Genomic DNA, 568,127 nt, shown 5'->3' on the forward strand with positions numbered 1-568,127 from the left:
GTCAGTCCCACCCTTGGTCACTACACAGCACTGACCATCAGAGCCTGGATTAAAACACACCTCCTGACACCCCTGGCTCGGAAGCCATGTGTGGCAGAGAGAGCAGCAGAAACCTGTTCTGGTGGAGGCTACGGAGGAAGGCTTCCTGGAGGAAGAGGCGTGTGGGCAGGCCCTGCGGACAGTGGTTCAGTGGTTAGGGACAGAGGCAGAGAGAGGTGGGCGTGTGTGTGGTGGAAACCACTGCAGATGGCAGTGGACATGCCATTTACAGGCGGTACACGAGGAGCCTTGGGCCTGGCACTGGAGACCGGTGGCAAGACTGAGGGCTGGGTGGCCGGGAGGGCGCTGCGGGCATCTCCATAGCGGCCTGGCCTCGCCTGCACATGGCCCTCTGGCTCTGTCCCTGTCCTGGGAAGTGTTCCCTGCCCAGATCACGGAGCCTGGGTTCTATGGGCTGGTTTCGAGGGGAGGCTGAGCGGAGATTCTGGGACTCTGTGGGTCACCACGCAAATTCTTGAGGTGGGAGCCAGTTCCGGGCTGTACCTGTGTCCAGGGCCTCGAGGGCTGGGACCCTCTGCTCTCCACTGCTTCCTCCGTCTTCTTCCCCTTCCGTGGTCCTCCTTCTCACGCTTCCTTTCTCCTTCCTGCCCGACCCTCCCCCTTCCCCGTTCCGGGGGATGTTAGAGCTGACCTCTTCCACAGGTCACAGACCTCGAAGCGTCCCACGTTGCGACCTCACCGAGGAGCAGGCTCCCTCTCGGCCGGAGTCTCCTCAGCTGGATTCAATGTCAACCTTGCTTTCCTGGGAGCCAGAGCACCGGTCGGGCAGTGGAGGGATACACACGGATCTCTCGGCCCCTGGGCCTGCGAAGCCAGCTGCACAGGTGGGAGCTACAAGGAGGGCAGACACGTGGGGCACCAGCGTGGAGCAGCAGGGGTTCCTGGAGGAGCCTCAGAGCCTCTGCGGCACTGCCACTGGGCTGCCAGGCAGACTGTGCCGCCCACTCCCTCCAGCAGGGCACACCTTAGGAGAGGGGCCCCCTCCCGAGGATCCTGGGAGTAGCGGGTCTCTTACGCGAGCACCGTCAGGGTCTCAGAAGAGCAAGGAGCCTGGGCAAGGGCAAGGGTCCACCTGTCAGGCAGGCGGGGTTCCTGTACACACCCCCTTGCTGCCGGCGGTGCAGGAGGAAGAGCCGGCATGACCCACGAGCCAGCCACCCCAGGGCGTTCTCGGCTCTGCGGATGGCGAGCACTGACCCTGGGGCTGCCCTGCATCCTCCCTCCCATCAGCTGCGGGGCTCTAACCCAGCAGAGTCCCCTCAGCAAGGAGACCGAGGGGGCTCAAGCCCTGCACCCGCCTGGGCAGGCTGGGCGAGCCCTGGTCCAGGTCTCTGTGTCCAGATGTGCACCTCTCGTAAGAACACCAGTCATGTTGGTTTTCCAGTATGAGCTCATCTTAACTAACCACATCTGTAATGACCCTATTTCCAAATAAGGGTTGTTCTGAGGCACTGGGTCTTAGGACTTTGAATTAGTTTTCTCAGGTGCCACAACAAATGCCACAGACTGGGCAGCTTATTAGAAATGATTTTCTCACAGTCTGGAGGCTGGAAGTCCAAGGTCAAGGCGTCGGCAGGGTTGGTTCTCCCGAGGCCCCCCTCCTTGGCTTGCAGATGACTGCCTTCTCTGTGTCTTCACATGGTCTTGCCTCTGTGCACGCCTGTGCCGATCCCTTCTTAAAGGCCCCCGTCATGCAGGGTTACTTAATTCTTCCTTTGAGACCCTCTCTCATACAGCGGCGTTCTGAGGTAGTGGCCGTCAGGACTTCAGCATTTGAATGTTGGGGAAGACACAATTCAGGTAACAGACTTCAATGTACCTTTCGGGGGGACACAGCTCAAACCCTAACACACGCTACGTAGCACCCTTTATTTCCTTCTGCCGTGAACGTTTCCTCAGCTCCATTCTGTGCCGGTCCCTGTGCCAGCTGTGGGGCAGAAGAAGGCAAGCCCAGAACCATGGCGTTGTCCTGGGAGGCCCCAGTCTGCAAAGCCGCGACCGTCGCACACTTGAGGATCAGCTGGACAGAAGGCCTGCTCATAAGGGGCTGGGAGTCCAGCGGGGGCCCCACCCACTCTGTGGGGAGGTGCGAAGGAGGAGGCAGCTGGATGAGGCTGACCGAGGCGTGGCCAGGAGGGCCCAGGCCTGCAGAGGCTCAGAAGCACCTGGAAGGCTGGTGCCTTCGGGAGGCGGCAGGTGGTCGAGTGACAGGGTAAGTGACAGGGGGGTGGAGATGACTGCCTCGCAGGGTCCCGGGAGGACCTGGGCCCCTGCCTGTGGAGCCTGGAGTGGGGCGAGCTGGTCAAGTTCCACAGGTGATCAATGAGCGTTTGAAAGAATGAATGAAGCAAATCCATTTTAGGCTCCTTCGCCATCCTGGATGCTATAGAGAATTCAGAAGGAACAAAAGCCACAATTAATCACCCACAGGGGCCAGAAAGGTTAAGTACTGTGCCCGAAGTCACTCGCTAGAAGTGGCAGGGCCACTGCAAAGCTCTCTGGGGTCCCTGCAGCCAGGGCTCCCTGCTGTGCTCCTGCTTCTGCCCTGATCCATCAGGTGCGCCCAGTCACCCAGACAGCCAGGAGCCCAGCCCTTCCCTGCCCCCAGCCAGGGGCCTGGGCTCAGGGACACTGGGGCTTTTCTCCCAAAGCAGGGCCCCTTGGTGACCTCTGTGGCCTGGTGAGACCTGAGCCGCCGCCTGTCACCTGCTGCCCCTTGCTGATCCTCCTAAGCTGTGTCAAGGGCCCTTCTCTGGTGTCCTCGGGTTGTCACCACACCCATCCACCCTGAGCATTCCTTCCAAGCCTGCAGCTCCCAGGAAGACGCCCCTGCCCACACCGGGTCCTCCTTCCTCCTGGTGGCTCAGTGGTTTCTCCAGAGCTACGGCCACTGTCTTCTCTGGCTCCAGGGGCCTGGGTGTTCCTCTAACAGGCTTTTCCTGCCTAAAGCATCTCTCCTCACCCACAGACCTGCTTCTTTTCCTCAAGGACTCTTCCCTAGCCTTTTCTCCAACCCCTGGACTGCCCTTCTCTGAGGATACTGGGTGTGTCGTGGGGAGGGGCCAGCTATGAAGCATTCCTGACTCCCACACTGTACTGATCATTGGAAAAAGACAGGGGCATCTGACTGGCTTCCAATGGCAGCATTCAGAGCTGTGCTAGCTTAAGCAGGTCGCTTAACCTCTCTGAGATCAATTCCCACAGTGTTTTGTTATGGCAACCCCAGGAAACAAAACACGCCGTGGTTCTTCCCTTCACTTCCTCTTGCTCTGGACATCTCACCTGCTATGACTGCTCTGCTCCCTGGACTTCAGAAACAGTCTCCTGGACGGAGCTGCCCTCTCCCTGTGTCCCATGCCCCGTCCCACGGAGGTGAGGGCCTCAGACCTTCCCTGCCCCTGAGACAGCCCTGAGCAGTAGCCCTGAGGACGTGGCACCAGAGCTCAATATGTCCCCTCTTCTTTCCTCACCTCCCAGACTGCGTCCTGGGCACCTCCCAGGGGTCTGCAATACCTTCCTGTCCTGGGTTCCAGCTCTGAAACTCCAGGCCTGGGACACGGGACACTGGGGCACTGCCCCAGGCAGCGGTCAGGCTCCCGCCCTCTCCTCCAGCTCCTTCTTGGGAGACAGATGAGCAGGTGCAGCGAGAAATCTGAGCTCACTGGTCCAGGTCCCCCGACCAGCGACTACTGCCCAGCTTGGCAGATGCCCCTGCATGGTCGCAGCTGCCCTGCTGCCACCAGCAAGCCTTTAACGTGCAGCTTCATTGAAGCATAACTGGTGTTTAATAAAGCGCACATTGGTGAGTTTGGAGTGTCAACACCTGTAAAGCCATCACCATCCCCACACCTCCCTCCTGCCCCTCCGTCTCCAGGAAGTCACTGATCTGCTTTCTGCCACTAATGACCAGAGTGCATTTTCTAGAATGTTGTCAAAATAGGATCACGCAGCGCAGCGCGAACTCTCCTTTTGCCTGGTGATATTTAGACGATGATTAACTCTTTAGGAAACTGTTGTCCGACACGGCTGCCCGTTTTGCGTTCCCACGCGCAGTGCAGGAGGCTGCCAGCATCTGACATGGTCAGTCTTTGTCAGGGTGGTGCCCATGGGCATGTGCGGTGGCATCTCGCAGGGCTCTAGTTTGCATTTCTCTGGTGACTAATTGCTTCTCTTTTATTGCCCAGCTTGATCCTCAGATGTCTCTGTGAAGGGCACAGGGTCAGCCCTTCTCACGATAGGAAGTCCAGGATCAGAGCCAGTAGGTAGTTTGCCCGCGGTCATCCAGCTGCTCAGTGGGAGAGCCAAGTTGTCCCTGTTGCTCAAGACCTTGTTTCCTGAGCTCTCAGATCCTCTTGCAGCTGCAGCCGGGATCCAGTCAGGGCAAGAGCCCACGAGCTTCCAGCAAAGGATCTGTCCAGGGTGAGACAGGGTCAGCAGAGGGCTTCCCCAGCTCCGTCCCACCCTCCCCATCTTCAAAAGCAACAGAGACCTGGCCAGCCGCCTCCTGTGTCAAGCTCAGGGTCTTCCCCATGGGACAGCAAGTGTTACCTCCTGCTCTGACTTCCCCAGAATGCCCCCTCCGGCTCCTTGAGAGGACTCCTGGCGGGGGCCTGGCTGCCTCTTGGCCGCGGTGCAACTCCCCTGAGGCTTGGACAGAGAACCCTGGGAGGAGAGTCAACGCCGGGGCAGTGTCCCCAGCTACTGTGGAATAATTCTCAGAGGCTCAGAGGGGCTGGTGGCAGGAGCAGCCCACTGCCAGAAGCCCCCTCGGGATGAAAAGAGAGGGCTGCCCGGGGTCTTAGATCCTTCCTCAGGACACACAGGCTAGGTTCACAATGCACCAGGCCATGCCTCCCCGAAAGGAACCAGACCCCAGAACAGAGTCAACAGCTCTGAATAAGCCACACACACACCCTGAGTCACAGGGGTCAGATCAGATCTAACTCTAGGGATTCCTCAGTCAAACTGGCCTTCACCTGCAGACCAGCCCGATGCCCTTCAGGAGCTGCCCCCTCCTCCCCTCTACTTTCTGCCCCCTCCGATCTTGACCAGCGCCACCATCCTCCCTGAGCAGCTCCTTCTGCAGCCAGGAGCGCGTGTGTGGTGCGTGTGCAATCATCGCCCGAGTTCCCACTGTCAATCTTTTTCCTCTTGTGACTTTGGCCAGTTCCTTAATCTCTGTGACTTGTGTATTTGTCTACGTGACGGGTACATGAAGCCCACCTGGAATTCAGGCATGGTGACTGCACCAGCGGAGGGAGGACCTTGTGGAGAGCCCCGCCCCACGCCTGGCGCAGGGCAGGCATCCGCCGCAGTCTCCCCACCCGGGCCCCTTCCTCTTGCCCCGCCCCGTTCCGAGGCCAAGGGGAGAGGAGATGGGGTTTTGAGACAGCAGTCCCGGCAGGGGGCCAGAGCTGGCAGGGGGCTGAGAGGGGCAGTCAGGAGAGCAGGCCTGGGCTTAGCCCCAGATGGGGGACCTTGGGTGATGTGCCAGGAGCCCAACCCTTAGGCTGCAAAATCAGTGAAGAAGAACTCCTGAGCTCCGCGTCCCTCCCGACCCTCCCCAGCTCCCACTCCCGATCACAAAGGAGGGGGAAGCCCACAGCTGCTGCCAGAAGCGAGCCAGACCAGGCGCCAGGAGTCTCCAGATGTTGAAAACAGCTGACTTGCCGTAGGAGTAGCTGCTCTGGCTACTAGCAGTGGCGCCCCCACCCCCAGCACAGAGATGTGAACCAATGCTGAGTCACCAGAACACCACCGAACCCGCTCTCACCAGCAGCTTGCTCTTTTCTTTTCTTTTTGGACTGGGGATTGAACTCAGGGGTGCTCTACCACTGAGTGACACCCCCAGTCATTTTTTAATTTTTTAATTTTGACACAGTGTTTCACTAAATTGCCTGGGTTGGCCTCTAACTTGTGATCCTCCTGCCTCAGTCTCCTGAGTTGCTAGGATGGCAAGAGGGCCCGCCTGTGCCTGGCCTCCGGCAACTTTCTAAGGCACAGGGCAGGCAAGCCCCTGAGTGACCAGACAGCAAGGTCTGTGGGGAGCACTCTAGGCAGCTGGGGCCCAGCTCAGGCTCCCGAGGACAAGAAGTGGGCCAGACCTGGGCATGGGGGGCAAGGGGCAGCAAAGGCTGTGGGGGCCTGAAGACCAGGGAGACAGTGCCATTTCCCCCTTGGTGCCACTGAGCAGCACCGGGAGGTGTTCCACTTGGGGACAGCACAGGTGGACTTTTTGGAAAGACCCTGCTGCTGCCACAGGGAAGCAAGTTTGGTGTAGGGCAGGAGCAGCCCAGAGGCCACAGGGGAGCTGTTGTCACCAGGGAGAAGTCAGCAGGGCTCTTCAGAGCGATGCAGGCCGGGGGCAGTGCACATGGCACTTGGACCAGATGCCTCTTCACTGTGTCGGCAGACCTGAGCTGCATCCCAGCCTCAGACCCTAGATGCCAGCCACACATCCCCAACTGTGGCAGTCAAATGTCCTCAGACATTGCCAAGTGTCCAGGGCAGGGGCGCCTGCTGCAGAGCCTGCGTGGGGCCTGCACTAAGCCGGTGCCCTTGAGCACAGCCAGGGGGCTCCCATGAAAATACCAGGAGACCAGGGGGTAGAGGAAGGAGGAGAGTGGGGAGGGCTGGGAAAGGGAGGAACTGTGGACCAAAAGGGACCGAATGGCACTCGTGTGTAAGGACTATGCCACAGGATCGTCACCTTCATGTCCATCTAGAAAGCACCGATTAACAAGCAGTGAATGGATAAGCAGGAGGAAGCCGTGAAGCAGAGGAGGGGACAGTGGGAGGGAAGGCGGGAGGAGGAGGCCCTGGGCCCGAATGGAGCAGATTACATTCCATGATCTCTGTCAAGACGAATCCCGGAACCTATGACTTAGCACGTGAATTAAACCACTTTTTAAATAAAACACATGAACCTAAGAGAAAGGCGGACCGTGGCCCAGCGAGGCACGTGGTTTTCCAAGGACAGCGTGTGAAGGAGGCGGGCGGAGACCCTCGGCACCCAGCCCAGGAAGAGTGACCAACAGCCACATGGGGCAGGGGCCCAAGGAGAAGCTGGTCAGCACCTGGGGGTTTGGGACCAGAGACAGGGAGCCAGTAGGGAGGAGAAAGCGCAAAGTCCCTCGGAGCATGGCCTCCAACCCACAGCCAGCACAGTCAGCGTCCAGAAGCCCCCATTCAACCCAAATTCATGAGGTAGCTCCTCCCACTCGATCAAGATGGGGATACGGGCCTTCGTGCCCCAAGTCTGCGCTTCCCGAAGGTCAATGTGGTCCGCAGGTCCAGGGCCAAGACCTCGAGGGCTCCTGACAGTTGGGCCTGGGACTGACCCTGTGGTGGTTCAGCCTGGCCCAGCTGGAGAGTGGCCACACAGGGCTTGGCCCAGACCTGTCCGACTCAAAGGGGCCTGTGTGTCTGCCTCAGAGGGGGCCGTTCCCACGCCTGAGCGCCACACAGGAAACCAGAGCAAGAAAGAGCGTGAGCTGCTGCCACGGCGACTGCCGGGGAGGAGGAGAAGCCAGCAGGGCAGGCGGTGAGGGGCTCTTCAGCTGCCCCCGAGGGAGGGTTCAACAAGCAGAGAAGGGGATCGTTTTTCATGGGTTTTTAATATATTCCTTCCAGTAACTTCTCTCCCACCAATTTGAATGGACTGTACTGGAATGAAGCCAGGCCTTTCCTTATCTAGATTTTGCCATTTCACATACAAAAATAAAAATATAATCTCTGCTTTTCTCCTTGGGATGTTTTCTTCTAAAGCCCTCATCCATTCAACACCTATTTATTAAGCACCAACTGCATTATTAATATTTCATGTTTTAACTCAACCTTGATAATCCTTTGAAGTGAGGACCAGGAATACATATCCCCATTTAACAGACGAGAAAACTGAGGCACAGAGAAATTAAGTAAGTCACCAAATTCTCCCAACCAGGAATGGGCAGAGCGGAGGCTAGGACCCAAGCAGCCAGGCTCAGTCTGAAGGACACACAGGTGCCTCCCCGGCCCTTTCTTCATCAACTCAGTGTGACTGGCCACTTGCAAAGGAGGAGGAAAACGCGCCTGCTTTCTCTGTCGCCTCCTGTGAGCTGATGCAATCCTCCCCACGCCTGCGGCTGGTCCTTCTGTGCGACCACAGTGGGCTGCAGGGCTCCCGCAAGCGGCCAAAGCTACTGTTCCCACCAGTTATGGGGCTAAATAGTTGGAAAGGAAAAAAAGAGCCGAGCAGAGCTGGGGCAGGGCCGATCCTCCGCGGGACCTGGAACGGTCGGGAGCTCTGGCTCCAGGGGGGCCCCAGCAGGCCAGTTCGGCTTCCCCTGTGGCCCCTCATGCTCTCTGCCTCCCGCGTCCTCTCCCCCGTCCGCATGCTCCACTGGGCCTCCCGACACCTGCCCCTGCGACCGGAAGTGGAGTTCTGCTGACCTTGCTGTCCCCACGCCACTGCCTCCCTTTGAGCGTGGGCCCTTCTCATCGGAGCATCCTGCCTCCAGGCTGCTCCTTGTCAGCTCCCGTTCATCTGGTCCCCCTCCAAGCACGAACTGCTCGGTCTGGCAGTCACGCTGGCCCCCGTCTATCCTGGGCTCCAGCCTCTGCATTCTCAGGTCCCCTCCACCTCCCGGGACACACCCTCAGGTCCTTCTGCATGGATCCCCTCACCGCCCCACCCTCCCTGTTCGTCTCACAGCTCTCTCATCTCCCCGCATCTGAATCCGTTAGGCTCCAGCTTGGGGAAGACTACTTGCCCCACGCTCGATGAAGGCGATTGCTTGCTTTGAATTTCCAAAGCTCCTTTCCTCTGCACCCTTAATTGGTCACCCTTGGCATGTGAGGCCTTGTCTGAGTGCCCAGACACCCATGAGCCCTCCCCTGAGGCCACCCTGACATTCAATGCTAGCTCTATCACTTGCAAACAGGGTGACCCAGAGAAAGTCTCAAGACATCTCTAGTAACTAATGGTTTCCTTATCTGTTTCTTTTTGTTTATTTTTTTTTAATTAAAATATTTTTTATTTTTACAGACACATTTTGATTCATTGTATGGGATAGAAAACCACCTCCCAGGCTCCTTTGAGGACTGAATCTCCTGGAAATGACTAGGACTATAGGGAAGGCGGAGCCCTTGGGAGATCATCTCCCCTGGTACCTTCACATGTGTATAGAGAGTTTCACAGAGTTTTTGTTCTTTTGTCCTGACGTATATTCCCATATCATTCCCAGGGCTCCTGCATCGGTTTTTTCAAAAACAGAGCACCAGGATGCCCCACCTCCACCCTTCAAGCCCCAGAGTCACTTGCAGCCCAGACAGGAGGGATACCATCAAAGAAGGGCCAACACCCCGTCCATGGAGAAATCACACCCCATCTGCATCTGCAAGATGTGAAACATGAGGGGTCCCAGCAGTCCAGCTTAGCTGTACCTTTGGAAGTTTGGTGACTGCCAATACTATTTCTGAATGAGTAATGGGGTTACAGGTGTGCACCACGGCACCCGGCCTGGTCTCACATCTTTCTTAGTTTCCAAGGGATGATGAAGGTGCATGACATTTTCAGACACCTGAAGCAACTGTAGTGTGGCATGAACACATCTGTGACTTCCACTGGTGATAACACACTGGGCATGCGCTAACAAGGGTTTCGATGTGTGGCCTACATTTATCATGGAAAGAAACGCTGAGCTTCAATTTGAGGTTAGTGGAAAGCGCTGCATCTTCTCTCCTCCCAGGCCAGGAGCCCTGACTTACTTCAACCTCTTACCATGCAGGTGAGTAAGTCAAAGCTCCAGGACGGTTCCCTGTGGGGAGGGCCGAGGCTGTCTAGTTCCCTATTGCATACCCAGCACCAAGCTCAGCGCTTGGTCCAAACGGGTGCTCTATAAATGCCTGTTGGGAGAACGGTAGGGCTGTGCATTTGGCTGCAGGACTGGGATGCAGGACTCCTGGGTCCCATGTCACGTCTAACTTTCATGGAAACCCCTCAATACTCATCTAGGAAGGAGTTCATCCCAAGTGTGCACCTCCTTTAGAATTTAGAATGTAGGCATGTCTAAAGGATTCGGGGAGGAAAGGTCCCTGCAGGTCATTTCCACACACAAATAACTGAGGAGTCTCTAAGAAATATCTCACTTAAAGAGAGAATTTAGCTGAGCACCATAGCACATGCCTGTGATCCCAGCAGCCTTTGGGGTCTGAGGCAGGAGGATCACAAGTTTCAAGGCCAGCCTCAGCAACTAAGTGAGGCCTTAAGCAACTTAGTGAGTCCCTAAGCAACTTAGTGAGACCCTGTCTCAAAATAGAAACTAAAGGACTGGGGATGTGGCTCAGTAGTTAAGCTCAGTGGTCAATCCCTCGTACCAAAAAAAAAAAAAAAAAAAAAAAAAAAGAGAGAGAGAGAGAGAGAAAAGAAGAAAGAAAGAATTTAAACCAAGCAGAAAGGGCTCCTCACTGAAATTGTCCTCAGGCTGGATGTGGACTTTTTTGAGTTGTAGAATAAAGAGCTGTATTTAAAACCAAGTAAAGATTAATAACCCTAAACATTTGAGACCCTGGGGTGTGAGGCAGTTTTGCCGTGGGGCCCCCTAGCAGAGGGAGTCCATGGGAGGGGTGGTAGGCAAGCCCTGACCACAGCACATCTCACACAGAACTTCAGGGCCTTGTTTGAGCATGGAGAGCTTAGTGCCCAGAACCTGGGGTGCAGACACAAACCCACGATAACACGCTTTCACCCTGACGGGTCTGCCCACGTCCTGTGCCACGCAGGCCGGCTCTGGTGGCGTGTGGCCTGGGCAGTCACAAGGGCCTCATGCCTCCGAGGCTCCCACACCTGGTAGTGTTCTTTCTCTATCTTTTTTTTTCAGTTGGAGAGTACCCGGGATTGAACTAAGGGGCACTCGACCACTGAGCCACATCCCCAGCCCTGTTTTTTTTAATCATTTTTGTTCTTTCTTTATTTTTTTATTAAATACTTTTTACTTGCAAGAATTGCTTATTTCGTTTTGTTTTAATTTCCCAGCCAGATTTTGTATTTATTTAGAGACTGGGTCTCACTGAGTGGCTTAGCGCCTCACCATTGCTGAGGCTGACTTTGAATTCAGGATCCTCCTGCCTCAGCCTCCCGAGCCTCTGGGATTACAGGCGTGCACCATGGTGCCCAGCTTCTTTTGATATCTTGACATTCTTAACTTAGAATAAGGGTTCACATACTTCATTTTGTGCTGTACCTCCAGATTATGTAGACAGGTCCTGAGGTTCCCCTCGTTGGGAATCAGAAGGAGCACTCCACCTTCTAGAGCCTCTGAGAAAATGGGAAGGGGAGTTAGAACGAGGATGAGCCCTGGCAAAGGACACAATTATAGCAATTTCATTTAAAGATCTTAACTGGCTTTTTCTATTCCAGCATGGGGCAATACTTCATTTCATAAAAGAGAATAGAATTCCAGTGGACCAAGCAGAGGAGGCTGATTTTGTAGACAGCAAAAAGCTGAAGAAAGCAGAATAAAAAAAAAAAAAAAAAAAAAAAAAGAAACAGTAGATAAGTAATTTCAAAATAACTTTTCTCGAAGATGGAGACAAGGGGACAGCAGTAGGAGAACAGATTACTTGGGTACTTCAAGTTGCATTTTCCATGTAATTAAGGCAAAGGGAATCTCACTATCATGCCAATCGAAACTGGTCTATTTGGGAAATAAGGCTCTTATTTCAGAAATGCTTAAATTCATCTTGGCACTTCAGCGTGACTCCATTTTGATATTAGCATGGTCTGCTGGGGCCTAGCACAGGAGCTTAGCCAGAAACAGTGGCCTTCCTATAATGCTCCTTTAAGTCTTGAGGCAACTGACTGAAACTCCCAGGCCAGGAGTCCAGATGTGCAGTAAGGGAGAGTTGCCTGGATCTCTTTTGTGTAACAATCTTTATTTGGCACAACTGAGTCTGCTTTACTTAGGAGAGCCTCCCTCCCCCACCCAGAGTGGAAGACAATTGCTCTGGCCGCTACAAACTAAGGAATGTCCAAACCTCTTGGCTTGGATTCTGTGCCTCGCACCTGTGGGAACCAGATTCCAAGATGGTCCCCTGCAATCCCAGCAATCCTGTTTCCTGGCACTCATGCCCTTGTGATGCTGCCCCTCTTTGCATATGGACTGACTTACCAAATGAAGCCAAGTGAAGCATGTCACTTTTGAGGCTAGGTTTTAAAGAACACTGTGGCTTCTGTTTTGGTAATACTGTCACACACTTGTTCTCAAACTCCTCTAGGGGAGCCAATTGCCCTGTGGACATTGTATGGGGTCTGCAGGGGCCGTTGTCCTTTGGAGGTCTCCAGCCAACAGCCATCAAGGAACTAAGGACTCCGGCCACTAGCTATGTGAGTGCGCCATCTTGGAAGTAGATCTTCCTGCTCATTCCAGACTTTCAATGGTGCCTGTCTAATCAACAGTTTCACTGCAACCACATGGGACACCCTGAGCCAGAGCCACCTGGTTAAGCTACATCCTGGTTTCTCAGAAACTGGGTGAGAATACATGTTTGTTTTTTTAAGCTGTTAGGTTTTGGAGTACTCAGTGTGGACCAATAGATAATACACCAGTACCAAATATCTCTCTACCCGACCTCCCAGTACTCCTGAGCACTCCTAGGACACAAGCCATGTAGATACCCTAGTCAGTATGCATGGGGGAGCACACACACACACACACACACACCCCGAGACTGTAAGGACTTCTGGGGGTCACTGGAGGGGGACGTCTTCGAGGCTGCTGGAGGATGTCCCAGTGAAGACAGCACTGGAGAATCCAATTTACTTCACTAATGAGAGCTGTGATCACTTTTCTTCTTCAGGTGCTTTGGTCAGGGAAAAGATGAATTCCACATCTGTTATATTCGTTTCTCCGTGTGAATTTCCCCCAAGGTCATGATTAAGAACTTTTAATAGGATGCAAGCTCATCTAATATTTACGAAGCACGTACGAAGCCCTGTGCACCTAATCTTTGTAAGAGCCCTGTGAGGTGGAATTGCCTCTCTCATCTCTCATCTCTAGGCGGAGATGAGGACCAGAGTTCAAGGAAGTTGCCAAAGGCTCAAAGTTAGTGAGTGGCACCAACAGAATCCACGCCCAATGCACTCTAGGTCTTTCCGTGGCACCACTAAGGCACTTCCTGCAGGATGAAAGGAAAGAGAAAGAGGGTTGGGGCCGGGGAGGCCATGAGGAGGCAGACCAGATTCTCTGGGGGGGAGGAAGAGAAATCTCTACATTCGCTAGGATACCTATTGGCTCCAACCTTGGACGCTTTCCTCTCCTACTGCAGAATGAAAACAGGAAACTGACAGGTGAGTGAAGTCCCAGCCACTGTCATCAGCCTACCGTGCTGCTCTGCTGTGGGGTCCCAGATGGGTTAAGGCCACCGCTGAGGTCGGTGGGAGTGACCCCGAGGAGGTCAGCAGGGAGGAGACTGGGTGGGGAGGCACAGTGGTGGGGAAAGGGGAGCCTGTTCTCTGTGTTCCGAGAGGGAGAAGGTCCCCTGGGTGAAATGACAAAGAGGTGGAGCCAGCTGTGGTGTGGCCACAGGCTTTCTGACAACCAAAGCTGATGGCAGACCTGCTCTTGGGGAGGTGGCAGCTCCCAGGGCAGAAGGTGTGGACGCCAGTCTGGACAGCCTCCTTGGGGCTGCAGAGGGTCACCTCCAGTAGGAAAAGTTTCTGGCATTTTGAGTAGGACACCCTTTCACAACATTCTGTAAAACTGTTTTACAACGAAGCCCCATGTGGTAGTGATTCCGCTTTTGGTGTCCATAATTGAGAAAATGTGCAAGAATGAAAAGCCAGTACAACTGAGCAATGCTTTTAAAAGGACATATTTTATTAAACACACAGCATCTGCGGCTATATTTAAAACAGTCATGAGCACAGGGCAAGGTTTGGAATCAGGCCAAACCTCAGTTGGGTTGAGAACCCAGGGCAGACATTCTGGTGTGAACACATCCCCCCTAGACCAGGAGCCAGGTGTCTCTGGGCTGAAGTTCTGCAGGGTCCACGACGGCTCCAGAACAGCTTCAGTTCCTGTCCCCGGGCCAAGGGTCCCTCTGAGAGGCTGTTCTTCCCAGAGAACAGCTATTCCTGCCATAAGGCTCCCAAGCAGCCCCGGCTAGCCAGCCCCTTCAGTGGCCCCCAGTCATCTAGCGGGGGAGGGGCCCAGCTAGCTGGAGCAGCCACCCCCACCATCATGGTGACCCCTGAGGGGCACAGCGAACATCTAGCTGGTGATAAGGTCTTAGGAGGGGCTGGGCACTTGCCGAGCAGTTTGCATGCGTGATCCCACCTCAGCCTCCCAAGGACGTGAGGCAGCGAAGGAGTCCAGGGGCTGCCACCCTCCAAGACGGTGCCCGGCAGGTGGGCATTGTAAATTCAAGGAGCTTAGAGCGTCGGGTGCTGGCGGAGGCTTCCCTCTGACACCTCCTGTCTGCTGGATTCTGTGTCAGGACCCCACAGAAAAAACAAGTACCTCCGACCCTTCCCCAAGTTTCCATGGACTGAGAAAGGGAGGCCGAAGCCTGTCAGCACACCTGGGCAGACTCGTCGGAGGCCACTGCTGTCCTCTGTGTTGGCTCATAGAGAATGGTGAACACACCATCGTCCATTCTGCAGCCCAAACAGACTTTGTCCCGTGCTGTTTCCTGTTTTCCCATCCAGTTGAGTCCTCCTGAAAATCACTTATGACCCCTCACAATTGTCTGCACTCCCCTCCTTCCCTTCCCCATAGAGAAAGGGGTCCAGATGTTTCTGGATAATCTTGGGTTGGTGGGGAACCACGCTCCTGTATTCCCCCTTGGCATGACTGTAAGTTTGCATGCCTTGCCCTCGTTCAATCTGTCAGTTTAGTCCAGCAAACCTTCAGAGGGCACAGGGTAAACATCCCTTCCCCCAGCAGGATGCTCAACCCCATTCTACTGATGTGCAAACTGAGGCACAAAGAGCTTAGATAATCTGCCCAAGGAAATACAGCTTAGCTAGGATGGTTTGTGCTTGGAGCCTGTGCTGTTGACCTCTGTGCAGGAATAAATTAAGACGTTCCGCAGCCTTAAGCAGAAAAGCAGGGCGCTCTCCCTGACTCTGGAGATTTCCCGCGGCTGCCGTCACAGAGAACCGTAAACTGGCTGGATTAAAACAACACGAGTGTGCTCTCTCCAGGTTCTGGAGCCTGGGGCCCAGTGGAGACGTGGGCAGGGCCGGGCTCCAGGAAGCTCTGGCCAAGGGTCCTTGCTGGCCTCTTCCAGCCGTTGCTGGCAGTCCTTGGCCTTCTTGACTTGTGGATACATCGCCCCAGTCTCTGTCTTCCCTGTGAGTTGTTCTGTGTCTCTCCCATCTTGACTGAATGTCTGCAACCATCCTCTTCTGGAAGGGTGAGAACTGGGGAGGAGGTGCTATTAACCCTTGCACCCAATATCGTTCAAAATAAAAACAAGAAAGACACATCAGAAACTACAGGGGCTGGGGTTGTGGCTCAGTGGTAGAGCACTTGCCTAGCATGTGTGAGGCACTGGGTTCGATCCTCAGCACCGCATAAAAATAAATAAATACAGGTCCATCAACAACTAAAAAAATATTAAAAAAAAAAAAAACTCCAAAAGAGTTTTCTTATGATGTCTTTGATTATTTAAAAAGTTATCAAACATACACACACACACACACACCTTTTTTTTAAACTGTCATTGAGGACTGGGGCGGGTAGCTCAGTGGTAGAGCACTTGCTTACCCTGCTTTGGGCCCTGTTTGATCCCTAGCACTGAAAAAAAAAAAAAAAAATTAAGTGTTGTTGCCAGCTGCTCTGGTTTCCTAAGTGTGTGCTGACGTGGCCTCCTGGATGTCCATCACTGAGGACCAAAGACCTGCAGGAAAATGTGTCCTCTCTGTTCCACCCTGGGCAGGGGACAGTAGCACCGTTTCTGCAGCCCCTTTCCCATGGGCCTCTCTCCCCGGTGCCTCCCGCCTCACCTGGGAGCTGCTGCTCTGGTTTCTCTCCAGTCACACATTGGCAGCAAAGCTGCCGGGCTCTCTCATGGTCCTGCCCCCCGACTGCAATTGACCTGCCTGGACATGGACACCTGTCCACAGCCAGACATTTGGAACTTAGGACAAAGGTACTTCAGCTCAGCCTTAGCTACTGTCTCAGAGGGAGAAAGGTCTCTTCCTGAGCAGTTGTGACCATGCCTTAAGGGTCCAGAAGAACAATCCCATCCCAGGGAAAGAAAAGAGATGCAGAGGCAAGAAGGGGACATGCAGTGAGACCAAGGCCAAGGCTCATCACAGGTCCCCATTGCCCGGTCCCGGGTCAGCCCTGACTTGAAGCTTCTGTGAGAGAGACTCCAACTCCCTGGGATAAACTCCCCTTCCTAACTTGAAACTAAACAGCTCCCACACCTGGCCCTACCTGAGCCAGTGCAGACCGGAGGCACAAGGCAGAGGCCTCTTCCACTCAGTGGCTCTGCTGGCCTCACACTGGATTCCTGAGATGGGCCCAAGAGAAGCACAGGACGTTCTGGAGCCAGAACTTTCCAGATCCCTCATGAGAGCCTGGAGCTCCTCTTCCTGGTGAGGTGTGAGAGGCACGTGCTCATCCCCAGGTTAGACAAGACTCAGTACAGAAGCGTCCACTTGACCGTGGTGTCACCAAGCTGAGCATGTGGCAAAGCTGGGATTCTAGATGTGGATGACCCCAGAGATGGCCATCCCCTCTGCCCACCACAGGGGAGCAAGGGCCCTAGGTGCATGTGCAGGGTCCATCTGGCCACTGCAGACAGGTGCTTCTAATGAACTTGAAAAGCAGCCATCATGACCACAAACCAGAAAATGAAGACTCGTGAATGGAATCACCAGGACCCCATCTTTGGCACCGAAGTGCCAGGCAATGGTCAGGGCATTGACAACCAGGAGCTGTTGAGAGAAGCTGCCTTCCTGAGCACACCCCCACTGTGACCACAGCAGGTGCTGTGGGCAGCCAGCCCTGCCAGCCCCTTTCCACGCTCCTGGGGACTTCCCAGATGCCCCTTCAGGGCTGGGGTCACCAACCTCCTCTGAGACCTGGAGCTCAGAAGCAGGCCTAAGAGGTCTTGGGACCAGGGGTGTCGGCCTCACCTGGAGAGATCTAGGCTATTCTGGGAAGGCAGAGCCCCTGCCTAAAAATGACCTGTCTACTTTGCTTGGGCACAGTGTCAGGGACCACCCTTAAGTGGCCATACTTGTGCAGAGATCCCACTTGAAACACAAACACCCCTGGGAACTTAACCCTACATACTGGACGGTTTGGGGAGGCTCCGCTCTGCGGCGTGAGTGACGGGGCTGGGGGAACCAACAGTGGGTCACGGTGTGCTCCCCGTGCCTGCCCCCAGCAAGAGCCTCCTGCGGTGGATGCTGAGATGGCAGAGGCCAAGGTCCTGAGGTGGATGCAGAGATGGACAAGGAGTAAAAGTCACACAGCGAAGAAGTCACTCCAATTTTCCTCTTTCCAGAAAAGTCGGGCGCGGCTCCCGACCTGCCGCCATGTGTGCCTGGGCTGCCTCACTCCTGGACACACACCTTCACCTGCAGAAAGATCCCAAATAAAGCCTCTGTGGCCACAAGGAGCACAGCCCCAGGCTGTGAGAGCAGGGGAGAGGGCGTCACGGGCAGGACTCGGGCCAGGTCTCTGCCTCCCCAGCACGGCTGCTCCTCTCCAAGAAGGGGCAAGGGTGCGAGGTTCCCGTGAGAATTAGAGACTGGACGCAGGGGAGCTGGACCTGAAGAAGGGGGCCCTGCCGGGACATTCCAGAACGGACCCGGCACTGTCTCTTATCTACAGGAGGAAACGAGGGACAACCTCGGCTCCCACACGGCGGCCCCACCCGAGGAAGACGGGACAGCTTGACTGTCCTGAGGCTCTTCAGGACCTCCTGACGCCGGGCAGCGAGCGGAGCCATGCAAAGTAAACCTTCATCAGAGACGCAGCCACCAGAAAGGGACAGCGAGGACGTCTGGCAGGAGCGAGGACTTTCCCAATGCAATTGGCCAAGTCTGGGAGAAGAAGGGCTTCAGCTTCCAGACTTGCTGGGATGCCGAGGACACAGACCGCCGGTCACCTGCGCTCGACCTTAGCCAAGTTGCCCGGAGTCCTAGCGTCCTGGCAAGGTGACGGGGAGAGCTGGAGACAATGGTGATGTGGCACAGGCCACACGTCCTTGACTGCTCTAAGCCAGCCATGGCGACCCCACTTCTTCTAAGTATTAATTCATATACAAGCATGTGACTTCATCTGACTGAGGAGGCATGAGGGGGGAATCTGGGGAAGGTTTTCCTCACTATTAAAAAGAGCTGCAAGGAAGGGACTTTCTCTTTTTCTGAGCTTTTGGTGGTGTTGGCTGAGGATGGGATACTTGGAGCTGCTGCAGCTGTGCTGTGACATAAAGGTATAATAATCAACACAAAAGCCAAGAGGTTAAGGGTGGCAGAACATGAAGCCGGGGATACAAGTCCTCCGTGACAACCTTGAGCCATGGAATTAATTACCCTGGGGACATCTTGTTATGTGACAGAATGTGCTCCTATGCTCAGATGAACAGTGTTCAGAGCAAATACGGTAGTTCAGAGCAAAGACTCTGAAGCAAGACTGTCAACCCAGTGTCTGTCGCCTGTGACTTCTGGCGTGTTTACTTTACCTTTCCCTTCTCAGTTTTCTCATCTGCACAATGGGGGTAGAGAGAATGATTATACCTGCCCAAAGTGTTACATGAGTTAACGTGCAGAGAGTATTTTGAACAGTGCCATTACATGTTAGCTACCCTCACAAGCCACTGTGGGTCTTCTCTGTTTTTTTTTTTTTTTTTTTTTTTTTTTTAATTAGTAAATACACCTGCATGGCAGGTTTCAGTCAGTAGCAGCTGCATTTGTGATTTGCTGGACTGCAAGGCAATGTGCCTGTTCACGTGTGCATAGAGGTGGCACAAGAGTCCGGGGAGGGTGTCCAGCGAGCTTCTGTGGGAAGAGAGTCACAGGGCCCCTGCTTTCCATCCCCAAGGGCTCCAAGGTAGAAGAAGGAGGGAATAAGGGCTCAGAAGTGAGAATATTCCAGAAAGAGTGAGTACGCTGGCTTGGCTGAAGAGAAGTTGGGGTGGAGGAGTAATGAGAAGTCATCTGAAAGGGCAGCAAACCTTAGAACACGCCAACCTGAAATGATAAACGTCAGCCTTTTCCTCGGCTGCAGCAGAGGACACTGAAGGTCCCAAGCAAGACGTGCGGGTGGTGGGATTTGGAGGCAGCCCCCTCACGTCTGCATCAGCAGCTCAGGCTGCTGCAGGAAACACCGCAGACTGGGGCTTCAGCCGCAGAAATGCATTTTCTTGTGGATCTGGAGGTTGGAAGTTCAAGATGGAAACCAATTCTTTAGCGTGAAGGCCTCACAATTATGACCTTAGTCACTTCCTAAAGGCCCTGTCACCAAATGCAGTCTTCAGGGAACTTGGGAGGGGGACATAGCAGTCCCTAACACTCTCAAGACTTGTCTTTTTTTTTTTTCCCCCTTGGGCAGTGCTGGGGATTTGAACCCAGGGCCTGGTGCTTTCAAGGCAATCACTCTACCAACGGAGCTATATCCCCAACCCTCTAACACTCTCTTTTGCATGCGTTCTTGAGGAGGGAATGGGAGTGAGAGACACCCATATAAGGGAAATAAGGAGGGGGTTTGTGAGGGCGGAGGCCACAGCAGCACAGAGAGGGTGGGGAACAAGAGCCAGCGGGGAGGGGACCCTCAGCAAGTTACACTGAGGACTGCCGCCCACCCGAGCAACTCACTCCTAAGCACGTGGCCGGAAGAAGGAAAAGCAGGGACTCAAACAAATACTCATCCACCCAAGTTCGTGGGAGTGCTGCTCACAACTGCCAAAAGGTGGAACCACCCCTGTGTCCCCCAGCAGATGCTCGGTGAACAGCAGGTGGCTCATGCAGCCAGTGAACAGCACTCACCCGCAGGAGGGGCTGCAACCCAGGCATGCACTGCAACTTGGTGAGGCTGGAAGACTGGCGCGCAGTGAGATGAGCCGGGCACGAGAGGACGCGGTGCGCATGAGGCGCCCAGGAGAGGCAGACTCGCAGATGCGGAGGGAGGGCTGGGCGGGGGCTGGCGGGACAGGACCTGAGGCTTCTGATTGGGATGGCGAACAAGTTCTGGAAGCAGATGGTGATTGTGTTTACGCACATCGTGGGTGTGGATAATGCACCGACTAAACTCTGTGCTTAAAAAGATCAAGATGGAAAACTTTCGGCAACTTGTGTTTTACCACAATAAAAAGTAAATCAAATTTTAAGAGAATACAGAACAGAGAGAAAGAGGAGGAGTCAAGAGGCGGTTAGAAATCGATATAGCAAGTGAGAAAAGAGTCAAAACTGATTCGAAAATTTCCAGCTCAGGAGAGAGCTGAGGTCATTAACTGAAATAGGAAAGTCCAAGAGAGACAGTTGGAGGGAAAGAGGAGTTTCCATTTTAGAAAGGCCAGGTCTGCAATGATGGCAGACCTCCAGGAGGCAGCCTCCAGTGGGGAAATGGACTCTGACGGTGGACAGAGAGAGGGAGACGGGCCTGGGATGGGGACATTCAGGGCATGACGGACACCCACAGGAGGGCAGAGGATGCTGAGACAGAAACCACCTTGCCTTGTGGGGAGGTCAGAGGGTCAAGCACAGGGGACCGAGGCACATTGGGCGAGGAGAGCCAGGAGAGAGTGGCAGCAGGTCAGAGTAGGAGAGACCAAGGTGAACTCACGGCTTCCAGAGAATATCTGACCTCCGCCATGTGACAGGCTCTGAAGTCCCCTTTCCTGGTCTGAGTAAATGGAGAAAGCAGCTCCTCCCTGTGTGGTTTTCCAGATGTGTGATATGCCAGGGACGCGCTTGGCATGCACTAGGACTTGGCGCGGTTCAAGCTTGTCCCCAGAGGCTGGTGTGTTGGGAAGGGGTGGGGCCAAGTGGGAGCGAGTGAGGTCACGGGGGCACTGCCCTGGGAAGGATTAAAGTAGCTCCCAGGGGACCCCAAGTTACTGCTGTGAGGGCATCGTTACAAAGGAGCAAGCCTGGTCCCACCCACTCTCGGCTTCCGGTCTCGCTCTGTAACCTTCCTGAACGTGACCCCTCCATGACGCCACCTCCAGAGTTGGTAATGCCGGGCCATGACTTGGGACTCCAGTAGTGTGAGCTGAGTGACCCTCTTTCTTACACAGTGCCCAGCCCCAGAGATGGATGAAACCTAACACAGCACATGGTGCTCCACAAGCGGCAGCCGCTGGTGCCCACGTCTACCTCTCAGCTCCCGCGTCTTCAGCTTCGTTCAGCCCTCGGCAGCACCGGTTGGCAGGAAACACGGGCCTGGGTCTCTCCACCACTCACGCCCTCAGTAATCGGTCCTTCTCCCAGAGGAGTAAGTGGCCGCCTCGAACCTCTTGCTGGTCTTGTCGCCAGGCATAGGCTTGCTGTAATTCTGCTTGCAATCCAGGAGCCTGGAATATTCTCCCAGGAGAGCTGCCAGTTCCAGGGCCGGGAGACGTGTGCGTGCAGACCTTGGGAGTGGAGGAACTGTCCCATCTGTCTACCTCTGGGCCCCATGGCCCTCACCCCAGCTTCTCCAAGAGCCTGCACAGAGTCTCACTTGATCCTAATGCCTTTGCGTAGGTAGAGTGAGAGTCTGATCCTCGTGGGACAGTGGAGGAAGCAGGCCCCAGGGGCCGAGAGGTGACACAGGCCAGGGAGTGCTGGAGTCGGACGTGCGTGAGCACCCATGACCCAGGCCCAGAAACTTGGCCCTGGCTGGTGGACCTCGGCAGTAGGGCAGTTTCTGGAGTCCAGGCCTGGCAGCCACCCTCGGGATCCTCACTGGCAGAGCGATCTTTGCAGATATTGAGTGAAAGGGCACCGTGCCATCAGTCCCACAGTGGGGGAAGGCTGCGAGCCACAGTGCCACTGCTGGAACGGAAAGGCTCACCTTCACCCTGTGTGCTTCCCGCAAAGCCGCTCTGTGCTCGCCAGCGCGTGGCTGACCGCAGCTCTCTGCCTGCAGGAGCTCGGGAACCTCCTAAGGTGGACAAGGGAGGACTGTCTTTCCAACCAGAGCCCCCTGCAGGCTGCACTAGGGGGATCATCCCGTGCGCATTCCTCCTCCCCGACACCAGCCATGCACATCTCCATGTGATGATGCCACACTACAGTTTCAGTTTCGAGGACCCCACAGAGAGTGCTGGTGGTTCCAGCCTTCAGCCTGGGCCTCTCCCCTGAGTTCCAGACTTGCACTCTGACTACCTTGTGACCTTTACTACTTGAATGTCCCACATGTCCCAAACTGTCATCATCTTCTACCAAGCCTGATGCTTCTTCAGGGTGCATCCACTCAGCTGTCCAACCTAGAAACCTGGGTCTCATTCTGCCCTAGATTCTCCCTCCTCTTCCTTACCTGCCATGGAGTCCATCATCAATTTCTACCCATCTCTCCCCCATTCATCTTTCTTGACTTCTGGCCTCATCTTTCCATGCCTGTGACCACCACTTTGGGTAGGTGCCTCATCATTCCCCATACGTACGATGGCTAGAGCCTCTAGCAGCCTCCAGCCTCAACACCCACTGCTTCATATTACCCCTACCAAGCAGATCTTCTTGAAGTGCAACTCTGATCACGTGACTCTCCTCTTAAAACCCTTCAGTGAACCTCATTTTCTTCAAGATAAGGTCTAAAGTCCCTGGCAAGGCAGGTTCCTTTATGACATGCCTTCAGCTGCCTCTCCACTCTTCACCACCGGCTCATTTCCCTGGGGCCCTCCCTGGGTCTCCCATTCTTCTGTGTGAGATCCACGTGTAGACCTTGCCCGAGTGTCTTCTCTGCCTCTGACACTCTTCTGTGCTTGAACTCCTTCCTACATCCTATCTCCAGCTTTATTCTCCCTAGCTCTGCTCTGTTCTCCTATTCATAAGTTTTGTCCTTACCTGTAGCTAATTGCTGATTTTCTAATTTCACTTATTCTATTTTCCATTTCTAGAAGCTCTATTTGATCATTTTTCAAATTTTCCTGGTAATTTTTATTTACTATTGTTTCTTTGTCATACTTTTGATATCCATTTTTACTTCTTTAATCGTGTCAATCATGCTTGTTTTGATTCCACCACTGACAACTTCAGCGTGTGCAGTCTTACGGGTTGGGTTCTGTAACTGGTTATTCTGACAACTTGTTTTGCGTGTATTTTGTGATTTTTAGTTGAGAGCTCATAGTCCTTAGAAGTTTAACTGTGGGGATTCATGCTACCTGGCCTAAAACACCTAAAGCCAAACACTTGCTCAAAGCGGAGTGAGTTGGTAGAATTTTATCTCCAAACCCCAGTCATGTTTGAGGTTTATTGCTAGAAGATTTCAACAGAGACTTTGTCGTTTATTCCCTCCACAGCCAAAGTCCAGGTTTAGACAGGCAAGAATCCCAAACGCCTCTCTTAGTGGTGGTGGTGGTGATATTTGGTGGTATGTTGGGGGTGGGTCTCTGATGTGACCTCCCAGCTTGAACAGGTCTCCATCCTTGTCGTCAGTGCCCTACCTATGTGGCCCAATGTTCTAGGCCATTAGGGTCCAGCCCAGGCACACCCCAGCCTCCGTGCTCACATTTCCCACTGGTTTTGTGTTTTGTTTTGTTTTGGTTTGAACTTTCTAACATCCAACAATTTTTCCATCTTTCTGCCAATTTGACCCTGCATTTAAAAATATTTTTTTTTTTCTTCTCATTTGAGAGGCCGGGGATTTGAACCGCCGTCCTTGCACGTGCTAGGCGAGCGCTCTCCTAAAGGAGCTCTTTCTTCAGCTCCATTTTCCCCCAATTTTACCTAACAAAGTATGCATCCTATATGTCTAGATCCCCACAATTCCCTTTAGAAATAATGGTTTCCACCGCAGGTTGCAAGGGTTTGAGGTGAAAACCACTAATTCTAAGACTCATAAGCAAGAAAATATGCCCAACAGGTGAAGGAGTGACAGAAGACCCCTCCTGAGCCCGGGCCCAGGGTGACTACTCAACATGATCCACGTGGCCCTCTCCAGCCAGAGCCTGGCCTCCCTGAAGGGCCCTGGAACCCCAGCGCAGGAGGAAGACGATGTCCCTGAAGCTTTAGGACGCTCACATAAGGAAGATGCAGAGCCAAGTCCCCAGCAGAAGACTGCATCCATTAAAAACAAGAGAGGGATTGGAATCCGTCGCCAGTCCAGGAGGAACAGAAGCATATCTTGGAAGACTGAGTTCTAAGCTGGTGGTGGAGGGGCAGGGCTCAAATAAGGTGCTGCCCAGAGGCACTGTGTCAAGAGCAGCAGGGAGCACGTACCAGAGAGCACCAGACCCTCGAACCCACACAGGCTGTCAGGAGGACACACAGCTGATTGACTGATCTCCTGAGCACGTGGGGCCAGCCTGCTTAAAGGGGTGTGGCCAACAGGAATGGGCAACGTTCAGCCCACTGAGTCTGTAGGCAGGCAGGACACTACAGAACTGGGCTGGGGGCCGTTAGCCCAAGCTCAGCTGGAACCAAAAGGAGGGTCTTGGTTTCCTGGGGGCCAGGAGTCCCGGGATGTGAAGAGAGGAGCTGAGGGCCAAGGCAGAAGCCTGGGCCTGGTGAGCCGAGAAACTCTCTTGCAGACAGAGGCCGCTGACTGTGTGACGTCCCCAGCAGCCACAGGCCTCCCTGGAGCCCGGGGGCCTTCCTGGCACCACGGGAGACAGTCCTGGCGGCAGCACTGGCCTTTCCCCAGCCCCCCAGAGGCATCAGGCCAGCCTGGACTAGAGACCCACCAACGCCCAGGCGGGCAGAGATGAGGCTTCTGGCAGACCTGCCCTCCAGGGAGGCCGGAGGTCCATTTCTTCTCCGGGCAAAGGCAGAAGACTGACACTATCTCTGCTCTACCCTTTGCATCCTGTCCCCAGGGACTGGTGGTTTACAGTGGATGTAAAGGGTGAGTGGAGGCTGGCTCTGAAGGAGAAAGTGGAATCTCCCAAATCTCTCTGAGCGCTAGCACTGCAAGATAGGACTGCGCTCGGTGACTGGGGCCATCTTCTGCTGACTCCACTGGGAAGAACAACTGGACAAAGGAGGGAACCCAGCACTGCCTCTTGCAGAAGGGGAACTAGTCAATAACAAACAGAAAACTTCAGAAAGTACGGAATTTTAGGACTGAACACCTAGTCTGAACTGGTTCAGGGACAGTCTAGTCCTAAAATTGAGGTTTTTCAGTAACCCAGAGTCACTTGGGGGTATCTCATCCAACCCTCTCATTTTATAGATGAGGAAACTGAGACTGGAAAGAATGTGCCTCCAGCCACTCAGCAGCCCGGGGCAGACACGACCCAGGTCTCCTAATCTGGTTCTCTGTCTTCTTTGTGTCCCACCCCAGAATTACAGACCTTCCTGTATTATTGAGAAATCAACTCTCAAGTGCCTGTGTCTCCTCCATAATATCCAGATAGTGTCCCAGTCAGTGACAACCCAGACTGTCACAACTGGGAACAACAACCCCCTCAGTTCCCGGGTGAACTTTTCCATGTTTTCAAAACTCGGCATTGATGCAATGATTTCACAACATCAGAATTATATGTTTTCAAGAGCCGCTCTTGTTAAACATGCAATTTTGAGAGGAACATTGGTCCCAAGCATTAACAGTTTCCCCCATCCAATTAAGAAAGCAGAGCTTGGCTCCCTGGCAAGTCGAGGCTTTTAAACCTTCCTGACAAATTTGCATAAACACCCTTGTTTAAAATAAAAAATGAAAAAGAAAGCCCAGGCTTCAGATGACAGGCTTGGCATCAACACACGCCCCATGGAGTCTTAGTCCCCATCTAATTGTTTCTTTCCCAAAATGGTTTCCAAGAACCTTCCAGCGAATCCAGCTTTTTCAGAGATAAAGAGGAGGATTTTTGGAACCAAACTGCTTCTGGATCAACCTCAAATCTCAGATTCTCTCTTAGACCCCAACAGATCCTATATGTGCCCCCAGCAAGGGAGAAAGACTTCGGAAGGACTAACAGGGTTGCCTGGGGTGAGGCAGGGCACGTGGTGTCACCAAATGGCTGATCTTTGAGGCCTGCCCAGGACTGCGCTGAACAGAGCTGGCAGAAAACAGGAGAGGCCTCAGTGCTTCCGACCCTGGACGGGTTGCCTGACCCCCGTGAGAACGCCGTTGGCTCACCGGTTCAATAGTGGGCCACAAGAGACTAGCAGGCCGTTGGAATCAGAAATCTTGGAGGCCTTGGCCCTGGGGCGGGGGCTGCACCACCTGGAGGCTAGGACTCTCGGGGTCTGGAAATGGTGAACTGTGCCACGGTGACACCAGAGTCCTAACCCGCTCGGCACTCTCGGACTCTGTTTCCCACCCACAACTCTCTGCTGCAAAATATCCAGGCAGTGTCCTCCTGCCCGGCTCAGTGCTGCTTTGATGGGGACCAAAGGTAAGACTGCCTTGAGGGTCAGCACATCGGGTTAGAGGAGCCTTGAATGCGGCCAGGTGTGAGGTCCCCACCAGCCTTAGAAGCTGTCGCTTGGCCTGGGCCTTTCCCATCTCCAGGGCTTGTGCTGCAGCTCAGCCAGATCGGTGGTTCTGGGTGCTGACTGCACATTACAATCACACAGGGAACTTCAAACAAGTGTCAGCACCTGTCCCCCCAGAGGTTCTGAGGGATCTGATCTTGGATGGGCGTCAGACATGGGTCTCTTTTCAAAGCTCCTCAGGGAATTCTACGTGATGTCAGTGTGGGGAACCCAAGCATGGGATCTTCCCCCGAGTCTGCCTTTCAGTGTTGCCTTCTATGCTGCCCAGGACAGATATGGTCAGAGCTCTGTGGGAGGCTGCCTGGCATCCAGGAGGCTTCAACTCCTTTGTCTTGTCATGTGGCCTTGGGAAAGTACCCTCCCCAAACACACACACACACACACACACACACACACACACACACACACACATAGCTTATCCCATTTGAAGGTGGGGAAAGGCAAAGACTAGGGTCCCTTTCTGGCTTGCAATTATGTAAATCTGAGTCCTGCAGCTCTGTGGTCCTGGGACCCAGACGCCCGCAACCAGGTAAGACTTCCCAGGAGAGCTGAGCTCCATGTGGCCCTGGCTCAGTTCCCTTGCAAACCCAAGCCCAGCATTCTGTGGACAGTGTGCTCTGAGGCCTCCTCCTAAGACAGGTTTGTGTAAGAACTCCAGTCGCGCTGTCCCTGGCGTCTGGGGGACGCCGTCTAGGTCTCCGGCAATGGGTTGTTGCACAAGAAAGTAATCGAAGCTGTGAACCTCCCTGTAGGTACTGCATGTCTTAATGAGGAGACAAGACTCTCTCAACATGCTGGCGAGCAAAACAGAAGAAAGGCGCAGTCTGCCGAGGAGCCGCGGTGGGCCTTGCATGACCTTCCCCCCAAGGAGGGATTTCTGGCTGCCCGTCGGGTGTGGGCAGCTGAACAGAGGCAGTGCCCCTAAAGGCCCAGCGCACAGTGAGGCTTGATTCATCTCAGTCACTGGGATGTCATGGCCAGTGTGCAGACTCTAGGGCCCACGGACACCCAGGTGGGCTCTCGGGGACACAGTGGAAATAGGAGGCTGGAGTTGAGGGAAGGGCCAGGATGTGGTTTCTGAGTGCCAATCAAAAAGGTAACAGCCCATGTACACGTGAAGGGAAGGACCCATCAGGCAGGGGACACTGAGGGCGGGCCACCCCTGGAGAGGGTGTGTGGCTGCTCCTCCCTGGAGGACGGCAGGCGTGGGCACAGGCGCAGGTAAGGCTGAGGACCCTGGCGGCGGCCAGGCCATCTGCCCGGCACGTGGCTGGAGAGCCAGGGGGATTTGGAAGGAAGAGAAAGTCCGGAATGGTCACAGAGACCATGGAAGGGCCACTGGGAAGGGGCGCGGAGGGCTATGAGGCGGCTGCGACTTGAGTTTGGTGATTGTAGGCACGACCGTTGTGACGACGAGAGGCTGTGCCACTGTTGAGGACAAGCTGGACGCTGCCCGTGGGGTGGGGCTCAGGAGGGCCATCCGTCCAGCAGACACCACGAGCACGCTGCAGCCGCGCCCGAGCCCGCCCTGCCGGCGCCGGAGGAGCGACCCCTCTTCGCCAGCCTGGGAGTCGGCTGCCTCCTCGTGGAGACCCCTCGTTAATGCCCCGGACTGACTTTCTGCGCGTTGGTCCTTTTCTTACGGATGTGCAGTCGACTTTTGTCCATTTAACATTTATTCATTATTTCATTAATCAAGGTACTTTTTTCTAAAGTTGCTCTTTTGCAAGTTTCCTGGTTTGATTTTTAGGGTTTTTTTTGTTTGTTTGTTTTTGTTTTTTCTGTAAAAACTAAAAGCAAAGCCCGTAATTTTATTCAGAAGTTCTGCTCCAGTTTGCTCACTCGTTGGATGGGGATGGGAGAGCCCGTCAGTCGGTCGCAGGACACCAGCCCCTTGCTGGCAACCCCTTCCTCCCTCTTCTCCTCCAACCCTCACACCCCGACCCATGTCCTTTTTTGTTCTTCCAACACCTTCATGGCCTTCTTCCTATATTAAACTCCCTTTGAAGTACCTAGAATGGCTCCCTTTTCCCTGGGCAATCACGAATATACTTAACATGAGTAAAAGGTGCTTCATGATTCCCCTACTGCCTCTCTGACTTCTGCTCCCACTGGCCTTCTCACTCATTCTATCCCAGTCACATCTTTCTCCTTTCCCTTCCTTGAATACACAAATATTTCTGGCCTCAGGGCCTTTGCACATGCCATTGCTGCTTCCTGAAGGGATTTCCCTGTTATTGCATAAGTGATTCATTGAAGTTCTTGGGCCTTATAGCTTAGATGTCACCTCCTTTGAGAGGCCAGCTCCCCCTGGAGCTACCTAGGGAGGTTTACTCACCCTCTTATCTAGGTAAGGGACATTAGCCTGTCATTCTGCACCCTGTGTTCCCTTCATTGTGCTAACCATGATTTGTAATTATTTTCTTTGGCTCCCTCACACTCCCAAGCTAAACGCTAAGTTCCTTGAGAGCAGAGACAATGTCAGTTGCTTTATCAGGGAGTCTCTAGGGCCAAGAAAGTGCCTGTTGCCTGGTAGGTGTCAGGCAGACTGATAACTGGAGCAGAGGCTACAGACAGTGAAGATGCATTGAGATCACGAGTGGGGAAATCCTATACGATGGCAGCAGAGTATTTCGATGCTGCTTTTATCACAATTATTATGGGCCCAAAAGTCTGAAATCTGAAATGCTCCAAAATCCAAAACTTTTTGAGTGCCAAAATGATATCACAAGTGGAAAAATTCCATACTTGTGAAGGGTCAGGGTCAAAATGCAGGTACACAAAAATATCACATAAAGGTACCTTGAGGCTATGCGTGTAAGGTCTGCGTGAAACACAAGTGGCTTTGGCATTCAGATTTGAGGAATCCCCAAGGTTCCTCCTTCTGTCTATGCGAACATTCCAAAATCCACACCAAACTGAAACCTGAAGCATGAAGTGCTCCAGGTCCTATACCTTCAGAGGAGGGCTGGCCTTGTGTGACTTTCGCAGGTCCCCCAGGGGTCTCCTGGGCCCCACGACCGCGCTGAAGATGGGCCATGTGGTGTTTTCTTCCAGGAACTTCATTTCAAGCACACACACCTCCTCCTCTTCTTGGTGGGAGGTTGCCATGGAAATGTCTCTCCAGGCCAGGCCAAGGAGCTGAGCAGCCCAGCACAGCAGCCAGCCTGCGGGGGTAGACCTCAGGTCCACGGCTCTGGGGTGACACGGGTCTCCTTCGTGACTGAAGAGGGCCGGCAGGGAGCGAGGCCCGGCCTGGACTCCCCACAGATGCACTCAGGGTTTTCTGACTGACCAGAGCACAACACCCGGGCTTGGGAACCACCCAATGGGGAGCAAATGCAGGCCTAGCCAAGGCTGGTCACTTGACAAGCGCCACCAGGAGGGCAGGGGGCAGCAAACTCCTCAGGCCAACCCCTCCGCTCCTGTTTTTGTAAATAAAGGTTTATTAGAACACAGTCACGTCCATTTGTTACTTTTGCCTCTGGTCGCTTTCCGGCAACACTAAGTAGTTTTGACGGAGATCATAAAGCCCATGGAGCCTGAAATATTCACCATCTGGCCCTTTACAGGAAATGTCTGTAGACCCCGGGTTTGGAGGGTTTAAAGGTGAGAACAGGGAAGGGCCAGAGATGGTTCGTATGGCCTGTTACAGGGCTCTGGTGGTGGCGGTTTGTTCATTGGGACACTCGTTTTTTAACATTCTTCAATGCTACTTTGTGGCAGGTTCTCTAAGGCGCACTTGCCACTTCTGCTCTTCACAATGGCCCCACTTTACAGAGAGAGGAATAACTAGAGTTGCCAGGGTTAGCAAGTACCATGTGGCACACGGATGTCAACGATCTCAGACTCAACTGGACATCTGTATTTAATCTGAACACCCTACTAATAACACTCAGGGTCACACAGCCCACAAGCGGGAAAGCCCATTCCACCCCTTATGGAAAACAGCATCAGGAGTGGGCAGGCTGTGGACAAGGCTGCAGTGTTAGAACTCCCGGCGGCACTGCGTCGGTGACTGGGCTGGTCATCAGCTTCCCCAGCCTCCACGTGTCCTACCCCTAAGATGGGCCAGTGAGCCCCTTATCTTGCTGATTAATGATCAAACTCTCCAGTTCTCTGAAGGTTGAAAGTGTAAAAGAAAAATATTTGGGGGCCCATGGAGACATTAATAAGGAAGTCTCTTGTCTTTCAAAAATAGCTCCTAGATTCCAAGAATAGCAGGAAAATTTTTTCCAGAGAATGCTTCCACTTAAGCCCCAGGGCCCAGAGAGGCACCTGCCTACCTAATCATACAGATGTGGACTTCACCCCTTCATTTTTTGGCCACAGTCAGATTCCCAAGTCAGAGAACCCCTTGTGTGGGGAAGGTCAGAATTGTCCCTGACCCTGACGTCATCCTCAGCAGTGACCCAGGCCAGAGCTGAGTCAGGACACCTTGTTGCCCTCTTCCCCAGCCCCTGAACTCTGCAGGAGGGAATCCTTTGGGCACGGAGGCTTGAAGACCCCTGGGTGCTACAAGACTGGGGTGGGGGGACTCCACCCAGCAAAGTCACCAAAGAGGCTTTCCTTTCTTGGAGTCAAACCCAAGATCCTCGGGCAGCGTTGGAAGTCCTCCACGACCTGTCTCCACACTGCTTTCGGGCCCCCACGCGGTAGATGTTCACCTCCTCTGTTCCAGATGTGCTACTCCTGAGGGCAGGGAGGCCACAGAGCCTTCACCCCCACCTCCCCGAGCTGACAGGTACGGCGCTTTCTTGCTGGGAATAACTTTCCCACCTTCTGCAGCCATCGAAGTCCGCCGCGTGTCCCTCTCTGTGCGGTCCTCCCGTCACTGGGCCAAGCCCTGCCCCTCTGCTCGGTGCTCCTTGTGAACCACCAGTCACTCTAGTTCTTTGGTGTCTGTCTGCCTTCCTCTCTAAACTGTATGTTGGAGCCGGGCGCAGTGGCCACCCCTATAATCCCAGCTGGTCAGGAGGCTGAGGTGGGAGGATCACGAGTTCATAGCCAGCCGCAGCTGAGACCCTGTCTCTAAATAAAATAGGGCTGGGGATGTGGCTCGGTGAATGCCCCTGAGTTCAATCCCTGGCACCAACAATTAATTAATTAATTAATAATAAAAATGAAAAATAAACTCCATGCTAGTTCATTCATCGCCATGTCTGTCTAGAAACTCTGTGTGTGTGTGTGTGTGTGTGTGTGAGGTTGGGGACATGGTGTATGGATCTATGTTTGTGTAGCATGTGTTTGTGTGTGTGTGTGTGTGTGTGTGTGTGTGTGTGTGTGTGTGGTTGGGGACATGGTGTATGGATCTATGTAGTTTGTGTGTATGTGAATGTGTAGCATGTGTTGTGTGTGTGTGTGTGTGTGTGTGTGTGTGTGTGTGTGTGTGGTTGGGGACATGGTGTATGGATCTATGTAGTTTGTGTGTATGTGAATGTGTAGCATGTGTTGTGTGTGTGTGTGTGTGTGTGTGTGGTTGGGGACATGGTGTATGGATCTATGTAGTTTGTATGTGAATGTGTAGCATGTGTTGTGTGTGTGTGTGTGTGTGTGAGGTTGGGGACATGGTGTATGGATCTATGCAGTTTGTATGTGAATGTGTAGCATGTGTTTGTGTGTGTGTGTGTGTGTGTGTGTGTGTGTGTGAGGTTGGGGACATGGTGTATGGATCTATGTTTGTGTAGCATGTGTTTTTGTGTGTGTGTGTGTGTGTGTGTGTGTGTGAGGTTGGGGACATGGTGTATGGATCTATGTTTGTGTAGCATGTGTTTTTGTGTGTGTGTGTGTGTGTGTGTGTGTGAGGTTGGGGACATGGTGTATGGATCTATGTTTGTGTAGCATGTGTTTGTGTGTGTGTGTGTGTGTGTGTGTGTGTGTGTGTGTGGTTGGGGACATGGTGTATGGATCTATGTAGTTTGTGTGTATGTGAATGTGTAGCATGTGTTGTGTGTGTGTGTGTGTGTGTGTAGTGTGGTATACGCATGTCTTATCCCTAGGTCATCAGATCAGATTCCTAGATTTTTAAAGGCAAATACAGGGTGAGGCAAAAATGCCTCTACCCGAGCCTGCTGCTTGTAAGTCTGATCACTCGCTGTCTCACCTGTGGGCTTTCCACACTTTCCTCTTTAAGTAATCACTTCCTGGTCACGTTCTCCAGCCTGGCTCCTGTGCCGGTCCTCTGAAGCCGCGACCCTCGCTCACGCTTAAAGCCAGCTGTGTGTAACTCTTGGTTGTGAGGGACGCCCCTCTGGCTGCCTTACCCCAGCCAGGAGAGCCAGAGAGACACACGTCCCCCATCGTAGGAGGACAGGATGAATGGAGGTCATTAAGGAGTGGAGGCCTTCAGACTGGAATATCCCCCCAGGCCCACCATGGTGGAGGCCCACACGCAGAGCAGGAAGCCAGCTCACGACCGGGGGGTCTGACCCTCGCTGGGACCTCCGTTTCTCTGTCCACGAGGTCACTGAGCATCAGCTACAGAAAAAGCCCACGTTTGCACATCACAGCAGCAGTCTGGTCCCACCCTGGCCACAGTGTGGCAGGAACCACCTGCTCTCCAGCGGACGTGGCCACATGGCCCAGCCCAGCTTCCTGGAAGATGGGCTGACACCATCTTCACGACTCCTCTCAGTGGTGACAGTTCTCATCTCTGTCAGTGTCTGGGGGTGATTTCCTGTCGCATCCTGCATGAGGTCAGGGGTAGATCGCCCCACTTTCAGTCAGTCCAGGTCTGTTGACAAGTGTTTGAATCTGCTCATCCATCAGAGTTACCAGATCCCTCCCATGGCCAGTGTGTGCCGCCTGCAGGGGATGGAGGAAAAGGAACTGGCGGGCAGCCCTGCTCCTCAGGAACCTTCCACCCAATGAAAGAGGCCTGGGCACTGGACCCCAGGAGAACGAGGGCAGCACAGCCAAGGGAGCCCCTGGGAGCCAAGCTTCCTAGGCAGCAATGGCTGGCGGCAGTCCTGCAGGGTGGCAGGGCAGATGGGACTTAGCCGGCTGCCTCTGGGGGACCCGCACCCCGAGCAAGTCCCTCAGCAGTGTCCATGGCCCCCAGCAATGTGCCGCTGCCTGCCAGGGGGCAGCGCCAGGGAGGGAGAGGCCCCCGCTACTCAATGGCAGAGGCTGACTCCTGTGTCTCTGGCCTCCCATGGCAGAGGGCGCCCGCCAGGAGGGCTGCCCGCCTCCCAGAGGAGCTGGAAGGCACCTCTGCTGCCATGGTGGGGATTCTTCCTGCCATCTTATCGACCTCGTGCTCTGTAGCCATTTTAAACCTTTCGCAGCTGTGGGCCGAGCTCTCGCCTCGCCTCGCCTTCGAACGTGGTGGAGCACGCCGGGCTCTGGTCCTGCCTGTTTGAACAACTTCGATGGTAACAACAGTAAGAGTGATGACAGTAGCTCCCACCGTTTCCTGAGGGCTCTGGGCCACACCATCCTGGCCCCCAGCACCACGGTTGCTGCCATCCAGTTCCCAGCCATCCTGCTCCCCTGCATGTCCCATCTCCTTTCCTTTGTGGGCTACTGTCTCAGTCCATTTTCTGGTGCTATCACAAAGTACCTGAGACTGGATAATTTCTAAAGAAAAGAGGTTTGTTGAGCTCATGATTATGGAAGCTGAGAAGTCCATCTGCTCAGCCTCTGATGAGGCCCTGCTGTGTTGTAATGTGGCAGAGGGCATCTCATGGCAAGACAGAGCAAGTGTGTTAAGTTGGGTCTCTCTTTATCTTCCTATAAAGGCACCAGTGCCATCACGGGGGCCTCTTCACCTTCATGACTTCATCTATTCCTAATTACCTCCCAAAGATCTCACCTCCAAATGCCATTAACATGTGAGTGGGGGCACATTATAGCAGCTGCCTGCCACAAATAATGTGACTTTGAGTCCCTTTAAAATCTAGAGCAGATGGCCGTGGCCCACGCCTATAATCCGAGAGACTCAGGAGGCTGAGGCAGGAGGATTGCAAGTTCAAAGCTAGCCCCAGCAACTTAGTGAGGCCCTAAGCAACTTAGTGCGACCCTGTCTTCAAAATAAAGAATAAAAAAGGGCTGGGGATGTTGCTCAGTGGTTAAGCACCCCTGGGTTCAGTCCCTGATACAAAACAAAATGACAGAACACTAGAGCTTTGTCAACGAAGGCTACATTGAAATCAGAACCAATGAGGATATTGGGTTTTACCGTGTAACAGGTACTCAAAACTGGTTTTTGTTTTTGTTTTTTTTTTAAACTTGTAACTATGATTTTAAGCAAGACAGTCTTTCCCTCTGGGGTAGAAATCCAAGCAAGGCCGTCAGAGACCCAGCCTCCTTCTATCTTACTGGTCTGCTCCTCCTAAGGTGCCACCTCCTCCCGGGGTCCACAAGAACCACAACCACCACCACCACATCCTACTTCCCTCTAAAGACAGAGTCCAGAAGTGTAGAGTCTACTTGCCAGAGATCCCACAGGCCAGAGTCTAGCCATGGAGCTCCATAGCTGCAGAGGAGGCTGGGAAATGTAGTCTTCGTTCTGAGGAGCAGGCTAAAAGTCCCACTGCCGGGTGGGAGGGATGGGGCTGACACCTGTGCAGCTCGGGTCCCTCCACCACTGTCTTTCAGCTGAGTGGTTCTGGCGCTCAACAGGCAGATGCAAGATGGCATTAGTCACCCAAGAGATGGGCAAGGGCATCGCTGGCGATGAGAATGGAGTGGGAGTCAGGGAGGCTGGGACAACCACCAGACACTGCTCCAGGCAGAGGAGAGCTGGAAGGAAGGATGTTGCAGGGGCACGTTTTGCAGAGCTCTGGGCAGTGAACTGCGGGAGCAGAGCTGTGTGCTAGAGATGCTGCCCTCTGGGAGTATCAGCGAGCACTCTCAAAAACAAATCCCCTTCCTCTTCCAAAGTGACTTGCCAAAAAGAGCCCAAGCAGCAAGATGCATAAAGCAGAACTGGAAATAGAAAGTGCAGGCCCGGCGGAGGCCGCAGAGTCGCTCCAGGTTACTCTGGCTCAGATCGAACTAGCTCTGGGTTCCTGGGTCTCTGTGATCAAGGCAGCAGCCTGGCCTCCCAGGGGCAGCCTCCTCTCTCACACAGTTCTGGGGCGATGGTTTCTTTTTCCAAAACTGCTGACTAATAAGAAGAAGTTTGTTTTTTTTAAAAAAAATATTCGGTTCAACTGACTTGATGGGCACCTGCTCCCGTCCCTGGGCTTTGCTCCAGGGTATTAGGTGAGCAAAACATATCTGTGTCCTTAGGGCCCCCAGGCAAGAGGAGTGTTCCTGACGAGGACCAGACATCAGGGCCTATGCTGGGTCCAGGTGCAGGGACCAAGAGAGGGTGGGCTTGTAGAGGGAGAGGAGTCGTCCGAGCCTGTGGTCAGAGAGCTGGACGGTGGTTCAGACAAGGGCCCGTGGCCTGAGGCTACCGAGGGCTTTGCTGTGAGTGCAGGGAGCCACGCAGGGGGTAAGGGAGCAGGTCAGACTTGCATTTCGGGATGCGGCCTCAGGACAGTGGGGGCTGACCCAGGCGGCTGGGCAGGAGGCACCTCACTCAGCTTACTCCCACTAGACCTTGAACTCCCTGAAGGCAAGGCAAGGCCTTTCCTGTTTCCACAACCTCAGGTCTTGACCGGTCATGGAGAGGCGATGCTTACTGAGCCATGCATGATAGGCATGTATGTTTAAATCCACATTTTCCAAAATATATTCTCAAACCAAGAGATTAAAAGCTAATCAAAGTCTCACAGAAGGAACAAATACACCAGTTATTTATTTATTGCTCTCTGGGCCAGGCTCCTCACATGCATGACCTTGTCCAGTTTAAGAGCGCTCCCCTCCTGTCCCCACTTGATAAACGAGAAAATTGAGGCTCAGAGAGTCTAACATCTTGGCTGAGACATAAAAGGACTCGAACTTGAATGCAGATCTTTATATACAAAGTCTCTTTCCAACACAACACACACATGCACAGAAATGCTCTCATTTCCAGGCACTCAAGGAAAGCACACTCTGTGTCTTGTGAGCGTGTGTGCGTGTAGGTGCGTGTGTCTGCTCAGGAGCAGCATTCAAGGGAGACCTGCCGCAGGTGTCAGCACAGGTGAAAGCGAACACTCCAGCAGAAACCTGGAGCTCGTTTTACAAAGCTCAGCGGCTGCCAAGCTGAGGGAGAAGGAGCCCCTCTGTCGTCTGCGCTGGCTCTGTGCTGGAAAGTGGCTAAATAAAGGGACTTGCCTGTGACGCATGTGGGTTTCCAATTAATCTCCTTTTCAAGCAGAACATGTCATCTCCAGGGACTGATAAATCACAGGGAAAGCACAGGAAGGGGTCGCCCTGGCCCTCTGTGGCTGGTTGGCTTCTGAAGGGCTGTCACAGCCCCTGGCTCCCGTCATCTCTTGGGCTTGAGTACACACGTAGGCCTCGATTACCACCTACCCCATGTTTTCAAAGACCTTTCCAAAAAGCGTCCCACACCGGTGGTGATGTTGTCAGAACCCCAAATGGGAAACCAAAGTAAACTGGAACCCGAGCTTGGCCCAAGGGTGGTTGCTGGCTCTTAATGCTATTCCTATCCCTCTGCAGCCCTGAAAGGGCCTTTGCCACCCCATTTACATGTGAGGAAACTGAAGTGCAGCATCTTGACAACTTGCCTGAGGTCCTAGAGGCAGAAAGTGTGAGAGCAAGATCCAAACCAACTTGGTCTGGGTTCAGGATCCTGGAGTTGGGGGGCTGGGTCTGTGAGCTGCTGTGCAGACCTCCCCTACAAGGTGATCACACATGTGTGTGTGTGTACTTGAGAGGTGTGTACATATAGTGTGCACATAGCATGCATGTGTGGTGCAGTGTGGTGTATGTGTGCAGCATGTGTGTGAGCGTGGGGGGGTTGTGCATGCACGTGGGTGTATGTTTTATGGGGTGGGTGTCTGGGGCTGTGGAGTGTGTACATGGTGGGGTGGAGCATGGGGCTGCAGGGGGTTTGGTAAGTGCATGGAGGGTGTATGTCGGCATGATGTGTGGGGTGTGTGTAAGTAGACGGTGTGAGCATGCATGGTGTCTGTGAGAGTGGTATGTCTGTGGTGGGGTAGGATGTGTGTGGAGTGTGTGTCCTGCATTTTCACACCCACAGTGGGTGCCAAGGCCATAGGGTTCAGGCTGGAGGCAGAGGAGGGCAGGTACTTGGGCTCTGGAGTCCACAGATGTCAGGTCCCTTCCAAGCCCTGCTGTGACCCACAACCAGTCGGTAAGCTGCTCTGCATCTCCTTTTCGTTGGCCAAACAGGATGGACAGGATTCCTCACAATCACCATGAAGCCCTTGCAGGTGGCCCTCTTCCCCTCCACTTCCCTGCCACTCACCAGCAGGCCTGCTGTCTCTATGGAACTCATGACCAGAATTCAACCTCATCTCTTTCCACTGTGACTTACCCTGTGCACTAGGTAGAATAGTGTCACCCCCAACTTGATGACCTTTCCAGAACCAAAGAATGTGGACTTGTTGGGAAATAGGGTCATTGCAGATGTAATTGGTCAAAACCAAGTCACAGTGGGGTAGGGTGGTCCCTTAACCCAGTGTGGCTGAGTCATTATAAGAAGAGCAAGAGACGGAGACACAGAGAACATCATGTGAAGACGGCGGCCAAGATCCCAGTGATGGTCTAAAAGCCGAGGAATTCCACGGACGTCAGCAACACTGCAGAGACACCAAGGACGGGGAAGGAACCTACCGAGAACCCAGCTCCGCCAGCACTCGATTTCAGACTTCCAGCTTCCAGAACCGCGAGACGATGACTTCCTGCTCTTTCCAGCTGCTCAGTTTATGGTGACTTGTTATGGCAGCACTGGCATAGGTGGCCTTGGAGTGGCCATGCAGGATCCAGGGAGCGCAACTGAGTGGGGATCTTTTAGCTTGGATTTAGTGGGTCACCATCGCGGGGATCGCATGCCCGCTCTTAAGGAACGTAGGTACTGCTAACCAGAGAGGCTGGAAATCACAGTCCATTGCACACATTCAGCCTGCTCGTGACAGGAAAGGGCAGGACATATCACAATATCAACAAACGTGGGGCATCAGAAGTAGGTGGAGTGGGGAAGCAACATTGGAAATATAACAATGAAGAAAGAAATTGATCATCAAATGTGTAAAATTGCCTAAAAAAGTAATGAACTAATTCTCATCAATACCTGGTCAAAACAAATTCTCTCATCAATAACAGAGTCAATAATGCAATGTTTATCATTATAAACACACCATAATTTTTTTTTCTTATGCTTAGAATCTTACGAGATAAAGTCAATCCAAATTTCTACATTTTCAGGGCACAAATCTGTAGTGTAGTGGTGCTAAAGGAGTAAGACTGTGTGAAGTCAGATGTTTAATGCAAATTAATTATTAATAATTGTCCTATAGAACATAACACAAAATCATCACCATGTGAAGAGGCACTTGCAAATTAAAACTGTAGGAGAAAAAGTATTATGAAAATATGTCAGGCAATTAATAAATAAAATGTGTTCTTTTTCTGGATTTTTCATTGTGTTAAATGTATATTATCTTTTTAAAATTTGTAACTCCAAAATAAATATCTACTTTCATACCTGTTGTGGTTTGAATATGAGGTGTCCCCCTAAAGCTCCTGTGTCAATGCAGGAATATTTGGAGGTAAGTTCATTGGATTGTGAAAGCTGTAAGCTAATCAGTTCATCCTAGTTTGAATGGACTGACTAGGTGGTAACTGTAGTTAGGTGGAGCATGGCTGGAGTAGGCGGGTCACTGGAGGCTGCCCTGGAAGGGTGCATCTGCCCTGTGGTCCCCTCCCCACTTCCCTTTTGTTTCTGCTTCCTGACCCCACTATGGGCTGAGGAGTTTTTGTGCCCTGGAATCTTCTGCCATGATATTCTTCTTCACCTTGGACCAGAGCAGTGGAGTCAGCCACCTATGACCTGAATCCCCTGAAACCATGAACTCCAAAATAAGCTTTTCCTCCTGTGAGTTGTTTTTGTTGGGTGTTTTGTCATAGTGACAAAAAACTAACTAACACAGAAATTGGTACCAGAAGTGGGATCACTGCTGTGACATCTGACCATGGTTCATAAGCCTTTGGAATCTGGAGAAGTTTAGAAATACAGGCTGGAGAAATCTCGGAACATTGAAGGTAGAGCATGGGTGGTTCTGGTGGGAGCTCAGAAGACCGGATGCTTGTAGCACGAGGCTGTGCTCTGAGGTTTCAGAGGGATCTGAGGATTCTATTGGAAATTGGACATCCACCATTAACCATTAGTCTTATATTCTGGCAAAGAACTAGTCCACATTTGCCATTTGCCTTTTTTTTTTTTTTTTTAAGAGAAGTAAAATTTTCTTGAGTGATACTCTTCTGACATCCCACAATTCAAATATTATAATGTAGATTTAGTATTACTTTAAATACAATAAGTCAATAGATATTATGCTACATGATAAAGGAATAAGTGAGAGAATAAACAACACATGGGCGTAATACATGTGTATATATGCACAAACATATACTTAACCAAATAGGAAAGAATACTCAAGACAATTGGAATCCTCATGTCTGTGACAGGTCACGTGGCCATAGTTGGTGTCTACAACCACCTCCTTATACCACCCAGTCTGTATCCCTCTGCCTTCAATAAGCATGTCTTGTTTCTTCACTTGGAAGGGAAACCCACACCTTCATTCCTGAAGGGTCTACCCCTTGCCATCCCGCTGGATTGGGTGACTGTAGTTTCTGGTTGACTGTAATAACAGGACACGATAACACTAACGAGAGTCTCCTGTACGTTGGGCATACTCTTCGTTACCTCCACTGTGGAGTAACAGCCCAATTTCCCTTGGTAATCTGGATCAATCACCCCACCAACACCATAGCTCCTCCTTAGCCGATTGGCTCAGAGGCATGAGGAGCTCATGTTGGCCGGGGGGACGTCTTAACTACCAGTTCAACGGAATCATCATTGTGCCCCCTGGTAGAAGCATTCCTTTCTCAGGAACTAAGACTTCTAGGCCAGAAGGGCGTAGGGTTTCAGGGACAGGAAGCAAAAACTTTGCTAGAGGGTTACTAGTAATGATGGACCAACCACTGCCTCTTCCATGATGGAAGCCATCCAATATAATCAACCTGCCTATTAAAGTTTTCCTCCTCCAAGTTGTTCTTGTCAGATATTTTGGTCAGAGTAACAAAAAGCATACTAAAATAATACCCAATGTTGCATTCATATCTTGTTCTCTTTTTTGTAAAAGGGGTCTCCCAAACCGTAGAAGCTTCAGGACTCACAAAGCTGGGTCTCACTGCCTGTACCTCTTTGGAAATGTAGGCTCCTACTATGACATTGGCACTGGGTGACTCTGGATACTCTTACTGACAAGGGTCCTGGAGCAGCTGTGGTGTCAAATGAAGGCAATGAGCCAGGGATCAAAGACCCAAATGATTGTTCTGGCTCCACACTGTGTGGCTTTGGCAAAGTGAGTCAACCTGGCTGGGCCACAATCTCCACCTCGTCAAATGGATCTATTGGTGGTTCGTCTACCCTGCTTTTCAGCCAACATGGGAAACAGATGATGTGCACAGCCCAGAGGTAAGGGTGCCTTGGAACTGGAGAGCCACACACATGGGGGACATGCTTAAACCTTAAGTACGGAAAAAAGTGAGGGAAACAAAAAAACTAAAACTACCCTAGTGTCAAAACCCAAAGAAACCACTATTCACACGTTCACACGCTGGCTTATGCCCTAAAGTTGAGTTGTCAAGGGTGGCCTTGAACTAGCAATTCTCCTGCCTCAGTCTCTCAAGTTGCTGGGATTACCGTTGTGCAACACGACACCTGGCCAGTCTACGTGGCCATCATGATCATCTTCCCATTCCATCAAAAATGTTAGGAACACCTAAGTACCTCAGTGACTCTGAAGCTCTTGGTGCCTTTATTTCTTCATCTGTGAAATGGTCCCTTGGCAACTAAGCTAAGCAAATGCTGTGGCCTGATCTCTTTGGGCTTTGGTTGAAAGATTCAAGGGTGTTCAGGGTGACCTGGACATTACTGGGGTCAAACAGGACCTTGCATCCTCAGCCCACAGATACCAGTGCTGAGTCAGGGACGGAGAACCCAGGGCTCTGCCCTCTGTCACTTCTGCCGCTGGGGTGGAGGCCAGGGGAGACCAGCCATTCATGTCTCTTTACCAAGCTCCGTGAGGGCAAGGATGGACCCTGTTCCTTCTGTGGACACACTGCAGGGCCAACAGACAGGGGGATGGCAGACCCCCGAGGACCCCCCAGGCAGCACTAGGGGGACGTAGCTGAGAACCCACCCAGGGTGAGGCTGTGCCCTGTGGCTTGAGTGGTGGGGCCAACCCACAGGGCACAGCCTCCCAGCAAAGATCTCTCCCAAGAGGCCTGGGCCTGGGAGGGTGGAGAGGAAGGAGACCCTCAGAGGGAAAGAAGCCTCCCCCAAGATCTGGGGCCGGGTCCTGGGGAGACCTGCCAGCCTGAGGACCAGAGCCCACAGGCGGGGGTTTCTGTGGGAATGAGAGCGCTCACTGCTGTCCTTGGGGGTCTCCTCCAGAGCCGTCCCTAAATGAACTGTGTCCTCGCAAGGTACAGCCCACAAGGCCAAAATGTGGCCCCGGGCAGCAGGGTTGATGGCACTTGCTCTGCGCATCTGGGTCCTCTGTTCCTGGCCACTTCCTCCTCCCCGTCCCAGCTGGTGTGAGACTCACTGTCCTCCTAAAGGACCCACGTGAAGACGGCTGGTTCCAGAACAAGGGCTCTTTGAGAGTTTGTCTGTCTTGTGCACACAGGGAAAACCGGGGACGCATTTGGTGAGCACGAGAGGTGTGTGACCCCGTGTGTGAGCAGTCGCCCATTGTCCCAGGTCGCCCTCTGAGGCAGGTCCTATCGTACCATTTCACAGGTGAAGAAAGGCAGGACAGGGAGGTTAGCAAAGCCCCATTTGTCGAGTGCAGCACAGGAGGGTCCAATGCCGAGGCCAGACGCACCCTGCGCCACGCTGCCATGCATGTTGGTTAAGATCCTTTCACAGTCTGTGCCTGCCATGGTGACAGCCACAGGTTTAGAAAGCTAGAAATACTCTTCCAGGTCTGGGGATCACCACTGCCTTTAGGTTGGAGACATGCCAACACCCCCAGGAAACCGTAAGTGGGGCTAGAGAAGGAAGGGCATCTCATCGGGGGTCCCCAGAGCCCAGCACAGGGCCTGGCACAAAGTAGCACTTTGTAGATGAACAAATGAACAAGGACCCGATTTTATAAGGCAAGGGTTCACAGTGGGCCATGACTCAGACCCGAGGCTCTGGGCCCCCCAGTCTGCCCCTTCTAATGCCCCAGCTTTGGCCACCGGGCAGCAGAGCCCCACACAGGGTCCTGGTGCGCTGAGCCGAGTGCCCGGCAAGGGCCCTCCTGGCATCTGGTTCTGTTGTCCACTACCATTTCTACTTCCCCTCCTAAGGTCTGTCCTCCAAGTCAGAGGTCTTCGTGCTGGTAGGAGACAGTGCCCTCGGAACAGGAGGCTCAGGAGCCTCGACACGTGGGAGGGGATCGTCAACCCTCCAAGCCTCTCCTGGCCCAGTTGTGAAAGCTGCTTGCCAAGAGACGGCAGAGGGTGGCACTCGGGAACCAGAGGCGATGCGCTCAGCCCGTTGGCACCTCTCTCCCTGGCGAGCAAACCCATAATGTGAAAGCAGAGTGTGCGTGTGAGGGGAGCCCGCCAAAGCCCCAAGCTGGGTGTGGTGGGCGTTGGTAGCCGGTGAGGTGAGTGACCGTGGCAGGATGCCTTGTTCCCCCGGCAACGCCATGGAGTCTGTCCCACAAACACCAGCCCCGGGTTGTCACGCAGGGCAGCCAGGAGGACTGAGGTCTGGATGGGAACTGCCAGGCACTGCCAGAAGCTGCCCCTCAGTGAGTCTGAGACCAGGCCTCCTCAGGGACTGTCCTCTGGGGTTATTCTTTCTTTTGGCAAATGTTTACTGAGACCCAGTATGGACCGTAGTGGGAAGAGGGTGGGTTGTAAAGCCAGCAACGTCTGGTCTGGGTCGCCTCCTTGATGCAGGTGGTCAGGTGGCCTTCTGGGCAGTATCCATTCCCTGTGCCTTCAGAGTCCTCTGATGAGCGGGACCCAAGTGTTGCTGTACATATGAAACAGGAAAGTGGCAGGCACCCAGAAGGTATTCTGTGAACGCAGTCAGTGTCACTGCATGCCAGACAAGCTAGACCCAGCCAGGCTGGTGACCAGGGGACAGCAGAGGCAGAAATGAGAACCCTAGGCTCTCTGGTGGAAGACCCTGCTAGATTCTAAAATCTGTGACATTCTCAGAGCCATGACAGAGAAGAGCCAAGTGCTGGGGAGCACAGTGGGGGACCCTGGCTGGGGAGGTGGGACTGCGTCTAGAAAGTGTTTTGATTGTGCTCCATCAGACAGAAAACGGGAGGAGGGGCATTGCAGGAGAGTGACAGTCAACACAACTACAGAAACAGGGAACATCAGTGTGGACTGCAGGGACAGCACGTGGATCACCTGCGTCGAGGCCCAGGATGATTCCCATCATGTTACAGGGATTCAGGGGAACATGGTAGAGAGACATCGACCCCAAATTGGCAGGGATTCCATTACAAGGTGATCTGTCCGTGGTGCTAAGAAATGTGGACATGCTCCCTACAGGCCATTTGAACCTTTTGGTCACTTCTGAACAGGGAAGCTGGAGTTGAATTAAGAAAGGCCATTCTCTGAAACCAAAAACACATGGATGCATAAATGGACCTGCAGAGAGTGAGACTGAACAGAGGCCAGGAAGAGACTCATATGTGGAAGGAAATTCTATTTATGATAGGATGGCATCATCGGTAAGGAAAGGACACACGATACAATCAATAGGACCAAGGGGATCGGCTCTCTGCATGAGAAAAGTACATGATTATGTGCCTACCTCACCTCATACAGGAGAACAGAATTCATGTGGATCCAAGACCATTTTAAATGACTAAAAACAGTGTAAAATAATTAGGAGAAAATTTGCAATGAGGATGTTCACAGTTTTTACAACCCAGTCCAACGTCTGTGACCTTGGTACAGACAAAGCGTACTTAAGCACTTAAAAGCAGAAATCACAGATTAAAAACACATCAAATTTGACAACATCGGAAATTAAAACTTCTGTATGACAAAAGATTAAATATTGACTAGAGGAAAATAAGTGCAAACATCACGGATGTTTAAAGAACTCCTGTAAAACAATGATGGAAAGAAAAAAGGCAAAAAATATATGAGTAGGCAATTTTCAGAAGAAAGTTAAGTGGGTTCGTCAACAGAATTAGCAATCAAAAAATACAAATTAAAACTGCAAGGTACCATGTTTATTCACCAGATTGGCAAAAATTAAAGTCCAAAACATGGAGTGCTGGTGAGGTTGGAGGTAAGGGTCCTCTCGCATACCACGGATGGGAGAATGGGCACCAGCGTTTTGTAGACAAACTCAGCGATGTCTGGCCACACTGAAAGCATCCAAGGACCCAGCATCTCCTCTGGGTGGCTAGAGAAACATTGCACCTGAGTGCACAGGAGAAAGGAGGAGGGTCGTCTCGGCATCATTTGTAACATGGAGGAACTGAACACCGCCTACGGAGCTGTGGACAGGAGCGGGGATGTGTGCCACACTCATGCAGTGGGATTCCAGACAGCAGGCGAGGACAGACAAGGACCATGTGAGCAGCACCACAGTCAGGCCCCAAGATGTGTCGCTGAGGAAACCCTCAAGTTCCAGAACAATAAACATTTAAGAACACGCAAAGCAATACAATATATTTTATACACACGCAACCAGGTATGAAAACTGGATTGGGTTGCTAGAATAAGGAGCATTCGTTCAAAGTATCCAGAGAAGCGGTGACTCCCGGGGTCCCTCCGCACCTCACTGTCAGCAGCCTGATGTCGGTGGAGGCTGAGGGTTGACTGTGGAGCATGATTTACTCCTCAGACCTTGGCCGTAATATCTAGGTTCGGACAGTATACAATGAGGTAGAGATAGAGGGTGTTTAGGGCAGGCTCAGTGCAAGGTGAGGGTAGGCAAGAGAAAGTGAGACACACCGGGAGACAGGGGTGGCAGGGGTGGACAGATGCACTCGGGACCAAATGCACCAAAAGGATTAATCCTTGGCCTTTGGTAGGAGGTTGTGGGGGCAGGAGCCTGTGCTTGGCCGCACCTCTTTGGGCCCAGTTCTTTGTGCAATTGTTGCCCATATGGGGGAGCCCATACCCCTGTGCTTGTGCTAAAATTGTGGGCACGCACCTGTGCGCTTGGGTCAGTTTGCCCTTTCTGGCCTAGTGCATCGGGTGGAAGGTCATAATGGTCAGTGACCCTTGACGCAGCTGGTGGGCATGAACACAACCCTGGAAACACAATGTGCATGTGTGATCCTTGGGAGAGCACGCTGGGTCGCTTTCTGGAAATAGCGGGAAGACAGGCACCTCTGGGTCCGTTCCCAGTCAGGGACTCTTTCACGGCTGTCCCCCTTTCCCCCTTTCCTTCTCCGATCCTGCTCCTCTCCAGCTCACTGCCCGTTCCCGCCCCAGCAGGATCCTGGAGGTGAGTGCTGAAAGGCAAGGGGCAGGTCACCCAAGCGCCTAATGCCGAGGAACAGGACGACTGTCCCTGGAGCCTCCAGGAGGAGGCCGGAAGTGCTCCCTCAGAGCAGCAGGTCCGTGCACACCGCCCTCACCGGGACATCGGGACCCGCTCCAGGGTTCATGGCGGGACATTTCAGGATACCACAGAAAACCATAGATCCTTCGAGTTTCCAGAGAGGGGACCCAAGTCACTTCCCAAAATCTACAAACTAGAAGGGCTTCATCTCTTTCTTCCTTTTTGTGACTAGTTATGGATTTTTTTTTTTTTATATTTTATTTTTTAACGGCCTGAGAAATCAGTGGTTACATCTGTCTTACTTTGTGTTTCTCCATTTGTTTGTGTAGGGGGACATGAGTCTTTCTACTCAGAATTTCCTGAGCATCACGTAGATGTAAAACCCATTTGACGAGAAAATCCCAAAAGCCAAAGTCAGTTTGGAAACCAGGGCTGAGCATCGGCTCCAGGCCAGATCATGACCTGGTGGTGGCTGCGAGATCCCTTCCCCATTCCTTCCTCCTGGGCCCCGACTCCCCGTCTCCCTGCTCGGCAGCGGTGGTTCTCTGTGCAACAGGTGCTGGCACCACCCTCTAGCTTAGAGAGCCTCTGGTGCGAGCCGAAGTTTAGCCTCAGAGTTTCAGTCCACGGTCACTCGGCTCTTATCACAGGCACGCTACATCACTAACATAGACCGAACACATTTGTGTCTTTCCACAATGTCAGCAATTTATTGACTAAGAACAAGTTCACAAGCGTCCACGCTCACTTAATGTATGCTACTCATAAGCTGGGCAATCTCAGGTTCTTTTATTCCCATCTTAATTTCTAATATCTGTAACACTCAAGTCCCACAGCACAATTTACACAATAATATATACAGTTTACAGAAAGGCGAAGAAAGGGTTAAGGCAGTCATGGGTTTCAGGAGGCTTAACTGAGTGCAAAGGCAGAGAGCAGATAGGAATGCAGTCACTGTAGCTGGTCAGACAAAATTTTCATCCAGCCAAAGAGCTTGTTCAGGGCACAGAACTTATTCTAGGCCAAGGTGCTGACAGACCTTGACAGTGTCACAGGGTCAGCTTAGAGTATCAGCTTGAGATGTGGGCCATGTGTGCTCATCACAGGCAGGAGAAACTGCGCTCTGCTAAAGCCGGAGAACAGAGATTCAGAGGTTCCTCACTGTGGCAATTTTCCTGGGCGAGTCTTGTGATGAGTGACCAGGTTACAGGGTCAGGGTGCCATGGTGTCCAGTCTCAGGGTGTTCCCCCCTTTATGGGTCTCAAGTGAAGTTTGAGTCATTTGGTGACCTGGTGTGATGATAAACTCATGGGCCCGTTTTTTGATGAGTTTGATACACCCATGCATCCATGTGTTTTGATTAATTTGACAAGTTCATGAGTGATCTTTCTTATTAGCACAATTAATTTATTTATCAGTTTATGTCTCGTGTTTGTGCCAGGCAGATAGTGGTTGGTTACTCATACAAACCTTCCACCGCAGCACTTAAACTCAAGATGAAGTACCTCAGGTTTAGGCACAGCCTGAAGACTGCTGCTCTAAACATCACGGAGTAACTCAGAGCAAGGCCCAGGCTGCTCTTCAAGCCCTGTTGATTCAGGGCCCAACGTGAGGCAGAACATCATGGTGGCCAGTGTGTGATGGAGCAAATCTGCTCACCTGTGGTGGCTGGGAAGCAGAGAGAGAGGTGGGCTTGATTTCTTACAGCAACTCTGGGAGGTAAGGAGCAGAACCCCAGGCACAGGGTCTAGATGCAGACAGGCTGGAAAACGCCCGGAGAGACAGATGAAGCTGCATAGAGCCCTGGTGCCTGGGAATGTCTCAGGAGGACTCTGAGGTGCCTGGTGAAAAGTCTGGGGTGATCAACATACTGAAAATCAAACTATCAAAGGAGACAAATGATTAGCTTCAGGGATAAAACAAGAACATTCTTGCAGAGAAGAAAGAGCAGTCATCATTCACTACACTGTTGAAAACTATAGCAAGTGTTTCCAAGGCTAAATGAGGCAGTTAAGTCCCCATTCATAGGAAGGAAGAGATGCAGGAAGGGTTCACCTGCCTCAGGAGAGCAAAGGGCAGACGTGAACTCAATTTCCACTTTCCGTGATGAGAAGTCAGCGATCGTGGCCACGCCGAAAGTCAAGAGCAAGAGCACTCTTAAAAGTGTGTCAGCTGGAGTAGGGAGGCCGTCCCAGGAGCGGGGGACGGAGCTGAAGGGGCAGGAAGGGCTCTCCTGTTTTCACAACACACCTTGCAGAGCGATCTGACTCTTCAACACCTAAGCACAGAAGGAAGTGAAGGGAGGACCAGGGAGGGGCCACCCCTCACCACGAGAGAGAAGAGTGACAGGAGAGAGGCGCGCCTCCCGCGGTCCTGGCTGCCGGCGGACAACGGCCCTCCACTCCTGCCTCGAGGCACCAAGGGAGCCCTCAGGCACACGGGCAGGTTGATGGCGTCTGTTCTAGAGCCTGAGAGGTCATGACACAGGTTTCCTGGTGGCAGCCAACAGTGCAGAGGCCCAGGAACATGGAGGATTAATGAGGCCCTCAACTGTGACAAGTACATTACAGGCCAATGAGCACATGAGGCAGGAGTTCCACCTTGGTGACAGGAAGCAGCAGGACGACCACCTGTCACAGAGGTGGGTGGGAGCCACGCAGCCTGAGTGCAGGCTGGCACCCGCTGGGTGCTCTGAGCACTTGGGGAAGGCATGTCTCCCACTTCACAGCAGCTTAAGTCACCATAGTGTGTGTGCGCCATGTCCTGTCTCCCCTGGTCCCACTTCCTGTGTGTGGCATGAGGTCACATATTCTCACTGCAGAGGAGACAATACTGGGCGTCTGGAAGGTGGAACAGTGGGCTCAGGGTCACCTGGAGGAGAGCCCCCACTGCCTTGGACGTCACCTTTTAATTTCCCCTCCACTGGGCCTCACAGAACTCACCACAGAGGCGGGAGGAACCAGCACATGGTGGCTTGAGCTGCTGTGAAATGGGGGGCAGTGAGAGGAAATGGGGTGTCCAGACCCACAACGAAGGTTTGTAGCCTATCCCTGAGCGTCGTCACCCCCCGGGGTCCCCACACCAGCCATCACTGTGACTATAACAAAGAACAAGAAAGACCTGTCTGCAGAGCCTTCCCAACACTGGGTCAGCTGGAGGCCTGAGCCAGACAGGGCCATGCTTTCCTGGTGGAAGAACCCTCCAGAAGGGACAGAGTGAGAGGAGGGACCAGGGAGGGTGGGAACTGACCTGGATCCAGCCCTCAGCCTGGGCGGGCCCCTCACCAGTCTACCTCACATAATTCTCCCAGCATTATAACAAGGGGACCGTCACCTCCGTTTTACAGATAAGGATACTGAGGCTCAGTGGTGCCAGATTCACCCAGGTGCAGAGAGGACAGTGCCAGAGCTGGAACGAGCTCTTCCCGCCTGGCTGGGCCACACTGACTGGCCAGAGTGTAGTGACTGAGACTCAGAACTTCCAGATGTGGCTTGTCCCCGGCTCCCATCCCAGGCACACCTAAGACTGGAAATGAACTGATGCAAGGGAGGCCCTGGCCAGATGGCAGGCCCGCGGACAGCACAGTATTTTTAGTCATTTCGTCATACGGACCAGAATGGAAAGATGAGAAACCACAGGGGCTGGCCCAGGCCAGGCGGTGAACTCATGAGGCCTGAAATAGGTGGAGCCATAGCCCTCAGATGCCTGTGGGGCCTCTGGGCAAGGCAAACCCTGAGCGCCTGGCTTCTTTTTTCTAGGTCCCAAACCTCTTTTAGAAGGTATCAAATCAAAGTGTTGGAGTCAGAGAGAACCTTGCATATGTCAGAGTCTGATCCCTCTCTAGTACAAACGGGGAAACTGAGGCCAAGAGAAGGGTGTTCATGTAGGTTAGTGACAACTCTGGAACGTAGATTGGCCTGGACCCCTGACCTTATCCTGTCCCACCTTCTCAGGAGTGAGGGACTCGGCGGAATGTGGAGGGTGTTGCTGGGAGGGGGTTGGAAAGCACTGATCTTGTCTAGGACACACAACTAACTACACATTCAAAATAACTAGAGGAGAAGAATGGGAAAACCCCCAAACAGAGGAATAATCCCATTCAAGGCAATGGAAATGCGAACGATCCCAACTTGACCATTAAACAGTATCTACATGTGTAGAATTGTAATGTCTTATACCAAAAGTAGGGACCATTATGTGTTCACTAGAAAAAATTAAAATTAGCCAGATGCAGTGGAGTACACCGGTAATCCCAGTGACTCAATAGGCTGAGGCAGGAGAATCACAAGTTCAAGGTCAACCTGAGCAACTTAGCAAGACCCTGTCATAAAATTTTTAAAAATAGAAGTAAAAATGGGCTAGGGATGTAGCTCGGGGTGGAGCACCCCTGGGTTCAATCCCCAGTACCAGAAAAAAAAAAATTAAAAGTAAGAGAGAGTGAGAAAATCCTGGGCTTAAATTCTATCTCATCATTTAAGGGTTTGAGGACCTTGGATCTCCACTAGTTTTCTTCCTCCAATGAGGATGTGATGGCTTTTTGAGAGATTCCAAGGAGGGAGCACATCAGGTGACATTGTGCCCCTTTCTGCTCTACCAACTCCAGGGGCTTCTGGAAGGAAGAAGATCTGCAAGGTACCCTGTGGGATGCAGCCTTTGAGGCCACCCAGCTACACTCAGTGTGCCTGCGTGTCCAAGCTGTGTCATGCTTGGATCATTGAGTCAGTGTCCCCACAATGCCAGAGGAATCTTGAGGATTGTAGGCATCACTGGCATTCATACCAGGGTTACTGCTAATTCTCAGGGTACTGAGTGTGGTGACCTGCCCCAGCAAATCATGAGTTTGGGGAAATTTGCCCTTTTCCAGCACTTATTGAGAAACTGCTGTGTTCTAGGCACCAACCTTTATGAACGGGTTGACATTAGTATCCCCACTTTATGGGTGAGGAGACCGAGGCCTAGAGAATGGCAGCACATCAAATCCAGGTCAGAAGTCCACCCTGTTGAGCTGCAAGCCTGAGTTTCTACAGCACAGCACTGGTTGCCCTTCCACACCACATCCAGGACACGAAGTGCAGTGAACTGGACTAATTACAGCTTGCACGCGTGAGAGATTTTTATCGCGGTGCTTTATAGAAAAAGTAAATGTGGTCTATTCCATAAGCCTGTTCCACTAGGAGCAGCGAGGCTGCCAGTCACTGTGTAGAGTTGGCTTTCTTCCCAAGTGCACGGTGCTTCCTGTCACTAATCCTGACTGGGACAGGTCCCAGCCTGGGCCTCCCTGCCACCCCTGCTCCTGTCATTCCCAGCTGGTCACCATTATCAAGCCAGGAAGGGCAGCTTGTGGGAGAGTGCATCGTGTGTTTGAGTCTGCCTGTGTGTCTCTGGGTGCATGTAACTAACACCCAGCTCTTGGTGGGGGAGGGGAATATCACTAAAAGGTCTGTGTATTTATGTAGCCGAATCCCAAGGGGGAGAGTGTGTGCACATGTGTGTGTGTGACCCAGACTTGCTTGTGTCCATGTTTCTGTCTGTCTGCGAGTGAGGCTGAATTTTGACTCAGGACCAGGTGGCTGCAGCACCCTGACTCCTGTTCAGCCCCAGGAGGCAGGCAGGACTGCCAGCACGGGGTGGGAATCTGCCAGGATTAGCCACGAAGCTATACTGCCCTCCCAGATGGGTCTGGACAGGCCTGGGTGAATCGCAAATTCTGAATCCCCGTGGGTTGCACTTCCTTCCTAAAGCACCTCTCCGTCTGCTGGAATCCGCAGGGATCCCCATAGCTCTGTGGGAGCTCCTGAAATGGAGCATCCTCAGTCGCCTCAGGCCTGCCTGTGCTCCAGGGGCCGGGGCCAGCGTCCACGTGTCCACAGAACTTGACTGCACCCAGGTCTGAGCACTCCCTCCTCACACCGCCCCTGCCCCTGGCCCTTGACCAGGAAAGACGCCACCTCACAAGCCACCTCACAGGACACACACACACCAAGAGGGCACCCCCACCCCATCTCTCTCTGGGTGTGACTTCTTAGGGACATTGGAGCTGTGTCTCCACTCGTTGCCTCACTGTTAGTGACCCCAAACTCTGCTGGTGACAGGGTCCAGGGGTCCATTTTCTCACCAGATATTTGAGGCCTCTTCTCCTTCCCAGAAACTCCTACACCCACTTCTTCCCAGGCCTGGGAGAGCACTGCAGCGTGTGGAAGGGGTACTACTCCTGGGAGCTCCATCCCTCGTCAGCCAGGCAGGAGGAGGGCCTCTGGCCAGCCCGTTGGCTTCTTAAACCCTCGGCCTCATTTGTGAATGGAGTTGAGATTTATGCCAGGGCTTCCTTCCCAACTCACAGGGATCAAGATGGAGAGTTGGCTGCTGGGGAGGGGAAGCTGTGGGTATAACAACTTTGCCCGACTTTTTTCTATAATGTATACAAAACATCTTTTCCTCTCATTGTCTATACATATTTTCTTCTGATTAATACTTGCCTAATATGTATGTTTTCAATATTTACCTTCAACGTTTCTGAATCTTTATGTTTTAGATGTAAGTAGCACTAATTGGGACTTTGCTTTCCATCCAGTCTCAAGATCTTTGCCATTAACAAGATTATTTAATCCATTTACATTTAACATAGTTTCTGATATTTTCAGTTTAAATGTACTATTTCATAATAATGATACATGGGTACTACATTTAAAAAGTCCTTATCTGATAAAGATATCAAAACATTTATGAATAAAATGATGTGATACCTTGGGATTGTTTTTAAATGTCAGAGAAAAAAATGGGAGAGATGGATGAAAAAGTAGGTTAGTGAGTGTTAAGACGATAAGATGCATGAAGTTCTATTTACTTTGCACATCATTTAAATTCTCCATAATAAAAGGTGTTTTTTAATGCAACATCTTATTTTACACTTTCTGATTGTCTTGTCTATTTTATGGTGTCTTTTTTTCCTTTCATATCTTTCTTATGATTTTGCTTTACCATTCATTTGGAAGTTTCATATTCTGTTTGAATATATTCAGAGTTTACCTTTGAAATTTCAAGGTACTTTCTTAGCCTAACCAAGTCTAATGTTTATTAATATTTTTGCCCTCCCTCCTGTCTTTAACTCCATTTCTTTCTCTTATTAGATAATTGTTGTCATATATATTAATTCTTTTTTTAAATTATAAGGGACGTTATTATCATTGCCTAATTTGGTCAGTGTTCATTTAAATTTATTCACACAGGAACCAGTTTCTTTGTTCCTCATATCTTCTTGCACTAAAGACTTTCCAACAAGGATTATCTTTTTCAACTTGAAATATCTTCTTTAGAATTTAGGTTTTTGTGTGACAAAATCTCTCAGTGGTCCTCATTTGAAACTGTCCTTATTTTGATTTTACTCCTTTTTTTTTTTGTACTGGGGATTGAACCCAGGGGTACTTAACCACTGAGCCACATATTTAGCCCTTTTTTGTATTTTACTTAGAGACAGAGTCTCACTGAGTTGCTTAGTACCTTGCTAAGTTGCTGAGGCTGTCTTTGAACTCTCGATCCTCCTGCCTCAGCCTCCTAAGCCACTGGAATTACAGGCATGTGCCATCGTGCCCAGCTTGCTTTTATTCTTAAGAGGCATTTTCGTGCAGTGTAGGAGTCAAAATTGGTAATTATTTTCAGCATACTGGGTTCTGCTCTCTTCTGGCTTCTATCATTGCTGTGAGACATCAGCTCATGGTCCTGCTGTTACACAGATGAATTTTCTCTCTACTTCTGAGATAATCACTTTTTGGTGGCTTATCTGACGTTTTACAGTGACATACCTGGATGTAGATGTCATTTTACTTACACAGTGTGGGATTCTTTGTGATTCTTTAATTTGTGATGTCTTCTACCCGCCCCAGAAAATTCTCAGCCACTATCGCCTCTGCCGCATTGCCTTTCTCCCCTTTTCCTAGATCCTCCATCACATATTTACTTGACTTTTCCATTCCATGTCTTTTGCTTTTTCACCTGAATTTCCACCTCTGTGTACTTCCTTCCCGTTCTCTCAGACATGTCTTCTAACCTATCTTACAACTCACTAATATCTCTTCTGCTTTGTGCAATCTGCTGTGAAACCCTCTCTTTAGTTTTAATTTCAATTATTGTATGAACTTCGGGATTATCTTCTTTCCACTTGAAGTATATCCTTTGGAATTTTGGTCTTGGAGACCTAGTTTCATCTCCTTGAGAAACTTTGTTTTATTATTTCTACATGTTCTATTGAGGTTTTTTGAATTTTCTCTATGACTTTTGATTCCTACTGTCTGAATATACTTTCAAGTCTGACTTCTATCTCTCAGGCATCTCATAATTTAGTTCTTGCTCATAGAGATGAGTTTCCTTGAGAGTCTGACTACCTATGACAATTCTGGCCATTGTATTTAAAAATTACTTGTAGGAATAATTTGCTACTCAGGATAAAAATACATTCCTCAAAGAGGATTTGCATTTGTTTTTTCCAGACACCTGAGACATTACCATGTTCAAGTCTTCAGTTTCTATTCTATACCCAGAAGTTTTTCTATTTCCAGATCTTAATTCTGCATTTCTCATAGGGAAAATCTGTCAAACTTGGGTTTTAGTTTTCTGGCTTATAGCAAATTACCTTAGGGCATCTCTCTTCAGGCTTACTTCTCTGGTGTGATGGTTTCTTGCTGCCTTAATATCTCTTTAATGCTTTTATGAAACATATGTTTTATTTCCTTTATCCATATGTCTTCTTTCCTTTCAGTAGGAGAATTGATCCAAATAACATGCCAACCATTCTGGAAATTAAAAGTCCTTTTGAATTTTAGACTCTAGATTGTAAAATTCTCAAACAAGAGCAGTGCTTCACAGTCTTCAATGCATATAAAATTTACCCCAGTGTTATGATTTGGATCTTAAGTGTCCCTCAAAGGCCCAGATGCTAAAGACTTTGTCACCAGCTTGCAGCACTACTGGGAGGTGGTGAAGCCTTTAGGAGGTGGAGCCTGACAGATGGGACATGCCCTAGAAGGAGTGTCAGGACCCCGATGTCACCTCTCTCTTTCCCTCACCCTCCCTTTGCTTCCTGGTGCCATGAGGTGAATGGTTTTGCTCCACCATGATGTTCTGCCTCATCACGGGTCCCAAGACTGTGGGGCCAAGCAACCATGGACTGAAATCTCTGAATCATGAGCCAAAATGAACTTTTCCTCCTTATGAGTTATTTACCTCAGGTAAATAACTTTTGTCACAGTGACAGAAAACTAACATGTTCAGAATCTTCTTACAATGTATATTCTGACTTAGTCCGGAGTGAGGAATCATGAATTTGGATCTTTAACAAGCTGTAGAAGACGCCAAGGCTGTGGATCCATGGGCCACAGTTCTGAGTAGCAATAAAGGACATTTTCCTAGAAAACACGGGGGATCTCTAAGTTTATAAAACCGGGCTTCTGTACAGAAGAAAAAGGAAAAGAAAGGTTGGGTGGATCCCATGAAAATCAAAGGGTGATCAGTAAAGGCAAAGGACCAGGGGAGAGAAGAGAGGAGAGAAGGAAGAAATATTGGGAGATAATATTGGCCAAATTATATTTCTATACTGTGTGCACATGTGAATATGTAACTAGGAATCCTACCATGATGTGCAACTATCATGCACCAATAAAAAAAATGGCAAAATAAAATAAAACAGGGCTCCTGAATATTCTAAATTCTTATAAATTCTGTCATTTGATTCTCTTTTGTCTTTATTGTATTGATTCAAATTTATACTTAATTTTAACATACCTGTATATTGAGTGTCCTAGAACAAGAAAGTAGGTGTGTGTGTGTGTGTGTGTGTGTGTGTGTGTGTGTGTGTGTGTATTGGGTACTGGGGCGGGACTGTCAGAGACAGGGACAGATAATGGAGGGAACTTTGCTCCTTTAATGACTCTTAAGCTGTCTGTTCCAGCCAAGGCACGGGTCAAGTATTACAACTAGCCTTCTGGTCAAAGAGCTATAGAAACAGTTTCCAAACTCTTTGGTCTTAGCATATTTTTATATACTTAAAGGTTAACAAAGACCTCAAAGAGCTTTTAATTATGTGAGTTATATTGATCAATATTTACTATATCTGAAATTAAGACTGACAAAGTTTTTAACTATGCATTTATTACCCATTACATGTTAATTATTAAAAAAATACTTTTATGGAAAACAATTGTATTTTTTCAAACAAAAATGATTTCATGAGAAGCAGCATCGTTTTATATTTACAGCTAGATTCTCATACTGGTTTCTGCTCCAGCCCACCCAGGGTCTAACGGTTTGGTCACAGTGATTAAAGACAAGCTGACCTCACAGGTGTGTGCAGCTTTTAGAGAGGAATATCTTAATAGCTTTTTTCAGATCACTGGATATTCTACGTTAATGTTACATAAAACCTCCACAAGTGGTAGTTTCTTAATTGTATTTATGATATGGAATCTGAATTCATATCAATATCCTTTTTGTACTCTTACATTAAAATCCATTGTTCTGTCTTATACTTTAAAAGAATCTTCTATCTATGTATGAATTTGTAACATACACATCTTTTTATTTGGAAAACATTAGTTCGCTGCATTATACACCCCAAATGTTGACATGTTTCAGCATACATTGAAAGTCACACTTTTGATCTTTACCCACAGTGGGCTGGGAGTGTAGCTCAGTGGCAGGGCACTTGCCTAACACATGCAAGGCCCTGGGTCCCATCCCCAGCAGCCCTGCCACCAGAGCAAAAAAAAATCTACATCCAGAGCAAATTAATCTTTAAGGGCTGGAGGCTAGCATACTGAAGGTGACAGATACAAGTTTTCTAGATTTTATCGTTTCTGTTGAAAACCAGAATTGAATCATTGGCAACAAACACTCCTCGTTGCTTTGCTCGAAGGGACGGGTTCTCTTGGTTGATTCCTGTGGAAATGTTAGCCAAACGTCCAAGTCAGAGAGCCATCGCCGTGTGTCAGTTGTCCTTCCCAAGGCAGCTAGCCAGGCTGGCAACTCCATCAGATGAGAGCTGTTCCCAGACAAGCGTCTCGACAGGCACCAGGCGGGCTTTTGATCATTTTCCAGTCGCTCGTGCAGACCATTAATGGGACAGCTGCACGGAGGTGTCGCCCAACAGTTATTGCTACTGTCTCACCAAGATATTCTGACATGAATATGGCTTTTTTAATTGCCACTGCAAGTGCCAGGTGGCGAGCAACGCAGTGGCCACTAGGGCAGCACGGGGCCCAGCAGGTCACACTCCCTTGCTCCTCGCCATCCCACCAAGAGCTGCGCGTAGGGTGACCCTGAGGACGCCCTAAAGGTGCCCGGATTTCCCTAGGTGTCCCTGGACCACAGTTTCAGAGCGACACACCTGCATCCTCCTGTCAGACGCCACATCTGTTGGAAACAGGGAAGTAGACCTGCGAATTTCCACAGGAACTTTTTCCAAGTCAAACTTAATATGCGAAAATAAAAATTCAAAAAATGTATAGCCATGGAAATGGTATTTTAAGTACTATAACACTACACCTGTGTGTGTGTGTGAGAGAGAAAGAGAGGTTCCACACTGTCGGTCATTTCTTCTGGGGAGCTTCAGGTTTTCCTTACACATAGCTGTGTTTGGATTTATGACAACAATATGTTCGTATGCTACTTCATTCAGTGACAAACACGTTTTAAGGGGAAACATAGCGGACAAACGTCGTTTCTCTCAGCTCAGTGCCTCCTCTCCTTGGGCCTGAAGGACAAATCCTAACACCTGCTCTAGTTCAGATGAGTAGATATAACCGTCACCCATACAATAACAATAACAATATAAGAGCATATAAAATCTAAACATGGTACAAAGAATGAGTGCTATAACAGTTTGCATATTCTTTCATTCATTCATTTCTTTTTGAAAAGCATATATACTCAGAAGTTGGGACAAGATGGATAAATTTAACTACTAAGCTTAAACCTTTTTTGTGTGGCAAATATAAACAAATATTAAATAAGAAGGAATAATAAATAAAATTAAACATCAAAGCAGGGGGAAATCATAATATATTTAAAAACAGGCTAATTTCCCTAATATCTAAAATTTTCTCAAAACAACATGAAAGAGAAAAATAGCTAAATAGGAAAAGGGGCAAGGGATATTGTAACTAAGTAGTTTCCCTGAGAAGAAAAACAAATGACCAATAAAAATGTTCAAAAAAATACAACTTCACTCAAATTAGGGCCAGCCAGAACAACAGATTGTATTTTTGTAGTGGTAAGCGTTTCTAGAAAAAGACCCATACGCTGCGAATCGGAGCTTATTTGTTGCCCCCCCTTTTGGAAAATGTTTGACAAATTCTAAATGCCTTTTTTATAATCTAGCAATTTCATTTCTAGGAAATTTTCCTGTAACTGTCCCCACACAAAAACACAAATGTGCACATAAGAAGGTAGACTCTCCAAACAGCATTGTTTAAAATAGCAAGGAAAGAAATTCAGATCCTCATGAATGCAATATTGCTAAAATACACTTCTCTAGACTTCTTTTATGGTGAATCAGGAAGGTGACAAAAAGAGTTAAGCACATCTATACGTACTACGTGGGAAATCAATGCTGCAGTGAAAAAGATGAAGTGTGAGGCAGCACCTCCAGGACCACCCTATGCACACACATGCAGGTACCGCAGTGCCACGCGTAGTCGGTATGTGCAAGATGCTCAGCCCTGGTGGGTGCATGGGACTGAAAAGTGACAGGAAGCTTTAGACATTTGTTGCTTTGTACCTTTCTGCAGTGTTGGAGTTATGTTTTTAAACCAGTTTACAATCATTACTGCACATCTGGTCTATACCTAGTGCACATTAGGCCTGCCGGTCAGCAAAAGTCACCCTCTCTGGTCTCGAGCCACCCCACAGTATGAGGACAGAGGCACGTCAGCAGACAGGTGGGGAACAAGTGCCGAGAGTGGCAGATCTCAGAAGCGGTGGTTCCAGAGGCGGGAGGGTGGGGGAGGAGGCTGTCAGCAGGCACAGGTGCGTCAGGCAGGAGAAGGAACGTCTCATGCTCTGTGTAGCACAGCAAGGGAGCTAACTGGTCGACAGCAGTGAGTTGTAGGTTTCAAAATAGCTAGCAGAGGGGATGGTGAATGTTCCCAACACAAAGAAATGATAGGGTCCGAGGTGACGAATCTCATCATTACAAGTTGGATACGTGTATTGAAGTGTTACAAATGTCCCCCGGAAATATCTAGAATTGTTTGTGTCAATTAGCATTTTTAATATTATTACAATTTTCAAAGACATTTTAAAATCTTTTTAAAGAATAAAAACAAACACGAGTAACAGTGAGGGACTGGATCCAGTACCACCTTTAGGAGGGGCTGATGGGTGAGCAGGGGTTGGTTCAGTAAAAGCCAGCTGGGCAGAGGCTGCGGGAGCCCCAGCTGAGAGGAGAACTGGACAGGGCACAGAGCCCCGTGGACGGGGTGCCTGAGGTGCCGCCCTGTCTTGCTACGAAAGGCTGGCCTGTGCGTGGTGCGGGCCTGTCTTGAGAGCCGTGCTGAAGACAGGGTGGCCCGCACAGGGTGGGGGTACTCCCTGCGGTGGTGGCAGCTCCCACCACTTTCAGCAGGAATTCTGAGGAAGGGACCATTGATGGCTATAGTTACTAGGAAGCTTCTTGCAGGAGATTCTGGCTGCTTCTGGGACCTTCCAGGAGTGAACAGGATCTCAAACTCCATCTCCTTCTTGATTGGCTTTTAATAATCTTCCTGGGAGGGGCGGGTGCGGGGGCTGGAGAAGAGAGGAACCAGAGGCCAAGACCAGGTCACCTGAACTACTCCTTTCAGGAGTCACGCGTGTTCCCGGGGACTCCTTCCTGCTATGAGTGAGAAATGATGAGAGAGTTTGCTCTTGGGTGGCTCCTATTAGCTCCCCCAAGGTCCTGGCTCTGAAGGCTGCCGAGGTCCTTCTTCACAGCTGTCCGGGAAGCCCAGAGCATGTGTCTTCCTGAGGCCCAGCCCTGTGACCCCTCAGCCATGAAGGAAGGATGGGGTCCAGAGCAGGCAACATGCTTGCCCATTCGGGATTCCGTTTATTAATTTCCATCTGTTTCTACGGGGGCTTGCTGAGGGAATAAATTACGGCTGACGTCAGCAGACCCTGGGGAGTCAGACTGCTGAGCCATCCTCAGGGAAGGAAGCATTTGGGTAATTGAATTCTATGGCTCCAATTGAGTTACCACAGGGACAAAGGATGGCTGAGCCAGCGCTGAAAGCATTAAGACGGTAAAACAGCACACTTAACACTAACACTCCACAATGAGATTCAGTCTTTCTGGAGAACTTGAAAGGAACCCAGTAGCTGGCAAGGCCAGGCTCATTGTAATGGGCATCTGTTTTCATTGCCCAGGATTTTAGCTATATGAGGTGCTGGAGTTTGGATTGAATCAACAGCCTCATGCAAGGTTTAACTCAAACCCTTCTCTGGCTCCTCAATTAGGATCGCCAGATTTAGCAGATAAAAATGCAAAATGACCAATTAAATTTGAATTTCAGATAGATGATGAATTTTTTAGTATAAGGATGTCCATGCAAAATTCCACTGTTTACCTCAAATTTGAAGTTAACCGGGCATCCTGTATTTTATCCAACAACCCAGGCCCCGATGGCTACAACTTAAAACACAAATGCTAGCATCCAGTTCTCCAGGATTTAGCTCCTTCCTAACTTTTCTCTCTGGAAACCTTATTTCCGACTCACTGTTCCTTTATTTGTATGCAGTTTCGTTTCCAGACAAGTTCAAATGCCTCCTACACATTGCTTTTTCTTCTGCTTCCTTGTCCCTGGGGCTTTGCGAACCCATTTCCCTTCATTTTCCATGCTCAGTGCCAGGTCTAGCGTGTTCTCCTTGGTTCCCAGTACAGCAGAACCTCTCCTCTTCAAACATCCTTGGTATCTTCCTAAATGAGCTCTGTGATACAGAGGGCACTTGGCACACGGTCTGCCTGACACTTGACCCTTCCCTGTGGGACAAACACCCCCCCCCCAGGAGAACTCCTCCTCCTCTTTGACCACTTGGTTCCAGCAAGAGCTTCCATACTCTTCTGCCACAGATGACTGGCCCAGAGGTGGATGCCTGATCCAACCAGGACTAGAGATCCTTCTCTAGGCTTTCTTAAATAACTCATCTTGTCTGTCACCCAGTCCAGGCGACAAGAGAACACTTGTACTGAGCACTGAGTCAAGATCACAGTTGTTGTCAAAGACATAATCATTTTACCTGTTAAAATCTATAGTTCAGATCCCAGCTACTCAGGAGGCTGAGGCAGGAGGATCCCAAGCTTGAGGTCAGCCTGGGCAACTTAGCAAGATCCTATCTAAATTTTAAAAATTAAAAATGAAAAGGACTGCAATATAGCTTAGAGTACCCTTGAGTTCAATTCCCAACACTGAAAAAAAAAAAATCTACAGATTTAAATTACCACATCACATAAGGACACCCACCCTTCATGACTTGGGTCACGAAGGCCACAGTACAGGGTGATGAACACCAGCCAGGCACAGCTCAGTCACTAACTCCCGAAAAGATCCATTATCTTAACAAACTGTGAACTCCGTGTGTATCTCTGTGGCCTCAGATACACACCTTGGAAGGTGTTAGATAAATGATCAGCATTAACGGTGGTAAGGGTGATGGTCACAATGACAGAGCTGACCCCAGCTCTCTGGGTCCACCTTCTTCACTAGAAATTGGGGGGTTGGATTTGGTGAGCCTTGTGGGCACATCCAGTGCTAATACTCTTTCATCACCAACATCTACAGCAGACCATTCAAACTGCGGCCCTGCAGATACCAGTACTGGGTGTCACGCTAAGGTCGTCATGACTGCCAGACAGAAGGAGTTTCTCAATTAGGGCCCGTGGGCAAAGTGTCTACCTGTGTTCTAAGGTTTTGCAAAAATGTATGAGAGCAGAGAAATAGCATTGACTCAAAAATGTAAATAGAATAGGACTGAGGCTGGGGATATAGCTCAGTGGAAGAGCACTTGCCTAGCATGCATTAGGCCCTGGATTCAATCCCCAGTGCTGCTCAAAAAAATACAACGAAATAAAAAATAGAACAAAATCAAAATATTAAGTACTTAATTAAAAGAAAAATTTATATTAAACTATCCACGCAATAAGCAGTTATATACTTCACTTAAAATTTGTATCATTTATTTATAATTGTACTGAGTTTAGCTATAAGATTTAAATATTCTTCATGAAACTCAAATTTAAAAACTTAATGTAGCTGTCTGATAAAGACTGTCAAGAGAATGAGAAGACAGCTATCAGATGGGAGAAAATATCTGCAAAAAGACACGTCTAACCAGATCATTATTACAAATATTCAAAGAACTCTTTAAACTTTACAATAAGAGAATAAATAAGAGATTAAATGGCAGGACAAAGAGCTGGGCAGCCATCTTGCTAAAGAGGATGTACAGATGGTGACTAAGCATGAGAAAAGATGTTCAACGTCAGATGCCATCAGGAAACTGCACATTAAAACAACAAGGGGACACCAATTCGCACCTAATAGAATGGCCAAAATCCAAAGCACTGACACCATCAGATGCTGATGAGGATGTGGAGCCACAGGAGTGGTCAGCCATCTCTGGTGGGAGCACAAGATGGCACACTGGCAAAAAGAGGTTGGCAGCCTCTCACAAAACTAACCCCTCTCTTACCATATGAGTCAGCAACTGTGCTCCTTTGTATTTATCTAAGCTAGTTGAAAACTTACATCCATGTGAAAACCACACGAGAATGCTTTAGAGCAGTTTGCTTTGTAATTACCCACACTTGGAAGGAGCCAAAACGTCCTTTGATAGGTAAGTGGATAACCTATGGCACATCCATATGATGGGAAAGGATTCGGTGCTTTAAAAAAACAAAACAGGGGGCTGGGGATATAGCTCAGTTGGTAGAGTGCTTGCCAAACATGCACGAGGCCCTGGGTTCAATCCCCAGCACCACCAAAAAAAAACAAAAAAAGAAAACAGAGCTATCAAGCCACAAAAAGTGAAAGAGCTAAGTGAAAGAGCCAGTCTGAAAAAGCTAAGTATTATACAATTCCAACCGTATGACATTCTGGAAGGCAAAACCATGGAGATGCAAAAAAGATCCGTGCTACCAGGGGGTTGGGGACAGGGTGCAGACAATGGAGCACAGGAGATTTTTAGGGCAGCAAAACTATTATATATGCATAACGGTGGACATGTGACATCATACATTCGTCAAAACCCATAAAAAACACACCACCAAGAGCAGACCCTAATGTGAACTATGGACTCGGAGTGGTAATGGTATGTCAATGTTTGTCCATCAACTGTGACAAATGTACCACTTCGCTGGGAACGGTGATGGCTGGGGGGTGTTGTATGGGAACTCTAGTTTCAGCTCAATTTTGCTGTCAATATATAGTTGCTCTAAAATAATGAAATATCCTCTAATATCATCGTATATCTGTCCGTGTTCAAATGTCAACTTTTCTCATATGTATAATGTTTTAAAATACATTCTTTTTTAAAAAAAAGTTTCCTTCTATAAAAAATATATACTTAATATGAGCCTTGATATTGGTATGGCTCTAATATTCTTTTTTCTTGGCAGTGCTGGGGATTGAACCCAGGGCCTTGTGCTTGCGAGGCAGGCACTCTACCAACTGAGCTATATCCCCAGCCCCTGCTATTTTGTGTTAAAGTAGTCCAGGAGTAGGACTCTGTGCAGAATCATTTTTCACCTTCCTTCTTACTGAACCTACACCTTGAACAAACTTCTATTATCGCAGAGGTCGCAGTGTTTATCCACAGAGGTGTGCACACCACTAGCAATGTGCAAAAGGATTTTAGGTAGCACACAGGTGAACTGTATATTCTGACAGATATTTTAAGTTTATCAAAGTAAATAGAGCTAAACATCATGTGGTCCATGACAAATCCATACAGATTTGTCAGTTTAAGAAAATAAATGTTTAAGAGAAGAACTATAACTAGCATGCATCATATTAAGAGTTTCCCTTTAAAATAAAGAAAAGTCTTAAGAAAGTGATAAGTAGTGCAGAGGACACACTGGCAGCCTGCCACACAAATATGGCAAAGAAGAGATTCACAGAGGGAACACCTAGAGGCTGCATGAGAACGAGTTGGTTTCGTGAATGCTGCTGGGCAGGAATGATCTGGGTGTGCATTGGGGCATTTGTGGGCCACCCTGCCAGCTCTCATTTGTCCTTCACAAGGATGGCCTTTGCTGTGCGTGGGGGACTGATACGCAATACACTGGTGTCCCTCACCTGATACAGCCAGCATGTTAGGCAAACTGCACTTATGTTGGAAAAAGTTCCTAGTGATGCCTGCTGCTCACTCTACTATTGCCACGGCTTATCGTACTTTAAAAAGGAGTGACTGGCGTTGTGAGAAACCCATGTGCTATTTCATGTCATGGTTTTGTCCCCATTGCTACAGCTGCCCAGCGGGTGTTATGAAGGACGAGTATACCAAGGGAGGAATTCTAATTCAAGACTTACACTGCTTTAAATTTGTCCTGTGAGAAAATGAAAACTTGTATTTTTATGTGCTGACGAGGAGGCTTTGGGAGAACTTTGGAGAATGAGTTAGCAGTCTGGAGCCAGGAGGGACGCTCCCCCGGGGGCCAGGGTGAGGCCCAGGCCACTGAGGCAGAGGAGGTCCTGCAGACACTGTCCCTCATCCTTCATGAAAAGTGAATGAGCCTCGCAGTTCCTTCTATAAAATGCACGCGTTCATTTTTGAAGTCTATCAGGACGAACTAAGATTCTGTGAAATGTTCTGCTGGTGTTTACTCAGCTGCATAAAACTGTTTATTTTTTAAGTAAATGTCTCCTTTTAGATTCATGAGTCAACAGAACCTTCGGGAGTCAAAGCCAGCAGGGCATAAGGGTGCAAATTTTCTGATTGCTGTACCAAATCTACACACTCTAAACCGAAAGCTCCAGACTGCTGTTCAGCCCTTGGGCTCATGTCACCATGATCTGGAGGCAGCACAGCTGGGTGCTGTCCACCCAAGGGTCAGGTTCTGCCACATGTCCCAAGAAGGAGTCTGCTGGGCCGCAAACCCGGTTCTCTGATTTGAGCCGGCACCAGCCCAGGAAAATTGAATGCAGATCAATCATGAGCAAGAGCAAGGCATAGCACCTCTGAAGATGTCTGACGCCTGGAAGATGTTTTATGGCCCTCCTCAGCTTCAAGCAGGGGAAAGGTACATTCTAGATTTGAATGGGAGACCCTCCTCCCCACTGGTGGTTGCTTATCGCATGTTCCCTTCCTTGAAAGAATGAAGAAGAATCAGACCTGTCCCATTCTACCTTCACCTCTCTGGGGTTTTGCAGGCCTGATGTTTTCACACCCAGGCAACGGTATCTCCCTCTGCCACAGCCCTTGTCCCAGCAAGAAACCCCAAGTCAACTCTCCCCTGCAAAAGACACCACCACATCCCCAAACCCCACAGTGATATATTTGGATCCCCTCATTTTTCACTCATGAACTGTTTTTAGTCAGTAAAATCGTTCCTAAAAATTTGTGAAATCTTCATAAGTTGAAAAATTTACAGGAACCCTATGAATAATTTATTCTTTTAGATTTAAATATACTTCTTGTACAGACACTTAATTCCTCCATGTTTTAGGTTTTGTGAATTGTGTTTTTCAACACTATGGCTTCAGAGGAAAGCAGCTGTAGAGACCAGGCCCTGAGTGTCCACGAAAAGCAAGGCCAGGGCCCAGCAGGCAGAGACGGTCTCCCTGCCTGAGAGAAGAAGGTTGAGAGATGGAGCAAATGTCCACCAGAGGGAAGAGGACATGCACTCCCCAGCTCCAAGCCTGAGGAGCGTGTCCTCAGCCCACGCAGGTCAGTCTTTCTTCTGTGGAGCCTGCCACCCACCCATCTACAATCTGAGATATGTAGACAACATGAGGAGGTCTGTCCATACCCTGGGGACCAGTCCTCAGCCTGGAGGCCTGGCTACTCCACAAGAATTGACTTCCTTTGTCTCCAGCAGCCTGGGAGCTACTGAAGTACCTAGTTAAAGGCTTTCACTTACTCATCTTTATTCCCCTCCTGTGACCCAGGTAACATAGTAGAAGTGAGTTCCTCCAGCTTCCTCAATAATGTCCACTTCATGGGGATGGCCAATGAGGACACACGCCTCTGTTCCTTCTAACACCTACCCTTATTCTGTGTAGGTCTTGCCTCCAAATCAAATGGTCATCATTTTTGTTTAGGAATTTCTCCAATCTCCTTTTCTTGGGGAGCAGCTTCCGGGTTCAGTTCAGCAAATTCTTATTGCTATTTATTTCTGAATTCAAGGGAGGGGTTTGCAACACACTCACTGTGCAGCTGTAGAACAGTGTCTGCACTGCCCACCTGTATGACTGGGAATCAATTAGGAAAACAGAAGGGGTGCTTTGCTCTTCTCTCTGGATGTGGCTCCCTGTCACCAATTGGCCACCTCCAACTTCCAACCTCCACTGTAGCAATTCAACAAAGCAAGCTGGGCTAAGGGTCCAACAGGCGCCAGGGAAGATCAGAAGGGAGACGATGCACTTGGTTGATCCAAAGAGCTTCATGAGAGGATGGGGTTGGTACAGGGTTTTAGTAGGTGTTGGAATTTGAATAGGCAGAAATTAGAGAAGTATTTCAGAGAGCAGAGCCTTAGAGGAAAGCAAGCAGAAACACCTGGCATATTGCTAAGGAGAACATTATAAAGGGGAGTCTGGAGAGAAGCAGGTAGAGAGAGACAAAGCCAAAGGGGTTCACACAGAAGCAACAGGGAGGACTGAAGGTTTCCATGTAGGACCCTGACAGTGAGGTATAGCTTTAGGGAAACTAGGCTGGTGGTGGGAGAGAAGAGCCTGCTTTAGACAGATTGAGTGCCAAGTAAAGATTCCCCAAACAGAATCACAACTATCGTTTCTACAAAGACAAAAACCTTTGCCCAGTTCACCCAAGCTTTTATTACTGCAGGGAATAAGGGTCTGTCACGAGTAGGCTGCCAGAGGAAGGGCATAGAGCAGTATTGTGTTCTGTGTTCAAAACCAGCACCAAGCAGCAGGAAATTGCTTCGTAAGCCAGACTGCTGTCTGAAAAGGAACTTTTCAAACTCCTTTATTCTCTTGGCATATCAGCATAGGAGCATGGGAAACGCAGCCCAGAGTCCTCTGCAGTGTGCAGGAGAAAACCCAGCTCATCATTAAAGCTGAGCGGGCGACAGGATGAAGGAAGACACGAGGTGGGAAAAGTAAAGAGAAGCCCCCTCTCTCCCTGGTTTGGTGGCTGGAGGAGAGGGAAGATGGTGAGGAGACAAAGCAGGACATGGAACCCCCACAATCTGCCATTCAAGCCAGGGAGCATCAAATAAGTTCAAGGTGACTTCAAGGGCAGATGGTCACATCCAGGAGTCCTGCTATAACCCAATGAGGTGGCTCATGGCAGAAGTGGGAATGGCAACTGCGCAGGAAGGCAGGGCGCGGAACAGGGCAGACACACAGGGAACTGCAGCTAGGGGCCTCACCCAACCAGCCCTAGTAAGGAGCAGCCAGGTAACAAGTTCACAACAGCCTCAGACTTCAGCCAGCAGGGGCACTCAGTGCAGCAAGTCCCTCCCCAGGGATCAGAGGAAGAAAGGACACCACTGTTGAGGACCCCAAGTCTTTGCTGCTACTGTAAGAAAATATATGATCAGCTGGGCGTGGTGGCGCACACTGTAATCCCAGCAGCTCAGGAGGCTGACGTAGGAAGATCACAAGTTCAAGGCCAACCCCAGCAACTTGACAAGGCCCTAAGCAACTTAGTGAGATTATGTCTCAAAAAATAAAAAGGGCTTCGGATATGGTTAAGCACCCCTGGGTTCAATTCCTGGTGCCAAAAAAAGAAAATATATGAACATCCCCCATACATCCAGACAGTGCCTTGGAGGCAGTCCCCTTGAGACTGACCTTTATCTAAATGAAGGACAATTTCCTGAAGGGGCCATTTGAATGAACAGACCAGACACGTTTAAACAAGACTGCAAGTTAAATAAACTTTTTATCCAGGCACTATAACTCACACCTGTAGTCCCAGTGACGCAGCTCAGGAGGCTGAGGCAGGCAGGAGGATTGCAAGTTTGGAGCTAGCCTTGTTGGCAACTTAGTGAAACCCTGAATCCAGATTAAAATGACTGGGGATGTGGCTCTGTAGTAAAGCATCCCTGGGTTCGATTCCCAGTACTGCCAAAAAAAGAAATAAGAAAAAAAGATTTTTTCCCTTGAATTAGAGGGTGGGGGTGGAGAAATCTCAGGATAAAGATCATATTAATGGGGATAGGGATATAGCTCAGTTGGTAGAGTGTTTGGCTCACATGCATGAGGCCCTGGGTTCAATCCCCAGCACCACACACACACACACACACACACACACAAAGATCATATTAATGTTGGAAAAGTTTAAATTATACTCACTTTTCTCTGCACGCCCAGATGCTAGACAGTTACATTTTGCCCTACTCAAATTATGGCCTAAGTAGGTATTATACAAATAGAAGAGAAGGAAGTTAAGCTATGGGAACGAGCAAGATCTTTGAGATGGAGAGAGAGTTTACCCACAGTGATCAGAAAACTGAGAGTGATTTGGAAATGTCCTCAAATTGAACCCAGGAAACCTAATAGTCTTACAGAATTTGGTGATGCTCCGCACATGCCTTGTTGCAGCCAAAGCTGCTAAAGCAGCTGGTGATGAGACATTTGCCTCTCCGTTGACGTGAAGCTCAGTTACGTGTGATGAGGACTTTGAAGGAACCAGCCCCCATCCTGAGGGCTGACCATCCCCATCCCTCACCCTCACCCTCAAAGAAACAAGCCAGTGAACTGAGATCAGGCAACCCTGCTCAGCCTGTGTCATTTTGCAATGTGCAGTTCTGTGTCCATCCTAGTTGAAACCAAAGCTGTCGGCTGCTGGGACGTGAGATGGGAAGGGGAGGGTGCAGTCTGGTTCCCGTAGACACAGGCGTGGGCAAGGTGGAGCGGGTCCATCTCCGCCGCTGTCCTCTCTGAGATGGAGGACACGTCAGACAATGGTGGTCAGGGGGTCGGTCGTGCTGTGAAGACTGGGAGAGCAGGGAACAAAGGAGCCATTTGGGCTGCAAGAAGACACTGCAGTGGGCATGGTCGATGAGACACAGGCCTCTCCTAAAGTCTTCCAGTCAGCCTCTCCGGAGCAAAGAGAGGCAGGGGACCACGCTGAGCATTTTCTCAACCCTCATTGCAGCCTGATGGTTTAGTCTGAGGCTGGCACAGGAATACCGCTGGAGTTTCCTATACTGCTAACATCATCCAAAAGGGTTCTTATGCTGCCTTTAAAAACGGATATTGGAGGGCTTGCTACATTTCTTTTCAATTTAAAGGACCATACAATAGTGACCCTACAGGAGGGAAAATGTTTAAAAATCTGAAGAACTCCTAATCACAGTACCTTAACCCCAAACATTCCGATTCTACATACAACCTTCCATGTCCAACTCACTCTACAACCATGTTATCAAGTGTACATACAATTTGGTATTCTCTTTCTGTTTTCATTAACAATATATTGAAAGCATTTGCCCAGGTTTTCATAAAGATGTTCAGTAATGGCCACCAGCTATTTCATCACAGACTTCACAGTACACACAGTTCATGTTTTATGTTTCAACAGAAGCTGTGTCCTGCCAACCCTGTGGCCACCACAGTGCTCTGCCATAGCAGAGCCTCAACAGACCTCGGTCAGGAAGTCAACAGCCTGATAACATCAGCGTTCATTCTGACCTTTGATGGCCTCCATGACCCCCTCCTTATCCCACCACTATTTCTGCTTGTTGATATGGTGTCTCCTCCTTCAGCCTGTTTCCTACAATAGAAACAGAAACCCCAGAGACCCACAGTCCCAGACCCAGGCCAGGTACAGAGGGTGACTTGGGCCCTGCCTCACAGACTGCCCCCAGTGTTGGCCCAAGAGGGACAGGGGCTATCTGGCAGCCAGAGCTGCCGTAAGACATGGGAGCTTTGGGGCCACTGCAGCAACGAGTGGCCATGGCCCTGTGTTCCCAGTGGCTGCCACTGTGCAGTTCCGTAGTGTGGCTGCAGTCACCGCCCACAGCTCTTGGCTCCTGATTATTTTCCACAGTTGGCTCTGCTGTCTTCTGGCAGGTCTAAGAGCTGCTCAATATGCTGTCAATAAATCTCTCTTCTACTTTAATAAGCCTGAGTCTCTCTGTGTTGTTTGCAACTCAGAGCCCTGTGTGGTTCAATCTGCATTTTCCGTTCCTACCAAAACCTATCCAAGAGAGAATTGAAAATCTATTCCCACTGAGCCATAAAATACCCTCTCGCATGCATACAAGGCTTTACTACTTACAATTTCCTTTTCCATGGTGCACCCTCTCATTTGCTTTGTTGAATCAAAGTCTTCCAACTTCTACATTTGCATTATGTGCAACTTAAAGATAAGAAAAATAGGGTCCAGAGTGGTTCAGTGAATGCTTCAGGGTCACACAGTAAGTTGAGTCTTCTAAGCTGCCTCCCACCGGAACACTTTCCATTTCTGGCATTTCAGGACAAGAGGGGACTAATTGGGGATAGGGAGTGAGAAGACAGAAGGGAGAAGGATCCTCACAAGGAGAAATTATATCAAGCAGGCAGTAATTTCTAATAGTTACGGGGAAACAAGGTCTTGGGTGTACACACACACACACATTCACCCAGCGAACGCTCCCCTCTCCTCTGCTTTTCCATTACAAGGTGCTAAACCTCGTATGAATTGGTTAGCAGTCACCCAGGCAAGCAAAGCACACCTCTGATGAGCTTCTATTTTTGTGACACTAAGTGTTCCATCCATGTGGACTTGAAAACGTACCACCCTGTGCAAAATGACTCACACGTCAAGACCCTGGTGAGACAGAGGAGCCCAGCACTGTGACTCTGGGAGATCTGGATGAGGGGGGCGGCAAACACCAGTCTCCTGCCAAACCAATAGCCTGCGACCCCACTGCAGGCAAGGAGCAGTGATCAGCTCCAGGAAAGCTCTGTAGGAACTCAGGACTGGCTCCAAATGACTGGCAGAGACGCCCTGGAGGAAGGTTCAGAGTCTCCAAGGTGGATCCCTAGCATTTTAAGACTAGTGTCCCCTCCTATGCACTGCCACTGACAGAATCACAGGCTCCCAGCATTAGATGCCTCCAAAGTGATAACCAGAAGCACAGGGCACCACCTAAGAGGCGGACTTGCCAAAAAAGAGAAAAAGGGAACCTGACTCTAGCCACAACTGCAGATCTAACTTGATTCACCAGCTTGGTCCCCATCAAGAGAAGAGCTTGAGATGAATATTGGGTTACAGGTAGAATTTTTGGAGATGGTCCCAGGAAGGAATGAGAGAGTGACTTAAATAAAACACACACACACACACACACACACACACACACACACACGTTTGTTAGAAAACATGGGCAGCAAAGCAGAACCATAGTGTTTAATATGGGACACAATTTCCAGGATGAAAGCTGTGCTGAAACTGGGCAGCCAACACGGAGTGGCCTATGCATCCAAAATCTCTGTGAGCCCAGGACAGCAGAATGTCACCATGGGGCGCTGCCAGCCAAATCCACACCCGAGCTCGAGGAGGTACCTTACCTGCAGGACCAGTGGCATGTTCTACATTAAGTGGTCTTTGAAAAAAATAAGACAAGAAGAGAAGGGGAACAGAAGGAGGGTATCAGTTTGGCGATGCTCTTACTCTGTTAAGGACCCTAATTTGAGCTGCAATAAGACTCCGGAGACAATTGAGGGAAAATAGAATATGGCCCATGCATTAGATCACAATAAGAAATCAAGCTTCTCAGGTGGGAAAATGGCATGGAGTTGAGGTTTTTTGTTTTGTTAGTTTTGTCATTGGAGGTTGAACCCAGGGGTCCTTTACCCCTGACCTACGCCTGCAGTCCTTTTTATTTTTTATTTGAGTTAGCATCTCACGAAGTTGCTGAGGCTGGCCTTAACCTTGCCCTTCTCCTGGCTCGGCCCACCAAGTTGCTGGAATTAAAGGTGTACACCACCATACCCAGGCCTGTAGCTGAGATTAAAAAGTCAATTTCTATTAGGAATATATACCAAAGTCTTTGGGGCTGGGGTTGTAGTAAGGTGGTGGAGCACTTGCCTTGGATGTGAAAGGCACTGGGTTTGATCCTCAGCATCACATAAAAATAAATCAATAAAATAAATGTATCATGTCCCTCTACAACTAAAAAAAATATAAAAAAAAAAAAAGAAATATACACTGAAATCTTTATGGTTGAAAGTCCATGATGTCTGGGGTATGCTTTAAAATACTCTAGAAAACAAGAAAAAGGAAATGTTGCTGGGAGCGGACACAAAGCAAGAGCAGCAAAATGGTGGTGATGGTTGAAGCAGGTGATGGGCACGTGGTGTCAGTGTGTCGTTCCCTCTGCCCTCACAGAGGGAAAAAGCCATGCACAAAAGTTACATTAGGGACAAAGAAAGCAGTAGCAGGCTGAGGGAAGCATCAGTCTGTTCCCTGTTCACTTCCTGAGCAGTTTTTTGCAGGGTCTAAAGATGAGTGAGGCAGTCCCTGAGTGCACAGTCCAGAGGGCAAACGAGAGATGCTCGCCTCTCACACACGCACTGAGCTGGACGCAGTGGCGCGTACCTGTAATCCCAGTGGCTCAGGAGGCTGAGGCAGGAGGATCTCGAGTTCAAAGCCAGCTGCAGCAACAGTGAGGCACTAAGTACCTCGGTGAGACCCTGACTCTAAATAAAATACAAAATAGGGCTGGGGATGTGACTCAGTGGTCGAGTGCCCCTGAGTTCAAGTCTCAGTTAAAAAAAAAAAAAAATACAACTAGAGGGGTCCCTTCACGATAGGAACCAGTTAGCTTCCCAGTGTGTAATAGCGACAGGAAGTGCTTCAGCAAGACCAAATTGGCCTCAGGCTGGGAGCAGGGAATAGGTAGGGGCCTCACCCCCTCCCTCCTGTTCTGGAACCTGGCAGCCTGTCTTAAAGCCTTTCTTCTAAATGGCCACTTGAAAAATAATTTTTTTTGACTTCTGGTTCTGAAGATGCCCTTACACTCTCTTAGCTAATATACTCCGACAGAATTCTTAGTGCTTCAAGAACTAGAAAAACAGAGTTGGGTGTTCGGAACTGCACGGAGGCAAGATGAACTGGGAGGTAACTTGGGAACCCTGGAAGTAGCATAGTTGGGTCAGATTCACAGGCCTTGGCACTGGGCCCGGGTTTAATAGCTAGGAGGGACCCAGCTTTTGAAAACAGGAGAGGGTCCTATGGGTTTCTGCCCAGCTTTGTGTGGAGTCACGTGGAGACCCACGTCTGTGAGCCAGGACGCTGGGAAGGGCCTCCTGTGAGCCCTGTTTAACCCAGTGTCAGGAGATAACGATGACCCAGCTTCTTCCATCAGATGCCCTGGTGACTGTCGTTGTCCCTCTGGGTTCCCTGGAGGTGAACAGCACTGGCAGAGCCACTTGGTGAGGAGGGAGTCTCCACGCTGAATCACCTGAGGCCTTCATTGTCTCCGACCAGGAGAAGAATTGGGGTCAGGCCTGGGGTTCAGGTTCTCACCTGAAAGTCTGAGATAACCTGTAAATAGTTTTCTCCTTGGTATCCTTTCCCAGTGGAAGCAATTTATCAGAAAAGCTTTTTTTGCAAGAGAGGTGACTCAAAACTTGATAATTGGTTTTCTGTTGTTGTTGTTGTTATAAACACTTCAAAAAGTTTCTTTAAAAACTTACAGTGCCCTGGAGAGGACGGTGCTCCACCCTAGGACTGCAGACCATGGTGGGGGTGCCCATCATAGTAGAGGCAGTCTGGCATACCCAGAATCCTCCAGGATCCCCTCCCCCAGGGCCAGGGCTGGTGAGCAGTCAGACCGGCCTCTGATACTCAGATTCTGTTCTTCCTCCCTGTGCCTGTGAAGGCCTCCCAGCTGACTGTGCCTCCCTATTTCCCAGCCCTTTTCAGAGGGTGGAGTAAGAAGTTCTTGAGTTAATTATGCCCACTCAGCCAGCTACCGGAGACAAAGATCAGAATCAGCACTAGCAATGTTTAGGGTCGTGGCCCATTTAAGGAGCTGAGTCTTACTTCCTCTTCTCCCACTCTGAGTTCACAGACTGGAACCTGAGAGCCATGGAGCCAGACCTGCTGCATCAGGAGCTTGAAATCTCTCTCCAGGTTCCTGGCCCAGGCTGTCCCTGCATATCTTTGGTGACAAGGAACTCAGTGCCTCTGGGGAAGCCCCTTGTGTCTTGGAAATTCAGATCATGAAAGAGCCCTTCTGAAACTGAGCTGACTCCCCGTCCTTCCTTTTGTAATTCACAGGGGGAAAAACTTGCTTCTCTTTCAACAGACAACTCTTGAGATTCTTGGTGGTAGTTTGCAGGTCCCCACAGGAGAGTTCTCCATCTGGGCTATAGCCTCAGGTCCTTCAGTACTTCCCAGGACATGTGTCAATCTCCCCACCATCTCCCACATCCCTTTGAACGTCCCCATGTGTCTTGGAACTTATGAACTGAAGAGCACAGTCATCCAGTGTGAGCAGAGCATGGTCAGTGACATTGCAGGGGACTGGCACCACACAGGTGGCAATAAGCATTGTGGAATAAAGGAGAAAAGTGGAGGAGACAGGACAGAGAGGACGAGGGAAGGCAAAGGAAGGAAGGAGGGTAGAGGATTTTCATTCAACGTCTGTTGGTTAGTCCTAGCAGAGCTGTTCCTACATGGCTTCCCTGTCTGCCTGGACTGGGCTGGCCATCCTGGCCCTGTCCCCAGCGTCCCACCATCCCCCAACCCGGGCACTGCTATGCAGAGAGCTAGCTCCCAGGGGTGTCCTCAGCAGTCCTGCTCACAGTCCCAGGGAACCGAGCCCTGGAGAGAGAGTGGCACACACATGTGGATAGGAGGTTACAGGTCCCCGGCCCTACTCTGCACAGCACCTTGGGACTTGGAGCTGGGGCCTGGGGAGGGATGCCAAGCTCCAAGTTTGGTCCCTGAAAGCCACTGGTCCAAGGTAGACTACAGTTGCTCTGATTCCAATTATAGGATACACTTTGAAACTTATCCCCGAATTTCCACAGCATATTCCAGGGAGGAGGGAAAGCAAAGACAGGAAGGAGGGTGAGCAGGAAGACGCACGGACAGATGATGGTTGTAACTATCAGGTCACTTGCTCATGCATCATCTCATTCAGTATCACTGGGACATTTATTTTCCCCACTTTGCATATGTACAAACGAAGGATCAGAGAGACTTGTCCAAGGCCAATCTCAGCATCTTGCAGGGAGCATTATACTACAGGTTACATACAGTCACACACAGAGACCATGAGCATCAAGGGGCAAAACCCCTTCTCTATCTCACTTAAAGCTCTCTCCACCCCACCTCCATTCTTAGGAGACTGATGTTGTTTTTGCTATATAGAGATAGAAACTCAGGACCAGAGAATTAGGTAAGTGGCCCAAGGTCACACACATAGCTAGGAAGCAAGGCTCAGAATTAAAACACTGTTTGCTCAGACTGTAATACCAATACTGTGCCCACTGGATTTACATGGGAGTTTCCTCCTGTACAAACAAAACACCCCATGTAGATAATTATACAAATAATCTTATGAAAAGCCCATTCTGTTCTGTTCTTCTGTGAACTCCTTCGTGTGTAGATCTCTGAAAAACAAAGCATTTCACAGACACCCTAAGGAAGTAGTGGAAACATCTCCCGTTGTCTCTCTTGGCTACTGCTGAGTGGGAAACTGATGTGGCAACAAAGATTGGCCCTGAGCACAGAATCCACAGGAAAGAACAAATAAATAGAAGGCATCGTAAGCAGAATGCAAAATTAGGTGTTTACTGTGATTGCCGCTGAGCATGAAATGCACATGCGGGCTGGGGTATGACTCGGTGGTGGAGCACTTGCTTAGCATGTGAGGCACTGGGTTCGATTCTCAGCACCGCATATAAATGAATGAATAAAATAAAGATCTCTCAACATCTAAAAAAATTTAAAAAAAGAAATGTGTATGCATATAGACAAAGACTGGAAGGGAAATGCAAACATTAAATCAGTTCTACAGCAAAGGGATGGTCTGTCTTTCTTAAAAATGTACTTGATGTTTTCATTACATTTGTGCAGTAACAGAAAGACTTTGCTGTAATGTGTAGATCTTCATCATCTGAGATACAGACCATCTAGTGGTAAAATCCTAAGGTGCAGTTTCTTGGGTCCCTGGAGTATTGCTGCTTGGTTGGCCATGTTTGACCTTGACCAGTCTTGGTAATGGTCACCATAGAGATAGACAGGAAGAGAGAGAGGAGGGAGCGGTTTCCGCCCTGTGGTTTTGCTGATTTCTAGTCACTGTAACATTTTGAATGTGGAGTGTTCACAGCGTCTCTTTTTTTTTTTTTGTAGAGTCTTGCCCACAGGTCAGATCAATTAATGTCGCCTGAGTTCACTGGCACCTACCATGTGCTAGGTAGGCCCCTGAGAGAGAGAGAGAGAGAGAGAGAGAAGAGGAGAAAAGAAGAGAAGAGGAGAGGAGAGGGAGAGAGAAAGGGGGGGGGGAGAGAGAGAAAGAGAGAGAGAGGGGGAGAGAGAGAGAGAAAGAGGGGGGAGAGAGAGAGAAAGGAAGGAAGGAAGGAAGGAGGAAGGAAGGAAGGAAGGAAGGAGGAAGGAAGGAAGGAAGGAAGGAAGGAAGGAAGGAGGGAAGAAAGAACGGAAGGAGAAAGAAAGGAAGGAAGGAAGGAAGGAAGGGAGGAAGGGAGGGAGGGAGGAAGGAAGGAAGGAAGGAAGGAAGGAAGACCCCTGCCCCGTGAGAACTCATGCAGGCTCAGTTGCTGAGCCTGTGAAGCATCGTGCCACCAAACACTTCCGCACCCTCCAAGGGAAAGGTCCCGAGTGAGAGGCCCGCCCTCCGCATCTCTTCCACTGCCAGTGCGTTCCAGGCACCTGCAGGCACTCAGTGTGCATCTGTTGAACAAATCTCACCCCCACCTCGCAGCTAACTCCGCTGACAAGCCGCACCACCCTGAGCGAGTCTCCTGCCCTGCCCACGCCCCATCTCAACACTGCTAAGAGGCCGCCAGTGGTGGCTGGGGTCTGATCCTTGTAACAAGTGCCTGGCACGTGAACAGCTGTTCCAGGGGCTCCACCGGGGCCTGTATGGTGAACCAACTTCACTCATCCTTCCCAGAGAAACCTCTCACAGGTGGCACGGGAGCTGGGACAGAGCCATTCCAGGGCCATGGCTGGAATCCCAGCACCTCCCTTCACCTGTTCATTGCTTAGTGGACCAGAGGGACAGGAGAGGCTGGGTCAGGGACCTGAGGAGGGCCACCCTCTCAGGACATGCCAGGCGGGCAGCAAGCTTCTTTCAGAGAGACATGTTGATTGATTTGCCCTTCTCTCCTCTTCCTTGCGCGCTCTCTCTCTCTCCCTCTCTCTCTCTCTGAAGATAAACAGAAAGCTAACCCTCAGACTACACCAAAACTTCCACGCAGAGCCCAGAATGCACCTCCTAAGTCCTTCCCAAATCTTGCGGGGTGACTCGCCGGGCCGCTCTCCCACCTCTTTGCCATAGTTGCACAGGACGACAGAGAGAAGGGCGTGTGTTTCATTCTTACCCCTGGACTGTGCCGCCAGCTTCAGAAGGACAGAGGCTGCTTTCCTGCCCTTGCTTCTGGGGTTGGGCCCAGCACTAGGCACCTACTGAGCACTTGGCTCTCATGTCTACTGACTGTGCTGAGCATCCCCAGGGAACTCGGCACTGTGTTTCTGAATGGGCTGCAGATGGGTAGGTGGCTTGTGAGGCAGAGATCAGAAAACAGATGCCCAAATTGGGTAATCAGAGGAGAGTTAAATCAAGAGCTATTTACCAGTGGAAGGCAAGAGCTTAGGGAAATCAACAAGAAACCATTGCAGTTCCCTAGGGCGAGACAGAAGGAGCAGTCGCCACCTCTAGTTCAGGAGGGGCAAAGGGAGAAAATGATTCCCCAAACCCAGAGAGAGGAGCTGCCCCAAGAGGAAGCTCTGGCTTGGGGTACAGGGAAGTGGCTCAGTGGGGCAGCAGGCAGAACCCTGACCTGGCTCCTCCTGCCATTGCTCCCCGACAGTCCCTGGCAGAACCCAATAAGAAACTGAGACCAAGAGAACTGTTGACAGTTCACAGGGATCAGCCTCCCTGGGCACAGGGCAGGGTGAGGAAGGTGGGGAATGGCCCTCCAGGGGCATGGCCTCTGTCCTCTGGGTGAGATGAAGGGAAAAGAAGTCAGAAGCCCTGAGTTCCACCCCAGGCTGGACCCTGACTGGTGCAGGATAGCATGACAGTGAGCAAGTCACTTGTGTGCTCTGAATCTCAGTTTCTCCATCTATAAAATGATCAAGTTGGACCAGGGATAACAAAGTTCCTTTCAGATATATTCCCACCTGTGAGCACAAGTGAAAATAAAGTAAGAAGCAAGGCCACGTTTGCCATGGACCTTGGGGAAATGCAAATCAAAACCACAACAAGGCACCACTGACTCCCCGCCTCCCCTCCCTCCCACAGGACACACCAACGGCAGCTACACGTCAGACAGACGATAAGAAGTGCTAATGAGAACGGGAGGAATTGCAGTCCTCGGGTGTGTAAAATGAGGGCAGCCAGCATAAAAACCAAGGGCGGTTTCCATACATCCTGTAATTCTACTCCCTGGAAAACCCAAGGGAAATGGAAACATATGCACCCACAAAAATACAAACAAATGCTCAAAGCAGAATTGTTGTGTACATATTTTTACTTGTTCTAATTAGTTATACATGGCAGTAGAATGCATTTGACACATCATAAATAAAAGGAGTATAACTTATTCATCTGGTTGTACATGATGTAGAGTTACACAGGTGATGTAATTACATATGCACCTAGCGTAATAATATCTGATTCATTCTACTATCATTCCTACCTCCATGCCCCCTCCCCTACCTTCACTCCCCTCTGTCTGGTCCAAATTACCTCTATTCTTCTCACCTCCCCCTATTATGAATTAACATCCAAATATCAGAGGAAACATTTGACCTTTGGTTCTTTGATATTGACTTATTTTGCTTAACATAATATTCTCCACCTCCATCGATTTACTGACAAATGCCATAATTTCATTCTTCTTTAAGGCTGAGTAATATTCCATTGTGTATATATGTACCACAGTTTCTTGATCCATTCATCTGTTGAAGTACACCTAGGTTGGTTTCACAGTTTAGCTATTATGAATTGAGCTGCTATAAACATTGAAGTGGCTGTGTCACTGCAGTATGCTAATTTTAAGTCCTTTGGGTATACCTAGGAGTGGGATGGCAGTCAAATGGTGGTTCCATTCCAAGTTTTCTCAGCAATCTCCATACTTCAAAGCAGAATTATTCGTAATTCATTATGGATAAATAGGATGTGGGGTAGCTACACAATGGAATATTATTACCCAGTTAAAAGAAATGAAGTACAATGTGGATAAGCCTTGGAGATGTTATGCTAAGTGAAAGAACCAATTGCAAAAGGCCACATATCACATGATTCCATTTATATGAAAAGTTCTGAATAGGGCAAGTCCAGAGAGAGAGAGAGAGAGAGAGATTAGAAGGTGCCAGGAACTGAGGGGAAGAGTACTGTAGAATGATTGTCAGAAGTACAGAGTTTGTTCTTGGGGTTATAAAAATGTTCTAGAATTGATTGTACAGTGGTCACACAGTTTTGTGAATATGCTACAAACCATTGGCTTGAACACTTTCAGTGACTGTACTTCAATAAAGCTGTTATTTAAAAAGAAGATACTAAGCCATGTGCAGTGGCACACACCTGTAATCCCAGTAATTCAGGAGGCTGAGGCAGAAGGATCACAAGGTCAAGGTCAGGCTGGACAACTTAGCAAGACCCTGTCTCAAAATAAAAAATAAAAAGGACTGGGGATATAGCTCAGTGGTAAAGCACTGGACTCAATCTTCGGAACCAAAAAATAAAACAAAATTTAAATACATGCGTGAATGCTTTCCCAAAACTAGTGGGATAATGTCAAGGTCTGGTGTGACTCTAGGATGAGTATCAAGGGCAGCAGAGCTGCAGCTGGTGGGTGGGACCTGGGCCGGTGTACAGCCTGCCTGGCTTCTCCCTGCAGCCACCTCTTCCTCTGGAGCCCACACTTCTTAGGCTAGAAAGAAATGACTGCAGGACCATGAAAAGGAAGCCAAAGGCCAAGCAGGGCTGCTGTGGGCTCTGCTGCAGGGCTGTGGCCAGGCACAGGAGGGTCCCTGCTCCTCCTCTGCTGCCTGAGACTTCTAATCTGGCTCTCATTTCCTCCTGCACTTCCAGTACTGGCGCCCGGAGGGTCTTGGAGCCCACCTGCTGGCACACACGCACACACACAGCATGCACACTCAGGTGCACATACCCACACTCTCCAGTTACTGGCCCACCACAAGCTTGAGGTAGGTACTTAGGCACCCTCGTCTTAAGACTAGGGGAAGCTGAGGAACAGAGAAGTTAAGGAATCTCCCCAAAGTGACACTGCCAATGGGTGGCAGAACTGAGATTTGGACCCAAGCATATCTAGAGCCATGGTTCATGCCCTCGATTGCTTTGCTGTACTGGGATCCATATACAATGTGTATGTTCAGACATATCTGAACCTGCAAATTCTTGAATAAATATTTGCTTAATAAATAAATGAAATGCACAAATAGAAATGAAGAAAACTGAAAAATTGATCTTAAAAAGAGCTCCAGATTCTGCAACCAACACCAGCCCTTGGTGAGGTGGACATAGTATCCCTGAAGGGGGTGGTCGGAGGCCTGGGTCTGCCCAGGATAGAGGGCTATTTCAGCCCACGGAGCTCTGCAGAGGCTTCTCCTGGGTGTGACCTCACATGGAAGAAAGATTGAGAACCAAAAGCCCAAATGGACTCTTAATTCCATTTCCTGCTCTGAGCACTCATGATTTTTTTTTTTTTAAACAGGGTCTTTTCTTCTGTTCTCTGGATTCTCTCTCTCTCTCTCTCTCTCTCTCTCTCTCTCTCTCTTTCTCTGGCTTTCTCAGCTTCTTCACATGAAAGAAAACATCCGATGACTTTCTGAGTGTGGCTTATTTCATTTAGCATGAGGTTCTCCACTTGCATCCATTTACCCACAAATGACATAATTGCATTCTTTTTTATATCTGAGTAAAACTCTGTTGTATATACACACCATATTTTCCTTATCTATTCATCTGATGATGGGCACCTAAGCTAGTTCCAAAACTTGGCTATTGTGAATTGCATTGCTATAAACATTGATGTGGCTGTGTCACTATAGTAGTATGTTGATTTTAGATCTTTGGTATAAACGCCAAGCATTGGGGTAATTGGATCACATGGTAGTTCCATTCCTACTCCTTTAAGGAATCTCCATACAGCTTTCCAAAGCGGTTGTCCTAATTTACATCCCCACCAGCGATGTATAAGTGTGAGCACCTCTAATTTTCGTTGGCATTCATCCATCCTCCACTGAGGTCACGGTCAAAAGTGGCCAGTCACTATTACCAGGTCATTTGTCTCAAATTTACCTCATCAACACTGACACATCAACCCCAGTTCCTGAAACAACTTTACCCCCAAAATACGTGCAAAGGAGCAGTGTTTTCCAAGTGTATATAAAAAGAAGGTGTCTGGTGTTGGAGGAGACAGAAGAACAATCAGGATATGCAGGAAGTACTTACTGCTGCCCAGGCCTGGGGAGCTGGGTGGGGGAGCTGGGCCTGGGTGAGCAATTGCTAATATTTGTCCAGTGTTTGCCAAGTTCCAGGACAATGCTAAACACCTCAGAGGTGTTAGCTCATTTTATCGTGGCAGGAGCCATGGGAGGCAAGTCTGGTTTCCTGCTGAGTAAGTTTAGGTGTGGAAGGAACAACTGTCAAAGTCTCCCAGGGATGTGGATGCAGTTGATGGCAGAGCCAGGCTAGAAACTCCTGTCAGCACAATCCACACTCCATTGCAACGTCTCCCCCAGCCCTGGATACCACTGAAGGGCCCAGACACACCATCAGAGGCTGCAATCTACAGCATCCGCCTGGCTTCCAGACTCTGGTGTCCCCTGCTTATGGAGGGGTGGGAAGACAGCTTCCCAGCAAGGTTTTGCCAAAGCCGTGCATGCCTTTAGTGTCTGTTCCAAGGAAATCTGGAAATTTAGAATCCGTGTTCAACTTGGGGCACATCTCAGGTGTTAATGGTCACCATATTAGATGGTGCAAAAACAAAGGCTTAGAAAAGGCAGGTAACCTCCTCAAGGTCACAGAAGTAGTAACTGGGATAGTTGAGATGTGAATTTTGTCAGTCTGACATCAAACCTAGGTATCGCCCACTAACCACACAGCTAGGGCCCAGGGCCTGTGTCTGAGTCACATTCCAGGCAGAAGGATGGAGGGGCTGCCTGCTGACTTCCATCTCGGCTCCAGTCCATGAAGATGGTGTCATGGAGTGGTTGGGAGTAAAGAGGCAGGGAGATGCCAGCACAATATTGCCCTGAAGCTGCACCCTGGGGACCCCTTGCCCAGGGGAGGACGTCTCATGGTCTCTGCACAGACATCAGTCTCTTCTACCCCTCACTTCTGTCTCTGCAAACCCCACCTGGTCACAGGACCCAGCACTTTCCAGGAAAGCCAGGAACACACAATTTCTAATCTCCCAATATTTGCTGTCTCTGCAAACCAATAAGGCTGCAGCCTGCAAAGAATGCTGATGGAATCAATGGCATCAGAGGGTGACTTTGAAAAAGAACAGGGGCGGGGGGTGGGTACTGAAACAATTCACTCAATGACAATAACATCAGTGAGAGAACTGAGAGGGATCAATACCCTGCAGGTGGATTGTTTGCAAACTGGACACTATTGAACAAGTGCCAGGCCAACCTCAAGAGTGGGCTTCCACGGGAAGGACGACTGGGTGCTTACAAGCACTTTTTTTTTTTTTTTTTTTTTTTCAAACTGAGAATTCTGCTTATGCCTGTACAATGGAAGCCTGCTCAACAGTCGTGAGTTCCACTGGTTTTCTGAACATCATGAGAATTCTGGAATCTTTGCACTGACAAATGTCATCTCGTGGCCCACCTTGGTTCTATATAAGTTTGAAACAGTCTCTGCTCCAATGGACTTGCTTTGCACACAGTGAGAGAACTGGCATGGACCCAGGACTGGGAAATATGGAGATCTGATTTCAACTCTTGGTTCCACTGCTAACTAATTGGGGCCTCTCGGGTACCCATTGGACCAGTCTGAGCTTCAGTTTCCTCTTCTAATGGGTCCAGACTGGTGTCTGACATGTGCCATTAGTGACACAGGCAAACAAGGATTGCTGAGAAGATGAGAGGAAAAGTGTTTCACATTAGAGTTCAATAAATGTGAATTGAATGAATATAACAATTAAATTGTAGCTTTCTAGAATTTGCCCGTTTACTGTCTTTTCATATTCTCACTCCTGCCTTCCCTGGGCCATCTCCCTGCCTAGGACTTGCAGCTCAAACTATCGTGATCCTTCCTGATGACTCCAGTCTTTGCAGGTGTGGTTCCCCTCCACCTGCACCGGCTTGCCTAACACACTCATTCTTCAAAGCCCAAGTTAGGTGTCATTTCCTCAGTAAGTTCTCCTGTCCTCCCTTCCTCTTAACTGTGTCTGTCCCCAGGCCGCATTAATCGGCCTTCCTTCGGTGGCTACCTCAGCACTGTGGACGAACTTTTCCTCCTGTATGTAATTGTACTGTGATAGATTTAATCCTGATCCTACTGACCTAGGAGCTTCCCAAGGAGAGGGGATCCTTGTTCCTCTGTGGCCCCAGCCTGGGTTAGTGCTCAGGAAAGTGGGTCCAGTTCTGACATACCCTATGGCACCTGCTTTCTCTGAGGAGGTGCTGGATACCATTCCTGGGGAAGTTCCTTTCTTTCTCTTTCCTTAAACTCTGAGGTTGGTACCCTGAAGGATCAAGCTTCCCTGCATCTGGGCGATTCCCTCCGCAAACTCTCCCTGACTTGTCCCCTCCTTGCACCTGAACTTGAGTTGAGGCTTTGGGGGCTGGTTGATGGCAGGACTGGTGAGGAGCCCTCCTCTCAGGAGGCCGAGACCACCTGTCAAACCCCACTGTGCCCAAACTTCCGCTCCTTCCTCCATTGCTGCCACAGTGTATTTAAGAGCCAGCTTCGTAGGTTGGTCAGAAATATGCTTCCTTGTTAATGAACAGGACTCTATTCAAAATCCTGGCCAGTGATGAAACTCGCCTTCAAAGAACCTGGGGCTGTGTAATGGTTTTCCTGCCTGAACTTTTCCACAAATGCTATCAGAGGCCAAGAATTTGGCACTCGGAAACCCAGAAAAATACTTGCTGTCATCAGAAACCAGGAACCATGGTCACAAAGTGAAGGGCATGTGTGAGAAGAGACTCTGGTCAAGTGCCTGTCCCTTTGGTGCCTACTGGACGTGGTCCTCCCCAGCAGCAGTTGGCCACACTGGATTCAAGAAAGACACAGGGAACACGAGGCTTATCCACAGGCAGCCCTGGCAATGTCCCACATGCTCAAATCAAGGAATCAGATGTGGCAGTGACCAAGTTGGGGTTTCTGAGATTAATGGTCTACAGTGGATCACTTTTGCTACAAAAGATTCCAGAAAGTAGTATTTAGAGAATAACTACTATGTGATCAACACTCTATCGAGGCAGAGACACAAACATAATCCCTACCCTCAAGTTGGGGAACCCCCATGGCACCTGGTAAATGATAAATTGCTTTTCAATAGCACTGAAAGATGTAAGGACCTGAAAAGTAATCTATATGAGGTCATTTAAAACTTCAAGCCTTACAACAAAAGTACCTTCAGAGTAGATGATGCTTAATGTCAGTGAGTAATTTTTTAAAAGCACCTTAAAGGTTTTTCCATTGACAAATATTTGACTGTAGTCCATCAGTCAATTGGGTATATGCCCAGCCCAGTGAATTTTGCCTACAAAGCAAATGACTTGAAAAAGTCTGTAGGGGCAGGGGAATGACTTCCCTCCGCCCTTCTAGTTTTCTGACTGAGCTACAAATTAAGTTGACATAAGACAGATTAACAAGAGGAAAATCATATTTAATTGCATGCATACATACAGGAATCCCACGAAACACGAGACTTGAAGAAGGGCCAGATGATTGACGTTTATGCCGTGTGGGTGAGCTAAGGCTGAAGATGTAGCTCACTGGTAGAGCACCTGCCTTAAGTACATGAAGTCCTGGCTTTAATTCCCAGAACTGCAAAAATTAATTAACTAATAAAAGCTTCCTGAGTCACACAATGGAATAGGGGTTTGGGACTTCTGGGGGTGACGTGACACCGTTTATAGAATTGCTTGGTGAATAGAGGGAAGCTGCAGAGAAGAGGCGTGTGGTCCTAGAGAGGAGAAAAAGAGGGCTTGATCCCATCTCGTCCATCTCTGCCCCAAGCCTGGCAGGAGATGTGGGAATCATGGGGGTAGGAAAAGAAACAGCCTAGGAAGACTGGGCGGGGCAGGGAGATTGGGAGCAGAGCAGGTGAGAAGGGAAGAGATGAGGCTTGCAGGAATAAGGCATTGCAGAAAAACTGAGGCAGAGTCTTCAGGGATGGGGGAACCCTGAGAGAGTGTGGGCACCTGCTTCTGAACAACCAGGAATGGATAACTCCCTCTCCCTCTGGAGAACAACTGCAGAGCCTAAGGCGCAGGGCCGGACCAGCCCCCTCCTGCCGTCAGCGCTCTATCCACTGCTCCACCACGCATTCAACCAACGCCAGTGGAGAACTTTAAAGACAGGGTGCATTGGTACTGAGCACTTACCGACCTTTTTCTCCTGTCATTATTCCTTAAACAATGTAACAACCTTTTATACAGCGTGTAACTTGTGTTAGGTACTCTTAGTGTCAGGAATCTCTGAGGGAGTGCACTTTCCAAGGAAATACTTCACCGTTTAATGTAAGGAACTTGAGTACCTGAGGATTTTCGTATCCTTGAGGGGTCCTGCAACTAGTGCCCCCTGGATACCAAGGAAGGACTGTAACGGTGATAGTCACTGTTGCCACAACAACAGCAACATGAGTCAGTGTGAACTAAGCACTTACCGCGGGTTAACTTTACACGTCATCTCATTTAATCCTCATAAAAGCCACTTTGCAAAGAAGAAACGGATTCAGAGAGGTTGAGACTGGCCTAGCGTCCCACAGCTAGTGAATGGCAAACCTGGACTGGCATCCAGTCTTCTGAGATTCACTCCAGAGCCTATGTATAGTCAATTTTCTTTTGAATGAAAGGTTTGAATTTTTTTTTTTTTTTTTTTTTTTTTTTTGGTACTGGGGATGATTTAACCCAGGGTACTTAACCACTGAGCCACATCCCCAGCCCTCTTTACTTTTTATTTTGAAACAGGGTCTTACTAAGGTGCTTAGATCCTTGCTAAATTGCTCAGGCTGGCCTCAAACTTGCAGTCCTCCTGCCTTCGCTCCCCTAGTCACGGGGATTACAGGCACATGCCACCGTGCCTGGCTGGATATCTTTACGTAGCACAGAAACTGTTCTGAATTGCTGCTGCACGTGAATGACCTTGAATTACTCTTGTAAATTACTTCTCTTTTATAAAATTGATCAAAGCACATGATGATCAAATTTGCCCAAAGTCCTCTTGGCATCTTACAGTAACGACATGAGGATGTACTTCACTATCTAAATATCCTGTAATTTTGAAATATTTGTGAACAGATAGAGTTAGAAGTTTATTTAAAAATCAAGTTTTTATGACCATTATCTTCTCTCTTCTTCACACAAGAAATGGTGTAGGGGTCAATACAGCAGAAATTAAATAAAGATGTCTTGGAGTAATCATGGATGCCCCCAACTCCTAGACTCAGTCGGCATCTCTGAAATACCTCTCACCCTTACCCTTCCCATCTGCCACTGTCACCTCGCCGCCACAGCCTCCTCACTCTCCAGGAGTCTTCTGCACTCACTTCTGATCCCAGGACCTCCAATCTAGCCTTCCCAACGTAGCCAGAGGCGCCTTCTTTAAAAATGCCATGGAGTTGCTCTCTTGCATTAAAAATATTTAATCATAGAGACAGAAGGTGGCCGTCACCACCCAGAGGGGGGATGGGGGAAGAGGGAGATAGTGTTTAAAGGGGAGAGAAATAAAAGCCAGTTTAGGACAATGAAAACGTTCTGGTGGTGGTTGGGGGTGACAGGCACAATGTATGTGAGTTTAATACCACCGAACTGCACACTTAAACATGGTCAAGATGGTAAATGTCATGTTATATAAATTGACCACAATAAAAAATAAAAAGGGGCTAGGGAAATAGCTTAGTGGTAGAGTTCACCTAGCGTGCATGAGGCCCTGAGTTCCATGCCCAGCATGCAATCCATTAATCAATTGATCAGCAGAATTCAATGATTTCTAATATTTTCAGAATACAGCATCCATCCTCAGGGAGAGAGTCAAGGAGCCTCAGAATGTTATCCCAATCTTCATTAACAGCCTGTCTCCCACCACCCTCCCTCCACACACGCACCACATCCTGACCTCTTTGATTCCTGACAATTTCTTACCTGTATTTGCTGTTGCTTCTCTCTGGATACATCTTCCCCTCCTCTCAATGGTTAAGAACATCTTAATGTAAAAACCCACTTAAACCACATCACTACCCTCTGCAAAACCTCATACCTGCACACATCTGGCACTGGGTGTGACCTTCTTGAGATATGGGTCATGTCTTTGTCCCCAAGGCCTAGCAGACGCTCAGTAAAAGTTAACTTATTTAATGAATAAGATTTTGTCTTCATCCCAGCTTGACAAGACCAACCTAAGTGATGGAGTTCATTTCCAAATGGAATGTGATCCACAGGTGGAAGAGCATCTTCAACAGGGAGATGTTTGAGGTTTCGGAGGAGCCAAGTCCAAGCTGGCAAAAGGCCTAAAGGTGGGGGATTAATGATGACGAAGCTCTCCCCACTTTTTCCAGAGAGAAAAAGGGGACCCGGGCTCCTACTTGGCCCACCCTCCACAGCTTTTGCTTTTGTTGCTGGGCAGAACGGAAAATCCAAATATAAAATTGCAAGACACATGTGCTGTTTTGGGGGGGCCCTGCCTCTGGAGCCCCTTCCTTTGTTAGAGAAATCCCCACTTTCTGCATCTTCATGGGAGACAGAGCCCAGTTCCTCTTTGGAAGATGTACATTCTATAACTTCCTTTCCCAGCCTATCTTGGAACTATGTGTGGACAATGATTCAGGTGTGGCCAGATATCACACCGGGATTCTGAATCTAGAGTGAGTGACCCCAAGAAGCAGCGATTGTACAGAATTCCTCCTAGGGGTGGCAACAAGGCTAGTGTCATGGGTCTCAATGAGGATGGAGCTTAGGGGAGGGTCTGGGGTCAAGGGTGCTGTGCCCGGTACCCATGGACTCAGGCAGCATGGTCTAATGTCAGCAGTCCAGTGGCAGAAGCAATAGGGATCTCTCTGGGCAAGGTCTATGGGTGATTTTGATCACAATTCTAGGTAAACACAACTGAGATCTGTTCATTCTCTCTCATTCTATGGATGGAGTTCATCAGCCTTCCTCACTTCAGTAAGAAGTAACCCTCTTACATTTAAGTACAGTAATTTTTGTTACTTGCAAACTGAATATTCTTTTTTTTTTCAGTGCTAAGGATGATGGAACCCAGGACTTTGCCAGTGCTAGGCAAGAACTCTACTATGGAGCTACACCCACAGCTCTCAAGATTCTGATGGGGTAACTAATGTAGACCACGCTGTCCCTGGTCTACCTGAAGGATGCATTTTGTGAGTACCTCACAGGTGCTCAGTCATGTTTTTAAAACTCCAGCCAATGTACTTCAGTGGGCTCTGAAGACCGTGGGGTGATGGCCTCATCTCAGCTGGCCAGGTCTCTGAGAGTGCCAGATCCCAGGCCGAGCTGCCACACCACCCTCTGATCCCCAGCCCTTGAAGGGCTGCCTGTGTAACAGCTACCACTTCCGGTGCCTTGGCATGGTGAGCTGAGTTCTCATTTCACTGACTTTCTGTCTTTTTTTTCCCCTTAACCTCTCTCACCTGGTCTCCTGTACTAAATCTATTGGCTCAAGAAGGGACAAGTTGCTGCCTTTTCCCTTTATTGCAGCAAGTTCGTGTGACAGTTATAGCAGCTGCTGATGCTGGATTCTGTTTGAACACATTCCAGCAATTGGCCTGCTGTATGATCCTTCAAAGTGACACTGGTTTCATCAGTCTGGCGACAGCATCTCTGAGTTTCAGAACCAGGAGTAGGGAGAGTGGCTAGTGATCATTCGCTCATTAGCATTGATTATAGCAATCTCTGTCCCCAGGCAGGGAGAGCGGCCCGTGGCATATTAATAGCTGCGCAGGGTGGAGACATCTCCTTTCTTTCAGGGGCAGCTTTTGATGGAACAAGTTGTATTTTGTTTGCATGTACAGGGCCCCCAAATGTCTAACCTGCGCTTACTCTGGTTAAAGGAAATTCAGAAATTATCCAAATAAATCAGGGGAACTAGTCATAATCAAAAGGATGCTTTCCTGTGCAACAGGCTTCTTCACTGAGCTTTCTTATTGCCAGACCTCATGGGGCAGTTGGGGAGTTTGTTTTTCAAGTTGAATGTGACGAAGGGGAAGGAGGGAGCTTAGGGGCTGCCTGCATCTTCCGGCCCCTCCCTGCTAGAGTCACGGGTGCCTCCAGCTGTGCGCTGGACCCCAGCCAGAGCCGGAGTCATCTGAGCAGCAGCTCAGCTCACCCTGTCCTGTGGGCACTCTGAGCTGGCCCACCACTCCTTCCAGGCTTTGTTAATCCTTCCATTGGGTCATCCCTTTCCTGGCATCCAGGATCCCCACTAAGCACTGTGCTAGGCACAGGGGCGACATGCAGACAAATCGTATAGAAAGATCACTCACCCTATAGTTCCTTGTGCCAGTGGGCAAGTCGACCAGGAGAAGTGATGTCAAGTGACCACCTACTTAGGGAATGCAGGACAGGGTGGTCATGTAGCTGGGAGGGACAAAGAGATCATGGAAATCCCAGAGTCTCATTTCTATTGAGACTTGAGAAATGAACAGGTAGCCAGATGAAGATGTGAGGAAAGAGGGCACCACAGGAACAAGTCCCACAGAGACCAAAGCGCAGGAGGAGGAGAGGAGTTGAGTGAGGTGAGAGGGTTAACCAACCTCGTCTCATTGAACCTTCAGAACAACCCAGGGGGAGGTCCCACTACTGAGACCATCCCCAACTTACAAATGGGAAAACTGAGGCATACAGCAATCAGCTAACCTGCCCAAGATCACACCTCTAACTAGCAAGGGGTGCACCCCAGCCATCTGGTTCCTGAGTCTGCCCAAACCCTGGGCTATGGCGGAACAACAGGGAAGGGCTTCCAGCAAAGCAATGTGGGAGTTTAACAAGGTCTTCCCTGCTCGAGGAGCTGGGAGGCAGTGCAACTAGCATCTGCTCATGCTAAAATGCTCGACCCTTGGTGGCTGAAGGTGGAGGAGGCAAAGAGGCAGAAGAGGTTCCTCCCCTGGCCCTGGGTGCCTCATTCCCTGGGTGGTCTGCATTTCCACATTCCATCCAGAGTCACATTTTTGGATAGGGTCAAACTCCACTCCAGCACAAGGAAGAGCACCGTGGCTTCCTCCCTTCCACAGGTGCTGCTAGGGCAGCAAGAAGGATGAACATGCAGACTCCTGCCTACTCTGCGGCACTCCTGTCTTCCTACAGAGGTCCCCTTCGCTCTGCAGTCTTCTGACGCCTGAAATGTCTGCAGTGGCTCCAGCCCACACTCCAGTCTCCCTTCTCTCATCTCCCATAGCACTTATTGTGAGAAGCACACAATCAATTCCTGTGTGTATTGTTCTCTAGCTGTTTTGTATTCATTCATCCATTGGACTATCCTGAATTGTCTGGAGATGAGTCATAATTTGGAAGATGGTTGAAGGTTTATTGCTTTATGTGCCAAAACTTAAAAAAAAAAAAATCCCAGCACTCAGGACATTAAAAAATACATCTTTCTTGCCTTTTGCTGTGTCTGTCCTCGCCTTCTCCCTATGCACGTCCCCACCATGCTTTGCAAAATTGAGGAAATCAAGGACTTTATGCTCACAGCCAGGCAAAAGGACACTGGATCCGTCAAGATCAAGAAAAATAAGGATAACGGGATGTTTTGAGTTTGATACAGCAGATACATTTAAGCCTTGGTCATCACCAAGGGAAAGGCAGGGAAACTGAGGCGATTCCTCCCAAGTTTGGCAGTGGAGGAACCAAAATGAACTGAAACTGATTTGAACTGTTTTAAACTTTTACAAATTAAAAAGAAAGCATATTACCTACGCCCTGCCTGAGACATATGGGCCATGCGTTCCTATACTAACTGACCCTGTCCTCCTGGGCTTTTTCATTAGCTCTTTGTAGGTTTGTTGCCACCATCCTGTCAACTGATTGCCTTACACAGGCCATTGAAGTGTCTGGATCCTAGGTCAGCCCATGGAGCAGGCCTAAGTTGGCCCCAAGCCCCCAGCTCTTCCTCTGCTTGGTATCATCTGCCAATGAGGTGGAGCGGATTTCAGAGTGCTCCTCATAGCTTCCGAGGAGCCACTGCTGGACTGCCGTGGGCTGCACACCAGGTAACTGAGCGTTGCAGACTTGCAAAGGACGGCCTTGCTTGCCCTTCCCTGACCTCTGGGTTAGGCGCCCCCTTCTGTCTCTCTGCCAAGCTCCTCCTAGGCACAGACCCAGGGACAGCGTTTAGCATAAGGTAGATCCTCATGTATTCTGTTGAATGGATTAATGGGAAATGGAGTCTGAGTTGGGGTTGAGGAGTGCTCAAGTCTGCCACGTGAGAGCACCACCACGTGAACTTCATGACACTTTCAGATGCTGCCTCTGGATCTTCTGTGCCAGTGTCAAGGTCCTTGGGGTGTTTCCCAGAGGAGGCGCAATCCTGTGTTTACTGTATCTGGTGCTTCACCGCAGCAGCATCCTGGTGACTTTGGATGTGATTGTGCATGTAAAAAGTGTACAATGTCATCCCTCTCTGTAATTGGACATGCCACCCTGGATAGTTTGGACTCACTCTCAGAACAAACCTTTGCTGAATGCCAGTGAGTGACCAGGGAGGTGGAGATGAGAGGTAACTTTGCCTACTGAAAGGACACAGTCCACTGGGGGAAGGTGGATGAGGATGGAGAGAAACACGTAAACAGTCAAAGGGAACAGGCGAGGGACAAGGAGGCCCTCTCTAGCTGCAGATACGTTCAGCATGAAAACAGTTTCTATATGAAAATAAAATCAGCCGCTGACTCACCCGTAGATATATACTTAGCCGCCCACTGGCCTCAGATAACTAAACATTGTTCCCAGGCCAGCAAACACTGGAGCGCCTGTCCTTCTGCAGTCAGAGTCCTGCTTGTCATAGCAGAACACTGTAATCAGGCCTGTTTCTGAATCTCAACTCTAAAGTTTACCGGTCGGGTAGTTCATTTAACCTCTTTGAGCTTTGGCTGGGCCAGTCATACCATGGGGTAGTGCTAACTTTATGGAGTCTTTGAGAGGGCTCAGGAAAGACAGGCCAGCAAGAAGAGATCAGAAAAGAAAACCCTGCTTGGGAGATAGCTCAGTCGGTAGGGTGCTTGCCTTGTAAGCACAAGGCCCTGGGTTTGATCCCCAGCACCCAAAAAAGCACGTGACCTCAAAAAGCATGTGGTCTGGGCAGGGAGAAGAGAGACTGATAGTGTCTGTTCATTTAAAACTACGAAAAGTCACCCATATCATTTGTTAGTCAAAAACATTATCAGTTATATTAGGGTTTTCCAGAGACATGGAATCAGTAGAACGTATGTGTGTGTGTGTGTGTGTGTGTGTGTGTGTGTGTCTTATAGACAGTTATGGGGGTTGGCAATTCCAAGCCCAAATCCCAAATCTGGGCCAACAGGATGGAGATCCGGGAAAGCCATGTTCTAGTTGGAGTCTGAAGGTCATCGGCTGTAGAACCAGGGAAAGCCCATGCCAGGAATGAAGACTGAAGCAGTCTGCAGGAACATTCCTTCTTCCTCAAAGAAGGCTGGTCTTTTTGTTCTATACAGGCCTTTCATTGATTGGATAAGGCCCACCCACTTTAGGGAGGTCGATCTGCTTACTCAAAATCCACTGATTTCAATGTCAATCTCATTCAAAAATACCTTCAGAGAAACATCCAGAAAAATGTCTGACCTACTGTCAGATACCACGTCATAGCCAAGATGACACAAAAACTGAACCATCACACTGAACAAAGCTGGGAATACGATCAGCTCTCTCCATTTCCCCACCTGTCTCTGACCTTGTGAGATCCCATTCAGCACCTCCAGGGGAGAGGGGAGTGAAAGCAGCTCTGCCTGCCCACTGCACAGAAGCACTGCTAGTAATTATACAGGGAAATTTGGGTGAAAAGCCCCGTAGAATGTTTGTCAGTGAAGAGCTGCCACATAGAAGAAGAGGAAGAAATTTCTCCCTGATGATGCTGAGCAAATAAACCACTGAATTTTATGAGTAAATTCAACCAGGAGGACCCATCCATTCCGAAATGTACGCTGCCTGTAGTCCTTCTGCAGACCATTAACTGTGCTAATCCCAACAATGATTCAAGAGATGAGCTTTTGCTAACGTTTTATAAACTGGAAGGCTCCCAGCAGCAGGATGGGTATCTCCCTCAGTCTCAAGCAGAAGGACAGGAGGGGGAAACTCACTATGACTGGACGCTTGCCATGCACTTGGCATTCTCTTGCTCATTCACCCTCTACAATAACCCTTTGAGCTAGTGATTCTTTTCACAGGTTACAGGTAGGAAATTGTGAGAGACAATTGGGGTGTCCAAGATCAATTCACAATAAATACAAAACCTGGGATTTAGAATCCTCTAGCTCCAAGTTTAATGTGCTCCCCCTTGTCTGGTAGCTTCTTCTTACCAGGTACTTTCGAAAAAATAACAAACACTTCAAATAAATAAGGCAGTAACTTCTTAGTACTTTCTTCGTTAGCTGTCTGTTCCTGAGTTCTTCCTACTCGTTGGGTGTGATGCTTAACACACTTCATATTTATTAGGATGCAAATCCCAGAGGACAGAATCTAGTTTGATTCTTTCTAGAACTCCTAGAAAGAGACTCCATCAGGCAGCCACAATGGTAGTTCAAGGATGGGATTTGGAACCTAGATCTCAAGCGTTCAATTACACCAAGGTCTGCTACTCACTAGTTGTGTGACTCTGTATGATTCTTGACGATCCTGTGCCTCACTTATCTGTGAAATGTAGATGGTGATCTTAATAGTACCTACTCTGTTTTGGCATTAAGTAGATTGAATGAATTAATCCTTGAGATAAGACTTAAAATAGTGCATGACACATGTAATTGATTACTTCATAAATGTTAGTTTTTTGTGTCCAGGGAATTCAAGAGCTTTATTTTTCTTTAACCTGAGTTCTTTCAAACACAGAGGGCTTTAGATATGGTGACGGTCCTTTGGGCCCTCAGAGATGCAATTTCACAGTATGTCATTGTTTCAAAGCCTTTTCACCCATGATTCCAGATGATCATAATTTATATAAATTGGTGTTCAATGACTATTTGATTGAATGAAAGCAGAAATTTTATTGATGAGTACAGAGAGAAGCAAAAATCTTGACCAATTTCACCTGGGGAAATGCCAGCAGAGTGTGTGTGTCCCTTCTGGATAGCCCCTCATTACTGGCCACGGAGGTTCAACCCCTAAAAACCTCCTCAAGGATCTCCCCATTCATCTCCACTAGTGTCTCCCCTCAACTGGGACTGTCTTTAATTTCGGGAATCTTGAAATTCAATGGTCATACAAGAAAGCATTTTATCTGACCTTCCACATGCAAATTCTTTCCATTGGGATTTCTCTGTGTCCAGCTCCACCCCAGCCCACAGGGCCATAAATGCTCAAGTGTCTGCAGCCCAGCCCCAAGGATTCCAGAAATAACAGCAGGCCCTCCATTAGAATGCTGGAACATAGTAAGGCATTTCTGCCTTAAGATTTCAGCCCTTTCCAACCAGGCTTCTCCTGCCCGTCAAAGCACAAAGCAACCTTTACAAGTGGACAGGGAGGGGCAGCTGGGAAGGAGTCTGAATTTCTGGAAAGTCTGTACCTTTCCCTCCCATCTGTCTGTACTCTCAGAGCTTCCATTCTAGAGAGTCTCCAGATCTGTTCCTCTCCACTTAGAATTCAAATTCTTTCTTGTCAGCCACATTCATTGCCTTTCTATGATCTGTTCTTCCTTGGACCTGCTGGAATTGGAAATCATAGCAGCGCGAGCCCAAATGGCAAATTTCATCCTACGACCAGCAGGATAGCCACCTTACTTGGGAGTTGGGGGACTGGGGAAGTGCCAGAAGAGAAAGGAGTGGCTTAAAAGGAAAGGAAAATGCTAGCGATGACCCTGAATAGGAGTCATCTGGGGTGAGCATTCTCACTTCAGAAAGAAAATCACAAGTCAACATCCAAGGAGAGAGTATTAGCTTCACAAGAGTTCTCTCAAAAACAGTATCAGGGGAAACCCAAACCAAAACAAAAACCGTGTACCCACGGTTCGCAGACGTGTGAAAACACACACACACACACACACACACACATGTATGTATGTATAGATCGATGGATAGATGCACAACCTCAAAAGGTAAGAAATATAAAAATTACTTTTGAGGACGGATAGTTGTGGTTGTTTTTCTTTGAATTGTGCTTATTGTCATTTCCCATTTAATAGAAAATCACAATACCTGGCAAGTGCCAGCCGCAGAAACCTACCTGGATCTTCTTGCATCTACCTTTCTACAAGGGAATTTCTGGTTTCCGGTGCCTGTCTGAAAACTTCTCATGTAAAAGCCATACTTAAGCCACTTTCTCCAGGGATTATTCCTCTTTAATGGGAATGGGATTATTTCTAATTTGCAGCTCTAACAGCAACGTCATTAAAGACTGGTTTTAGCCTATTGAGCTCCAAACCATTGTCACGTATACAGAGGTGGAGGAAAGAAAGGCGCTTGTGCAACAAAACGGCCGATTATGTCACCCTCCGAGTCCAGCCGCGGCCGGGGCCCACCGGCGCCGCAGCTGCAGAAGCCATCGAGCTGCTGTGCACTATCTGCAGTTGCCTCCACAGCAGCAGACGGCGACCTCCGCCGAGGTCCTGCGCGCCTCTGGGTCTCGTGCCGCACCCAGAAGTGCCGGGGTGGCGGGAGAATGAGGGGAGTTGGTAACAGCATCGCCATGGCAACAGTGACGTCCTTTTACCCTGGATCTAATTGGAGGAAACCCCGTGGCCGAAGCCGCAGCCTGCCGGCCAACCGAACTTGCCCAGGCCGACCCACCCTCCTAGCCTCCGCTTCCCCTCCCGCCCCGCCCCCGGCGCCCCCTTCCGCGCGCTCGGTTCTCATTGGCTAGGGGCGGGGCTGGAGGCGGGACTCCAGGGGAGTCGCGGCACGCCATTGGGCGGTAGCTGGAGCCTCGGCTCCGAGCTAGGCTGAGACGGGAGGGTCCTCTGCTAAAGCCAAAAGCAGATCAAAGTGGTGGGACTCGCATCGCGGCCGCGGAGACGAGAAGGTGAGCGTTAGGGGTGGCCGCGGGCGTCCTCCGGCCGCTCAGGGCCTGAGGACTGGGCGGGGGCGCAGCACTCGGGAGCGGCCGGCAGTCGCCGCCGCTCGCCTCGGGGTCCGCTCCCGGCGGGAAGGTGCGGGGCCAACGGCCGCTTCCATTTTGGGCCGGCCGGGCGGGGGTGGCGGCCGCGGCTCGCGCCGGGCCCGCGCGCCGTCCTCCGCCTCCTCCCGCGCGGCCCTCGGCCTCCCGGACGCCGGGCGCGGGCGGGCGGGGGCGAGGGAAATTCAAGCGGGCCGCGTGTGCGGGAGACAAAGCGGGCGGCGGCGGCGGGCCGCATTGTCTGACGCGCTCCCCTCCCTCCTTTTTGTCCCCGCCGGCGCCGCCCCGCCCCTCGCAGCTCTCGAGGAGGAGGACTCCCGATCCGGGTCGGCGCTCGCCCTCGCTCGCCTCGCCCTCGGCCCCGGCCCCCGCGCCATGGAGAAGACCGAGCTGATCCAGAAGGCCAAGCTGGCCGAGCAGGCCGAGCGCTACGACGACATGGCCACCTGCATGAAGGCCGTGACCGAGCAGGGCGCCGAGCTGTCCAACGAGGAGCGCAACCTGCTCTCGGTGGCCTACAAGAACGTGGTCGGGGGCCGCCGGTCCGCCTGGAGGGTCATCTCGAGCATCGAGCAGAAGACCGACACCTCCGACAAGAAGTTGCAGCTGATTAAGGACTATCGGGAGAAAGTGGAGTCGGAGCTGAGGTCCATCTGCACCACGGTCCTGGTGAGTCGGCCTCGGCGGGAGCAGGGGCGGCCGGAGCCCGGACACCTTTGTGTGGGGCTCTGGGTGGAGGGTTTCGTGGGCACCGGCCGTCGCGGGCTTGCGGAAGGTGAGCCCTGGCTACCCGGAGAGGTTATTTCAGTGCTGGCGACCCAGGGAGCCGCTTTTCCAGGGTAAGTCTTTTCCCAGATGCGAGGTTGCCAAAACTTTGAAACATCCGAGGAGGTCTGCACCAGACTGAAAATCATCTTTAACCTTTGGTTGGGAGACTGCTTGTGGCATCTGTTGGACTTCAGATAGTCGAACGAAGGCCCGGGATCTTTTCGATAAAGACTCCAGTAGGTTTTCCTAGTGATGGAAAATCTAAGCAGATAGTTCATTTTCCCAGTAAGAGTATCTGTTGAGCTTTTCTCCTAATAAAAACGGAGTGGTGGGGGGAGTGTAAATGTGGAAAGTGTACAGCCAAATCTAAAGAGCAAGATGTCCTGGTCAATTTCAGTATTTAATGACATTTCCCTAATTTATTGAAATGAATTCATTTCTGGTGTGGAGTAAGCAAAGAAAGCTTTCCAGGTTTTGGACCGACCAGTCTTAGCCAGGGTGACTGTTGGGTGGGGTAGGTGACTGCTGTGAATCACCCTTATTAGAATATTTTTAGCTTTGTCATTGCACAGATCTTTTGATTAATAATTTAAGTTTTTAAAATTTACCAGCACTCCATTCTGGAATATAAATTAAATGTTTTAATCTTTAAGAGTTACTTCTATGAACATAGTATGAAATACCTGATACTAAACTTGCCCTTTGAATGCCACCTTTGCAAGAGGCCTACTGGTTTTCAAATGTTTATTCCAATTTTATTTTAGGTGGGCTTTGAAAGACAAGCATGCTAGATTGGTGTTTTTTCAAAGGGAATAGAAGAAAAATTTCCTTCACCTTTATCATATCAGATTGGTACTTTTCTTCACCTTGTAACAATCTCCGTTAACCTACCCGTTTTTCTAATACATATATAGGTGATCCGAACCTAATCATGGCTGATGGAAATAGCTGGTAAAGGGGCAAAAAAAGCAATACAGAGAGTATGTACTAAAGTGGAGGAAACTATTGAGATTATTTGCTATGTGAAGACAAGACTTAAGCTTCAGTTCTGGTGTGGCATAGGGGAGGCACTTTTAAAAGCTCTTTGATCCAAAATTCAAGAAAGTAGTCATCTTGAAGATGAAGAGACTTTAATTTCGTATAGTTATTGACAGCATTATCTATTGTCAAGAGAAGTCTCAAGAATTCCATATGCTGAAAAGGTTTTCTAGATATGTTGCTTTTGAGCATTCTCATAGCATAGTTCAATTGCTTTTCTATTATTAGTTTGCGGTTCGTTAGTTACTATATGCAATGCAAAATTACAGTTTTCCTGTTTGCTAGCAACTTTACTCTGAGCCAAAGGAGTATTCCTTTTATTTTGTGGCTCTTACAAATTTTGGTTTTTAAGATGGTGGCATAAGTTAGTGGTGGAGAGTTGTGCCTTATTATGTGGTTTGAGGGACCAGGTGTATTAGAATAGACCTTTCATGCAGATCATTTTAATAAGAGAATCCCTGAAATTAGGACAGTCTTTTTTTTTTTTTTTAAATACCACAGAGGAAATAGAAGAGGTTTGCTTGATTAATCTGAGACATGGATGCATAAATTAATCACATTCTTAGTAAAATGACTTATGAAACTAATTCTGGCCTGATGACCAATCTATAAAAAATATCACAGGAGAGCACATCTTCAGGTTTGGCAACTGTATGTGAGAGCTCTCTGTGTGGAAGGCATTGCGCTAGGCAATGTAGGGAAGAACAAAGCGGAGAATCATAGATTTTGCATATGAAAAATGCATGAACATGAATTATACAAGATAATTCCCACAAAATGGTTCTAAACAAAATGCTATATAGTTTAAAGAAAACAGAAACCTCAGAAAAGGCTTCACAGAGATAGTGGCTTCAGGTAAGCATTGAGGGAAGAGGTTTGGGAGGGGCTGCCAATGTTCCAGGCAGAAGCATATTCAAGATGGTGCTTGTTCAAGGGAGAGCTTTCATTCTAACTGGAGTAGGGTCTGAAGAACCATGGCAGGAGAAAAGCCCGGAGAGGAGGGTAGGAACCATAATTTATAAGAGAAAGTCAAAGTGAGGAGGTTTTCTTCATTTGCCTGGCAGGGTGCAGATATGAAAGATTTCTTGAATGGTGTGCATATGGCAGCATCAAGAATTAATGGCTTGTGCTAACTAACCAGCCTATAATTGGGTCTCACAGACAAGGAACTGATAGACAAATGAAGTAAGATCTGATGATTGATAGTAATTTATGTATTTATTTGTTTGCAGTGCTGGGGACCAGACCCAGCCTCTCTTACACTAGGCAAATGCTGTACCACTGAGCCTTACTGCTTTTTTTAAAAATTTGACAGATTAGTAATTTAATAAGGAGTCTTTTGAAATAATGAGAGAAGAAGAATGAAGCCTAAAGTTTCTGAACGTGCATGCTAAAATGAGGTATTCTTTTTTCCTTTGGTGAATGGTAAGGAGAATTTGATGTGAAGGAAGGTGAGACTGACTTGGTTATAGAGAAACATGAAAAAGCTACATTTTTGATCAGAATAGCAGAGATTCTCAGCCTCTTTCCCTTTCATAGAGTAATTTGGAGGTGGAAATTCTTTTGATCTTTTATTCAAAATGTACAATGTGTACAACCCTCAGCCCATTTAATAATCATTATATTGAGAAAGGTTTTTAATGAACTGTGAAATCAGAAAAAAGGCTAAAAAACAAATGAGTACTGTAAAGAGCAGAGGGAATTAAGAGGGCCAGAATGACCAAAACCAAACTCTTAGTGGAGATCTGAGAGAAGTTGAAACATCACAGGTTGTCTCTGTTAATGTCATTTGTATAAGCAGAGAGTTGGGATAGAATTTCTAGATCTTTTCCAGATCTTTTTTAAAAATATTTTTTAGTTGTAGATGGACACAGTACCTTTATTTTATTTTATTTATTTATTTTTACGTGGTGCTGAGGATCAAACCCAGTGCCTCACACGCGTTAGGCAAGCACTCTACTACTGAGCCACGACCCCAGCCCCAGGACCTTTCCAATTCTTAGATTTGGGGACTAGGTAAAGTTAAATCAACTCAGACCTCTGCTCTGACTTCCTTCTACCTGTAGAGTGAATAGTTTTTAAAGTCCTATGTTGAACATGTCAAAAATAAATGAAATATTGAAAAACTAGTGACTAGTGAGATGACTTCAGAAAGAAGTAATGCAGAAGTCATTGGTAATCTTAATGTTGGGAATTACTAAGAACTTGGAGGTGAAATAAGGGCCGATCAAAGGGTTCCATAAAGCTTCTCTGGAACAAAATTTGACATTTACAAAGTTGATGACCTGAGAATAAAAACCAGACTTTTAGAGTATATGCAAGATATAATCTGTCTCAGACACCACCGTATTATCCTCTCCTACAGACTAATTTCAGTAGTCTACTTTAGTATAATGCAGTTTCAAAAACTGAAGTGTATATATATATTTTTTTTTTTTTTTTTTTTTTTTAATTAGAATCACTGAAAATAGCACATAGAGAATCTCTTAAAAGTCTGTGTGGTTGTGTAACAGCTCTATAACCTTATTTCAGTAATTCATTTAAATTTAGTTGTGTTCTAAATTAAATTAGTCTCTTAATGAAAATGTGACTCCTGTACTCTCATCATTTCGGAGTAAGATTGATGTGTTGTTCTTGATAGTTAATAAATTTTAATGCAATTTTCTTGGCATAATGGGAAAAGTATGAGGTCTGGAATCAGTTTTTTAATTATTTCTCTATTACCTTACAGTTTGGTGACTACTGGCAAGTTTCTTCATCTCTCAACCTGTTTTTTGTTTTTTTTGTTTTTTTTTTTTTAATCTATAAATTGGGGATAGTGATGCCTGCCTTTATAGGGTTGTAGTTAGAATAATAGCTAATAACTGATGTATATGGGACATTTACAGTACACTACACACTGTTTTAAGCATTTTACATACTTATTCTGTTTCCAAAATTTAGATTGGTAGTATTATTTTAAGATTAAGGGAACTCTGAGGCATAAGGAAGTGGGTACCTTGGTCAAGATTTCAAGGCTAATAAGTAGTAGAGCATTTGAACCTAAGTTGTATGATCCCAAATGAAATGAAATAAAACAAAACAAAGGAGTCCTTTAAGGTACATGGTAGTGACTTAAGACCACAGTGTTAGTCTTCAGGGGAATTTATGTATTTCAATAAACATGATGTAAGGTTTATAACTTAGGAAGGAAGGAAAATCGATCTTTGGACTAACCTCCCAGAGTCTATATAATACTGAGGACTTCCTTATTTATAAGGATATTGCAATAAGAATCTAAAATATTTAGGGGTTTTGCCCTTAGATTGTAAGCTTATTGAAGCTAAGAGTCATGTGCGGTTTTGTTTGTTTTTTAATAAAAAGTAAAGTGGACTGAGTGTGGTGAAATCCTAGCTACTTGGGACAGTGAGGCAGAAGAGTTGTAAGGTCAAGAACAGCCTGGGCAGGGCAACTCTGAGACCCTGTCTCAAAATCAAAAGGTCTGGGCAGTTAACTTTGGTAGAGTGCTTGCTTAACATGATGGAGGACCTGGCACCAAAACTAAAACAGAAAGTAAAATAGAATGGAATATTCTAAGTGTAAGCTTAGAGCAGTGTTTCTCAACCATATTTTGCCCACTCTCCATCCCCTAGGAAACTTTTGGCCACATCTGGAGGCATTTTTTGGTTGTCAAGACTAGGAAGTGAAAAGAATGCTGAGCATGTGTGCTACTGACATGTGGGTAGAGGCCTGAATGCTGCTGAGCATCATAAAATGTACAAGACCGCCCCCAACCACTGGCCAAGAGTTACCTATCCCCAAATGCCAGTAAAAAAAATTGAGAACCCCTGGATTAAAATGAACTCTATTAAAGTTGTACTGAATGTATGCTTGTCCCTTGGGTTCTTGGTAATATGTTGGCATCTTACCTGAACCATTTGTCTAGACTTACTACTTTCTCCCTTGTCAATATTGTGTGTATGGTTATTTAACTCTACAGTTCACCTTACTGAAATATACTTAGTGGGTCTGTATTTTCCAAGTGCCACTTCATGATTACCTCTGAAAGCCCTGAAATTTAATATTTTAAAAACTTGGCCCAGTGGCTCAGGAGGCTGAGGCAGGAGGATGGAGTGTTCAAAGCCCGCCTAAGCAACTCAGTGAGACCCTGTCTCTAAATAAAATACAAGAAATGGTTAGGATGTGGCCTAGTGGTTAAGGTCCCATGGGTTCAATCCCCGGTACCAAAAAATAAACTTGGCACAGATTAAAAAAGACTAACTGAAATTATACTGAAATCTTTTAGGAAAATTGATGAACTACAAATATTCTGCCTCCTTCATAACTCCCACTAATAGTGTGGCATATGTGGTCTATATTTTTAACCCTGTGGTCTGTTTATTTGCATGTTCTATAATTTTACTAATATCCTGTTGAAAATTAGGTTTTAAACAACTTTCTCCATTATAAGTAACATTGGGAATAACATCCTTTTTTGCATGTTTTATGCTAGGATTTATTTATAAAGTTCTCAGGAATGAAATTTCCGAATCAAAAGGTTTGCATTTTCCCTATAAAAGCCCTCTGAAAAGATTGTGAATTACATTGTCAGCCCCTGGGTTGAGAATAGTCATTTCTCTTTGCCCTCTCCAGCACAGGTAGGTTTGTAAGGATAACAAAAATCTAGCTACAGAAGGATCTAACTGTTATACCTCCATGTTTAGTATTGGATGTAATGAGGACTTTACTGCCTTGGTTTTCCCAAAGGGATAATTATCACAACTAATTTTTGTCTCATATGTAGTTCCACTTATAAAGTGATACCATAATTTTGTAGCAGAAATAAAGTGACGTTTGATTTTTTCTTTTTTTTTTTTTAATGATACCATAGCATGGGATTTGTTAGTTGAGTGCTTAACAGTTGGGAAATCTTAATTATATATGATGTTCTTTTATGATATTTATTAAGAGCAGTTTGTACTTAGCAAAGTGAGCACAGAAAATATCTTTTGAGTTGGCACTGTTGACTTCCTGGGTGTCAAAAGAATAGTATAGAAATGCATCATGTACATACTATGGAGAGAAAAATCTTACAGTTCATATTTCATAGGTAAATCAGTGGTGGATAGTTCTTGAAAGCATTGTTTGCATATTGAGTATTAAAGTTAAAATGACGATAATATTGATCACTTCAGACTAATGAGAGATAGAAGAAACGAGTGTCAATGAACTAATGTAGTTGCATCTGACTTTAGTGGGAATTCTTTGTACTGTTCTCTCTTCCTGTATTTTTAAAGTTTTCCATAATAAAAAAAGGTGTGTTCCCTCACCTCTATAAATTCTACTCCTAGGTGTTTACATAGGACCAATGAACACACAAGTCTAGAAAAAAGGCCTGTTTGGTGTTGTAGTCCATGCCTGTAATCTCAGCTGCTCAGGAGGCTGAAGCAGGAGGATCACAAGTTCAGAACCAGCCTCAGCAACTTAGCAAGGCACTTAACAACTCAGTGAGACCCTGTCTCTAATTAAATATTAAAAAAGTGCTGGGAATTTCCTTTTATTTAAAAATATATAAATTATAGGATGCTGACTTCCATTGTGGACCATATTCTAGGGTGGTTCACAAACTTCTTGGTCTCAGGATCCCTTTGCACAGCTTAAAAATATGGCCCTCAAAAGTTTTGTTTGTATAGATTAAATCTATGTATATTTTACATAATTAGAAATTAAAAGTTTCTATAAGTCATTTGAGATAATTACTGACTTGTTTAGAATAATAAACCCATTAGAAGTTAATGTGTTTTTAAATTGTAAAACATGCAAAACAAAGTTTACCATTTTTTGGCTGGGTGAGGTGGCGCATGCTTGTAATCCCAGTGGTTCTGGAGGCTGAGGCAGGAGGATTGTGAGTTCAAAGCCAGCCTCAGCAAAAGCGAGGCTGAGTAACTCAGTGAGACCCTGTCTCTAATTAAAATATAAAATAAGACGGGGTGTGGCTCAATGGTCAGGTGCCCCTGAGTTCAATCCTTGGTACCCCCCAGAACTTTACCATTTTAAGTGTACTGTTCTGTGGCATTAACCACATTCATACTGTGTGCAACCCATCCATCCCTAAACGTCTCCATCTCCATTAAACACTAACTCTGTTCTTCATCCTCAACCTCTGCCGACCTCTATTCTACTTTTTGATTTATGAATGTGACTGCTGTAGGTGCCTTGCATGAATAGAATAACTTTTTTGAAGAAAGAATAACAAAATCGAATGGGAATAGTAGCGTTGCTTTACTTTGGATCTGTTGTAGCTCCATCATGTCTTTTGGAGCTTCTGGAAAACTGCTCTCCTGAGAATGACGGTGGGATAAAAGCAGATAGCTTCCAGTGCTTTGTGCCTCTGTCCTTTTCCACACAGAGAGGGTGTGGGGGAGACCTCGGGAGGTCCACTGACTACACACCATTTTTTTAAAAATTGCATCTCTTCTTATTCTCAAAACATGATGCTATTAAATAAAGTCCAGGAGGTATTGGGCTGGGGTTTCCATTGCTTTAAGTGAGGCAGAACTGAGCCCTGGGGGTGTGAGAAAATCATCTCACAAAGCTAGCAGCAACTCCAGTGCGAAGGTAAAGGACTTACATCATATCACAAGCATATCCCCCAGTGCGATCAAGCATGGGTTCCAGCTCTTACAGAATAGAAGTGAAAGTAAACTGCTTTGAGCAGACAGCTGAGCAAGAGGACCTAATACTTGGAAGGGTCTGGTGGGAGGAAGTGGGGAAGGTAAAAAATAGGGATCTTCTCCTTCCTTTCTGTTACTACTTAAAAGGAGAGGCACATGACCTCAGCATAGGGCCAAGTAAGTAGTAACTAGTTGGATCCCATTAGGAGCCAGACCAGAGTTGGTCAGCTGGCATGGCCAGGGGATAGAATGCTGGCTGTAAGAATGGAGACAAACTCTTTGTGTTTCTGTGCAGCTTGTTTCCCAACCTCTACTACTCCTCATGACTGGCCTTCTCTGGGTTTTCATGATCCATGATAACCTTATTAGTGATGAGTGAGAAACCAAGGCCACTATAACTTCTGGTACTGTGCTCATGCCAAGAGCATCTGCTCACACCACTTCTGCAGCAGGTGACATTCTGCCACAGTCCCAAAGTTGGGGCCTGCCACCAATACGTAGGTACCTTCATGTAGCTCTTGCTGATCCCCTATTTGTTTCTAGGTACTGAGAACCTTCTGCCTCCTATTCCAGTTGTAAGCCTCAGATGTGGCTGGAAAATAAATTCCAAATCTTTCATCACTAGGCCCTTTTGAGAGGGTTCTGGCCACGGAAGCCAGGTAGTTTAATGTGATCCCAGATCAGCATATCTCCAACCTCAAACTTGAGGTTGAGCCCTCCAGCTGCATTGGTGACTGCCAAAGTGTCCACACCCAGAAGCCCAAAGACCTCACAGGGAGTATCACCTTCCAAAGCGGGTGGCCTTTCTACATGTGGAACTGCCCTGTTTCATCATACATCTCGTCATCCAGGAACCCAAACACTAGTCTGCCAGCATGACCTGACACTGTGCTTCAGGAAAAGTTGGGTATCTCACTGTTGTCAAAGACCTGGGCCTGAGTTAATTTATCTGTCAGAGCTTCTAACCCAGATCCACAGATCACTGCCACTGGAGGTCAGTGCATGGTGTAAGAGAAAGCTGTTCTGATAATCTTCACGTGTGGATTTGTTCTCCACACCCTCCCAGTGATCCCACTTCTGCTCCGATCAGCTCCTTTGAGCTGCATGGTGGTGGTCACGAGGTCTCATCTGCACGGTTCCTTGACTGCACCTTGAAAGCTGCTTGCTGCTCTAGGGAAAATTCATTACTGTGGTGTTGCTTGAGTAGTCATTATATGGTTGTGTTGATATATTTTTTTCCCACATTCATCTAAGCTTAATTGTTTACCTGACTCTCTGAATCCAATACTTATACAATATCTTTACAAATAATCTGCAAAGTATTTGTGTCTTGGTAATAAACAGTGATTTTACATACAGAATTTGTCAGTCAACTAGATCTGTATATTAAAAAATAGAATAAAAGGTTTCACATGCTTTAATAGTTTGTTTTCACTAAACTGCTCTAATGCAGTGGTTCTGAATTGTGTGCAGTTTTAGCACCTGGTGTTGATTTTTTTTTAAGTATTTATTTATTTTTTAATTTATTTTTATTGTAAACAAATGGATACATGTTGTTTCTGTTTCTACATGGAGTAACAGCATACCATTTGCATACTCATATACTTACATAGGGTAATGATGTTTGATTCATTCTGTTATTTTTTCCTTCCCCCCACCACTCCCACCCCTCTTTTCCCACCCCTCTTTTCCCACTATACAGTCCTTCCTTCCTCCATTCTTGCACCCCTCCCACCCCCCATTATGTGTTATCATCCACTTATCAGTGAGATTCGTTCTTTGGATTTTTGAGATTGGCTTATCTCACTTAGCATGATGTTCTCCAATTGCATCCATTTACTTGCAAATACCATAATTTTATTATTCTTTATAGCTGAGTAATATTCCATTGTATATACATACCACAGTTTCTTTATCCATTCATCAATTGAAGGACATCTAGGTTGGTTCCACAGTCTGGCTATTGTGAATTGAGCAGCTGTGAACATTGATGTGGCTATATCTCTGAAGTATGCTGATTTTAAGTCCTTTGGGTATAGGCTGAGGAGTGGGATAGCTGGGTCAAATGGTGGTGGGTCCATTCCAAGTTTTCTAAGGAATCTCCACACTGCTTTCCAGAGTGGCTGCACTAATTTGCAGCCCCACCAGCAATGTATGAGTGCACCTTTTTCCCCACATTCTCTCCAACACCTATTGTTGCTTGTGTTCTTGATAATCGCCATTCTAATTGGGGTGAGATGGAATCTTAGTGTAGTTTTGATTTGCATTTCTCTTATTACTAAAGATGGTGAACATTTTTTCATATGTTTGTTGATTGCTTGTAGATCTTCTGTGAAGTATCTGTTCATATTCTTAGCCCATTTGTTGATTGGGTTATTTGTATTCTTCATGTAGAGTTTTTTGAGTTCTTTATATATTCTGGAAATTAGTGCCCTATCTGAAGTATGAGTGGCAAAGATATTCTCCCACTCTGTAGGCTCTCTATTCGCATTGCTGATAGTTTCCTTTGCTGAGAGAAAACTATTTAGTTTGAATCTGTCCCAGTTATTGATTCTTGCTTGTATTTCTTGTGCTATGGGAGTCCTGTTAAGGAAGTCTGATCCTAAGCCAACAAGTTGAAGATTTGGACCTACTTTTTCTTCTATAATCTGCAGGGTCTCTGGTCTGATTTCAAGGTCTTTGATCCATTGTGAGTTGATTTTTGTGCAGGGTGAGACATAGGGGTTTAGTTTCATTCTGTTCCATATGGATTTCCAGTTTTCCCAGCAACATTTGTTGAAGAGGCTATCTTTTCTCCATTGCATATTTTTGGCACCTTTGTCTAGTATGAGAAAATTGTATTTATTTGGGTTTGTGTCCGTGTCCTCTATTCTGTACCATTGATCTACCTGTCTATTTTGGTGCCAATACCATGCCATTTTTGTTACTACTGCTTTGTAGTATAGTTGAAGTTCTGGTATTGCGATACCCCGTTTCATTCTTCCTGCTAAGGATTGCTTTAGCTATTCTGGGTTTCTTATTCTTCCAGATGAATTTCATGATTGATTGCTCTATTTCTGTAAGGTACGTCATTGGAATTTTAATTGGAATTGCGTTAAATCTGTATAGCACTTTTGGTAGTATGGCCATTTTGACAATATTAATTCTGCCTATCCAAGAACATGGGAGATCTTTCCATCTTCTAAGGTCTTCCTCAATTTCTTTCTTCCAATGTTTTGTAGTTTTCATTGTAGAGATCTTTTACCTCTTTGGTTAGATTGATTTCCAAGTATTTTATTTTTTTTTTTTGAGGCTATTGCAAATGGAGTTGTTTTCCTCATTTCCCTTTCAGCTGTTTTGTCACTTGCGTATAAAAATGCTTTAGATTTATGCATGTTGATTTTATAGCCTGCTATTTTGCTGAATTCATTGATGAGTCTGGAAGTTTTCTAGAGGAGGTTTTTGGATCCTCTAAATATAGAATCATGTCATCCGCAAATAGTGACAGCTTAAATTCCTCTTTTTCTATTCGTATCCCTTTAATTTCTTTGGTCTGCCTAATTGCTCTGGCTAGAGTTTCGAGGACAGTGTTGAATGAAAGTGGTGAAAGAGGACATTCCTGTCTTGTTCCCGTTTTTAAAGGGAATGGTTTCAGTTTTTCTCCATTAAGAATGATGTTGGCCATGGGCTTAGCATAAATAGCCTTTACAATGTTCAGGTATGTTCCTACTATCCCTATTTTTTCTAGTGTTTTGAGCATGAAGCGGTGTTGTATTTTGTCAAACGCTTTTTCTGCATCAATTGAAATGACCATATGATTCTTATCCTTAAGTCTATTGACATGATGGATTACATTTATTGATTTACGGATTTTTTTTTGTTTTGTTTTTGGTTTTTGGGTGCTGGGGATCGAACCCAGGGCCTTGTGCTTACAAGGCAAGCACTCTACCGACTGAGCTATCTCCCCAGCCCCTGATTTACGGATGTTAAACCATCCTTGCATTCCAGGGATGAACCCCACTTGATCGTGGTGCACAATTTTCTTAATATGTTTTTGGATAGGGTTTGCCAGTATTTTGTTAAGGATCTTTGCATCTATATTCATCAAGGATATTGGTCTAAAATTTTCTTTCCTTGATGCGTCTTTGCCTGGTTTGGGTATGAGGGTGATATTAGCTTCATAGAATGAGTTTGGTAGGGTACCCTCCTTTTCTATTTCCTGGAATACTTTGTGAAGTATTGGAATGAATTCTTCTTTGAATGTCTTGTGGAACTTGGCTGAGAATCCTTCTGGTCCTGGGCTTTTCTTGGATGGTAGATTTTTAATGGCTTCTTCTATTTCATTGCTTGATATTGATCTGTTTAAATCCTCCTGGTTCAGTTTGGGAGGAGCATATGTCTCTAGAAATTTGTCAATGTCTTCGGTAGTTTCTATTTTGTTGGAATACAGATTTTCAAAGTAGCTTCTCATTATGTTCTGTATCTCAGTGGTGTCTGTCATGATATTTCCTTTTTCATCACAAATTTTAGTAATTTGAGTCTTCTCTCCTTCTCTTCGTTAGTGTGGCTAAGGGTTTGTCTATTTTGTTTACTATCTCAAAGAACCAACTTTTTGTTTTGTCAATTTTTTGAATTGTTTCTTTTGTTTCAATTTCATTGATTTCAGCTCTGATTTTAATTATTTCCTATCTTCTACTACTTTTGCTGTTATTCTGTTCTTCTTTTTCTAGGGCTTTGAGCTGTAATGTTAGGTCATTTAGTTGTTGACTTTTCACTCTTTTCTGGAATGCTCTGCATGCAGTGAATTTTCCTCTTAGTACTGCTTTCATAGTGTCCCAGAGATTTTGATATGTTGTATCATCGTTCTCATTGACCTCTAAGAATTTTTTTATCTCCTCCCTGATGTTTTTTGTTATCCATGTTTCATTCAATAGCATATTATTTAGTGTCCAGGTGTTGGAGTAATTTCCCTTTTTTATTTTGTCATTGATTTCTGCTCTCAGTCCATTATGATCTGATATGTCTATTAAGTCTAGGTTATTGATTGTGTTATTGAGTCCTATGGTTTCTTTGGTTGGTTTTTGTTTGGAAGATCTATCTAGTTGTGACAGCAGTGCATTAAAGTCACCCAGAATTATTGTGTTGTGGTCTATTTGATTCCTGAAATTGAGAAGGATTTGTTTGATGTACAGGGATGCACCATTGTTTGGGGCATAAATATTTACTATCATTATATCTTCCTGATTTATGGTTCCCTTAAGCAGTATGAAATGTCCTTCTTTATCCCTTCTGACTAACTTTGGCTTGAAGTCCATTTTATCTGATATGAGGATGGAAACCCCCGCTTTTTTACTGAGTCCATGTGTGTGGTAGGTTTTTTCCTATCCTTTCACCTTTAGTCCGTGGATGTCTTTTTCTATGAGATGAGTCTCTTGCAGGCAGCCTATTGTTGGGTCTTTCTTTTTAATCCATTCTGCCAGTCTGTGTCTTTTGATTGATGAGTTTAGGCCATTAACGTTCAGGGTTATTATTGAGATATGATTTGTATTCCCAGTCATTTGGCTTATTTTTGGTTTTTAAGTTGGCTTGGTTCCTCCTTTGAGTGGTTTTTCTCTAAGGTAGTTCCTCCTTTTGCTGACCTCCATTGTTTTTCATTTCCTCCTCATGGAATATTTTGTTGAACATTCTGTAGTGCAGGCTTTCTATTTGTAAATTCTTTTAACTTTTGTTTATCATGGAAGGATTTTATTTCATCTTCAAATCTGAAGGTTAGTTTTGCTGGGTATAGGATTCTTGGTTGGCAACCATGTTCTTTCTGAGCTTGAAATACGTTGTTCCAGGCCCTTCTAGCTTTTAGAGTCTGGGTTGAGAAGTCGGCTGCTATCCGTATTGGTATTCCCCTATATGTAATGATGCTTTTCTCTCATGGCCTTCAAAATCCTATCTTTATTTTGAATGTTAGGCATTTTCATTATAATGTGCCTTGGTGTGGACCTGCTGTGATTTTTGTGCATTTGGTGTTCTGTAAGCCTCTTGTATCTGATTTTCCATTTCATTCTTCAGGTTTGGGAAATTTTCTGATATTATTTCATTGAATAGGTTGTTCATTCCTTTGGTTTGTATCTCTGTGCCTTCCTCAATCCCAATAATTCTTAAATTTGGTCTTTTCATGATGTCCCATAGTTCTTAGAGATTCTGTTCATGATTTCTTACCATCTTCTCTGTTTGGGCAACTTTATTTTCCAGATTAAATATTTTGTCTTCATTGTCTGAGGTTCTGACTTCCAAGTGGAGTCCTTTTCTGACATTTCTTTTAACATACTGTCATTGGATTCTATTAATATAGAATCTAGATTTGTTTGGATCATTTTCTTTCCTTGTTTTTTCATGTTGTTCATGTATCTTCCCCTCTAGCAGTGCAGATCTGGGGTATTACAGATTTCCCCCTATAGGCGTATAGTGGCTCTATAGGTTTCCAAAACCCTTTCTTTAAGGGGAGATCAATATTAGCAGTGCCCAGTTCAGACACTATGCAATCCTAAACCAAATAGCCCCTATGAGGACAATAACAAAATTGTCATAATAAACAGAATGAGTTCAGATATTATCTTTAGTAAAACAAACATTTGCAATAAGGTCTGCAGTTTCTAATGGAGGATGAAAAGGATGCAGAGGGATGTAGAATGTGGCTGTTAATGGGATAAGAAAAAAATATACAGAAGTTCTAGAAAATAGAAAGGGTGAGAGTGTAATCAAAAGAAATTGGATGTTAGCATGCAAAAAAGGGAGAAAGAGACTCTGAGGGAACAGGTAAACAAAAGGAAAAGAGAGCAAGAAAAGTAAAGAAATAGAAACTTAAACTTTTTCAATAAGGAGAAAAAAGAAAATCTACAGTATAACAGTCATATAGTAATGAAACCTCCCAGAGTTCAGTAGCCTGATGCATGAGAGGTACCTGACAATGAGCTTCAAGCCTCCAGCAGGCGTCTCGGGATGGGTTTTGCCCCACCTAAAGATCATAGCTATGGCTTCCAGGATTATCCAAGATGGCTGCTCTGGCTTCGAAATGTGTTGGCAAATGGGGAGCTGCAGCTCAGGGTGTGGCTGTGGTCAGCAGGAGGTCCTGGAGGTGGGATGCGGTTGGTCAGGCAGGGGTCCTGGAGGTCGGGTGTGTTTGGTGTGGTTGTGGGATCCTGGAGGCCGGTTGCAATCAGTCAGTCTGGGGTCCTGGTGATAGGACTCAGTCAGTTGGTCTGGGGGTCCTGCTGGCAGGGAGCAGTCAGTCAGATGAGTGCCCCAGAGGCAGGGAGTGATCAGTCAGGCTGAGGGATCCTGGAGATAGGGCTCAGTCAGTCTGGTGTTGATATTTTTAAAACATTCCCCTCCTCACTTTCCTGCCTCTTTGCCCACCAAATTTTCCTAGGAATATAGGTTTGGAAACCAGAAAAATCACAGGCGTGCTAATGAAGAAAAGAGGAAAACTTGATTTTAAAGATCAGGTAATAAGTATCCTTGATAATTCCTAAAAAACTAACCAGAGACCTGATACAATGGAATACCTCTGCTTCCTTATATTGAAAATGGTATACAGTTAATAGTTTCTTCATTCTCTTCCCCCAGTACCCATCTACAAAGCAGAGTTAGCATGCTTGAAATTCATGGATGATAGTCCTTTGAAGCTGGTTCTATTTAGTTTTGAAAAATAAATAGTACACCTGGTTAACTGTAAGCCAGCATGGTCAAAGAATTTATCAGTGAAACTTGTCTTTTACACCAGTCTTGACTGTCCATCTGTTTTTTTGTTTTAATTTCAGATGAGCCGTATTCCATGATTTCTTTGTCATATGTACCTTTTGTTCCAATTGGTTTAGCATAGTGTAGTACTAGGTGTTCTGTAAGGTATATTTAGTTAGTTTACTTTGACTTTTAAACATACGTTCTTTGTTTGCTGCAGGCCTTATTTTAGAAAATGGAGAAACAGCGATGCAAGTGGTGAGATTTTATGATAAACTATAAATTGAATATAAATGCTTCCTTTCTAAAGGACAGTTGTGGGTTGCTGTTTGTGTCAGGGTGATTGTGACAAATAAATTGTGGGAAAGTGTATAAAAATGCTTTAAAATCTTAAATGATAGTGATCTTCAGATTTCTTTCTGCCCTGTTAACTAATTGATATTACTCATCTAGAGTTAACATTGCCATTTCCCCTCTTGTTTTGCTCATTCCACCAAACAGACATTATATAGCTCACAATTTTTGTTCTTTTAAAATTTTTTTAAATTTTGCTCTGTAGTATTAAGATACATAATTAAACTAGGTGTTCTGATTTTCAGTTATTTGGGACTATGCATGGTTTTTTAAAAAATATCTTTTTAGTTGTCAATGGACCTTTATTTATATGTGGCACTGAGAATTGAACCCAGTGCCTCTCACATGCTAGCGTGCTACCAGTGAGTCACAACCCCAGCCCAAGAGTTCACACTTCTTCTATTTAGCAAATACTGTTGATAATTTGGGGCCTCAGTGCAGAGTCCAGGTATTTGGTTCTTAGTGATGTCAAAAGCAAAAAGTTCATAGCCGTGGGTATGGCTAGGTGGTAGAACTTTCTTGCCTAGCATGCACAGGGCCCTATGTATGAGTCCCAGTAGGCAAAAAACAAAAACCTTAAGGAATGCTTATAATCCCAGCTACTGAAGAGACTGAGGCAGGATTGCAAGTTCAAGACCAGCCTGGGTAATTTAACAAAACCCTGTGTCAAAATAAAAAGGAATTGGACTGTGGATGTAGCTCAGAGGTAGAGAACTCTTGGGTTCAATCTGCAGTAATTTTAAAAAGCCTTAAAGAGTTTGGAAGAATTGAATATCCCAATTGTATAGTTAATTTTTACAAAATATATCTTTTAATATATTTTTTAAAATTTTAAATAACTTCATTGTCTAAGGACTGATATTGAAAGAGGGAAATTGTATGTGAAATAACTATGTTCTTGAACAAATTAAGATGAGAGAGAGGATTCAAAACTCCAAGTAACCTGGTAGATTTAGAATAACAGTAGTTGGGAATTAAGGCTTCACTTTCTTTTAATGATTAACTCTACATCTCTTAGAGACGTGGGTGATCTTTTTAATAGAGGTCTTTTTTGTACATGTGTGGTACTGGGGATTGAATACTTGAATATCATTTACAGTGGGTTTTGTTTGTTTTGCGTGTGTGTTTTTGGATTTTTTTTTTTTTTTTTTTTTTTTTTTTTTTTTTTTGTGCCAGGGATTGAACTATCAGGGGTGCTTAACCACTGAGCAACATCCCCAGTCCTTTTTTGTATTTTATTTGGAGACGGGGTCTTGCTGAGTTGCTTAGGGCCTCACTAAGTTGCCGAGACTGACTTTGAACTCACCATCTTCCTGCCTCAGTCTCTCGAGCTGCTGAGAGAACAGGTGTGCACCACCATGCCTGGCCTTATTTACTTTTAAATTTGTGTTGTTTCTACTGTGAATGATACTTTATTTCACGTCCTTTTTGTTTACAACTGAAATTCTGGGAATTCAAGGTTAACATCCTTGTCTTTGAGCTTCTTATAGATACCAGAAAAGGTCTCAGCTTGTTTTCACGTTGTTATGCTGTGCCTTGTGCAACTGAACCTTCATGAGCAGCTACCATCCAGTTTCCTGCAGACCCTCTTGCACACAGTTTCACTTGGAAAGACCAGTTTCTCAAGGATCAGGTCGTGTACAGCTGTCAGTTCCTGGGATGCTTTTGCTTATTTTTGGTGTGACTTTCTCTAGTTGGCTTAGGCAAAACTCTGAGCAAAAGACCACATGCTTCCCACTGAACTTTTTCTCCAGTTCATGCACTAGCTGGACTTGAATTTTCTGGAAAGATTTCATTTGAGTACCTGTAACAAAAATTACATCTTTCTGGCTATCTCCAACTTTACTTGGCTGCTATAGCTGGGCCTCAGGGTCTGAGTTTAGCTCTAGCTCTGGCTTCTTGCCATTGGGCTTAACCAAAAATAATGGTGCTGAAACCAAACCTGTCTTGGTCCTGGGAGAGCACAGAGGTTCAACAGGCAGTGCCTGCTGTCCAGAGTACCTCAGGGCCTTCCTTGCTAAGTTGCCCAGCAGCGATTTTATTGCTCAAGGCAGGTTTCTGAACTCTGCTTTTAATCTAAATGGTCTAGTAAATGTTTATAAAACAATATTTCAGCCAGATTACAACTAGTTTCCTTTTAGTTCTTTAGCAGCATATCAGAGCAGCATTATTCAGCTGCCAAATCTGTTGAGTCTGATGGACCTCCTAGGATTGTTATTACAGGCCCTCCAATATTTTTCAATAAGATATGGTACTCTTTCCTGTAGTGGTAGAATTTATGATGAGAGAGTTTATGGAGAAAATAGAATTAAGGGGATGAGTGGAGGTCACAAATTATCCATAAAAGCCCTGAATTTTTCATAAGTACTGTTGAATCATTTTTATTTTGTGTGATTTTTTTTTTTTTGTTAGTGGTTTTTTAATATTTCAAAAATAAAGCAATACTAAAAATTGTAGCGACTTTTTAAATTCTTTGTAATGATTATAGCACAAAAAATTTCTCTTAAGGATATTGATTCCTCTAAGGAGTTTAATGATTGATTCACCTTTCTCTGCAGTTTCAAAGAAAAGTTCATAAAATAGTTTGACTTAATTGTCTTCATTTAACTTCTTGTTCATGGTTTTTTTGTTTGGTTTTGTTTGTTTTGGGGGATTAAACCCAGGGGTGCTTAACCACTAAGCCACATCTCCAGCCCTTTTTAAATTTTTTAATGTTTGAGACAGGGTCTCACTAAATTGCTGAGGTTGGCTTTTTGTCGGGGGATGGGTTGGGGAGGGGCATGGTACTGGGGATTGAACTCCGGCACTCAACCACTGAGCCACATCCCCAGCCCTCTTGTATTTTATTTAGAGACAGGGTCTCACTGAGTTACTTAGGGCCTCACTAAGTTGCTGAGCCTGGCTTTGAACTCTCTGTCCTCCTGCCTCAGCCTCCTGAGCCGCTGGGATTACAGGTGTGCACCATTGCTCTGGGCCTGAGGTTGGCTTTGAACTTTTGATCCTCAAGTCACTATGCTAGTACCATAACCTTTACCTTTTTAAGGTGTTAAATGATTTTTAATTTATTCTTAAAGTTTTGCAGCCACCTCTATGAATTCCAGAACATTTTCATTATCACAAAAAGAATCTTGTACCCATTAGTCATTCATTCCTCATCCTCCCTTCCCCAAGACTAACAATCAGCTAGTGAGCTTTTCTAGAATAGAAAAGGTGCCTTTCATTGTAGAGCTTTCCTTTATAGACCCCATTCCTCCAAGATCATCTTGCCTTTTCTGAATTCTCTTGGGTGGCGGTAGGGCAGGACCTGCACTCCAGTCATACATGCTCTTCAACCGGAGCGGCTCCCTTAGTCTGCTTTAGTATGTGCTAGTATTGCTTATAAGTCCTGTGGAGCGGTAACAGCACAACCCTTACCAGTAGAGGGAAGTCCAGGTTCTTTAACATGACCTAAAGTCTGACAGCTTTTTTCTTCAACTTACTTTCTCTTTATTGACCCTGTGCTCCAGCCATATGGAACCACCTGTGGTTCTTATATAATATAATGCCCTTTATCCTTTTTTTTTTTTGGAAGGGGTCAGTACTGAGGATTACTTAAGGTACATCCCCAAACCTCCTGCCTCAGCCTCCAAATTGCTGGGATTACAGGAGTGCATCAGCATGCCTGGTACATTTTCTTATCTTTGCTCTAATTCTCTCCCTTCCATAAGGCTGGGTGAATACATTTATGTAGTATTTTCCTTTTTACCAAGTCTGTAATGAGACCCAGCTGTATATTATCTGAAGTTTACCAGTGTTCTACATGCCTCTTACAGACTTTCTCTAAAATAAATTGCACTCAGTTCAGATTAGTGTTTGTGGTAAACTGTAAAGGTATATAAGAATAAGGACTTCATCTTTTTTTTCCCTCCATGTACTAGTATGCATTGTTTATTTTTCCAAGATTATATTTTTTACATTGTACCCAGTAGTTAGTTGAAGATAATCAGTAATCCATTAAGTTTAATTGCAAATGCAGAATAACTTTTCCTCGTAGGCTCTCAATTTCTCGTGATCCTTTTGTGCCTTGTAAGAGAGAGCTGATAGATAGAGGCAGTAAGGAATCAAATACAGTATAGTGGCTTGATTCAGTTTGTCTTGTTTTGGTTTGCCTGTGGTTTTTTGTTGTTGTTTTGGTTTTGCTTTTGGCATGGGGGATTGAATCCAGGGGCACTTAACCTCTGAGCCATACCTCCAAGTCTTTTTTATTTTCGTTTATTTTAAGACGAGGTCTTGTTAAGTTGCTGAGGCTGGCCTCAAACTTGGAATACTTCTTCTTCAACCTCCTAAGTCATTGGGATCACAGTGCACCACCATGCCCATCTTCAGCTTGTCATACATTTGCAAAAGAAGCTTGAAGTGCACTGGTGTCCTTGCTAATAGTTGGTTTTCTATCTTTAGTAGTCTTCTCAGGACATAGCAAAACTTGACCCATATATTATTGTAGGGTAGCCAGGCAATTTTGACCTATTTTTAATTAATAGAGCATCCTTTCTGTTAGGTATCAGGATGTGTGTCCATTTTATTACTGTGACCTAATCAGGATTTGACTTCCTGTTCCTTCTTTCCTCCCCTTTTAAGGAAAACTTACATGCTTACCATCATTCATTCATTCTTTCCTTGGAAAAATCAATGGCTAACGTAGCCTCTGGAAATAAATTGAAAGTTCTCTCTAAGGGGAAGAAAGTATAGGTATTGGTATTTGCCTTGGTTCTTTTTTTTATTTTTTAGTTGTTGATAGACCTTTATTTTATTCATTTATTTATATGTGGTTCTAAGACTCGAACCCAGAGCCTCACACATGCTAGGTGAACGCTCTGCCACTGAGCCACGACCCCAGCCCCTGCCTTGGTTCTTTAGGCAGCACTAATCTGGAAATGTTGGTAAATGGTGGTTGTGTATATGTAAGAGTTTTTCATGCAGGTTGACAAATTTGTAAGATATTAGTGTCACCAGTGGATGTCTTTTCAGACTTGCATATCCCAGGAGTTTTTGAGCAGAAGACATAATGTTTTATATTGCAGTTATGACTACTAAATATGCAGCTGCTAAAATGGGAATATAGCAGACAGAGGTCAGAAAATGGACATTGGTTTCTTATACCTTGTGAAACTGGTTCAGCTGCTTTGAAGAGACAAGAACCCCGCCTTTCTTTACTGCTGGCACATTGCAGTTTACGTGTGTCTTCATCGCCCCATTCTTTGTCAGAGGCTATATTCTATTATGGCTGGATCTTAAACACACGGTTAAGACCTAGCCCCTACAGTCATAACAGCTTGGTACTCAAGGTGAAAGACAGGATGAACATTTTTAATACCTTTGCATTTTAATTGTTTTCTTGCCTTTTCTTTTTTTAGGTGGCTCATTGTATTGGGGCAGTAGAATGCATTGAGCTCATAAAAGGCTGTTCAGTCCTTTATAAGACACCACTGTGCTGTAGCAGATGCTAATGGCAATATTATCGTAAATTTTGCCTGTGTCATGAAATAGAGGTGACTAGAGATCTTATGGACCAGCGAAAAGGATTTAGGAATTTTATTTGGGGTAGGGAAGTAAATTCTTTGTTGTTTTTTGTTTTTTGTTTTTTTAAACTGAGCTACAACCCCAGCCCAGTTCTTTATTTTTATAGAAAGTGTTTGATTTTCTTTACTTTCTTCTTCCTCCTCCTCCCTTTGTCTCTTTAGCCTGAGGGGTTTAGCTCTCATTTGCCCACAGAAATAACCAGTTGATTGCATAGACTATTTGGCTTATTTTTACTTAAACTGTAACTTCAGTGGTATATACTCAGACCTAAAGAGTATATAAATTCCCTGACATCATGACAACTCATCATATTGATTTATGACTCTTTTTGTTTTTTTTGTACTGGGACTTGAACCCAGGGGCGCTTAACCCCTGATCCACATCCCTCGCCCTTTTATTTTTTATTTTGAGATGGGATCTCAACATTGCTTAGGGCCTCACTAAGTTGCTGAGGCTGACCTTGAACTTGGCAATCCTCCTGCCCCAGCCTCCCTAGTTGCTACTATTACATGCACCACTACACCTAGCTTCATTACATTATTTTAACAAGTATTCTAGCTAATGTTGGGTTTTAAGTCTTTTTTGTTACTACTAGAATCAAATCCCAAATCATACATCATGTGGTGCACACCTGTAATCCTAGCAACTCAGGAAGCTGATGCAGGAGTATCGCAAGTTCAAGGCCAGCCTCAGCAATTTAGTAAAGGTCTGGGGATGTAGCTCATTGGTAAAGTGCCCCTAGGTTAAAGCCCTAATACCAAAAAAAAATTTTTTTTAATTAAAATTAAAAGGACTGGGTATATGCTCCTGGGTTCAATCCCCAGTACCACACCAAAAAAAAGAAGTCTGAATACCTTTTTTATACAATGTGATTTTTTTTAACTGATCTTATTCAACTCGCTCCCAGAAAGGCATTTTTACATTAATGATGCTCTGGAGTTTCATGAATTTTAATAGCTATAAATTGGAGATTATAACCCAATGATACTTTTTTCAGGAATTCACTTAGGATAAGGAAGAGGTGTTTGTAGGGTAGGAGTGCTGTATGTTTATGGTCTAGGGTTTGTCTCCTCAACCTTTTGACCTCTTAAATCTGTTAATGTCTAGAGGTGGGCTGCAAGCATTAGAAGTCGTGCAGAGAGTGAGTCAAACATTTAAGCATGTTTATTGCTTGTAGGCATTTTTTTTTTTTTTTTTTTTTAATTTATTTTGCAGTACTTGGTATTGAACCCAGGGGCTCTCTACCATACACTGAACTACATCTCCAGAACTCCTGTCCACCCCCACATTTTTTTTCCTGTGGTACTAGGTATTGAACACAGGAGCATTCTACCTCTGAGCTACATCCCTAGCCCTTTTTAATATTTTATTTTTAGACAGGGTCTTACTAAGTTGTTAAGGTTAGCCTTGAATTTGCAGTCCTCCTATCTCAGCCTCTCTGGTTGTGGAATTACAGGCATGTGTCACTGGGCCCAACACTTACAAGGAAATTGGCAGGAGGATCCAAGTTAGTGTCAGAAGATTGGTGGGCATGAGAAGCTACAGTTTAATCATAAAGGCTGGGTACTCAAGCATTACTGCATGTAACTCTTTCACTATGGAAGACTGTTCACAGACCCAAGTAGCCTCTTCTCTGGATAGTGCTGGAGATACTGCCAGTATTTTGCTTTTTCTTTTCACTTTTTTTCCTTTTTTAAACCCAATACTTGGTGTATTCCTGGTATACAACATAAAGAATGCTTGTGTGTTCAGCTTCTTGGAAGGCCAGTTCAGTATTTAGGAGGTGCCTTATTGTAACTCCATGCTCCTTCTGCTGGTACAGGAATGATAATAATAGAAACAAGGTTGATGTCAGTTAGGACAATGCTTTCCAATTCCTTTTATATAACCCCTTTTGTGTAACAAATAGAATAACCATATTCATATAGTACATTGGGGAAAATGGATTTCTCACCCTGTTTCTATGATGATTGAATCAATATCTCTTACTATTTAAATTAGAAGCTCTAGGTTAGATCTGATTCTATGGGACTTGAATGCCAGACTGTTTGTTTGTTTGTTTGTTTGTTTGTTTGTTTGTTTGTTTTGATAGACCTTCAGGGTTTTTGAGTAGAGAATTAACATGCCCAAAGTGGAATTTAAGGTTAACCTACCAGCCGAGTACAAAGTGGATTAGAGAAAGGACAACCCTAAAACCTGGTAGGTCAGTTAGATTATTGGATTAGTTGAGGTGAAATGATAGGATTAACTTGAGTAATAGTGGTGGGAATGCAGACTCGGGGTGCTCAGTGCTCAGTGGAGAGTGCATGCTTTATGTGTAAAAGGCCCTGGGCTCGATCCCCAGCACCAGGGTGAGAGAGGAGGAATGTCACTGAAAAGGTGCGGGGGAAATACTGTTAGGGAAACAGAATCAGTAGGACTTGACAGCTAGTGGTGGAATGTGAAACTCAGAGTGAAAAGTCCAAGACAGGGCTCACGAGCCTGGCTGCCTGCAAGATTAGATGGTGGTAGGATAATTAAGAGAAGTACAGAAGTGGTTTGGAGATAGATTTATTTCTGCTTAGGGTATATTGAAATCTAGTAGATATACATATTTCAAAACATGTAAGGATACTCAGCCATGTAGCACTGCAGAAAAACTGGAAGCGTGGATGGCAGTTGGGTTTGCTGCAATTCATGGCGTGACTGTTAGCCTTAACCAGGGTGGAGCCATTTTTCAAGGATAGATGCACAGTAATGAAGCTCATGTGACTGTTGTATAAAACCTAGAAAGTTAGTTTATGTACATTTTGAGGAATAACTAGCACAAGGATTTCATTACTTGTGTTAGCATGACTGGTGTATTCTCTTCCGGGAGGGAGATAAATAGGAATCACGTCATAATCAGAAAGTTAGCTTAATGAATGTGGCATGATAACAAGAGCAATTGGACGACTGCTCAGACGTGTAATGATGGACATCGCCAGAGTAGGGGTGGATTTGTTGGTGCATTGACCATGATTCACACTCTCTTAGACTGTGTATTACATCTCTCCCCTAGTAGGTTTCTATCCCTTTTCTGTTTCCATGACTCTGTTTGTTTTGTGTGATCTACTCATCTGTATTTTTTTTTAATTACAGCATTATAACTGTACATAGTATTTGGATTCATTTTTACAATATAATATATGCAAGGAATTTGATTTCAGTCCCCTTTCCCGCCTCTCCTCCTTTCCCATATTCTCGCTCCTCTCCCGCATTGATCTTCCTTTACTCCTCTATTTACTTATTTTTTATTGGTATTTTCTACATGTAAATAAAGGTGAGATTCTTTTTAGTACACTGATGTATATAACATGATTTTGTCAGATTCATTCCACATTTCTTCCCCTTTCACTTTTTTCCTCTCCCCTTGTTCTTCTGCTCCACTGATCTTACCTATGTGTTTATGATATCCTATCCCCCGCCATGCATGCCTTTTTTCCCTTGTTTTGCTCTAGCTTCCACATATGAGAGAAAATGGTTGGCTCTTGATTTTCTGACTGACTTATTTCACTTAGCATGATTTTATCCATTTACCGGCAAATCCATTATTTCATTCTTTTTTATGCCTGAGTAAAATGTCATTGTGTGTGTATATATATGTGTGTGTGTGTGTGTGTCTATATACCACTTTTTCTTGATCCATTCACCTATTGATGGACATCTGGTTTGATTCCATAGTTTGACTGTTATGAATTGCCCTGCTGTAAATACTAAAATGCCTGTATCACTATTGTATGCTGATTTTAGTTCTTTTGGAGAAATACCAATGAGTGGGAGAGCAGGGTCACATGGTGTGTCCATTCCTAGTTTTTTGCAGAATCTTCACACTGCTTTCCAAAGTGGTTGTACTAATTTGCAGTCCCATCAGCAATGTATGGTTATACCTTTTCCCCCTCATCTTCACCAGGAGATATTATTGTGTTCTTGATAATTGCCATTCTAACTGGAGTGAGGTAGGATCTCCGTGTAGTTTCGATTTGTTTCCCTGATTCCTAGAAATGATGAAAACTTTTTTTCCATATATATTTGTTGGCCATTCATATTTCCTTTGAGAAATTCTTTTGCCCGTTTATTGATTGGGCTATTTGGGGTTTGGGGCAGGTGTTTTTTTTTTTTGTTGTTTTTTTTTTTTTTTAATGTATTCTGGATATTAATCCCCTGTCAGAGGCCAAGATTTTTTTGCCATTCTGTAGGCTCTCTCTTCACTCTCTTAATCATTTCCTTTGCTGGGTAGAAGCTTTTCAATTTCATGGCATCCCACTTATTGATTCTTGGTTTTATTTCTTGACCTTTAGAGGTCTTGTTAGGGGAAGTCGGTGATGGAATGTTGACCCTATTTTTCTTCTAACAGTTGCATGGTTTCTGATCCTACTTCAACATACATTTTTGACACATTTGTCAAGTATCAGGTGACTCTAACAATGTGGATTTGTCTTTGTGTCTTCTACTCTATTCCATTGGTCTTCATGTCTCTTTTGATGCCAGTACCATGCTGTTTTGTTACTATAGCTCTGTAGTATAATTTAAGATCAGGTATTGTGATGCCTCCTGCATCACTTTTCTTGTTCATAATTACTTTGACTCAAATGTTGTTTATGTTTCTTCATATAATAAATTAATTTTTCAATTTCTAAAAAAAAAAAGGCTATTCTGGGTCACTTATTCTTTCAAACAAATTTAGGGATTGAGTTTTCTAGTTCTGTTAAGAATGGTCATTAGTATTTTGAACTTATCTGTGTTCTTAAAATATATTTACTTCATATGCTGTCAAATTGTAGTCAAGTCTTGTTCTTATTAATCTATACTAATGTGTATATGTTATCTATACTGTGTGGTTTTTCACACATACTCACTATGCACATGTGTATATATAAAATATAGATAAGATTTAAGTCTTTTCCCTCAGTGGTATATATTTAAGAGAGGGGGGAATATATGTTCTCACAGTGTACTGTATTATTCTTTTGAGTTTTCTAAGTGCAGTCTTGACTTCCTGAAGAAAATTACTTCCTGGGACTTGTGTGGCTATTTTACATTTGGAAGGCAAGGGGGTAGTGAGGCCAAAAGAGGCAGTAGAATGACACCTGGGTTTCTACTAGGGCTAGTGAGTGCTTTTCCTAAGACAGCAAATTGATTAGGAGAAGAGAACCAGTGGTAGATTATGTTAGGTAGACAAAAGTAATTTTAACTTGAATAAGTAAAGCTTGAATAAGTAAAGCTTAAAGTTCCAGTGATCCATCTGGATGTCAGTAAATATAGGAGGCTCTCACCCTGTTGTGTAAGAAAAAAAATCTGTGTTATGGTGCATGATGATTGAGGTTTCTGTACCAAGTGGTAGGTTTTATTTATTTATTTATTTATTTATTTATACGCCATGCTGAGGATTGAACGCAGGACCTCACTTATGCAAGTGCTCTACCACTGAGCCACAACTCCAGCCCCCCAAGTGATGTTTATTAACTCATTTAATTTTCACAACAACCCCATGAAGTAGGGACCATCAGTAACTCTGTTGTATAAATGAGAAAACTGAGGTTCAGAACTGTAAAAGTAAATTGCCCAACTAGGTAAGGAACAGATTCATGAGTTACTAACATGTAAGTTGTTTAGTCATGTCGATGAATGTATGTTGTCTTGTTGGTTATCTGAAGCATAGTGGGCATTTGAAATGTTTGGGAAATGAAACATTTCCTATTGGAGCAAATTGCCATAATTTGGTTATCATATTTTAGCAAGTGTAGTCTTTTTTTTTTTTTTTTTTTTTTTTTTTTTTTGCAGTACTGGGGATTGAACCCAGAGCCTTGTGCTTGCGAGGCAAACACTCTACCAACTGAGCTATATCCCCAGCCCAGCAAGTGTAGTCTTAAAGGCAGATACCTGTCAGTCTCAAGGAAAAAAGAACTGCCCTTCAAAATTTACCTAGTCTTTTAAAAGAGCTGAGGAACACTGTCCTTTTAATGATTTTGATTTAATAGCCATGCAGTCCTTGGCACCTGAGGTACTACTACCTTTTGCAAACATGAATTGTCACATTCAGCATTTTGTAATAATTCTGTGTTTCTCAGTTTGGGGAGAGTGAGAACTCTTGAAAGATTATGACTTGGAAGTTTTTGGTTACTTGGTATTTTAATATTCCAATTGGTAACTTCCCTTTATGCCATTAGTTTTTCCTTCCCACTCTAAAAAGATTCCTTCAGTAGTGGCCTGAGTGGGAAAATCTGTCTTTGTCTGGAAGTGCCTTTGCTTTTATATGGTACTTTAATTGGTTATGGAATTCTAGCTGACAGTTGTTTTTCCCGGCATTTTGAATATTCTTGATTGTTTTATGAAAAATCAACTGTCAGTCATGTTGTTATTTCTTCCTTTATAGGTTACCTGTCATTTCTCTGGTTGCTTTTAAGAATTTTCTTGTCTTTGGCATTCTGCAATTTTACCATGATGGTCTAGGTATGCAATTTATTTTTATCTTATCTTGTTTGAGATTAGTGTCTTTACCAATCTGAAGATGATTATACTCTTACAGAGTCTTATCCGTTACCTCTGATTAACATTTCTTCCTCATTCTTTCTATTCTCCCCTGAAATTCCTGTTGGATAATATCTTTAGACTTGTATTTGTGTCTTCTTCACCTTTCTTCGTCTTGTTGTTAGTTCATTATTCTGTGTTCTACGTAGTTTCTTCAGGTATGCCTTCCATATTATTAATTTTCCCTTCATCCATCTCTATTTTAGTTGTTTTCGTTTTCATAATAAAAACCTTTCCTTCCTCTCACCTCCAAGCAGCCCTTTCTTAATTATTTATAATCTGTCCTTTCTTCTTCATTTTTTAATCTTCTTGATTATTTTAATCAGGAAAAATTTCAAATTTATACAGAAATGAAGAAAATAATTTATACCCATGCCCAACTTCAGCAGTTAGGAATTCTTTTTAGCCCTGCCTCCAAACCCCAGTTATTTTGAAGTCTTTGGCATTATCTGTTACAATTCATAAATATTTAAATATATATCTAAATGTATCTCTCTAAAGGATTCTTTAATGATTCAACATAACATTAATTTTATTAACACTTTTTTTTTTAAGTACTTGAGAGTTCTTATTTGTCTTCTGATTCCGTCATTGGTTTTATGATGCCCTTGAATAGTTTGTTTTTAGTAGCATCCGTATAGCTTTCTCTGTGGAACTTACATGTGTATCTTGAAGTGTGGAGATCTACCCAGTGGTTTTGTTGGTAGTCCTGAGGATGGAGCACTGGAGTGCTGTACCATTGACTTACATCTCTAGTCCTTTTTTTTTTTTTTTATTTGAGACTAGGTTTTGTTTTGTTTTGTTTTGTTTTTTAATAGTTGTAGATGGACACAGTACCTTTATTTATTTGTATGTGGTGCTGAGGATCCAACCCAGTGCCTCACACATGCTAAGCAAGCACTCTACCCACTAAGCCACCCCCAGCCCAAGACTAGGTTTTGCTAAGTTGCGAGGCTGCCCTGGAATTTATGATAATCCTACTTTAACCTCTGGAGTTGGTAGGCCTGTTTGCTCCTTTCTTTAAACAGTTTTATCTTATGGTTTTTAATAACACCAAATTAAACAGAAATGCAACTACTATGTAAAAATCAAGAGAAGATTGTACTTTGTTTTGCTTGTTATTGACTGGTGGATAGGCCATTCATGATATTTGAACAGACTGTGTAAATTTGTAATTGAAGATTGTTGTATTGGTGATTCTTAGAGGCAGACATCCAACTACATTGTGTTTACACGGTGGATATGTAAACATTTACATATTGAAATGTGTATTGTTTTATTATAATTACTTTATTTGTCCCTTATACCTTAGTTAGGACTTTAACAAATGTTTTAAATTGTCTGTAAGTGTATTATTATGCACTAATTTTATTTTAATGTAGTTAAAAGAGCATTAAACATTAGTTGTAAAAGGGAGTATTATCTGAAGGGATGATTGGGTCGGGGAAGTGGGGCCATATTAAAAAAGTAAGTTCAAGGTATCATTACCAAAGTTCTTTTGAGTCTTTTGGGACATGATGAAGTTAGGATTTACAGTTGGGTTGTTTAATATCTGTTCATTTGATAAATAGGGTAATTGGTGTTTTAAAAAAGTCTTAGCAATTAGATGTCATCACATGTGGTTCTCAGTGCATATCTAAAGAAGTATCTTTTATATGAACATGAAATGTGTAGCAAGAAGTTTAATTCCTTACCTTGAAAGTATTGAAAAGAATGCGTTGGGAATGTAAGTCGGTGGTAGAGCAGGTGCTTAGCATACTTCAGACCCTGAGGTGGGGGAGCAAACTAGAAAGCTTTGAATGTGTGTTACATCTTTTCTGCAGGATGATTGTGTAATATGTTCCAAAAGTGGGATTCTTCTGGGAATGAAAAAAAAAAATAGCATTAATAATTACACTGGGACAGCAGCTTAAACTGAGATGGTTCTGGGCAGACCAGCACATATGGTCAGTGTTCTCCGCCAGCTCCACCACTTCATTAAGTTGGTTTGTAGAGGTTTGGGATTTGGTGTAGCCTAAGTGAAAATTTTTAATGGCATTTAAGGCGGGAAGAAATTGATTAGGCTTTGCACCTTGAGTGTGAGTTCTAAATGGTAAGCTGTGCCCTGCTGTCAGCTGATCACACAGCCTGTGTCATAAGGCTTGCTTGATCTCTATGGAAAGGAGTTTGTTGGGTGCCAGAGGGGGTTCAGAATTCATCATTCTTGGATTCTTGTCTTACCTTTTCTAAATCCAGGGGTTTTGTTTTTGTTTTTTGAGAAATTACTAAGTTGCTGAAGCCTCAATTTGTAATCCTTTTGTCTCAGCCTTGTCTCCAAGTTTCTGGAATTACTGTCATGTGGCCCAATAATTTTTAAATAACACAGGATAATTAAAATTAAATGTGTTCCTTTAATTAATGATAGAAAAACATTTCCACAGATGGTGTTATATGATCTTAGGTGTTTCATTGCTTTCTTGGTTAAGGCAGCAAATCCTTTATGAAATTTAACCCTAGTGGGTATAGAATAGGGATTGAGGTTAGAAGGTTTTTAGATCATAATACCCACAATTATATAGTTAAAAAAAAAAAAAAAGACTTAGGAACCAGTTTGCCACAAGAGTTCGTAGAGCTATTGACAGTACACAAGTCATTTGTGCAAATGATAATCTCATTTCTAAAGCTGTACTTGGTTTCTGTTACTGATTAAATATTCCAGCTGGGCGTGGTGGCACACACCTCTAATACAAGCAACTCTGGAGGCTAAGACAGGAGGATCACAAGTTTGAGATCAGCCTCTACAAGTTAATAAGACCTGGTCTCAAAACAACAACAGGAAAAGGGGAAGAGGTATGACTGAGTGGTAGAGCACCCCTGGGTTTAGTCCCTAGTAGTACACCCCCCCCACACACACACACACATCTCTAATTTGAGTTTGGCCTTATGCCCCATTTTAAGGTTTTTGTTTGTAGTGACTCATGTATCCTAAAATTAAAGCTGAAACATGTTAATACTGTATGTTAATGAACTTTAGTAAGCTGATAGAAATTTAAAAACCTTAGAACATTTGTTCCTTGTAGATTATTTTGCTCCTGTTTTAAAACTCTTCTTTGGTTACCTATTTCTTAAATCAGATCTGTATAAAGAGAAAGCTCTATGAGAGATGAGACGCTTATTTTGTTTGTAAATCAGAAATTACTTATAAATTAGTTTAGTATAAAAATATAAATTTGTAGAATGCTATGTACTAGCACCACTGAGGACAAATGAATTATTTTGGAAAAACTGTTGAAGCGATGGTAGAATTTATTATGCTCTCTCACATTCTCAAAAAGGAGCATGCTGCTGCCTGCCTTCTGCCCCTCGGGCAGGAGCTCCAGTGTCTCTCCTCCAAAGTTCCCAGAGCATTGAAGTTGCCAGTGAGAGTTTATAAGGGGAAGCTCCTACTTCATTGACAAGAATATTTTACCCCTAAAGTTAGTAAAGGAACTTTTAACTACATAAATGTTAGTAACATCCGTTCCCTACTTCTCTCCTCTGACATCTTACCGGGTACCCCTTCTCCCCCAGGGCTGAGCCTCAAGCATTGTAGGCAAGGGTTCTACCACTGAGCCACATCACAATCCTTTAATTAATAACTTATTTGGAAAGATTTTCAGGGAGCCAGTTTTAAGTTTGGGTTTGTTGGTTGGTTGTTTTTTTGCTTTTTACTCCCTGTGATCTGTATTGAGTTTTTAAAAATAATTTTAAAAATACTACAAATTAAATTGTACAGCCAGGCTATATGCCTCAAGTTTTATAGCCTATATTCTGTCTTGTATTAATAGCTAATGTTTGGTACTGATAAATAGATAGAACCATGATCATTTTGGTAAGACTGAAGCAGCATCCGTTGTCTTTTAATTGGACTAAAATACACATCTCTACTATTAATATCATATGGGAAGACAGAATTATTCTGTGCTGTTGTTTCCTTCACAGAGAGCTAGTGGCATCTGAAAAAGAATCCATGATACCTGGCTGAAACTCCAGGATGGAAGTAATATCCAAGTCACTTTATAAAAGCCCAACACTGTAAATCGTACGTAATGGCTATGTGCAAACTAGTTGTTAAAATTAATAATTTTAGAAAGGAGACGTTAGCTCATAAGTGGCTGTGTTCTAACTATTGCAGTAGATGGTATCAGCTTCCTGAGTCCTCAGAAGGCAAGTGTGCTTGTAATTGTAACACAGTCCATGTTAACAGGTCCTGTGAGCAGCCCAAACCTGACAAGGGTGACTTAGGAGAGACTAGTGCTAGAATGGAAATTCATCTCTTCTGTGCTCCTTACTTCAAGCCCTCACTCAGTCAGACTTTCCTCAGACTCTGCTATTTACTTAAAACATTTAATCCCAAAGTACTAGGTCTTAAAGGCTGTCTTTTCTTTGTGACTTCAAGTAAGGTCTCCACCAGACCTGGCACCTTTACAGAGATCCTCTGAAATTTCATTGTAACTGACTAATTGATTTAGAGGAACAAGGAAAGGAGAGGCACCTTCCCCTGCCCCTTTACATTAGAGTTCCTTGGTAGGGGGACAGAGACCACATTTCCCTCAACAGAAATACTATTTGTTTTAGTCGATGATACTTCTCAGAATCTACTCGTTTTATTTTATTTTTTTCCTTTCCTTTTTTTTTTTTTTTTTTTAAGAAGAAGAAGAAAAAGGAAAAACCAGGCGTGGTGACTCATGCCTGTAATTCCAGTGACTCTGGAGGCTGAGGCAGGAGGATCACTAGTTCAAAGCCAGTGTCAGCAACTTATCGAGACTCTGTCTCAAAATAAAAAATAAAAAGGACTGGGGATGTGATTCAGTCATTAAGCACCCCTGGGTTCAATCCCCAGTACCAGAAAGAAAAAGGTCTTTAAAAACAGCAGCGAGCGAGTCAGTTTAAGCTTTAGAACTTTTTTAATGCCTATCTCACTATTGCCTCCCCCATTAAAAAAAAAAAAAAAAAAATCCTAAATTCAGTTCATAAAAAATTTTAAACTTTGGATTTTAAAATTGAAAGTCAGACATGGTAGTAGAGGGGAAAAAGTAGTATGACTTTCTAAGAGTCTGGGGAAGAGTTTTGATTTTATTAAAAAATATTAAAATTGTGTTGGTAATGTTGAACAGAAGACATTCCTAGACAGGACTCTCATTCCCTTTTCCCCTCTGACTGGTGAAGCTGGGGCAGCCCTGGCCTTCACCTGGGCGTGGCCCTTGAGGACCTGTTGCCACGTTCCCTTCCAATTGCTTGCTGGCTTTGGCCAGTGTGTCTGTTCCTGCCACGTTCATAATGGAGGAACTTCTGGGAGTTTATTGTGTAATTCCACTGGTTTTATTTCTGTGGGATGTAACTTCCCCTGACCTCAGGCCTTTTAAAATGTTCTTTTATTGGACTGGGGATGTGACACAGTAAAATGTAACTTTTTTTTTTTTTTTTTTTTAGTTTAAAGATTTTTACGTTTTTCTGTTTATTTCCATTAAAATAACTTTTGGATACAGTGGTTGATTTTTATTTGGGTCATTTTTAAATTAGGTAAACAAGGTTTCTTGGATTAAAACTGTGTTTCCTAAACTTGTTATTTGAGATCTGTAAACAGTCTTCATTTTCTTTAGTAATGAATTTATCTGGATTTGAAGCAGACTTACTGGGTTATTCTACAAACTCCCCAACTTTGTATCATTGTTGGTACTTTTATATCTTCTTAACTAATAGTATGTGACTACTTTTCCAAAGGGCAAACATAATTTTCTCTGTTCTTTGCTTTGAAATTTTCACTAGTTTAACTTAGCCTGAAACAATTCTGCTCAAACTGTGCACCTAGGTAGGGGAACTGGCCAGTAACAGCTAATGGTTTTTTTTTGTTTTGTTTTGTTTATTTTTGCAGGGGATGGGGGGTTACTGGGGATTGAATTCAGGGACATTCAATCACTGAGCCACATCCCGGGCCCTGTTTTGTATTTTATTTAGAGATAGGGTCTCACTGAGTTGCTTAGCACCTCACTGTTGCTGAGGCTATCTTTGAACTCTTGATTCTCCTGCCTCAGTCTCCCGAGCCACTGGGATCACAGGACTGAGCCACTGTGTCCAGCTTACAGCTAATGTTTACTGAGTGCTTAAGTGACATGGTTATAAGTTTTGATATCTGTGTGCTGGATTTATTACCAAAACAAACATATGCAGTGGGTGTTAATACCCTAACATTTCTAAGAGAATTTTACTATATTCCATAATATTTTAGTACCTTTTTTTTTTTTTTTTTTTTTTTTCTGGTACTGGGGATTGAATCCAAGGGTACTGTACTGCAGAACTGCATTCCCAGTTCTTTTATTTTTTTTATTTTGAGACAGTGTATCACTATGTTGCTGAGACTGGCTTTGAACTTGTGACCTCCTGCCTCAGTCCCCCAGTCACTGGGGATTACAGGTATGCACCACTGTACCTGGTCAAAAAGATTTTTAAATTACTTAACATCAAGTAAAATTGGTAGTCTTAAAATACTGTATTTCTCTTGTGACTTTTTTTTTTTTTTTTTTTTTTAAATACTCCCGGTCATACCTTGCATCTTTGCAAGTACAAATACTTCTGTTTGAACAGCACTGGTTTGTTGGATCAAGTGCAGATATCTTGATGTGAAATCAGGGATAAAAGAGATAACCAATTTTTAAAATATTTAGATTCAGGCTGGAGATGTAACTTGGGGATAGAGCACTTGCTTAGCATGCCCAAGGACCTGGGTTCTATCCCTGGCACTGCTTTAAAAAAAATTCAGATTCACTTGGCATAAAATTGCTGTTTAAGTTTCTAAAGCTCGTATGTAGTTCCTGTGCTTGCCTTATTCTTGACAGATGCTTGTCTATAGAGGGTGCTGGGCATGCTGCTTGAGGCCATGATGAGTTACTTATTCCCTGGTTGTACTCTTCTCCTTAGTACTTAGTGTCTTAAATGTTTTGTTTCCCCTCTCTAAAATGATTGCAGATCCCTGTTTTCTTCCTGGTTCATTCTTCTTCCTTCTTGACAAGTCAGGTATTCCTTCCCCAGGAAGTTTGTCTAACCTCTGGAGTCTCTGTCACAGCCAGCTACTTAATCTCTGCTTCCATAGCATGTTATTCCCATATCTCTTGACATTTGGTGTATAGACTAGGCGCTTTCTAGGAGCAGGGACCTATCTTCAGTCTTGTATGTATTCACTGTAGTCAAATACTTGGCATCTATGCAAGGATCAATAAATGTTGAATGAATGACTGGGTAAAAGGGCAGGTTATTTCTAATAATGTTTTGGGTAATCTAGCTTTACTATCAGAAACTGTAGGCCACAGGATTTAAAGCCTGCCAGGGAAACTAGTGGCAAGAACCTGTTATAAGACCATGCTTCAAGAATGGCTAGAATGGTATAATGTTACTTTAATAGTAGGCAGTTCAAATGCATGATAGGCAGAAGCATGTCATTGTAAGTTCTTGTCTGTAATTAAGTAGATTTTACTAGTGCTTACTGTTTTTTCTTCTTTCTTTCAGGAATTGTTGGATAAGTATTTAATAGCCAATGCAACTAATCCAGAGAGTAAGGTCTTCTATCTGAAAATGAAGGGAGATTATTTCCGGTACCTTGCTGAAGTTGCATGTGGTGATGATCGGAAACGTAAGTATATTTGATTTACAGTTAAAGTCAATATATAAAAGGGAGTTGGAGATACGGTAACATGATGATAGTCTATGTCTCCAGGCCCTTTGTAACTTCAAAGAAAATTGTGCAACTCATATGTCAGGAAAGCGAATGTTGCTTTATGTTTTCACAAATGAAAATGTAGCCAGGTGCTGTGGCACACATGACTTGGGAGGCTAAGGCAGGAGGATCACAAGTTAGAGGCCAGGTTCAGCAATTTAGTGAGACCCTCTCTCTATTATTATTATTATTATTTTAATATAAAAGGGACTGAGGAAGTAGCTCAGTAGTAAAAGCACCCTGGGTTCAATCCCTAGTACCAAAACAAAAAGAAAATATAGTCATTAATTTAACGTGTCCTTAAAAAAATTGAACACTTGTGAATTCTAATTATAATCTATTATTAAAAATGGACTTGATCTCTTAATGCTTTGAGATTTTAGTTCATATTTTTAGCTCTGAGTGATTCTGTATTTCTCATGGAAATTATATATAGAACATAGAAACAGATGTTTCTTTGTTATTAGTTCACTACTACCTATTTTAAAGGGTCACAGCATTGCTAATTACTCTATAATCAGATTTCTGAGAGTAGGTAAGATAAGTGTATTGTTGGTGTATGATTTTTTCCAACTTCTCAGTAATTTCAAATGACCTTATGTCTAGGTTTTATTTGACTACATAGAAACTGTTGGCTGAAAGTTATAGTCATAAAAATAGATTTGAATATTAAATACCTATTTTTTTAAGCCATAGACGATCATTAAAAAAAATGGGAAAAAGTATCATCAGATACCCTATTTTGATTATGAAAAAGTCAAAATAGGGAGCTGGGGTTGTGACTCAGTGATAGGGCACTTGGGTTCAATTCTTAGCACCACATATAAATAAATGAATAAAATAAAGGTCCAGCAACAACTAAAACCAAAAATTTTTTTTAAAAAGTCAAAATAAACTTATTACAATGATCTCAGTCTCCTGGAGAATTATTAGTATTGTATAAACCGTACTGAATTTTTATATATATGCCTGCTGACAAATTTATCAATTTGTGGGTGGAAAAGTATTGCTGAATTCCTAGTCTTTTTCCAATAATCTCGTTTTGTTCTTGATAATGACCCATCCAAAAAATGTGTATTCCTATAGATAGTTACTCTGAGTTAATCACTGAAAATGAGTTTTGCCATTCTAAGTATCAGCATGATTGAAGATATAAAGAAAAAGTAGTTACATTTTGCTGTAGTAAAATCTGTCTACTAAACCAACACTGTGTGCTGATGTGTAATTTCTGTTGCCATACAGATAAGCAGAATTGGACCTGAAAACATTGGCACAGAAATGAAAATGTAAACACCAACAAGTCAAAGGAATGTCCTTGGGAGATTGGGACATAGCTCTGACTTTAATTTGAATAGCCCCTGCTAGCTCACTGGCACTCCTGAGTTCCACACATAGTCCTACATGCATTCTGGTCGTCTGGATTTGTAAGTGGGCTGTCCCTATAACTGAAGAGCTAAAGCACTTTGTTACTGCTACTCTCCATTGTAGGGTTTTCTTATGTGCCAAACAGTATTTGCTTCTCACTACATGAGGGCTGTTCCAACCATAATGAGACCCATCATAGGCCATTTCAGAAGAAGAAAAATGCACACATTCAGGCCATAAAAGGATAGCTTAATTTGTATTATGTTAGTCTCTAAGGCTGATGTGGGCCAGTGGCCTCACAAGGAAAACTACCCCTTTCAAAACAAGGGTATGATGATTATAAAGGCAGAAACTTTGTAGATTTTGGTGGTAAGGTAAAGTGTTCTTACTGTTTAGGGAAGGAGCATTCCAGTCAAAAGTTTCTTTTCATTGACTTTTTTTTTTTTTTTAAGTTGTAGATAGGCACCTTTATTTATCTATTTTTATGTGGTGCTGAGGATCTAACCCAGTACCTCTCATGTGCCAGGCAAGCACTCCACCACTGAGCTGCAACCCCAGCTTCACGGATCTGTTTTTATTGACAGACTTGGTCTTATAATTCAGAAAAGGGCTGGGCACAGTGGTACATGACTGTTATCTCAGCTACCCGAGGCTGGGGCATGGAGGATTACGAGCTTAAAGCCAGCCTCAGCAAATTAGTGAGACCCTAGGCAACTCAGCAAGATCCTGTTGCTAAATAAAATATAAAAAAGGACTGGGGATGTGGCCCAGTGGTTAAGTGCCCCTGGTTTCAATCCCCAGTACCAAAAAGGAAAAAAAAAGGAAACCATCTTAACTTCAGAGATGGGAAAATGTGATATAATATCTCATGCATTTTTATAAATTAGTTATAAGCAAGCAGCATTAAAAAGAGTAATAAGACAGTTTACTAATAACTGATTAATACTAGCACAAAAGTTTCATATAATGACTGTGCCCTACTTTCTTGAATTATAAATTCGTTTTTAAATATCTAGTGCTAGTTTGCAGTGGTTTAAAAATGTTACAGAGAAAAATCTCATTCTACCAAGAACTAGCAGCATGCATTAATGTACTGTTTATTGGATATTTTTAGTATAGTGTTTTTTTCTTTTCTTCTCAGAAACGATAGATAATTCCCAAGGAGCTTACCAAGAGGCATTTGATATAAGCAAGAAAGAGATGCAACCCACACACCCAATCCGCCTGGGGCTGGCTCTAAACTTTTCTGTATTTTACTATGAGATCCTTAATAACCCAGAGCTTGCCTGCACACTGGCTAAAACGGTAAGATGTCTGTCCAGGAAATGCCCTCTTTGTCTAATAAGGTTGTTTTGAATATCAAGTGTGTTGATTTCTAGGTGTTTCACTTGGTTGCTTAGGGAGGATTTCTTTAGTATTTATGTTAATATTTTCTTTTTATTATCATCTTGCCCCCCTGTCCCTATCCCTCAATACCATAATCTCCTCTAACTGTGATTATAGCATTAATCTGGCTGAAGAGCATGGGCAGAGTGGTCAAAGAAGTGTAAATTACTTTAGACAGGAAACAAGGATTGGGGAATAATACCTGCCAGGGTGAGGGGCTTTTGCAAATAAATACTAGTTCTTTTAGGGTTATCTTAATCATTGTTATTGTACTGTGTGTCCTATGAAAGAACCAAGAAATGCTTGTGTGTTTAAGAACACGACTTTTTTAACTTTCAGATTATACACCTAAGTTCTTAAATTGGAAATCTAAAGAAATAATGCCATTTAGTTTGTTATTAACTAGTGGAATGTAACATTGATGTTCACCTGTTTTATTAAAATGGTTTGTAATTGTAAACTAACCAGTTTCTATCAGTGCAAATGTTGCTTACCATGGGTATTAACATTTATCAGGCTTTTGATGAGGCCATTGCAGAACTTGATACACTGAATGAAGATTCATACAAGGACAGCACCCTCATCATGCAGTTGCTTAGAGACAACTTAACAGTGAGTTGTTTGCTCTTACTTTAATTACCTTTCAGGAACAAAAGTAGTTTATATTTTATTTAGGGCAATTATTATAAAACCTGTACTCTCTCAGAAAATGGACCTCAAATACTTAAGTAAAATTTGTAGGCAGGTTTTCCCCAGTGAACAGGCATTTTATCAGACCTTCCTGAGAAGGTACTAAAATCAAAGGAATTGGGTATTAATATAACTATTCTGTTAGGTTGAAGGTATTGATGGTTAGCATAGAGTTATATAGTTATGGTATTCCCTTTATTTGGGTAAATTTACAATAGCTTATTAGGGACTATATAGGTGTAGAAGCTTTCCTAAAATCTGGTGAAGCACCTTCTTCTATTAAAAGTTAACTTTGGAGCCAGGCATGGTGGCCTGCACTTGTAATCCTTGGAGGCTGAGGCAGGGGTATCACAAGTTCAAGGCTAGCTTCAGCAACTTAGTGAGACCCTCCCTATCCCAAAAAATAAAAAGAACTGGGGATATCGCTCAGTGGTAGAGCACTCCTTCCATTTTTTGAAGTGATTATAGTGAGTATTAACTAACAACTTTTCACTTCATCTTTTCATCCTAAAATTAAAGAGACCCTTAGAAATAGTACTTGTGGTTTTTTGTTGGTTTTTTGGTTTGTTTGTTTCACGACACCGGGCGTAGAACACAGGACTTTGTGCATGCTAGACATTTTTTGTACCACTGAGCCATAACCCCAGCCCTACCCTACTTTTTAAATAAAAAATGAACTCAAACAGCATGTGTGTATCATTTTGTAAGTGAAAGATTTGTGGGGGATACACTTTGGAGGGGTGGCTGGTGGTTTAGAGTCTTAAGGCAGAGAACATCCAGTCTTGGTCAGCCTCTATTATTTGAGGAATTTACTGCTCTCACAATTACCTTTTGAGAGCTGGAAATGGTGGCGCACACCTGTGATCCCAGCCACTCAGGAGGCTGAGGTGGTAGGATCACAAGTTCAGAGCCAGCCTCAGCAGTTTAGCAAGGCTCTAAGCAACTTTTGTAAGATTCTGTGTCAAAAAAAAAAAAAAAAAAAAAAAAAAAAAAGAATTAAACTTTGATGTAGCAGTAGGACTTGATAGAATGGTCTGCACTGGAAATAGTAACAATAATGATTGTTTTAATTTTTTTCAGTTATGGACATCAGACAGTGCAGGAGAAGAATGTGATGCAGCAGAAGGGGCTGAAAACTAAATGCAAACAGGGTGTCATCCTTCTTCCCTCAAGAAACCTTTTTACACATCTCCATTCCTTATTCCACTTGGATTTCCTATAGCAAAGAACCCCATTCATGTGTATGGAATCAACTGTTTATAGTCTTTTCACACTGCAGCTTTGGGAAAACTCCATTCCTTGATTTGTGTTTGTCTTGGCCTTCCTGGTGTGCAGTTACTGCTGTAGAAAAGTATTAATAGCTTCATTTCATATAAACATAAGTAACTTCCAAACACTTAGTAGAGGACTAAAAATGTATCTGGTATTTAAGTAATCTGAACCAGTTCTACAAGTGACTGTGTTTTGTATTACTGTGAAGATAAGAAAATGTAGTTAATTGCAATTTAAAGAGTGTCCTACATAACCTCTTAATTTCTGCATTCCCTTCCTTATTCTTTGAGGGTTTCCTTTCAGTAAGCAACCTTTCCATGCTCTTCCTGTATTCCTTTTTAGTAGGAATCCAGAAGTATTAGATTGAATGGGAAAGCACTTGACATTTCCTGGCCAGGGGTCACAAATTGAAATGCCTCCTGTGTATCACATGTTGTGGAGGTCTTACCTATCTGTGATAACAGGGAGTTTCCTTATTCACTCATCATTTGCTGCTGTTTAAGTTGACAACTTCCCTTCCCAATAAAAATTCACTTACACCTCCTGCCTTTGTAGTTCTGGTATTCACTTTACTATGTAATAGAAGTAGCATGTTGCTGCCAGAATACAAGCATTGCTTTTGGCAAATTAAAGTGCATGTCATTTCTTAATACACTAGAAGGGGAAATAAAAGTACACAAGTCCAAGTCTAAAACTTTAGTACTTTTCCATGCAGATTTGTGCACATGTGAGAGGGTGTCCAGTTTGTCTAGTGATTGTTCTTTAGAGAGTTGGACCACTATTGTGTGTTGCTAATCATTGACTGTAGTCCCAAAAAAGCCTTGTGAAAATGTTATGCCCTATGTAACAGCAGAGTAACATAAAATAAAATTACATTTTATAAAACCATTTACTATGGCTTTGTAACAATTGCACACCCATATTTTAAGGGACAGATGAATTTACTACTTTCTGAAGTTGATTGATACTTCCCTTTTATGTAAACTGTAGTAGTGATACCCATATTTCTGCATTGTGGTACACTTGTCTGGGGAGTCCTGGAAATGTGTAAAATTAGACTACGATTTCTTAGTGTTTTACCATAAATCGGTCTCGTGGTCCTTCTCTTCCTCAGATGTAAATGATATCTGGCTAAGTGTTATGGAATAAAGTGGACATTTTAAAACTAGAAAAGCTAGTTATGTGGTTGTGAGTGCCTTGGATGGTTTTAGAATTGTACTTCAGTGGATATTCAACTAGCATTAAGAGGTAAAGATACCTTGTTTTAGTTTTTCAAATAATTATTTTTGTGAACTTTGATTACTAACCTGTCTTAAGTATTGGTTTGAGAACTGATATTTTTAAGTCAGCAGATAATCTGAAAAACTAGCACTACAGGACTTGTCCTTTATTTCCTAAAATGTGAATATGAAATAAGGCTTCATTTACACTTAATTTTTTTTCTGAGGGGAAATGGAAAGGCAGAATTGAGCAGCACTTGGTAGCGCCATTTAAGTGTGGTTGGGTTAGAAGAATAGCTCAGTCATAGGGCATTTGCTCAGCATCCAAAAGGCCCTGGGTTTGAGTCTCAAAGAAAGGTTAATAGAACTTTGTTCCCCAAAATTTAAGTCAGTATGACACTACTTTTAAACAGAAAAATGGAAAGAACATTGGGAATCAGGGAGACTGTCCCAAACAAGGTGGTAAGTGAAGTGGCAGTGCCTTGCCACAGGGCACCTCGCATTAAGAGGCCTTCCGCCTCTGAGCCGCATTTTGTCTTGCTGTAGGACACTGTCTTAAAGCTGTGGTGTCTCCGTTTTGACCCTCTGCTTTGTGGGCCTCTGCACTAGGTGAAGAGTATCTATACCATACCACAAAGAATTCGGCAGGGAGAGGACACTTTTCCTTAGGAGAAAGAGTATAAGTAAATAAAATTTGGAGTGAGGTCCCCCAGCTACCCCAATCTCTAGTAACCATTGATCTTTTTTATTATCTCTCTAGTTTTGCCTTTTTTGGAATAATAAATAGTGGAGTAACAAAATATATATATCTTTTTTCAGACTGGCTGTTTTCATTCAATAGTATGCATTTAAGCATCCTTTAGCCGAGTGCAGGGATGTTTGCCTGTAATCCCAGTGGCTCTGGAGGCTGAGGCAGGATGATTGCAAGTTCAAGACCAGCCTTAGCAATTTAGTGAGGCCCTGGGCAACTTGGTGAGACCCTGGGTTCAATCCTCAGTAGCAAGAATAAAAGTTCAAAAAAAAAAATCAGGAGTAAGGGAGCATTTAAAGCCATTTTTAAACTTTGTCTTTTGATGAAATTTCTGAAATAGAAAACTTAAAGGTTGCCACCTATTTTGTGGTTAGAACTCAAAATTGGGAGTTTTTCCATACTACACATTGCCCTATGATTTGTTCACCTTAGGTTGATAATGAGCTGTTTCCTTTTGACAGAATGGTAGATTATATTCATGTTTAGAACTTAAATATTTATCAGTAGAGATCTATTTTTTTATTTTAATAGAGTGAGAAATATTAGGAAGGCCATTTAAGTAAGTATTCTCTGGGTAGGGTGGTACACACCTATATGATCCCAGAGACTCAGGATCTGAGGCAGGAGAATTACAAGTTCAAGGCCAGCCTCAGCAATATAGCAAGACCCTATCTCAAAAGACAAATAAAGGCTACAGATGTAGCTCAGTGGTGAAGCACCCCAGGTTTAATCCCCAGAACCAAAGAATAAAAGAATTCTAATGGAAGTATAAAATAATTTGAGAAGAAATTTAGTTGTACTGGTTTTTAAAGGAGTTGAGCCAATTTTTCAAAAGACTGGAAGAGGGTCCATTATAGGCACAGACTTTTTTTAAAATTATTTTATTCTGGTTGTAGGTATTATCTGAGATAGATACAGATGCAAGTTTGGGGGAGCACTGGGGACTGAACCCAGGGGCACTTTACCACTGGGTTATATCCCTAGCCCTTTTTATTTTTTATTTTGAGACACATATTCCTGAATTGCTGAGTCTGGCCTCAAACTTGACATCCTCCAGCCTCAGCCTCCCAGGTCACTGGGATTATACACTGTGCTGTTGTGCCCATCTCTGACACATTTTTAAATAATAAAAGGCAGTTATTTTGTATGTTCTGCCATGTATATCTTCCCATGCATAACGTGTATTTGATCTACTCTGTCTTCTCTGGAATTAATATTTGCTAAAGGAGAATTTGAGTAATATGTATATTACAATTGAAGACGTTACAATTAAACATAAGCTACTTACTGCAATAACCGTTTTTGATCCATTTAGTAGGTGCTTAAGAATGTGTTCCTGAAGGTATGAAGATAGATGATAATTATGAAATCCATTTTGGAAGAAATTTACCATTTACTATTTAACCACTTTTAAATCACTATAACTTCAGAGCTAGTGCTTTAAGGAACGTAGATAATAAGTACCCAGGGGAAAATCTGGAGATTGCTCCTCCGGTTAAAGATTATAGCACCTTAGACGTGTATGTAAATGGTCCAGCACTTTTATTTTAAATATAGGGAACCCATATTTAGTTCCTTCTGGTGCCTGGTTGTGTACCTTTGTACCTCAGCCTCTCAAATGTCCTCAATTGGTAGTATGTCTGATAAAGAAAGAAATCATTTGCACAGTTTGTGTGTGTGTGAAGGGGCAGGCCTAGAAATTGAACTTTGATAGCACATCCGATTTATATATACCACTGTGGGGCCTTAGCTTCAGCATTAAGGCATACAGTTGAATTATTAATCCTTTGTTTTTCATCGCTATCATATTTGGAGGTGGTTTTTGTCTTTTCTTCTTCCTGGACTTTCTCCTTTGTCAGTTTTTTCCTTTGGGGAAAATCTCAAAAGAAACTCAGAATATAGTAGGATGTGTGGTTCCTAACTCTTGCAATTATGAAAGCAAGTCCAAGGAGATCAACATACTCTCCTGAGTTCCCAGCAATTAGCTAATTTCCACCTGAAACTGGACAAGAGAACCAGAAGCAAACAACTGCAAGTCCTAGTTCTCTACTGGCTAAGTTGAAAGAATTTTTCAATGAAAATTATTTTACTTTGAGCTATTTAGATTTAGAAAATGAAGTCCTCGGTTCATAGTTATTTACTTATTGGGGGTGGAGTGGTACCAGGGACTGAATTCAGGAGCACTTGACCACTGAGCCACATCCCCAGCTTTGAACTCAATGTCCTCCTGCCTCAGCCTCCCAAGCTGCTGGGATTTCAGGCTTGCACCCCATGCCCAGCAGTTCTAGTTTGTATTTCTCTGGTGTTTTTTAAGGGTGTAAGCTCTAATAGTCTTCTGAAAATAATGAAATAATTTATTGGCCAGCATTATTGATTGAACTTACATTGTATGCTCTACCTCAAAGGCCTCTCTGTACACGCTCAGTTCTTCAGTGTGCTGAAGAGTCTGTTGACCAGAGTTCTATACCAAGCTTCATACAACAGGCTAGGTCCGTGCAATCTTCGGGCAGCGTCTTAATTCCTTAATAGGCACTGTTTTCAAGCATTTTCACAGAGCTCTGATACATAACAAAGAGGTTATTGTTTTTCTTTTAATGGGACTGAGAATTGAACCCAGGGATGCTTTACCAATGAGCCACATCCCCAGCCCTTTTTATTTTGAGACAGGGCCTCGCCAAGTTGCTTAGAGTCTTGCTAAATTGCTGAGGTTGGCCTCGAACTTGGTGATCCTCCTGCCTCAGCCTCCTGAGCCTCTGGGAATACAGTTGTGTACCACCACGTCTAGCCATAACAAAAGTTTTTGAAGAAAGTTTCTCCTGATTTATTACTGAGTAAATTGGAGCACAGAAGTTACTAGCATTGTTCTAGGACTTGCTTCAGAGACGAGTAGTGATGTTAGGATTTGAACCTGGGCAGGCTGTTAAGTTGGTACTTGGCTACAGTGCTATCTGTGTTCCTCCCTTTTGTTTTGTTCTATTTTATTATGTTCGAAATTGACACAGTGATAGTAGATAAGTGTGCTTTTTTCTTTTTTTTTTTTTTCCCAGTCCTGGGGATTGAACACAGGGCCTTGCACCTGTGAGGCAAGCACTCTACCAGCTGAGCTATATCCCCAGCCTATAAGTATGTTTTTTTGAAACTGGGACATGACCAGAGTTAGTGGGTAATAGAAACTTGTTAGATCACTGCTTTTTTTTTTTTTTTTTTTTTTTAATGAAATAGAAGGAAATACTTAGCATGTAGTAGGGTAATACTTTGTAGTACCAGTTTCAGTTTATACATGTATGTGGACAGTAAGTTGTGGTATAAAAATTGATTTCAAATGAATTTAAAAGCCATTTCTTCTAGATGGTCTTAAAGATTTTTTTTTTTTTTTTAAGTCCATGTCCTAGCTGGTCATAATTTTATTGTTGTGAATGATTCCAGGTTTTTCATGATGGGAATGTGGGGTCCCTTCCGCTTTGTGTTGTGACATAGTATTACTTGGTACTTTAGAATGTGCTGAGCAGTTGGGTGTGGAGGCTATAATCACAGCTATAATCACAGCCACTCAGGAGACTGAGGCAGGAGGATCACAAGTTCAGGGATAGCCTCAGCAACTCAGATGCTAAAATAAAAGGACTGGAGTTGTAGCTCAGTGGAAAAGCACCCCTGGGCTCAATCCCCAGTACCAAAATGAAAAATAAGTTAAGCTGAAATACTGCTCTCAAGAATTCTGGAGGTCTTACTCAAATGTTATCAAAATTTGATCACTGTGATTCAAGGCAAAGATATCAAGAATTGTTACCAATTCAGACAAACGAAGTGGTATACTCGACTCCTTTGCAATACTGGCTGTGGCGAGCTGGTTTACTTCATTTCACTGGGCCACTTGCTTCCCCCCATTGGTGGTGTGTGCTACCAGGGATGGCTTACCACCAGCTAGGCTACTTAGATTGCCCTGTCATGTTTATTCATAATAGTAGAAATTTGTTCCTGTGTTTAAAAATCATGCATTTTACTTTCTGGGACAGCACTGTATTTTTCTGGAGAGATGACAGTGTTGGAAACTAGAAAAGATCAGTTTAAGGAAATTTGTAGCTTGGTTTCCTTCCTACTCTGGGGGTTCAGAGGAGTTAAATTGCTTAACTAGACTCAGCTTAACCTTCCCATATCTGTGGATGTGTATACTGGAAGTTTGTATCCCTTGCAAAAATCCCTGTTATTTATTCACTGATAAATAGCTTGAATGACTTGAATAACTCAGGCCCTCAAAGGGGGCCAAGCTACTTATTTCCCATTTTCTACAGGCATGACCAGGTTTGTTTTGTTGTTTTGTTTTTTTAACCCTCCTGGAATGGGTACAGTGTGCTCTTTCTCCATTTTAGCCCTGTGGTTCTTTAGACATAATGGTCCTGTGTTTGACACATTTTCCCTGATGTATGGTATTCTTGCAGGTTTTCTGGAATTTGGTAAGGACCTTGGAAGATTACTGGAAGGATTTCTGAAGACATTCTGTTCTGAGACAGGTGGCGACTCCACAGCTTTGGAGCTAGGAAAGTAAATGGGATAAGATTATTAATGCCTTTTGGAACTAGACTTGTCTGTTCCCACGACTACCTAATAAGAGAGATGGTGTGATCTAATAGTGGAAAGAGGACCAGCCTAGAAGTCAAAGATCTGGCTCCTGTGTTCATTTATCCACTTCTTGTCAAATAGATTGGGTGCCTGTTGGCTATCAGCAAACATACTAAGTATTAAAATTTTCGGCTTCACTGTCATAGCTGTGGCCTTAATCTCACAGTGTCCTCAGGTGCACAACCTATTCTACCTGTGAGCCAGGTATAGAGGTTGTGGATATATACGTGAAATGTTCAGGTGGGAAAGAAGTGAGTAGCAGGACAGCCTAATTTTGGAACTGGAAAGTTCTGATAAAGTGGAACCAGTTTTGTGGATTAAAAAAAATCAGCCACATTGAGCAGACCTATTGCCCTAGATTTTCAAGGACATAGACACAAAAAGAAAATGACAGTGTAACTTGGGAATGCAAAGTTAAAAAAAAAAAACCATTAAGCAATAATTTTGCTGCTAATTAGCATTTTCTGATGGAATACAGTGGGGAAAAGTCATTCTGTTGAAATAAGTGAAGGAAGATCAGGACTCAGAGAACCAGTACCAAAAGGAAATGCATGTTTCTCTTTGGTCAAGAGTTAACTTGGGGCTGGGTTGTGGCTCAGTGGTAGAGCGCTTGCCTAGCGTGTGTGAGGCACTGGGTTCAATCCTCAGCACAGCATATAAATACATGAGTAAAATAAAGGTCCATCAACAAACCCCCCCCCCAAAAAAAAAAAAAAAAGTTGGCTAGGTACAGTGACACATGCTTGTAATCCCAGCAACTCAGGAAGCAGAGGTAGGAGGATGTCAAGTTCAAGGCCAGCCTCAGCAACTTAGCAAGACCCTGTCTCAGTAAAAAATGAAAAGGACTGGTGATATAGTTTAGTCGTAGGGCACCCAAGGGTTCAAACCCTAGTACCACCCTACCACCAAAAAAAAAAAATTAAAAAAAAATAACGGTTGTCACCTTAAGGATTTGCTGACACCTCCTTTTCCTACCAACCCACACATACACACCCCAAGTTTTTGATTCAGTAGGTCTGAGGTAGGGCCCAAATTATCTAAATTTGAATTTCTGGGCTTCAACCCAGTCACTGGTGAAAATCTAGACTTTCCTCATACTAGTAAAAGAGGGGGCTTTCCTCTTGCTACCTGAAACTAAATGGTATATATGTGTGTGCAAAACTGCACAGGAGCTCATGTTAACTAGGTTGATCCATTAGTCATTGCACATGTTAAATGTTTTTTGTTAAAACTAGTTTTATTCCAGTCCCGACCAGGTAGATTTAATGCTGTGTGAGATACCAAGGATCTTACAAGATCCTTGAGTTAAAAAGAATTGATATATATATATATAATATATATATAATTTTTTTTTTTTTTTTTTTTTTTTTTTTGTACTGGGAACTAAGCCCAGGGACACTTAAACACCGATCCACATCCCCAGCCCTTTTAAATATTTTATTTAGGGACAAGTTCTCGCTAAGCTGCTTAGAACCTTGCTAAGTTGCTGAGGCTGGCTTTGAACTTTAAATCCTCCTGCCTCAGCCTCCTGAGTTGCGAGGATTATAGGTGTGTCACACTGCGCCTGGCAAAAGAGTTGATTATTAAGGTCTTTGGAATGATGGCTGAGGATCTAGCTGGTGGACGGATATGTGGTCAGTTTGGAATTCAGTATCCCTTAATACAAGATAAGGGTTGACGGGGATTGGCCTGAAGTTTGAGGTGGGGAGTAGGGATATATCCCAATGATAGGCAGGAGGCCCAGAGCCACTGTTCTGACATCACGTGGCCTGACCAATGACTGTAAAGGTCATGCGAGTTGAACAAGGGACTGAGTAGAGCTATTGCAAGTTAGAGAATTGGATTCATTCTCTATTCCCATTCACCAGTCTCTCTGGTTTCTAAATTGATGATGTAAGGCAACATAAAATAGAAACAAGTCTCCCTTTTTTAAAAAGACATGATAGAAATATGTAGGTATTTTGTGTTGTGTTGACATATTTTGTTTGCTTTCAAAAGGTTCAGGGCTATGGGAAAAAGCTGAAAACTATTTCAGGCCAAAACACACGTTTCTTACTGCTTCTTTAGGGTGACAGATAATCCGAAGTTATCTATACAAGTTCCTTAAAAGAGAAGTAACATTCAAATCTTTATTGGCCACCTAGAATACTTTCAATCCAATTTGGTAAGGAAGGATTTGAAGATATAAAAGAGCTGGCCTCACCTTTCAAATTTATGGTCTGGGGAAGAGAATAAATAATTGAAACAACTGCATATAGAAACAGTGCCTGAGACATAGTAGCAACCAAGATTCAATCAGCAAATGAAAGTGCAATACGTATACAGAAATGACAGAAATGTCGGTTTAGGAATAGGAAAAGAGTAGCCTAGAGAAATGTGGAAGAAGTAGGTTGACCCAAATATCATAGTATTTTTTTTATCATCTGCTAATAAGGAGAGTTCATGAAGTTGTGCAACTTTTTTTTTTTTTTTTTTTTGCACTGGGAATTGAACTCAGGGCACTTTACCACTGAGCTGCATCCCCAGCCCTTTTTATTTTTTTATTTTGAGACAGGGCCTACCCGAGTTGCTTCAGGCCTACCCTAAATTGCCGAGGCTGTCCTTGAACTTGTGATCCTCCTGCCTCAGCCTCCCATGTCACTAGGATCACCACATGCCTGGCTCAAATATATGTTTAGTGGTTTGGAATCAGGATTCACACAAGGCCCACGGGTCGCTTTTACTTGTGTTGGAGCATCTTGCTGTCCTTTTGGGTGGAGGCTTTGTGTTGTTGCAGAAGCCAGATTCCTTTAGAATGCTTCCCATTCTGGATTTGCCTGTTGCTTCATTGTGGTTTTGGTTAGTAGTTCTCTCCCTGAGGCCTCCTGTAAGTTAACTCAAGGGTGCTTAATATTATTAGAGTCCAGGTCAGCTTTTCTGCTAAGAAATCTTGTGGGTTGTACTGTACTGTTGTTTCGTAGTGTGGCACACCGCGTCACGCAGTATGCCTCAATAAATGTCTATGATGACTCTCTACCTTCTTTTTCTGCCTAGCAAATTCCCAATTTATCCTTCAAAGTCTCGTTTCCTTAAAGTAAAGAACATTTAGCCTTATGCTAGCTGGTCATACTTATATTCAGTATTGCCACTAAGATGCAAACCATCTAGTCATCCGATAATTTTAACATCCTGAGAGAAGAGAAATGATAGAGGTGAACAGTATTATCGCACACAGAGGAGAGTCACATAGCCCAGGGCTAGCAGTCAGGATCATGTGGTTTTCCTGGAAATGTTGCTCAAGGTGAGTGTTAAAAGGGGAGTAAAATTTGGTCATCAAAGGAGTGAGCAGGAGGGAGAATTTTCAAATAAAAACACAAATGCCTGGGCAAGGAATTTAAAGAGGGAATGGCAGGCCGTTGAGTGTTACCGGAGGAGAGGGGAATAGTAATGGGGGGAGCAAGTTGGGGAGAGCCCTGTCGGCAGGCAAAACAGCTAGAAATGTACCTTATGGATGATGCAGAGCCAGGAAGGGCATTTAACTAGGGTCTGGAGAGCTCGCTCAGATGCGCGGAGGAGCCGCACTGGAGGTAAGATCACTCACGCGACTGGCAGGTGAGAGAAGATGGCCCCACCTGGAACACTCGCCTCCTTCCTTGCAGAAGCCCATACCCTGTGTTGCTTCCACAGTTAATCACTCCCCCCACCTCTTGTTGTGGTTCTGGGCATTGTGCCCAGTTCCTTGTGCTTGCTAGGCGGGTGCCCCAGCACCGAGCCCCAGCCCTAGCCCCCGTTCTGCTCCCAGGCTTTCTACCCACACCCACCCTTGCCGGCTGTCAGTCATCATGCGAAAGAGTTCAAGTCTCTCCCGCAGGAGTGAAGAGTTTTCTAAGGATGGAGACTGTGACTTTCTTCTCTGTGTCCTAGACATGTACCGTGATATATGTTCAGTAATTTTATTTGCTGAACTGAACAGCATCCTGAGCTATGAGATGCTGCTTCAAAGTGGTTGACCTAAGAATCTTGTATGTATAAGGTGCCAAATAAGAGCACATTGATAAAAATGACTGAGAAAAAAGTGCTCAAAAGACAAAAGAGACATTTTCTCAGTGGAGGCTTTTTTTTGGTGGTGGTGCTGGGGATACAAACCCAAAGAGACATTTTCTGATTCAGACGTTCTGTAGGCAGCCAAGTTTCTTTAGAGACTTCTCTTTTCAAGCTGTGAAGGCAGTAAAGATTCTCTTATCCAACAGGTTGTTTTTAGCTTATGCACAACAAGTTGGCATAGAGGTTTGGCATCCTGGCCCCTTCTTAAGTAGCTGCTCACTTAAGTCCTTTTCAGTTCTGGATGCAGATCTGGGAGTGCCCTGGAAGGAGCCAGTGCTGTTGGATTTACAAGAGATGCTCATCTGTCTTGATGAAGTTGATGGGGAAACTTCATTCATTTAAAGACAGCTAGATGTGCGCAATTCCTTGTGTAAAAAAAATGTCCAAGAAATGGATTCTTAAGAGATTTCATCTTGACATTAGTCTCCCTTGGTGTTGGAATGGTTTTGTACAATTAGACCTTTGAGAGATGGTTGTGAGACAGTCAGGGACTATGACAGGGTCAGAGGGCAGATGCACTCCTGGGGCCTTAACCCATGCCTATTACCCCTTAAAAGTACCACAAAACTAGACAAGCCCAAGCCCTGGCTTATAACAGGGACTTAGCTGCTTTTGCTAAAAAGTACCAACTCCTCACTGGAGCCTGCTGATGCCCAAGAGGTAACTGAAGAAGGATCAAAACTGGCACTGCAGTCTCCATTTTGTATCTGTCTCCTTTGTCCTAAACTTTGGGTCAGATTCCTGCTTAGCTCTGCACATAGGCATGTTAATGTAAGGAATGTTTATCTTTAAACTGGTCATACAAGGTTTATTAGTCCTAAATTTATCTGACCTTTCCCCTTCAAGACTGAGCACACCAAGGTAAGAGTGACTAAGCTATTTTCAATATTTGCAGGGACACTCGATTGCCAGCTTTGACAGTGCCCTGTTCCAGACCCCATGGAGTGTGCCTACAAATCTTCACTCATTGTCTCATGCCTTCCAGGAACAACTGAAATCTGCCAGCAGACCACCCCGGGAAGACACTGGCCTCCTCCCCAAGCAGGAGCAATCACCCATGACAGGAACTACAGATGCCCTCCCTAAGCAGAATCATCTCACAGGAACCAGATTGCTGCCTCGAGTCACAGGACTTCTCCCTAGCCCACCCTAGCAACCTGTTAAAAGACATGTCCTTGCTGGGCATGGTGGCACATGCCTGTAATCCCAGTGGCTCAGGAGGTTGAAGCAGGAGGATTGTGAGTTCAAGGCCAGCTTCAGCAACTTAGCGAGGCCCTAAGCAACTGAGGAGACACATTCAAATAAAAAATAAAAAGGGCTGGGAAACTTCAATCCCTGGCACAAAAAAAAAAAAAAAAAAAAAAAAACCAAATAAAACACTTGTCCTTCCTTTGTTCCAGGAGCAGCATGAGCTCCCCTTTTTTCCCCCTCTCCCCATATCTCTCCCTCTCCTTTTTTCTCTCCCTTCCTCTCTTCCTCTCTCTCTCTCTCTCTCTCCCCCTCCTTGAGTTAACAACTCTCCCCACCCCCACCAATTAAAGCTTTGCCTGTGTGTTCTTACTTTCTGGCCTAGTTTCTGCTGTCACTGGGTCAGAAGTTCCCCTCTCTGGCATTAGTTGGAGGAATTCACTAGAGCAGGATTTTACTTCATAGTTTGGTCCCTATGGTGCTAGTCAAGTTATTTCTGGTTTTCCCCATTTTCAGATCAATAGGCTGTGAGACTTCAAGGTAGAAGTGGGCACTGGTCATAACTGCCTGTTAGCATCTGAAGACCCCCTATGCCTCACTGTATGGATCTTGGTAGGAGATGGAGCCAGAATTCTCTTGGTTAGCTGCTGGAACACAGGCTTGTGACCTGGGCCAAGACTCATGATGCAGAATCCTGCAGAAAAGCTTAGGGATTTGTTCTTGGTGGCTTAGATGGTCCAATGGTGACATGAAGGTCATGTTTTGTAGCAGCAGATGGTGATGTCCTTTCATCTGCTGGGCATGGCTTTGGCTGAGTCACACTGTCCATTTCCCTTGATTTGCAGGGTGAGGTGGTACATGCCTGTGATTCCAGCAACTCAAGAGGCTGAGGCAGGAGGATCACAAGTTCAAGGTCAACTTCAGCAACTTAGTGAGACCCTATCTCAAAATAAAAAGTGCAGGGGTTGACTGGGCAATGTAGCTCAGTGGTAGATCACTTACCTAGAGCACTCGCCTAGCATGCACGGATCCCTGGGTGAAGATTTTTCTTTATTCTTGTTTTCTGCCTCTGTCTTTTCAGTTGACATCTTTCTCATCAACTAGGTGAACTACTAGATAGTCAATAAACTCCTCTTCTACTTAGCCTGAGTGGTACCTCTTGTTTTCAACTAAAAGACCTAACTGATAAAGAATTTGGAAGATTCATCCTGCCTTTGACTTCTCAGTCTTCTCCTCTAACATCCTTCCTGTTGCCCACACAGAATGAGCAGCTTCCTTAAAGCTAAAGAAAGGGTTTTTCAAGATGGCGGCCTAGAGGGTGGCTGCATTACGTGTTGCTCCAGAACTCAGGATTCAAGAGAGGAGATATTGAGACGCTTGGGACCAACTCAAAGTAGCCGGGTGACTCTCACCCCCTGGGGGGGCATCCCAGATGGGACGGGGGTCCCGGAACGCAGGAAACTTTGTGAAGTAGAACTGCCAGCAAGACGCCCCTCCCCCCGCTGGAGCGCCATAGAGGAGGCCGCTCGGCACAGCGCTGGGACTCGGAGCAGCCACTGGGGCTCCGGCGGCTGCCCGGGGGAGGAGTGGCGGGGAGAACTGTGTGGACTCAGGACACCGGGGCCTGCCCTGAGGAGGAGGAGAGGAGCGTGGCCACTTGGATTCGGAGAGACTGCACCAGAGCTGCAGGCGGTTGCCAGAGGAGAAGCCACGCGGCGAGCTGTTTGGAATCAGAACGACGCTTCTGAACCCCGGGGCCTGCCCTGAGGACGAGGAGGAAGAGGAGCGGCCGCTTGGATTCGGGTGACTACACGGGAACTACAGGCGGTTGCCAGAGAAGGGGCTGCGTGGCGAGCTGTTTGGACTCTGACCACTTCTGAACCCCGGGGCCTGCCCGGAGGAGTAGGAGAAGGAGGAGAAGGAGCGCGGCGGGTCCTTTGGACTCGCAGTGACTGCATTAGCGCTCCAGGCGGCGGCTCAGAGGAGAAGGCGAGTGGTGAGTTGTTTGGACTTAAAGTGACAGCTCCTGAACACAGGGCGGCTGCCTGGAGGAGAAGCGTGGTGGGACGCTTGGTCTTGAGGGGCCACACCAGAGCTCCGGGCGGTGCCCAGAGGACCCGTGCAGCGGGTCACGTGGATTCAGAGCCACTCAGAGGGACTGCTCCTGAACACCCGGGGGGTTATCTGGAGAAGGAGGAGGAACGGGGAGGGTCACTTCGACTCGGAGTGATTGATTGCCCCGGGCTACGGGTGGTTGGTGGGAGGAGGAGGCACGAAGTGAGTTTCTTGGACTCCTAGTGACCGCACCGGCATACTGGGCGGCTGTCTGGAGGAAGAGGCCTGTGGCGGGTCTCTGGGACTCAGAGCGATTGTTCGGGGCCACAGGTGGCTGCTCAGAGGAGGGGCCACGCAGCCAGGCGATTAGGTGCAGAACAGGGTCCCAGGATCTAGGAGGCTTCTGGGTGGAAGAGCCGCACAGAGACAGGCTTAGGGCGGAGCGAAGGTTCCAGGCCTATGGGCAAATTCTCTGAGGAGGGGCAGCCTAAGGAGATTCATCTGCGAAGGGTGAGGCTCCCAGGCCCAGGAGGTAGGGCCGGGCCCCTGGAAACTTTGCAGAGGAAGGCAGCCCAGCCCAGGCAGTAGCTGTAAATTGAGGGGAACCTCTAGGAGGAAACTGACCAGCGAGACCTCCCCACTGGGTGAGTCTTCCCTGCCTGGTGAGGTTTCCCCACAAGGACGGTAAAACCAGAGACTCAGGCCCAAACAGGCCTTGCCTCAGCTCGCAGCCTAGGTCCCCTTTGGATGACCATTGGTCAACAAGTGGAAGCAACCTCTGCCCACTAGCAGGGAATATACCCCACCTGAAGGCCACCACTCCTAGAGAGGCAGCTTCCTTGTGGAGCACCGCATTATCAACCTCCTCCAAGACTTCAGCCTACTGAAGGCTAAGAGGGGATATATATAGAAATCTTCAGGGTCATTGTAAATCAACAGAGGAAATCTGCAATATCTCAGCGGTCCACTGATATCTGAACAATATGAGAAAACAAGGAAAGAAAATGCTGCAAACAAATCTAGATGTTACATCAATAAAACCCAATGACAGCATGGCAGAAGAAATGACAGAAAAGGAGTTCAGAATGTACATAATTAAAATGATCAGAGAAGCAAACGAGGAGATGAAAGAGCAAATGCAAGCATTGAATGATGAGATGAAAGAGCAAATGCAAGCATTGATTGATCGCACCAATCGACAGTTAAAAGAGCAAATACAGGAAGCAAAAGATCATTTCAATAAAGAGTTAGAGATATTGAAAAAAAACCAAACAGAAATCCTTGACATGAAGGAAACAATAAACCAAATTAAGAACTCCATAGAAAGCATATCCAATAGGATAGAACACCTGGAAGACAGAACCTCAGACATTGAAGACAAAATATTTAACCTTGAAAACAAAGCTGAACAAACAGAGAAGATGGTAAGAAATCATGAACAGAATCTACAAGAACTATGGGATATCATGAAAAGGCCAAATTTAAGAATTATTGGGATTGAGGAAGGCCTAGAGAAACAAGCCAAAGGAATGAACAACCTATTCAATGAAATAATATCAGAAAATTTCCCAAATCTGAAGAATGAAATGGAAAATCAAGTTCAAGAGGCTTACAGGACTCCAAATACACAAAATTACAACAGACCCACACCAAGGCACATTATAATGAAAATACCTAACATACAAAATAAAGACAGAATTTTAAAGGCTGTGAGAGAAAAGAACCAAATTACATTCAGGGGGAAACCAATACGCATATCAGCAGATTTTTCAATCCAGACCCTAAAAGCTAGAAGGTCCTGGAACAACATTTTTCAAGCCCTGAAAGAAAATGGATGCCAACCAAGAATCTTATACCCAGCAAAACTTACCTTCAAATTTGACGATGAAATAAAATCCTTCCATGATAAACAAAAGCTAAAAGAATTTACAAAAAGAAAGCCAGCATTACAGAACATTCTCAACAAAATATTCCATGAGGAAGAGATGAAAAACAAAGAAGCAAATCAGCAAAGGGAGGAATTATCCTAAAGGAATTGTCAAATAAAGGAGGAAACAAGTTGTGTCAAACAAATAAATAAACAAAATTTTAAAAATGAACCAAATGACCGGGAAACCAAATCATTTCTCTATAATAACCCTGAATGTTAGTGGCCTGAATTCATCAATCAAAAGACATAGACTGGCAGACTGGATTAAAAAGAAAGATCCAACAATATGTTGCCTGCAAGAGACTCACCTCATAGAAAAAGATACCCATAGATTAAAGGTGAAAGGATGGGGAAAAACATACCATGCACATGGACTCAGCAAAAAAGCTGGAGTATCCATCCTCATTTCCGATAATGTGGACTTCAAGCCAAAGTTAGTCAGAAGGGATAAAGAAGGTCATTTCATACTGCTTAAGGGAAGCATACATCAGCAAGATATAACAATCATAAACATCTATGCCCCAAACAGTGGCTCATCTATGTATGTCAAACAAATCCTTCTCAATTTCAGAAACCAAATAGACCACAACACAATAATACTAGGTGATTTTAACACGCCGCTCTCACCACTGGACAGATCTTCCAGACAAAAATTGAGCAAAGAAACCATAGATCTCAACAACACAATCAATAATTTAGACTTAACGGACATTTATAGAATATTCCATCCAACCAAGAGTGAATACACTTTCTTCTCAGCAGCACATGGATCCTTCTCTAAAATAGACCATATATTATGCCACAAAGCTAATGTTAGCAAATACAAGAAGATAGAGACACTAGCATGTATTCTATCAGATCATAATGGATTGAAGTTAGAAATAAATGAAAGAGTAAAACAGAAACTATTCCAACATCTGGAGATTAAACAATATGCTATTATATGATGAATGGATAACAGAAGATATTAGGAAGGAAATTAAAAAATTCTTAGAGGTAAATGAGAACAAAGAAACATCATATCAAAATCTCTGGGACACTATGAAAGCAGTACTTAGAGGGAAATTTATTTCATGGAGCGCATTTAATAAAAGAAGTAAAACTCAACAAATAAACAACCTAACACTACAGCTCAAAGCGTTAGAAAAAGAAGAACAGAACAGCACCAAAAGTAGTAGAAGACAGGAAATAGTTAAACTCAGAGCTGAAATCAATGAAATTGAAACAAAAGAAACAATACAAAAAATTGACAAAATAAATAGTTGGTTCTTCGAAAAAATAAACAAAATTGATAAACCTTTAGCCACACTAACAAAGAGAAGACGAGAGAAAACCCAAATCACTAAAATTCGGAATGAACAAGGAAATATCACAACAGACAGGATGGAAATACAAAACATAATTAGAAGCTATTTTGAAAATCTATACTCCAACAAAATAGAAAATTTCGAAGACATCAACAGGTTTCTAGAGACATATGAATTGCCTAAACTGAATGAGGAGGACATAAACAATTTAAATAGACCAATTTCAAGTACTGAAATAGAAGAAGTCATCAAAAGCCTACCAACAAAGAAAAGTCCGGGACCAGATGGGTTCTCAGCCGAGTTCTACAAAACCTTTAAGGAAGAGCTCATTCCAATACTTCTCAAAGTATTCCATAAAATAGAAGAGGAGGGAACCCTCCCAAACTCATTCTATGAAGCCAATATCACACTGATACCTAAACCAGACAGAGACTCATCAAGGAAAGAAAATTTCAGACCAATATCCTTAATGAACATCGACGCAAAAATTCTCAACAAAATTTTAGCAAATCGCATACAAAAACATATTAAAAAGATAGTGCACCATGATCAAGTGGGTTTCATCCCAGGGATGCAAGGTTGGTTCAACATCAGGAAATCAATAAACGTAATTCACCATATTAATAGACTTAAAGTCAAGAATCACATGATTATTTCAATAGATGCAGAAAAAGCATTTGATAAAATACAGCACCCCTTCATGCTCAAAACACTAGAAAAAATAGGGATAGTGGGAACATTCCTTAATATTGTAAAGGCCATTTATGCTAAGCCCATGGCTAATATCATTCTAAATGGTGAAAAACTGAAAGCATTCCCCCTAAAAACTGGAACAAGGCAGGGATGCCCTCTTTCACCACTTCTATTCAACATCGTTCTTGAGACTCTGGCCAGAGCAATTAGACAAACCAAAGAAATTAAAGGGATACGAATTGGAAAAGAAGAACTCAAACTATCCCTGTTCGCTGATGACATGATTATATATTTAGAGGAACCTGGAAATTCCACCAGAAAACTCTTAGAACTCATAAGTGATTTCAGTAAAGTAGCAGGTTACAAGATCAATGCCCATAAATCCAACGCATTTTTATACATAAGTGATGAATCTTCAGAAAGAGAAATTAGGAAAACTACCCCATTCACAATAGCCTCGAAAAAAATAAAATACTTGGGAATCAATCTCACAAAAGAGGTGAAAGACCTCTACAATGAGAACTATACAACACTAAAGAAAGAAATTAAAGAACACCTTAGAAGATGGAAAGATCTTCCATGTTCTTGGATAGGAAGAATTAATATTGTCAAAATGGCCATACTACCTAAAGTGCTATACAAATTCAATGCAATTCCAATTAAAATCCCAATGACGTACCTTACAGAAATAGAGCAAGCAATTATGAAATTCATCTGGAAGAATAAGAAACCCAGAATAGCTAAAGCAATCCTTAGCAGGAAGAGTGAAACAGGGGGTATTGCAATACCAGATCTTCAACTCTACTACAAAGCAATAGTAACAAAAACGGCATGGTATTGGTACCAAAATAGAAAGGTAGATCAATGGTACAGAATAGAGGACACGGACACAAACCCAAATAAATACAATTTTCTCATACTAGACAAAGGGGCCAAAAATATGCAATGGAGAAAAGATAGCCTCTTTAACAAATGGTGCTGGGAGAATTGGAAATCCATATGCAACAGAATGAAAGTAAACCCATATCTCTCACCATGCACGAAACTAAACTCAAAATGGATTAAGGACCTCGGAATCAGACCAGAGACCCTGCAGATTATAGAAGAAAAAGTAGGTCCAAATCTTCACCTTGTTGGTCTAGGACCAGACTTCCTTAACAGGACTCCCATAGCACAAGAAATAAAAGCTAGAATCAACCACTGGGATAGATTCAAACTAAAAAGCTTTCTCTCAGCAAAGGAAACTATCAGCAATGCGAAAAAAGAGCCTACAGAGTGGGAGAATATCTTTGCCAATCATACTTCAGATAGAGCACTAATCTCCAGAATCTATAAAGAACTCAAAAAACTCTACTCCAAGAATTCAAACAGTCCAGTCAACAAATGGGCTAAGGAAATGAATAGACACTTCACAGAAGAAGATCTACAAGCAATCAACAAACATATGGAAAAATGTTCAACATCTCTAGTAGTAAGAGAAATGCAAATCAAAACCACCCTAAGATTCCATCTCACCCCAATTAGAATGGCAATTATCAAGAATACGAGCAACAACAGGTGTTGGCGAGGATGTGGGGAGAAAGGTACACTCATACACTGCTGGTGGGGCTGCAAATTAGTGCAGCCACTATGGAAAGCAGTGTGGAGATTCCTTAGAAAACTTGGAATGGAACCACCATTTGACCCAGCTATCCCACTCCTTGGCCTATACCCAAAGGACTTAAAATCTGCATACTACAGAAATACAGCCACATCAATGTTCATAGCTGCTCAATTCACAATAGCCAGACTGTGGAACCAACCTAGATGCCCTTCAATTGATGAGTGGATAAAGAAACTGTGGTATATATATACAATGGAATATTACTCAGCCATAAAGAATGATAAAATTATGACAATTGCAGGCAAATGGATGAAATTGGAGAATATCATGCTAAGTGAGATAAGCCAATCTCAAAAAGCCAAAGGACGAATGATATCGCTAATAAGTGGAGGTTGACACATAATGGGGGGGAGGGAAGGGTTAGAGTTTGGGTTAGGGAGGGGGGCAAGTATGGAGGAAGGAAGTACTGTATAGAGGGTAAAGAGGGGTGGGAGGGGTGGGGGGAAGGGAAAAAAGAAAAAAAAAAAAAAGCTAAAGAAAACGATTACTATTTTGTTCAGTTCAAAGTGAGGAAGGTGCCTCACTTTTTACTTTTGTTGTTGTTACTGGGGATTGAATCCAGAGGGACTCTGCCATTGACTACATCCCTAGCCCTTCTTATGCTTTGATTTTTCTAAATATATATTAGTTGTAGATGGACACAATATCTTTATTTTATTTATTTGTGTTTATGTGGTGCCTCACGTGCTAAGCAAGCAGCTCCACTAGTGAGACACGACCCCAGCCCTTAGGCTTTGTTTTGAGACAGTGTCTCATTAAGTTGCTGAGGTTGAACTCAAACTTGTGATTCTGTTGCCTCAGCCTCCCAGGTAGCTGGGATTTCAGGCATGTGTCATCATGCCTGGCCATATATTACATCTTTGGTAGAAATTGATACTAATAATTCTTCCTGTCCTTCATGGGTTAAAATGAGATAAGATTACGTACCTGAGTTACGTTACCCTCTCCCTGTTTTTCTCTTCTTAAGAACAATCTCAAAGGCAATTATTCTTCTACCTCTCTAAGAGTTAAGAGCACTCCATTATGTAAGAGAGCACTGTACTCCCTTCTCTCTTCCAAAATAGATATCTCATTCCTTTGAATATTTCCTTAAATGCTTAGCTTGAACGTCCCGCTATTGAGGCACTGGAGGTAGCAATTAGGGAACGACTGGCTTCCCAGCTGTTATGTATTAGTACATTGTACTGGGTAGATGATCCCGTTATCACCAGCTGTTGAATACACACTCACTGGTCAGAAGGCAGTCAAAAACTAAACTAGCTCTCTCCTCTAGGATACATTTTCAGGAATTGTCTGCAGAAATGTCATGGTTTAGGCAAAGGTTCGCTGGACTGGAGATCAGAAGTCCTGGGTTGTCATTCCTGTCACAAACGTGTGTGCTTTGGGACAATATAAACTCCAGGAGGAAGAAATGAATCTGCAAGATGATCCAGAAGTACTTCAAACACAGTGGTCGTGCTTTACCTGATTTTATGCATTAAGACTGCAAAATATTTCTTTTGGACATGGAAGTGCTACAGCCAAAAATGACATTAATAAAAAAAAAAAAAAAAGAAAGTAAGTACACCTTAAAGGGACTTGAAAACATCACTGAACTTGAAGACAACCACATTCCTTTGTACAGTTCAAATTCACACCTTTAGGCTGTGGGTATTGCTCAGTGGTAGCAGGTTTGTATAGCATGTGTGAGGGTCTGGATTTCATTTCCAGTACTGCCAAAAAAAAAAAAAAAGAAATTCTAAGCCAGGTTTGGTGGCACTCACCTGTAATCCTAGCAACTGGGGAGACTCAGTGGTAAAGCACCCTGATAAAACACACACATACACACATAAGAAAGAAAAATATAAAAGAAAGAATTAGGGGACTCCTGAACCAGGACAAGAGCAGAGAGAGGCACTACTGGATGGGATATGTGCACAGTCTCCACAGCATGGAAGTAAGAGTGATTTATTTTTTCTCTACTGTTAATTCTGAAATATTTTCATAAGATCTCATTGGTCAAGATTCTGGGCCCTGACTTTTTGGCTTCCTGCAGGGATGCCACACTTAGCTTGTAAACTGCACAGGTCAGGGGACGTTATCTACAATGTGATCCCCCTCCCTCCCGTTGAGCAAAGGAGTCTGCAGCACCAGATATCTCACCTCCGATCTCTTCTCCTAAAGCCAACTTAGCCGCAAATGATCCACTCTTGTGTAAGATGAGTGGACTTGCCAACATCAGTCTAAATCTAAATTTGTTTCCTTGTTTAATGAGTTTATTGAGCACTACCTATGGGCGGAGCATCGCCTCTCTGTTTCTAAATCAACATCTCTGAAAAATTTCTGAGCCATGTCAAAGACAGAAATCTACTCCCCAAAGATCCTGACACGTTTTTGTTCAGCGCATTCTTACCTAGGGTTTTGCTGCTTTTTTTTGGATCCTCAGTGTCTCAGCTTATGACACAGGAGAGGCTATCTGACAGGGGGCAGGACTGGAAGAGAAGGGGAAGGCGGCCAGATGCACAGTGACTTGATAAGAGACTTGGCAAAGGGTTAGAGGTTAAATGGCTGGGGTAAGGTGACAGTTGGACATTATTTGTGTGTTTATTGTTCTCCTTTAAGCAAGAATAAACTGAAATTTGCCAAAAAGCAAAATGCAAGTCTTTCAAAATTGTTAACCAGTTATTTTATATTCCCAGGACAGATTCATGAAATAAGACCTTTTAAATGAAGTCAGTCCTTGCCAGGCATGGTGGCACATACCTGTAATCCCAATCAGGAGGCTGAGACAGGAGACCAGCTTCTTAGCAAGACTTTAAATAACTTAGCAAGGCTCTGTATCAAAATAAAAATATTTTTAAAAAAAGAAAGGGCTGGGGGATATAACTCAGTGGTTAAGAACCCCTGGGTCCGATCCCCAGTACCAAAAGAAAAAAAAAAAAAAAGGTGTATATAAACACAATGGAGTATTATTCAACTATAAAGAATGAATTTAGGCCCTTTACAGGAACCTGGATGAAATGGGAGGACATCTTGTTAACTGAAGTCACCAAGACTCAGGACAAGTCTGTTTTCTTTCATATGTGGAAACTCAAAAATAAAAGAGAGAGGGAGGGAGAAAGAGAGAAAGGCTTAAAAAAAAAGGGAGAAGAAAAGAAAAAAAAGATGACCTTAAAAAGGAAGAGGGACTTTCCAGGGAAGAGGAAGCTGGGGTGAGGGCTAGTTAGTAGGGAGGGTGGATATGAACCAAGCACACAATACATGCATGTATGCAAATGACTTGCTGAAACCCATTAATTTGTACAATTAATATGCATTAATCATTATGGATTACAAAAATCATTTGGGGGCTCAGTTGTGGCATATGAGGCTCTCGGCTGGATCCCAAGCACCACACATACAATCATTACAGATGTTAAATGAACCTAGGATCTAGATAACTGTTTAGAGATTTTTTTTTTTTATACAGATGATAATGGTTGTGTAACAAATTACCCCTAATCTTGAAGTTTCAAACAACAACCACTTCTTATCTCCTATGGTTCTGAGGGTCAGGCTGTGGGGTTGGGGGCTATTGTGATCTCCATGCTTGCCTGGAACTAGAGAATTCCTTCCAAACTCATGGTCTTCTGTTCCTATCAGCCTCTCCACAGGTTTCTCATGATATGGAAGTTGGCTTCTGCTGTCTGTGTGAACTGAGAAAACAGTCAAGCCAGAGGACACCTGAGATGGAAGATGCTGTCTCACAACCTGATCTTGGAGGTGACCTACCAATACTTCTGCGGTGTGTGTGACTATGGGTCCCACAGACCAACTGTGGTCCATTGTGGAAGGGGACTGACGACCATACAGAGGCTGGGTTATCTTGGAGGGTGCCACAGAAGCTATGAAATCCTGAGGTATTTATATTCCTTTGGAAAAATGTTAAAGAATGATGTGACCGTTTAACCAAGTGTATTTACATTATGCTGGAAAATACACGCTTTGCAACAACTTAAACTTACAATGAAAAAAATCAAAAAATCTATGTAGGGGGTACTTTTTTTTTTTTTTTTGATTGACTGTACTGAGGTTTGAACCCAAAGCCTATGCATCCTAGGCAAGCCCTCTACCACTGAGCTGTATCCCCAGACTGTGGCACATATTAAAAGAAAAACAAAACAAAAACACCTTTTGATAGTAAGAGAATGTTTGAAGACCAGTGACAGACTGCCAGTTAGCTCTACCAGTAGTCTTTACTAGTATGTCCTTCTTAATATGTTCCCCTGGCTCTTTTTTGTTTGTTTTAGTTGTAGATAGACACCATACCTTTATTTTACTTATTTATTTTTATGTGGTGCAAAGGATCCAAACCAGTGCCTCACACGTGGTAGGCAAATGCTCCTCCACTGAGCCACAACCCCAATCTCTTCTGGTTGATCATCTCCCCCAGCTCTTTATCTCCCCCATGTGGTTTTCTTTTATCTTAAAGGCCAAAGCAATTGAAAAAGGAAAGATGACTTCAAGCTGGAATTACAATGTGGGTCCTGGTTTGTGAATGGGAAAGATTACCTGAAATTCGCATTGCCCCTAAAAATCTGGGGTTTCTGGTTATGAGAAAATGGATTAGGAGTGCCCCCCCGACCTCTACTCTTTCGGTACTGGGGAATGAACCACATTATATTCCAGATTTTTTTTTTTTCCCTTTTATTTTAAAACGGGGTTTCGCCAAATATCCCATGCTGGCCTAGCACTTCAGATCCTTCTGACTCAGCCTACTGGGTTGCTAGGATTACAGGAATTCACCGCCGGCCCACTGTCAAGTGGAAAATGTTTGGCCCTACTTGGGCCAAAGCGAAATAATAATTAGCCCCAGAGTGGCAGCACAAGCTTCTAGACCCAGCGGCTAGGGAGGTTGAGACAAGAGAATCACAAGTTGAAGGCCAGCCCGCGCAACTTAGGCCGACACAATCTCAAAACAAAATAAGGCTGGTGGTGTAGCTCTGTGGTACAGCACTTGCCTAGTAAGTGCAAGGCATTGGGTTTGATCCCCAGTACCTCAATCAAGCAAAAATCTACAGCCAACCTTTTTAGAATGCTTTATTCGGCTATATAAACACTAAACTTCAGAGGTAAAATTCTGCAAAGGATTGTAAACTGCCCGTCCAAACTAAACACAACAAGTAGAGGACTGAACTCTAAGACTTTTGTGGATGGATTCTGGCCCCTGGAGTCACAAGTCTTAGGATTCCAGCTCCTGAAAATGCTGCAGATCCTTGCCTGAGCAAATGTGCACCCAGAAAGCGCTCAAGATTCTCCCCAAGACTTTTTTGAGACAGCGGAGGCACGGAGGCCTGGGCTCCGGCAATGAGACCCGGAGCTGGACACCAGAGTAGGCTGGTGGTGAATGCCAGGCGCGGCCTCGGTCCCTAGGGCACTGCGGCTGGTCTCACGCTTCCGCCTCCCTCCCGCGCACTCCGCGCGGAGCCTGCGGCGTCGAGCCAGCCGCGTCCCGGTCGGCCTCTGAATGGACTTTACGGCTCCTTTACCGGAAGGACTGACAGGAGCCCTAAGTACACGTGGGCAGCACGGTGAGGGCGGCGGGCGCACGCGCCTGAGGGCGTGCTCGCCAACTCCTGCCGTCCTTCTCTGCAGTCGCCCGGGTACGGGGGCTGCGTCCAGTCAGGCCGACCTCCCGCTCGATGAGCGAGGCAGGCCGCGAGCAGGGCAGGCAGGAAACCCGGGGGCTCGGAGCCGAGCCGGGCCGGGCGGGGCGAGCCGGAACTCCCGGCCTGCCGCGCGGCGCCCGCTTCCGGCTGTGGGCGGTGCGGGGGTCGGCGGGGCCGGAAGCGGGCAGAGCCGGCGCTCCGAGCGCCGCCTGCACTTCCGGGGCCTCGAGCCTGGCTCTGGAGTCTTCCCGGTAGGCGGCGCGGGAGGGGAAGGAGCACTGAGGCGGCGGGCCGGGTGGATCCCTTCCTCCCCCGATGTGAGCAGTTTCCCGAGTCCCGTCAGGCGGAGGCGGCCGACAGTGGTGCAGCCGGCGGCCGGGCGGGAACATGAGGCAGCGTCTCCTCTTTCTGACCAGTCTGGTTCCTTTCGTGCTGGCGCCGCGACCTCCGGACGATCCGGGCTTCGGCTCCCGCCAGCGACTCGGTGAGACCCGGGGGCGAGCCGGCCTCGGCCGCCGAGGAAGCGAGGGGAGCGGACCGGTCAGGTGTGCGGGGCGGGGTGCGGGCGCCGCGGCGCGTTCCCGGCGGTCCGGGTGGGAGGGGGTGTGGCGCGCGTCCGGGAAGGGATGCGGAGACGGGCTCGCCCGCGCGGGGCTGCGAGGGGACGGGCCGCCGCAGTGTTGCTGGAGGTGAGGGTCGGCGGCCGGTTTGGAGCAGAAGTCGGGTGGGTGGTGCGCGGCTGCCGGGGGAGGCCCGGAGCCCCTCGGCCCTCGGCCCTCTGAGCAGCGAGCTGGAATCTCTGTGGGAGGCCCGGAGTGAGGGAGGAATCTCGCTGGAAGGCGGCGACTGGAGTGGTTTCGATGGCAGTTTCTGACGGGATTTGGAGTTTTGCAGCTGGGTTTTGCCGTCGTCCTAAGCTCGTTCTTACTTCGGTTGTAGCTTGTTGGCGGCGCTTGGGGAGCAGGGGGGAGCCAAGACCTGCCCAACCAGCCGTCAGGCCGCCGCCGGGACTGCTCTTTACGAATTTAAAAGAATGATCAGGATGACCAGTTTGATCAGTTTTGAGCCCACAAAATAAAGGGCCCCTATTAGGTTTTCCAGAAAGACTGGATTTCAAGGAGGGGTGCAAGTTAGTTTGTGTGAGTTTGTGCTGTGTCTTAGTGTCCTTTATCTCCTCAACGTTGATGCCATGCCATTCGGTTAATTACTAATAAGAAAATGTGAAACCATATGTTTTCTTATTTCATGGACAGAAGTGACTGATGGCATTTCCCTCTGGTACTGGGGCTAGAACCCAGGGCCTCGCACTGCTCTGACATCCCAGCCCCTGGTAGGGGTTTGAGTGTTCTCCCCTAAATAACCTTGTGGTTGTCACATACGAAGTGACTGTTTAAGAAAAGGAGCGAGGGAGCCAGTTAGGAAGTGCTAAGTGAACGCAAGTTGAAGGAAAGTTTTGAAGTGTGGGTGATCAGGATGGACAGGGTAAGGATCTGCTTAATTCTAAGGATAATTGTTAATAAAAAGGAAAAATATACATTTTGAGATACTAAATTTATATTTTCATCTGTCTGACAACTTTTTACTTTTTATTCTCCTGTTCTCAGGTGAAAAAATAAGCATACAGTATAGAAGAAAAAGCATTACTTCTGGAGTGATTCTCAGCAACATTTGCAGATTTTTTTTAACCAAGTGTGGTTTTTTAATTACTAAAGTGCAGACCATCTGTGCCAGAAAACTGCACAGACTTACCCATTTTTTAAATTAAATGTTTGAAGCGCTCATACTGTTGGCCAAGTATTATGCATGACATCAGAAATACAGATATCAGATTATGTTCATCTTTAAAAACTTATGGCATAGCCTGGTGTGGTAGAACACACCTGGGAAGCTGAGGCAGGAGAATTGCAAGTTCAAGGCCAACCTGGGCAACTTAGACCCTGTCTGAAAATAAAAAGGACTGAAGCTATAACTCAGTGGTAAAGTGCCTCTGAGTTTCACTTCCTCCTACCGAGGGGAGGAAAAGCTTATGGCATAGCAGAGTAGAGACTCATACAGAGATCTAAACAGACACTTCTGAAACAACATGGAGGAGAGTGCTAGGTACTTTAAGACAGATATTATCATCGTGAAGAGGGTACTGGATGCAGTCTAGGAAGGGAGGCAAGGCTGCCTGGGGTAGGGTTAGCTGAGCCAGGACTTTAAGGTTAAATAGGTGAGGAGGAAAATAAGGGCACTCCTGATAACAGAATGAGAGACTGTTAGAATTTAGAGACTGTAATGAAACTTAGAGATTGTGTCTAGTTTTTTTAATAGGTAGAAAAAATGGGTCTTAGAAAGTTATAGGGACTTGTCAGATTTACATAGTGATGAACACATATGCCTTGTGGGTATTTGAAGAATTGATTCTTGTGTATGTTGGACAGCACAAGATGTTTGACTGCTCAGGATGACATTTTTTGCTTAACTCAAATCTTACTGAGATTAAGTTGGTCAAGACAGGAAGCTTCAGAGCACGGCGTATTGTTTATTAGCCAATTGCAGATGTTACATACTATAGCACTCAGTATTGATTAGGTATATAACATTTTTCTTTTTGTAAATTTCTCTATTTACTTATTTTGTGGTACTGGGGATTGAATCCAGGCGCTTACCACCAAGCTGTATCCCTAGTGATTTTTCTTTTGACATAGGGTCTTGCTAAGTTACCAAAACTGGCCTTGAAGTTGGTGATCCTCCTGCTTCAGCCTTCTGAGTTGCTAGGATTTCAGTTGTTTGCCTCCATGCCCAGCTTATAACATTTTTCTGAAGGGCAGAAATACATATAATAAACAGAAGCCATTTGGGGTACTCCATAGGTCACCAAAAATGATTTCAATCGAACTGTTATGAATTGCATAATTTAGGAAAGTTATGAATCATATGAGCTTAGTCATGATGATATCTTGTTGAAGTTGCAGCTGGGGTGTATAAGTCTTACTTTGATTTCAAAATTGTTTTCTCTTTGTGTTACTTTGAATGAAAGAGGATGTAGTGGGTGGATGGAAGGAAAAAATATAGGTCACAGATGAGGGATGAACATTTGTATTTGAAACATATGTTTTGAAACTTGAGGTTATTGGCTTGGTCATTCTCCATATAACAGTGCTTATTTCATTAACAGCTCAGTATTCTGACATCTAGATTCCTCTTTTCATGTTAATTTTGCTTATAACTGCATTCTTTTGAAATCTAAACATTTAACAATCCTAACTGCTATGAGAGAGATTAATATAACTCTATTTTGTACTAATCAAAGAAATAAACTAGGATAGAATGAAGAGTTGAGCAGAGCTGGAATAGGGAAACTGGAGAAATCTTTTTGGCCTTCACAGAATATTCCAGAACATTAGATGTGTCCTGCAAGGCCAAGTATGGTTGATTTTTGGATCCTTCATCGTTTTCTATTTGTGAGAGATGCTAAATTTATACAACTGGAACTATAATTTGAAGAAAGCCTGAGAAAGGTTGTTAGGGAAGGAGGGACAGGGTAGGTTTCACCGGGGTAGGGAAGTGAAATGAAGGACTTTTCATATACTGTATTTCTTAACTTAGTTCTGAAATCATCCAATGAAATGGGTACCTCAGTATCCACATCTTTTCTCTTTTCTCCCCTTTAAAATTTTTTTTGTACTGACATTGAACCCAAGATTGCTCTACCACTGAATTACTTTCCCATCCCTTTTTGTTTTTTATTTTAAGTCAGTTTCACTAAGTTGCCAAGGCTGGCCTTGAACTTGGGATACCCCTATCTTAGCCACCCAAATCACTGTGGTTACAAGTGAGTGCCACCATACCCAGTGGTCAAAAGCTCTTGATGGGGAATTAATTAGTGGAGGCTACTGAAACTCTTATCTCCCCTTACTGGTAAAAACCCATAAAATTATATTTTTAGCTCCCAGGCTCTGGGGTTCCTGACGTAGAAGAGAATACTTCTTTGTTTTTCTTATCCCTTAAACTCAGGGAGGGATTCATGTGTGCTTAGGGCTTATTTCATAACCTGGTCAAGCTGCTTTCTTTCCTACTCTGTATTTTCTGGGGTGCTGAAGAGTTGGTCTCATTGTCTTCTCCACAGGTTCTGTAAATACTTCATAAGCAGTCCTTTTCCACTTCTGACATCAGGAGTAGATGCATGACAATTATGGTGTCATTTGGGGGGAATCTTTTGTATTTCATACAGCAGAGCAGTTGGAGTGTGAGCAGAGTACAATAAGGGTTCTTCATTACACTTGGAAGGTTGTATTCTAGGAATATGCAGTTTGCTGCAAAAAAGAAAATGTAAAAGGCCCACAGATGTTTCCTTTTAACAATTTATTTACATAGCTCTCAAATGCATGGGGATAATTATCCATATGTGTATATGCATGTGTATATGTATAGCTATACCTGTATTTATGCTTATATACTCACAAAAATTTATATCCTTTTGAGGTTTAAAAATAAGTTTTAAGGGGCTGGGGAGATAACTTGGTTGGTTGAGTGCTTGCCTTGCAAGCACAAGGCCCTGGGTTCAATCCCCAACACCACCAAAAAAAAAAAAAAAAAAAAAATTTAACATCAACTCTAAGTTCAAAGAAAGAAACTTGGCTGTACTTTAGGTCATCAGACTATGGTCATTGGCCATAAAAACTTATCCCAGATACAGAACAATTCAGGTGTAAGAAAAGGATGGAGTCTCAAAGGCTTATCAAATCTCCTGTAGGCAACTCCACATGTGCATTCATAGAGCTGGTTATCACAGCCCTGAAAATTCTGCTTTTTCTTTATTCTTCTTTCAGAACATTTAGAAGGAGCAAAGTATTAGCTTTTTTTTTTTTTTTTTTTTTACCACTGATGTCAGTGTTGAGAATCATAGTATAATATAGTTTTGCTTTGCTTTCTTCCCACTTAAAATTGCTGTATGACTTATCAAGTAACAGATGAAAATACATGATGACTTAACTCAAAAGAAGTCCTATGTAGTGAGCAGTGTAGTTGAGAATTATATATAATGAACAAGATAGACTGCCACTCTAGTCTTTCAGCATCCAGTTGCCGACCCCGCAGTGGCGCCCCTGCCACCCCAATGTCTACCTAGGTACCCAGGCCAGAAACCTAGGAGTCTTCTGGTGATCTCCACCTGATTTCCTCAGCATCTTACGTACTGATTTCCCAGATTCCAGTTTTCTTCCTCTCTGGCACATTTTCCACAATGAAGTTATAATGATATTTTTTAACAACTGTTGTCTTTGTCCAAAGTCCAAAATCCTGGATTTTGTTCCATGGTCTTTTTCTAAAAAATATTTTTTAGTTGTTGAGGGACCTTTATTTAATCTGTTTATTTATATGTGGTGCCGAGAATTGAACCCAGTGCCTCACACATGCTAGGCATGTGCTCTACCTCTGAGGTACAACCCCAGTCCTGTTCCAACGTCCTTTAACCTGACCTCTGCCTGCCTCTCTATCCTGATACCTCATCTTCTTTTCTTTTTTCTTTTTTCCTTTTTCAGTACTAGAGATTGAACCCACGGGCATTTTACCATTGAGCTGCATCCCCAGCTCTTTATTTTTTTTATTTTGAGACAGGGTCTGGCTAAATTGGCAATACTGGCTTCCAACTTGGGATCCTCCTGCCTCACCTTCCTGGGTTGCGGGGATTACAGTAGTGCGCCACTGAGCCCAGCCACCTCATCTTAGTGCTGTGTTTTTCTGCACAATAACTCACCGAGTTGCTTTCACTTAAGTATTATGTTCTCCCCTTCGTGTGCAGCATATATTATGCCATGTGCTTAGAATATCTTTTTTTTTTTCTTCTTCTGTAGACTGCAACCATATCCTTTTGATTTTAATACAGCTTCCCTGGGAAAGCATCCTTGGTTCACCAGGCAGGAACCCTGCCCCTGCTGTGTCCTGTAACTTCCTATAACTGCTCTCTCATGGCAGATGACACACTTTATTGTAATTTTGTGTGATCTCTTCCCTAAGTGTGAAATACTGGAAATATATTTCTCTGTTTTATTGCCAGTGCCTGAATAATAGGAGGTTCTTAATAGGTATTTGTTGAATAAATGCATAAATGGAATCTGTTGGAAAAGAGAAAAAAAGTGTAGAATGTGGGTGTAGGAAAGGAGAAGTGAAGGTGGGGTGATAAAGATACAAAAGCAGTAAGGAAGGGTGGGATCTCTAAGCACCAGTAGGTAAGAAGGCAAGCAGGGAAACTATAAACTGGAGCACTTGACAGAGAAGAACAGTGAGGAGTAGATAGGGGACTCCTATGTAATAAAATTCTACAGTCTGATCTTTTCAATTAAATTGTCTTTTATTTTCTAATTTGTATTTGTGGTTGACTGAAATGAGGAAAATCTCAGTTATTTAGGGTGATGGCTGGATCAACTTGTAGAAAGTTATACTGCTCATTCTAGAGAGTAATCAGCAGCCATTGTAGAATTTTTAAGAGTCCATGACCAGATGCTGAGCAAAGAAAGATCATTTGGTAACATAGTATTTAGTACTAACTGTAATAAACTCTGTTGTAAGAAGTCTGGTTGTTTATACTTGTTTGAGAGATTTAAATATAGAAAAGAGGAAAGGGAAAAAATAACAGAATCAATCAAGCAACATTACCCTATGTAAATTTATGATTACACAAATGGTATGCCTTTACGCCATGTACAGAGAAACAACATGTATCCCATTTGTTTACAATAAAAAAATGAATAATAAATATAGAAAAGAGAATCTTTGGGGAAGTGCAGGGAGGAGGGACAAATTCTTTTGAAAATACTGTAGAAAATTGTGACTACCAATGGTTAAAATTTTGAAAGTGAAGTGCAGTGGAATATTGTGTATCAGAGAGGGTACTTGCTCATGAAGGAAGACAATATCAAGAGCAGTAAGTAGCTCCAATTTAGCTCCAGAGACATCTGCTTTTACTAGGTTGTTTTTGATGGCTCCAGGACATCCAATTTGAGATCTCTACTTATTAAAAGAGAATACATTGCAATGCAGACATACTTGTTAAGTATTTTAAAGTGTGTTTGGAAGCTACATTTAAAAAGTGCTTATTATAGAAAATACAACCAAAATAACTAGTGATGTTACTATTGTGTCTTTTTTTTTTTTTTTTTTTTTTTTGGTACTGAGGATTGAACCCAGGGGTGCTCTGCATCCCCAGCCCTTTTTTACTAATGTATTTAGAGACTGGGTCTCACTGAGTTGCTAAGTGCCTCAGTAAGTTGCTGAGGCTGACTTTGAACTCATAATCCCTCTGCCTCAACCTCCCAAGCAGCTGGGATTACAGGCGTGTGCCGTGCCTGGCTCTTGTCATTTTTTTAAGGCTTGTTTTTATAATTAGGATATGCAATATGAACAGTTTTTTTTAAAAAATATCTCTTTGTTTCATTAACATAGCATAAGTATTTTTCCTTTTTTTTTTTTTTTGTACGAGGGATTGAACCCAGGGTCACTTTACCACTGAGCCACATCCCAAGCCCTTTTTATTTTTTTATTTTTCAGACCTTAAAAAGTTGTACTAGCGGGGCATGGTGGTGCATGCCTGTAATCCCAGTGACTTGGAAGTCTGAGGGAGGAGAATCACGAGTTTAAAGCCAGCCTCAGCAACTCAGTGAGGCCCCCAACTTAGTGAGACCCTGTCTCTAAATAGACTATAAAAAGGAATGGGGGTGTGACTCAGGGGTTAAGCGCTCCTGGGTTCAATCCCTGCTACCAAAAAAAAAAGTTGTAATATACAACATTTTAAACGGTTGCAGATTTTTCTCCATCATTTGAAGTTGTAGAACTTATTCAATTATCAATTTCTTTTTTTTGTTTTAAAAAATAATGCAAAAATGAATAATAAATATCCTTGTGCTTTAAGGTTTTTTTCCTTCACTTTGACCTGTTCCTTACTTTAGCTTAGTTAAGTGGTTTTCTTTCTTTTTCTTTTAATAAGAGAGTGTCTTGCTGTGTTATTCAGGCTGCCTCAAAGTTCTAGATTCAAATGATCGTCCTGCCTTATTCTCCCAATTAGCTGGGGCTTCAGGCAGGTGCCAGCATGCCTTGCTTGTACTGTGGTTTTCAGACTTGAGTGCATGAGAATCTCCTGGAAGTTTTTTTTGTTTTTTTTTTTTTTTTTTTTTTTTTGGTACTGGGGATTGAACCCAGGGCGTTGTGCTTGCGAGACAAGCACTCTACCAACTGAGCTATCTCCCCAGCCCCTAGAAGTTTTGTTAAACACAGATTTCTGAATCCATCCCGAAGATTTCTAACCGAGTGGGTCTAAGGGAAGACCTGAAAACTTGGATTTCTAACACGTTCCCAGGTGATGCTGATGCTACTTGTTGGGGATTATATACACTTTGAAAACCACTAAACCATGTTATGATAATGAAACTACAATACTGAGATTAAGTTTCTAAATCAGTAGAAGTGATTATGATCTTGAATGAAACTGAGTTCATGTACCAACTTGTGTCAGGGTGGTTGAAGGACTGAAGGATTGTCCCAGCGTCTCAGCACTGAGAATTGGTGCAGTTTGTTTGTGTGAGTGTGGGTAGGCGTAAGGTTCTGTGCTGGGTGTTGTGAGGTAAAGACACAGTGGTGGATAAAACACAGCTCCTTTTTGGCTATTTTATAGTCTGATGATGAGATAAGTATGTCATGACCACAAAGCACCAGAAGCAATGTATAAACAAAGGGGTTTAGAATTCAGAGGGAGGGAGCTAGGAATGTGGCTCAGTGGTTGAGTGCTTGTGTTGCTGGGTTCAATCCCCAGTACTACAAAAACAATTCTGAAGGAAGCAAGGTCATATTTTTTTTGACATTTTTAAAAGTAGGATACCAGGGCTGGAGTTGTGGCTCAGTGGTAGAGCCACCATGCTTGCCTACCATGCATGAGGCACTGGGTTCGATTCTCAGCACCACATATAAATGAATGAATAAAATAAAGTCTGTCAACATCTTAAAAAAAAAAAAAAAAAAAGTAGGGTACCAAAACGTAGAAAGTTCCAGGAGAACTCAGTGTTTTTAGAGGAGTTTCAAAAGTATCACATCAGTAGAACTTGAGGAATTCAGTCAGCAGGATAATGTTCAAAACCTAGTTCTGTGTCTGATTAACTTTATGAAATTAGATAAATTACTTATCCTGTTAAATGAGGATATTATCTCAGGGAACATACTATATTAAAATACCCAGCATGGTACATTATAGTGAACACTTAGAAATGGGCAAATAAATGGTAAGTTCTTGAAGATTTTCTGTTGGTGCCACTGAGCATTATGACTAGCTGGGTCATCAGATGCAGTGGTGCCCGCCTGTAATCCCAGCAGTTTGGGAGGCTGAGGCAGGAGGCTTGCAGGTTTAAGACCAATCTCAGTAACTTAGTGAGAACCTGCCTCAAAATAAAAAAAATTTTAAAAAGGGTTGGGATGTAGTTCAGTTGTAAAGTGCCCCTGGGTTCAATTTCTTGTACCAAGAAAAAAAAGTCCTAGCAGGATTGACTCACCAATAGTTAGCATTGGTAGAAAAGTGATTGATCCCTTCTGAAACAGCTTTCCTCTAGGTTAAATTTTAAGAGGAAAATTTGTTAATAGAAAATGGGTGGTATCGGTCAGTTGTGGTGGTGCATGCTGTTAATCTCAGTGACTTGGGAGTCTGAGTCAGGAGGATCTCAAGTTGGAGGCCAGCCTCAGCAATTTAGCCAGCCCTATCTCAAACAAACAAAAAGGACTAGGAATATTAGCTCAGTTTAAAGCGCCCTTGAGTGCAATCTCTAGAACCAAATCAAACAAACAAACAAAAAAACCCTAAAGGGTGGTATCTAGCAAGTGTAGAAATTACTGCTACTTTATTTATTAAGTTAGAAGCTTGAATAAACTTTTATTAAATTGACTTCCATTCGGTAGCAGTGAGCCTGTCCTTAGCTTTCTTCAGTGTGTGTGAGTATTGTGCAGTGGCGAGGCACTGTTCTGCCCTTGACCACTCAAGAAAACTGGCCTTACTCATTTCTCTCTTTTATCTTGCTTTAGTGTCCACAACAATGCCATATTTTTTTTGTGTATGTGTTGTCTGGGTCTCCCACCCTAAAATGAGCTGTTAGGCAAGGACTTTTCTGTTAATGCTGTTTCAGCTTTTGGACAGTGTCGGCTCATAGGGAATGAATGAATGAGTGAACTGATTGAGAATATTTAGCTGAAGGGGAATACTATTGAATTGATTCTGTTTTTGATTTTTTTAAAAATTTTAAACTTTTTATTGACATAAGATAATTGGACATGTTTATGGGGATGATTCTGTCTTTTAAAACTTAAAAATTTTTTTTTTTTTTTTTTTTTTTGTTTGTGGTACTACGATTTGAACCTTGAGGGCCTGTGCATGCATGGTGGGCCAGCGCACTGCACTGAGCTGCATTCCCAACCCTAAAACTTTTTAAAGCATATTTTATATCAGTCACAATAAAGATGTATTTTAAGTTCCTGCTGCTATTCTTCATCTTCCTAACAATATTCTTAATATTTGAATATCACCATTTTGTCCCTGAATTGCACGTGTTTTGAAGAAAGTGGTCCACTCATGGAGGCAGGTCATAAGGAGCAGCATATCCCATTTTCCCCCAGAAGCAACGCAGCAACACACCTTCCTCTTGCAAGTGGTTCAGCAGTAACAAAGCATGCTATTGTGATAAAACTGTTTAGAAATAGGGTGCTGTCCCTTGAAGCAATTCTTCTGTTTGCACATGAAGTTGCACAGTGAAGGGAAAATCCTTCTTGTTACATTAACAGAGGAGGGGGGCTTTGCATATGTCAAGGGTCATGTACTTTAGTTTTGTATCCATTCAGCTATTAATGATCCTTTTTCTGATTGTGTTGGAGAAATTAATCATCTTTTAAAGTCAAAAATTTTGTTTCTAAAATGCAATTCAATGATTTCACTATCCTTTATGAACAAAATATTACTCGTCTTTTAAAGAATAATAAAAACTGAAGCTATATGTCTTTGTCTTGACAGGCTATTTATTAGAATATTTCATATCATAATAGAAAAAGTAGTTTTCCCACAGGAAATCATGAGACCTGTGTTAAGAGTTCAGACTCTTTAAAATTAACATGTATAATGCATTGCAATATAATAGAGGCCTTGTGGGAGGGATGAGTGAAATAGTGTCTCAGTTTTCCTTCTGTAAATCGAGAGGGCTGGGCTATTTTATTTATAACCTCTATTGGCATTTAGGATCTAGAAATTCTAATTTAGGGCTCAAATATGTGATGTTGCCATTTAGAGGAGTCAGCATCCATGGTGGTTAATAGTAATTCTTCTATTGTAGCTTATATATCAAAAAGAATAAAATACTATAAAACTCATTTTAATGAATAAAAATTAAAAATATTGTTTATGCATCATATAGAATTACCTGATATTTTAATGATTGAAGTAGAATTTTAAAATACTGTACTTATATGCTGTTCTTTCTTACATTTATACCTGCCTTGGCAATTTTACAACTGTAGGGATCTTACAAGTATTCTTTTTTTTTCCGCGGTGCTGGGGATCGAACCCAGGGCCTTGTGCTTGCAAGGCAAGCACTCTACCGACTGAGCTATCTCCCCAGCCCTACAGGTATTCTTTAATAAATAGAGAAGAATAAAAGTGTTTTTGAAGTTTGAACAAATACATTCTTTCATAATTCATCCAGATTATTTAGCTCATCAATTTCTACAGAGTTTTAAAGAGCTGAGTCTGATACTACACAACAGTACATCACTGCCCTCTGATAGTACTACTAATACATAATTTTAAATTCAGCAAAGAAAACCTTTATTATAATGTAAAATGGTCTCTGTTAGTTTTGTGAGCTATGGAAATATAAAATAAAGAGAAATTCAGCATTTGCCTGTAAATATTCATTACTAGGTTATAAAAATATATAACATTCTTCACATAAGCCCTTCAAATGAATTTTCAAGATTTTCCGTGATAATCATTTTAAAGGCACTAAGTCCATAAGTTTAAGCAAAAGTTTTTATATATAGTGAAATTCAAACAGATACAAGGCTGTGCAGCACAACTATAAGCAGCTAGGTCATTTTATAAAGGAAGGAATTATGATTGCAAATTTTAATATTAGAGATGTATGTAGGATTTTTACATGTCATGTGTATATACCATTTAGATTTGTATACATATTTTTAGATCTATACGTATTTTTTGTGGTGCTGGGTCTTGAACCTAGTCCCTCACACATGGTAGGCAAGCACTTTTTCCACTACACCCCAGCCCTAGATCCATATTTTAACTACGAAAAAGTAATAAATCACTTCTTATAGGAGAGCAAACATAGGAAAGTAAGAATTTAACGAAAGGTCTGACTAATTTTTAAGCTTGAAAATCAAGTTTTTCCAATGTCTTCAGTATGGATTTTGCACTGCACTTAAGGGCTCTAATATTACAAAGTTTGACTCTTCCTGTATTCAAAGAGGAGAAACTAAGGAATTACATTTGATTGCAGATGTTGAACAGCTATTGACAGTAGACTCTCTCATTCATGTTATGCTTTATGAAACTCTCCATTTAAGTCCACTTGCTGGTAGAGGCCCAGAAGTGGTGATTTGTTTTACTATATTTGCCTTTTTCTTTCTCTTTTCTTCCACAGATTGGACATTCAAAATTCCCTGAGATGCAGCCTCCTTTTGTCTTCTCTATGCAACCTTTGCAATATTTGCTCTTTTCCAGGTTGGACATAGGAGGAGAAGACTCCCTGTCTAAGGGAAAATAGCCCCATCGGAGACACCCAAGGGGGCTGGGGAGATAGCTCAGTTGGCAGAGTGCTTGCGTTACAAGCATAAGTCCCTGGGTTCGATTCCCCAGCACCCCGCCCCCCCCCCAAAAAAAAAAAAAAAAAAAAAAAGACACAGTGGGTCCCAGAACAGGCAGTGCTAAAGTCAAGTCAGCAACTTTGATCTTAGAAATTCTAAACATAGGGCTGGGGAGATAGCTCAGCTGGTAGAGTGCTTGCCTCGCAAGTATAGGGCCCTGGGTTCGATCCCCAGCATCGCAAAAAAAAAAAAGAAATTCTAACACACAAGCCAGAAATGACTTATCTAGAAGTTACCTCATTGTATAATATGGTACTCTTTGACCTATCAAAATTAGTATCTTTATGCAGTTCATGTTCAGATTTCCCTGTCTCAAATATCTTCCTATGGTTGACTTGTTTGACCTAGAATCCAAAAAGGTTGACATATCATGATTGCTTGCTGTGTTCTTAAATCTCTTTTGTCTCTACCCCTCCCTTCTTTCTAAAGTCATTTATTTCCTTTAGAAATTGGGGTCATTTGTTCTGGAATTCTACATTCTAGATGTGGCTGATTGCTTCCTCCAGTTGTTATTTAACTTGGCAGCATTTAAAATTTCTTTATGTCCTAAGAACTGGAACTTACGCTCTTCATTATATTCAGGTTTAGTTTTCTTATATTACTCCAGGATTAGGGATGTAACTCAGTGGTAGGGCTCTTGCCTAGCATGTGGAGTACTGGGGGAAAACAATACGTGTAGTGGCTCAGGACACTGAGGCAGGAGGATCTCAAGTTCAAAGCTGGCCTCAGCAACAGTGAGGTGCTAAGCAACTCAGTGAGACCCTGTCTCTAAATAAAATACAAAATAGGGCTGGGGATGTGGCTCAGTGGTTGAGTGCCCCTGAGTTCAATCCCTAGGACCAAAAAAAAAAAAAAAGAAAGAAAGAAAGAAAGAACACACTGTTGGTTGTGCAGTACATTTAGTTGCTTCATAATGTATCAGTTTATTTGGCATTCTCGTTTTAGTGATAATGCAGCCAAATGAGTAGGTTTAGGTGCTAATAACCTTTTTACCTTTTTTTTTCAGAGAAGCTCGATTCTTTGCTCTCAGACTACGATATCCTCTCTCTAGCCAATATCCACCAGCACTCGGTAAGGAAAAGGGATCTGCAGGCCTCGACACATTTGGAAACACTACTGACTTTTTCAGCTTTGAAAAGGTAATTTGAATTATTCATAGAAAAATATCGGGACGGTGGGGGGCTTGGTTTGGCAAAAGCAGAAAAGAAGATTTCTGTCAAAATCTTAGGAAATTATATCTTAAAGATTTGTAATTGATGTAATTATAATCCATCATGTATGATTCTTATTCTGAAATTCACACTGATGAGTATTTGTTTTAAAAAGTGAGTGTTGTAAAGGTATTAATGATGGTATTAATGTTTATGAAATTCTAACTTAGGAAATTTAATTAGGATTTTTTATTGTTGTTTTTCAGGGGAGGAGTTTTTTTTTTGTTGTTGTTATTTGGTACCAGGAGCACTTAACTACTGAGACACATCCTCAGTCCTTTTATTTTTTATTTTAATACAGGGTCTCACTCATTTCTCACTCAGTTGCTTAGGGCCTTGCTAAGTTGCTGAGGCTGACTGTGAACTTGTGATCCTCTTGCCTCAGCTTCCTGATTGGAGCTAGGATTAGAGGTGTGTGCTACCATGCCTGGCTAGGAATTTTAATCAGTTGAAAGCTTATAATACTTTACATTTTTGGTACAACTTTAGCACCATCAACCAGGTACTAAATATATCTTTACTTTATGTGTGAAGACACTGAGGTTTAGAGATTAGGACTCCACACATAGTCTGCTGTTACACTAGGTCTAAAATTGAGCTCCCTTTCATACCATAAATTGTTGTGCTTGATTTGGCCAGTGATTTTAATTCATGTTGTTTTGCAGATTTAAACTAGTTCAGTAATTATAGACCTCCTTCTGGGGTCGTTAGGAAACAAGTATTAAAAAATCCAATATTAAAAAATAAGTCCTAAGAGAATGTAACTGGGCTGAATTATGGTTTATTCATAAGACAGACTTGTATCACACTTTTTTAAAAAAAAGTAGTATGTGTGCTTGGTTTAAAAAAACTGCATAGGTGCTGGGTACAGCTGTCCATGCCTGTAATCCCACCAGTTTGGGAGGCTGACACAGGAGGATCACAAGTTTGAGGTCAGCCTCAGCCACTTAGTGAGATTCTGTCTCAAAATAAAAAATAAAAAGGCCTGGGGATGGAGCTCAGTGATAAAGTGCCCCTGGGTTAAATCCCCCATGCCAAAAAAACAAACTAAACCAAAAGCAAAAACAAACAAAAAAAACACAACCACATAGGGGCTGGGATTTATTTCAGTTTTAGAACACTTGCCTAGCATGTGTGAGGCCTGGTTTCTATCGCTGGCACTGACAAAAATTAAAAATACTAGAGAAATTTTATTGTTTTCACTCTTTCTCAAAACATTCACATTTCTGCAACCATAAGGGTGTTCTGTGTAAACTTCTAATAATTTTTATTGCATGTTTTTATGCATGTGGATCTTTTGCACATGGTATAACTGACCTTCCATATTGAATTCTGCTTGTGTGGATTCAACCAACTATGGATCAGAACTCTTAGAAAAAGATTTTTCTTTGTATTGAATATGTACAGATTTTTCTTGTCATTATTCCCTAAACATTCTAGACATTACAGTATTGTATTATTTGTATTCCTATGTTTTATCTATTTATTTTTTGTGGTGTTGGAGCTCAGACCCAGGGCCTGTGTACGTTAGGCAAGTTTTATGTCACTAAGCTACATCCCCAGCCCTTTTTAAATTTTATTTTGTGATAGGTTCTCCCTCTGTTGCTCAGACTGGCCTCAATCTTGTGATCCTCTTGCCTCAGCCTCAGAAGTGTCTGGGATTACAGACATGTGGCACCATGTCCAATTCATTTGTTCTATTTTTCTGTGAATTGTACAACTATTTATATAGAATTTACATGTATTAGGTATTATAAGTAATTTAGAGATGATTTAAAGTATCTAAGAGTTTATATATAAACACCATGCCATTTTATATTAGGAATTTGAACATCCACAGATTTTGTTATCTGCAGAACCTCCTGGAAACAATCCCTCACAAATACTCTGGGGTACTTACTGTAGGTGATATCCACAACATAGATTTATATTACTATGAACAGTCACATAATTTCCAGTGCATAGAATTATAACAACTTTTGACTAGTACTTAACAAATGGATATTTAATAAAAATTTTTTTTTTTTCTATAACAAACAATGCTCTAGTAAATAGCTTTGTAAATGTACCTCTTCTGATCTTGTTTTTATTTGGGATGGGTTGGGGAAATTGAACCCAGAGGTGTTTTACCACTGAGCCACATCCCTAGCCCATTTTAAAAATTTTAAATTTTGCTGGGCATGGTAGCACATGCTTGTAATCCCAGCAGCACGGGAAGCTGAGGCAGGAGGATCACTAGTTCAAAGCTAACCCCAGCAATTTAGCGAGGCCCTAAGCAACTCAGCAAGACCCTGTCTCTAAATGTGACTCAGTGACCTAGTACCCCTGAGTTCAATTCCTAGTACCAAAAAATTTTTTTTGTTTTAAATTTTGAGTCAGGTTCTCACTAAGTTACTTAGAGCCTTGCTTAGTTGCTGAGGCTGACCTTGAATTTGCAATCTTCCTGCCTCCACCGCCCAGTTGCTGGGATTACATGTGTGTGCCACCTTGCCCAACTCTTTTGGGTGTTTTTGAAGGATACATTCATAGGATAATTACTCAGTCAAGGATGTGAATGCTATATTTATTGATAATGCCATGTTTTCTTCCAAAGAGATTCAACCCATTCTTCCAGTAGCAGTATATGAATTTACCTGTTTCCTGCTACCCTTGCCAATATTAGGTTTTATTAACCTCTTGCTTTTGCCCTCTGAAGGGGTGATATCTCAGTTTTGATTTTCATTTTATGTGAAATTGAGTATCTTTTCATTTATTTTATTTTTTCACGATTGACTTTTCATATTCTTGGACCATTTTTCCATTGGGTTGTCTTTTTGGCTACTGAATTGTAGTAGTGCTTAGTACATTAAAGAAATTGGTCCATTATTGTGCATTACTGATATTTTGTGCAAAATTATTTTGCTCTCTTTTTTCTAGTTTTTGCCATAATCCTTATATTAGTTTGGAATACCTTCTTTTTTAATTAGATTTTATAGCAAAATATTACAATATTGATTATCTAGTGTCTAATTTACAGCAAATTTGAGCAGAGTGGTAGTAATAGCTATAGTTGCTAGTAATAATAGTAACAGCAGCTGTAGTCCATCACATGCTTAGTTTGTATATTCTGCTAGGTGTTTTGCATAATTTATCTCTAATTCTCACCATACTCTGTGTAGTTATTCCCACCCCCTGGTACTGGCACTTAACCACTGAGCCACATCCACTGTCCTGTTTCTTTTTTTTTTTTTTTTTTTTAATTTTGAGATAGGGTCACACTAAGTTGCTGAGTCTGACCTTGAATTTGTAATCCTTTTGCCCCATCCTCCTCAGTGCTGGGATTATAGGCAATTAGAGGCATGTGCGACCACTCCTGGCTGCTGTTATTCCCCTGTGCCCCACCCCCCTTTTTTGGGGAGAGGTACCGGGGACTGAACTCAGGGACTCTCGACCACTGGGCCACATTCACAGCCCTATTTTGTATTTTATTTAGAGTAAGGGTCTCACTGAGTTGCTTATCACCTCACTGTTGCTAAGTCTGGCTTTGAACTTGAGATCTGCTCCAGCCTCCCAGGCCACTGGGATTACTGACCGTGTGTGTCACTATGGTCAGCTCCTGTTACTTGCTTTATGAAGACACAAAAAGAAAAAAAAATAAAAGGTTTGTAAACATTAAGTAATGTGCCTAAGATCACTCAGCTAGTAAATGGCTGATACAGAATTTGAACACAGGCCTGATTCCAAAGTTTGTGTTGTTTCTGCTGTACTGATGAGAGCTCGTGAAGAAGTGGATATGATAAACTGCAAGAAATAAATAAAAGCAAGGGAAGAGGAGAAAAATAAGAACTCAAAATTTAGCTTTCTGACTTTCTATTAAAACTTGATTTGGGGTGACCTGTAAAATCCTTTCCATAGGGGCAAATACTTGAATACCTCAGATATTTCTCTTTCATGTCTCATAGATGACGCTTGTTCATTAAGAAGATGTTGGGCTGGGGATGTAGCTCAATGGCAGAGTGCTTACCTAGCATGTGTGGGGCTCTGAGTTCAAACCCCAGCATCACAAGGGAAAAAACGTTAAATAATATGTGAAAGTTTGTAATTTATTTTCCATAGTTTTGATCTTAAATGTTTAATGGGAAATATGTCTGCCAATTTATGAGAATTTTGTGCTAGGTTCTTTAAAATAGGTTATTTAACCTTCAGACCAGTCATTAGTAGATATTTTTGCCATTTGTAGATGAATGCTTAGGTTAGGCCAAAGTCAAAAAGTGAGAAGTGGAGAAGATGGAATTTGAGCCAAGTTTTTCAGACTCAAATCTGATAGCTTTCCTTTTCTATTATATTGTGTTACTGAAGCCTAAAAAAATAATAACTGAGGAGTTGAAATGATGAGTGTATATTATAGCTACCCTCACCTTTGTGAATCTACTTATTGCTTGGTGGTAATGGTAAAGAGATTGTTTTTAAATAGTAATGGAAGGGAAATAATTAAACCAAGATTACATGAAGTTAGAGGTTGGAAAGCACGAGATGCTGAGGGACTGTATGAGTTAATTTTGTGAAAAAAGGAAATGCTTAAAATTTGCCTTTAAGTTACATTTCCTGGGCTGGGATTGTGGCTCAGTGGTAGAGCACTTGCCTAGCATGTGTGAGGCACTGGGTTCAATTCTCAGCACTGCATAGGAATAAATGAACAATTAAAAATGGTAATCAACATCATTACCATCAACAATTAACCATCAACAATTAAAAATATATATATAAATAATTTTTTTTAAGTTACATTTTCTCTTTGGTATACATCAAGAAATACTTATCTGAAGTAATGAAAAAGCTGCAAATATATTTTTTAATTTATATTTTTAGTTTTCAGTGGATTTTTTATTTTATTTATTTATATGTGGTGCTGAGGATTGAACCCAGGGCATCACACATGCCAGGCAGCACTCTAGCACCAGAACCACAACTCCAGCCCAGGTTTTGTTATTTTTTTGATAATGTTATCAGAATTTTTTTTTTTTTTTTTTTTTAAAGCTTAATGTTTTTCCTAAAGGTGAAATATCTCAGATTATTTGAGGAGGGCTAGGACTGGGGGAAAAAAAATGAAAGTAATATGCATGACAAACTGGACCATTAAGAATATAAAAATAATGATTAGCACTAGTCTGTTATTATAGTAAATTCTGAAATGAAAAGCAAGATAAATGTGAGGTTTTTGTCGTTGTTGTTATTGTTTTTTTTTTTTTTTGGGGGGAACTAGGGATTGAATTCAGGGACACTTTACCACGTGCCACATCCCCAGCCCTATTTTGTATTTTATTTAGAGACAGGGTTTCACTGAGTTGCTTAGCACCTCACCATTACCGAGGCTGGATTTGAACTCGGAATCCTCCTGTCTCAGCCTCATGAGCTGCTGGGATTACAGGCATTGCGCCTCTGCACCTGGCTATAAATGTTTTTAAGTAAATAACTTTACATAACTTTAAGAGGATAAGTTAAGATAAATTTTGATATTTCCTGTTGGAGTTTTTATAACTCAAAAGCTAAGATTGGAAAATTTGTAAAAACCATAATTTTACCATTACTTGGCCTTTAAAATCTTTACTCTAGAGCAGATGTATAACATTGAAAATGAAAAATGCAGTTTTTTTTTAACTTTTTCAGAAAGAACTTTAAATATAATATGATTCATAGAGAGCTTTAAGTAATAAGGTATTTATAATAGGAATGCTTTTCACAGTTCTCAGCATAACTGAAGGCAAAAAAAAAAATCATTACTGAGAAGGTGTGGGAAGATACAGTTTTGGAGAGCAGGAGAAAATGTTCTAAAGTTTTAGGAAATAATATTTCGTTGTGTCTCTTTCACTCTAACCACTGAAAACCACAAGCAAACTAAAATTACCTCATGTGCGCAAAAAGTTAAAAATATTTGTTTCCATGGAGACAATTCTGGGCTACATTTCTTCCTGGCAGTTCAAAGACTTAAGCAGACCCATGGGGAGGTAACATTTCATATTTTCAACACCACAACTGACAAAATTTGTTCCTGTGGCTTAGATGAATAACATACCTTTCTTTGCCTTTGGTGTTCATGGACACATTGAAGGGCTCCCTAAATAACATTGAAAAAGTCTTGTTTGCCATCCCAGTTTTTATGTCAGAAGAACAACTGTAGAAAACAAAAAGCCATCTCTAAGATCCAGAGAGCATATTTTAATGTTTGCATTGGAGGCTTTGTATTTATTTTCCTAATGGAATTTCGGGTACATATTTTTCAAGATACGTTCCTTTGAAGTGGAGGAAAACATAAGTGCTTTTACATATAGAGAACAGCAATTTATTAATTTGTACAGCAATGGCAGTTTTCCTATAGGATACCCAGCTTGATTGCTAGAGGCAGCAGGGTACAGGGTTGTGAAATAAATGGTCACTTTCCAGTTTCACTGTTCACTAGCTGTGTAACCTTGTATTTGTTACACAGTTTGTTGATTAACCTCTATGCCTCAGCTTTGACTTGTGTGGAGATAACAGAGTATGTAACATTGAGTAGTTATTCAGTTAATATATAATATTGGTCTTTAGTAGTAATTTTTCGAGGTAAGCAAGACTTCAACTTCAGGTATCCACATGCATGTTTCCTTATTATCCAATTTATAGGAAAGAGGAATGCATAATCTCTTTGAATCCCCCCTCCAATTACTTACTTTTGGTCTTTTGCAACTAGACCATAGTTCCTTTGTCTTTATAGGAGATAAGTTGCTTTAAGTACTTTAGTTATAACTCGCATAGTGTTTTTTTACTGTCAGTTTTTCCAGAATTTTAAGAAAGTTTATGTTTTTTTTTTTATATGCATAGAGTGAACTCTGAATGCATTCTGTCTTTAGGCATTTTAAATTGTACCTGACATCAAGTACTGAACGCTTTTCACAAAATTTCAAAGTTGTGGTGGTGGATGGTAAAGAGGAAAGCGAGTATGCTGTGAAATGGCAAGACTTCTTCAGTGGACATGTGGTTGGTTAGTAGGAAGCTTGCATTTTGCTCTCATGTCTGGGGTGTTAGTTCTCCAAATCTAACATCTCTTCTGGTAGATGGGTGGGGGAAGGGCTCTCCTAGCAGTGATATTCTGCTGTGGTTTTATTTGCCCTGTATTAAGTTTGAAAGAAGAAACATTTTAACAGGAGGAAATGGGTGTTACCTAGCATGTTATGCTAGCTGGCTGATTTTGTTGATTAAAATTGATTTCCTCTCAAATGATACAAATTTATTAACCTTATCTTGTCTTTAGGCAAGGACTGTAGGCTTTCCTTATTGAGACTTAAAACAGGGAAGCTAGGAGAACACATAACTTACTTTTTATTATTATTATTATTTTTGAAACTGGGAATTGAACACAGGTGCTTTACCACTGTGTTACTCCACAATTGTTTTTATTCTTTCTTTTGAAACAGAATCGTGCTAAGTTGCTAAGGGTATTGCTAACATGCTGAGGCTGGCTTTGAACTTGAGGTTCTCCTGCCACAGCCTTCCCTGTCCTGGGATTACAGGTGTGCACCACTACACCCAGCCAAATAACTTACTCTTATATTTATTTGAGAATACATATATCAAACAAGCATTTGCTGGTTTTTGTTTTGTTTGCAGTATTAGGAATTGGACTCAGGCCTTTTTATTTTTTATTTTGAGACAGGGTCTTGCTAAGTTGCCCAGACTGACTTTAAACTTGTGATCCTCCCTCCTCAGGCTCCTGAGTAGCTCCAGTTACATATGTGTGCCACCACATCTGGCTGCAGTTTACTTTTGAACTTTTTCCCACAGTTAAAAAAAAAAAAAAAAAAAAGGCATAGAACAGAAATGGCACAGTACAGTTTAAGATCTGTTTATTCCAGATCATATTTTCTGCCTTCTCTTAGTTCTTTCTCATTCAAAATTAGCTAAAGTTTTTCTGGAAGAATAGCTATGAACTTTTGGGTATGTTTTTGGGAATTTGATAGATTTCAAAGTTTAGACTTCCTTACTAGGTGAGAATTATCTCGCTTCTTTCTGGGGCCTTTGGTTTTTGTTGGCAGAACTCTGAGTACCATGTATGTTTCAGTCTAATGAAGGTCTAATGTATAGTTTATTATTTGATCTGTTTTTTAATACTAAAAAATATTACTTTTTCTTTCAAGGTGAGCCTAACTCTAGGGTTCTAGCCCATATAGGAGATGATGATGTTATAATAAGAATTAACACAGATGGGGCAGAATATAACATAGAGGTAAGTCTACATGTGATTTTTTTGTAGTACCTTATATCTCTGTTAGTTGTTTTAAGATGGCAAAGGTGAAAATTATTTATTTTCTCCTTGAATTTAAGGGGATTTTTGTTTGTGTTTGTGTTTGTTTTTTCTTTTTTCTTTTTCTTTTTTTATATTTTTACAGACTGCATTTGGATTCCTTATACACAAATGGGGTACAACTTTTCATTTCTGTGGCTACACATTGTAGATTCATACCATTTGTGTAATCATACATGTACAAGGGTAATGATGTCTGTCTCATTCCACCATCTTTCATACCCTGCCCCCTCCCCTCTCTCATTTCCCTCTACATAATCCAAAGTTCCTCCATTTTTCTCTTACCCCCCACACCCCCGTTATCGTTATGTATCATTGTCCACTTATCAGGGAAAACATTCGGCCTTTGGTTTTTTGGGATTGTCTTATTTCACTTAGCATGATATTCTCCAGTTCCATTCATTTACCTGCAAATGCCATAATTTTATTCTTCTTTATGACTGAATAATATTCCATTGTGTATATATACCACCATTTTTTTTATCCATTCACCTGTTGAAGGGCATCTGGGTTGGTTCCATTATCTAGCTATTGTGAACTGAGTTGCTATAAACATTGATGTGGCTACGTTACTGTAGTATGCTAATTTTAAGTCCTTTAGGTATAAACCAAGGAGTGGATAGCTATGTCAAAATGTGGGTCCATTCCAAGTTTTCAGAGGAATCTCCATACTGCTTTCCGGAGTGGTTGCACCAATTTGCAACTCCCCCAGCAATGTATGAGTGTGCCTTTTTCCCCACATGCATGCCAACACCTATTATTGCTTGTGTTCTTGATAATAGCCATTCTAATTGGAGTGAGATGAAATCTTAGGGTGGTTTTAATTTGCATTTCTCTAATTACTAGAGAGATGTTGAACACCTTTTCATATATTTGTTAATTGCCTATATATCTTCTGTAAAATGTCTGTCCAGTTCCTTGGCCCATTTATTGATTGGGCTCTTTGTATTTTTGGTGTAAAGTTTTGTAAGTTCTTTATAAATTTTGGAGATTAGTGCTTTTTCTGAAGTATATGTAGAAAAGATTTTCTCCCACTCTATAGGTTCTCTTTTTCCCATTATTGATTGTTTCCTTTGCTGAGAAAAAGCTTTTTAATTTGAATCCATCCCATTTATTGATCCTTGCTTTTATTTCTTGCGCTTTAGGAGTCTTGTTAAGGAAGTTTGGTCCTAAGCCAATGTGATGGAAATTCAGACCTACTTTTTCAGGGTCTCTGGTCTTATTCCTAAGTCCTTGATTCATTTTGAGTTGAGTTGTGCAAGGTGAGAGATAGAGGTTTAATTTTATTTTACTGCATATGGATTTCCAGTTTTCCCAGCACCATTTGTTAAAGAGGCTATCTTTTCTCCATTGTATGTTTTTGGCTTCTTTGTCTGGTATGAGGTAACTGTATTTGTGTGGGTTTGTCTCTGTGTCTTCTATTCTGTACCATTGCTCTACCTGACTATGTTGGTGCCAATACCATGCTGTTTTTGTTACTATTGCTCTGTAGTATAGTTAAAGGTCTGGTATTGTGCTACCTCCTGCTTAACTTTTTCTGCTCAGGATTATTTTGGCTATTCAAAGTCTCTTATTCTTCCAGATGAATTTCATGATTGCTTTCTGTATTTCTATGAGGAATGTCATTGAGATTTTAATTGGAATTGTGTTGAATCCGTATAGTGCCATATGGCCATTTTGACAATATTAATTCTGCCTTTCCAGCAGAATGGGAGATCTTTCTTTCATGTTCTGTGGTTTTCATTGTAGAGGTCTTTCACCTTTTTTGTTACATTAATTCCTAAGTTTTTTTTTTTTTTTGGGGGGGGGGGGGCTGCTGGGGATCGAACCCAGGGCCTTGTGCTTGCAAGGCAAGCACTCTACCGACTGAGCTATCTCCCCAGCCCCCCCCCCCCCCCCCTTTTTTTTGAAGCTATTGTGAATGAAGTGGTTTTCCTAATTTCTCTTTCATCACTTATGAATAGAAATGGATTAGATTTATGTGTATTGATTTTATATCCTGCCACTTTGCTGACTTTTTTCTGGTTACAAGGAAGAAAGTAGATGACTTTGAAAAGTAAGGATGAAGCGCTGAGTGGCGCACACCTATTATTCCAGCAAGGATGAAGCCGAGGCAGGAGGATCCAAGTTTGAGACCTACCAACTAAGCAAGGATCTAAGCAACTTAGCAAGACCCTGTCTCAAAATAAAAAAAAATAAAAGGGTCTGGGGCTGGCAATGTGACTCAGTGATAAAGTGCCTCTGGATTCAATCCCCAGTACCAAAAAAGAAAAGAAAAAGAAAAACTGTTTTGTATGTCTAGGAAGCTGTCATCAGATTTACCCTCTATTTCTAAGTACCACAATTGAAAGAGGCACATGTGGGGTGGAAATAGGAAGAGAAGACGTTCTTTTCTGATGCATTTAAAATTTTTCTGTAATAATCGTACTCCAGACGTAAACGTTCTCAAAAATAAAGGTAAAATTTTATTTATCCATATCTCTGCTAGCTACTCTGAACATGTTAGATCAGTAAATGGTTATCGTTCATAGTCTGGTAAGTCAATAGAGAAACTCAGTCTCTGGCCACTCTTCCACTGAAGCATTAATGGTAGAAGTTGGACTGAGGTGACCATGTTTACGTGAGGCATGTATCTGCTTGTCAGATACCAGTCTAGACAACAAAACCTGTGCTGGCTGTGGTGGCATGCGCTGTCATCCCAGCTGCTTGGGAGGCTGAGGCAGGAGGGTTGGCAGTTCAAAGCCAGCCTCAGCAAAAGTGAGGTGCTAAGCAACTCAGTGAGATCCTGTCTCTAAATAAAATACAAAAAATAGGGCTAGGGATGTGGCTCAGTGGTTGAGTGCCTCTGAGTTCAATCCACAGTGTACCCCACCTCCAAAAAAAAGAAAACAAAACATGTGCCATTTATCTGTGAAGTTGAAGTTGATTCCATGTTTTTTGAAAAATAGGAATACCTTGGGTAGTGGAATATCATCACCAATTCAGATTATCTGTGGGAAAATTAATTAAAGTTGGTAAAAATGAAATTTTTACTGGGATATAGCCCAGTTGGTAGAGTGCTTGCCTTGCAAGCACAAGGCCCTGAGTTCAATCCCCAGCCCCGCAAAAAAAAAAAAAAAAAAAAAAGAGAGGGAGATTTTCAGGTGTATTTGCTGGAAGGGTTAAGCCAGAGTGCTGGTTCTATAAATATTATATTTAAAAAATACATCCAGCCTATGTGACCATTAGTCTTTTGTCTATCCATCAATATGAAAAAGAAATCTCTGACCATGTAATGTTATAATCTATAAATGTTTAGACTTTTGTCTTAGTCCCTTTACTGTTGTCATAACAGAATATCTGAGATGGGGTAATTCAGGCGTATTTTTTTTTTTTTTTTTTTTGGTACTGGGGATCGAACTCAGGGCCTTGTGTTTGCGAGGCAAGCACGCTACCAGCTGAGCTATCTCCCCAGCCCTCAGGTGTTTTTTTTGTTTTGTTCCTTTTGGATGCCTGGGGTTGCTTAACCATTGAGCCACATCCCTAGCCCATTTTATTTTTTATTTTGAGATAAGACCTTGCTTAATTGCTTGTGATCTCACTAAATTGCTGAGGCTGGCCTTGAACTTCCAGTCCTCTTGCCTCAGCCTCCCAATTCACTGGGTTTATAGGCGTGCACCATCATGCCTAGCAAGAACAGAGGTTTTTTAGCTCATGGTTCTGAAAGCTGGGAAATTCAAGAGCATAGTGCTGGCATTTCCTTGGCTTTATGGCCTCCTTGCTTAGAACAGTATTCTCAGGGTTCATTTATGTTGAAGCATGTGTGTACTTTATTTCTTTTTGTTGTTGAATAATGTTTCATTGTATGGATATAACCTATTCATTAGTTGATGGACAATTAAGGTGTGTCCACTTTTTGGCTCTTATTAACAGTGCTGCTATGAACATTCATGATTCACATGGGTATATTTTTCATATCTTCTAGGTAAATTCTAGGAGCAGGATTGCTAGATTATATGGTAACTTTGTTTTTGTTTAAACAAATTCTGTTTTGTTTAAAACAGTTACTTTATGATCAAGCGATTGTTTTCAAAATGACTACACCGGTTCACATTTTTGTCAACATTTATGAGGGTTCTGGTTTCTCCACATCCTTACCAGAATTTGTCTTTGATTATAGCCATCCTAAAGGATATAAAGTGATGTCTCATTGATTTGTGTTTCCCTGATGGAGAAACAAGTTTGTTTTGTTTTCGCATTGCTAGAGATCAAACGCAGGCCTTCATGCATGCTAGGCAAACGCCGTACCAGTAAGCTACAGCCGTACCAGTAAGCTACATTCCCAGCCTGAAATTTTAAATTCTTTTTTATACATTCCCCACAAGCTGCCTATTTCTGATGAGACCATTGTCTTTACAGGTAACTAGTTGTTTTGTCAAAACAGAAGCATCCTTTTGGCTTGGGAAATCTTTGGAACCCATGAGTTGTGATTTACTATAAATGCAGATTTTTATAAAATAACTTTCCTGAAACCAATAATAAATTTCAAGCATATTGTTGCAACTTTTCAGTCATCTCTCTCAAAAATATTTTATTTCCATTTTTTTATTAAAGCTAACATGGCAGACATATGAAATATCTGAATGTTAGAGGAAAATAAAATGGAAATTCCACATGCACAGAAACTGTGTTTAACTTTTATTGCAATATTAGCACCCCTTCTAATAGGCCAGTATACAGTTGGCATTACATAGAAATTTTTGAATAAATTAATGGAAAAGTATAAGCTTCTCCTCTTCTGAATCTTCTGAAAGAGTTTGTAACTGTCACAAAGTAATGCTTTTTTTCCATGTACAGATAAAATAATGAGGAATATGAATTTATCAGCATAGAAATTCCATATTAAAAATAGAAATGATTTATTTTGGATAAAATGTCTGGTCAGTTTACTTAACTTAGATAAATGTTGTCTAAGAACAGCAAAGAACATTGTAAGAATTTAATATTAAGAAGTTTTTATTTTTTCTGTCTTGTCATATATATGTTTTAGCCACTTTGGAGATTTGTTAATGATACCGAGGACAAAAGAATGTTAATTTATAAGTCAGAAGATATCAAGAATGTTTCACGTTTGCAGTCTCCAAAAGTGTGTGGTTATTTAAAAGTGGATAATGAAGATTTGCTTCCAAAGGGACTGGTAGCCAGAGAGCCACCTGAAGGTAAAACTTAAAAATGTATTTTGAGCTGGTGTGGCGACACATGCCCATATTCTCAGCTGTCTCAGGCCAGCCTGGGCAAGTTTGGGAGACCCTGTCTTTAGATAGATAGATAGATAGATAGATAGATAGATAGATAGATAGATAGATAGATAGATAGATATCTCTAAATAAGTAAATAGAGTTAGGAAAGAAGGAAAGAAGAATGAGTAGACTAGGATGGAGCTCTGTGGTAGAGCCCTTGTCTAGCATATGCAAGTCCACGGGCTTAATCCCTAGAACTGCAAAAAAAATAAAAACAAAAAAAGTCATACATGTATTTTGAATGATAAGTGTATTACAGTTGTCTTAAATTGGTTGTTAATTAAAAAAGAAAAGATTATCAAGTAACTCTAGTCTTTGGCTTAAAAATAGAGTTGTTCAGAAATACTTAAATTAATTCTTTTTCTGTAATGTTAGAGTGAAATGGGAGCAATAATGATTGGACTTAAGAGTTTGGGGATGGGAAAGTTAAATGATCTGAGGGAAAATTCTTTATTTGAAGATATTTAGAAATGAAAAAATAATACTTTAGAGAAATTATAGGTTATAAGAAATTAGTTGGGCAAGAAGAGAAGTTTTATTTCCTTTTTTATGCATAAAAGCTAACATGGCAGACATATCAAGTATCCGTATTGGGTAGATAACCAAAAAGGTTGTCAGCCTTGGGACAGGTCTAGTAGTCATTTAAAAAAAATGACAGGCTGAATGTTGTGGTGCAGCCCTGTAATCCCAGCAATTCAAGAGGCTGCAGCAGTAGGATTTCAAGTTTGAGGCCAATCTCAGCAACTTATATTAGGGATGCCCTAAGCAACTTGGACCTTGTCTCAAAATAAAAATGTTTGGGGACCTAGCTCAGTGGTTAAGCGCCCCTGGGTTCAGTCCCCAGGTAACAAAAAGAAACAAACAAAAAGATCCAATCATTTTAGGTGTCCTTCTCTTCATTGTTACTACTTTTAATTTTTTTTTTTTTTTTTTGAGGTGTTGGCTATAGAACCCAGGACCTTGCATATGCTAGGTAGCCAGATATCACGGACTGCCTTTTTGGGGGATGTGGGGGAAAGGTCCTGGGGTTTGAACCCACGAACACTTACTTTATCCCTGAGCTACAGCCCCTTTTTATTTTTTATTTTGAGATAATATCTCACTGAGTTTAGGGCCCCACTAAGTTGCTGAGGCTGGCCTTGAACTTGTGATCCTCTTGCATTAGCACCCTGAACCACTGGTATTACAGGCATGCACTGCTAATCCAGGCTTACTGTGCTACTTTTAAAGAGACAGGGTCTGCCTGTGTTGCCTAGGCTGGTCTCGAAATCCCAGGCTCAAGAGATCCTCCTCCCTCAGCCTTCATAGTAGCTGAGACTGCAGGTGCATGCCACCTTGCCTGGCTTACTGTCCTCATTTATGAAGACCTAAGACAATATTACTTGCATAATAGTATATACATAAATTCCTAAGCAGTTTATTTAGTAAGAAAGATGTCCTATTAACACAGACTAACTTTTTAAAGCTTCTTATGTTACAAAGTTAAAGGTTTTAGCTATGTGTGTACACAATTCCATAAAAAGTGTATTGATGGCTTTGCCTCTACTTGATTTGGTAAAGTATCCCAAACTGATGAGTGGAACCACATAGGCACAAGAATATATTTCTGTATGTTACATAAATAAAATATATATGTGTATGATTATGTGTGTGCTTCTACATGTTTCGTAAATATACTTTGCGGGAGAAGATATATAAACATTTATCATATGGCTTATTTGTCTGGAGGAGGCCAGGTAGGTCTCAGTCTAGCATTGATGGCCTTACAAACATCTCCAAATCCCCACAGTTGCTTATTTTTAATCTACAATTAACTTGTCTTTTTTTTTTTTTTTGATACCGGAGATTGAATCCAGGGGTGCTTAACCACTGAGCAACATCTGCAGCCCTTTTTTTATTTTGAGAATTGATTAAGTTGCTTAGGGCCTTACTAAGTTACTGAGGCTGGCTTTGAACTTGCTTCAGCCTCCTGATATCTGGAATTACATGCCTGCACTACCATGCCTGCCTTGACTTTTTTTTTTTTTTTTTTTTTTGGTACTGGGGATTGAACCCAGGTATGCTTACCACTGAGCCCAGCAGTCCTTTTTATTTATTTATTTTTATATGGCACTGAGAATCGAACCCAGTGCTTCATATGTGCCAGGCAAGCGTTCCACCACTGAGCCACAACTCCAGCCCATTATTGTTTACTTTAAAACAGGGTCTCACTATGTTACTTAGGGTCTTGCTGAATTGCTAAGGCTGCCCACCAACTTGTGATCCTCCTGTCTCAGCCTCCAGAGTTGCTGGGATTCATAGGTGTGCACCACCATGCCTTGCTTACCTTGACATTTTTACTGTTAGAAAGCAACAACTTCAAAGCCTCATAATAATTATTTTTTTCTGTTAAGCACTTTTTAAGGTTTTTGTATTTAAAAATTAAGGAGGCACTTTTTCTTAGTTTTATTTGTGGTTTTTTTTTTTTTTTTTTGGTGACGAAAAGAAATTGAACCCAGGACCTTAAGCATGCTAGGCAAGCATTCAACCACTGAGCCATGTCCCCTGTCCCCTTGGTTTTGAATGCTGCAATTTTAAAAACCTCATATCTCGAGCTGGGTGCTGTGATACTTGACTATAATCCCAGTAATCTGGGAGGCTGAAGCAGGAGGATTTCAAGTTCAAGACTAGCCTCAGTGTCTTTGCCCCTCAGCAATGTAGTGAGAATGTCTCAAGAAATAAGAAGGAGTAGTAGCCCAGTGGTAAAGTGCCTATGGTTTCAGTCCACGGTGCCAAAACAACAAAAACAAAACAAACGGGGGGGCGGGGGGGAAACCCTCATATTTTCTTTTACTTTTCTGCTTCCTTCCAAATTGTTTTTTTTTTTTTTTTTTTTAATTCAAGATACCTTTACGGTTCCTAAGCTCAAATAATGTTTGTTTCAGAAATATGCTAGATTTGAAGTGTTACTATAAAAAGCCCTCCTTGTTTTGATGAATTTTGATTTAATAGTGCATACAAATTCATATTAGAGTTTGTTCATCGAGTGAAGAGAAGAGCTGATCCTAATCCCATGAAGAACACATGTAAACTATTGGTGGTAGCAGATCATCGCTTTTATAAATACATGGGCAGAGGGGAAGAAAGCACCACTACCAATTACTTAGTAAGTATTTGATATTGCATGAGGTAATTGAACAAAAAATTTGTGTAAGTGGGTAAATTTCTTTAAGAGAAGTCTCCTATAATTTGCAACTGAATACTTCCATTTTCTGAGGTTCTTACATTACTATATGGAAACTTTACTTTCCAATTTATGAAAACCTGTTTTTCTTTTGAACTAATATTTTCTGCACATTGGAAATTTTATGCATATTGGGGAAAGTTCATAATGTGATATTTGTTTATACAAATGAGCTCTTTTAAAACATCACTGCTATAGTGGTGTGAGCCTGTGGTATCACATTTGTGGATTTATTCTTGTGAACCTGTATTTTTTTTTTTTTCTTTTCCTTATATTTCAGAGGAGGTCAGTTTTGTTCATGTCATGTTAAAGAGCCAATTGTATAAGTACATGAAATAGGTGGGAGATATGAAGGAAGATTAAAGAAATGTTGATACTGGATTTTGTAGTTTTTCTAGTGCTGGGGATCAAACTCAGCTGGGTGCATGCTGGCCAGTGCTCTTCCACTGAGCTACATCTTTAGCATGACTGTGAACTTGTAAGCATTAAATGTTGTAATTTTAAAATCAAGGGAGTCATTTTTCGTTGACATTTTTTGTTAGTATGACCTCATTCATCATGATAACTCAGCATTGATCAAAATTTTATTGAGGGTATAAAAGAGAATGGGGCTATTCATGAACCAACAGACTAGGCAGTAAAGACATCTTTCTTACTGCCTTGCGTTCCCTGGTTTTCCATTTTATTTAAACCCTCCCTCACTCTTCTTTCCCTTCCCTTCCATATCAAGTGGATGAATTTATTATGAGAGTAGTAGGAGTCATTGCTATTCTTACTCTTCAGCAAGAGAAATCATTGGAAAAGTGCTCTCTTAATCTGGGTTTTCTATTAGGGACCTCCTTGGGTCTCACTTCTTGTTACACTGTGAATGAATACAATGAGAGGTCTAGTGTTTTAAAAATTATATTTCTTACACTTACTTATAAGCAAAGAACAGTTTCTTAGACTGTTCTTAGTAACTTGCTTTACTGTTGCTGTAACTAACTTCATCAGTCTGGATTTTGAACACTAGAATATTCTCTTTGAGAACAAAGATAGGTAATTAGCATTTTGTTCATTCCCATGTAGTCATCCTTGGTGATGGTGCTCCTCCCTGAATCTTTCCAAATCAGAGTAGAAGTAGGAATGGGCAGTATACCTCATTCCTCCTGCTCCTTCACCCATTCCCTCAGTGCCAAACTTTGTGGGATAGCAGTTTGCTATCGGTGCCTTTTTACCCTGTTCTGGGAAGGCATTTAAGGTACTTGCCAAGGGACAGAATGAAGGCAGACTACTTCTAAGAAGGGAGTATGTTTAGGCAATCAATTGACTTTTAAATTTCATTTTCAAAGGTGGTAAAAATGGTAGGTTGTTCATTTTTTTTATGATACTGGGCATTGAATCCAGGGGTGCTCTACCAATGAGCTATATACCCTTAGTTCTTTTTATTTTTTACTTTGAGGCAGGGTCTCTCTTAGTTGTTTTGACTTTGACTTGGAGTACTCCTGCCTCAGTCTCCCAAGTTGTTGGGATTATAGGTGTGCCCACTGTGTTTGGAAGGAATGATAGATTTTAACAAGGTTGATACTCGTATTTCAATTCTATAATGCAGTTGATTACCTAAAATTTGGGATAAACTGTACTGTTGTTTTATTCTGGCAACAGCACTTTAAGTTTAGGGCTAAGAATAATTTCTTTGATAGATCCATCAGTGATAAAAATTTTAACATCTTAATGCTAGTTTCTAGTTTCTATGATTAGTAGAACTTTGTACAAAGGCATTTTCTCTAAACTGAATTTATCCCTGAACTTTTTTGTATTATATTACAAAAAATGGTAAAGATCTACACAGTGTCTTTTTCTTTTATACACACAGATAGAGCTAATTGACAGAGTTGATGACATCTATCGGAACACTTCGTGGGATAATGCGGGTTTTAAAGGTTATGGAATACAGATAGAGCAGGTATTTATCAATAGATAAGGCCTTGTGTTACTCGGTGAATTTATGATATAAATAATTGTATTCAAAACCCAAAAATTTATCTTTGACATTAATCATAAATAAATATTCTCAAATGCCAGTGATTTTTTTCTGGTAAATTATGTAGTTTTTTAATATTAATTCAAGATTATGAAATTTTCTGTCCTCAGGCACTGTTTTGTCAAACTTTTTATGCTATTACACTGCCCCTTCTCTAAATTTATAACTCTCTCACTCTCTCTTTTTTTTTTAATGCTGGGAATTGAATTTAGGGCACCTTACCACTGAGCTACATCCCTAACCCTTTTTATTTTTTGAGACAGGGTCTTGCTAGGTTGCTTACAGCCTCACTTATTTGCTGAGCCTGGCTTCAAATTTATGATCCTCCTGTCTCAGCCTCCTGAGTTGCTGGGATTACAGGCGTGCTCCAGTTTATAACTTTTATCCCCTGTAGTGTTGTTCTTTTTTTCTGATTATACTTCAGTCTTTAATTAAAATTCTAGCATATATATATTTTTTTTTAGTCAGAAAAACTACCCAAAAATACTGTGTAAGGCATTTCATATAGAATCATTAGATGCCATTCCCTAAAAGCTCTTAGTAGTATGTACAATGTTATACTAATATCATCTTAATTATATCTTATGGTAAAACAAATTTTTACAAATTACTAAGTGTAATTAAAGAAACTTCTGAAATTGAGTACTGCTTTGCACAAAATAGGTATTTTATAGGTAAATTATGTGAATTCTATTTTTCCTAGGCTGTTTGTACTAAACTGTATTCTTACAGGTTTTGTAGTATAGAATTAAGAGATTTTTTAAAAAAACTTTTGAATTTATGTGCCATATTTATAAATGTTTAACTTTGATAGTACTTGTATAAAACTAAGAATTATTTTTCCCTTTCCCTTTTTTTACTATTTTGCATTTTCTTTTTAAGTTGTCATTTGAATAGGTAATGTATACACAGTACACAAACCGTGAAAAGTAAGTCTCCATAACTTCTCTTCATTGTCAAAACAGTTCCTTTCCCCAGAGACATCCACATCATTGGTTTCATGTGCACCTTTCTAGAGATGTTGTATGTAGTATGCAGTGTGTGTGTGTGTGTGTGTGTGTGTGTGTGTGTGTGTGTGTGTGTAAGTCTGCATTTGACATAGTGGCAGTGTGCTGTACCCTTTTGTACCTTGTTTTTCATTTCTCAATTTGTTGGAGATTATTCCATATCGGTACATATAAAGTGGCCTTCCTTATTTTAAAATGGTTTTATCGAAAAGAATGAAGGAACTTCAGATTCTGAAGAGGGGTGGGGCAGTGGGGATGGAAAGGATAGTAGAATGAGTTATTATTACTCTAAAGTTCCTTTTTACCTTTGGAACTTGAAAACAATTGAAGAACATAGGAGTAAAACAGGAGATAAAAATGTCAACTTCTTTAATCCTTAAAAAATGGGTTGGAGGATGTGATTTAGATGTGCAGTCCTGGTGGGCTTCCAGATAGGTTGTTCCTCTTAAGAGTTGACCTTGACCACCCACTACCAAAGCTGAGATCCTCTCTCTAGTAAACTTACCATGTGGTGGTAGTGCAGACCAGAATGGGCTTCTCTATGCAAACAGGCAGAGAAGAGAGACACTCAGAAACCATTAAGTTGAGTATGACTTCCTTCTTTTTCCAGAATTCACTAATCATACTGGGTTCCTTTCTTTCCTTGCTAGATTTAATATGAATGTGTCTGAGATGCATATACAAAAAGAAGTACATGTTCTTTATAATCCTTTATTCCTATGGTGTACAAAGTGATGCACATCTTATTCTTCTTCTCTAAATTATTGACCGTAGTTGTAATAAATATTTGGGCTAATTTTTTTCTGAATAAATGTAGAGGGAAAAACAAAACACACACAAAAAAACCAAAATGTAGAGAATATGAAAATTTAGTACATTTATAACTTTTTTATAAATAACTCATTGACATGTATGTTTTCCATATCATGCTTTTCAGTTTGATTTAAACACTGAGTAATAGAGCTGAAGGATTTTTGGAATGTTGGTTCTAAAACATTTTTTCCAGCATGGTAGACAGTCTTTTGAACAAATAAAATAGTGTGTAGTATCTAGAGTGTTACAATGTTTTAGGAAATGTTCTAAGTATGTTCTCTCTTTAAGTATAGATTCGCATTCTGAAGTCTCCACAAGAAGTAAAACCCGGTGAAAGGCACTACAATATGGCAAAAAGTTACCCCAATGAAGACAAGGATGCTTGGGATGTGAAGATGTTGCTGGAGGTAGGTCATAGGATCCTGACATGATCCTTTTAACAACACTGGGATTTCTAATATGTGAATTGTATCTGCACTAGAGAAGGGACATACTAGAAAAGAGTGGTGAACTTGGAGCAGCCACCCCAGCTGGTCCAACAGTGACCCACACCCTTTAGTAGGGGGGATTTCAACTGGCAAAAGAATCTGAAGAGGAAAAATGCTGTGAAGCAATGCCTTTTAACCTTAATATCATCCCGGATCTAATAAGTACAGTGGCTCTTCTCTAGGAAGTAGCATGAATACCCAATATACAGGTTTTTTTTCACACTGTGTTGTTAGCTTAGGTCTCTCTGAAGTTTGTTAATGGATCTCTTATGGCAATAATTGTCAAATAGGCTGTGTACATGTATTGAACAATAGAAATATAACTTGGAAATCTGAAAATTTTCTGTACAAATTTAAAATTTTTATTTTGTTCTGGTAATACATTTAGATAGTTAAATATTCTGTGTAATATGGATTCATGCCTTAAGATTCTGCTACATGATTCTGCTGAGTTTGTATTGTTGCTTTGTTGTAAACTGAACTATGAAGTGATAGTTTTATCTTTTAATGTACTAGGCAATGTATTAGTTTCCTACAGATTGTGAACCATAACGTACTGTATCTGTAGAGTACTCTCAACATACCTTATCTAATTTGGTCTGCCAACCACTCTGAGAGGTGGGTTGAGATCCACCGTTACTTTGTGAAGAGGTATAGCTCAGCGTTAGTAATGAGTCAACTTCAGCGGCTGTAAAAAGCACTATAGGCTGGCAGCTTAAATAATAGTTTTTTATTTCCTCAGTTCTGGAGGCTGCAAGTTCAAGATCAAAGTGTTGTCTGAGTTGGTTTTTCTGAGTCCCCTCTCCTTGGCATTTAGATGTTCTTTCCCCATGTCCTCACATCATCGTCCCTCTGTGAGTCTTTTTCCTAACCCCCTTCTTTATAAGGACACCAGTCGTGCTGGATTAGGGCCCATTCATATGACCTCATTTTACCTTAATTACTGCTTTAAAGACTCTCTGTCCAAATATAGTACATTCTGGGTTATAGGAGGTTACGACTTCAATATGTGAGTTTTGGAGTGGCCACAGGTCAGCCCATTGAACCAAGTTAAATGGTCTGTCCCTGGTGAGTCCTGTAGTTGGCAATGGCAGAGCTGGATTTGAGCGGCCAGATCTCCTGACTCCTGCGACAGCCCGGTCATGCACCTTCCTGATTTCCTTGGTTCTCTGGGCAGCCCAGGCTCTAGAGGATCCAGAGGGAAGCACGACTGTTCATGGATGGTCCTTTCTAGGGCTCTCCCCCAGACTCTTGGAAGAGTTCCAAGAGTAGCACCCTTTTACTTAGAGCTCTCAGAGTCCCAGATTATCTGTTCTCATTTCTCATACAAGCTTTCTTACCTCTCACTTTAAATGTTTTAGAAACCTTTTTTTTTTTTTTTTTTTTGGTACTGGTGTTGAACCCAGAGGTGCTTAACCACTGAGCCATATCCCCAGCCCTTTTTAAAAAAAATTAAGTTGCTAAGAATGGCCTCAAACTTGCAATTCTCTTGCCTCAGCATCCTGAGCCACTGGGATTACAGGCATGTACCACTATGCCCAGCAAAAATCATGATTGTTTTAAACTTAGAGTCTTTGAACTGTTATGGTAGAAATTTGTACTGAGGATTGAATTTGGAACACTATTGCTGACCTATATCCCCAGTCCTTTTCTTTGTTTGTTTTGTTTTGATACAGGGTTTTGTGAAATTGCTGAGGCTGGTCTTGAATTTATAAGCTTATGGTATAAGTTTTTAGAGTAGTATGATAAACACCTTTGAATGGAAGGAAAAAAACCTTCATAGACCTACAGTGTTGATTAAATAAATTAAAATTTTTATTTTAGAGCTGGGCATGGTGGCACATGTCTGTAATCCCAGCAACTCAGAGGCTGAGGTAGGAGGATTGTGAGTGCAGCAAAAAGCAAGGTGCGCTAAGTAACTCCGTGAGACCCTGTCTCTAAATAAAATACAAAGTAGGACTGGATATGTGGCTCAGTGGTTGAGTGCCCCTGAGTTCAATCCCCAGTACCCCCCCCAAATTTTATTTTAGTAATGTAAGACTAGATGTTTATGCTTTCCTGTTTTTACTTATAACTCCTTTATCTTATAAAATTTAAAAAGTTAAAAATCCTCCCCAACCCAAATAAATGAGTAAAATATAAGTTCCTATTAACCAGTAGAAGAATTCTTGAAATACTTTAGAATTGTTTGTTTTGATATGGGTGCTGCAGTCAGTCCCCCTGTAGAGTTGGAGCCCCTTGGGTCCTGGACTAAAGGCCTTTATTGCACTCTGTGGTGGAGCAGTGAGTTCTGAAAAGGCCCCCAAGCTTGTCCTTTGTCTCCTCCCTCCTCAGATGACAACATTTGTTTCCCAGCTGCGCAGATGGGTATGAACCCCAGGGAAATGGTGGTGTGCTGCATGAGAGTGTGGGTGTTCATACAGAACTGTGACCAGACTTGATGCTATGCTGCAATATTTAGTTGTGATATCCCTTAGTTAGATATAATTGTTAATTTAATGTAGAACTTTTTTTCTCTTTGAAGCAATTTAGCTTTGATATAGCTGAGGAAGCGTCTAAAGTCTGCCTGGCACATCTTTTCACATATCAAGATTTCGATATGGGAACTCTTGGTTTAGCTTATGTTGGTTCTCCCAGGGCAAACAGTCATGGAGGTGTTTGTCCAAAAGGTAAGTTTTCCCATTGGCTTTGTGAATATATTGCTGAAATAGTAAACTGACTGGATTACATTATTATTCTATACTTAATAAACAATTTTTGTGTTTCCTTTTTCTTTTAACTTGAAGAGTAAACTTGGCTACATTATAATTCTGTATTTAATTTTTGTCTGTTTCCTTTTGCCTTTAGCTTACTATAGTCCAGTTGGGAAGAAAAATATCTACTTGAATAGTGGTTTGACCAGCACAAAAAATTACGGTAAAACCATCCTTACTAAGGTGTGTCCTTTGATCTTTTTAAAAGGATAGATTTGGAGTTGGGGGGGGGGGGTTAGAACCTCAGTTATATATTTACACAAGTATCTTTTAAAAATTTTTTTATCATTCGTTCTATTTAGTTATATGGATAGTAGAATGCATTTTGATTCATTGTACACAAATGGGCATAAGTTGGAGAAAGGGTATGTAATGTTTTTAATTTCTGCCTAAAAGAAATCCATGTTTTCTGGAGAAATATGAGAATTTAAGAACTATATAAAGAAGAAATGACCTGTCAGCTTCTTTCAAGGCACGTCAGGACCTTGGTTTCTTAAACACGCCCTCTCCAGCCCTTTGTCCTGCTGCTTTCCTTAGGGCGCCTGTGTTGGGCTTGCAGAGCAGCGGTCATTTTCAGGCACCCTGTGCGCTCTTGTTTTCTGGACCCTGTGTTTTCTTCCTTGATCTGTGCCATCATTTTGTTGTATTATCAAGGAGCCTCCTAAGAATAGGTCCGTGAGATGCAAATTCTTGGGGTTTTGTGTGTACGAGGATGAGGTTGCTTGCATTGAGCGTGGTTCTTCATGTGGCTGGGTGAAAAGCATTTGAAAGCCCTGCTCAGTTGTCTTCTGTATTTGTGTTCCTGTTAAAGGGTCTGAGTCTTTGGCTTTTGCATGGGTTCTATTTTTTTTCTAGAAGATTTTTGGATCTTATTTATGTGTAAATATATCTGTTCAGAGTTTGTTTGTCTACAAATAACAGAAAACTTAAAAACTGTGGGATAAATAAGGGATTCTTTGTCTCAGTGAGAAACAGTTCAGAGAGAGTCTTCTCCAGGTGGCATTGCAACTGAGAGGTGCTTATGGGAGCTTTGGGTCTTTTGACTTGCTGCTTTCAGCTGTTCTCAGCATGAGTCCTTTGTCCTCGTGTTTGTCATCTTATGGCCACAGATGGTTCTCTCCTGTATTAGAAAAAGGTGGAGAAAGAGATCATAACTAACCAAATCTGTCCCATTTAAAAAGCTTTTCTAGAAATCCCATCCCCTGGCTTCTTTTCTATCTCCCTAGACAAAACTGGGTTCCATGAATGCCCATAGTCCTAGAGCAATGAATTAGGATTCTTTAGGGAAGAAGGGGAGAATAGATATTGGCAGAAAAATATCAGTTTGATACACTGATATGTTGTCCATAATGTAATTGCTGTATGGTGCATGTTATTTTTCTCCACTGTGCTGGACAGATGGGCCCTTCAATTTGGAGATGTGTGTTTTTAAAATGTTCTTGTGTTCTTTGACAAATTTTGTCTCCCCCCCTCCCCCCGCCTCCCTTTTAATTCCTTTCCATTGTCACCTAGGCTGGCTTCAAACTCCTGTGCTCAAGCTATTTTTCTGTCTCAGCTTAATTTCTACAATTAATAGAATAAATCATAGTTATTCTTTTGTAGCTCTAATTAAAGGACTCAGTTTAAGTAAGATACTGTAGACTCAGGAGATAAAAGTAACTGATGTTTAGTATTTTCCTTGCATGATCCTTAAAGGAAGCTGATCTGGTTACAACTCATGAATTGGGACACAATTTTGGAGCAGAACATGATCCTGATGGTCTAGCAGAATGTGCTCCAAATGAGGACCAGGGAGGAAAATATGTTATGTATCCTATAGCTGTGAGCGGTGATCATGAGAACAACAAGGTACGTGTGATTTGGAGGTTTCTTGTTTTGTTTTGTTTTGTTTGGTACTGGGGATTGAACTCAGGGGCACTCAACCACTGAGTCACATCCCCAGCCCTGTTTTGTATTTTATTTAGAGATAGGGTCTCACTGAGTTGCTTAGCACCTTACCATTACGAAGGCTGCCTTTGAACTCATGATCCTCCTGCCTCAGCCTCCCAAGCCACGGGGATTACAGGCGAGTGCCACTGCACCTGGCTTATAGCTAATGTTTACTGAGTCCTTAACATGTGGCATGGTTATAAGCGTTGACATCTGTGTGTTGGATTTATTACCAAAATAATTTTGATTATTTAGATTATTTTAATGTGGGTAGGAAAGGAAGAGGTTGTGTGGTCTTCTCAGAACAGGAGCTCAGGAAAGTATTCCATTCCTAGGTATTTACCTAGGGATGGAGCTGCAACTTACACAGTACCTTGATACATGGTGTTTTTGGGGTGAAGCGCATGGTCCACCTATTAAAGCTGTCATTTGAACAATTTTTTGTTGTTTGGTATCACTGGGGATTGAACTTAGGGGAACCCTGCCACTGAACTACATCCTCAGTGCTGCCCTTCCACCTTTTAAAAAGTCTTATTTTGACACAGGCTCTCCCTAGGTCTTTGATGCTGGCCTTGAACTTGCATTCTTCTTGCCCCAGCCTCCTGAGCAGCTGATTTATACTGTTATATCAAAGTTTATCATGGATAAGCTTGGATTCTAAAAAAAATTATTAATAATGATGACTTTTGTGTGAGTTCTAGGTTTCAGGGTATTGTGCGCTCCGGCTTTAAGTTAAAGTTTACTTGTCATTTCATTTAAACTTTGTTGCTCATTTTAACTCTGTGGTACTTCACAATTTGCATGTTTTCATTAACGTTTGCAGTGAAACACAGTTTGCTGAATTACAAGCCTCTTGTTTGCAGCTTTATCTGCAGTCCTAGTAGGAGTTCCTGCATAATAAATAACAATAATCAAGTTCCTGTGTAATAAATAACAATAATCTAGTGGTTCCTTGGTGTCTGTGAGGGAGTTGGTCCTGAGACTCCTGACCCCTCAGATACTAAAATCTGCAGATGCTCACGTCCCTTCTATAAGATCATAGAGTCTTTACACATCTTCCTGTGTACTTAAATCAGCTCTAGATTACTTGTAAATGCTGTATGAGTTGTTATACTGCATTGTTTAGGGAATAATGAAAAGTCTGTTTGTGTTCAGTACAGATGCTTTTTTCCCCCTGATTTTCTTTTCTTTTTTTTGACTGGGGCTTGTGGGTTAACCAGGGATTAAACCCACTGGCGTTTAACCAGCTAGTGGCATCCCCAGCCCTCTTTTATATTTTATTTAGAGATGGGTCTCGTTGAGTTGCTTAGGGCCTCACTAAGTTGCTGAAGCTGGCTTTGAACTCACAATCCTCCTGTCTCAGCCTCCCAAACCACTGGGATTACAGGCATGCGCTGCTGTGCCTGACTCCTCTGAATATTTTTGATCCATGGGTTCAGAACCAACTGTGCTAGTTGATTTGGGACATTGTTAACTCCTAGAGTCCATATCAAAGAGATGCTAACAGATGTCTGGTCCTTGCATTTCATCCTTTTATCTGGAGCTGTGCAGCCTAGGCAGTGCTGAGGTAAAGAGATGGAGAGGAGTCTGAGTCTGGTCGGGAGAAGATGGTAAAGTAGCTCCATGGCTCCCCATTCCTGCCTTACCACTTTTCCACTCCTGGCCTCTGCACTTCTTGAGATCTTGAGTGTTGCAGCTAATTGTTTGGCTGTCATGAGTAAAAATAGTCTGTCTCTTTGCAGTGCTACATTTTATATCTCTACTTGACAGCTTGTGCCTGAGAGACATTTTCCTACCCCTTTTATGCTCACTTTTCCAAATTATCCAAGCTTGAATTCTCTTGCCTTTTTCAAAGATCATCTCTTCATTTCAAATCATATACTCTATAGTTAGTGTCATCTGATAGGGCTTTCAACAATGATGGGAATGTTCTAGATATATCTGCTCTCTATAGTAGCCACTAGCCATGCGTGGCCATGGTGCAATTGAAATGTTGATTAGAGACTGTGGAATTGAATTTTAAATTCTGTTTTATTTAAATTTAATAGTGCTTTTCTATATTTGCAGGTAGAAATAGGCATTAACTATAAATGACATGGGCGACCTTATTGGGAGGATGAGAATCATCTTTTTTTAAAACAAGGACTACTTCGTGAATTTGCTTGTCTTCCATGTGCAGGGCCATGCTAATCTTCTCTATATTGTTCCAATTTTAGTATATGTGCTGCTGAAGTGAGCACAGGATAGGAATATTCTAAAACTGATTATGGTGATGGTTTCACTACTTAATAAAGTTATCATGGAAATCATGGACTTTTATTTTAGAAATGGATGAGCATAGTTGGGTGCAGTGCTGCACACTTATAATCCTGGCACTTTGGGAGGCTGAGCCAGGAGGATTGCAAGTTTGAGGCCAGCCTCAGCAACTAAGTGAGACCCTGTCTCAAAAAGGGCTGGAAAAGGACTGGGGATATAATTTAGTTGGTAGAGTGCTTGCCTCGCAAACACAAGACCCTGGTTCAATCCCCAGTACTACCACCACCAAAAAAAAAAAAAAAAAAAAAAGGCTGGGAATATAGCTCAGTAGTAAAGTGCCCCTGGGTTCAGTTTCCATTACTACCAAAAAAATAAGAAAGAAATGGATGAACTTTGTAATACATACTGTGTCTCAATAAACCTGTTAAAAAGCAAGTAACAACAACAAAACAATGTAGAAGCAGAGGAAAAGTGGTGAAGACATAGAGAGTTCACGGAGACATGAGCTGGTCAAGGTGGAAGGTGGTGAGGGGCAGTGGGCATTCCCGATTCCATTCTCTCCACTTAGTAGAGGCTAGACGTTTCTGTTTAAAAAAAAAAAAAATTAAAAAAAAAATGTATTAAATACATGACAAGAAAAAAAGTCTCAATAGCTATGAGACTATTGACTACTGACTCCCATGTGGATAGTGCCCCTGTAAGTGACAAGTTCTTTGCTCCTTGGTTATGAGGACAGAGTCAGAACTTTCAGTTTGTAGGCTCTGCCTCAGGGACATGCACGGACGAGTGTGTTGTTCTCTCTTTCTGCTGCAGGTTCTTCCTAAGAGGAATATCCTCTTGGGCTCAGCAGGCCAGTCTCAGTCTGGTGGGATCGGTGAGCTCCCTATTCTGCTAGACTGCTTGTTTCCTTGATGGGATCGGCTGGGGTGTTTGGTCCCAGTATTAGTATCATTTGCCTTCATGTGAAAACTTCTAGTCCTTAATCAAATTCACAGCAGCCACTTAGCATCCTGTAAAGGAAGATAACTCAGTTCCATATCAATGACATTCAAAGGCGACTGAGACCGACTGACATAGCTCCACCGTGGCTCTGATGGTGTTTTTTACGCTAAGAATTTGTCCCTAAAGAAGCAGCACAAACACTATATGGGGATAAACTTTAATTCTGTTATTTTGGGCCCTTTTGGCTTTTTCTCTCTCAAGATGTTTTCAAACTGCAGTAAGCAGTCCATCTATAAAACCATTGAAAGCAAGGCCCAGGAGTGTTTCAAGGAGCGCAGCAACAAGGTGTGCGGGAACTCCCGCGTGGATGAAGGAGAGGAGTGCGACCCTGGCATCATGTACCTGAACAACGACACCTGCTGCAACAGCGACTGCACGCTGAAGCCAGGCGTGCAGTGCAGGTGAGAAGTGCTCCCACCGGAGTTTGGGGGTCGGTGATCAGTGTCTGTGCAATAGAAGATTGAGAATGCAGGATTTTTAATCTGTGTGTGCGTGTGTGTGTGTGTGAGAGAGAGATGCTTTCTGGAAAGCAGTTTTACACTATGTAAAAAAAAACCCTTGAGGGCTGGGGATATTGCTCAGTTGCTAGAGCACTTGCCTTGCAAGCACAAGGCCCTGGGTTCAATCTCCAACACCGCAAAACAAACAAAAATCCTTGACTCCCATGCTTTTCCGCAGCAGTGCCACAGTTCAGAGGATCTTTTTAAAGGAAGCAGAGATAAAGGAAGAAGATATAACAGGGCTGTTGATGGCTATGTCCTTGTATCATAGCAAAATATTGAAAACAACCAACTGCTATCCTGCAATATAAATTAATTATGTATCTGTACAATAGAATAATGTTGTAGAATACTGTTTAAGGACATAGACTAAATATGGAGAAAGCAGGTTACAAATAAGAAGGTACCTATATTCCATATTTATGTTCCCTTGATAGACTAGAGCCTGGCTGAGGAAGAGACTTCAGTTTATGGTGAAAAACTAATTGGACTGTGTATTATGGTGTGTGCTGGTGCTCAGTGTAAGTGCTGACAGGGAGTGGGGCTCTGGCCGCCTCATTTCATAGGTGTTGATCGCCTGGTGGAACTTTTTTATTTTTTCTTTCATTTAATTAATGCATTAATAATAACCAAGGACACCGAGATGTTGTAAAGATGATCTCTGTGCTTATTCTTTCCTACTAAAGTTGATATTGATGCTGCCTTGTCTACATTAGGAAGGAAGAGAGAGTGGGCAGACAGGGAAGTCTGACTATGCAGGAGTGGTGAGTCAGTCAGCAGGTCTTCTCTGTGATGTTGCTGTAACACCAGTGTAGGTGTTGGATGTGGGCTTGTCACTTGAATTGAATTGTCTCTGCCTGTTCTTCCACAGTGACAGGAACAGTCCTTGCTGTAAGAACTGTCAGTTTGAGACGGCCCAGAAGAAGTGCCAGGAGGCTATTAATGCCACCTGCAAAGGCGTGTCTTACTGCACAGGTAGGGCTCTTGCTGCTTCTCTTGGAATACGGTGGTTCAAGTGCGAATGTACATGCTTGAAAAACAATTGATGTTTTGTTTAAAGAAAGCAACCCCGTAACTCTTACTGTTTGCCGTGTTGCTCACTTCTTTTGAGAAACACTGTGCAGTGTAGAACTGGTGGACCTGTGTTTTAGTCAGACTTTTTGCTGCTGTGACTAAAAGATCTGACCAGAACAATTTTAAAGGAGGAAAAGTTATATTTGAGGGCTCACGGTTTCAGAGGTCTCAGTCCACAGAGGGCTGGCTCCATTCCTCAGGGCTGGAGGTGAGACAGAACATCATGGTGGAAGAGTCTGGTAGAGGGAAGCAGCTCACATGTTGATCAGGAAGCAGAGAGAGAGAGGTCTCCACCTGCCAGATACAAATATGTACCCCAGAGCCACGCTCTCAATTCCCACCTCCTCCAGCCACACCCACCACTTCAGTCACCACTCAGTTAATCCCTACTAGGGGATTAATTCACTGATTGGGTTAAGACTCGTAAAACCCAATCATTTCTCCTGAACCTTCTTGCATCGTCTCGTGAGCTTTTAGGGGGCACCTCACATCCAAAGCATAACAACCTGTGACTCTTGTGCTCATTGGTTTTTGCCTTCAGGGAACAGCAGTGAGTGTCCACCACCAGGAAATGCTGAAGATGACACGGTTTGCTTGGACCTGGGCAAGTGTAAAGATGGGAAGTGCATCCCCTTCTGTGAAAGGGAGCAGCAGTTGGAGCCCTGTGCGTGCAACGGTGAGCCTGGGTTAGCACTGAGTGCGCGGCAGGAGGAAATGTGGTCTTTGCCTTCTGACTCCCTGTAGAAACCTGGCATGTCAGATGCTCACTGCTGGTAAAGGTAGTGATGAGAACCAAGCCAGTGGCCGGGGGAGCAAGAAGGCAGGGCAGGATCTGCGTGTATCTCTGCACTCAGACTGGCTCTCCACCAATTTGCATGAACTGGCCAGTGGTTGGTCATCTTGCTCTGTTTTTAGACCATGTGGCAGTCTTTGGGGTGGGATAGAAGGCTTTGGGGAATGGGTGGAGAACTGTGTCCTCACCCTTCTCCCACAAACGGATCACAAAAGCAGTAGAAGCTGTCTGCATTCCGTTGCCATAAACTAGTAAACTCCTTCACGAGCTCAACCAGAGAGCTCATTTCAGAATCTGAACCCAGTTGGTGGAATTTCTGATATTGTCAGAAGGTCCTGTTCCCCTCTGATCATTGTGGAGGAGCCTGGACTAGGAGCCTTTTGCTGGCCTCACTGTCTGTTTTCCTTAGGTTTCCATGCTCTGTTTTTAAACCTTTGGGTCTGAGAAAGGTCTTAAGAATAGTCAGGAACTGACTGAATTCTGAGCTTCCCACCCCACTTCTGCCATGGAGTAGGCAAAGAAGAGAGCTGGATGAGGTGTACATACCTAAAGTCATAGCAACTCAGGAGACTGAGGCAGGAGGATTGCAAGTTTGAGACCATCCTCAGCAACTTACTGAGGCCCTAAGCAACTTAGTGAGACCCTGTCTCAAAATGAAAAGGGCTGGGGATGTAGCTCAGTGATGAAGCAACCCCAATTCAATCCCCAGTACAAAAAAGGAGAAAAGCTAGGGATGTGGCTCAGCGATAGAGTGTTAGCCTGTCACGCATGGGGCCTTAGTTTACATCCCCAGGACTGCAAAAAATAAAACAGAAATCACTTTGTAGATGCCAACTAAATGATTTATTGAGTAAGTGGTAACAGGCTTGGGGGGCCTTGAAGAATAACGCCTGAGACACAGTAAATGCCCAAGAATTTTTCTTTTTTTTTTTTTATTTTTTAATTTTTTTGTGCTGGGTATTGAACCCAGGGCTTTGTGCATGCAAGGCAAGGACTCTACCAACTGAGCTATTTCCCCAGCTCCAAGAAATTTGATAATGATGAAAAGAATGATTTGCTTTTTGTATGTGTTCTGGTTGATTTTTCTCCTGAGGATAAATTTGGGCTTTTCCCTAGGTCAGATTATGACTCTTCCCAAGTTGCAGTCCTGGGTTAATTTTTGGCATTTCTGCTATTCCTGTGTGCATCCACGTGGCTTATTTGATGCCTGGCATTTTATTTCTGTGCCCAGTGCTGTTTCAGTGGCCCATGTTAACTGGCAGGTTGCTCAGCTCCTCCGCCTGCCCTGTGGGCCCACGGTTCTGCCACTCTTGCTGGAGTCAACATTGGCTCTACAGAGTGGACTTTAAACTGAGAGGCTGCTTGGGCTTGGGTGGCGCACACATGTAACCCTGATGACTCAGGGAGGTTGAGGCAGGAGGTTTGCAGGTTCAAGGCCAGCCTGGGCAATTTAGTGAAACTGTCTTGAAATAAAAAGGGTGGGGATATAGCTCAGTGGTAAAGCATCCTTAGGATTAATCCCCATTACTGTCAAAACGAACAACTCTGACAAGCCAAGGATTAAAATCTGCAAGGTAACAATAATGTTAGGTTTAAGGGAAACATTTAAAGAGTATTTCTGAGCACAGTGGCACATGCCTGTAATCCTAGTGACTAGGAGGCTGAGGCAGGATCACAGATTCATGGCCAACCTCAGCAACTTAGTGAGATCTTCTGTCTCAAACTAAAAATAAAGATGACTGGGGAATGTAGCTCAGTGGTGGAGTGCCCCTGTCCAACAAAAGGCTGGGTTTTATGAAGGGTTACAGCAGAGGAAATTCTTTATCTTTGTCTTTTAAGAGGGCTTTTAAATAGATTTTGCTCTTGTGGCTTGAGGACTTGAACTTAGAAACTGTGAGGTGATGAGTTTGGCTAGTGTTACCTTTTGTGTATTGGGCACACTCACGCGTGGTCTAGGGTGAACCCAGAACCTTGTACGTGCGAGGCAAGTGCTCTATCACTGAGTTACGTCTCCATCCCCAGGTAGTGTTAGCTTTTGAAGTAAAAAACGTGTTTGGGGACTTAGGAGATAGCTCAGTCAGTAGGGTGCTTGCCTTGTAAGCACAAGGCCCTGGGTTCGATCCCCAGCACCAAAAGAACAACAACCAACCAACCAACCAACCAAACAAACAAACAAACCAAAAAAACGTATTTGGGAGTAGGGTCAGGGAAGAGAAGAGGAGGGAGGAGTGGGCGGGAGGACTCAGTGTCAGGGGTTGTGCTCTGTTTCAGAAACGGACAACTCATGCAAGGTGTGCTGTAGGGACCGTTCTGGCCGGTGTGCACCCTACGTCGACGCCGAACAAAAGAACCTATTTTTGAGGAAGGGGAAGCCCTGTACAGTAGGGTTTTGTGACATGAACGTGAGTATTTATGTGAAGCTTGTTTTGTAACAGTCAGACTAGAAGTTCTTACATCGTATTTAGTTTTCCAAATGGCAGGGAATCCAAACACAAATGTTGCTACGTCTTTCTAACCCACTGCTTGCTTTCATTGGGGTTTAAAGTTTTGTATGGGGATTGTTGAAGAAGAAACAGCCAAGTGCTCGCAGTTCACTGGAGCTCAGACTCCCTGTAGACAAGTCTCTGAACTCAGGGAAAACCCTCCGTGGGGACTTTATGGTAAAATTGGTTTCAGGCCCTGGGTCCTAATCATCTGTTTTCCTAGGTTGCTTACAGAATTGACTAAGATTGCAAAATTGTTCAAGGTGTGATTCTGAAGTAGGTACTGAGTGAGTAGAAAAGACCAAGGCTGCTTTACTTGCCAGTCAGAAGCTTCATTTTATTTGTGAAGAATGGCAGGCAAGAGTTTCAAGGAAGGTTTAGAGAAGCTTCTCAGGGTACCTGGTGTTTCTCTCTGACCACTGTATACGTGATCATATTATCCTTACCAGAAAATTCCTCTCTTTATCAAATTGGTTTTCTTGAGTTTTCTCTTCCAGTAATTCTGTTTCACTTATAAAACTGGACTGATTGTGAGAATGTCGTGACGGCAGCATCCTACCTTCTCGGGTATTCATTACACTGAAATTATTGTTTTGGGCCAAAGATGGGCCACTAAATGATTTTAATGAAGCCCTTACCATGCCCAGTATTTTTTAAAATGCCATATTGCTTCTAAATATATTGCTTTAGGAATAATGCTATGTTTTTCCCTTCATAGGGCAAATGCGAGAAACGAGTACAGGATGTAATCGAGAGATTTTGGGATTTCATTGACCAGTTGAGCATCAATACTTTTGGTAGGTCATTTTCCCAGATTTCTCTTTTCCCTCCCTCCCTCCCTCCCTCCCTCCCTCCCTCCCTCCCACTTGGGATTGAACCAAGGGGTGCTTTACACTGAGTTACATTCCAAGCCCTTTTCACTTTTTATTTTGAGACAGTTTAAGTTGCTAAGGCTGGCCTTGAAGTTGGAATCCTTCTTCCTCATCCTCCCAAGTTGCTGGACATAAAGGCATGTGCCACCATGCCCAGCTGAACTCAGCTGATTTCTATAACATTAGAAAAGTGTGGTTTCAAAGTTCATGCTTTCATCCTGCAGAAGATGCAAATATCACTTTTGTTATCAAATGACCTTGTTGACCAGGACAATTCACTTGTTATAGATCTGTCTCTGTGTAGCTTGGATATATGAATTTTCAGAGGAGGGACATACTTACAGTGTAAATCTGTATCCTGTTTGATACAAGGTTTATTTATTTAAAAGTGGGTATCAGATTTTGCAAAGCAATGGCATGTATTATGTTCTCAAGGGTCTCTAATTTAGAAGTCATTCTCAAAAAAAAAAAAAAAAAAGCCAGGTGACAAAAACATGGTCATCTTAAGAAGGTGCTACCAGTAGTGGCACTCTCAGTACCTAGCATCCTGTCAGTCACTCCACTGCAGCCTCTTCATCCACAGGTGTGCCAGGGCTGCTTCTCTAACAGTGTGGAGTGGAGACGGTTGGGTCTAGTGCAGGAGGCAGAGATGTTCCTCTTAGCACTGTCGGCAGTGGCATCCAGCATAATAGTCTAAGAGTATTCCCTCGTAAAGTTCTTGGTCAAGACATTCATCTTTGGAATTTTCACAGGGAAGTTTTTAGCAGACAACATCGTAGGATCTGTCCTGGTTTTCTCCTTGATATTTTGGATTCCCTTCAGCATTCTTGTCCATTGTGTGGTAAGTCACCAATTTTTAAGTAATCAAGCATTTTATTAAAATTTTGAGCAATTCCATGTAACATGTAACTTTTGGAAAAGAAAACTTGTTCTTGGCAAAGTCAGTCCTAATGTTTCCAATGACATTTTTTGGTGTTTTCCTAGGAGAGCCTGTCGTATAGACACCTTTGCTGGTCTTTAAGAAAAACTTATTTTGTGTGGGTGTTATACATTCATGATTTCTTAGGAATTTTACACTTTTACATGCAGGGGCTCATTTAATTGGATTTGCCTGGGACCTTTAAGGAAAGCTTTTAAATAAGAGCATTTTTAGGTTGGCACAGTAAAAAATCAAGCATTAGCATTTCAAAGATGTTCCCCATATAGTGTCCATATAGATTCCTGGCATTGTATAGGGCATTCACACATCTTTCGAACTAAATTAAGGGTGAACATTTTTTTCCTCTTGCTCAAAATGAGTAATAGTTACACGTAGATTTGGGTTTTGTTTAAGGATTTCCAGGTACTTGATGAATTTGAGCCTTTTTTCAAAATTTTCTTTACAAACCTGTTCACCTGACATCTATGGGGAAAGGGGTTTGCATGCCATAGAGATGAGGAAGTCAGACTCAGGCTTCCAGACTTGTTCTCTGACCCTCACGTGCTCCTGGGAGCTTGAACAGTTCTCACATAGCTAGCTGGCATAGCAAAGGAGATTTTCCTACCTCTGCTTTTCACTGCGGGGTTCTCAGACCCTGGCCACCGTCTCACTGAACAGCTCTCCATCAGGGTGGAGGCACAATGGGTGGTACAGGAGAAAATCTCTGGGAGCACTTCTGCTAAAGCAGGGCTTTCTTGAGTTATGTCCTTCACAGTTGCTTTCACTCGAGTGCTGAACCTGTTTTGTTTACAGTGGAAACTGTACTGAGGACCACACAGCAACTCTTGATTTCAGAAGTGACTTGAGGGCTGTTAGGTCATGGCTCGTTTTTAGCCACAGAAAACCATCATGGCAGCAGATCTGATTTATGGTGCTGCCTTGCCTTTGCCACTTGTTTATGCTTCGGCCACACACAGGAACCAGAAGAGAGCAGATAGCTTTGTGTTTACTCTTCTGCAGAAATATAAGGATTGAGGCCCAGTTCCTCCAAGTTTGGTTTCTGTGAATACAGCTGAGAAGAGTGTGAAGCTGTGGGTGGGGCAGTGTGGGGGCCAGTGCTGGGGGGGGGGGGGGGGACCAGCATAGCCATCTTGCTCTCCTGCCAGCTGCCCTTGCAGCCATACTGGTGCATTGGCCTGATGACTTTGTCCTCAAAATGCCCGTGGTATTGTGCTCACAGGGTGAGAGTTCTAACCCTGCCTTTTCATGTTAATACCAATATTCGTGCTGAGTAAACATTTCCAGTCTGCTGGTAAGAAACATGTTTTCATTCAGTGCACCCTGCTATGCTTTTTTGCCAGGCCGAGGATGGAGCCCAGGGCTGCATGTGTGTTAGGCAAGTCACCCGCCTTGGAGCCATGTTCCATTCCCATGCTGTCATATTACAGTTCAGTTTCTGAGTTCTTCATTTAATCTTAGGAGGAAAGAACATGTATTCCCTGAGGGGTGTGTGTGTATAGGAATTGGTTTTTCTTACTATTCCTTTTCTTCTAGGATAAGAAACTGGATAAGCAATATGAATCCCTGTCTCTGTTTCACCCCAGTGTAAGTATACCAAATAAAAAGAAAGAACAATTTTCAGTTGCATTTTGAGATCCTATTAAGCAAAGATCTTCAGTTGATATCCAGCAAGAGCCCCTGTCTTTATTTCTCAGCCCCTTGGGCTAGGAGCAGGATCTTAAGTTGCATGTGAACTCTCCTGTTAGCAGTGACATACCCATAAGTTGGGTAGATGGAGATTTAGAGGAGAGCTCTCTGCTCCCCTTCCCCACAGCTGTGTGGAGTGCTTCAGCTGTCCAGCACTGAGATGTTTTGAGGTCTTTTCCTGCCATAGATCTTCATAGTTGAGTTCTCTTTCGGATCCCTAAGTGGCAATTGTCAGGACATTTGAAAGGTGTTTTGAACTCTTTCTTGGGTTGAGTGAGCCTGATATAGCACAGTGTGTCTAGTGTGCCTGATTTGCCACCAATGACCATAGTGTTCACAGTACTTGGTGGGTGAGGTTGGAGGCTGAGAACCTTTGATTCATCTTTTATTCCTGTCAAATTGAAACCCGCATCTTTCCAGAATGTTGAGATGCTAAGCAGCATGGATTCAGCCTCAGTTCGAATTATCAAGCCCTTTCCTGCACCCCAGACTCCAGGCCGCCTGCAGCCCCTGCAGCCTACCCCTGTGATGCCACCAGTGTCTGCTGCTCCAAAGTTGGACCACCAGAGAATGGACACCATCCAAGAAGACCCCAGCACAGACTCACACATGGATGAGGATGGCTTTGAAAAGGACCCCTTCCCTAACAGTGGCACAGCTGCCAAATCCTTTGAGGATCTCACGGACCATCCGGTCACCCGAAGTGAAAAGGCTGCTTCCTTTAAACTGCAGCGTCAGAATCGTGTGGACAGCAAAGAAACAGAGTGCTAGTGAGGAGCATGCCCTAAGTGCTTTTGACTTGTGTGTGCAAAATATTTTTATGAATTTGACCTAAAATCATGGCATATATTTTATGAAGATCTGGGAGGAACAAGGAAATGACTTAATGGCAGGTGCTGGCCACGTGTTTGAGCTTCCTTCTCATAAGCAATGCTGTATAGTTAGGCCCTCTTCCTTTGAAGAGGTCAGGTGAATCTGGCTTATTTTCAGGCTTCAGGTTTTAGTGTTTTTGAGTTTCAGAATAGCTTTTGACCTGTGGTGCAAAAGCAGAAAATACAGCTGGATTAGGTTATTGTAAATTAACCTTTATATTGATAACAGCACTGATTAGGGAGGTGATCAGTTTTTCTTTTTTATACACTGTAATGATCCTGTGAGGCATTTAGCAGTTATTTTTGAGGACAACTGGAACAACTTTTTTTTCTTTCAAGTAAAGGAAAAGGAATGAGATAAATCTAGTTATTATCACCAAAATGTGGGTATTTCTAGGCACTACCCAGAGTTTTTCACAGCAGGGAGAAATCTTTATCTAAACTTACAAATAATTTGGGTTAATAGGGCCTTTCCTAAGGCTAAGTACTTCTGGAATTAAAACAATCTAGTTTATAGTGAAGTTTACAATAGTTAAATTTATAGATATCCTGTCAGTTTCTCAGGTCCCCAATTTGCTGGGTAGCTTTTCTGTGTTTTGTAAGTATCTTCATACAGCCCTCATATTATTTACCGTGCTCCATTATCCACAGTACTACAAAATATGATCCAAAAAAACACAGTTGCCTATTTCTAAGTTAGCAGATAAGAGGGTAAATGAAATACTTTTAACCAAAGAACAGGTTTGTTTTGAAGAGGCCAAGATGTGATGAGCCGGGACAGGGAACGCTGCCTGTCCTGGGGTAGAGGGTTAGCCCTATAGAGCTGGTACTTCAGAACCCCGTTTTAATTACCCACAAGTAGATAGTCACATGACTTCTTGCCAAGTGCTTCAGGATTCTGTATGGTCTGTTGTTAACGTGTGAAGGATAAAAAAATCACAGCCTGAATTCTGGTCTCCATAAAATTATAATTAAGAGCTTATTTTCGCCAATGAATTAAAGTGTACTTACCAGCCAACACATTTTAACCAAGATGCCTTGTAAACTTTGAGGGCAGTTAACCAAACTTGTGACAAATCATGCCTCCTTCTCCTGTAAGGACATTTTGTTACTCACATATTTGTTACACTAATACTTGAATTTGTACCTTATGGTATTTGCTATCTTTTAACTCGTCACAATATTCTTATATTTTAGTTCCACTTTCAGAATTTGATACAAGGTGAGTGGGTGTATGTATGAGTGAAACGGTTCTCAGCAGAATGTAAGAAACCTTTTTTATAAAATTGTGACTTTTTAAAAAAAAAAACAACAATCGCGTTTGTTTCCTTTTTTGCCATCTATAGGATTAACACCAGCTGCTCAGGATGGCACTGCAGACATGCCACCTGCACCAGTCAACAAACATTGAATATCAGAACATAATGTGCTCAACTACAGAGCTTCCCTGAAGAATTTCAGAACTTTTATTATAACATTTGTGGCAAATGTTGGGGTTCTTGATCCAGCCTAGTGAGTAAAAATTTTAAGCTTGAGAAAAAAATATTCTGCACTCAGTCACTTTGGAATCTGTGTTATTACCAACTTCAATCTATAAATTAACAACCAGACTCGCATTTCCTAGGGTTGATTAATGGTCTCCATCTCCTAGCAGACTTAGTTCAGGTTGTGCTTCTGCTACATCCTTCCAGTAAGGAAGCAGCAACGGCAGAGAAGAGACCTTCTTCTCTATCAGAGGCCAGAGGTGTGAAAATAAAAATTCATTTCCCTTTGGTGATAGATGGAGTCCATCAGATAAGTAGGATGAGAAGTCCTATAGAGAGAGAAGTCACAGTCAATTTGTATTATTTTTCTAAGTGCCAGTGTATGCTTTCCTTCTAGTATGGCCCTGTGACAGAAAGCTCACCAGCCCTTTGTGTTTCAGGCATTTGACCTGAACTGTCTCAGACCACAGCAGCAGCACAAATGTGATATATGCCCTGTGCTCTCTGCATCAGACCTGAGCTTCATAAAATCATTACTATTATGTGCCTGAGCTGGGACAGCACTATAATAGGCAGGCCTTTGCTCTAATGTTACCAGCTGAAAGAGGCTTAAGGACTGAATGAATCTTTAAACAAACATGAAAAATTTATCGTTTAAAGCTCGGGGTCTGGTTGGGGATGTAGTTTAGCAGCAGGTGTAGCACACTCAAGGCCTTGAGTTCAATCCCCAGTGCCAGGAAAGAACAAAATACCTTGGGGTCCTAGCAAGTCAACATCCTGTGACCCAGGCGAGGTTTTAGGGGGAATGACTCTACTATCCAGCCTTAGAATAAGAACAGGCTGCGTCCTGTCTCACTGCCACGCCCCTTAAGAGCCACCCGCAGAGCCATTTCTCCCTTGCAGAAAACTCTACCAGGTAGGGGCTCTTGCCCAACCCACATTAGAGTGGGGTGGCAGATGAGCTCTGTGGCCTTCGCAGACTAAGATCACGCCTCTGCTGCACCTGACAGCGCCTTCTGCCTCTGTCTGACTCAGTTTACCACCTCGCCCTTGGAAGGACACACAGGTGGATGTCAGCTTTGGGCCATTAAGCCTGTTGCTGCTATAGACAGCTATCTGCTAGGTTTATGGGGTGCAGTTTTCATTTATCTGGGGTACATACAGGATGCGATGGCTGGGTCCTCTATTAATGTGTATGCAACTAAGGAACTGTCCAGCTGTTCTGGACCATTCTGTGTGGGGACTAACTTTGTATCTTTTATACTTATAAATGGGGTTTCAGACTTTAAGACAAAATGATTTAATTAGAACTACATGTCTTACTAGTGAGTAACCTTAAGCTGTTTTACTTGTTAATGAGCTTTAATTTTCTCCCACCCACTCCGTGTAAGACCCTAAATGTCCCTAAACACTAGATCCTAGCTGAGGAACCAGGCCAGACAATTCATGGAACCCCTTCATTTTTCCCAGCTGTCCCAACATTTTTGCTGAAAGGGCTGGCTGGCTTATGTGTGATCCCTCTCATCCTGGGAGAACTGAGCAAAATCACTATACCTCATTGTCTTTCTGCATCAGGGTCCACAGATCAAGGACATCAGTCCCACAGTCTTGGGCCACTTGTAAACACACATTGGCATATTCACCAACGACCGAGTTCAGGCGATTTAATTTGCAACCTATTGGAGAGAGGAAATCCAGGGGGTGACTAATGAATGCAAGTGCTGGTCCTTGTGCAAGTTGTGATGACCTAGGTAGTTCCTAAGTTCCATTAATAATAGCCCTTCTTGGGTCTGGTTACCACAGTGATTGTCTCACACGCTACTCTCGTGTACTACTCTACACAGAGGAGGACGAAGTTCAGTGGGAAAAAAGGGAGCCATTAGTGGTAACCTGAGCCTTCTGAGAAGCTCAGGAGGATGTGTTCTAAAGGACACTGAACAGAGGTGCAAGGAAGGAAAGGCCCAGGGACCTGGGGCTGCTGGGCTAGAGAGGAAGCCAGAGTTGAGCTGGGCTGGGGGCTAGAAAGGCCACATGAGAAAAAAATGCCAGACCATGGAAGATGCAGCAATGAGACCATGTAATACAAAGCCACTGCAATACAGTGGAAAAAGTCATCCTCTGAGGCTGGACAGAGTGCTTACAATTGCCTGTGAACTGCCCTACACAGAGCTGTGTGACTGACCGGCTTCTCAGCCATGCTGAAGTTTTCCCCCTGATGACAATGCCTGCCTGATCACAGGAGCAGCAAGACCACTGGAGACTAGACTCTTGCAAAGCAGCTAATGCAGAGTATCTGCTCTCCCCACCGCCTCCCCCATGCCTTTCTTGATACTAGAGATTGTCTAGCATTCACAAGGCCCTGGGTTTGATCACCAGCACCCAAAAAAGCAAAATAAAAAAGGCTAGTGATGTAGTTCAGTGATAGAGTACCCCTGGGCTCAAACCCTACCACGGAGTTACTCCCCAGCCCCATCATGTTCCTTTTTACTTTTTTTTTGAGACAGGATCTCACCAAGTTGACTAGGCTGACCTCAGCCTCCGGCATAGGCTGCACATAGCTGCCTGTGCATATTAAATAATTTGGGAGTGGGTATTGGGGATTGAACTCAGGGGCTCATGACCACTGAGCCACATCCCCGGCCCTATTTTGTATTTCATTTAGAGATGGTTGCACTGAGTTGCCTAGCGCCTCACTTTTGCTGAGGCTGGCCTTGAACCTGCAATCCTCCTGAGCGGCTGGGTTACAGGTGTGCGCCGTGGCACCCAGCTCTGCCTGTGCATATTTAAGCACAACATGCTGCTTCATCCTTTCCCAATCGGCTGATTCAGAAGAGGGTGGAGCTAGAGCTGAAGCCCAGGAGGAGCTCGGGAGGCTGCCACAGCAGAACTAGGGGGCAGGCAGGGCAGCCAGAGCTGGTGGAGCAAATGGGCAAATGGGGCTGGAGATAAAGGAGTCCCTGTGCTGGCCTGGGTTCCTGTCTGAGAGAAGGGAATATAAACTCTTCCTAGGTTTTGACAAATCACCTGTGTTGCAAATCTTCTGACTTGTTCTAGGATAACCAGTTCTGAGTTTCAGGCAGCTTAGAAAAATTTCATAATGCACCTTTTCAGCCAATAAAGTATGTGTAAACATGAAGCAACAGCATCTTTACATAGAACAAACAGTGAAGAGATTTTACACTATTACACTTTCTCTTTCAAGTGATGAAGAATAGGAGGAAGAAAAAAAAAAAAAGCAAGAGTCTGCATACAGGCACTGTAGAGGAAGGCCATCTCTCCTGGCCCCTAATGATGGAGGTAGCAAAGCCAGAAGCTGCAAGAACCTCTTGATGCCAAGAAGTCATGAAAAACACCCCAAATATCAACTAGGTGCCCAGGATACATCCAGCCGTTGGTCCCAGCATCTCAAAGCACTGTAGCTCGCCTGCCGGTTGTATGACATGCACCCAGGCGCTCTGCACAGTTCTGGTTTTTTTTGGTACTGGGGACTGACCTCAGGCACTCGACCACTGAGCCACATCCCAGCCCTATTTTGTATTTTATTTAGAGGCGGTCTCACTGAGTTACTCAGCACCTCACTTTTGCTGAGGCTGGCTTCGAACTAGTGATCCTCCTGCCTCAGCCTCCTGAGCCATTGGAATTACAGGCATGCATCACTGCCCTGAGCTTCCGCACAGTTCTCAATGGGCTTCATGTACAATGGAGCTTGGCAACTACAAAGGCCAGGCCAGTGGTTCCCTCCTGACTTACCCAAAGCCAGAATCCCTTTTCCCTCAAAGTTCTTGGTAAGACATGCTGGAAGTTGACTGAAAACAGACTGATAGAGGGCCCACAAGCAGGAAAATCTGTCCTCCCAAAGTTCTTCCAGTGTTCACATCCAGGTTTGATGCCACTGTGCATGGCTGGCTTACCTTGCATGATGCACTCCTTTTCCCAGGCTGTTTCACAAAGTGGGGGTGGCGTGATGAGAATGACGCGGTTTTCAGGGACATCCACTGACTTTAGGTACTGCACCATGCTTTTTAAGTTAGCAACATACTCTTCCAGGGGAATGTGCTGCTTGGGATTCTCATCTGTTCATGAAGGACAAATTCTTTGGTTCAAATGCATCTTAAATGTAAGTGGCAATGATTAAAATGAAACCACTTCCATGCATGCACACAATTCATGAAGTCACTGGGGAACTGTTAAGGTTTCTCTCTTAAGAATTAAAATACACAGTTCTTGCTGGGCACAGTGGCGCACACCTGTAATCCCAGTGGCTCACGAGGCTGAGGCAGGAGGATCGTGAGTTCAAAACCAGCCTCAGTAACTTAGTAAGCCCCTCAGCAACAAGACTGTCTCTAAATAAAATGGAAAAAAAAAAAAAAGGGCTGGGGATGTAGCTCAGTGGTTGAGTGCTCCTGAGTTCAATCCCCAGCCCCCCCCCCCCAAAAAAAAAAAAAAAACCACACACACACACAGAGTTCTTCATAAAACAGACATCAAAGGCTCTGGCTAATACTCGGAGTACTCGTCTCTTCTAGTGCTCCTAGTAACAGGATGAGTTGGTAGGTGATGGAGTGAGATGGCCCCAGTTCTAATCCTGGCTTTGTCACTGAGTAGCCACATAACCTGGATAAATAGTTAACCTTTCTGTATCTGTCTCCTCACTGGTAAAATGAGGATAATGACAGGGTCCACCTTCAGGTAGCTGTGAAAATTAAAGTAGCTAAGCGTGTAAGGGCACGCAGAGCCGGTGCCTTCACGAAGCAAGCACTCAGCCAACGCCAGTGACTGCCATTGCCACTACACAGGCTTACTTTCAGGGAGGCTGTCACACAGTGTGACAAGGCGCTCTGCAGGCCCCTTGCAAACCTACCATCTAGAAAACAACTGCTGGCATTTGGATGTTCTCCTGTCCAGTCTTTTCTGTTAAGACATGTACACTAAAAAATGAGATCACGGGCTGGGCTTGTGGCTCAGTGGCAGAGTGCTTGCCCTGCAAGTGTGAGGCCCTGGGTTCAATCCTTAGCACCACATATAAATAAATAAATAAAGGTATGTGTCCATCTACAATTAAAAAGTACTAAAAAACGAGATCACACTCAAGACACATCATAACTTCTTATTCTGCCTTTTCCACATATCAAGCATTTTTGTCCATGATAGTTCTCAAAAAACGTACTTAGTTGTAGACAACTATGATTGATGTTGTGATTTCCTTACTTTATGACATTTTGATTGTCTGTTACAACAATGCATAGAAATTACGACATCTCTGGCTACAACATTGTGTTTTCCCTGAGGCAGAAATTCTAGATGTGGCCAGCCCCAGTGCAGGCTAGCTTTCCAGGATTACAAGCTGTCCTGCCTTAGTAATCTAAAAGTTCCCTCTTATTCCACATTTGTCAGCTCTACACATCGCTGTTTAAAACCGCTTTCTTGAGTCTAAAAAATCAAAATTCCTTGTTTTAGTTTACATTTTTTGATAATTTGAAGTTTTCACATATTTTCAAACATGTATAGGCTAGTAAATGTTTCTTTTGGGAATTCTCTGCTTCTGCTTTGTCCATTTTTCTATTGGAGTTAGTATTTTCTTTTTGATGTCTACATTAAAGACATTACCTTTTTGTCTGCCATAATTTTCCAGTATTTTCCTCAATATGCCACTGCCCTCTTCTTCTTCATAGTTTCGAAACCAAGCTTTCTTTTTATTTTTTGTGGCTCGGGGCTGGAACCCAGGGCCTTGTGCAAGCACTCTCCCCCAGCTCCTACTAAGCTGTGTCAAAACTTAGTAAATGAGTTTTTCCTTTGCAACTTTCTCCATTGCTTTTATGCTTAGAAAGTATTCATCCTTATTCTACATTTGATTAAAATTCACCATTAAAATTTCTTTTAAGATTTTGGCTTATTATAAAATGCAAAGGGAGTATTTATTTTCCCCAAATAGTTAGCTTACATCCTTTCTCACTCGTGAAATGCAAAGTGCAGGGTGCATCTTGAGTCCCATTGCCAACTGCATCCACTGAAGAGGAAAACACCAGAAATAGAGCACACCACCAATGGACTCCAGAAAAAGTGCTGCAGTTTCAGGTCCTGCCAACAACGGAGGCATGGGAATAAAACCACCCACAGCAGAGCCAGAGAAACCCTTGTAAACCAACTCAAGGTGAACGTTCTATCACAACATAAGTAAACGGTTGAAGTATATAGATGCAAGTTTGCTCTAACATAAAATGACTAAAAATCAGCTAGAAGAACAAAAATGCCATTACCTTTTAGTGCACTGTCATTGGCACCAAAGAAAATTGTAACTGCTACTGGATTGTCCAAACTGTTCCCTTTCCTGATTAATCTTGGTAGAATAATTTTGGCCCATCTGGTATTGTAACCTGAAAATCCACGATTCAGAACATCACATTTTCTGAAATGAAAGATTTTTAAAAGACGTAATTGTGAGCAAAGAACTGCTTAGTCTTGGCAGCCAAACTTTAGCAAGGGTGTACTCTCTGGGCTTCTAATTCTAGCATGTGGTTTGACCCAGTCCATCTTTCACTTCAGTAAAATCAAGTACAGGACTGAAACATGCTAATCTTTCTTAAGTCAGTTCTAGGACATAGGTGCATGCACAATATTTCTCAAAGAGAGAGGTTATAAATTACATGCAAAGGGACTGATTTAGTCTGAAGACTTCCATGGTAGTACAGGGGACAATTTTAAAACTGTTTACAATGTATGGATATTAATGTGACCAAGTATAGTACCTTAGAAAATCCCTAATAAGGTGTTTGAGGTGTTTAGAATATTTTTGAGACTTTGTTTTCATTAATTTTATTACTAGTTTTAAATAGTTCACTATCAGGCATCTCTTCCCTACCCCTTAAAAAGTTTGACTCAAGCTGGGGGCAGTGGCACATGCTTGTGATCCCAGCAATTTGAGCATCTGAGGTAGAAGGACTGCAAGTTCAAAGCCAGCCTCAGCAACTTAGGAAGACCCTGTCTCAAAATAAAAAAATAAAAAGGGTTGAAAATAATTTGCTGAGTTCTACGCGATACAATGAAGGAAAAAAAATACACAAAAATACACCCATGGCTCTTGAGCTAGGTTGCCTGGGTTTACATGCCAGATCCATCCCTGGCTAGTGTGTCCCTGAAACGAGGGTAATCCCAGTTCAGGACCACACTAGTGTACAACTTCTTAGATGGTACAGTCATGACAGGATCTCTATCTTAAAGTAATCTTGGTAAATAATATCAGAATAATTCATGGTGGGGGAGGATGAATGGGGTCATTATATTCTTTGCTTCTGTAGATGATTAAAAGTTGTCTACAAAAGCTGTCTTTAGGCCAGAGGTGGTGGTGCACACCAGGAATTCCAGCATGCTGGAGGCTGAGGCAGGAGAATTGTGCCCCCTGGGTTCAATTTCCAGTGCCAAATAAATAAAATAAAATGGTATTTTAAAATAAAACAAATCTGCAGGTTCCACTTATGATTAGCAAACTGATGTTCGTTTTGGTATATGGTTCAAACGCTGACATAAAACTACAAGTGAAGGCTACAGTGCCAGGCAGCAGACTCCAAGGAAAGCGGCAGGAGGGGGCCCATTTTCATGGTCCTACTTTGAAAGCTCTCAAGTAGCATTTTCATATCTTGGGAACAACAAACAGCCACATTTGTAAGTGAACCTGAATGTTTTTATTTGGTAACAAGCCATTTTAGACTCCAGTCACAACACTTTAAAATGGAATTCTCTAGAATTTTGAGAAAGCGGGTCTGTCTTAGCAATGACATGGTCACTGCAGCACTTCAGAAACAAAGGGTAGAGCTCAGAATGTACAGCTCAGTGGTAGCGTGTATGCTTAGCGTGTAGGAGCCTTGGGTTCAATTCCCAGCAGCCTCTCCCTGGACACATTCCTTTTAAGGGCCAAAGTTTCCTAGGACAGGGGCATAGGAGGACAACCACAAAGTCTGGGATCTTGGCAGCTATGCCTGGATTTTCCCATCCTTGACTAACAAGGAGGCATTGGCCATGGACTTAACTGCTCTGAGTCTACCCAGACACAGAGATAAACACCAATTCTCATCTGCTAGGCTGAGTGAAGATAATATGTAAAGGCCATACACACATAAGGAGCTCAAAAAATGGCAACCAGAATAGACTTTTAAAAGATCATTATTATATGGTCATCTGGGAATCAAGGCCAGGACAGAAGTGCCAGAGGCCCAGGGTCGAAAGTGCTAAACATTCCCCTTTGAAAGAGAAGCGTATCTGAATTTCTCTGCGTTGAATAAAAACTCAGTAGTGCCTAAGTTATCCAAAAGGCTAAAGAAACAAGAAAATTAAAAACTTGCTCATAAAGTCATGGATAATAACAAACTTAAATCTAGATGAAGATGAAAAAAGGGTGTGAATTAACTAGATTCCTTCTAAAACATCCAAGTCCTATAAATTGCTTTCCACACTGAGTGCACATCTGCTGAAGCAGGAGGATCACAAGGTAGAGCCAGCCTGGACAACTTCGGCAGGACCGGTTCAAAATTAAAAGGGCTCAGGGTGTGAAAATGCCCTGGGTTCAATTCCCACTGCTATGAAAGAAAAAGAAAAAAAAAAAAAAAAAAAAATCCTGCTTTTCAGGGGCAGGGGAAAGAAATTAGGTGCTTTATGAATGACAGTAGACAACCACACATCTTGAAAAGAATTGGCAGCTTTTAAAAACTTTTGGGTGAGTTTAACTCTTTCAAGTTTAGTACTTTGGGTTTCAGAAAATGGATATGGCTTAAAAAAAAATCAATGAAAATCTAGCAATAAATTTAAAAAGGATTTAGGTGGATTTAAAATTGGTTAAAATGCTTTTAAAAATATTTTTGTTTTAGTTGTAGGTGGACACAATATCTTTATTTTTATGTGGTGCTGAGGATCAGTGCCTCACACATGCTAAGTGAGTGCGCTACCAAGCCACAACCACAGCTCCTGTTAAAATGCTTTTTGTAATGGGTTTACAAAGAGCTTGTTTAATAATTTATGGATGTCACTATGGGCTGAAGACTGTACACTTAATTCTGTGTTTTAAAATTCATTAATGTCCATGGAGGCAATATAGGTGGAAAGTCAGAATAAGGCACCTCCTAATAAAACTAGGTTAAAGCACCAGGGACAGTTCAGGGCTGTGCAGAGGGCCGAAGCAGACGCAGGAGCGCTCGTCTGGTATGAAACAGAAGCCTCTGCCGCTGCAGTGTCACAGCAGACCCCGGCCACCTGCCAGTACCTCCTTTCCAGGTTCTTGTCTTATGAATTTGAAGAATGAAATTCTAACAAGAAAGAGGAAGAGTGGGATTTATTCAAGAGAGAAGAGTCAGAGCTCTGCAGGGCAAGAGGGGACCAACAGGGTTTGCCACTTAAATGTACTAGCCTAGGGGCTTATACAGTTACTGGGGGGGACACTCTAGCTATATTCTTCAAATCTTATAAAAGTACTAACCTACTGGTCAAAACTCATGCAAATCAGTTACTAGAAAAGTACCGTTGCTACTGGTCAAAATATGCTAAACTCATACTGGAAAAACGTCAAGGCTCTTGGTTTGGCTGGTGACTCCCTAATTGGCTGTGCCAGTTCAGCCCTTGAGTTTGAACTTTCTTGTAATCTCCATTAGGGCCCGCCCTCTACTTCCATTTTCCAACGTCTTTGGGACTGGGTTTGGCCAGAATGTTTCTGATTATTTTCATGGAGTTGCCTTTACATTTGAAAAGTCTTAATTGGGGGTCCATTACCTTGCCTGCCTGACCATTTTACTATCTATTCTACCTTACTCAGGATCTGTTCTGGTGCTGAAAAAGGACAGAGGACTTGAATTTTTGCTGGTCCCATGGCAGTGAATGGAGATGACTCCCATGCCAACACTTGCTCATCACAGAGCTTTCTAGTTTCTGAAAACTAGGAACTAGAACATGGGTTCGGTACACCATTCCATTCAAAGGGAATCCAACTTTGAGTTAAGAAAATAATTTTTTTTCTATTGAACTTCACTAATTATCATACCCATCATAACTGAAAAAAATGACTGGTTTTCTTTAGATGGCAAACAGCCAAAATTTGTTTCCGTAATTTTTGTGTTTGATTTCACATGGTGCCAAATTTTTTTGCTGAACCCTGGGTGCCTGCCTTTTCTCTGTTCCTCTCCCTAAGTATACACTGACCAAGAAAAGGAAGCAGAGATGAGCAAAGAATTCACAGTATCACTCTTACTGAGATGACACTTACCATCAGTAAATACGAGCATTAATCTAGAAACTATTCTCACCTGACCAGTTTGTCAGCCAATGATGCTCCCCATCCACCCTGCTGAAAAGAAAACTGAAGAAAGAAAAGCCCATTACTATAGACAGAACATTAAGCATGGGAAATTGGGTCAGCAGCTCCTCTAGTTTTCTCTGTACTCCCTAAATTCTTGCCCTTCTCACTTGGGGAGGACATCTTGGGGCTTACTGTAGCTTCACCGGGCAGTACTCCAGGAGAGTGTATTTTTCTTCATCAGTTGGATTTGAGCCAGTCATCTACATTTTACTGACCTAATACTGGAGAAATCTGTTACCTAAAAAAGGCACTTAAAGAAAAAAAATCTAGCCACGGGGTTGTGACCCATGCCTCTAATCTCAGAGACTCCGGAAGCTAAGGCAGGAAGTTGAGTTGTTCAAAGTCAGCCTCAGCAGTTTAATGCAACCCTGTCTCAAAATAAAAACGGCCATAGGTGCATGGAGTGAGGGTACTAGGAGGTAAAATCAACTGTGTGTAGCTAAGAATGGGGTTCACGCTATACCATACAAAATTGGGAAAGCCACTGCTTCTTTAATGCTATAACTCAAGATGAACACGTTTATGATATACATTCACATGGTACTTGAAAAGTTCTTACTGCCCTGATGCCTAAAATTGATGTTCTCGATTACTGGTGTTTATACACAAAAATCTGATTTAGCCTGCGCGTTGGCATGGGGGGAAGCTACAGGAAAGTAGCTTTCTTTCTGAAATAACCTATCTAGAATAACTTCCCTTTGCCGGGCGCGGTGTCGCAACCGCAATCCCAGCGACTCCGGAAGCTGGGGCAGGAGGATCGCAACTTTAAAGCCAGCCTCGGGGGCTGGGGAGAGAGCTCAGTGGGTAGAGCGCTTGCCTCGTAAACACAGGCCCTGGGTTCAATCCCCAGCACCGCAAAAAAAAAAAAAAAAAAAAAAAATTTATATATATATACATACACACACACATAAATAAAGCCAGCCTCGGCAACTAAGCAAGACCCTGTCTAAAAAATCAAACCCCAGTTATAAAAAAAAAACCTGCTTGGTGGGCGCTGAAACGACATCGGATGAAAACATTATCTTTTCCTGCTTTACTCTGGAGGGCGTCTTATTTTCAAGATCAACCCACCAACTACCGCGCGCCTGTTCCCCGCAGGCCCCCACAAGACGCCAGGGCCAGGGCGCCGCGCCCGGACCCAGGTCCTTCCGAGAAGCGGCGGGACGCGGCGCCGGCTTGGCCTGGACCCTCCCGCGCCGAGGCAGGGCCCCAGGACCCGCCGCTCAAGAGACCCGCGCCAGGGCGCGGCGGCCGAGCGTCCGCGGCGTGCGGGGCCGCGGTACCTGGGTGATGGAGTCCCCGAAAAGCAACACTCGAGGCCAGAGCAGAGAGCTCCCGCCAGACACGCCCGCACACACCGCCATGGTACCGCTGGCCGCACGCCGAGTCCGGGCCGGATATCCGGAGGGACTCTTGGGGGCGGGCCCTCGGGGGCGGGCGCTCGAAGGCGGGCGCTCGGGGGCGGGCCCTCGAAGGCGGGCGCTTGGGGGCGTGGCCCTTGGGGGCATGGCCCTCGGGGGCGGGCCCTCGAAGGCGGGCGCTTGGGGGCGTGGCCCTCGGGGGCAGGCCCTCGGGGGCGTGGCCCTCGGGCGGCGGGCGCTCGGGAGCGTGGCACTCGTAGGGACTGGCATTCGTGGGGCCGCGGCGCTCAGGGGTGGGGTGCTCTGTAGGCGGGCGCTCGGGGCCGGGCCGCTCCGGGGACTGGTGGTAGGGAGGCGGGCACTCGGGGCCCGGACGCTCGTGGAGGTGCGGCGCTGGGGGCGGGCGCTCCGGGGCGGGCTGGGGCCGGGGCGCTGGGGGGCGGGCGCTCGGGTTTCCCGGCAGAGCACTGGCGGCAGCGGGCACGGGGATATCTGGTTATGTGCTTTTACGAAAAGTTGGGCCTCATGTATCCCGCAGGTCCCGATGGGATGGGAACAGGCCTTTCCCCGGCGCCCTTGGCAGTTCCCCCACACAAACCCCGAAGGACAGCAGTTTGGCGCTGCCCGCAGAGCCAGCGCCGCGCTCCGACGCGAGGCAGCACAGGGCAGCCGTGCGCAATAACGAAACGGGGCCCCTCGCACAGCCACCGTTAAGGACAGCTGGGTCGCGCGTGGAGCGTTCCGCCCGGCCGAGGTGGGAACGGGGGAGGGCGTCCTGCCACCGAGCTGCAGGTGCCCAGGGCGGGGCGGAGCGCAGCAGCCGACAGCTCGCCTACCTTGTGCCCAAGCGGCCGAGGACGCTGTCGTGCTGCTTAGCGGGACAAGCCTCAGGCTTCCAGCTGGCGTCCTCTGGAGAGCTTTAAAATCAAGTGCTGAGTGCGAACCCTCAGTCCAGTACGCCTAAATGCATCTTCTTGGGGTCGGACTAGGGCATCACGACGTTTGTAATGTGCGCAGGGGATTACCGCGTGCAGCCAGATGGAGAACCCTTGCTAAGCCTGAAGGTGTTGACTTCACCCTAATCACAAGGAGCAAGTCCTGAAAGACTTTAAGCTGCAGCAGAGAGCAGATGTGCTATTTTAGGAACCAGCTCTGGGAGAGAAGTTCAGAAAGCTGAGCGCACGCGGGACAGGGCAGAGTCCCAAAGCAGTTTAAAAACCTCACTAAAATTACCTAGGCGTGTGGGACTAGGGGAAAGACACTTTCCTTCCTTGCACAATCTGTTGTTAAAGTATTACAAAAAGTTTGTGATTTTTGTAATAATGTCTGCAAGTTTATCATAATATCTTAGTCATTTTGTATCAGGGATTGGACCCAGAGATTCTCTACCACTGAGTTCTTTTTATTTTTGAGACAGCATCTCACTAAGTTGCTTAGGGCCTCTAAATTGCTGAGGCTGACTTCAAACTTTGCGATCCTCCTGGCTTAGCTTCCCCAGTGCTGGGATTACAGGCATGTACCACTAGGGCCAGAAAATCATAAAATCTTATGTGACACATAAATGACTGCCATGTCCAGAGCGACCAGCTTGTGGGTTCTGGTGAGGGGTGATGGAGAATTAGAAAAATAAAGACTCGCAAACATATTAAGTTGGGGTCAGGTGGAATGCTGCTTTCTGATGGATATGCAGAGCTAAAGAGTTAAGCCAGCAATCTTTTTTTAAAAATATTTTTTCAGTTGTCAATGGACCTTTATGTGTGGTGCTGAGAACCAAACCCAGTGCCTCACACATGGTAGGCAAGCACTCTAACACTGAGCTAGGACCCCAGCCCCCACCTGCAATCTTTGTTTATATGTATCTCATTATCAGGTTAAAGATATGCATGCATTATTCTTTTTATTCAGGAAAGTTACAGTAACTATGGCATCTCTGTAGCTTTTCCACAGTTGCAAAGTACAATGTTAGGAGCTTTGTGTAACTTTCAAAAAAGGCTATTGTTAAAAGTTACTGTGAAACCTGCAAGCTCAGAAGAAGCAAAGCTGGTGAAACACTGTGGTTGTCTAGCATAAGAATTCCTCTATTCCCAGGAGCTGTGTGCCCGGGATCAAGGCCAGAGCTGATAGGACTGTTGCACAGAGCTTCCTCATGCAGGGCACTGCCACAGCAGCTAAGCATCCTGTGCCCTTGCACAGAAACATTCCCAGCATCAGGCATGCCACAGCCATGTGATCATCACAGACCCCCGATCTCCACCACTGCTCTCCCATCCTGTCACTGCTCTCCACATGTGACTCATAGACTTTTGGTATGGGCTGAATACTATAGTAAGTAGGCTCTTTTAGGCAGTGTGTGGTGGCCCATGACTTAAAAACCAGCTAGTAATCTCAGCTAGGGCAATTTAGGGAGACCTTGTCTTCAAAACAAAAACAAAAAGGGGCTGGGAATGTAGCTCAATGGCAGCACCCCTGGGTTCAATACAGGGAAGGGAAAAAAAAAAAAAAAAAAGCCAGGCATGGTGGCACACACCTGTAACCCCAGTGACTCAGGAAACTGAGGCAAGAGTCCAAGCTCGAGGTTAACCTCAGCAATTTAGCAAGGCCCTGTCAAAAAATGAAAGGGTTGGGGGAGGGGAGCATTGGCTCAGTGGTAGAGTGCCCAGTAACAAAACTAAACAAAACAAAAAAGGTAAGTAGTTTATTTTATAGAAATGAATCTTCCATTTTAAGTAACAAATTTACAGACTGAAGGTGGTTACCAAAGCACAGGGCGCTGTAAGAAGGTTGTATCACTAAGAGGAGAAGCAAATGAGCACAAAATTGTGTGGGTGGCATTTAGTGACTGGACAGCTGATGACTGACTGTAGGCTGTGAGGTGAGATGCTGGCTAGGAGTGCACCTGTTCCTTGGGTGATGTATCTGTCAGGCCATTTCACTGTAGAGGCCAAAGACATCTCTGGCAGAGCTGAGCTGCTGCCCCAGCTGTAGATACTTTACATGGTTATTTTCTAGTAAACTGAATATACCTCAGGAGATTAGACGCATGAGCTAATTTACACAAGAAACAAATCAACAACTGCCAACTGAACACATTTGTCATAAAAGCTCAGTATTCCTGACCTGAATGTATAGATACTATATGAGTCTTTAAAGTCATAATTTTACAAATGTATAAATTAAGAATTTGAGATATTCCTTTCTTTCACTATTCCTTTGTCCTTCCAGAGGCCCAGGAGCCCACCTGACCCCCTATCAGTGTTCCTGTATGACACTGGATTCCTAAAGCCAGGCTGATGAGCCTGGTTTTCACATTTGCGGGTTGGTTGGCTACTGCTGGGTGGAGTGCCACCTAGAAGTCCTTTCTGCACTGTAACCTCCACCTACCTGCTGTAGTCTGTCCACCTGCCTTAGTTTCCAACAAACATTATTGATTTCCCTTTAACTCGGAGGCCAGATCCCCGGAACATGTAAGGCCAAGGTAAACCCTTCATCCTCTCTCCTCTGGCTCTGTTCCTCCAGCTTCCTAGACTGGTCCTGGGTCCCAAGGATAAAGGCTCTGAGACCTGAGAGCTGCCTGCTCCACTCTTGGTCACATTGGCTGAGGGAAGGGCTACAGCTGGGACCCTTTGTGGGATTTTACACCCTGCCTTGGAAGAAGCTGGAAGTGAGTCCTAGGAAAGTGGGGGCAGGGGCGAATGGGGGTACACACAGTGGGGCCATAAAAAGGAATTTGGCAAGAGTGTCAGCAGGGAAGTAACAAATGGGTTTAAAACTTTTAAGTCATAATCTATACTTGCAATGAAATTCAGAATATGGATATTTTCTTTCCTTAGTAAATATAATAAGACAGATTCTGACTCAGTTGCTATGAGCATATCTTAAAAGGTTTCAGTGGAAGCTGCATACATTCCTGGAGGCAGAATCAATTCTAAAATAATGAGCAGTTTATTTAGTAGTTAATCCCATAAAAATGGGCAGATTAGTTGGTATTAATGTGTTGGTGGAATAAAACCCATTTGATATCAAAGGTAAACAGGCTACCCCCCAAAAACTAAGGTATTTTATTTGAAATAACAGAAGTAGACTCAAGTATTTTAAAAAGTCTTAACACACAGCGATAGAAGGTTGTCAGTGAACTGGCGTAAGGGCCTCGTACAGCCTCTGTGCAGCCAGCTCCACCATTTCCCGCAGGGATTCATCATCTTCACTTCCTTCTTCACACTCTACAGTCTGAAAGTGAAAAGCACAAACATGGCTTTCGGAGTCTGCAGTTACCTGGAGGATAAACAAATAGTCCAAGAACAACCGTCTCCTAAAAGGGTGGAGGGCACTGGGAGATGGATGACCCAGAGGTAGAACCCTAGTCCGCATCCCCAGGGACAGGTACCGGGGTACCAAGCACTTCCTGACACTGTACTTGGCCCTAATTAGAGGTGAGCCCGGGGTAGGGACATACTGAGCAAAGTCTAGAGAACTACATGGAATTGCCACATGTGGACCAGGAAATGCTCATCCAAGGAGGCCCATCGGTGCAAGAATTACTTGGCAAGCAATGGGTGAGGCCATCTACTCAATATTTGGTATTAAATTTGATTTAAACTGGGGCTGGGGATATAGCTCAGTTTGTAGAGTGCTTGCCTGTCAAGCACAAGACCCTGGGTTCAATCCCCAGCACTGCAAGAAAAAAAAAAAAAAAATTGATTTAAACTAATAATCTTAGTTACTTCTCAAAGCTCAACTGTGAAACACTATGTTGTTACAATGCTTAAAGTCATACTACAGTCTCCATCTAAAAATTTAAGAAACAAATTCTCAATTCTATGATCGAGTCTCACACACACTTAAAAAATATTAATTGTAGACAGACACAATACCTTTACATACGTGGTGCTGAGGATCAAACCTGGTGCCTCACAAGTCTAGGCAAGCGCTGTACCACTGAGCTACACACACACACACACACACACACACACACACACACACACACACATACACTTTTAAAAACAAAAATGGGATAGTTTATCATACATGCTGTCATAACTTTTTCCCCCTCACTCAAAAATGTACAGTGGACAACTCTGTACATTAATGAATCTGCACCAACTCTTTTTTTGGTACTGGGGATTTAACCCAGGGGCACTTTACTGCTGACACATCCCCAGCCCTTTTTATTTTGAGACAGGATATTGATAAGTTGCTTAGGGCCCCGCTAAGTTGATGAGGCTGGTCTTGAACCTGTGATCCTTCTGTCTCAGCCTCCTGAGTTGCTGGGATTACAGGCATGCACCAAGCTCAGCTGCCAACTTTCTTGATGGCTGTATATATGGAACTTCAAATATAAGGATATGTCATATATACAATTTATTTAGTTATTTATTATCTCCTACTCTTGGATTTAAGTTTCTTACCATTTTTTTTTCTTTTAATAGTGCTGGGGATCAAACCCAGGGCTTTGCCCACACTAGGCAAGTGCCCTGCCACTGAGCTACACTCTCAGCCCCTTACCACCTTTTTGCTTTTGTGTGGTGCTGGGATTGAACCCAGGGCCTTGTCTAGGCTACATAAGTGCTCAATCATTGAGCTACATTCTCAGCTCGCCCCTCGCCATTTTTTTAAAATGCTAAACCCTGTTGTACTTATTTCTGCTCATTTATTTAATTCTTTTTTTTGTAGATAAAGACCTTATTTTCTTTTTACATCTTTTTTTTTTAAAATATTTTTTGGATATTGATAAACCTTTATTTTTATTCATTTATTTAGGTGTGGTGCTGAGAATCAAACCCATTGCCTCACATGTTAGGCAAGCACTCTACCACTGAGCCACAACCCCAGTCCCAAGACCTTACTTTCTTTCTTAAAGCTTTTGATGCCAAACTACCTTGCAGAACTATTAGATTTGCATTTCCTGTATTGGTTTTTAGCTTACTGGCTATTGATACTTCTTCCCTAGTGAAGTACATGTTCACGTCTATTTTTTCTACTAAGGTAAAATAAATCTAGAGTTTTTCAATGCACTCTATATAGTCATATAAAAGAAATTTAAACCCCCACACCCTGACAGCCAAGGTTTGGAAAAGCCACTTGTATCTTGCTGGATACAGGAGCAGCTTCTCTGAAGAATCCAGAATCAACTGGATGCCAAAGTAGAGAAAGGCTGAGGTGAATGAAGGGGAGCTGAGACATCCTCCCCATAGGAATATGGGAGATACAATGGGAGGAAATGCTAAATGGAAAAGGCACACAAACAAAAATGCACTAGGTGTGGGATCAGAGATCATCTCTATCCTCACTTTACTTCCCAAATGTTTTGAAATGTAGAACAGTTACATACCCGTGTATCCAAGTTAATATTAGCTGTTTTCCCATCCACTGTGACGCTAAGGACAGAGCCATCTTTTACACTTACGCAGTCTTCTCCAAATATGTCCCTTAAAATAAATAAAGAAGAGGTGTTAGAAAAGTCCTGCTTTGTATATTCGGGAAAAAAAATAAATTGAGGATAAATCTTAGTTCCAAAGTATAATACTGATGGCTACTCCTGAGGAGTATACTTATTATTTACCTTGATATAATTTATTAGTTTTAAAAATTGGGTAAAGTACACAGCATCATTTATTAAGGATGCTCCATTGAGCCGGCCTTGTATTAGGAACTTTTATATACATTAGTTGACATAAAATGATTTTGGAAAGGATCCTTTGACACATGAGGAATAAAAGACAGAGGTTACTGATTTGCTAAAATCCTCAAAGTTAGTAAGCTGTTGAGTTGGAATTTAAATCCAGGAATGTGGGTGTTACTGGCTCCCAAGTTCACTAGCTATCCACTCCTTTTAGTCAAATGCCTACTTTGTATTAATGAAGTTCAGTTTTGACTGAGCATCTTCTATGTGTCAGGTGCTGAGACACCTGCTGGGGATACTGAAACCACTAAGATACCATTTATGTCACTGAGGGGCTATAGTTTGATCTTTAATTTCAACACTGTTACCATGAGTTCCATGGGTATTTGTAAGCAGCAGTCTAATCAGTAGACTGGAAGTAGATAAGAAAAGGTAATGCATATAAAACCCCATGAAACAGTCCTCTGACAGAGCCAAGAACTGACAAAACTGGCAGTGGGGGGAGACCAACTGCTTTTCCTTTCAGATAGTAAATATTAATAATGTGTTTGAATAGCTGGGCACAGTGGCGCATACCTGTAACCCCAGCAACTTGGTAGGCTGAGGCAGGAGGATCATGAGATCAAGGTTAACTGCAGCAATGTAGTAAGATCCTGTCTTTAAAAAAAAAAAAAGTTCTGGGGGTGTAGCTCAGGGGTAACATGCTCCTGGGCTCAATTCCCAGTACTGTAAAAAGTAATATATTTGAATAAACTTGTCTGGGTAACTCAGTACTAAGGAAAAATATGGTATTTCATATTTTTTTCCTGTGCTGGGGATCAAACCCAGGACCTTGGGCATGCCAGGCAAGCATTCTACTACTAAGCTACCAGACAGTATACTTTAATACAGAAATATATTAAAAAGACAGGAGAACAAACCGTGATTATTTTTCATGAACTGACTGATGGGTGGTCAAAAGATATGGGAGAGCCCACCACGGCAGGGAGCCCCAGGTTCTCTGTTCCTGCAAGCCCGTGGGGGTCCAGGGCTGCCTGCTGCAGGACCCTGCACAGACCTGGAGAGCAGGACACCCACCTCAGCAGGGCTCTCAACCTGGGTCCCAGAAAGGCTTTGGGGAGGAGTCATCTGACCCCCTTGAAATAGAAGGTGGAACTGTGCATGTCCCTCTTCTCCACGTGCCGGGGGAAGTCCCACAGCCTCAGCAGGCTGGCAGCTCAGGCTTTCAGAACTGCAGAGTGAACCCCTGCAGGAAGAGGAGGACCTCAGGGCTGCCTGGCCATAGGGCTGGAAACTGACAGGCGGCACCCTTTTCAGTGGCAAAGGCAGAACCTGCTCCTATGGCTTGTCTAGTTTGTGTGACGAGGGATGTTTCTTAAAATCAAAATGGCAGCACCAAGAACACGGCTTCTGAAGATGGGTGATGGCTTCTGTACGCAAAGGATCGTTTAAAGCCTGTTACCCACTGGGTGGATAAGCTGCGTACAGTGCGTGTTCCTGCAGTTTCAGCTACTGGGGAGGCTGAGGTTAAAGGCCCACTTGAGATCAGGAACTTGAGGCCAGGCTTGGCAACATAGTGAGGACCAATTTCTAAAAACAAATTAACAAACAAAAATCCAACTGAAGCTTATTCATTTTTTAAAGGCCACTATTATCAAGCATGAAATGTGGTGAAAAGAATGAAAGAAACAGAAATGCTAATGCAAAAATCTTCCAAACATGCAGAACACCTTATTTTGTTAAGATGTCAAATTAAACAACCTTCAATTTAAAATGAGAAACAGTCATTTTTTTAAACAAGTATTTGAGAGATGACCACATACAAGGGTCACTGTGCTAGATGTTTAAATTATAAATCATAGCTATCCACTAGGAAGCAATATTACATGATTTTACTTGGAAAAACATTCCAAAATCAGGATTAAAGAATACTTATAGAAAGGCAAAAGACTTAATTAGCTGGTGTTTGGAAAAATATCAAGTTGAAAAGTATTTCATAGGTACAGATTTAGTATCTGAGAAAAGTCTAAAAGGAAACCCCTTTATCAAAGAATTCGTATTTAAGAAGCAAACAGCTATGGCCGTGGTATGCACACCTGTAATCCCAGAGGCTTGGAGGCTGAGGCAAGAGGATCACAAATTCAAAGTCAGTCTCAGCAACTTAGTGAGGCCCTAAGCAACTTAGATGCTGTCTCAAAATACAAAACTAAAAGGCTGGCGATGTGGCTCAGGTGTAGAGCAACATTGCATTCAACCCCCAGAAATGTGGGGGGAAAAAAAAGCAAATATAAAATTGTCCTTCAAGGCAGTCAGTGGAGCTGAGGCATCTGTAGCTGCTGACTGTGCCAGCCTGGTCAGCACATCGCAAGGCATCGTGTTGCATGAAGGTAAATGGCCAACCAGGCAGGTCCCACACCAGGAATCCAGCACAGCGAAGCCACCCTGGCCTGCCATCACACAGTGGAGCTCAGGGCTCCTTCTACCCCTCCCCACTTCCCGGCTGGGCGATGCTGAGTGAGAGACTTACTGGAGCATGATCTCCAACCTCTTGCTGTAAATGTGCATTTCTAATTTCTTAGAAGCCTTCTGTACTGCACCTGGGGGGAAAAGGACAGAGTTCAATTTCCGAATTTCTATTCTGACAATTCCAAATCCACAATCAGTGCTCAGCTAGGGGGCCTCGAAGTGCAAGCACATTTGCATGCCACCTGTCCTGCTGGCCTGGCTTTGCTTCACTGTTTTGTGTGCGTCTTCTTATTTAAGATCACAAGATGAGACTTAAGATTGCTTTCAGTCATCATCATTACTACTATCACCATTGTGTGGCACTGTGGACGGAATGCAGGGGCATTTTACCACTGAGCTGCATCCCTATCCCTTTTCTGAAAGTTCTATTTTGGGACAGGGTCTCACCAAGTTGCCGAGGCTGGCCTTGAACTTGCCCATCCTTTGCCTCAGCTTCCTGAGTACAATTATTTTAAATTTTATTTCCAATGTTTCCCAAACTTGCCATCTGTGATCAGAGGTGAATAAAAGTATATCTCTAAGAGTTCTAAGAACACATCTAAACTCAAAGATCCCTGAAATCTTTTGCTTTATCTAATTTATATAAATTTAACATTGTAGTACATATAACATACCTGAATGTTTTAATAAAAATACTTAGAATCACCTGTCTGTTAAATTACTTAGTTTTCCTGCCAAAATCACATAGCCAGGCAGTGCCGGAAGATGAGCCATCCTTAGTTTGGAGGTTCAAAGAAGCTCTGGCACACCCCTAAAGACCTGCCAGTCTATCCCAGCAGCAAAATAATACAGAATGCAGAGTCTGGTGGTTCCTCAAAAGCTTAAACAGAAGTTAACAAGTTAACCCAGGAGTCCTACTCCTAGGTACAAACCCAGGAGAAATGAAAACATGTCTACAAGAAAAGCTTGTTATTTATTTATTTATTTGCAGGGCTGGTGATTGTACCCAGGGCCTTGAGCATTCTTTTTTTTTTTTAAAGTATGGGGATTGAACCCAGGCACACTTAACCACTGAGTCATATCCCAGTCCTTTTTGTATTTTATTAGAGACAGGAACTTGCTAAATTGCTTAGGGCCTTGCTAAGTTGCTGAGGCTGGCTTTGCACTTGAGATCCCCCTGTCTCGGCCTCCTGAGCTGCCGGGATTACAGAAGTGAGCCAATGAGTCCTATGGGCCTTGAGCATTCTAAGGCAAACGCTCTGCTCCCAAGCCTGCACAAAAACTTACACACAAATATCTACAGGGGTGTTATTCATAGCAACTGAAGGCAGGAACGCCCCAAATTTACCAGCTAATGAACCAATGGGTGAAACATGCTATATCTGTAGTGTGGGAAATTATTTGGGTCTAAAAAAAAATGAAGTACTTATTCTGTTACCACATGGATGAACCTTTAAGACATGGTACAGAGCCAAAGAAGGCAGTCACAAAAGATTCCATTTATGCAATGCCATTTGTATGAAATGCCCAGAGTAGGCAAGTCCAGAGAGAGCAAGCAGGTTAGTGTTGCCTTGGGGTAGTGGGGAGGGATTACAGGATCGCGGTTACAGGACAGAGGGTTTAAGGAGTGATCAAATGTTCTAAAGGCCATGGGGATGGCTGGACGCCGTGGCGCATGCTGCAATCCCTGCAGATAGGGAGGCTGAGGCAGGAGGACCACGAGTGCAAAGCCAGCCTCAGCAAAAAGCGAGGTGCTAAGCAACTCAGTGAGACCCTCTCTCTAAGGAAAATACAAAATAGGGCTGGGGATGTGGCTCAGTGGTTGAATGCCATGCCCCTGAGTTCAAATCCTGGTAAATGCTGCCCCCCCCCCAAAAAAAAAATTAGATTTAAAGTTCTAATTTACAACTCTACTTCCTTTTAGTTCACAGAAATAGGAGAAATGAAAGAACTGATGAAAGTAAAAATTCTGTACCTTTCCTTATTTTTGGATTTGACTGAACTTCCAGTATCACGGTTGTTACTGTGTCAGCATACATGTCATTCGAAGGGTTTGCCAGCCACTGAAAGGCAAAAGGCAGTTAGGAAGGCAGAGCTCTGGCGTCTGCCCAGCCATCCAGGGATGTACAGGTGGGGCTGCTAATAACGTTGGACACCCCTAATTTCCTTTTAATCCTAAAAGCATACTAAGCACTTTCTTTAAGGCAAGGTGCTTTATACATATTATTTAATTCTCATAACAAATAGTACAATTAGGGGCTAGGGCTGTGGCTCAGTGGTACAGCACTTGCCTCACATGTATGAGGCACTGAGTTTGATCCTCAGCACCACATAAAAATAAACTAAAACAAAATATTTTAAAAAGTAGTACCATCATTGACTTCATTTTATAAAAGAGAAAACTGATTCTAAAGTAACTTGTATAAGGTAATTGCTGGTGCTGGATTCAAACTCCAATTCTAATAACTTTATCAGAAGCACAGGCAGCAGGGTCACAAGGTAAGATGTGTGTGCCTGGCACTGGCGATGGAAGCCAGAGCTTTGCACACGTGGGCACATCTCAACCACTGAGTTATGCCCCTGTTCCCCATGGGGAGACATCTTAATATATTTACTTTTGCTTCTCACAGGAAGACTGAGATTCCCCTGACACTCCTTCTTTCATGTGTCCAGTGTTCCAACAAAGCTTCCCAGGCATCCGGGTTAGTGAAACCAGGTGCCTTCTTTCAGGAATGAGCGCACTCCCTAACTTCTGTCGCCTCTCCAAAAAGCACTTTCATAGGCAACAGCAGGCACTTGGAAAAACTCTCTAAGATGTTTCTGATGTGTTACCTCTAGAAACAAAACTGTATTCTCTAATAGGATTTAGTAGAAAGAGCTGAATCAGTGTCTCCAATAATTTCTCCTTTTTCTGATCACATTTCACATATTATTTTATGTAACTTTATGCGAGGAAAAACTATTCCTTTGACACTTTCTTTTTTTTATACTGGGGATTAAACCCAGGAGTGCCCTACCACTGAGCTACATCCCCAATCCTAGTTATTTTTTATTTTGAAACTAAGGTCTCACTAAGGTGCCCAGGCTGGCCTTGAACTTGTGATCCTCCTGCCTCAGCCTCTGGAGTTGCTGGGATTACAGGCACACACCACAGGCTTGACACTTTCTTTCATTGTTTTTAGCTTTCTGGATCAAATTTAGGCTTAAATCACAAAACTCTATAAGGATCAGAGCTGACAGATCTTTTTAAACTTATTTGAATCTTTGGAATACCACATTTTAAGGAGAGCTACTGGAAAAGTTTGTATGCTTTTATTTTTGACACAGGGTCTTGCTAAGTTGGAAGGCTGCCTTTGAACTTCCAACTGTACCACCTCAGCCTTCCAAGTTGCTGGGATTATAGGTGTACACCACCACACCTAGCATGTTTGTGTTTTAACAGAATTCAGTTTCTATCTTATGAATTTTAAGACCTTTTTATCTAACTGAAATATCCTTGGATACCACAAAATCAGCTGAGACTCACATGGTGGACTTTTACTTATTATACACAATAAAAATTAAGCCTTATTAGTTACATCTTTGCTATTGTAACTACATAGAAAATGTCCAGTTATGTTATGTTTAAAGCTGATCTTGGAAAGAAAAACATAAACATAATTTCCTATTGTTTTTTTTTTTTTTCCCCCTGAATTGGAAGCAACTAATTTTCTCTATAATTGCATGTGAGCATTTTTTAAACTTTTTTTCCTCCTTGTTTAGGTAAATGATTTTATCTTACTTCTAGTACCACCATGCCTGGTTCCTGAATTACAGTAATATTTTTGAATACTTTCAGAGCAGGTTTTTCTTGAATTTCTAATTCTTCTACATCACCTGGAAAAAAAAAGAATTACATGAAGTATATAATTTTCTAATCATCTTTCAGAGGCATAACTTCATTTGCTTATAGAGATGGATTAAATAAAGCTGCTAAATAATGGAAAATTAATATTTATATAGTCAAACAGCTAAGTTTTATTTTAATTGCTTGTAGCAATTAAAGATATCAATACATATTATAAAAATTCATATAACTAGGTAGGATTTACTCTGGACATTAAAGATTTTATCAATAACAAACTTAGGTGATGTTCAAACATCTATGTTTGTACACGAGATCTGGCCTTCTGCTAGAATCTTAACACGATCAGTCACTTTACTGCTGACTTCATAAATTTATTCACTGCACAGGGACATTCTATTGTTAATATCAAAACTTTCTGGTCTTCCTACTGTCCTCTTAATCAAGGATTAATTCAGACATATTTTATTAACTTTCTGTGTTACTATCCATAATCCTAGTGTGAGGGCTGGAAGTGAAAAAAGATTTTCCTTCTGGTGGTTTGTTTTATGGTAGCATTTTACTCTGAGGAGTGTATTAATGGAAAGCAATTTTATAATTTGAAGTGTCCTTGCTTTATTAGAAAGAGTCCCTGACTCTCTTTATGTTAATACACAAAAGTCTTTAACTCATAAAGGTGAAAACAGATTGAGCGAGCTTATTCTCAATGGTCTTTGGCCAAAGCCCATGAACTCTTATAAACCTGCTATATAAATTAGTACTGATGAAAGTGGAAAAATTGTTTTGACTGAAGCAATAGAAAAAAAAGAGATAAAATTTTAGAGATAGATTTTAAACATAGGAGCAAAGCCTACTGATATTTTTAGAGTTGTAAATACATCAGAGATAAGAGGTATCATGGGATTCAAAAATTTTTTTGAGTGTATTTTCAATTTTCAGCTAAAGGTGATAACATGACGATTTTAAATATAAATAGACTTCTGAGACAATTATTGAAGCTAAATAAAATCTTTCCTTAGATATGAAATTACCTTACTAAAAGAGATAAAGCAATTACATGAATTTCAGTAAACACACCTGTCAATTTCTGCAGCTGATAATAGAGCAAATTAAAGGGCCCAGTGTACGGTATGGCTTGGGTCTGTTTCACAGTGCTCATGGCCAAGTCGGTGTAATCTGAAGAGAAAATTAAGGTAAAGAGAAAATTATATACTTTAAGAAAATGATAAAATATGCAAACATAAACCAGTGGCTAAAATAAGAAGCACGAGCAAAGTAAACAAAAATACACTTTGAGGGCTGGGGAGATAGCTCAGCTGGTAGAGTGCTTGCCTTGCAAGCACAAGGCCCTGAGTTCGATCCCCAGTACCGCAAAAAAAAAAAAAAAGAAAAAGAAAAAGAATACACTTTGAAAAGCTAGCAAGGTGCTCCTACAAGTCCTTGCTTATGCCCTTTGGCCCCCTCGTTAACTTGGGTTCCAAGCGCAGGAAAGCAGCCCCACCCTCAGAACCATTAGTTCTTGGACTTGAAGTGTGTCAGCTGTTTTCCACCTTCTTTTCTGCTTGGCGACCCTAATAGTCTCATCACTGGACACAAGAACTACCTGATGTGTAAGGCTCTTGCCATCACTGCAGGTCGGCTCCCCTCACACCCTGCACTTCTGCAGCTGACTTCCGGTAAGCACTTCCTAACACTGCTTCTCTCATTACTCTGGGCTGTAAAGGGTCGTGACTCTTTTTAATAAACCTAGTCCTAAGCACCTAGCCCAGTGCCTGGGCTAGAAGTAGGAGTTCTCCAGGTGCTGAATGAAGGAACGAGTTACACACTCACCTGTGATGCTCTGAAAGCTGACAGCTGGCCTTCCCCATAGATAAATTCCTAAATACTTCCACTATTTCTTATTCCTTAGTAAAGCACTTATAATTTATTAGTGTTATACAAATAAAAGCGAGCACAATATTTACTTGAAGATAGTATTATTGGGAAAGTAAGTTCTTATCAGTGGCTTAGAATTCACACCAACATAGGGGCTGGGGTTGTATCTCATTGGTAGAGCACTTGCCTAGCATGTGTAAGGCATATAAAAATAAATAAAGGTATTGTGTCCATCTACAACTAAAAATATTTTTAAAAAATTTACAGGAACACAGAACTCACAGGGAAATGTTTGTAAACTTCAGGGAAAAAACAACTTATAAACTTAAATACAATCTTATCTTTGTGCAAATCTTCATTTTTCTTTACAATGAGCCTCAATATGTATACACTACAGTCTCTGACCATATGGTTGATGTTACTTGGATGAGGCAAGTTTTTCCCTTTTAAAATTATAAAAGATTTTATTTTCTTCCTCCTGATCGTTGTTTTGGAACAGCAGATAACAAACAGGTCCCGCAAGGATGTAGAACTATAGACTCATTAAGGGATGAGTGTAGTTCAGTGGTCGAGTACACACTTTATCATGCATGAGTCTGTGTTTCACATCCAACAACCAAACAGAACCAACCAACTCTACAGATGGTTAAAAACAAAATGCTCATCTGAGAAGCACAAAGTTACTTCAGAAAGTAAAAGCACCATGCTCTGATGTAAATAAAAGGTAGAAACCAGTGGCTACAATGTCAGAAGGAGTGGTTAACCTGAGAGGTGAATTTGACCTCAATTAAGAAAAGAGTGACTCTGTGGATCATTTAAATGTTTCAGTGGTCCAGGGAAGATTTTTTCCTTCACAAAGCTATTTAGACTACTTTTATCTATTCTTATTTCATTATTCTGTTGTTACTTAAAACAAGGCCACTGAATTAAGAGAATTTTCATAGATTTTTCTTTCAATGCTGAGATCAAATAATATCTGATATTGAACAGTATACTTACTAGACAGGTCACAAGGAGAAAGTATGTGATAATTAAAGTTTCTTTTAACAAGTATTCCTGAGACCCGCTGGCCTTGTTCTGGTTTTTTGTCCGCTAAAAAGCCCATGACCTATTTAAAAAAAAAAAAAAAGGAGAAAATAGAATCTTATAAAATGCAGATATATTCAGGTAAATCATTAATCAATTAATGATAACCATTAGAGCTTTTAACTACAAAAACAATATGTGAATTTAACTTTGAAAATTGTAAAATGCTATATTTTACATCTCTGTGGCCAAGTTTTATTTATATATTTATTTTATATCTCAAGCCTACCAAGTTCTCAAAGGGAAGATTCACAGGGACAGATCTCGCAAGAATGGCTGGGTTCAGTTCAATCAGCTCAACAACAAAAGTTAATGCTTTATTTATCTTTTAAAAATTTTTTTGTGATACTGGAGATTGAATTCAGGGCATGCCAACAAGTCTTCTACTACTGAGCTATACTCCAGACCTGCTAATGCTTTTAAATAACTAAAATTATTACGAGAGAATAGTCCAATAAGAAGTTGAGCTTTTTGGGCTGGGGATATAGTTCAGTTGGTAGAGTGCTTGCCTCACATGCACAAGGCCCTGGGTTCAATCCCCAGCACCAAAAAAAAAAAAAAAAAAAAAAAAAAAAAAAAAAAGTAGAGCTTTTCCTGATCTCAGTTCAATGTGGCTTCCCTTAAATTATCTGGTTGCAAAACTTTTTGTGTCCCTATACCTTCGCCAGCAGAGTTTGAGAACTACATTTCTAGATTGTTCAATTGAATATATTTTTCTATAGACAGAAGAGAAACATCATTACACTGGCTCCTAGAAAGTTTTGTGAACCATTAAGATTCAGGCATAGATACAGCACTTGCTCTTCTTTAGGAAAGTCTCACATTCTAACTTTTGCTAATTTTTGTTTCTCCTCAATTCAGCTATAAGGAAGGCTATTCCTCAGTTTCTTCATATCTGGCTCATTATGTATTAAAAGAATGTTGTAAAGTTAACATATGTCTGATATCTAAAATTTCACATAAATCATTTAAAAGCCAGCCTTAAAAGTATCTTCAAAAGATTTTTGATCAACAGAGGTAAAAATGCAGGCTTCTTGCAAAGAATCCCCCTACCATCCAAGGTAATGTTTTCTTTAACTACTTCAATTTTAAGTTCTGAAAGTATATTTCACCATCAAAAATGATTAATTCTTAAAAAGACAAAATTTTAATACTTCTATTACATCTACATAACCCTGTTTAGAGAATCTTTAGCTTCTTAGGGAGGAAGACAAGGGGAGAACCCTGCAGAGATGCGGCGAATCACAGTAATAAGTGTGCTTACCCTCAAACACAGCAAGGGAAAGAAACTAGGCCTGCGGATTAGGGAGCTCTCAGATTCCACTGCACTAAGATCTGACCTACCTGAAAATTTTCCATCTGAAGAAATAACTTAGTAGAACAAAAAGAAGCCTAAAAAGCACCTGGATAACATCCTTGCAGTGTACTAAGTAGATGGAAAGAAGCACTTCATCTTGACTTCATTAAACAAGGTCCATTTTCTTAAGAAGAAAACACACAGCCAGGATTAGGAGCCACTATCCTTTACCTTGGCTAGTTTTTCTCCTCTGAAATTTAAGGTCACAGCCTCGGTATTCCGAGGATTGTGAACCTCTATGTGAACTTCATCATTATCTTCGTATTCTCGAATCAGCGCTGCTTTCAGTCTGGCCATTTCATTCTGTTCTCCATGGACTAGAATCTACACAGAATAAATTTTATTTATTTTTAAAAATATTTTTTTAGTTGCCAATGAACCTTTATTTATTTTTATGCAGTTCTGAGAATCAAACCCAGTGCCTCACACATGCTAGGTAAACGCTTCGCCACTAAGCTACAACATTAGCCCCAGAATAAATTTTAAAAGCACAGGAAACATCCTCTGTTGACATCAATGATGGTCCTTGACTTCATTAGCTAAATTCATAAACCAGAGACACCCCTGAAGTTCTGAAATGTCACTACTTTTAAGGACCTCCAGTCAAACTTATGCAGACCTACTCTGAGAATAAAGAAACTTCTTTTCTATGTCACTGGTAAGATGCAGTACTTTTTCTACGTTTCTAGATGTGTCTGTGCTCACATTTCTAAAGAGCTAGACTGGGTGACCTCCACGGCCTCTGCCACCTTTAGATGCACCTGGTTCTTGGATAAACTACCGCTACTTCTGCTGTCTCAGGAAGTGTTCCTCAGGTTTCGTAATGTGAGCCTCCATGTTTGTATTGCAGTACTGTGGACTAAACCTGGGGTGCTCACCACTGAGCTGCACCCCAAGTCCTTTTTTTATTTTTATTTTGAGACAGCAGGAGAGGGTCTCACAAATTGCCCAGGCTGGCCTCAAGCTTCTAGAGCCACTGGAATTATTGGCATGGACCACCACGCCCAACTTAACGTTAAGACTTTCAAATGAAGCGTTTGTGAAGGAGGGGGGGAAAAGCAGCTTCTGATATTCTCTTCTGTTTTTATTAAAGTAATATCAAATAAAAAGTTTCAGAACTAAATAAAACATTTTAGAGGGATATTTACAACGATCATACTGGCTACCAGTCTTTTTCTGTTGACTTTTGTAAACTATTTTCCAAGACAGGTCACTCCTTGCCTCTAGAGCAAGGGTTCTTGTCTGGTTCACAGAAGCATGGCCAATGTCACTACTGAGCATATGTTTAGCATCTAGGACATGAACACAAATCTTGGCACTGTTGCTTACTATCTGTGTATCCTTTGCCAAGTTACTCAGCATCTTGGTTTCTTATTTATAAAACAGATATTGGAGCCGAGTGTGGTAGCACTTGCCTGTAAATTCCAGTTACTCAAGAGGCCAGCCTCAGCAGCTTAGCCAGATCCTATCTCAAAAAACCAACCAACCAACCAACCTCCCCCAAAACAAACCAGCTCTCCCCCAACAAAACAAAACAATCAGCTGTTGGTTGTGATAGTTAAGCAAGTGGATGCATAATATGCTGGGCGTGGTGGTGTAGCGTGAAGTCCCGGTGGCTTGGGAGGTTGAGGGAGGAGGATCTCGAGTTCATGGCCAGCTTCAGCAATTTAGGAAGGCCCTAAGCAACTCAGTGAGACCCTGTCTCTAAATAAAACACAAAAATTGGCTGGGATGTGGCTCGGTAGTTAAAAGCCCAAAGTTCAATCCCTGGTACCAACAAAACAAAACGAAACACTAATATGGGGCTTGGTACTTGGCAAACATTTAATGAATGCTAGCTATTATCAACTACTTCCACTGACACCACAAGTATTATCACTTTATCATGTAGCTATACTTTTTTTTGGAATTGAACCCAGGACCTTGTGCATGTGAGGCAAGCACTCCACCATTGAGCTATACCTCCAACCCATAGCTATACTTTTGCTAGAGCTGGTTATTGATGAAGGGAGGTATCACTTTCAACACAAGAACTTAAACTGAAAGCACAGACAGAATCTGGAGTGTGATGAAATGGGGCTGAGGACAAGGTGCTGACAACAGAGGAGGCCAATACAACTTTTCCTCCCAGGCGTGAAGGTCTGGGGAATGTCTACGAGGCACAAACACCAGAAAACACACAGGTGGCATCTCCGCTGTACTCAAATTCTACAGGCTACATACTAAGGAGGCGAGTGCTTTTCTCCATCAAAGAATCTGCTCATTCAGGCAAATTCCTATGAGGATGATCATGGTAGAAAGAACTAAAAAACTAACGAGAGTACACAAAGAGATGTTCTCTGTTTAGTTGTTGGGGAAAGAAAACTCGAAGTTGCAAGGTGAAAAACCCAAGTGTTCATCAATCCATCAGATAAATGGATGAACAAAGTATATGTTCTAATAACATGCTACGACACGGAAAAATCTTGGACACATTCTAAGTGGTGTGTGATTCCTCTTACATGAAATACCTAGAATAGTCAAACTCAGAGAGACAGAAAAAAGATTAGAGGTAACCTGGGGAGGAGGGGAGAAAGTAACTAGAAGTTGTAGTTTACTGGGTACAGCGTTTCTGTTTGAGGTGATAAAGTTTTGAAAATAGAGAATGGTGATAGTTTGTAACACTGAGAACGTGGTTAATGCCACTGAATTAAATAAACACTTAAAAAGGTTAAAATTGCAAATTTTATGTTATATATTTTCCCTAAAAAATATTTCAGAACAAACAAAAAAACCTAACAAAGACCCTTTCCTCTAAATTACTTTTCAATATATTCATGAAGGGAACTTTATTTTCTACAGATGCATGTTCCACAAGTATTCCTCCACTAAAGCATAGTTCTCAGTTTACCCTCTAATCCCACCAAAACATATAACCATTACTTTTATGATTACTTGAAACTTAAAAGAGTTATACTAATGAGCTATATGCAGCAATGTGTTTAGTATCTATTTAAATCCTGAGCTTTTACTATTACGACTTGCCTTTCTCTTCTCTCCAAAGTATTCTTATACTACTCAGTATTATTTCGGCCTTTCTGTGTGCCAGGCACTAGGGTGGATGCAGCAGAGGACGTTCTCTCAGTCTTCACAGAAGTCTTGTGAGGTATTGTATCCTCAATCCCAGGGAGGTTAAATACTTGCCCAGGGTCACAGCAAGCAAGGGATGGAGGAGACTCAAAACAAGCAGCCACACTCCCAAGCGAGGCTCCACAGTTTTGTGGGAGATGGCAGAAAGCAGGAAGAAGGCTGGAACTGGGGCTGGTGGGTGTGAATGAGAGTCAGCACAGAAGGAGAAGAGTGAGCGGGTGCAGCTCCCCTGACTATGAGAGGACACAACCCTGCCAAGTGGGAACACTGCCCAGAGCTGGTGCCGATCTGTGACCGGGCTGCACAGTGTGTTGGGTTTGCTTTTTTCCCCCATGAATGTTATAAATCTCTCCCATAAATATTATAAATCAAATTCAGAGACTAACCACATGAGGCGGTTTCAAAGCACGAATAAATTCACTGGTTTGCTGGTAATCTGTATGAGCAGAGAAAGAAATGTAATCAACAGACATTTTCAGTGGTAACTTCTGCCCAGACATGGTAGTGATCTCTTCAGGTTCAGACATGATATGCTGTTAAAAACAAATACAAGAAAACAAAACAAACTATCCAATTAGAAAAAGTAAAGGTACACTTCCATTTTTTTTCACCCAGCCACAAACTCTCATGCTAATAAGCACAAAAATCATTCTAACATTATCAACTTAGTAAGTAATAGTCATTTGCTTGGTCACATAAACATTTAACCAGGAAAGTAAGAAGAAAAAGTAAGACTCAATGTATTTGGAATGTTGGCAGTGAAAATTATTACTCTTCTGATCATAAAGACAAATTTGTATTCCTAACTCTCCTGCTGTCCAGTCATTTCATATATCAGGATTTGTATAAGTAATGAAAATGATCGAAATGAGAAATCACACTATATTTCTTTAGAAAAAATAGAAATTAATGGTAAGAAAAAAAATGGGATGCTTGGACATTCATAAATTGCCCCTGAAGTTTTGCACCCATTTTCTCTAACGTGTACATCTCTAAAAGCTAACTTCAGCCATTTTATGCCAACAGGAAGGCAGGCAGTCAACCAGGCACATACTTCACCTTTAAGAACAGGTCACAGGTTGAACATCCCTATTCTGAAAATCTGAAGTGCTCCAGAATCCAATACTTTTTGAATGCAAAAAGATTAGGGATGCTCAACTGGTAAAGTCTATGCAAATGTTCCCAAATCCCAAAACTCAGTCTTAAACACTTTTGACCCCAAGCACTTTGAGTAAGAGATGCTCGGTTTGTGTTAGTGAACCTCTTCAGTAGATGAGGGTCTTCAGGCAGTTGTCTAAATGGGTTCCCAGCCTTTTTCTTTGCTTGTAACCAGCTGAGCACTTCTCACATTTTAACGTATGCCCTCTTCTCTTCAGGATCTTGTTATGACATCCGTGTCTGCTTAACTTTTCATCCTTCAAACATCTCTAGTCACCTACTCCTATCCTTATTTTTTGAAATCAAAACTTATATTAAAGAACTACTCCAATGGAACAACCCATGAGGACATTGCTACCTTTGCAATTCTGATCCGGAGTTAGGGCTACAGTTAGGGTTAGTACCCTGAGACTATGACTGACCTTGGCAAGTGTCCCCTCTACACAGTACCCTGCTATAATGACACCATTCCTCTTATCAGTACACCAGCTTTCAAACAACTCTCTGGACAAGCCACTTTGCATCATGCCCGGGGAGGCCATTACAACACTGGGACCGATGTCATCAAAGTGGTCCATGCTCTGAAAAAGACAAAAGGTGGCAAAAGCACTTAATGCCGGGCTTGACAAAGTGCTCTTCATTTTTAAAGACTATGAGTAAGGTGAAAGACTAGTCATACTATGGAAGGGACTTGACAAGACTACTAAACATTTCAAGTCCCAACTGCCAAGCTCCTAAACTTCAGGCTAGAAAAGAGGAAAACAAAGTAATAAAAAGCAGCTGATCTTCAAAGTTTGCTATGTGTAGCTCGAGGGTCAAGAGGACCACACATTTCCAGTGTGGAGGCAGGCAGAAATGTAAGAGTCAAAGGGTTTTTACCCACCCTGGAAAAGAACACTAAAAAAATTTTGCAGAAAACTCATAATACTTTTTGCATGCTTCATGAATATTTTAAGTATGTTTGGAAATCTAACACAAAGTTTAACATAGTTTTTAGGGAAAATGTGGCTGTAATTCTTAAAGAAATTATCTTAGAAAATAAACTGTACAAATGAAGCCTATTTAACACTTGAAGACCATTTACAATTTAAATTATTTTGAACATTGATTGTATTATTATGATGAAAGTACCAATTTGAATGAAACGATATATTTTAAATTAAGCCAGATTTTATTCAATGTTCTTGAAAAGTGTATATATGGGAATTTTCATATACGGAATTGGTAGTGCAAATAAAAAAGATGATTAGGTGACTGGGGATGTAGCTTAGTGGTAAAGTAACTAACTGCTTAGCATGAGCAAGGCCCTGAGTTCCATCCTCAGTACTGTTAAAAAAAAAAATTACATTTGAATGAGAATAGAGAATCTTAATACATAACATAGGATTTTGTTTTTATCAGAATTTTTTATTCCTATGGCAGAAGAGATCCAAGTTATTCAGTAATTGCAAATACTGAGAACTATGGAGACAGGGGCACAATTTGCTTAAGCAAAAAATGAATGCAGTTGCACAAGTTCTGAAGCACTGCAGGGAAAGGCAGTCTGCTAGAGAAGAAACAGCCTTCTGCAGGAGGAACTCGCGGTTGACCACAGGCCCGCCCAGCACTGAGGACTGACCGTCTTCTACCCACGGGCCTTTCCGTCCACAAGCACTCACCTTGAGGTTGCTAATGTGTTTGAAAACGAAGGGATTATTGATGTTGATCTGCTTTCGGATTTTGTCATTCATGGCATTCACGTATGTCTGGTACACTGCCATACACTTCTTGGCCAGAGACGATGCATAGTATATGGGGATGTCATGTAGTTCTGGGTGATTCTGCCAGTACTCGTCTGCAGCCGTCATACAAGAAACATTGCTTTATTATGTGGGAAAGCAATTCAAATGGTACATGATACCCAATTTTTAAAAAGTCACACAACCATGAAATAAAGTACACATAACTATAGTTAGAGTTTGAGAAAAACCATCTGAGTCCTACTAACTTAAACTTAGAAATCCAAAACTTATTTCTTTTCTAAAACTTACTTCTAACTACTTGTATTAAAAAAATGCTGTGATCATAGACCAAAGAAGTGGAAGATTTTACAAATGATTTGGTGTGAGTTTATACTGAAAAATAAACCATTACTTACTACTCTAGAGAGATACTAAATCCTGTTATGGTTTTAAATAAAACTGTATTAATAGTTCAAACAGACTTATCACCTGCTAATTACAAAATATGACTTCCGTAAGTAATATTGATTGAATATTGATTTTAAACACTTAAAAAATTATAATTACACTATCATTAAAAAAAAAAAACTAAGAAGCAAACCATTTCTGGAAACTAATGAAGCTGTGGGCAGTACACCTTCAAAATAAGGCTTATTTTAAGGGAAAACTCATGAAATCTGACAATTTTATAAAGGCAGTATGTATGGTCAACACATCATTCACTGTACTAAACGCATCTACAATTTGGAAATGTCTTAAATGCCAAGTATATGATTTATAACTATTGTTTTTAAATTTTCAAAACTTAATCTCCATTTTGCAGATAAGGAAAGTGAGACTAAGAACCGTGACTAGTTGGCAATGTTATTTTTTTACATGTCTTACTGGTACGCCTACCTTGGGATGGGGAATTTTTCTGTAATTTATATTGTAAACATAGTTCCTGCCTCATCCTCTGGCTTAACCTGTTTGGTTTTTAGATGTAACTAAAATTTATAATAGCGTCAAAGTTTTCAACATTTGCTGTATGACTTCCCAAATACTGTGTAAAGCAGACTACGCCTCAAGATCACATAACAATGTCTTTGTATTTTTATGAACAAATTTTGAATGCTGAAAAAAAAAAAAAAAGGTTGGACAACTTGTCCCAGGTTGAATGGCTGGGACATAATGATATGTGAGAGCAGTGACCGGAATGGCTGTCCTCTTTCCACTTTGCCTCGCTGCCTGGGAGGACAAGGGGCAAGGCACCCTACACCCAAGGGTACTGGCTCACGGGTGCCTCATGAGGCAAACTTTTTTTTTTTTCAGTGCTGGCGATTGAACCCAGGGACTTGTGTTTGCAAGGCAAGCACCCTACCAACTGATCTATCTCCCCAGTCCATGAGGCGAGCTTTGACTTGACGGAGCAGCTGCCAGATGAAAACACCAAACACCCACTTAACCTGAACTTCAGAGAAACAACAAAAGATTTTCAGTATTAGAATATACACTGAATATATGGGACACCCACACTGAAAGGTTACTCTTTATTCATCTGAAATTAAAATTAAGCTGGACGACCACAGTTTCTTTGCCACCACTGGTAATCCATGGTGAGGGTGACACCTTGTTTTGTCCCTAACTCCCCTGCTCTTCACCTCACTGGTTATGAAGACTTCTCATTTCAAGTCCACTAAGGACTGATTTGACATGCAGTTAGAGGACCAATCAGGACCAAAAGAAGACCGACTGGATTAGGATTTAGGAAAATTAGCATCCAGAAAGTCAGGTCTCTGTTATGGATTTGCCTTTGACTTGGGATCACTGATTCCATCTTCCCTTGCTTGTCTCCCTTTCAGCGTCAGCGTAACAGGGAAAATATTCGTATCACCATCACAGTGACAGATTAGGAGGCAACCCACTTCTAGTTCTTTTCGAGGAGCTATATACACGTTATCTGTTGCACTCTGCCGGAGTACTCTCCTCAAACAGAATCACAGGGGGTTATCAAGCATAAATGTATGTTAAAGTGACACCCACTATTCCTCTTATTACAAAGTCACACGTACTCATTGTAGTGCTTGGAAAACAGGGAAAAGCAGAAAATGAAATCTCATTATTTTCCCACTGTCCAGATTTAATATCTATTTTTTTTATTTGTTAATGAATCTGTACTTAATTTATTTATATGTGGTGCTGAGAACTGAACCCAGTGCCTCACACATGCTAGGCGAGTGCTCTGCCACTGAGCCACAACCCCAGCCTAAGAGATCTTTCCAGTCACCTGTGTGTTTCCTAGCTAGCTAGAGTCAGAATACATTGAATCTTATATTTTGGTTTACTTAATACACTATGTGAAAATATGTAATAACTGTTCAGTAATATAATTTTCTTTTGCCAAAAATATGATATTTTTAAAAATTATTTACTTATTTATTTTTATAGGCTGCATTTTGATTCATAGTACACAAATGGAATACAACTTTTCGTTTCTATGGAACCAGTGCATGATGTAGATTCACAAAATGATATTAACTGACATGATAGTTCTTTAAAAATACTAAAATGAATACTCTTACTGACAAAACTTTCTGTACATCTTGCTTATTGCCTAGAAGTCAAGCTGCTGTAAAAGGGCCTGCATACCTTAAGACCTCTGATACTGATGGCATCCAGAAAGGCATGCTGCCTGCCAGCCAGCCCAGTCCCAGTCTGAGAGAGCTGCTGTTTCTCTGGGGTCTTACCAGCACCATATCCTCACTTTTTTTTTTTGTACTAGGCATTAGACCCAGGGGCACTTAACCACTGAGCCACATCCTCAGACCTTTTTATATTTTATTTAGAGACAGAGTTTCACAGAGTTGCTTAGGGCCTCACTGCTGAGGCTGGTTTTGAACTCAAGATCCTCCTGCCTCAGCCTCCTGAGCTGCTGGGTTTACAGGTATGTGCCACCCCACCTGGCATCAAATCCTCACTTTTAAAAGAAAGAAACTAAAGCCCAGAGAGGTCAGGTAACGTAGATGAGGTCATATCATTTGTCTTGGTAAAACGATGTAAGATTCTGACAGACGCCCAAGTGCAAAGGAAGTGGCATACCTAGAATCAAGAGCAGCTCCTGAGCCCTTCCAAGGGCAAAGACAGGAATGAGCCCTCTGCCCCCTCTGTTTACAATGTCATGGACAGTGTTACAGAATCTTGCTTCTCGCTCCTCACGTTTCTCATGGATATGGGTCCCATAAGTAGATTCCTAAATAACAGGTTAGATATGTGAGACCAAGACCAAAGATTCCCAAAGAATTCAAAAGTTAAACATTAATGAAATTCTGAGGCAAAGAGATTCACTTCTCCATTAACATGCCATTTACTTGAACACATATATATTAATTAGAAAAAAGAGCAAACAAGAATGTAAGAATTCAGATCTAAGTAATTAAGAGCATTTTGGAAAATGAAACCAGGGAGAGGTCCACATATATACAAAAATGTATCTTCTCCCCTCATGGTAATTTTGCTATGATCTCTCTTTCCCTCCTCTGAGAAGTTCAAGCTTTAAAGCCAGAAACAAGCACTGTTTCTTATACTCCTGCTCAAGTACATGCCCTAATGCCTTACCAGTGTGACCTATTAGCATCCTGAGACACAAGAGGAAAGCACAATCTCAGGGCCCAGCCTAGACTCACTGAATCTGTCTTTATGACTGTCACCAGATGATCCATGAGCGCATTAAAGTTCAAGAAGCACTGCTCTAAAACACCAGGTATCAGAAGAATAGCTACTTGTTCTGAGATTTAAAAATTTGGTTTGCCATTAAACTAAGGTCAGTTTATATGCTGAGCAGGGTGTGAGCTAAGTCCCATCTGATTCACCCAGCATGTGGTTCTGGGACTACAATGGGCACTGGTCCCTCATACCTGGGAAGCTGGGAGCTTCTAGAAGTGATGAGGGAGAAACAGTTCTTTCACTCCAAACCAAATGCACTTGATGTTCTTATATATACCATAGGCTCAAAAGCTCTCTCCCATGTCCTGACACCATCATCACCAAGACACATCATTTAATTTGCACCCACCAGGTCCTCCCAAAAAGTTCCTGCACACAGTTCATTTGTCTTGCTTCCTTGGGTCTTACAACCTAATAGGCAGACAGGACACATGATGAACAATGTGACCAGTAGCCTGTGCCAAGGGCCAAAAGACAGTTACCATGGCAAAGGCGGTGCATCCACACCATTTCTAAAACAATCATAAGATGATCTACAAATCTGGGGGAACTGACATAGGCAAACTACTTAGGAGGCAGTGAGGAAGCACCAAGTTAGAACACCCTGAGCAGAGATAGCCTAATGTCACTGATATTAGACTATAGCTAACGCATGCAACAGATGAGAGCAGAAAAGAACTACAAAGACTAGTCAAATAAATTCTTATACTATAAGCCCATAAATTTATATCCAGTAACATTATGAAAATGAGGTTGTTTTTTCCTCACTAGAAAAAATTCTGCTTATGTTACACTAATTACAACACATTGCCTTAATACTTACAATGATAAGAATATCAGGTTTGATATTAGGAATTTCAGCTGCCATTAAGTGTCTATCTTCTTGTCTTGAGAAATCACCCGTGTACAGAAGCTGTGAAAAGATAATACATGGAAGTCACGATTTGGGAAAAGCTTCATTTTGTCTCTTCCATCTTCTCCTCTCCTCCTATCTCCTCTTTCCCTCCTTCCCTCCCTCCCTTCCAATACTGGGGATTGAACCAGGGACACTCTACCACTGAGCTCTATCTTCAGTCCTTTTTTTATATTGAGACATGGTCTTGCTAAGTTTCCTAAACTGGCCTCAAACTGGAGATCCTCCTGCCTCAAATTTCTAAGGTTCTGGCATTATAGGAATGCATCACCATGTATAGCAGAGAATGCTGCATTTTGCTAGTGAATATTTTAATCTTGTGAAATTTAATAGTAAAATTAAATTTATAAAAGTCTGTACCTGGTAAAATTTGGATACAATGCTTATGTCTAATTCAAAACATCTGATTTAGTTAAATCACTAAACCACCTGTATTTCTATTATTCAATCTAATTCACGTGAATAATATATCCATGAATTATTCCACAAAGATAACCTATATAAAGTAGACTTGAGAAGGCTCTGACCTTAGAGAAAAGGGGACATGTTAGTATAGAAAGGAATCTCCAGAGGTACCTGGGAACATTGTCTAAAATAGAAGATAAAGTCAAAGAGCATACACATCAAATTCCAAATGAAAATTCAGATTTCTACTTGCACTATTTCCTGCTTATTTCTAGTGGCCTGGAGCAAAGTATAAGAATGAGCAACTTGATATCTTATAGAATTCAACATGCAAAAGTTTCAAAATATTTAGGACATGACACCAGAATATTAGTTCTCAAAACGGGTTGTAAAAAAATCATCTAAAAAACTTAAAAACAGGGGTTGGGGATATAGCCCAGTGGGTAGAGTATGTGTCTCGCATGCACAAAGCCCTGGGTTCAATCCCCAACAACACACACACACACATACACACACTCACACACAAAATTTTAAAAACAAAAAGCCAAGTTCACATCTCCAGATTTTATGCAACAGGTTATTTTTAAAATGTTCCCTAAAAATTCAAATCAAAACTACACAGAGATTTCATCTCACACTAGTCAGAATGGCAGTCATCAAGAATACAAACGATAAGCCTAGAGTGGGGGTGCACACCTGTAATCCTAGAGGCTCTGGAGGCTGAGGTAGGAGGATCAGAAGTTCACAGCCAGTCTCAGCAACTTAGTGAGGCCCTAAGCAATTTAGTGAGACCCTGTCTCAAAATAAAAAATAAGGGCTGAGGAAGTAACTCAGTGGTTAAGCACCTCTAGGTTTAATCCCTGTACCAAAAAGAAGATGGCTCTTCCCTAACCAGTTTCCTAATGGTGACTGAAAAGGAATCAATCCTGTGGTGTGCTAGGGAACTTATTCTTAGAGGTGTTTATTTTACTCTGTATTACAATGGAGAAAGGACCTATCATATTTAAAAGGAAAAATACTGACTTACTTAGGGAATTTTTTAATACCACTTGTTGGCAAAAAGTTCTGCACTGATATCTCTTGTGGAGAAAAGGCAGGAGCCAGAGAGTACCTTCACGCCTGCGATCTCAATCATGAACATGGCGGCTCCCAGGACGTGGCCTGCATGGTAACACCAGAACTTGATTCCTGCAACTTCCTTAACTTCATGAAAGTTGATAGTTTCAATTTTGTCCATGCTTTCTTCCAAATCTGTCTCAGTATACAGCATGTCGTCTGCTGATATGTTACTAAATTTTTAAAGATGCCAACAAAAGAATTAAGGGTTAAGATTTTTTTTTTAAGTTTTTTAACTAAAAGAAATTATCTGTAGATGACATAGCCATAAAGATGTCCTAAAAATTTAGTATATGGATCATGCTACTTAGAATCTGTCACATATTTTATATAATTTTTACTGTGATTTTAGTAAAAATATTTAGTGTAATAGCTATAATGCTTGAGGTAAAGCAAAGCACACAGTAAATTCAGAGTACTGTTGCCTCTTTTCTTTTTTTTTTTTTTTTTTGTGTGTGTGTGGTGCTGGGGATTGAACCCAGGGTCTTGTGCTTGCTAGGCAAGCATTCTGCCAACTGAGCTATATCCCCAGCTCTGTTGCCCTTTTTATTTTGAAACAGGGTCTTGCTAAGTGACTTAGGGCCTTCTTGGTTGCTGAGGCTGGCCTTGAACTTTCAATCCTCTTGCCTCAGCCTCCTGTGTCACTGGATTACAGGTGTGCACCACCACACCTGGCTAGACAAAGTACTCTCTTAGGTTGCATAATCTCAACATTTTTTTTTCTTTCTTTCTTTCTTTTTTTTTTTTTTTTTTAATCTCAACTTCTTTTTCTGCCCCAACATTCTCAAGAGATGACATGCATGTATGCACTGACACATGGCAAAGGTTCTTTGTGTTTGGATGGGAAAAGAATTCTCTGCAAAGTCTACTTAACTTCTTTTTTCTAAAAACTATGTTAATGTATTTCTAAAAAAAACAAGACAATAGTGGTTAAGAACACAGACTCTGGAGCCAAATCGTCTTTTACTATGACCACTTTAGGCAACTTTCTCTGTCTCAGTTTCATCTTCGTTAAAATGAGATTTCTCCATATCCTAAATTGGTGTAAAGATTAAATGGGTTTATATATTAAGAACGGAGGGGCTGGGGTTGTGGCTCAGTGGTAAAGCACTTGCCCAGCATGCGTGAGGCACTGGGTTCAATTTTCAGCACCACATATAAAAGTCCATCAACAACTAAAAAAAAATATTAAAAAAAAAAAAAAAAAACAACTGAGGACTGAGCCTACATGTCATAGGCATTATTTGTTAACTAGCATTACCATTACTAAGGATAATGTTTCCTTTCCTGTGTATTTACATATGAAGAACAACAAGGAGCATTTTAGTTACCCTTGAATGAATCAGTTTTTGAAGGTTAGTGATTTGTATTGTGGGCATCACAAAAATGCTCTAAACTCTGGCAGAGAAGTAAATGTCACTCTTACAACCGGTAAGAACATCCTCTGGGAACATTTTCATTTAAGTTAGTCAGTTTTTGCTGGGTGTTGTGGTACATGTGTGTAATTCCAGTTGCACAAATTCAAGGACAGCCTGTGCAACTTAGCAAGATGTCTCAAAATTACAAGGGCTGGGGATGTAGCTTAGTGGTATGGTACTTGCTGAATATGTGCCAGGCTCTCAGTTCAATCCCTAGTACTAAAGGGAAGAAAAAAGAGTAAACTTTCTGACATGATAATCCAGAGTAAGAATTCAGTACATATCATTGCTTAATGAATCTAGTCTTAAATTTTAATAAAATTAAGCAATGCTATTTATAGAGCATTTTTATCATACCTTATGATTTATAGCAGTTTAACAAAGATTTAAAAGAATGTAAAATCTATATAAAGTCTTTAAAGTCAGGAAGGTACTGATGATTCACAATAGGTATTCAATAGCTTGTTACTGAATAACTAAATTACTGCCATCCTTATGAATAAAGAGTGCCTTATTTCAAATACAAGATGACCTGTGTATTGTATAAGGCTTGTAAAATCTAATAAAGTAATTTACCTAACTTTGACATAATCTGAAAGAAGCCATCTATAAATAGCTTTTGTGGCATGAGTCATAAATGTTCTTCCTTTGAAACTTGTCTTCTGTAGAAACCAGGGCAAAGCTCCACAGTGATCCAAATGGAAACTTAAAAAGAAACAAAGATTGTGTTAATTCTTAATATCTTATTCACCAGGTATTACACATAATGAACAGAACAGAACAGAACACTGAACAGAAGTTCTGTCTAATAATTATATGAGGATCCTTTCAAACAACCAGAAGTAGGTATGTGCATACAGTTCTTTTTATAACTTTATTTTTTTATGAGGTGCTGAGATTGAACCCAGTGCCTCACATGTGCTAAGTAAGCACTTTAACACTGAGTCACAATCCGAGCCCATGCATACAGTTCTATCTAATAAAGAAAAAAGATTTTAAAAGCATACACATACATATATGTATATATCTGGTACGGTGGACTGAACCCAGCGGAGCTTAATCACTAAGACACAACCCCAGCCCTTTTTATTTTTTTATTTTGAGACAAGGTCTAGCTAAGTTGCTGAGGCTGGCTTGGAACTTGCAATCCTCCTGCTTCAGTCTCCTGAGTGGCTGGGATTACAAGCACGTGCCACTGCACCTGGCTTAAAAACATTTTTAAAAACAGCAAAAAACTTTTATCAGTGAATAATTAAAGAAGGGAGAAGAATAGAACCAAACCAACTCCTTGCAACCAGAATTATAACAAACATTTTAATGGAATAAGTTGAAACTTCACTGTTTATAAATGAAGTTCTTATAGAAGAATGTGATAAGATTGTGACCTCAAGGAGATGTCCTATAAAGGAGATGTCCTATAAAGAGGCTTTCTTTGGCCCAGGTTTGATAACAATTGAAAGTGAGTATCTCCTTCCCACTCACTGGATTACAGTGAGTTTTCTAGACTGTGATGACAAAACAAAGGGTCGGTTTAGATCTAGGTATCTGCAATATGCTTCCTAGTGGAAAATATGTGGTGTTTTTAAAAATCAGGTGCAGTGGTGCACACCTATAATCCCAGTGGCTCAGGAGGCCGAGGCAGGAGGATTTCAAGTTCAAAGTCAGCCTTGGCAACTCAGGGGACACTGTCTCAAAATACAAAAAAGGGTTGGGGATGTGGCTCAGTGTTTAAGTGCCCCTGGGTTCAATTCCCAGTATGGTGGTGGGGGTGTTGGGGGGATGAAATCTTATAATCTGGTAAAGAATGATCTTGACAGTAAAAGTTCTAAAAAACCAGTATTGTTATTAAAGGAAAAACTTACTGACTAATTAATAGTAGATCAATCTCAGCTGGGTCAATCAAATCAATATAAGGAAGAGCATCCATTCCTTCTAGGCCAGGGTGGATCCCACAGTCCAGCTGAAAGACAAAAAGAGACACAATCTCGTACATTTTATGAAAACTCATTCAGCAAATGGACAATAATTAAACTGATCGATTCTGTATGCCAGAACTTGGAACACATATCAGCACTTTAAAAGTGGTTTATGTGCCATCAGCAACTCTAACTTCCTTGAAAGGGCCTGGTTCAACGCCCAGCACAACAAAAACAAAAACAAAAATTTATTAAATCCAACTTCTCAAATTTAAAATATAGCTCAACTTAGGGGCATAAGATGCAAAATACAAAACATCTTTCTAGTTACTTTTAGTGTTTACTCTAAAAATGAAGTCTTTTTCAAGAATTCAGAAGATGGTGGGCATTTTAAAAGCCCACAGATGTATTACTACCAGGTCTGACTGCTGTGAGAAGAAAGTAGAAGTGGGGCTCTTCCCTGGCCAGGAAAGGCATTAGAAGATAAATTCCTAAGGGCAGGTCATTGGGGGTTTACTTACTATACAAGGTGTTCCTACCAAATTAACACAATGCATGACTAAAAAGGTGACTGTGTCGGACTACACTCATTCTTGTAAGTCTGGGAGGAGCAGAAAAGAGAAACCAAAGGAACATGCAAATGAGCACCTCAAAGCCATCTCCTCTAATCCCTCTACCTCTCAGGCAAGGAAGTGGGCTCAGAGAAGCAGAGGGGCTAACTACTTAGGTAATCCAGGGTTCAATCATCACAAGCTGCGCAGATGGCCAGAGCTCTGTGCATATTCAGTGAAGTCTGTTCCTTGCTGTCTTCCACTGGGGTGGGGCAGCTGGCTTGGCCAGACATTCTGGGGATGGAAGCGGGGCTTTCACGATACAACGGTTCATTAGATATAATTGACAGTTTTATAATCTTACAATATATCTTCTTAGTTTACTTAATGTTTTGACAAATTACCTAGTAAAGTGTGTGTAAGTTCTTTTCATTAACATTATTCACTGTAGATTACATACACTATTACGTTTTTCTGGGAGCTAAACCGATAACTGGTCTACTAGAAAAGACCTAATATCCAATACAGACAGAGCCACACGCTTAACGCATGCTTAGCATGCACAAGGCCCCAGGTTCAATCCACCACCACCACCATTGTCATAATTACCATTATTTTTCTTCCTTTAAATTCCAGAATAATACATGATCTTCCCACTTCTTGCCCAGCTCCACTGCAAACATTCAAGAGGGAGAAAAACAAGTGATAAAAACAATCAAACCAAGTTCAATAAATTTAAACTTTTTTATAATTTAAACTGCATCCCAACTGTTGACAGCATTCCCTTAAAAATTTCAAGACAGAGGAAAGTTCTACAAACCTACAAAGTGAGTAAAGAATAGTGTCCGCTTACGTAAAGATGAAAAGTAATCCTCAGAAGTTTAGGGATTCTGCAGTTGTCAAGAGTGATATAGTTCTGAGAAACCTGAAGGTTAAAGTCAATCTTCTGAATGTTAGGATTCACTTATGATGTATTTAAGACGTGAACTAGTGGCTGGGTAATTACATAATACTTTTAGAATGAGCATTTAAGTATAAAGTCCTAGCACTTTAGGCTCCTTCATTTTCTGTAAGATCATAGTAAGCATTTACCAAATAACTTAAATTTACATATTAATTTCATTCATACTGTGAATTTCAGTTCCCTTTCCTTCTACCTTGTTATTTCAGTATATTTTATACCAACGCTTTCACAAAGAAGCATAATTTCCCATTGTCACTAGGTGCACCTTAAGCCAAACCTCACCTTCACCAATTCCCTCAAGTTCTTTGATGCCTTTCCCAATCACAAGCTCTCACAGCTCACTCAAGCCTCAACAGTAAGACCGTCCACTTGCTAAGCACTGTCCGAATGGCCTACAGTACAGAAATGCCTTCTACAGGGACCCTGGCCTCAAGGAACTCAGTCTCTTAGACAGACATGAAATGGATCTACCCAAGCTGGGATCCTACCTCAGAGCCAGCCAATAAAGATATCAAACCACACATGGGAGTGACCATGAATTCCTGACCTGCCACGTTGCCTCTAAGTGGTCCTAGCTCAGTTTTCTCTTTTGGCTTCCAGGTAGTTGAAAGGTTCTCCCCTTTCCTAAATTTTCCAACCCTCTTACCCTCTTCTTCACTTGAGGTATGGCTATCATCTGCATTAAAAAAAAAACAAACATAGAATCCAACTTCGCTAGCCAGCCCACAGATATCTGTTTGCTCCCATTCCTCTTAGAACAGGCCTCTTTCTAAAGTGAATCGTCACAGAGTCCACACTTGACATTCTCTTCCCTTCTGGACTGGACACTGCTGTCCCACTGACATCTTCCTCACTGTCTACTACATCTGGAAAAGTCAATATACAGAGAAGGAAAACAGGTTAGTGGTTACCTACGAAAGGGAAGTTTGGTGAGAAATGAGTGGGACTGTTAATTGGTACAAGGTTTCCTTCTGGCGTGATGAAAAAGTTTTGGAATTAGACAGTGGTGATGGTTGTACAATTCTGCAAATATACCAAAAACCACTGACATGTATTTTAAATGAGTGAGTTATATGGTATGTGAATTATACCTCAATAAAGCTGGTAAAAAAGTAAATTTACACCAGACTACCCTATCTTCTGTACTCCTTGAGAGAATAATGTGCCCGACCTAGGAATCCAATCATCCTTATCTGAATATTTCTTTCTGTTCTGCATTCCACAACTATCCCTACAGGTAATATCTGATCAGTTAGAAAATCAAAGATTTCACTTCCATGCTCTCTCAAAGCCAACTCTTCCCAAACCATTTCTTTTCAATCATTTCAAGCCCTTTATCTCACTGATTAGAGGTCTCATCACTTTTACTTGGATTATTTCAATTACATCCCAGTAGATTCCCTCCACTAAATCCATTCTTTATTCATCTGCTACACTACCACAAAGAGTGGTCTAAAATATAATTCCCATTACATCTCATGCTTGCCTAAAATCCTTAGTTGGCTTCCTTTAACTGACATAATAAAAGCCCAAACTCTTTAATATGTATAAGGGGTCCTTCATAAGATGGACCCTGATAGACCTGCTCTACCTCATGTCCTAACCTGTTAGCCACAGCCCTGAGGAAACTGGCCATGAGTTGTGAACACTCCTGCTATGTCATTTTTTTTTTTTTTTGGTTGTGGAGTAACCAGGGACTGAACTCAGGTGCACTTAACCACTGAGCCACATCCCCAGTCCTTTTTTTTTGTATTTTATTTAGAGACAGGGTCTTGCTGAGTTGCTTAGGGTCTTGCTAAATTGCTAAGGCTGGTTTTGAACCAGCAATCCTCCTGCCTTGGCCTCTGGAGCCACTGGGACTATGTCATTTTTTACTTGTGCCACTTCTGCTGTAACACCCGAGCCCCTACACTGTCTTTACCCATTCTTAGGTACGTAGTTCACTTATCCCATTTTCCAGGAATGCATGAGATATCTTTCTCTTCAATCTGTTAAGAATTTCTTTTCCTTAACTCTTCCAGCAGTCAGTGCAATGTCTACCTGTGCTCTTGTATCAGCTATCATTTAGTAAGCACTTACCAGGGTCTCTACTCCTAGCAATATGCATTATTATTATCCCCACAGAAACAGATTCAGTGCAGTCCTAGTAAGTGGTAGAGACTGAATTTTAGATCTGACTCCAAAGTAAATGTCTCCTATTTTTCTAAGTTCTCTCCAGTATTTTCCACTCTGCACTCCAGTTGCCTCCAAAATGTTGAAATCAATAACTCAGCCCTCTGTCTTATTTGTATCCTCAGTGCCTGGTGCAGTGCTTGACACTTGCTGGGTGTTTGCAGAACACACAAGAAGACAGGTATGAACTAAGCATAAGCCTTGGGTCTGTGTCTCCAGTAGGGGACTTGACAAATCCTTATTGAATGAGGGTGTAAAGCAGATATTTTCTACCTTTTGAAAAAAGCACATTCGTTTGATGCTATCTACTTAATAATGAACAATAAACATGTTAGTGCAATTACTCATCTATAGGAATAAGTTCTCTTTGTTTACATTTCTCCTAGTCAACATCCCAGAATGCAGAAGGCCACCTCCACCGAAAGACCAGTTTTATAGGCAAAACAGGGATGAGTTTTTGTCCTTAACTCGTCTGTTTTTTTCTCACGACCAACTTCCTACCTTATTCTGCCAGGATCTGAGCTTTGAAGGTAAAAAAGCACATCAAGTCCCTAACTTACTTCCTCTCTCTCACATCTTGGTACCATGTCAGGTTCTGGGGATAAAAAATAGGTCTGGTTCTTCCTTGCACTGTCATGGCCTTATCCAGGCCCTCCTGTCACCTGTCGGTTCCCTCGTGGCCCGACCTGATGTGCGAGATCCTGTTTCTATATGAAGGCGCGCGGCAGAATGAATTAACTTTGTTTCTTTCTTTCTTTTCTAACCCAACATACCCTCCCCTGAGACTGAAGAAAAGCAAATTCCCACTCAACCCAGCAGGCCCTTTCTGACCAACAGGTCTCCAAACCCCTGGGGCCTGGCCGGCCTGGCCCGCAGCTGCGGACAAGGGTCGGCGGCCGCCGCGGGCCCGAGTGGGGCGACGGAGGCCGGGCCCGGGACCCCTCCTCGCTCTCACTCGGCCCGCGGTCTCACGCCCGGTCTCGCTGGTCCCTTACAGGGGTCGGATCAGCAGCTGATCGCTCTCTTCTGCAGGAATCGCAGACATCCTGGAAGTCTGAGGAGGAGCGTGGGACACGCTGCCGGAGCCTTTCTGAGTTGGAAGCACAGCGACCGCAACCACACAAGGAAAGCCCATCTACCTAGAGACAGCTTCCGCCACTCTGGCGCCCGCGGCACCAGGCCCCTCCCCTCGACTTCCGGTCGGAGTGCCAAGTTTAGAGGTTCCGCGCCGCGCGGAGCCCGGGAACTTGGGGCGGGCCTTGAAGTCCGCGCCTGCGCACCCCCGGGGGCGGGGCCTGGAGGACGTGAGGAGGAGGACTGGAAAAGCTGGCGCTGGAATTAGAACTGGAGTAGCCGCGCGGGTGCTGGTGGCTGGTCGCTCCAATTCCAACTCTGCGAGGCGCAGGCGGCCCGGCTATGGACCCGCGTCCGCGAGGTGAGAGCCCGGGGGCTCGGGGCCGGGCTCTCGGGCGTTGGCGGGAACGCGGCGCGAGAGCGGCGCCGACCGTCGGGACGGATGGGTGGGGCCCTGGGAGTCCGTGGTGTCTTGGGGACCCGCCCTCGCCCGGCGGTCCTGTCTGCGGGCGCGCGGGCAGGGGAGCGGCTGGGGAGGGAGGATGCGGGCGGTCGATTCTGTGGTGCAGAGCGGGCGAGGGCGCTGGGGATGGAGCGCCGAGCTGCGGGCCGGCTCCGGGCCAGGTCCGCGGTGCCGGGAGCAGGGCGAGGCGTGAAGCCACTGCCTTCTCGCGCTTGCTCTTCTCCCCTTTGCACGGCTGCATTGGGGCAAGGGTTGTGCGTTTACTGTTGCATCCTTTGCACCAGTGACTTGTGCGAGGCAGGTGGGTGTCTAGAAAGAGCTTTGAAACCAGCTTTGTCTGGGTCCCAAACTTGGCCTGCAAGCTTTTAGCCTGGTGACCTTGGGCACATCACTGGATCTCTTGGCGCCTTGGCGACCTCTTGTGACACGTTGTCCTACTACAACCGCAGTGGTCAGGTGTAGGGGTTAGTGGCTCCTGGTTAGCACTGACCAGTTCTCAGATTCACGTAGCAAGTCCACTGTTGTGCAGTGGCTGTACAGAGAGTAACAGCCCTGTCTTTGGCTAGTTTGGAGAGAGTTATAAGTGGTAGCAGATTGGAATGCTTTGATTAGGTTTATGTTCAAACTGCGGGTCCCTTAGCTCAACCTGGACAGCCAAGGTTTTCTAGAAAAGAAGCAGCCTGAGATGAGCTGTGAAAAGTAATAGCCAGTGACTAAAAGGTGAAGAGCATTCTAGGTGAGAAAATGGGAGCAAAGCGTGGGAACACGGAGCACAGTGCTGCGAGAACCAGGCCAGCTTTGCGTGGCTGAGACATGAACTACACGTGCATCAAGTCGTGGAATGGGTCATGGAGGTCCATGCAGGTCCTGATGAAGAACTTTGACTTTAGTCTCTAACTGTAGGAGACCAGTGGAAACGTATCAGGCATGCTAATGGTCTCAGATTTGTGTTTGAAAGAAATCATTTAAATCCTTTTGAGTGAAGTGTGGTGGCAAGGAATCCTGTAGGACAAAGCCCCTTCTCCATGAAATATCCTCAGCAGGTTTGTGGATTCTTTTAGTTATATGCCAAAGTCTGTGTACTTGTACATTTTGGAGGCTGAGGATACACCACTTTCATCAAATGTTGAAAAATTCGTTGTGTAGTTGTGTATACCAGTGGTCTAATGATGATGTGGGGCCTGTTCAAGAAGCTGGATTAGAGAATTCTGCAGGTGTAAACAAGGGATCTTGGTGCCTGATTGGATATGGGGGCAGAAGGACAGAGAGCGATAATTTCCCTAGAAGAGGGAGGAGCAGATCTGGAGGAGAAGATCCTGTGTTCGGCTTTAGGCGTTTTTGCATTTAATGAGCCTGTGAAACATCCAAGTGACAATCAGTATTTTTGGCTTCATTTTTATACATGAGTAATTTAAAGGCAAGAGTGCTTTTCTTAAGAGCATGCATCAAAATAGAAGCAGATGTCAAAGACTTTAATAAGTGCTTTTCCCCCCGCTAAACTGGATTAAAGTTGAAAACCAAGTCTTCTGGAGTTGCAAAGGCATTATAGTGGTGCCTTCATAGAAATACGTGTATATTATGTAACGGGCTCTCATATCCATGGGTTTCATATTCTTGGATTCAGTCGACCCCAGATGGAAAATATTTGAAAAATATTGCATTTTACTGACCATGTAGACTTTCTTGTCATTATTCCCTAAAAAGTGTGGTATAACCACTACTCCCCTAGCATTTACATTATATTAGGCACTCTAAGTAATCTACAGATGGTTTAGCACCTACCAGGAGCAGGGATAAACATTGGTTATGTGTAGATACTATGTTGCTTTACGTAAGGGGCTTTAGCATTGAGGATTCTGGGATTCACAGGGCTCCTGTGTTTAAATGTTACATACCAGCATTTTATCTGGTGGGTGGAGACCACTTCCATGTACTTGGTGCTGCTGCAGTAGCCCAGTTTTGTGTTGACCTGGGAATAAGGCTCTCCTGCCATCTCTCCCTTGCTGAACAGCTCCTGCGATGGCAAGGCATCCTCTGCAGCTTCCTGCAATATCCATCTAACCTGGTCGTTTCACTCTTTCCCATGCAGTTACTTTCCCACCCATGGCCAGAGTAATTTTTAAAAACAAATCTAATCATGCCCCTTGACTGCCTTTCAAGGGCCTCTACCCTTCCTGTTAAGCCCAAATCAAACCACATTGTTGGCATGCCCTGCCAGGCCTCCTGTCCTGCCGTGCGGTGTTGGCCTCCTGCTGTCCTCACACCAGCATGCTCCTTGGGGACCCTTGTGTCCACCTATCTACCCCCCATGCCCGGCAGCATATCCCCCACTCGTCAGGCTGCCCGCCTTCACTCAGGCTTCACCCGGAGGGAGGGTGGCAAGTTGCAGGCAGTCTAGGCAACACAGTGAGACCCTGACTCAAAATAGAAATTTTAAAAGCCCATGCAGGGGGGCACAGATGTAGCTCAGTGGTGGAGCACTCCTGGACCCTGGGTTCAACCCCCAGTACCCTAAACAATAAAACAGCCCCCTCTCTTCTCTGATCCCTTCCCCTCCTCCTTAACCTGCTTTAACTTTCCTCATAGGAATGATTGTTCTCTAATATGTTTTACGTTTGTTTTTCTTGTTGGTCCATCTACTCCCTCTAAAAATACACCCCTTGAGGTCAGGGGCTTGACCGTCCTCTCTCGTATACCCCCAGCACCTACTAGCTGCTCACTGATCACCCAGGAATGAGTGAATGAATCAGATATTGCTGCTCCATAAATATAGCAAAGTATAGAAAGAAGTGGGTGATGTGCTGATCATAAAAACTTGGGCTTAGTGGTCAGATAGCCGGTGACCTAGTAAGTGGACTGAGACTGTGTCCCCAATACAAAGGAACCTTATGTAGGACCAGGGCTTTTGTTGTCCACCGTGATTTCCTCATCCTCCTCCTTTACCAGGCGCACTGCTTCTCTGAAAAGACTTGACCACGTCCGAATGAAAGGAAGCTGCTGTGCAGACTGCTCTCTGTGGAGCCTTTGAAGACGATAAAGTACTGTTCAAGTCCATAGTAAGCACATTTCCTGTTCCTTTTGTAGAGATCAATTTTTGATAAAAATGTTAGGCTGTTTTATTCATAAATTCTCTTGAAAGTTGGGTCCACAGTTCCCGTATCCATAAAATACAGATTATGTCCCTGCTTCCTGGAGCCGGAGGCAGTCTGTGGCACATAGCTGGCCCTTAGGATCATCTGTGAAGCAAATGGATGTGTCACAGGTTGCCAAGGTGATAGGCAGACGGTGTGTTGGACTTCTGTGACCTGCAACATCCTGCAGGTTAGCGCTCCAAGAAGAATGTCTGCAGTTAGGAAATGGGAAGATGCGTCTAACAGTTGCAAGGCACTATTAAAAAACTAGATAGGCGGGGGGGAAAGATCCAAGTAGCAAGACTTAAAGTTATCTCCTTGCCTGGCCTTACTGGAGTGTGGAGGTGAGGAGTTGGCAGCTGGGAACGTTTTCACATCAGCTTTTACTTAAAGATTTTTTCCAGACTTCAAGAAAACACTCATCTCTGTGCTTTGTTTTAGTCTCACCAAATACAGAGTGTGAACCTGGTGCAGGGACTGAATCCCAGCACCTTGGTGGTGAGCCAGTGCAGCTTGAGTTTTGAGAACTTGAATCAGCTGGAGTGAGGACTGAGCTTGAGCACCAGAGGACGCAGTCTTACCTATGTCTTATCTATGCTCTCCTCGCCTCCTTCTCGGACAGCATTTCTGCCTCAGTTTATTGTGTGTGTGTGTGGTGCCGGAATTGAACTCAGGGCCTCACACATGCTAGGCAAGTGCTTTACCACTGAGCCATATGCCCCAGCCCTGGGTTAGATTTCTGTAATTTTTTTTTTTTTAATGTGGTGCTGGGGTTTGAACCTGGGGCCTCGCACACATTAGGTAAGTGCTCTGCCACGCAGCCACTACATCCCAGCACAGCTTTTGGTAATGCAATAGGAAAAAAGGAATGAAAACAAAAACAAAGAGTATCCGAGGAAAATATGTACGTTTTAAGTAAATTGGTTTTCACCTCTGTAGTGCCTAGAGTGTCTGATGTTGCTTTCCTTGATGTTACTTTGCTAATAATATTGTTCTTCTAGGCTCTTCTCTGGATCACACTATGGTGAAAAATGTTTCGGAAAGGCAAAAAGCGACACAGTAGTAGCAGTTCCCAAAGTAGTGAAATCAGTACCAAGAGCAAGGTAGGGGACCTGGCCTGGAACCGAATCATAAAGCAGGGAGGAGTTTCTTCCCTGGAGCCGCACAGACGGCATTAACCATGTGGTTTCCCACAGCTTTCCAACTGCTTGAACCTTCATGTCCCTTTTCTGCATTGTTTTTGGTTTAATTTATTATGCCTTGATAGATTTTTCTGAAATTCTTAAATCCAGTAAACTAGATGGGACACAACTAGGAATGGTCTCATCGAAACAAACACTGATTTAAAATTCTTTTAAATAATGTAAATTGTAGATACTGAGGGGCACCATCTCTTGAATTCTAGAGTTCGTTGTGGATGTAACAGTGTTCGCATAGCAATGAACTTGGTTAATACCTGTATATGAGACTTTTTAAATGTAGTTTGTAGGGGTGCTTAGGTTTAATTTATGCAAAACAAACCTTTTGAATCAAAGTTTTCACAGATGTTATTTCTAAGGACACAAAGCATACCGAGCATAGGTGTGCAGAACAAACTACTTGTGTCTGGGAATTTTAAACTTTGGCCTAACGGCATGTGGGTCAGTAAACCCTGATGGTTAAGGCCCAGCCTGCTGGTGAGCCTGGTACTGCTGTGGGCAGACCCGAGTGGGGATACCACATGGGGAACAAGGAGGCTGGACTCAAGATCCTAAGGATTTACTAGATGTGATCTGGGGTCAGTCACTTACCTCTGGCCTCTTTCCTTGTTTGTAGACAGGGACCTTACTCCCTGCCTGGCTTTCCTGTTGGGGTTCATTTTGGGTTCCATGGAAATACTAGGGAAGCAGGCTGCAGGTCTTCCCGGAGGATGTACACGTCGGGCATCTGGGAAAGAAGGTAGAGGGAAGGCTTAGGCTCAGACCAGATGTCCGGTGCTGTGGGATGAGCAGCTGCACTGAGGTGTGTTTTGACGTTTGCTGGAGAGTATGTCTTCAGGAGAATCTCTTCAGTCTGCTGCCTGAATCACTGACCCGATTTTATATGTGTCAGCTCAGCTTAATAATCTGAATATGTTTAGTAGTGACCTCAGAGAACCCAGGGCTTCTCACTGTGTAGCTTCTTCTTGACTGGCTCTCTGCTTTTCAGTCTGTGGATTCCAGTCTGGGGGGCCTGTCCCGATCCAGCACTGTGGCCAGCCTTGATACAGACTCCACCAAAAGCTCAGGTGCGTGAAAGGGATGATCCCGCGTGTCTCTGGCCCAGTGTAGCAGGTCTCATGCATTTGCAGTTTTCTTCTTTCCTCTGCCATTTTTTGGGGGCATACTAGATATTGAACCCAGGGTGCTTTACCACTGAGCTACATGCCAGTCCTTTTTTATTTTTTGAAACCGGGTCTCGTTAAGTTACCTAGTACCTTCTAATTTGCTGAGGCTGTCTTCCAACTAGTGATCCTCTTGCCCCAGCCGCCCGAGTCACTGGAATCATAGGCATGTGCCACCATGCATGCTTCTTCTGCCACTTTTGACTAGAGCTTAGAAATGGACCAGAATTTGCTGGTATGCAGTTTAGGGTGTGGCATGGTTGGTGAAAATGGCGGCCCCGAGCTCAGGCACATGTGCCGTGTTCTTGGTGGGGCCAGGAGCAAAAATGTTTGAAAACATCCTGTGGCCATGATTTAGAAGTTTCACAATAGCTTTTAAAGGAATAGAATGGCAGAAAGTGGAGCATATTAGACTCACACTGTTTATGAGAACAGAACAAATGTACTGGTGATTAAATGTTAAGGAGCCATTTACCTTGTGGGCTACCTGAGATACACTAGCTCACGAAGGTAATTAAGGGTAGCATCTGTCACAGACCCTCACAAACTCTTCTGCAGGTACCTGATAGTAGTTCCTTAGAAATCAAAGTGTGGCTCCTACCCAAGCTCTATAAATAAGCTGGTGATTAATTAGAAATATTTACATTCATTTTCTTATCTAAAGCAGGGTCATAATCATAGACTAATTCATCTGTAAAAGAGAATGTTGTAAAGTCCAATATCTTTACTTCTAGATGCTTTTAAATTTTTTAAAATGTTGATATCTTTTTATTACACAACACAATCTAAGAGTAATCATATAATATTTACTTAGCATGGCAGATATCATACATCACCGTGGTCACTTGTCTTGGCTAGATTTTACAGCACACACCAGTTGCTGTAATAAGGGACTTCCTTGTCTGGCATTATTCCATCTACTTAAAAAAAAAAAAAAAAGTTGGTCTTCTCTGACTGAGTGGTAGAGAAAGAGCAGGTATCCTGAATCAGGAGAGAAAGTTAACAGTGAAGAGGGAGCAGAAACCAGAAGTAAGCATCATTATGCATTATAATCACTCAGCTGGGCAAAGTGGCACACACCTATAATCCCAGCTGCTCTGGAGGCTGAGGCAGGAGGATCATGAGTTCAAAGCCAGCCTCAATGACTTAGCAAGGCCCTCAGCAACTTAGCAACACCCTGTCTCAAAATGAAACATATAAAAAGGATTGGGATGTGGTGCAGTGGTTTAGTGCCCCTGGATTCAATCCCCAGTACCAAAAAATAAAAAAGTACTCAATCATTATCCAGTTGACATTTGTTTTTCCTATTTGTTGCTTTGAAATGAAGGTCATCAATATTACTTTATTCCTATTATTGAGACGTTTATACATTTAGTACACTGTGAGTTGCTTTTAAGTTCTTCCTTATTACATCAAGAAATTTTGCATCTTGAAATTTTGTAATTGAAGATTATATTCCAATGAAAGTCTATTTTTGATTTGGGAAGGGACTGAGGAAATCCTGCAAAGCAAGTATTTCTTTTGAAGTCTCATCAGTACAATTTTTTTTTCCACCTTTAGGACAAAGCAACAATAACTTAGATACCTGTGCAGAATTCCGGGTGAAGTACGTTGGCGCCATTGAGAAGCTGAAACTCTCTGAGGGAAAAGGCCTGGAAGGACCGTTAGACCTGATAAATTATATAGATGTTGCCCAGGTAAAAAAAAAAAAAAAATGTTTTTTCAGTTTAAAGACCAAACTGGTGACATGGCTTTGGAGAATATGTTTGCTCTTGGCCATTGGATGGCACTCTTCTGTCTTCTGGTGAAGTCACGATGTCATCTTGGGCTGGAGCTCCATGGCCATGGTTGGTTCAAGATGCCTTGGAGATGGAGTTGCACGAAGACAGTTTCTCTCTTCACACAGAGAGCGTTTCACTTCCCTGGGGCAGACCAGCATCCTTGTTTAAATGAGGAACTGATGTCATGACTGCTTCTACCCTGTACGTTTGTCTTTGAAACAGTCTGGCAGAACCTTGCCCCACGGAATGAGTTTCACCTCTTGGGAAACTAACTCATAGCATTGTTGACCTAACGTGTCTGCTTCTTCATGCCCTGTTTCCAACAAGAATGGAGGTGGGGCGGGATTCAAAAATATATCCAAGAAGATTAAAAAATAATCATTATCCAGGAAAATTAAGAATGAAACTGAAGATAAATCAAAGCTATAAAGTCAATGCATAAAATATTGTAAGATCTGTATACTCCTGAGGTAGAAGTGGAAGTGGATATAGTTAATCTTAAGTATGCACGATCTCTTTAATTACGGGGGTATTAAGTGTAATGACGCATATCTTCATGAAAGTAGTTATTTCTGTCTGGATTAAATGAGTGAATCTAATTTGCCATTTAACAGAGAGCTCTTAGTAGTCTGGGCTAATCCAATTAGTTATCCTAGCATTTAGCTTGGAATTTAAAGTCATTCCAGCCAGGCACAGTGGCACATGCCTGTAATCCCGGTGGTTCCAGAGGCTGAGGCAGGAGGATCTTGAGTTCAAAGCCAGCCTCAGCAACTTAGTAAGGCCCTAAGCACTCAGTGAGATCCTGTCTCGAAATAAAGAACTAGAGATGTGGCTCAGTGGTTAAACACTTTCAATCTCTGGTACCAAAAAAAAAAAAAAAAGGTAAGTTAAAGTCATTCCAACAAAGCATAAACAAGTAATCTCAGTAAAGTATCATGTGGAAAGATTGCTGGTGTTGCCCCTCAGACGTATGATAGGGTGATTTTCATTTCTGTAAGGACTGCTACATTTCTCATAGAGCCATAGAATTTTTGCTTGTTAAAATGCCATTATTGATAATAGCATTACTATTATTCCATGTTTTGGTCTTGGAATTGCTTTAAACATACTGTGAGATATGAATACTCTAATATAACATCATGAGGGCCCAGTAATTAAGGTATTTGGGCAGTTAATAAACTATGATTTAGTCTTCTGCAAAAACATTTACAGTACAGAACATCTGCTGACAATATTTATAGAAGACAAATTAGGCGATAAAACCAGGGAAGTCTGTTAGGGAAGTCTTCAGGCATCAGGTGCTGTTCCACTTATTTCTGAACAGCTCAGTTTTTGCTGACTAACGTATTTTGTGAGCCAGGTATCTGTTCATTGGCAGCCTCTCCTGAAGCCCCAGGGTGTGGGAGAGCCAGATATCTTGCCATCTGGGTAGGAAAGAAAATGATGAGAAAGATGATTTCTGTGGCCTGTCTTCCTCAGCAGTCCATGTCCTGACCCTGGTGAAAGCTTTTAAGTATTTTAAAATCTAAATCAAGACCTTCATTTTTCTGATGTAAGCATTCTAAGCTCATCAGCCTCTGTGGAGTACCCGTTTGGAAATAGGGTTCACATCAAGACACAGGAATGGAAGCGTGTGTGGGAAGCAGACTGAGCTGAATTTGTGGAGGGCTTGGGGTTGTGATGACCAGATATTAAAAGTAACTCAAAAGACTTAAGGCTATAACATAATTTTAATGTGTATTATGCATTTTATTTCTACTTTAAAGCAAGATGGAAAGTTGCCTTTTGTACCTCTGGAGGAAGAATTTATTATGGGAGTTTCCAAATATGGTATAAAAGTATCAACTTCAGATCAGTATGTAAGTAATGTCATTTCTTAAGGGAAATTTTTTCAGCAAATAGGGCATTCAGGCCTTTCAGTTAGGTCTTCTGTGGGCAGAGTGGCTGAGACCCATTTCTTAGGGCAAACAGGGGCTTCCTTTGTTTCTTCTGTGTATACAGCGCCCCCGCGCCAGGGTCCTGAGGCTTTTTCAACTTAGGATCCCGTATCATTCAAGAGCAGCTGCCTAGGAAGCCGGGCACAGATGGGAGTGGAGTTAGAAGACCTCATTCCCGTCTCTGTTTTTGAGTTAGGAAGGTGTGATCCTGAAGGCGCACTGCCTCCTAACTCAGCACACTGGAATGTCCCATGGGGTGAGACACCACACAGCTGCTTTCTGCCAGATCCAGGGATCCCGTGTTCTGCCTGGGAATGTCATTAGAATTGAGGCTTTGAACACTGCCACGACCTCTCTGAAGGCCTCCTGGTCTCTGCAGGATGTGTTACACAGGCATGCTCTGTACTTAATCATCCGGATGGTGTGTTACGATGACGGCCTGGGGGCAGGAAAAAGCTTACTGGCTCTTAAGACCACAGATGCAAGCAATGAAGAGTACAGCCTGTGGGTTTATCAGTGCCATAGCCTGGTAAGACTTGAGTTATTTGCCAAGTGCACGCACCCGGGAAGCATAGGCCAGCCAGGTGTCCAGGTGTGCCACAGGCTGCTAGCTTATCTCTGGCAGCACCGGGAATCACCTGGGCCTGGACGTTAACAGTTTGAGTAAACAGGAAGTAGATGAGGAAGAGTTCGTCCTGTCACCAAAGGCTCCCTCCATTCCTCTGTTTGGTCCTGCCCTGCTCTCAGGCCACAGCACCTGTTTACTGTCCACACTCCTCCAAGGAGGACAGGGGTCCCGTGTGTGAGGGAGCTCTGGGACAGGCAGGTGTCGAGGTGTACGTAGGGTTGGGAGGAAACCGGTTTAAGGGGTCAGGTGATGCCTCTGCTGGTTGTCAAGTTCAGGAAGCGATGTGTGTGCTCCACTTACTGTACCCTCTCATGCAACACAGGAACAAGCGCAGGCAATCTGCAAAGTTTTATCCACTGCGTTCGACGCTGTGTTAACCTCTGAGAAATCCTGAACTCTGCACTCACATGGAAGCCAACCTCACGAGTCCACCTGTCTCCTACATCATCTGCTTTCAGTCTGCAGTGCCGCACTATTGTAGGAGATGAGGTGGTACCCTGCTCCATCTTCCTGAAGTGCAACGTCTACACTATTGATCATTTGTTTTTGTATTAAGAATGTGTCATATTAAACAGTGAGTTAACTCTCAATGAACTGTCTACTTTCTAGGAGTAAAAGAAACCCCACTGGTCATTTTAGAATGCAAATCAGCTTAACACTGAAGTGTCGTGAAGTTCCCTCTGAATAACATGGATGAAACTGCCCCATGTGGCTTCCCCGTGACATGGTACCACTGGTTTGGAGAGGCAGGCAGAGCTCATGCTGGCTTGGAACAGTGGCACTGTCAACTTAAGACACACAAAGTGAATTTTCAGGAGTGCTGGCAAGATGATACGTGTTTATCTCAGAGTAAAGAGCACCTTAAAAGATTACTACTCGTGCTAAACCTATGTATTTAAAGGATCTCATGAATAGTACACTAATGTACTTATTTTTTAAAAAAGGACTGAATAACACTTTAAGTATCAAAAATAAGACCACAGCCATTTAAAATTACTTTTTATTTTTTTTTCCAGTCAAATGACTAGTTAACAAGAAGAGTAAACTTGAATTAAACATGCTCTAATTATACATCACTGCATTAAGGACAATGAAAATAAGAATCAGTTTAGGTCATACAATATATACAGTTGCGCTGCAACTAGACCGAAGTGATCAAGTGAATGAACTGAATATCCTACACCTCAAAACAGCATTCTAGGCTGCGTGTCCATATCCACCCTTAACAGGCCTCACAGGAACGACTAGTCTGTACACCTGTGAGTCGCCACCCCAGGAGTCAGATTCAATGGAAGGTGGCATGCCAAATGCCAGAATCCTGCAGCTAAAGTTCATGAAACATAAACTTTAAATAGATATCTACAGTGTTTTCCTTTCTCAATTTTTTTCTTTCTTTTTTAGAATTTGCAAACAGCAAATAAGTGGGAAAGGATATTAGTAGGGAAGTTAATAGAATTTCTCCTCTCACAAAAATACTATTAATTACTGCACAATAGCACCACCAAATTGTAGACTGGAAAAAAATTTCCTAGGAATTCCTTTTGTACCAGTGAACTTGATGATTAGTTTGGGTTTGGAGATCAAATATTCTGTGAATCAGCTCAATTACTTAGCTGGCCCAGGTCCTCAGAGGCTGATGATAAGGTACAGATGCGGGCTGTTACCTGGTTAGGAGACATAGTGCAGAATGCACCTGCTCCCTCTTAAATCTATGAGAGACCGGCTAAGTGAAGGGTTCAAACAACAGAATTAATAAGTAGTGAAAACAGATGTAGTGCTTAAAAAAAGAAAAGGCTTTAGTTACAGCTCAAACATGTTTTTGCCTGGAACATTGAAAGGCAAAATGCAACTGTTGTACAACATCACAACATTCCAGGTCATTCTCTCTGCCTTGATCAGAGCCAACAAAAACAATACCAAGAAAAAAAGGAAGGAAGGAGACTCCAAACACTAGAGTCTCCTGTGAAAAGGACAAGCTGCTACAATCAAATGTACCATCGTAACAAACGCAACAGGAGCGTTTGTGCCTTGCTTTCTAAGCCTACGGATTTATTCCTTTACTTCTGTTCCCAGCCCAAGTGGGCACCACATGTCTGTTTATTTGGAAAGAGTGCCAAAATTTCCAATATTCCTACTACGAATCTTATGATTTCTAAATAGAGGTATGACAGTCAAGGTCATAAACTAATGAGTTTTGTACTATCATGTACAACCTAATTCCCACCCCTTCCCCAAGTAGTGTACGTTTAGGAGCGACAAGATGGCCTTAGCAGAACTGGGAAGTTCAGGACAGTAGGACTGTATTACCTGGGACCTACAGATTTCTGACATATGCTCTTGAGTACAAACAAATGGACAGGTTAAATTTCAAGACTTACAGTGTAACTACCATTCCTGTTGGCATATTATATAAATACAAGACACTAAGCTGCGTGAATGTCCTCGAGAGCTAGGGAGAGAAGGAGTGACTACAGGAAAGAGCAGTGACCGTGGTTCTGTTCCAGGGTCTCTACTTGTGTACATCTGCTTTCTGAGTGATAGGGGAAGTCGAAGAAGGCAAATTCCAAAACACCTACAGCATAGAAGCTAGTTTAAAGAACTGTTTTGCAATCCATCATCCTTAGTTTTTAACCAAATTCAGGAAATGCAGTTTATATCACCTCCTGGAATGGAATGAATTGCTATCACCGTTCATTGTGATGACCCATCAATAGTTCTACTAAGTTTGTTTGCGACAGGTCATACACACATGCAGACGGTTGTGACAGCTGCAATCTCACAGCTTAGGGCTAGAAAGTACAAGGCTAATGTGTACATTTCCAAGTTGCTTTAAATTGACATGGGGTGGGTTTCAAAAGAATAGGTGCCTTTAAAGGTGAACTGATGGTATTTTATGGAGAGTCCAGGACTTTTGAAGCTTAGTTTACTGGCTTCCTAAAATCAAACTGTGCTATTGATCACAACTCCAGAATCAGGATAAGGAAAGAACAAATAATTTCCAATATTCTTCACTGAACATCTTTTTAAGTTAAGCATTAGATGCATCCTACAGATGCAGGACCTTGGTTATGTAGTTAAAACAACTTCAGTTCACCTTTTAGGAAGTTGCTTTTCCTAATAAAAGTAGAGCAATGTTTCATGAAAACTACAAATTATAAAAACAATTCACTTATATATAAAAATTGCCTTTGAGTTTTAAAACTTAATAGAGAAAATGGGCTACCATACAATTCATGAAAATGGTTGTCTGGCAAGTTTGGTACCAGTAATGAAACAAGAATATGGCTATTAAGGGAAAGGCTTTTCTTCAGTAGCAGTTTAGTCGGCAATAAAGTGCACAAATGATACCGGGAACGCCCCTTTGCGACTGGGGTCTCCATCGATGTGGCCAATCTGAAATGAAAAAAAAAATTGGGACTGTTAGAAAAATTCCAAATTGAAAAGCCCTGGAAGGCCTCACAGCACTGGAAGGGGAGACCTGCATTTGGGACGATTTCTGCCGCCAAAGCCTGCAGGGCTAGAGCAGCTGCGCTCTGCTGTCTTTTCCCTTTGGCTCCCCTCACATCTGCAGCAGAGCGTGCCTCCCTGGCTCAAGGGGCCTCCGACGACCCTCAAACATGGGGGTAATGCCTGGGGGCTTGTGGGGTGCTGCCTGATCCCCACTCCCCACTTGTCTAATTTTTAGTAAATGAAGAAACTGTCAGAAGTTTGTCTCAACTTTTTTTACTGTTTGGTGCTGAGGGCCAAGCCCAGGGCCTGGAGCAAGCCCTACCACCGAGCTTCTGAAACTGGCAGAAGATTGTTAGCTGCGAAGTCATAGGATGTGGACAAGGTGTTCATTTAAATTTCACCATGCATTTGTGGAAAGCTTCAATAAAAATCCCATTTTTTTCACTCAGGGTAAATTATATAAATTAGACCCAAGTTTGATTTCAACAATGTAAATTATGTAGGCAAATAAAAGCTTAGAAGAAAATTGTCAAAATATAAGTGGTGGGTTCTTTCAGGGGGACAAGCTGATTGTAGGCAACATTTTCTTTCTTCATTATACCTTTCCACATGCTCCAAGGTTTTGGAGATGAACAGGCATTTTCCACATGGCTAAGCCAGTTGCCAGGCTGGAGTCCCATCCATATGGAGGGTTGTAGGCAGGGAGGGGACCAGACCAGAGCTGTTTCCTTCTGCCTGCTGGTCCTCACAGCACTGGCTCCTCGCCCAGCCAGCCACACCCTGGAGCTCAGGTGGAAACAGGTGGGAGCGCTGCTAGGGACGGCAACCAGGACAGTGTCAAAACTCGCCATGTTTGACAAAGCGAAGCCACTGCCCTGAACCAGCTCCAAGGCATCCGCTGAACTGTTGGCATCTGAGCCCAAGCCCCACTGCGTAACCACGGGGGCAGAGGCCACCTAGTGCCTTATGCACTACTTTATCCCAGTTATGAATCCTCCCTGCTTCTGCAGGGTCACCATGTCATCTTCACCACAGTGCTGTGGGTAACTCCCTCTCACCCAGTTCATAAATGGCAGTGTCTGAATTCCCAGTGCCCCGAGGACCTGTGCCCACCCTCCTCCTACACCGGGAGGCCTTGAGTGGCCCACAGCTCTTTCAGGACTAGCCCAGACCCAGGGGCTCTGCCCTTGAAGCCAGTCTCACTAGACATCTCGCTCTCAGCTGCTCTGGCCATGGGGATCCTAACCTGGAAACTCGAGGTTTAAAAGTACAGGAGTTTCATTTCAGGTCCTCAGGTGTGCTGTGGAAACTGAAGCCCAAGTGGCCTGCCCGCCTAACAAGACAGGAGTCCCCCGGGGGTAAATGAGGCCCCTCAGAAGTGGCTGCCCACAGGGAATGACACCTGAGGGTGCTGGGGCCTACGGCCTGGCAGCAGCACCAGGGCACAACCACCCAGCTGAGCACCTCACCTGTGAGCAGGCCTCTTGGGCTCCCAGGCCTCCCACCCAGGCCCACCCGACTCACCCACCACTCCTGGTCCTCCTCCCCGTCCACCACAATCACGTCTCCCTCAGAGAAGGTGAGCTCGTCTGGGTTGTCAGCCACACAATTGTACAGTGCTTTGACCCGCTTGGGCTTCGACTTGGTCTGCATCAGGAGAAGGGCACAGTTAGTGTGGCCAGAGGTCAAAGCTCTTGGGCAGAGACAGGGCCCCTGCCTCCCTCTGGTCTCTGGAGTCCTCTCCCCAGGCCTGGGAAGCCCACAGGGACCAAGGGGGCTTTTCTGTCCCAGGGCAGCTCAGGGGCCAGGGAAAGAAAAGGATGAGACCCCAGCAGAGTGGGGAAAGGAAGCAGCCAGGGTCTGGGATGGTGGTAAGGCTGTGCCAGGGCTGTGGCCAGAGGGCCAGGTCTGCCAGGTGCCCAGGTCATGAACCACCACCAGGAAGAAGCCCCAGGGGAGGTGGGACAGTCCTCCTGGCCAAAGCAGGGGCAGGAGAGCAGGCATGTCCACTTACCGCTTGTGACTTCCTGGGCATGGGTGCAGGGGGCTGCAGGGCCACAGCATTAGTCAGAGAACTATGAGCTTCTGTTCCACAAAGATCCACTGCTTTAGGGCCAAAATGAAACAACTTTACAAGATGCCCCCTCAATCGCAACCACAAGAGGTAAACAATGACTCTAAGCCACAGTGTCATGTCTGAAAGCAGATTTCCTCAGCTGTAACGTGTTGAGGTAAAAGTCCCCTCAAAGCTGAAGAACCTCCTGCCTTTACAGTGTGGGACATGGGAACATAAACAGGACCCAGGAAAGAGGAGTGGACCCCGCAGCAGAAGGCCCAGGCCAAGCGGGTGGGATGGCCGTAGGTGGAGGGCAGCAGGGCCCTGCTGGGGCTGACCCCCTGTTTGGAAATAACCCCCCACAGGTCAAACAGAAAGAAACCCAGCCCCCAATTAAATAATTACCAGGTCCTCTGGGCTGGCCTTTGTTGATCAGTGGGGTCGGCTTGTCAGCCCTACAAAGAAGGGGAAAAGAGAAGTTACTGATACCTGCCCAGGTATCCTGGTTACCTGCCTAGCCTCGTTCCCTTCATGAGGGCACACCTGTGTTCAAGCTGACCCTTGAGCAGACTTCAACTGTCATCCAATTATTATTATTTTGGTAAAATGAAAGCCCAGGGAAAGTGCCAGATCCAAGGTTCCTGATCCTAAAACCAGGGCTCTTCCAAAGCACCTCTGTCCATGTGGGCCTGAGGCTAGAAGCTGGCCCCTAACCATTGGCTCAGCCCCTTCCCTGTTCAGGCCTTGTCCCTGCATGTGAAAGGAGGGGCCAGATCTTAGTCTCAGGCCCAGGTGGGTCTGCCAGGACCTGTCAAGCACCGTGGTCGGCATTGTCATGCCCCCCACCCCACCACGGTCCAGCCACTGGGAGCCAACATGGCAGATGGGGGTCTATGAGCGCAGACGGGCCACTGGCAGACCTGGGTAAATGGGTTGCTGAGAACTGGCATTTCCACTGGCAGGTGTAACACCAGATATCAATTCTCAAAATAAGGACAGGAGGCACAAGTCTGTGGAGGGCTAAGAGAGGAAGCCCAGCTTCAGTGGCAGGGGTCTGACTGCACCCAGCGCGGAGCCAGGCGCCGGAGGGGACAGGCGGGGCTGGAGAAGCAGGAGCGCCCGGGAGGAAACCAGAGGCTGCATTCTTTCCATGGCGCACTCATTTCCTTCAGAGGCTTCCTCTGCTGCCCGGGATGAACCCACCACGGGCACTGGTGTGGCAGTCTCAGAATGAAGGGGGAGTTTTGCTATTATTTTCAGAGAAGTGAAGGGCCCACCCACCTGAGAGTCTCGTCATTTATCAGCACGGTCTCTGGTGGTAAGTGTCTCTACACCATCGGCTGAGCGCCAGGGCTCATGGAGTGTGTGAGTGTGTGTGTGTGTGTGTGCAGGCCTTCTCTTGAAAGGATCAGATGGTAACATTTTTAGTCTTTGTGGATCACCAAGTCTCAACCATTCGACTCAACACACACTTTCCTAGGGGAACCAAACTCTGAATTTCATAGAATCCTCCTGTGCCACAGTATTCTCCTTTAGATTTTTTTTAACCATTTACAAATACAATGGCAACCGTTAACTTGTGGATCATGCAAAACAGGCGGAGTTTGCCAACTCCTGCTCTAAGAGGACAAGTAGGAACACCCTGATTGACACTACGGTCAAAATAACAGGTGGGGCGGGTGCTTCTTTTCCTGAGGATCTGAACCTGTCTTGGACGCCTGGACTGCACCTGCTTTATCTGCCCTGCAACTTCCCTTCCAACCATGTTGAGCCCAGGAAGACCAGGGGGCTAGGAAGGAAACCCATCCACAACCACTAGCTCGGACTCTGCGGGAACCAGGAAAGCAGCTGGAAAGAACCACAGGACCTCGCTTGACAGCAGCCACTGCCCTCAGCACTCCCCACGAGTGCCAAGAGCCAACTGTTTCTTGTCCGGAACTTTTAAGACATGATTTGGCCTCTTAAGAGCACAGCAGCGGGGCTGGGGTTGTGGCTCAGTGGTACAGTGCTTGCCTGGCATGTGTGAGGCACTGAGTTCAAGTCTCAGCACCCCATATAAATAAATGAATAAAATGAAGGTCCATCAACATCTAAGAAAATTAAAAATTAAAAAAAAAAAAAAAAAAAAAAAAAAAGAGCACAGCAGCTTGGAGAGAGCAAACCAGAGGCCATTACAAGCAAAAAGAAAGGAAATGACACAAGCTGGGCCCTAACAAGAACCAGGAGCAGCACAGCCAGTGGTCATTTGGTTAAGGCAAGAACAACAACGGAACTGGAAAGCATATTCATTACAGCATCATTAAGCAACTCGTTACGAGTCTAACTGCTGCTTAAGAACAGGAAGGCAGGGCTGGGCATGGAGGCACATGCCTATGATTCCAGCAATTAATTAGGGGAGGCTAAGGCAGGAGGACCCCAAGTTCGAGGCCAGCCTCAGCAACTAAGCGAGGCCCTAAGCAACTTAGTGAGACCCCATCTCAAAATAAAAAGTAAAAAGGGCTGGGGATGTGGCTCAGTGGTTGAGTCTCCCTGGGTTCAATCTCTAGTACAGAAAACAAAACAAAAAAACCCCAAGGAATGGGAAGGCAGGGATGCACGTTACATTTTAGAAAGGTGTCATGCAAAGTAGCACTTAAAAGTTCTGGAAGTATTCTGGTTAAAAACGGTAGCCTGCAGGTCTCGGGGGTAGCTCAGCGGTAGAGTGCAGGCTCTGGGTTACATCCCAGCAGCACCACCCCCTGAAATACATTTACTTCCACTTCCTCCCAAGGAAAAGGACTAAAAACAAAAATTCAAACCAAGAGAACAAAGAACGGAGGGGGAAACACAATTTTGGAAGCTGGAACTGGAAGCGCGAAGGGTCATCACCTGGCTGGTGTGAGGAGGGCGATCCCCGCCAGCACCAGGAAAGCTGGAAAGCACCTACGTGTCCTGCGGGCCGGTGAGGCCCAAGGACCTCCGGAAGGGAGACAGCGTGGCACTCACAGAAGGGTCTCACAAACTCTGTCGGAGGAGACTGAGTCCTGGACTCCCACCCCACCCCGCTTACGGAAGGAGAAGCTGTTTCTCCTACAGAGGGCAAAGCAGAGGCCCTGGAATGGGACGCCACGTGTGATCGTTGGAGAATCTCGTAGAAGAGGGACCGAGTACAAGAACAGCTTTATTTCCTGACTCAACTCCCAGAAAACTGATGCCCTTCCAGTAAGAGGCCAGGGAACCTGAGTTGTCCGAGAAAAAAAGGGCCAAATTCCAAGTTCCCCAACAGCCCACCAGACCACTCCTCAGGGAAACCTGTGCAGCCACCCTGTGCACCTGGTGCAGCCGGTTGGGGTTTTGTTTTTGAAGGACTGACGGGGATTGAATCCAGGGATGCTCTACACTGAGCTACATCCCCAGCCATTTTCTTTTTGGCTAAGTTGTCCAGGCTGGTCTTGAACTTGTGATCCTTCTGCCTTAGCCTCCCAACTAGCTGGGATTACAGGTGTGTACTACCATGCCCAACTGCTGGTTGTTGTGGTTTTAAAAAATTTTTTTGTAGTTGTAGATGGACAGCATGCCTTTATTTTATTTGTTTATTTTTATGTGGTGGTAAGGATTGAACCCAGTGTCTCACACATGCTAGGTAAACACTCTGTCATTGAGCTACAGCCCCAGCCCTGCCAGTTGGTTTTTAATGCCTTGTGTGCAGCAGAAACAGACACAAAGAACTGCTCATAGGAAAAGTATCTGCCAGGCAGAGGCCAAAACGATGTGGAAGAAACACTATGCAGCAAAGCACCAATGAATTCACACTTAACACTCCAAAAACCATCATTAATATTCCCAGTGAGACTGTGACCTCATGAAACAAGAACAGGGTACTCTAAAAAAGTTTAACTTGAGAATTTTTATATAAGAGCAGAAATGAAAAACCCAATAAAAGAATTGGAATATAAAATGTAGAAAGCCTCTCAAAAGTAGATTTTAAGACAAGCAAGCAAACAAAGCAGGAAGGGAAAAGATGGTGCCAAGAGGGTCAGCTGATGAGGGCAATCCCTTCCCCCACTACTGCACACAGGCCAGAGGCTGCTCTTCCAGACTGGCTTCTGGGCAGTGGGCCATGTGACTGGCTTTGGTGGTCAGTGTGCCATCCCACCTGGTCCTTCAGAATCAACTCTGGGCCCAAGGGGTAAAGAAGGTGGCAGGCTCTGGGTCTACTCTTGGGTCTGAGAAACACAGGGAAAAAGTTTAAGTGCCTCAGGGTCCACCCATGAGATTCGGGGGAGCCGTCAGAAGTTAGGTTACTTAATGAAAAGAGAGAAGACGATACATTTAGAGGAGAGGTGAGTAGATCTGATGTCTGAAGAATGAGAAAACAGAAAAAAAAAAAAAATAGAATTTAAAGCTTTTAAAAAAAATGAGTGAAATTTCACAGAATTGGAGGGCACAGTGCAGTTCCTAGCTGGAATGGCATCTGATGGAATGCCCATCTATGTAGCAATCTGGACCACACAGGAGCCAGAGAACACGCCTGAGGGGAATCAACAGAGCTTATCCTAGGAGGGTGGCCCAATGGGAGTGTCCCGTGTGGATGATGGGAGATAGTGGCCTGGCGGGGGTCAGAGCCTGTGCCTTCAGGTGGGGTTCCTGGAACAGGACTTCACCCAAGCATGGAAAGGGGACTTCAGCCAAGGGGATGGGTGGAGGCAGAGGTGGGAGGGCTGTTCCAAAAAGGGGCACCAGTCACCTCCAGAAGTATGGAACCAGGGTTTTCCTTCAGAACAGGGAGCAGCAAGTGCAGAGAAGTAGAAAATCAGAATTGCCCCCAGTCTAGGGAGACGTGGAGTCTGTGGAGATACCTGGTGCTATGCCATAGCCCTCGCCCTCACTGATCTGGCTCTGTCGCTGCTTGACTTAGGGACAGCAATGCTGGCCAGTGTCCAGGGCCAGGCCCCCTGCTGTGAGGAAGCCCATAGCACCTGAGAGGCTGTGCATGGACAGCCTGGTCCAGCAGACACGGGCATCAGCTGCCAGACCTGGGCAGAGGAGGGCTCCCTGCCAGTCCACTGATGGTCAGTATCCATCTGACCCTGACCGTGTGGAGTCTTTTTCAGCCGAGGCCTCACATGCCGTGAAGCAAAGACAAGTTAGCTACTGTGCCAAATAAGTTCCCGACAACGAGTGGAATAACAATGGCGTGTTGCTGCAGTCAGTTCTGGTGTGGTTTGTTATCAGAACAAGCGAAACTGGAGGTATCGGTCTGAACTCGTAGATTTCAAAATAGAAAGGCACAAAAGGCATGTGTGTGTGCGTACTTCTGCATGTGCTATGAGAGCGTGTACGGACGTGCGCATCCGCGTTTCCTGGTTCTGACCGAGACAGGGCCTATCCCAGCAAGGACCCTGTGCCCAGCACCAGGACCTCAGCTTCTCAGCAGCATCCCCATTAAATAGCCACCAACACAACAAACACTTCCTCTGTAAAGACCCAGGTTGAGAGAGAGAGATGGGACTCCTCTGCGGAAAGGGTATTATTTGGACGCGTGGCGAACTGGAGAGTAGGACGGGCTGGTGGTTCCCTCAGACCAATGTCCTGATTTTGTTGGCTGTCCCAAGGTGAATGTCCTTATTTGTAGGAAACATACCTTGCACTGCTGAGGGTCCACCTGTGCAAGATAACCTTTTGAACAGGCAAAAACCAGAACCTAGAGAGCCTCATGTCTTGAGGACTTTACCCCCCTAATCCCAGCATCTGTATTAAGTGAAGATCTGAACTTGGTGGATTTAAGGTACACATTTGTAAGACATTTTCAGTTAAAAAATTCTTGAATTAATTGTAAGACCCTCAAGAGCTGATGCGTGTCACGTGACCCCTGGCCTCACAGGCCTGGGCACCAGCAACAGGGGATTTCCAGTGTTTGCCACTTAGAAGCCCCCTGAATGCAGGACGCAGGCGCAGCCAGTGTGACTGGGCCAGAGGCCAGGCAGGGGTGGCATTACCCGGGAGTAGGCTTCTTCTGAGGCAGGCGGTGAGGAGGCTGGGGTGGCAGGGGTGGGGGCCTGCTCTGGGAGGTCCCGGGCTGGGGAGGCTTGCCCGACTGGCTCAAGGCTTCTAGCATGCTGGGCGTCTTGGCCACAGGAGGGGGTGGCGTGGGAGCCAAGGGGTCTGCAGAGAGAGACGGAGAGGAAGGAGGTCAGCTCCAGTTCCACACCCACCTCCTCCCCAGATGGCTTCAGCCAGGGCTTCTCTTCCCTAGCGAGTCTCCAGGGGACACACCTGCTTCTGTTTCCTCCTGCACTTCAGGAAACTATGAAGGGAGCAAGAGGGAGTCCTAGCCAAGCACACCATCGTGATCAGAACTCTTCTGCTGGCCTGCCTCTACTCAGCTAGGCCCAGGTCGGGGAGGCCAGTACCCTTTCCTGCCCCTGACTGAACAGGCAGCAGGAGGCTGGGTGGGGCCGAGCCCAGGCCTGGCCTCTCTTGCCTGAGCCGGCCCATCCCCAGAAGGGAAGGAGGCCCCACCCGTTTACCAGGCAGCTGAGCAGGGTCAAGTCTGAGGACGGATCATGAAGACCGACTGGGTACAGGGTCCCCGGTCTGTGAGGTGGGCAGGGAGAAGGCTCTAGGATCGTCTGGTTTTACAGACCAGAGACTGAGGCTCCAAGAAGCCGAGAGATTCTGCCCAGGGGCCAAGCAAGTGATTTTGGGTCCTCAGCCCCAGCCTTTCTCCACCCTGTTCTTCTTCTCTGACAAACAGCAAAGCACCAGGTCCTTGTCACGGGTGGTGACCTGCCTCCAGGTGGGAGCTAACACGGGAGGCCCAGGACAAGCCAGCGGGAAGGAGGCTGACGACAACTAAAAGGAGGGGTGAGGAAGGCGAAGGGTCCAGGCTGAAGGCTTTCCTCCCTTTCCTCAGTTTCCTTTTCCATTTTAAAGGAAAAGCAGAGAGGCAGCGTTGTGAGACCCCAGGGGTGTCTGCCGGAGAGGCAAGACAGGGGGCTTCTGGCCTCCGGGGAGCCTCTGGCTGTGTTGTCTGGTGGTACTTCAGCAGGCTGATTTTAATTTGAACTTTTTCTTCTTCCTGTGGCACCGGAGATGGACTCCAGGGTGCTCTATCACTGAGCTACAGCCCTATTTATCTATTTAGTTTTTTTCAGGATCTCACCAAGTTGCCCAGGATGGCCTTGAACTTGGATCCTCCTGCCTCGGCCTCTCAAGTCACTGGGATTTACACTTACGTGCCACGGCACCCTGCTAATCTTAGCTATTTTAAGAAAGTCATAAGCAGGTCAGTGTAGGAATACTATCAATGCTCGGGAAGCAGGGAAACCTGGAGATGCTGGGTGCCCCCTGCCGGAGCCCAGGAGAGCAGCAGGCACAGAGGGCAGGGCCCAGGGCTTGCACCACCCACCTGGTGAGACATGCTCAGTTCTGCATGAGAGGAACACCTCTTCCCACTGCCTCTCCCCACAGGCTTTGGGGACTTCCAACCACAAGCTGGTAGTTAAAAAAAACCCATGCCCAGGTTATGCTCAAAATGACTGTCCCCAGATATTGATAATCGCCAACTGGCTGAAGGAAATGGGGGCTCTGAGATGGTGTGTGAAGGAGGAAAAGCTGCTGGAATGAATGCTTTGTGAGAGGAAAGTGAGCGAGCCATGCTGGGCCTGCTGGGGACAGACAGGACCCGCAGCTGGAGGGGTGGAGGCTGGGAGGACTGGGGCCAGCGCGCGTCTGCCTGCAGGTCTGCAGCCCCTGTGCTGTCTCCCCAGGTGGCTGCCAACAGTGCCCCCTGTCTTCCAGATCTATGAGGCCCACTGGCAAGAAGGAAAAAGGAAAAGAACGTACTGGTAGATGTCACTCGTAGAGGGGGCAGCGGTGGGTGGACAGCTGGCGGATCTGACGAAGATCGCTGCCGGCTTACACCGTCCACACCTACAGAGTTTGTCTTCCACAGGGTGTTAGCTGAGGAGGCTGCCTGAACTAAACCCACGCGCGCGCACACACACACGTGCACACACACAGAACAAAAACAGAAACAAAACACTGCGTTATTGATCCTCTCGCTTATAAAATGGTCACTCTGACCCTTCTAGAGTGGCAAACAGACCCTGGAACTTTACTCTCATCTCTGGTATCTGGAAGACAGATGCCAATGTCTGCTAACCAGAGATGATCTGGGGAACATTCCCAGCTGGCTTTCTCAGTCTGATGGGGAAATGCAAAAATTCCTGACTTTATTTCATAAGGATAAATATTATTTGAAGAGGGACATAAATCACCACAATGTCATATTCGGGGACCATGGAACCTCTGCTCATCTCTGACCTTCACTGTATTCTGCAGGCTGTGGGAGCCACCCTGTTCCCAGCCCGCACTGGTGGGGAGGGGACAGGTCAGCCACAGGGGAGGACCCTCTCCCGACTTCCTGCAATACTCTGGCTACAGACTGGCACGAGGACCCAGCATGTTCAGATGGTCCCCAAAGAGGTGGCATTTCCCTGGTCGCTCCGTTCCCCTGCCATCCACTCAAGTGCACAGCTGTGACCCAGAGTCCCTGGCTGTGCACAGCCCACGGGGAGGGCGGGCCTGGCAGTGAAGCCGCCAGCATCCTCCCTGGAGGAAGCCTTCCCGCCCCTCCTGTGGCTGGGCAGGGTCTGCCACAGCACAAGACACTCGACGTCCACTTCTGTCCTATTATCTGTTGTGTGGGAACTAGATGACTAGATGAGAACAGGGAGAAGCAGGCGAGGGGTGCGATCTGCTGCATCTGAAGAAAGAAAGAAGCTGAAGACAAGAGTGGAAGAAACAGAAAGAAACCCGGGCCCTGATTCCAGGAAAACTGGAAATGGAGATGAGCTTCCCCTCCTCTTCCACCACCCAACAGGGCAAGAGGAAATCTCTCCTCCCCGTCACAGCCAGCCAGGAAGAGCCTCCAACGGGAATGGAGGTGCCCAAATCCTTTGGGTCTGAGCCTTTCAGAATAAATGCACCTCTCCAGGAAGTGGGAAGAGGTGAGGGGGGCACTGGTCAGCTGAGAGGGGGACCGGCAGTGGCTGGGTGACTGAGAGGACCGCTGCACTCCTTGGTCACAGTTCCTCTCAAGCCCAGCATGGTGCTGTCTGGGAAGCACGGCACACGAGGGCCGTGGGGTGGTGAGAAAGCTGGCTTCTGGGTCTGGGGGCAGGGAGGATTTAGTGGTCCATGGGACAGGCTCATCCTCATGATACCCAGGACAGTGGGGCAAGATGGGCACAGTCACACTGCGACGTGAGCTGTCTGCTCACCCCTCCAGCCTGGTCTCATGCTTCCCTCCCTCCAGCTACCTGTCACAGGCTCCACACCAGCGCTATGGAGGCCCGTGGGCTCTCCAGGCTCAGCAGCCCTCGCTTCCATAGGAAGTCCCTAAAGGCCACAGCCCATGGCTGGCAGCTGCAGTCTTGGGTGAGCTGGTCACTTGGCAGGCCTGCCCTCAACAAGCACAGTGCCAGCTGATCTTCACTACTCGATAAACTCCTTGAGGGCTTCAGTTGACATATTTGTAAACAAAGAATCTCACCTGTCGAGTACCCTGGCTATGCAGGGACAGAGCACCTGAGGTTAAGTCAAGTGAGCTTTTCACACTGAAAGTGCTGGAGGAGACAATTCTGTATTTTTACAATTAGGCTGGGCATTGTTCCCCAAATTAGTATCTTTTTCTCCTTCATTCCAAGAAAATCATGGGGGTGGGGGTAAGAATGGATCACTGGCGCTACGGGCTGGCCCTGACACAGGCAGAGAAGTGAGAAAGGAGAGAGTCGAGGCTAGGAAGGGCAGTATGTGGTAAGGACCGCAGAGAGCATCCCCTGGCCCGCTCCAGGCCCACCTGGGGCAGCCCCACATCACCCAGACCACCAGGAGCCACGTCTCTGCCCAGAGTAAGAAGCCAGTCAAGATCGCCACCATTTGGTACTGTAAGAATGATGGAATTTCTTTAGGAAGCAAACAGAAAATAACTACAAAATAAGTGCCCAAGTGTCACCTAGTTGGGGGCAGAGCAGATGCAAACTTCCCAAACCCTCCAACCAAACCCTCTACGTATCTGCAGAGGACCAAGAAGTTTCGTACCTTTGACAACATTTCGAGGTGGGAGTGGGGGGGCACTGGTGGTAGTGGGGGCCACAGGCTGGGACTGGGGCGGGCTGCCACTCAGGATGGCTCCATAGGTCTCGTTCTGCACAATGCTGGGCACGAACCCTCTCTGCTTGTCCTTGGCGAGGTTGGCAGCATCTCTGGCCAGAGATGTGGCATTAGGCTGAAGCTGGCTGGATCCCAGCTGGTAGAAACTGACGGGCCGGTCCTCCCGCCGGTTGGGACTGGGCTGAGGAGGAATGTCGGACAGAGGTGTGAGATGCAGATGGGGCCTCTGGCTGGTGAGGGCAATGCGGCCATGCAAAGCACACTTGCCCCACTTCTGCTCGGCCTCGGACTCGCCTGGGGCCTGAGAGCTGCAGGATTTTAAAACTTACTCTTGTGTCTTGTAATTGAAACACACAAGCAGACACCCCTGCCCCAAAGCCATGACTTCCAAGTTACAATTCTCTGTTCTGTGGAGGATTTCAAAGATAAGCTATTTCGTCTTACTGGTCAGAGCTATCTCTAACGAGCCCCTCCCGTCTCCAAGGTTTCCCTTCCCAATACACCGCCTTACATTTGAGAACGATGCAGGTGGCTCTGGCCACGCAGCTGCAATCACACCAACAGCACTGCAGCCGACTGGCCCACACTCACAGGAACTCCTGAGATTCCTCTAACTCAGGGGTCTGCTAGCCTTGGCCATGGGCTGCCCTGTTTTTATAAATAAAGTTTTATGAAAACATGGCTGTGTCCCATTGCTTACATACTGTCCTTGCCTGCTTTGGGACCACCCTGGCAAAGCTGAGTAGTTGCAATAAAAACCAATATTTTAGGCCAAGGAGCCTCAAGTATTTATTATCTGGCTCTTTAAGAGTTTGTCCACCCCTGCTCTCCTGCAGACTAACGTATCCAGCCATGACTCCCTAACTTAGGTGCCACTCATACTTCAAATCAGCCTCGGCGTATTAGCTATGATCTCAAGCAAATACCCTCATCCTCATCTGTTAAATGGGCACAACATCCACCGTTTCTCTAGCAGTCCCAGGCATGTGGTAGGCGCTCAGCATCAACCTTTTGCTCCCCTCACAGGACCGTCCACCCACCCCAGGCTTGGGTGAAATGTGGCTTGGTGTGCAGAACTTGGCAGCCAGCGGCTCTTTGCACAGATTCCTACATTCCGACAGAGCTGACGGCTGGGGGACAAAACACCTCACTCTCTGCTGATAAAGGGAGTGGGTGGCGGAGTCTGGGCCTCAGGATTTCAGGCCCGAGCCTTGGCTGCTGCTGTGCTCTCCTGGGCACTGGCTGGCTCCACTGCTGCCCCAGGACAGGGAGGTGATGCACAACCTCCTCTCAGCAGAGGCTTCAAATTTTTTTTTTTTTTTTTCATTTTTAAAGGCAGGTTAACATGAAACAAGTCAGTTCTTCTTGCTTTGATGCTGTTTTGTATTAACTCAGTGAAGGAATTCCTTATTCTGTATGCTAAGAAATGGTCAGTGCGGATGGAACAACGGCATGAGCAAGGGCTTCAGGAAAGCTGTCCAACCCCTTCCACCTGTGCCAACCATCTCTGCCCATCCAGTAAATCCTCAATACACCTCAGAACGTGGAAGTCATAGCCAGCCAAGAGAATGTGCTCAACTAGGTTTCCTCTCATCTGAACCCTAGCCCTTCCCAGGGCTGCCTGAGCTCGACCCTCAGCTGAGATCTGGGTGAAGGCGGCAGCCATCCTGGGCCCAGCCACGTGCCAGGCAGTGTGTGGTGAGAACGGAGCTAGACCGTCAGCGAGGGCCCTCCTTCTGGTTCCAAGGCCATCTGAAAATGCATACTTCACCTTGGCCAAGGCCAGCTCTCTTGAGGTTCCAGTGCCTCCATCCCCAAAGGGAGGAGCTGGACTCAGGGAGATGGAAGGGCTGTGGGCTGATTTCATTTGAAGTTTTTGAGATCAGCCAGGCAAACATGCCCAGGCAGATGAATGCGATGACCTGGAACAGAGGAGACCTGGCTCCTCCGCCCAGGACTCTGCACAGCCCCAGGAGCATGGGCACAGAGCTGCCTATGACCGAGTTGGCCACTCTTCCCATCGGGGTGCAGGAGTGGGAGGCCGCGGGGAGTGGCAGAAGGGATAGGCCCAAAACCTGCTGGGGGATGCAAACGAAGAACAGCTGCATTTCCCCCTCTACGGACAGCCTTCTGCCCTGGCTCCGGACCAGGACCCACTGTGGCTCTGTCCAACAGGTGGCGGCTACACAGACCTGCAGCTTCTCATCCACATCCTCGTCACTCTCGTCCAGGTCTTCATGGAGCAGCCGCCACTCATACTCGACGTGAACGTGACAGTTCAGTCTTCCAGATAATGCCTGGGTCAGCTGAGAAGCACAAGCGACAGTCAGTGCTGCGTCCAACACCCTCGGCACGAGGCAGTGTCTGCAGGTGTTCAGGCAGACAGCAGCCAGGCACCAGGGAGGAAGGTGCAGGGAGATGGCAAGCTCCTTCCAATCCCGGGGCCCAGGTTAACCCCCTTCTGCTGATTCACAGGACGACCTTCACACTCCTCCTGGAAGCACCTGTGAGTTCTTATAAACTGTAAGTACTGGACACAGGCGAGGGATATTTGGGACTTACAGGATCAGCCTGCAGGTATGGACACTACATATGCAAGCAAATCAACCCCCAGGTCGGGCTGATTCTTAGCATGTCCCACCCAGGACACAGGTCCTCTGTGACAAGGGCCAGGGTGGTACAAGCCCCCCTCACTGTCCCCAGAGGTACCCCGCCCACCCGCTGGGGGACTCACCAGCTCCTCACAATGTTCATGTTTGAGGCGCTTCGCAATATCCAGTGGTGTCTCTCCTGCCTCGTTTGCTAAAAGCCAAGGGCAAGGAAAGGAAGCGTCATGAGGAGACCCAGCAGGGATCTGCCAGCAGGGGCAGGTCACCAGAGACACCGTGAGGCAGCACTGAACTCACTGGAGCACAACTCCTGAAACCCAGTTAGCCTGACTTGGTGGCTGACAACCATGAAGAAGCTAACAGTCAGACTGGGCTGCAGCTCAGGGGCAGAGTGCCTGCCTAGCCCGTGTGAGGAACTAGGTTCGATCCTCAGCACCCCATAAAAATAGACAGATAAAATAAAAGCATTCTGTCCTCTGTCCATCCAGAACTACAATTTTTTTTAAATAAAAAATGCAACAGTAGAGAAGCTAAGATTTTAAAAGTAAAAATTTGAGCCAAGAGAGTAAAACTGTTGAAGTACAACTAATCAGAATCAATGTCCAAATGACAAGGCATCAAATAAAGCAGCATATCAATCCTGAACCCGGGGCACTGCCGCGTGTGCCACGTGATGGATGGGAGACACCCTGAGTCCGCCTGCCAACGAGAGCTGGTTAAATTTAAAGGAGAAGCGTGGCTCTGCCCTCTCTGTCCAACAGCTCTCGTGAACCGGGGATGGTTGGACGCGCTCCCGGCGAGGGCCACTGGGTCTCACCGATCTCGATGGAGGCCTTCCCGCGCAGGAGGAGCTTGAGGCACTCAGTGTTATCCGTCAGGCAGCAGTAGTGCAGGGCTGTGCTGCCCTTGCCTGTCTGCTTGTCCAGGTTCCCGCTGCCGAGAAGAGGCATAGGAGAAAGGTTACTGAGGGGCAGGTGGCTCAGCAGGGCACGAAGGGCGTGTGAGCGAGAGGCAGAGGGCCAGCACAGCCCATGAGCAACTGGACAGAAGGCCGTCTACCACTCCAGGTGCCTGTGTGGAGGTGGTGGCCGTGTCCTGGGACATCACAGAGGGAACCCATGATGGCAGAGGCCAGGCAGGGGCAGTGGTGTGCTGCTGGGCCTGAGAAGCTGGGCAGTGCAGCCCCGAGTGAGCCTGGAACTCCCACCTCTTCCCGCTTCTCCTACAGTGCCCACCGCTCAGCCTGCACAAATGCCCAGCCTGCCCCACAGGAGGACAGGCCAGATGAGCTGTTTCATCCATCATCCAATGCTCCTGCCAGGGAGAGGAAAAGCCACTTCTCCAGGCGCAAGTTCCAAGCTCCCGGGACCCTCTGAGTGCAGTTAGGGGCTGCTTCAGAAGAGGCCCTTCTGACAAAAATGAGACCAGCTTATCCAAACAGGTGCGTGTGAGCCACAGATGTGGGACAAGCTGTTCCACACATGGACACCACCATCATGGAGGCCGACAGGGCCTTGTGACCCTGGACAGAAAAGCGGGGATGGACATGACCTCAGGGGGTAGCACCTCTGCTCCCGCCAGGAGGAAACCAATACTTTTCAGTGTAAGGGAGAGCCCCTTCTGTCTTCTTTCTTTTCTTTTTGTTCTGGGGATGAAACCCAAGGCCTCATGCATTCTAGAAAAGTGCTCTACCACTGAGCTACACCCCTAGCCCAAGCCTCCTTTCCTGATCTGTCCTCTACCGCTCTCCTCTCTCCATCCCAGAAGTAAAGAAACCAGGGTTCTCCTTTGTCCCCTGGAGATTTCACACATGGAGAGGCATCAACTGATCAACATTCTGGAACCCCTGCTCTGTCGCAGGTGATGGGTTGGTGCTCAGAGGACGGGACATCTAGGTCTGCTCAGGAATGGCCGTGGGTCTTAGGCTGACCACCCCAAGCTCCTCTACTTTCTAGCTGCTTTCCCACTCCTCTGCCCAGGAATTGTAAGAAAAAGCAGAGGAAACAGAATGCAAGCCGTCCACTGCTTTTGCACCGTGGAATTTTCCACTCCACTTGGAGCAATTTTGGTGGCTTTCAATCAGCACCCTTCCAGACACACGCCCCTACACCATGGTCAGGCAAAGGTCTGGAGGTCTGGCCTTCAGCTGCCAGGCAGGTGGCACACAGGAAGCACAAGCGCAGAACAGCACACCAGGGCCTGGGTAAACTGCACCGGCACGTTCCAAAAGGCCATTTCCAGAAAAGTACACACCCACCTCTCAGCCCAGCCAAAGGCCCACACTCCAGTGCTCTGGTTCAGGATCTCTACCACCTTCACCTCTCTGCTATTCAGGATGTCCTGTTTGGGACCAGCAGACCCACCCACAGGGCAAGGTGAGGAGCCTGCCAGTGCACAGGATGTGGATGGGGCCACACACTGCTGCTCCTGGGCTCCCAGTCCAGCAGCCACACCTCCCTGGGGTCTGAGTCCCAGACTCAAGGGCCTGGAGCTTGGATTTCCTTAGTACCGCCGTGCAAGGCCCCATACCTGGCATCTCCTGTCCCATGACCGTGCTCAGACCTGAACATGCCAGCATCTCTGCAGCACAGCGAAAGCAGGGAGCCAGTCGCTGCCGTCCCCAGAAAGCCCAGGGAGCAGGAGCAAAAGCAAAAGCCCCTCCCCACCCCCCGCTAGGTTCAGACACACACCTGTTTTGAACCAGAAAGTCCACGATGTGAAGAGATGTCCGGTCCACAGATCTGACAGCAAGATGGAGGGCTGTCTCATCTGGCTCCTGGAAACCAAAGCAAGACATTCCAGAATTCCAGCAGCAGCTTTCGATACCGATTCCAACCAAGTGAAGTCGTGTACATGTCTTCCAAAAGTTTCCATCCTTTCTTCCAAAAACGTCTAAGATATGGAGTGCCCTCTGATATCCATGGCAAACTCTACCATGAGGAACGTGTAATTTGGGGATTGCTTAGAGATCGGCCCTGTTCTCCCTTACTCCACGGAAAATAAATGAGAAATTCAGGGTTTTCAAGTCCAAGCCCTCTCGATCCTATGTCAACCACTGTACCAGCAACACAGGAGTCTTGCTCAAAGCACCCAGGAAGATCCAGGATCTCTGACACTCCAGTCCCTTTATCTGATCCTGGAGTGAATAGAGCCATGTTTTTAAAGCAGGGTTCAAGTTTTTATTCTGCACTACGGATAACACTAGGTCTGCCAACCCTCCTGTGGTCTTCAATTCATACTAGGGAGTAAAGGACCACTGCTACTTTTTCTAATGGCAGGTTTGGCAGGTGAGAGAGCAGCAGGGAAGGAAACAGCCCCAGAATAGGAGATGTGGGGCAGAGGAAGCCACTACCTGCCCACTTGCCACCTGCCCTGCCTGCTTGGTCCTCTGGCCACAACACAGCTTAGTGCTGTGCACTCTCCACCACCTCGGAGTCTGGGTCCTGTCTATAGAGAGGAAGAGAAAGGGGGCACCCCACAGCCTGCAGGTGTCTTGGCTCACATCTAGAGGAGGGTATTGGTCTTCAGGAGAAAGGTGCTCCTGCCCCACATCACAACCCCCACCTGTGGAGTTTGGAGTGGGCCTGAGAGGACATGGCTAAGCCCCCGGATAAGAGGCTAGGAGTCCCAGGGAACCTGGGGCTGAGATGTATGTCCATGGGGCATTTGTGGAAGACTAGGAGACCTGCCAGCCCCTTAGGTATAGTTTACTATAGTTTACTGTGGGCCCCTGAGGGTTCCCTCAAGTCTGGGGCGTGTTTCCCACCCACCCTCTCAGGGAGGAGAGAGCACGGGGTGCGGCTATAGGGAACTGCCCCTCCCAGGGCCCTCCTCATGCAGCCTTGGGCTCATCCCACTCACAGGAGGCTGAGCAGGCCTCTAGAAGGTGTGTCCCCTTGCCCTTAGGATGGGCTTGCTTTCCAGAGTTGGCACTTCATTTGTGGTTTACGAATAAACCAACGTACAAAGCTCCAGTTGGGAAGATCATGTTCTGCAGATCTACTGCATAGCATAGTGATTATCGTTCATGATAATAATGCATTGTGTATCTCAAAACAGCTAAGAGGATCTGAGATGTTCTCCCCATGAAAAATATGTAAGGTGAGGGATAGGTTAATAGCTTGATTTAGTCATTCTATAGTGTGAACGTCTCTCAAAACATCCCATTGTCCATAAATATACACACAGGTTGAGCATTCCTAATCCCAAAATCATAAATGCTCCAAAAATTTTTAAGTGGTGGCCAACACAAAGAGAAAATTCCACAACTGACCTCATGTGATCAGTTGTAGTCAAAACACAGGAACCCTAAAAATACTGAATAAAATCACCTTCAGGCTGTAAGAGGTATATGTGAAATGTAAATGAACTCTGTTTAGGCTTGGGTCCCATCCCCAATACATCTCAGACACAAATATTCCAAAATCTGAAAAAAATCCAAACACTTCTAGTTCCAAGCATTTAGGATGAGAGATGTTGAACCTATGTCATTGCTTGCCAATTAAAAAAAGAAGCAGCAGCCACCAATTTCTCCTACAGAACCTGTGCTGCCACTTCTGGAGAATCACACGGCAGGGGCAAGTCCAAGAACCCTGCCCGGCGCCCTCCCCTTTCCTTCCCTCTGCTTTCTAGCAAGCAGCAACCACGTGCTCACATGTCCATTGGCCAGCGGGATCTTTTCGGTAAGGTCCACACCGTCAGCATAAGCTTGGAGTAATCCGAGGATGTCTCTGTTCTTAACCGCCTCACAGAGGCTGTGCAGCTTCGCAGCGCTGTCTGTGTGCTTCTTCCTGGCGTACTTCTTCTCCAGGTACTTGGCAGTGATGTAGTCCTTCCTGGCATTCCTGAAACCAGACACCCCTGCCAGGTGAGCCACCTTCGGGATCCTGCGCACCCCACCCCCAGGCAGCGCTGGTGGCAGAGCGCCAGGCAGGAGGACGCTTCACCTGCAAGCGCCTGGTCACCACGACCTGGAATACAGGGTGTCCCTAGTCTCCAGTGTCGGAGGCGTCCATGCCCCAGGCAGCAGTTCTGGGCCTGACCCAGCCAGGTGGGCAATGCCCCACGAGGCTGCTGCGCCTGCCTCGCCCTGAGATTTCGCGCTCTGCCCTCCCACACTGTTGCTCCTGCCGCTCAAGCCTGTAGCTGTGCCCTTTCCACCAGACCCTCTCCATGGCCCGCTCACGTCCCAACTGCCGTGATCCACGTCCCGCCCATAGTGCTCCTGGGCCACCTCTGTAGGTGGACTGGCTGCCCTGGCCTGCCGTCCATTCAAAGTCTCTCCCTGGTAGCCTGTCTGCCTGCCTGACCAGGGACAGGGACCACAAGGCACCGTGCCTGGCATGAAAGCCACTTCCTGTCAGATGAACCAAAGGGAACTGCCCCTCTTCTTTGTGGTCTACGTTCTGGCCTTTAAGTGCCATTGTGCTCAGATGTCACCCTTCTCAGGAAGCCTGGAAGGACAGCAACCCTGGGTGAGCCGGAGGAGCCAGGGTTCAAATTCCACTCTCACTGCATGCCAAGTGTTTGAACTCGAACAAATATTCATCTTAGGCCTCAAGCGCTCTCATCTGTGAAAGTGCACCCAACACAGCCTCACACGAGTTGACACCTAAGCAGAGCACACAGTAGGTCCTGGGACCTTGCAGAGTGCTGATGCACTTGGAAGATGGAGAGTAAGAAAACTGGCAGCTCGCTGGTCAGAGCCTGAGCCCTTTACATACCCAGTCCCAGTGAAGATCTCATCAAGAGCAACGACTGAAGAACTGGAGAGACACGGGGCCCTGGAGTGCTCACGCCAATCAAGCCAGAAATGCCACGGACAACCGAAGCAGGGGAGCACTGACCTACGCCTCCAGGATAGACCCGAGCACACCATGCTGGGGAGGGAGCCAGGCACGGACAGCTACCGCAGAATCCATACAGACGCAAGTGTCCTGACTGGCCAGTCTGTAGAGCAGGAAGTAGCTGTCCAGGGTGGGTGGACAGGGGCCCTCAGGAGGTGGTGGATTATGGGTACGGGGTTTCTCTCTGGAGTGAAAAAAATCTAAAGTTGATTGTGAGCCTGGTATGGTGGCGTGTGCCTGCCATCCCAACTATTCAGTAGGTTGAGGCGGGAAGGTCACCGAGTTCAAGGCCAGCCTGGGCAATGCCGTAATGAGACCCCCATCTCAAATAAAAAAAAAAAAAAAAGTAAAAATTAAAACAAAATTGATTGTGGCAATGGGCACACACACAATCTGTGAATACCCTAAAAGTCACTGGATTGTACAACTTTCAGAGGTGCAAATTGTATTTCAGTAAAACTGCTTCAAAAAAGGTCAGGAAGAAACAATCTCGACTGACAACGGACAAAGGTAGAACAGCCTGACAGGCGCCAGTCTCTGGTCCCTGCCGCCCTTCTTAGGAAGGTATGAAATGAAGTTTCCGTGGGCTGGGCAGGGAGCTGATTGAGAGGAAGGGCCTGCACCACCCAGGACAAGTTTGCTCTGAGAGAGGGAAGTCAGCAGAGCCTGGGCCAGACGGCCAGACGTCCAAGGGCTGACCGCGTCCCACTGTGTGACCATGCCGAGTGACTCATTTGTGGACTAAACCCAAGGCCAGGGCTACCTCGTGTGATAATGCTCCCAAGCACTGAGCCAGTATTTTGGAATGGCCAACTGTAATTACTGAAGGAGTCAACGCTGGATGCAGAGTTAGGTGGCCAGGCACACAGGCCCCGGCCCGCTCTTCACAGCTCAGGGGCCGCTCGTCCCCCTTTGCACCAGGGCTGTGCCAACCCCACCTGCATTCACTGCTGTTCAGTCCCCAGAGCCCTCGTCAACACGGGGTCATGGCTCACGTACTCCGGGGCTGGGGCGTGGCTGGGTCAGCTCCAGGCTTCAGAGGACACTCCTGAGCCAGGGCCTACAGCCCGCGCTCTCCTTTCCTTCTAAGGCTCCAGCAGAAGGGATGCAGGGAGAGCGCCTCTCTGCCTCCCCTTCAAGTGCCCACAGATGGCACTCCTTTAAGCAAGGGCTTCAGACCACCCAGCGATTACAAGATGCAAACAACCCGGTCCCTGGTGGTCTTGGTCCTGGCTGAAGGTCAAGAGCTGCTGACCACGTTACCTCTAGACTCCTCACAGGACAAGAACCAAGCAGCAACACACCAGCCTGCTCTGCCAGTGCTACACCTGCCCAGCTGGACCGGCACTCCTCCATGTCCTCTCCTGACGTGCCCTCTCAGTCTCCTACTCTGTGGGCTGGCCTGTGGCTGCTGGAGCAGCCATGGGCTTTCTGTACCTGAACCAGGGCCACACAGGACAACTTGTCCTCCTGCAGGGGTGCCCTGTGGGATGGAACTCCAAGCAGAGAACAAAGCTCACCTATCTGGGGGTTTCTGGAGAAAGGTCAATCCAGGAAGGGACCCCCACAAACCCAGACCAAACCGCAGGGCAGGGTCTCTTCCCAGGCTTGGCCGGGTCCTGACACCTGTGCCAGGCCCATGCTGCTGCTGGACAGGCCACAGAGGTGGGACAGCTTGTCCAGCTGGAGGAGAAACCTTGTTCCAGAACACCAGCTGAGTCTCACAGCCCAGGAAGGACTTCCAGGGGCACCAGGTTCCTGCTATTTCCATCCCCAGTCTGCCCGCCTGCAGGGCCTCACTTGAGGCTTGAGCCTTGGCACCCCCAGCACACTGCCCAGTATGCTACTGGCCCACTGTGGGGACGACACAATGACCCAGTGACTCGAGGGAGACAGTCTCACTGGACCCCCCCAGCCAGGAGGCTGGGTGTCCACCAGGTGGCTTCCTTAGGCAGACCCGATTCATGCATGGAGGTCACTGAGCAATCTGTGACACTCAGGACCCACCTAGTCCCCGGCTTCTTGGAACGTCAGGCTGGGCACCCCTTCAATGACTGGATTCCACGAGTCTCCTGTGACAGGACTACCGCCAGGTTTCACCTCTTTCAGTAGCATTGGGGACGGTCCTGGCTTGACCCAGGAGGTGGGAGGAGAGGTAGCCCAGATTCCCTCAGCTTACTTATTTAACAGACCATTATGTCTGCACAGCGCTCTGGTCCCCCAAAGGTGGTTCTGACCCAAAGGCAGCACCTACACCTATACCACGGTTCCTCGGTTCCACAGGCAAGTCTGTGCTCCAGAGCCATGGCCCCTCCCTGTGCATTTAAAGGCTGAGGCCTGCGGAGAACAGCAGTTAACTCAACAGAACTTCCACCTGGCACGCGGCAGGGGCTTTCCTGGCACTTCCACAGGACACAGGAACAGCTCCGGCCTCTGTTCGCAGAGGTACTTTCTGGCCCCTCGTGGCCCAGTTAGGCTTGCTCTACGCCTGGGAAATCCATCTGGGGATTCGTAGGCCACAGGAGGGTGTCTTTGGTTTCCCCTTCAACAGACTTATCTGCAGATGGTGTGTTGTTCTTAGATGAAGCTAGAAATAGCACATTCTTTTTCACTGAGATGTGAAGTATTCCCTTACTGAAGCAGGCACAGAACTGGGGCAAATTCTTTGACCTGTTGATTCAGTAAATATTTACTGAACCACCACAAGCAGCATACTGTGGTGGGAAATAGACATGAGTAAGCCACAACTTATCAGAACAATACCCAGGTGGAAGACAAAGAGGGATGGGATGTTTCAAGAAAGAGCTGAACGCTACAGGAACAGAGAGCCGTGTGACCTTTACATTTTACAGTGGGCGACGTCTGACCCTTACACTGGGCATCCACCACTGTTATGAGAGAAAGAAAAGGGGTGGGGGCTGTGTAAACCTCCTTCCTTATTAGCAGGGGGTGGTTTCTGCAGAGAAACCACTGATATCGAAAGGTTCAAACTGGAGTGTTCAAACTGGGGTCAGGCAGCTCCAGAATCGACACGGGGTCTGCTTTATAAGGAATTCCTGGCACTTTGTTCAAAGTGGACAATATTACAGCATTCCAAGAGCCTGGTACCTTCAATGTGAGAGAAGCAGCAGGAAGAGCAGGTGTCAAACAGCTGTGATGGAACTCGGGGCACTGTACCAGGAGGCTCCCCAGCTATCCCACCTCTGGAGAGGCCCGCCTTTCGCCAGGTGTGTGGAGTCCACGCAGGGTACTCATGTGGCCCTGTCACCCACACAGTGAAGAGCAAGCAGAGTATCTAGCACTAACACTAAGTACCAACCATGTCACTCATTTCCCCAGCACTCTGTGAGCCAAGCGGCATGCTTTCCCCTTTGAGCGGCATCAGGGCTGAGGCTCAGAGAAGTCAGAGAACCTACCTGGCAAGAGAAGGGATCAGAACATCTAGGAAAGGAAGAAGTCAAACTATCACTGTTTGCAGGTATGCGTTCCTATACTTAAATCCAAAAAATTCCTCCAGAAGACTTTCAGAGCTTACAAATTCAGCCAAGTAGCAGGATACAGAATCAACATATAAAAATCAATAGCTTTTCTGCACACCAATAATGAAATCCACTGAAAAAGAAATCAGAAAAAAATTCCATTCCAGTTGTGCTAAGTGACTCAGTGAGAACCTGTCTCTAATAAAAGACAAAACACAGCTGGGGATGTGGCTCAGTGGTCAAGTGCCCCTGAGTTCAATCAGAAGGGAGGGAGGGAGGGAAGGAAGGAGGGAAGGAAGGAAGGAAGACAAATGGCTGACAAATAGACAAAAAAAGGTTGAACATCTTTATCAATCAGGAAACTACCCATCAAAATTATTCTGAGATTTCATCTTTCTCTAGTTAGAATAGTAATTATCAATGCAGAGAAAAAGGAACACTTATTGGCAGTACTGTAAATTAGTATAACCGTTATGGAATTCAGTATGAAGTTTCCTTAAAAAGACAAGGAATGGAACCACCATATGCCTCAACCATACCATTCTCTGGTGTTTACTATGAAAGAACTGAAGTCAGCATACTATAGCAATACACGCACACCATGGTTATAGCAGCACAGTTCACAGGAGTCAAGTTATGAAACCAGCCTAGGCATCTGTCAACAAATGAATAGTTAAAGAAAACATGGTGTATACGGTCAACGGAGTTTGAATGAGCCCTGACGAAGAATGAAATTATGTCACTTGCAGGAAAATGGATGGAGCTGGTGAACCTCATGCCAAATGAGATGAGTGCAAAATTCAAGGGTCAAATGTTTTCCCTCATATGTAGAGGCTAGAGAGAAAAAGGGAAAAGAAAAGGATCCCAGGAAAAGAGGAGGCAGCCCAATAGAGTAGAGGATGGGGACTGAAGCGGGGAGGGGAGGCACAGGGAATGAAGCAGGCCTATTATGCTGTGTGCAGGAATGAACGCGTCACAGTGAAGCCTGCCATTAAGTGTAACTATAATTCTCACACACACACACACACACACACACACACACACACACACACACACAGGCCCTGCCCTGTGACCCAGGAAGGACTGGGATGTCTATGTCCCTCATGCCCATCCAGGTCTGGGTAAGAAAACAGATTTGAAACTCTGATCCTCATCCAGAGAGGAGAGTACCTTTGTAAGCCTTGAAGCTAAAACCACACCTGATCCAATCTCAGGGGAATTCTAGGCCACCAACAGCTGGTTACAGGACACAAACACAAACTGACTGTGATTCAATGCCTCCTAGTGGCTCACCTGAGACACCCAACACCAGAAAGCCAAGGAGGGACGGGCATCCCTCCATTCCCTTCACCTACCCCTGCTTCTTTGCCTGTCAAGTTACGGGGTCAGTTGACAACAGAACACAGACCCTGCAGCCTCAGTTTCCCAAACACACACTCCACAAGATGGTTACAGAAATCCCAATTCTTCACTTTACAAAGGGCCTGTCTACTACCACCTACCTATAAACATCCTTTTTTTTTTTGGTGGCGGGTATTGGGTGCTTTTGAACTCAGGGCTTTTGAGCCACAACCCCAGTCCCTTTTTGGTATTTAATCTAGAGACATGGTCTCATTGAGTTGCTTAGGGCCTTGCTAAGTTGCTGAGGCTGGCTTTGAACTCATGAGCCTTCTGTTTTAGGCTCCCAAGCCGCCAGGATTATAGGCGTGCAGTGCTGCACCTGGCTTGTAAATTGCTCTTTGGGAGGACCCAAGTCATCAGCTCATTTCAAGTTTGTTCCAAGGAAAATGCTGTCTCTCTAAATGGATTTGGGTGCTCTCTCTCATTGCATCTTTTTGACTTTTCTCTCTCCTGCCAAAATACTTGGACCCAGCCTCCCCATGCAAATGTACAGAAGGCAGACAGAAGAAAGAAGAGAGAGGTCTCCTAACTGGAAGACCACCCCTGAGCCCTCTGCAGGCAGAGAGGCCATCTTCAGAAACAGAGTTGAGGTCTAAGATGCAGGCAGGCACTGCTGTGGCCTCAGAGTCTCCCTGTCCACCTCTGAAAGACAGCTGGTCAGGGTGACGTATACTTTGATGAGGTGGCGAGAAAATTCCCTGCCTCTGTGGGCCATCTGGAAGCATGATGAGGCACTAATGCTTTCCAATCAAACACAAATCTTTTCTTGAAGGAAACAACACATTCTACACTTGCAAAGACACCAGCAACCCACAAGATGGTTACAGAAAGCTCACAGACTCACAATGACCAGCCCCTCGGGCACAGAATCCACGTAGAGAGAACCAAGATGGGAAAGCTGCCAAAGAGCAAACCTCCAGGAGTCACTCTGCCAGCGGCAGGGAACTCACTGCAGGGCCATCTTCATGTGCAGACAGCTGCTGAACTGCTGTCCTTGGCCACTTCTAAAAACCCCAGCTGTACCAAGTTTCTACTGGATACACGAAAAGGTGAAAATGACTCAAAAACAAACAAACGAACATACCGGACATAAGCTAATTTACTTCCCACACAGAAGCAGCGAATGACATACCCCAAATCTGCCACTCCCTGGCCTGCAGGGCAGGGCTTGGGTGAAGGGCAGCTCTGTGTTCAGGACATGAGCACCAGTCCATACTCACATGTCACTGCTTGGTTTGGGCTTGACCAAGTCCTCAGCTGGGAGGCAGCACTCCATGATGTCATTAAAGCCCGCATTCCCAATATTCTTGGCAAGCTGCAAAAACAAAAGTCTATTTCAGGGTGCTCAATTATTAATGCATTCCACAGCTGCCCATTACTCATACATCTGATGATTTATTTAGTGGCCACTAAGAAATAGAGCAATAAAGTGGTTTGCCTTTAATGAAGATGGACAAAGCCCAAAGGTACCCATAAAAATCACAGTTGAAAAAAGCAGCGATCCCTCTCCAGAGGACACCGTGTAAAATGCCCCTGGACCACCCCCACAGACACAGGGAGAAGTGAGTTCCCACCCCCCCGCCCTTCTGAAGACCTGTGCTCCTGCTGGAATGGGCCAACTCCACGTCCCCAAACAACCGGCCATGAGGCACAATGACAGTGCAAGGGACACGGGGACAGGAGGCCAAAACCCAGGTTTAGACCGTGGTGTCTGAAGCGCTGTGTGTCCACAGGCAAGCCAGCCAACCAGGGCCAGTCTTCACCAGCAGAATGGAGGAGCCTTGCCTCATGAGGTTGCAACAACAGTCACGTGGGACAATCCTGATGGAAACACTCGGGAAACTCTCCTGTCAGCCCCACGCGTAAGGGCTGATGTGCCCACCAGGCTTCAAGTGAGCACCTTTCCACTGGAGGCTGACTGAATCCAGCACGGGGCTCCACAGGGCAGCAACAGACACCTGCTGACAGGGCAACCAGCCTCCTTGGGAACGAAGGGATGAATGAATGGAAGACCAGGAGCTCCTTAAGATGGATTTATTTACTCAGCTCCATCCCAACACCCAGCACCAGCCATGCAAGTCAGCCTCCAGGTCAGATTCCTTAATTTTTTTTTTTTTTTGCAGTCCTGGGGACGGAGCCCAGGGCCTCCCACGTACTAGGCAAGCACTCTACCACAGAGCACACCCCAGCCCCCAGGTCAGATTTCTTTTTTGTTGTTGTTTTGGTACCAGGGATTGAACCCAGGGGTGCTTAACCACTGAGCCACATCCCCAAACCTTCTTATTTTGACACAGGGTCTTGCTAAGTTGCTGAGGCTGGCTTTGAACTTGTGATCCTCCTGCCTCAGCCTCCCAAGCCACTGGGATTATAGGTCAGGGCTAGGTCAGAGTTCTTAAATGTTTAATGAAACAATAGTGGAGGGACCTCTTATCAGAGCGTGGTGCTTTGAGGGAAAAGGTATCTTAATTTCCATATTGAAAATTATAGATTTGGGGAGTTGGTGACACTTCTGATACTTAACTCAATTACTTATGCAGACAAAGTATTAATGGGGATCTCTGAGAGGTCTGGCTACGGCCTGAGCAGTCTGGTTTATCTCTGGGAGCTTAGGGAACAGCAGAAGGGATCTGGGTTAGATACACTGGGAACTTCCTAATGGGTGGTAGCATCCAACGCAGAGCTGGGACAGTGAAGGATGGGGAAGATACTTTTTTTACACAGGACAAAGGAAATACACAGAATATCTTTGTCCTAAGTGAATCAAGTTCACAAAGCTAACGGCTCAAAGCACTAACACCAACCAGCTGCACCTCCTTGCTCAGTCCTGGCTCTGGGGCTTCAAGTCACTCTAAGAAGGCAGAAGCCCGGGCTGCCAGGTCCAAGTCCCCTGGACACTTGAATCTAACATCCAGGTGGCACACCACAGGGTGACAAACACCTACCACTTTGTGTCTCAGGTCCTGTGAAGGACTCCCTGGGCCCTCAGTGTCAGAGGCAGGGCTGAATCTCATCAGAGCCCCTAGCTTATGGCAGGCATGCCCAATGCCCTGCCCTGCGGCACCATGGGGATACCACCCCGCACCAAGCACATGGTTTTCTGAAAAGGAGTGACCAAAGCAGTAGGCAGTCCCCTCTCTGAGCAAGGGGCCAGGCAGGTGCCTCCTAGTCTACATTAGGCAGACAGGGTAGGGACAGGAGGAAGAGAATTCCCCAGGAGACAGAAAGCTGCCTCCCTTAACTGGGACGTGGTTGGTTCACAGGGAACAGCTGGTTCAGGGAGCCACCGGCTCTGGGCATCCTACGCACCAAAGCTGCAGAAACACGCCACTTCCCAGTTCTGCCAAGATCTGGTTTATTCCTCAGCCTGCAGAGAACCCCTTTGGAACCAATCACAAAGACAAAAGCATTTGCAGGTGGCAGCCACAGGGTCATAGCAAGAAAATTTGGGGCCCAGCAGGCTGAGCGGGAAGATGCCAAAGGATCAGGAAGGCAGGGTGTCCATCAGAGCCCTAGAGGGAGGGCTTTCCACTGTCGGAGGAGGTGTCCCTGTGCTGAGGGAGAACTCAGCCAGACTGGATCTGGGAGGGCACAGTGATGTCAGCAAGCTGTTCCAGAACCAGGATGCCCAGGTCCTTCATACGGAATTGCAGATAACCTGCTGTCTCCTCCAGGACACTTCAAACCATCGAGACTACGTGGAGGTACCACATAAATAGCAGTTGTACTACACTGTTTAAGGAATAATAAGAAAAAAGTCTGTGATGTTTGGTGTGGGGTAACCCTGCAGGCCTAACTACGCAGTATGCAAATAAGACACAGGGCTCACACGGGCCCTGGGAGAGACCCCGGAGCAGGAGGGAGGCCACGGCAGAGCAAGTGGAGACCACCACCACCTGAGTGGAGGCAGTATGACCTTCGGCCCGAGGTAAAATCAAATTTTGTTTTTTATAACTTTCTAGAATTTTGTTCAAATATTTTTAAAAATACCTTTAGTTGTAGATGGACATGATACCTTTTTTTTTTTGCAGTACTGGGAATCGAACTCAGGGCCTTATGCTTGCGAGGCAAGCACTCTACCAGCTATCTCCCCAGCCCGATGTCTTTATTTATTTACATGCGGTGCTGAGAATCGAACCCAGTGCCTCACACATGCTAGGCAAGTGCTCTACCACTGAGCCACAGCCCCAGACCCTGTTCAAATATTTTTGATGGAGGTCAGTTGAATCCCTGGAAGCAGAGACTGAATCTACAGAGAGCCGGTCTGTGCTTCACTGGGGGCGGTTAAGTCACAGCCCTACTCCTCACCTTCACACAGTTTCTGGAATGTGTGCTGAGCCCCTCCCTGGGCCTGAGACACCACCTGCTCTGCCACAGGTCAATCTAACAGAGAGGAATTAATACAGCAGGCAGACGACGGGGCAGGGAGAGAAGTTCCTCCCCAGCCCTGCGAGGACAGAGGCGCTGACAGCAGGTAAGCAGGGGCCTTGTGGCCAGGAAGACCCCTTCCCCTGCCGGCACCTTGCATGAGGGTCTCGCATGCATGCACATCCATGTGCACATGGGTATCAGGGCAAGAATCACCCTCTGTGTGTCCCTGGCACTGACCTGAGCAGTCCACTGACCACAGTGGGATCTCGGATCTTACCTGGGAGTCAGAGCTCGGGTGGGGAGGGATGTCAATTACTGTGACTTCCTTTACCTTTCTGTCTTGACTCACCTAAGGACAGGAACAGGAAGGGAGGAAGCCGGGCTTCCCTGACTCTGACACACAGAGGGAGAACCTCATGGGGCGGCTGGTCCTCCTCCTCCTTGTGGTACAGGGACACCACTATGGCCTGCTTCTCCAGCTGGTCCCCGGGGCAACCCAGTCAAGCGGCTCAGCAGGTGAACACAGTGTTATCACACATGGGAACCTGGCAGCCAGTGGGCCTCTGGGTCTCATTCTGCTCGCCGGCCTCACTCCCCGAGGATGCCCAACCTGGGCAGGGAACTGGGCTGTTATGAACAGGGCCCCTCGGATCCCAGGAGGGTTGGGGGCTTGGAGAGGATGGCACACTCTGCTGGTGGCCCCCCTGAGACGTGTACTGAGCTTGCACGGTGCCTTGCTCAGAGCGGGCAGAGCACACTCCAGGGTGCAGCAAGGGAGCCCACCATCCTTTCTCTTTGATAATTCTGACACTTTGGGGTGCTCGACGTTGTATGCAGGGACTCTGGCCACGCACGGTTCAAAGCTGTGACGCACGAAGGTCGGAGCACAGGCTCTGGAGCCCAGCGACCCACGTAGAAGTGCTGGCCCCGTTTTCAGAGTTTTCACAGGATGCAGAGTGCCCACGACGTGGGATCAGTGAAGGGCAGCTGGTGGTCAGTTTCTCATGGACCCTGAGCCACTGGTTTTGGGATCCCGAGTGGCTTACTTCAGTCACACAGGAACAGCAGAGGTAAGGTGAGTAAGCTCTGGCTTGGTGGGGCTTCGCCCTCCATGTGCTCCTCCAGGCCAGGCTGAGGGCTGACCTGGGTTGGTGTCTGACAACCTCACGAGAAGGGCAAGGGGCAGAGCCAAGTCCACTCACATCTCCTCCTAAGCTTCCTGGTGCTTGTTCTTCAACTTGATGGAAGACTAAAATTTCACTTCAAAACATCAAGGCTCCATTCCTCCATCCACATGGGCTTGAATTCAGGGCCTGCACGTGCCGGGCATGCGCTCTACCACCGAGCTGCGCCCCAGCCCGAGTGTTCCTTTACTAGTTTCACTTACGACAGAGAAACAGGTCATAGTAAGATGCTAGTACCAGTGACGCTGGTTTTCTATGACTTGAAAAAATATCAATGCTGAAATCATGGTTTTTCATTTCAGGAGGAAATTTATCTTTTAAAAATCTCTGCTTACTTGAAGGTTTTCTGAAAGCAGGTTTGTTGAGAACCTACGCCTGTTAAGTCGATGTGTGCTGAAATCGTTAGGAGACCATGACTTCCCCCAACTAATCAAATTAATACTCCAATCACGCAAGCTCCATGCCATGGAGTGAGAAGGGATTCTAAGCAAGTAAAAAGGAGAAAGCTTGTGACCAGCCAGCTCCATGGATGCTGCAAAGTCCATTCAGTTAACACGGACAGCAAGTGTGCTTGAAACAAAAGCTACTCGAGAGGGAAATGGGGACGCAGCACTGAGCAGTGCAGGGACCTGGTCTGCAAACCTGTGGCCAGCAAGTAACCCACGGAATTAAGTGAAGCACTTACGTGAGGAATGTGGCGAGGCCGTGTGGGGGGACAGGAGTGACACTCCAGAGGGTAAGCACCTGTCTACGTAGGGATAGGATGCCAGACAGAAAAGCAGAATGCAGTCCAGCCATGTCCCACTGAGACCAGGTGTAGGCCACGCCCCACTCAGTACCTGCTGTCTCTTTCAGGCCATTAAAAAACTTCTCCTGACCAAAAAAAGCAAAAACGGATAAATGGAACTGCATCAGACTAAAAAGCTTCTGCACAGCCAAGGAAACAGGAGTAAAGAGACAACCTGAGGAATGGGAGGAAATACTTGCAAATGCAAACATCTGATAAGGAGAGAAAATCCAAAAAGTATAAAGAACTCAAATAACTCAATATCAAGAAAACAAACAACCAAAGGACCAAAATAGTCATTTCTCAAAAAGAAGACATACAAGCGACCAACAGGCACAGGATAAAATGCTTGACACCACCGATTATCAGGGAAATGTGAATTAAAACCACAGCCGCCAACACATCAGGCTTATTGGAATGGCTTTATCATAAAGACAGAGGTCGGGGCTGCGGTGTGGCTCTGTGGTGGAGCACTTGCCTAGCAGGCATGAGGCCCTGGGTTCTATCCCCAGCACTAAGCTAAAAAAAAAGGACAAAAGTTAACAAGTGTCAGTGAGAATGTGGAGAAAAGTGTCAGTGTATACTCCTGCACGCTGCTGGTGTGCAAGGATGGAGAACAACAGAAAAGTCCCTCGAAAAACTAAAAGGAGGTCTGCTCGTGTTCCAGGAAGACCACCGCTGGGTGGACGGAGACGTCTATGTGTATTCAAAGGAAAGGAAGCCAACACTGCAGCAACCCCCAACTGCAAAGTTCCGGAATCCATTGACGTGTCCACCAGTGGATAAACAGATAAGGAGAAGGGGGTGCAAAGACCCACAACGGAATACCACTCGGCCTTGAAAAAGAATGTAATCCCGTCACTTGTGACCACATGGATGAACCTGGAAGACGTCATGTCAAGTGAAATAAGCTGGGCACGTTTTCACTCCTATCAAAGTTATGGAAGCGAGCAGAACACTGGCTACCAGGGAGAGGGGGTGACCATCAAAGGATACACAATTTCAGCTAGTCGGTGAATAAGGCAGATCACAGGAACTATGGTGTAATAAGACACTCGAAAATTGCTCAGAGTAGGTTTTATGTTCTTACCACAAAAAAATGGTAAGACTGTGAAGTGATGGATAGCTTAACTAGTTTGATTTAATCATCCCCATGTATGTAATGTATGAAAACATCATGGTCACACATCATAAATCCAGACAATAAAAAACAAACGTAATGAAGTCCCCCTCCTGTCACGGCACATCCCTCTGAGTCGTGGCCATACTGTTATTCACCTAGAAACCCCTCTGGGGTGGCCTGTCCAGGTTGCACCCACTCATCTTCTTTAACGAGCAAGAGCGACCAGCAGGCTGAACCAACAACGATGAACAAGTCAACCAGAGACCCTGAGCTGCTGCCCTATGACCCAGGGAGCCTCGGCAGAGAGCAGACAGCCAGGGTGCGGGGCGGCTCTCCCTGGAACTCACCCGCCTGGAAACATGGGTCATTCTTCTGTGAGAATTTTGTGTAAAGATCATCTTGGATGAAGAGACAGTAACAATAGCAAATGTTCTGTAGGTTCTACTAGGTGCCAGACATAATTCTAGGAACGGAGCGGGGCACGCACCCAAGTGAGAGAGGTGTCACCATTCTTTAAGACAGCCGATGGTCTGAGCAGAAGAAAACCAACAACCCAGGTGCTTTAAAAAGGCCTGAGAGCTGGGGCATGGTCAGGCCCTTGCCTAGTGTGCGCAAGCCCCTGGGTTCCATCCCCAGCACTGCGGAAAGGGAAGAAAAAAGCTTGAGGTGTTGTCGATGATTTTTAAGTGCAACGTAGGGGTTCGTGGCGTGTGGCCGTAACTAGCACCCGACACTCCCCACCTACTGCTGAGCCCCAGAAGGGGTAAGAATAAGGTTTCAGTCCTAGCACACAGCAAGTGGGATGGGGTATGACGGGAGACTCCCACCCTCAGCCACCTGAGGATCCCTGAGTGCAGGGTCAAGTAGGGAGCAAGAACCAGATCCCCCACATCCCGCTTTCCACCTTTTCTTTTCTTTTCTTTCTTTCTTTTTTTTTTTTTTTTTTCGGTAAAGGGGATTGAACTCAGGGGCACTTGACCACTGAGCCACATCCCCAGCCCTATTTTGTATTTTATTTAGACACAGGGTCTCACTGGGTTGCTTAGTGCCTTGCACTGCTGAGGCTGGCTTTGAATTTTTTTTTTTTTTTTTTTTTTTGCGGTGCTGGGGATTGAACCCAGGGTCTTGTGCATTCGAGGCAAGCACTCTACCAACATCCCCAGCCCTGGCTTTGAATTTGAGATCCTCCTGCCTCAGCCTCCTGAGCCACTGGGATTACAGGTGTGCACCACCACGCCCATCCTACCTTTGCTCTTCTGATAACCACAGAGGAAAAGAGGTTCCAACAAGGCAAAGTTCAAAGCAGAAATTAACATTCTGGCAAATGAGATTTTGAAAACAACTGTTTTCAGAGGCAGGCTCCGTCTGATATCTTGAAATGGATGGAATTGGCCAAACTTTAAATTTCTGTGAGAATACAGACTCAAAAGACAACACGAGATCTGAATCAGGATCAGGAGTCACCTGGTCATTTCATCAAGAGGAAAACGAATTCCTTTCAATCTTCTTTGGTGTTTCCTCTGTGTGGGCAACAGCACTTCCGCTTTGGGTAATTCACATGGGTGGCGTGAAACGCCACGGAAGGAGCGCCCACACCACGGAAGCAGGCAGCTGCACACTGGCTTCCTTCTCCCCGGGTTAGCTAGTGAGCGCTTCTGGAGCTGGCGGTGGGAGGGTCAGCAGGGATGCTCACATCTCGCTGCATGGCAAGACTGCCCACCACTAAGGCCAGTTTGTCCCAGCCACCTCAAAACTGAAGAGTGTGGCTCTAGAGACACACGAGGGCATCCTCGCCTCCAGCCTGCCCCCTTAGCAGATACGGAACCCTGGGCATACTGAAACATCTAAGTCCCAGCTTCCTCCTTGGTAAGTGGGGATAACGTGCAGGGTCAGCGGACTGTCGCAGAGACCAAAAGAGCAATATCATCAGGTGCCCTGCCAGGCGCCTGGTATAAAACAGCCGCTCGGTGCTTCCCTCCACTGCAGAGAGCAGAGAAGCAGGACTACCACAGTTCATCACTGCTCATTGAGAGGAGATCTATTATTATTTGAGAACATACTTTGACAACCTCAAATCTAGGGCATCATCGTTTACCCCTTAGAGAGCACAAGCACACGGGCACGTCCCCAAGATGCAGGTCACACACACAGTCTACCAATGACAGATACCCCAGTTCGTCGCCAAGAGGGGTCGTGCTACATCCGACTCAGTATGAGCCTCTGAGTAATAGGGTGCTACTATCTGGGCTACCAGGACCCACTTCAGCTTCCCCCAAATGTGGTGGTCCAGGACCATGAAGAGCTAGAACTGGGAGGGTTCCACAGGGTGGTCCAGAGAGCTCCAAAGTCCAGACACGCTGGACCCAGAGTGGTCAACAAGAGGATTGATGGCCCCACGAGAGGAACTCTGACGTGGTAATTGATTTTCTGTCCAGAATACTACTCTGTACGCTAAAATCAATGGCAATCAATATCCACTTACGCCCAGCGACCTCAAAAAGAACTTCAGGTGCTGCTTCTCACTGGCGATTGTGGGCTGGAAACAGTCCACAGAAGCTCACGTTTTAGGTGGCAGAAGCACACAGCCAGATCCACCTCCTGACTCAGGCGGCTACAGCCTCAATACCCTGGAAGCTCTCCCAGAAAATGCTTTCTCTCCTCATCTGTCACTGGATGAAGAGGGAAAGACTTTCTTTTTTTAATGGCAACAAAAACAAAGATCAGTCTCTCTCCCAAGAGGGACAACGTGGGACAAGAGAAGCCCGCTGGAGGCTTGAGGTAAGAAGCAACCCTTTGCTGGCTTCAGGCTTTGCGTTCTGAATTCGACTCCTGGATGGGGTGAAGTGGACCGTGCTACTGTCCTCATTCACTTGGGCAGAATCTGATACTGGTCTGAACACTCCTCTTTTTGGGTTCACGTTCCTTTTTCCCATTTAAGGATAGAGTCTTGCAACAACAAGTGCCCTCACCTGCTAGGAGCTGAGAATGAGGTTCTGATTACCCAAATCCATCTGGCAACAACCAACCACCAGCCCACTGAAATTTCAAGAAACCCAAATACATTTGAATGCTACAATAAAAACTCAGATTTCTGCTCAGTTATTTCCAACCCCAAATCAAGAATTTAGAAATTACCAGCAGCTCTGATGTTCCCAATACATCCAAGGTCAGGGACTGAATTCTGGAGTAATGAACCCCCAGCTCTCTGTGGATTCCAGAACACTCAATGCAGGTCAGAATGCCCAGGTTGGTGGAAAGCCATGTAGGATCTGCCAAAAAGAGAAGAAGACAAATTTAAGCTATTGGTTGGAAGAGGGCAGAGACAGAACTGTGCTCCTGCCGGGTTACTGAGTGGTTAGGAGTACTTTTTGATCTCTGACACAAATGGAATCCTTGATCATCCACCATACCACTAGTTAAAACGCAACCCACAGGTGGGACATGTCTGTCCTCCTTTCCCTTCCTTCCTCCTCCACCTCGCCAGCCTTCCACTCATTTAAGTGGCAGGTGATGTGAGTACGAGAATCAGCAGGACACAGTGCACTCAGGGGGCTCTGGTCTCTCCCAGGGCTGTTCCCGAGCAGAGACTGTGCCATCACCAACCTGGTCCTACAAGCAGACAGAGCAAGAGGAAAAGTGACCCACCAAAGCTGGTACTACAGGGGAGCAGACCTCGCACAACCACGTCCACAGATGCTAGCAACAGAACAAACACGATGCGCTCACGATACGCTGGGCTCAGTGTGCATTCGAAGAGCTTCAGAAGTCAGAGCACTTTTGTACCGTATCTCATTTAATGCCAACGAGAGCCCCCAGAGGGGATCAGGAAGTGATTCCCCATGCAGCTGGAACAGAGCAAAGCTGCTGCCAGATGCCCAGCAGACGGAGCCCCATGTTTACTGAGCTCAGGTCCCATCTTCCCTACACAGCACCTTTACTCCTCTCACTGAAACATCCTACTGTGTGCTGAATTTACCAAGCTGTGCTTGAGCACATTATCATGTCCACCAAGTTGATTCTTAGAATTGCTTGCTGCCCTTGGAAATTCACAGCAGGCAAACAGTCTTGCTCACCAAGTAATTGTGAAGTTAGTTTAAAAAGGTTCAAGTTACTGTAAACAGTCTATCCACACCAGGAAACACTCCTGGGCGTGTCTGTGTGCACCAGGCCTCTTCTGCCAGGTGCTCTGTGCTCTGGGCAGTGATAGGCATGCATTAGACGGTTCGTACCAAGTTTTCACGCCAGCCGTGGCACCTTAGCCTTTTAGAACAAGGCAACTTTAACTTCCTTAAGAAAGTGTTTCTGATGTGTTTCATTCCCCTTATCTTATGCTTATCGAGAAAGTGCATAATCCACTACTTATCTCTCCCTACCTCATCTCCTGTCAAAAGACATTTTTTAATGGATCCAAAACCAAACACAGCCTGGAGGATAACAGGAACCTGAGGCACTGCTCGCTGCTGAGTTTTGTCTACAGTCCGGGGGTCTGAACCCAGGATCGCTCTACCACTGAGCTACATCCCCAGTCCTTTGTGAAATTCCATTTTGAGACAGGGTCTCACTGAATTGCCTAGGCTGTTCCCAACCTCCTCAGGCTCCCGAGTAGCTAAGATTACAGGGGTGTGCTGTTGTGCCCTGCTTTAGTTGTGTTTTTAAATAGAAATGGTCATGGAATTAGAGGAATGAAAATGTTGCCAACCATTCTGGCTAAACCACCATCCTTCCCACCAGGCTATGCGTGGTGGCCCTGATCCCCCGGCATCTTCCATTTTAAATAGAACAACTCAACTGCTCAAACTTTTAAAACTACTAGTTGTTAAAAATGTATGTTCATTAAAATGAAGCCTCTGATATGCTTTATCAAAATGCAAACATAAGCATCCCGTGTCCCAGAGTGTGACAGGCAGGAGGACCTGTTCCTTCGTTTTACAGAAAGGAAAACTGACATTCCCCAGAAGCACAGCTCTTCTGGAAACAAAGCTAGGCAGTGACGGGCAGTTCCCCTGGAAGTTCAATAGAGCAGGACAAAGGCCTGCTGAAGCGATCGCAGGCAGAGCCCCCAGTGCGTGCGCACAGCCTCTGTCTTACCAGACCGGATGGCCTGGATTTCACCCTTGCTACGCCCTTCAGTTTTCATTTCTCAAAAAGCCCAGCAATCTTCTCATCTCCGCCAGGCGGCCGTCACCCAGTCCTGCTCTGCGGCCTGGCAGGCGTCTCCCCGCCCCCGCCCACTGCAGCCTGCGCATTGGTTCATTAAGCATTTGTGTAATGGGATGAACTCAGGCTGAGCTGCACTCAATTTCATGTTTGAAACGAAAGTGAAAATCAATGAACGGGTTCTGTGAATCGGAATGGGATCTCCACGTCCTGGAGCCCCGGGCAGGTGGGCCCCCCACCTGGCGCTCCGCAGTCGCAGCACACGTCGTTGCCCGTCATCTTCTGCACCTCCGAGATGATCTCCTTGGTCAGCTCCTGGACGATGTTGTTTTCCCCGGTATTGTCGTCGCCCTTGAAGGCATTGTTCAGAGCCTCCTCCTTGCTGTTCTGAAGCACAGACATCCATCTAGACAGGCGACAGCAGGGAGTGTCACACCCCAGGACTGCTGCGGGGTCCGCCCCAGGTCCCACTTCCAAGTGACTTACATCTGGCACTCCTGCTCGTCTTCTGCTTGGAAGTGATAGGTCCTGTCATCTGCACGGCAGGAGGAGACTCGTCAGTTGTGAGCCCAGATAGCAATCCGAACACAACTCCAGAACAAAGTGGTTGATAATTAACCTCAGGAATAATCTTAGCTCTTGCCAGGAAATTAATGATTTGTATAAAATCAAGCACTCCCTCTGCCTTGCTCGGTAATTGTGGCTTTGTAATGGAAATTAATAAACCTGCCCTTATCTTCCACCCTCCAAGTCTAAAAGCTGCAGCTTCCAGAAACTGAATAGAAACCATTGCTATCCCTTCAGAAACTTAATTTGTTAAAATCACCCCAAAAGTAACTGTTAGAGCCTTTTGAATAATGAAAGACTTTTCTACAGAGAACAGCTAAGAAATTTTTTGGTTTTCTTAGAAAAAGATGAGTATGTGTGAGAAATTCTAAGCATCACATGGTCTGGGAGTCCTGAGTTATAAACAGCTAAGGCAATAGGTTACTCTTAAATAATGGTTGTATACAATACAGACAGCTGGTGTAAGCAGGGTTTACAAGTGTTTTGCTGGGTTGCTGGCTCTCTGTGTGCAGGAGGAGGCGTGTGAGGTGACAGCTTCACTCTGCTATTCTTGCCAAAAACACTTAACCTCAGCTCAGTTGTGAGAAAACATCAGAGGAATCCAAACTGAAGATGTCTGACAACAAACTGATCAATATTCCTCAACACACATCAAGGTCACCAAAGGGAAGGGAAGACTGGAGAGCTATTAGCCACAAGGGGTCCCAGAAGAAAGAAAACGAAATAAAGGCAATGTGGGGCTGTGGAGTGGATCCTGGGGCAGGACAAGGTCATTAGTGGAAAACAGGTAAGATTCTCAGGGAACAGCATCGTGCCAGGGTTACCTTCCTAGTTGTCACAACTGTACACATGGCCGAGGACACGTACTATGCCCTTCTGGACAAGTACACTGTGATGGGCACAGCGAGGGTGCTGGGGAGGGATATGCACCAGGTACCTGTCTATGCCCTCAGCCCAAACACAACGTAGGAAAGAATTAAATCTGAAAAAGACAGGGGAAGGGAGGTCTAACTTCTGTAGGTGACAGAGTGGTCACCAGCAGTGGCTCTGTGCTTGGGGACCCACAATAAACACCTGAACCCCAAGGTGAGCAGACGTGCCCACTTCCAGTAAGGTTTTCACTTCTGAAGTTCTTTGGCCCCCTGAACAACTCTGGTAGGGTGTCTAGGCACAGCATCAGGTTTTCTTACTTTTGCTATCTGCAGGCAGGTGACCCGCAGTGATCACAATTAAAACTATGGTAAATTCTCAGCATTTCACAATGTCACAAGTGAACAAAGGATCCCAGAGGAGAGAATCTGTGCGCATGCTGGACGGACAGGGTGTGCACAGGGTGAGGGCTCAAAGGATAAAATTCCCTGTCTCTTGCAAAACCGATCCAGTGTCTGAAGAAAAGAACGGCCGCCAGACACTTTCCACATCACACTGCTCACACCCCGCAAGACCCCTGGTTGAGAGGGAAGTGGTGAGGGATAAGCAGACACAGTCAAGAAGGCAGTGACCATCTCAGGGGTTTGCTGTGAACTTTCCATCACATGAATGAGTTCCTGGACCCCAAGAGTGCAAGTCAGCAGGCTGACCAGCCGTCCTCTCACTGGGTACCAAGGCGGGCGGCCTGGGCATCTTCCCACAATGTACAGGCTGTCATTTGGGCCCAAACCCCTGAGGCCACATCTTCAAAAGGGTGACTGGACCTTCCCTCCCTGAAATGTAACCCTGCCACTTCAAACAACCAAGGACAAGAGGCTTATCACATTTTCTTTAAGACATCACAAATCCTTCTCTTTGGGGGGGTGCCGAGTCGACATTCACTGTGATGGACGGTTCCATGGTGACTCCTGTGTGCCCCACAAAGAAGAAGAGCATGCAGAAGCAGAAAGACTAGTTCCCTGGTGGGAAGAAGAACACGTCCAAACCAAAGTCCTCAGGGCTCTACTGGGGACACCACTGGTTTATAGCATTTATAGCATTTCTAACATGCAAATAAACTGGGAAAGCTTTTGACAACAAAATTGTCCTTTCACGGGGAAAAAAACGGTGCAGGACTTTAGACCTGAGGGCCCATCCAGTGCAACCTCCTTGTTTACCAACAGGAGAGCTGAGGCTCAGAGCTGAGAGGCTGCCTCCAGGTTTTCGGGCCCTCAAGGCCTAACCCTCAATGGGGGAGACTGGCCAGCCAGCAACCACAAACAGGAAGACAGAGCAGGCAGTCCACTCGAAATAGGGACATCTCTCTTCAAAAAATCAAATCTTTAAAACAGAGTGTTTGACGTGGGACTGACGCCCTGGAAGAGCATTTACAGTAAGATCTCCACGGCCGGCACCCAGGGACGAGCCTTACGTGAGATGAGATCAAAGCACTTCTTCTCCTCGGGGTTGGTCTTCACTTGGCAGGTTAGCAGATTGAGCTTTGCAGGAGGCCGGTTAGCCTGATTAAAAAGAAACGAAAAATAAGGCGTGAGTGGGAAGGAACAGGTCACCATCTGCCTCGCTGCTCAGGGAAACAGCAGGAGCGAGTGGCTTCACCAGGCTGCAGGACGACTCTCAGAGGCAGACTTGAACATGGGCAGAATGGAGACTTCAGTCACACACAAGGGCCACCATCCTACCTGCCAGGGCTCACGGGTGGTCTACGCACCTGCCTGGACGAGGGGTCCCCCTGCCAGGGCTCACGGGTGGTCTACACACTTCCCTGGACGAGGGGCAGAGCAGTGGGTGCCTCCAGGCCGGGGCACTAGCCCCCGGAGACCAGAATGCTCCTGGGTTGCAGGCCCAAAGCCTAGGGTCTGACTGTTATGGGGGCACAGGGTGTGGAGAGGGTCTGGGGTCAGCTCAATTTCCAGTGCTCTTAAAAGTGTTTCTGAGTGAAAACCTCATCCCCAGGAAAAGTGATCGCCACGCCAAACGGCAGAAATTTCCCCTGCTTTCTGAAGTGACAGCAGAGAAGAGTCACCATTCTCAACCATGACCGTCAATGTCCCTGGAGTTTCAACAAAACACACATTCACAGACGTAACCCCAGCACCACACGGAAGAGAGCAGAGCACACCTTCACCACAGCTATGTCAAAAATGGCCATTTTACTAGTTAAAAAAAAAAAAAAAATCATACTTTTTCAGAAAAGCAAAGGGCAAAGGATAAGAAGATAATTTCAGAAATAAGAATCCTGAATGGTAAAATGCCTTAAGAGCTTGGAGAAATCTCCACGTGGGGAGGGCTTACCTTACTAACCTATGGAGCTGCCAAAGGACAGACAAAATACCCCGTCTCTGGCTTCCAGCCTTTGTGCTGCCCACTCCCCTTGTCATCAGCTGCTTCAGGGCAGATGGTTTGGGTTTGGGAGTGATCCAGACACGTACTGGCAGGCCCGAGAAGTCCTGTGCATTCGCAGACCTAAGGGCTTCTTGCCACTACCCCTACAGAGTGCAGGCAGAGAGGTCTCCGTTAAAATGGGACCAATCTGTACAGTGGGCAGGATCTGGGTTTGAAAAAGGGTGAAGGATTTGAAGTCTGGACACACAGATGTTGGACAAACAGGGCTGTCACGGATGTTCCTGGTTTGTGGCTATGTGGATCTTATCCACTGGATATTCTCCTTTGCCCATAGATTCCTAACAGAATTCTAGGATCATCAGGAAACAGTACCAGAAGACTCCAAGCTATCTAATCTTGCAAACTTAACAGTTCCAAGTAAAAGCCCCACCAATTTAGATCTTTACCAACAAGATTACTGGCTGGTCCAGACACTAAGGCACAAATGATCCATTTTTACAGTGGTGAGAGGAGCCCCATGTAGAGACCAGGCACCGTAACAAGGTGTATGGCCCGTCTGGCTGCCCTACAATCCCACACAGAGACGTGTAGTTCTCAGGCCTACTTCCAGATCGTGGTGTCTGACGCTCCTAGGCACAGGAGCAATTAAATGGGCCCGTGCTCTCTGGTGCATGCAGAAGCACTTAATGGACAAGGTGACAAACGGGACCAAGAAGAGCTACACTCACTCAGCTGTTATTACTGCCGACTTATACAAGCCAGGCTCGGCGGTACACAGGCTTCCTGGATTCATTCATTCAATATTCCCACTCCACTGCTGCAGATAAAGACACAGCCTGAAATCATTTGCTGTGGTTCTGCAGCCTGGGAGCAGGGAAGCCAGCTCCAAAACACCAGCTGGGCTCCAGGCGGAGAGCTTGCTGCCCTCTCCCTGGCCCTGACATGGTATCTACAGAAGGCAGTCCCTCACCCGGACTTCTTTGGAGCAGCAAAGAACCACAGTTTGAAGGATCATCCTTTCTCCAACCCCACCTCTAAATTTGACTCTTCCTACTTCCCTGGAGCATGGGGAAAGTTGTTTATTCTCTGTCAGTATAACCACCTCAAAGACAGATTTCTCACTTCACAGCAAATGAAACCACGAAATACAGAAAAAGAATCCAGAGCCTGTATTTAAACCAGGAATAATGAGAAAGGGACAAAAGTCACTACGTAAAAAAAATGACAACCACAATACTGCAAGCTGGCGATCTTAAGCGACATCAGTTGTTCTAAGTTCTACATTAAGAATGATTTGCTATTTGTCCATTCAGATGAATCCTTAGCTAGAGAAAAGCGGTGAGAAAAATTTATGAAAATTCTATCCATTAAATTCTCTCCTTGCTGTAATTTAGAAAGAGAGTGTCATCACTCAGTTCAGCCACCCAACAGTTTCATCTGCTCCCCAAGGTAATGGGCACTCCTTGAGAACCTGACTTGAGCAGCCTGGCTTAGCAGGAACCTCAGGGGAGAGAGGCGATGGCCCCAGCACTGGCCACGAGGCGTGAATTATCAGCCAATCTCCCATTTTAACCAGGCATTCTACTTTTTGCCATTTGACAGGCTTTTTAAAAGGAAGTTTGTATTCTTCTTTCTGCATGACTGGTGGTCATTTAAAAATTTTGAGATGCTTTAAGAGCCAGTGGAAATTCTTCCAGCAGAACACAGCCTGCAGCCTTTGGTGGTGGGGCAGAACTGTTAACTTGGCAAAGAAGACACGCAGCCTGAGTGTTTCGTCCCAAGAATCACTTCTTCCCAGTGCCAGAAAACACGACTGGCGTGGCTGCCAGGGAATACCAACTGGGGCTCTCACTGAACTCCTCTCGGGTGCTACCCTCACCCCAGCCTGCATACAGAACACAGCCTCTTCACTTGCTGAAGGCTGCCAGCTTCCTGGGAAGAGTTTTCCAAACAGTGCAAATACGCCCTGTGGGCTTCCACTTCTTAAGGACCCGGTTCTCAGCTGTCTGCCAGGTGCTGCTTTTAGACCTCCCGGTCCGAGTAAGGTCTTTGGAAAGGTGCCCTTTCCTGCCAGTGGCGAACTAGCACCTGCAGGAGGTGCTGGCTAAAACTGCATGAGAAGCCAAGGCAACACCAAACCGAAGCGAAGAGGCATCTCAACTCTCCTTCTCAGCGGGAGTCATTCAAGTCTGCACATGCCACACTGTAGGTGTGGGCCCTTGGAGGGGGCTTCAAGACCCTCACTCCCAGGGCTTGCAGAAAAGGACAAGGAAAAGGGGGCAAAGAAGTGCTGAGCAAGCGGAGGGAGGGCTGGCAGGCAGCCTTCTTATGCTCCTGCAAGGCCTGGGGGGCGGACCAGGGCAGAGCCCACCCGCAGCCCCTGCAGCTGGAGCAGGCAGTGGTTGCTAATGGCAGGATGAAGCATCCCTGGAGGGCGTCCTCTCAAAACACGAAACTCTCATTAGATATGCAGAAGCAGAGCTGTCAGCGCCCTAGTGAAGCTAGTTAAAACCGTACCATCTGCCAGAAATGGGGGCAAGCCTCAAAACGCAAGGGAAACTAGGCTGGTCTTCTGAGAGGACTTGAGCACTTAGTGACTTGAAGTCAACCATGCTGCCAGTGAAGGATGAGCAGGCCTGTCCTCTGTCCTCTGTCATGGCATGGTAGCAACTCCCTGGCACAGGCTGAGGCCCTGGGCCTGGGGGACTCCTACCTACATAGATATGCCTCGTGACTTGGGAGCTGTACGAGCAGGAAATGAAACCATTGGGTGGCAACTTCTGCACCTGAGTGGTAAGCCCAAGCTAGACAACAGAACGAGCAATGGGGAGCCTGAGTCGCAGGCTGTGGGTCAGCGAGGAAGCCGCCTAGTTCCTGGTCTCACGTCGTCATTCCAAGTGAGACACAGTATGGAGTTGCCCTGCTTGGTCTACGGCACCCACACCGCTCCTCACCCTGTGTGTTTCTTTACAGGGAAAGCAAAGCACAGAGATCCGAACCACAAGGTCCCCAGAGTAAGGTGGTGACCGTGCCGTGCCAGTGACACTGGACTAGGGAGAAGGGATGACGTTCAACTGCCTGGTGGAGACAGTCAATCCCTGGGCCAGAGCCCCGCAGGCTACACGCACACGTGCTGCTTCTCGACTCCCTTTCCCTTCCCTTGATGGAACTGGCAAGAACAATGGCTCCCCAGGGACCCGCAGCACAGTCCCTGCTTCAGTGTGTTGCCCTGATTTTTTAAAGCACTGAGAAGGGCTGCTTCTCAAGACCCCAACAATGAGTGATAGGTGATCTTTCTAAGGACTTGAAAAACTCATCTGGGCTCCTGTCCTGCTCTGCCTTTCACAGGGACTGGTGGGAGGCTGGAAGGAGGACCAAGATGAAGGGCACCTGTTTAATAAATTCTTCATGTTGGAGGGTGACTTATCCTCACCACCATCCATTACGCCACCAAGGCTGCTGGGTGCACCAGTGCTGGGCCCAGCTCGGGGAGAACAAAACGGCAGCCTCTAGACCTTTCCAGAGGTGTCCACCAGCCCACCCCATGTGGCTTCCACCAGCCCCGGTCACACCAGGCAAGGGGATAATATGCCTAATGCCTCTTGGAAGAGAAGTCGGGCATGACTCTGAGTCCAGTTCCCAGTCTCTGAAAGCTAGACTGGTGTGTGATTTTATTCTGCTTGGTTTTCTCAAAAGCTCAACAGGCAGAGCTGCTTTTCTTGCATGGGCTCTTATGAAGAAGACAGAAGAGAACTCGATTAAGATTGGGCCTGGTGCGGGAGACTTTTATAATGAAGTTACTGAAATCTCTTCTCTTGGATTTCTGGTTCCCAGAGTTCTGAGCACTGAAACATTTTCCATTTAATGGAAAAGCAGAGATCTTCCCAAGTGAGATCAGGACATGGGTAGCTGGGGGAGCCATCTGCTGCTCTGTGCTTTCTGGAAAGCACCTGCTTCTAGGTAAAGACCCCTGGCTCACCAGTCACCCTGACTCTGAAGAGGAGTGACAAGCTCCTCCTACCGAGAAGGCAGAGTAGGAGCCCCAAAGCTAGCCGGAGGGCAGGCTGGCTTTCCAAACGCAGCTTCCACGCCACATCCCACACTGGACACCATGTTCCCAGAAGCCACCGCGGTCTACAGCCAGACTTTCTCCGACTGCACACAGCACAGATCACGGATTAGAAGAGGATACTTACGGTACCATGGGATATGGTCAGAAAACCGTTTTTAACTGAACATTTTCTTTTCTGCCACACTTTCCGGATCCTTATGGGTAAGAGGGAAAAACAGCAAGAGTTTAGACATTTCGGACACAGGAGATCACCAGCGTCTGTCTCAGCTTCCACGTCGGCAATGCCACTGCACCTACCCGTCACTTTTCTTATAGAGGTTTCCGTTCCGCTCGGTCCCGTGCTCTTTGTTTCCCTGAGGCTGATGTAAGCTATAAGCAGTACTTTGGCGAATTTGTGAGTCCTAAAAAAGAGCCAAGAATTTGCTTTTTAATACATTGCCCACGTCCCGATTTTTAAAAAGCAGTTCACAAAGGAAACTCATGCCTAAATGTTTTTTTTCTTTTGATTTTACCTTGCTAAGTATTTTTTATTTTTTTATACCTTTGCTTTTTTATTTTTATGTGGTGCTGAGGGTCAAACCTAGGGCCTCACGCGTGCCAAGCAAGCGCTCTACACTGAGCCACAACCCCAGTCTCCCACCTTTTTTTTTACATCAGAAAAATCTCCCCTTCTCACCATGACAAAAAAGGGTCATAAACATATCCAGGAACTGGTAAGAGCCATCTAGCAGGCTGGAGAAGGAAATGTCAAAAATAAGTACTTCCAAAGTGGCCGGAAGAACAAGCAACTTGAAGTCACAGGTTCGTTTCACCCTGAGCTTTAAGGTCCTCGCACCAGCTCCTGGGAAGGCAAAGTGGCCGCAGGAAGGAAGGTGATGTGACATGCTAGGAGAGCAGCAGCTCTCGGGTAAAACAGCAGAACCACCCTCTGCCTAAAACAAGTTACATGAGCTCTCTGCCCGTTTCCTTCTTGTACACCAGGAAAACAAGACCCAGTAAGAGAGTCGATAAAGGGAGGACCAAGATCACACACCAAACGCCTGGCACAGAACAGTACTGACTGAATATTCCCTTCCTCACCTGTCAATCTCAAGGAGGTGGGCGCAGGTGACACTGAACCTAACCAGCACCGACCCTGACCACAGGGAGACGGAATCTCAGGAACACCAACCGTGTGGTCAGCTGAGAGCTGGACTGAGTTACTGCTCTGGGCAAACTCAGCTATAAAAGCTTCTGGCCATGACCAGCCATGAATCCCCAGGGCCAAGCCCAGTACCTAGGCCCCAACCAGGGCTCAACTGATGTTTGACAAATAATATCAAATGTCCCAAGATGAGGCCCAACAAGGCCTCTGGGACCAGTGCTGGAAACTCTGGCAGAGTGCAGGAAATCAAGAGGGGAGCAAGATGTGGACAGACAGTCCACAGGCCCACCAGGCAGGGCCGAGTGAGACATGCCTGCTTCTGTTTACCAGGAACCTTGCACCCTGACCACAACCAGTTCACTCTGTAAGAAGAAACAGAGACACAGCAAAATTGATTTGCTCAAGATGCAGAGCTCCTGAAAGCAAGAGCAGAGCCAGGAGTGGAATCCCACCTCCCACGCCAATGCCCCTTCCATTACAGGCCTCCTGCCTGGGGGAGTCCTCAGAGGCTCCTCGCTGATGGCAAGCAGGGACTATCCTCAGGGAAAATGAGCACAGCCCAGACCAGGAAGGAACCACGGTATGGAAGTCACTGTGATCCAAACTAAGAATAAGAACATGCAAGAACTGGCCGGGCACAGTGGCACAGACCTCTAACGGCAGCAACTCGGGAGGCTGAGGCAGGAGGATGGCAAGTCAAGGCAGCCCTGGTGACTCAGTGAGACCCCGTCTCAAAATAAAACATAAAGGGATGGGGCTAGAGTTCGGTGAGAAAGTGTCTGAGTTCAGAAATAAACAGGTGCATGCATGCTCAAGACCTGCAGCGTCGAGTGGAGAAAACCACAGGAGGAAGCGGGCTTGAAGGTGCAAGCAGAACCTGGCAGACAGAAAGGGAGGGTCCTTAAGACAGCGGGGTGATGTGGCCGCCACGCAGGAACAGAGGGACAGACACTGCAGCCAGGAGGCAGAAAACCTGCGGAGGCCTGAGACAGTGTGGACTTCAGGGACCAGCAACAGTGGCAGGCCTGGAACCACAACAGTCTGAAAGAAGAGTCCCAAAGCACCAATTTTTTAATTTTGATGAACTCCAATTTACCATTTCTTCTGCTGTTTGTTCCTTAGGGATCATGTGTAAGAGACGCTGCCTAATCCAAGACACAAGGACCTGCACCTATGGGTCTCTTGAAAGACTTCGATAATTCTAGCGCTTACACTTGGGTCTCGGACGATTTTGAGCTGACTTTTGGTCATGGTATGCAGCAGGGTTCCTGTCCATTCTCTGGCTTGTGGCTGGTCCAGCTGCCTCAGGACAACTGCTGAAAACAGTTCCTTCCCCCACTGTCAGGCACACCTGCTGAAAACCCACTCGCCACAAGTGTAAGGCTTTATTTCTGGACTCTCCACTCTATTTCATTGATCTTTTCTGTCTACCATATGTCTACCACACAGCCTTGATGATTATAGCTTTGGGGTAAGTTTTGAAATCAGGAAATATGAGTCTACTTTTTCAAGATGGTTTTAGTTATTCTGGGCCCCTGGTATTTCCATACAAACTTTAGAACCAGTTTGTCAATTTCTGCAAAAAAGCAGCTAGGATTTTGATGGAGATCACACTGAATCCATAGATCATTTGGGGAGAATTGCCATTGCAACAATGCCACGTCTTCCAATCCATAAACGTGAATGTCCAGCCCTGACTTTTTAAACTCTGAAAAAACACAAAGACAAAGCATCATCTGAGCCACCAGCAATATATATGCTCAGGCACTATCCCTATGAGTGACAAGTGGCTAAAGCACACAGGCCCCACCTGGGGGAAAGGGCTTCATTTCCCACAGGGACCTCCTGGAGCAACCAGTGCACGCTGGTGGTTTGTGGGGCGAGGATGGTCCCATGTCCCATGCTCTCCCAGAGGGGCTGTCCTTCAGCACCAGAAATGCAGAGTGAGCCCAGCTATGATCGCTGCTGGGAGAAGTGAATGGAGAGGGAAGAGCAATACTGTTCACCTGCAGGACTCTGTAAAAAACTAAAAATAAACCTTGTCCAAAGACTGAACTGCACAACGTCTATCCATCTGGGGAGAAAAAAAAGCCTGCCCAAAATCAGCGGTGAAGTCCCGACACGTGCAAGTGAGGCCCATTTATAAGTCTCAGGAGCAGGAAGGAGGACACCCACCACTCAACAGGACCAGACCCTGTGCCACACCTCAAGGAAGACAGTATTGTTTTACTCTTTAGACCAGGCACTTACTGATTCCATCAAACATGCAGGCAAAACTGAAGCTACTGTCATGTAAAATCTAAAATCCAGGAAAAAAAAAAAAAAAGGACTGTAAATCTGTCTGGCATAAAACTGAACCTGCTTTAGCACCAATCACTCCAGCGTCCTCGAGGTGATTCAGGCGACCTGGAGACAGCCCTTCCTCAGCTCATCATGAAGAAAGGCTCCACCTCCTGGCTGTGAACTCTGAAGCGGTGAGAAGTGCACCTCTTGTCCCCTGGGGTGTGTGTGGGGCCTGTGCTGAGCGCCGAGGAAAGGGTTGCCGATCATGGGAACCAATGCACAGGGCATGTTCCACTGTGGCAGACGAGAAGGCCAGCACGGGGTACCAGCTCAGCAGGAGGTAAGGGGGCCACTGGAAGGGGTTCTAATAGGGCCAGATTCGGGCATGATAAGGTTCCCAAACCCAGAAAGGAAAGCCAGAGTCGGGAGGAAATTATGGCCCTAATGGACCTCTGACACCAGACAGCACAACCATCCAGCCACACTGCGCTAGACAGGGACCCTTGAAAAGAAGGAGCAGAGCTGACCGGGAGACAGAAGCCACTGGAGAGAGCTGCAGAGTGGAAAAATCACCGTGGTTTCGGCACTTGGCTTCTAAACCTTTATCCCAGAGCCCGAGCATCTCCCCAGTAGCCCATGACTGGGTTCTCAAGATCAGACGGTGAAGCATCTCATGCCACCTGGACTTCAGCAGGGACTCAGCAGAACCGCACAGGTGTACAGGGATGGAAAGGCAGAGTAAACGCTGACAGCAAGGGAGCTCCTGTAAAACCCAGCGGTACGGAGGGGCTTAACCTGGCAGAAGGAACTCCCCAGAGCCGAATGCCAGGGTACATACCTGCGTAGGCTGCACAATTTTTCAACTTTTCTGTAAGTTTTTAAATTTTCCTAACAAAATGATGGAAAAACCAGAGCAGTATCCTCTTTACAGAGAGCAGAAAAATACCTCCACAAAATCCCAATGGCAGGTGATTTGACAGGCATGACTTACACTGGGATCATAGCGGCACGTGATCCCGTGAATCAAAGCACAGCCACGGGTGACAAAGAAGAGCAGCCTGAGCCACCACGCTGTGAGGCCTGTGCTCTGGACTCCTTCCAGTGAGGGATGTTGGAAAGTGGTGGAAGAAAGTGCCCGTTCAGGAGGTGCCCTCGGAGCAGGCCGCCCCCCATGAACCGTCACTGCTCATCACAGAATTTTCACAATGCTGAATCAGAGCCACCAACACCTCCAGCTCTGTAGTCCCAAAGAAGAATCCAACCAGAGGATGAGCGCCTCACAAGGCCCAGGCGCTCAATGGGTGCCGCTGTACTTAGAGAACACAAGCTACAGCTCAAACCCTAAAAAGAATTTCAAAACATGCGTACGTCCAACTCAGGCACGTCTGCTTAGCCCTTCAACTGTGTCCACAGACTAAATACCATCAAGTGCAGAGTGTGACAGACAGGAAACACGACAGACACAGCCAGGAGAATGATGAGGATACTGACAGCCCCAGGAAGTGGAGGATGTGGCAGCCCCTGGCACATGGAGGACAGGGCCAGACCCCAGAACATGGAGGATGGTGGTCCTGGGATCTGAAGGACATGGCCAGCCCCCAGGACAAAGCTAGAGGAAAGTCAAGAAAGTTCATCAAGTCGTTCAGGCCATCAGGGCAGGCAGACTGGCCGACAAAACCAACTAGAGGCTGAAGCCTAAGAGACTGGCTGTGCCGGTGGGTCTGCACACTCCTCTGCAGAGCCGGAAATGAGCTGCGCTCTCCCCAGCCTCGCTCTGCAGTCAGGGTGCACAGGGTCCTGCACGGCGCCAGGACTGCTGACCCCGCTGCTCCCCTTCATTTTAAACCTGGGCTCTGCTATCAGGACAGACCCTCCTCCTTGCCAAGGCCCTGGAGCGAGGCCTAGAGGGGCCTCCTGCCTCCACGCCTAGCCCGCCTCCTCCACCCACAGAAGGGCCAGAGCTTCCTCTAGGCTGGCGCCATGTCTGGATAGCAAGTCACTAGGACACGTGCTCTAGACCCAGAGGCAGGCACCATGCTGAGGGCAGCTCCCAGCGCCGCCCTGCTGGCCTCTCACTTTACCACCCGTGATGGAGGTAGAGGAGGTGAGGGGCCGCCTGCGCTGCCCACAGCTAGCTGCAGGAAGGCCAGGGTCTAAGAGGGAACAGGCTGTCGCCGCAGTGAGCCAGCAGGGCAGGCGGGGTGAGCAGAGGCAGGCTGCTCCCTCTGCACAGGAGACCCAGCAACTCCAAACACTCCCACTGCACTAAGCCTGTGCACTGGAATTCTTTAGCCTTCAGCAAAATCGACTGCAATGAAAGAGGGCTAAGATTTAAGGTGCTACTAGCTAGTAAGAAACGTATTTTGAAGTTCATGAACAAAACATGCAGACCCCTCCGATTTGTTAAAATACTGAGCTACTTACTCTCCTAGACTTCGGTCACGAAAGGCAAGTGCATTTGGGAGAAAAACAACAACATTGAGTTATAGTACAAGATCTCACAGTGAAGCACCAACAGTGAACGTTATGCTCTGTGAAGCAGATTAATGGCTATGTATCCAAAACCTACTGGACAAACATTTAATCGCATTCCTTTATTGACAAGGAAGTAGGTTTGTGTTAAATTCACTTTCTATTCCCATTACTCAGGAGGCTGAGGCAGGAGGATTGCTTGAGCCCAGGTGTTCAGGGCTAGCCTGGGCAACACAGTGACTCTGGCTGGAGGTAGAAAGAAGTTCATGTTATAATACCCACATTGTAGCCAACACATCACAAAACTACCTTTAAAACTTACCTCCATGTTTTTTCATTTTTATTTTTTTAAATTTTATTTGTTCTAATTAGTTGCACATGAGAGTAGAATGCATTTATACATTTTGATAGATCATACATAAATGGAGTATAATCTCATTTTTTGGATTTTTCATACTGCAGGATCACATCAGTCATGCAGTCATACATGTACATGAGGTAATAATATGTTTTCTCTACAATCATTCCTTCCCCCAGACCCCCTACCCTCCCTTCAATCCCCTCTACCTAATATGAAGTAACTCTATTCTTCCCTAGTGTCCCCTTATTATGAATTAGCATTCACATATCAGAGAAAACACTGGGCCTTTGGCTTCTGGGGTTTGGCTTATTTCATTTAGCATGATATTCTCTAACTCCATCCATTTACCAGCAAATGCCAGAACTCCATGTTCTTTTCATGAGCCCCATAAAAATACAAATTTAGTGTGAGCACACAGATGTCACTACACAACAGGTGATACAGGAGAGGCCACGAATGTGCGCCCCTCAGGACAGAGCCCCGGATGTGCGCCCCTCAGGACAGAGCCACGAATGTGCGCCCCTCAGGACAGGGGCCCGGATGTGCACCTCTCAGGACAGAGCCCCGGATGTGCGCCCCTCAGGACAGAGCCACGAATGTGTGCCCCTCAGGACAGAGCCCCAGATGTGTGCCTCCCAGGACAGAGCCCCGGATGTGCGCCCCTCAGGACAGAGCCATGAATGTGCGCCCCTCAGGACAGGGGCCCGGATGTGTGCCCCTCAGGACGGGGGCTCAGAGGTGTGCCCTTCAGGACAGGGGCCTGGATGTGCGCCCCTCAGGACAGGGGCCCTGGCTGTGCACCTCTCAGGACAGGGGCCCTGGCTGTGCACCCCTCAGGACGGGGGCCCGGATATGTGCCCCTCAGGACAGAGGCCTGGATGCATGCCCCTCAGGACAGAGCCCTAAGAGAATCTAACTCTTCGCATCTTACAGAGCAGTCTCGGGGCTGGAAAGGACCCAGGTGGCCACCTGCTGTGTTCCTTCCCAAGGGGCAGAGTCCGGACATGTCAGGGCCAGGAAACTGCAGGGGTTCAGGGGCAAAACAATGGGCTAAAGGGGCAAGTGTGCAATGTGAGAAAGGCCCTGGGAAATGCCCAGCTGGCTGCTGGGCAAGAAGGGCTCGCCCTGGGTGGACGCCCAAGGTGGTCCCCCCACACCCCCAACAAACCCATGATGCTTTGGTAAAACTGCTTCTGCTTCAGCGCTGCCTGACACGGCCCCAGAGCCAACAGTGAGACCCTGGCGGTCAGGATTTCAGATCCGCGGTCCCAAGGCCTCCGAGACTTAAATAGCAATCTTTCAAAATTAAATGCCCTCACCTCTTTCTGTTCGACCTGCAGTGATGATTTCAAGGTGTCCCGCAGCTGCATCAGCTGTCTTCGTTCTTCATCCTGGGTCTGCTTGATCTATAAAACCAAGGAGCAGAAAAGGGAGGCTGTGGCAGTGCAGCCACCTCGCCGGCCCCCTCCCCTGCCACGGGCACACGATGCCACGCTCCTCCACGCGAGCACGGCGTGCTCAGCCACACAGCACAGAGGGACTGAGGGAGGGACTGCTCACCATGTGCAGATCGGTGGAGAGGGTTTCAATGGAAGGCTTGAGGCTTTCTACTGCTTTCAGTCCATCCTGGAAAAAACTAGGGAAACGAAGAAACACAGATTGTGCTTCATAAAGGAGAAAATAACCTTGTCAGACAGAAAAACTTCTTTGAAGAAAAGTGACTTGGAGTCATTACCTAACTCCTAGGGGAAACATCTGTATGAATAGAAACTTAAAATATCAGGCAAATCGAGAATAAAACGACACTCAAAACTAGAAGAATAGAAAAGGAACTGCAATTAGCCTGAGCACTTGTGATTTCTTGACCCACATAAATTGAGATCCTCAACTGACAATGAGAACAGGATTCTACTGAAAATGGCAGCAAGAGCTTTGATCCAGAGTCTTCTGAGCATCTAAATGAATGGATCTGAGACAAAGAAAAAAAAAAAAAAAAAAAGCCAAAGGGTGCAAACAAGAGTAAGGCACTGGAGAGTGTTCCTCCACAGCAGTGGTCACGTGGAAAGGAGAAGGAACAGTTAAAAACAACAACAACCAGGCAATCCTGACGCACAGGAATGGCCGAGCTCCATCTACAGAGTAGGACAGCGACGTGGGAGAACTTACAGTCAGATAACAGAGAGATGCTCTCAAGCGCAGAACTCGGGGCTATGAGGTCACTTGTGACAAGGCGCAGCAAAAAAAGTCAGGCAGGGCTGCAGAGCAAGTCAGCACTGCCCGCGGCCAGCCGCATGTGAGCCTGCTGGGGAACGAGGAGGCCGCTTCCCAAAAGGCTCAGGACCAAGCATGAGCCAGTAATAGGCCTGCACAGCCTACGTAGTTTGGCCCTACTGCCTCCGGCCTCTGGTCTCCAGCCTCCAGCCACACTGGTCACCCCCCTGAGTCACATGGTTCTAGACCCACAGGCCTCCCTCTGTCTCTCCATGGCCACCAAATCCTCCAGCCTCAGGCCCTGCCTGTGCCTCTCAAAGGCCTCTGCCCGCAGCATGTGTTCCACACAGCTGTTCCCAGCCATCCTGGAGTTTTAGGGTGAATGCTGCCTGTGACTGAGGCCTTCCCAATTCCATGTGTAAGAGAGTTCTCCTTGGTACACTCTCTCAGCATTTTGTCCTATGCTTCAAAGCGTTTGCCACCATGCAACTGTGTGTTCATTAGTGTGATCATCTGCCAGGCAACTTTCCCACAACATCTCGAGTTTGAGGAGGGAAGGCACGGGAGGGACAAAAGAGAAGGAGGGAAGTCACCAGCTTCTACCAAGGAGACATCTGGGGGAGATGATGAGGGTCTCCCATGTGTTCCTGTCAGGTGATGTTTTTCCTCGTAAACTCAGCAATGGCCCTGTGGGACCATTTTTCTATCAAGTGTCTCACAGGCGTGAAAACAACGCGGAAGAATGTTGGCCTGTGGCTTGGCAGGCGTGAGGAGGAAGGACAGGAGCTCACACCGCAGGAGCCGATGCAGGCCCAGAGTTGGGCTGCAGGAAGGGCCCCGCCTTACCTTTGGAAGTACACGCAGCGCTTCATATTACTGATCCTCTACTTCACCTAACTGATCTTTTTCTGAAGGAAGTACATGCCTCTGGCACAGCCACTGTGTCAGAGAGACCCACCGGGTGCCTTCCCCAGAGCTGGGGCAGAAATGCCAGATCTTGCCCACGTCTGCACTTGGTATCCCCAGCAGCAGGGCCTTCCAGAAGGAAGAGGAAATCTGGAGGCACAGCAGAGCTACAGGATGAGCAACTGTCCTGTTCCCTTCCATGATGAGCTAGCTCATCTGGTTCTAAGGTTATTTGCAAATGTTCTTTATGAAACTATTTCTTTAATCACTGCAAATTCTTGTAATATAGAAAGGAAGGAAAGAAGGGAGGGCGGAGGGGGAGAGAACGTGAGAGTGAGAGAGGGCTGGGATGGGGAATAGGAAAAATGTTGCAGAGGACAAAGGCAGAGGTGCCCTCGGGAGCGGAACAGGAGCTTTGCTCTGGCACCTCGCAGCCTGGCAACTCTGCCTGCTGCAGGTGCCCCGAGTGGAGCCAAGGGCTGGGAGATGAGCCTCTCCTCACAGACGCTGCTCCTAGCACCGCAATGCACGTGCACTCGGGAGAACACTGTAAACTTGGATTTCAATGTGGATTTCAGCCTCCCCGATCTTCGCCACCTGCCTCTACCTGGAGAACTCCCTCCCTCTCATTTTCAAATCCCACCTTTCTGCAAGCTTCTCGTGAAATGTGCAGCAGCACCCAGGCATACTCTCAAACTGCAGTCCAGCCTGGCACCAAGGGGAGATTCCAGGAGGAGCTGGAGGGCCGCCTTGCTGACTGCGGTCACCATGGCATTCCCAAGCACAAGTCCCTGGCAAATTATTCCTAAGTGGTGCCTGTTAACATTTTTCCAAGCTTCAGCTGAGGAACTGTAACCACTGACATTATCAAGTTTTGTTTTCGATTACACATTTTCTAGGTTGCTTGGCCAGATTTTCAAGACGTGAAAATGCACCTGTTTAGATGCAATCTCGAGTGCTCCTCTGGCCTCAGGGTACGCGTGGCCCCACCCCAGCTTCAGGCATCCCTGAGGGTCTGCCTGTGGAGCCACCCCACCCTGCTGGAGAACAAGCTTCTCCAGACCTGGACTCGAGTCTGACCAACTCAGCCAGACAACAGCCGGCACTGTGGGTCCAGCAGCCATGTGCTGGAAGAGCCAGAACCCAGCAGTGGTGGGCTTCGGTTAGGGTGTCAAGGGCTGCTCTAGCCCTGGGCTCCACTGGAGAATGGGACCCCGCCTCTGTAGCAGCACAGGCTGATGAGGAACTTTCAGGAAAATCCAGGAATGAGGCAGACATGCGGATTCTTTTTTTGGGAAATGAAATAAAAGGAAAAGAACATGAAGTATTTCTCAAAAACAGTGAAAAGCAAAAACAAGTAAAAAGAATACTAATGCACATTCAAGCGCTTCTTCAAGACAAGCAAGCGTGCTTCCAGGATCTCAGCGAAACACGGCAACCTCCTGTAGCTGGCTTGTGGGGAGGCAGCCCTGCCCAGGAGGCAAACTGGCTTCTGGGGCCAAGAAGGGGAGATGAGAACTCCAATGAATGAACGTGAAGGACTCCCACGTGTGAAATGCACACGAGAGAATCTCCCCGGAGCCACGGCCGAGTCTCTCAAACTCCACGTTTTATCCCCAAAATATGAATTTAAAAAGTCAAAGCTGCTTGACTGATTTAGGATCATGCAGTGTGTACACACACACTGATCCAAGAAGGAAGTATCAGAAGATTCTTAGTTTAATAGGTTACTGAGCTCATGCCCATAAAAGGCCAACTGGTTCACTTTTCCACAAGTGATCTGTTGCTACCCAACTGATAGTTTGAGCAAAATAAAGGGGAAAAAAGGAAATCCCAGAATAGCTTCTTCCTAAAAATAAAATATCAGCAAGGAAGCGACCCACTTCCTAAACCGCCTTGTGCCAGGTTATAAGGGACCTAGAGAGGGGATCTGCATGTTACAGCCACGCGTCACAGGAATGAGTCTGTCAAAGAGTCCATCTCCAAAGCCCTGCACAGGTGAGGTCTTCTCACCCTCTGGGACGGTCTTTAGGCTCTTTCCACCCAGCACAAGTTCCTGCGCAGACATTCCTGCGTGGCCCGACCTCGGCTGCTACAGCAGTGCTATCACCGCCCACAAAGTTCCAATCAGGCGAGAGCACAGGCCCTGCCGCACACCTGGGCCATGCCCTGTGCCACACCCTGTGCCACGCCCTGGGGGAGACTGAGTGAGCAGCAGGCCCCTCCTGAGAGGACTGTGCCCTTTGGCAGGAGAGAGAGGAGATCAGAGGATGCTGGGAGGTGGCGTGCAGAGGGTGCCTCCGCTGTGCAGAAGATGCGTGTCCCCTTGGGAGACAAGGATGCAGCAGGGAGTCCAGAGGCCAGGTCCGGAGAGACAGGAGGGAGGAAGGGACAGAGCACCGGAAGACCTTCCAGGAAAGGGAGCAAAGTGCACAAAAGGCACAGTAGAGTCGGTGGGGTGGCACATATTTGTGATCAGTGACTCAGGGGGCTGAGGCAGGAAGATCCAAGTTCAAGGTCAGCTTCAGCAACTTAGTGAGACCATCTCAAAAACTAAAGAAAAAAGAAAGGACTTGGGATTAAGGCTCAGGGGTTAAGCACCCTGGGTTCAAACCCCAGTATCAAAAAAGAAGGAGAAAGAACAGGCACGTAAGCCTGGGCACAGCCTGTTTGGGAAGGTAAGAAGAGAGGTAGGCGATTCTGCCCCAGAAGATTCCCCACATTAGTCCACGCCTCCCACGCCCGCTGTGCCCAACAAGTCACTGTCCTCTCTGGCTGCATCTCTCTGCGTGCCTAAGTGATGGTTCACATCACTCGAGCCTCTGGCTCCTCCTTCCAGAAGCCACTCCTGCCCCCACTCCTGCCTCGTCCCAGCCACAGCCAGGGTCTGCTCACGGGCCTCCTGGGTGTCCTCCCGAGTGGAACCTACGGTCCACAAGCAGAAGAACTTTGCTTTTGGGCTTCTTGGGTCAGCAGACCCTCAAACAGGGCCTGGCACACACAGGAGCTCCCTGCGAACAGATCCCCTGCTTAAAACCATTCCAGAACATCCCAACACCCTGGGATCAAATCCTGAACCCTAGGAGACCCACAGGCCCCCCACGCCTCAGCCTTTCCGTTCAGTCTTGTTCCAGGCCACTCTTTCTTCAGTACTCAGCCACCCTGGCTTCTTCCTGCCTCCAGACCTCAACGCCCCCAGGAACATCCCTCCCCACCTATCTGCTGGCTCCTTCAGATTGCAGAATACAGTCTCCTCAAAGAGGCCTGCAGTTAATCCAAGAAATATCTGAGTACCCACTATGTGCCAGGCGCAGTGCTCTGACTGTTGGAGAATATAACAGTGACAACCCAGAAAAGGAGAAAAAAACCCCACCAGAGTCTCTGTCTACACTGGGTTTTTCTATCATATTCTGTCTCACTTTCCTACGCTTTAGAACACTCGTCAACATCCCTGACCTGACTCTTGCAGCAGGAAGTCCTCCTGTAGTGGGTACCACTGTATCTCAGCATGGATTAGAGTCTGGATTAGAGTCTGTCGGGCATGTGAGAGAACAGCCCCTGGGCAGACACGTCTGCTTATAAATGACTGCGTACGCCAGCAACTGGGTCCTGGGAGCAGAAGCAGGCCACCAGCCCGTGGTGAAGGGCAGAGCTGAGGTTACACATGAAGCTCCTTCTTTCTTATTTGCACCCTCCCTCATTCATCAAGGTCCCTGGGTCTTATAACATCAGTAATAAAGGAAAGAGGTTTCCTAATTTAAAACACTGTATCAACATCATCTCAATTCTCTCTCTCTCTCTCTCTTTTTTTTTTTGGGGAGGGGGGGGTACCAGGCCACATCCCCAGCCCTATTTTGTATTTTATTTAGAGACAGGGTCTCACTGAATGGCTTAGCATCTAACTTTTGCTAAGGCTGGCTTTGAACTTGCGATCCTCCTGCCTTGGCTTCCTGAACTACTGGAATTACAGGTGTGCCCCACGTAAAAAACAAAAACACCTGTGATCATGTGTCAGGTCAAATTACACACACACACAAAAGAGCAAATACAAATACATTCAGGAACTACTATGGATTTTTTTATATTGCATACACACTCTTACTTTTTATTGAGATGTAATTCCCAAACCATTAAGTTTTCCCTTCTAAAGTGTGTAGGGTGGGTTTAGTATATTCGTGAAGTTGTACAGTTAGCACCAGCTTCAGAACTTTTTCATTACCCCACAAAAGCAACCCCATACCTATTAGCAATCATCCCCCAAGCCTTCCTTCCTCAGGCTGTGGCCACCACCAATATGCTTCTGTCTCTATGAATTTGCTTATTCCTGGCCTGTCAAACAAAACCACACAGGACATGGCCTTTTGTGTTGGTCTCCCTTTATGTGACAGGTTCTCCAGTTTTATCCATGTAGCACATAATAGCACTTCATTCCTGACTGTGGATCTCTAAATGAGAGTTAATTCTCCTCCATACAAAACTGTAGGTTACTATACTCAGGGAAACATTCAAATGACATCCCGCAGAAGAAAAGGGACTTACTTGCATTGGGCATGAAAATACTTGATCAGATTCTGAAGTAAATCCACTCCTTTTTTAATCTTGATTTCATTGACCTTCAGCAGATACTGTTGAGAAACAAAGAAGAGACCATCACAGAAACAAGCAGAATAGGAGCTTTAAGAGGAGCTTCTGAGGACAGGTTAACTCTAGTCCTAGGAGGTCCTTCACGACGAGCAGATTCTCCTGGCCTCTCTGCACGCCCACGCCTATAGCTCCCTTCAGTGAGGCTCCATGCGAACCCTCTGCCAGGCAGGTAAACAGATGTTTAAGAACCAAGAACTTCTGCTAACAGGACACTCTGCCTTGTCCTGCTGGAACAGACTTGCTCTGGTTGCAAGGAAGGAGGGCACCGGAAGAGATGGGGTGTCTCGGATGGTCCTGTGCACAGGCTTGTGTCCCAGGTCCCTCTCTTTAGGCTGGTCACCATCCAGAACTCTAACAGCTACAGCTCTGCAGCTAAGACCCTTGGCGTCCTATCACTAACCCCACAACAGGCCCCCTAAATGTGACTGTTTAAAACACGCATCTTAATTTTAAACTAAAGTTATTTTTAACTTGGAGAATTCATTAATGACCACCAAGATATCAGGAAGCTCTGGGGATCTATAAAACCAGCATGGAGAAATATATCTGTCCTTCCCTAAATGTTCACAGAACAAGGACTCCACTAAGTCCCTATCCCCTCTGCTGTTAGGAGGACTCTGACAACATGTCACCTGGGACCCAATGCCCAGGCATATCTGCTGACACATGCCCAGGCAAACAAGTCACACGTGGTAAGCCCATGTCCATGTGCTCGCCCAGGTGGGTTGTGCCTCCCAATAAGGAGACAGGAGACTGCTCTGAAACCATAAGCTACAAATTTCCTTTTCTCTAAACCAACAGCCCACATGTCCTCTTCTCCCTTCCTTTTGATTATTTACTCCCAGTTAAAATGAACATCTGGCAATGTATCAAAATCATACATTTTTAATAAAATGCTTGGAAGTGTATCAAAACTTAGAATGTGTGTGTCCTTTGACCCAGAAATCCTACTTACTGGAACTTGTTCTAAGGGATAGTCATAAACATTTACAGAGGAACAGGAAAGGAGGTTCCCACAGCCTGCTCCCACATGTGCTGCCCCCAGCAGGTGGAAGCCCAGGCAGCGGAGGCAGCGGCCTCTTCCCACACACCCGCCAGCAAGGCACAAGAACACAAAGGCTTGGAGCAATGGCCTCACAGTCAGAAGGCCTCTGGTCTTGGAGAGATGCTCCCAGTGTCTGTCCTGCTGCTTCCCGCTTCCCAAGGCAAGGCTGAGGTCGCAGGGCAGGTGCACCCCGGACACTGGCGGGGAGCGGGGATGCTGGGGAGGACACTGTCTGCTGTCCCTGCCAGAGGACGTCGCAAAGTGCCCTGAGGATTCCCCATCTGCCTTCTCACCTTGCTCCCCGGTCACTGATCCCACGGGGGCCCAGACAACTCATTTTAAAAGCACCTGAAGTATTTTAGCTAGTTCCAGTGAGAGGAGGCAAGTTTGAGAAAGTACATATGTGAGGCCAGAAAGATGCTCTTTATATTCTCTACTTTTATAAACGGTTGCTGCTAGACATCATGACCCTGCATACCTCCACGATTACACTACCAGTGTGACTCAGCACCAGGCACAGCCAGAGGAACAAGGAGTGATGCTCCAAAATGCATTCTCTTTTTTTTTTTTTTTTTTGGTGGTGGTGCTGGGGATTGAACCCAAGGCCTTGTGCATGCTGGGCAAGCACTCTACCAACTGAGCTGTATCACCAGCCTCCAAAATGCACTCTACTGTCATGTATAACCAATTAGAACAAATAAAAAACAAAACAAACAAAAAAGTCGCTGCTAGATTAACCTACCACCAATGAGACTATGCCCCTTTATAAAGTGAATGGTCAACTCAGAAGAGGAGTTCAATAATCCATCTGGTATTTTCTCTGAAGCCACAGGTGTGAGCCACACGTCTGGCGAGGCCCCGTGGGGGCGCAGGCCACAGGCAGCCGGGCTGGCCCGCTGGCCCAGGCACTCACCTCGCACATCTGCAGCTGGAAGAACCGCCTCTCCTTCTCCATCTCTTCCGCAATTTCAGCCCCACTTATTTCAGTGCGAATCATCCCATGAAGCTTGGCATGCTCTTTTTTCTCTTTTTCTATTTTGGTTCTATGTGTGAGGGGAAAAAAAAAAAAGCCAGAGGCCTTAAATCAAGAGGCCTCTTGGCACAGCATGCTGCCCTGGACAGCCCCGAAGCTGTCTGTCAGCCAGCCCGTGAGAAGAATGCTCAGCACACATTTTAGATCAGGATGGTCTCTTAACACTCATGAAAGAAAATGCTGTTATCATAAAAATGTCAAACTTAGCCTTCCCACAACTTACTCAGCGAGTACTTCCCAAGCACCTGCTCTGCCCTGCTCCGGGCAGAGGTGGAAGGTCTGCACATGCCGTGCTTTTTCCTACCCGCTCTTCTCCCTGGGATTCGCCTCCTCACCCACTTAGTGAAGCCAGGCTGGTTCTCCTGCCTGGCCTGCCATGGTGCTCACACTGCAGAATAAAACAAACTTCCCCCTCATTTTTCCGGCCCAATCCTGTTCCCATAAGGAGCTCAGGCTGAACGCTTAATACTAAGTGTCAGGTGCACACTTCAGCACTGGCCAGCAGGAGCACATCCAAGAGAAGAACCAGGGTCAAAGGAGCCACAAAATCACATCAGCTACGAGGGCTGGAATTAAGTGTGAATATTTATTCTGAAAAAAAGGAAACTAATGAAAGCCAACAGAAGTCACTCGATCTGAGGGGCTGCCGGGCAGGCCTGGGAAGTCGCTCAAGGTGTGCACCTCGAGACGCAGGTGGTACCTTCCTTAATAGCTGCTCAGTGATGAGGTGGGCTGCATGGGGCTCCCGAAGTGCCCCATCACGGGGTGGAGGGGTGTGTGTGCACGCTCAGTGCTTAAGAGGCAAGAAGAAGAATATGTTTCTTTAGCATGGAGCTCAGTGCTGGGCCCAGGTGCATCCTCAACAATCAGGAGGAAAAACAAGTGATGAAGGACATTGGTAGGGACGCTGCTGGATGAATTCAGGCAACTGGGAGGGGTCTGACTGAAAGCCCCTGACCCCTGCATAAGCCCCCAACAACTCAAGGCCACTGACACCCTCAAGGGACCAAGACACAGTGCAGACACAGGCCATCTCTTGATTTCATGTGGAATCACTGACCAGGAATCCGAAGGACTCTTAGCCCCACGAGGCCTGTTGGGAGAAGGAAGCTTGCCTGTTAGTGGGTGAAGAATCACCTCTTCTGTGAGCCGAGAATCCTTTCAAGTTTAAAGGGCACTGCTCCCTCTTGCCCAGATTCTGGGGTCCTGGACCTTCCTCTCAGGCCCAAGGCCTCTCTCCAGTCTTCCTCAGCAGACCACCACACCATGGTCCAGCTGTGCACAGAAGTGTCTCTGGGCAGTCCATTGGGGCAACAGGAGCAGCTGGACGCAAGTCAAGAAATCTACCTCCTGGCCCTGGCTCAAGACCCTCCTACTGGGGAGACCATCTGATCTGTAAAGCAGGAATGCCGCTCCCCATATCTCTCATCCAACTGGTCACAGAGGATAATAAAAGGACCAGGGACAACAGGTTGGAGCCTCTCTGGGCTGAATAGTGCTTCATGATCCTGGGGCTTAGCAATCCAAGCCGAAATCAGTATGTGAAACACCACACTTGGAATCCAAGCAACTCTATGGAAACTTAACATTTCCGTGGAACAGAATAAGTATCAAAGGTTTGGTATTAATTATTTTGAACTTTGTGATCCTTCACTACTCAAAAGACATCCAAACCTGGTTTAAAATAAAAAAAAAAAAAAAAAACACACAAAAAACAAAACACTTATAGTCACATCTGAATCAACTTCCTTCCTAACACCTCTCACTTCACCAGATGGCTTCATAGGGAAGTTTCTATTTCCATTCAGAAAAGTCTCCATTCCCCAAGGCACAAAGATTATGCAAAGTAAACACAGGCATTTAAAAATGTGTTCTTTTTCTCTAGTATTTAAAATAACTGAAACCCCTCTTCCTCAGGATGGCTAGCTCAATTCTAGCTAGCTCGATGCTTACCACCCTAGGAACGAGAAGTTAGGGGTCCCAGGTCAACAGGAGCAAGCCCAGCATCACCAGAGATCATGGGGTGCCTGGAAGGACCCACAGGCCTGTCCTTCATGCTCTTCTCTGACAGACAAATCAATCAAGTGAAGCGGAAGGAGAAGGGTGTCTGCAGAACCTTTCTAAAACCAAGGAGCCTGGTATTTCAGACACACAGACCCAAAACTAAAAGCAGATGATTTTCATAAATCATCAAGAAGGCAAAGTCTGACTACACTGCTATCATAAATGGCATAAAATGAGAAAGTGTGCAAAACCAGGAAAGGAGATCAACACCTCCTGGGAGAAACAGGTTCAGAAACCTACCTCCCTCGGTAGGTTCTGAACATAACATGTGTCACCACCACAATGCCACAGAAAAAGGGACAAGGGGCTATGGAAGAGGCCACCACCGAGTATAGAAGCACCTGTCGTCATGAGGAACAGCAGGCTGGCTCAGGTAGTCTTCCCTGGATTAAGGTTTGTTCAGAGGATCCCAGGGGCAACTGAAGCTTGATTTAAAACTCAAATCTCAAATCGCCCACACATATTTTAAAAAATGAAAACACTCACATTTTTGTTTCATAGTCCTTCCAAGCTTTATCAAAGGGCTTTTTCAAGTCCTGTAAACAGAGAAGCAGCCATTAAGCAGAACAGATAATTAACTTATGTGTAAGACACACTTCCTTATCCCTAGACCAGTCCTGAACAGAACATTAACTTCTGTAATAAATAATGTTCGGCATCCCATGAAAAAATAAAGAACTGGAGCAAGGCTTTTAATTAGACTGTGCTGGCATTTCTTTATTCCGCCTTTTAGAATATTACAGAAGATGCCAAATGTACATAAAAGTACAGAGACACGTACGACGTGCCCACCAACCAGTGAAAACGCCTGACCATCTTCTGTCACCCCTCCACCTCTCTGCCCTTGGTTTACCCTAACATTAAACCCAGAAAGAGAACATTTAATCTGCAAATAACTCAGTATCTTTCTCTACAGGAAAGGGATTCTGACTTTTCCCATAAGCATGTGAATCTCCCGACATACGTAACCCTAACTTGAGCCCGACAATCAGATTATAAAAGCCACCCAGGCTCCCTGGGGTCCTCTGCACTGTCTGCAAATGAAGCCTTGTTATTCTCTGACAAAGCCTGGCTCAAAAAATTACTGCACCCTCAAAATTCTATCAAATCATTGCTACCCAGTGATGCCTCCTTCAACAGGGTTGTATGGGAAGAGAAAAACCCCATTTTTCTTTTTCTTTTTTATTTTTATTTTTTGGTGGGGACTCTTCAGTGGCCTTGCTGGTCCTCAGTGATCTGGCAGTTCCTGCCCCAAAGCCTCCCGCCCTGCCAGCTGCCATCACCTTGGTGCCTAGTGGTGCCCCACACTTCCACTGTGGGCCTCCCTCTCCCCTGCCCAGGGCACCCTCCCTCTAGGTTCTCTGACTAACCGGTGGCCTGATCTCCAGGCCCCCACAGGGAGGGTGGCAATGCTCTCTCCTGGCACATTCTGTAAGGGGGACACCGAGAAGTCTCGGCAGAAGTCCCCAGGACAGGTCAGCCAGGGCTTCCAGATGTGCCCAGATGAGACCTGGGAATCACATGCAGAGCCAATCAAGGAACTTGACTCCCAAGAACTCAGCCAAGCACCCCTCCTGCCCTGACCACTCCCGTGGAACAGTGCGCAGCCCAGGGGCCTCTCGTGGCAGGGCGTGTCCTAAACAGCCACCACCTTTGGAGTGCAAAACGCAGTCAGCCAGGCCTTGAGACTGCGACTCTCCCTTCAGGACAACCGACCTGGCTAGGGTCCTGTCCCAGCTATGAATCAGTGACACTCAGCTGAAAGAGCCAGGCTTCTCCTCGCAGGTTTCCCTGCTAACCAAGGGGCTTGGCAGTGCTCAGTCTCCAAGACAGCGCCTTGGTCCCCCCCCAGGCTCCCCTTCCCAAGTGTGAAGCACCAGGAGGATGACCAGCAAGGCCTAGTGTCCCATGCTCTGGCCCAAAGGTGGTGTCGAATGGCAAACCAAAGGGCAGAGAGAGCAAAAGCGCCCTGTTTCCCCAGGAGGAATGTACTGATGGCAGCTGCCCTGCGGGGTTGTGACCCAGGCCGTGACTCTGGGAGATGCGAATGGCCCGCGAATTGGATTCGAGTCCTACCCCTTTCACTCCTTTCAGGTCTCCCTTCAGCAAATTGTCCAGAGGAAAGGAGATTATGTTGTTCATATTCTGAATCTAAAAAACAAAAGCAAAGAGGAATTCTTACTCCATGTGTTTTTTAATCTAAAGTAAGCAAGATGTTAGAGAAGGCATTTGGTCACGACTAAGTGGCCCTTCCACCTGGCCAGAGCAGCACGACAGGAGAGCCAAACTCAGTCCCGCGTTCCCCCGGACAGGACCATCTCACCGACGAAGCGCCTGTCCCAAAGGTCTGCGTGTTTCACACACGTCCGACACACACCTAATGGAAGGTCTGCGTGTTTCACACAACAGCAAACCTAGGCTGCTGAGCGAGGAGGTCGCACAGGCAGTCACACCGAGGACACATACGGGAAAGCAGCAATGGCAGAACGGCTCTCAAGAGCCTGGATGGAAGGGAACAGCCTGCGGCTCTCAGGCTCCATCACTGCCGGCCGAGCCAGGCCAGGTCCCACTCCCCACTCCCCGCAGCCAGCACCCACCTGGAGACAGACCAAAGGAGAGGTGGGTCCAGGCTTCCGTCTGCTGGGAAGCGTTTGAGTGAGGGCTGAGTGCAAATGAGTGTGAGCTGAGGGGCGTGTCCGTAAGTGCAGGGGGAGCGGGTGTGTCAAGGGGTGTCAAGAGTATGAGAGGGTGCACGTGGGTGCAGGTTTGAGAGGGTGCATGAGTGCAGGTGTGTGCGCGAGGTACGGGCAGCGTAGTGGGGGGTGGGTGAAGGGGTGCAGCCGGGGGAAGGAGACAACGGGCAGTCTTGGGGACCTGTCCCCTGCAGCAGAAGGCAGGAGACTGCTGACCTGCACTGTCCTCATGGACCAAATGGAGTGGAATCAAACCCTCCTGCCATAGTCAGGGGCACATCAGGCAGGCCAGTCTGTCACACGGGCAGCTCGAACCTGAGCCTAAGACCTGCAAGGCCCGAGCCAGGAAGAACCTCCAGGCACAGACACCTTTCCAGTGCCAGACCCCTTACCCCGGCTCAGTCCTCAGTCAGCAGGACAGCTGCTCCCATGCTGGGCCTGGGCCTGTCCTCCAGCCATCTGGGCTACCAGCACCCAGATTAACAGGCCCAGAGCAGAAGGTAGTGGGTAGAACATGAACTTTGGAACCTTTGAATCACTCTCACAACTGAGCAGATGAAACTATTTTTAGTTCAATTATCTTCAATAGGGAGATAAAACCAAGCTGCCATTTTTGAGGCAATATGGAAAGGTGCTTTCCAGATACTATTTGGTAGATGAAATTCTCAAAAGACAAAAATTCACTTGAAATTATTGTTAGGTGTGTAACAGTGCCTGCTGCATCAACAACCAATTCTGAGGGTGGCGCACGCCTGTATTCCCAGCAACTCAGGAGGCTGAGAACCACAAGTTCAAAGCCAGCCTCAGCAATTTAATAAGACCCTGTCTCAAAGTAAAAAAGTAAGGTGGGCTAGGGGGTGTGGCTCAGTGGTTAAGCCCCTGGGTTCAATCCACAGTACCAAAGGAAAAAAAGAACTCTGCCAAATAATCAATCAATAATCAAGTGTCATTTCAGAGATAATTTTTTGGGGGACTTCCCCTCAGACTAAGTAACTCCACATTTTCCCTGTAGCTGGCACTCCTCCAGGCTGCAGTGTGATCTGCTGTGACCTGTAAGGACAGCTCGCAGAGTAAATGCTTCTTTATGGAGTTTAAGGTGAGGTCTGTGGGCGACCGGAGGGATGGTGACCAAGAGAGGCCTTGCTGGTGACTGATCTCTGGGAGTAGGACACCTGGGTCTCCAAGGTGGACCAGTGCAGGAGGACCCTGCAGAAGGCTCGTGGGTCTCACATGCAGGAGTCAGGGTGGGCACCTCTCTGCTTCATGCCACAGGCCTAGGCTTCACTCGCCTCAACAAGCCCCCAGCTCTTCTGATCTCCAGGCCCTCCCGCAACATCCTGTGCCATGTCCTAGGCCTCCTCAATACCCCTTTTCTCTGGACAGAGGGGACAGCATCCCTGCCCCCACCACCAGCCTGCCTCGATCCCTCCTTCACAGCCCTGCCAGACTTACTGGGGCCATGTCCCTAACAGACGCAATCTACTCGTGCGTGCCTTTAAGACCCTAGGCACTCCATCTTCATCCGCCACCTTCCTCTTCACAGCCGGCCTCCTGAGCTCTGCTTCCCTGCAGCCTGTGCTCCATCTGTGCCCTAACTGGAACGTCCTGCCTTGTCCTCACTGCCCACGGCCGAACCCACCCCACATAGCTCCAATGCCACCATCTCTGTCACGCAGCCCCAGCCTCCCAACAGGAAGGACCCTCCACAAACTTCCCACATTGCCCTTGTCCTGAATTGCTTCAGGCTCCCCTGCATCTGTCTCACTGCCCTCGCTGCAGCGTTTAAAGAGCAGAGTCCACCATCACCTGTGCTATGTCCCAGATGCCCAGAGCTGCTGGCACAGGGTGTGGTCCAGAGGGGAATGCTCAGAAAGCATGGGCAGAACAAACCTGTACACTCTGATTCTTCTGAGCATCTCAAATATGAGAGACAGAACGTAGAGACTTCAGACACAAACTGAGTTCCAGTAACAGCTTTAACCAAATAGCACAGCAAATGCACCTGTGAATTCACTGACGCATCCCTCACATATTTACTCAAGTCTACTTTGTAGACAGCAATAACCAGCTACAAAGGTAAAGGATTGCTGTAGACAGCAATAACCAGCTACAAAGGTAAACAATGCCTGTCCCGCAGAGGACAGATCAGACATGCGCACACACCAAGAATGACAAATCTGAGACGGACCACGTAGCACATATTTTACACTGTACGGAGACCAGTGGCTCCTCATAATGACAGGGTGACTTTGGTTTTAAGCAATCAGGCTGGCTGATCCAGGGTTAGGAAGAAGGGTAAACTGTCTCAGTTACCCGTGAGACTCTGCCCATCCATCTACACCACCCCACAAAGTCACACTCAGCCACGGGCAGGCTGTGATTGGGCCTGCCTGGGACCCAATTCTGGACTACCTTGGACAAGGTGTGGGCATACAAAGGGACAGCAAAACTGTCCCACGGAGAGGCTCAGAGCCATTCAGCCACATGGTGGGTTGAGGGGAGTGCTTGTAGGTTAAAAGCCACATTTGTAGGAAGAACCCAGCAGGTTTTTCACTAAAGCATGTGTAGGTATAAATGCATGTGAGTGGGGAAAACCAAATTCTTCACAGCATGGAAAAAGCACATTGGTGGCAATTAGGCTTACATACGTATCAGAGGCTACCACTGCATAACTGCAGTAAGAACACAGGTCCTGCCTAGGAATGGGAGGGGGAAAGGCAAGCAAAGCGGGTACCCACAGCGAGATGTTACGGTGCAGAAGCGCCTACGGATGTCCACACCCACCAGATTGCTTTCGTCCTTCATTCACTTAAGCAATGGGTGTGACCGTCCTGGGCTGGACACAGGGACAGGGCCCAATGTCTTGTGTGAACAGGACACTCAGCAGCTAATCTTGATTGCGATGAGTGCCTCACAGGAGGAGCAGGCGTGTCAGGGATGGAGACTAAGGAGCACCTCAGTCCTCAGGAACTCCCCATGGACGAGGACAAGCTGCCTACATATATGAGTGAGCTGGGAGTCCAGGAGCCCTAGGAAGCAGGGAACTTCCCAGAAGAGAAAACGACTTCTGGCCTGGGCACAGGGAAATCTCTGCTGGCAGGGATGCAGACCTTGAGGAGAAGGGGAGAGCGCTGTCCTGCTGGTGGGGCATGGAGGGTGGCCAAGGCACCGGTGAGGACCCAGGCAGCTGCATGAGTAAAGGGGACAGTGAGGGCGACTGATGGAGCCCGGGCACCGGGTCAACCAAGGGAGTCTGGACTTCGTTTGGTCAATTTTTCTTCTTGGAGTCATGCCAATTAACCAAAATAGGAAACTCTTACTTTGTTGATCAAAACTAAATTATTAAAACAGAAGAGTAGACCAGGGGTTGCCTGGAGCTGAGGTGACAGAAGTAACTGTTAAGAGGCTGTGAGGGCTGGTTGCGGGAAAGTTCTGACTGTGTGAAATGGGTGGTATCTACCTCGAGAAAGCAGCCTACCGATTTCAAAGGAACTTTCCAGAAGTGGGGCCTCCTTCCACCTGGTCAGAGAACAGGTGAGCAGGGTCAGCCATCCCGTAGGCCTGGCCTGCAGCAGGGCAGGAGTCCTCCTTAAGGAACATGCAGGGCAGCTGCTGAAGGAACCCTCCAGCCCTGGCCAAGAGTGATAAAAACCAGAGCCAAGGGAGGCTACACACCCCCGTGCACAGGCAGCTCCGGCCTCCGTTCATGAGCAACGAGATCTCTGTGATGGACAGGAAGAACTGCTGCCCTGGCCAACCCCTCTTCCTTAGTCCCCAGCAAGCACCAGCTTTCTCTCGTGTTCTGATTTACTTTTGTGGCCTTTGGGCACAGCGTACACGCCTCAATACAAGTTAAAACTCTTAATTGCTATTAACTATGGACCAGCAAATATGCAATCTTTTAAAATGATAATCCTCTTTCTCTGAGATCCCTCTTCCTGTCCTTGCTTTTCTGAGTTCACTTGGATGCGTATAACAAGATGAGTCACTCAGAGGCAAAGGTCTGTAATCTCACAAGCGCAAATAAAGTGACTAGGTCATCGGGCAGGCAGCACACAGGACTGCCAGGGATCAAGAATGAAATCATTAAGCTAATACCAGAGGCAATCAGCACAGACAGGGCGGGGTAGAGCAGCTACACAGCCATCTTTCCCCGCTGTTATTTCCTAGTTATTTTACTTCGGGGCCTTACAGTTCCTTAGCTCCAGCTCTATCACCTCCTGTCTCCACTCACAGGGCACAGGCTTGCCAGACCTGCTGGCTGTGGTCACTGGACCCCAAGGCTGGCCCAGCATGCAGCCCCACCCAGAGAACCATGCTGCTGCCACTTCTGACTTCAGCGAGTGGTGCTACTTTGCCAAATGACCTTGCCCAAAGGCTCTGTGTGGGAGGAGCCTGAACCTCGGGCTCTGTTTTAAGGAACAGCCAAAAGCCCCTGGGCAGAATCCAGTTCCAGCCTCAAGAATTTAGGGGGAGAAAAAAAAAAGTCTTTCAGGGCTGTCCTCTCTGCTTTCCTTACAAAGACCACTTGTCTCCATACAATGTAAAATGTGGACAAAACTTCCCCTATCATGTAATTTATTTCAATACGACCACTTGGTGAGAAAAATCAGGAAGTACAAAACACAGGGTTTTGAGATCTGAGCTGCTTTTCAACTTGAGCACATGCTGATTGATCAGCGTTAACAGGAAGACCCAGGCTTTAAAGAAAGGAAGATCGACTGTTCACTTGGGCAAACTCTCCACCAGGCCGCAGCAGACGGAAGCTGTACGAAGACCTGACACTCCGAGGTCTGTGTGAAGGGCATCTGAGCAGAGCTCTCAGCGTTAAGGAGCGATGTAAGCCTGAGACAGCCGTCAAGATTGGGCACCTCCAGTGAGCTGGCCCAAGACCAGAAGCTTGCGAGGGGTGGGGTTGGTGGGGTTCTAGGTGCGCAGGGCAGTAGAACAGACGCCAGCCACGTGTGCCCCCACGTACATGGAACAGACCTGAAGTTAGAGACTGAGCTCCCTGGTTGCACTGGCCCCTTTCAAGCTCTCCACGGTCATGTGCGGCTGCTGGCTTGTCACACTTGCGAGATCCAGACATTGCCACCACAGCCAAGTCCTATCGGACAGCAAGGCCTTTACTTTTTAAGCAGCTTTGTTGGGGTGTGATTGACGTACAATAAACTGCACACACTGAAAGTGTAAAATAGGCACAACATGGGTACACCCATGAAGCCACTGCCAAAATCCCAACGTCCCCACGCCCCCTAATCTTCTCACCCCCAGCTCCGCCCTCCGCATAACCACCCAGCCCGGCTGCCATGGAAGAGTCTGTTTTCCGGAACTTCGCGGAGATGGATTTGTTCAGTACATGCCGCTGTCCGAGCTTCTTTCCGAATGATTCTGAGGCTAAGATCCCTCTGCACCACGGTGTTAAGGATGGTCATGACTTTTCACTACTCCACAGTGCAGATGCCACAAGATGTCACACAGACACCTGCTGATAGGCTTTCGAGCTGTTTCCAGTCTTAGCACCACTGCACGAGGGTGACTCATGATCATCTGCAGAATAGGGATTTTTCTAAGGGATGGTCAGGATGATGACCTTCAAGGTGACATCTGAGGCAGAGCTGGGTTAGGAACTCTGCAGCCAGAGCTCTTCCCTTCTCAGTGCTAAGATGCAGGGGGCGGGAGGCTTACGTCTGGATGGGTCAGGCCAGGACGCGCAGATGCTGCCTCCTGAGGGGCCGGCCCCACCCCAGTCTCCTTCTGGTCCTCTTGTGCACACAGCAGCTATCACATATGCACGAGAAGGAAAGCCGCCTGGGCGCTGACAGTGCGGCCTAGCCTGCCACACGTGCCGTGGGAACACTTGTGCACACAGGCACATGATCCTACCACACGGTCCCGTGCCCACATCTTGCAGAGGACCCCGTGAACAGATATGCCCGGCACCGTCTCCCTGGCAGCAGACCAGTCTGATGGTTTGTTTAATTAAAAGGAGAGGGGAGCCCATGCCAATCTTGAATGTTTAACACAAACTGAAAGATCAAAGCCAGCTGGCTGCCAAGAACACACTGGCAACTTTCACACCAGACAAAGGAGGGGAACGGCTGACCTGCTCTCTGCTTTAAATGCACTTCTCTGGCAGTCACTCTGCTTTGATCCTTCAGGTTCTGAGTGGAGAGAAAACAGTGACCCTCTGCCCTCTTCTCCCACAAGAACAAAAGATGAAACTGCACATCAGTCTCCACTGAGCCAGAAGCCACAGAGAGGTGCAGGTGGCACGGAGGAACCCAGGGCTCTCATGACCTACAGCTTCTTCTAAACCCCCGAGCCCTAACGTGCAGCAAGGCACCAGCCAAGAGTGAACGCCAGTCTTCAAACGTGTTACCTTCAAAACCCCAGGTTAGATGATGTTTTCTCTGGCCTCACTTATACTTTGGCATCTACATCTTAATTCCCCCAGGGCGAGAGTCAAGCAACTGACCCGGCCAGTGCTTCCTGCAGCATGGCTCAGATCGGCAAGTTCGGCATTACCGGGGAACCTCTTAGGAACACACACGTTCCTGGGCTCCTCCCCAGGTGTTGGAATGGAACCCTGGGGTGCAGCCCAACAGGCATGGGTGCCCCACGTCCTGGCGACGCTGACACACTGAAGCTGGAGAACCACAATTCTGCAGTTCAATGTGGGCCTGAGTCGCTGCCTTTCTAAGAAGTTCCAGGTGTGGCTAATCTGGGGCCTCACTCTGAGCCTCAGCTCTGGAACAGGGCTTCTCAGGCTTCACCAGGCCCCCTCCTCGCCCAGTGGGCCCCAGGCAGTCTGCATCTCTAAAACGCCCCAGGAGATTTCAGTGATGCTCTGTGACTACAAGGCCAGGGCCCCTCCAGGGAAACCAACTAAACTCTGTCCAAATGCTTTGTAGACTAGAAGCTGGAATACGAAGGTACTGATGTGGGTTGCTAAGTTTTGATTCTATGCAATGATTAATAAACAGCTGAAAATTCTCAAAGAAGGGGAATGAAGGGCTAGGGGTAGAGCTCGCAGGCATGTGCTAGGCCTGGGTTCCAACCCCAGCACACAGAACAAAAGCAGGGGTCTGGGATACACACCAAGGAGGTAGGCCCTTGCTTTCATCTCTATAAATCTGCTGATAGCTCCTCACAGAGAAGCAGGGGCACATCACCCAAATGGGGAGACCAAGGGACATTAGCCCTGCCTTCTGTACATCAGTGCCACCAGCTACCAGCTCCTTCCGTAGGTCAGAAACAGGCCCGAGTCTCTCCCACCCCCCCCAAAGGTGCTCCCTGCACACCTCTGCCTGGAATGGTGAACGCCTGCTGCTTCCAGGCCCCACCTGATGCTGCTCCTCCTGCTGCTGCAACTTGTCTTCTGCTCTTGCAGAGAGTCAGGAGAAAGTCACAGCAGCCTCCCCAACTGCTGAACCCACAGGGCGACTCTGTTGCAGGTGTGCTGACCCCATCTCCAGTGCTCCGGCCTTCCCAGCTCCCAGGTAAGGTTTGACGACCTCTGGACCCAGGCATAGCCGGCAACCGAGAAAGTGCAAGACACAACAAACTCTGTTTAGGGCTCACTGATCCATCAAATGACGGCCTTCCAACAGCATGGCCAGCACACATTTGAGAAGCGGTGAGGACATTTGTTTCTAAGCCTGGCAATCACACTTGTCTGCAGGTAGGCTTGAGGACAGCTTGTTAAAGCCCACAGGACATTCCTGCCTCATCTCCACCTGAAGGACTCAGGGACCAAGGGACCCAAGCCTGGGGCAAGCAGTCACGGCTTCCTGCTTTTGAGGCTGCATCCCCAGGTTCTGCAGTCTGCAGAGCACACTGTGCATTCTAATCAATGCCCGGAGAGGAGTTATGGAGCACACCTTGGGTGGGTAGCTCCCAGCCGGCACCCAGGCCTCACCTCTGCAAATGCCATATCTCTGTGGCCTCGGCCTCGCTGCCTTGTCCTATCCCGCTATAGCTTTCCCCACTTTCTCTGACCTCTGAAGTCCACAGACCATGGGAGTGAGTATCCCCCTAATCCCCAAAAAAGAAATAGTATCAAAGTCCAGATTAAATATATCGATTTGGTGTCTGTGCTACAACACTGGCCTCTGACACCAGCCTTGTTAGTTTTCATTGTTTCAATCAAACAAGAATGTGCTTCTGTTTTTGGATGGAGGTTGGCTTATCTGAAATAGAGTATTGAAGTCTCATGAGTCTTAGACAAGGAATGGGCACACTAGAACCTAAGTGGCAAAGGTCTCTAAGCATCACAAGTGACTGTCAGTTGGTCGATTCATGTGTTAGCTTTCTACTGCTCTGATAAAACACCTGAGAGAATCAACTTGAAGGAGTAAAGTTTTGTTCTGGCTCATGAGTTCTTTAGTCCATGGTTAGTTGGCTCTGTTGTTTTGGGCCTGTGGGAGGCAAAACATCACAGTGGGGTGCCTACGACAGAGGAGGCTGCTCATACAATTATGGCTGGGAAGCAGAGAGAAGGGAAGACACTGGGTTCCCAATACCCCCATCAAGGACATGCCCCTCCAATAACCTACCTTCCTTCCAATAGGCCCCAACTCCTGCCTTCAAGGACACACCTAAATGACCTACCTTCCTTCCACTAGGCCCCACCTCCTAAAGGTTCCACCACCTCCCGACAGTGCCAGAGACTAGGGACTAAGCGTTTAACACATGGGTCTTTGGGGAACATTCCAGATTCAAACCACTCCCGAGAGAGGCCTCAGCCCTGAGTACTCTCTACTCAAGGCCTACGGACTCATGAGTCATATCACCTTGTTCTCCAGCTCAAAGCACTGTGGAATAAGAAATGTCAGCAGCAAGCCTTCAGGGCCATAAAAACAGCAACCAGCAGGAAAAAGAATCCCAATATTAAAAAGCAGATATTGTGAAGTCTGATAGTCTGATACTCAAAGACTGCAAGCACTGGAGGGGTCTCTAGATTTTAGCACAGGTCATTGGTTTATGCCCAAAATAACAACTGAGTCTTGCCCCCAGAAAAGGTGAAGAGGTGATGAGTGGCCCTGGTCTGACAAGACTGTTCAGACATGTTAACCACAAGGCGTCCTCAGTAAAGGATAGAAAGGCTGTGGAAGTATCGAGGTGGGGACTTGGGGTGACGAGGACTCGACTTTACATGACAACCCTTAATAACACGCAGGATCCGCTCGTACCTAACCGAGGCCGGTCCTGCCAAGATGAGCGTACTGCCGCACTGCGGTGACGGCCAGGCGAGGGCCTCTCGCTACAGGGCCACAAGGTGCCACTCACCCATCAGAACCCTGCCAGCTCCCTCACTCTGTGGCTATGATGTCTTCCAACTGCAGTTGTTTGTGTAAAACAAAAACAAAAAGCAAACTGAAGTCTCAGGAGCATGTTGGTGGCTGCAGCCCTCAGGCTTCTTTTCAGGGTGAGTGAATGGAAATCCTCAGCCCTGGGTCCCTCCTGCTCACACTGCAGCCCCACCCCAGCCAGCCCCCTGGCCCCTGCCTGACGCTGACCCTCACGTGGAGCACAGCACAGTCAGAGTCCCCTTATCACTGGTTCTCTGAAGTCACAGACAGGCCCCACTTACCTGTCATTACCCTTTCAGAAATGGGTCCTGTGTTACCGCCTATCATTAAAAGGCCACTTCTCACCACCAAGAATGGCCGTTGGGAAATCTGCAGGATGGGGAAAGGAGCCTAAGAACGGGCTGGCTATACAGTCTGTTCACTGTCCCACATGCACAACTTCTGGCTTCTCCCTTTATCCTGCAGGACTGCAGGGAAAATTCTGAGGCCTTCTGAAGGCGAGAATCTCACCTATTAAGAAGAAAATCTCACTTTATCCCACGCAGGCCCGTTTGTGGAAATGCTCCAACTGCCTTAGAAATGTCCTTCGACTTCAAGCAGAAAGGCGGTGATTATCACCCTCTCTGGTCAAGGGATGGAACTGAAAAGCCCACCCATACAGGACTGAGATGCTTTCCAAGTATTGTAGGGAAAGCAAAGGAAAGCCTTTGAAAACATGAGATGAGACAGATGGAACCAAAAACGGGAATAAAAACAGTACACAAAATACCACAAAGGAGAACTGTCCTACAATCAGCTCTGCTCCCCCTCATGGGCTGTGGACGGCTCGGTGTTCCTGTGGTCCCCAATGTCCACTCCACTCATGCCTGGAAAACCAGGCCTCATGGGTGCTGCTTTTGGCTCTAATATGAGATTTTCTCTCTTTGATCTTTGCTGAGAAACAGTTCTAACTCCATAAAGTAAAAGCCAAAACTAAAATAATACCCATATCCTTAAAGCTACGCAGCTGGAAAGGCTTCAGCAAGTTCATGATCTTATAACTCTTATACCTCCTAGGTGCCAGGATGTCATTTACACACCCTGCCCACTACTCACTTCACCTGGATGCTGGCCTGCCCCTCCTCCTCCTAGGATGCGGAAGCTCAGTCCTTGGGCCACCTCCTGTCCCCAGCAGTGTGGCCGGTGGAGAGTCCCTCTATCCTGTACTTTCCCATACACCGCCTTCTCTCAGGTTCACTCTTCTTCATTGTGAGCTGACAAGAGGCCTTGGTTCCTTTCAATGTCACAGTGGAAACACCAGAGGTTGGCATTTTAAGACCTGGGTTTGAATCCTAGTTCTGTCTCTAAGTTACTCAGTGTGTGTGCCCCATGTTCAAGTGCAGGGCACAGGGATCTCCCACAAGCAGTCACAGGGAAGAACTCTATTTACCACACCTGCCACACTACAGGTCTCACTGTTGTGGCCACTGCGGAGAGCAGGGTCAGCAACATGGATGTGTGATGTATGAAGAGCCACATGTGGCAAAGCCACAGGTAGCCCAACCTGCAACCTGCCCTGCTTTTTGCTTCTGCAGAGGGGCTGCTGGTTTAACTGGTAGCTGCCCGTGTGAACAGCTGGGCACAGGCAGGTTTATGCTGGCTTCTCCATGTGGAATACAGCAGGGTGGTCCTTCTAGCCAGCAGGTGTACACAAAGCCAGCCATGGACTCTGGGCCTCCCAAGAGAAGGTGGTTCTTTACACCACCAGGTCCTCACTGTACAATCCACATGGTGGAGTAACACTGGTTCACTGCATAGAATTGTCTAAGGATTAAAAAAGCTAAAATGGAAGAGCAACCGGCTGGCTGTATTCTGTATACAAAACCAGGTCTGTTGTCACTTCCACCTTACAGCTGAGAAAGTCCAGGTAGAGAGTTCAGCTGAGTAGAGACTTTTAAAAAGCCAGTGCCTGGGGGTGGAGCCCAGCAGCCCCGACCTATCTCCAGCATCCCCGACCTATCTCCAGCATCCCCAGCTGTCCTGGGCAGGTGCCCACTTGACAGCCCTCCTGGGCCCCTGACACCTCACCTGCCTGCCCTGTTCCCAGCGCTCTGCCTCCTCTCTCAGCTGCCCTCCTCACTGGGAAGTCCCTCGGCCTGGGGACTCCTGTGCTGCAGACCCTCCTCTCCATCCTCTCTCTGAAGTGCTTGTTGGTTGGCTGCTGGAGCTTGGGGGTTAACCCTTGTCTTTCCTCTGTTTCTTACTCATCTTTTCTTCTTCCATCTGTTTTCTGAGAGATTTCTTCTGTTCCGACCTCCTCAGTGGATTTTTAATTTGATACCTTTATGTTATGGCCTCCCCCCATGTTTAACACCCCCCTTCAACAGTCTGTCCCTTTGAGTGTGTCTGAGAAACTGAATGAAGATTCTCAAATGCTTTCTTCTGCTCTTTGCACCGCTCTATTTCCTTCAAGTTCTTTCTCCTGCCTGCTTTGGTCTCTCCCATGGGGAGGCTTCTCCAAGGAGGGGCAGATTAGGCTGCTCCACTTTCACCAGCGGGCGCACCGCTGCGGTGACTACGCAGCCTCACCCCAGAACCATGCAATTTCTCCAGTTAACACAAATCCCCCACCCTTTTCTGCCTACGCGGGGAGCCCCCCATGTGCATGTCTGCCAGGACTCAGGAGGGCTCGAAGACTGCCTCCTGTTTGGGGCAGGGGTGACCAGTGTTGGGCCTGACCCGAGCCCCAAGGGATTTCAAAAGTATCCAGTTTTTCCAGAGTAAACATTTACAAGTGAAGACAGGGAGGGAGACCAAGAGCCCGAGTGACTTGCTCCCTCCGTCCCATTATTAACTCGCACGCTGGGTTCCTGCCCTTCCAGACTTGCAATCCCACCACCAGTCCATGAGCTGTCTTTTCCCTTGTTAGGAGCCTGCGGACAGGGAAAGGAAGACGTGCTGCCTGGGACCCACACAGAGAGCATTACTAAGCTCCTGACCTGCTCTTCTGTGACCTTTCGGAGAAGCCAGGAAAGAGAAGCAGGAAAGACGTGCTGGGGTGATCCCCAGGGCCCACTCCCTGGGGGAAGACAGTTCCAGGCAGGGTCTCAGCAGCCCTCTCGGCCGCCCACCGCTTCAGAATTCTGTTCCCACAGCGAGGACAGCACAGGGCTGCCAAGCTCAAGAAAGGCCCCATTCACCCCGTTTCCAGGCACCAGCCCGTATCTCTGCTCGCCCAAAACGGAGGTGGCTGTTTCCAGTCCTGCTTCTTTAGGCTCCAGGCGTCGGAGTACAGGAGGCCTTTGAATATTGACGGCATCTTCTGTGCTCTGATTACAGGTCACCATGCTGCGTAAGAGGGTCTGAAACTTATTTATCAGATATTACCAGTTCAAATGCCTACTGTAATCACCAGAAACTGGCCATTCCACGCAGTTTAGAAACCATGAGAAACAGAAGTCAGACGGAGGCCCTCAGGAAGAGTGCATTCACCCATTCTGTCCTGCCCCTGTGCACGTTTAAAAATGCCATGGTGAATTTAAAGTCTTACCAGAGTAAAAGCTACAATAGTAAACTTTATTCCAAACTGACCCATCGTGTCTAGAAAATACAATCCTTCCAGGTTCCACAGGAGGGATGGCATGTGTTCCTAGGTTACCAAACAAACCCGAATGATCCCACTGAGGCCCTGCGGGCGTTTTACACACCCACGGGCACCCGCACAACCAACAGACACTCACCAAGTTTTTGAAAAGCGCTGTCAACTCCTTGGTGAACACGGAGAACTTCAGGAATGCGCTCCCTAAATCTGGGTCGTCTCTGAACACACAGTTGCCACCAAACTTCTCCAGCGCCTGCGTGTACTGCTCCTCGTTCTCCACATGCGCTGCAATGGCAGAGACTGTTAGCACAGGAGCGCGACACCCGCCCACCAGGTTCCTCTCAGCCAGGAGAATAAAACCCAGAGGAAGGTCAAGTTGCAAGAACAAAAAGAAATGCTGCATTGAGAGTGACCCATTGGGCCAGTGACAGGTCCCAAAGGAGGAGCTCAGAGGCAGCCGGGAAGAGCCCTGCCTGGGTCCAACAGGCTGAGGCATATCAGGCGAGATGCTATCCTTCCACGCCTCCCAAGACTCCTCGGCCCACAGGACAAGTCACTGGTCCCCAGACTCAGCCCTCTCCTGGACCCTGGGCAAGAGATGCCGCTGCTCCCCAGCCTGAAGCTCAGGATGCCTCTTCAGAAGGGAAACATACTGCGGTCACTTCTTACTACAGAGACAGCAGAGGTCTCAGGCCAGGCCAGGGCAGTAGAGGCCAGCTGGCACCTCCATTCCTCTGCTGGGCCCTGCCTACCCACCCTCCTGCAGGATGTTTGTGGGACCTGCCCTGTGCCCTGGTATCTGGCTTTGGCACCTCTCCTATCCTTCCACTAACATGTTACGTTGCAAGGTCTCTGGCCCGTGTTCCCCCCACAGGGGAGGCACTCAGAGGAGAGGGACCAAGTTGGTGTAAAAAGCAAACTCTCTTCCAACTGCCAGCACCTCGCTATCACAGGCAGCACCTCAACAAATGGAAATCTGCACCCCGGGTCACCAGCCCACTGGTTCTCAATCCCTGTTGGACATCAAGATCACGTTCAGGTCTTTCCAGAGCGGTCAGGGGGACACAGTCTGTGCTGTGGATCAACATGGTTAAGTGATTTCCTCACTGAGGGGTAGGCGCTTTCAAACGAAAGCAGCCAGTCTGTAACGGAATGACTTTCAATTGCAAGGACTCCTGGGTCCTAGGTTTTCATCACTCAATTACAAATCCTACACAACCACTTGTTAGGCCTGGCTGGCAGGCAGACACAGCCTCTGTGCAGAGGCTCCCTCGCAGAGGGTCAGATCCTGGAAGCCCCTCTGCAGCCCCTGAATCCTCCCTCGGGGAAGCTGAACCACCATCAGCCAACACTGATGCCCAGGCCTGACAACTGGGCAAAGGAGGGACCAAGTTGCTTCTGGAGGACAGTAGCCCTGGACCCTGGGCCACTCCTGTGATCTGCATGGATCCCGTCGGGGAAGGACAGGACCCTCACCCACCCTACCAGGGAAGCACTGTGCCTTGACTTCCAGAGCCATCTGGGAGGATGCTAGTGTGGATCCAGAAAACACAGGAGAAAACTAATTTCAATGTGCAAGCCTTAATCCTTTTTAAAAAAACATTTCACTAAATGGTCCAGGAATCTTGAGATAAATTAAATGCATTTCTGAGTCTATACTGAGCAAACACATTTAGACAGAAGGTGTGGGCTCCAACTCCATGTCCGCCCGCAAAGTCCGTGTGACCACAGGAAGTCACAGGTGCTCTGCAGTCCACACCATCGGCCATGTGACGGACAGGCCTACTGTGAGATACGCCCTGGCTGGGGTGAGGTTCAAAGCAAGGTAAGGATGGTCAGCACATGACCAGCAGCCCAGACAACAGGAAGAACAGAGTGGATGCCATTTATATGGAGCAAAAACTTAACGTGCAATTTTTCCCAACTGTAAAAGACATGTATTCTTTCTATAACACTGATAAGAAAATAGGGCTCAAAGAGATCAAACAGCTTCTCCCGGGAAGCAAAGCCAGAGAGCGACAGAGCTGGGCTTCCGACCCAAGTGTGTCTCAATCCGTGGCCACTCTTTCCTGCTTCGCAATACTGGCGGTTGATCCACATCTATAAATGGCTAATCTTGCCAAAACCCAAAGAAACCAATTTTTAGATTTTTAAATCCCATTTCACAGATGGATCAATAACCCCTTCTATTTCTAACTCCAGAGCATGTGGTTAACTGAGAAGGGCAGGTCCTTCCAAACCACATGCTGTTTTTTTCACGATCTCAAAGTTGGTGGCCCAGACATGGGCAGCCCTAGTGTGGTTTTAGCAGAGCTGTTGGCCACCGCAGACGTCCAGCACCGGAGCGCACTGCTGTGTGGGAGAAGCAGGAGTGTGGACTCCACGCCAGCTCCTTCCCGGGCTCACTGTTCTGCGGGCTTCGCGGCAATGCCAAAGGGGAAGGGGCAGCGGGCGCTTCCTACACAGTGCTGGTGCCGGGTGACGTTGAGTCCAAGAGCACAGCAGGAAAAAGGTGAGGCCACGGGATCCTTGTGGCGCTTGTCGACTGCTGCAGGTGGACCCCAAGGGAAGGAACTCAACACAGAGGCCCACAAGGTGGCTCTGGAGCCTTCCACTGGGTTTAGTGGGTAATGCTAAGCGGTGGCTGTGATCAGCCTGGTTTTCTTATGGATGGAGTGGCATTCAGAGGTGATGCGACCTGCCCCAGCTCATTGTCCCCTCTCCAAGCTGCTCCCAGCCCCTGGTAACCAGTTGGGGTTCCGCCCCCTCTTGTGGATGTCAGTCCACCTGCTGTGAAGATGGAAAGGCGAGCCGGGTTTCCTGTTCCGCTACCAAGCATGGAGGAGCTGCCCAGGCCCTCCTCCGGGCTCCTCGAAGGACCGCCTGGAGTAGGTTAGGCATCCTTGTTTTGAAAATGTGTGAAACCCCAGCAACCCCGAGGTGATCGTGGCATTGGCTCGCCCTGGGAGCCCTGGGGCCCACATTACCTTGTGACGCTCCGACAGCTGCAGCTTTGATCGGGGGGAATGCGTCACGCTGGTGTAACTGGTCAAAGTTTTTATCTGTACTTTTCACCCCACAAACCAATGTGAAATGTCTTAGGGACACCCGAAAGTCCTGTGTATCCATCTTCCTGGGACACCCGGCCTGGTGCCTGCTGAAGGAACACCGAAGCCCCCGCAAGCAGGCTCCCTGACCCGCCAACCACTCCAAATTGCTGGCGGGGCTCCGACCAGCTGGAGCTTTCCTACCAGAGAACTGAAAGTAGTTGAGCGTCTCCTTCTTTTGCCCAAAACAAACTTAAAATAGGAACCTAAAATAAACAGCTTGGGAATAAAGTTTCTGGAAAGATTCCAAACTGGGTCTATCAGCTTTTATTTACAGAGCTATGAAAGCTGCTCTCCTAGGAAGGGCTCGCTCTCTCACCTCGCTCCAGCACATCGTAAGCCCCAGTTCTTACTAAGAATCCAAACCCAGAAGCACGCTCTGGGAGGGACTCAGGGAAACCAGAATCTGAGCGCAGAGATCTCTCCGGGGCAAGACGAAACCCTGTCCTCAGCTCCATTCCCTATTCTCCACACAGCCCTGCAGGAAACCCACTGGTCCAGTCAAAGGATGAGCTCAGAGACTCCCACCTAGAAACCTCCTATGAAGACAGCAAGCCTGTGCTCACACTGCGTTCAGAGTGAGGATTAGGTTTAGTTGTATGCTTTTTAGTTCACTTGACTGTTATTTTAAGAAATGGATATCAAGGAGCAGGCCCAGTGTAGATGGTTTAAGCAAAAACTGTCAGACACCAACAGGATAAAAGGCAGCCCCTGTTCCTCCTTGATGGGCCACACATACACTCACAGCTCCGACAGGTCACAGCGCCCCACCACACAACGGCTACAGCCAGAATGAAATCCTGCAACGCGTGTGCCACATGAGGCGGTCAGAGCCTGGGCAGAGGTGGCGGCCAGCAGGGTCAGGCAGGGCCAGGTGATGAAGGGCTCCATCCAGGTAAAGGGGAGCCCCCGAGAGGTTTAAAGGGACACGAATCTGCATTTTAAAAGCTGGACTTGGAGGCGACACAGATGAGCAAAGCCTGGACCTGCACACACGTCGCAAGAAAAAAGGCAAAAGCAGTCTGCTGAGGCGCCAAGTGCCACAGCAGGAACGCACCCCTGCGGAGGAAGCAGCAGATCCTGGGGCTGGTGAAGGGGAGCACCGGAGCTTCCTCCCTCCGGGCCCGCTGCAGGACCAGGGGAAAGGAGCCTGGCTCAGCCCAGGCCCTCCTACCCCAGAGCTGCTGCAGCCGGGGCTCCTCAGAGACCAAACGGGGAGCAGACGGCTCTCCTCGGGCCTGCAAACCCAGGGCTCTGGCATGCAAAGAACCGTGGCTGAACATGACTACAAGAGATTAGAAACGGCACCCAGTCAATGGAAGCCCTTCGCTGGGGAAAGGGCCCGTGCTGCAAAGGAATATAATATGCACCAAGCAGCCTGTGCCCCTTGTTTTCACCCCAGTCCACTGGGTACAATTCCATCGCTTCCAGCACTCACCATGGCGAGGACCTGGCGAGACTCCCAGGTGTGAGGAGGCCCTCTTCCCTCGGGACAGCCTGGTCTCTAAAGCCTCCTGGAACCACCAGCATCATCTCAGAGAGAGCTCATCTTTCACCTTCAGGACACCTCTGCTGGGCCTTACAGATAGGAAACAGGCACACAGCTCCCTGGTGCACAATAGGCTGGTATTTTCACCATGGCAAACAGCCCACCGGGCAACGGTGCCCACCTGGGAAATGTGCCGGTCCAGTTCCACTGGTGGTTCTTTTACCTTCTGGCTATCGTAGCAGGATGTGCTGGATGATCTCTCCAGCTGCCCCCGTGCACACCACTTCTGGGATACACACACCCATATAGGCCTGTCTGTGTGCCCAGTGTGCAAGGGAGGGTGCCCATGGGTAGGTGAGACTTCCCACCAAATCGGCAAGGTGGCACCTTGTGTGACTCACTGATATTCAGACTGTAAGTCACAGCCTCCAGATCTGCCAGTCTTCCATGACTAACAGGCTGCTCACTGCTGACAGAAGTCCACAAGTCACCCATCCAAATTCCAGTACCGTTTTTCACCCGCACAGAGCCTCGAGCCAGACATGTCACCTAGGTCACTGGGTCCACGTCTTCGCCTCCTTCTCCAGGTTCCTACAGATGGGGGCCATCAGCTCACTACTGGAACCTTCCAGTGACCAGCTTGCCTGAGGCTGCTCACCCAGTTACCTTCTCCCTCATATCTGGACCACAGCTTTGTCTTGTGAAACCACCCTCTTTAGAGGGACAAGGAACATGGTGCCTTCCCTACCCAGAGAAGGCCCTTCAAACCCACACTTCAAAAACCCCAACCCCAGGCCCTTCATATGTCCCCCCATGATAAGGCTCCTCGGGATCTCCCTAAAATACTGCTCTTACAACTCAATGGGAGACATCAACCTCTAGACATTGCTGAGGTCACCTGTGACTTGCCTTCAACACGAGCCGTGTACCAGCTCATACCACCTGGCATTTTATCAAAGGTGACATCCAGGATGCTCCCGCTCCCCTGCGTGGCTTCTCTCTAGCGGGGTGTCCTCTTCACACGCTGCCCTGCGCCAGGTCAAGAAGCGAGCCCGGGAGCTCACGTGGGTCAGAACCCCAGCTGCTGTCCGCTAGCGTTCAACCTGGGCAAGTGGGTACGCTGCACCCCAGTGACCTCACCCTAACCTCACACACCTCGTGGGGATTAAACCCGGGTATCCACTGAGCACGAACGTTCCTCATCACCACCACCATTATTATTCCACTGTCAGGCCTAGGGATATGGATACAGATTCACTTCTTCGTTGTCATCATCTCCTACTTCTTTTTATCACAGGAACGTGTACATAAATTTTGCATCCTGAATTTTATCGCCTGGAGATTTTCTCATAAGCATTTTTCCTCACGTTGCTTCGCAACCCTAATCCCAAAGGGCTAGACCCTAGTTCAGTCAGAGGACGCTCTGAGTGATCAGCGAGGCAACGCATCTCTGTGCAGAGACAGCCTCCACAGGGAGACTTTTTGTTTTTCCTGATGGATACTACCAAATGGCTTTCCAATTTTTAAAGCCACAACGAAGTAACAGAGCACCCATCTCACCAACTCCTTGCCAAATGCTAAAGATTATGATGATTTAGTTTCTCAGATAACAGGTAGAAAATCATGCCAGACACGGCACTTTCTTAATATACAACACAACTTATTTTCCTAAGGTATGATGTACATTTCTTTTGAATTAGCCTATGCTAGTTCTAGGATCTATATAACACAAACAGTTCTCTCTGTTAATTCTAAGCTGACTTTATTACTCTACTCTCATTAGCATTGCAAATAAAAGAAACACCAAGTTGTGAATTCTGATTTTCCTCTGTAGGTGAAGATGGCAAAGCTTGAGGAAAATTAGCATTTCCTTCTCTGTACTTTTCATTTCAAGGATGTGAGGATTTCTCTACGACATTCAGACAGAGGGTGCGCAGAGGACCTCACTCTCCATAGGAACGCAGCGCAGAGACGTCAAGACAGGCGTTCTGGAGAAGTGAAAATGGAAGTCTTTTGCTGCTTCCTCCCTGACAAAGATGACTTTTTCCACCCACTGTGTCAAACACAGATGAAGAATGTTAGCTTCAACTTCCCAGCAGGGAAAAAGCACCTGTGGGCTGAGACAGAGCCTGGGAAATGTAGACTAATAAGAGTTTTTAAATAAACATGCACTGAATTTTTTTTTAAGAGGTCAGACAGCAGTTCACTGAGCAGGAAAAACTATTATAGAAACCTTTCTCGACAAATCATTATAAATCTGCTTTTACAAACCTGTTCCCCAGACGTTCCAGAAAATACACCTGGCAAGTTGTCATCCTTTTAACCTGGAGAAAAATCTAACTACTTGCTCTTTCCTAAAAGGCCAGAAAGTCAATATCTAAGTCTTCACAGGCTGAGGCAAAGTGAGCTTACTGTTTTAAGGAGCTGGTAAGTCGGTAAAAACCACTCAGCCCACAGGCTGTGAGCACAAAGGGGGCTGGACAGTTGCCCACCCGCTCCAGGGCATCTCCAATCTTCCTTCTACACAAACGCACAGAGATACTCGCCTGGCAGAGGGTCTGCCGCCACATACACCGCCCACATCCAAAGTCTCCCGCTCATCTCTCCTACACCAGGAGCACAGTCTAAGAACCTCAGCACAGATGGAAATGCAACTCAGAGTTCACCAGCACCCACCAGGCATCAACCAGCCCCTGTGGAGCCACGGGGTGGGGTGCGCGGGGGGGTCCACGTGCAGCTTGCACACCCACCACTTGTCCAGGTAGGGACCCATTCTCTCAGGTAGAACTGATAGTTCTAGTGACCCGTATTAATCATCCCACTTTACAGAGGAGGAAACTGAGGCTCAGAAAGATGAAACCGTTTCTCCAGTGTCAGACTTTTTGAGGGGCACTGCTAACTTTTAATCCAGGCTTCCTGGACCCTAATATTTTAAGCCCCTCATCACAAACCACACTGCCTCCTGGAAGTGGTCCTTGACCTTGAGGCCTGCAGTAACTCAAGAAGCAAAGATCAACTGAGAACACAAAGCTACTAGAGAAGAGCAGAAAGCAGTATTTAGCGTAACTGTGCCTGCATATTAGGGACCCTTTAATTTGGGGCCAAATAGAAGAGTCAAAAGGGATCCCTCTCAGAGTAATGTCCCATCCCCCCCCTGGTCAATGAGATCGGAATACACTGGCTAGCTAGCAAAGGGGAACTGAGACTGCACATGAATGGAAGCTGCTAATCAACTGGATTTAATGGTGAGATTATCCTGATCATCTGGGGATGTGCTCCCATGTGATTAAATGTCAAAGGAGGAGACAGGAAGAGTCAGTGATCACTATGGGACTTCACTGTGCCTCCCCAAATTCAGGTACTGAAGCCCAAACCCCTACTGTGATGCTATTTGGAGAAAGGGGCCATTGGGAAGTCATCAGCAAGTCATCACGGGCCCTCAGGACGGGGTTAGTGCCCTTGTGAGAAGAGAGGACAGAGAGCTTGCTTCCTCTCTCTCTCTGCCATGGAGGACACAGCAAGTAGGCAGCTGTCTGCAGCCAGGAGGACCCTCCCCAGAGCCTGACCATGGGGCACTCAGGTTGGGGGCTTTCAGCTTCCAGAACTGTGAGAAAGTAACTCCACTGCTTCAGCCACCAGTCTATGGGTTTTGTTGTGGACACCCGAGCAGACTGGCTCGTGAAGTGTGAGGAAGATTCCTTCTGCTGGCTTTGTAGATGGAAGGAGGCCAAGAGCTGAGGGCTGCAGGGGGCCTCTTAGAAGCTAGGCAAGATGGGCAAGTCAAAGAAACGGACTCTCCCCGAGAGAGGCCGGGAAGGAACCCTGGCGAAGGCTCCATCGTGGTCCAGTGAGACCTATGTCTCACCTGTGGATCTGAAGGATAAAGCTGTGGCACTTTGAGCCACTTGAGAGAGTCAAAGAAGGCTAGCCCCTTATCGAGGGTGCAGAAGGACTGGCAGTGCCACCCAGGTGAGTGGGTCAGAATAGTGTTTACAGCCCAGGGTGCGGCTGTGCAGAGGCACCAGGCGTAAGTCACCAGAGGCTCAGCAAGGCCGGAGAACAGACACATCGGGTGGAGCGAGAGGCCAGGCAGGGCCAGCTTAGGACAAATCAGGTCACCCCAATCTCACAGAAATTAAGCAAGATGAAAATGGAAAAGGTAAGGGGCGGTATGAGGCATAAGTGCCAAATTATATCCTCACTGTTTTGCTCTCACGCACAGAACGAGGGCTCTTCCTAGACAGTCGCCCGGGATGCTGAGCACCAGTGCTCTGAACACTACTGGGAGTTCCTCCTGGAGCTGGTGGCCGAGGAGCAGAGCAGGTCCAGCCAAAATGCAGCCCCCAGCGGGCCGTCCACGGCCTAATCCCTGGCTGAGTGTGCCCGACTTACTTCTGATGTCTAGTTCTAGAACCATTTAATCTGCCCTTAGATTCCTCTGCTAAATATATTCAAAAGAATGTGCTACAAAAAGCAGTTTCAGAGAAGGGTTCCAAAAGTGCTGTGAACCATGTCAGCAACATCGTAGGCAAAGTGTAGAGTTTCCTCAGGTGACTTTCTGAAGCAGACCAGAAATATTTGTTCTGAAATAAAGACTTCTGGACCAGCACTCGAAAAAATCCAGACTCGTGACCTTGTAATAACTCACACTTGGCATGATGCAACAGATGGGTAGGAGATGACAAAAATAGGAGACCCCCCAGCAAGGTCAGGCAGATAGCCAGGCTGCCGAACAGGAGACTTGGGGAAGGACAGTGGCTGGGTGTCCAAAGAGCTGTGTCGACTTCCCGACCCTGTCATTTACCAGCTTTGTGACTCTGAACAAACTTCCCCACCTCCCAGTCCTCAGTGGCAAAACACCGATTGAAGCAGAGGAAAGAAGGCACTAATGTGGCAAGCTGGGGATACCCCAGCGCGGGGAGGGCCTCTGCACAGGAGCCAGGGCTTCACCTGGTTCCCACAGTGCTCACCAACCTGAGCTGCTGGTGAGGAGCTGAGAGGAGGCAGGGCAACCTCAGAGGCAAATGCACTAGGAGGATACCAAGACCAGGTCCTCCCACAATCCACTCCTGCATATTGAGACCCGTGGATGGTTCTGGAGGGTAAGAAACCTGTTTACTCATGCTCCGTACCCATTTCCTGAGAGCTCTACGACCCCAGAGGCCTTCCTTAACTCTCCTGGGCCCCGGATGGAATCACTCCTGCCAACTCCCAGGTGGGCAACAAGCAAACGCCGCCGACTTTCAAGCAGATTTTAAACATCACTTTGCATTTAGGAAAGGCTCCAGGGGCAGGTAAAGGAATGAGGTTTGTGGTATAAGCTCAGCAACGCAGTCAGGAAGGCTGATCAGATAGCAGTGCCGACTCTGATGGCCGCCTCCTGACACCTTTGCCCTTTGCATGCCTGTCCACACGCTGCACCACCAGGCCCTGGGCCAGACTGGGAGCTGCACAAGACCCTCTCCAGATGGGCAGCAGTCACACGCCGGCCTCTGCTCAAACAGCAGACTGTTCCGTCTCACCCAGGAATGGCCAGGGGCGGAGCACCACCTTCCTCAGCCACCTCAGAATCAGCAAGTCCATCTCCCCTGCTTGAATTCTGACTGGGCCTGGGAGCGGCTGAGACCACCTGGGGAGAATGCACCCTTGACCACCAGACATTCCTCCCCTAGACCCTCCTGAATTCTGGTCAGCGAACTGCAGCTTTCAGTGTAGAGTTCCTATGTGACTTCTGGGAAATCTCACCTTTCCGCCCAGCGTTGTCTTTGGGGCAAGAGAGCGTCCCAGACCAAGCAAGGCAAGAACGGCCCCTGGAGTGTAGGCACGGAGGCCCCTGAGTGCTCCCACCCAGGCACCCCAACTCCCGCACCCATGGGGGCGTGCGCCCTCACACAGGCAGGCCTTCTTGTCCAGAATCCGTCAGCCCTGGCTCCCTCCCTGGGCTCCTCACTGTTTCGAGTCTCCCAAGGCTGCCACCTTCTTGTTACTGAGTGACACAGTCACTCACTCAGTGACTTCTAAACACCATTCCCATCACTCGTAGGATCTGTGTAGAGCAGACATGCCATGTACACGCCCGCGGTCTGTTATCCTTAGGCCAAACACTGCAGAGGGTTCTTTTAAGACTACATTTGTAAGTCTAGATTAAATACTACCTTGGCTCGTTGATTGTGTATGCATTCATTTTCTTCCCAGACTGCAAAAGGCAAGATGTGGAAAAGAGAAATGGACACCGACCTCTGGCATGAGTCACTGCACAAACCAAACAGCAGAGGCAAGAAAGTATGGCCGCTCTCGTTAGCTGGTTGGCAGTAACTGGTGCTCCGGAGAGGACACCCCAGTTCCCCTCTAGTCTGCATGCCCAGATAGGGGACCCACTTATTTCCTGGCTAGAGTGTGGTTATGGCGTCGGGATGTCCAAGGCGACGTCTTCACACAGAAACCCCAGGAAGAGTGAGTACTCACCCAGCCCAGAGATGTTGATTGCTTTCACGGATTTCTTCATCTTATAAAGAACCATCCGGTCCACGTCCAAAGCCTAAAATACAAAGAACATGTGAATGAAAATGTGTTTCTGCTTAGGCCAGGAAGCAGCCCCACGATGTGCCCTCTGGAGGCCCCTGCTGGACAGGCAGGCCCTGGGACAAGCCTTCAGCATGGCAGAGAAGACTGGCCTTCAAATGGTGCCAGCAGTAACTGAAAGCCAACTCCCCTCAGGCACCCTGCCTGACATGGCTTCTGCAGGAGGTGAGTGACCCTGGCCAGGCCACTCCTACCCGGCTCTGCTCTCCACGTACCAGCAAGGCTCAGCACGTGCCTATCTCCACGTCTACAACCCATCCCCCGACAGAGTACCCTGACCAGCAGGCCCCAAGGGACAGCCACGCTGCCTGCCTGACAGACACAGTGGTGCAGGGAGGCAAACCTGCTCTGGAACTGGAAAGACCCAAACGAGACCGGGTCAGCGTGTCAGGAGGCACTTCCCCAGTCCTTCCCACAGCTCGGAGTCCCCTCCAGAAGCTGGCAACAATTCCTACTTTACAAGGCTGAATGGTTAAACAGGCACACCATATGTTTAACATCTGCAAATCTTACAGACCAACGATCCCGAAGCAGCAGTCTATGGCTCACACAGTCTACACATAGTAGGTGCTCAGATAGTATCTGCAAAGGCTCAATGAAGCTAGAGATTAGAAAAACAGAGGTAGCATTTCCTTCTTGTCCAATTAAACAACAGATAAACAGAGTGTCGACGCTCAGTTGCGACGGAGGAAGAGGGCATCTGTACGCTGGGACAGTGACACCTATCACAGGCCTGCCGCGATGACCATGTGGAGACTGGGGGAAGCACCCAGCCCGGTGTGGCGAACACAGACCCCGAGACGGTGGTGGCAATCGCCCACTGTGGGCTCTGACCACAAACACGGCATGGCCCCTCCCCCAAAGCACAGCACAACCCCTCCAAGTGTGGAGTGTGGCCACCAGCCTTCCCAAATCAGTTTCAACAGCAGCGTCCTAAGCCCTGGTTCTAACACAACAATGGCTACCGTACCGGATGCTAAAAACAGATGCAATCGGTGCTGGCGATTTTAGATGGGAAAGAGCACAAGGCCCAGACACTTGACCAAGGGGTTACAACAGACAGCAGCTCTAACTGGGACATCGTACATCTGACCAAACACAGGAGTGAAGTCCACGCACCGCCAGGAGTGAAGCCTGCTGTGGACTTGGGGTGATAACGAGACCTGTCCCACTCTGTGGGGGAGGCTATGCATGTGCAGGGGCAGAGCTGTGTGGGAACTCTACTGTTTAATTTTGTTATGATCCTAAACCTAAAAATGTCCATTAAAAAACAAAGCATTAGCTGGTGCACGGGCGACACCGCCCGCCCCCGGCCCCACACTGCCAAGCCACACTGCTCCAGGCAGGCTGTGCTCAGGGTGTGGCAGAAATGTCCACTCCTGAGCTGGGCTGAGGCTCAATGGTGGACAGAGCACTTGCCTACAGTGTGAGGCACTGGGTTTGATTCTCAGCACCATATATAAAATTTAAAAAATAAAAATAAAAAGGTCCATCAACAACAGGAAGGGAGGGAGGGAGGGAGGAAGGCAGGCCAGCTCCCGAGGCAACGGCACCTGCAGCAGAGTCCAGGCTTACAGGCAGAGACGGGAGTCTAACAAGCTCATCCCGGCTCTTCACGACCTCTGCCCAGGGTAAGAGGCACTGTGGAGGACACACTGGACCCAGTAAGCATGCAGGGCCTGACTCGAAAGCCCCCGAGGCCTGGCAGACTCTCTACAAGGACCACTCGGACACGTTCCTGAACACGCTGGGGAGGCGGGAACGGAGAGAACCTCACAAATGAGGAGAGAAGCACACCACTGAGGTTTGGGCCACTGGAAAGGCCTCCTGAGGGGTTCAGAACAGTGTCCCAACTTGTCAGCAAGCTTTAAAACCTGCTCTCCCACTGCCTCTGCCGCCTTTGGCTGGACCCCAGCCTCCAGCATCAAGCTCTGCCTACAGGTCCCTATCCTGCCATCTTCTCTCTTGCTTCTCACACTTGAACTTCAAGCTACTCTCTTCTCTCCTCAGACTCTGTTCCTGCCTCCTCTTGACCCGCATTTTTGCTCCGGCCTGGCAAGCTGGTTCAGAGGCATCCTTCCTCCAGAGCGTCCAATGCCCCCTCCAGGTTGGGCAAGGCACCCACCTTGATTTCCCCAGCCCTGTGCTTACTCAAGGTTTCAGCTGAGAGAATTTACTGAGCAGCTAGCAAGTGCTGAGCGCTCAGCCAGGTGGTGGGGAGAGGCCCACACCCTCACCATCGGCTACAGACAAGCCCCTCCACAAATAGGCCACGCTGGCAAGAGCCAGGGTCCGGGCTCTGCCTGCACACAGACCTGCCCCCCTGGTCAGGCTCTGCCCCAGACCTGCCCCACCCACCACAGCCCCACTGCTGGCATATTAAAATGCTACCAGGGCTGCTTCTGCACCTTCCCAGCGCTCTGCTCACCTCGCAGGGCCGCCCAGACCCCTGGTCCAGAACTGGACTCCATGTCCACAGGCTGGGTGGTTCCTGAGCCCGAGGGGACATGGAGCACAGTACCTGGAAGCTGCCAGGTCAGGCAGGAAGTGGACTGGAGGAAAGGCTACCCAAAGACAAGGGGACTGGCTGGACACCTGTCCGTGCTGAGTGCTGGTACGGGTGCTGGGCAGCAGCTTCCTGGAAAGTCAGCCAGGGAGAGGCAGCTGCCTCTCAAGCCAGTGTCAGCTCTCCAGCCTCTGGTACCCCAGAGGCACGTGAGCAGGTGGTGGTGGTCCTGCCGCATGGGAGGCTGGACTCTGGCAACTCCCTCAGGCGGGCGTGTGGGGTGCAGCCCTCCCCACCCGGCGCTGCACACGGGTCTTGTAAAGCCCGCCACTGTCTGGGACTTTCGCCCTCTTGCTGAAGGGAGGGGCGTCCCCTGACCCAGGAATGAGTGGACACGCATGCACTGTGGCTGTGCAGTCTGTTCAGCAGGGAGCAGAGCTGAGGGTGAGCGGGCAGCAGAAGTAATTTAATTAAAACCGCAAGAGAGAAAAGCAATTCCCTCCCTACTCAAGAACACACCCTTCATTACAGAGCATGCTTATAGATAATTAAGGTTAAACTTGGTCAGGAAAAGCAGGAATGATTAAGACTGAGTGGTTGAAAAGGCCTGTGCCCGCTATTTACAGAAACAGCACTGGAATTTTAAAGAGATAATAACAAAACTTTTCAAAGTCTCCAGAAACCAAAGGTGTCTGCCAACTTGGCTACAATTTCTAATTCCACTGGCACATGGCTACCACCCCCAAATCCACTCACTCACACTTGGGAGAAGGGAAAATGCTGGAACTTGCACCAGAATTTGCATGTAAGAGCTGTAAGCACATAACAATGATGACGGACGGTAAAGACCTAAGGAGGTTGGCCAGCGGCCCAAGTCTGGCCAACCTCGGAACCCAGGGCCCAACCCAAGCTGACCTTCAGTTTGTAAAACAAGTTTTATAGAGTAAATTTATTGCATGAACGAGACTGTAAGGATGTGCTCAAATATCTCCAAGAAAATAAATCACTGTCAGGATGGCAAGTAGGGATGGTGAGGGGGACAGGGAGCAGAGACTGAGCCCGCAGCCAGGACCACCACAGCACGTCCATGCCCCTTCTCCACAGTGCTGCCACGGCCGCAGGGGATGCTTCCGTCAAAATGAAGACAAGAAACATTAAAAATCAGTCCCTCTGGGAGAGCTCCTATCACACAGGACATCCTGATGCTTCAGAATACGGTGTCTTGACAGTCTTCTCCCTCTGTCCCTGCAGGTCCCTCTGTGTGGACCCAAGGGCTGCCCCTCAGCCGGGGATGCTTTCCTTCGTGGCCCACTGCTTTCCTCCAAGGGCTCAGCATCAACACCACTGTACGACACAGAAAGATCCGTCTCCTCCCCTTGGGCCCCCAGAGTCCTATGATGCTTCCCTCCTGGCAAGGAGCCGCCCACCTCACAATGACAGGCTGTACAGTGGGGCAACCTCCAGGCTGTCAGAGGGGCTGGCCTGGCTCAGGGGTGAGGACCACAGGCCACAGGCCAAATCTAGCCCACAAGGTCACGACCTGAGGGATTTTACAAGCAGGCCATTTCCAGCTGGATATGCTGATGGGGTGGTGGGGAAGACTCACTCTAAACCCCAACGAAGAAAAAGGTCACCCCCAGAGAAGAACCCCATCTTCTTGTCGGTAGGCCCTCACTGCCAGAACTGTGGTCCATGATCACTGCTGTTTTGAATTTCATTAATAGAAAATATGTGAAAATTTATTTTCTCTAATACCATAAGTACTCAGAAAATAGCCTCAATTTCACCTCTAGGCCCATAAAGCCTAAAATATGAAAGTTGCTAACTCTCTAGAAGTTCCATACAAAATGTTTCTCCAACAGCATCGGCCCGCCCTGTTCCTCTTGGCCACCACCCAGCAGCACAAGGTGGATGTGCCAGCCCAGGGAGTTGGTCACAGCACCCTGGGGTCCCAATTCAAGCTGGCACAGATGGGAAGGGCGGACTCCCTACAGACCCCCGCCGGGCCATGTGAGTGGGCCTCCTCTGTGCTCCATGCGCCCCTCCCCTCACTCCATCCAGGAAACACCACCTGAGCGGAAACGACCGTTCTGACAATCGTAGACAAAAGAACACAAAGCAAGGCCAGATTCGAGCTCCAGGGCCGCTGTGCTGAGGCAAAGTCAGGAATGCAGTTGGCGGGCAGCTCTGTCACCCTCACACACGTGGCTCTGCAAAAAGCACGGAGCATTCGTGACAGTGTCCAACATTTCCAGAAGCCTCCAGGAAGAACGGAATTGCTCTGCGGCCTGCGAGCTCAGGGTAGAGCCAGAACCATGATGGACACACCTCCTTCTGGGAATAAAGAGAAGCACACAGGCGACTCCCCAGGCAGAAACATGGGGTCAACAGGAGAGCCTTCAGGCTCCCCGTGCTGAAATCACCTAGCGCCCAGCCGCAACTGCAAGCGCAGTCCCGGACACCGGTGAGGGTGCCCAGCAGCTAGCGCAGGCTCCACAGGAGTCACGCTCTTGGAGAAAAGGAAACAGATGACAGCGAATTCCAGCAGTTTCACATCCCCATCAGTAATGAAGGGGGAGAGAAACTTCTAGAGGCTGGGAGAGAGTGGAACCAGGGTGAGACCCATGGGGTGAGAGAGCTGCCCACCTGCAGAACACAGGCTCCAGGCTGCTCCTGGCAGGGCCTGCCTGGCGTCCTCCTCCAGGGGGAGCCCAGGGGCACCGAGGGCCCAGACGCCTCTCACGCTGGCATTCCTGAGCTCTGCCCCTCAATTCAGCAGAAGAGCACAGACAGAAGGCAGGAAACGGGCTGCCTGAGGAGAGGAATCAGCAACAGAAGAGGACACCACAGCAGAAGGCATCCAGCGGTCACTGACGGGTGTGGGACTGTCAAGGGAGTCACAGCCCTGGGCCCCGCCGATGCTGGAGGCAGAGCTCGGAAGCTGGGAAGGCGACCTTCAGCAGGGACCGAGGTCAGCCTGGTGCATCTTCCCCATCCCAGAAGACAATGGGATCCTAGACCAGGCTGACTTCCCCAGGAAATGAGGCTCGAGACACATGAACTTCACTTCAGTAACATAAACAGGGAAGAGGAGACGAGGGACAGCTGAGTTTTCTTTCTGAGTCCCAAATGGAGATGAAAAGAAAGGAGAACTTTGCTTCCTGAGGCAACAGGGGTCTGTCTGGGGACACGGTCACCCTGTGGCTTCTGTCCCCAAGCAGAGTGTGGGCTCCAGCGCCCCCACCCCCAGAGCCCATCCTCCATGCTGTCCACTGCTGTCACGTTTGTTTTTATGTGTTCCTTAAACTACATCTTGCAACCACAGCCAGAGATCTCAAGCAACTGATTCATTAAAAATGGGGAGAAGCAGAGCTGGTGTCTCTGAGGGTTGGTCACAAATCACTGGTTTTAGATTCAGACAGACCTGGTTCTGAACAGGCTCTGGTCACTAGCTGGTTGGCCTCTGAAATAACTTCACCTCACTGACGTCAGTTGCTGCTTCTGTAAATTGGGAAAGACAATGCCTGCTTCGTCAGATAAGATCATCCATGTATGCACAGGGTCCAGCATACAGTCGGCATTCACTAGCTGTCAGGGATTAGTGAGCTCTGCTCTCAGGGGCAGGGACACACTGTAGCAACGAAGGCCACTGTCAGGAACCTCTCAGGTCTGGTCATGGTAATGAAAAATCCCAGAAGAACAAGTGCCTCTGTAGCTCATGCCAGCCTTCATCTCCACGAGGAAGACTTTTCCATCCACACTGGAATTTTTCAAAATATTTTCTGGTGTTTCCTCCAATTCCTACAAGGGTCAGAGGTCACGGTGGAGTTCTCAGGGCCAATCTGGAGGAGGGGAGTCCCTTGTCCTCTCAGTTTTAACATCCAGGGCTAAATAAGCGAAGTGTGAACCCCAGTGTGAAGTGCAGGGATGAGGAGAGGCGGCAAGATATTGCCCCCACCCCAGACTCCATGGCTGAGGAACACCACTTAGTCACACGGCTCCAGGCAGCTCCCCACTCTCAGATGCAGCCTCCCAGGTCTCCACCCACACGTGGGGGTCCAGCCAGGCCTGGGCTTTGTCCATCTCACCCACAAACAGTGACAGTGCTGAAGTCAAGGGGCAGCACTGATGACCCCCAAGGCCCTCCAGGTGCTCCCAGGAAACAAGGCACCTGCAGTGCCACTCGGGTGTGCTGTCAGCACCGGAAGAGACACCTCCAAGCAGCAAGCTGCAGTCTCAAGCCAACCCCAAACGCCACTCAGCAACAGGGGCTCCAAGGACACCGACGTTCACCACCTTACGCACGCTTACGGGAGCTGGCAGTCACCGTCTGCTTCCCAACTTGAAGCAGAAGAAACGGACTCAAGGATTTTAAGGACTTGCCCAAGGTCATTTGTTTGGTGTTGAACGGATCAAAGGTAGGAGAGCGCCAGCAAGTCAAAGAAGAGAGCGGGCATCTTCCAGAAGGCTCCCCACGCCCGTCTCCTAGCAGCTCTGCTTCCACTGCCAGGAGACGCAGGCACCACCCACATGACTTCTGCTGCTCTTCAGCGTCTGGGGGAATGACTCCCTCTCGGTCCACCCCACCCTCCCGTGCTTCCTTCACACCCTTTCCTACCAAACCACCCAGAACCAATGCCACACGCAGATCTACTTCTGTGCCAAGAGTGCTGTCCACCCCGTTCACCAAGAAAGTGCCCAGGGCATTGCTTTGGACACTGCCGATGCCCTGGCTCCTGCCTCCCTAATGGCATGTAAATGGCACCCAGCCTGCTGGCATCTGCCAATCACCAGAAGCACAGGCACACCCCAGGCCAGCTTGGGAAACCACTCCTGTGTTTCAGAACCTCCCCAAGGGCCAGAGGAGTGGGTGAGAGCTGGGGGCAGGGGTCATGACTTGCACACACGCTCCAGGGTGCAATGTCTACCCCTAGGCTTTCCGGGGTGGGTGCGATGTCAATCCCACTCCCTTTGGTCTCGCCATGTCTCAGTTTCCCACCTCTGAGTTCCTGTTTTGCATTCATAATACTGGCCTCCTTCCCCTGTGGCAGAGCAGAAAGCAGGGCTTGGGAAGAGCCAGAATCGGGAGGGAGGAGAAAGCAAGATGGACCCCCAGGGGCCACATCTGCTGTCCTAGGGGGAAGGGGCCCCTGCAGCTGCACTTCTGATGGTGGCCCAGCCGCGGGGTGGGGACGGAGACGAGGGACCCTCAAGAGGCGCAGAAGGCCTGCTCACTGCTTCCCTCAAGACGCCTGGCTGAATATCCCTGTGCCCTCAGACGGCCCACCTGCCAGGGAGCAAGAGCTGGGCTGGAGGCCGAGCGGAGGCCGAACACGCGAGGCAAGGCCGAGGGAGCGGGTGAGGAGGGGTGGCTTGGCCGGGGCAGGATGAGGCTGTGGGCACAAGGCCAGCATGGGGCAAGGTGAGCACTGGAGGGGCACAAGGGGCAGGTCGGCAGGGGCTGTTGGTTTCCCACGGCTGCAGACCAGTGTCCTCCCTGAGGAAGAGCTGCAGCCTGCTAGTTTAAAGGAGAGGGAACTGGAAAGCCCAGCCAGGAGAGCAAGAGGGAAGGCTCGCTAGCTGCCTCCAGTGAGGGAGGAGGCCAAGCCTCCCACCAGGTGAAGGACGCTGCTCTGAAGGGCACCCCCAGCTAAGGGGACACCTGGACCTGCACACACTGTGGAGAGGCCCAGGGTCCCCAGCAGAATGCACACTGCACTGCCCAAGAGCATGCTGCAGGGATGTCACTTAAGGGTGTGGGGCTCAGGGACAATTAGCAGGCACAGGAAAGGGATTCACTGGCCCCAAAGGGTGGAGTCCCCAGAAAGGCTGCATTCAATGCTGCTGTGTGATGCACTTCGGGGGTGAAGGGAAGAGAGGTAGCGAAACACCACGTGAAGATGTCTGTTTCTCAGACCACGGTGCTGCCTGCTTTGAAGGCACAACTCCCCAAGCAGCCCAAGGGAGCTGCAGGCACCAGGGGCTGCCGCCCAAGTCACCTGGCCGGACAGGGAAGGCTTCCACTTGTCACAGGGACCACAACAGTGGTTTGTGCAAAGTGAGAGGATGAGGACGGGGCAGGGGAAAGGTCGTTGGCACCACTGAGGTGTCACCTACTCCTACGGAGGCCTTGGAGAAGTCACTTCTCCTCCAAGGTTACAAATGTAAAATTCTGTGATACTCTGTATTTACAAGTGTGCGCTTTAGTTAAAATTCCAAGAAGAAAATAGGACAACAACTGTATTCAAATATACGTGAGGTAACAGATTCTTATTCCTGAAGACACCAGGACTTTGGCCTGAAAGTCTTCGCCAAAAAAAAAAAAAAAAAAAAAAAAAAATTCAGTCAATATTTAGATTATACTACTCTGAACAAGGACAATAACCCCATTTCAACTGTAAAAATAAATGGTTGGTAACGACAGAAAGTAAAGTCTAAGAATCCCACTGTATCCCTGGCTTGGATTTCTCAAAACAGATGGGCAGAGAAGTGGGTGAGCACCGTCGGGGCGCAGAGGTGCCCACGGGTGCAGAGGGTGAGCGACGTGCTCTGGCCAGCACCACGCTGACACACACTCCTGTGCAGGACCCTCCGTGGGCAGGGGCACAGGCAGCACTGTCCCAGCAACACAGAGACTGAGGTGCAGAGCTCCGAGTCACAGAGGCACAGACGGCAAAGACGCCCTCGGCTCAAGCCCAAGCTCACTACGCCTGCCCGATGCCCGTGCTCTTCTTCATCCGTGCCCGGGAGACACTCTTAAGTCAAGAAATAACGTACCAAGGGAGCAAAGCTGTTTCCGTCCCAGGAAAGGACCAGTGTTAAAAACTTTCGGGCACCGCACGTGCTTCTCAGGCAGGCTTCCGGCTGCCGTGCTGGAGATCCCTGGGACTCAGCCCCTGCTTTCAGAGACTGACAGTCTCCCAGGGCAACCAAGACGTCTCATCAACTGAGCCCCAGAGGGCAAGGACAGGCGATGGGCTCTGTTCAGGGCGGGACCAGGTCTTCCCTTCTCTGGCCTGCCATGCTCCAGGAATGTGGGACGAATGGAGTCCCACAGTGGCTCTCCAGGTGTCAACAAACAGGCCTGTGACAGGCCTGCTCAGGGAAGACCCCCCAGAGTACGCAAGGGGCCAGAGGTGCTCCAGGCAGGGAGGTCGAATGAGTGGCCAGCGGGGCTGTGCCGGCCCCTCCCAGCACTAGGGCTGCAGCGGAAGCTCAGGAAGGACAGGAGCGAGGGCCGCGAGGCCAGGACAGGAGGCCGGGACAGACGGCCGGCAGACAGCCCTGCTGGCCTCCTTCAGCCAGCCAGGGTTCTGGCAGAGCTGACTCCTCTGTGTGAAATGGACGAAAAAGGTCTCTCGCTAAAGTGAAACCACGCAGACGGGGGACACACGTCCTCCCGACTGGCGGTGGGAACGCGGGCTCCTCCGTTCCTCTGGAGTTGGCGGCAGATGTCAGCGGCCTGCCTTTCCTTTCAGTGGACTCGCAGAGGCAATTCTGATTTGCACAAATAAACAGAAACAGATGGTCACGGACATCCCGTTACGACAACAAAAGCAAAAAGCTCTGGAACAGTAAGAGGTTCTTTTCAACTCTCTGCCACTCATGTCACCTAATCTGTCCTCGCAGCCCTTATCGCAAAGCAGCACTGAAACTCGCAGGGATGTCAGGCCCACGGACCACACTGTCACGGCAAGACGCGCCCCGCAGTGATTCTGCGCCTCGCTGGCTGGAGGCAGGGTGCGCGCGCACACGCGCTGAACACGGATTTCACATCTGGTGCCCACGGAAGGCTACCAAGCTTGTCCTCGTCATCCCAGGCCACGCCTGGCACAGAGTCGCCCCCAAATAATGAACTGACTGGGTCACCGGCAGAACTTGCTCTTCTGCAGGGGACCCTAGGACAGCTCCTCTCCTGCATCTCTGATCACGTTAGAGCCTGCGAATGTGTCCCGGGCCATGCAGGCTGCAGTTCTGCACTGGCCCTTCCACATGCTCAGGTCTGTATCAGACGAGGCATTAAAGGCAATCTAACCCCAGGGCGGAATTGCCGGAGCAACTCCAGGCCATAAGCTTCCTGAGGACTCCAGTTCCTGATTCCCCCAGCTCCCACTGTGCGGCCAGCAGGTGAGCAAAGAAATCTGAAGGCCTTGTACCCCAGGGCCATGGCTGGAAGAGGTTCAGAGTGCTTAGCGGCCTTCACTCGCTGCTGTGGGGCGCTTGCATCAGAGTGTAAGTGTTTTTTGGTAACTTTTTAACAATTGTTGGAAATATGAACGATGATACAAAAATCCTTGAGAACCTCCCTCAGGGGGCTGAATTTTCTTCATCATCCTGGGCAAATCCCTTCACCTCTGTACAACTGGGAAGTCTGACTTGAAAATCTCTCACGACACCACCTGCCAAGTCAAAGGCCCCCGACACATAGGGGCACCATATGCTCCTTCAGCTCACTCTCGCTTACATCACACCCACCACCCCATGAGACAATGGGAAGCCACCTCTGTATAGTCTGACAATGGACAGACGGACTGACTTTATTTATTTATTTACTTGGCACCAAGGATTGAACCCCATGGCACTTAACCACTGGGTCTGAGTTGTCTAGCACCTGGTTTTTGCTGAGGTGGGCTCTGAACTTGCAATCCTCCCAACTCAGCCTCCTGAGCCGCTGGGATTACAGGCATGCGCCACTGTGCCCGGCTAGGGGGGCAGTTCTGACCTCATCCCTCCAGTACACTGCGACACAACGAGACAGGACAATTCAGCAAAGGCACACTAAAACTCACAAGTGTTCTGCTCGTAGAGCTTGCCTCCACAGAGCCAATTTTAAAAAGTGTAAAGACAACAAGAGAAGCACCGTGACTTTTGTTTCTTTGGGTCTTCAGGATCGGCAGGTGCCTGGCACAGGTGGCCTCTTGGTGTGTGGGCTGGAGTAAAGCAGGGGAAGTCAAGACCCCTGGCACTGGGCTGGACCTGCACTGTCCGCATGCACCCTACATAACAACTATCTTCCAAAGGCCTTTAAAATAAGTTTCATTGCCTGCCCAGATCCGCCAATTAACTCTAACTATCACCTGCTCGGTCACTTCGGCCCTGGTGCAGGGCCACCAGCAGGGCCACCTCACCTCAGTCACCTGCCAGCCCCACCTGCCCCACTGACTCCCTCATCCCTCAGAGGACACTTGTCACCGTCTACAGGTGGGATGTGGCAGGAACGCCACTCTCAGAGTTTCCCAGAGGGAAAGCGTGTGGCACACTAACCCTCTGGCCCAAGCACGTCTGATTTACCACAAAGAACTGGCTACGGGAACTCAATGAGCTGCAGAGGTGAGTTTTAGAAAGGAAAGGACACACTGAGAGATGCTGGCCTGCTTCCTGCTCCTGAAGTTTCAGTTTGCCTCAGACCCAACCCTGGTCCCAGCCACCACGGCCGCTGAATGCCCAAGTGACCTCTCCGCCGCCAGGGAGGGAGCAGGCAGCTCTAGTGTCTCCAGCCACTGCCACCTTCCCACAGGTGATTCAGCTCCATCTGCAGGACCAACCTCCCAACACGGCCCTTCACAAGACCGGAGGGCGGCAGAGATGCCCGTCCCCACGAACCCAGCAAGGTTAGTTCCCCTGCTGTCTCTCCTACCAAGTCCAGCCCCCACCCCAGCCAGGTTGGAGGAAAAGGACAAACCAGACGAGGTCACGCATCTTACTGAAGTACGAGATGCACCTGCTGTCACCAAACACACAGAACACTGGGGGCCTGCCTTCTATGCCACCTGCCATCGTTCACTGCCGCCGGCTGAGAGCCCTCCCATCAGCTGCCCGTTCTCCACCTATCATCTGGCCAAGACTCCAGGGCAGCTGAGCTCTGAGGCCTTCTCTGTTGACTTCCGGTTCCTGGATACATTCCAGATGGCAGAGTCTGACCTCTGGATAAGTGGAGCATAATTATGCCTAAGAGCTAAGAGGACACATCCCAAAGAGGTTGTGTGTGTGTGTAGGGGAGCAGGAAACAGGACCAGAGAGTGACAGTTTCCCAGATCCACCAAGGTTAGCACCAGATTTTAAACCCACGAGACATGAAATAAAGAGAGATCATCCAAGGACAGGAGCTGTCAGCAGGTGCAAAAACAAGAGCGCTGGCCACTACATGCACTGCACATCCACTCTGGCCCTGGCCTACGGGTTTCCTACAGTTTCACTTCTTTAATGACTTAGTATCATCCCCAAATTTCAGAATGAGGGATCTGAGGACCAGAGGGAGCTTTCTACATCGAATAATACACAAGAAGTCGGCGAGCAGCAGCGGGGGAACCTGGATGCCAGTGCACATCCATGCTCCTCCCACCAGACCACCCTGAGCTTTCAAACCGAAGCCACCAGCAAATCCACAGACACACTCAAATCAAAAGCCAAGATACGGGCAGAAAGCAGAACGTGAAGTAATAAGGTCCCAAGGCCAACATCCGATCAGGCAGGCAAACTGCTGAACTGATTCACCTCGTGCAAATGAGGACCAGGCCGTGGACAGTCTGAGACTCCCCAGGCATCTGGTAATTTGGAGCCAGTCCAGGATGGCGGCCTCCGTGGTGACAGGCAGTCGTCTCCTTAATTGAGGAGCAGGGTTCAGCCTTGTCAGACTCTCCAGCTGCTGCCACCCCAGATCCACGCAGCCCGCGCCTCAGGACTCACGAGCAGAGACCGCTGCAGCCAGATGATCCTTCCCCTCAATTAAAAATATTTCTGGGCAATTTTCCTGCACACACGGGTAGGCAGCCTTGTGGGGAAGCCATTAACTTCCCAGGGGCAAGCCTCTCCACACCGAACGGGCGAAGCGATTTAGATGCAGATAGGGATCAAGAGGATCAAGGAGAGAAACGCCAAGCTGCACTAAGGAAGACGGGATGAAATGCAAACATTTCACAGTTCTTTTTATTCTGGACCCAGGATGAAACCTTATGTACAGCTGGATGATTAAAATCTCACACAGGTTTACACGCTCAGGGTAGAGCATGCTTAATGAGAAGTCAGTCAAATCACAAGCTGGTTCAGCTCTCCTCTCTTAAATGTCTAGCACGGCTTTGAGGAGACCTTACGAAGAATCCACCCATTTTTTTTCACCCCCAAAGATAAAGATTTACCATCAAGCAGCTTACCGGGGCAAAGCCAAGGCCCCCAAATCAGGTCTTGCACCACTCAACCCTGTGCTCTTTCTCACCCCAGGTCACCCTCTGTCCTTTCAAACTTAGAGAACCACCCGTGCCTCCATTTTTAAGGTTTTGATTATTACATAATGAAACACGGGGCTCCACTTTCCTGCAGCTGGACTCCCACAACGACCAAAAGAAAATGATAACCACAAACCAGCCACGCCCCAGGCACTGTCCCAGGCACCAACACAGGCCTGTCTGGTTGGGCTTTTCCCTTTCACACCTTGGATCAGGGTTCCACTACTGCTGGTGAACGCACCATCGTCACAAGACCTGGACAGTCTGGACCATTGTTTTAAAGGTGCCGTGACAGAGGTGCTTGTGAGAGTGTTGTGCCTCCGCGTCATACGCCTGCCTCACACTGAATAAACACACTCAGTCCATCACCTGCTCTTCCCATTAAGTGCTCCCGGGGCACCTGGTGAAGCGTTCAGATCACGGTCACTGAGCATCACTGACATCGCCACCACCAGGTCGGAGTCCAGGTGCGTGATTCTGTCCTCTGACCCAGCAGACACCAAGGCCACATAGGCGTCCGGAAGGGACCCTCAACTCGGTTTGCATCTCGAGCTGTGACGAGTCCTCCCCAGCGGTGTGCTCTCACCACAGGCTCTGCTCGGTTCACGGCCACGACCTGGAACTCCATTAGAGGACTGCCAAGCTCACATTGCCCCTGGGAATTTCCTCCACTGACTCTCCCCAGGCAAGCGTTTCAGCCTGATCCCAACCGTAATGGCTCATTAAGGTACTTATGTGTAAAGGTCTGAATAGATTCCAATAATTTTAAAATTATTTTAATGATGGGTTTATATAAAGAATTTTTTCAGTAGTTTCCCCAAAGAAAACTTCATATATTTGCTTCATAAAAACTAACACACACACCCTACTTCTCATTTTGGAAGGACATAATTTGCTGCCATTTGACCACACTATTTCCTAATAACTACTTGTATCTGTCCCTCACAACTAGACAGTAGGCCTTGGAAGGCACACATTTAGAATCCTTGGCAACTAGCATAATACATGATCAGATGTTTAGTTAAGAAGCAAAGGAATGAATAAATGAACAGCAAATGAGTGAGTGCACCCAGAGTGACCTACTTACACACTGGTTCTGCCTCAATCTAGTCCAGGTAAAAGCAAAGCAAGCCTCAGCTTCTCCAAGTGGAAACACTACCTCAATCCCCATTCCCCACCTCCTGCAAAACGTAGTCATATCTTTGATCTTCCACCAACCTAGTTCTAAGAAGAATTTTAATTAAATTTATCTGCATGACATACAGCATGCAGATGCTTCTAAACAAAATATCATTTTAAGAGTTACTTCTCTGATTTAGTCACACTTTCCATCTGAGCTCCCAAACCAACAGTGATTATAATCTGTGGACAAAAAAATGTGCATTACAAAAACTTCAAGGTTCGCCAGGGCAAAGCATTCCTATTCTTGGAAACTGAAGTATATAAGCTTTTGTTAATCCACACGCTTTCTCTCAATAATACTTCAAGCCCTCGTTCAGGGTAGCCCCAAATAAAGCAAGCACACAAAGCTGTTTACACTGCTTACACCTTTCTTTTTTTCTTGTTTTTTGTTTTCCGATCCCATGGTGCTGGGGATTTGAACCCCGGCCTTTCCACTTGCAAAGCCAGCGCCCTACGGGATGGGCTATATCGTCAGCACTGCTTACACCTTTCTTAATAACAAAATGTGTTCTGTATTGGTTTTTATGGGCTGTTATATTGAAGCAGGAGCAAATGCACACTGAGGTCTTACACCTATGTATCAGCCTCACCTGTCAATCATACCATCAAAACCTACTTCCCCAACATCATGCTTTCCAGAGAGGGCAAGTTTCCTCCATAAAGGAGGAAGGAAAAGAAAGAGAAGTTGGAGCAGCAGAAGAAACAGGAAAGATGCTAAGCGGGGGAGGGAATCAGCTTAAGAGTCTCTCCCACAGGCTGGGGTTGTGGCTCAGTGGTAGAGCACTTGCCTGGCATGTGTGAGGCATCAGGTTCGATTTTCAGCAGCACATATAAATACATAAATTAAATAAAGGTCCATTGACAACTAAATATAAAAATTTTAAAAAGTCTCATTCCTTAAAAAAAAAAAAAAAAAATTTAAAAGAAGAGTCTCTCCCTGCATCTGTCCTGGTATGGAAAGGAGCCTGGACACAGCCTTTCGGATCACACTCTCTTACCCACCTGGCCACCAGTATTCTCCCCTACAGCTTAGGAACAAAGACTTGAAGCACGGAACCAGTTTCTATGCTGTATGTTCAATACCAGGCTGAAGGCATGTCAAGTACCATCTCCATCAGCCTGGACATGCTACTGCAGAGTGCCAGCCAACTCGGTTGGTAGCATCCAGTTTCCCAAGATGCAACCCCCGAAGCAGATCACCAGAGGTTCACCGTGAACCTTGGTGCGCTTATTCAACAATCACCCAGCACAACCACTGTGACAGCTCTGGGAGAGGGGCCGGGAGAGCAGCTGGTGGCTTTGGCAAGGCACTAAACCTGTACTTCCTGAAGTCCAGGCCAGACTCTACCTGTGAGCCACCAAAGCACACGCCAGAAGACTGTGGTCCAAAGAACACCTACCCCGCCACTGCCTGGCCCAAATCAAGTTCCCTCCAGCAGAGAAGATGAACCTCCGGCCTCACTGCCGACACACTGGGCGCCCAGAGTACATATCCCCTTCATCTCCTTTGTCCATAAAGGAGGAAGGAAAAGAAAGACAAGAAACTAAACCGAGAGGCCAACACCATGCCCAGGAGCACAGAGCCACCAAGACCTCGAACCAGGTCTGCAATTCACAAGTGTCCATATAGTGACAAAGTCCTTGCCCTAATATGTTCCCCTAAACAAACTATGTGGACCCTAATATATGCAACCAGGCCCTCCCTTAGCCCTCTTTTTGCCTAATGGACACATCCTTTGAGGCCCAGATCAAAACGCAGTTCCTTTCGTCCACCTCTCTCTCCTGGATTTAGCAGTGTCTAACACACACTAGTTCCTTAGAAAATGCTGGCTGCCTTGAAAATATACATGTCTGCAAAAGGAAAACTGCACTACCTTCTTTTTTCAGAGGCATGAGCATTAAACCAACTTTTCACGTATGTATGTATATACTGGACTCCAAGAAAGTTCATGAGGAACTTGGAATCACACCATCGCTGGGCACACAAAGTGGAAAAGGACAATGACCAGGAAACCTCTCCCTGAAAACAGGGAAACAAAGAATTAATGTTTTACATGCATCAACCAAGATTCTGCACCATCATTACTTAATATCAGTAAAATACCTTCCTGGATGCTGCTGAATTCAGAACAACTGTGGTCCTACAATATAAACACGTGAGCTCATAATATTTAGCTTTGGGGAATGTGACTTTGCACTTATCCTGACACTTAAATAAGTCTGTAAAGACCGCTGTGAAGTCTCGACTGTGTTGTTCTAGGAAATTGTCTACTTTTTCCTCCCTACACGCCACCCGGCAGCAGCACAGAAGGGAAAGGAACTGAGCTCGGCGACACAAGACCTGCTTCTCAGGGCGCTGAGGCCTTGGAGAAGTTACTCGACCTTCAGGGGCATCTTCTGTAGAAACGAGGGCTTCTCTACTGAAGAGTGGCTGGCAGAAACGGTGCTCAGTAATGTCAGGGGAAATGGAATTCACTTCTCCTACCTTCCAAGAAACAGAACCTCCATTTCCTCATTTATAAAACAAGGGAAATGATACCCACAGCCCTGGGTGGTGATGAGCTTGATCGTGCCACACCAGCATCTGCCACGCCACCAAAGCTGCAGAAGGGCTGGTGTTTTCTCGCTCCCTCACGCACACGCATTCACGCACACGCATGCATGCACACGCATGCACGCACACACTCACGCACACGCACACACAAATACAAAGAGCAAAATGCCAACAGAATCCTGACTCGGCGGACTGGACCCCGCCGGTGAGTGTGCAGAGGGGTAGCTACGGCAACTCTGAACGCGCTCCGTACTGAGGGTGGGGACAGTCGCCCTCACATCCCAACACCACGACCCGAAACGTGCTTCCCCTACCCGCAGGCCTCCACAGCAAAGCGGGGTCACAGCCTTAGAAATGAAAGGTAACCCACACACCAAGTTAAAACGGAAGGAAACACGGTCTTCTCAGACACTGCAGAAAGAGTGATGGACCCAGACACCTGTTCACGAGCCCAGAGCAGAAGGGAGCCTGCAGGACAGCCACCAACCCCTGGGGCTAACACACCAGGGAGCAGAGCGACTGGGCCCCAGGCTGGGACGGCCCTCTCCACACGCCTGGAGCTCTCCCGAGGTCCCAGGGAACGCAGGACTGGGCAGGGAGGAGTCCACCCTGGGGTCTGGAGGGGCTGTGACCATCTCTGTGGAAGACGCTGAGCAACCCGCAAAGCTACAGAAGCCACCGGCAGGTCAGGCCGCAGGAGGGTGTGTGTCATGGCGAGGGAAGCGTCGCATGTCCTAATAGTGGGGACACAGTGTGCTCTGAAAATCGGTGCATTTACTCTACGTGATCACACCACAATCAAGCAGACCAAGAAAGGAAGCAGATGCGTTCGTCCCCGCCGCAGGTTGCAGCCGCGGTTCTCCGTCACGTCACACAGACTTACACCTGTGCCATGCCAAGAGCCTGCGGGTAAAGCCCTAGGGAAAGACCCCTTCAGTGGTACAGGGTGAACAGCTCCCACGAAGGCGGGACAGCTGTCATCAGGACTGTGCGCTTTATGAAGGGAAGGGGGCTGCGGCCCATTAGAGCTGGGGCGAGTAGAGGGCATCTGGCTTATTTCCTGATTGACCTGCCTGAAGCTGACAAGAACCTGGAGTGTTGGCACTGAGGCCGTCAGACATCCAGGGGTTCCCCAAGCCCAGCAGCTCGCTGGTCCCACAGATGAGGAAACGGAGGCTGCAGGAAGAGGCAATGACTGGCCTTGCCCGGGGTAACATGCCGTTTTCTACTGAACACAGAAGGAGGTGAATGTTCTTAAAATGGAACAAATAAAAGCAGTACATGGGGCTGGGGAGATAGCTCAGTCAGTAGAGTGCTTGCCTTATAAGCACAAGGCCCTGGGTTCAATCCCCAGCACCCCCCAAAAAAAAAAAAATGAGAAGCAGTACATAATCTGAAGTTGTCACTTATACATAAAATCAACAAACTGACCCACATGCAAGATCACCACGTGGCCTGCCAGGATCACTACGAGGAAGCACGGAGACCAGAGTTCATCCAGGCAGCGCCACCGCCCCGCCCTCCACTGACCACCTCCCGCAGAGGAGCAAGTCACAGCATGCTGGAGACAGCCTGCCCACAGGACCCGAGGGAGCCAGACTAGACCCAGCGCGCCCTCTGCAACACCTCTGGGACAGGCACAAGACACCACTTTCAGATCTACCTGCAGCATCTCCCTGGCCTTTCTCAAAACAACTATCCTGCCAATCAAAGAAAGAAACCTGAGCTCCTGCTGCCGGCAGGGTCCTCCACCTGACCCGGCAGTGGTCCCAGGCCAGCCCTCCCACCAGACAGCGGAGAGACCCCGCGGGTGCCTTCTAGATCCCAGGGAGTAGGCAGCCATCCTAATCTTGCTAAAGGCATCCAATGTAACATCTAAACGCACTTCATAAAGGAGAGCGCTCTCATCCAGCCTCAAGAGTCAGGGCCCCCTTCAAACTTCTCCATTTTCACTTACTTTTGAAAAGCCAAAGTCTGAAAGCAACATTAATCATCAAAACACGTACAAACAAGAACTACTTTACCCTCTTGGAAAACTTTGAAGCTTCCGCCCACTCCAACCCGAGGCGGGTGTTTTCCTGGATTCCCACCCATTTCTCAGCCCCCACAGCCGAAAGGTCAGGCTTGTGCCTCCTGCCGGTCTCTCCAAGCCGTCCCTGCCTACCCTCCCTGGCCTCTGCCTGGTCAGCCTGCCCATCTCCCCACCCGGCCCTGCCTGGCACCCACACCAGCTCCGAGGGATCCTTCTCACACCTCGCCCTGTCCCTGTCCCCTGGGCTCTCTGATGGCCCCCACGGCTCCTCATCCCAACAGGATGAAGTCTAAGCTCCTCAGTTCAGGAGAACACAAATCAAGAAGTCCATCAGAAGCCGACGCCCTCTGAGAAAATAACCTTTTCTCTAACACAGGAAAGGACAAAGAAAAACAAGGAAAAAGATAAATTTAACTGCGGTAGAAATAAATTGTAGTTCCAAATTCTAAAGGCAAGGTATTAGGAAAAGAAAAAGTAAAATATACTATGTGTCTCCCATATGCACACACATACACACACACACAAAAGTACAAAGAACACATCTGTGCACAATGACGGGACAAGAGTTGCTTTTAACTTTTAGAATTTTTATCAGTCTAAATTCCCTTTAGCTCTCTAGTAAAAAAAGTCTTCTTAATAAACACTGAGTTAAGAATTTTTATACAGTAAATTCAAGCTCTCTATATCAGTACTAAGGCAGCTTTAATTTTATGAATCTTCATAACACAAAAGTAAGATACTAAAATATAACTCCCAAAAGAGTACATCTGGGACTGGGGCTGTAGCTTAGTGGCAGGGTGCTCACCTAGCATGTGTGAGGCACTGGATTAAAATAAGTAGATTTTTAAAAGGGTATCGTGTCCATCTACAAGTTAAAAAAATTTTTTTTTTAAAAAAGAATGCATCTAGGGACTGGGGTTGTGGCTCGGTGATAGAGTCCTCACCTAGCATGTATAGAGGCCCTGGGTTTAATCCTTAGCACCACATAAAAAATAAAGGTATTATGCCCACCTACATTTAAAACAAAATATTAAAAAAAAAAAAAAAAGAAAGAGAGAGAGAGAACATCCAGCTTCAGCACAAAGCAAGGTCAAAGGGCAGAAAAAAGTGATGCAGGCAAGAGTCACAAGAACATGTCAGGCATCTAACAGGATCAGCATTCTAATCCAAATCGGAAGTCCTCTGTGGATCTGATACATCCCTGTGGCCTGAAATCCTGACATTTACTTCATGGCACTTGGTCACCAAGTTTCAGTTTATGAAAACGTCCTCATCATCTGCCTCCTACCCAACAGAAAGAAACTCGGACCCACCAAGACCATTCCTGCTTCACCAGCGAACTAGGGCCCATGAGCAATTAAGGTGCAGAGGACACCCCTGAGGTCCCATCCACCCTCCACACCTCCCAACCTCCCAGCCCTGGCCTCTCAACCTCAGGACTGAGGACCCTTGGGGCAAGGTCACTCTTCCTGGAGGGGCTAGTGCACTGGTCAGCAGCGTCCCTGGCCTCCACCCACTAGGCGCCAAGGGCACCCCTCGTCCCCAGCCACAACCATCAAACATGTCTCCAGACCTTGCCTGGGAGGCAAAGCCTCCTAGAATCTCAGAGCCACTCTGTCCAGGGCAGCGGCCCCTGATCCTCCAAGGCTGCCTTGCCCTGGCACACTGAGCACAGGCCACCTGTGTGGCTCAGAGGCGACCTCCATCACGCAGGGTCAAACTCCAGGCCCCATCTTTATTTCACATCAGTCTCTCTAGCCACATGTGGCTCCCTTCCTACACGCCGAGAGCAAACTTCCAGGGGGCACGTGTCGGCCAAGGAGGTAAAACCGCAGGTGGACGTGCCAGGCTGCCCAGAGCTCAGGTGGAGGTGGGCAAGGGGAGCACGAAGCCGGCTCCCTGCACGCTTATGGCTCTCGGGAAACTTCACACCACTCTGAAACCCTCTCCGCACTCCCCAAGCAGGATGTGCTCAATGGGTGAGTCATGAAGAGCAGGGTATTTCTAGAAATCCACTGGAAGGAAGGTGTGGGAGAGAATCTCTAAAGAGAGAACAAAAAGACAATATGGAAAGCTCATTACCAATCTGCAGGGCCGGAAGTGGGCCGCCGGCCGCGCCTACGACTGGCCCAGGACGGTGACCAGCCTGCACTCCAGACTCCACCTGCCCCCCGGGCAGCCCAACAACTGGCCCTCACGATGGCACCGTCCTGCACCTCAGCTCTGCCCACGCTCAGCCAGCTTCTGGATCCATGCTGAGCTCCCTGGGCGGTGCAGTCCCCTCCCCCAGAGCTCCCTGCTCCTCCTCCTGTGCCCAGGGGCCCAGAAAGGCCATTTGCCACATGACCTTGGTCTCCCTCCACCAGGCAGCAGCAGCAGTGGCCGCTACAAGCACCTTCACCACGAGAAGGGCCAGATGACCACATTCTGGGTCCTCTCACCGAGTTCTCACACAGATCCTGTCTTGGCAGCCCATTAATGTGCCTCCCATTTCATACACTTGGAAGCTGAGAGGAGGCACAGTGTCAGATCAAGTGTGAACTCAAGAGCACCCTGAGGTGAAAGTCCAGCTTTGAGACTTGCACTCTGCAACTTGCACTCTCCATTCCCTCTCTAAACTAGGAGGTGGCAGCATCTACCCACAGGGGCGCTGTACAGATTAAACACATTTACGCCTGGCACACAGTGAGGATCGTACATGTGTTTGTTAAATAAAAATAAGTAAATGAAGCCAGGCACAGGGGTCACACCCGTAATCCCAGCTATTTAAGAGGCTGAGGCAGGCGGATCTCAAGTTCAAGGCCAGTCTCAGCCACTTAGTGAGACCTTGTCTCAAAATAAAGATCAAAATTAGGGATGAGGGGCTGTGGTGTTGGCTCCGTGGTAGAGTGCTTGCTAAGTATGCATTTGGGTTCAATCCTCAGCACCACATAGAAATAAAGGTATTTAGTCCATCCTACAACTAAAAAACAATAAAAATTTTGAAAAATTTAAAAAAAAATAGGGCTGTGGTTGTAGCTCAGAGGCAGAGGGACCATGGGTTAAATCCCAGTGCAAACAAAGAAAAAAAAAAAAAAAACAAGTAAATGAGCATACTTGCCCAGGGCACACTGGTGGCAGCTCGTGAAGCCAGGTCAGAGCAGAGGTCCAGCAGTCTTCAGGGCAGACAGATGCCCTTCTCATTGCACAGATAAGGAAGAGCCCCGAGTCTGTGAGAAATGGGACATTCTTAACTCTCCCTGCGCCTCCCGCAGAGCGTTGCTCCCAGGCCACCATATACTTCAGCGTTACTGAAGCAAAGTCTGAAGAATTTATAAAAAGCTGCCTCTGAAAAGAAATCATACAATCACAGAGCTACCTGGGCCTACAGAGAAATAAACGGAAAGAGCATGAGAGCCTCTGATCAAGGTGACCCTGTACTCTACTCCAGAGACTGGACAGACTGACAGGTCTCCACAGGCAACACTAGGAACAGGGAGAGCTGGATGGCGGCACCAGGACTTCGCTACTCCAAGCCCCGGCATGATACCCACCCCGTCACAACTGTCAGATGTCAATCACCATCACCGAGGCCTCCCACAGGGTCAGCCTCCCAGCCCTGCTGGACAATAGCCAGACGAGTCGCGGTTTCAGAATCGTGTGTGCCCTGAATCTCAACCATGGAACTGCTGGGGTCCCACTGGGTGAAAACCACGGAGCTCAGGCCCGCCACGCTCTCCCCTCCTAACGGCCAGCAGTTTGGAGCTACCAGGACTCTGTGGAGCCAGCTGGTGATGGACGGGGAACAAAACTGCAGCTGGGCACGTGTCCAACCTCGGATTCCTTACTCCAGAGGGCCAAGGCCACCCATTCTGCACAGGGTGGGACTGACATAGCTCTAAGGATCAACAACAACTCAACTTTTAAGCCACTGTCCTCTTAGGATCAAGCCCCTATGGCTGGAAAGAAGGTTTCAAAGAAGCAGTAACGGCCCGACCCCAGGGACGTGGCGTCTCACTCCCGCCTTTCCAGGTGCATTTGCTGGCCAGTTTTCAGCATCCAACACGTGTTCAGCAGGTGTGGCGTGCCAGGCCCGAGTCAGGGTGCTGGGGATGCATCATCAAGTGTGGTCAAAGGTCCCTGTCCTCTTGATGCCAACGGATCCAACAGGGTGGAGGCGAGACAGAAAATAAAAATAAGCCATGTGGCTGATGATGTCAGAGTTAGTACTAAGGGAGAGGCAGGGCCAGAGCTGGCAGGAGGAGCCAGCAGGCTTGGTGGGAAAGGGCAGGTCTGAAGGAGGGAAGGGACAGAGCCAGGCAGATGGCCAGCTAAAAAGATGATAGCGGACATATGGGGCTTGAGAGGGGCAGGAGTGGGATCAGGCAGGGCTGGGGGCCTGAGTCTGGTCATTGCACCAGACTCAGGAGGTCAGGAGCACCAACTGAAGGCCACATCTTTGCACTGGGGCAGCAGCTGTTGAATAATCCAGGTGACAAATGACAGCAATCTGACCTGAGCTGTAGGAATGGACAGAAGGGACCATGTCGAGAGACTGAAGCAGCAGAACCAGGCACAGGATGAGAGAAGCAGCATGGGCAAGCCACGCAACTACAGACGCTGCTTCCAGGAGGGTGCGCAGTCAGCTGTGGAAGGCTCAGACAGGCTGGGAGAGGGTGCCACGTCCTCCAGGATGGCAAAGGAGGCGGGGGAAGAGGCAGGAGGTTCCGACCAGAGAATAAGCATGGGGACAGAGTGTGGACACCAGGGATACCCAAAAGTGGATAGCAGGCTGGCCTCTCTGGGAAAGTCAACAAGCAAGGACTGAGCCCTCCAGCAGTGTGGCCAGAGCAGGTGTCCACACATCTAAACAGAGGCTGGGCAGAGTTGGCCTCAGGAGGCCGCTATGTGTAAAACAGAGCAAACATTCCCTGGCATTCCACCAAGCAGGTGGCAGGGACCGTGTCCCAACACAAACTCAAGTCTTTTCAAAGTCCAGCTCACCACACCAGATGCTCACTAAAAGTGGGGCTCCAAACAAAGAGGTGACCTGACAGGAGTCCCAGGGCAGGTCCTTCTTGACCAAGGTCAGAGAAAGAAGGTAGAGTTAGAATCCAGTGGGGAGTCAAAGGAAATGTCACCCGCTACCTGGAGGTGACAAGGTCCTGGCCACGGGAGGGAGGAGGGACAGTGATATTGGCAAACCTTTCCAGCAACAGAATTGCCCAAACTCTGCCCTTCCCTCCCTCCCATCCAATGGCAAGAAGAAATTCCTCCTGCCAAGACTGGCACAAGAAAAGGAAGGAAGTGGCTCGGGGAAAGTGACAACCCAGAACCACAAACCAGCCCAGAAGGCACAGCCACCTCCCTGCCAGAGGGGAAGGGGTTTGTATGGCCGGGGGGCAAGAAGTGGCCTGTGCTCTGTCGTGAGCAAGCCATGGGCCTCCCTCACACCCATGGTCCAAGCCGGGAGCAGACAGCACAGCCTGCCCCTGCCTGCTGCCACCAAGGACGCTGCCACTGCCCGTGCCACTGTCCACATCAGGGTCCTGCAGCACTGTCCAAGCATCTTCCCTGGAGAGGAAAGAGCTTCCCTTCTGTGTCCATACCTGCAGGCCGCTCAGGAGACGCGGCGCTGGTCAGCATCTCCGTCAGCAGCAGGGCCTGTGTCCAGGAGCGGAGGCTGCCTTGTCCCCGTGGCCAGGGAAAGCTGCATCCAAGGCAGCAGCAGCCCTGCTCCCCGGGCAGTCGGTCATGGCAAGGGCCTTCCTCAGGTTCCAAGGCCTCCCAGGCCCTGGACGCAGCCCGCAGTTCTTTGCAGACCCTTACAGGGTGAGGCCTGGCCCATGCAGCCCACATGGTCCCACCTCAGGTCATCAGAGTCCGTGCATGCCTGCAGGCTGTTGACTCTCGCTGCCATGGCAACTGCCTCTGCATCTGTAATCATCTGTTTACCTGTTTACTCTGAAACCACCAACTCCCAGAAATCCAGGACCCCACCCATCAGCCTGAGGGGAGGACAGACCCCTCAAGGAAGGACGGAGAAGCCAACACAGCAGTCCATCTTGCAGAATCATCAAGCGATCCCAACACCTCCGTCCTCACCTCTGGACAGGCCGGGACCCCTCCTCACCACCGCCCACTCATTTCCACCCCAGCCATGCTGACAAATGCCACAGGGCAGAAGTGGGCCACCATCCCAGGCCCCAGCGCCCACCCCAGCCTGCAGGTGACTTGGGACACAGACATCGGCGCCACACTCCCTGGGGGTCTCTAAGCAGTCCCACCCCCACTCGGCTCCACAGGCTGTGCGCCTCCGAGGAGGCTCTCTGCGTCTTCTGCTGTCATTTATGTCATCACTTACTCCATGTGTATCTTCCAATGGCCTTGTGTGCAGGCTATGCAGGGTGTGCCAGGCTGCCCAGTGCCCACTCGTCCTTCTACAGCAAACTCAGTTTCAGACTCCTAAAGGACACCAGCCATGGCCCAGCCAGACGCCTGCGCCACCCTCTTCACCTGCCGGGCACCTCCGACCCACCAGCACACCAAGGGGAGTGGTCACGTTTGCTGCCTGCTATGCCCAGCTCAGCCAGGAGCTGGTTATACAGCGTTCAGGTTGCTTTTCCACCCAGGGGAGTCCAGGCCCAGGGGAGCTCAGAGGAAGGGGCAACAGAGGTGGGGCTAACACTCCTGTCTACCCAGTGGCCAGTGTCCCCAGAGCAGGAGCAAAGCTCAAAGTGGAAGCCACAGAGGCCGCATGGGGTCCTCTCCAGCACACACTCCCCACAACCAGCTCTTCTGTCTTTGAGTCTGCGTGGCTTTTCTGCCCCACCGTGACGTGATGGGGACCATGCAGTTTTAAAAAGAGACACCGCTTCCCTCGCCAAGTGCTCCCTTCCTCTCTGAACACCCCCAGAGCGGTACCAGAACTCCTCCGCCAAGTCCCCTCTCTGTCCCGACTGCCCGCTGACCAGCCCAGCCCTCAGGAGGGGCTCCCCCAACATGAGGAGGCACCCCAGCCTCCGAGGGGAAACAGCAGCACTCGCAGAAACCAAATCTCCCACCTCCAGTCCCACAGCCCTGAGGCAGGCTTTGGGAGCTGCTGGAAACGTCCCAGAAATTCAGCAGGAAATAGGACTCCCAGGGGATCTCAGTGCCGTGATGGCAAAACTCAGATTTCGGCTGTACTGGCTATACGGTGCTGTTTAGGGAGAGTACCGTTCATCATCTCACCGTCAACTGAGCAGCATAAATGTACACACATTAGGTATCGACAGAAATGATCTGCATTTGGGTGTGCCAGGTCACATGCATCCTGTCATCCCCGAGAATCTCGAGAAGAATCTCAAGGTGCAATGGCCAGATGGACAGAGACCACTGATCTGTACATCACAGAGCAACCCTGCTCAGGAGAAAGGTGCCCTTTACCCCATCAGACACGGCAGCCCCAGAGAGGACCCACTCCTTTGGCAGCCAGCCAAAGGGGGAAGCCAGTCGCCAAACGCAGCAACCTAGGGAACAAGGAAAAACAGGCAGTACGATGAGACTCCAAGACTGGGCATCGCATAGCTAGCACCCCAAATCCCCTGCTCTTCTTAGGACAGCAGTGAGTGGGCAGCAAGTAAAAACAGAAATAGGCACCGAAACTAGAATACTCACTATGACAGATGACATGAACATATTTTTAATACTGAAGGAAGCTATGGGTGTCTCAAAAGGATGTTCCACTCCCATGATAAATAATTCAAGATGATGACTTCTCCAGGGTCACACAGCTAAAGCCTCCGAATCGAACATGGGCCACAAATTATGTTCTACATGAAAATTCAGGAATTCCTGAAACCTTATATTAAATGATTCACCCCACTGCATTTAATTATAATTACCCAGTCATATCTGCTCGGCACTCTCCATCCTGCTGCTATTATCTGCTATTAGGAATATGTAGCACCTCTTCCTGGAACAGCTGATACCACTAGTATTAATAGTAACCGGTACTATTAACTCCCTTCTGACGTAGCATGTGAATACTTCTTCATTATCTGTCCTCTCCAGTCCCTTCTAAACACGGTAATGCATACCAAATAGTGCACATACAACGCCTGACACCCCACTCCAAACGGGAACTGAACAGAGAAGTCAGAAGCAGAGCAAGCACACCCCAAGGCCATGCCCACACTTTCTTTTTTTAAGCTCATTAAAAAGACTACTAAGTACCTCCCAGATATTCCGCTGGTTCTGGGAAACAGGAAGATGGTTCATTGGACAGGAGCTGTAAGATCCTGGTCCAGTCTCAGGGCCTCCCACTTGATATCTTGTATTAAGAAGCCACTAACCCTCAGGGAGGCTGCCCCTCAGCTGTAAAATGTTCCCATGCTTGTCCTACCCAAATGGTGTTTTGAAAACAGTGGCGTACCCGGAAAAAGAAGAGTTTATTAAGAAAAGGAAAGAAAAACGGACTCCTGCGCTCGGGAGTTTACAGCTGGTTTCAGGAAGTCAGAGACAAACACAGGAAGCAGGACCACTGTGTGGATGGGGCCCTGTATTCTACAGGAGACTGGCCACTGAAGGACACTAGGAAGGTGTCAGTGCTACAGGGCACGGGCACTCACGCCGAGGTCTTTCCCACAAGAGCATGTGCCCTTGGGGTTAAGGGTTGAAGGGCAGCAGAGACCAAGGACCAAGCACCCTAAAAATTCAGGGTGTGGGATGGGGAGGCAGCTGGTGAGAATGGAAACTCATTCTCTCCCAGGCAGAGAGCAGATTCCTGGGCCACAGGAGGGGCTGTCTGAGCGGCCACCCCCTCACCGCCCATTCCCTTTGAGGGGCCCACTCATCCGCCAGGCAGAAGGGGCTCCTGAGCCAGGTGCCAGCTCTCTCCAACCTCCAGGAACTTCTCAGCTCTGGTGGAGGCTGGAGATGCCAGGCCAGGTCAGAGCCGGCTGGCATTCTTAGAGCAGCAGGCCCTGCTTCCCAGGCTCCCTGTGACCTGTTTGCCGGGCCCTCCCTCCCAGGCTTCAGAGGCAGGGAGGCTGTGACACAGGGTGGTCTTGTGTGGGAGCCAGGGCAGAGCTTCCAGTAGAGGCCAGCATCCCCCTGGGCTGATTCTCCCATTTATGACAAAGCTCCGCAGCAGGCGGTTGGCGAGACTTTCCAAGGTAGATTCCCAGGCTGGAGTGCCTTTCAAGAAACTGACCACCATTCTCAGATCAAGACACAGGCATCTGCTGTTGAGAGAAGTGGCAGGTAAACCCTGCAGTGCCCTGCATGGCCTCCGGGGAGGACTGTGCTCCCCGCAGGGTGTACAGGCACATACAATAGGCTTTACATAAATGCACAGGTATTCAGTGGCTGATTGAGCTTTTATTTTTTAAATAGCAGGTTCCTTAAAGGCAGAGACGAGGTTGTACTTTTAATATTTTTATTATAATGTTGCTTCCAGTACACTTCTGTACATGGCCCTCTGCCTGAGACCAAAGGCCCAGCCCACCAGCCCTTCTGCCACACACTAGGTGGGTCAGGCTGACATGGGTGAGGAGGCACAGGGAAACCACCCAGGCGCCAGTCCCTGAGCTCGTGGGGCCTCTCCCTGGCAGAACTACAGCTTCTGCCCTCCAGCTCAGGAGCCCCTTGAAGGCAGGGACTCTGGGCATCCAAGGCCTGATACTGAGCTTTGAAAAAGGAAGAAATGAAGGCCCACCAACCAGGAGATAGCCAACCCAGCAGAGGGCCTGACAAGGAAGAGGTCTCACTGAGGACCTCACCACACACTCCGAGTTTCCAATGCCCTAACTCAGACCTGGCACCACCGCCCCTGCCCACCTCCCCTGCAGCAACCAGGGCCTCCCAAGGTCTCCCTGCCTCTGTTCTTTCCTGAGCTCTCCCCTCTCCCTCCCTGACTCCCACCCAGGTGCAGACCTGTCTTCCTTTGGTGCAGCTCCTCAGTCAGTTCCCAGCGGAGAATCTCAGGCCTCCTCATTCAGCTCCGACTCACCTGTCATCCGGGCTTAATTACGACCTCAAGAGGTTAGACCAGGATGCAAGAGGCAAACATGAAAGTGTTTTCATTTCAGGTAAATCACCAAGGGGTGTTTCCACGATGGCAAGTCACTGGTCACTGCAGCTGGCAGACATCTGAACAAGGGCCTGCGTCCCATGGACCACTAGGTTCCTTACATCCAAATACTCTGCCCAGGTGGGAAAGGCTCTCCATCCACTCGAACCCAGGGCTTTAAACCAGGAGTGGGACAAACTCTTCCCATAAAGGGCCCCATGGGAAATATTTTAGGCTTTGTGGGACATGCTGCATATTCTTTGGGTTTTCTTTTCTCCCTTAAAGGCCCTAAACACCATTTTTTGCTAATATTTTTCGCACACGGCAGGCTGTGAGCTGTTTCCGCCCTCCGTCCTGATGGAACAGGACAAGTCTGAGTGCTCTGAGTGAAGCTGCACTGTTCTGGTCACACAGCTCAATCAAGCTCTGACGAGATCCCACTCCACAGAGAGACCGTGCCCCAGCACAGATGGGCTCGGCTCGGAGAGCAGTGTGCACACCACCACGCGTCATGCTTCAGAGCAGACACCCAGGTCGGCCTCCGTGCTTGATCCACGGATGGATGGTACATGGGTGGACCGATGGATGGACAAGAGAGGCACAAAGTGAGTCAGAGAGCACCTATTTCAAGAATCCAGAGAAGAAAGAGGCTCTGAGGGGTAAGGGGTGTTAGGAGAGCTCTACGGAGGAGCAGGCAGGATCGATGTATTTTACAAAGAAGAAATTAGATATTAATTAGGATGCTTTATAGAGCAGACACTTCGATAGTTCTTAAAAGATTTTTCTGTCTCTCTAATTGTTTTAAAGGATGACATGACAACCTTAATTTTGCCAACCGAAATGAATTTATTTCCAAATACGCAGCACCCTCTTAAAGGAAAAGGTATGAAACCACAAAGTCGGGGCTGCTGGGACCTGACAGTCAACAAACATCTTCTGAGAACCAAGCAGTGGGCTCTGTGTTGGGCAGGTGGGTTCAGAGTCCTTACCCTGGGCACTCGGGCTGCCCCAGGGACCCCTCGTGGAAACTAGGGACTGCACACGCGGGCACTGTGGATTTGGGAGAGTCACACTTCACAGTGACTCGCAGGCTGCCCTCTCCGTCCCGGGGCTCAGCACAGAGGCCCGCGCCCCAAGGTTCAGCCTCACAGAACGCTAGATACAGATTCCTGTGTCACTGCCAGAGCCAAGCTCATCCTCGGACGCTCTGAGGCCTCCCGTGAGCCAACACCCCGGAAGAGGCTGCACCACACAAGCTGATTTTCTCAGTGAACGCGAGTCACCAAAATCACACAGCAAAATTCAGAAACTATTTTCATGGAAACTTTTAGTGAATCACGTGCCTCCCAGCCCACCAAGGCAGAGGACCCTGATTTTAACTCTTTGATGGTGGTGGTGTCATTGTTGTGCTGGGGACCAAAACCAGGGCCTCTGTTGCACTAGGCAGCCTCTACCACTGTGCCAGACCCACTGGGAGACGCTTGCTGTGGCTGAGTGAGACCCTCTGGGCCTCCTGCAGGAGGCGACCGCCCTTTCGCGCTGGTCTAAGTCTTCTCTTTTCCTCCCTCCCTGCCCTGCTGCTCTCCGACTTCCCTGCGTGGTCGGCTCCTTCCCTCCTGCGGCGGAGTCCTCTCTGCTCACTCCCAAGCCTCAGGCTTCCTTATGACTGACAGCCTTTGTGAGCTAACAGTACATTTTCCTTTGGAAAAACAGCAAAATCGAATTTCTGGAACACATTTGCTGACACTGCCACTCCTTACTCAAACCCAAACCTAGCAGAACAAGGTGTTAGAGGCAGAAATAAAGCCCTGACGTGACAGGGCAAGCCTCACTGGCTTAGGCCACAGCCATCTGACAGATGCAAGGAGGTTCATAAATTAAAAGAGCAAATGAAGCAGGGGCCCTGAAGAGCTCTCATATCAGCAGTGACTACAGCCACTCTGTCATAAGATCAATGGAACCTCCTTTAGTCTGACCATAAAGAAGACTGTGCACTTCGAAAATTAAGCTTCTTCCAGTGTTGCTACAGAAGATAATAAATCACCTGGAAAGCCAGGATAAGCCCTGTTTTGGAAAAGCAAGGAGAGGCCGGATGGTAAGAGAAGAGGCCAGCATTCAACGTCACTGCCAACGTGGCAGCCCACCTGTGTGACCGGCGAGATGGTGGAGGCCTCTGCCTGAAATCCCAAACTGCAGCCCCACTCCCAAGACCCCTCTTGGTGGGCAGCTTCTTTAAAAAGAAAACAGGGGCCCAGAGGGTCTGGAAGTACACGGTTGAGAGGAAATGCAGGGGAGAAAGGGGCAGAGGGGAGGACAAATGGGTCTTTGGGTTCTACTCAAACTGCAGCCCAACATCCTGTCCCCAGATAAAAGGCAGACCAGGAGGGAGACAGAAAGAAAGAGGTGGCAGGCGGCCAGCCATCCTGCCCCCCAACATTCTCATCCAGGGCTCTCCCTGCCAGGAAAGGACCCAGCAGAGCCTCTTCAGGTCTAAAGCTGCACCTGAGGAGCTGCAGCCACAGCAGAACCCAGCGGTTCTGACAACCCCACCCTCCAACACCCAACTCGCAACCGTTTCCCGGGTGAGAAGAAAACCAGCGATCTCAACAATTACCTCCAGTCAAGGCCTGAGCGGCCATCCACGGGAAACAAATCAAGGTGATGCTTACAGTAAGAGGCCACCAAAACAGCCACAGAGCAACAGTGGCGAGGCGTGGGGGTCTGCAGGGACAGCTCCTGCTGAACTGTGAAGACTCCAGGGACCCCAACACCACAGCCAAGTGAAACCCACCTACTGATGCCAGACACGTCGCCATGCACTGCCTCTGCAGACGGACAAGCAGGCAAATCTTCCTCAAGCTAAATGTGAGGAATTCCAGCTGTACATAACTGTACCAGTGGTTGGGAAAGTCACTGAGTCACTATTCTGTGCACATCATTAGGCACTTAAAGATGATTAAGAATGGACCCAGCAATTAGGCAAGAAAAGGCAAAGGCAGCCAGCTTGCTTAGGAACAAATAAAGCTATCTCTGATATATCAGTACATAAAAATTATTTCTAGACGCTAACAATAAACAATTCAGAAATAAAATTATGAAAATAATTTCATTCACAATAGCAAAAAGAATAAAATATTTAAGAATAAATTTAACAAAGTACATTTTTTTAAATTAAAAAGTAGGAAAACATCGCAAGTTCACAGATTAAAGGATGTTAAGCTGGTTTATTAAAATATCTACACTTCCCAAATTGATCAATAGATTCCACACGATCCCATGAGAATCCTCTGTGGATTTTTTGCAGAAATTGAAGTTGATCCTAAAGTTCTGATGGAAATCTGAAGGACTGAAAAGAACCAACACATTCCTAAAAAGGAAGAACAACCGTGGAGGACTCAGTTCCTAATCTCAACACTCACCCTAAACCTACAACAATGGACACTCTGGTTCTCGCACAGAAAAGACATAAAGGTCAATGGAATAGAATCAAGACCCAAGAAATGCAGCCATCTGTCAAAGATCAGCTGGTGCTGGCAGAGGACTCAGAGCACTCAAGGGGGAAGGAACAATCTTTCCAACAAGTGGTTCTGGGACAACTGGATTTGCACTGCTGAAGGATGAAGCTGGACCTGCCACTGGTCACACTCAACACTACTCAAAACGGATCAGACCTGGAAGCAAGAGCTACAACCTTAAAACACAAGTGAGCACAGGCATCAGTCTTTGGGGCCTTATTAGGGAAGAGCTTCCTAGATACCACAGCAAAGCATAAGCAACTGGAAGAAAAACAGCTATTCCAGACTTCATCGAGAAAAATCTCTTGTGTGTTTCAAGAGCAAGTGAGTGAAAAGACAATCCAGAAGATGGGAGAAAATATTTGCCAATTATCTGTTTCAGGTCTAGTGTCCAGAACCATCTAAAGTACACTTGCCATTCAACAATAAAAGGACAAGCAACCCAACATTAACAATTTGAATAGATATTCCTCCAAAGGGGACACAGTCACAGACACATAAAATGTCACTCAACATGCAAATTCAACAAACCCACAGTGAGATACCACTTCACACCCACTGGGATGGGCATAATCAAAGGACAGACAACAGCAAGTGTTGACATGGATGAGGAGAAACTGGAACCTCCTCGTGCCATCGGTGGGCACGTGAAGGGGTGCAATCATTATGGGGACTCGTTTGGCAGTTCCTCAAACAGTGAAGTGTACTTACCATATGACTCAGTAGTTCCATTCCTAGGTAAATACCCAAGAGAAGTGAAAACAAATGTCCACGCAAAGCCTCATGCAGAAATATTCACAGCATTATTTATAATAGTCCCAAAGTAGAAATGACTCAGAGGCCATCAACTGACAAATGGATAAATAAAATGTGCTATATACCATCCAATAAAATATTATCCAGCCATAAAAAGGCAGGTGTTATGGTTTGGATGGGAGGTGTCCCCTAAAATCTCACATGTGAGATGATGCGAGAAGGTTCAGAGAAGAAATGATTGGGTTCTAAGAGTCTTCTAATCGGTGAATTAATCCCCTGATAGGGATTAACTGAGTGGTAACTGAGTGACAGGCTGTGGCTGGAGGAGGTGGGCCCTGGGGCGTGGCTTTGGGTAGATATTTGTACCTGGCTTCCTGATCTCATGTGAGCTGCTTCCCTCTGCCACACACTCTGCTATGGTGTTTGGCCTCACCTTTGGTCCTGAGGAATGGAGCTGGCCTTCTATGGACTAAGACCTCTGAAACCGTGAGCTCTCAAATAAACTCCTCCTCCTCCACAGTTGTGCTGGTCGGGTCATTTAGTCACAGCAGCAAAAATGCTGACTAGGACAGCAGGGAAGACAGATCGATGCTACCACCTGGAGGGGCTCTGGGCTACGGAGAAGCAGCCAAACACAGAACGTTGCATGTCGCATGATTTCATAAATGAAAGGCCCACAACAAGCACATCCACGCAGACAGGAAGCAGACAGGTAGCCGTGGGGAGGGCGAGTGAGTGCTAACAGGTGTGGGGTCTCTGTGTGGCCATGAAATGTGCTAGAACTGGAAAGTCGTGTGGTCACAGGACTGTGGCACACTAAAAATTGCAGAGCTGGACACTTCACTAGTATGGACTTTATAGTTTGTGAATTAAATCTCAACTTTATAAAAAGCAACAAAGTTTTTAAAGAATACAAATAATTAAACTTCAAGACATGATTTAGCACATACATGGTCTTCTCAGGACTATTAAACTAGCCACTGCTTGCTAATTTTTATTCCAAACGTTTATTCCAGAGCCTTTTCAAATCAAATATGTGTGATGCAAAGAACTATGGAGTGTTCAGGCTGGGAAGGGTGGCCAGATGACCTACTTCAAATCCCTCAATTTAGAGAGGACCCAAGGTCACGCCGTGGGTGAAGGCTGGGCTACTAGAACCCAGCTCTCCTAACCCCCTGGCCAGTCATCTCGCACTCCACCAACAACCAACAGGACCCACAGGCCTATGTCAAAGATGCGGCTTCCTGCAGGGGCGCACCCTCCAGTGACAAGCCGTCCACGCCATTTCATGACCACAAACCCGAGACCATCAACACGACCTGCTTCTGGCCTAGCATCAAGAGGCCAAGGTGTGCAACAAAGACTGCAAAAAACGCTACAGACGACACCGCTCCACGCGTCCCAAAGTGAAATTAGCACCACGCCAGGAGCATCCAACCTCCAACCCACCACCAACTCCAGGGATGATGTGGGGGACAGCCAAGCAGGGCGGGCCAGGAGAGGGAAAGCTCATTTCCTCTCTAACTTCTTGAAAAGCATGGACATAAAAAGTCAAGAGGAAGAGAAACGGAGCAGGAGATGGTCAGAAAAAGTGGAGCGGGGCCGTAGTTCAGTGGCGGGTACAGACCTGGCACGTGTGGGGCCCTGGGTGCCATCCTCCAAACCACAGATGAATAAGAATAAAGGTCCACCAACAACTAAAGATGTAGTAAACAAAACAAAACAAAAAAAAAAAGGTAGAGTGGCCAGAGGAGGTGACAGGGCCGCAGCAGCGAGGGCTGGAGTTCCTTTCCATCCACCCTCCGAGTTATAAAGGACCCGGCTGGGGAGCCACCTGTCAGGCCCAGGAGCTGCTCAGTGGCAGATGAGGGCCACCAGGGAAGCACAGCACGAGGACTTAACATTCACCTGTCCTTTCAAATCGCTCCCAAGTCGGGAGCAAAGGGCTGCCTCCCCTCTCCGAGTCTGCCTAGACATGCACAGCCGTGATTCACCCTTCAGCCACCTCTCCAAACAGACATGCTGACACCAAGGGAACCTGGCAGGTCTGATCACCACTGCAGGCCGCCGGTCCTTCACACAAAGCCCTGAAAGTATGCTCCAACTCTCAGCCCTGAGGGGCCAGATCTGTCCTTAACTCACTTCCTGGCAGTTAAGGTCACTCAATAAACACCTCCAATGCTAAGTGCCTCCCCAGGGGTTAGTGGTTGATGACCCTGGAGAGATGCAATCACAACCTTCTCTAAGTCAGGGAATCTTCACGGGGGAGGAGAGCCTGGCAGGCGACTGGCAGAGGTGCATTAAAGGACCAACAGAACCAGGACCAGGAGCTGAAGGACACCATTCTATCACCTGCTGGCTGCAGACGGAAGATGGGGAGTTACTCATCTGAGCCTCTGTTTCTTTATGAAGTAGGGAAATAGGACCTCTCACAGGGTGAAGAGAACTGAGTAATCAATCTTAAACACAGTGCACTCCTTAACACAAATCAAGGCCAAAGTAATGTCAGCTACTGTTGTCATTACTGTTTAAAAAAAAAGTCTAATAATGTGATTTCTTCTGAGAAGCTTTGGAAACAGGCCCCCAAGATACTGATTGGTTAGTTAGACTCCTAAAAGGCCAGGGAGACTGTCACTTGAGAGACTGTCTTCATCAACCTGATGTTACTGACAAAGCCATGGCCAGCATCAAGTGACAAGGTGCCATCACTAATGACACTGTGAGCAGGGCAGGCCTCCAGCCACTCACGCTCTGCAGGGTGGGGCGTGCCCTCCGAGGAGAGGCAAGAGGAACCAGGGAGGAGCGGAGGAGGCAGGGGAAAGAGAGCAGCGCCAGGGTTTGCCGGAAGCGCCCACTCAAGAAGCACCACAGACACAACTCTCTGACACCAACATCGACACCAGGGCCTTATTGGGCGCAGACCCCTGAGTGCAGGGTGCTGCTGAAGAAAGGGCAGACAGGCATCCAAAGGCCTGATGGGAACCTCTGGCTCCTTGTCTGCCAGCTCTGAGAACTTGGAAAGTGACCCAATCCTCGAGAATAACTAAATGAATTGTGATCAATGCATTAGATCATGTCAGGCATGCAATAAGCACCCGGTAAATATTAGAAAGAAAAGGGGTGAAGGCCATGGCGAACGGGCATCGACTTCAACCACGCTCTGGATACACCACACGCACTCATCGGTGGCAGCAGCATCTCAAATCGGCTGCTTCATCTGTAACCTCACAGAAAACAACGCAGACCTCGAGGGCTCCCCTTACGGCCCTGGGTGGAATTCACTGGAGCCTCTCACAGCATCAAGGGCAGCGGACACACCAGACAAAGCCGCCAGCTCCCGGTCCTAACTACAGGACCCTTGGGATCCAATTCCCAGGTCTGCTGCATTTTGAAGCACACACATGGGCCCAGAGAGAAGCCACCAGCCCTGACCCGAGGCAATACGGGTGCCCACTGATGTCAACTTGTCAGCTTCCCTGGACCCCAGAGCACCGAACACCTCACCATCTCACACTCCCACTGCCCACCCAGGGAGCAGCCCTCCTCGTTGGGTCCCAGAACCAGTTCATGACGACCACAGAGTGGTTATGGAATCTTAACGGAGCTGAAGAATCAGTCACTCCCCAAAGCAATAAATCAAAGAATGTTAAAACATCAAGCCTGGAATTCAGGGGATCCATAAACGTGGATTGGAAAGAAGACATACATCTCTACTTCATTAACATCTAACTGACATTCAGCCCTTTCTTCAGTTATGAATGAAAGTAACACAAGATGGTAGTGTTAGCAACACCTGTAACTCCAATAAAAGATACAGTAACATCACATGGTAATTATTAGAAATGCCTCAGCACTCCTTACTTCACAGCACTTCACAATTAGGGCATCTATTCGGCCCACTGCTAAATCCTGATGCTAGTAAAGAAGCAGATGTTAGTGTGACACAAGCATTTAAAATACTTTACTAACTGGATTTCAAAATCACTGGTTTCCTTTGAAATATTCTGTGCATTAAAACATCTTTCTGATGCACCTTCACCAGAGCATCAAAGGTATCCACAGCACAAGCTGCAGACAAGAGATTAAGTCCCTTGTAGGGAAGAAGTTGGTCCTGTCCTGCTGTACATCCTGACATCTGGCTGCAACTCCATGTGGTTAGGTGCCCAATATACATTTATGAAAGAACAAACAACCAAATTCCCTTACGAAAATGACTATTATCATAGAAGTACAGCAGCCCAAGCAGTTGTGTTCTGATTGACAGTCCATTTATCTCACAGCATTGCTGATGTGATAAAATGGTAAAGGCAGAAAAGCACGGGGAGGGGCCCTGGCAGTCAATGCCCGTGGAAACCATCCTGCTCAGGGTCAGACCATGCAATGACGTCCAGATGAAAGCATCACCAGTTTTTAGTAGGAAAAGAGGAGTGTCTGGGGGAGCTGTGGGGACAGCATGCCGGATACAAGGCACCGTCAAGATGTATCACCTGCTATCATCTGCCCAGAAAGGCAGTCGGCAGCAAGGCCCCCTCTGGCCCCACCCTATGCAGCTATGCTCCAATCCTCCCTCTGCCCAGGGGCTGTGGTAAGACAAAATAAATACCTGAGATTGGTCTGAAGCTCCAAGACCAGCCATGCTGCAGAGCACACAGCTGGCCTCCACCCTGACACAGATCTGCACCGGACAGTGCCGGCTTCACCATGGGGCCAACAGAAGGTCAGGATGGACTGAGCTTGGCTGTGGCCTCCTTTGGGGCAGGAACCCCGCTATTCACCCCACACTACCAGCACAGCAACGGTCACCTGCCAGTAGGTTCTCACAGCTCTTCCCAGACGACAGACCTCAATGGACCCCTTATTACCAGCACTGTCACCTCACCGAAGACCCTCTCGCCTGAATGATGCAAGGGTCCCCCAACCCGAGTTAGTCTTCCTTTCTCTTATGCCCTGCTGGTCTACCTTCCCCAGAACAACCACCGAGAAGTTCTTAAGATATAAATCAGACCATGTTATTCCCCATTCAAAACCCTTCAGCAGTTTCCCATCACACCACAACAAAGTCCAAATTCCCTCTCCAAGCCTGACGGGCATGGGATCTGGCCCTTCCTGCCCCTCTGATGCCCCTCTCATGCCCCTCTCCCTCGCCCACTGGAACCCTGGAACCCGCCTTCTTTCTGCCCTTACATGCTCTGAGCCCACTCACATCTTAGGCTTTCTCCATGTTCCTCTACTCAGATCTCCCATGGCTGACGTTCTCTGCATTCCAGACTGTTCAAATGTCACCTCTGCAGAGCAGCCTTTCCTGATTTGTTTCCCTGTCTCCAAAATCACTTTCTATCTCCTCATTATGCATGACTTTTCCGTACAGCACTGATCACCATCTGACATTACATTACATAATCATCTGTTTATCAGTGATTAGCAATCGTATTTGGAAGGAGCCTTTTAAAATACCAAGGCTCCAGGCCTCACCCAAACCAAACATTTCAGAATTTTAGGGAGTAGGGACAGGCTCCTCCAGTCCACAAAAACCCCCAAGCAACTCTGATGTGCAGCCAGGAATCCTGGTCCAAACCAGTGCCTCTCAAACTCTAGCACGTGCATATAATGCACCTGGGCTGCTGAGAAAACACGGATTCTGACTCAGGTCTAATATGGGATCTGAGGCTGTGCACATGGAACAAGCTCGCAGACAATGCCAATGCTGCTGGTTGGTAATCCATTCTTGGAACTACCAGGGGTCTCAAACTGCAACGCACAATACAACTTTGTGCAGTGGTGAGAAAGTTCTAGATCTTCATCGTCCAACAGTCACCACCAGCCATGTATGGCTACTGAGCATCTGAGATGAGGGTAGTATGGCCAGGGAGATGAATCTTAACATTTTAACCTCAGGTTACTAACTTGGGCGGGGCAGGTCTAGAATATATGTGATCTATGAAAAAAGGCACCTATACCTAGCAATGTGGAGTCTTTTTTATTTGCGGGGGGGGGGGGGCAGGGATTGAACCCAGGGGTACTCAACCACCGAGCCTCATCCCCAGCCCTTTTTAATATTTTAATTAGAGACACGGTCTCGCTGAGTTGCTTAGGACCTCACTAAATTGCCGAGGCCGACCTTGAACCCTGTGCAATTAGAACTCTGTGATTATGACAGCAATGAGATTTCCAAGGTAACCAAGGTAACCAAGGATACCAATCCTCCTGCCTCAGCCTCCCAAGCCGCTGGGATTATAGGCGAATGCCACCATGCCCAGTCTATGTGGAGTCTTAAGAATCAAGGATTACTTCAAACTTTTGGCCTAAGCAGACCCCTGTAGAATGGGTGCATGTGAAAATCCTACCTTGAGGCCTAGTTTGCTACCAGCTCAGGAGTGGACAAATATTTACCTAAGGCAGGGAAGCAGATAGGGAAGACCATACTGAACCACCTGGTGACTACAGCATGTAGTGACCCTCAGAAGGCTACTCTGGCTTCAAGATTTGATAGTTAAAAACCATATAAGACCCTCTCGAAGCCAGGGTGTGCTGGAGCGCTCCTAGTGAGTGTATCGACACCATCCTGCCCATTTTCAGAGACATTTGCACAACACCTCAGTGCAGTGACTGGCTTACAGGATGCCTCTTTCTGCCCCTAGACTACAGCCAGTATTAGTACTTTTACTATTAATCCTAAGAGAGAAAATGAACCCAGCAAAAGGGGAAACTCACGTGAGAAGATCTTCCCTGTTTAAGTGATTCAAACCGTTCCAAATACGTAAATTCGGGTTAGAAAAGACTAAAAAGTCACCCTGGGTGACCCCCCAGAGGGGACACCCAAGAACAGTAAATGTTCTGGCAAGATACAGTCCTTCACCACAAACTCAAAATCTGTAAGTCTGGGATTTGAAGGAGCTGTTTTGAAAACAAGCCACAAAAGGCTAAAATACAAAATCAGAGTCCTGCGCAAAGCCTAAGGCCTAGTTCCCACCACAATGCTTGGAGGGGTCTAGTCCCATGGACAGCAGGGTCCTAAAGAATCTGTGCGGCCCAAAGGCTCACTGACCCTCCCTGCAATTAGAACCCTGTGATTATGACAGCAATGAGATTTCCAAGGTAACCAAGAACAACAGAGTAGAGATTATGGCCCCGGAAGGAAGTAGATTAAATTTTAATACTAAGGAGTCAACATCAAATTTATTTTTAAAACTACATCAATGCCAAATAAGCAAGGGAGAATGGATGTTGTCATAAAGGAGGTCCTAACTAAAAACATGAACATCAAAATATGTATGCAATTTTTTCCATATTTTGAGAATATTTCAAAGCACCCAGAGGCTCAAAGAAACTAAGACGGGAGGGGGAAAAAAAAAAAAAAGAAAGAAAAAGAAAAACCCAAGGGGGAGAAAAAAAACAGCTCACTCTTCAGATTTATGCCAAAACTACTTATTTTCTCCATTATTTCCAAAAGCACACAGGGCAGACGCCAGTTGCAGCACCAGACTTTGCTAAGTTTGCTAAAATTGGGCAAAATAATTACTTCATCCAGAGAAAGTGATCGCCAAGTGAAAATTGAAAACAGCTGTACACCCACCTGCTGCCAAGACAGCCAACTAGCTGAAAGGTGAATGTGCAAGTGGTCTTTCACTCATTCACTCACTCATTCATCCCATTCCCCTGCGCTCTCCACCCCCCACGTAAATCCCATCCTCACTCCAGGGTCTGTGTGTTAGCTACAACAAAATCTGGAAAACAGCATTTATGAAACACCTGATAGGTACTCTGTTCACCACAATCCTCAGAAGTAGACAGGAATGATTACCCAGACTAGAAAGCTGAGGAGAATGAGAAAATGTTAGGTATCTCACCCAAATTCACAAACGACAAGTGCTGGAGTCTGAATGTGAACCCAGATTGACCTCACGAAGGAGCAATTTAGAGAAGGCAGTCTTACTAAAGCTAGAGGAAGCCATTTAGTTTCTGAAGACAGCATGGAGTCAGGTTCAAATTCCACTTACTAGCTCAACAAACTCCAGCAAATAACAACCTCTCCCAGCCTCAATTTCCTCATCTACAGAGCAGGGTTCAAACTAAAGACAACCCAAGTGACAGTTTGCAGTGAAGGGCAGGGACCAGGTAGCTAGTAACATTCCAGCTACAGGTATGCATATCAAAAAAGCACATCTCATACCCAGCGCCAAAGGGGGGGAAAGCATATTTCAATTGGAAAATGACTTTTTGCAGACATAACCTCCATTGAAAATAAATATATACAAAGGTTAATTCATTGAAAATTAATCTACTAATTATATAATTCATTTACACATAGGCCTACATTTTAATTTATTTGTTTGTGTGAAATACAAACCTTTATGTCACAATACTCTCTGCCCATGTGTCAGCTCAGTATAAAAAGTAAATGTTTTGTTTAAAACCAAAATATTGCCAGGCCTGGTGGCACACACTTATAATCCCAGCAACTCCAGAGGCTGAGGCAAGAGGATCCCAAGTTCAAGGCCAGTCTCAGCAACTTAGCAAAGAACTAAGCAACTTAGCAAGACCCTGTCTCAAAATAAAAAATTAAAAGGTCCGGGGATATAGCTCAAGGATAAAGCCCCCCTGGGTTCAATCCCCCATACCAAAAACACAAAAACAAACAAAAAACCCAAAAACAAAACCCAAAATATTGTGGGACTCATTTGTCATTAAACCATATACAAAACGAGTTTTTATAATGGAACTCTGGAAAAAAAGCATTTTGTAAAAACTACCCATGCTGAGTCCTCTCACAAAGTAAACAACTTTCAGATTGGAAAGCTAGGAATCCAAGTTCACACATGTCATCCTCATAGCATGTATACTGCATTTATTTAAAGAGAGATAAGCCTGCAATAGTTTTAATTTTTCCACGTTCCAGACTCCAACCCATTCTTGTGCTCAGATGCCAACATGAAGCAAGCCTGCAATTTAACAAAATGACCAAATCCAGTCTCTTTAATCTGCTTGGTAACTGAGCTCTAGAGTAATCTCCTGCACAGCATACAAAAAAAGAGCTTTGGATTCATCCACTATAAAATTAATCAGAAAAAGGGCATGCCAATTTTAATAGCAACTCCTATTTGCCTGGCTTTCCAGCATCTGCCAGTGTTGATCATTAACCAACTACAGTGGGAAAAAGCAACAGAACTTTAAATACAATCAAGTCTCTTTTTTAAGGCATCATGTACACAACTCCTTCCCTTAATAAACAGCTACCTTTCTGATTGCAATCATTTCCATAAGCATTATTAATGATGTATTTCCAAAACACTGAATATTTTCCTATTTTCAACTGAAACTTGAGAATAAACTCCATCCTGGCAACCCCACCTGCCTCGTCAGAAGACATCCTTTTAAGCCTTGCTCATAAAAGTAGAGAGAAGTGATCTGAGAATCACAGAACTCACCAAGAAAGGTTTACTTGCAGCTCTCTGCCAAAAACAGGGAGGAGAGGAGGGAGGCAGGGAGGATGCCCCAGCCATACTTCAACATTCAGAACGCTGAATCTGGTATTTATCTTTTAGCCTAGTATTGACTGTTTATGTCTACAAAGAAAAAAAATTTCCACCAAGGAAAAACATTCTAGATTTTTTTTCCCAAGCAATTCCTAACAGCAGATGCTTTGTTCAAAGGGGGAGGGGTAACACGACCGTTCACTGGTGACACACACCCCCATTCACTGTAGCCCAAGCATTTTCTTCAAAAATACCTAAAATACTCAATTTTAAAACTGCAACTTGACATGGTGGCCAAAAGAAACGTAATCATCAATTCACTGTTGCCACACGTGTGGCTTGAAATCTGTCACCTATAATGAGCGCAAAGCACTTGGCACACAATGCCTCTGGTGCTGAAAGCAGCATTCTGATCCCGTTCGGTAGGAAAGGAAAACGAGCACCCAGGTGAGGCCGTGGCCCCTGGACTCTCGGGCTGCCCCTTCCCACACGTAGGCTGCTTTAATTTTCTACATAAGCTGCGGTGCTCCTAAATGCTCCCTCTCCCCGGCATCTGGAGAGCTCACTGGCTAGCAGCTCGGCACGATGACTTTGCACCTTGAAAGTCCTTTGCTAAAATTAGGCCTTTCCCAGGTTGTGCGGAAGGGAGGCGACCAGACTTCCAGCAGGTGGGACCCGGCGAGTGGCCACCGATGGCTTTGGACCTCAAGGCGCCGGCTCCGCACACGCGGTGCAGCGCTGCGTGGAGGCGGCAGGGCGGCCCAGCCGGCGGGGCACCCTCCCTGAGCAGCCCGGGTCCCCCCGACCGACCCAGAGTCGGGGCGCCGGGCGGCTGCGGGGGGCGCCTGAGGGCGCACAGCTGCCCCCGCCGGGCCACTTCGGGAACAAGTTGGCGAGGTCCGCTCGGGCACCCACGACCCCGGGCCGCCGCGGGCACCTGGGTGCCCCGCTCACCGCCGATCGCGACTCCCGGGCCGAAGTTGGCCGCGCCGCGGGGCGAGGACGCCGCAGCCGAACCCGCGAGGGAAAGGAGGGCGGGCGCGCGGGATCTCGGAAAGGCCCGAGGTGGCCACCCAGCCGCTCACGCAAGCCACCTCCACGGGAACAAAGGGCTTCTGTTCCGGGCAGGGCTGGCCCGGCCGCTCCGGCTCAGGAGCACGAGAAACTTTTCCCGGGTGTGGATGCGCAGCGGCGGGAGGGCGCGGGCCGCGGGCGGGGTCCGCCCGGGGCGCGGCGCCGCGGTACCTGCGGCCGAGCCGCCCGCCCGCCGCCCGCGAGGCCGCCGCTCACCTCCTCGATGGCCGCCACCGTGTTCCGGCAGTGGGCCGTGCGGGTGGTGAAGCTGGAGGCCGTGGGCGCCTTGTAGTCCTCGAGGGTCTCGGCCACGAATTCCGACACGGAGATCTGGTCCGGCATCGCCGCGGCGCGCGGGCGGCCGGCCGCGGGGGAGCCGCCGCCTCAGCCGCCGCCGCGGGCTCCGACCGCCGCGCGCTCGGGCGCTGCCGCCGCTCCGGCCCGCGGACAAAGGGAGCGCGGCGCGGGAGCCGCCGCCGCAGGGCGCGGGCCGGCCGCGGGAGCAGGGGCGGCGCGGCCCCGCAGCTCGGCCCGGCCGTCCGCCCGCGCGCGCCGAGGGCTGCGCGTCCGCCGCCGCGTCCTCTCCGAGCGAGCCCCGAGGCGGGCGCGCAGAGCCGGCGGGAACTGCCCGCCACCCAGCCGCGGGCCCCGAGCGCCTCCCGCGGAGAGGGGCGGGTCCGGGCCGGGGGCGGCGGCCGGCCGGGCGCGGGGCGGGGCGGCGCGGAGCGCCGGGCCGCCAATGGGCGCGCTCGCCGCCGCCGCGCCGCCGGGAAGCGGAGCCTGCAGGAAGGAAGGCGGCGCGCGCCCCGGCCCGCCAGCCGCTCCTGGCCGCCGCGCGCCGCATTGTCTAGGCGTTCAGGGCGCGCCGCGCGCCGGGGTTCGAGGGCGCGCCCCCCGGGCTGGCGGCGCACGGACGCCTCCCGGCCGGCCCGAGCCCCGGCCTGCGCCCGGGCCCCGCAGCGCGCGAGCAGGGTGCGCGGAACACTCCCCGCGGCGGAACCGGAGCCCACTCCTCCACTCCACCCCTGGCGAGGAATCCCCGGGAATCCCCACCCGAACCGCGGGGAAGGCCCGTCCAGCGAGACGACGGTGGGAGGAGCTCGCCCCCTGCTGGAGGCTGCGCGACGCCCAGGGCACCCCGCGCGGTGACCGGGCCCGCTTGCACCGTGGAGCTGGCCGCCAGCCGGTGTGGGACCCGTCACTGTGACGAGCACGGGCCGTGCAGTGACTGTGTGCTCTACACCTGGCGCTCTTAGGGGACAGATAAGGAGATGGGTACTTGTTTTGTGTAGAAGACAATTGTCCCAATAGCAAAGTCAGCTGCCAGGTGGGGATTGCATCCCAAGTCCTTGACTTGGAAGAGCGCCGACCGGCCCCTAGTGAACGTCCTCAGCTTTTCCATCTAAAAGTGTTCTCCCTTGGGTGTATATAGTTTTTAGGGTACCAGCCCAGGCCCCACCCTGGTAGATCAGCGAACACCAAAATGGTGTCCCTGTTGGAAGTGGGGGGACCTTCGGGGACCCTGGGGCCTGTCTGAGAAGGGGCTCTCAGAGCGCGCAGCAACACCAGCCGACCAGTCTCAGACATGACTAGTCCAGTAAAGAGTTACAGATTTTCATTTACGGCTCCCATGGAAATTCTCATAGCTACATTTTAAAACCCAGAAGTTCTGAAGACACTAGTCAAAGAAAATCACACCCTATAACTCTACACCAGGCATGTGGCACGGTTTCTGTAGCTGCCAGCAATAAAAACCAAGAGAAACTTTACAAAAACCTTTTGTGCATCTGAAAAGGAGGAAGTGTGAGAGACATTGGAAACTCAATATGTGAGACAAAAAGTCTCCTGACTGTAGGACACTGGACCAAACAATCTTTTTTAAGCTCCCATGTAAGAATTTGCCATATGAGGTGGCAGAGTGGGTCAGACATTATGTATGGCTTTTGGTATTTTAGTAGCACTGCATGTGAAATTTAACTTTCTAAAATAAATGCATTAGTGGGTAGCTTTTATCCTTGTACTAGGCAATAAATTACAATCTAAAAACTGTACATACCCCTGCCTCTTTCTTTCCTTTGTGTGTCTCACCCTTTGGGGTGTCTTTGGGGGTTTCCTCTACTTGCGGTTTTGTGCCCTTCGAGTCTTTGTGCGTTGTTTATCTTAGTATGTCCTCTTCTACACGAGGTGGTCTTGTTCCCTCCTTAGTTTTCCAGCTCCAGTCTTTGTGTACTGGTTTGAGGTTGGAGAACATCCTAGATGACTTTTTGAGTCTTGGATTTTGGAGGTCTGATTTCTATGAGGTTATGAGAGATTGAAGAGAAAGTAGGTTTTTCCTGGGTGTCTAGTCCAGCATTTAGCAGACTCATCGAGGCTCTTCCACCGCGTTCAGAGCTAAGCTTGGTGTTCTTCCTGCCTTTCCTTATGTGCAGCTCCTGCTCTTCATTCTTGTAGTTTCATGTAATTCTTTTTTTTAATTTTTTTTAGTTGTAGATGGACACAATACCTTTATTTTATTCATTCATTTTTATGCAGTGCTGAGAATGGTCACACACCCAGCCCCTTGTAGTTTCATGTAATTCTTAAGGCACAAGAATCTTTAGTGGCCTCAAAAAGTGCAATTGCAAAGCGGTGCTGAGTTAGGTAAGTGGGTGAGAAGGCTGGAAGAAACAAGTAAGCAGTTACCAAGTCCGCCTGTGGTGCGAACGGGCTGCGAGGGAGGCAGAACACCAAAGCAGGCACTCTGCCCTTCGAAACCCGCCTTGCCGGTGCAAAAGCCTAGAGCGAAAGCAATGCCTCTCTGGGGTTAATATAAGAAGAATAAGGAGCTTTCAGCAAAGAAAATTAAACAAGCATCAAGAAAACATACACACGTTTTTAAGGCATCAAGAAGATGCTAATAGGCTGGGGTTGTGGCTCAGTGGCAGAGCGCTTGCCTAGCACGTGTGAGGCACTGGGTTCGATCCTCAGCACCACATATAAGTAAATAAAGTTTCATCGACAAGTAAAAAAAAAAATTTTTTAAGATGCTGATAATGCCATTACAGGCCTGTGGCCCCTTAATTATGAAAATTTTGATTTTTTTTAATTCTAAAAAACCCTGAAAACCTAGGCTTTAAAATAATTCTTGTGGGGTCTGGGGTTGTAGCTCAGTGGAAGAGTGCTTGCCTAGCATGTGTGAGGCACTGGGTTCAATCCTCAGCACCACCACATTAAATAGATAAATTAATTAAATAAAGTTATTTTGAAAAAACAAATAAAAATAGTCTTAAACAAAATAATTCTTGGTGATAAAATTGACCCAAGATGAACTGACATGAAGCTATGTATTTTTTATTAAATTTTTTAAGATGTTGACAACCTTTTATTTTATTCATTTATTTATATGTGGTGCTGAGAATTGAACCCAGTGCCTCACACATGCAAGGCAAGTGCTCTACCACTGAGCCACAACCCTACCCTGAAGCTATGTATTCTTGTTTATTCCACTCCATATGAATATTTTTGTTTTGTTAGAAAATATAAATGTGCTTGATTATGGAACATTACCCCAGGCCCCACTAGGAGTGATTCAAAATTATACCATGTAAGCTGTGTTATCATTCTAAAGTCTGAGAAATTGTAAATCTATGCATATCTAACCCTTGGGTTTCATATAAGAGAACATAGTCCTCTATTAAGACAAAATAGCAAGTGTAGTAGTAGTCCATTTACTGTTGTTATGACAGACTGCCCAAGGCTTGGAACTTTATAAAGAAAAGAGGTTTATTTAGCTCACATCTTTGGAGGCTGAAAGCCCAAGATTATGCAGCCCCATCTATTTAGCCTCCAATGAAAGTCTCATGGTGGATGGTGGCATGACGTTGGGAATACTTGCAAGACCAGTCACAGTGGTGAGGAGGGAAGCCAGGAGAGATTCAGGGTCAAGCTCCCTCTTTTATAACCACTCACTCTCATGAGAGATAATGGAGGTCCTAAGAAAACGACCTTAATTTCTTCAAATGGCCGGGTCACTAATGACCTAATCATCTCACACTAGGCTCCAACTCTTAAAGGCACCACCACACTAAGGACTAAGCCTTCAACACATGAATCATTAGGGTCAAACCACACTCAAACCATGGAGAAAGAGAAGAAGGAGAAGTGAGTGTGCAGCAGCCCACGAGACTGGCTAGCAGCCCATTTTCCGAAGGAATTCTCTGCCTCCAGGAGTTCACAAGGGCCTGGCACTTTCGTCGCGCAGACGGAGGTGTGCGATGTGTGCTCAACTCTGCAACTTGCTTGGGGGTTGGCTGGGCTCACACAGGCCCTCTCGGCCACTTGCCATTAACTGTAAATGATTACTCTTGGAATGGATGGAGCCGGCCTTAGAGGAACTGTGGTCAGGAGTGGGATAAACAGAAACCAGCCATGGGAGGTGGCAGAGTCTCACGTCCCCACTCCAAAACTACTTCACAAGGGAAAGTTCAGATTTCAGAGCCAGCTTTGCCTCCCCGCGGCAGGTGAACTAGCTTCCCTGGATGACAGAAGCCTCTGGCAGCCGCCTGCTCTGGTATTCAAGGTTCCACTCTCCATGTTTCTCCTTCGGCAGCAAAAACCTCCATCAGAGTCAGGTCACTACCGAGGACCTAATCCCCGGCCCTAGACATCTGAGAACGAGCACGCCTTAGATGGCCATTAGAGCTAAGTTTTGAGAAGAGATGACAAGCCGATTCACTCATAGCTAACTTTAAAGAAAGGGTACTGGAGGGCTACTCATTGTTTTGTTTTAACAAGGTTTCTGTGGGTGACACTCTCAATGCTGAAGGGCAAGGGGCCATTCTAGGTAAATGAGGGACAATCAGCTCTGTGCTGGAGCCAGCTTGTGCTAACTCCAGGGAGCTGGTTGTCACCTTAGGGGGCCTTATAGATTGCTTCTGTGTCTGTCCGGGAGAGATGCTGCACGCTGGTGTGCTCCAACAAGTCTCTCAATTCTGCATTCTGGTCACTTGAAACCGTCCACAGAGAGAAACTGAAAATACTGAAAATCATGACTTGACTTATCGTGTCATTGATTGTCTAAGCTGAATAAACTGACAGAGAAAACATTAACGATGCAGACTGTATTTAAAAACGGGTCACATGCGGCTGGGGTGGTAGCTCAGCGGTGGAGCCTTGCTCGCCACACACAGGACCTGGTTCTCCATCTTCTCCAGCACCACAAAAACAAGCCATGTCTGCAGTCACGACATTGGAGTGGCGAAGTTTTTTTCTAATATTTTTTTTTAGTTTTAGATGGACATAATACCTTTACTTTATTCACTTATTTATTTATTTTATGTGGTGCTGAGGATGGAACCCAGTGCCTCACACATGCTAAGCAAGCACTCTACCGCTGAGCTAAATCCCAGCCTGTGAGTGGCAACGTGTTTGAGGAAAAACTCAAAACTGGTGCCTGTTTCCTGAGCACCCGAGAGAGGCTGCTGCTGTCAGGACGGTGAAGGAAGTCACAGGTACACCTTCCTGTTGCTCTCCGCTTGCTCATTAACATAAACAAATGTCAGCCGGCACTAGTGTCAGATCTACACTCGTTTGTCACTGACACGGTAACTTCTTTATTAAGCTGGATAAGACCAGGCATTTATTCATCACCCTGTGTGTCACATCATGGCTGAAACACAGACAGATGGGCTGTCAATTAGTGACGTGGAATTTGCAAGAGAGAGTAGTGGGCAACTTGCAATTTCTTGAAAATTGTGTGCCACAATCCTCTACATCAGTAAAAATTAAAACTAATAATGTACGTGCACACTTCTCCCCCCAGAGTGGGTTGTTAATATTTACCAGTCCTGCGGAGTAAGCGTACCTGCCCTGCCAAGAGGCGGAGCCCGGGCCTCCCAGCTCTGAGTCACACCTGCGGAACGAAACGCATGTAGAATACAACTCAATAAACTGGATCAGATGAACAAAGGCAATTTGTGTTAATAAATATTATTTGTCTTAGAGTAATTAAGAAAATGCCATTTGTTGTTTTCAAGTACTTGGAATAACACAAACAAGTGCCAACGGGGGGCGGGGTTTGTTTTAGTGGAAAAGCAACAAAAAAATGTTTAATTGGTACTCTGAACGTAAATAGGCTTTGCTAATGCTTTCCAAGAGTGCTTGCGATGATTTATGTTCTGAGTCAAATCACTCTCTTCCCTGCTATTGTCATCCATTCTTAGGTTGGTAGGACCCTCGGGCAGGCAGAAGTTCACTCGCACCTCATCTGAGCACGTCCTCCCTGGCTGAAGAGCGTCCTGTTGGCCAACAGATAAAATCTGAGCTCCTCGGCCACGATCTACTCTAGACTTTTCTGCAGCTTCCTGACCTGTGTCCTCCTCCAGCTCTGCTCTGACTCAGGGGTTGACACACTTCAGCTCAGGGTCCAAACACTCCCACCACCCCCTGTTTTTGTGGCACCCTTGAGATAAGAATGGTTGTGACCTTTTGCAGCAGTTAAAAAAAAAAATCAAAAGAATAATATTTCATGCACATGGAACTCAAACGTAAATGGCCCTCAGGTGTTCTTGGCACACGAATTTACCCACATCCTTGGTGGCAGGTTGAGTAGTCACCGCAGACACCAGATGGCCCCCACGTGATATGTGCAGTGCCGTGTGGCCCTTTGCGGGGGAAGTTTGCGGGTGCACCAAACTGCCTCTTCCCCAACCACCAGCACCCTTCTGTGCGGCCGGGGGGACTGCAGTTCTCACCTGTGTCTGACCTGCATCCCCTGGGACAAGCCAGCTGTCATCCCTCCCTGCACACCTGACGACCTTGCTCACCCTCAAGTGCCTCACGCCGACCCCTCTGCCCGGGGCCACGCTCTTCCCCGTCCGCTGGGAACACCTCTGATTGTCCTTCAGGGTCAAGCTCAAGTCTTCGCCCAGAGGTCAGGGCTCTTTGTGATTCTTTCTGGGCCCTCTGGTGGAGTCCTGCCCTCTCTCCTCCGCAGAGCTTCGGGTGCATCTCTGGGGCATCCCCCTGTTCTCTTTCAGTGTGAAGTACTTGTCTTCCCCAGATAACAAGTCACACAAGATGGAAGCACTTGGTTTCACTGACCTGTTAAGTCTCAACTTCACTCTGGAAATAAAGTGCTTTGATTCTCCCAAGCACTAGCTGCTTCTGCTGCACAAGCTTCCACGTCACATGGAGACGAGAACACTTGTTTTCTCATCCTGCCGTCACCAGACTAGGCTCCTGGGAAAAGGAGAGATGGCTTTATTCATCTTTGTACCTTTAGCTCTAAAACAGGGCAGGCACACAGTTGGTGCCTCGTAAATGTTAGTAGAGTTGCACAGAGTTGCTCGTCTTTCAGAATACGGAAGGAGAAGACTTACGAATTCAATACAAGAAAAAATCAGGGGTTTGACACATGCTCAGGCATGGTGGGTGTCTTCCCGTGATGGCCGCTTCTCCGCTCAAAATCTGGGAAAGATGTTTGCAGAGGAATTAAAGCATTGGTTGAGAGGGGCCGTGGCTGGTCACCCCCTCGACACTGAAATGTGTACATCTTCCTCCGTGGGGGGAGCCTTAGAGGGGCTCACCGGCTTCAACGGGAGGTGACGTCACATCGTCACACAGGAAGGGGCTCCTGCCTCCTCAACACTGGCCACTCGGCGTGACCAGCAGCAGCACCTGGGAGCTGGGTAGCAATGCCTGCGGACTCAGAGTCCACGCAGGACTTCACAAACTCCAGGACCCATCTGCTTGCACGCTAACACAGGAGAAGCATGCTGCTAGCTTGGGAAGGCAGCACCACAGGCCAGGACTTGGTTTTCCCATCCTGCCCAAAGTCCGGCATCACAAAGCCTATAACCTAGGCTATGCTAATGGTTCTTTTTGATTCTTCGATTCAGGAAGTTTTCTTGCATTTCTGAGCACATGCTGACACACCTCTGGTTGCTGCTGCACTGCACTCCTCAATAATTCAACCAATGTTCACTAAGAACCTACTAGATTCTAAGTGCTGTCCCTGAAATAAGATGCAAAGGTGAATGAGGTCACTGGTGTCAGAGAAGTTAGGTTCTAACAGCGAGCGAAAGTTATGTGATGAGTAAATGCATGTTTAAGGCATGCAGTAGAGTAATTTCATGTAAGTCCCACCAAAAAGAATGAAACAGGGTGATACAAAGTTGTATGTGGGGTGAAGGGTGGTGTAGTGGCATTAGAGAAGATGATCAGAAAAGGCTTGTTGCAGGGAACAGCATTTGAACTGGGTCTGGGATGAAGGAAAGAAGCAGCTGAGCATAAGTCTTACAAAGGGACATGTGCAAAGGCCCTGAGGCAGGAGTCTGGTAGCGATTATGAGAAAGAAGTTCAGAGCAGCTGCAGCACGGTGCCGGGGGAGAGGCAGCCCTGAGGAGCCCGCAGCACAGACTGCAGCTGTGAGTGCTGTCTCTCAAGCAGGGCACTGGAATGATTTGCTTTACACAAAAAGACCCCGTTGGCTGCTCCTGGAGAAATGGCTGCAGAGGGGCAAGTACAGAGGCCGAGCAAGTGGGCCCAGCCCGACTGGGAAAGGTAAACTGGACTTTGTCCAAACCACACACTTCCATGCTCCAAACACACACCAGGAGAGAAGGGCTGGGGTGTAGCGTGGTGGTCGAGCGTGTGCTCGGCATGAACCGTGCCCTGGCTTCACCCCAGCGTCGCTAAGATAAAAATAATGAAAGAAAGAAAATAAAACCAGTATTGTAAGGATATAGGGTTTTTATATAAGGTATCTGACAAGGAGCTTGAGCTAGAGGGTCTGGGTCTATGAGGGACTCTTACTGGCCCTGGGGGAGCTCGGTGGCAGAGCCCCGGCCAGCATGTGCAAAGCCCAGGTTCATTCCCAGTACTGAAACAAAACAACACCCAACTGAGAAAAGGGCAATAGATCCAGAGACATTTCTCCAAAAATGTTCTAAAGATCATCATAGGAAAAATGACAAGACACCATCATCCGTCCTCAGGAAAAACCAAGTCAAACCACAACATGGGGCAGCACATGCTTGACCCAGGAGGCCCTGGGCGGAGCCCCGTGCCTGCCCCGTCCCCCAGAGCCCCACAGCGTGATGGCACTTCACATTCGCCCCACCAGGACAGAGGGTTGGTGGAGATGGGAGATGGGGGCCTCTCAGGCGGTGGGGAATAAATGCAGCAGCCACTTCAGGAAACGCTCTGGAGTTCACGAAAAGCTTAAAGAGGGTCTCGTGACATCAGTGCACTCCTAGGGACACATCCTGCGGAAAGGTGAACATGTAGTCATGAGGTCCTGAACACTAGTGGCTCTCCTAACAGCCCCAAAGCGGAAACAGACCAGACGTCTGAGAACCCACGGAGGGAAAAACAAGCGTGGTGTGTCCACATGGGGACAGTCCTGACCAACTGCCGCAGGCCGAGGTGTCCACACAGGGACTGTCCTGACCGACTGCCGCAGGCCGAGGGTCCACACAGGGACTGTCCTGACTGCCGCGGGCCAGGGTTTCAAACAGTCCAGATGCACCGCCTCCCAGGCGTGGGGGCTGCAAGCTGGAGATCCAGGCACCAGCAGGACGGGCTCCCTCTGTCTGACACCCTCTCTCCGTAGGGAGAGCCTGCTGCGGGCTCTGCCCAACGGCTGCTGCTTTGCTGGCCACCTCTGGCAGTTCTTGTCTTGTGGAAATGTCACCCCAGTCTCTGGCTCCATCTCCACAAGATGCTCCCCTGTGTGTGTCCATGCCAGTGTCCAAGCTTCCCCTTTTCCTAAGGACAACAGGCATGTTGGATTAGGGACCCACCCTTCTCCAGGACGACCCCATCTTAAGGAATCATGTCTGCCATGACCTACTTCTCAAGCCTGTCCCACCGTGAGACACGAGGGTTGGGGTTTCAGCATCTGGAGTTGGGGGTGAGGAGCACACAATTCAACCCCTAAAAGAATGGACTATTATTCAGCCCTAACAAGAATGAAGTACTGATACTGAAAGAAGCGCATGGAGCCACAGTCCAAAGCAAATCACCAGAGAAGTCCCGTTTTATTTTAAAAATGCACACTCTTATATAGGGACCAGAAGAGGCTGATTGGTTGGGGCATGAAACAGGTGAGATTTGACTGGGAGAGCCTTATTGCTGGGGGGCAGGGCGGTGATTGATTGGGTGAGCCTTGTTGCTAGGGGTCTGGGCAGGGTGTCCAGCGCTGATTGGGTGTGAGTTCCCACCGGAGGGAAGAAGTTATGAGGAGTAAAATCAGGAAGCTTGGCCAGCACCATGTTGGCACCTAAGTGGGGGATGACCTTATAGATACCCTCTGCAAACGGATGACCCTTGAAACCCGTGTCCAGTGAAACATCAATCCCAAAGCCCACACAGTGTGCTTCCATTTGTATGAACCATCCTGGACAGACAGCTATACAGACAGACAACAGAGTTGGTTGCTAAGACTGGGAAGAGCATGGGGGGAATGGGGTAACAGTTTAAGGATAGGGTTTCTTTTTTTGGATGAGGAAAATCTTCTAAAACTGATTATAGTGGTGGTTGCACGACTCTGAAGATGAATTATAACTTTAAAGGATTGAATTTCATGGTGTGTGTATTATATCTCAGTAAAGCTATTAGCAAAAAAATTCCACAAATTGCTATTATAAAAAGGGTTAAAAACTAGAAAAGAAAAAGTAAGAAAGAAAGAAAAGAAAAGAAAGCATAGGCCTAGGGAGTTTGGGACCCACAGTTGACATCACAGCCACACGACCTTCTCTGACCTTGACGGGGCCTCCCTGGGAAGCTTGGCTTCTCCATTGGAAGTGGAATGACAGGAGGGAGGTTTAGAAAGCGGGCTTTCCCTGCTCTGGCCACTGCTGGCCTTCACAGCAGGGGGTCTCAGGCTGTTTAAAGCAGCATTTGCCCTTCAGCTCGAGCACAAGTCCAAGGTAGGACGCGACTCCCCGTTTGCACAAGTGCCAACCACCACCTGCCCCAACACCCCAGAGCACTGGACCACCTGACCACGGCAGGCCTGCCGTCCACGACCACGTGACCACGGCACCAGCCTGCCCTCCGGATCACGTGACCGCGCGGGATAAGTAACTTAGCGCCAATTATCACCGTGGACCAGGAGCACCTGGATGTGCAAGCGCCCAACCATGGCGGGAGCGCCAGGCGCAGGAGCTTGTCGGTCCCACCGGACGCACTGCCTCCCCTGAGACCCGTGCAAGGGGCCCCCGAGGCTGGGCACTGCCGCCCTCTGGCCCCATCCTCCGGTCCCTCCTCACAGCCTTGCCCAGGACATCATCACAGCGTGGAAGCTCGAGGTCTCCGTCGGCAGACGTCAGCGCAGCGATTCCTCTGCCCCGGGCTGCAGGACACGGCCCCCTCCGAGCTGAGCCTTTAAACTGCCCTCTCTCCAGACCCGCATCTTGAACTGCCAGAACTGGGGAACTGGCTCCCCCAAACCCCTCCTGACTGCCCACAGCAGCTGCATTTGTCTCTGCCCTCTGCCTGTGCCCTTGGGACAGCATCCCGAAACACCCCAGGCGGCCTCAGCCCCTTCCTAGCCCTTCCGTAACCTAGACCTATCCTTGTGTGAACTCGGACGCGTGACTTGAGTGATGCAGGTATATTAGTAATCAAGACCCAGCCGGTGTGCAGGTGCATGCCTGTGACCCAGCCACTAGGGAGGCTGAGGCAGAAGGATCACAAGTTTGAGGCCAGCCTGGGCAACTTAGCAAGCCCTGTCTCAAAATTAAAAATTAAAAGGTCTGGGGATGTGACTCAAGAGTTACAGCACCCCTGGGCTCAATTCCCAGTACCAAAAATAAATAAATAAATAAATAAATAAATAAATAAATAAATAAAAATAACCTGCAATTATCCAGGTCATGACTATCAGGTAGTCCACAAGTACTCAGAGAATAACAACCCATTAAGGGGTTGTAGCTTGTGAAATTATTGTTATTCAATAAATTCTGACATTGTGGAAAGACACAAATATGTATGGCCTTTGTTAATGGCATAGCTCACACTCACTACAGAAGCACCATCATGTCTAGCAGGGTTAATACAAGAGTTAGAGATCATCTAGGTAAACTATCTGACACATAGTAGTTGCTCAATAAAAATCCATTATTGGTCTTACATTTGACATCCTTCCCTTGAAAATATATCTCCCTTGGGCCATTTTCTTCACTGATCAAAGAAGGCCTTTTAATCACCTTTCAGGAAGCAAGCTCCCCAAACCAGAGCTAAACCACAGAGGACAAACATCTTCCCTCACAGTACTCAGGCCCCAGGAGGACTCCAGTCTGCTGCCTGCCCACCTCTGAGACTTTGGTTTTTAATCCTCGAGCAGATACTGCAGCCTCAGCAAGGCTCCTGCTGGTCAGGGCTCTGCTGGTGACTTCCATCTGGGACCACAGTGATGTTGCTGGGTGGAGAGACAAAGCCCCTCAGTGCAAGCCCTCACTCTGATTATTCAACCTGGCCCAGGAGGGGTCCCCAGCTCACCCACTTTAAGCAGAGCCTGGTCAGGGTGGACCTGGGGAGAAGAGCGGAGATGGAAAACAGCTGGAGACCAGGCTCGGCGACAAGTCAGGATACACAGCGATTCTGGCCACAGGGCTGAGTGGTGTCTGATGCCTTTAAGAGAAAATCAGACTCAAAGCCGTGGTGACCACAGGTGTCACTGGGGAGTCCAGCTGGCCTCTCCATCACACAGCCAGGACTCCTGAGACCCAGCAATGCAGAGGGATCCCCTGAAGAGGTCCAGCCACGGCACAGGTGCTGTGCTGGTCCCCAGGCCAGGGGAGGCAGCTGAGGGGGTGTGAGCAGAGGCGCTCAGCCTCCCGCCACAAACGCCCTTCAGAGAGGCGTCCTTCACCCTGCAGAATAGGGCGCACAGGGACGCGGGACGGATGCCCCGCGGCGACACCCTCTTCACCGGCCACAGTGGGCTGACTGGGAAGGGCTGCTGAACCTGCCCTAAAATAGATCTTCTAACTCTCTAGACTCATTTGTTTTGACCTGTCACTAGGTCCCTAATGGGTCTGTCCAAGCAGTCCTATCCCCATGACTCATCATCTGAGCAGCAGCAGCCGTATTTAGAACACATTATCCAGGGTGATCTCGCAGACTCAGGATTTTCAGGAAAACCCCCACCTCAGCCTTTCCCCCGAGCCTCGCTCCCCATCTTCATGCCCAGCACAGGCCTCTGCTAGTCCTAGGTCACACCAGCATCTCCTGCCCCCTGTTGGGCTATGGTGACAAATGACCATCAACTTGGTCCTGGCCTATCCTAGGGCGCCTTGGTTCAAAAGTATTGCCAATACCTGTCTAATCAGGAGAATGTCCAGGGAAGCTTTATAAAAATCCAGATTCCAGAAGGCCCTACCATGGACCTGCAGAATCAGTCTTCAGGGGCAGGTCCTGGAAATCTATATATTTTTAATAGCACTGCAGATATATTAATGCAGCTTTGCAAAGCTTCATCTGGCACTTTAGAGGAGAAACTCAAAACCAAAGTGGGTCCCTCTACAAGGGTATGCACACGGGGGGCCAGTCCTAAAGGTGAGCGAGTTTGTAAGCCAGCAAGACCCTTGCAGACAGCACTCGCTCTCACAAGTCCCTGGGGAACCACTGGCAAAAATGATGACTTAAGAGTGGAAACGTTCCTGAGGGATCTGAAAGCGCCTGATATTCATTCTGAAAGTGCTTAACTGTCGCCCAGGGAGTGGTTGGTGGCCCATATGATGTAGAGCTGTGGATATTTCCTGTCTCTAAGCAGAAGTGACAACCCTGAGTCACATAAGAGACCTACTCATGGCTTTAAACAGAGACTTCTTTTTCTCAGTGCTGTGGAATCCCGATGTCTGCAAGGCCCTGTGTGTGACTCTCTTCGCAAGGAGTTTATGAGCTGTTTTCAGAGACCTTGCCACTTGGTTGGGGAGCAGCATTTGTGAGCTACCTCGGGCAGCCCTGGGGGCAGAGCCTGGTGGCCATGCCCTCCTCAGGGTGTGGTGCCAGACACTTTGCCTCTGAAGGCTGCTTTTCCTGCCGGTGTTTTTAGAACGGGGCTACACCCTGGCTCCATTTGCTCCAGCATCCCTGGACTCCTGTCCTGGACTCTCCCGCTCCCTTCCAGGTTTGCAGCCAAAGCCGACCTCACTGGCCAGCTCTGCAACTGCACTTTGGTGAGTCCCACTTGCAAATGCCAAGAAGTGAGCTCTGCAGTTTGTTCAGGCCCTGTTCAAATTTTCCATATGGCTCCAGCACAACAACTCTGGGTCAGGACTCCCAGTCTCCACCAGGGTCCTGTCCTGAACGCTTCAGAGCCCTGAATATGGCAAGACGGTCCCACGGGGCCAGGCCTGTGGAAATGGCCGGTTGGGCACGCTGGGGCAGTCTGAGTGACTAGCTGGAGGCAGGACACTGCAAGGCAGTGACCAAGGGATTTGACAACAGGGTCGCCAGCTGATCAATGCTGCCTTTGTGCCCAGCTCCATAATATGACACAGCAATCCAGCCTGAAGCCCTTAGGAGCAGAGGGCACTCCGGATAGCGCCTGCTCACCCCTGCAGACAGAAGGCTGAGATACTGAGGATCAGCTCCCTGTTGAGTAGGACTCAGGGCCCACCTGATTAGCAAGCGGATGGTCCCCACCCTTCTGGAGTCTGAGAGTTCCCAGCAGGGCCAGAGAGCCCACAGGCAACCCTCTCAGAAAGGCTAACCAGAGGCAGTAGAGAAAAATGCTTTGCTTTGAGCAGAGACCCCTACGATTGCTAACCCAAAGTGAACTGGTACTTCATTCGCGGCACTATGGATGCAATCTGCTCTTCTCCTCTTGCTGTCCAGCCAGAAGCTTTGGTACCTCCTGGAGGCCTCCTCCCTCCTCCCGCAATCCAGGCACCAGATCTCGATGGTTCCATCTGTTTATTACCCACATTGTTGTCCCCCCGTCTTCACCTCCCACCTCATCCCTGTGTGGCATATGTGACTTTAGCACAGATCTTCCTGTCTCCAGCATAGACAACTCTAACAGATCCTGTTCACGTGGGCGCCAGAGTTATCTTGCCAACTGAGATCCTTCAAATATGCAAAGCTGGTATGGGACCCACTTAAAAATCTTCCAATGGCTCCCAACAGCTTGTGAATAAAACCCCAGTCCCTTAGGGTGCTATCTCAGGCCCCTCCAGGTCTAGACCACCCTACTGCTCAGTCTCTTTTCTCCTCAAACCTCACGAATATCCAAGATACACTCACACGTAACCGGTTCGTTCGTTCCGTCACTCCTGATTCCTATTTTATATCAGATCCTGCACCAACTCCAAGAATCCAGTAGTGAGCTCGTGAGCCACAGACCTGGCCCGCTGAAGCTGACAATTGGGAGAGGAGGGCAGACTAAACAGGAAGGAGCCAAGAGCCCAGGGAGGCCCCTGATCCAGAGGAGAGGGGGAGCAATGAGGAGTAGGCGCTGGAGTTCGGGGAGTGAGAGTTGGTGCAGAGTGAGGTAAGCGCTTAGTGTCACGGGGCAAGGCATGGGGTGGCGGGAGGTGAGACGGAAGCCTGCTCATGGAAGAACTTAGAAAACGCTGTGGTGCCATCTGCCCCTTTCCCTAGGGTGATGGAGAGCCACAGAACCGTCTCCAGCAGATTTGCATTTTCCAAACCTCTCCTGGCCGCAGGTTGGGAAATGGGCTGGACAGTTCACAGCTTCCAGGGTCACCGTGCAAGCTCTGCCTCAGCTGCCTGAAGGCCCTCTGCCCCTGTCTTCCTGATGAGCTCTTTCCCATCTTCCGAAACGCAGCTCAAAATCTCTGATGCCCATAAACCCCCACCACCCCTGCCCAGGTGGAGCTGGGAGGTCTCCCTCCTTGCTCCTGGGGTGCCTTGTTCTGTGACAGCCTGCCTTGGTTTGGCCTGAAATGTTCCCATGGGCCTGTGTTAAAGGCCTAGTCCCCAATCTGTGGTGCTGTTGGGAGGTGGTGGAAGCTTCAGGAGGTGGGGCTTAGCTGGAGGAACTGGGTCCTGGGGAGCGTGCCCTTGAAGGGAATTTTGGGACCTTGACCCCTTCCTATCCTTCTCTGTTTCCTGGCTTCCGTGAGGTGAACAATGTCCTCCACTGCACGCTCCCACCTTGATGTGCTAGGCTGCGACGGGGCCGGGAAACCATGGGCCTCCTTCCAAGTTGATCATCTCAGGTATTTCATCACAGTGCAGAAGTTGAAGCACACATCCCACCTTCCACAGTACGTGTTCGTCTCTGTCCCTGAACCTGAGTGTGCAAAGGGAATTCAGTGTGTGTTCCTTTCAGCTGTACCTCCCGAAGGCCTAGTGTGTGCTCAAAACATGATATTTGAATGGATGAATTTACACCAGGGCAAAAAATACAGGGATTCAAGACTTTTGTGTTTCTCCCTGTTTTGTGTCTTTCTCTCTCCCCTGGAGGGTCCTGTACCACCTGGAACCCAGAAGTTTCCTGAGGGAATCAGTGGGCCCTACAGGCTTCTCCCACTCACACACAGCACATTTCAGCAAACAGGCTCCTAGAGGGAAGGACGGGTTTGGTTTGTTTGGCTGGTTTTGCTGTTCTAGGCATCACACCCAGGGCTCAAGCATGCCAGGCAAGCCCTCTACCACTGAGCAACACCCCCAGGTTTTAAGCCTCCTCTGGTCTTCTGTGATATGGAACCTCTCGGCTGGGATGGGCCTGCTCAGGGCGTCTAAACCTGGGCTGTGCTGACTGTGCTGTGCCTAGCTCTGGAACACGCTGCCCATCAGAGTTGGCATGAGGTTCTGTGGCTTTCCTAAGTTTGGGAGGGCTAGGGGGAGGGCCACCTATCCCCAATCACACAAGCAGCTAGAAGCAGCAAAAATGCTAAGTAGGTTCCACAAAAATAGAAGGTGCATTTCTTCAGTCAAGGTCTGAGAACCTTGGTTTAATTTATTATTTGTAAGTACATTCTAGCAGTTTTTCATTGGATCAACTGATTTCTGGAAGAATGAGCTTGCTTTTTTGGAAAGGTCTTAGCATCAACTGGACAGAGGTGTTTGGCTTGCTTGGTCAGCCCCACGCTGGGGGCTGAGGCTCTGGAATCATGCAAGCACTAAACACCCTTGCTGAGATGGCAAGGTGGTTTTGTTCCCATGTATGAATCATGAAAATGGAGATTCATTCTTTCATTCAACCAACCAACATGTTTATGGAGGGCCATTCTGGTGCCTGGCAATGTGCGGTTGACTTTACGAGTTGAATCCTCACAAAGCCTTTATAGGTATGTATTGCACAGGTCCATAAGCTGAACAAAAGGCTTACATTCTGTACTTACAGATGCATGTTTAGGATGTAATGGAACTGGGATTTGCTCTGAACCCTCTCCCTCTGGGGACTGGGACTCTACAAGTGAGGACGAGCAGAGAAATGGCCAGGACCTGCAATAGAATGTGGAGAGTGGCCTCCAAAGACACGCCAGGTGTTTCTGGGCATTAAGAGGAGGGCGAGACAAATTTGACTGCCAGATTGTCAGATGGCTTCCAGGAGGAGGCATTGAACTAGACTTGATGGGACTTGGAAATGCAGAAAAGGGAGAGAGCTCCCCATCTACATCCCTAAGATGCTTATTCTAAAAGCTCCGATTCTTGGAAGGTCTTAGAAGCTCTGAATCTGCAGTGGTGATCTCTCAAACTCTGAGTCTTAGCAAGAGGCAGACAACCCCAGATGGTGGCCACAGAAAAGAGCAAGATTTAACTACAGGAGGGTCTCTCTCAGCACAGACCCAGGAAAAAGTGCGTGAAAAGCCAGGGCCCCTGCCCCAGTGGTCAGCAATTTAAGAGCGAACAAATGGCCCCAACACCAGACAAGCTCATGCCAGGCAGGAGGGCTTCAAATTAGCAGAGCAACATCCAGGATCAAAAGCAATGCACGATTTTATCTTTCTAGGCAATAAAATGTGAAGCACATTCTTTGGCAGCAGCGAGAAAGGCAGATTGCTGGCTTTTCATCATTCTTTGGAGTTTATAGCATGTCAGTTATCTTAGCAGTTCTCGCCACAGAGGCTCCTTCCCCTGGGTGGGGCAGGGTGAGCGTGCAGAGCGAAGTGCGGTTAGAGAGTTATTGCTGGTGACGCAGCTCTTGGCACTTGGGCTTTTTGGCCTCTTTCAATATGTTCAGTGGACGAGGTCTGGGTTGTCTTCCAGGACTGTCCTGGGGGATGATTCTTCGCCCTCAGGTGTCTGCTTTTTATGAAACCGATCTGGTGCCACCTCTACCCTCAGTGGCATCCCATGAGTGCTGCTGGGTCTGATGCATTTATGTCTATGGGGTCCGTTACCTGCAATTCTAACTCATTGTGCTTTCAGAAACCCTCACATGCAAGGTCGCCTTCCATTTTATTATTTTGTAGGCGTCTTATGAATGGAGTGTAGTATGGGAATAACTACCAGATATAGCCTGGTGATTACCCCTTCCTGGTAAATGACTTCTTGCAATCAGTAGTTCTTACAAAGAGTAATACTAGTTTTGCCTGAATCTGGGACAGCGGTGACCCTAGAAGGAAGATCAGACCATGGAGCAAAATCATTTCCAGTGCTCAAAGGACTGTGGCAGTGACTGTCTTCAAGAAGCTGAGTGCAGGTCTCCAGCTAGAGCACATGTCACGAGAAACAGGAGAGGGCGCTTAGTGGATCTCAGTTTCCTGAGCCGAGTTCAAGCTCTTTGCTCCTGCCACCGTGGCACCTGGACTAGCCCCTCTCAGCAGCTGAGATCAGCGGTAGGATCCAGGGGTGGGGTGAGTTGAATAGGAGGAGGGACTGCTGGCTGCGAGAGCCAGGCCAGAGAGAAAGCCCAGGCCCCTGATGTCACCTGATGTCATCAGTTGCCCTCCAGTAAAGATGAGGACTCTCCAAGTCTTAGACGGCTGAGAAGATGATGAAAGAAGACAGAGCTACCACGTCAAGCTACTGAAAAGCGTTTCCATCTTTATCTGGAACCATAGGCACCTTTAATTCCCAACAATTCCTTGGACTATTTTAGGGTCAAGTGTGTTTGGCTAATGGAAAGGGACAGGACCTACTGCGTTCTGGTGCGTGAAGCGCACTGGTAAAGGTAATTTCCTAACAGTCCTCAAGGTGGGTTTTTTCCCTGTTTCACAGATGAGGAGACCTTGACTCCACAAGCTGCAAAACTTCTAGTGTCCCTAATCGCTGAGGACCAGAGCTGGGCTTCAAACTGGGGTTTGCCTGTCTCCAAAGCCTGGGTGCCTGCCACACCCCAGGGCCCTCTGTCAACTGTCTTCTGAGTCCTGCTCTAGACATCCCGGGCCGCAGTGGAGACCCGCCTTCAATTCAGACATGAGGCAGTGGCACCCGTGCTACAGGAATGTGCCCCTTTAAGTTTCTAGAAACATGTGGCATAGCACTCAGACTAATCCAGCACCATGTCACACTTTCCCGACATACAAAGAAAAAAAAAAATCCCTCGTGAATCAGAAGTGAGAGCAGCCAGCTGTCTGGTATTTATCCACAGGCGGAATACGGAGACTCTGCCCAGGGTACCTGCCTAGGGAGGCGCTCCGGGGCGTCCCCACCATGTCATCCTCCACAATGACAGCCCAGCTTGGTGTTCAGTATACTCTGTAAAACATTTCTGCCTTAGTTGGGGCTCTCTACCTTCTGAGAGATTAACAACCCAATTTTAAAGAAAGGGAATTTTCTGGCTTGCTTGACTAGCAAGTCTAAATATCAAGAAGTAGATCAATGGAACCAGTGGGTTCACGGTGGGCTGTCCCATCCCACAGTACCTGACTGAGCCCCGTGGAGCTGAGAACAAGGTCGAGTAGAGGCTGAAGAATGAGCCATGGACAGAGGCCAGTCCTGCGCTCAGCTTCTGTGTGGTCCCCACAGTCTGCAAGCTGAGCAGGACCATCCAGTGCCTCTCCCTTGAGTAACCCGGAGGACTGAGACCAGGCTGCTCAGTCCGGGGGCGGGGTGGAGGGAGGTGTCAGAAATGCCACAGAGGAATTAGTCAGGAACTTCCACCTCATGGGAGCGCCATTTTCAGGGCCCCTGTCTGCCATGTGAAAATTATGTTCTTCTTGTCAGGAAGCCAGAGTTCAAGAACACCGGTGCGGCAGCAGCCCTGGGGATCCTCCACAGGCACGTGCCTGGAGCCAGGTGCCTGCAGCAGAGGGCGGGCAGCTCTGGTGGCCCTTCTCTACTCTGATTTGTCGTTGCTTCCCCTTCATCAACAACGTGGTGTTTCCAGAATCTGAAAAGACTAGAGAGAAGTGACCCAGGGCTGTTGCAAACCAGCCATATTTCCTGGAAAAGAATGCATCCGCAGGACTCAAGCTCGCCCCGGTTTGCAAAGCTGAGACAACGCACACTCCAGATGCCGGCAGCAGCTGGAGAGGCTGCGGGCTCTTCTTCACACTTAGGAAAGCACACTCCAGTTCACAGCTGACGGATTCCTGGTTAGTTGTGTGTGTGTGTGTGTGTGTGTGTGTGTGTGTGTGTGTGTGTGTGTATCAGGAGCCCATGCACACATAGATGCCAGGGCAGGTGGCACTATCAATAATTTAGACCATTTGACAACAAAAGTCCACGTCCTGAAGGCCCTTAAGACACTTACCTGCCTTTTCTTTCCTCTCTGCTGCTCTTCCCAACACTGTGGATTCAAAGGGCTTCTTCTAAAGTGTGGGCTAATTGAGTAAGGCCCAAGGGCAGGTGGATGGCCAGTTCTCACCTTGGATTCAGATCGGCTCCAACAGCAGTGTCAGAGAGGCCTCGCCCTCCAACTGCAGAGTAGAAAACCAAGGCTCCAACAGGTTGAGGGACTTTTCGGAGGGCACACAGGTTGTAAAGGGTGGAGCCTGGATTCCTGCCCAGATTTTCTGACATCGTAGAAGAGCTCTTTCCACCGGAGCCCAGACCCTGTACTCAGACTGCCCGATTTGCACCTCATCTGTGCCGCTGGATAGCTGTGTGTCCTTAGGCAAGTTCCTCATTCTCTCTGTGCTCTGAATGCTAGCAGAGTTAAGGGAATTACTGGACACAGGACGGCTGAGTCGGTGCTGCCTACCTGGACTCTCGTGGCTTTATGATAAGCCCATCACTGAGATCACATCTATCCCAGATGGAGGACCAGGAAGACCACAGCCCTGGGAGAGCTGGCTGCCCCCCCCGCCCCCCCGCATGGGCCTAGGACAAGGTCCTCCTGGGGCAGGTCAGCCTGGGGGCTCGGCTGGCCTTGCCCTTGCTGGCCTAAATTAGATGGTCTGGTGGCTGCATTCTGCATGTATTTGCCCCATCAAAACGCGTCTGTTTCGTTCTCTTTCAAAGGGTGTTCATGAGTCCCTCGGCAGGAACAAAGAAGCCTCAGTCTGTGACATCCATGGACTGCAGTTCCTCAACAGCATGGGTGCACAGGGTTTTCTGAAACCTGAAAATGTGCCTCGGAGGTGCCCTGAAACACCTGGCAGCAGCTGCTCTCCTGATCCACAGCTGGGTGCTCTTCGTCACAGCGTGGGCATGTTCACGTGCAGATGTCACCGGGTGCGTGACAGGGGGTCCAGGAAGCAGTTTCAGGCACTCTGCTTGTTCCTGCCAGCAGGACCCCGGGGGGCTTCCCAGACCCGCTCACTGTGCATGCATAAGGCGCCTGATGTCAGGCTGCCGGCCTCCCCTTGGGGCAACACCCCACGCAACCCCGTCTCAGCAGGAGGCAAAGACCTCGGAGGCAGTCGGGTGGGAGAGGAGGAGGGGAGCCAAGCAGTCAGTCCTGCACCTCTCCACCTTCGCCCTGAAGCACCCCAAGCCTGTCTGGGACAGAGGTCCCTCTCCCAGCTCCCAGGCAGCTGTCCCCCACCCGTCCACGCCTGGTCGCACATTAGCAGGTGGAGTGTGGTGGTGAAGCCCACTGTCTCCGGCGTGGGTTGCTTCTTACCTCGTGGCCAGGACAGTCGCTTCTCTTCTCTACCTTCATCTCCCTCGGGGTGGTCATGAGAACGGAAGGATGTCAGGCAGGCCAGCCTGCGCAGGGCAGCGGTTGCCTGCAGCTTCCCTAGCCCCCACAGGGGACCGAGCAGAGCTCCTTCCCATTCGCACCCAGTTCCAGCCCATCCTCGTCTTGGGTGCAAGAGCAGCTTCCGTGGGCACACACATGGCCTCTCCGTCTCTTCCTTAAGACCCTCCCCCTGTGGCTTCAGGACAGCAGTCCTGCGCCCGGCTCACGAGACCCTCGGCTCTCTGGCTTAGGCCCTCGCCCAGGCTGGAAGACCACGGTGTCCCGAGCACTGTGCTAGAGCTGACAGAGAGTGGTGGACGAACCACCGTGTCTGCCCATGGAGCAGGGTGACAGGCGGACAGGAAGTCCCTTAGAAAATGACTCCTGAGCCAAGACCTGAAGAATGAATGGGACTGAGGGGCAGAGGGACGGAGGGGACAGAGCGGCCAAGGTGACCTGGTGGGCGGGTCCTTGAGGACCTCCCTGAGAGCAGCTCTGTGGTCTGGGGACCCCAGCCCTTCGCACTCCACCTGTTCCCAAGGCACCATCCAATACATGGATGACCTCTGCCCAGCACCCTGCGCTGAACCGTGGTCTCTCCACCTTCCTCCCTGCTGACTTTGCTGGTTCTTCGGGGGGCTCAGCTCGCCGTCCCTCCTCTGGATGCATCCGGGCCCTCTCCCCCAACCCTAGACCTTGGTCGCTGGGTCTATTGTCCTTCTTTGAAGCTCACTGACCTCCTGGGCGCCTCTCACTGCCGGCCCTGTGTTTTCCCTGTTCACTTGTCTGTCTCCACCAGACTGTGAAGTCCCGGGCCACCTTCCTGGAGTCTGCGTGTGGCCTTGCCCACCGTCCTGAGGCTTGGTGCCCAGCCAGCACTGGCGAATGGGCCAATGGTCTGTGAGGACCAAACTTGCTCAACGTGGTCTTCTAGTTTCCCTGACCAGAAGTTCTCGGGAGATCCATACTCCAGCCTTGGACTCGGCTTTCTTTGGCTTCTGTGGATCTCTCTGGATTCCACTGGGGAGATGCAGCTCGCGGGGTTCGCGGCTGGGATTGGCTGGCGGTGGTATTAAAAGTCCGTGAGGCAGAGACACAGACCCACCCGACCAGCCTGAGAGACCCTGGGGCGGGGCCGCTGGGGGTGGGACTGACGCCCTGTCCCAGGGAGGACGGCTGTGCTTGGCTCCTGGGGAGCATGGGTTTCCTTATTCTCCCACCTGCTCTGGGCACCGGCTGCTGGCGATTCTGTGACCAAGAACAGGGAACCCACTGCCATCAACCAGACTCAGGGCAGAATGGGGGTGGGCGCGGAGTAGGAACAAGAAGTGAGACGCGCGCACGTGTGGAGCCAGGAGGTGAGACCGGACCCCGGCGCCTGCTGCCCGTGCGTCTGGGGAGGAGCCCTTGGCACCTGGCACCTCCGTTTCCTTCTGTAGTGCAACGTTAAGCCAGGTGACGTGCTTCCAGAATGTCAGCTTGCTCCTCCTCTCCCGGTGCCTCCCGATCATCACCTCCCTGTTGGACATCCTTTGTCCCTCCTGTCCTTCCCGTCAGCCGAGCCGGCCCTGGCCTCGCAGCCCTCCCCCTTCAGCAGAGCTCCACGCTTACCGAGAGGCAGCTGTTGTTCCCAAACCTGTTTATACCACAGTGCTCCTTATTTTAATTACGTGGTTTCATTATACATGTGCAACCAACGGAGTACGAGGGTGTAAACAGAGCTCTCCAGAAACAGCAGCTTTACTTTAGATGAAAGACTTAATAAGGGTGAATTGCCACGTGTGGACTCTAATCAGATGCGAGTACTCCAAACTGGGGCGAGGGAGTGTGCACTTGAAGTGAAATCGCAGGTGAAGAACGGGCGGGAGCCGTTTATGATTTTGTGCCCCAGGCTGGGGAACACGGATCACCAGCTGGTCTGGACACTGTTGTCAATGGACCGGGAACCAAGTGGAGCCTTTATGTTTGAATCTCATGATCCTCACCACAAACTAGGATTAGGTTGGACTGCATGTGACCCAAAAACTTAAAATAAGAGTAGTTTGTCCAAGACAGTTTACTCGGGCATCACACAAGGGAAACGTGTGGTAGGCGACTCCCTGGTGTCAATAGAGAGCCAAGGCCCCCATCTTTTTGCTTCCTCGGCATGTGACTTCCATTCCCAAGGCTTCCTCTTGGGTATAAAGTAGCTGCTAGAATGCCAGTTATCATTTCCTTAGTTCCAGCTATCATATCCTTTTTTTAAGCAACAGGAAGAATGGGATGGTAGCAGGGAAGGCCATTCCCCTATCTCAGGAAGGCTGGGAATTGTGTTTTTCTCTGGTGGCAATAGGATTGGCTAAAATTTAAAAGGGAAAATGGATATTAAGACAGGCAGTTAGCATTCTCTCAACACATGTGCATCCTCACTTTGCAGTGAGGAAACTGAGGCTCAGAGAGGAGACATATGTAGCCAGTGAGTGGCAGAGCTGAGATCCAAATGTCGCTGTAGCTCAGTCCTCATTTTCTAATATGGTGTATGTAGGAATAGAATGGGTGGCGGGTGTAAAATACTTGATTCATGCGTGTGGCTGTGTGCCTCTCGTTCCTTCCCCTTCACTGCCGACCACCATCCCTTTGCACGGAGGTGCCACTGTTTATCTGCTCACCCCCCCACGGGCCCTGGGTGGGTTCCAAGCTGTGACTCCTGCACAGTGAGCCGTGGGTATTCGAGAGGCCCTTGGACTAAGGCCTTCCGTCTCCTGGTGAGCACGCGGCAGCAGCGTGGCTGGGCTGTCTTCCTATTGGCTTGTCTGCTGTCTGTCTTCTTTGGTGAAGTGCTTGTTTAAATCTTTTCCCATTTTAAAAATTTCATCTTTGTTTTCTCATTATTGGGCTTTGAGAGTGCTCAGAGTGTTTGTATTCTGGATAGCAGTCTTCCATCAGAAGTATAATTTGAAAGTATTTTCTCAGTCTCTGGGTTGCTTTTCTCTCTCCTAACAGTATTCCTAAGAGCAAAAGGTGTTAATTTTAATAAAGTTCGATTTGCCAACATGTTTTTAAGAGTGGCACTTTTGATGTTTATTTAAGAAATTTTTGTCTAAGATCACAAAGACCTTCTTGTTTTCTTGTAGAAATTTTATAGTGCTAGGTTCTCTGTTTGGGAGAGAGTCTGTGATCCATTTTGAATGTTTCCTGCACTATGTGATACATAAACTGAAGTTTATTAATTTTTTCATTGCCTATGAAAGAGCCAATTTTTCTAGCACCATTTGTTGAACGACAACTGAATTGTCCCTGCACCTTTTTTGAAAATTATTTGACTGCATATGTGTGGATCTATTTCTGGATTCTTCATTCCTTATTGATTTAGCTATATTGATGTCAGTACCACACAGTCTTGATTGTTGTAACTTCATGATAAGTCAAGCAGAATGAGTCTATTTTGTCCTCTTCCGAGTTGTTTTGGCTATTCTGTGTCCTTTGCGTTTCCACATGTTCTTGAATCAGCTTGTTCATTTCTACAGAGACACGCTGATCCCAAGAGGCTCCAGTTGCCCCTTCTGGGCTGAAGCGTCATCCCTGCTGCTGGGAGTGGTGGAGGCCAACTGTTCCCAGCTGAATCCTCGTGATTGCCCTCGGTCAAGGGCAGCTTCTTGCCAAGGACACAGCCTCCTGCAGTCTGGGTCCAGTGATTAGTGAAAGAAGGGGGTACCTGCTCCTGGTCCCCTTTTCTCAAGGTCAGGCTGTGCTGAAGGGCCGTTCCAGTTCTAGAACTGGGGTTGTGGGGTTGGCGAATCTTTGCTGTGACCATATCCTACCCCACAGTTGAACTCCTCTGCCCAACTCTTCGTCCTTTACTTCTTTATCAAGTGTCGATCGCTGGGGTGGCCTCCAGGAAATCTCTTCATAAGAATCTTGGTACATAGGTCTGTATGTACTATCTATGATGGATGCCTTATGTATTGATGTGTGCACACACATAATTATTACACACGATGTATATCCACTTGTGATGTATTGTTTACATGGATACTGCATGAATGTGTGTGTTACATAAAAGAGGTGCCTTATGCACATATGTGTGCACATTATTATACACAACATATACTCATGTACAGTGTATCACAACGGTTGCTGGGAATGATGCTGTGAATATGTCACAGGTAATACCCGCAGCAGGCGATGCACCACATACAGTGAATGTTCTAAGGCATTAGGGCTTTCTTCACTGGAGTCCTGTTGAGAAGACTGCCTGGGCAGTGTGCACCCGCCTTTCTGGTCTAGACAGTCTGTCCAGAACTGTGCCAGGAACCTAGGCCCAGCTCCTTTGGCTTGGGTCTGCTGCTCTGTGGTCTGCTCATGTGTCGTGCCCTAGCTCCTTGTCCTGAGTCTTCCTCAGTTTCTACTTTCATGCGGCTCCTCAGCTGCAGCCTTGGCCTTGGGACCCGTCTGCACACTGTCTGTACAGGTTCGCTCACCCAATTCCTCCGCAGTTCTCACTGACTCAGGAGCAATTCTCTCTGACCCTTAGGGAACCCTGCTGAGTTAGCAAGAGGATTTGGGAGGAGAATCTGCACCAGAATGAAACAGACCCACTTCTGTGGTGTGTCCTGCTCCTATTCCAAAGCAGCAAGGCCAGCCGCAGGGAGAACAGGAAAATGCTTTCTTTGCACTTTTGCTTTTAAACATTTTTTGCCCCCACAATGGGTTACACCATCCAATAAGGAGATTTAAATTTTTTTCAACAACTAACTGGTGGCCCGGATGCAAATAACCTATTTGCTGAATGGGGATTTCTGGTGCTTTGGGCCAGTTGAAGGTCACACAGGGCATCTGAACTTGGGTCTTTGGATGACTCACATTTTACTGTTATTGTCCAGGATGCTAATAACAACATCATGCAGTTATTTTATTTTCAAAACATGTTGTGTGTACTAACTGACCACTTCTTTTCCACAATCCACATTCTGAATCTCAGTCTTATGATAAAGATCGGTAGCTGAAGAGCAAACTTCAGGGCAAAACTCTAACCGGACCCCTGAGTTCTACGCAGCTGTTTAAGTCATGGCCTCGGGATGTATCTGGCTCTGGCCTCCCAACCCTACCTTTGCACATCCATAAAATCACCTGGGTTGGCTCCCTCACAAGCAAGTCAAGAAAAAGTACACAGCACATCTTGACATTCCTAGACAAAAACCAGTTCCAAAAACATGTCTTATTGTAAAGACGACGCTCGAATTTTTACCTCTGTCCTATCTCGTGGAAAAAATAACCGGTCTAGCTAAATATGAAAAGCAGATTTGTGCAGTGTTGCAGGAGACATGGAAGCAGCTCTGGGCTGTTCAAATGTTGGACAGCTCAACGGAACTGGGCAATGTGCTACACATTCTGCATCTTAAAGTCAGAGCCGATCACACAGCCTGGAGAATGGGGTCCTTCCAGGGCTGTTTCCGCACAGACCAGAGGGTGCCGAGTAGCTGCGGTGCTGAACATTGACACAAGGGCCAAGAGGACAGAGCTGATGGCTCAGTGTTGAGACCCAGCCTTGTTCTGCAAATAGCCCCTGTGGATAAGAGGCCCAGGTGGCACAGCAAGGGCCTGGCAGAGACCTTAAAATTCACTGCACCCTGAGGACACCACCATCTAGTGGCTTCCTCAAAGTCTGGTTAGCAGCAGAGCCATGGTGAGAACTGGACTCCTCACAGTCCAGCATTTAGTGCCGATATTGATCAACATTTACTTATTGATGGCCAGCTTGTCTCCATAGCTAAGAAGGGTCACACTTCAGGTCAACTGGGCCATAGAGGGAGCACAGTGGAGGCTCTGTCCTTATCTGATCTACTCTGCTATTCCTAAATTTATGGCCATTGGGAAGAAAGGCTTAGCTTTTGCAGAAGCCAAAATGAATGAAATTGCCACCAACTCATTATGGATTTAGGCAAATTGTATTACCACTCTGAGTCATGGGTCCTTTACCTGAAAATGAGGACATCAGCTTCCAGATCTTGCTCTGGCCTGACAACTCTACTGTGTACTTTCCTAAAATCAGTTGGGATGGCCTCCTCCACCAGCAAGCCAAGAAAGAGTGCTTGGTGGTGAACCGAGTCCCAGCTTGGGCCTCGTGTACTATCTCTGGGGGTGCATGGAATTCTCAGGGCAAAAGGCACCAAAGTCTGCCATCTTTTCCGTGCCACACAGAGCCTTAGGATGGAGAGTAACCTCATCACCAGACAGTGTGCCAAGGTCACCAGTCTCAGTGCTCTGCCCTCATCCCCAACACCCCTGCCCTGCCCTGATTGAGTCTTAAAATGCCACAAGGGCAGCTGACCCACTGACCATGCAAGACATACTTGTTTGAACCCAAATCAAAAGCAGTACAGGAGCTGTCTGCTCAGCAGCAATTCCAGCTGGGTATGGAACGGAGAAGCAAGAGTCCCATTTCTGATTCTTACTAATTGGAGCAAGACTCAGTCCAGCTGGGCTTCAGTCCCCCACTCCCCTGGAACCTGAGAACCAGGTTTCTAGATGTTCATGGCCTGCTGCCCCTCGCTCCCTCCCTGAGTTCTACTTTGCTTCTCCACTCTGGGTCACTGGGGGGTCTGATGACCGAGGCCTGAGTTCCAGGCTCTGGTGTCAGCTGCTTTCTGGAGAAGTTTGGTGAAGGGAGCCTGGAATGTGAGAGGCAGAGTGAGGAGTTGGAGGGGGCATTTCTCCCTCAGCTCGCAGACCGGAGCAGCCTCACCAGGAGCTGCAGCAGGTCCTCAGGTGCACCCTGCAGCTGGGAAGGCTTGTTGTGGCTCCAGCTTTGGCCCTATGACCTCAGCCCCTGGGTTCTGATGATGTCACCACCTCTCTTTCCCTCTGTAGCCTAGGAGACAGTGGCCTCTGCTGCTGCCAGTCTCTGGACCACCTCACCACCGGTTTGCTATCGGCTCCAATTCTGTTCATTAAATTCTAAGCAATCACATTTCTGTCTTCCTGGTGGCCCCTGACTGATGACCACAGGTCCCTCCTTCTCAACGCTAATCTGTCTTCTAGGATTTTCTGTCCTCTACTCCCACCTCCACTAAATGATTGACCTTGAACAGACCTTGACTTCAGTTTTCTTATTGAAAACGAAGGCTTTGTCCTTGGCGTTCTCCAGTCTCTTTCCAGCACGAAAGCCCTTCTCCTCTAAGTATTCCTTTGGGTCGGTACTAAAGATTGAAATTCACTGTCGAGCCCAGTGACCCTCAAGCTTCTGCATGAGTAAGCATCACCCAAAGAGCTCCTCAAACATCTGAGGATCTAGGCTCCACACCCTCAGACCATGCTGCTGTTATACCGGGCGAAGAACCAAGAACCAGACTCTCTACGGAGCAACCGGGAGATCCCAGTGCAGGCATCCTGCCACCCACTCTTAGGGTTTGGTAACTCTCAGAGGCTGGGGGACAGCGTGAGGAAGAGCCAGGTGGCACTGTGTTTTGTGCCTGCTCTTCTAAATGAAGGGTTCTCTGAAGGACCAATTTTTTGTAATCACTCTTCCTCGGATTCTGCACCAAGCAGTTTCTTTTTTCTCAGTAAGCAGAATTCAACTCTGACTGACCAAAGTGGAAGCGGACTTCATTTGCAGATGGTGGGTAACTCGTGCATGCCCTGGAAAGGGTGGTGGGCCAGGTCACACGCCACACAGCCAGAGCCACGTGCACACTGCAAAGCAGCTCTCACCCTCTGAGGACAGTGCTGCCCCAGCTCTGGCCCCTGGATCACGCCCCAGTGCCACTGTCAGGGTGGAGATTTGATGTCTCCATTAACCACTGCTGCTGCTGGAGAGAATTCTCTCTGCTCCTTTTCATTATGAAATTCCAGTTCAAGACCAGGGCCACGTATGATGTGCCAGCTGTAAGGGAGGCCAGGGAAGTGAGTATTTGGCATTGTCAGCTTCCAGAAGCAGAAGGAACTTTTCTCACATGAAGGCTTATAGCTGGGAAGTTCCCAAATTACCAGAAGGGGGTTCAGCTATTGTAGGGCCACAAAGAAAGACAACTGTCCATTACATGAACCCTGCTCCCCTCACCCTCCGCCCCTCGCACCACCTGGTAGGTCCCAGGACTTTCATGGCTCCAAGGGAACTTGTTATAACGGAATCGAGAACAAAGGACTAAGTTCTTGATTTCAAAACTGTGATTTTCCAGCCCTGGACCCCTATTAGAATCACCTGGGGGATTTTTACAGTGCCCATACCAGGCCTAGTGCAAACCAATTAGAGTAGAATCTCTGGGCTGGGGTCTGGACACCTGCAATAATAATAATAATAATAATAATAATAATAATAATAATAATAATAATACCCCAAGTGAGTTTAACACACATCAGGGCTGTGAATTACTGCCTTAAAATGTAAAGAGCTGTGTTCAGTTGGGCACCCAGCACTATGTGAGTGTCCAACATACACTAGTGGCATGTGGACATCCCATGGATACCAGTTTGGAGGTAACTGGATGCCTCCACTCTGCCCCAAAGCTAAAAATGCCCAGGGAGATTAGCTGCAACTCTAGGGAGAAAGTGAGAGCACATCAACAGAAACCGTCTAATTTTATCATGAGTCAACTGAGAAACTTTTGAATTAGCAAGATTTTATTTCCTGTGACTTAGAGGAATGGAGCCTAAAGATAGAAGCTAAATCTAGTTCTAGAAAACCAAAGAAAGATACATTTTGCATACCTGAGTACGTGGCTTAAAAACATGCCTCCTCCACATTTTCGGTGGAGCTAAAGGCTACAGGAGACTCTTGTAGGTTTCCACAAGCCGTCACCATCTGTTAGGTCACAATTTCACGTTCTTCAGGAGGCAAGCTTTCCATAGGCCTCTATTAGAAAGATGGATTCTTCACCTGCTCAGGTTCTTTTTTTTTTTTTTTTTTTTTTTTTTTAATATTTTTTGTTGCTGAGGGCGCTTTATTTTATTTTTTGCGGTACTGGGGATCGAACTCAGGGCCTTGTGCTTGACAAGGCAAGCACTCTACCAGCTGAGCTATCTCCCCAGCCCTGCTCAGGTTCTTAATTTGGAATATGAGACTTCTAAGGGGCCCATAAAATTCAGAGGCATTTTAGCATTTTTTGTGATAACATGTCATGGTAGTTCAGTACTATAATTTTGTCATGAATAAAAAATCATGTAGACATTTCATATCTCATTAAAGTTGTTGCAGTATCTCAAAATAACATTTGCACTCATCATTAATTAGAAATTAGGAGCTGGGTATGGTGGTGAACACCTGTAACCCCAGCAACTTGGGAGGCTGAGGCAGGAGGATCCCAAGATCAAGATCAGCCTGGGCAACTCATCAAGACTCTGTCTCAAAATAAAATTTTAAAATTAGGGCTAGGGATGTAGTTAAGTGGTGAAGTATTCACCCCAGTTTCAATCTCCAGCACCATAGACACAAAAAGAAATTATGGTGGTTATTAGATTTCCCAATAGGATTAGAGTTCCCAGTTTCATTTAAATAAGAATCCACATATATTACTATATCCATATATATTACTAATATATATATATATTTAAAAATTTTTTAAATATTTTGATAACTGTTTCAATATAACTGATTTTCAGTGAAGTCTTATTTTTATTTTATGCATTTAAAATTTTTTTCAAAATATTTTTAGCTGTAGATGTGCACAATATCTTTATTTACTTATTTTTATGTAGTGCTGAGAATTGAACCCTGTGCCTCACACATGCTAGGCAAGTGTTCTACCACTGAGCCACAACCCCAGCCCTAAAAATTATTTTAGGAAATCCACAGGCTTTACCAGATTGCCAAAGAGCACAAAAGAAAAGTAATTTGGGAGAAACTCTTTAGGAATGCAAAAGCCAGGAATACCAAGACCTGCTCTTCCATAAAGCAACAGGGCACTGGCAAGTAATGTCCAAATCAACTTTTCAGAACTCTAGAAATTAAAGACTTTCGATAACAATCCAAAGAAAAATTATTCCAGAAAAACCACTGCGTCCTGGTCAGTACGGTGAGCCTTGAGTTCTAACCCGCACTCACCCCATCTGCCTCTCCCTGGTTCTGGAACAGCCTTGAAAGCCAACAGCCATGGCAGCTGTGGAAAATGGCAGCCTGTGGCCGCAGGAGGGAGAAGATGGACTGGATCTACACAGAAGCCCCAGACAACGGTCACAATTCGACATGTTTGGCAGCTTCCAGAAAAAGCTCTAGTCTCAGGACATGTTTTTATTTGGCCTGAATCAGAACTCACCCTGTGCCAGCCTTATCCCCAAGGTTTTTGTCCAGAACAATTGGGGGCAATTGCTTAATGCTGCAACTGCCGCAGCAGCAATACCAGTTGGGTCCAGCTAGAGCTGACCCAAAACCTAAAGGAATTACTTGGGAACGAGATGCGCAAAGGGGGCCATGAAAGACTTGGGTGTGTTTCTGGTACCCTAGAAAGTCAAGCGCACGTCTCAGGCTGTGTAAAAACCCAGCAACCTCCTATGAAGGCCCTAAACGCTCACCTTGGCTGAGCCTGGGCCTCTGTCCAGCAGCAGGTAGAGGAAGGCGGAGCGTGGAGCTCTCTGCCGGAGCGTTAAAAGCCGGCACGACACGTGCGCCTCGCTTTCTCGGCACAGGTCGGGAGACTCACAGCTCGAGGTGTTTGAGGCCGTCTCTGTCTAATCGTTCCCGGGACTGAGACAACCAGGCAGCTCTGCAGTGGCTCAACAAGACCAAGGATGCAGCTTAAACAGAATTAGCCTGAGGGAAAACAGCAGGCAAACAGCACTGTCGCCAACGAGTAGCAACAGCAACAAATCTGGGGGGCGGGGGGGCGGGGGGCGTTTAATTTCATTTTCATAGTTGCCATATTATGTTATTCAAATGTGCTCTTTTCAATCATGAACCTTGAAAAACACGGAGAAATGGGATGCGTGGCCCATGCTTGGGAAGAAAGGCAGACAACAGAATTCGTGGCTGAGGAGGCCCACGTTCCGGACTGGCAGACACCAGATTTTAAGATGAATACTTTCAATTGACTGTTACAAATAAGTTCAAGAAACTTAAGGAAACTATGTAAAGGATTAAAAGAAAACACAACAATGTCTCACCAAGTTGAGAATATCGATAAAAAGATAGACGCTAATTTTTTAAAAAAGAACCAAATAGAAATTCTGGAGTTGGAAGTGAGCACAGCTGAGATGAAAAACCGAGAAGAGTTCCTCAGGAGGAAGGAGCCACAGACGTGCAAAAAGGAAGACGGACACAATCCAGCGTGAGGGACGAAAAAATGAGAAAAACGAACAGAGCCTCAGAGATCCAGGGACCCCAGCACGACACTTCATCCACGAAGTCAGGAAAGAAAAGAGGGGCAGGAAAAAATGGGTGGGAAATAAGGGCTGGAGACTGCAAACCTGATGAAAAACGTCGATCTGCACATGGAAGAAGCTCAATAACTTGCAGAAGCAGAAGCCGCAGAAATATGAACCTGTATCCATCCTAGTGAAATTGTCACTGCAAACAAAGAATCTTGAGGCCCTCGGGTGTAGCTAAGGGCAGAGTGCTTGCCTGGTATGCATGAAACCCTGGGTGCCATCTCCAGTAACCCCCCCAAAATGAAAATCTTGAAGATAGCAAGAGACATATCAAATAGGAGATCCTCTTATAAAATCAACAAATGACATAGTCAGTTGTCAAAGCACTTGGGGGGGGGGGACTATCACCAAGAATATTATATATATTATATCCAGCAAAACTAACCTTCACAAAAAGAGAAACTAAGATTTTCCCAAATAAACAAAAGCTTAGTGCTTTGTTATAGAAAACATGCTTCATAAGAAATGGAAGGTGGGCTCGGTGATACACACCTGTCATCAAAGTCAGCCTCAGCAAAAGTGAGGCCCTAAGCAACTCAGTGAGACCCTGTCTCTAAATAAATACAAAATAGGGCTGGGGATGTGGCTCAGTGGTCAAGTGGCCCTGAGTTCAATACCTATTACCTGCCCCCCCCCAAAAAAAAAAAGAAATGCAAGGGAGAGGCCTCTGTGAAAAGATATGACATAGAAACTAGAGTCTATGTGAAGAAAGAAAAAGCACCACTAAAAACAATGATAGAAGTTAAATATAAAAGTCATGTTTATTTTCAACTCCTTTCCTCCGACTGATTTAAGACAATTGTATAAAGAAATAATTATAAAACTTTGATGCGCTTAGAATGTACATAGATATGATTTATATGATAATAATAGTTCAAAAGGAGAGGCAAAGTAAGTTATGGTAGAGTAAAATTGTATGTATTATTTAAATTAAATTGGGATTAACCTGAACTAGAATATTTTAAGACATAAATTGTTTTTTTGGTTTTTTTTTTTTTTTTTTGGTACTAGGGATTGAGCCCAGAGGCACTTAACCAGTGAACCACATCCCCAGCCCTCTTTTATTTTTTATTTAGACACAGGGTCTTGGTGAGTTGCTTAGGGCCTCACTAAATTGCTGAGGCTGGCTTTGAACTTACAATCCTCCTGCCTCAGCCTCCCAAGCGGTGGGATTACAGGTGTGCACCCCTGTGCCCAGCTCATAAATCATCATCTCCAGGACAACCACTAATAAAAAACAAAAAAAAATAGTAAAATAAATAACAAAGAAATAAAAGTTAATTAAATTAGTACTAGACAGTATGAACTTAACACACAAGAAGGCATTATGAAAAAACAGAAAAACATAAAACATGTAAAATGTAGAGAAAACAAATAGCAGATGTAATTGCTACCTTAAAAATTACATGTAAGTAGACTGAACAATCAGAAGACAGAGTGAAGAAATGGATAAAAAATATTCTCCGATGATGTCCTGGCCACCAGAGACACACTATGAATTTGAAGATACAAAAAGGTAGAAAGTAAACAGTAAACAGTAAGCAAAGGAGAGGGGGCGGCTGTGCTGTATCAGACAGAACAGACTGAGACAAAATCATCATTAAAGATGAGAAGGACATTTGATGATAAACTGGTCATCCATGGAGAAGATCAAGTGGTGATAAACGTATCTGCACTTAATGATAAAGCTGAATAAATGGAGACATCGCTGACCCTCAATGGAAAGACAGCGTTGTAGAGATGATGATTCTCCTCAAATCAATCTATAAATGCATTGCAGTTTCATTTAAAATCTCAATGTAATTTTGCAGAGATATTTATACATTGATTTTCAGGTTCATATGTAATGGAGTAAATATATGAAAATAGCCAAGAAACTTGCTCTTCCAGATTTCAAAAGGTAATAAATGCCACAGAACTAAAATGATATAGCCCTAACCCAGCAATTGACAAATCAATAAATGGGATGGGCCACATACGTGGAATATCTGGAAATCTGGCACACTTGTTCATTCACAGCAGTTCATTAGGTTCTTACTATGTGTAGAACAATGTTTCAGGGGCTGGGATTCAGACAAGGCCCGTTATGGAAATCACGTTCTAGTTAGAGGAAGCAGAAAAGGACAATGAACTAATCCATAAAATATTACTATTGGTAGAAGCCCCTTGGGCCCTGGTGGTCCAGTCTGCCTTAGGACACACTGTGTGGACTGGGTTGGGAAGTTCCTGACACTTGGAGTCCCATGGGAGGACTCTGAAGGGGCTGCCACCATCTGCACCCAGTAGTCCTGCAGGACTCTGGGAACCTGGGGTCAAGAAGCCCAACCAGAAGCTTCTGCTGCCAGCACAGGGTAAGTGTGACCTTCCCAACAGCGGAGGAGTTTGGGCTGTTCTAGAAATGATGGTGGGAAAATTAGCAATCTGCCTGGAAAAGATAAAATTGATTTTGTCTTAAGTTAGATTTGTCACAGACATCTCAAGATGAGGATTTGCGTGAAGGTGACCTCTTAAGGAACAACCAGTCTGGGAGCAGGGGAATGAGACTGGGAAGGGAGGAGACCTGCTCAGTCCTGGGGGCGCTGTGGGGACAGGATAAACAATCCCAAACTTGCTACAAGCAGAGATCAAATGTGCAGCACCCCTACCTGCCCACCCCGTCACCCACATGGCGGAGTCTTTGGTTAAATGCTGTTTTGGAGGGGTTTATTCTACTGAGACCAAAAGACCTGACAAGAACAATTAGAGGAGGAAAACTTTATTTGGGGCTAATTGTTTTAGAGGTCTCGGTCCACAGATGGCAGACTCCATTGCTCTGGCTGGAGGGGAGGCAGATAACATCATGGTGGAAGAGTGTGGTGGAGGGAAGCAGCTGGGAAATGGCATCAGGAAGCAGAGAGAGCTCTGCTCACAGAGAACAAAATATGCACCCCAAAAGCAATGACCCACCCCTTCCAGGACACCTCACCTGCCTACAGTTACCACTCAGTTAACCCCTGTCAGGGGACTGATGGACTGATGAGGTTCGGGCTCTCAGAACCAATCATTTCACCTCTAAGCTTTCCTGCATTGTCTCATGCAGGAGCTTCTGGGGGACACCTCTTATCGAAACCATACCAAAGGCTGTCCCCGGGAGAGCATGAATTTAGCACTTCTGGGTCTTAGCTTCTGAGTGCAGCCCCGACAGACTCCTCTGCGATCTTTACCTGCATCATAAACAAAAATAAGTTTTTAAAAAATTGGGGCTCAAGGGTAAAAAGTGTAAAATTATTATAAGAGAAAAATTCTTTGTAGGGGAAGTCTCTTAAAGCATAAATCAGTCAGAGAAGACAATGTAGTAGAAGGACAAGAAATGACATAATAGGCACAATAAAATAAGAGAAAGACAAAATAAAAATGACCAACCATAAAGTAAAAATACGCTTATCTCCACTAGTACAGATGCAAACTGGAATGAGAACCCACCTTTCCCCTGTAATACTAAAAAAGAAATTAAATGAAGTGTGTCTACTGTTTAACTATTTAGAATACCGCCTGGGAAATTGTATATCCTTGGTATGTCACAGCCATTATTTTTATCATTACTAGAAATTTATTGGCTCCTCAAACAGCCCATTTTATTTCTGTAATGTTCTTTCCCCAACCTCCAGTACTGGGGATTGGACCCTGGAACCCTTTACCACTGAGCTACATCCCCAACTGTTTTTTTTTTTTTTTTCAATTTTTAAATTTTGAGGCAGGGTTTTGCTAGGTTGCCCAGGCTGGCCTCAGACTTGTGATCCTTCTGCCTCGGCCTTCTGAGTTGCTGGGATTAGAGGCATGTGCTACTGCACCTGGCTTCTATAAAGTTCTAACATTAAAAATCTCTCTTGCTGGATGCAGAGGCACCGCCTGTCATCCCAGTGACTTGGGGGGCCTGGGTGGGAGGATCGTGGGTTCGGGGCAGGCCTGGGCAGCTTGGGGAGACCCTGTATCAAAATAAGGGCTGGGGATAGAGCTCAGTGGTAGGGCCCTTGCCTAGCATGTATGAGGCTCTGGATTCCACCCTTTGTATCACAAAGGAAGAAAAAAATGTCTCAATTTGAGCTGAGATCTGTCTCTCTTACAGTATCTAGCAGTTGGCCCTAATTTTGCCCTCGGGATGAAAAAAAAAAAAAAAATGAAATGTGTCTACTGTTACAAGGTATCTAGGGAAATGATCACTGTCATCTTCCTGGGGGTGCACATTGGTCCAGACTTTTTGGAAACCAACTTTGAAATATGTATCAGAAGTCAACTGTGTATATTTTTTTGCCTGGCAATTCTACAGATCATGTCATATGAGTGAGCAAAGATCTAATGTATGTATATGTTCACTGACATTATGAAGCATAATAAAAAAGAAAAAAAGGCATATGAAAATCAAAGTGTGCATGTGTACTATTACTAACATTTTATAGTAGCAAAATATAAATGAAATGAATGATAGGAAAATACCTTACTAAATAACTAACCAAATAAACTGACATATTTATATAATTGAATGTGGTTTGGCCAGTCAAATAATAGAAGTTAGATGTACAACCATTTATCCTATCTTTGTCATTTAAATTTTTTTTTTGTCAATGGGTCTTTCATTTTATTCATTTATTTATATGCAACACTGAGGATGGAACCCAAGGCCTCACACATGCCAGGCAAGCGCTCTACCACTGGTCCACAACCCAGTCCCCCATCTTTGTTTTTAAAGAGCTGTGAACTACCACCATGAGATGCTGCAGCACAAGAATCAGAATGATTATAATAAAAAATAGTGGCCCCACCCGGTGCTGGCAAGGTCGCAGGGAAATGATCCTGCACACATCATTGGTGGGAATGTTCAATGGTACGGCCTCCCTGGGAAAGAGCTTGGTTCTTTCTTTCTTTTTTAAAATTATTTTAGTTGTAGATGTAAATGCCTTTACATTGTTTGTTTACATGTGGTGCTGAGGATCGAACCCAGGGCCTCACACATGCCAGGCAAGCGCTCTACCACTGAGCCACAACCCCAGCCCCAGCTTGGCTGTTTCTTAAAAAACAAAAACTAAGAATGCATCTGCCATCTGACCCAACTATTGCAGCCCTGGGTATCTGTGCCTGAGGAAGAAACTGTCGTTCACACATAAACCTGTACACAGATGTTGAGAGCAACCTTGTGTGTACGATCCCCAAGTAGCCACCAGCCAGGAGTCTTCCGGCAGGTGCTCGTTCAGCCAGCTGTGATACACACATGCTGTGGACCGTGATTCAGCCACAGAGAGGGACAGATCATGGTGCACACGACTGGGGTGTCTCCAGGGAATTCGGCCCAGCCAAGAAGCCAATCCCAGAAAGGAAAGGAGAGGGGTAGGTGAGGTTCTTCAAGGGCAAAAGGAAGGCACCCTGTGGGGCTGGACAGCCTGGGGTCTGGACTCTGGGCCGTGACACAGCGGGGTTGGAGTGTGCACAGAGGGTGGCACACACCCAGCCCCACTCTAGAGAGACGAGAGAAGCCGGAAAACCCCGCAGGGGCTTCTATCCACAGCAGCGCCCCGTGCTGTGCTGCTCTGCAGTCATTTTGTGAGATTTCACCACTGGAAGAAACTGGGTCAAGGCATCTCGTAACTGCAGTGAAACTACACTTATCTCTGTAAATTTTTCGTTTTAAAAAGCTATTAACCATAGCCTATGTGGATGTGTTTATATTTGCAGAGCAAAATGCTGGGAAGGATGCAATCAAGTACTTAGTCTATCGAGGGACGAGATCCGAGGGGAATTCTTAATTTTATACACGTTTTACTTGAATTTTTATAAGCACGATTTATTTCTGTAATTAAAAACAAGGTTTTACTTAAAAAGTCAGTAAACCATTCCACATTCATAGCAAAGTTACTTAAGTCTTCTTGCCCAGTAAACTAATAAACTAGGTAAGTTTATTTTTAAAATGCCAAGGCAGAGATTTCGACTGCAAATGAGCACTTCCAGGTTCCTGGCATGAACGTGCCCACACCTCCGCCTGCCTTAAAAACCACTTTGTCCCACTGCTCCAGCTGGGGAACAGCTATAAAAACTGACCATACTACATCATACACAGCATGATTACATGTGCACCACATATTGCATGTTACACATAACAACGTAACAATAATAGTAACATAATAATACACATAGGCTGAAGATTATAATTGCCACCTATTTTAATGCGCCTGTGTCCCTTCCACGGAAACGGCCTCAGGACTGAAGGATTGCCACTTGACAGGTAACTGCCGGGTGGCTTCCAGTGCCACATGCAGTCGTGGGCAGTAGTGGCTCATCCTGGCTCCAGTCTCCTCTCTTCTGAAAGCTCTGGGTATCTGGTTATTTATCGACTGAGCTGGTGTCCCATCCGCATGCCTCGCATTGACTTTCCACCCTTCTCCTGCCCCAAGTGACCTCGTTGGGCCCATCCAGGCCAGGCCCCTTCCTGCCTCTGACCTCCACCTGCTTGCTGCCCAGAGGTCCGTGGCTCCCTTGCCTGGGCAGGCTCACCGTCCAGTGAGGTTGGCTTCTCTGGGGAGACCCGCCTCTGCTCCTTTGAATTCCCATGAGCACTTGCCAGCCAGGGGTCACGTCTGCAGTGAGTGGGCTTCTGGATCAAACAGCAAGAGGCCCAGCTTCAGCAGCCCCTCCTGGGTAAGGCCGGGGTGCTGGGGCCCCGCAGATGCCTCAATACCTACACAGGCTACAGCGGACACACGGAGGAAATAGAGTTTGATTCTGTCTAATCTGAAGGAACAGGGTCTTCCTCTCCAGGTTACAGTGTCTCTGCAGGAAATCTCATTAGTGGGTCTCGCAGTGATAGCTCGGGCTACGAATTTTCCTGGGCCTATCTCTTCTTTGCCAAGTGGAAGGAGGTTTGTCTGTTTCCAGAAGAGCTCAAGAAAGGCACATTGCTTCCTTGGGTTTTGTTACTGAGGAAGAAAGGGGGAATGGTTTGGGTTGGGGTTTCTCAATCTCAGTGATAGGACAGTAGCCCAGCAGACAATGGTCAACTGTAGTCCAGAGCAGAGCCGACTGGACATCCAGACTTGGTGAACTCCTGGCAGGTGCCAGGATGCCCTGGTGACCCCCTTTGGGAGCCGAGACTCTGGGAGAAGCCACTGCCCCTCACAAGCCTGTCTCCAGCTGGTGCTCTGCCTGCTTTATTGATTTGAGAAACTGACTCACAACAGGAACATGGTTTACTGAAGTGAAAGGGATTTCTCCTTCCTGACGTCAGACAGATTTATTTCCCAGGCCCTAGACAAGACAGCACCAGGGAAGAAGTCAGATTCAGAGCAAGAACAGCAGGCACTCTTTCCGAGAAGTGGTTACAGCCCAGCCTCATGGGAAAAGCCATCAGATGCGATTTTTATCTAATTGATGAATTGCTGTTGGAAATCCATTCATTAAAACACACTCTTAGCACCACTGGAGTCGTAAAATGGCCAAGCCCAGAGGAGGGGTGGAGACGGAGCCCCTGGAGGGAAGACTGGCCGCCCTGCTGTCCCAGGGACAGGTGGGCTTGGGGGCAGAGACCCTCCCTGTGACTCCCAGCACTGGCTAGGCATGGTCACTGTCGCTGAGTCCTCCTTCACACGCGGAGATGCCCACGGGACGGCCCTGCTCAATGTGTGGGAGCCACTGCCGCCCAGCAGCGCCTGCGGGATTTACTCAAAGTCGGCTTCTGGGACCGAACCCGGGGCTGGGTTGGAAGGGGAGGCAGGCCGGCCCTGCTCAGAGGACGGACGCCCAGGCTCGCTGTTAGGAAGCGTGGCCCCCTTGCGCAGGAGAAGGACCCATATTGCCCTGGGAGTCTGACTCTGCCATGAAGAAAAGAGGCCCTTACGGTCGGCACACCTGGCCAAGAGGCCGCCCCTGACTCACGGCCTCGTCCCCGCTGAGTTACGGCCGGTGAGCTGCCGCAGAGGAGGGCCAGGAGGGGCGGCCGGGTGCCATCCCTCCCTTGAGTCCGCGCTCAGATAAACTGGCCCGCGCTCCTAAGAGGCACCGGACCGGCTCGAGGCCAGCGAGGGGCAAATAGGGCCCGGTGCACCTGGAGTGCGGGTGCGGCGTGGCCTGCGCGGGTCCCTTGCGGATTAGACCCTAGCGGAGGCTGGCTTGGGGCCGGCCTCGGCGTGTCCCGCCCTCCTGACCCCGTGGCTCCTCGTGGGGAAAGCGCGGTGCCTCTTCTCCCAGGTCCCCGCGGCGTTGCGGAAGCGCCGGGTGTTCACTTGGCTCCGCACCGCAAAGGTCCCGCGTGTGCGTGAGGAGCCTCCTCCCCTCTCGAGTCCTGATGCCCAGGGACGCCCCACGGGCCAGGCTGTGGTCCTCTGTTGTCACAGAGACCCCGAGCCAACAGCCCTCAGCCTCCACAGCGCGCTGCCCAGGCCCCGCTTCCTGGCTCCTCTGCTGGGCTGCTGCCACCTGGGCCCCTCCCTCGGGCAGCCAGCCTCCCTCGGAGTGAGTGGGGACAAGGTCAGAGCCATCATGGTCTTCGTGGCCTACTTAGAAGGGGCGTCCCCTCCTCTTACGGGAGGGCATCAACAGGAGGCCAGGGTCCCGCGCCCCCACGTCCTCCCTGTCACTCTCGGAGTTTGCCCTTCACGCACCTCTGGGGAGGGGACAGTCCTTCGACGGTGGCACAGGACTTTTCCATGAGTGTGAGCTTTCCACACACCAGAATCGCTGAGCCACATCTCCACAGACTGGCATTTAGCTCTGCTGACAATGCTTGCATGGACGTGGTCGCAGTCTGTGAGAGCTGTGGAATAAAGCACGGGGTGTCCTGCCTAGTCCTTCCTTCGCCTCACCTCCCTGGTCAGCACGACTGGCTAGCTCTGCCGGCGAACGGGGCCTTTGCCCGCGAGCTACGCATCCTGAGCAGGCCTCACCTGCAATCCAACGCTATCTTATATCCTCTGGCGCATCGTCCTCGGGCGCCCGAGTGCCCCCTGGTGGCAGGTCTGGCCTGTGGCTATGAACCCAAGCCTCTGGGCTCAATCTGCAGCTGGCCGCTGAAGTGCACGGATAATGGATCCGACAAGCCCCAAAGGCGGCCATTTAACATAGGATTCTCCTTCATGATCATGACAACAGGAATATCTGTTCTGGACACTGTGCTCTGGAAACTGCAGTGTGGTGTGGTCTGTCTGGAGTGTCCCTCTGCTTCTCCGTCTACTTCCAGGCCCCACTGGGCACAGGTATGACCACGACGAGCTGAGGAATTTTCTTCCTTCCCCAGGTCTTCCGGCAGCCACCTCCTCTCAGCCTCAGGACCTGGAGGGGCCCTCCGTCCCTAGGCTGAGTGACAGAGCCTACGGCTGGCTCTTCTCTGGGTCCAAAGACTGGACCTCCCCCCAGGGCCCTGCCACTCACAGCTGGCTGCTGGGGACAGAAAACCCATCTGCCTCAGCACCGTGAGAGTCTGTCCCCTGGGGACACCTAATGGTGACCTTCCTTGAGCCCAAATTCTAATGGCCAGCATAGTAAGGAGTAGTGGAAACTATGTGGACTGAGTTCCGTTTGGATAAGTTGGGGGTTGACCCTCCCAACTGTGCCTCCCACCTGGCTGTGTGATCTTGGGTGTGTTGCTCAACCTCTCTGAGCTGTGGAATGGCTTCAAAGAGCCCTGCCCGGAGGATGATGAAGGTGAATCCGTAAAGGAATGACCGTGGAAATTCCTGGAGTCCTGCTGGAACGGAAGGGCCCAGCCCGAGCTCGGCCCCTCATGGGAACCTCTCGAGTCCCCACCTAGAACCCTGTCCCGCCCCTTCGGAGCATGCACCGCTTCAGGCTGTGACTTCAGGGTCACTAGGGTCAGTGCCCCAGCACCTGACCCTCTGTTTCCATGATGGAGGATACACTTCTTGAGGACGGGGCATGGTGGCAGTGCCAGGGGTATTGGGTCAGTGCCTGACCACTGGGCACGCGGTCAGTACCTGTTGAAGGGACAGACGCTAGTTCCGTCCTGGCTGGGCTCCTTTGCTCTCCGTCCGAGCGTCCTGAACCCTGGTTAGACCGCGGTCCCCGCCCACCAAGGACTTGCCACCTGCCCGCCGCCTTCCAGCCACCTACTGGCGTCATCCCCTCTGAGCCCCTCCCGCGGCTGCCACACAGTGCTGCCTGTGGTCCCCATTGCGCAGACGAGAAAACCAGGCCCAGGAGCTTGCTGACCCCAACCGCACTGCACGTGGGAAAGCCAAGGTGAGCAGGTTCCCGGCCTGCTGCCGAGACCGGCTTCGCCACCTTCAAATCACCAGCCGGGGGCTGGGGAGATAGCTCAGTCGGTGGAGTGCTCGCCTTACAAGCACAGGGCCCCGGCCGGCCGGCCTCCTGCTGCTGCCTGGGATGCCTGTGCAGCTGCGTGTTCTCCGCGGGTGGCTTAACAGGGCCCTGGGGGCCACCAACAGCGAAGTGCTACCAGGGTAGGCGTCCAGAGGGGCTGCCCTGGAGGGGAGGGTGGCCCCAGGGCTTTGCCTGTTGGCCTCACCTGCTTTCTCCCAGCTGCTCCTCCCCAGGGGGTTAGTTGGCGAGTCTCAGACAGGGCAGCACTGCCCTGATTCCCCGGGAAGTAGCCAGCGTCGTGGCGGGAGCGGGACCGGGGGCCCTGGCCTCAGCAGTCCCTAGCCAGGTGGCTTCCGGAGTCTGGGTGAGCCCCCGCCCTTGGTGCTGCCTGAAGTGCGGCGGGGGTCTGGCTCCTGACCGGGACTCCTTTGCAGGTCAGACACTCCACACTGGCACCGGGCTGTGGCCACAGAGGTGCTGTGGTGTCCTAGTCATCGCCTCAGCTCCCAGGCTCCCGTGGCTCTGGCTGGCTGTAGGCGGCGCTGTCCCTGGAGAATCGTGATTTCTCAGTGTCCTGGTGCCCAGGAGGATGCTCTGGGCAGCGGCTCTGCTTGGCACGAACCTCGGCACTGGGCACACTCGTTAGAGCCCCGGTGTGCACGCCCAGGGCCGTTCACTGGCTGTGTGGTCGGGGACACTTACCTCATTTCCTTAGGTCTCCAGTCTCCCCACATTCCAGAGGGTATTAAAAGTCGCCAGCCACACAGGGTGCAAAGCTGGGATGACCGGTGAGGTGCTGAGCCCTCTGCCCAGCACACTGCAGCGGGAAACGCCACTCTTAACTCTGCTAACCGTCCCGAGCGCCAGGCCTGCAGGTCCTGGGGGACAGAAACGGGAGAGAGAGACCAGATCTCTGCCTTCAACGAGTAAAGGAATGACAAAGGCAAAGGTGGAACCCACTCATTTTAGCCAAGTGAGAGCCCACAGAGAAGGCAAGAAGGAGACGCAAAGAAACTTCCCCAAACCAGCAGCATCAACAGAAATATGGGCAAAGGATATGACCTGGAAATTTGTACAAGACGTCTCCAACTTAAACATTTCAAAAGCTGGCCAACTCAGTAATTTGAATGTACATCAGAATGATACTGACATTAAAAATCATTAGACTGAAAAAGGTTAGAGACCTGCACATATCCAAGTGTTGGTGGGGATGGCCCCAGGGCCTTTGCACAGAATGCAGACTGCACTTCCGGAGGGCAAATGCAAATCCTGGGATCTAGTAATTCTCCATGGAATGAATCTGAAGAAATTCTTGCCTGGATCCAAGAAGGACATAAATGAAGATGCGCCCTGCAGCCTTCTTGGGGGTGATGGCAATTTCCAAGCAGCTGGAAGAATGGATGCGTCACCGGCATCTGTGCACGGGAGAACTACACGGTTCTGTAGACTGGAGAATGAACTTCTCACGCTCAACATGCGGTACACAGCTCCCAGGCAACCGTCTCAAAACCGAGGTGGGAGAAAACCGCAGCAGCAGACTGAAGTCACAGTCCCTGTGTCACTCAGCTTTTCCTCGCTGTGCCCAAAAGACCTGATCAGAGCAACGCAGAGGAGGAAGATGTGTTTTGTCTCAGTTTGAGAGGTTCCTTCCAGGGTCGGCTGACTCCAAGGCAGAAATGTCAGGACAGAGAAAAGCTGCTCAGCTCCTGGCAGCCGGGAAACAGAGAGGAAGGGGCCAGGGAGGAAAGCAGCCCTCCCAGGCACGCCCCAGGGCCCTTGTCCCTCCAAATGGGTTGCCCACCCAGCCATCAGCAGACTGACCAAGGGCTGAGGTCAGAGCCGATCATTGTTAAAAGCCCCTCCTCTGGACCTTGCTGCATTGGGGGTCCTGCTTTCAACACGTGAGTTTTGGGGGGACATCCCAGATCTAAACCCTCCTTGACTAATGATGGGTTTTGTCCAGATAATCTCATCGTATGATAAAAATATCATAAGTCAAAAATGCCTTGAGCCATCCACCCTACCAGACGTCCTTGCTCAGCGGCAAGCAGGCTGCAGAGCAGGGGCCGTGTCCCCTCAGTGTGGCGGGCTGCCTGGGAGCCGCGGCCTGCTGCCGCTGCCATGTCACATATCACAGAGGAGTGTGCTGTGTCTCCAGCCAGAAAAGATCCCCATTCAAAAGATGGTTCCTGCTGAACATGTTTTGCTTTTGCATCATCCTAAAGTTGGAAAATGATAACTTGCAACATTTTAAGAAGGGGACCAACAGTTTGTAAGACAATACTATCTAAAGTTATTTAAAATACGGTGGTGCACGCCTGTAGTCCCAGCTCGGGAGGCTGAGGCAGGAGGATCTCGAGTTCAAAGCCGACCTCAGGAATTTAGCAAGGCCTTAAGCGACTCAGTGAGATCCTGTCTCAAAATAAAATGCACACACAGTAAGGTATATTTTGCAAGATACTAATGAGAGCTACATGTTATATATATTAAAAGTATTGCCTTCGAGGAGATGGGAAATGGGAGCGGCCTATGGAAATAGAAGAGACCAAATAGATAATTAAAAAGGAGGCTCGCCGGCCGATGATGGTGTTGAGGGACGTGGGTAACTTCACCTTTGCACTGAAGTATAAAGGAAGAGTCTGGGGTGCTCAGGGGACCAGGGTGCTGAGTGCCACAGCCTGGGTGAGGGGTAGGCATAGGGTGACGCTGGGGGCGGGGCGTGGGCTCCTGCAGGCTGCAGGGACGATTGAAGGAAGCCCCTTACATCCTTGAATGATGTGGCCAGATTTGGAGGATGGAGCAGGGGTTGGGAGCCCTTGAGCACCTCCCGTGTTCAAGGTCAAGGTCGGGGGTTGGCCACATTTCTCCAGAAAGGGCCAGAGAGTAGCTACTTGGCCCACAGGTGTGGCTTGGTGGGTCCAGAGGCAGAGTGTTGGGATCAGGTCGGGCTGGTGCCAATTAGAAGAGGAGAAGAGCTGGATATGGACGCTGGGGCAAGGAACTGGCCAGCCCTGGGAGACTGGCCAGCCCTGGGAGACTGGCCAGCCCTGGGAGACTGGGGCTGAGGGTGATGCCCAGCATTTGGGAACTTGGATGATTGGTGGTGCCTTCGGCTAGGACAGGACGTACAGGAGGATTGGATTTGGGGACAAGGGTTCATTTCTAGACTCATTGACAGGAGTGCTTGTGGGGCATCAAGCAGGACATTGTGGCTCTGGAGACAGTAGAAAGGTCGACTGCAAACACAGAACAGAGAGCAAGGGCCGTGGAGCAGGCCCACCTGGTGGTGGGTCCTCTCAGCCCCGCTGTCTTGCACCTGCCCACCCGGCTCCCAGGGTGCCTTCCAGCATGGCCTGTCACAGGCTGTGGCGATGGTGTGGCGTTGGGACTGTGACCCAAGGGGCTCAGTGATGGTGACTGTCAGCACTCTTGCTTAGCTGGGTCAAAGACTCTTTGTCCCTCTGTGATCACAGAGGTCATGAATCCCGAGGCTGGCACATGCTCCGTCTTGCCACCGGCCAGGTGCAGCTGACCCAAGCAAGAGGCAAAGTCCACAGGACCTTAGGGAACAGACCAGGCTGTGGGTGAAGTGAGACCTGATTCAAAACCTGACAAAGACGCATCAAGGGAAGAAAACTTCAGACCTTATCCCTGAGGAACAGATGCAAAAACTCTCAGAATTCTGGCAACTCGCATACAAAAACATATTAAAAAGCTAGTGCACCACGATCAGGTGGGGTTCATCCCAGGGATGCAGGGTTGGTTTAACATACAGAAATCAATAAATGTAATTCATCATATCAATAAACTTAAGAAATGAGAATCATATGATCATCTCAATAGATGCAAAAAATCATTCGACGAAATACAGCACCCCTTCATGTTCAAAACACTAGAAAAACTAGGGATAGTAGGAACATACCTCAACATCATAAAAGCTACACATGCTAATCCCAAGGCCAACATATATCTAAAAGGAGAAAAATTGAAAGTATTCCCTCTAAAAACTGGAACAAGACAAGGATGCCCTCTTTCACCACTTTTATTTAACATTGTCCTTGAAATTCTACCCAGAGCAATTAGACATAAGAAAGAAATTAAAGGTATATAAATAGGTAAAGAAGAACTCTATTTCTATTTGCCAATGACATAATTTTATATTTGAAAGAGCCAAAAAATTTCACCAAAGAACTTCTAGAACTAATAAATGAATTCAGCAAAGTAGCAGGATATAAAATCAATACCCATAAATCAAACACATTCCTATGCACAAGTAATGAATCCACTGAAAGAGAAATAAGGAACACTACCCCATTCACTATCACCTAAAAAATAATAATAAAATACTTGGGAATTAATTTAACAAAAGAGGTGAAAGACCTTTACAGTGAAAACTACAGAACACTCAAGAAAGAAATTGAAGAAGACCTTAGAAGATGGAAAGACCTTCCATGCTCTTGGATAGGCAGAATTAAAATTGTCAAAATGGCCATACTACTAAAAACGTTATACTGATTTAAAGCGATTCCTACAGACATCTTTTTTAAACAGCTCTTTTGTTTTTAAGTAATTACAGGTTTGAGGGAAGTTGCAATGAAGTGTTATGTACCTTTGCTCCAGGCTCACTCAGTGGTAGCACCTTGCATAACTGGTTATACGGTCATGGGAATCCAGAAAGTCTGGACTCTGTGGGACTATCCACAGAGCTCATTCGGTTCTCACCAGTTCACTATCGTGCGTGCGTGTGTGTGTGTGTGTGTGCGTGTGTGTGCGTGTGTGTGTCTACGAAGTTTTATGGCATGTAGATTTGTATAATCACCCAGCCCCACTTGTTATGATTTTTATGCCTGTAAGTTCAGAAGTGTTGTCCCAGAGGCAGCTCTGGGACACTAAGGCTATGGACTGGGTGGGACCTCCCAGGAGAGGGTGCAGGAGCAGACAAGGAGCAGGCTTGGGGCACAAGGCAGGGGAAGGGGCTCTGCTCGCTCCAGGAACAGCCTCACGGCAGGGGCGGTTCTGGGAGGGAGAGGCCTCAGGACTGGGGAGCACCGCAGGCTGACTGGGCCTGGCTGCCTGGTCTTTGGGCCCTTTGGCCTGGGCCGTCCAGACAGGCCCACGCTCAGATACCTGTCCATGGGGTCCGCAGACCCCCATCCAGGAAGGGCAGCACATGGAGCCCGAGCTCCAATTTCCAGAAGCAGTTGCTATCTGCAAGGCTGTGGAGCCCTGTGCACCAACCCGGCGAGGAAACACAGATGTCCTGTGGAACGTGACAGTGACGTTTCACACCCTAGCCAAAGTGTCGCAGGGAACCCCAGGCCCCTGCCACCAGGCAGGAGCACATGGCCTGGGGCACAGGGGACACTCCCTGTGGGAGCTCAGTGATTTATGACTAAGTCTGCATTTCAGCATTTTTCTCCAGCAAGAGAGCACAGCCTTGCAGACTCCTGAAGGCCTTGGCAGGTGACATTTTTCACTGAGGAGGGACGTAACTCTTTCCTTAGTATCAATTTCATGCTCTACATATTTCTGGTCAGATTTTTGCACGTGGATTCTTCCATGCGTGAACTCTGAAGTTCTGGGACTGAGATCAGTCTCAGAAGCGCACAGAGGGGACTGTGTCTTTCCCCAGACGGAGCACTGACTGAAATAGTGCAGCAGCGCCCTCTGGTGGTGCAGCCCAGCACTACTTCCCGAGGAAGGGTGTTCCTCATAAGCAGCCAGCTTGGTCCCTCAGCCTCAGTCTTCCCAAAGTCACCTCCCCAAAAAGGTCACCTTCAAAAGGAATGCAATTCACTCAGCCTCAGAGTCTCTTAGATCTACTCTCTCTCCTAATCCAGATAAAGCCTGGTAGAGCTGGGAAACAGGAGCCAGCATGTATGGATCCCTGCCGTTGGCACTGGGGGCTCTGCTGGTAAAGATCTGGGGAGGAACTGGACATGGTCCTTGAGAAAGAGGACAGAGCCAAGGCCACCATGACTAGAACTCGGGACTCTGGACTCTGGCCTGGCAGCACTGGGCTCAAGTTCTGGCTCTGTCCCTTAACTGTCCCACCTAGAGCTAGCTCTTTGAGGCTTCGTTTTCCCTGAAACAGGAAAACAGCTAAGAGAAGTCCCTGGCATGGCTGTTACTGAAAGGCATCCTTATGTGCAGCAGAGCACTGATGGAAGGTAGGTAGACTTCTCCAACAAGTGACAAGTGGTTAGAAAAGAAAGAAAACTGGGAAGTGGGGAGAGGGGCAGGGGAGGCTTCGCAGAGGAGACTTTTCAGCTGGGTCTTCAGGATGAGTAGGAGCTTTCCATAATAGAGGGAAGGGCCTTCTGGAAGCTGAGCTGTGTGTCCAAAGACAGGACGGTAAGAAGTACAGTAGCACACTTGGGACGCTATAAAGGGTCCCCAGTGGCCTAAGCCTAGGTGGGTGAGGTGAAGCAGATGGAACTGGAACAGGACAGGTGAGTTTGACCAGAAGCTGCAGGAGGGACTGCAGGAATCAGCATTGATAAGGAGGTTCCCAGGAACTTGTGAGGCAGACAGAAATCACCAGTGTCTGGAAACCATCATGTACTAGACAGTCTGCACGATTCTCTCGGATCTGAACCACAGGTGCAAGATAGACATTATGTCCTTATTTTGCACAGCAGAAAGCTGAGGCTCAGAGAAGTCATGCGACTCACCTTTCACATTCTACAAAGAGAATGTGAATCAAGACTCAATCCTTGTTCTGCTTGACTCCAAAACCCACCCACACAGTGAGTGCCCAGCAAAAGTTAGCTGTGCCCTTCCCAATGGGACAATGTTGTTCAGCCTGGGCTGCCAGATGTGTGATGAAGTCCATCCTGGTAGGATTTGAGGGCATTCCACAGCCGGGGTTCTGGTGCAGGGTGTACAGGCTGGAGCGGATTTCTCTGTTGGAGTTACTAGAGGAAGAGAGTCCTGCTCTTCTCAGGAATTGGCCAGAGATTGTTTTGTGGAGACATGTACAATTTTTAAAATTAAAAAAAAATCTCACATTTATAGAAAAGCTTCAACTGGCCAGGCATGGCAGAGAATACCTGTAATCCAAGCAACTCCAGAGGCTGAGGCAGGAGGATTGCAAGTTCAAAGCCAGCCTCAGCAACACAGTGAGGTCCTAAGCACTTAGCAAGATCCTGTCTCAAAAGAAAAAAGAAAAAGGGACTGGGGATGTGGGTGAGTGGTAAAGCACCCCTGGGTTTAATCCCCAGTACGAAAGAAAATTACAGAAAGGCTTCAACTGCAGCACAAATAACACATTTTTCCTGGAACCATTTGGAGCACATTATCTACACTTAGCCCCACGACTCCTTCCCCAACACTTCCATGTATTTCCTGCAAATAAGGACCTCTTCCTACCTGGTCACAACATACCACTCACAATCAGGATGCTAACACGGTGCATTGTTGACCCTGGAGCCTAGCCAGGGGCCCAGCAATTCCTTTACAGCCATGCAGACAGCCTGGGCATGGGTCTCCTACAGCATGGTGCTGTTCCATAGTCCTTGTTTGACCCTTCATGACCTTGATGTGGCCCTTCATGACCTGGACACTTCTGAAGGTTATGAGCCTGTCACCCTGTAGACTACCCCCACTGTGACTCTTTTCTCCTCATAATTAATACATGCTTGTGCAGTGCTGAAATAGAACATTTCCTGTTCCTCTTCAGTCTTCCTATCTGTTCACTTACCTCAGCGCAGACTTGAGGTTTCCTGGATAATTCAGTGGATTCTAATCCATTACTCTCATGATTTACTGTATGTGTATGTAGTGTGGATAAACACGCAGGCATCTATGCATGTGCACACATACATTTGGGCCTGAATTCTATACCTATACATTTATGTATTTAGATTAAACATTTCCTTAGTTTACTTAGTTTACATTTACTTTCCCCCTAATGTTATCAACCTCTTTGTTAGCTGGCTTTTGAACTTTCGGAGAACTACCAAACATGAAGGCTTTTGAAGCCATCTAACTTAATCTCTTTATTTTACAGATCCAAAGCAGAGAATGAAGACTCGAGACTCCCGGCCAGGAGGGAAGAATCAAGGCTGAAGTGACCTTTAAGGATGAGCAGGCCACGTACAAATGGATGGGCCTGGTCTCCTGGAGAGGAACGGGCCTATCTGGGAGGATCCCAACACGTAAGGAGGACGGATGGAAGGACACTGTAGAGAGCAGGGGACCTTGGAGGCCTGGAGGGGCTTTGTAACAGCCTGAGCATCAACTGAGCAGCTCTGGGAAGCTGGTGGATCCAGCTCAGACCCCATGATCAGCCCACATGCCCGCCAGCCACCTTGAGGATCCCAAGGGTCCTGGGTTTCCACACAGGCCTTGTCCCCTGGCTTGATGCTTCTAAAACTCTCTTCCACTCTCCTGAACCCCTGCACCCCTTTGTTTGGACCCTCTGGAGCTTCCCTCACCTGGGCTACCACTTCTGCCATGCTGTCCCCACGCACCTTGCCAGTGAAACTCTCCCTCTCCCCAGGTTACCATCCAGCCGAGGCCTGGCCACAGGCTTGGGTGGGTCACGTGGGGGTTGGGACCGGCCTCCCTGACAAGCTACAGAAGTGCAAGGCAGGCCACCCACAAGTTCCTGCCCTTCCTAGGGTCACCCATACTTTGGACCCTTTGGGGTTGAGATTTCTGCATTTGCATGGGCGCTCAGACTTCCTGAGGCTTCCCTTTGGCCTTTTGAGGCCGTCTTTAGAGTGGTAGGGGCCACCTGAGAACAGTGTGATCCTGAGGATATGTGTAGAAAGTCCTGACCCCTCCACCTCTCTTCTGATCCACTTCCTCTCCTGATTGCCACTGGCCAATCAGGTTCTCCCAGAAACACCAAGATTGCCAGCAGGTGGCGCTGCTGGGTCAGAACCTGCACCAGACCCACAGATCCAGCCCAGAGAAGGACAGGGTGCAGGACAAAAGGGAGGGGTGAGGACTGGGAACTAGAAGGAGTGGGGTCTGCCTGAAAGCACTCTGCTTGTGGGTGTGCATTAGTGAACCATACAATACACACACAAGCAACACACATGCATGTATGGACATGCATCATACAAGATGAAACGGGACTTTTGAGACAAAATGATTCTGTTTCTGTTTGTGGGTGGGGCCTGTGAAAGCAGCGGGCCTCTGCCACCAAGAGACTCCCTTTTACTTTTAGCAGCTGATCACAGCAGTGGCGGGCATGACCAGCTTCTCTCCAGATTGGGGAAACGTACCCCCCACACAGAGGGTTGCTGCCTATGGGCTAGGCCGGGGATTTATATAGCACATGGGTTGGTGCTATGGGTCTAAGTTTATGCTGATCAGCCTTTGGAAAAGTACCAAAGCTATTGGTTTATCCTTGAGTCTGAACTTCCTTCTGTTTGGTCTGCACCGCTTCCATTTTCTCTTCGACTGCTGGCAATCCCAGCTTCCCAAGGTTGAGGTTGACAAATGGTGGATGCTCGGGGTTGGGAGTTGTAGCACTGTGGGGAGTGGGCATCCACGTTGGGCCCTGGCAGGGCTGCCTTGGGGTGACAGGGCAGCACAGCGAGGCACGGCGGGCTCCCGGCTGATACTCAAGTCCCAGGGCAGCTGCTCCCCAACTCCAGGACAAGGACTTGGCTTCAGTTCAGTAGATGTTTAGATGTACACACAAATGTACACGTGTGCACATATCCACGTACCTACACCGACACACACGCGTGTATTGTAGCGCACCTCTGTGCACACATAGCCCAGTAGTGAACACATATGTCTATACCAGCATACATGTGCACACACATACAAACCAATACGTATTTAAGTCACTGTAATTATATACACATATGCACAATCATACGCATCAGAGCACTCACACTTTGTGTGTATACATGTGTGTGTACATGTGCGTGCATGTGTGCACACCCCTCACACATGTCTGCACACATACGCATACCTATCAGCAACGAGGTGCCGCCGCGTGGGCCTCAGACCTCTGCCCTTCGAGGAAAGGAAGGCAGAGGCTCTTCTTGAAAGGGCCGACTCCGGTCTCCATTTTCCACGCGGAGTCCTGTTGGTCACGCGTGGACAAGCTCCAGGCCTCACTTGCTGCAGGGCACTTCCGACAGGACTCAGAGTCAGCTGGGGACCAGATCCTTACAGCAGTGACGAAGGTTCACAGCAAAGTGCACCCTCAGCCACCCGCCTGCAGCTATGTTTTCAAACTTAATATGGGATGGCCGTGGTTTCCCTGTCCCTGCACAGGAAAGCAGGTGGGTGTTGATGGGTGGCCGACTGGCTCCTCCCCAGCCCCCAACCAGATGGGGGGGTCGGGGTGGGTTTGGAACACAGACAGGGCCTCGACTGGGCGTCCCCAAGAAGGGCGTTCCCACGGCACGCTGTCACCTAGGGACTTGGTGCTGGGGGGCCAACCAAGACAGAGGGCATCAGGGAGGACAGGAGGGTCCAGAACCTGGCCCGTGCCTCAGGCCCCAGGGCCATCTGACAGAGGTGAACTGGGGGACAGTGCAGGCCACCTTTCTTAATGATGATGCTGGTAGTAACACTGAACAGATCCTGAGATGCTCTCGTCTTTTATCTCTCCTTGAAGTGCTGTGACCAGGACTTAACCCCGGGGCTGAGAAATCATCCGCCTGCGGAGGGGTCTTGGAGTTACGCTCTGGGTGGAATACCCTGAGATCTTCCAGAAGACACTCTAGTCTGAAAGAAGATCGTGGCCTCATTTTATAGTCCAAGCAGGTGACGTTAGAATCTGCTTATAATTGTACCTGTGCCTTTCTTGGACACAGAAGGCTTTGCTTCCCAGGCTCTTCGACAGTGTGTGTGTGTGTGTGTGTGTGTGTGTGCGCGCACATGCCTGTGCATGAGAAGGTGCAGGGGCCCAGGCGGGAGGAACATGTGCAGGTCCCTAAAGCCCGTTCCAGGAGGTCAGGCCGGGGCCTGAAGGCAGCTGGGCTTCTGGATGACTGGCCTGTGGAGGCTTTAGAGCAGCCAAGGGGAAACAGCATGAGGAGGTCACCTCAGCTTGCCTCTGCCCAGCTCACTTCCTGTTTGAACCGGCTTTGGGGAGCTAGACCCAGGTGAGCTGCTGGAACTGCTGCTGATTCTTGCTAACATGGCCACCAGTGAGCGGGGAGGCCTGGGGGCAGGAGCTGGGCGTGGTGTGCCAGAGCCTGGGTGGATGCTCCTCACGTGTCTCGTGAGCAGATCGCTCACTTCTTCCCTGAGGTCCTGACTCACCGTTGAACTAAATGCCGCAATCCTATTACGCAGTTCACGTCCTGGCCATATTGGAAATCCCTCCGTCCTGCTGAGTGGGCCTTTTAAGAGGCAGAGCCGAGGGAGGGCTGAGGAAATGTGTCAGTCCTGGGAGTGAATGTCCCTGAGGCAGGTGTCCGTAGGTCTCCTGAGTCTTCCACACCTTTCTTCTCACGAGGGGAAGCCCCTGGACACCAGGCCTGTGCCTGGGCCCTGGAGTTTACCCAGTGCGGGGCAGGGCAGGGACTGGGGGACAGTGGAAGGCCAGCAATGCCTGGGTGTGGAAGCGCTCTCCCCGAGGCTACCTTCCCTCTGTCACACCTGGAAGCAAGCCTGCCCTCTGTCTCTGCGAGGCTGCTGGGAGGTGCCTGCTGGGAGGTGCTGCATGGTCTTAGTGAACAGCAGCTGCACCTGGCCTGGGAGGCTGGGAGGCGGGCGGCCCAGGGAGCTGCTGCCAGGCCTTGCTGAGCGACCTCCCCCACCTCCCAGGACGTCCCCTTCCCCACAGTCAGGGAGTCCTTCAGAGCAGCAGTGCCCTCAGCTCAGCCCTGCTGCTCTTCTTGAAACGTGAATGTGCTCCACCCCAGCTGACAGATGAGGGAAAGGTGTGCGACATGAATTTCAGAGTTCATATTGCTCAGCACAGGTCCTTGGAAAGGCCAGAGCCCTGCACCCTGCTGACCCCAGCCTGGGCTTGGATGCGTGCGCACACCAGCACCAGCACCTGGGTTCACTGAGCAACGGGAAGGGTGGGAGGGGAGAGCCGAGTGGGAGGGAGAATTCCAGACCAGCCGTGGGAGGGTGTGTTGGGAGCCACACCCCCATGTCTGGTCCAGAACTTTCCCTCCCATTCCGGATCTCCCTACTTCCCCTTCTCACCCCTCCACACCCATGTCTTGAAGCAAAGTTTGGGGCTTCCTAAAGGCAAACTGCCACATTTATTGTAGGATTTATGCATTTTTTAACTACCTACTATGTAAAAGCTGTGCTATTGTTTTTAACTGGGCCCCTACCTTTTAAAAACACACATCACTGAGGAAGGCCCCTTTTCCTCACAAGCCCCGTGGGTTTAAAGCCCAGGTGTTGCAGAACTCTGGGATTTTCAGGAACGGCAGGGTGGCAGCACAGTAGACTGTCTGTGGACGAGCCGTGGGTCCCTCCTGTGGCCAAACTGCGGTGGGGATGGCCAGGTGTCAGGACATTGCCTCAGGTGGCACTCGCTGCGTGGATCTTTGCACATAGGCCTGTTTCTTCCATTGGTGACATCCGTGGGGGAGCAATGACACCAAAGGAACCCCCGGTGCCGGCTTCGTGCCAGGCGCTGCTGGAGGAGCTGGGATTAGGGTCAGCTCTTGAGAGGTGCTGCCTCATGTCCCCCCCCCCCCCCCCCATGGACAGAAACTCTCGGCGAAGGGCCAGAGAGTAAATATTTTTAGTTTTGTGGGTCAATGGGCTCAGTTGCAGCTGTTCTTGTGCAAAATTGGCCACAGACAACGTGCAGGCGAATGGACAAAGCCACACCAGGACAGAACTGTGTACAGACCCTGGACTTTGAATTTCTTGCCATTTTCGTGCATTGAGAAATGTTCCCCTGGCAATTAAGAAATATCAAAATCAACCTTAGCTTGTGTTTTAGTCAGCTTTTTCACGGCTGTGACCAAATGATCTGACCAGATCAATTGTAGAGGAGGAAAAGTTTATTTGAGGGCTCACAGTTTCAGAGGTCTTAGTCCATAGAAGGCTGGCTCCATTCCTTGGGACTCAAGGTGAGGCCAAACATTATGGCAGAAGAGTGTGGCAGAGGGAAGCAGCTCACGTCATGTGAACAGAAAGCAGAGAGAGAGACTTCACGCTCAAGATACAGAATTTATACCCCATAGCCACACACCCCCATTCCCACCTCCTCCAGCCATACCCAACCTGCCTCCAGTTACAACTCAGTTAATCCCATCAGGGTTTAGTTCATGGGTTAAGACTCTCAAAACCCCATCGTTTCTCCTCTGAACCTTCTGACATTGTCTCGCATGTGAGCTTTTGGGGGACACCTCATATCCAAACCATAGCAGCCTGTGTACAGAAGAGGTGGTAGAGTGGATTTGGCCCAGGGTCACAGGCGGCCTGTGCAGATCCTAGTGGTCTAGAGGAAGGGAATTGGCTGAAAGCTTCCGAACATTCAAGTGGCTTTTGATGTGTTCTGTAAGTGAAGACACTTATCTCCATGGTTAGCAGGACCTGTTTTTTTAAATTTTAATTCCTGATTTATTTTATTTTATTTGTTCTAATTAGTTGTACATGAGAGTAGAATGCATTCATTCATTTTGATAGATCATACATAAATGGAGTATAATAAGCAGTATGGAGATTCCTCAGAAAACTTGGAATGGAACCAACATTTGACCCAGTTATCCCATTCCTCGGTTTATACTCAAAGGACTTAAAATCAACATACTACAGTGACACAGTCTCATCAATGTTTATAGCAGCTCAATTCACAATAGCTAAACTATGGAACCAACCTAGATGCCCTTCAACAGATGAATGGATAAAGAAAATTGCTGGTAAATGCATGGAGTTAGAGAATATCACGCTAAGTGAAATAAGCCAATCCCCAAAAACCAAAGGCCAAATTATTTCTCTCATCTGCGCATGATAATTCACAATAAGGGGGAGGGGGAATAGGGAAGAATAGAGTTATTTTATAATAGGTAGACGGGAGAGAAGGGAGGGGAAGGGGGTGGGGGTAGGAATGATAGTAGAGTGAAACAGCCATTGTTACCTCATGTACATGTATGACTGCATGACCCATGTGATCCTTCAGAAAAAGAAACAATCAATAATGTGAAGAGAGAGTCTACAGATTGGGAGAACATCTTTACCACATGCACCTCAGGTAAAGCATTAATCTCTAGGATATATAAAGAACTCAAGGGACTGGGGAGATAGCTCAGTTGGTAGAGTACTTGCCTTGCAAGTACAAGGCCCTGGGTTCAATCCCCAGCACCGCCAAAAAAAAAAAAAAAAAAAAAAAGAACTCAAAAAACTTAACACCAAAAAAACAAAAAACAAAAAAAAAAAACTCAATCAATAAATGGGCTAAGGAACTGAACAGACACTTTGCAGAAGAAGATATACAACCAATCAACAAATATATGAAAAAAAATGTTCAAATAGCTCTAGCAATTAGAGAAATACAAATCAAAACTACTGTAAGATTTCATCTCATTCCAATCAGAATGGCAATTATCAAGAATACAGGCAACAATAAATGTCGGTGAGGACATGGGGGAAAAGGGAAGCTCATACATTGCTGGTGGGGATAGCAGGACTTTTCATGTGTTCTCATTTCACCTCTGTTTCATGAGAATTGCTTTTCAATTTGTTAATTCAACAGTTATGAAATAAGTTCTTCCCTCCTTTGTTGTATGGGAATAACATAAGTACATAGTTCAAAAGGCAAATGTCACAACACTTGTAGTAAAAACAGCAGTGCCCTGCCTCCTGCTTTCACCCAAGCCCCACCTCAGTGAGCATCTTCATTTGTTTAGAATTTTCCTTATATTTCTAGTAATGTTTCTTTAGGTCTTTTTCTTGACTTTTTTTTTCTGTTTTAGACATTATTTATTGCCTTATTTCTAACAAAGACCAGCATTTGATTTCCCTATGTATCTTCTTTCATTGCCTCTCCCCACCTCTTCGATGTATATGAGTTTTGGACAAGTCAGTACTTACATTATAATGACCAGGAGAACATTCTTCATACCTAAAACCAAAGTGTCTTCTCTTTATCCAACTTTGTTTCCTGAAGTTATAGCCTCACATTTTGTTTGTGTGCTTAATTTCTCAGTTTTCTATGTACCTAACAATAATCATCCCAAATTCCAAATCTTGAAACTCTTCTTTCTGTTTGTTGTGCCAAGTGCTCAATTTTCACTGTATTTGAAATCTAGAATGTGTATTTAAATCTAGAATATGTATTCTGTCATTCCGAGACATTTTCTCTTTTAACCTTGCTTTATTTGAACCTTGCACTGGAATGTTTTCTGTTTCCCCCTCTAGAACTTTCTTGCTCCTTGCCCTTCTCTACCCTGCTCCCTGCTCCAGGAAGCTGGCTCTTATGAGGTCAGTCAGTAGACAGCAAAAGCCTGCAGGGGACAGAGTGGAAGAGTTTGGGGATTTGTTTCCTGCCTCCCACTTTCCCTGCTGTGTTGCAGGAGGTGAGCCTCTCGGCAACTCCATCCTCCGACCTACCTGCCTCCAGCCCAGGGAGGGAAGGGCTTTCTGCTGCTGGTGCTTCTGAGGTGAGGGTGGGGCTCCTCAGTTCCCGGTTGGTTTCCCTTCACCCAGTGCAAACCATTGTCCTAGACCCTTAACTAAGCTCTCTTCGGTAACCACACTGAGGTGCCACCTTGTACTAGAACAAGCCTCTGCCTTTCTTCTGCTTCCCATGTGATTTGTCTTTTTTTCTACTTCCTGAAAGATGATTACCTCCACTCTTTCCCCCCCATTCTAGGGATGGAACCTATGATCTTGTGCATGCTAGGCAAGTGCTCTGCCACTGTGCCACATTCCCAACCCCCACCACATTTTTAATTTATGATTTCACTTTTAAAATATATATTTTAGTTGTAGGTGGACACTCTACCTTTATTTTATTTATTTATATGTGGTGCTGAGGATTGAACCCAGTGCCTCACATGTGCTAGGCAAGCGCTCTACCACTGAGCCACTGCATTTTTAAACTTTATATCATTTTTAATTTTTAGAGCTCTAGTTTTCTTTTTTTCTTTTCTTTTTTTCTTTTTGGTCTTTTCTTCCACTTTATTTCATATTCCCTCCACAATAATGACTCCTTTAATTTAAACTAAAAACCAGAGGGTTCCTGAAAAGGTGACAGCAGAGGAACGGAGGTGTTAAAGACTGAGTGAGCGACCTGGTGGGGTGGGGATCAGCGAATCTTCTTGACTGGGCTCTTGAAGTTGCCAGCGGTTTGGAGCTGCAGCTGGTAAGCTGTGGGATGGTCTTGAAGCCTTCGAGCCGGGCACACACTGGTTGGCAGGGGGCTTGGGCTGGTATTCCGGATGCATCCTGAAGAGCGTGTGAGGGAAACCGGTGCCAAAGTGGGTGCCGTCCGTGTGCTGGAGCCTCGAGGACTTGGGTGAGTACACATCCCTGCGCTTGGGGCAGTAGAGCTTCACCACGGCCTCGCCTGGGATGTCCGAGAGACGGACGGGAAGCACTGGCTGGTTCTCACTGCACACACGGGAGAGCACCCAAAGTCCCCCTGCTGGTCCTCCTCCAACATCTGGGCGATGCCTCGGCTGGTGAGGATGCAGCGGGCGTGGAGCAATCCTTACTACAGCTCAGCTGCCTGCTCAGCCAGCTCACTCTGTTCCAGCTCTTCACCAGGCTCCAGGTCCAAGATCATGTCTAGAGCTTATAGTGAGGCACCTGCTCACCGAGTCCAGTAGGATTAAATGTGTCCTGGATATAGTCTTCATCACTTCACAGAAGGATTCATTGCCACGGAGCCCACAGAACCTGGCAACCCGGACACCTGCTCTGAGCTACTCATCTTCACATCAGCTTCTGGACAGGGTGGGGGAGGGGCTGCTGCTTCTAAGGAACTGCGGCCACAACTGCGGCCACTGCTCCGGCACCATGGCAGGGGAATTGGTGGGGTCAGAGCTCTGGTTTTCTGAATGTGCCTTTGGTTACATTTTTGTTACCTATGTTTAGTTCATTTTTGTTTTCTCCTATATTTAATGAATGTCTTCTTATTTCTCTAGATATGCTGTCTCCCCTCACCCCCAGCCCGGCTCTTTTTATTCTTTCCATATTGGCTTCGTTTTTTTTTTTTTTTTCTCTTTTCCTTCTTATGTTTTGAAGACCTTGCCTGATGGTCCTTGGCCAGCCATTCAGGTTTACAAGGGGAGTATTAAAAAATCGACTCGGCACCGGCTATGGAAATATTATTACATTTAGTCCAAATATGGGTATTTATTATTTTGGAAAAAATACTATCTTATAGAAATATACAATGAAATATTTTAAATGTGCAATATGATTTAGATTTGTTCTAAAATAATAGGGGAAGAAAGGGGGAAAGGAGTAGAAAAGCAGCAAGATTGTCAGTAGTCGACCGTTATTTAGACTGAGCAACCAGTACACATGGCAATTTATTTTCTTATCCTCTTTACTTTCACCTCTATTGAAATTTTCCATGATAAAAATCAAAATCACAACAACTGGGGATTGTGTTCTGACAGTGATGGGCTAGGTTATTTTAGACTTAACTTCCCACTGTGAGCAATAAAAAAGATGGGCGTGCACACACACACACACACACACACACGTGCACAGGAAATCCAGAGGGGAGATCTTGGTACCTGTCCCTCCTTAAATGAAGTGACTCCCAGTCAAAAGTAGTGACTTGGGAGGGTCAGACTTGGGACTTGGCACATGCTTGAGGCTGGGAAGAGAAAGCACTGGTTTGGGGACCCACAGAGGAGGAGGGGCTCAGCTGGAGACTCCTCCAGTGGGAAGACTGAGCGTAAATGAGCCAACCCTGAGCCAGAACAGCCCCTGGCTGGGCTAGGACCAGGTTCCCAAACAGGACCTGGAGGTACCATGAGATACTGCAGTGAGTTTCGAGGCTGCTGTGAGAGCTGTTGGCTTTTGAAGGAAAACAGCAGCACCTGTCAGACACAGCCACACAGGGCGCGAGGCAGTGCACATTCACCTATCTTGGGGACACAACTCAAACCTTGGGGGGAACTGAGGCCAGCTCAGGTCTCACCGCTAACTCACTGGGTCTTCACTTCGGTCTGCTTCTGGTTACTCATAAATCCCAAATTATCTTTCTTATTCAGGAAATTCTAGTAGCCTCCAGCTTGTCTGTGGTTCCTGGGGGAGCTATCATTCAGAAAAAGTAAGACCACCATGATGGGTGGGAAGAAAGACGAGCTGCTTGTCGGTGGAGTGTGCTGCTCTCTGGAAGGCAACTGGCTACAGGTACCGCCAACTGGAAGGCGGAGGAGTTGTCTGGAGAAACGAGGCTCTGACATCCCGCCAAGGAGCCCTTCAGCTGAAGTAGGTATTTCCGCCTCTCATTCTGGGTGGGTGCTAATGGATCTGTGGTCGCTGAGTTGAACCTTGGCCAGGGAGACTGGGTTTCTCAGCAAGGAAGGAGCTGCATTGCCAGCCAAGAGATTGCCAATCTGCAAAGTTGGAAATGCTGCCGGACGCTGGATCAGCCAGCCCAAGAGATGCGTGTCCACAGGGTCAGGGCAAGCCACAGTCTGGCCCGGAGAACTCACTTCTGATTGGAGCCAGACAGCAGAGTTGCTCAGAGATACATCTGCTCTGTGCTAGGCCTTTCCGTGGCAGGCAGGAGGGGCGGGGCTGTCCTCAGCGGGGTGTGACCTGTGCAGTCACCCGTGCTCCTGTGCCTCCAAGGACCTGGAGCTCTGCTTAGTGCTCTGCGTCACCATCTTGAAATCCGTCCTGGCGTTGGACCTGCATTTTCATTTCACACTGGGTCCTGCACTGCAGGTTATGCAGCAGGTCCTGACAAGGGTCTGTCTAGTTCACTGTCCTCATTGCTGGGTCAATTGTGAGGCAGGTGGTGCTGTCGACGGTCTCAAATTCATGCTCTGGTATCCTTCAGAGAGAGCCCTTAGCCAGAGGAAGAAGACGTGAAGCTGGGGTTCAGGACCCCTCAGGCTTGAGTTTCCGTGTCGATAGCAACCACAACAGCTATGAGATCTTAGCTTCTCTTGACGTCAGTTTCTTTATCTGTAAAACACACGTGTCAATGACATCCTTGTTTACCTGGGGTTGCTAAGAGCTCCCTGAGAACAGGGACTCAAAGCCTCTATTTTGTACCTACTATGGACTCCATCCCACATCCAGTCCCTTATGCTTAGTGACAGGCCACATTGGTGGCTTGGAACGTGAGATCACGAGGGAGGTGATTTGGGCAAGGTCCGGTGGTTGGTGGATTGGCACTGTTCTCACCCATGCTGCCTCGTGCAGATGTGCACGTGGACAAATTTGCTCTCCGATGTTTTAATGAGAGAGGACACTTCGGGCCCAAGCCCTCAGAAGCCTTGCCCGACTGGAACGCTGAAATGCACGTCTTATGAGAACAGGGTGCTCTCCTCTTGTGGGTTACTTTTTAAGTCTAGGGTCTCCTCTTTGGATGGGGACTTGATTTAGCAAAAAAAAAAAAAAAAAAAAAAAAGTGCAAAGACTAAATTTAATTTATGCTCCTTTCCTATTATTACTGTCCCCCATTGTACCAATGAGGCTGACTTAGGGGACTGGCTCACACCTCAGAGCAGGGAGGCAATAGTGACAGGCTGGAGCCCAGGTCTGGCTGGTACCGGTCTCAGGTTCTATTACCTGGGCTGGGATCACCGTATGTTCAGTGAGTTTTCTGGGCAGGTTCTCTGCGAGTTTCTTTATGGGTCACTCAGCAAGATTGTCCAAAGCCAGGCAGCTCCATGTATTTTAGCCTCCCATGTCTCTGGAGGCTTCTTTCAGTGACATGTGCTGGAGAGGCTTCAGGTAGCTGTGCAATCTCCTTAGATCCCCAGGGAACTTTATAATTTGTTTGCTCGTTTGGGTAACAGATGGACAGGAAGACAAGTCGTGCACCATATGGTTAATCGATTTCAAGTATCCAATTCAATGGTTCCTATTCTACCACCCAGTTGGGCAACCATTACCACAAGTCATTTTAGAAGATTTTCATCACCCCAGAAAAAACTCCACACTCTTCAGTAGTAACAGCCTGTTCCCTCACTAGGCAACCACTGATCTACTTTCCACCCCTGTGAACTTGCCTATTCTACACACTCCATATAAATGGAGCTGACAACACCCTTTTGTGCCCAGAGTCTTCACTTAGCTTCCAGGGTACAGCTCGCACCAGCACTTGGTTCCTTCGGGGGAACTCTATTCCATGGCATGGATGGGTTAACCCCATTGTGTTATCCCCACCTCCGTTGATGGGCACTGGGCTTGTTTACACTCTGGGGCTGTTATGAAGCTTGCTGCCATTTGGCTTGTTGTGTGGACATAGGTTTTCATTTCTCATTTATTACCAAGTGATTCTTTTCTAGGAGCCAAATATGATCTCTGGAGGACTCTCATGGATGACATTGAGTGAACTATAAATCTGCTTGGGCTCGGGTTTCTCACCCACAAAGCAGATTGGGAAGAGCAGTGCACTGGATGGGCTGGGGTGGGGTGGAGAGGGTGCAGGTCAGGAACCAGGCCAGGAGGAGAGCTGGAGAGGCTTGGGGGCTTGTTGAGCAACTCCCCTCTCATCTCACCGTTGCTCTGTGCTGAGGGTTTAAGGCAATTTGAGCTCAGGCCTCTGATTGGCACAGTTGGACTTGGAATATCAGTGTGGAATCATGCCATCAATGAGTCAGCCAGCAGGGATTACCTTCCTATTGCCCTGTGGCCCTTGGCAGCCTGGGATGGTTCCTGAATCAATAAAGTGTGAGGCTGCTGCCAGGGACCTCACCAGAGAGGCAAGAAGTTGTCCTCATTCCATCTTTCATGGTCTGCCATTTTGCTTCAGGATGACAGATATCTTCTGGCCTCTCTAGGAGAGATGCTAATTTGGCCAAAATCATTTGGATTCTTCAAACGGAGCTTGGCAGAATGGGAAGAGGAAAAGCCGTTAAGTCAGACAGATCGGATTCAAGTCCAGGATGGGCTACTTATTAGGTGCATGGCCTTCGGCAGGTCGCTTACCACCTCTGAGCCTCATTATGTTTATCTGTCCAAAGGGGAAAATGATTCCTACTTTGCAGGATTGTTGAGAACATTGGATGAAGACCACCCGTGCCTGCAGGTGCGACCCTCTGTGGTAGAGGAATGCTGAGCGGCCTGCTTCAAACCCTTGGCTCTGCTGGCCAGGCTCATCTGACCTATGGGCAGAAGGCAGGGACCAGGAGGACCATTCTGCTCTTCCCTGGATGCATCTTTCCCACAAAGTAGCCTTTGAACTCATGGATTTCCAAGGGATTCTGTATTTTAATGTGATGCTTTTCAATAAGTTTTATTTCAGACCTAAGTCACATTCAAATACTTTACAAATATTGAGCCATGTCACTGGTGCGTACTGGTTCATTATCTTGACCTTGGAAAGGTGGATAAAACACAAAACTTCTTGCACGTAGATCTGAGACTGGGGAAATTGGCTCGAGGGTTGCAGACATGGGATTCGCTCTGGTGCTGCTGCTCTTTTATCCAAGGAACTTGGGGAGTCTCAGAAACTCTGACTCGTGGTTTCCTGTCACTGGTGAAATCATGGTGTCACTGGTTTTTAAGACCCCTTGCCATCCGACACTCTGTAAGAATTTGCGATGGCCTGGCACCACTGCTCACGTGCCTCTGTCATTTCTCCCTGGAGGGTGGGGACACGCCTGGGACCTGGGGCCGCAGGTCCTTCCTGGTTTCAGGTCTTAACCACTAAACACATTTTACCTGCACTAATTACTTTCTCTAAATTTTTTGGTTTGTTTTTGCTTCTGCAGTACCAGGGACTGAACCAAGGGGTGCTCTAGCACTGAGCTGCATCCCCAGCCCTTTTAATTTTATTTTTGAGTTGCTGAGGCTGGTCTTGAACTTGGGATGCTCCTGCCTCAGCCTCTTGAATTGCTGGGATTACAGGTGTGTTCCTCTAGCCTGTTCTAAATGTGTTTTAAGAGCCTTTGAGGTCAGAGCCAGGCAAGGGGAGATGAAAAACATGCAGGGTGGGCTCAGGGTGGGACAAGATCATCTCTCCTTTTTATTGAGCAGGGTACAGATGGCTACATCCCTTCACTTGCTTTTAATATTTATTAAGGGAATTTCAAACACATACAAAGATGGGACAAAAGCACGGTGGACATCTGCATTCTTTTTTTTTTTTTTTTTTTTGTAGTTGTAAATGGTCAGCATACCTTTATTTTTTATGTTTTATTTTTATGCAGTGCTGAGAATGGAACCCAGTGCCCCACACATGCCAGGAAGGCCTCCACCACTGAGCCCGGCCCTGCATCTGCATGCTTGCTCTCACCGCAGCTGTTACAACGTCCCCCTGTCTCCTGTGCAGTTGACCCTCTCTTCTCTCCTCCAACACACTTTTATTTTATTTTAAGGCAAATCTCACACATCTTGGTTCATCTGTAATTCAGGATGTATCTCTAATAGATATAGCTTGTGTCCACTATGTAATATTTCTTAAAAGTACACACTGTAAAATATATAACCTTGGATACATTGCTTAGCTCTAGTGCCATCGTCCCACCTCTCGGGTTTAACAATATCATCTACACCCAGTCCTTATTCAAATTCCACAGAGCGTTTTGAAGAATGTCCAGATTGTGGAACGCGCTGGCCCATACGCCTATTCGTCCATTCACTTAACGGATACTATGACATCTTTAACGTGCCTGGGCTTTATGGGAGTTTATTACTTCACGGAGAAGATAAACCAATTCAAAATTGTGAAGTACAGGCCAAAAGTACAGTAGAGATGATTATAACAGGGTGTGATAATTAGAGAAGGGGACACTCGGCCCTTCAGGAGGGCCAGGAGAGGCATGAAGGATGAGACTCACAGGATGAGTTCTGAAGGCTGACCAGACTGTTGGCCAGAGAGGAAGGTGCGCCAAGGAGAAGCCATAGAAAATGTGTCTGGCACTTCCTGAGCACCAGGAGATTCCTCACCAACAAATACACATGGCAGTTTCTCTTCTAGGCCGGCAAGTGAAACAGACTCAGATGCCTAGCCTGGCAGAGCTGATGTTCTTGTGGGAGAGGACTGACAATAACATGATAAATAAATACATATAGTATGCTTTCGCATGCCTGTAATCCTAGCAACTCAAGAGGCTGAGGCAGGAGGATCAGGAGTTCAAGGTCATCCTTAGAAACTTAGGGAGGTCCTAAGGAACTCAGTGAGACCCGTCTCTAAATAAAATATTAAAAAGGACTGGGGATGTGGCTCAGTAGTTAAGTACCCCTGGGTTCAATTCCTGGAAACAAAAAACAAAACAAACAAACAAAAAAATGCAGGCTATGGAAAGAAAGATACAACAGAAACAACGTAAAAGGGATTAGTGGGGCCAGAGTGGGATGCCCGCCATGGACCAAAGGAGGCCATCGGGTGGGGGTAGAAAGTGGCCCACGCTCAGCCTTTTCTGTAGCTGTGATGGGACAGCCTGGCTGGGATCTGGCCAGCAGAGTGCGGCTGGAAGACGTGAGCACGCGGGGCTGGCCACAGCTCCTGAACACCCGTCCATGTTCTTGATGCTCCCTGGACTATGACCACGGAGGTCGCACATGGAGGTGAGGCAGCAGGGCGCAGACCCCCGAGTCACCCACTGGGCGACGCTAAGGTGCAGCCATTTTCTAATGGGTTAGAAAAAAGAGTAAAGGATTGACAAAGTAACTGACGGAAGAAATACAGCCAGAAAACTCACACATGTTCTGCAGTTCAAACAAATGGAATCATAAAAGCCAAAAAGAGATTCACATTATTCTAGCAGACCTATGTTATTTTTATAATTAACACCTCATTAAAAGCCTTTAAAGAATTTTTTTCTTTTTTCCTTCTGCTGTGTTTTTTATCTTTTCAGAGCCAAGAAAGCTGCTGCCCAGGCCGGGATGGGCAGAAGGAGAGGGACAGGTCGCAGTCCAGGGCTGCTGTCAGCCCCCAGGCTCCAGGAGAAGCACTCAGCTCAATAATCTGTTACCTGATCAACAGATCTGGCCCTCAGGAGGTGACACGGAGCCCCAGCTCTCCCAGAGACACCACAATAAAGCCAAGCACTGCAAAAGATTTTATAAACTGTGGGACTAAAAATGTAAAAAAGAAAGAAACAAACAAACAAACAAAAATCAGTAAATTAGAATGAGCTCTTCATCACAACCGTAAGCATCTTGTTGCGACAGATCTTAGAACACGTGAGGGACTACTTCTTCTCTTAGAAGATGAAATCGTTGGGCTGGGGTTGTGGCTCAGTGGTAGAGCACTTGCCAACACGTCTGAGGCACTGGGTTCAATCCCCAGCACCTCATAGAAAAGGGGAAAAAAACTAAATAAACAAAATAAAACAAAAAGATGTACCTCATTTGTGTACAATGCATCAAATGCAGTCTGTAAAAGTAAAATAAAAATCATTACCACAATTACTTTTTTTTCTTAGTAGACTTAGGTCACCTGGCAAATCTCAGCATGTGATTCTAAGCTCATGGAAAGCAAAAGTGTATTTTACCCAAAGTTGTAATTTAATTAAAATTACTACTGAAGCAAAATAAGTAAATAAATAAAGGTATTGTGTCCGTCTACAACTAAAATTTTTTTTAAAAATGAAAGTGTTTACCATTTTTACTGTAATCAAAAGCTTTCATTTAGAAATAAGGTCAATTCAAAATAGTTTTAGTCTAAAAGAATGCTATTTATCTTCTAAGGAAAAAACCACCTCTTGCTCCCTTGGTCCCACTGAGCATGTTACTGTAGCGACCTGCGTCTCTGTCTCCCACGTGGAAGTTGTCAGAAGACAGTCACTTCTGTCAAACCCTAATATAATGGAGTTGGGAGGCCTCCCATGCAAATTTGCCTGATTACAGGAGCTGTCATGGAGGACACGGGTCTCCTCCAGGAGGACGTCCTTCCAGTAACATCCCGTCCTGAGGCAGCCTTGCAGGTGTCCTTGCTAAGCCACAGCCTTGCACTTGGATAGCATTTCTGAGCAGCCCTCATCCCTGGAGGAGCCCCTGAAACCAGCGACTCTTGTTTGCAAACAACATGCGTCTACTCCTTTTCCCTTTGAAGTTTTATCTTGCTTCAAGTTCCCTGGATCTGACCCCTAACCATTATAACATGCATGTCCTGGATTTGAATCCCCTGTTCCTTCCCAAATAATTTCGTTTCTCCCTGTTGGGCAGGTTGACACCCCCACAGTGCTGTTGAAACCTGAGAGCCCAGTGCCAGCGAGGACTGAGGACTCCCTCCCTTCCTTGGCCAGGCAGACGGGAGTACTCACGGCCCAAAGAAGTTCCAGAGACTCATTGCGCAGCATGGTGACTGTACTTAATGAGGACCTCCTGTGTTACTGGAAAATGCCATAAGAGTGGATGTCACTTGTTCCCACCACAAAAAAAAAAAAAGATGGCTAGATTTAACCATTCCTTAACCTGCATGCTGCGTGTGATAAACAGGTGCAAGTTTAACTGTAAATTTTTTAAAGTGGGCATAAGAAATTAAGAAGGTCTTGAAGCATTTACACAAAACAGAGTTCCGAAGAAGGATTAGGGTGTATTTTACAGAGATTGTCTAGGAGGGCTGAGGAGAAACTCACGGTTTGCATCTCGTATGCTTCTGTGAGGGACGTGGGCAGAATCAGACTGGGCCCCAGGCTCTCGATGTCACTTAACTTGACACTTGTCTTTTTCAAGAGTCAAATGAGGGCTGGCAATGTGGCCCAGTTGGTAGAGTGCTTGCCTCGCATGCAGAGGGCCCTGGGTTCAATCCCCGTACCACAGAAAAAAGTAAGATGAAGTCTGTAGAGATCTCCTTCCCTACCACTGCAGGACAGGCATGGGAAAGGGCGTGTGGAGGTTGCATGCGGGAGTCCCTTGCACAGGGTCCGCATTCACGCCACGGAGCTGGTTTGGAAGTTTTCGGGACATGAAGGTTGTGTGGGTGACAAGGTGCGCACGCGGCTTCTCCAGAAACACTGAGATGCGGAGACCAGAAGGGTGCTGCCAGGACTAAGGACCAGGGACCTCCTTGGCAGGCTGGGCCCTTTGCCTGGCTGCTCCCTGCTCTCAAGGGCAAGTGCTCCCATCACGTGGAAGGAGCCGGAGGGGACCCGGAAGCAGGTTCTCACTGACGAATCTTCATTCACAAGTCTTTCAAAGAGGAAGCAAAAGGTGAATCTTTATTCTTAGAACAAAGACATAAAAATGAGCAACACGGAAAAGAGAAGCTGAAAGAAACTTGAACGTTAACTCATCTCATTCAAGGGTCTTCTGAAACTTTCAGTGAACATGGACAGTGGTCTCTTCTTGCCTCTAATGCAATCACTTCCTCAGGCCTTGTAATTTTCTATTTATAAGGTCATAGATCCTTAAATCTCTATTTCTATTTATAAGGTCATAGAAGCCATAAATCTCACAGCGTTACAAAGGTGCATGATCTTTTCTGCTGCTGATTCCCCGGGGACCTGGTGCAGGGAAGAGCTAATGAATGAAAAATGCGAGCCGACCCATACCCGGCACTTCCATACGAGCTCATTGACTTGGGCTCTACGAGGCTTGCTTGCCACTCATTCATGTATAAAGCTCAGGCATGCCAATGGGGTGAATTATCCAAAGTGGAATTACTAGCCAGGCAAGGTGGCACACACGGGTAATCCGAGCTACCCAGGAGGCTAAGGCAGAAGGATCACAAGTCCAAGGCCAGCCTGGGAACCTCAACCAGACCCTGTCTCAAAATGAGATGTAAGAAGGCTGGGGATGTATTTCCGTGGCGGAGCACCCCTGGGTTCGATGCCCAGTACCAAAAACCAAGGGAAAAACCCAAAGTGAAGTTACTAGGTCAAAAAAGTACACACAGCCAGCATGTCGCACAGAGAGATCAGCATGGTGTCCTCAGGGCTGCCCCTAGGTTCACTGTCCCGGCGATGTCCTGAAATCATCAATTCATTGTTCTCTTCTTAATATTTTACTTTGAAATAATCCAAACAGGTGGAAAAGTCAAATGATTTCACAGTGAACACACCACCTGGGTTGCTTCGGCTTTGTTTGGACGAGGTTTGAGTATGTCCCCCAGAGCTTCACATGCTGGAAACTTGGTCCCCAGTGTAACAGGATTGAGGGGTGGGCCTTTAAGGGAGGATTCCATCCTGGAGTGCCGCCCTAGGAAGCAGGTAATGTAATTCTGTAAATTCTGTCGTTTTCCTTGCACTACTAAAATCTATGTCCTAAAGTTTTAAGGGAAGGTCAGTAGGTGAACTTGGTTTCCTTCACTGTGTTTAGCTCTGAATGAGATCTGATCCGCCCTCAGATCTAAAGGGGAACCCTTTGCCCAGCCCACCCTGCTCAACCCAGCTCTTCCACAGCCGGGCCCAGAATTCCAGAGGGCGGCTCCTTGTTGAGGCTTCACTCTCCCAGCGCCTAGTTCTCTCCCGCTTCCTTTGAAGCTCAGAGCTTAGCATTTTCTAAAGTCAACGCACAAGCTCAGAGCTGGGCGGGGCTCCCAGGTCATTCATTCACTTAGCCAGCCACGCTGATCTGGAAAGATGGCGGATGCCCAGCTCCTGGCCACATCTACTGGGGTGGCGTGACCCAGCGGAGGAACAAAGGGAGAGTTATGATGAAAGCCACACTGACGTTTCAAAACAGAGTCCAGAGGCTGGTTGGAGCAGGACCTGGGCAGGACTCCAGCTGGGCCTGGAGCGCAGACTTTGATCCCTCCACCTTGGAATGACCAGAACATCCTCACGATTGCTTTGTGCCCAGATCGCGAATCAGAGGTGGTTCTGTGGACATTTCCCTTCTGCTGGTGCGTCCTCCTCTTCCTTCCTAATGTGCAGCAGCTCCCACTGGCCCTGCCTTCTTTGGAACGCTGATCCCAAGCACCTGGGACCTGTGTCTCCTGCACTGAAGTTCCTCAGACCCAAAATATAGTCCTTTTATTTTTGCAATTTCTGAGTTTGGATTGATTGATGATAGGCAAATAGAAAGTGGAGGGTGTGTCGACGGAGATTCATCCTTGGATTAGGGCAGGGGACCCACGTCACCTGGGCAGCCAGGAAGGGTGCCTAGGGCCCAGATACAGGATAAGTCAAGGGCTTGGGGACGAAGGGGTGACAAGACAAGAGAAGAGAAGCACCCCAGAGAGGCAGAGCCAGGCACAGGCAAGGAGCCAGGGAAGGGCAGGTGCATGGGTGTGCAGCAGGCTGCAGGAGAACCTCTGCTCTGGGGGATGGAGTGGGCAGAAGGGGCACGGAGAGAGTGAGGTTAGAGAGTGAGGGCCTCAGCAGAGAGAGTGAGGGGAGGGAGAGGAGAGAGTGAGGAGAGAGTGAGGAGAGAAAGAGGGGAGGGTGAGGGGAGGGAGAGGGGAGGGTCTGTAGAAAGATCCGGGCTGTAGAAGGAACATTCTATCTATAGAGGGACAGATGAATGAAGGAGGACATCTAGAAAAGGAGCCGATTTTAACCGACGGTGAGGTCCAAAGCATGTGGCCATAGGAAAGGAGAGAAGAGACATTTTGGAAACAAGCCAGCAGGACTTGGTGATGCAGTAATGGGGGAGGAAGAAGCAAGAGTGAATCCCAGATGTGAAGTCTTCCGAGTGAGGAAGTAGAAAGGAAATGTGATTCGGGGGGAATGTGAATTCTCTGTGTCGGCTTTTTGCAGTGCCGTGGGTTGGACAGGGCCTCCTGCGCTCTGGGCTAGCCCTCCACCCTTGATCCGCCTCCAGGCCCACGAATTCTACTCTGGCCGGTGAGAGGGAAGTGTCTGCATCTGGTGACCTCTCAGAGGGAACTGGAGGCTGGAAGGATGTCTGTCTGTAGCTGCAGACTCAGGGTCCTTGGCAAAAGCGTGGCGGTTGAATCCATGACCAGTGGAACCAACCCAGGGGAGTGAGAGGTCGGAGAGTGCCGGAGACCAGCCTCCCCACCAGGCGCAAATGAAAGGAGGACAGTGGAGAAGGGGAGGGATCCTGGGTGGCAAGGAGGGACTTCTCCAGAGCTGCTCTAAGTGTGACAGCTGAAAAGACGAGGACGGAAAATAACATCTTAGGTTTGGTGATTGAAAGGCCCTGGGCAGCCGGCACTTTTCCAGGGAGCTGCGGGGCGGGGTGAGTGAGTTTGGACTCCCAGCAGAGCAGGGTAACTAATAGAGGAACCGGAAATGGAGGCTGCTTGCGGGGGTAGACCTTGGAAGATTTGAGAGCCTAGGGAAGGGAGGCCCATGAGATCTGTGGAGGGATGAGGGAGGTTTTCTCTTTCCGGTCGGTGGTGAGACCTGAGTGTGTCGAAGGCCAGGTGAGGGGAAGATCTGGACAGGGACACACTAGCTAGTGTGAAGCGTGAGCCTGGGGTGGGGGCTGGCCCAGGGCCGCCCACAGAAAGTGCCAGGGTGGAGAGGCCAGGACGGGGGAGGGAAGCGGCTGTCACCGGCAGTGTGTAGAGGCAAGCGAGGTCGAGGAGGCTGGGGTGACTGCAACGACCCCCAAAGACAGCAGGAGCCACAGGACACTGGACACACAGCTGGGTGAACTCCTGCAGTGGTGGGTTAGAGCAGATCAGCGCAAGGAGGCTGGGATGCCTGGTGCAGACCCCTGTCCTCAAACGCTCACGAGCAAGAAACCCCTGCAAGATAAAAACACTGGCATGAGAGCGTCCCCACACCCCCGCCAGGCGTTCCTCAAAGCATTTAATCCCTGAGGATTGGTACTGGTTCAATCCCATTTTATGGATGAGGAAACTGAGACATAGAGAGACTAAGGAACCTGCCCAAGTGCCTGTGGGACCACCCTAGGCCCCACACTTGGCAACGACACCAATTTTCTTCATTCTTTTTTAACCCTCTAAATGTCCACTTAGGGGACATTCCATCTGGTGGCAGGAAGTCCATCTCCAACAATCCAGTCCTCTTTTCCCACTCTTCCCCATGGTGCCCTGCAGACCCAGGAGGTAGTGTTGGGAGTGGGTTTTGGTGAGGGGATGTGTGTGCGCTGGGGGTCCCTGGTGTGCGCAGATGTCCTCCATCACGGGGGCCTCAGTCACTGGTCCTGTCAGGCCTGCGGCACACAACACTGGCAAAATCCCAATCCTTGGCTCATGGCGTGTTTTTATTACTCTTGCTCTTCCACCCTGGGCCCCACCGGCCTGCCTCTCTGCCCTACCTGCCTGCTACCCACGTGGCAGGTCACATTTTACAGTGCTGGGAAAGGGCTGGGTGCAGAGGTGTGTACCTGTAAATCCAGCTGCTCAGGAGGAGAGGCGGGAGGATCTGAGTCTGAGGCCAGCCTGGCAACATAGGGACCCTGTCTCAAGATAGTAACAGTGGCAATAAGAATGGAGTAACGAACTCTACACCAAGAATACAAATAATCCAATCGACAAATGGGCTAAGGAAATGAACAGACACTTCACAGAAGAAGATGTACAAGCAATCAATAAACATATGAAAAAATGTTCAACATCTCTAGTAATAAGAGAAATGCAAATCAAAACCACCCTAAGATTCCATCTCACCCCAATTAGAATGGCGATTATCAAAAATACAAGCAACAGGTGTTGGCGAGGATGTGGGGAGAAAGGTACACTCATACATTGCTGGTGGGGCTGCAAATTAGTGCAGCCACTCTGGAAAGCAGTGTGGAGATTCCTTAGAAAACTTGGAATGGACCCTCCATTTGACCCAGCTATCCCACTCCTTGGCCTATACCCAAAGGATCTAAAATCAGCATACTACAGAGATACAGCCACATCAATGTTCATAGCTGCTCAATTCACAATAGCCAGACTATGGAACCAACCTAGATGCCCTTCAATTGACGAGTGGATAAAGAAACTGTGGTATATATACACAATGGAATATTACTCAGCCATAAAGAATGACAAAATTATGGCATTTGCAGGCAAATGGATGAAATTGGAGAATATCATGCTAAGTGAGATAAGCCAATCTCAAAAAGACAAGGGACGAATGATATCGCTAATAAGTGGAGGATGACACATAATGGGGGGGGAGGGAAGGGTTAGTGTTAGGGTTAGAGTTAGGGTTAGGGAGGGGGGCAAGTATGGAGGAAGAAAGTACTGTATAGAGGGGAAAGAGGGGTGGGAGGGGTGGGGGGAAGGGGAAAAAATAACAGAATGAATCAAACAACATTACTGTATGTGGATTTATGATTACACAAATGGTATGCCTTTGCGCCATGTACAAACAGAGAGGCAACATGTATCCCATTTGTTTACAATAAAATAAAAAAAAAAAAAAAAAAAAAAAAAAAAAAGAATGGAGTAAAGGAGAGACCACGGAAAGCTGGGCCTGGCCATGGCTCCACTCAGCATCGACGTCCACCCTCCTGGCCACCTGCCCCTCTCCAAAGCGGCCACGCTCCTGAATCCCACATGTGCCCGTCCCCAGCCTCCCTCACGAGTGCCCCCTCTGGCATACCCCTCGCAGTCCTGGACCGTGCATCCACTGTTCAGCGTCTGCCCCCTTTGGGAAGGTGTCATGCCCCTTAGCATCAAGACGACAACCTCCCCTGCACCCTCTGTGTCCCCGCACTTCACGTATTGTGACTGCTGTACGGCGACCCACGGTGCGCGTCTCCGTTTGTTTCTCCGTTCTTCTGTTGGCATTTGAACAGTCCTGCTATAAACATTTGTGAATGTGCATAGAATTTTTTCTTGGGTGTACACCACATGTAGGACTACTGGGGCGGTGGGCAGGAGAAAGTCCTTCCGGGAGCTGACCAACTTTCCCAGATGGTTGCAATTCATACACCCACCATCACCAGGCAAAGAGAACCCACGGGCCTTCACCTTCTCTGTCACTTGGCATTGTCAGGCTTTTTAATCTGTGCCACTTGAGTGGGGTGGAACAGCATCTCACCGTGTGCCGTTCCCTGTCCTGCTCACACCCTTCGGGACTCAGTTCATGGGCAACGCTCTCTGAGAAGCAAGCCCTCCGCACCAGCATGCACAGTCTGATGTCTGCCACCACTGCCCCAGACACCTCGGGTCGGGGACATGGCACGTGGTCTAACTCTACCATCGGTTGCAGGCACAGTGTCTGCAAGTCATTATTGCCGCCCAGATAAGACAGAATTCTTGTTTACGCAGATCTAGGAAGTCAAACGTCACCTGCAAGGAGGTGACAGAGTCCTCAAGGGACAACTGGGATAGGAAGCCAGGCCAGGAGTTCATGACTGCAGGTTGGGGTGGCTGTGTGAGACCCTAATTAGCAGCTTCTGAAAGTCCCCCAGAGGCAGGTGTTTGGAGGAGTGTGACTTGTCCCAGCAGGCTGAGGTCAGGACCTCTGTGGATGGAGCCATGTCACAGGTCAGGACTCTGCCCGGAGGCGCAGACTTGGCCTTTCCCCTGGAGGGGATCGGATCACCAGCTCACACGAGTTCACCCAGGTCACATGTGTGCTGTCTTTAGAGGTGCAAGAACCTTAGACTCAGCTCCTGCATTCTGGAGGCGCTCAGCCAGGAGCCTGGGGGACCTTCCAGTGAGTTCCAGTCTGACTCCAGGCCCGTGGCATCAGCCCATGTGCCATGACAGCCCCCGTACCATGACAGCCCATGTACCAGATGTGTGAAGCCATCCTTATCTAGCAGAATCAGACTAGGTCGAGCCTCAGACTCACAGAGGTCCAACTGCCCAGAACTGGCAGATACGGAGGTCTGTCCTAGATTGCCGGGGGCGGGTAAGTGGCGCTGTGGAGTGGTTCCCTGTCTGCTTCTGGATGGTCCCCCTAAGAAAACGGCTCCCCTAACTCCCCCATCCTGTCCATCACAGAAGAAGCTGCTCCCGGTCTGGGCCCCTTTACCTGTGTGACTATAAAATAGAGGAGAGTCGGGCTCCCGCATGTTGTTAGTCAGAGTAGGGATGGCCAGACCCGGCGCGCCCCTTCTCGTTTAAAAGAGTATTGGCTCTTCTGTGTTTATTGACAGGTTTATGGGTGATTGATTGATTGATTGATAGCCAACATCATCCTCCAGCAGTTAACCCTTTTCTCATCCAGTGGGACTTGGCCGAGAGACCCCCCACGCCACAACATGCTGTGTGCCTCGTGCCAGGACAGACAGGCTGGGCTGCAGTCAGCTGCCTGGCAGGTGGCACGGGGACTTGGGCAGGCACCAGGGCACTCCAACTTATTAAGATCTTCCTGATGAGGGCTTTTTCTCTCAGAGCAAAGATGGTGGCCAGAGGGAAGTGAGGCATGGCCTCCCTACCGGCCCTCTTTGGTTAGTGGGAGGGTTTTCTGTCAAGTGCATCTGCATCATGCTGAGGGACAAGGAGCCCCGTCTCTGTGACCTCAGAACCTGAGGAGGTCACAGGAACAGGTGGGGGCGGTGGGGAGGCTGTTCCAGGTCCTGCTCTTCTTGGCCGCCCTCGGCTCCACCCCTATGGCTCCCACCCCGGCCCTTGTGGATCCTGCCTTCTCACCACCTGGGGAGCCCCAACCAGAGCCCCCAGCTGCTGCCCCAGGATTCCGTTACTGATGGCCGCTGGCCCTTCCCCTTCATAGAGCTAGCCTCTCAGTCATCCGATTGGCTCTTCTTTGTCCCGATTGTCCTCGCGGTCCCCGGCTTGGCTCCATCTGTGAATTGCTGTGACTGCTCACAGAATGCTCCCCAGGCATCCCAGCAAGTCAGTGGGAAGGCGCTCACTGACTCACTGCCGGGGGCCTCAAGGACGCGGAAGAGGCCTTGCTTTGCAGCACCCGCAAGGGGCCATTCCACCACCCAGCCCCACCCACCCACTCCAGGCTCTGGTCCTTTCACACATTTAACCAGAATGAAGGCACCATATGTGAGCTCCTGGGACACGAGTGGAATGTGTGCTCCTGCCCTCAAAGGCTCACAGGTTCTGGAGGCCGCAGTGACCAAGGCCCAGGAGGGCATGAGCATAGTCGCCTCCAGGCAAAAAATCTGCCTTTTGTATGAGACAGACCCAGCTGTGATGGTGACCAGCCAGGTGATGTCCTGACCCCTTTACTCTTCATCATCCTTATTTTGAAGGGCAACAGAGAGCTGCTGTGTGTCACAGGCCTGCTGTGGCAGCTGAGTCCTCCCAGCACACCTGAAGCCCCCAGGACTTCCGCTAAGCAGGTGAGAAGACTGAAGCCCTGACCAGCAGGTCGCTTGCCTGGCTCTCACTGTAAAGGGCAGAGCACCAAAGCAAACCCACCAAGGTGCGTCCTCTGCACCCAGGGTTTTCCATTCCTGGATTCTGCTCACAGAGCTCAGTGAGAACTACTGAGATTTTTAATGCAAAAGCTCCCAAATATGCCTAGATCTTAGCAGTTCCTGCTGAGAAGTGGCCGGTGTGGTCCCATCTCCCTCCACTACGTCACGCTGCCTCCCAGATGAAGCACACACGCAGATTTTCCCCTTGTGATAATGAATACGTGTGCCGGTGTTTATGGAAAATAGCTTACTCTGTGTCTTCCATCTCCAAGGACCCAATCATGTTTGGCAAGCAGACTCCCAGATGTGAGGCCAGGTTCTTTCAGCCAAACAAAGGAGAGGAAATTATCCAGGAAATTCTGACAAAGAAAGCAATTACTTGAGTCTGACGTGCACGGGCCCCTCATGCCAAGGCTGGGCCTCTTTGCCTCAATTACCTGAGGGATGCGTCTGTAGATCCAGATACATTTGGTTATTTTTCCTGTTGGTCCTTTAACCCAGTGAGTGTCCATCAGTGTCCTTCATGAGGACATCCTGCACATCTGGGCAACCAGAAGCTGGGGATGGGGCTGAGCTGGTACCCTGTAAGGGCCCCTGGGTGTCTGGCACCCACGCTTTGATATGTGTGCCAGCAGGGTAGTCCCCCCCTCCCCTCTTCCGTAGGGTCCCCCATCCCCACCCCGTGCTCACTGGGCCTCCTCCAGAGCCATCAACTAATCCCTGAGGATTATCCAGCCTGTAATAATGCATCTTCCTTTCTGCAGTTCTTGGCTTTCACATCCATTATCTGGTCTGATCCTCACTCACAGCAGCCCTACGAGACAGGCATTAGCGTCGCCGTTTTACATAGGAAAAATATTTGAGGGCTCCCGAGGATGAGCAGACTGCAGGCTAGTGAGGGCGGAGCCAGCCCCAGGCCAGAGCAGGACACCTGGGGTCTGGTTTTCAGACTGCTGGTCTTGCTCTCCTTCCACGACAGTATCCTAAGCTCCTCAAAAAAGCGTCCAAGCCCAGAGGAGTGAATTTTTAGTGGTAGAATTTCCCACCCCCGTGGGGAGTGATTCGGGAGTGAGTTTCGGATGTGTGGGGCCTTACGAGGGCTTGCACAGTTATCCCTGCCGGGCAGCTTGCCTCCTCATGGGTGAGACTGGGCTGCAGGTCTAATGCCATGAACTCCCCAGACAAGACCCTGTATCCCTGCAGGGTTTGGAACCCCGGGAAGTCTCTGAGATGCGGACAGGAAATTGCATGGGCTGGAGGTTTGGTGGCGATGGCTGATCCTGACCTCAGCCGTGAAACTTGCTTGACCTCTTCCAGGGTGGAGATGCGGAGTTCAGGTAGAAGAGCGACAGCTGCCATGTGGGCAAGCAGAGCTGGCCCAGCACTTTTGGCAAGTATGGCAAAGGTCTTTGCAAACATTCGTTCCTTCTCCCCACCCTGGGCAGAGGGTGCACCAAGTGCGCCAAGTGCTCCCAGAAAGACCCAGGTAGTAAGGCCATGGCCTCACTTGTCACCCCACCCTGAGCCCGCCTCCCTCCACATCCCACAGAATCCCCTGCCAAGACAGGGCCAGTCACCTTGCCAAGCATCTCTCTTGGAGCAGCGCCCATCTGGCTGCTGCTCTGGTCCAGGCCTCCCTACCCAGGACTGAGTGCAGTCCCTGCTCACCTCAGGTAAAGAGCCACTGGACTAAAGAACCACTTCTCCCCTCCTTTTCTTCCTTCCCTGCTGCTGTGATTGGTGGAGAACTGGCATGATCTACCCACTTGCCGCTGGAAACAGTGAGGTGGGTGAAGCCCAGAATCCATGTGGTTTTACCTTTGCACATTTATCGCCTGGTGATTTTTGCATCTCCAAGATAATGAATGACCTTTTCCCTGTCGCTTGGCTCCATTTCCTCCAAAGCTGAAGAGACTTCAGTGGTAACAAAAGCCGTTTGTAAGCCGTGAAGTGTCACGGGGTGTTGGTTCTTATTACCCTGCTTCTTAGCAGAACCGTATCTGAGCTCTGTGCTGCATACCCGTGGAATTGTGATGACTTCGACGCCACCACACAGCAAACCAAAGTGAAAGAAAATATGGAAGTGCAAGGCTAAAATCACAACGTTTTAGAGAACGGTGCTAAGTGACAGCTGCCGGGGTGGGGGGCATGTTCTCGGAACGTCCACGTCCTCGGGCTTTTGTAACTGGTCATCTGTTCATTCCTTCAACGAGTGCTGAGAGGGGTTGACGGGCAGCTGTGTCACCGAGGGTGCAGTGGTTTGAACCGGCCACGTCATCCTGGCCCTGGTCTAAGGGCCTCAAGAAGTCAGCAGGGCCTCGGGGAAGGGGCAGGCTCTGTTCTGGGATCTCAGTCTTGGCCTCTAACCTTCTAGACCTGATGATTTGCAGCAGTGAACTGAAGGGCTTTTTCAGGGTCCAATTTTGCAGGGAGACGAAAAAAGTTCAATATAAAGCAGTAAGTAAAACCACCACCCCGGGCAGCTGCCTTTGCTTCCTGACACCTGGTTCTGAGGTGCAGGGTCCCTGAGCCCCCATGAGACTCCCTCAGGCCCAGCCCTCCACTGCCCACAGGAAAGGGGTCCTCATCATTTTGCAAACTGGAAATCAGAGCTTCAGATGGCTTGCTTGGCCTCCTTAGGGGCCCCCTGTGTCCCTGCCCCAGAGCCTCCTGCCCTCGAGCCTCGCACTGGCCACCTGGCCCCTCAGCCCCACTGTGCCCTTGACCTGTTCTCCTCCTTGGCCACAGTCCTCCGTCTGGGGTGAGCTGCTGTGGTGAGTACCTGGCCAGCAAGCCGCCCATGCCAGCCCTGTCCTCTCACACCTTCCTGCCTGCTAAGTGGCCCGGAAGGAGCCACTCAGAGCTGCCGGGTCTTCCCTCGGGCTGCTCAGCGCGGGCCTACTTCCCCTTCGGTGTCGCTCATCTCTGCTCTGCTCTTGCTGGAGATGGAGCGTTGGCTTCTGCCCAGAAGCTCCCCCAGTGAGACTTGCACCCGGGGATGTAGGGAAGCAGGACAGTCCTCTAGCTTTTCTGCAGCATTAGTGACACTCCAGTGGAATATCCCAGTCTCTGTTTCACAGCCTCCTTTGAGAAGGCCACCGGCGAGCGCAAGCTGGCGCAGGCGCAGGTGAGGAGCTTTACCTGCTCACAGGGTTCTTCAGGCCCTTTGGAGGAAGACGCTATTGTGATCTTCTTCCCAGTGAGAAAACCGAGGCTAAAAGAGGCTCGGCAGAGCGCCAGCACCAGCTTCCCAGTGAGAGAGGCGGCTCTGGCCGGGGCTGGAGCTCCCCACCTGTGCTCTGGACGGCTGTCCTGCCCGGCGTTATTCCTAGCTCTCGCTCCTCCTTGCCGTACATGTGCCAGGCCCTGTCTTCCAGACGCATGCTAAGGGCCAACTGTCCGAGGTCTTTGATATGTAGGAATTTCTACTGGGGTGCAAAAGGAGGGAGGCCCTGTCCCAGGGGACTTGGGGGGACCTAGGTAAGTGGAGCCCCTCAGAATCTTCTGTACCAGCCACTGCCTGCTGTATTCTCTGTTCCAAACCCTAGGCATTATTAGGCTCCCTGGAAACCAAACCATAGTGGCATGAATCTGGATCCGGTCTCACCTCTGACATCTGCCAGCTGTGGGACGTTTTAAAATCACACATCTCCGCTCTGGACCCTGGACCTCAGTTCTCATCTGCAGTATGGGCGTGATTAAATGCGCGCGCACACACACACACACACACACTGGGTCGCTGTAAGAGTAGCTGAGACAAACAGTGTGAAGGGCTTGGTAAACGCTAAGGTGCTGTATGAATGTAACCAGGGTAACTGTGCTAACTGGGGAGTTAATGTGAAGGATGTGGTTGTAGCCATGGATTCATGGGTCCCCACCCTGGAGTCTTTTTATGAACCTTGGCCTTGTAGGTCTCTGCAGGTGGGCCAGGGTGCGCTCATTACTTCAGCAGAGGGAAAGAGCAGAGCAGGACAGAAGAACACACTGGGGAGAGCTGTTTGGCTCTTTTATTTTCAAAAGTCTAGGCCATTTCATGAGGGAACCTTCTGGGTTGAGGGAAATGTTCTGTCTTCTTCAAACTAAATACGGAATACTGACTACCACTGACGTGTGCACCAACAACACCCCAAAACTCAAAACAAAACAAACATATCGTAACAGAAAGGGCTGGGCTTGGTGGGTCTCCTGTAACTCCAGTGACGTAGAAGGCTGAGGCAGGAGGATCGCAAGTTGCTGGTCTCAGCTACTTAGGCTCTAAGCAACTTAGTGAAACCCTGTCACAAAAATTAAAAAGGGCTGGGGATGTGGCTCAGTGGTAAAGTGCCCTGGGGTTCAATCCCTGGTACCAAAAAAAAAAGGATCAGGTACAGACCCCACAGTGGCAGAGAGCACAGGAAGGGAAGGGAAAGCTTGTCAGAGGCTGGACTCCACCTCCACCTCCACCTCCCAGGCCTGGTCTGCACAGACAGGATGCAGGTGGGCACTTGGGGTATACTGGGGGAAGGAGGCAGAGAGGCTGAGCCTCAGAAAGGCACCAAAATTCCAAGGAAGCTGGTAGGTGCCCTAATGTGGAAGCACAGCAGCGTCTTCTAGAAGAGGTGTGAAGCGTCCAAGGGGCCTAGACCTTTGCCCACCTCTATCGCTGGCACCAGACCAAAGCCACCGAATCGTGTCCTTGAACAAGGGGACACATGCAGGAGAGGACCAGTGGGCGACAGTGTGGACAGCAGGAGAGGCTTGAGGATGGGTCGTGCTTGGCCGCCGGTCAGGTGGGACGGTGTGCGTTTCTGTTGACACCACAGGTTGAGATGCCCTTGGTAAGCACTGGTGAGGGAAGATGGCGTGAGGACGAGATGTGCCCTTCCCATCTGGGCTAGCACCAGAAGATCTCAGATGACCATCTCCCAAATTAACAAGTGAATCACACTCCAACAGAGAACGTGTGGAACGTAGCCTGAGTCGCCTCTTTAAAAGCCCCTGTTCCTGCTGATGGGCAGGATCACAGCCCCTGGGACGGGAGTCCCCTGTGCTTCTCCTTTTTCTTTTTTCTCAAAACTGTGTCCTCATTATTGGATTGGCACGGGGGCCAAGGACCGAGGTTTCGGCAACACTTGCTCCTGGGACTTTCCGGAACCACCGAGAAAAGAGGGGTGGGGGACTCTGATGGGACTGAGATTAGCCGTTAGAGCCCAGAAGAGTGAAATCTAGCGATATAGAAAAATAAAACCACATTTCTTGTTGAGTCTTAATTGGTTTCTGAATCGTAGCACTTCAGTGAATTATCTTAGCTGTGGTTTCAAGCCACGTGCTCCGTAGGAAGGGTCCCCGCAATGCCTCCCAGCTGCTCACAGAGCGAGACAACTTCCTTCATGGAAAGTGGGGGCTTGAGTGCTGCCCAAAGGGGCTTCAGAGTTAAGAAAGATGTTTCCATCGCCAAAGCAAAAATGCCGACAATTCAGTTGACAGAACGCAGTTGGCTTTATTTTCTGTTCTAGAATCGTGCAATGCTCCTTTCCACAAAACAGAAAAGGATTCCCAAGGGCTGAGCAGAAGAGGTGAATTTCATAGACAGAGAAAGACTAAAGAAAGCAGAAACACAATGCGAAAAGTAAGGCGGGACAGAACAAGAGAAAAATGGCCCACGGTAAACATCAGGTTATTTCTGGGGACTTCTTTGTGTGAGGATGAAAGCAGAGGGAACTTCACTATCACGCCATCAAAACCAGCTTGTTTGGGAAATTTGGCTATTATCGCTGTAATCCTGATTTTTCAAAGGTCAGATAAACAGCTTAGTTTCAACAGGTCAGATACGTAGCTTAGTTTCAGTGTGGTGATGTGAATTTAGGCTGAGGGACTCCGTTTTTATTTTTAGCCTGGTCTACCGCGGCCCGGTGCAAAGGCCTTCTGTGATGTTTTTTCCTGCAGTGCGGCTCTGCCTGCAGCGCCCATAGTTTTTATTTACCACCATTAGGCACACGAGTCCTGTACGTCTTTTTTTTTTTTTTTTTTCTTTTTGCAGTACTGGGGATCGAACTCAGGGCCCTGTGCTTGCAAGGCAAGCACGCTACCAGCTGCACTATCTCCCCAGCCCTCTTCTACGTCTTAATGGTGACATCATTTGTGCTCGCCTTTGTGATGCTTGCTCCAGCCCAAAGTGATGGGTCTAAAACTGAGGACCTGTGTCTCTCCCTACTTTTCTCAGTTAACGGAGGCATCTTGGGACATTTGTTTCTTTCACAGAGAGCTCCTTTCTTTCCCTGGGGTCAGCCTCTCCCAGGAATCATTGCCGAGTTTGTCCGGATGAAGGTCTGATGCCAGAGGACGCCTGCTGGCCGCCCACCCCACGCCTGGGCAGGCTCCAGCTGCAGAAGACCCTTCTTCACGCGGTTCTGCTGATGTCAGCATCCGTGGAGTTGGGCACACGGCAGCAGAATCACACGGGGGCAGCCGGAGCCCTGGATCAGCCTGCAGGGAATGCTGCAGAGACTGAAAAGGAGCACAAACGAGGACCTGATGGTTTCATGTTCCTAGTCACAAAAGCGAAAGGAACCAAAGACAAATGACCCTAGCCCGAGTCCAAGGTCAAGAGCAGAACTGGCTGCTTAAAGCAGCTGTGAGGAGGCCGGCTGTGTGCTGCCCATGGGCAAGGTTCCTGCCTGGAATCTGCGTCCTCCCCTTGAAAATGAACACAAACAACTCCCACTGCGTGGCGCGGGTGCGGAGGGAACACGGAACGCAGTCAGCGTTGGAACTGCTTAAGGACGGAGCCTAGGGTCAAGAGCCCGAGGAGATGTGCTCTCCCTGAGCACAGGGTCCCTGGGCACAGGGCCATAATATTAAACCCGTTGAAGGGTCTGTGTCTGTTAACTCCTTAAAAGTCCCGTCTGCGACCATCAGTTGGCTCATGCCTATGTTGGCAGAATTCCCAGGCTCTTGATCTCGCTCTGACCGATGAGCCCAAGTGCCTTGTCCCCTGTGGATAGACTTCCAGACTTTAGATCCTCTGCTGAACCTTAGTCTCCTGGGCCCACCTCCAGGGCTGACCTGGGCATTTCGGCCCATCCTCCAGGTCAGGCTTGGTGACTTGTTCCTTGTTAAGTGTCCCTCTCTTCCTACCCCCAGAGCTCACTGCTCCAACCCCACCCTTACCCTTTGTGACATGGGACACGGTCTGTGTATCTGCATTTTTTATTCATGTCTGCCTTTCCTGTTGGGTTTTTAGCATCCGGAGAACAAGGGCTACGTCCATTCCTTTCCTTCACTGCTGACTTCTCATTGCCAAGCGTGTTGTTGACTGAATAAATAATAGCAAATAAATGAATGCACATCTTCCCTTTCCAACTAAAAAGCAATCGTAGGTGGATTCGTTTAACATCCATCTTTCCCCTTGATTTTTGGATACTCTGAACAGGTTAGAATCCTTTTGAAAGATGATTAACGAGAGACCAAGAGGGTCGAGAGAGTTCATGACACTGGTCTATGGCCACATAGCATGGAGGCCACGCTATAGACATGGCTGGTTGGAATTCAGTGTGGGACTGGTCCTTGTACCATCTTTTGGTGGCTACCAATTGGGGATGAGTACGTAACTGTGCGCGTGCACACACACACACATGCACACACACACACACACACACACACACACACACACACACACACATACACACTAAATAGGAGGGGATGGAAGGGCCCTGCAGAGAGCTGGGTAATACTCCAAAGGCAGTAATAGGACACTTTCACCAAAAACTCCTCTGCCTGTAATCCCAGCCACTCGGAGGCTGAGGCAGGAGGATCATGAGTTCAAACCAGCCTCAACAATGGCGAGGGACTAAGCGACTCAATGAGACCCTATTTCTAAATAAAATACAAAAAAGGGCAGGGGATGTGGCTCAGTGGTCAAGTGCCCCTGAGTTCAATCCCCAGTACCAAAAAAAAAAAAAAAAAAAAAAAAAAAAAAAAAAAAAAACCTCTCCCCTGTGGCTCTGGGAAGCTGCCCATGGAGCAGGAAGCATCACATGAACCTGGAATTCTGGACATTTCAGTGTCCACAGACCATGGTGACAGTCCCTTGGGCTGCCAAGGGGACTAGAAGTTTTATTTTGGGGAAGTGTCTGAGGAGCTGGAGAAAGTCCCTGCAACTCCCAGAGCTTCCCTGGGGGCTCCTGGGACCCTCTGTCTGCCTATCAGCACCCTCCCTGGCTGCCAGGCCGTTCCCTCCTACTGATCCCCAGATGTCCATTTTCCATGTCTGTATCTCAAATAGCTGCACAGGGAGACCTTCGGAGGGACTCCCACTTCTCTGGGGATGAAGGAAAAGTCGGTGGGTTCCGGGTTCCTCTCCCGGTTCCTCCTGCTGTAGATGAAGTGGGTGTGGGTGGTATTTGCCCCTGGCACTCAGGCTCTGCCCACCCCATGCAGCACCTGTTCTGGGCAGGCTGGGTGGCGCCTCTGCCCCAACCTGCCCTCGGACCTCCGCCTCTGGAGCCTGCTCTGGCTCAACTGGTTTGGTATCTTCTGGAATGCCCCTTACGCTCTTCACCTGAAGACCCCCATCAGTTGGAGTGGCCTCTGGCTCACTCTCAAGGAGGCAGTGGACAGTCACCTCTGTGTGCTATCCCTGCTATTTACCTGCTCTGGAACTTTCTGGGCAGGCAGGGCCAGCTCAGCCTGGTCAGCCCTCAGGGGCTGAGTCACCAGGACTTTTGCAAGTCTGTAGCTTTCGGCTGGAGGGCCCTGGATTCTCAGGGCCTGCACAACATCTGATAGCACCCCTTGTTGACCCAGCAGGAACTATAGGATGCCTAGCAGCCCTGCCCTGCCACACCCTCCTCCTGTGCCCTACCTGAGCAGAGCTCGGAGGGGTCAGCCAGGAGTCGAGGACAGGTCTGAGGAGGCCCTGTCTGGGAGGGGACCACCATGGGGCAGGGTGTGTGTCTGTGCCTGAAGGGAAACAGTCCTGGCCCTGAGTCCTCAGGCCTCCCTCAGTCCAGGGCCAACGCACCTGGTACCTCTCAGACCTCTTTCAATTGTCAGTTTTAGTAGGATTTACATTCTGGAAGTCTAGATGCCCAGGAAACGGGGGAGACCAGGAGTTTGCCTGGCCCACTCACCAACATGTCTGCGGTCCTTCCCCTTCCCTCCCCCGTGTCAGGGAGCACTCTCTAAGGATCCGACCTTGAGGCCTGGGCACGTCAGCCACTGTCATTAGTCATTTGCACTGTGAGGGTGGGCACTGTTCAACCCAACCAGCAAGCTGCCGGCAGTGCTGGTGAGGCGCCCGGTCCTTCAACCCCTCCACTGGCTTCTTACAGGATGAGTCCTAACCCCAGCACAACAGCTTCCTCCTCTTTCTGGCCCCCAGAGACTCTCCACAGGGTGGGGACAGCAGAAGTCTCTGCATGCCCCAGGCCCCCTTGCAGTACGGGCTTTTCGGAGACTTTGTTATTTCACTTCCTGGCTGTTCTGCCAAGCGCCCTGCAGCCTCCAGAGCAGCCAGGCAGGTTCAGCTGAGGATTCTTCCTCCTGCTGCCTTCGGCCCTGGAATATCAAGTAGCTGGGTGGCCTGGGTCGGCACTTCCCGTTCTCTCAGCCGTCACCCTGCCAGGGCAGGGCAATGGTGGTGAGGTTGGAGGCTGGGGGCAGTGCAGGGACATCGGCTCCTCCCAAACCTAAACCGCCACAATACCTACAGAGCCACAGGGGCATGTGGGCTCCTGTCCGCCTGCATGGCCTCAGCCCGCAGAGCCCAGGATGGCATGGGTGGCCAGAACAGCAGTCACTGAAGCAGTCACTCCCGGAAAGTGGGCAGCCACTCTGCAGGCCCACCCAGCTCTCACCAGTGAGACGCTCCCCACCGAGCTCCTCATTGGCACTGTGAGCATGCCAAGGGGATCCCTCACCCAAGTGCCCCCGACTTCTGAGAGGGCAGGCCCTTGTTCCAGAAGAGCACCGAGTTCTGCAGGCACTTGCGGTCCCCGGTGTTTCCCGCCTGGGTCGGAGGACTCGTGCGGCCTCGCCCGGCTCCTTACGTTCACGTTTGCTTTTATACAGAAGTAGTTTTAAATCACTGACCGACTCATTTACTGATTTCACCCCAGATCTGGGAGAAAAACCAACCCACCAGGAAGGTGCACCCAAACAGAGTGCGGTCTGTCTCCACCACCCCCGGGGAGCTCAGGCACCCAGGCTGAGAAGCAGGCAGAATGTAAAGTGGTGTTTTCTTTAGAAGGCTCGGCAATCACTCCTGTACCAACTCCTGTAGGTCACCCCACCCCTCGGCACCCCCTTACTACAAGGAGGTGTCCATATCACCCCAGTTTGCCCAGCTCCCCTGCCTGTTCTCCTGGCTGCCCACATGCTGCCACTTACCTGCCCGTTCACAGCAGAAGCTCAGAGCTCGACATGAGTGCAAATTCTCCCACGGGTAGGGAGCAGCCTGCCTTCTGGAAATATGAGCAGCGTATGCTCCAGAGCAGGAATGAGGGACCTCGAGGAGGCTTCAGGGTCTGGGCTGGATGCCCCTTCAGGGGCCCTCCCAATTTTCACAAAGAAGGACTTTAGGATCACGGAAAATTATCAAAGTGCTGCTGAGCTGGGAACCCTGGCCTCTGGATGACCTCATGGAGGCTCTGCGACGCTAAACCAGCAGCCAGAACCTCCCACACAGCAAGGGCCCAGCAAAGCCTTGGCCACTGAGCACCATGCCACCTAGCTCATGACCAGTACATGTGCCCCATGTGAAGAATCCTCACGTGAGCGTTCAAGCTCATTAGTGAACTTGAACCTGAACCTAGGAATCAAGGGACCCTCTTGGGCATGGAGGTGGGAGGACAGACGGATTCGGTGTGAGTGACTATCCAGGTGGTGGTTGCAAGTCACTGCTGGACAGTCAGGTACACTGAGGTGGGGCCGGCAAGCATGTGACAGCAACGTGGGGGCATGAAGTAGATACAGGTGGCTCACATGGCTGGGTGTGAGGGATAAGGTAGAGATGGAGGCAGGCAGGAGCCTGGACAGGGGCAGGAGCTGACTGTGGACATCTCGGGTTTACCATGCTTGGAGTTCAAGTCTCACCTTGAAGGTCACGAGAAACCACTAGGAAATCTTAAGTGGAGAAACTTCACGCTCAGGTTTTCAGTTCAGGGAGAGCCTTCCAACTCTGCGTGGAGAGAATGGATTAGAGGGAGGGAGGCCAGGGCAGGGAGCCAGCTCTGACACCGTGGCAACAATGCAGAGAGGAGCCAGGGGCTCGGGGGTGACCCTGAGCCTCGCCTCAGAAGAAAAAAAATCCTCAGAGTGGGGGTTATGGGCAACAGTCCAGGGCGGGAGAGGCTGGCCACTCTTTGATGCTCTTCAGTATTCTTTCCTAATTCAGTAAAACTCTTTCCTTTTTTTTTCTTTTAAAGGATGATGGGGTTGTTCTCTTCAATTTTACAAACACTTTGGGGGCAGATAGTTCCCCTCTCTCTCAGGTGGAGAAAATGGCCATCCACACCAGGGCTGTAACCACTCGCTACCCAGGATGGTCCCTCCTAGGGATGGCAGCACAGCCCAGGTCCAGCTTCTTAGCGGCAACTGCAGGACCAGCCCTCTGCTCCTCGGGTCAGACCTCCGGACTCATCTTGTGCTCAGGGCTCCTGCGGCTTACCACCTTCTCCCAGGGGTGCTCGGAACGGCAGGAGTCAGGTGGGGGCAGGCCCGGCAGCATGCGCCTCAAGCCAGAGGAAGCTTGAGGTCAGCCTGGGCAACTTGGGGAGATGCTCAGCAACTGAGCGAGACCCCGTTTCCAAATAAAAAGTAAGAAGGGCTGGGGATGTGGCTCCGGAGTTAAGTGCCTCTGGGTTTAATCCCTAGTATCAAAAAAAAAAAAAAAAAAAAAAAAAAAAAAAAAGAAGAAGAAGAAGTGAAAAGTTTGGAAAAAATAGTTCCATACAAACAGAAGAAATGAATTTAGATCTCTAATATCAGATAAAGTAGACTCTAGGTCGAGGAGCATTATTAGAGATAAGAGAGGTCAGATAATAATTACAAAATATCAAACTCAGCAGGAAGATACAACAGTTCAGGAATTCTTATGCACCTTAATAGCACCACTTCAACTTTTTAATTTTTTGTACTGAGGATTTAACCCTGGGGTGCTTTACCCCCAAAGGGCATCCCCCAACCTCCCCACTTTTTAATTTTTTAAAAAAATTTCTTTTGAGACAGGGTCTTGCTAATTGTTAGCCTTGAACTTTCAATTCTCCTGCCTGTGTCTCCTGAGTCGCTGGGATTACACAGCATCAAGCTCGGTTTCAATTTATAAGAAGCATCAATGGACAGATTATTAAGAGAAGTAAGCAAATTTATGATAGTAGGAAAATTTAACACATTTCTTTCAGTAAATGATAAAATAAGTAAACATCAGAACAAATACAGGTGACTTGAAAAATTTATTTAACAAATTTGATCCAAATGACACAGAAGAACCTGGTACTCCAGCAGCTGCAGAGAACACACTGAAACTCACACAAGACCTTCACAAGATCTGACCACATGCTGACACAAATCAAGTCTTGAAGCACATAGACCATGTTACCTTCTTCTTAGCTAGAAGTCTACAACAAAAAGAGGTAGAAAATCCCAATGTGTTTGAAAATTTGGAAATGCACTTTTTTTTTTTTTTTTTGAATGACAGTTTATTAGCAATTAGTTACATTTAGATGATAATTTTGGGCACAATATCTTCAAAACCAAGACTATGTGCAATAGAAATTTGAGTTAGATATGGTTAAATTCTTATTGAAAATACTGATAAAGTTGTGTCACTATTTTTTATTCATTCTGTAAATTATTTTTTAAATTCCTTTAAAACATTTTTTTAATTTATTTTTATTGTAAACAAATGGGATACGTGTTGTTTCAGTTTGTACATGGAATAACAGCATATCATTTGCATATTCATATATTTACATAGAGTAAAGATGTTTGATTCATTCCGTTATTTTTTTCCTTCCCCCCCACCCCTCCCACCTCTCTTTTCCCTCTATACAGTCCCTCCTTCCTCCATTCTTGTCCCCCTCCCACCCCCCATTAAGTGTCATCATCCACTTATCAGTGAGATCATTCCTCTTTTGGATTTTTGAGATTGGCTTATCTCACTTAGCATGATAATCTCCAATTTCATCCATTTGCCTACAAATGCCATAATTTTATTATTCTTTATAGTTGAGTAATATTCCATTGTATATATATATCACAGTTTCTTTATCCATTCATCAATTGAAGGGCATCTAGGTTGGTTCCGTAGTCTGGCTATTGTGAATTGAGCCGCTATGAACATTGATGTGGCTGTATCTCTGTAGTGTGCTGATTTTAAGTCTGGAAATGCACTTCTAACTAAACCATAAGTCGAAGATAAATAACAATGGAAGTTAGAGCATATTTTGAGCTGCATTATAGTGCAAATATCCTGAAATTTGTGGGCTATAACTGAACTTAACAGGGAAATGTTCTGGAAAAGGCTAAAAATAAATAAGAAGTTAGAAAAATCATGAGGTTTAATTACAAATCAGACTTAAAGAAAGTGAAAAGAAATAGTAAAGATATGAGTAGAAATTCATGAAGTAAACAAATTTGCAACAGAAGAGAAACTAAATCAAGATCGGTTTTTGAAGACTGATAAAATTGATAAACTTCCAATAGACTCATCAAGAAAAGTAGAGAAAGCTGGACACAATGGGACATGCCTGTCATCCCAGCAGCTCAGGAGGCTGAGGCAGGAGTATCCCAAGTTCAAAGCCAGCCTCAGCAACTTAGTGAGGCCCTAAGTAACTTAATGAGACCCTGTCTCAAAAAAAAAATCATAAAGGACTGGGGATGTGGTTCAGTGACTAAGCATCCCCGGGTTCAACCTCCAATACCAAAACATAAAATAAAATAAAATAAATCTAAAAATAGCATAAGACAAAATTCAACATAAATTCATAAAAAAATTCTTAGCATGCTGGGAATAGGTGGAACTTACTTAATCTGATATAAAAATATCAGATTCACAGCAAACATATGGATGAAGTTTTATAAGTTTTCCCTCTAAGAACAGAAAGAAGACAAAAACACTTGCTTGAATAGTCCCTTACTATACAATATTTCATTTAAGATCATGGCCAGTGCAAGAAGTCAAGAAAAAAGAAAAAAGTGCAAGGATTGGAAAGGAAGAAATAAACTACTCTGTATTGCCTAATTTTGTATTTAGAAAACTCCAGAGAATCTACAGGTAAATTGTTAGACATGATAAGTGAATTTAGCAAGGTTGTTGAAAACATAGTCAATCTATAAAAATACAATTGTAAATTATACTTAAAAGATAACATTTTAAAGTCTAACAACCGGGAAATCTAACAAAATATATTCAAGACTACTATGCTGAAACCATAAAATAGTATTTAAAAATTTTAAATGAGACCTAAGTAAATGGGGAGCTGTTCATGGACTAAAATTTGAAGATATAAAGAGGACACTTCCCAAATTGATCTGTCCCAATTAAAATCAATTAAAATTCCAGCAGGCATTTTATGAAAATCAATAAGCTAATTCTCAAAGTTAAATGATAATGCAAGGAGACTAGAATTACTAAGCAATTCAGAAGAACAAAAAAACTGGAAGAGATTCTCAACTGGGTACCAAGACTTCAGAAAGACTTCTGTGGGTTATTGACACAAGAAGAGAAAAATAGACCATCAGAACAAGTCAGAAAGCCTGAAGACCCGCAGAGAAAGACACTTGATTTATGGCAAAAGTCACACAGCAGAGCAGTGGCACAAGAAGGTCTTTTCAATTAACGGTGACGGTTGAAAGGCAATGAAACTTGGTCACTACTACGGCACGCGTGAGAATCGATTCTGGGGGCCGGGGGTGTAGCCCAGTGGTAGAGTGCTTGCCTAGCTCGTGCACGGCCCTGGGGTCGATGACCCCCTACCTCCCTGCAAAAGAATCAGTTTTGTAAGCAAAAGGAGCCAGAAACAAAGACCACTCGTGGAAGCTCTAATGGGCTCGCCTGGGGTGTGGGTTTGGAACCCAGGTGGAGGTTACCTTTGGGAGGGTGGGAGAGCTTGGGTCCTGGGTCACCATCTGGGCACCGTTTCTTGTCCTGGGTGGGGTTCCATGAGTGAGCTCACTCTGTGATAACTTGTCAAACCACACTTTTCTGTATAGATGGTATACCTTAAAGTTTAAAATTTTTGACCTTGTCACTTTATAGCTTCAACATGATGGACAAATTACGTAATCTTCCTTTTTCATTCTTCATTTGTAGAATAGGGATTATAATAATTGTAGGATGTGAGAGTTAAATAGCAGAAATAGCATTTCTTTCAGGAACTGATCCAAACCAGATTCGTGGTAAGTGTTCATTATTATTAGGTGTGAAGGTGCATAGAGAGGTGATGGAACAGATTAAAATCCATCCAACCAACCAACCAACAAAACCCATCTGAACAAGGTCTTTTGCCTGTCACATACCCTGTGTCACGTGGCTGCTTATCAACCGGCGTTCAGAAGATGCCGGATGTGATGGCGTTTGTGGTGAGCAATAGAGGTCTTCATTCTCGATTTCACATTTCCCCAGAAATCAAGCGTCATGCTCTTCCCTGCTCACAAGTCCTGTGTGTGCACTTTGGACTCAGGTATTTTAATGCACCTACTTCCACTGATGATGGAAATTTGCCCCAAATGTCCCAATTACCAAGTGAGAAAAGTGCTCGGGATTTCTGCAACCTTCAGCACCTACCAGGGAGGAGGACACTGGTGGCACCAGGGTCCCTGGTCACTAAATGCCTATGAAGTCCTGTGTTCACAGAACAGCATTGTTCAGCAGGACACGCTCAGATCAGATTGAAACCAAGACCTCATTAAGGGCATGACGAAAAAAAGTTAGAAGACCCGTTAGCTGCCCAAAGGCATGTTTGGAAAGGTGCTCAACTATAAAGCAACTAAAAGAGAGCTGTGTGTCTTATTAATTAGCACATCCACGGACTTCTGTCCAGTAGATTTTATCACAGTGAGTACACATTTAGATGTGCATCCCAAAGAATGAGTGGTTCTTAAATCTTAATGAAACCAGTTAGCAAGAGGGAATTACATCTGGTTCCTGCACGGCAATAAAGACAGGGCCCAGGCCACATGAGCAAGCTGGATGCCTCTCTGTCTCATGTTTTATGGAATCCCACTGCTGTGGCAGCCATGGGGACAGTCTCATATCTGACCGAAGTCATCACCGAAACATACATTAGTTCTATGGAGAATTAACACACAGCTCTGCTGGCAAAAAGGACTGAGGAGAGTTTTAATGAGCTGTTCATTAGAACTACCTGCGGCAGGTTAGTTGTGATTTGCTGGGGTGGGGGCCGCATACTCAGAGAGTAATCTGGATGCTGCCAAGGCACTACCTGTCTGACCTTGAGGGAGTAGCCTGCCCTCTCAGCCTCAAAGTCCTTTTCTGGGAGGCAGGGACGCTGTCTTACAATGACCACGAAGCAGGTGCCCTGCAATGCCTGGAGGCGGGCCTCACATGCTGCACTGAACCAGTCACCAGATGGGCCCCCGTAAGCAGAACTAGAGCAGAGATGAGAGAAGCCTGTGATGACCTAGAGACTTTCCGTGGCTCGAGAAGCCGTGAAGGTGACACACGAGGATTACATCAGCATTCTCTGGTCAGTAGGTGGAATCGATGTGGTTAGTTGATTAGAATTACTCAATAAATCTAACTCAAATTTATTGTCTTTTAAGTTTATTTGCAGCACTGTAATAGCATAGTACCCAAAAGCATGCAAAAAATGTTCCTGTTCCCCAGTGACTACAGGAATGCCAGTCAAAGGAAACTTGAGGGAACCTTTTACCCCAGATTATTGAAATACATCAGGAGTGCTAGTGGCTCGTGCGGGTGGAGGTCGGTGAGCTGGAACAGAGAGCCGTTCACTGTGCGATCTGACTAGGAAGCAATATATTTCTGGAAAAGGAAAGTGCTGATGCTCGTTCTCTGCCAGGTTCCCTGAAAGAGCGAAAGCTTTTATGTCACTAACATATCCAACCATTAGAGAATGTCTAGAAAAATACAACTTGGCAACTTGCAGCCTTTAAAAATGCGGTCGTTTTTAAGAGTATGTCTAAATATCAAAGTACTTTGCAACATGAAATCAGAAGGGCAGACTGCAAAGGCACAAGTGTGACCGCCACATCGTGGAGATGTTCACACTCACAGGTGGAGGACAGACTTGTGAAAATGGTTTTCGTACTTGGATAGTGGGATTAAGACTATCTCCTCAAAATCTTGCTACATGTTATGATGCTGCTTTTGAAAGAAAAAGCATCTGCTATGGTTCAGCATGGTTTGTTCCCCGCAGGTCAGTGTGTTGGAGGCTTGGTCCCAGTGTGGCAGTAGATGAGCCCTCCACAAGATGGGGCACGGCAGGAGGTCCTCAGGTCTCTGGAGTTGTGCTCTTGGAAGGGAACAATGGTCTTCTGCAGTGAGGTTTCTGGAAAGTGAGTTGTAAAAGCCTGAACCTGACCCCTGAATTGCTCTCTGGCTTCCACTCTGGCCTAGTGAACTCTGGCTCCCACGTGCCCACCCACCACGATGCCATCAATTACAGGCCTTCACCAGTGGCTGAACCAACAGTGTTGCCTCATTTGGATTTCAGTCTCCAAAACTGTGAGCTAAATGAACTTTTTCCTTTGTAAACTAGCATGCTTCAGGTATTCTGTCATAGTCATAGTTACAGAAATTGGACTAATATATAATCTTTAAGGATTTGTGATTTCCTATTCATCTTTCTTTGATGTACACTTGTGGCCCCACATGAAAGTAAAATTCCTTGGGGAAAAAAAGCCCTACTCCCCAATACTATTAACACGTGAAACATCTAACAAATGTTCATGATGACATTTATGCAGACATTGTAGTTAAAAAATCTAAGGTCAGTGAATTGAAAAGGAAATCTTCAGGATAAATTATTCACATCTTTATATTTATTTGTACTCTACCTTGGTCCTAAGATGACCTAAAGACTGCAGGATTTGTCAGCATGTGTAGTTAACATTCTTAGTACAGAAGCTGAGGGCTCCTGACTTTAAGTCTATCTATGGTTGTGATGTCAACCTGGTGGTTACTTCTGCCTGTAGGATGTACAGCCTTTAACATGAATGTGCTGTAGCATAGCCGAAATAGATGTAACACGAAAGTTCCATATGAACCCAGTTGTTAAAAAGAAAAAGGAATTGGGGGGGGGGGGCACATATATTTCCTTCCAAAGGCATCAGGATTCAGAGAAAGGAGTCTTAACTGCAACCTGTCACCCTAAGGAACGAAACCCTTGATCACCTGGGCATTCCTAACAAAATATTGAGACTTGTATTTGTGGTCATCATAATTGAAGCACAGGAACAGACTTTACGGAGTCTGTGGCAGCCAGGGTCCATGAAGAGTAGGATGGGAGATGCCGGGTCATGAGTCTTGATGTAGCAGATGGCTTTGGGGAACTTCAGAGGCAAGTTGATCTACAGCTGCCATATGATCAGGTCCCAGAGGCCAAGAAGCAAGATCAGTGTTACTACCTTCTGCCCAAGAACCTGGCTGGTACTGGCACTTTTGACAATGGAGAACACCAAGAGGTGGCTCCTGGGCCTGGGCTTTTGGAATACAGGAATTTTACAAGACTATGTTCATTATTTATGTCCTTTCTCTAGTCTTGCCTGATTGGAGGGACTCAGTCCTCAGATGAGATTTTTCTCCCCATTATTTGATTATTACTGTCCGTCTCTTATTTTTTCACCATCCTGACCCCCTCCTCCAAGCCTCTTACCTTGTCCAGTGTTTTCTTCACGTTTTCGCTCTGAATTTTGAGAAGGCTTTCACCCGCCTGATTGGCCATACCATGGCTCAGGTCACAGTGAATGTCCTTTCTAGTTTGATTAGTGAATTTCTAAATTTGAAAATCATTTCATTTCGTTTTCCAAAAGCCCTTCTTGGGACCTAACTGGATCCCACAGTGCTTTCTGTGAAGCCTTACTGGATGCTTCCAGGAGCTTGCCCTCCACTGCTCTGCTGCCAGGGTCCTAGGGCTCAGCCCCACGCTGGCCTCTGGCTTCACACACCTCCCTCTTGGAATGTGCTTTTTTTTTTTTTTTTTTAATTTTGATTCTTTGTACACAAATGGGGTACAACTCTTGTTTCTCTGGTTGTACAGATGTAGAGTCACACCATTTGTGTAATCATATATGTATGTAGGGTAATGATGTTTGTCTCATTCTATTATCTTTCCTCCCCAACTCCACCCCTCATTTCCAGGAATGTGCTTTTTCAAGAGAGGCGAGGGGAGGAAGAAAAGTGCCAGCAACATTCTACTAGCGATTTAGCAACCAGTGAACACCACCCAGCTACACGTGCCTCTCAGCCCCCAGGGACCAGCTGCAGCAAGGTCTTTCTCAGGGTGGGAGTTCCATCTTAGAATGGACGGAATCCAGACTAGGGTTCCATCCTCAACTGTTTTCATGCCCTCATTAATAGTGACTGAATTATCCAGGGTGCTTACACACACTCCTAGCCTATTAGGGCACATATGCCCCGCAAAGGGCCATTTATCTAGGCTTAAAATATTCCCCAGTTTATGGATGCATCTTCAATGTGGAGGGCCTTCAAAATCCAACGGGGGCGGGGTTGTTGCCAAACCTGAAACAGCTTCAAGGGAAAGCAATGGCGTTTGAATCACTCTGCCGGCTTTGAAGGCTGCGTGCGCAGGGAAACTTCCACAGAATCAATTTCTGAAATACAGTGATAGAAATGAATTGGTGCTGTTTTTATGAATCTGGATAACTAGGGTCACACTGCTCACGGTACAAGTGCCATGCAACCCTGGTTGGAAGGAATAATTTATGTCTTTTCCCCCACAGATAAAATATAGGCCTTTCAATGCTATGAGACAAGTTGGTTCACTTCCTAGGAAATTGCATTGGCGTCCTACCCAAAACTGTCTGTGGAACAATCTTCAGTATCACCCATGATGATTTTTAAGATGTTAAAGTGGGAAATTGGACTCAGAGCCCTTGGAACGCCTCTGTGCCAGGAGAGCACTGGTGCGAGGTGACGGCATTGCCTTCTTGCTTTCAGACCCTTCCAGCCACCTTCCCAACTTGCTGGTCATATGAACGTGCCCATTTCAATTTGTGGCGCCATCCAGTTCCACAGAGCAGGGACCAGTGGAGCCAGCTGCCCTGTTCAGTAAGTATTTTCCTTTCTGAAAAGGAAAAGCGAACAGAGCCAGCCATTCCTGCAAGTCTGTCACGACCTTGAACTTAGAGCGAGCTGCCTGAAGGTACCATTTAAGCACGTGACCTCCCAATCCAGAAGGAAGGATATTCCCCTTCAGGCATCCCTGACCTCAGAATCAACAATCTGAAACTACCAGGTCTTTGCTGAACTGCAGTCTAAACTTTAAGGCCTGGTTATCACAAAGGAATGGCAGAGCGGTTGATGGATAAATAAAGGCTAGGTTATAAACACCATTCAATGGAAAAGGGTTAAAAATTATATAGAGATTCTGATTGAAGTCAGGGAACCGCAGGGACCTAAGAGCTAATAGTAGCATCGCTTCCAGCCTGAGTTCTCCGCCGGGGAAGGTCCTGCCTTTGCCACTCTTGTTAGGAGGTCTTGGTTTAAGTTCTCATCCCCTGTGCTGACTGCTCCTGACTAGAGGTACTGTACCTGTCCCACCTCCTCACCAGATACAAATGACTGGTACGAACCCCCCCGGGGCACATGGCAGATGTTCACCGTGACTCTGGAGTACCTGGAAGTCATGACCTGCGCATCATATCATATCTCCAGACAAGTCCAGACTTCAGCCCTGCCTCAGGCCCATTCCTGCACTTCAGCAGAAATTATGTTCCTATAAAATCCATCCTAGACAGCAGAGCAATTGTAGCCAAAAGGATTCCAATCATTCTAGACCAAAAGACAGGAGCCAAAATGCTTTTGCTTTGTCCCTTTAATGTACAAAGAGAGCTGGAATATAAGACCCTTTCCCATCTCCTTTTGCTTGGGAAGGCCATCGTGCACAGGACAAGGAGCGTCATCAAAATAGCTACAACTCCTATGGCTGCCAGCCAACAGGTAAATCTGGATAAGACATCATACGTAAACACTATGTCCTTAAGGCAGAGGAGAAACAGCTTTCCCCTCCTCTGCAGATACATTTCAAGATCTCCAGATGATGCCTGAAGCTTCCAATGGCAGTGAACCCTGTGCATACTATATGTTTTCCTAGACTTACATGCCTTGATAGGGTTAATTTATGAAGGCACAGAAGAGATTGGCAAGAGATTAACAGCGATAGCTACTAACAATACAGAAAAATTACAACAAAACACTGTAACAGAAGATATTTAAGCTGGGTGTGGTGGTGCACACCTGTAATCTCAGCAACTCAGGAGGCTGAGGCAGGAGGACTGCAAGTTCAAAGCCAACCTCAGCAACTTAGTGAGGCCTTAAGCAACTCAGCAAGACCCTGTCTCTAAATAAAATACAAAAACAGGTTGGGGATGTAGCTAGTGCTTAAGCACCCCGGGTCCAATCCCCAGTTCCAAAACAAAACAAACCTTATTTAAACTTATCATTTGGGGTTGGGGTTGTGGGGTTGGGGTTGACTAGCATGCCTGAGGCCCTGGGTTCCATCCTCAGCACCGCATAAAAATAAAACAAAGGTATTGTGTCCACCTAGAACTAAAAAATATCTTTAAAAAAAAGACATGTCTATTTAAAAAAATATAAAACATATGGATTGTTCATTTTGGAATTTTCTATTTAATTTTTTCAGATGGAGCTAAACGCAGAGAACTGAAACCATGGGGAAGTTAGTGTGCTGCTAACATAATGATCAGAGCTGTGGCCCCTGGCTCGGGTTTCCAGGCAGCTAGGACTGAGCCGATCTGAATGGACAACTGCTGGACACCAGGCCAGCTGAGAAGCTGCCCAGTTAGAAATGGAGTTTTCACTCAGCCCTAAAGGATAGGGTGTGATGGGCTGGGGATATAGCTCAGTTGGTTGAGTGCTTGCCTCACAAGCACAAGGCCCTGGGTTCAAATCCCCAGTACCACCAAAAAAAAAGTAGGGTGTGATGATCGGCCCTGTAGTCACGTGCCAACCGCTATCTTCCAGGGTGAGGTCTGTTACCACAAGAAAGTAGGGGAGGTGTCCCAGACAAAGAATAGCTGCCGTGGGTGGATGAGATGCTGAGCCTGTTTTTCCATATCATTCCACTAGGACCACATATTACCTACGCAGAGTGTGTCTGAGCAGTTGTCATCTGGTCCCCGCAGTTTCTTACAGACTGTACGAGGATGACTAGTTTGTTGTATCAGGAAATATTCATTAAGGAACCAAGGAACTGACCACTTGTAAAATCAGTCCCCGTTCAAATGTCATTGTCACTCCAAATCAGCCTCTATCCCCAGTAACTCTAACTACAACTTAATCAGAATCTCACCAATTGTAATGAGACATGGAAACATGCAAATTACTGGTGAAGTGTTATCGTAGAATTTTTCAAAAGATACAGAATTGTCATTAAGTTGATAAGGTGAGGCTGGAGAGACTGACATCCAGCCATAATCAGCAAAAGACTCAAGGAGCGCCAGGAGTTTTTGGAAAGAGGAGGTTTTGAGCGAGAGAGGGTGGTGAGAAGCCCCGAGGGAGACCCGTGGCGCTCCGGGACGTTTCTGCAGATCTGTCTTCAGCATCACTTTATGCAAGGCAGCTGGGAAAGGAAGAGTATGGTTTTCCCAGGGAGATAACGCCCATCGGGGCAGTCAGCACTTAGAGCCTCGTTGTTCATCCTAAGAGGCAGGTATCATGGCAACGATGCATTTAAGGTAGGTTTTCATTCTTTCAGTCTACCCTGTTCATTATTTTCTATGAAAATTTATTTTATTCTTCAGTGGTTCTTCCAGGATCAGTTATGTTCAACAATGGTACATATTTGGTATGATGCATGCAATACATAGTATTTATTATGATAAATATTTAGAGACTCTTAAACACAAGCAATAAAAGGTAACTTTTCCCCAATTCCTCCTGGTCAACGTCATCTTCTTTTCTATCAGCATATCCAAATCAGGAGCAAATTTAGATGAACACTAGCCAGAAGGGTTTGGGTTTTGTTCTGTATTTTCTAAGACCATAAGGTAATCGGTGTGCCAACTGGGGTTGCCAGGGGAAGTTAAGTAAACCCCTGAGCAAGTGCAGTGCCACACAATGTCAGTTTTGTTCTGACCTTACCACTAATTAGGTGTGTTAATCCCCTACTCTGGGCCTCAGTTTCCTCATCCATGAAGTGTGGAGGTGCAAATAGATCAAAGGTCTCATCCTGGTTGGAGATTAAAGTCTCCTGGGCGATCTCTCACAGGTGTCTTCTTTAAAAGCTCAGAGTGTCCTTCCCTTTCCCTGTTACTAGATCCACTGAACCAGAATCCTAGGGGATGGGACTCCAGCAGGTAAAGATTTACAAATTCCCCAGTATTCTTACCCAGTTAGGAGTGGGAATCCCTGAACCAGGTGGTTCTTAATTTTCTTATACACAGTCCCGGGACATATAAAGGTACAAAGGAAGTGTTTATGTAACCCCATCCTGTTCCAATTGGGCTTTCAGCTCCTGTCATAAATAAGTTTCTGAGAAACAGTGAAGTCTGGGGGGGAAGCACAACACCACTGTTTTTGCCACATTTCCCGTGAACACAGCATTCTCACCTCACACAAATCCAGGTTCCAGCGAAACAGGATGCTGCCACCTTTCCGTAGAAATGCCCCACAGCGGCTGAGAATAAAAGGAGGTGACAGACAGAAAAGGGAGTGGATACAGTGACACTCTGGATGGAAATAGTCTCTGGACTTTTCTTGGCTGCAGTGGGCCCGGGGCTTCCTGTGGTCTCACTTCTCCGAGTTGTCCAAGACGGCCTGAGCATCCTCTGAGAGGGACAGGTGCTCAGCAGGGTCAAGCCCGAGGCCAGGCTGTTGCCATCAGACAGGCTCCGCACCTGCTCGCTCGCCGCAGGCATGCTTTCCTGTTCTCACGCAGAGCGTGGGCCATTAGCCTGAAGCGAAAGCAGTCGAAATCTTCTTGTTGGATTCCCGTCTTTCCCCGCCTTGCAAATGAGACTGTTCTGAGATTATCTGCAGAGGATTTGAAGGCGATGGAATGATGCAGAGTTCACAGCAGTCACTTGATACGATTAAATATTGCACAGACCTGATGATAACGACACTCATCCCTGGCCTGTCGTCATCCTGTCTAGCCCAGTTTTAGCAAGAATCCTGTTCAGTCACTTTGGGGAGACTTGCCACATCCTTGACGTCTGATCACCCCGGGCTGCCTTCCTGTTCAGCAAGACTCCCCTCCCTCACATCTCCTCAGTCACCTTCCACCTACTGATCCCTCATTCTGCTCAGTGGCCATAAACCTCTGCTGGTGCTGGCTGTAGTCAGGGTTGAGCCCCACCCTGAGCCCCACCTCTCTCCCTTGGGGTCACAGTCTTGACCCCTATATTGATAGTGTGAATGAAGTCTTCCTTGCTGTTTCAATAAGTGTTGGAATCATTTTTCTTTAAAACCTACTCTGGTTTAAAGTATGATTTTTTGTTCATGGTGCTGGAGATCAAACCCAGGGCCATGCCCAGGGCCAGGCAAACACTCTACCACTGAACCACATCCCCAACTCTTTCCAGCGTTGGTTATAAATGGTTTGTCCCCCCGGAAACTCATGCTGGAGTTTAATCCTCATTGTGAGGTGTTAAGAGGGTGGAAAACTGGCCCAGTTTAGAAGTGAGTCTTTGAGAACAGATGAGGCTTAGGTCAGGTCATCAGGGTGGAGCCCACGAGTGGACACTGGTGGCTTTATAAGAAGAAGAGAATGGAGGAGACACCCCCCCCCCCCATCTCTTGCCTTGTGATGCCCAAGCTGCCTTGGGATTCTGCCAATAAGGAGCCAACACCGGATGTGGTCCCTTGCCCTTCAACCAGAACTGTGGGCCAAAATAAACCTCTTTCCTTTATAATTTGTTATTAGGGGAAAAAAAAAAAAAAACCAACAAAAAACTGTGGTACTGAAAAGTGACTGCACAGACCAGCATTGTCCCAGCAAAACCCGTGGAATGTAGCAGCTCAGGAAGTTTACACACGAGGAGGGCCTGGGAAAGGGACGCTGCTCTGGTCTCCCATCAGCTTAGGACATGCGTGGTTAAAAACCGATGGTTTGCTTTCCTCTGGACTCCCTAGCCCTTCAGAAGGCTAATGGGCCCTATGTCCTAGCAGGATAGAGACAGTGTCCTAAATTTACCTGACCTCTTTTCGGGGGTTGCACAGAGCACCCTGTGGAAGCTGGATGGCTCCTTGGCTGAGGTTTCTAATGGTTTCATCCAGCATGGACTGAATAGGACTCAGGGATGATCTCGTCAAACCCTTTGGTTACATAAACAATCTATCCAAGTTCCCAAGAGCAGGTTGACTGGTGAGAGTCCAACATGGATTCAAAATTTAGAAGTCCACACTCCCAGAGCTAACCCCCTGTTACTAATTGGTACATTTAAATCAGCAAGTATTTATAAATTGTTCTACTACCACATCTGCGTTGTGCTTGGAGATTCCATTCTGTTAGTTTGCTAGGGCTACCATAACAAAGGACCACAGGCTGGAAGGGTTAAACAGAAATGTATTCTCTCACAGTTCCAGAGGCTGGAAGACCTAGACCAAGGTGCTGGTCAGTTGGCTCTTTCTGAGCCTCTCTTGACTTGCAGATTGCCTGTCTTCCTGCGTCCTCCCTTGGTCTCACCTTTGCATGTGTCTGTGTCCTAATCTCTTCTTATTAGGACACGTATTGGATGAGTCCACCCTAATGAACTGATCTTTATATAACCACCTCGTGAAGACCCTATCTTCAAATATAGTCACATTCTTGAGGTACCAGGAGTTAGGACTCCTCTGTGTGTGTGTGTGTGTGTGTGTGTGTGTGTGTGTGCGCGCGTGTGTGTGTGATTCAGTCCATCACACATGTGTAGCATAGAGATTTATTTATAATTTAATGTAGGAAGCAGCTCTATTGAAATTTGCCTACAATTTGTTTTTGTCGCCATAGACCCATCTGGAAGAAGTTAAAGTAACATTTCTCCCACCCCTGGAAAGATGAGCTCTCCTTTCTCTTGTTTTTGTTTTTTAATCATATAAAAGGATAGAAAAGCAAACTCCAGGACTGAGTGGGACATCCTGGAAATGATCTGTCTCAGACTTTTGGGTCTGAAAGATCTGTGCCCCAAAGGGAATGAGTTGTACTGTCCAAGAGAGAGAAGCTCACAGCATCTGGGGATAAAGAAGTAACTTTGTTGGTATGTGAAGTTGCTGGAGCCTTTGAGGCTGGGAAGAACAGGAAAGAAGCAGGGACATGAGAAAAGGAGAACTGGATAGAGACACTCGCACCCCCACCTGGAAGGATGGCCACCATGGGGGCCTACACTGGGGATTGGCACCAGACCCTCTGACCACCTGTGCATTTGGCCCCCACCCCCACCTCCCCCTCTGGTACACAGAGCCCATGGGTCCCAGCCTCCTGGAAGCTAGGTGTGGTCAAGTGACTAAGCCTGAGACATGAGTATTGAACAGGAGGAACTGCATGGTGTTTGAGTCACCTTGGAGATGAAACAGCAAGACCTGGAGACTCCCTGGCCTCCTCCCTGTGGGCCAGACACAGACGCACGGAGAGGAGCCAGTGGCTGCTGCGCAATCAGGCTGGTGCCCTGGGAGGTGGCAAAGGCCAGAGGAAGGGAAGCTGGTTACACAGGGCCTCTGCTGCAGAGTCACCTCGCCAGCCCTGCACTGCCCATCTCTGAGAAAGAGAGGAGCCTTGAACTTTTTAGAATCTTTTCATTCTTGCAGTTTAGGTCATACCCACATCTAGCAAGTGAGAGCTTCTGTAAAACTTTATGTCCTGGAGAAACTCAAATCAATTATATATGCTGATAAAGAATAGGAAAGCTGCTTCCTCCTTAAAAAGCCTGTTAAAACTGATTTGTAGAAATCATGAACAGAATCTCCAAGAACTATGGGACATCATGAAAAGACCAAATTTAAGAATTATTGGGATTGAGGAAGGCACAGAGATACAAATCAAAGGAATGAACAACCTATTCAATGAAATAATATCAGAAAATTTCCCAAACCTGAAGAATGAAATGGAAAATCAAATACAAGAGGCTTACAGAACACCAAATGCACAAAATCACAACAGATCCACACCAAGGCACATTATAATGAAAATGCCTAACATTCAAAATAAAGATAGGATTTTGAAGGCCATGAGAGAAAAGCATCACATTACATTTAGGGGTAAATCAATATGGATAGCAGTCGAATTCTCAACCCAGACTCTAAAAGCTAGAAGGGCCTAGAACAACATATTTCAAGCTCTGAAAGAACATGGTTGCCAACCAAGAATCCTATACCCAGCAAAACTAACCTTCAGATTTGAAGATGAAATAAAATCCTTCCATGATAAACAAAAGTTAAAAGAATTTACAAATAGAAAGTCTGCACTACAGAATGTTCTCAACAAAATATTTCATGAGGAGGAAATGAAAAACAACAATGGAGGTCAGCAAAGGGAGGAACTACCTTAGAGAAAAACCACTCAAAGGAGAAACCAAGCCAACTTAAAAACCAAAAATAAGCCAAATGACTGGGAATACAAATCATATCTCAATAATAACCCTGAATATTAATGGCCTAAACTCATCAATCAAAAGACATAGACTGGCAGAATGGATTAAAAAGAAAGACCCAACAATATGCTACCTGCAAGAGACTCATTTCATAGAAAAAGACATCCACAGACTAAAGGGGAAAGGATGGGAAAAAACCTACCACGCACATGGACTCAGTAAAAAAGCAGGGGTTTCCATCCTTATATCAGATATAGTGGACTTCAAGTCAAAGTTAGTCAGAAGGGATAAAGAAGAACATTTCATACTGCTTAAGGGAACCATAAATCAGGAAGACATAACAACAGTAAATATTTATGCCCCAAACAATGGTGCATCCCTGTACATCAAACAAATCCTTCTTGATTTCAGGAATCAAATAGACCACAACACAATAATTCTGGGTGACTTTAACTCACCGCTGTCACCACTTAGATAGATCTTCCAAACAAAAACCAAAAAAAGAAACCATAGAATTCAATAGCACAATCAATAACCTATACTTAATAGACATATATAGAATATTCCATCCATCACAAGCGGATTCACTTTCTTCTCAGCAGCACATGGAACCTTCTTGAAAATAGACCATATGTTATGCCACAAAGCAGCCCTTAGGAAATGCAAACAAATAGAGATACTGCCTTGTGTTCTATCAGATCATAATGGACTGACAGTAGAAATCAATGACAAAATAAAAAAGAGAAATTACTCCAACACCTGGAGACTAAATAATATGCTATTGAATGAAACATGGATAACAGAAAACATCAGGGAGGAGACAAAAAAATTCTTAGAGGTCAATGAGAATGGCGATACAACATATCAAAATTTCTGGGACACTATGAAAGTGGTACTAAGAGGAAAATTCATTGCATGGAGCGCATTCCAGAAAAGAATGAAGAGTCAATAACTAAATGACCTAACATTACAGCTCAAAGCCCTAGAAAAAGAAGAACAGAATAACAGCAAAAGTAGTAGAAGACAGGAAATAATTAAAATCAGAGCTGAAATCAATGAAATTGAAACAAAAGAAACAATTCAAAAAATTGACAAAACCAAAGTTGGTTCTTTGAGAAAGTAAACAAAATAGACAAACGCTTAGCCACACTAACAAAGAGAAGGAGAGAGAAGACTCAAATTACGAAAATTCGTGATGAAAAAGGAATTATTACGACAGACACCACTGAGATACATTACATAATGAGAAGCTACTCTGAAAATCTGTATTCCAACAAGATAGAAACTACCGAAGACATTGACAAATTTCTAGAGACATATGCTCCTCCCAAACTGAACCAGGAGGACATACACAATTTAAACAGATCAATATCAAGCAATGAAATAGAAGAAGCCATTAAAAACCTACCATCCAAGAAAAGTCCAGGACCAGACGGATTCTCAGCCGAGTTCTACAAGACCTTCAAAGAAGATCTCATCCCAATACTTCTCAAAGTATTCCAGGAAATAGAAAAAGAGGGTACCCTACCAAACTCATTCTATGAAGCTAATATCACCCTCATACCCAAACCAGGAAAAGACACATCAAGGAAAGAAAATTTTAGACCAATATCCTTGATGAATATAGATGCAAAGATCCTTAACAAAATATTGGCAAACCGTATCCAAAAACATATTAAGAAAATCGTGCTCCACGATCAAGTGGGGTTCATCTCTGGAATGCAAGGCTGGTTTAACATCCGTCAATCAATAAACATAATCCATCATGTCAATAGGCTTAAGGATAAGAATCATATGGTTATTTCAATTGACGCAGAAAAAACATTTGACAAAATACAACACCCCTTCATGCTCAAAACACTAGAAAAAATAGGGATAGTAGAAACATACCTGAACACTGTAAAGGCTATTTATGCTAAGCCCATGGCCAACATCATTCTTAATGGAGAAAAACTGAAACTTCCCTTTAAAAACAGGAACAAAACAGGGATGTCCTCTTTCACCACTTCTATTCAACATTGTCTTCGAAACTCTAGCCAGAGCAATTAGGCAGACTAAAGAAATTAAAGGGATACGAATAGGAAAAGAGGAACTTACGCTGTCACTATTTGCTGATGACATGATTCTGTATTTAGAGGATCCAAAAATCTCCTCCAGAAAACTTCTAGACCTCATCAATGAATTCAGCAAAATAGCAGGCTATAAAATCAACATGCATAAATCTAAAGCATTTTTATATCCAAGTGAAGAAACAGCTGAAAGGAAAATGAGGAAAACAACTCCATTTGCAATAGCCTCAAAAAAAAAAAAATACTTGGGCATCAATCTAACCAAAGAGGTAAAAGATCTCTACAATGAAAATTACAAAACATTGAAGAAAGAAATTGAGGAAGACCTTAGAAGATGGAAAGATCTGCCATGTTCTTGGATAGGCAGAATTAATATTGTCAAAATGGCCATACTACCAAAAGTGCTATACAGATTCAATGCAATTCCAATTAAAATCCCAATGATGTACCTTACAGAAATAGAGCAAGCAATCATGAAATTCATCTGGAAGAATAAGAAACCCAGAATAGCTAAAGCAATCCTTAGAGGAAGAAAGAAACAGGGGATATTGCAATACCAGAACTTCAACTACACTAAAAAGCAATAGTAACAAAAATGGCATGGTATTGGCACCAAAATAGACAGGTAGATCAATGGTACAGAATAGAGGACATGGACACAAACCCAAACAAATAAAATTTTCTCATACTAGACAAAGGTGCCAAAAATATGCAATGGAGGAAAGATAGCCTCTTCAACAAATGGTGCTGGGAAAACTGGAAATCCATATGCAACAGAATGAAACTAAACCCCTATGTTTCACCCTGCACAAAAATCAACTCACAATGGATCAAGGACCTCGAAATCAGACCAGAGACCCTGCATCTTATAAAAGAAAAAGTAAGTCTAAATCTTCAACTTGTTGGCTTAGGATCAGACTTCCTTAACAGGACTCCCATAGCACAAGAAATAAAAGCAAGAATCAATAACTGGGATAGATTCAAACTAAATAGCTTTCTCTCAGCAAAGGAAACTATCAGCAATATGAAGAGAGAGCCTACAGAGTGGGAGAATATCTTTACCACGCATACTTCAGATAGAGCACTAATCTCCAGAATCTATAAAGAACTCAAAAAACTCTACACCAAGAATACAAATAACCCAATCAACAAATGGGCTAAGGATATGAAAAGACGCTTCACAGAAGAAGATCTACAAGCAATCAACAAACATATGAAAAAACGTTCACCATCTTTAGTAATAAGAGAAATGCAAATCAAAACTACACTAAGATTCCATCTCACCCCAATTAGAATGGCGATTATCAAGAATACAAGCAACAATAGGTGTTGGAGAGGATGTGGGGGAAAAGGTACACTCCTACATTGCTGGTGGGGCTGCAAACTGTGATATATATATATATATATATATATATATATATATACACACACACACACACACACACACACAATGGAATATTACTCAGCTATAAAGATTAATAAAATTATGGCATTTGCAGGCAAATGGATGAAATTGGAGAATATCATGTTAAGTGAGATAAGCCAATCTCAAAAAAGAAAAGGACAAATGATCTTGCTGATAAGCGGATGATGACACATAATGGGGGGTGGGAGGGGGGCAAGAATGGAGGAAGGAGGGATTGTATAGAGGGAAAAAGAGGGGTGGGAGGGGTGGGGGGAAGGAAAAAATAACAGAATGAATCAAACATCATTACCCTATGTAAATGTATGATTACACAAATGGTATGCTACTACTTCATGTATAAACAGAAACAACATGTATCCCATTTGTTACAATAAAAATAAATTAAAATAAAAAAACTGATTTGTAGACCAATGAGAACCTTTAAGCAGATTTTATTTCACTGAGTGAGGACAATTTCCTTTAGACTAGTGTATGAAAATCTCATTGGAAGAGGACACTTCATACTTTTAAAAAATTTGGTATATCATAGAAAACTTGAAATTTAAAAGAAAATGATTAAGAAGAAAAGTAAAATCAACTCAGGAGAAACCATAGTCAATATTTTGTGTTATGTTTTTCTAGGCTTCAGTCTACATTCATAGAATTTTACTTTTGAAGTGGGATTATCTGTATTCACAGAATTGTGAATCTGTGAATAGTATGAATCTAAATTATTCCAAGAGCCTTAGAAATTCTCAAAAAACATCATTTTAATGGCTGCATGATATTTCTTCCTGTGGCCAGTTCACACTTCACTTGGTGGTTGCCCTCTTACTGGCCCTTGAGTTGTCTCCTGTGGTCCTTGCTATTCTACATTGTAGTGACCATCTGTGGTGGACGGGTGCCATGTATGTGTAGCTGTGGAACTTCTCTGAAACCATGCCTACCCCCCATACTCTGGTGATTTCATACTTTCTGAACTGTGCCATTGAGAGGCAAAATCCAGAAGACTCGTTCTCAGTCTCCCTTGGGCTACAGTTGCAGGCCTGGGACATAGGCTCAACTACACCAGGTGACCCTGAGCTGTGGGCCATGCGTCACAGGGCCAGAGTGGATTTCTGGTACGGGTGGGCTGGCTGCATATGGATTTCAAGGGCCACAGGAGGTGTGCCGGCATGCAGCCCATGTGCTGTGCAGTGGTGGCTGTCAGGTTTTGCCAGAGAAGATCCCATGGTCTGAGTGTTCATTGTCCCAACAGTGAGCCTCGAAGCCCAGAATGGGTGCCCCAGAAATCAGTCTCCGGGTTTCCACCAACCTGTAATAGAGCCACGTTCAGCTTAAACAGCGAGGGGATTATGCCGAAAAGGACGTGTGGATGAATAGTAAGTCTCACTACTGACGGGATGTAAACTGTCACAGCTACTTTGTGGGACAGTTTGGCAGTCTCTTACAAAGCTAAACATTTGTCTTGCTGTTGGATCCACTAACTGCACTCTTAGGTTTTTACCCAATTGATTTGAAGCTCGTGTCCATACAAAATTTTTATATGAACGCTGACAGCAGCTTTATCCAAAACTGGAAGCAACCCACGTCCCTCAGCAGGTCAACGGGTAAACACACGGAGGCACGTCCACACAGTGGAACAGTGCCCAGTGATCAAAGGAGCGCATTGTTAAGCCACGCAAAGGCAAGCGGGAGTCCATGCAAGACCTGGTGGCCAGTGATTTCTCCTGCAGGGAAATGGAAGAGTGAAGTGCGTGAGTGCCCATCTCCCCGTGCCATGCAGGATGCTGCCCAAGAACTGCCCGATGGTCTTGCCCAGAGGACTGAGGTGATCGGCCCTGCTGAATAGTGGAGAGGTGCTGGGAGCAAGGACAAGAGCCACGGTCCCTAGACTCCATCATGAAACTGCTCCACGGACTCCATCAGGACACCTGCCCACCAGCTGCTTGGGACGCCCCATTTGTGAACCCCCATTGGCCTTGGTCCCCAGTGCTCCATGGGCTGCATCCTCACCCCAGGCTGGCTCCCTCAGTGCACCCTGTCATGGCGGCGCAAGTCTCCTGCAGACATCAGTGCAGCTCTGGGTTCTGAGGAGCGTACTACAGAGCAGCTCAGAGCTCTGCCCCAGGGAAGCGAATGAGAGGCTCGCAGCCGTTGGGGTTCGCGGATGGAAAGAAGGCATCTGACCCTAGGAGCCCTCCTCCCAGCAACCCAGGGAACGGAAGGCGTTGAGCAGGCACATCCACAGAAGAGTCCTGAGCGAGCCTTGTAATCACCAGCCAGGTGACTGGTGACGGCCTCTCTCTCCAGCAGCCAGTCAGCAAAGAGAAGGCCGCTTCAGGTGGAAGGCAGCAGGGAGAACGAAGCCTCCAGGAAACAGGACACCAGGGCCCAGGGATGCTCAGCCGCCAACCCACACCTGGGGATTCTAGCCTGCCAGATGAAGAATTCAAAACAATTGTTTTAGGGAAGCTCAGTGAGCTACAAGTCAGCATGGACAACTCAACGAAACTAGAAACATTATATGCGAACAAAACAAAAGTTTGATAAAGAGATGAAAATCACAAAAAAGAACTATGCAGAAATTCTGAAGCTAAAGAATTTGAAACGAATGAAATGAAAAACACATCAAGTGAAAAAATGGGTTATTGGTTATTATTTAATACATAGCATCGTTTCCTTTTGTTCCTGTGACGATGACATAATGGTACATCTTATTCATGCATCTCAGACTTGATTAAATACCACATTGTCTTTTAAAATGTTTATCAGGGCTGAGAATGTAGCTCAGCGGTAGAGCAGTGGCCTAGCGTGCCCAGGCCCTGGGTTCAATCCCCATCACCACCAAAAAAGAAAAAAAATAATAACTTATAATGTTTAATTACTGATAGAAAAAAGATTTATAATATAAAATTGCAAGGGGGGGTTAGCATTTATTTTTCTTATTCATTTGCACATTCTTTTATTATTTAGGAATTTTTAAACTTTGTCCCTCACTCATAATCAATGTTTTGCTCAATTTTTTTGCCTTTTAGTTTTGATCATGGTTTTTTAGAGCACCTTTGCTATAGACTCCATTGCTAGGGAACAGAGGTGAAGAAGGTGGTGGCCAGGAAAGGGGAGGGAGCCGGCCCTGAGCACCTCTCTGCACGGCTGTGGAAGAACGAACACAGGCTAAATCGTCCCTGCTGAAAACGCGGAAAGGGTTTCCTTCCTCTCTTTTTCAGATCATTAGTCTATAGGATTTGCCAAGGTAAGGTCATTGGCATCTCCTCCTCAAGACGTATCTCTTAGAAGATTAGATGAGCTTTTCATGAGCTGGCCCTTTCTTCTAGCTTTATGACTCAAGAATGTCTTTCTCCAGAATGTGGGGATCATCTCTTCAAAATGCAAACATCTTCTTGAAACATTGGAAGCACTCCCACATCTCCCAATCCCTGGGGGATCTTAGGAGCCTCATTCTGGAGGGCTCCTGACTGCAATTCACCTCTTGCTGTAAGCTGTGACAAGTCTGTCCTTCCACTGGATAAAGCCAGTAAGCTGGCACAGCTGGTCAACCCAACTGCCAGGTAAAGTTGGGATGAACTGTGTGACAAAGGCTGCTGTCAGGTCCTCTTATTTGAGGACTACTTGTTGTTTATCTTGAAAACATGGATATAATGGGTCGTATGGGCTTGGCTAGTAAAGGAGGTGAGCTTCTTGCTGTCTGCCTGTGAGGTGCTTCGGATTCTGCTTTGATCCTTATTCAGTAGAGGAAGTGTTTTCTGAGACCTTTGTGGAGCAGATTTTAATCACATGGCCCCAGTAGTTACCTCGGGAGGAGAACAGCTCTCGATCCCACTTGAGAATCCTGTGCGCAGGGTTTGAGGGGAGAGCATTTATCCATGGGCTTGGCCACTATCCACGTCTAGTGGGCTTGAGGGCCCCACGGGTGCAGGTCGTACCTGCCTGAGTGGTGGTCACCAGCAGAGCCGGTGGGAAGTGAAAGGCGAGGCCAGTGGGCCTGGGCAAGGCCCTGTGGGTCACAATGGTACAAAATGGTCAAACCCCACGAAGCTGGCCGCCACGGGAGAGCTGAGGTCCCATGGGAGTCCCCTCCTGACTAAGAGGAACTTCCCCCACAGAGAGCTGACGCGGAAGGGCTGCAAGCCGACCCTGGCAGCTCCCGAAGTCGCTGGGGGCAGAGGTGGGCTCGCTCCTGCCCTGGCCAGCCCAGCACCACTGATGGAGTCTGCATATGCACATGTCCTGCCTTTGGTCTCACTTCTGCCTCCTCTCCTTTAAAAGTTCTGCTCACCTTCAGGGATTTTGAAAATGGAACTTCTGAGACAATTAAGTTTCTACCTTCCTTCAAGCTGGCTTTGAATAAAATCTATTTTGCGACCAATTTGACTCTGAATATTTCTGAAGCAGCATTGCAGCCTGAACTCTTCCTCCTCCTCCTTCAGGCTGGTGTTGGAGACAGTGAAATGGAGAACCGGAAGTACTACGAATATGTGGACTTGTTTGCTTTTAAAGCAGCATGAACCTTGGGATAGGTTTTGCTTTGATCTTCAAATGCCACAATCAAGAGCTGGTGTTTTATTTGGCAGTGCTGCTGCCTCTCAGGTATTGCTGAGAAGTGACACCATGGTGGAGAAGCAGTAGCTAGTGTCACTGCTCCAGTACTGCACAGGAGCCCAGAGTGTCCCTGTGCCCTGGAGGACATGGAGTCTTGTGTTAGAGGACACCTGTTTTATGCTGCTATGACAGAATATGAAAGACTGAGAAACTTACAAAGAACAGACATTTCTTATAGTTCTGAGGCTGGAAGTCCAACATCAAGGTGCTGGTGACTGGTGAAGACCTCCCTGTAATCAGGACTCAGCAGGATGCATCACAAGGTGAGAACAAGGGAGCCTGCTGGTGTCTCTTCTCCTCATCTTATGAGGCCACTAATCCCACTGCAAGGGCCCCACCCTTATGACCTCATCTAATGTTAATTGCTTGGCCCCACCTCCAAAGACCACTAACATATGAAATTGGGGACTAAGTTTCCAATGTGCAAACTTGAGGAGACACAGCCACCCCACAGGCTCCGTCTACATGGATGGCATCCATCAGAAACATCAATTTTCAATACCTCGTCTCCTCTCTCACTGACACTTCACTTTTAGATTGCTTCCAGGGTTCTTTGGAAACAAAGAATTCCAAATAATAGTAATTTTTGCCCCATTCAATGTTGCTAATGTTATAATAGTCTTAACTTCTTTTTCTAATGTTACTAGGAAATTGAATAACTAAAATACTTAGGATATTTTGCCAGGTTAATGATTAAATTAGACAAAATAAACGCATAACATAATTAGTGTTTTGTTGCCTGGATGTGGACACCAAGTAAGTCTTGTTTAAATAGGACTAACCAGAGAAGTCAAGATCAACCACAACATGGCTTGGCATAATGAGATAGATATGTTATATCAATATATTCCATTAACTGTATCAGGTGAAAGCGCATTTGCCAGAAAGAGGAGTCGGATCACTCCAAGCTGAACATAACTAAAGAAAATGTGAACAAAAATGCTCAAAACAATGGAAAGAACCCTGACAAGACACTCACAATGGCAGAAACCACAGAATGGCTTAGTGGCCTTGAATGAACACATGCCACTAACTGTATAAAAGTGAAAAGAGAAAAAAGGAGGAGAGTTGACCAGGAGTGTCCTGCGCCCCTGAAAGGCTGTGCCGTGCTCTCCACGCTCCTGGAGAAGCCCAGGTGTCAGAGGGAGCCCTCAGGGGCAGAATCCTCGCAGAAGACTCAGGGGCTGGCCACACGCCTGCCTAGCATGTGTGAGGCACTGGGTTTGAACCTCAGAACCACATAAACATAAACAAATAAAATAAAAGGTATTGTGTCTCTCTACAAATAAAATATAAAAAATAAAAACCTGAATAGATGAGGATGCAGACACAAGCAGCCAATGAGACCTGACAGAGTAGGAACCTTGGTACCTAGAAATCAGAATCTGCAGGTGAGAAATCTGCTAAAGAAGACATCCTGGACATGAGGGATAACTTATTTTTATATATTGGGAGGTATCCTTCTAAAAGAGAGAGGGAGGCAGGGTCTTGTGAGGACAGAGGGCCAGATGGAGAAATTAAGGTTGTACCTTTCAGGATTCTATCAGTTTCCTGTCTAAAAATCAATGCCCTGGTTAGAAGAGTGCACTCTGGCAGATGGCCTGTTGCTACCTGTGCGGATACGGTGAGGAGGCCCGTCCAGGTGGAACTAAGTCCTTGCTCTTCCTCCACTGGGTCCTTCGCCCAGCACCATGGAGAGGAGGAGAAAGTTGCTGACCGACCCCAGGCCAAGGCTGGTTGGTGAGATGGGAGGAATGCCAGGTCCTCGATGCTGTTGCTGCCGTTTCCAAGAAGCCCACATCACAACCACCTCGGGTAACTTCTGTTCAGCGGGGGGTTTTGTTGCTGTTGTTTGTTTTTGTCTGTGTTGAACCTAAATCTTGTCTGTGCTCTATTTATAACGGACTCAACGTGAGTCCCCTTGGAAAGAGGTGGAAGCAGGTTCAGGGAGCTGAAATTTGCACAAGATCACGTAACTAGGAAGAGCCAGGATTCCCAGAGTCTAGGCTGATCTTCTCTCTTCATCGATTCCCTCCAGGTATTCCTGGGCCTGTGGACAGGAGACTCACAAATCAACGTGATCCAATTACCGACATTGCTTATGGCAGAGTCTCCCTCGGTGAAACAGACTGAAGTCCTACTCTGGTTCTCCAGGAGCTGCGTCTCTAGAAAAAAGATCCGATCCTGTTGGTAAGAGATCCAGGCCTGTTTGAGCAGAGGGTGCAGCATCTTCAGCCATTCCTCTGCCCAGTTACAGGGAATGAGGACAATAAATGAAAGAAGTCCGCCAGGAACATGGTGTGTGCACACTCTCCCTCTCCCTCTCCTTCTCCCTTTCTCAGCTAAAGGCTACTTCTTTAGTTTACAGTGCTCCTCTGTGGTGCGGTATTTAGACAGAACAGAAAAAGCAAACCTTCCCAGTGGCCAGGAACTGCCAGGGAAGAGAAGCTCAACAAGCCCATGCTGAGGGAATTTTCTGGCCCAAACCAAGGGCCAGTGTATGGTGCTGCTCCAAGGTGGAACCCAAGAAGTCAGAAGTTGCACCAGTATTCAGATCAAAATATAATTTTAAGATGCTCAAGTGTCTCTGGTTTGATTCATCTTAATGAAATATAATAAAATGTCATCAGTTTCCACATTCAGATCAAATTTTGCATAGGGACGTTTGATCCTATTACTACAGGACGACCGGAACCATTTACTTCTACACGTGGATAAAATAGCACTTATAACATCAACTGCAAGACTAATAATGCCAATGTAAAACATGATTATTTTGACAGATATCAAAAGCTGATCTCATTTTAATTAAGAATAAATATCTGAACACAATAGAAATCGAGTATTCATTCCTTTACATGAAAAAGAATACATGTTTAAAACCAACCCAGCATTTTACCTAATGGAAAAGGCCAGCATCACTCCTCTTAGGAATACAGGATCAAAGCCAAGGCATGGCCTTTCACCTCCCTCTCTAATCAATGCTTGTGCCAGGTCTTAGGCTCTAAACCTACTTCTCTACATGCTGCTTTTTGATGATGGGGCTGAGTCTACAGAAAGGACCCTCTTTTGCCAGATGACTCCATGTTAGATTCTATCCATAGGAGACACCACAGGGGCTGAAAGGTAGGAATGGAAAGAAGGAAGTGGTCCCTTCTGCTTTGCCTGCTCTCCCTGTTGGTTTGTCATGGCAGTGATTTTTTGCCCCAGTGCTGGTTCCAGTCTCTAGTTTTCTTCTCAACATATGCAGAACCATTAGCCTATGCCCCTCCCCAGCTCTAAAATACCCCTCTCCAAGCTCTTAAGATGCCAGCAACAGGTGATGGTACCCTTGTCAGAGGCCTGGGACTCACTGTGCAGGTTTCCCCTACCAAGTTCCTAGGTGCTGATCATTCCAATTTCCTTTGTTCTCACAATTTCTTCCTGAGTTCCCATTGCTGTATTTTGTCAGGGTTTCCTTTTTACATTTTCCATCCTTCAATGACAAACAATTTAGGCGAAACTTACATTAAGTTATTTATATAGTTTCTATTTTCCTGACTAGATCCTGTCTGATATAGTATTAGAAATGCAAGACATAGCTATTCAAGAAGAAAAATAAATAAGAGCTATAAACACAGGAAAGACTGTAATTTTTTAAGATACTATAATTTTAACAACAAAAAAAGAAGAAAATATGCCAGAAAGTGATCAGAAAGAATGAATGTGTTTATAAGTGATATAAGTTTATAAGTAATTTAAGAGGGCATAATAGTAGAAACATGAGCTCTGAGAGAAGGCATGAGTACAAGAAACAAAGGTGAGTAAAAAAAGTAATACATTTTTGATAAATTTAATTAACTTAGAAAAATTTTTGAATAAAAAAATAGAAAATGATAAAGTGAGGGCAGAGTTTTACTGGGCAAGAATGCTGTAGTCCTTATCACATTCTTAGGGGAGAGATAAATTCCAAATAACTTTATACTGTACTAGAAAAGTTAATGGTTACATTTAAGAATTGTGTCAAAAATTAAACATAATCACCAAAAGAATAGACATGCAATTTACAACATCAATACCAGTAGAGAAGAAGATAAGGGGGTACCAAAAAAAAAAAAAAAAAAAAAAAGAAAGAAAGAAAAAGAAAAGCTCTTGTTTCAACATAAGGCAAGTAAGAAGAAAAATGTGAAGAAAAGAAAATGACAGAGATCCAGATGCTGAGGAAGATGCCCAGGAAATAGGAAGTGAGAGGAAGCGATTTTTACAAAAGCAAATCCCTTCTTCCTTCTAGACTTCTCTTACTCCTCTATTGACAGAACCAAACAGAGCTGTTGGCAAACCAGAAATGTAGTTAATAGAGTCCCAGCTCCAGCATCACAAAGTGGAGTATAAAAGGGAGTATTTGGAGCTAATAAATAATAACTCACTCTGCAGCTTCCAAATATGTAGGATTACATCAGCATGATAGGATGCTATAGGGATGTTAAAATGCAGATGTCCTAAACATCAACACATGAACACACATAAAATTTTTAAAATGAAGGAAAAAGAAAGCCAGAACACTGCATCTTACACGTGCCTTATTCATAATTATGTAGCGTTTACAGATACACATGAAAGGATTGGAAATAAAATTGGGATAAGGTAAATTAAATTGGAATAATCATTATTGCATTCAATGTTATACTAAATTTTCCTTCTTATAAAGCATCACAAGCTCACAGTTGATTTTTAAAAGGGGGAAAAGATATGAGAAAATTTGTTTTGCTTCCTTCTCTGATCTCAATGTTCCTTTTAATTTGTTTTATTTGTTTCTTCTTTGAACAAATGAAGTAATGTTGGTTTTGTCTGACTTACACCCACAGCTTTTCAAACAATTCATGCTTTTACAGCTGCTGATTCTAATATTAACAGACTGAGTGGAGTTTGCCCTATGAACTAATTCTCAAAATAAAAAGATTAAGATGTACAATTAAGGAAGGTCCACTAAGACCATTATGCTTATTGATCATACAGCGTATATAATGCACCCTGGTCTTCAAAAGTAATACCACTTGGTCCTTCCTCGTGCAGGATGGGATGCAATAAAGGTCCTGATGTGCAGAGCCGTGTGGGGAGGGAAGCAGAGGGCTCCTCCTGTGAAAACATTTTCCTTTAATAGGAAACTTTACTCCCCAGCTGCAGAGGTGCAGACAGAACACAACCGGAAGATCCAGCCTTTCCTTAATCTTCAACATGCCTTTTGGAAATGAGGGGCCTCTTGGGATGAAGGAGGAGTGAGGCAAAAGATTACAGAATAGAATGAGCTCAATTCTTTGATTGCCCTCAAGGTCGTCTAGAAGATGTTCTTGTACCCCCTCTTTGTCTCCTCATCCTGTCTATGGTTTTTCTCTTTATTTTCCCATCCATCTTATAGGAAGAACATTCAAAAACTTGATTATACTCCATTTATGTATGATCTATCAAAATATATGAAAGCATTCTACTGTCATATACAACTAATTAGAACAAATAAAATTAAAATTTAAAAAACTGCAATTGTATTTAACAACTATTCATCAGTTAATCACCATATGCATGATAGCCCAAATTCTCTAAAAAATTCCCTCCTCCCTTTGAACTAGTGTATCACGTCACCTACAGCCACTGTGATTCTCACACACAAGCTTATTTCTTGTAAAACAAAGTCCAAGCTGCTAAGAACATTAAAGCTCCGTGTTCGCTGGCCTCATCTGCCTTTTGAACCTCACTTCTCACTGGTTCCCAGTTCATACCCTTCTCTGTTGGTAAGCCCGCCCTGGTTGCTGCCCGCGAACCGTGCCTCTGCTGTTGCAGGCTGGCGTCCTCTGTGCTGGCTCTGGGGCTCCCGCCGTCTTTCAAAACCCAACCCCAGGCCGCCTTTGGATTGTTCATAGCTCATCCCATCTGCACACTTCTTTGGATTTTGTCCTAGACGCTCAGGAGTGATCACTCATTTTTCCGTGTATATGAATGGAGCTCTAAGGTTCGTGTGCTCAGGAGCCACCTCTTCAACTTATTTGTTTTCTGATGGAGGAGCAGAAACAAACGCTTCGTGATTCCCTACAGATGCCAGGCCACTCCCCAAGCTCACATCCAAATAGGAAGTTTCTCTTTCACCTAAGAAGATGAGCCACAACACTTACAGGAGCTCACGTTTCTGGAGCACATTCTATGTGCCAGGCCAGAGGGACGTGGACACACCAAGGAACCTGGTCTTGCAGACTTCACAGCCCAGTGTAACACAAGCGGATCCCCAGTACCACAGTTCAGTTCTGAGAAACACACATGCAAACACATGCACATGCGTACACACGCACACACGCACACACAGGATGCTGTCTTCTTTTCATTAGCACTACGAGGGGTTGAACTCAGGGGCACTCTACCCCTAAGCTACATCCCCAGGACTTTTTATTTTATTTTCCTTATTTATTTATAGACAGGGTTTCACTAAATTGCCCAGACTGGCCTCAAACTTGTGATCGTCCTGCATCAGCCTCCCCAGAAGCTGGAATGACAAATGTGTGCCACCAGGCCCCAGTTTCCTGGTAATTTTTATTTCAACAGAAAAATGCCAAACTGCCATTAAGCCAGGTGGAATAGTATCACCAACAATAGGAAGAAGAACTCTATTACAGAAATACTGCGAATGGAGATTCTAGCTATAAACAGGTGAGCTGGCAGTGAGCCAACTTGATCATTTTGCTAGGCTGTCACTCTCATTTTTTGTTCTGGTTTTGAAGTCACTTTTCTTTTATTTCTTGCTTTCCATGTTGCTTTATTTACCTAGATTTAAGACGGTATTTTAAAACTGGTGATCTTTGGTTGAGAGATTAATAGCCTAAGATCTTTGATTCAACACCCTCTATTGACCATCTTGTGCTCTCATGTAACCTCAGAGGAACTGCACTCTAAAGCAGAAAATCAGGCCTATCCAGAGAATCAGGTCAATGTCTCTTCCATTTTTTGAAGTTTCTGATGTGCTGAAAGTAAATAAATGAAATAATTATAATAATTTGCAAAACAGGATTATAGGAATTAATGGTACGCTCTGCTTGCCTTTAACAATGGAAGCACAGGGTGGAGACCTTTCTATCCTGCCAGGTGTCCCTGGTGCTATTTATAGAACCCAGTCAGAGAAACTTCCAGGGGCTGATGCTGAGGCCCTTTGTAAACAGATGATGCACACAGATGATTCGCCAGCTCAGCCCGGACCCGGTGGCCACTTTGGAAGAGATACGCAAGATTTCCGCTGACTGGAGTACTTTGGGTCTGTTTATGTGGGTCAAAATAATGAAGGCACGAGATGAAGATCTGGCTGATTCAGGTGACTTCACCCTCCCTCCCCCAGCTTTTAAAGGAAAAGCAGGGGACTTGAGCCTGCATTGGAGAATTGCACGAGGGCTGAAGATAACTGCATATCTGTTGCATGTTCAGTGGTGGCCTGAGCCGCCTCACTGTGATAGGGGTCCTTAAAGCTGTGCTGCGTCCTCCATGCAGGTTGGAGCTTCACTCTTCCCAGCAGAGCTTGGGATGCTAGACCATCTGCCCAGGATCTCCAGTCCAGGCAGGAGGTAGTGGGGCACAGGAGAACAAGGGTCAGCTCTGCTGTGGCCAGCTGAATTCAAGTCTTGCCTCTGTGTTGGCTCCGGTATTTCATATCTTAATTTCAGTTTCTGGTGTGGTGCTTGCCTCGCACACAAGGCCCTGGTCTCGATCCCCAGAAATGCATTCACATTCCCACACAGAAACACACACATGTGCACACATAAACACATTGACACGCACACACGCACAAACACGCAAATTCAATTTCCTAAACTGTAGAATGAGGATAGCCACAAGCCTAGTCACCTTGCCAGGTACAGATGATCAAGTACCAGTTGCCCAGCTCACAGTAAGTGCACTGTCAAAAGTTACAATTTGTGGTAAAATACCCACATGGAGTTTCATCATTAATTGGTGATTCTCAGCTAAATCAACTACCCATATCATTGTTGTAAAGTGGCAATTTCCCATTCTCTCTAAATTTATTGATTACATTAGTAGATCTTTCCCTTCTCTCTCATATTGGTTAGGCTATTTATAATTGGTATAGACTAATGGATTCTTCTTCCTTTCCTTCCTTCCTCTCTCTTTTCTTTCTTCCGTGGTGCTGGGAATTAAACTCAGAGTCTCACATGTGCCTCGCAAGGCTATACCACTGCACTGAGGTGCATCTCCAGCCCTTTATTTACAATTTTATTGTGAGTCAGGGTCTTGCTGAGTTGCACCACCATGCCCAGCTTGAATGCTTAGAGATTTAAAAAAAATTTTTTTTTAGTTATAGATGGACATAAGACCTTTATTTATTTCTTTATTCCTAGGTGGTGCTGAGGATCGAACCCAGTGCCTCGCACATGCGAGGTGAGCGCTCTACCACTGAGCCACAACCCAGCCCTGCTTAGAGTTTTAACGGATGTTAAATCTGTTCCAGTGTTTGCGTGAACATTCCAGCTCTCCTGGGTGCAGCCATGAGTGGAATTTCTGGGTCATATGTCTAGCTTTTCGAGGAGCCATCCACTCTCTTCAAAGCGTCCACCTCATTTTGCATTCCACTGGCAAGGTCCGAAGCTCTGGTTTTTCCACATCCTTGCCAACACTTGGCTTTTTCATTAGTCACCTGAGTGGGTGTGAATTTTTTGCTTTCTTGATGGTGTGAACCCCAAAGCATTTAATTTTGATGTAGTACAACTGAGGTATTCGTTATTGTTGTTGCTTTGGCTTTTGGTTTCATGTTTAAGAACCAAGAAAAAGCTGTGAGTTTTCTGGGGTTTATTTTCAAGGTTATGTTAGTGTTGGGGCTCAGAAAGCCATACCCGCAAAGAATGGGTCTTTGGCATGCTGAGTATTTTGAACCAAAGTCATTGGAAGGTCTCGGAAGCAGCCCCAGAACCAATGTCTCTCCCCCACCTTCCCCTTCCCACCCCTCATCTACTCAGAAGTGAGTCACAGAAACCAGAACCCCTCCTCCCTCCAGCTAAGCCACAAAGCCTAAGCAGATCACTCGAAACTCCCCTGCCTTTCTGTTCAGGGACTGGCCGTGATGGAATCCTCTGACCTTCCGTATCTAACTGTAGGTCACAAAACTCTGATCCCGCATCACACCCAGGAAGAAGAATGCTGCGCAGACGGACCAGGCAGAATCTGCCCAGGCACTCGCTGCATTCCCCTTGGGGCTCTTAGAGTATACTAAACCTCTTTCCCACCCACATTTCTATATGTTTTCTATTCTTCATCAACTCTAAGCATAAAAACAGACATTTTTCCCTGTGTCACTGGGTCTTTTGAAGGTTCCTGTGCCACCTGAAACTTGGATTAAATAAATCTGTCATGTGTGTCTCATTAGTCTATCTTCGTCCATTTTATTTCAGACCACGAGCCTGAGGAGAGTCGAGGACACTGCCCCCACCCCCCAAACCCCCGCCAACATTAGCGAAAGTGACACTCACAAGACCAGGACAGAGCGTAAACACAGGATTTCATCCTCAGGGAGAGCAGGCTAGTACATTTCACGAATCTTCCTTGAGTCATAAACTGCTCTTTACTGTGGATGGAAATAGCACAGGGTTTTCGGTTGTCTTGGACAGAGTTCCATATTGTAGCAAGAACAGGCTTCTCTTTCCAGATCTCTTCAGTCTCAGACTCCTAAAACCTGATGACATCTGAAACACAAAACAAAGAAGTTCCTAGAGAGTCAGTTTACTGTTAGGGACAGCAAATCCTTAAATCTAGAGTTTATTGATGACTGCCCCAAGTAATCAATATAACTCGGCCAAGATGCATATTGGCGAGGAAAACAGGACATTTTGATACACAAATCAGCTTTATGGCTTTTGGCAAGCACAATTAATTCAAATCCCAGCTTTCTATACAAGCTCTGAAGTTATTTCATGGATATAATCGTTTGAGTTCTCCAAGTATATTCCAGGAAGTGCCATAAAGTGTCTCCAAATATTATCAACTTGAAACCTGGGTTACAAGTACTTAATTACTTATGTTCACAATTGATCAGCCTCATATGTTTAGGTCAGATTTAATACTGCGTGCTTCATGGTGATGACCCCATGTCCTTGGCAAATCTCATGATTCCCTGCTGGTTTACAGACTCTTAGCCCTAACTAAAAATGCCTTCAAGTTTCAGTTCTTACAGTAAAAGTGACTGGTTCAGCTTTGTCCCCAGCATGATGTCCCTTCCTAAGTTATCCGAGACATCTCTCTAGAGCCCAGGAGCTATGTGGGAAAAGTATCCAAAAAAGATAGCAGAGTCTAAAACTAAATTTTTCATAGGAAGGTAATTAAAATAACTTGAGCCATGAGATAAACGCTTTCCCCACTATGAAGCCAGGGTGCCGAGACATCTTGAGAGAACAGGTGGCAGGTGCCACACAATTTGGATTTGGAAGGTTGGAATTATTTCCATAATGTAGCTGGCCCAGAGAAAAATGGTTTCTCCAAAAAGTGTATAATCACAGAGAAAGATCATTTATCCAGTTATTTAATCACATCATTAAAATGTGTGATGACTTTTGGTGATGTTTTTCTTTTTTATGTCTTTCTGTATCGCCACATATTATTTGATGCCTATGTACTGCTTTAATAATTGCTTTGGTAATAATTCTACTTTGAACCCTTTATAGTCCAAAATATAGAAATAAATTTGTGAGAATTTATAATAATAAATATTTCTGACACACAGATAGAAAAAGCAAATATTATCATCTAATTAAATACAAAGAGTTCTGACATTCAAGCTACACCATTTCACCCTCAACTGTGTGATCTCCTCAAGGTAAATATTCAACATTTTCTCTCCCCACAGGTTTGCAGCAGAGGACAGAAGCATGTTCCCTGGAAGACTGAGATTCTGCCCTACCCTCATAAAAAAATAGAATGCTCCCCTTTAACCGTAGTCTTTGAAAATCTAGATCTCATTTTGAAGGTCGAATTCTCATCTTGGAATTTCCTCCAGCTCTTTTCTTGGTGAGAGCCCAAATTAGCAGAGAAGATTTCACTTGTTAACTCTCAAGTACTTGTTTCACCCAGAGGCTCTGAAGAGCGAGGATGTCTGTTACCTCTCCTTGTGAGGATGCACGTTCCCTACTGACTCAAGCTCATCATACGCAGGGTAGAAAAATAAAACACACATAATTTGAGTTTGGCAGGATCACAAATGCCTTTGAGATATTAGATTTCCCAGTTGTGTTGTCTAACTCAGCAAGATTTGCCAAATTTGGAGAGCCCAGTATGTTTTTGGTATATACGAATACTATTCTGTTCACATAGGAAAGCCCTGTGTTGCAGTTGGAAGACTAGCTTGCAAAATATTTAGGTCTCAGACCAGCTGCTATAAATTGTATAAACAGCCCCCACCCCATTGGTGGCTTTGCTTTCCACGGTTTCAGTTACCCACCGTCATTTGTGGCCCAGAAATATCAGATGGAAAATTCCAGAAATAAATGATCTACAGGTTTTAAAAAACTTTTATTATAACACATTTTAATAATGTTTTATTTTATTATTAGTTATTATTAATATCTTACTGTGCCTAATTTATAAATTAAACTTTAACACAAGTATATAGGGAAAAACAGTGTATACTGGGTCCAGTACTGAGGTTTCAGGCATGCGCTGGGGTCCTAGAATGTATCCCCTGTAGACAAAGGGAAACTATGGTATAATCTTAGATAAAATGCCTCCATCAAAGTTCTGTGCCTCAGTGTTCTTTGACATGAATTTATTCAAGTCTTGTGCCTCTTGATAGACATCATGGAGAGGGAGCATTGGATCAGGAGTCAGACTTTCAGGCCCGGGCCCCATCTTTGTCCCTTAGTGTGTGGCAATTGAACCTCTCTAAATTTCAATTTCCTCATCTATAAAATGTGGACTACTGTCGCCAGCGGCAGAGAGGCGAGTGACTAGGATTTGGTTCCAAACAAGTTGGCTTTATTTGATACACTCGGGATAACACAAACCTTAATATTCCTAATATCACACATCGATCAAACCGTATGGCAAATAAACACACCTCAATCAAATAGTCCAAAGTCCTCTCTGTCTTGCCGGTTCCGACGACCCCGAATGCAACGTATCTTAGCGGAGCGCAGACGCCGGCTGGTCTCCGAACTCCCTTGGCCGATGGCCCAGGATCGAGGACCGGCAGGCCCCGCTGGCCATGAAGCCGTCAGAGCAGCGGAGTCTGGGCGGGTGGATGGTCGGGGAGCTCGCGAACCTGGCTGACGGGGATTGTCAGGAGGTCTGGGCTGAGCCGGGAGCTGTCTGAGAGGGGAGTTTATAGACCCTTCTTCTTGGCTTGTTTCCAGTTCTGGTCCAGATGGCGTCTCATCTCCCTGGTGCAGCGCTCTCCTGACACTTCTGCCTCTTTGGCTTGCTGTCCACCAGGGGCTTGTCATTTATTCGTCAGACATCCAAGTCTGCTCCTTTCAGTTATGATCCCCAGATACTTAATACATTTAATAAACATAATATGATAAGTGAAAGAGTATTCCACAAACTATAAAATTTACATAGCATAGGTAAAGGAATTAAAAAAAATAAAAATCATAAATTTTGTCCTAATTTTACCATTGTGTAAAAATCTTACACGAATGCTCTTATTGTGCCCTTTACTAGTTATGTGTCAAAGTTTGGAAATCCCGAGAGCTTTTTACACTATCCTATCTGCTAAACTCATGGGGACAAATTGTGAAAGGTGTGGTGGTTGGGACTTGTCCTACGCTGATTATGTCCCTGTTCCCTGCCACTGAGGGAAGAGCACCAGCCTGGGGCCTGGAGACCTCAGGCTGCACCTAAGCTCTGTGTTATAAGTATTTGTGTAACTTTCAGGGTTTGCTGAGCCCTGATTTCTTTGTCCTGAACGTGAGAACTTAAACTAGGTGACCTTTAGAGTTCTATCAAGTTATGAAATTCTATTATTTTACGTTTGCCTATGGTATCAATTTTTTCTCCCACAGTACTGGGGATTGAACCCAGGGCCTCATGCATACTAGGCAAGTGGTGTACTACTGAACTATGTCCCCAACTTTTTAAAAAAATTTTATTTGGGGACAGGGTCTCCTGAAGTTTCCAGACTGGCCTCATACTTGTCTCAGCCTCTAGCAGCTACGACTATAACCACCACCGCTGGCTTCAATTACTTTTGAAGTTTTCTTAGAGGGATTCCAAGTCCTTTGGCCACGTATTAGATGAAGGGCTGCAATTTTTATCATACAAGAAGTATCGAGCTGCGGGGCGTGGTGGCGTATGCCTATAATCCCAGTAACTCAGGAGGGTGAGGCAGGAGGACTGCAAATTCTTGAGGCCAGCCTCAGCAACTTAGAAAGGTCCTAAGCAACTTAGTGAGACCCTGTCTCAAGATAAAAAATAAAAAGGGCTGAGGATGTTTCTCAGTGGTTAGCGCCCTGGGTTCGATCCCCTGTACAAAAAAAAAAAAAGAAGAAGAAAGAAAAGAAAAGAAAAAGTATTGAGCTATTCAAATGCAGGGTTAAGGGGAGGTATTTTTGTTTTGCTGACAGCAGGTGACCCTACACAGCTAGGTGCCACCAATTGTAGAGTCTACCAACCTAGGGACCATCATGAAATTAACAAGCACCAGTGGTAGCAACTGCAGGTCTCAAGAGGTAAGCATTGCTGTCCTGTTCTGAGGGCCAGCCTAAGGACTAACCTGAACCAGGGAACCTGATTCCATTGCTTAAAAATTGCCTCTTACCCATAGAGGAGAATCCTAAACCCTAAATCTCCAGGGAATTGATGAATGAAATCAGTCAAGTATTTTCAAAAATTAGATTTATTTTGAATCTGTTCATAAACTAGCAGCATTCAACATAAAAAAATGTTGCTTTTGATCTGAATCCTATTTTGATAGTTTACTCTAGGGAGACTTTTGGTAGATTGATCTCTGTCAGTTTTTTCATCTCTAAAATGGGATAATGAAGCCTCAGGATGTAGTAGCTCAGTGGCAGAGCACTCACCTACCATGAACAAGTCCCTGGGTTCATCCCCAGCACTGCAAAAATAAAAATGAAAAAAAAAAAAAACAAAAAAACCCAGACTGGGATAATGGCTCCTTTTACAGACCTACTGTACACATGCTTAAAATAGCTGCCACACAGTAGGGACTTACTAAGTGGTCATTGTTATTAATTAATAAAAAACATATTTCTAAAATTTTCTGATTGTCAACCATGTGAGATAGACAAGAATAAGTCTGAGGCTAGAGGGTAACTCGGCTCACTGGTTCTGCATTTGCCCAGAATTTGGGAGGCCCTGGGTTTGATTCTCAGCACCTCAGAAAATAAAAAGAAAGAAGGAAAGAAAAAAGTATAAGTGAAGGATTTCAGAATGAAATTAATTATTTGAAAAGAAATTTTTCTCGGTTTTAAAAGTTTAGATTATAAACTGGTAGAACATTTATAGTTTTCCCTTTTCCTGGTGAACTCATTAGCTGTTGCTTGGATTTTATTATTCTCTATTATATCAGATGTTAAAAGAATGAAGACCAGAGGTTTTTCTGTTCTATACATTATTTGATGTGAATGTGAGTTTTTAGTTTGTTTTACCAATTCATTTTCTTTAAACCTAGCTTTCCCCTTTTCCCTATCTGAAAACTCTATATTTTAACTGAGATGCTTCAGAGTCAGCAGTGTGCTGGAGTTGACTGACGCCAAGGTCCCAGGGCTGTGGCTGCTCTTCTATCCCTAACTCTACATTCAGTGACTTCTTGTTATTAGCTAAAATCAGCCATGGTGTGAGCATTTCATCACAAGAGATCCACAGCACCAAGTCTGTGTCTCTGTCTCTCCCTCTTTCCAGAGTCACTTGGTAAATATTCACAAATACATCAATGGACATAAAATCCCCGCAGCTTTTTAAAAAATACTTTTAGTTGTAGCAGGACGAAATGCCTTTATTTTATTTATTTTTATGTGGTGCTGAGGATTGAACCCAGTGCCTCACACATGCTAGGCAAGCGCTCTGCCCCTGAGCCACAACCCCAGCCCCCTGCAGTTTCTTTTCTCTCCTGAGTTTTATTATTTTAAATGTACCTTTCCAAATAGTTATTTTCAGTCTCTCCCTGAAATGAGAACAGGGAATTTATTTTACTTACCGATGAATCCAAAGTGCCTAAAATAATAAATATCCCCAATAGGTATACATTTGTGAATTGCTACTCTTCTGAATCTCCTCATCCTATCACTAAATTGAAGTCCAAGCTTCTTTCTCTAAAGCAGGAAAGCAGGGAAGACCCAGGAGATTTTGGGAAATCAATTGATGATTGAACACCAACTTCTAGTTTAATACGGAACATTTGGGGAAAAAAAAAAAAAAGCAACATGACTTTGAGCATTTGGGAGATTTTAGTACAATAAATTATTTACTGAATGACCTCCAGATCATTTGAACAAGGCAAAATACAAAACAGAATTCTTTGGCATTATTTGTCTGAATGCTAAAGAGATAGTTTTGGCTTTGAGGAATCTGATAATAAGATGTTCTTTTAGGGAGGAACTAAGAGAATCAGTGGCTTCTAAAAGCTGGTCCTGACACAGAAGTTCTGCTATTAACATGCAAAATGGTCACACACCTACTAACACGTCTTCCTGTTTCCTCAGACTGACCAACCTCCAGTCAGACCTGGGCTAGGCGGTGAAGGGGAAGCACAAAGCCTTCTGTGCGACTGCTCTCTCTACACGGTAAGCGTTCTTCTGATGTAACATCTGTCCAGTTTTTAAAACAAGAAAAGAGGTATTTTTGTCATATTATGGAGAAAAAGTACTGTTAGAGTATAGTAAATGAAACCACTTAGCGGAAAGGCTAATATTAAATAGACTGAAAGGAAGGTTTGGAAAAATACACTTTCAGTAATGACAGAAAAATTGGAAATAACCTCCAGGGATATTCACTTTAGATCAATCTGATGCAAAATCAACTTTCAAATGTTTCAGTGGAAAAATTCAAATCTACAAAATTAAAAAAATATCTGTGACTTAACTAACTGCTTGTGTCCCACGGCCCACCTCCAGGGTGGCAGGGAAAGCTTTCCAGTATAGAACACGACACAGCCTGCTGGTGTTCACAGAAGGCGCTCTGCCAGTACCGGTCTGACACTGGAGTGTTTGGGTCCCCTTTGGTCTAGAGCCTTCAGCCACTTACTGGAAACAGGCATTGAGAAGGGTCTGAACACTGTTCACATCAAAAGTGCAGCTGACACAACTAATATTTGCCGAGGGCCTTGTTCCTCAAGATTCCCACATCAAGGGCTGAGGTATAGCTCAGTTGGCGCCTGCCTCGCATGCACAAGGCCCTAGGTTCAATCCCCAGCACTGCCAAAAAAGAAAGATTCCCACATCAAATCTCGAGGAAGAGCCTGAGGCCCTTCGGTGGGTCTTAGAAGAAAAGCTTGAGTGGGCCTCAGCTCTGTAAAGGCCACGGAGAAGCAGCATGAATAGAACTCCCGAGTTCCTTCAAAACGCCTGGGAGCGCATTGTCACCGCACAGCTCCTTCTGGCTGCCCACGTGCCACGTCTTCTCAGACACCGGAACAACTGGGGAAAGTTTTCACATGAGCTGTGATATGTCATTTTCTAAGACCACAGAATATATGTAACCAATGGTTCCCGTTTGTCTCCAACCCCCTGAAACTCAAACCTGGTTAAGTGCCTACTGACAGTAGAGGTTCTCCATCTGGGATTTCTAATTTGTATTTTTTCCTTATCTTCTCTTACTAATCCTTGGCCATTTTCTTTTTATGTTATATTAGAGGTTGTGAGGTTCTACATCAAAATCTACTCTGGAGGAAGTCAGACTGTAAATATCAATTCACATATATAGATTCATTTTCCTTCCTCTCCACCTTAAAATAATCAGGACACTGTCTTAGAGGAGTTATTCTGAAACTTTGGGTTCAACACCGAAACTCAGTTGAGTATTTAAGACCTGCCCTCACCCCTTCTCCCAAGTGCTCCCCTAAACAGCTAGCACATCCATCCTGCATCTAATGTCATGGTGGGAGGCAAAGAGCCCCAAGAGCAAAGAATCATTTCGATCGAGTGGAGACCTGACGCTCATGTCAGGCAACAGCGGTGGAGCCCTGTCATTCGAGAGGCCTGTGGACCTGCGCGTTATCAACTAAATCCTTTCACGCCGAAAGCTAACCATGAGTGGTGTTATCGTCGAGTTATCTTTCTTGTAAGCAAAGTTCAAAAAAATAAGCTTGCAAGCTTGTTGCAGGCATATTCTGTTAGATTAAGTGGAAGATAAACTTCAACTTAAGACTGCTTTACTTTATTTATGTTAACTGTAAACATTTTAAAAGAATAGTTTATATAAGAAAGCAGAAAAGCTTTCTCCAACGCCTGGTTCAAGTCCATATTAGTTCACAAATGAGTTCAGATGTTTTCCCCTGAGGCTTCTCTGTTTTAAAATTCTTTTCATTCTGCTTATGATGATCAGAATTTATCATGAAATATAGTCTGCCTTCTAGATGATAAGAAGATAGGGAGTCCTCAACTAAAGAGTTTTTAAATTCAAATCCAGATTAGCACAATGAACCAAAGGGCTGTGTTGCCAGTTCTCACTGGGATGCTTTTTCCTGACACTAAAAGACAACCTGGTTCGTGAAAGATAGGTAGCAGGTTAATTTGATTAATGCAGACAATTGCATTAATTGGGGACAGAGGTGGGTACTTTTTAAAGTCTAGACCTTCCTGAGATGGGAGAAACCTAGCTGTCTTTCCACATTTGTTTGGTCTTCCTTTTCACTAAGAACCATGGTTTGCATTTTCTCTTGGTTGTGTGCATGTTAAGTTAGTGTTAGTTAACTGATAAATATTGTAAACATATTTATATTGTAAACCATATTACATATGAGGTAAATGAAATGCATTGCTTTTTTATATTTCAAGAAATAAATAGATATTGAAGTAAAGTGACTGTCACTAAAAAAAAGTTCAAAAAAAAGTAATAACACTGTAGACACTGTCACATAAAAAATTAGAAGTAGCTAATAAATTTCTCTCTGAACAAGTACATTAAGATTGTTTTCTTTTAAAATTTTTCACAGCTGGGTGTGGTGGCTCATTCCTATAATCCCAGCTACTCTGGAGGCTGAGGCAGGAGGATTGCAAGTTTGAGGCCAGCCTCAGCAAGTTAATGAGATCCTGTCTCAGAAAAAATACATAAATAAAAGGGGATGCAGCTTAATAATAAATTGCCCTGGACCCAATCCTCAGTACTAAAAAAAAAAAAAAAAAAAAAAAAAAAAAAAAAAAAAAAAAAAAAGTCTATAAGACCTAACTGATCTGAATGTCAAATATCATTCAACAAAACAGCCAGCCTGGTTAGCTGCGGTTATTTTCCCCACTGCCTGACCAGTGGCAGTGCTGCTGGTTTTTCTGTTCAGAATTTGCAAAACTATTACTGCAGCTCAGTAGAGCTCAAAACTTTCTTCATGGGTCAACAGGAACGGTGAAGAATTTCACACCAGGTTTCTTACCCTTGAAGCTATTTAGACAGGGAAGTGGGTGGATCCTGTGTATACAGAGCAAAGGCCAGCGTTGCGTGTGCAGCCAGCCCGCTCCTGTAACTTCGGGATTAGAAGGTGACGCAGGGATGTGTAGCAGCGGAGGGAGGTGGGACATCAGGGGGACTTACTGGTGGTGAGTCAGCTACGTATCCAGTAAACAGATGAGGACCCCCATTGCTTGCACTGGACCGAAGCACCGTCACGCGTTGCCTCACGACAAGGGTGGGTTCTGAGCAATGCGCTGGCGCCTTGGTCACGCCGGGCGAGCGCTCTGCACACCCGCAGGCGGCAGCCCTAGGCTGCAGGGCCCGGGCGCCAGCTCTGTGGCCTACGGAGCTGACTGCACTGTACCCTGTAGGCCCCCGCAGCCCAGTGGTAAGCAGTTCAGGCCCTGAACAGAACCTCGGGTCAAAACACCCTATGAGAGATGAAAGGTGGCCCTCCGTACGGGCACGTGCCACACTCGGAGCTTGCAGGTCTGCCGGTGGCTCTGGGGGGCCGGGAGTGAGAGGGGAGCGAACCAGGAGGCCTGGCCCTTACTGGACACTGCGGTGGACTTGATGTCTATCAAGTCCTGCTCCTGGTCCACACTAAATGTATCAAAAGTTTTTCTGTCTTCAATAAGTTAACCTTAGCTTATTGTAACATTTTTACTCTATACATTTCTTATTTTTGAAAAAACTTTGGATTCTTTTTTAATAGCAGCTTAAACTAAAACACATTGTACAACTGTACAAAAGTATTTTCTTTGTGTCCTTATTCTATAAACCTTTCCAAAATTTAGATTTTTTTTTTAACACACATTTTTGAGTTGCAGGCGACACAATACCTTTATTTTACTTTTTATGTGGTGCTGAGGTTCAGACCCAGAGCTTCACACATGCAGGGCGAGCAGCTACCACCGAGACACAGCCCTTAACTTAAATTTTTCAAAGCTGGGTACAGAAGTGCACATCTGTAATCCCAGGGGCTCTGGAGGTGGAGGCAGGAGAATTCCAAGTTCGAGACCAACCTCAGCAACCTAGCAAGGCCCTGAACAACTTAGCGAGACCTTAAAATAAAAGATTTTTTAAAAGGGCTGGGGATGAGGCTCAGAGGGCTCAATCAATTGTAAATCAATTTACCAAATAAGTTAATTAATTAATTCTTTTCTGTCAAACACTAAGACACAAACACACCTTGGCCGATGCAGGGTGGCATTATCAGGACCATGTCCTCCGCTGCCACGTTTGTCCTACTGGGAGGACTGCAGGGAGGACAGCAGGCCTGGAGCTGGCACCTCCTAGGACAGCTCTGTCTTCTTCAGGAACCCCTCCAGGAGGACTCCGTCCCCTCTTGAGGAGTTGCGGCTCTTTTCAGTGCCGTGTGGATGGTGGCTTGCCTGTGAGCAGAGTGCACCCTGAACATTCCTCTCTTAGAAGGCTCTCGGCGTTGGAGGCACTTTAAGGAGCTTCTGCACAAACCTCTTGTTCTTCAGGATCCTTCTTCCTGTCCTGCAGTTTCCTTTGTGCTAACCTCTCTTCAACTATTCCCGTTGCATTATAATCTTTTGAGACCACTTATTGAAACATCCTCATGCAGCACATGTATTTGTGGGCAGAATTTAGCTTATATTTAGGGAATATGAAAGAAGCTACAGATCTCACATCACCAAATTATCAAGGCATAACTTTAAATCACAGCTGGGGCTGGAACTGTAGCTCAGTGGTCCAGTGCAGGCCTAGCATGAATGAGGCCCTGGGTTTAATCCCCAACCCAAGAAAAAAAACAAAACAAAACAAACAAAAATCACAGCTATTAAGCCATTAATCCAAAGGTTGATGATTGCTATGGTTTAGATCTGGAATGTCCACCAATCTTCATGTGTTGGAAGCATGTTCTCCAATACACGGTTGCAACTGGTCAAATCTAGAATCAGTGACTCTTTTCCTTAAAAACAAAAACAAGACAGGAGAAGTAAGAAGAAAGAGCAAAAGAGTGAAAGAGATAAAGGAAGGAACAGAAGAAGGAAGAAAAAAAGAAAAGAGGAAAGAATTACTATACATTCGGGGCTGGGGTGCGACTCGGTAGTAGAGTACTTGCCTAGCGAGCACAAAGTCCTGGGTTCATTCCCCAGCACTGCAAAGAAAAGAAAATTGACTATACATTAAAAGAGACATAAGAGATGCTGATCAAATGCAACACGGGGACTTTGACCATCATTCAAAAACAAATAAGGAAATGTGAAACTGGCAGATATTAGATGATATTAAAGTTTTATTCTTAATATTTTTAGATGTGTATCTTTAAGAGATACAAACAAATATTTACAGATTAAATGATATAATCTTTGGGAATTAAATCTGAGTGGGGACAGGGAGTGGGCTGCATAGAGAAAAGAAGATTTGATCCATGTTGATCATTATTAAAGCTGAGTAACAGATACAAAGGTATCAATTATACCATTGTCCCTGTTTTTGTTTGTTTGAATTTTCCAAACTAAAAAGGTGAAAAATAAAAATCAAACTTAGACACGTCATGCATGCAGATGTGTATTTCCATCGTCCTACACACGTATTCTCTTGCCAAAAAACTTTTTATAGGATTAGAGGATTATCAAGTCTATGATCCTTATTTAAAGCTACATTCCTACATCTTTGCTCCAACAGCAGTGAATATTGCCAGCTGGTTGGGTCTCTGGCATTCCTAAATCCTCTCATGTCTCTGACCTGCACTTGGTATTATAATGGGTAGCTAGCATCTTTGTCTCTCCTGTGCAGTCCTGAGGGGAAGGAGCTCTGCCTTATTTTATCTTCCAATAACTGATCCTTTGCACATTATTTTAAAAAATAAAATGTCTTTCTTTTCAGGAAAGACTTTATTTTTTTGGTACTGGGGATTGAACTCAGGGGCTTGAACTCAACCACTGAACCACATCCCCATTCCATTTTTGAATTTTATTTAGAGACAGGGTCTCACTGAGTTGGTTAGGGCATCACTGATTTGCTGAGGTTTCTTTGAACTCATGATCCTCCTGCCTCAGCCTCCCAAGCTGCTGGGATTACAGTTGTGCGCCACCATGCCTGGCAGGAAAGACATTTTTCTCAACATCCCCAGCTCTTTTTTAGTTTGAGACCGAGCCTCAGCAAATTGCCCAGGCTGGCCTGAAACTTGCAATCCTCCTGCATCAGCCCCCCAAGTAGCTGGTACTACAGGCATATGCCACCATGGCTGACTCATTTTCCTCTTTAATCAAGATTCTATTTACTGCATATCCGTTTTTTTGTTTTTTTTTTTTTTAGTGGCCCAGTGCTTTTATTTTTTATTTTTTTATTTTATTTTATTTATTTACTTTTTTAATTGTAAACAAATGGGATACATGTTGTTTCTGTTTGTACATGGCATAAAGGCATACCATTTGTGTAATCATAAATTTACATAGGGTAATGTTGTTTGATTCATTCTGTTATTTTTTCCCTTCCTCCCACCCCTCCCACCCCTCTTTTCCCTCTATACAGTCCTTCCTTCCTCCATACTTGCCCCCCTCCCTAACCCTAACTCTAACCCTAACACTAACCCCTCCCTCCCCCCATTATGTGTCATCATCCACTTATTAGCGATATCATTCGACCTTTGGTTTTTTGAGATTGGCTTATCTCACTTAGTATGATATTCTCCAATTTCATCCATTTGCCTGCAAATGCCATAATTTTATCATTCTTTATGGCTGAGTAATATTCCATTGTATATATATATATATATATATATATATATATATATATATATATATATACCACAGTTTCTTTATCCATTCATCAATTGAAGGACATCTAGGTTGGTTCCACAGTCTGGCTATTGTGAATTGAGCAGCTATGAACATTGATGTGGCTGTATCTCTGTAGTATGCTGATTTTAAGTCCTTTGGGTATAGGCCAAGGAGTGGGATAGCTGGGTCAAATGGTGGTTCCATTCCAGTTTTCTAAGGAATCTCCACACTGCTTTCCAGAGTGGCTGCACTAATTTGCAGCCCCACCAGCAATGTATGAGTGTACCTTTCTCCCCACATCCTCTCCAACACCTGTTATTGCTCGTATTCTTGATAATTGCCATTCTAATTGGGGTGAGATGGAATCTTAGGGTGGTTTTGATTTGCATTTCTCTTATTACTAGAGATGTTGAACATTGCTTGTAGATCTTCTTCTGTGAAGTGTCTATTCATTTCCTTAGCCCATTTGTCGATTGGATTATTTGCATTCTTGGTGTGGAGTTTTTTGAGTTCTTTATAGATTCTGGAGATTAGTGCTCTATCTGAAGTATGATTGGCAAAGATTTTCTCCCACTCTGTAGGCTCTCTCTTCACATTGCTGATAGTTTCCTTTGCTGAGAGAAAGCTTTTTAGTTTGAATCTATCCCAGTTATTGATTCTTGCTTTTATTTCTTGTGCTATGGGAGTCCTGTTGAGGAAGTCTGGTCCTAAGCCGACATGTTGAAGATCTGGACCTACTTTTTCTTCTATAATCTTCAGGGTCTCTGGTCTGATTTCGAGATCCTTAATCCATTTTGAGTTTAGTTTCGTGCATGGTGAGAGATATGGGTTTAGTTCCATTCTGTTGCATATGGATTTCCAGTTTTCCCAGCACCATTTGTTGAAGAGGCTATCTTTTCTCCATTGCATATTTTTGGCACCTCTGTCTAGTATGAGAAAATTGTATTTATTTGGGTTTGTGTCCATGTCCTCTATTCTATACCATTGATCTACCTGTCTATTTTGGTACCAATACCATGCCGTTTTTGTTACTATTGTTTTGTAGTATAGTTGAAGATCTGGTATTGCGATACCCCCTGTTTCACTCTTCCTGCTAAGGACTGCTTTAGCTATTCTGGGTTTCTTATTCTTCCAGATGAATTTCATAATTGCTTGCTCTATTTCTGTAAGGTATGTCATTGGGATTTTAATTGGAATTGCATTGAATCTGTATACCACTTTAGGTAGTATGGCCATTTTGACAATATTAATTCTGCCTATCCAAGAACATGGGAGATCTTTCCATCTTCTAAGGTTTTCTTTAATTTCTTTCTTTAGTGTACTGTAGTTCTCATTGTAGAGATCTTTCACCTCTTTTGTGAGATTGATTCCCAAGTACTTTATTTTTTTCGAGGCTATTGTGAATGGGGTAGTTTTCCTGATTATTCTTTCCAAAGATTCATCACTTATGTATAAAAATGCATTAGATTTATGTGCATTGATCTTATATCCCGCTACTTTACTGAATTCACCTATGAGTTCTAAAAGTTTTCTGGTGGAATTTCCTGGTTCCTCTAAGTATATAATCATATCATCAGCAAATAGGGATAGTTTGAGTTCTTCTTTTCCTATTCGTATCCCTTTAATTTCTTTGGTCTGTCTAATTGCTCTGGCTAGAGTTTCAAGGACGATGTTGAATAGAAGTGGTGAAAGAGGGCATCCCTGCCTTGTTCCAGTTTTTAGGGGGAATGCTTTCGGTTTTTCACCATTTAGAATGATATTAGCCATGGGCTTAGCATAAATGGCCTTTACAATGTTAAGGAATGTTCCCACTATCCCTATGTTTTCTAGTGTTTTGAGCATGAAGGAGTGCTGTATTTTATCAAATGCTTTTTCTGTATCTATTGAAATAATCATGTGATTCTTGACTTTAAGTCTATTGATATGGTGAATTACATGTATTGATTTCCTGATGTTGAACCAACCTTGCATCCCTGGGATAAAACCCACTTGATCATGGTGCACTATCTTTTTAATATGTTTTTGTATGTGATTTGCTAAAATTTTGCATATCTGTTTTTGTTGTTGTTGCTGCTGCTGTTGTTATTCTGCCCTTTCTGAAAAGAGAAACAATGTTAAAAATAATAAAAAAGAATCATGAAATCCCCACCCTAGCTACCTATTTTTATGCCCCCAATCTTTGATTTTCTAATTTTTCATTATGTATAACTTCTTTTAAAAAATCATTACTATGTATCTATTTTGAAACTTTTTCATATTCTCAACTTTATTTTAGGCTGGAATTTTAAATTTTTATTTTATCAAACCTATCCAAATTTTCCAGTAACTTGAATATTATTCTTATCTTTTATGTTCACAGTTTTCATTTAAAAGAATGTATTGGTTGCTGAGGGTACTGATCTATTAGAGGTCAAATGAAATTCACCTAAGTCTTCCTCATTGAGCTCTCTGAAACTCTATTTCTTCCTTTCCAGGTTGTTCTAAGCCAACATGTTTTGGGTATCTTGTAATAGAGCTACAGCAAGCTGATATAAAAGTGGTGTGACTGGGCTAAGGGGTGCCCAGAGAGCTGGTAAAACATTATTTCTGAGTGTGTCTGTGAGTGTGCTTTTGGAAGAGATTAGCATCTGAATCAGTATTTTGCACTGCTACCGAGTTGTTTAGATTGTTTTGGGTGTGGAAATCTGGGCTGTGTGGTGGGTCTTCTGCTGCAATTCTTATGTCCCTGGTAGAATGTTGGCAGGGTAGACACTTTGCATAGGATCTGGAAAGCTCCAGACATAAAGACTTGAACTGAAATCTCTGCTCTGCCACTCAATTTGCTCTTTGAACTTGGCAAATTAATATACACCTCTGTGCCTTAATTTACTATTTGTCAAGCTGGAGGGCAGTAGATGGCGTTTCCTGTTCTGAAACAAATAGTTCAATATTTGATTATGTTGAATTAGTTTTATATCCCAGATGCATCATGTGAAAAATTTTGGAGTTAGAATATGAGTGTGTGTTTATGCCTAATAGCATATCAGTCTGCATTATTAAAAACACTTCAACAGTTTCAGTGATGTTTTGAACCAATGTATCAAGCCATTCTTAGATGATTTACTTTTTCATTTTGATGACACCTTTTCTTTACTATGAATGCCCTGATAATAAATTTGAACCGAGGCTCTGAGAAACCTGATCCCTCTGGCCCCACACACACACTGTCTTTTTCAGCAGCTAAGTTGGTTTTATACCTGATCCACACTCCACTGGCTGCCCTTGGGACTGTGAAAGTCATCTGCAACATATTTGCTTAGGAAGATGAAGTGAGGCTGTGTGCTCCAGCAGTATGGAACACATCTAATACTTCTTCATTTCTTACCTATTTTTGCCACTAGATTTTTTTTTTTTCCTTTCCTCTTTCTTGGGGTTAAAAATTGCTGGACTATAATGACAGAGTTGTCAAAATTATCAGTTTTCAGATTGAGGCTGTAAGAAATCTGGTTCAAATATATATGCTGTTACTGAAAGATGATAATAGTGGATGTGAAGAAGGTCCTCTCTTACTGATTAAAATGAGTTGTCTTTTAACTTGATCTTTGTCTATTTCATACTACATAATCCACCATTATGTTTAAAGTCTTAAAAGCATCAGGTGTTTTTGAAATATTTGGTCCATTGACATAGTAATGAAATGTACCTTATATTCTATGCGCGAGAGGTAGAAACAAGATTCAGATGATAAATTAACTAAGTGTTGTGCTTTCCAATTACCCAGACTTCTGGATGTACTAGAATACAGGGGAAGTATATGCCTGAGGTTAGACACTACTCAAGTTTACAGGAAGGTCATCAGATGTGCTACCAGGATCTCTCCAGTGAGCATATGGATAGCCCACTCTCCTGGAGAGGACAAGAAGGTTGTCTCTTTACTGCTATTTCCAGTGATTAGCCCAGTCCCTGACACCCTGAATCAGTGAACAATAACCAATACTTAGAGAAATCTTAATGTCATGAATTATATATGCATTTGAAAATAGTCTCAAAAACATAAAATAAATTTTAAAAATTAAAAAAAAATCTCAACTCCGTGAGCCACCCAATTATATGGATCAGTTGATTTCATCTTGTTTTGTTATCTGTGGATTATTTAAAGGCAAAAGTGGTATTCCTAAATTCTGAATACTATTTAAGCTAATTCTGCATATCCATTCAGGTTGTTTCAGATTTTCTTTATTCTCTTTTTTTGATTTTTTATTTTTCAGTTGTAGACGAACACAATACCTTTATTTAACTAATTATTTTTATGTGGTGCTGAGGATCGAACCCAATGTCTCACATGTGCCAGGCAAGCGCTCCAGCACTGAGCCACAACCCCAGCCCTCAGATGTGCTTTATTCTCCAGATGGGGACGTGGGTAGTAAATTATAAGTGTCAACATGCTGTGGTTGTGGCTCAGGGGCAGAGCCCTTGCCTAGCATGTGTGAGGCACTAGGTTTGATCCCTAGCACTGCATAAAAATAGATAAGATAAAGGCACTCTGTCCATCTACAACTACAAAAAAAAAAAAAAAAAAAAAAAAAAAAAATTAAAAAGAGAAATAAGGGTGAAGATCCCGAAGGAGTATTCTTCTCCACAGTTCTGGCTCACCTTTGCACCCTCATCTTCCCTGACAGCACCCGCCACTGAGTCTTGTACTTCACACTGGTTGATTGAACTTGGCCTGGGAAGAGTGGGAAACTTTCCGTGGTTAACCTGCTTGTTCTCATTGCTATTTTTTTAAGGGCAATGAGAAATTTAACTTGTGCTGAAAAGCTCTTTGAGTTATCAAAATACCCATGGGTGAAAACCTTGTTCAGAATTTCTACCCTACCAACCAGGACTGATGGCCCATTGGTTCTGCTGCTATTACTTCCCTAAGTGGATCTTTGACTTGGAGCTTCGTGTATAGGATACCTTGGGGAGAAAATGCTCAGTCTGTAGATATAAATATATTTTGTGTCTACCAGATCACAAATGAGACTACTGTCCAAGGCAAAGGTGTATTTAACGTTCTATAGAAATACTGTTAATTGGGAGGAGTAATAATTTGTGAAGTTCAAGTCCACGTTATAACCCACTGTCTATATCTTTAGAAGCAGTATTGACTTTTCTAAATGAATGCACTTTCAATATGCTGCTTACTTTGTAACTCATTTTCCCTCTTTCTAAATAAAGCATATGTCTTCTCTAGAACTCTAAAATGTATTTCAACTTGGAAAACCAGGGACTTAAGAATTGTACACATTTTTAGGGGAAAGTCAGTTTTTTTTACTAATTTGTTTGCCTGAAAAAAATTTATACCCCAAGCCCTGACAAATATCTTTATTCAGAATAGTTTTGTATTTTCATATCTCAATAGGAAGAAACTAGGCATTGGAAATATTACCAGCTATTCAAATTGTATATGAGTCTTGACATAATTATAACTCTGGAAATAGTAAACTTAGTTAAAAAATTAAATCTGAACATTGCTCACGTGTAATATGAAATATTTTAAATTAAAAAGATACCTGTGACTGGCATGGTGGCTCATGCCTGTAATCCCATCAATTTGGGAGGCTGAGGCAGGAGACTGCAAGTTTTCGAGGCCAACGTCAGCAATTTAGCAAGGCCCTAAGAAACTCAGCAATACCCTGACTCAAAATAAAAAAACAAGGGGGCTCTGGGGATGTGGCTCAGTTGGTAGAGTGCTTGCCTTGTAAACACAAGTGCCCGGGTTCAATTCCCAACACTGCAAAAAATAAAAAACGAAAAGGGCTATGGATGAACTCAGTGGTTAAGTACCCCTGGGTTTAATCTCTGATACCAGGAAAAGAAAAAGTAAGTCATATGTGTATGTTTGTTTCTGGGTCTTCTTTCTAAACTAAACTGCAATTTTTAAAAATCCTTATTTATTTTATTTTGTTTTAGCTTTCTGATGGATCTTGCTATTGCCCAGACTGGTCTTGACCTTTTGGACTTAAGCATTATCTTCCTGCCTTGGCCTGCAGAGTAGCCCAGACTGCAGGTATGTACCGCCATGCCTGGCTTAAATAGTAATTCTTAACAAGTGCACAACTATTAATTTGTATGCCTATTAACTATTAATAGATACTTGGAAACTTCTGATAGATGAATTCAATATTCTTTCACATAGATTTATGTCTTATGATGTATAAAGGTGTTTAATTTCATGGGCATTCTATTTCATTAAAATGTGGTTCAATGAATACTTTCGTATATGTAGACATTACTCATAGTGCTATTTATTTGGAGTTCCTTGTTATATATGCTATTTTAATATAAGTTGTGACAGAGTCTCCTTATAATTATAGTGAAAGTCACTCTTTCAGCAAAACCTGCTCAGCAAGCTATCAGAATTAAGTTTCTTGTTTGTTTTTCTTTGGAAACACTTAATATTTAGAGTCAACAAAAATGCTATTATGAGGTTGCAAAGACACTGTGAAAATCAGAAGCAGGAGTGGACCTCATATTTCTTAAGGCTCTCGCTTATATCCACAAGTGTTTATCCAGGAATTATGTGAACGGTATCACACGGGGACCTAGCTGATGGGTGTGGCCCTTATGCATAGATCTGGGTGTGTTCAGAGTGTTCACATTTGTTTGTTTTATTTTATCATAACATGAACATTTTTTAGGCTGTGAAATCTAATTCATTGTTATTTTGTTACATTTTTCTTCACAAGAATTTTTAATGAAGGAAATGTATATACGTTTTGTGAACAAGTAAATGAAAAATATTTGATGGAAAAAATAGTCAAACAACAGAAGGCTGGGCTGGACGTGATGGGACATGTCTGTAATCCCAGCAACTCCGGAGGCTGAAGCAGGAGGATTGAAAGTTCAAGGCCATCTTGGGCAATTTAGCAAGACCCTGTCTCTAAAGATTTAAAAAGGGCTGGGGATGAGCACCTCTGGGTTCAGTCACCAATACTAGAGAGAGGGAGAGAGAGAGAGAGAGAGAGAGAGAGAGAGAGAGAGAGAGAGAGAGAGAGAGAGAGAGAGAGGAGAGAGAAAGTTGAGAAAGTAATTTTTGAAGAAAAAAACAAAGCCTGGAAAAGAGAGACAAACATTAAATAAGAGGATGAATCTGGACAGTTCAATATCCCACAGTTAAGAATTCCACAAAGAAAGAACGAAGAAAATGAAGGGGAGAAAATGCTTCAGTAATGAGGAAGCTTCCCTGGATTGAAAGTTACTGTTTCTAGATTGAGGAGATCCATAGAAGGCACTCCTCACTGGAAGACCCACCCCAGGACACATCACTGACATTTCAAACTGCAGTGACAGAACAACGGAAATATTCCAGACAGGGAAGAGGGAAAATGGCTAAATAGACCGACGGGCCAGATCTAAAGGATAAGGAATTAAAGTGGCATTTCTTGTCATTTTTTGTTTTTGCAGTGTTGGGGACACAACCCAGGGCCTCCCGCATGCTAGGCAGAGCTACCCCCTGGCCCAAAAGTGACATTCCTGAACAGCCCACCGGAACTCAGAGGAGAAAGGAGCAATGCTTTCAAAATCCTCGGAGGAAGGGTTACAGTTTCAAATTTCAGCCCCAGCGGTAGCCAGTGCGACACCGCGTGGACGCCTGCCCACAGCCCTTCTCCGTCCCTCAGCCGGCCTCTGCCTAGAAGGTGGACACCGGCTTCCGGGCAGCCGCGGGCCCAGCCAGCAACCTCCCAGCAGCGGTGGGCAGGCAGCAGCCGCCGGGCCCATGCTCTGGGCGTCTGCGCCAAGTGTCCAACGATTTCAGTGTCTCAACCTTTTTTCTTCTCACTAACGCCCCTCCTCAGGCCTTTTAAGACATATTTTCCCTTAGTTATACACAACCTTGAAATCGTAATACCATCGATCCACTGCCTGTCTGTCTATGGCCTCTGGATGTTTGTGCTTCACCCTTCTGAGGGTAGGTTTTCTGAGCTCCCAATTCCCCAGAACCAGTTTTCACCGCAGTTGACAAAGCAGGTACCAGTCTGTCCCCTAGAATCGTAAGCACCACACAGAGGGTGGCAGTGGCCGTGGGCTGCTATCAGAACAGCCCCGGGGTGGGGCTGGGCGTCGCCCGGCTGTGTAACTTCCAGGTGTTACCACACAGGGGAGGCGAGAAAGGACTTCCTCCACCACGAAGGGACATGGAGTCTCCAGGTTTGCTGGGAGCCCGGCCGGCCGGCACAGAATGGAGCGGGGAACGCTGGGTCCAGCACCCCAGGAAAGGTTAATGGAGTTCCCAGAGAGGGGCTTGTTAGAAAAACACCATCCCGGGTCCTGGCTGCCTTTCTTACTAGGTGACCCCGCTGGCAGGTTCTCCTTACCATTGTGATGCCATCTACCACCAGGCCCTCAGAGTCAAGTAGAAGCCGCTGCTACACTTTTCCCGAACTGAGAGCTGAATAAACCTCTTTTCTCCACAACTGACCTGGGCCTGGGGCATTTGCTTCAACAATGGAAAATGAACTCATAAACCAGTAGAAAAAGTTAAGAGTTGAATGTGTTGACTGGGGGAAGCCTAAGCCAGGGGTGGGAGAGGTAGGGCAGGGACTACTCTTCTGTTAGTATCTTACAGGACTATTCTTTTTAAAAAATTGTACATGTATCACTTTCATAAAAACAGAAATGAAATGAAACTCAAAAAACAAAAGTAAGAGAAAAGAAATGCCTTGAATTCTTCAGAGCTTCCTTTTTTCGTTTCCTTCCTGAACAGTGGTATTAATTTTTGTCTATAAACCCTTTTTCTTCCTACGAGTCTGTGGCAAAGACTTTCGCTATGATTATTCCTTATGGGTCTCTATCTAGAGGGTTTTTTATATGGAACACTGTCCTGAGGAATTCCTTTGCTTTCCAAAGTCTCTTCCTGGTCCCAGTGTAGGCAACGCTGGTTCTCAAACACTTCTCAAAGTTGTCAGGTTTCTGATATTTGTTAATAAACCAGAGTTGCCCTGAAATATAAAAGAATATCTTTATTTTCATTATGATACACAATCAACAAGAATTAACTCTGAGCACTTGATTTTTATTTTACCTAAATCATAAAATGGGTCCAGTAATGCTAGTTGTTATAGTTATGATTACTAACTTAATGTTAGTGCATTTAATTAACATTTTAACCTAAGAAAGGGGTTATGGATTTGTTATTTGTAAATTGGAAGCCTAGTTAAATTGCTTATTCTTGTATAAGAAACAGCATCTGTGAATTATTTCTGTATTTGCCTAATTATAAAGAAGTTTTTTTGTTTTTTGTTTTTGTTTTTTTTTTTTTAAACAAATAAGAGCTGTTAAAGGCCTAGGGCAATGGTTCTTAAACATCAGTGTGTGCTCAGGATCGACCCATGAACACCAGTAAAATGCAGATTCCAGTGCCTTGCCCTAAAAATTCTGATTGTTTATGCTTTGGTTATTGTCCTGGTATCTGGGTTTTAAACAAGCATCCTGGGTGATTCTAACAAAGGTGATCCTGGGGGCCCCACTGAGACACACTGCATCAGACGTACTGATCAGACATACTTGAGTTGATTTTGTCTCTTAATTTATTTTTCAACGACACTCAAGCAATTCTAAAGGGAACGATTTTAAGTGCTCTCTCAGAGAAGTATCTAGGGACCAGTAGCTGAATATATTTTACATAAGGAGGAAGAGTAGCTTTATGCAATAAGACCAAGTTTCTGGCTCCTGTCCTAGAATAATGTAGGATCATTTCATTGACTACCAGCTGGATGTGAACCAAAAAGAGATAATATTTGTGGATTCAGAAATGGTATTTAGAGAAATAATGTACTGAAAGATGATGTCTAATGGTGCCTAGAATTTTTAAAATCATTAACCGGAGTAATAGTTTTAAATGTGTCACTAAGTAAGGTTCCAAATTATAAATTTTACATTCATTTTCCTAGTTCCTACCTATGAAACCTTTATATAAATTACTGTTTGTCTTTTTAAAATCCTTTTCCTACTGTGTAGGTTGTAAAGACTCAGAATAGATGCTGACAGCTAAAAACAAAATAATCAAATTTACCGCAGTATATTCCAGCATTTAAGAAGAAAAAAATTCAAAACTAGTGTCATCCTACTTATTTCCGGAAATGTGAAATTCTGTTAATGTTTTCCGGGAGGCAGACCAGGATTTTATTGAGTCATTTAATGTCTTCTCTTTGTACTTCAAATATTCACCATGGGTGTTTTTTGTTTTTCCCTATCAATTCCGAGGGATAAGATACTAAAGCAACAACTTGTTGTTAATCTACACTTCTACCTGGCAATCTGCATTAGTGCCCTATTTCCCTACCTAGTGCCACCTATAATCCTACCCACCAATGCCTGAACAAAGTTAGGACAATATGTCAGATGAGGAATCTAATAAAAAGCTGCTTCTTTGGTGGTTATTTCCACCTGATCTATATCCTCACTGTGAAAGTGGCAATCTATTACCTACCTATATGCTTAATAATACAGTTGGTTTAAGCTTTTTGGGAATATTTTTTCTCTATTTCATGATAGATTTCCCTTTAATTTTAATGTTTGGTGGTTTTAATAACAACTGTTTTGTGATATATAGTATTTTAGACCTAGATCAGAATTTACATACAAAAACCCAAATAAGAGGGAATAACTATCTGCTTTCACATAGAAAATAAATCAAAAGACAATTTGATGAAATCGAAACCAAGCCTTATCTGATTTTAAGGACATTCCTTAGCAGGTGTCTCAAGTTTAGCAAGAGTCACCAGTCCTGGAGAGTAAGTCCTTTGGCAACAGAACTGGTTTAGATGTGGTAACCATCAGTAGAGATAGTTCTTGTTCCTAATTCTTCATTGTTTAGGAATCTGGTGCTGGTCTTGTAAACTGTGCACCAAAACCCAGCATCCAAATAATAGGATAGTGATGGGGTAAGGGTTTAAGCAGAAGATATCTACAACAAAATATGCTGATTGACACAACCACCTACGGGAAGGGCTGCCTGCAGCAGGCTTCTCAGTGCTACGAAGCTGCCTCGGAACAGAGTGGCCATCACTCCTTCCCCAGCAGCAGTGTGGGACTGTGTAGAGGAGCAGTGAATGACACATCGGCACGTTTCAGGAAGGGCCCTCCTCCGAAAGTGATAGACAGAACCTGAAATATTAGGCGGAACTCAGATGCTGAGTACAGTGCCCCAAGCAGATGGAAGCGATACCGAGGGTGGTAGTGACAGTCATGATAAACCTGGGGTGACTGTAATGGTTTATATTTAAGTGGTCTCATAATTTGGACACAAATTATGCAAACATGTAGAGGCATGAAAGAGTTTGTTTTTCTATTCCTTAAAAGTCAGGGGTCACAGACTGCTTACAACAAATAAGCATAAATCTCTAATTTGAGATTGGACTCATTCTCAGAAAAGTGAAAAACCAAATATATCTATAAGGACAATGGAAGGTTTTCCCAAGATTCACAGATATAAAACAAATCTTCACCAGCGACTGAGAAATAATAGATATTTTTTAAGAAGGGTGGATCCGAGTTATAATGAATTAGAGGTAGTTCTGAAACCTGTGGAGCAACTGGGAAGCAATGCTGTTTTCCAGATTAGTGAATGATAATTAGTTTTGTTTGCATCTTTTAGCCAAGTAAACCTTGAATAGAGGCTCAAGGAGACAGTCCCAGAAATCCTTGGGACTCATCTACTTTCAGAGGAAGAGGGACCACTGAAATCATTGTGTTCTACTCTCTTAACACGCAGACCATGCAAACCACCACCAGTGGTGCGTCCTTTGGCACAGACGTCGGCAGCAGAGTCATACGACACTGGAACTCAAACACGTATTTGTACGCATTTGTCACCTCCTGTTCAGTCTCCTTTGTGATTTCCTAACTGAGGGACATCAAGTCCTGAAGAAGGACTTTCTCAATTCCAGGGTTTGGTCTAGGTTGGGGCTGAAAAATGCTAATCAGTTAACTGGATTTGTTATTACGTGTATAGTTCAATGTGCTTCATCATCCAAATTATTCCAGCATATAGAGGGCATAAAATGGGCAAAATAATTGCCCCCAAGAGCTCTAATTTCATGACACATACCAGTTTAACAAAACAAAAGCAGCTTGGCAGATTATTCATTTCTTCTGAGTGGTTTATTCAAAGTTAAAAATAAGTTGAGAAGGGAACATTTCTTTGTAGCATAATTATCATAACCATTTCGGAGGCGGGGGCAAGAGCACAGTGCTACCCTGCCGTCCTGTCACACGTCGTGAATACTGCTCAGTGTTCTTATGCTTTGGTTGTAGTGACTTTTATTAACAATGTGGTTATTAGACCAGGAACAGCACGCACACCTAAACACCCACTTCTTGGGAGGCTGAGGCAGGAGGATTCCAAGTTCCTGCCAACCCGGAAACTTAGTGAGATTCTGTCCCCAAACATGGGGAGGTGGGGCTGGGGCTTACTCAGTGGTAGAGCACTTGCCTAGCACAGGTGAGGCACTGGGTTCAATCCTCAGTACCACATTTAAAAAACAATCAAATAAACAAAGGTTAAATCCTTTAAAAAAGAAAGATGAGGATGTGGCTAATGGTAAGGAGCCCCTGAGTTCAATCCCCAGTAGTGCAAACAAAACAAAAACATCAGTGGGTTGCTGTTTTAACCCCCTTTACTGCATGTTATTAGTTCTAGTACTAATATTTCTTATATCTTTTTAAAATAACCCAGTCTATTATTAATTTCACATTCATTATCACAACACTCCTATGAGGAAGGACAGTTGCCAATGGGAAACTTAAGGCATAGAGGTGTTAAGCCCATTTTTAAAATTCACAGCTATTTGGTGCAAAAGTCAGAAATAATATTCAGGTGTTTGGTTTCCAACCACGTTTCTTTCAACTTTAAAATAATGACTTCCTTGGTAGGTTTCTTGTAACACCTTACTTCTTGTATAGTTGTTTCTTTTTTCAATTACACACACCAGCTTGGCACACTTGGCATGGTGGCGCACACCTATAATTCCAGAAGCTCAGGAGGCTGAGGCAAGGATCATGGGTTCAAAGCCAGCCTCAGCCTTTTAACAAGTCCCAGAGCAAAGCAACTCAGTGAGACCCTGTCTCTAAATAAAATATAAAACAAGGGCTGGGTATGTGGCTCAGTGGTTAAGTGCCCCTGGGTTCAATCCCTTGTACCTAAAAAATAATTATGTGCCCTTATTTTTGAAGTACAGGGGATTGAACCCTTACACATGCTGGGCAAACATTCTACCACTGATCTATAGCTCAGCCCCTTTTAAAATTTTGAGACAGGGTCTCCTTAAATTGTAGGGGGTGGCCTCAAACTCCTCATCCTCCTGGATTGCTCATTTGGTGAGTGTCACCAAGCCAGGTGCATCATTTATTTTTTACAGTATCTCACACAGTTCCTGGAACATAGTAAGTACTCAATAAATATTTTTAAGAGTTATGAACATAGGAATTTCTTTTATAGGATGGGTGTTATCTGAGGTAGGATGGTGAGGCATTACATATAATTAGTTCAATTCTTCCCCTTTCATCCCTGTTTAATACTTTCTGGTCTAATTAGCAGATACTGATCAGAAGCCTGCATGCATCTTATGGTCTCATCACTGAGTCATTAATATAAAATGTGGGACTCAGTTTCCTTATTAGAAATATGAAGCTGCAGTTTTTTTTTAAATAAAGGTATATTTGACAAATATAGCATATATATTTACAGTATGTGTGAGGTGACATATGTACACATTGCTAAATGGCTAAATCCAAATGTTTTTTTTTTTTTCTGTACTGGGAATTGAATCTAGGGATGCTTTGTTACAGAGCTGGGGCCTTCTGAGAAACTGATGTAGTGCTAAGACCCCCGCTTCAAACCGTGATTCTTGCAATCAAGTCAGAAAGATTTCAGACATGTCACTCAGTAACGGGAATGAGTTTATTGAAGGGATAAGAAAAGGGAAAGGGGACACTCTCCAGGCAGAGTGGGTCTTCTCAGGAGAGGTATGTAGTACCTCTCCTGAACTCTAGTTTTATTAGAGATCCCAGAGAAGTTTCCAGAGAGTACCACCCAGGTCTACCTCTTGACTTTTGATTGATAACAGGGTGACCTCAGACTTTCAAGTCCCCACTGTCATGGCAGCTGTAAGTCACCTTGGCTCATGCTGACCAGTTCTAATTGGATTCTGAACCAAACATTCTTATAGATTTTATGGTTAGGAGGAACTCTCCTTATCTCCCAGAGTTTCAGGATCTGGTCACAAAAGTCTCCTGGGTTCCTCCCATCGACACTATCTCAGGCCTGCATTTCTCCTGCAGTGAGCAGGTAGTTTGCTGAGGAATGTGACATAGCCTGTCCACTGAGGCCAGGTAGGGCTGCAGGTAAATTGCTTCTTGGAAAGAAAGCATGTGGGGGTCAGCACAGTGGGGCCATTTTATGGAATTATTCTATTTGCCTAATGTTCCCACCATCCTCATCTGTCCCCTAATAGCTTTACCCCTGAGCTATGTCCCTAGTCTTTTTTTTTTTTTTTTTTCCCCCAGTACTGGGGTTGAACCCAGGGCCTCACAAATGCCAAGCAAATGTTCTACCATTAAGCCACATCGCCAGCCCCAATCCCTAGTCCTTTTAATTTTTATTTTGAAACACAGTCTCCCTAAGTTGCTGAGGCTGGTCCTAAACTTGTGATCCTCCAGTTTCAGCCTTCTGAGTAACTGGGATCACAGATGAGTGCCACCACGCCTGTCTCAGATGTAATATTTTTAATGTGAGAAAAACAGCTTCTATTTTCAGAATTAGAGTAAATTTCTCATTTTAATTTTTTTTAGTTGTAGATGGACACAATACTTTTATTTTGATTATTCATTTGTTTGTATGCAGTGCTGAGGATAGAACCCACCGTGCCTCCACCACCTGCTACACAAATGTTTTACCAGTGAGTTACACACCCAGGCCCTAAATTTCTTTCTTTTTTAAATAGGTACATCTTTTAGTTGTTAATGGACCTTTACTTATTTATTTATTTATATGTGGTGCTCAGAATCGAATGTAGTACCTCACACACGCTAGGCAAGCGCTCTACCACTGAGCCACAACCCCAGCCCTAGAGTAAATTTCTTGGATGGTTACTTTTATGTGTCAATGGGACTGGTTAATGGCTATGCCGACAGCCGGTAAACCATTATTTCTAGGTGTGTCTAGGAGAGGGTATTTTAGAAGGGATCAGCATTTGAATTAGTAGACTGAGGAAAATTGCCCTTTTCAATGTGGTTTGCCATCATCTGATCTACTGAAGGCCCAGTGGAACAAAAAGATGGAGGAAGAGAATTTGTTTCCTCTGTCTGAGTTGGGATGTCACTTTTATCGAGTCCTTGGGCACTGGTGCTCCTGGCTTTCCGGATTGCACCATTGGCTCCTCTGGTTTGGAGCTTAAACTGGAACTACACCATCTGCTTTCCTGGGCCACCAGCCTACTGACAGCAGATCTGAGACCTCTCAGCCCCCATAATTTCAAGTGAATTCCTCCTAATAAATCTTTTCCTATGCATCTGTGTATATTCTATTGGTTCTATCTTCTAGAGAACACTAAAGGAGTATTTCTTATGTTTTACTTTGTATCAACCAGAGTTCTGAGCTTTTTATCGAGGTATGCTTTTATGACCCATGGAATTGGTGCCAATATTATGCTCATTTTACATGGAAACTGAGGCTGAGAAAGTTCAGTAACTTGCCCAAGATTTTGTGGCTAAAAATTAGGCACAGTCAAAAACCGTCAAAAATCTAGGTCTGTTGGACTTCAAAACCTATTACTTAATAAACGGTATCTTGCCCCAAACCTTACAACTGACACAAATCAATTTCCCAGATGGTTGAAGTGCTCCCCATTCTAGAAATTAAGGTAAATAATTTCAGGTAGTCACCCCTAATAGAGACAATGTTCTGTAACCCCCCCCAAAAAAAATCAGTTAAAGGAAATTTATTTTTGCAGACATTATTTGTTCTAGCTCTGGGGCTGCATCTTTATGCTGCCTACTTTAGGTTGCAATATGTTTCCACACCCACCTTTTAAGTTTTTAAAATGGTATTTTAATTTTTTCCTTCAGTTTGTATGCTCAGCCACCTGTACACTTCCTCTACACTTTCCCAAAGTGGAGAAAAGGAAAAAAAAAAGTTTATTCTAAGATTATATTAATAGAGAGGCCCAGATTATTGGGATAATACACTTAATGAGCAGTTTATTGAACAGGCTTGTCTTCTAATTGATTACAACTCTAATTGGAACACTACCCTGGAGGGAAGGAAGGTTTTGGTTCTTTATTTTTCCTTATGTCCTCTATTCAATGTGTGTTGAGAAACTATCAAAGTAGGATTAAGTTGACCAATCTATGTACATGAGACAGGGATTGTAATGATTAGGTAACTATCCCCTTTTCAGAGACAACTGAGGTCCTCAGACTGATACACTGAAGCATGTGTGTTCCTAACTGTACTGGCTTGTCCTAGACCCTAGAGTGTTCATCAACTAAATGTAGCAACCTACAGGAATTTCTGGACTGGGTGTAAACGTGAGGAAGAAGGCCTAGTGTTTAAGTCGTCAGATCTGGAGATTACTTGGCCTTCGATTCCCTGTTATATAGCTCTTGGTCAAATTAGGTAATTTTCCTGTAACTCAATTTCTTTGTTACATT

The 568,127-nt window shown here is 46.5% G+C and overlaps 6 protein-coding genes, 2 long non-coding RNA genes and 2 pseudogenes across 19 annotated transcripts; 4 read left to right on the forward strand and 6 right to left on the reverse strand.

Moving 5' to 3' along the window:
* The first annotated feature begins 96,864 nt into the window (after positions 1-96,864).
* Positions 96,865-139,058, forward strand: YWHAQ (tyrosine 3-monooxygenase/tryptophan 5-monooxygenase activation protein theta). Its single transcript, XM_079111573.1, has 6 exons — positions 96,865-97,001; positions 97,393-97,763; positions 133,250-133,373; positions 135,964-136,127; positions 136,725-136,820; positions 137,979-139,058. Exons 2-6 carry the CDS (start codon positions 97,470-97,472, stop codon positions 138,036-138,038), a joined length of 738 nt encoding a protein of 245 aa, XP_078967699.1. The 5' UTR covers positions 96,865-97,001; positions 97,393-97,469; the 3' UTR covers positions 138,039-139,058.
* On the reverse strand, positions 99,253-106,659 carry LOC306644568 (purine nucleoside phosphorylase-like; annotated as a pseudogene). Its single transcript has 2 exons — positions 106,629-106,659; positions 99,253-106,541 (listed from the first exon to the last, which is right to left on the reverse strand). The product of its transcript is annotated as a purine nucleoside phosphorylase-like (transcript).
* Positions 139,059-163,455: 24,397 nt separating the features above from the next.
* On the forward strand, positions 163,456-216,635 carry ADAM17 (ADAM metallopeptidase domain 17). 3 transcript variants are annotated; one of them, XM_079111549.1, is made up of 19 exons: positions 163,456-163,788; positions 177,196-177,328; positions 184,267-184,397; positions 185,551-185,639; positions 190,747-190,915; positions 194,008-194,141; positions 196,075-196,164; positions 198,356-198,469; positions 201,075-201,219; positions 201,398-201,486; positions 202,999-203,151; positions 206,692-206,891; positions 207,862-207,965; positions 208,606-208,740; positions 211,129-211,259; positions 212,059-212,137; positions 212,965-213,053; positions 214,686-214,736; positions 215,259-216,635. In XM_079111549.1, exons 1-19 carry the CDS (start codon positions 163,692-163,694, stop codon positions 215,607-215,609), a joined length of 2,484 nt encoding a protein of 827 aa, XP_078967675.1. In that variant the 5' UTR covers positions 163,456-163,691; the 3' UTR covers positions 215,610-216,635. The 3 variants fall into 3 exon arrangements, with proteins under 3 accessions (XP_078967675.1, XP_078967676.1, XP_078967677.1); XM_079111550.1 differs by lacking the exons at positions 163,456-163,788; positions 177,196-177,328; positions 184,267-184,397; positions 185,551-185,639 and having other exon boundaries at positions 190,780-190,915; positions 193,988-194,141; XM_079111551.1 differs by lacking the exons at positions 163,456-163,788; positions 177,196-177,328; positions 184,267-184,397; ... (1 more) ...; positions 190,747-190,915; positions 194,008-194,141 and having other exon boundaries at positions 198,351-198,469.
* A 632-nt stretch (positions 216,636-217,267) lies between these two features.
* IAH1 (isoamyl acetate hydrolyzing esterase 1 (putative)) lies at positions 217,268-229,980 on the reverse strand. Of its 6 annotated transcripts, none has more exons than XM_079111571.1 (6): positions 229,728-229,980; positions 227,478-227,530; positions 223,452-223,568; positions 221,106-221,267; positions 218,749-218,870; positions 217,268-217,523 (listed from the first exon to the last, which is right to left on the reverse strand). In XM_079111571.1, exons 4-6 carry the CDS (start codon positions 221,209-221,211, stop codon positions 217,341-217,343), a joined length of 411 nt encoding a protein of 136 aa, XP_078967697.1. In that variant the 5' UTR covers positions 221,212-221,267; positions 223,452-223,568; positions 227,478-227,530; positions 229,728-229,980; the 3' UTR covers positions 217,268-217,340. The 6 variants fall into 6 exon arrangements, with proteins under 6 accessions (XP_078967697.1, XP_078967695.1, XP_078967693.1 ...); XM_079111569.1 differs by having other exon boundaries at positions 223,452-223,600; positions 227,438-227,530; XM_079111567.1 differs by lacking the exon at positions 229,728-229,980 and adding an exon at positions 228,814-228,930 and having other exon boundaries at positions 223,452-223,600.
* A 2,834-nt stretch (positions 229,981-232,814) lies between these two features.
* On the reverse strand, positions 232,815-266,502 carry CPSF3 (cleavage and polyadenylation specific factor 3). The gene is made up of 18 exons (XM_079111552.1): positions 266,299-266,502; positions 262,777-262,840; positions 261,563-261,660; positions 260,277-260,405; positions 258,278-258,455; positions 256,672-256,761; positions 255,225-255,375; positions 252,084-252,259; positions 250,848-251,006; positions 249,654-249,800; positions 246,310-246,462; positions 244,695-244,803; positions 242,898-242,996; positions 241,758-241,852; positions 239,952-240,039; positions 238,038-238,107; positions 235,220-235,316; positions 232,815-233,118 (listed from the first exon to the last, which is right to left on the reverse strand). Exons 1-18 carry the CDS (start codon positions 266,436-266,438, stop codon positions 233,017-233,019), a joined length of 2,145 nt encoding a protein of 714 aa, XP_078967678.1. The 5' UTR covers positions 266,439-266,502; the 3' UTR covers positions 232,815-233,016.
* A 101-nt stretch (positions 266,503-266,603) lies between these two features.
* On the forward strand, positions 266,604-279,685 carry ITGB1BP1 (integrin subunit beta 1 binding protein 1). Its single transcript, XM_079111581.1, has 8 exons — positions 266,604-266,738; positions 269,787-269,896; positions 270,973-271,074; positions 272,159-272,237; positions 273,894-274,030; positions 275,881-275,973; positions 276,431-276,580; positions 277,002-279,685. Exons 3-8 carry the CDS (start codon positions 271,003-271,005, stop codon positions 277,071-277,073), a joined length of 603 nt encoding a protein of 200 aa, XP_078967707.1. The 5' UTR covers positions 266,604-266,738; positions 269,787-269,896; positions 270,973-271,002; the 3' UTR covers positions 277,074-279,685.
* ASAP2 (ArfGAP with SH3 domain, ankyrin repeat and PH domain 2) lies at positions 277,663-415,968 on the reverse strand. Of its 2 annotated transcripts, XM_079111586.1 has the most exons (28): positions 415,701-415,968; positions 371,021-371,093; positions 360,099-360,244; positions 346,449-346,523; positions 344,859-344,908; positions 342,189-342,318; positions 340,126-340,211; positions 334,030-334,105; positions 333,789-333,875; positions 326,507-326,610; positions 326,334-326,403; positions 321,206-321,293; positions 318,784-318,832; positions 318,537-318,703; positions 316,276-316,409; positions 306,899-306,993; positions 299,607-299,796; positions 297,643-297,728; positions 295,770-295,885; positions 295,078-295,145; positions 294,536-294,649; positions 292,272-292,524; positions 290,013-290,147; positions 288,164-288,329; positions 282,591-282,640; positions 282,144-282,235; positions 281,654-281,776; positions 277,663-280,072 (listed from the first exon to the last, which is right to left on the reverse strand). In XM_079111586.1, exons 1-28 carry the CDS (start codon positions 415,824-415,826, stop codon positions 279,998-280,000), a joined length of 3,024 nt encoding a protein of 1,007 aa, XP_078967712.1. In that variant the 5' UTR covers positions 415,827-415,968; the 3' UTR covers positions 277,663-279,997. The 2 variants fall into 2 exon arrangements, with proteins under 2 accessions (XP_078967712.1, XP_078967713.1); XM_079111587.1 differs by lacking the exon at positions 290,013-290,147.
* Positions 346,532-350,519, reverse strand: LOC306644519. The gene is made up of 3 exons (XR_013759408.1): positions 349,187-350,519; positions 349,003-349,152; positions 346,532-348,970 (listed from the first exon to the last, which is right to left on the reverse strand). It is a non-coding gene; the product is annotated as an uncharacterized lncRNA (long non-coding RNA).
* Positions 415,969-430,574: 14,606 nt separating the features above from the next.
* On the forward strand, positions 430,575-440,484 carry LOC306643672. Of its 2 annotated transcripts, XR_013759031.1 has the most exons (4): positions 430,575-431,704; positions 435,555-435,925; positions 436,794-437,006; positions 437,709-440,484. It is a non-coding gene; the product is annotated as an uncharacterized lncRNA (long non-coding RNA). The 2 variants fall into 2 exon arrangements; XR_013759030.1 differs by having other exon boundaries at positions 436,794-440,484.
* Positions 440,485-475,297: 34,813 nt separating this feature from the next.
* Positions 475,298-475,924, reverse strand: LOC306644143 (casein kinase II subunit beta-like; annotated as a pseudogene). The gene has a single exon. The product of its transcript is annotated as a casein kinase II subunit beta-like (transcript).
* Positions 475,925-568,127: the final 92,203 nt, after the last annotated feature.

This window comes from Sciurus vulgaris (genome assembly GCF_902686455.1).
Source record: "Sciurus vulgaris genome assembly, chromosome: 14".
Classification (NCBI taxonomy): domain Eukaryota; kingdom Metazoa; phylum Chordata; class Mammalia; order Rodentia; family Sciuridae; genus Sciurus; species Sciurus vulgaris.

Excerpts from the sequence above, each read along its gene's own strand:
- ADAM17 (XM_079111549.1), top strand. The coding sequence starts at position 163,692 with ATGAGGCAGCGTCTCCTCTTTCTGACCAGTCTGGTTCCTTTCGTGCTG. Across the intron at positions 177,329-184,266 it reads ACTTTTTCAGCTTTGAAAAG|GCATTTTAAATTGTACCTGA; the intron begins GTAATTTGAATT and ends TTCTGTCTTTAG. Across the intron at positions 211,260-212,058 it reads TAGGGTTTTGTGACATGAAC|GGCAAATGCGAGAAACGAGT; the intron begins GTGAGTATTTAT and ends TTCCCTTCATAG.
- ASAP2 (XM_079111586.1), bottom strand. The coding sequence starts at position 415,826 with ATGCCGGACCAGATCTCCGTGTCGGAATTCGTGGCCGAGACCCTCGAG. Across the intron at positions 333,876-334,029 it reads TCTCCACCGATCTGCACATG|ATCAAGCAGACCCAGGATGA; the intron begins GTGAGCAGTCCC and ends TTGGTTTTATAG. Across the intron at positions 321,294-326,333 it reads TGACCATATCCCATGGTACC|GCTAACCGGCCTCCTGCAAA; the intron begins GTAAGTATCCTC and ends CTTTTTAATCAG.
- CPSF3 (XM_079111552.1), bottom strand. The coding sequence starts at position 266,438 with ATGGGCTTTCCTTGTGTGGTTGCGGTCGCTGTGCTTCCAACTCAGAAA. Across the intron at positions 240,040-241,757 it reads CAGGCATGGTGGTACTAGAA|TGGCTGGCAAACCCTTCGAA; the intron begins GTAAGATAAAAT and ends TTTGCCTTTCAG. Across the intron at positions 238,108-239,951 it reads AAATCCAAAAATAAGGAAAG|GTGCAGTACAGAAGGCTTCT; the intron begins GTACAGAATTTT and ends TTTTCCCCCCAG.
- YWHAQ (XM_079111573.1), top strand. The coding sequence starts at position 97,470 with ATGGAGAAGACCGAGCTGATCCAGAAGGCCAAGCTGGCCGAGCAGGCC. Across the intron at positions 136,128-136,724 it reads CCTGCACACTGGCTAAAACG|GCTTTTGATGAGGCCATTGC; the intron begins GTAAGATGTCTG and ends AACATTTATCAG. Across the intron at positions 136,821-137,978 it reads TGCTTAGAGACAACTTAACA|TTATGGACATCAGACAGTGC; the intron begins GTGAGTTGTTTG and ends AATTTTTTTCAG.
- IAH1 (XM_079111567.1), bottom strand. The coding sequence starts at position 228,894 with ATGGCGGTGTGTGCGGGCGTGTCTGGCGGGAGCTCTCTGCTCTGGCCT. Across the intron at positions 221,268-223,451 it reads CAATGACAGTGCACTAAAAG|ATGAGAATCCCAAGCAGCAC; the intron begins GTAATGGCATTT and ends CTTCATGAACAG. Across the intron at positions 217,524-218,748 it reads TGATGCAGAAAGACAATGAG|GACTTCTCATCCTACTTATC; the intron begins GTATAGTGATTT and ends CTCTCTCTATAG.
- ITGB1BP1 (XM_079111581.1), top strand. The coding sequence starts at position 271,003 with ATGTTTCGGAAAGGCAAAAAGCGACACAGTAGTAGCAGTTCCCAAAGT. Across the intron at positions 271,075-272,158 it reads AAATCAGTACCAAGAGCAAG|TCTGTGGATTCCAGTCTGGG; the intron begins GTAGGGGACCTG and ends TCTGCTTTTCAG. Across the intron at positions 272,238-273,893 it reads AGACTCCACCAAAAGCTCAG|GACAAAGCAACAATAACTTA; the intron begins GTGCGTGAAAGG and ends TTCCACCTTTAG.